The 462,191-nt window shown below is 43.0% G+C and overlaps 3 protein-coding genes across 5 annotated transcripts; 1 reads left to right on the top strand and 2 right to left on the bottom strand.

The window, feature by feature from the left end:
• Nucleotides 1–13,403: 13,403 nt before the first annotated feature.
• cep76 (centrosomal protein 76) lies at nt 13,404–64,337 on the bottom strand. Its single transcript, XM_067974966.1, has 12 exons — nt 64,208–64,337; nt 62,266–62,424; nt 54,486–54,567; nt 53,389–53,613; nt 50,775–50,960; nt 47,829–47,926; nt 43,508–43,636; nt 30,596–30,784; nt 29,236–29,402; nt 23,790–24,123; nt 17,909–18,126; nt 13,404–13,790 (listed from the first exon to the last, which is right to left on the bottom strand). Exons 1-12 carry the CDS (start codon nt 64,268–64,270, stop codon nt 13,652–13,654), a joined length of 1,989 nt encoding a protein of 662 aa, XP_067831067.1. The 5' UTR covers nt 64,271–64,337; the 3' UTR covers nt 13,404–13,651.
• Nucleotides 64,338–64,966: 629 nt separating this feature from the next.
• psmg2 (proteasome (prosome, macropain) assembly chaperone 2) lies at nt 64,967–88,989 on the top strand. Of its 2 annotated transcripts, XM_067978216.1 has the most exons (7): nt 64,967–65,089; nt 68,314–68,485; nt 75,436–75,494; nt 77,103–77,221; nt 79,271–79,444; nt 82,606–82,726; nt 87,409–88,989. In XM_067978216.1, exons 1-7 carry the CDS (start codon nt 65,024–65,026, stop codon nt 87,499–87,501), a joined length of 804 nt encoding a protein of 267 aa, XP_067834317.1. In that variant the 5' UTR covers nt 64,967–65,023; the 3' UTR covers nt 87,502–88,989. The 2 variants fall into 2 exon arrangements, with proteins under 2 accessions (XP_067834317.1, XP_067834326.1); XM_067978225.1 differs by lacking the exons at nt 79,271–79,444; nt 82,606–82,726; nt 87,409–88,989 and adding an exon at nt 77,942–78,700.
• A 602-nt stretch (nt 88,990–89,591) lies between these two features.
• ldlrad4a (low density lipoprotein receptor class A domain containing 4a) lies at nt 89,592–426,407 on the bottom strand. 2 transcript variants are annotated; one of them, XM_067978209.1, is made up of 7 exons: nt 426,333–426,407; nt 424,956–425,104; nt 342,285–342,704; nt 298,190–298,330; nt 135,914–136,068; nt 98,735–98,788; nt 89,592–95,834 (listed from the first exon to the last, which is right to left on the bottom strand). In XM_067978209.1, exons 3-7 carry the CDS (start codon nt 342,322–342,324, stop codon nt 95,295–95,297), a joined length of 930 nt encoding a protein of 309 aa, XP_067834310.1. In that variant the 5' UTR covers nt 342,325–342,704; nt 424,956–425,104; nt 426,333–426,407; the 3' UTR covers nt 89,592–95,294. The 2 variants fall into 2 exon arrangements, with proteins under 2 accessions (XP_067834310.1, XP_067834309.1); XM_067978208.1 differs by lacking the exon at nt 426,333–426,407 and adding an exon at nt 426,166–426,307.
• Nucleotides 426,408–462,191: the final 35,784 nt, after the last annotated feature.

The following is a 462,191-nucleotide window of genomic DNA, read 5'->3' as shown; positions in this document are numbered from 1 at the left end:
GGGTGTGACTGCCTCCTGGGTCAAAGTGTCCAGGTAACTTAAGAACACAAGAAATAGGAGCAGGAGTAGGCCATGCCGCCCCTCGAGCCTGCTCCACCATTCGATAAGATGGTGGCTGACCTTCAACCCACCCAATCCCCATATCTCTTGATTCCCTTAGAGTCCAAAAATCTATCCATCTCAGCCTTGAATATCCTCATTGACTCAGCATCCACAGCCCTCTGGGGTTGAGAATTCCAAAGATTCACAACCCTCTGAGTGAAGAAATTCCTCCTCATCTCAGTCCTAAATGGTCGACCTCTTATCCTGAGACTCTACTCCCTAGTTCTAGACTCTCAAGCCAGGGGAAACAACCTCTCAGCATCTACCCTGTCAAGCCCCCTCAGAATCTTATATGTTTCAATGAGATCACCTCTCATTCTTCTAAACTCCAGAGTATAGGTCCATTCTACTCAATCTCTCTTCATAGGACAACCCTCTCATCCCAGGAGTTAATCTAGTGAACCATCGTTGCATCACCTCTAAGGCAAGTATATCCTTCCTTAGATAAGGAGACTAAACTGTAAGCAGTACTCCAGGTGAAGTCTCACTAAAGGCCTGTACAACTGTAGTAAGACTTCCCTACTCTTATACTCCAACCCCCTTGCAATAAAGGCCAACATGCCATTTGCTTTCCTAATTGCCTACTGTACCTGCATACTAACTTTTTGTGTTTCTTATACGAGGACACCCAAATCTCTCTGGACACCAACATAGTTTCACACCATTTAAAAAATATTCTGTTTTTCTATTCTTCCTACCAAAGTGAATAACCTCGCATTTCCCCACTCCATCTTCCACCTCCTTGCCCACTCACTTAATTTGTCCATATCCCTTTGCAGACTCTTTGTGTCCTTCTCACAGCTTACTCTCCCACCTAGCTTTGTACTGTCAGCAAATTTGGATACATTACACTTGGTCTCTTCATCTAAGTCATCAATATAGATTGTAAATAGCTGAGGCCCAAGCATCAAACCTTGCGGTATCCCCACTAGTTACAGCCTGCCAACTCTCCCCCTCCTTGATGCATAGCAATGTCTGCACCTCGGACTCCAGCTCAACAATTCTGAGCCGAAGTTCTTTGAGTTGCAGACACCGCAGATGTGGTTGCCTGGGATCACGCTGCTCTTCACAAACTCCAACATTCTGCAGTAACAACACACCACCTGCACTGCCATGTCTATCTAAACTTATTTTATTTATTTGCTTAATTAAAGTTTTTATGAAATTAATTCACTTGGTTTATTTTTAGTTTTTTTTAAACTAACTAATTTATCGAATTTAAGTTATTAATTTAATGAAGTATTAGGAAGTTATAGGTTCCTAGTTCAAACCACTCCCCCAGGGTGGTTTCCTTTGTATAACTCAGCGATGCTGCGGTCAACTGTGACACGCCTACCTCTGCCTCAGCTAAGATCAGTTTAACACCAGCACAGCATCAATTGACATGCTCTGGATTCAGGTAATTTTGTTGCACTGGCATCAGCTATATAGCTTAACGGAAACACTGCTAAACATTCAAGCTGAGATTTTTCCAGGGTCAGGCTATTTTGAACAATTTAGGTGGAATCCACCCAGGCTCTGCCGGGGAGACCCACTGGGAGAGGTCAGAGAATTGCTGGAATTACACTGGGCAATCAATGTAACTCCAGCAGAAACTTTTCCTTCAGATTTTTACATTTCTTTTTTATTTTTCCTTGGAAAGTGGGCGTTGCTGGCAAAGCCGGCATTTATTGCCCATCTCTAGTTTCCCTTACGAAGGTGGTGGTGGGCCTTCTTCTTGAACCATTGCATTATGTGTGGTGAAGGTGTTCTCACAATACTGTTAGGTAGGGACTTCCAGGAGAGCATTGGAATGGTCAAGTCTGGAGGTAACAAAAGCATGGATGAGGTTTTCAGTAGCAGATGAGCTGAGGCAGGGGCGGAGACTGGCAATATTACAGAGGTGGAAGTAGACGGTCATGGTGATAGAGAGGATATGGGGTCGGAAGCTCATCTCAGGGTCTAATAGGACGTCGAGTTTGCGAGCAGTCTGGTTCAGTCTGAGACAGTGGCCAGGGAGAGGGAAGGAGTCGGTGCAATTGTTTGCCACAGTTGTGCTGTGAAACACATCTGGCAATAAAGAAATCTCATAAAGAATCTCCCCCCAAAAGTCTTTTTCAGGTGGTGATGGAATTGCGGTACATTTACAGCATTTTATGTTTCTACTTCATAATCAGTGTGGCAGATTCCATGGCACCAGGAGCTCCAGCATATTTCAGGAGAGATCGGATGCATTCGATCTAGGCTTGACTGCTTATGAATTTTCCAGCTGCTTATTCATTTCATTGCTGTTCACTATATTCTCCATCACTTCAAATTACAGTTTGAGGATATGATTGACAGCTTCTGCTGTGAAAACTATTGTGATTAGTTCATTTGATCGCTCCACCAGACTGTTAGCCAACCTGCCGCTCCCTCTCATCTCTATGGGGGTAGGGGTGTACTTTTAACTCTTTATTTGCCACAGGTGTACCAATGGGCTTTCATTGTTTCCTTGCTAGTCATTACAATTTCCTTTTCTGATTTTATTTTTCACCCTGGTTACTATCTTAACATCCTTCACATTGTATTTATATATTCCTACTTCTTCCATTTGTTTAAAAAAAATTAACACCTTTTTGTTTTCCTTTAAGCTTACTCCAATGTCCCTAGTTAACCACATACATATTGAATTACATAGAATTTACAGCACAGAAACAGGCCATTGAGCCCAACCGATCTTTGCTTGTATTTATGCTCCACACAAGCCTCCTCCAACTCTATTTATTACATCTCACCCTATCGCCATATCCTTCTATTCCTTTCTCCCTCATGTACTTATCGAGCTTCCCCTTAAATGCATCCATGCTATTCACTTCAACCATTCCATGTGGTAGTGAGCTCCACAAAGAAGTTTCTGCTGAATTCCTTATTGGATTTAGTAGTGGCTATCTTATGTTTATGACCCCTAGTCTTGGACTCCCCCACAACTGGAAACATCTTCTCTATGCCTACCTTATCAAACCCCTTCATAACGTTAAAGACCTCTATCAGGTCACCTCTCAGCCTTCTCTTTTCTAGAGAAAAGAGCCCCAGCCTGTTCAGTTCTAGCCACTTAAGTCTAGGTTTTGCTACTTCTACATTTCTTTATGACTCTCCAGCATATCCTTAAAAACATTGGGCGCTAAATTGGGCCGTGTAGCGCCCGTTGTTTCGGCGCGACATCGCCTCTCCGACATCCAAGATGGCGTCTTGGGTGCGCACGCACGTTTCCTGCGTGACATGCGCCAGACGCCATCTTGGTATAGAAGTTTGCGCAGGCGCAGATAATGAACGCCGGAATCATGTAAAGTGGGGAGAAAATGGCTTCGAACGCTGATTTGAAGTGATAGACACCATTTTGGGACTTAACGCTCAACTCAATGCATAGTCTTAACCCCAACAATCTGAAAGTGTCTTAGAGTGCCTGGAGGACCCCCCACCGGTGCTATTTAAAGGGACCATGCAGGATTTACAGGTTAGTGGCTGGATTATTGCTTCTGACTGCCGAGACATTTGTAACTGATTTTGGAGTTCTCCTAGACTTCAATACTAGGACGCGGGGACATAGCCTAACATTTAGAGCCAGGACGTGCAGGAGTGAAGTTAGGAAATGCTTCTACATGCAAAGGGTGGGAGACGTTTGGAATGCTCTTCCGCAGACAGCAGTTGATGCTAGCTCACTTGTGAATGTTAAATCTGAGATTGATAGATTTCTGTGTATTAAGGGATATGGGGCTAAGACGGGTAAGTGGAGTTAGGTCACAGGTCCACCATGATCTCATTGAATGGTGGAACAGGCTCGAGGAGCTAAATACCACGTCCACTTGCTGCCTCTTGATATGCGCCACCTTCTCCTGCAAGAAACGGGACACGTGCCTGGGTGATGTGCCTGTCATGGTTGAATAGCTGCCAGTGTGTATGGCCTGTGAGTTGTGGGTGGGTGGCTTGAAACAGTGGTAATGTGTAAGGATGAGAGGAAGCATCTGATTGGAAGAGTTGAGTACTGATGGAAACAGTTTGTTGGTATGTGGGGGAAGGGGGTGTCGTGTGTGGTGCAGTTGGTAGGAGATGCCACTTGACAGTTGACCTCACTCACCTTGACCACTCATGTCAAAGCATTGAACTTCTTCCTGCACTGCATCCATGCTGTGCGCCTGGCATTGACTTCGTCCCCCGCTGCCTCCCACTGCTTTTTGAGTATATGTCTGGAGGGCCTCTTGCCTTCCCCCCCCCCCCCCCCCACGGATATAGGATGTCCCTCCTTCTGTCCACCTCTTGCACCCAAGATCTCTAGTGCATCAGCAGAGAAACTTGGTGCACGCACTCTCGCAGGCCTGGTACCAACTCAGATCGGCAGATTGGTGAGGTCTGGCGTGCACATTGGAGGATGTGGGATTTAGTAGTGCGCAACCTTTATTCAATGTTTTAACGTAACTCATCAGTGTGTAAACATAGGGATGGGATCTGCATCTGTGCTTTATGTGTGCAATGTCTGATCTCTGTTCAGACTCCGTGCAGACAGTAGACTGTTATTTTCAGCAAATAACAGGTACCAGCTACCTTTAAGAGATTTCTAAGAAACATCTTCCCTTTAAGAGATTGAGCTCCCTCTGGTGGTGGAAAGTGCAAATTGTATTGATTCCACCTGCATGGCCTGGAAAGGAACACTGATAGCAGTGCTCCCTTGGGTCCAAACTTGCGTCTTGCGTGCCCAGGGTCCGTCAGGCACGGGGTGTTAGCGCATCGCGCTACCATCACCCAGAACGGACCCTTATTCAATTTGTCCCCCATTATATTTTTACTCATGTTTCTGGCCAGTTTTATTTTTCCACAGTTTATTACATTATGAAACTTAAAATTAAATATTTTTGGTGGTGGGGAAGCTTTTAGAAACGATAATCCAGGACAAAGTTAACAGTCACTTGGACAAGTGAGGATTAATAAATGAAAGCCAGCACGGATTTGTTAAAGGCAAATCATGTTTAACTAACTTGATTGAGTTTTTTAATGAGGTAACAGAGAGGGTCGATGAGGACAATGTGGTTGATGTGGTGTATATGAACTTCCAAAAGGCATTTGATAAAATGCCACTTAATGGGTTTGTCAGCAAAGTTGAAGCCCATGGAATAAAAGGGGCAGTGGCAGCATGGATACAAAATTGGCTAACAGACAGGAAACAGAGAGTAGTGGTGAAAGGTTGTTTTTCGGACTGGAGGAAGGTATGCAGTGGTGTTCCCCAGGGGTTGGTACCAGGACCACTGCTTTTTTTGATATATATTAATGACTTGGACTTGGGTGTACAGGACAGGATTTCAAAATTTGCAGATGACACTAAACTTGGAAGGATAGTGAACAGTGAGGAAGATAGCAATAGACTTCAAGAGGACACAGACAGGCTGGTGGAATGGGCGGACACATGGCAGATGAAATTTAATGCAGAGAAGTGCGAAGTGATACATTTTGGTAGGAAGCACGAGGAGAGGCAATATAAACTAAAGGGTACAATTCTAAAGGGGGTGCAGGAACAGAGAGACCTGGGGGGATGTGTGCACAGGTCGTTGAAGTTGGTAGGGCAGGTTGTGAAAGCGGTTAAAAAAGCATACAGGATCCTGGGCTTTACAAATAGAGGCATAGGGTACAAAAGCAAGGAAGTTATGATGAACCTTTATAAAACACTGGTTTGGCCACAGCTGGTGTATTGTGTCCAATTCTGGGCACCACACTTTAGGAAGGATGTGAAGGCCTTAGAGAGGGTGCAGAAAAGATTTACTAGAATGGTTCCAGGGATGAGGGACTTCAGATACGTGGATAGACTGGAGAAGCTGGTGTTTTTCTCCTTAAAGCAGAAAAGATTGAGAGGAGATTTGATAGAAGTGTTCAAAATCATGAAGGGTCTAGACAAAGTAGCTAGAGAGAAACGCTTCCCATTGTCAGAAGGGTCGAGAACCAGAGGACACAGATTTAAGGTGATTGTCAAAAGAACCAAAGGCGACATGAGGAAAAACTCTTTTACACAGCGACTAGTTATGATCTGGAATGCACTGCCTGAAAGGGTGGTGGAAGCAGATTCAATTGTGGCTTTCAAAAGGGAATTGGATAAGCACTTGATGGGAAAAAATCTGCAGGGCTATGGGGAAAGGGCAGGGGAGTGAGAGTAACTGGATTGCTCTTTCAGAGAGCAGGTATGGGCTCAATGGGCTGAATGGCCTCCTTCTGTGCTGTAACCATTCTATGATTCTATATCTTAAAACTGGGACAAGCTATCAACCCGAAATTCCCTATGTGAGATTAAGTTCTAAATTTACAAGGCACCTCAGCCTAAAATGTGGTTTTTACACCAATGAATCATGACCTAATATTTCTTCCCTCTTCGCCTGAAGGTGTTGACTCCCTCACTGGAGACCTAGTTCACAGGCGGCAGTCAGCCTCTGGTTACATGACAGAACTTTGAGAATACAAGTCACCAGGTTGTGGGGACCAGCACAGTTAAATCTGAGCCTGTCGACACCCAGCCTCCATGTACATACATTTCCAGCTGTGTCAGGAGTGGGAACCTTGGGTGGTTTCCATTGTATATCTCAGAGATGCTGCGGTCAACTGTGACATGCCTACCTCTGCCTCAGCTAAGATCAGCTAAACACCAGCACAGCATCAACTGACATGCTCTGGATTCAGGTAGTTTTGTTGCACTGGCATCAGCTATATAGCTCAACGGAAACACTGCTAAACATTCAAGCTGAGATTTTTCCAGGGTCAGGCTATTTTGAACAATTTAGGTGGAATCCACCCAGGGTCTGCTGAGGAGACCCCCTGGGAGAGGTCAGAGAATGGCTGGAATTACACTGGGCAATCAATGTAACTCCAGCAGAAACTTTTTCCTTCAAATTTTTAACATTTAAAAAAAAATTTCCTTGGGATGTGGGCGTTTCTGGCAAGGCCGGCATTTATTGCCATCTCTAGTTTCCCTTGTGAAGGTGGTGGTGGTGGGCCTTCTTCTTGAACCACTGCAGTTCGTGTGGTGAAGGTGCTCTCACAATGCTGTTAGGTAGGGAGTTCCAGGATTTTGACCCAGCGACCATGAAGGGAACGCGATACATGCCCAAGTCAGGATGGTGCGTGACTTGGGGGTGATGGCGTTCTCATGCACCTGGTACGCTTGTCCTTCTAGGTGGTGGAGGTCATGGGTTTGGGAGGTGCTGCTCAACCTGAATACCTAAATGACTCGGTCTTTGGAGGTTTGGACAGGGCCATGAGGTGGCCAAATCTTTTATGTCCACCTGAGATGTTTAACATCGTGACCGAAGGATGGCTCCTCAGACAGTGCAGCACTCCCTTAGTACTGCACAAAAGTGCCAACCTAGATTATGTGCTCAAGTCTCTGGAGTGGTGCTTCAAACCCACAACCTTCTGCCTCAGAAGCAAGAGTGCTACCCACTGAGCCAAGGCTGACACCATTTAGAAAGGAGTATACGGGAGAGAACTCAGGGGAAAAGAGAATCTGCGGCAGTGAGTTACTAGTTTTAATTCACTCATGTGAAAGCAAAAAAATAACTGATTCACCCCTTCATCACTCATGAGCTATTTCTGTTCAGTCACAAATTAAAGATCAGTGGCACACTCTAAGATGCAAAGCCTATGTAAAATGGGACTTAGAAAGAGACCTGTCTTATGAATTAATTGTTCTTATTTGTTCTCTTTTGGACCTGCAGCACTTTGCCCCACGCCACAGGCACAAATGGGGATGATAATTTATGAAAGGAGAAATTTATTTTCCATAACATATTTATTTGTTATAAATAAACTTTTAGGTTAAAAGCAAAGTGGACCTAACCAACTTCTGCTACTCTCCCACAAGTTTATAATGTAATATTAGGGTTAATCTTCCTAAAACTTTCATAACATCTAATAAAAATGAAAACCTATGCTTACTTTCAAGGATTTCACTTTGAGACTCAGTGGGAAACTTCAGGGCTAGAATTTCTGCCCATTGACTATGATTATACAAAAATCTAGCTTATAGGTGTTGGCGAGAATTTCCTCCATTTCCTTGTTTGTCTGTAAATCACAATCAAGTATCGTTAATATGAAAATCATATCTAACACTATTGGCAGTGATAATATTTGAATGGAACAAGTGAAACAACAAAACAATTCACACAGAGGAGGCTGCTGAATGCAATCTCTATTCCAACACTGAAGGACAATTCACAAACTACAAAGACCTAGTTATACAGGCCAATTATATACACAATTTACATCAATACAAAACCAAATCTGTTTCATGTGGATAAGAAGCCACTGAACTGACAGCATTTCACATTTTAGTAAGCACTGTGAGGCCACCTTGAGATATAACTGCAAGCTAGCCTCTTGGGAGATTTTATATATCATTTTTTAACCTTATTAATGTTCAAGAGCCAGTGTCCTGTCAGTTCTCCACTAACAATATAACTTAAACTAGCAGGCAAGTTCCTAATTGGAGAGCAATGTGGAGCTAGCAGTATAACTTAGGCCAGCCAGTACTGCATTGTTCTAAACAAGTATCAAATTCAAACTGCTCCCTATATATATATATACTATGTGTTCCAAATTCACCCAATGGTGGAAACATTTTAAAACAAGCTTGCCTTTCAATAGTGGAGTTTGGATCCAGTAAGACTGCCTTTTTTCCATGTGCAGAACATAGTACTGTAACCCAAAGCAGTTGTTAGGGAGAGTTGCTATGGTTACAACTGGTGCTAAGAGCCATCTGTCAAGTTGTTTCCTCAAGTACATGGAATAAATTCCATTTTCCATGTACGTGAGATAACTGTTATATGGTGTTACTGGGCATGCACATTGCAGAAAACAAAACTTCTGTTTCCCTCAGATTGACTCTAGACACTAAAATTGCCTCTATGAAGCAGAACCTTGTCTTACTTCAATTATAAGATTTCTATTATATCTTTTTCATATGAAGTTTTAGATAGGCTAATACGCAGTGAATTTAAAATTGGCTTTGAATATCTGAATCTTTAAAAAAAAGTTTTTTGTATATGGGATAAGAAACCAATCAATACATAAAACCATTTGAGAATATCCATAAGTGATAAGCTCTCTGCAGGAACACAGGGGGGTTCTTTAATCTATGGATGAGCTAAGATGCCTTGTTTTAGTTGCTGATCCAATAATATTTAATCAAAACATTAAAAGATATGCAAGATTGAACAAGGTATCAATCATGACTCGTTAAGTGACTCTATGCACAGAATGTGTTAGTGTCTTTGAACTTGCTTAATTGATAGCTGTTTAATTCAGAACTTTTCTGGACTAGAATGCATAATGGAAACTTTCTTCATTATCTTTAATGTTCAATATATTGAATTCAGTTCAATTTGGCTCAGTTTCTGGAATTGACACTTGGCCCACGAAATTCCTCAGAGCTGCTCCCACTACGCTGGCATTACTTTGCTGGAAGTGCAGTGGAAATCCCATTTATGCTTGTGAACAGGGTTTCTGACGCTCGTCCAGGGAAGTAACGCCGACAGAGCAGGAGCAACGCAGAGGAATTTCCTGCCCTTGGACTCTATGAAGTAGGCAGGACTATCACCTCACCTATGCCTAAACATTATGTTGGAAACTCTACTAAAGTATAATCTGCCCATAAGTAATTCTGATTATGAGAAACTGTGAGAAATACATTTTGAAGATATTTAAATGCTTGTGGACTAATTCAATCTTTACTGTTTTCTAAGTGTAGTGTACAAAAGCAAGGAAGCTATGCTAAACCTTGATAAATCACTGGTTAGGCCTCAGCTAGAATATTGTGTCCAATTCTGGGCACCACACTTTAGGAAGGATGTCAAGGCCTTGGAGCGGGTGCAGGGGAGATTTACTAGAATGGTACCAGGGATGAGAGCCTCCAGTTACGTGGGGAGACTAGAGAAGCTGGGATTATTCTCCTTAGAGCAGAGAAGGTTAAGGGGAGATTTAATAGAGGTGTTCAAAATGATGAAGAGTTTTGATAGAGTAAATAAGGAGAAACTGTTTCCAGTGGCAGGAGGGTCGGTAAACAGAGGACAGAGATTTAAGATAATTGGCAAAAGAACCAGAGGGGAGATGAGGAGACATTTTTTTTTACACAGCGAGTTGTTATGATCTGGAATGCACTTATCACTTGCTTTAGCCATCTTCATAATGCAGATTGACCAATATGACTGATGTTGCCAGTGAAACCTTGGAATGATTCAGCAACATAGAAGTTAAGGACGGTTGTGATCTTTATGGTCATGGGTTGTGTCGTGCTTGTGAATAAGTTTGTCTGTTGGTCACTTTGCAGCATATGGCACAACACAATCATATCCCCCTATGTGAAGCCTATGCAAGCACTGCTCCTCTGACAGTTGTAGGTATGCATATTGGTCTGTAAATGTGTTGCAAGGGTACCAACAGATGGATACAGCATCTTTGATCGAGCCTGACTTGCCTACCACCATTCAGTTGCTTCAAAAAATACAAGTACAGGGGATTCCCATTTTGGTAATAACAATGATATTGGGACAATAATATCACTGACCCAACAGTTGCCATAAAGGTAACACCTGAGTGAAAACAATAGGAAACAAAAGAAACAGAACAAACAGTAACCAAGGAGTACATTTTCCTTGCAGTCTTCAGCCAAAGCTTTTTAACAGCACTTCCATCAATAGCTCGCGCCTGTACAACCCTGGACACCTGTTTTATATGCACATGTTGATGAAACAGGAGTGGGAATGCCAGAAAATGGTGTTAAGGACATGAAAACTTCATTAGAGCTCATAAACATATGCAAATTCTTAAACCAGTAGCACCACTGGCAACGGGAGAAAGTGTTGAAAACTGCATGGGGCACTAAACTGGCAGAGAACCAGTATTACAGTTGTCCATCTTTTTTTCCCATTTGTTTTTATCCAACTTACAGAAATCTGGGCTGATGAACTTTACTTATCATTCATGAAGCTGTTAGGGAATGGGTGTTCTTATAAGTTTGTAAGTTAAAATGATAGGGTTCGAAATCATTTATTGTTGATAATAACTATGGTATTAAGAACAGAGTGACCACTATTGTTTGACGATAATTACTCATATTCTTAACAGCATACTTACAGCGGGCGATAACTTATATGAGGCCACCACAGAATTTACCCGCAGTACAGTTCCGAGCTCGAGCAGAACAGCTAATCAGGCCTTGCCGAATTCTGAAGTCTCTATTCTAATCACCCACCTTTTGAACCTTTTGTTCACTCTGCCTATGTGAGAATCTGCATGTTTCCATATTACAATAACTTGCATCTATATAGCACCTTTAATGTAGCAAAAAGGTCCAAAGCACTTCACAGGGGCATTATCAAACAAAATTTGACACCAAGCCACATAAAGAGATAGTAGGACAGGTGATCAAAAAGCATGGTCAAAATGGTAGGTTTTAAGGAGCGTCTTAAAGGAGGAGAGGTAGAGAGGCGGAAAGGGTTAGGAGGGAATTCCAGAGCTTGGGGCCGAGGCAGCTGAAGGATCGGACGCCAATGGTGGAGCAATGAAAATCGGGGATACGTAAGAGGCCAGAATTGGAGGAGCGCAGAGATCTCTGAAGGTTGTAGGAAGTTAGAGATGAGGAAGCAAGGCCATGGAGAGATTTGAAAACAAGGATGAGAATTTTAAAATTGAGGCATTGTTGAATCAGGAGCCAATATAGGTCAGCAAGCACAGGGATAATGGGTGAACGGGACTTGGTGCAAGTAAAGATACGGGCAGCAGAGTTTTGGATGAGCTCAAGGTTATAGAGGATGCAATGTGGGAGGCCGGCCAGGAGAGCATCCAATTAGTTGCCATAATTCTTATTTTAACAGAAATCACTCCCCACAATTGATCATGGCTTCACCTTGACTGAGCTGTCACTCAAATCATTTAACTGGAGACAGTTACAGAGGCTCAATACTTTAGTTATCACTTGACCATATTCCTCATCAATGTTTTTGGATGAGTAGGCCATCCTAGCTACAACTCCTCCAATGGCTGGCACCATTAACCTGTGAATTATCTCACAGCTGCAAGACCTATGGAAGTCGATGCAGCCATCTAACAAAGAAAGTCTGTTTTTGCCTCTGCTGAACACTTATCGGTTACACGTTCCTGTCTTTGGGTTTCAGTTCAGAAACCGAAACCGACATTTCCAGTATTCTAACAGAAACTTATTTAACAGGCAAAAGCTAAAAGTTAATATAAAGAATATGACAATATTAGCCCTCTTTCACAAATGAGGTATCTGTTTCTCTTCTGATAATCACCAGTCTTTCAATGATTTTAGTTCATGTATTGTTTCTTATTTCTGTCTTGTACAATATAAATGTAAAGATACGGGTCTACCCATTTTTCTGATTGTTTATCCCAGTTTCAAAGATGTTGTTCAGGACCCATGAAATAAAAAAGGCAAAACAGTGGCCTCTACTGTTCAAATGAGAATAGAGTACACATATAAATGAGCTGGTCTGATAAAGGATATTACTTCTCTTATTCGAGGAATAGATTCAAAAAGAAATAGCAGTTAGCCTTTCTGCCATAATGCGTGATTAGAATGACAGATAGCAGTACCATACTAGCAGACTTCAAGACAAAAGCAAAATACTGTGGCCGATGACCCTTCGTCAGACTTCAAGACAGTGATTAGCCATTTTCTTACAATACCGACAATCAACAAGTAACAAAATTTGAAGGAACAATTCATCCACATTCAAATACTTTGCATGAACTAGGACTATATTAAATCGAGCCAAGTCAGGTCCTCTGCTGCTCACATCAACAGTGTAAAAACAAGCACAAGATTACAGTATAGACAACTGTAAAATCTTCATCTTGCCTTATTTGCTTGTGGAAAGATACAGAGCAGTTCAATGAATGTGACTATTTGTGAAGCATCTACCACTAGCCCCTGCCCCGTTATCCCAACTTCAAAGTGTGTAATACCCAAGCAATCTGCTTTAAGACCTTGGTCAATGTCACTATCAGTGAAAGGTGCCCAACAGCAACCTGAATCAAGCTGCAACTGTCTCCACCTTCCTGTGGGGCAAGCACCAAGTCTATCCAAAGCCACCAGGTGACATCACTAGCGAGATCAGGAACTCGCTGCATGGGGAATTTTGGGCAATGATTTACACCTCTGCTTTGTTATATTGCTGACTTCCAATTATATATTTGTTTTGTTGTGCAAACAAGACTAAAGCCTTCAAAAAGAAGGAATGAACTTTAGACTATGAATAAAACATCAATTATTTGTAAATATAATCAGCTTTATTGTATAGTAAAATATTTTATTTTGTAAAAAAAAGCATTTTTTAAAAACAATCTTTACAAGCTATTTTTCAATAAATACACGCAATCACACACACATAACAAGCAAGTTGTACAATATGTCTACATTCAGTCTGGTCTGAAAAGGCACTATCCTGCAGGAAGGTCTTTGGAGCAGCAACAAGAAACCAGTCCATTACTGGGGTCCACTAAAAGTGAAAGCAGCACCGTTAAAAGTTCAGATGCATCACAGAACTGAACGGTATTTGCATGCAAACATAATCCAGACTGCACAGGCAGACTCGGGGTATGGATACACTCTCACACGCACGGCCAGGCGGACTTGGTCCCCTCGACAGCAAATTATTTCCTCACAGAATGGAGACCTAAAATGGAAGAGGGGAAAAAAAAATTAAAGCCAGAGTTGTCAGCTATAGCTCAGTGGGTAGCACTCATGCTTCTGAGTCAGGTGGTCATGAATTCAAGTTCCACTTCAGAGACTTGAGCGCATAATGAGGGAGTGCTGCACTGTCGGAGGCGCCGTCCTTCGGATGAGATGTTAAACCGAGGCCCCGTCTGCCCTCTCAGGTAGACATAAAAGATCCCAAGGCACTATTTTGAAAAAGAGCAGGGGAGTTATCCTGGGTGTCCAGGCCAGTATTTATCCCTCAACCAACATCACTGCAAAAAGATTATCTGGTCATAATCTCTCTGCTGTTTGTGGGACCTTGCTGTGTGCAAATTGGCTTCTGTGTTTCCCTACATTACAACACTGACAAGACTTCAAAAGTACTTCATTGGCTGTAAAGTGCTTTAGGACGTCCTGAGGCACTATACAAATGCAAATCTTTGTTTCTTTTTTTAAAATCATTGTCATTTTAGAAGGGCAGCCCATCTTAAAGACCCCTTTCCTGAAAGGCAAGCCCATCTGTTTAGTAATGTTTATTTATACTTTGTTTTGCCAGAGATGTTCTTTCCTCATGTTCAAGTTTAGAAATTAAATTATTTAAAATGTTACGTTGGCAGTGACCCCAGTAAAAGGAGCCCCAATGTACTGATCTTTAGACAATGCTGCAACAGTCTGGAAATAGCCTGTGAATTGGAGGCTATCAGAACAGATTGATCGAATTAATGTTGAAAGTTCTGGGAATAGGCATGGGAATTACTATTTTTAGAATTTTTAAAAAAGAATTAAATACTGCATCCTCACACAATGCACAAGCCAATATTGTACTATGGATATATCTGCCTCTTCATATATATACATCACATTAAAAAAATTATGTTGTTTTGTCTCCAATCTTGTCTAGTGAATTTCACTGACCAAAAATTCTGGGTATTGGTTTGGTGGCAGATGAATCCTAGAGGGCAGCTTAACAGCACCATAAATAAAGGCTTGGTGACAAGTCACACACCTTCTTGGTCACAGGTGCCACATGATCCAGAGACTAGGAGGAGGAGGAGATAAAATGAATGAAATAAAATAAAGCTCTCCAGATGGTCTACTGGGTAAAGGAATCAAATTATACAAACCACAAGGTCTCAGCTTTGATCTTCTGTGTCTGCTGAGTTAGCTAAGGGAGCAATTTGGGTATTACAACCAGCCTCAAACACCCTTAGGCTGGGGGGCGGGGGGGGGCAGGTACGAAAGGGCAAAAAGTCAACAAGAATTAACACGCCCAATTACTATCCAGTGACTCCTTCTGAAAAGTGTATGTGCGATGCCAGGTTACAACAGGATCATGCCCGACTGTGATGCCCTATGACTGAATATCTTACCAACGCTCACTTTCTAAGTTCTGGCAAGAATGGGCATTAAGGCGAGATACTGGAGGGCTGCTAGCATTGGTAGGCCAGAAAAGACACTATAGAGAAAAGTATAAACTTTGAACAAAATATAATTTTCTTAAAAAGAGTTATCAACTTCAATAATAGAAAATGCTGGAAAATACTCAACAGGTTTGGGTTCCGCCAGGACCACTCAGCTCCTGACCTTATTACAGCCTTGGTCCCAACATGGACAAAAAGAGCTGAATTCCACAGGTGAGGTGAGAGCAACAGCCCTTGACATCAAGGCAGCATTTGACCGAGGGTGGCATCAAGGAGCCCTAGTAAAATTGAAGTCAATGGGAACCAGTGGATGTGGTGTATTTGGATTTTCAGAAGGCTTTTGATAAGGTCCCACACAAGAGGTTAGTGTGCAAAATTAAAGCACATGGCATTGGGGGGGAATATACTGGCATGGATTGAGAATTGGTTGACAGACAGGAAACAGAGAGTAGGAATAAATGGGTCTTTTTCCGGGTGGCAGGCAGTGACTAGTGAGGTACGGCAGGGATCAGTGCTTGGGCCCCAGCTATTCACAATATATATCAATGATTTGGATGAGGGAACAGAATGTAACATTTCCAAGTTTGCAGACGACACAAAGCTGGGGTGGAATGTGAGCTGTGAGGAGGATGCAAAGAGGCTCCAATGTGATTTAGACAAGTTGATGAGTGGGCAAGAACATGGCAGATGCAGTATAACGTGGATAAATGTGAGGTTATCCATTTTGATTGTAAAAACAGAAAGACAGATTATCTGAATGGTGATAGATTGGGAAAAGGGGAGGTGCAACGAGACCTGGGTGTCCTTGTACACCAGTCGCTGAAAGTGAGCATTCAGGTGCAGCAAGCAGTTAGGAAGGCGAATGGTATGTTGGCCTTCATTGCAAGAGGATTTGAGTACAGGAACAGGGATGTCTTGCTGCAGTTGTACAGGGCCTTGGTGAGACCACATCTGGAGTATTGTGTGCAGTTTTGGTCTCCTTATCTGAGGAAGGATGTCCTTGCCATGGAGGCAGTGCAACGAAGGTTTACCAGACTGATTCCTGGGATGACAGGACTGACGTATGAGGAGAGATTGGGTCGACTAGGCCTATATTCACTAGAGTTTAGAAGAATGAGAGGTGATCTCATCGAAACATATAAAATTCTAACAGGACTAGACAGACTAGATGCAGGGAGGATGTTCCCGATGGCTGGGGAGTCCAGAACCAGGGGTCACAGTCTCAGGATATGGGGTATGCCATTTAGAACTGAGATGAGGAGAAATTTCTTCACTCAGAGGGTGGTGAACCTGTGGAATTCTCTACCACAGAAGGCAGTGGAGGCCAGGTCATTAGATGTATTCAAGAAGGAGATAGATATGTTTCTTAATGCTAAAGGGATCAAGGGATATGGGGAAAAAGCAGGAACAGGGTACTGAATTAGACGATCAGCCATGATCATTTTGAATGGCGGAGCAGACCCGAGGGGCCGAATGGCCTACTCTTGCTCCTATTTTCTATGTTTCTATGGGTCAAAATCCTGGAACTCTCTACCTAACAGCACTGTGGGAGAACCTTCACCACACTGACTGCAGCGGTTCAAGAAGGCAGCTCACCACCACCTTCTCAAGGGTAATTAGGGATGGGCAATAAATGCCGGCCTCGCCAGCGACGCCCACATCACATGAACGAATAAAAAAAGAGTCAGGCATGAGAGGTCATTGACCTGAAATGTTAAATGTTTCTCTCTCCACAGATAATGCCTGGCCTGCTGACTGTTTTCCAGCATTTATTTTTATTTCAGAGTTCCAGCATCCGCACCATTTTGCTTTTGTTTTAACTTCAACAATAATTGGTTAAAGAAGTATTATTTATAATTCAGGTACTGCCTGGTGCGGTCAGGTTGTTTATAGTATATCCATGACAATACAGAGGAGCAGGTAACCATGTAGTCTTCCAAAATTGGAGCCACTACCTCTATAGATCAGTGGGCACTTTAAAAAAAAAAGTGACATGAAACAGGTAAGCAAATAGCAAACAGTTTTAAAAATATATTTTAATGGTTAAACCTTATATGCACATCTCAACCCTGTAAATACCATAGAATTAGGCTGATGTAGAATTCATCATGGAAAGATCAGATTGTGTCCATAGACTCAATTTCCCCACACAAAATGCTCCCCATCTTGTTGCACAGTCAGGGGAAGTGGAAAGTGGAGCCAAGGGCTTCACCCTCAGGGAGGGAAAAGTGGACACTGCTCTCAGATCTTCTAAAGCCTGGCTGAAGAGCAGCAGCTGGGGAAGTAAAGAAGCAAGTCACCTCTCAAAAATATGGATGGCAGGCAGCTGGTTTGTTTTAATTCAACAAAGTCAAAATCAACAGTTTTTCCCAATGGGACTTCTTTTAGACAGTTAGTGTGTTGCAGAATCCCAATGGGTATGCGCTTGGCCATTATAAAGAAGGCTAGCAACAGTTACATACCTATAAATTTCACATGCCTATTGATCAGCATTCTCATCTACTGGTACTTTACTAGCATGAGTGAGCGCACAAAATCTTTTAATGTATTGTAATCTAGCTTTGTTGTTTGCATATACAATATACACTGTACATACAATATAAACTGTTAACTCTAACTTAACCTCCCCGCCCCAAAAAATTACAATTTGGAGATGGCTAGGCCTATACATTACCGTAAACATGTTGCAAATGCTCTCCTTGGATTTCGATGCACAAAGTGGATAGGGAAGCCTTTGAAGGTGTGCCCATCAGGCACTGCTCGCTTGATGGCATCCTGAAACTCTTCATTGCCTGTGGACACTCCAGTTGAGCGCTCAATCTCGTACGCGGCAAGTGCAGGTGACAGCAGGTAAGACAGATGGTCATCCCATATAGTATTCAGACTGAGGTCCTATTGTGGTAGAAAGCAGTACAGTGAGAGATTACAGGTGAAGCTATATGCCAGGTAGCAGCATTTCGATTATTGATTTTTAAGATCTCAGTTCCTTATCTGCCTAATGGTATTAAAAAGTTTTACAGTATCTCAGCACTGCAGCTGAAATACACTGGTGTTTACACAAAAGTCACAGTAATAATTAAATGAATGATTCCACTGATCTTTTATTTGAACAATTCCTGGATTTTGCATTGTATTTCACATTAGGCTTTGTCTTCTTGGTCACGCCAAGTATGCATTCAGACTTTTTTTTCCCAAAATGAAAGCCAAGGCCAATTTGTTCTTGATATACTGAGTAAGAGAAAATTCAGTTGATCCAGCAGCCTATTGAATGCCTATCAATACGTGCATTTTAAAAGGCCAGCAATTCTTCCATTACTTCTGTCAGAGCACCCTCTGTTAAATGTATGAAAAGAATGACATTGTCTTTATCATTTAACTTTCCAGCTAATATACCTATTACCCCAACTGCAAATGGAAACCTTAATTGCCAGTTTTGTAAGAGCTCTTTAGAATTCGATACAGTAAATCTTACTCCAAACACTTCAGGCAGCCCTAAAGAGTCAGTATCTGTGTTATGAATATTAATAAAAATAATTTTCTCAATTATTTACTTTGCACAACATACAATTCTTTTTAAAGGAAAGTTAGTGTGGGGGGTGGGGGTGGGGAGAGAAGAAGTATTTTTTGTTCAAAGTACTTGCCTTTTATTTTAAAAAAATGATACTCTTACCAGGTATTTCTTCAATTTTGTTTTAAAAAGAGCAACACATCAATTTTATTGCCACTATGGGTGTGGATATACCCCAGGTAGAATAAGGGGTTTCAAAACAGATCAGGTAACTGATTCTGACAGTGCTCATCCAAGGGCGTTCAAAGGAATGGGAACTGTGCTCTGTCGAGCCCCTTGTTCATATATTTAACAGTTCACTAGGGTCTTGGATTGCTCCCATGGACTGGAGAGAGGCCCACGTGGTGACAACATTAAAAAAAGGCAATTGGGAAATTACAGGCCTATTAGCTTGTCTTTTTATAGGCAAATTGCTAGAAGGGATATGTCTAATTATCCCTTATCCTTTAGATAAATGTACTGTAATGCACTTGGACATGGACAATGCCAAACCTGCGTACACTGTGCAGGTTTGCAAGCAGAAAGACCTAGCTGTTATAATGCACAAAATTCTAGCCTCCTGGAACTAATCATGGACCTTTAGAGTGCTAGGATGCATTGCCAGGATAATTAAATATGAAACCAAAAAAATATATACTATACTGTCCCTGTATAAGACCTTGATTAGGCCTAACACCATGTCAAAGTTTGCTTCCCTCACATGAGGGGTGATAGAGGCCCTGGAAAAGATACACAGAAAGGTCACTAGATTGATGTCTAGTTTAAAAGCACTTAGTTACCAGGTTGGCTTTGAGAGCTAGGCTTTTTACTGTAGAAAAGCATAAATTTCTAGATTATATTGAGGACTTTAAAATAATGAAATAGATTTGGTCCATGTGGATAGGCTGTATGAGTTAGGTAGGTTAGGGAGGATCAGAGGATATGAGTATCAAAGTTACATAAGCATAGAACTAGGTGAGATGTCAGGGACATTTTTCCATAGGGTCCTAGGAACACAGGAACAGGAGTGGGCCATTCAGGCCCTCAAGCCCGTTCATTTTTCAATTAGATTATGGCTGATCTGTAGCTCAACTTTTACCCATCTTATCCATATCCCTTGATACCCTTACCTTATGAAAATCTGTCAATCTCAGTCTTGAAAATTTTCAATTGACAAAGCATTTACAGCCTTGTGGGGGAGATTTCCACTATCCTTTGTGTGAAAAACTGCTGCCTGATTTCACTCCTGAATGGCCTAGCTCTAATTTTAAGATTGTTCTGGATTCCCCCACCAGAGGAAATAGCGTCTCTGTACCTACCCTATCAAATACCTTTATAATTTTAAACACCAAATTAGATCATCCCTCAACATTTTAAACTCAAGGGAATACAAGCCAAGTTTATGCAACCTGCCCTCATAATTTAACTTTAAGCCCTGGTATCGTTCTGGTGAATCTGCGTTGTATCCCTTCCAAGACAAATATATCATTCCTGAGATGGGGTGCCCAAAACTAAATGCAGTACTCCAGATGGGCTCTGACCAAAGCTCTGTAGACCTGAAGTATTATTACCTCTCCTTTGAATTCCAGCCCCATTAGCCTTTTTGATTGCTTTTTGTACCCTTTGCTCGAAAATGCCCAAATCCCTTAGCTCTTTCACAGTTCCTAGTCTCTCGCCATGAAGAAAATATTACGATTTGTGTTTTTTGTATCCAAAGTGGATGACCTCATTATCCCACATTGAACTCCATCTGCCACAGTTTTGCCCACTCACATAGTCTGTCTAAGGCCCTTTGTAACTTCCTGCTCCAATCTACACAACTTACTGTGCCTCCTAACTTAGTGTCATCTTCAAACTTGGATATATAACTCTCTATTCCTTCATCCAAGTCATTGATATGTATGATGAAAAGCTGCAAGCTCAGTACAGATCCTTGGAGTTGCTGACCTATGGAACAAGTTACTGCTTGTTCGTTGATTGCAGATTCCTGCAAACATTCAAAAGGGAGCTGGATGGGTTCCTGACTCTGAAATTATTTTTCTTTGCGCTTTTGCCTCTCCCAGGGAATTGTGTGGTTGGTTTCTTTTGGGGAGTGGCGGAAGGGGGGTGGCGGAGTCATGGTTTGCAAAAGTTGCACATTTACAGTTTGGTACAGACTCGATAGGCAAGCGAATCTTTTCCTGTCCTTCATTTTCATACGTTCGTACAAAGACCCCCCTATAGGTTGCTGGACCGTTCAGGTAAGGGGAACTTCCCAGAGTGGTTCCCTTGCAAATATTGAGGCCTATGGCCTGCTCCAGTGACCTAATTTCAGGAAGCCAAACTACAGGCTGGGAAATTTGCATTCTTTTTCTCTATTAAAAAAAAGGAAAGTACTTTAGGGTGGTTTCCGATTTGGGTGCAAATGCACCCGAAATTGCGCTGTTCAGGTTACAGTTCAAGTTTCCGCTAAAATGCATTTGACAATCACAAACATAAAATCTTCCATGAACTAGCGCAATAGAATGGAATTGTTTATTCTTTTTTCTTTGCATCAAAAATATTCATTGATATATTTAAGAGCAGTAAGCTGGTACAGTTTTATCTATACAGCTGAAAATGGGTTTATCACAAAAAATAAGCATTTTTAATAAGAGTGTCTAGTCCTCCACCTGTGAGTAACCAGATTTAAAATCACAGAAAATGACTTAAAAAAAACTACACTGAACCATTTACCAGTATGCACCAGTCAGTTTCTGAGTAAATTAAATGTTTCTTGATACGTAAATACTTTTAAAACGTGACTACTGGTGCATCTGTGCCTAAGAAAATGAGCACAATTTGAAGAGTCTTCCAGAACCAGCGCAATCAACAGAAACTTGCAATGTTGAACTGGGAGCCGTGGCCAGTTTTGTGGGTAGGGCCTGATCCGGACGGATTGAATCTTACACCATGTCAAAGTTTTGCGGAAAACCCTAAAGTAAGTGGTTTTGGGCGTAACTCACTTACGTTTAAAATTCCCCGATCTTTTGGGCTGGTTCTGCCGATTCAGCCCGGATTGCGCTGATATTACTGGTGTAATCTAGCAGAAACTTGACCCATTTTTTTTTAAATTAAAAAGTACTCAATTTACAGTTTCTTTCCTCTTTAAATATACTTACATAAAGAATGGTCGTTCAGTGATAACGGTTTACTGAATCACATCTTGTGTTTGGATACGGTAAAAGTACTGTTGCGTTACTGGAGACCATTGAATACTTATCACATTTAGGAACATAGGAACAGGAGTAGGCCATTCAGCCCCTCGAGCCTGTTCCGCCATTCGATGAGAGCATGGTTGATCTGTATCCTAACTCCATCCACCCGCCTTGGCTTCATATCACTTAATACCCTTAGCTAGCAAAAATCTATCAATCTTAAATTTAAATTTATTAATTGAGCTGGCATCTACTGCTTTTAAGTAGGAGAGTTTTCCACACTTCTAGCACCTTTTGCATGAAGTGTTTTCTAACTTCTCTCCTGAATGGTCTGGCTCTGATTTTAAGGTTATGTCCCCTTGTCATAGACACTCTATTTATCCTGTCAATTCTTTTCAAAAGCCTAAAAACCTCAAACAACTCTCCCCTTAATCTTCTATATCTCAGGGAATACAAGCCTGGTTTATGTAATCTCTCCTCATAATCTAACCCTTGGAGCTCTGGTAACACTCTGGTCAATCTGCACTGCACTCCTTCCAAGGCCATTGTATCCTTTCTAAGGTACAGTGCCATGAACCGTACACTGTACTTCAGATGTGATCTAACCAGGACTTTGAATAGCTGTGGCAAAACTTTCGCCCCTTTTGATTATTTTTTGTATCTGACTACTACATTTTAGTGATTTGTGTACATGGACCTTTGATGCAATCTCTTTTGGTGCACCTCCACTGTTCCTAGCTTTTCACCATTTAAAAAATACTCGGAACTATCCTTTTTCGGTCCAAATTGGATGACCTCACACTTACCTGCGTTGAAATTCATCTGCCACAGTTTTGCCCACTCATCTAATCTATCAATGTTTCTTTGTAATTTTATGCTCCCGTCTACGCTACTTACGATGCCACCAATCTTTGTATGATCGGCTTTCTATTGTGTTATCTAAGTCATTAATAAATATAGTGAATAGTTGAGGCCCCAGTACAGATCCCTGTGGGACACCACGAATCACTTCCCTCCAAATTGAGTGCATACCCATTATCCCTACTCTTCTATTGCCTAACCAATCTCCTAACCAGGATAATAATTTCCCTTCAATTCTATGAGCTTTAATTTTAGCCAACAGACTCTTGTGGAACCTTGTCGAATGCCTTCTGGAAGTCCATAAAAGCTCCATCCATAGACATTCCCCTGTCTACTGCTTCAGTTACTTCCTTAAAAATTTCAATTAGGTTCGTTAGACATGACCTGCCCTTTACAAATCCATGTTGGCTCTCTCTAATCTGCCACCTTCTTGCCTACTCACTTAACCTGTCTAAATCCCTTTGCAGACTTTGTATCCTCCTCATAGTTTACTTTCTAGCTTCGTATCATCAGCAAACTTGGGATACATTACACTCAGTCCCTTCATCTAAGTCATTAATGTAAATAGCCGAGGCCCAAGCACCAATCCTTGAGGCACCCCACTAGTTACAGCCAGCCAGCCTGAAAATGACCCGTTTATCCTTACTCTCTGTTTTCTATCCATGCTAATATGTTACCTCCAACCCCATGAGCCCTTATCTTGTGTAACAACCTTTCGTGTGGCACCTTATCGAATGCCTTTTGAAAATCCAAAAGATACGACATCCACTGGTTCCTCTTTATCTACCCTGCTAGTTACATTCTCAAAAAACTCGAATAGATTTGTCAAACATGATTTCCCTTTCATAAAACCATGTTGACTCTGCCTAATCATATTATGATTTATTAAGTGCCCTGTTAACACTTGCTTAATAATGGATTCCAGCATTTTCCCTAAATAATGGAGTTATAAGATTTGTCCATCTCTTTACCTTTCTGTGCTCAGAAATCAGACTCCTCAAAACCAGCTCAATCTCATTGCTTGCAGCCGCAGCATCAGTCACTGGTGCACACAAAGGTGGAAACGGTGGCAGTGAAGTAGATGATCCGGGAGCACACACAGATTTTATGGCCTCAGCACTCATGGGTTTCCACTTTGATTCATCATTTAGGTCAAACTGACACAGTTCAACTGTGTCAGATGGCTGGCAATTAGCATAAAAGCTCTGATGATTGAAGAGGCAGCCTATTGAACAATAAGGATATGCTCGTTTTGGCTGTTCTACTAATGGTGGGTCATCAACATTAACGGGCCTGTGAACGTATCTAAAACAAAAACAGGAACAACGTCAGCTTTAGATAGACAGAGCTTTCATTGATTGCCAATAGTGTGTATGTAATATATACAGCAAATGTAATTTGATTTATTATCAATTAAAGTGAAAGAATGGAAAAAAAGAGCACTTAATATATTTTATGCTTAGGATTTTGGAATACAAGAACATAAGAAATAGGAGCAAGAGTAGGCCGTACGGCCCCTCGAGCCTGCTCCGCCATTTAATCATGATGTGGAGATGCCGGTGATGGACTGGGGTGGACAAATGTAAGGACTTGCACAACACCAGGTTATAGTCCAACAGTTTTATTTTAAATCACAAGCTTTCGGAGCTTTTCTCCTTCGTCAGGTGAAGCTCTGAAAGCTTGTGATTTAAAATAAAACTGTTGGACTATAACCTGGTGTTGTGCAAGTCCTTACATTTGCCATTTAATCAGATTATGGCTGATCTTCAACGTCAACTCCACTTTTCTGCCCAATCCCCATATCCCTCGATTCCCCTCCAGAGAGTATAGGTCCATTCTACTCAACCTCTCCTCCTAGGACAACCCTCATCCCAGGAATTAATCTAGTGAACCTTCGCTTCACTGCCTCTAAGGCGAGTATATCCTTCCTTAGATACGGAGACCAAAACTGTACGCAGTACTCCAGGTGAGGTCTCGCCAAACCCTGTACAGTTGTAATAAGACTTCCTTACTCTTGTACTCCAACCCCCTTGCAATAAAGACCAACATGCCATTTGCCTTCCTGATTGTTTGCTGTACCTGCATGCTAACTTTTTGTGTATCATATACCAGGACACCCAAATCTCTTTGGACACCAACATTTAATAGCTTCTCACCATTTAAGAAAATACTCTTTTTCTTTATAAAGCTTGTGCATCTACAATTACCTCATAGACCAGGCTTCCTCATTTTGAATAGTAAGTTCAATCTTGCTAATACACTTCATAATTTTCAATGGCAATGATAGAATCATGTGATTACCAGTATTAAAGCCAATAAATCTGGTTAGCATTAGTTATCAGTTTCTCAAGGTCATCAAAGAGAAACTAATCCCTTTGGATTATTTCCAAACAGGAATGGTGCCCAAGGATTGGAGCAGGGCGAAATTTATGAAGAGGAACATAAAGAGAACACTGAGAACTACAGACCAGTAAGCCGGACATATTAGAAACATTCCGTGAGGCAGGTTTTTTAAAAATTCGTTCATGGGATGTGGGCGTCGCTGGCAAGGCCAGCATTTATTGCCCATCCCTAATTGCCCTCGAGAAGATGGTGGTGAGCTGCCTTCTTGAACCACTGCAGTCCATGTGGTGAAGGTTCTCCCACAGTGCTGTTAGGTAGGGAGATCCAGGATTTTAACCCAGCGACAATGAAGGAACGGCGATATATTTCCAAGTCAGGATGGTGTGTGACTTGGAGGGGAACGTGCAGGTGGTGGTGTTCCCATGTGCCTGTTGCCCTTGTCCTTGTCCTTGTAGGTGGTAGAGGTCGTGGGTTTGGGAGGTGCTGTCGAAGAAGCCTTGGCGAGTTGCTGCAGTGCATCCTGTGGATGGTATACTCTGCAGCCGCGGTGCGCCAGTGAAGGGAGTGATGGCCCAGATGGTCTTTTCCCGCCTGTCATTTTTATATGTTCGTATGTGAACATTACAGAGTGTGCTGAAGAAGGGAATAATTAAGCACCTAAAGAAATATTGCCTTAAAAAAGTCAGCATAGTTTTCTGGGAGCAGTCACGTCTGACAGATTATTAGATTTCAAGATAACTGACATAGAGGATAAGGGAAACTCTGTAGACATTATGGTCCCCAAAATCCACGACTGTGCTTGTGGACTGCTGCTTTAAAACAGAGCTTCCTAATTAGTCTTTGTTGGGGGGGGGGGGGGGGGGCGGGGGCACAGGTGCAGAGCCTCCGCCTGCTCCCACAAGGCCACTGATATAGGGGGAAAAGTCTCCTTAAACCGTGAATTCCCACTCCTAGGCCACCAGTTGGGACCTGCCGTAGAAGTGGCACAAGAACACCTGCCTCACCAGGTGTACCTGGCCAAAAGGAGAGGAAGTAGGGCCCATCTGAGGGTCCAGGCTGGAATTGGGGCATGGACCGCCAAGATTAAGGGGCCAGAAATTTTCTTTAGGGAAGTCTGAAGTGGCTCCCTATATAAAAGGAGGCCGTTTGAGGCGTCCAGATTATTCTACGGGGGAGCGGGGGTGAAGAAAGAGAGACTTGGGGGGCCCCCCAGGACAGGTCATCTATTGCTAGTGTTTCCAGGGTCTTTGGTGGGGAGGGGGTGCTGCAGATGCACGCCAAAATTGCCAACCGCCTGCTCATATATAGAGTCCTCACCCTGAACCCATGAACTTTGGCAGGGTCAGTGGCAGGCATGATCCCAATGTAATTTTCTAACCCAACCCCAGTTGATTTTCTAGGCCTACATATTTAGATTTTAGCAATATTTTTAAGAACATAAGAAATAGGAGCAGGAGTAGGCCAATCGGCCCCTCGAGCCTGCTCCGCCATTCAATAAGATCATGGCTGATCTGATCCTAACCTCAAATCTAAATTCATGTCCAATTTCCTGCCCGCTCCCCGTAACCCCTAATTCCCTTTACTTCCAGGAAACTGTCTATTTCTGTTTTAAATTTATTTAATGATGTAGCTTTCACAGCTTCCTGGGGCAGCAAATTCCACAGACCTACCACCCTCTGAGTGAAGAAGTTTCTCCTCATCTCAGTTTTGAAAGAGCAGTCCCTTATTCTAAGATTATGCCCCCTAGTTCTAGTTTCACCCATCCTTGGGAACATCCTTACCGCACCCACCCGATCAAGCCCCTTCACAATCTTATATGTTTCAATAAGATCGCCTCTCATTCTTCTGAACTCCAATGAGTAGAGTCCCAATCTACTCAACCTCTCCTCATATGTCCGCCCCCTCATCCCCGGGATTAACCGAGTGAACCTTCTTTGTACTGCCTCGAGAGCAAGTATGTCTTTTCTTAAGTATGGACACCAAAACTGTATGCAGTATTCCAGGTGCGGTCTCACCAATACCTTATATAACTGCAGCAATACCTCCCTGCTTTTATATTCTATCCCCCTAGCACAGTACCACATAGAAGAAAGTAGAAGAAACAGAATTGCAGGAGAGCAAGCATCTGGAGTGAATCAGAAATTGTCTCAGTGTAAGCAAAGGATTAGCAGAGTTCCTCAAGGGGTCAGTGCCTGGGCTATTATCTACATTTATCTCATCATGGCAGTTTGAGAATTTGAATTCAGTTAAGAAGAAAATTTGGAAATAACAAGCTGTTATCAGTGAAAGTGACCAGGAAGCTGTCAGATTGTCGTAAGAACCTAACTGGTTCACTAAAGTCCTTTAGGGAAGGAAACCTGCTGTCCTTACCCAGTCTGGCCTATAGGCAACTCCAGTCCCAAAGTGACTGACTCTGAACTGTCTTCTGAAGTGGCCTAGCAATCCACTCAGTTGCATCAAAGACCGCTACAAAGAATATTGCAGAGGTTCAAGAAGTAGGGCCACCACCACTTTCTCAGGGCAACTAGGGAGTTGACCTTGAGTGATGCCCACATTCAGAGAATGAATAAATTGGAGGTGGAGAAAGCAATGAAGAAGATATCCAAGTTTGCTGAAGGGTGGGTTGCAAATAACGAAGAACAAGCGAATGAAATATATAGAGGGATCTGGATAGTTGGGAGAATTGGGCTGACAAGTGGGCAAGTGTTATTTAATGCAAGGTGATGAGACTGGGGAAAGAGAATATGCAGAAAGAGCATAAGATGAATAGCAGCAGACTACTGGACACACAGGAGAAGCATATGGCGATAACTAGTTGAAGCCATCAATACCGTATGCAACAGCAGTAAAGAAAGCAAACAAGATTTTATGGCATATAGTCAGAAGGATAGAATACATGTCCCAGGGGTAATAGAGAGTATAGCACACTGGTTTGGTCTGACCTGGACAAGTCTTGTCACCATACTACAGTTGCGTAATCCCTGGTTGCAGTTTAGCTTCCCTCCTCTGCACCCTCTCCTGTCTTTGGAAAGTGTACAGAGGAGAGCAACTAAACTGATACCGGGGATTACATATAAAGCTATGAGGAATCACTAAAGAACGAGAAAAGACAGCTTGATAAGACGTTAATCAAAGTTTAAGATTCTAAGGATTATAGATAAACTGAAATCTAATAAAATTTTAAACAACCATAAATCCTGCAACCAGAGGCCACAGACTCAAAGCTCAGAACAGAAGTGGTAAACAAGACAGGTTAGATTTAATTATTTCACAGAGAGTGGTGAGCGTGTGGAACAGATTTCCCAGGGAAACAGTAGTCAGACAGTACCAGCAAATGAGAGAGGGAACTGGTTAGTTCTTTGGCAACTGAAGTAACCAAAATGTAACAGAATAAAGAATGGTATTTTCTGAACTTTGAGACTACGATGGTCTGTTCTGGTCCTATCCATTCCTATGTTTTTAATTAATGGCAGAGGGAATGTCCCAACAATTTCCACAAGACACTGACTGAGTATGCTCAGGTACCTGGATAATTCCTACTCAATTAGATCCTACTTATAACACTATAAAATACAGGAATTGATTACATTAGCACTTCTTCCAGTATTGAGTCACCAGTTGGCCCAACTGATAATGGGCATTTATTTTGTGGAAAACAGAAAGGATGAACCTCCATGAACTTATGATTCAGGTGCTTTCTGGATGCCACTGTCTTGGTCAGGACAACATGGCTCGATTGTTGGAGCTTGCTGATGTATTAACCAATTAATTATATTAATACTTATGTTCAAGAGTCTGAACTGAGGCAAGATCTAGGAAATTCCCCATGTCTAGATCAAACTGTACCAATGTGCTGATCTACAAAAACTATTACCTCACTCCAGGCTAGCAATTTTCTTGTGTGGCTTTCTCAAAACTAACAGACGTAGGCAGTCCAGTGCAACAAGGCACGGATCTGAAGGCTGCAAATCTTCCAGTGGAACTGGCAGAGACCCTACAGTAGGCTACCTACACATCCACCCTCTCAGTTATAGAACAGTGCATATATGTGCACCACGAGCACTCTGATTTCACCTGTGTCCAGTTAAGCTCTCCCAGAAAACGATAGCTCCATCAGTTCCACAAGTCATCACCCAAGTGTGGGGTACCCTTTTTGCTTTCGTTCCAACGCACACATAGGCGTCCAATCCAAAGCCCAGCAGCAAACTGCACAGTAAGTTGGCATGATCCTCACAGTCTCCCTGCAGGTTACCAACAGTCAGTTACATTGATTCTAGACAATTAAAAGATTTTTCACTCCATCACAACAATATTTTAACAATACACACATACACCTGAGATTTTTTCTTTTATTGCCCCCTCTCTCATGTATCTTTATCTCCCCCCATCAACTACTGAAATATCAGAACACATAATTCGCCAGAAACACAACAAAGACTACCTGCCAATAAGTAATTAATTGGATGTGAAGTGCTTTCAGGCATCCTGAGAACATATTAAGCTGCAATACAAGTGCAAGTTTTTATCTTTATAATTTACAAAAAGCCTGAACATAAGAAAATAAGAAAAAAGGTTAAGAGCCCGATGAGGAGGGAGCATGAGGAAAACATTTCAAAAAACACCAAAATGAACAGTAAAGTGTTCTACAAGTATATCAGTAAAAAGAGAATTGTTAATAGCAAGGTGAGACCAGAGGAGAGGATTGTCAATTTGTAGACCATGATCAAAAATGATGGAGATATTTAATAAATACTTTGCTAAAGAGAAGGAACATAAGAAATAGGAGCAGGAGTAGGCCAATCGGCCCCTCGAGCCTGCTCCGTCATTCAACAAGGTCATGGCTGATCTTCTACCTCAACGCCATTTTCCTGCAACATCCCCATATCCCTTGATGCCTTTAATATCTAGAAATCTATTGATCTCTGTTTTGAATGTACTCAAATCACTGAGCTTCCACAGCCATCTGGGGTAGAAAATTCCAAAGATTCACCACCACCACCACCAAGGATATCGGGAAGCATGTGGATCCTGACGCAGTTGAGAGTGAGATGATCCATATTATAATGGACAAAAGGAAAATTTTAGATAAGTTAGTTCGGCTAAAGGAAAACAAAACTCCAGGGCCAAATGGAATATATCCTAAGATCCTGAGGGTAATGAGACACAGCGCTCTATTGAGGGTAGTAGATGTGTGCTGGAGGACTGGAGAGTGTCCAATGTAGTACCCATGAAAGGGAGACAGAGCTAATCTGAGTAACTACAGGCCAGTTAGCTTAACATCTAAACTAGATATAGTGGAGTATTTAATTAAGGATGAAATTATCATGTGTCTAAATAAAGAGAAAATAGCCCCTTGTTTAGCCTCGATAAACTGCCTGTTAAAGAGAGAATTCACTGTTGTCTTTGAAAATACAATTATATACAAAACAAATACCTTGCCTCTGCAGAGAAAAGGCAGCAGAGTGCACCACTGTTCCTGCTTGGATCCACCTCCAACCACTTGTGCTTTTTCGTAACCAAGGACGTTAACAAATCGGGCAGCTTGCCGTGGCATGTCCAGAAGCCTACCAGCTCGCAAGGGTCTTATATAGGAGCACACCGGACGGTTCATTCCATTCTCATCCTAAGGTGGGGTAGGAGAAAATTTAAAAGTCAGCCCCTTCAGCTAGGCACACTGAGCCAACTTACAAATATTTAATAAAGATGTAAATAAATGAAGACCATGCTACAATCAGAAGCTGTAACAAATAAGGGAATAAATATACAGTTGAGACTTTAGGCAGTTGAACATTCCCAGGAAGGCAGCGCATGCAACTTTCTGTGGATGTTAAATTGAAGCTTGAAGGAATAATCAAGGAAAACATTTAGAACATAAGGGGGCAAATTTTAACCCCATGCATGGGTGGGCTGGGGGCAGGTGGAAAGGTAAAAATTGTAAAAAAGTAAAACCCGACCCCAACACGCCCACTTCCTGTTTTAACAGAGGCAGGTCGAGGGGCAGGTGACCAACCCGCTCTCAGGAGGCGGGTCGGTCAGTAAAATATCTTAAGGAAGTTGCGGGCCTCCATTTTAATAGGTTTTTTATTTTTTAAACTCCTGGGGGTGTGGGATTCCCGGGCCTTCTGATTCTTGCCACGTAAAAGGAGGTAAGGCGGCCCAGATCAACAGATAAGTGTCTTTATTGCACTGCTTGTGGGCCAGGAGGAGGAGGAATGTTTCCTCCAGACCCAACAAGCTTACCTGCCACGATCCCACACATGGCCGCCCCCCCCGCCCCCCACCCCAATCTAAGACTTACCTGCTTGCATCCGCTCCCTGCCTGCTCTCCCGTCCGACTGACAGCCAGCCTGTCAATCTAGCTTTCAGGCGGGAAACCCACTGAAAAAAAAACTGAAAGATGTCCTTACGTCAAAATCGTAAGAACGTCAGGGAAACCCATACTTCTGGGTTTCCCGTCCGGAAATTACCCCCCCCCCCCCCAACTCTCTTCCTGATTCCCCAATAAAATTTACCCCTAGAAATCAAATACTTTTTGTAACTCCACTTACTGGTGATTTAGGTTAAAGCATTAAAGGGATAGGGAAAAAAAATCTAGTTCAACTTGTCTACTCATCATGGTTGTAGGAGTTAATTGTACTGAAAAAAACACAAAAGAAAACTATCCTTCATTAAATTTAAAAGTTTAATAATGGTAGCTCCTTCAGCTGGTTAGGTATTCTGACAAAAACAATTCAGGGCATTCTGGAGGGGGAGGGTGAACAGCCAGTAGTCGTGGTCCATATTGGTACCAACGACATAGGTAAAAAAAAGGGATGAGGTCCTGCAAGGTGAATTTAAGGAGTTAGGAGATAAATTAAAAAGCAGGACTTCAAAGGTAGTGCTCTCAGGATTACTACCGGTGCCACGTGCTAGTGAGTATAGGAACAGGAGAATAGACAGGATGAATGCGTGGCTGCAAGGATGGTGTAGGAGGGAGGGATTTAGATTCCTGGGACATTGGGACCGGTTCTGGGGAAGGTGGGACCTGTACAAGCGTGACGGGTTACACACGAGCAGGACCGGGACAAATGTCCTCGCGGGGGTGTTTGCTAGTGCTGTTGGGGAAGGTTTGAACTAGAGTGGCAGGGGGATGGGAACCTGAGCGGGGAGTCAGAAGGGAATAAAGTTGAGAGCAGCAAGAGAGGGGAAGACCCAGGGGAAATCTACAATACAAATAGTACAAACAGTTGTTCAAGAACAAGTGAAAGGGAAAAGCGTAGAGCAGTGGAAAGAAAGTATACTTTAGGCACGACAGATAAAATAAAAACTAGAAGGCGTAAGGCGATTAACCCAGCATCAAAGCTGTGGCAGGGGGTTGGGAACCTGAGCAGGGAGAGACAGAGGAAAGCGTATCAGGAAGGGACAGAAGGTATGGAGTAAAAGGTAAAGTGTTAAAAAAGGAAAAAGCAGGAACTAAGTGTCACAAAACATATTTGAAAGTTCTTTATCTGAATGCACGTAGCATTCATAACAAAATGGACGAGTTAACGGCACAAATAACGACGTATGGGTATGATCTTGTGGCCATTACAGAAACATGGCTGCAGGGTGACAACGACTGGGAATTAAATATGCCAGGGTATTTAACAATCAGGAAGGACAGGCAGGAAGGAAGGGGAGGTGGGGTGGCTATGTTAATGAGGGAAGGAACCACTGTAATACAGAGAAATGATATTGGGACAAAGGATCAGGATATTGAAACAGTTTGGGTAGAGATAAGGAATAATAAGGGGCAAAAAACATTCGTGGGCGTAGTATATAGGCCTCCTAATAGTTGCAACTCTGCTGGAAGAAGTATTAATCAGGAAATAGTCGGGGCATGTAATAAGGGAACAGCTATAATTATGGGGGATTTTAACTATCATATTAACTGGACAAATCAAATTGGGCAGGGCAGCCTTGAGGAAGAGTTTATTGAGTGTATTAGGGATGGATTTCTTGAGCAGTATGTAACTGAACCAACAAGGGGGCAAGCAACCTTGGACCTGGTCCTGTGTAATGAGCCAGGATTAATTAATAATGTCCTAGTTAAGGATCCCCTTGGAATGAGTGACCATAACATGGTTACATTCCATATCCAATTAGAGGGTGAGAAGGTTGGTTCTCAAACAAGCGTACTGAGCTTGAATAAAGGAGACTATGATGGTATGAGAGCGGAATTGATTAAAGTGGACTGGGAAAATAGATTAAAGGGGAAGACGGTATATGAGCAGTGGTGTTCATTTAAGGAGTTATTTTACAAATTTCAAAAAATATATATTCCACTGAGGAAAAAAGGGTGTAAAAGAAATGACAGCCATCCGTGGCTAAGTAAAGAAATTAAGGATAGTATCAGACTAAAAACAAGGACATATAAGGTAGCCAAACTTAGTGGGAGGATAGAAGATTGGGAAGTCTTCAAAAGACAGCAAAAAGTAACGAAAGGATTGATTATTAAAGGGAAGATAGATTATGAAAATAAATGAGCAAAAAATATAAAAACAGATAGCAAGAGTTTCTACAGTTATATAAAAAGAAAAAGGGTGGCTAAGGCAAACGTAGGTCCTTTAGAGGATGAGACCGGGAAATTAATGGTGGGAAACATGGAGATGGCAAAAATGCTGAACAAATATTTTGTTTCAGTCTTTACGGTAGAGGACACTAAGAATATCCCAACACTGGACAAACAGGGGGCTCTCGGTGGGGGAGGAGCTAAATACGATTAAAATCACTAAGGAATTGGTACTCAGTAAATTAATGGGACTCAAGGCGGATAAATCCCCTGGACCTGATGGCTTCCATCCTAGGGTCTTGAGGGAAGTGGCAGTAGGGATTGTGGATGCTTTGGTAATAATTTTCCAAAATTCTCTGGACTCGGCAAAGGTCCCGGCAGATTGGAAAACTGCTAATGTAACACCGTTATTTAAAAAGGGTAGTAGGCAGAAGGCTGGAAATTATAGACCAGTTAGCTTAACACCTGTGGTGGGTAAAATTTTGGAGTCTATTATTAAGGAGACAGTAGCGAAACATTTGGATAAACATAATTTAATAGGACAAAGTCAGCATGGCTTTATGAAGGGGAAGTCATGTCTGACAAATTTGCTTGAGTTCTTTGAGGATATAACGTACAGGGTGGATAAAGGGGAACCAGTGGACGTAGTGTATTTGGACTTCCAGAAGGCATTCGACAAGGTGCCACATAAAAGATTATTGCTCAAGATAAAGAATCACTGGATTGGGGGTAATATTCTGGCATGGGTGGAGGATTGGTTATCTAACAGGAAGCAGAGAGTTGGGATAAATGGTACATTCTCGGACTGGCAGCCTGTAGCCAGTGGTGTTCCGCAGGGGTCGGTGCTGGGTCCCCAACTCTTTACAATCTATATTAACGATTTGGAGGAGGGGACCGAGTATAACATAACAAAGTTTGCAGATGATACAAAGATGGGAGGGAAAGTAGAGAGTGAGGAGGACATAAAAAACCTACAAGGGGATATAGACAGGCTGGGTGAGTGGGCAGAGATTTGGCAGATGCAATACAATATTGGAAAATGTGAGGTTATGCACTATGGCAGGAAAAATCGGAGAGCAAGTTATTATCTTAATGGCGAAAAACTGGAAAGTACTGCAGTACAAAGGGATCTGGGGGTCCTAGTGCAAGAAAATCAAAAAGTTAGTTTGCAGGTGATCGAGAAGGCCAACGGAATGTTGGCTTTTATTGCTAGGGGGATAGAATATAAAAACAGGGAGGTATTGCTGCAGTTATATAAGGTATTGGTGAGACCGCACCTGGAATACTACATACAGTTTTGGTCTCCATACTTAAGAAAAGACATACTTGCTCTCGAGGCAGTACAAAGAAGGTTCACTCGGTTAATCCCGGGGATGAGGGGGTGGACATATGAGGAGAGGTTGAGTAGATTGGGACTCTACTCATTGGAGTTCAGAAGAATGAGAGGCGATCTTATTGAAACATATAAGATTGTGAAGGGGCTTGATCGGGTGGATGCGGTAAGGATGTTCCCAAGGATGGGTGAAACTAGAACTAGGGGGCATAATCTTAGAATAAGGGGCTGCTCTTTCAAAACTGAGATGAGGAGAAACTTCTTCACTCAGAGGGTGGTAGGTCTGTGGAATTTGCTGCCCCAGGAAGCTGTGGAAGCTACATCATTAAATAAATTTAAAACAGAAATAGACAGTTTCCTAGAAGTAAAGGGAATTAGGGGTTACAGGGAGCAGGCAGGTAATTGGACATGAATTTAGATTTGAGGTTAGGATCAGATCAGCCATGATCTTATTGAATGGCGGAGCAGGCTCGAGGGGCCGATTGGCCTACTCCTGCTCCTATTTCTTATGTTCTTATGTAATTCCAGGATCGACCCTCAGGCTGTGCAGTTAGCTGCTCTCAGCTGGGATAGCTGAGAGCATTAGGGGAGGAAAAGATTGGTCACCAATGGTTCCACAAAAAGGAATCTGGCTCCTGATCATTATCCATTCATCCCCACTGGAATGTGCATGTGGAAGGATGTCGGCAGGAAGCGCATTAGGTTCAGTTTCAATGTCTTTGCAGTTAAATAGCCTGCTGACACTCACAGTCTGGGCTCATACACAAATAATAGATACTGGTGAGTGCCTGCTGCATGTCCCCAGAGAGAAGTCAATGCTTCTAGGGCAGAAGAGAAAATATTATGTTGTGTATACATATTTTATTTATTTATTAAGCTAATTTTCTCTCCTCCATTCTGAAGTCACTGACTTTTGCTAGAATAGAGTTTTATGGGCCACACAGTTATCTGACACATCTTCTAGGCGGCGAGTTTGTGGTTCACATTCAACCACGGAGGTCAAACTTACGATCCTGTCCTAATGTAACTTTCACGCACATGCACTTTTCAGCAGCAAGAATTGAATAGCAAATCAGAAGCAGGAACTCCAACTTATTTTTATCTCCCCTTCCTGGCTAAGGTCGGGGGGGGGGGGGGGGGGGGGGTGGGGGTGGTGAGGCCAATTGTGGGTTCTCAACTGCTGCCCAGCTAAGATCAACTAAATTACCAAAGGCCAGGAATCAAGTATGTGACCTTCTGGTCCATACAGCCAAGTCGTATATTCGGCAGTGTCTTTATTCACTAAGCCATTATGGGAGCTTAGGATGGCATTTAAACAAATGTTTTTTTTAAATTGGTCTAGCACAACCGAACTCGAGACATGGTATCTTTACCATGTCTCCAGATTAGATCAAGCAGAAGAACACACATCACTATTACCCCATCATTCTATTACTCTAACATGGGGGATATTCTGCACAAAACTATACATTAGACATGACATATTAAAATTGGTTGATGGCATTATGATTGGACCGCTGGGAAAGATCAATTTATCTATATACCAGCCTAATCAATTAAAAAATAGAAATATAATGCATATCCTTTTTTCTCAAAGAAATCAGCTATGAACACCACTAAAATGATATTGCATTAATCACTATCCAGGCCACAAACACCAGAATTAATCGCAAAAATACAAAATACTGCAGATGCTGGAAATCTGAAACAAAAGCAGAAAATCCTGGGAACACTCAACAGTATGTGTGGATAAAGGAAAAAAAAAGTTAACATTTCAGGTACAATCCTTCATCTGTAATATCTTCCAGTTCTGATGAACAGCTTATAAGAAGGAACAAAGCAGGTGTGGGGTGGGGTGGTGGTGTTGAAAGACCGTATACACAAGAAGAAAAAAAATGACCTGTAAAATGATTAGGTGGTGAACAGGAGATGGTTAAACAATAGAAGTGATAACAGCATAAGACAAAAGGAAGCATGATGAAAGAAATTGAGAAATAATAGACATATACAAAAACTAGAGAATATTTTTTCTCCTACCCTTTTCTCTCCCAAAAGGTGGTGACTGCTCTTCAACAACAACAACTTGCATTTCTATAGCACCTTTAAAGTAAAAAAACACCTAAGGCACTTCCCATGCTTGGATACAGTTCCATGGTCACTGGCAGTCTTCCAGTACCTCACCTAAAGGACTATTCATCAAGATTAAGCCAACACAATGAGTGTCAAAATGCTATTTGACTATTGGAAGCATTGCAGATGAATCTCACCCGATACCCACTTACTTTCCAGCAGGGATCGTTTAACAATTATCAGGACTGAGAACTCTGGCTTAATTACTTTTCCTCTTTTTCGCTTTGGGGTACTGAGGCCAACTGTTACGTCTCTATCATTGGGCCAACTGAGATCAGCTAACTCTGCAAAGACCAGTGATCAAATCTGGGACTTCCTGGTCTGAGTGGCTCGGTTACATACCAAAACAGGTGCATTAATTCACTGACTTGTCTTTTATAATGTACTAACGCATACTGCATATTTTTTAATATAAATTCTTATTAAAAATCTTGACACCATACTTATAAATGTCATAGCTACTTACATACTTTCTATATTACCTGGAGTGAAACATGTGTGACTTCTTTTTAGTTTTAGTAGTTAGGGCCATAATGAATCACTACCTCGATCCAAAAACACACACACAGGAACAGGAGTAGGCCATTCAGCCCCTCGTGCCTGCTCCGCCATTTGATAAGATCATGGCTGATCTGTGATCTAACTCCATATACCTGCCTTTGGCCCATATCCCTTAATACCTTTGGTTGCCAAAAAGCTATCTATCTCAGATTTAAATTTAGCAATTGAGCTAGTATCAATTGCCATTTGCAGAAGAGAGTTCCAAACTTCTATCACCCTTTGTATGTAGAAATGTTTTTTAATCTCGCTCCTGAAAGGCCTGGCTCTAATTTTTAGACTGTGCCCCCTACTCCTAAAATCCCCAACCAGTGGAAATAGTTTCTCTCCATCCACCCTATCCGTTCCCCTTAATATCTTATAACCGTCGAAACTCCAGAGAATACAACCCCAATTTGTCTAATCTCTCTTCGTAACTTAACCGTTGAAGTTTGGGTATCATTCTAGTAAACCTATGCTGCACTCCCTCCAAGGCCAATATGTCCCTCCGACGGTGCGGTGCCCAGAACTGCTCACAGTACTCCAGGTGCGGTCTAACCAGGGTTTTGTATAGCTGCAGCATAATTTCTGCCCCCTTATAATCTAGTCCTCTAGATTATAAAGGCCAGCATTCCATTAGCCTTCTTGATTATTTTCTGCACCTGTTCATGACACTTCAATGATCTATGTACCTGAACCTCTAGGTCCCTTTGGACAGCCACTGTTTTTAACTTTTTACCATTTAGAAAGTACCCTGTTCTATCCTTTTTTGATCCAAAGTGGATGACCTCACATTTGTCTACACTGAATTCCATTTGCCACGGTTTTGCCCATTCACCTAATCTATCAATATCCCTTTGTAATTTTATGTTTTCATCTACACTGCTTACAATGCCACCAATCTTTGTGTCATCGGAAAACTTAGATATGAGACTTTCTATGCCTTCATCTAAGTCGTTAATAAATATTGTGAATAATTGAGGCCCCAAGACAGATCCCTGCGGGACTCCACTAGTCACATCCTGCCAATCTGAGTACCTACCCATTATCCCTACCCTCTGTCGCCTTTTGCTCAGCCAACATCCTAACCAAGTCCGTACTTTTCCCTCGATTCCATGGGATTCTATCTTACCTAACAGTCTCTTATGTGGGACCTTATCAAATGCCTTCTGGAAGTCCATATAAATAACATCCATTGACATTCCCCTGTCCACTACTTTAGTCACCTCTTCAAAAAATTCAATCAGGTTTGTCAGGCACGACCTACCTTTCACAAATCCAAGCTGGCTCTCTCTGATTAACTGAACCCCCTCGAGAATTTTCAGTCACCCTATCCTTAATTATAGACTCCAGCATTTTCCCCACAACAGATGTTAGGCTAACTGGTCTATAATTCCCTGGTTTCCCTCTCTCCTTTCTTAAAAAGCAGAGCGACATGCGCAATTTTCCAATCCAGAGGGACAGTTCTTGAATCTAGAGAACTTTGAAAGATTATAGTTAGGGCATCTGCAATGTGCTCACCTACTTCCTTTAAAACCCTGGGATGGAAACCATCTGTCCTGGGGATTTGTCACTCTTTAGTGCTATTATTTTCTTCATTACTGTTGCTTTACTTATATTCATTTTATCGAGTCCCTAATTCAATATTAGTTTTCTTGGGATTTCCGGCATGCTATCCTCTTTTTCTACTGTAAATACTGACGCAAAGTAATCGTTCTACATGTCCGCCATTTCCCCATTGTCAATGACAATATCCCCACTTTCAGTTTTTAAGGGGCCAACACTGCTCCTGACCACCCTCTTTTTCCTAACTATAAAAGTTCTTCGTATTGGTTTTGATGTCCCTTGCAAGTTTCTTTTCATACTCTCTTTTTGTAGCTCTTACTATCTGTTTTGTGACCCTTTGTTGATCTTTGTATCTTTCCCATTCGCCAGGATCTGTGCCATGTTTTGCCTTTTTGTATGCCCTTTCCTTATGTCTTATACTGTCCCGTACCTCTTTAGTTGTCCATGGCTGTTTTTTTTGGCAAGTAGAGTTCTTGCCCCTCAGGGGTATAAACCGATTCTGTATCACGTTAAATGTTTCTTTAAACATTTCCCACTGATCATCAGTCGTTTTACCCATTAACAGATTTGCCCAGTTTACTGTGGACAGTCTCTGTCTCATCCCTTTGAAGTCAGCCTTACCCAAGTCTAGCATCTTAGCAAGGAATCTTACAACACCAGGTTATAGTCCAACAATTTTATTTTAAAATCACAAGCTTTCGGAGATTATCCCCTTCATCAGGTGAATGAGTGAAAGATTCTCAAATCGCATATCTTATTAGGCTGGGACACCATCACACCAATCAAAAGGTGTCATTGTTGTTCAAATGGGCCAGCCACGGAGAACAGTACGTCCCAGTACACTGAATATACATTGTGTCAGATTACACAGACAGAGAGAAAGAGACCCAAATGGCAGAGAGAGAGAATATATTAAAAACAGATAATTTTTTTTCCTGCTGGTGGGGTTACGTGTAGCGTGACATGAACCCAAGATCCCGGTTGAGGCCGTCCTCATGGGTGCGGAACTTGGCTATCAACTTCTGCTCGACGATTTTGCGTTGTCGTGTGTCTCGAAGGCCGCCTTGGAGAACGCTCACCCGAAGATCGGTGGCTGAATGTCCTTGACTGCGAAATTGTTCCCCGACTGGGAGGGAACCCTCCTGTCTGGCAATTGCCGCGCGGTGTCCGTTCATCTGCTGCTGCAGTGTCTGCATGGTCCCGCCAATGCACCATGCTCCGGGGCATCCCCTCCTGCAACGTATGAGGTAGACAACGTTGGCCGAGTCACAGGAGTATGAACCATGTACCTGGTGGGTGGTGTCCTCTCGTGTGATGGTGGTATCCGTGTCGATGATCTGGCATGTCCTGCAGAGGTTGCCGTGGCAGGGTTGTGTGGTGTGTGGCGTCAACATCAACAACAGCCAATCTCCAGACGCCATCCTACAACTCATCCGCTTCATCCTGGATCACAATGTCTTCACCTTCGATAACCAGTTCTTTACCCAAACACACGGAACAGCCATGGGGAACAAATTCGCACCCCAATACGCCAACATTTTCATGCACAAGTTCGAGCACGACTTCTTCACTGCACAGGACCTCCAACCAACGCTATACACCAGATACATCGACGACATTTTCTTCCTATGGACCCACGGCGAAGAATCACTGAAGAGACTACACGATAACATCAACAAGTTCCATCCCACCATCAAACTCACCATGGACTACTCCTCAGAATCGGTTTCTTTCTTGGACACACAAATCTCCATCAAAGACGGGCACCTCAGCACCTCACTCTACCGCAAGCCCACGGACAACCTCACGATGCTCCACTTTTCCAGCTTCCACCCCAACCACGTCAAAGAGGCCATCCCCTATGGACAGGCCCTACGAATACACAGGATCTGCTCAGACGAGGAGGAACGTGATGGACACCTACAGACGCTGAAAGCCGCCCTCGTAAGAACGGGATATGACGCTCGACTTGTCGATCGACAGTTCCGACGGGCCACAGGGAAGAATCGCATGGACCTCCTCAGAAGACAAATGCGGGACGCAACCAACAGAGTGCCCTTCGTCGTCCAGTACTTCCCCGGAGCGGAGAAACTACACCATGTTCTCCGCAGCCTTCAACATGTCATCGATGACGACGAACACCTAGCTACTTAAAGTAGATAAGTCACCTGGTCCGGATGGGATGCGTCCTAGGTTGGCGAGGGAAGTAAGGGTGGAAATTGCGGAGGTACTGGCTATAATCTTTCAAACATCCGTAGGTACGGGGGTGGTGCCAGAGGACTGGAGAACTGCGAACTTTACACCCTTGTTGGGTGTAAGGATAAACCCAGCAACTGAAGGCCAGTCAGCCTTCAACATGTCATCAATGACGACGAACACCTCGCTATTGCCATCCCCACGCCTCCACTACTCGCCTTCAAACAGCCACCCAACCTCAAACAGACCATTGTTCGCAGCAAATTACCCAGCTTTCAGGAGAACAGCGTCCACGACACCACACAACCCTGCCACGGCAACCTCTGCAGGACATGCCAGATCATCGACATGGATAGCACCATCACACAAGAGGACACCACCCACCAGGTACATGGTTCATACTCCTGTGACTCGGCCAACGTTGTCTACCTCATACGTTGCAGGAGGGGATGCCCCGGAGCATGGTGCATTGGCGGGACCATGCAGACACCGCGCGGCAATTGCCAGACAGGAGGGTTCCCTCCCAGTTGGGGAACACTTTAGCAGTCAAGGACATTCAGCCACCGATCTTCGGGTGAGCGTTCTCCAAGGCGGCCTTCGAGACACACGACAACGCAAAATCGTCGAGCAGAAGTTGATAGCCAAGTTCCGCACCCATGAGGACGGCCTCAACCGGGATCTTGGGTTCATGTCACGCTACACGTAACCCCACCAGCAGGAAAAAAAATTATCTGTTTTTAATATTCTCTCTCTCTGCCATTTGGGTCTCTTTCTCTCTGTCTGTGTAATCTGACACAATGTATATTCAGTGTACTGGGACGTACTGTTCTCCGTGGCTGGCCCATTTGAACAACAACACCACCTTTTGATTGGTGTGATGGTGTCCCAGCCTAATATAAGATATGCGATTTGAGAATCTTTCACTCATTCACCTGACGAAAGGGATAATCTCCGAAAGCTTGTGATTTTAAAATAAAATTGTTGGACTATAACCTGGTGTTGTAAGATTCCTTGCATTTGTCCACCCCAGTCCATCACCGGCATCTCCACATCATAGCAGCTGACTCACTTTTTTCCCTTTCAAACACTACATTGAACTCGATCATGTTATGATCACTATTGGATAGATGTTCACGTACAGTTAAGCCGTTAACTAAATCTGGTTCATTACTCATTACTAAATCAAGTATGGCTTGCCCCCTTGTTGCCTCCAGGACATACTGCTGTAGAAAACTATCCCGAACACACTTGGGAAATTCACTACCTTTCTGACAGTTGCTAGTCTGCTTTTCCCAATCTATGTGAAGGTTAAAGTCCCCCATTAAGACCACTATGCCTTTCTTACACGCTTGTCTAATCTCTGCATTTATACAATCTAGCACTTCAGAGCTGCTGCCAGGGGTCCTATACAAAATTCCCACTATAGTCTTAGATCCTTTCCTATTTCTCAATTCAACCCATAAGGTCTCTGTTGGCTGCTTTCCTCTCGTTATATCCTCCTTTATCATTGAAGTGATTTCATCTCTAATCACTAAGGCTACTCCTCCCCCTCTTCCATTTTCTGTCTCTCCTGTAGACCTTATAACCCGGTATATTTAGTTCCCAATCCTAACCGTCCTGCAGCCATGTCTCAGTGATAGCTATCATGTCATACCCTCCAATTTGAATTTGAACCTGTAGTTCATTTAATTCATTCCTTATACTCTGTGCATTTGTATATTGAACTTTTAGTTGGGCCACACACCCTAGCCTGACCTTCAGCTTTGATGCTGGGTTAATCGCCTTACACTTTCTAGTTTTCACTTTATCTGTAGTGTCTAAAGCACACTTTCTTTCTGCTGCTCTACGCTTTTCCCTTTCACTTGTTCTTGAACAACTGTTTGTACTATTTATATTGTAGATTTCCCCTGGGTGTTCCCCTCTCTTGCTGCTCTCAACTTTACTCCCTTCTGACTCCCCTCTCAGGTTCCCATCCCCCTGCCACTCTAGTTTAAACCTTCCCCAACAGCACTAGCAAACACCCCCGCACAAAAAAAAACTCAATAGATACAAACCTGTGCAAAGATTTTCACAAGTCTGGTGTTATGCGAAGGTCTGATCTGAAGATACTCTCTCCACCACTGCTTGGCATATATGAGGTACAAGCGCTCCTTTTCTGCAGTCTTTTGACGTTCTAAAGCTAGCTGCAAATTTGAAGTGAAGTTAAAAATGAAAAAAAATAATTTATGGACACCACAGTTAAACAAATCCTTACACGGAGCACTGGTGCTACGCCACACAATGATAAGGGGTGGGTGTCACAATTGCCATTTCCCAGGTGGCAGGTTTTGAATCTGACAGTACAGAGCCAGGGGTGTGGTGCTCCCCGCAGACAAGAAATTATTTTATTTTTTTATTGTGCCAATTTTCTTCCCTTTTCTGAAGGCAATGATTCATACTGTAGTAGAACTTCAAGAGCATTGACAGTTCTGTGTCAAATGGTTACTCTTCATGTGTTAGCCTAGAAAAAGAGTGTTAGCAAGCTAAATTACCACAAGGTGGTGGGTAATCTTAGCAGAGTTGATCTCGTCTTCTCCTGAAATTCACACACATTCACTTTCTATCAGCGGCCATTGGATAGTGCGCAGGAGGGGGAATCCTGGCTGATGCAGTCCCTCTCTCCCTGGATGAAAGCGCAAACCATCAAAGTTAGAACTCGTCATCAGTGCTGCTTGTCTGCCTCAAGCAAACAGATAGTGTTAGGAGATACTTGCCCGACAACCAAGTCATTTCTTTTTCACCTGCCCGAAGTACTTCTGAGTTAAGAAGCTTGTTTAATCAGCTAATGCATTTAGGATATCTATCTCCCACCGGTGTTCGCTGAGCCTGTCTTCTGAGGGGACGTTATTAAAAGCTAGGGCTATCAAAGTCTCTCAGAGAACTGTTTACTACACTCCAGGTAATGATTACTGTCAAAAATAAAAAACAATAAAGCACCATACGTGAAACCTTGGACAGGAGAGGCTTGCCTGCCACGCAGGTTCCACATGTGTGGAACAAATGAGGTTGCCTTGTGTGTCCTGCCTGCTGAAGAGAAAGATGCATGAAGTTATGAGACACACTATCTGGCTGGGGGCACAGCAAGCTGCTCATCAGGTGTGGCTGCTTCAGCTAGGTGGTGGGGCAAATGAGGTACAGCCATTCCCCCCGAAAAATCCATGAGCCAGAGTCACAGGGATCTTTTCTGATGGAGAAAGCTATGTAACATTTTGGGATTTTTACTTATTTGGCCTGAAAGTGATTTTGGTTTAATTTATGCCATATCATCGCTATAAGCTGAACCTGACTTTATAAATTGATGATATGGCATAAATTAATCACTTTCAGGCCAAACAAGCCAGTATTTTTGCCCATCTCTAGCTGCCCTGAAGCTGTCGGTGGGATGCAGTCGGTATGGTTAAGGCGCACCCACGGTGCAGTTAGGTAGGAAGTTCCAGAATTTTGACCCAATGGCCATGAAGTAATGGCAACATATGTCCAGGTTAGGATTGTGTGTGACTTGGAGGGGAACTTGGAGGTGATGGTGTTCCCATGCATCTGCCTAACAAAAATCTATTAATCTCAGTTTTGACATTTTTTAAAAATGACATAAGAAATAGGAACAGGAGTAGGCTATACGGCCCCTCGAGCCCCTGCTCCGCCATTCAATAAGATCATGGCTGATCAACTTCCTCAACTCCACTCTCCTCCCCCCCCCCCCCCCCCCCACTTTCCCACCCCAAATCCCTTGATTCCCTTAGTGTCCAAAAATCTATCAATCTCAGTCTTGAATACACTCAACGACTGAGCATTCAAAGAATCACAATGATCTGAGTGAAGAAACTTTTGCTCATCTCGGTCCTAAATGGCCGATCCCTTATCCTGAGACTATGACCCCTAGGTCTAGACTCTCCAGCCAGAGGAAACAGCCTCTCGGCATCTACCCTGTGAAGCCTGCTCAGAATTTTATACGTTTCAATGAGATCACCTCTCATTCTTCTAAACTCCAGAGAATATAGGCCCATTCTACCCAATCTCTCCTCATAGGACAACCCTCTCATCCCAGGAATCAATCTAGTGAATTTTCATTGCACCCCCTCTACAGCAAGTATATCCTTCTTTAGGTAAGGAGACCAAAACTGTTTACAGTACTCCAGGTGTGGTCTCACCAAAGCCCTATATAACTGCAGCAAGACCTCCTTACTTTTATACTCCAACCCCCTTGCAATAAAGGCTAACACACCATCTGCCTTCCTAATTGCTTGCTGTACCTGCATGCTAACTTTCTGTGATTCGTGTGCAAGGACACCCAAACCTCTCTCAATACCAACACTTCTTAGTCTCTAACCTTTTAAAAAATATTCTACTTTTCTATTCTTCCTACTAAAGTGGATAATTTCACATTTCCCCACATTATACTCCATCTGCCACCTTCTCTCCCACTCACTTAGCCTGTCCATATCCCTTTGCAGCCTGTTTGCGTCCTCCTCACAGCTTACTTTCCCACCTAGCTTTGTGTTGTCAGCAAACTTGGATACATTACACTCGGTCCCCTCATCTAAGTCATTGATATATATTGTAAATAGCTGAGACCCAAGCACTGATCCTTGCGGCACCCCACTAGTTACAACCTGCCAAACCGAAAATGACCTGTTTATTCCAACTCTCTGGTTAACGGACAGAAAACAATCCTCAATCCATATTACCCCCAATCACATGAGCCCTAATCTTGTGTAACAACCTCTTGCGTGGTACCTTATCGAATCCCTTATGAAAATCCAAATATACTACATCTACTGGTTCACTCTTATCTACCCTGCTAGTTACACCCTCAAAAAACTAATAGATTTGGCAAACATGATTTCCCTCTCATAAAACCGTGTTGACTCTGCCTAATCATATTATGATTTTTTAAGTGCCCTGTTACTACGACCTTGATAATAAATTCTAGCATTTTCCCTTCTACTGATGTCAGGCTAACTGGCCTATGGTTCCCTGTTTTCTCTCTCCCTCCTTTCTTGAATAGCGGAGTTACATTTGCTACCTTCCAATCCACGGGGACCATTCTAGAATCTAGGGAACTCTGGAATATCAAAACCAATGCATCCACCATCTCTGCAGCTACCTCTTAAAACCCTCAGCAGCTTTTTGGGGACATAGTTTCCGATTTCCACTACCCTTTGTATGAAGAAGTGCTTTGTGACATCACCCCTGAACAGCCTAGCTCTAATTTTAAGGTTATGCAGTCTACGGAAATCTGAGGCAGCGAGAAACAGAATCAATGAGGAGACTAAGATATTCCAAGCTGAGGAATGAACCCATATGGCCTGGAAGAGAAAAGCTTATTGCCAGTTAATTCAGGGACCACTAATTTTGGGAGTTTAGCCTATAATAGAAACAGAATGGTGCATTTTGTTGTTTTATGGTAGGAGGAGTGATAAGAAATAGGTGTAACTCACTGGAAAGTTGCATTCTGTTCATTCATATATCTCATGAAAAATAAACCAGTTTGTTGGTTTACAATCAGCAGGGTTCACTAGGGAGCTATTAAGTCCACCTTCTGGAAAGGCGAGAGAATACACTTGGCGGCACGCGCAAGATCAGAATATCCAGTATATGCAACAAGTCGTCTATTGTTATATTCTCTGGCTCACTATCAGTTAACTAGATAATAGGCAATGAAAGTGCTCTCCACATCCTAGGGGGCACAATGATTTCCTGGGTCTGACTGTCCAGAGGGATCCATGTAATACAGACTGTGGAGGAAACGCAGCTAACCAATCATACCCAAGGCTTTGGGCAGAGACAGAAAGCAGTTTTACAACACACCTCGTTCAGGACGAGGTTCCTTATGCCTGTTATGAGCGTGACCAGTGACGCTGAACCCAAGCAAATACTTACTGTAGACACATGAATTTGTAGCAACAGCTGAAGAGTGGAAAATCTGGTCAACACGCCTAACTAGAACCAGGAACCGGAATTAGCAAATGTGACAACAAGTGATGTTTATACTCAGGCAAAACTCAATTATATAGAAAATTAGAAGTTTATGTCCCTGGTTAAGGCTATAAGTAGGTGGGATTGTCTTATGCACAGGTCATAACCTCCCTCAGGTTCCCCTTCAGCAAAGCAATTTCTCCAAAACAATGGAATGAGCAGCAGCATAACATCTGTGATTTCCTACTGTTTGCTTTAAAAGTGATTGTCCCTACTAAAATTATTTTACAGTCAGAAATAGATATTAGTTTAGTTTCAATGTAAATGCCACCTGAAAATGGTCTTCTCTCAAGATGAGTAGAATTCCTTGCTCCCTCCCAAATCATTACAAAAGGAGATAGATAATAACAGTTACAGTACCTGAGTATTTACTATTTCTTGGCTTAGTGTCTGCATCAGATGGGGATACATTTCAAGTTTTATATTTAAAACTCCAACAGGAACTTTAGACTCCGTGCCTGAAAATGGAAGAATTTGTTTGAGTAATAGTTTCATTACAAGTGCATTCAAAACTATAGTGCTCATTCTAATGAAACTTTAGACCCACAAAGTATGGAATATAAACAGAAAATGCTGGAAATACACAGTAGGTTATTCAACATCTGTAAATAACACAGGTTTTGATGTTTTGGTTATGTACCCTTCATAAAAGTGGGGATGCGGTTTTAAAAACAAACCAGAGGGTTTGATACACCTGTGATGTATGAATGAATAAGCTTGGCAATTTTCACTTCACAGCTTACCCTGAAACTTTTTTCTTTGCAGTGTGAATTTCAAATAGAGGTTATGCAGATTCACCCTAAAAATAATGCAACAAAAGGACTGATAGGAAGTATAAATCGTATTCAAAATTATTTTTTTGTTCTCACACGTAAAATTATTTACTGCACATTAAAGCAGGAAACTAAACAAGAAACACTTGTCCTCAATGACATTATACTAAGGTCAAAATAGTACCACAAGAGATCTAGGACTATACAGCACAGGAGGAGGCCAATCAGCCAATCATGCCTGTGCTGGCTCTTTGAAGGTGCTATCCAATTAGTCCCACTCCCCCTTTCCCCATAGCCCTGCAATTTTTTCCAAAAACGAGTGCTAAGTGAGTTGTATGCAACAAAAAAAGGCATTTATAATGCAAAATGCAGTTAGTCTAGTATGTGTTTAATTACTAAATCATTCAAAGCCACATTTACACTAATTTACTGACAATTTGTCCCAATAGCTCAATTGATTACAGACTGCTGACATCAAATCAATGCAGAGGTACTTGAACTGCTACTGCAGGTTTGCATCTGTACACAATTTATCACATGTTTAGAATTCAAAAATTTGAAATCTGCATTTCTGAAAGGTTTTAGTGTGAACACCAACATTGATCAGGTTTATAATGGAAATAATGGAGATGCACCATGTCAAACAGCTCACCAGTGCTCCAATATGCCAGCGCACAAAAAAAATTCTTAATCTCGCTTGATCTGCTGGGCAGAGAGCTGCAGAACAGAGGCAGGGAGCAGGGTAAATGGAGGATGAGGCACACTGGGGTGATCTCACACACTTCTTTGAAGCTAACTCGTGCTGCATTGACTCAGCAGGAGTGTCAGTTCAGCCAGATAGTACCCAGTTCACATTGCCTGACTGATTCTTCTGGTCAGAATTGAGCATGGCTGCACAAATACACAGAGCTCGTCTCCCAGCAGTTAAATGTTTAGACAGCGTGGGGGCCAACATCCATATTCTTTAGCTATTTAAATTAAATGGAGGTAGGTTTAAAAAGTGTCCAGTAGGTCAAAGGTAACCTGCAGCACTTTTTAAATGGGGTTTAACACGGTACTGGAGTTACACTTACTATATCTTTCCAGTGTCCGGTTGGGCCCAGATTCAAGGTTAAGATACAACTTTGCATTGGCACAATGCCAAAATTACTTTGCACTATCACTAAACTTGTATTATAGTGGACAGAAGTCTGGAAGAAGGGTACCCTCAATCCATGCAATCATAATGGCTCAAGGAGACCCAAAGAGGGAAAGATAAAACTTGAAGACAACAAGAAATGCATTTTCTGCAGAATATTATTCATATGAAGAACAAGGAAGTTGGTTCGCAAGAGATGCATCTGGTAGTAGTTTCACAATACATTATAATTCCAATCTAAGCCTTGGCTCAGTGGTAGCACGCTTGCCTTAGTCAGTAGGTCATAGGTTCAAGCCTCACTCCAGGACTTGAGTGCATTATCTAGGCTGACACTTCAGTGCACCGCTGAGGAGATGCTGCATTGTTGACAATGCTGTCTTTCAAATAAGACATTAAACTGAGGCCCCATCTGCCCTCTAAAGTGGATGTAAAAGATCCCAAGGCCATTTTCTAAAAGAGGAGCAGGAGTGTTCTCTTGTTGTCCTGGCCAACATTTATTCCTCGGCCAACAACTCCAGCAACTGGTCATTCATCTCATTGCTCTTTGTGGGACCTTGCTGTGTGTAAATTGGCTGCCACTTACGTATGCCTACAAAACAGTGAACAGTGATTGCACTTCAAAAGTAATTCATTGGCTGTAAGGCGCTATATGAATACAAGTTTCTTCTTTCTTTTAAATATTTTGGTATCTAGAGAGTGCTAAATTCATATAATTTCACAAGTAATTTGAGAGTTCACATGATTTCAAATCTCCTAGAAGAATAAAGGTATATAGGCTATTGGGACATACATACCACAAAACCTGAAAGAAAACAGGCAAAGTTTGCTGGGATTAACTTTTTTTGAACTAGTATCATATCAGCTATTATAGCCAACCAAGATGAAATATATGCCCGTGTACACAGTGCAAAAATAAATGAAGTATTAAAAAATAAAAACCTTTTAAAAAATTGGTACGCTATATTCAAGTAGTTTGTTACTTATAAATTCTCACATTATGATCCTCTATATCTCTTTTCTGTTAAACCAACAAAGTACACACGTGGTAAAATCTGGTACTGTTAGATTCCATGTTAACCCATGTATGTTCAGCATTTACATGCTGCAAGTATAGTAAGTTGGATGTGTGCCAAAGCAGAGCAAGCAAGCAACGTTGACAATACAGAAGTTGTTACTAGAGAGCAGGACAGATTGTGCTTCTGATAGTGCAGCCTGAATTGATCTGTTTAGCATCCAGAGGATACATACTTCTCATATAAATAATAAATCTCCCGGATAAACGGCATTTCCTCCAACACTGCCTACTGAATGGAGTGCAATTTCTCCATTCAGGCATTGAATAAATAATCAACTGATCTCCAAATTAAAATAATCAAGATAATATGGAATTCTTACCTACACCCAACAGCTCCAAAGACATGTTCATTTTTCCATCCGGTGAACTCAGCATAGACCGCCATTCCAAGTAGTACGATGCCATTAGTGTTACATCACTAGCGGGATCTGTCTTTATGAGAACCATGTGCACAGGATCGCAGATTGATAATAATGATGTTGCATCAGCCATCTTGCTGCCATCACCTAGATTTGATCAACAAGAAGAAATAAAAGTCAGATCACATGACCTACAGGCCAAGTTCTTTCAGAGCCAGAATAAGATTATACAATAAACTCTAAACCTCTTACAGGAAAGATGTGATTGCACTAGAGAGGGTACAGAGATTTACAAGGATGTTGCCAGGACTGGAGAATTTTAGCTATGAGGAAAGATTGGATAGGCTGGGGTTGTTTCCTTTAGAACAGAGGAGGCTGAGGGGAGATTTAATTGAGGTGTATAAAATTATGGGGGTGAGGGGGGGGAACCTAGATAGAGTGGATAGGAAGGACCTATTTCCCTTAGCAGAGAAGTCAATAATCAGGGGGCATAAATTTAAAGTGATTGGTACAAGGATTAGAAGGGAGTTGGGGAGAACTTTTTTCACCCAGAGGGTGATGGGGGTCTGGAACTAACTGCCTGATGGGGTGGTAGAGGCAGAAACCCTCATCGCATTTAAAAAGTACTTGGATATGCAATTGAAGTGCCGTAACCTACAAGGCTATGGACCAAGAGCTGGAAAGTGGGGTTAGGCTGGATAGCTTTTTTATGGCTGACACAGACACGATGGGCCAATTGGCCTCCTTCTGTGCCATTTTGTGACGAAGTAAAAAGTAGACAACTTTTATAATCTGATAAAGAAACCTGCTGCTTAACAAAGTTCTCCTGTACTTATAATATGCAATATGTGCCGGGGTTTTCCTCAGGATTTAAAAAAAATATTCGTTCGTGGGATGTGGGCGTCGCTGGCAAGGCCAGCATTTATTGCCCATCTCTAATTGCCCTTGAGAAGGTGGTGATGAGCTGCCTTCTTGAACTGCTGCAGTCCGTGTGGTGAAGGTTCTCCCACAGTGTTGTTAGGTAGGGAGTTCTAGGATTTTGACCCAGTGACGATGAAGGAACGGCGATATATTTCCAAGTCGGGATGGATGCGTGACTTGTAGGGGAACATGCAGGTGGTGTGTTCCCATGTGCCTGCTGCCCTTGTCCTTCTAGGTGGTAGAGGTCGCGGGTTTGGGGGGGATGCAGTCGAAGAAGCCTTGGCGAGTTGCTGCAGTGCATCCTGTAGATGGTACACACTGCAGCCACGGTGTGCTGGTAGTGAATGTTTAGGGTGGTGGATGGGGTGCCAATCAAGTGGGATACTTTATCCTGGACCTTTGCCATTCTACTGCAGTTAAGTTTAGTGGAAACCCTGTTTACTTGCGTAAATGGGATTTCCAAAGTTAAGGCTGGTGGAGTGGGGGAAGCCCCAAGGAAATTCCCAACAACGGTCACTGGATCCAATATCAGGCTGCCAGTAGTGCATTTAAACAACAACAAAACAACAACTTGCATTTATATAGCGCCTTTAATGTAGTAAAATGTCCCAAGGCGCTTCACGGGAGAGTTATCAAACAAAATTTGACACCAACCCACATGAGGTGGTATTAGGACAGGTGACCAAAAACTTGATCAAAGAGGTAGGTTTTACATAGCGTCACAAAGGAGGAGAGAGATGTAGAGAGACAGAGAGAATTAAATTAGAATGGAGTTCTGTGTGTAGAGGGTTGTGTGCGCATGGTTCTTGTGGATTCCCTATTTTAAAACCGTTTTTCGTGAGAATCTAAAACGGAGGCAGTGTTTTCAATAGTGATGTAACTTTCTTTTGGTTGGTGCTTCCCTCCTTAACTCCCCAACACCCCACCAACCTCCTCAGTGATTTTTTTTTTAGAAAAAGGATTCTTAACTTCAAACAGCAGTAGGTGTACAGGGTTCTCTCATAACAAAGAATGCTGCTGCACAACTAATGGATTATCTGATACTCAGATACTTCCCTTCCAATAATCCCCCATTCTCCACAGTTCAAATATAATTTTCTGCAACCTTGCTGTCCCCAGCAGTGTTGCATTCCACATCTCAGCTCACATTTCTCTAATTTTTCTAACAGATTGCACCAGAAAGCAGCCTAACAGACAAACTTTTCTCAACATGCCCTAAGCCACTCATTATCCCTTGCAGCTAACAAGCTAACACGGTTGAGTACCCTACTTTGTGAACCACACAATCTCTGTGGTAAATGTAGGAAAAGCACATTTGTCACTGCATTTCTCCTTTTCCCTCCAAATTAACCCTTCTCTTAGAAGGTGCTGACTCAGGTAGCTGCAGTCCTTTAGTATTTTGATTGAGAACAGGAACCCTAAGATCAGGGGACTAAGGCCAATAGTAGAGCTCAACTACTAACCCAGTTGACACCACCTAACTCAGCACAGACTCTGCATTGAACCTGAGCGCTTCTGGTTTGTATGTTTCAGCACCAGACTGGGCTATTCACTTACCAACTAAGCCATTGAGGGAAGCCAGATGCCCCTTTTAAGATGCACCCAATGGATTAATTTTACAAACAAACCTGAAGTTATCTTCACCATCCCTTACCTAAACAATCTTTGTGAACTTCCAGCAGAAATCCATCCTGCAGATCGGGCTCGCAGGCACACGGCACAGGCTTGGAACGGAAACGCTGGTTTCGAAAATGTAAGAAGAGCGTAAACGTAGAGCACACTTGTCCAGGTAAAGGTTGTGGTTCCTGTAAATGCTCCAAGAAAGCTTTACCACCCAAAACCTGAAGGTATAGGTATCTTCTGGTAGGATCAATATTTGCTGAAATGTGAATGAAAGAACATGAATGTCCAGGCTTTACTAAAAGAAAGAAAGAACTTGCATTTATATAGCGACCTCAGGACATCCCAAAGTACTTTACACCCAATGAGGTACTTTTGAAGTGTAGTCACTGTGGTAATGCAGGAAACGCGGCAGCCAATGGGTCCTATTAACATCAATGTGATTATAACCCATAATCTATTTTTAGTGATGTTGGTTGGGGGATAAATATTGGCCAGGACACCAGGAGAACTTTCCTGTTCTTCTTCGAAAAAGTGCCATGGAATCTTGTGAGGGGGCAGACGGGGCCTCGGTTTAACTTCCCATTCGAAAGACGGCATCGAGGACCGTGCAGCACTCCCTCAGTACTGCACTTGTCTGCGTTAAATTTCATCTGTCATTGTCTTGCCCACTTACATGTCACATGAATCCCATTTGCCTCTTTTTAAAAAATAAAAAAGTGGCCTTTTCTACCTGCACTCCCACTTTTAAATCTGCACCTCCAATCTGTTTTGAATCTCACCATTTAGAATATATTTCCTTTCACTGTTCCTTTTCTCAAAATGTACTACTTCACATTTTGAACTGGAACTGCCATGTATGCCTATGTCTCTCACTGTTTGCCATGCCTTCTAACTTGGTATCAACAAACCAATATAATTTCTTGTGCCAGTGTCTAAATAATTCATGCATAAATGGAAAACATTGGTCCGAACACTTGTTCTAATTATTTCTTAATTTTCTCTTGTAGTCAGAATAAATCTGACCTAATGTAAATAACTAACAAAAACACTCACTTTAAACCAGTAAAACTTACAGAAGCAACTAAAATGTTAATGTGCTTAAATCAGCAAGGTGACAGAAGCACTCACTTTTCCTTAATTCAGCCGGTTCCTTGTCTACAAAATGTGTGGCTGGTTTTGAACTGGACGAAGCTTCTCTGTTCTGCACTTCCTGGAAATGAAAAATGTCTTTATTCTATTTAATTTAAAATAAGGGAAACAGCACTGGTCACATTAGAAGATAGATTTACAGGATTCCATGTTAAAGTGCAACACTTTAATTGCAATAAGTCTTTGCTGTATGAAACACAAAGATGGTGACAAAGATTACAGACAAATGTGAATGTCATGAAGATACGCAACATGAAGAGAAAATGAAAAAATTGACAGAAGACACGGAAATCTAAGGCTTGAGTTTAGCCCGTACCATGTAGTGTTTCAGCCCACAGGAGCTATATATAGCAAAGACTATTATGGGATGTGGGATCAAGTCCACAATTCCCCATACTGTTGAGTTCCCAAACACATGAACCTCCAAGCAGAGGCCATGTGCTTCCCCATGAGGGGTCATTTCTGAGCCATTCTCACGCAACTACTAGTGACTAATTCAGAGCAGCTCCGAGGGACTGGGAGGACGCCACCCTCTTGACCATATGTGGGTGTGTGGCGCAGGGAAGTCAAGCACAAAAGTATAACAGAATGTCATCCATGCTACCTCATCGGGGCTGCCATTCTACACATGGCTCATAGAGCAGACAGCAGCTGGACATTCCCATCCATCTTCATACCCTCATTGGCCTTGCGCCGCGCCCCCCCCCCTCACCCATCTCTGTAACCTCCTCCGGCCCTACAACCCTCTGGGAATTTTGCGTTCCTCCGACTCTGGCCTCTTGTGCATCCTCAATTTTAATCGCTCCACATTGGCGGCCGTGCCTTCAGTTGCCGTAGGAATTCCCTCCCTAAATCTCTCCGCCTCTCTCTCCTCCTTTAAGACGCTCCTTAAAACCTACCTCTTTGACCAAGATTTTGGTCACTTGTCCCACTTGCTCATTACATGGCTCGGTGTCAAATTTTGTTCGATAACGTTCACGTGAAGTGCCTGTGGACGTTTTACTATGTTAAAGGTGCTATATAATTTTGTTTCCCAGGCAGCTGACACGGACACAAACTGCTTACGATAGTATGCGTCATTCCAGTTAATTTGTAGAATTAAATTGCCTCACTGAATTTTTTTTTAAACAAAGGACCTCGTAAGGAAATATTAAAACACAGGGCCCATTTTTTTTATTATTAAAAAGCACAATACAGTATTGCAATACACAGGATTAATGGGATCATTCAATATCGCAATATCAAATCCAGTTATTTTTCCATAATTTGCAGCATTACTTTTCTCAATAGAGCTAAAATGGGTTTTGAAGACTTGTTTTATCAATATTGTGGTGATTGTGGTTTAGGATAACAATACCAGGGTATAATACTCAGACTGATATATACCACTAACATCCTACTCTGAATCAATCTGAACTTCAGACATTTGTTATCCTGGTTTGCCTGAATATCTTTAAAGTAAATGTAAGGAGTCTTACAACACCAGGTTATAGTCCAACAGTTTTATTTGAAAATCACAAGCTTTCGGAGGCTTTCTCCTTCGTCAGGTGAAGTGTGGGATTGCTTGAAGGTTACCGCATACATAGTCAGAGAACAATGCCTGGTGAACAATGCCTCTGACTATATATGCGGTAACCTTCAACGAATCCCACACTTCACCTGACGAAGGAGAAAGCCTCCGAAAGCTTGTGATTTTCAAATAAAACTGTTGGACTATAACCTGGTGTTGTAAGATTCCTTACATTTGCCCACCCCAGTCCATCACTGGCATCTCCACATCATCTTTAAAGTAGCTCAACAGTAATAAGTATGTTAAGAGGCTGAACAGATCACAAATCAACACCTCACAGCACTACAGTAACGTTAAGATGAACTAAATCTAACTCATTCAGGAGTGAGATTAGAAAACATTTCTACAGACAATGACATTAATGACTTGGATATGAATGTAAAAGGTATGATCAGTAAGTTCGCTGATGATACAAAAATTGGTAGGGTGGTAAATAGCGATGAGGATAGCCTCAGTCTGCAGGACGATATAGATGGGTTGGTCAGATGGGCGGAACAGTGGCAAATGGAATTTAACCCGGAAAAGTGCGAGGTGATGCACTTTGGAGGGACTAACAAGGCAAGGGAATACACAATGAATGGGAGGACCCTAGGCAAGACAGAGGGTCAGAGGGATCTTGGTGTGCAAGTTCACAGATCCCTGAAGGCGGCGGAACAGGTAGATAAGGTGGTAAAGAAGGCATATGGGATACTTGCCTTTATTAGCCGAGGCATAGAATATAAGAGCAAGGAGGTTATGATGGAGCTGTATAAAACACTGGTTAGGCCACAGCTGGAGTACTGTGTGCAGTTCTGGTCGCCACACTACAGGAAGGATGTGATCGCTTTGGAGAGGGTGCAGAGGAGATTCACCAGGATGTTACCAGGGCTTGAGCGCTTCAGCTATGAAGAGAGACTGGGAAGATTGGGTTTGTTTTCCTTGGAGCAGAGGAGGCTGAGGGGGGACATGATTGAGGTGTACAAAATTATGAGGGGCACAGACAGGATGGATACTAAGGAGCTTTTTCCCTTCGTTGAGGGTACTATAACAAGGGGACATAGATTCAAGGTAAAAGGCGGGAGGTTTAGAGGGGATTTGAGAAAGAACTTTTTCACCCAGAGGGTGGTTGGAGTCTGGAACTCACTGCCTGAAAGGGTTGTGGAGGCAGGAACCCTCACAACATTCAAGAAGCATTTGGATGAGCACTTGAAATGCCATAGCATACAAGGCTACGGACCAAATGCTGGAATATGGGATTAGAGTAGACAGGGCTGATGGCCGGCGCGGACACGATGGGCCGAAGGGCCTCTATCCGTGCTGTATAACTCTATGACTCTATGACAAAGGGTGGTAGAAGTTTGGAACTCTCTTCCGCAAACGGCAATTGATACTAGCTCAATTGCTAAATTTAAATGTGAGATGGATAGCTTTTTGGCAACCAAAGGTATTGAGGGATATGGGCCAAAGGCAGGTATATGGAGCTAGATCACAGATCAGCCATTCCACAATGATTATTTGTGGCCTTTTAGAATCATCAAATTTCACAATATAGGAGGCCATTTTGCCGATTGCTTCTGTGCTGGTTCTTTGACAGAACCATCCATTTAGTCCTCTGCCCTTTCCTCATAATTTTACGTTTTTTGTACAAATATTTACCTACGTCCTTTTTACAGGCTATTACGTATTCTGCTTCCATCATTGTTTCTGGTAGGGAATTCTATGTCCTATCTGGATTAAAAAATGTTCTCCTAACCTCTCCTTTTGTTCTTTTACTTATCTTAAATTTATGCCCTTTCGTCACTGTGTCATTGACCTTTGGAAACAGCTTTCCCCAATTTACTTCATCAAAATCTTTCATAATTTCAAACCCCTGTACTACATATCCTCTTAACCATCTTTTTTTTAAAATAATTTTTTTTAAAAAAGATTCTCTAGTCCCTCCTCATAACTGAAGCCTCTCATCCCTGGTATCATTGTGAATCTCTTCTGCAACACATACATGGCATCAATATCCTTCCTAAAGTAAGGCGCCCAAAACTGGACACAATATTTTAACTGCAGTCTAACCAATGATTTGCATTACTTCTTTCCTTTTGTACTCATATAACCCCATTCAGAAAAGCTAGGATCCCATATTTTATGTCCCAACCACTGACGCTGGGGGACACCACTGTTACATCACTCCAGTCCAAAAGACATCCATAATCACTACTCTGTTTTATGTCCTTTAGTTAACCTCCTATCCATGCTGCCACATTCCCTTCAATACCATGTGCCTTGATTTTAAGTCAACAAGCATCCTATGCAGCACCTTATCAAACTTTAAAAAAAAAATTCACATCTCCACTGCATTTCCTTTGTCAATACAGTCAGTTATTTTCTCAAGGAACAATTACATTTGTCAAACACTACTTACCTTTTACAACCCATGCTGGGCGTCCTTAATCAACCCATTTCTTTCTCGGTGAGTATTTATTTTATCCCATATTATAGCCTCTAGAAGCTAACCCGCCAACAAAGTTAGACTGACTGGTCTATTAATTACCTGGTTTAGAGAGGTTACTTTGGCAACCCTCCGGACCTCTGGCACTGTATTAAAGGGAATGTTATACAATTTCTACATCCAAGGATATATGAAAGATTGTAGTCAGAGCTTCTGCTATTTCTTCTCTGGCTTCCCTGAGCATTCTAGGTGCATGCCTTCAGGGCTTAGTGCTTTTTCCACTTTGAGTTCCACCATTTTTTTTTCAGTACAACTTCCTTATCTATAGTTACCTTATCTAATTGCTCCACCTCCTCCTCTTGTACCCTTTCATTCCCATTATTGCCCTTTTCTGTGAAAACCAAGACAAGGTACTCATTTAGTATCACCGCCATTACTTCATCTTCCATTACATTTCCTCTCATCTCTAATCAGTTCTACCCTTTTTCTTTAACTACTCTTTCATTTTTTATGTGTTATAAAATAATTTACTATTACCCTTTGTTACCTATCAATATTTCTTCATATCTGCTCTTCATTTTTCTAATTTTTTTGCTTTCCCCTTTGTTAGGCTTAATTTTCTTTTGTATTATTAGTCCTAGATTTGGCAAGTGCTTCTTTTTATTTTAAGTCTCATTTTAATTTTGATTTATCCAAGGAACCCCAGCTTTTATGCTCCCTGGTTTTATTTATCTCTATTACTCCTTCCTTATGGCTCAAAGATTTATAATACAATAAAATATTTTTAGTCTTTAAATACTGTATGGCAAATCTGAGAATGTCTAACCAAGCTTCAGGGTTCATACTTCTCTTTAACCCTCTCATTTTAAAGTACACATTGAACAAGCAATGACATATTAAGGTGATCCATGACAGAATATTAAGATATAAATTATCTGCATCGTAATTCACACAAGGCATGGGGGAGGGTTTCAGTAGCAGATGGGCTAAGGTAGGGACAGAGGCAAGAAATGTTACTGAAGTGGAAGTAGTCAGTCTTTGTGATGGAGAGGATATGGGGTTGGAAGCGAAGCTCACAGTCAATTAGGACGGCGAGATTGTGAACAGTCTGGTTCAGCCTGAGACAGTGATGAGGGAGGGGGATAGACTTGGTGGCGAAGGTATGGAGCTTGTGGTAGAGGCTGAAGAAGTTGGCTTCTGTTTTCTCAATGTTTAGTTGAAGCAAGGTTCATTCCAAAACTGGATATTGGACAAGTAGTCTGATAGCATAGAGGCAGTAGAGGATTGAGCTGACTGCGGATGCTGTTGACATGGGGCAGTATGTGGATGAGGAAGAGGAGGGGGTCATCCTTGAGGACTCAAGGTGACTGTACAGGGATGGGAAGAGAACCCATTGATTAGAAATACTTTGGCTGTACTTGGATATGCAAGTGATGGCAGTCCCACCAAGTTGGAGAGAGGCGTTGGAGGATAATAGTGTGGTTGACCATGTCAAAAGTAGCCGAGAGGTGGAGGAGGGATGATTCACCCTAGTCAGAGTCATTGAGAATGTCGTTTGTGACTTTGATTAGGCCTGTAATGGTGCTGGGAGACGGGCAGAAACCTGACTAGGGAGATTCAAACAGTGAGCTCCAGGAGCAGTGAGCTCAGATTTGGGAGAAGGCAGCATATTCAAGGACATTGCAGAGAAATAGGAGGTTGGAGATGGGGCTGTAGTTTGTAATTAAATCAAATGATCTGACTGGCCATGACCAGGCATTAATGTAAGGTAGCAGTCTACATTCTTTAAACTAGGATAACAATGCCACACAAGAGTTCCTCATTAGTCTGTACACATCACCGGCTGAAGAACAAGCTTCAGATTTATTGGTAAATGCTGAGACAAAACACATCAGAAGGCTCATAATACTCTCAGTAACAATAAATGCACAAACTACATCTACATTTCACAACATATCCAAGGTCCCAATACAACAACTCAGTTAATGTCCTTGTAGTGCAGCCTCTTTAAAGAGGGAAACAGCAGTCTTGTTGGGGCTTTCCAGTGACATCACCGATAGACAAGAATGATCTGTATGCTCCCCACTCCCGAGTGCATCTGTTTGTTTTAATGGGGGAGGGGATCTCAACTTTGGGCTAACCAGGGAGTTGATCCAAAGCCACGTGACCCAAGATAATCAAGCCAGTGCCGAAATATGCAGCATCCCCAGTGACGTCTCAGGTTTTTTTTTTAAAGGATTTTCTGTGCCTCATCAGAATTATGCCGTCAGCACTTCTCCGAACTACTTATTTACCAGCATCGCCTTTTAAACCATAATTTGGATGCAGCGAGTTGTAAAGTCTTCTAAAGGCATATAAATAGTAAATGGGTAGTAAGAGGAGGGGTGGTGCCGATTACGGACCAAAAAGGAGATCTACGCGTGGAGGCAGAGGATATGGCTGAGGTACTAAATAAGTGCTTTGCATCTGTCTTTACCAAGAAAGAAGATGTTGCCAAAGTCACAGCAAAAGAAGAGGTAGTTGAGATACTGGATGGGGTAAAAATTGATAACGGAGGTACAAGAAAGGCTGGCTGTACTTAAAGTAGATAAGTCACCCGGTCCAGATGGTCCTAGGTTGCTGAGGGAAATAAGGGTGGATATTGAAGAGGCACTGGCCATAATCTTCCAATCCTCTTTAGATGTGGGGGTGGTGCCAGGGCAATGGAGAAATGCAAATGTTACACCCTTGTTCAATAAAGAGTGTAAGGATAAACCCGGCAATGACAGGCCAGTTAGTTTAACCTCGGTGGTGGAGAAGTTTTTAAAAACGATAATACGGGACAAAATTAACAGTCACTTGGACAAGTGTGGATTAATAAAGGAAAGCCAGCACAGATTCGTTAAAGGCAAATCGTGTTTAATGAACTTGATTGGGTTTTTTGATGAGGTAACAGAGGGTTGATGAGGACAATGAGGTTGATGTGGTGTGTATGGACTTTCAAAAGGCGTTTGATAAAGTGCCACATAATAGGCTTGTCAGCAAAGTTGAAGCCCATGGAATAAAAGGGGCAGTGGCAACATGGATATGAAATTGGCTAAGAGACAGGAAACAGAGAGTAGAGGTGAACAGTTGTTTGTCGGACTGGAAGAAGGTATACAGTGGAGTTCCCCAGGGGTCGGTACTAGGCCCCACTGCTTTTTTTGACACATATTAAATGACTTGGACTTGGGTGTACAGGGAAAAATTTCAAAATTTGCAGATGACACAAAACTTGGAAGTGTAGTAAACAATGAGGAGGATAGTAATAGACTTCAAGGGGAAATGGACAGGCTGGTGGCATGGGCGGACACGAGGCAGATCAAGTTTAACGCAGAAAAATGCGAAGTGATGTTCTTCCTACCGAAGTGTGAGGAGAGGCAATATAAACTAGATGGGGGGGTATGGGGGGAGAAAGAGAGACACACAATAGGAGCACGATTTCATCCCCAAGAGACATTCTGCCCTGGGACAACAGGCATTTTTCCAGCTGTTATTAATCAAAGGCGATGTATGAATAGCTATTATATCTCATTGAGAGGATTACAATATTGTTATTCTGCTAATATAGGTGACAAAAATATAACCCATAGGGTCCAAGAGCCTGTCTATATTTTAATTCGACACTATACTGTAATGACATTAAATATAAATCAATAATGTTTTTATTAATATTAGCTTTTGATGCTATGATTTTAACATTGGTAAGCTTTTAGAAAATATGCTATTCATTGCCATAAAATACTTACTAAAGTTAAAAAACTGAGTTCCTTCATGACATCATCTATAATGCCACGCCGTTGTAAAGCTTTTAGGAGATCAGCCTCAGATAAACCTTGTGAACTAATGCCGAGTTCTTCCCGGACCGTCTCTGCTAGGATTTCTCTGACCTTTCCATGGATATTCATCTGGTCAAAAAATGTTCAGTAAGTTATTAACGTTGGCAAGTTGCAGATTTGCTTCACAGGTTTAAATTTAACCTTAAAAGTAACAGTGCAAAAATATACGTTATTTCCTTCAAAGCTCTTATTCAAAAACCATTTACAACTTATTTCAGTACCCTGGCTAAAAGTAACACTTCTGCTTAGATATACCATGTGGGGGCAAATGAATCTCCTTTGTATTTTTGTGGCATGTCTAGCAAGAGATCGCCAAAACCTTAAAACCCTTCTCTGACTTAAATTTCAGATGCTTCCACAAATCCCTCGGATTTCAAGATGGTTTAGCGTAGGTGCTCTTATGTCTGCAGATTCCTGATCTGTTTCTTCATTTTGAATGTTTAAAACTAATTTTAATTAACATGATGGAAAAAGACTAAATCCGTAATGTGCAAGAAAGCACTTGGAAACCAAAAACAATAGCACTCAACTCCAAAAAACGGACTTGTACTAGCAAGACAAGTGCCAATATTTTCCTCTGTGCATTAATTTTGGTTAATTTGTATACATATTTACAAATTTGTTAGAAAGAGGAAAGCACAGGGTGGGGTACTTCTAGACAGCTTGTTACATCAGACCTCTAATACCGAATGTGTTCCAGCAGGATGTAGCTGGAACCCTCAATTCCTTTGCAGGAAGTTTTTATTCTCAAAGATACTGCTGTGGGAAGGCACCTAGCAGTGGTCAGGTGCTTTACCCTCCCTTATTTCAGGTCAGACATCCCTTCATTATTCACACACACCTAACAACATCACACCAGTAAGGTCCAGGGAGCTCGCCAGCTCATTTGCGTAAAGGAGGCAACCAGCACAGGAAGTTCACAGAAGGGAAAAGAATGAAGAAAATGCTAAAATGCATTACTGAAAAAGAAAACTTTGTTCTTTGGGATGATCCTTCTTTTCTCCGAACTATCACCATGAAACTTATATTATTAGTTTCTTACATATCTACTCCACTTTTTGCTATTGCTTTCTTAAACCCAGAGCTACAGACTTGGATGTGTTTGTAATTACTTTTAACCTCGGGTTGTGTCAGCCTTGGCTCAGTGGTAGTACTCTCGCCTTTGAGTGCTACCTTGCACCCTCCGTAAACTTGAGCTCATCCAAAATCCTGCTGTCCGTATCCTAACTTGCACCACATCCCTTTCACCCATCACCCCTGTGCTCACTAACCCAAAACGACTCCCGGTCCAGCAACGCCTCCATTTTAAGATTTTCATCTTTGTTTTCAAATCACTCCATGGCCTCACCCCACCCTATCTCTGCAACCTCCTCCAGCCCTACAACCCTCCCAGATCTCTGTGCCCCTCCAACTTTATCCTCTTGCACATCCCCCAATTCCATTGCTCCACCATTGACTGCCATGCCCTCAGCAACCTAGGCCCTAAACTCTGGAATTCCCTCCCTAAGCCTCTCTGCCTCTTTCCTCCCTTAAGACACTTCTTAAAATCTTCCTCTTTGACCAAGCTTTTGGTCACCTGTCCTAAGGTCTCCTCATGTGGGTCAGTGTCAAATTTTGTTTGACAATTGCTCCTGCCAAACGCCTGGGGACGTTTTACTACGTTAAAGGCGCTTAAAGCGCCACGTTAAATGCAAGTTGTTGTTGAGTCAGAAGGTTGTGGGTTCTACTCCAGAGATAAGAGCTTCGGGACAGGGTTATATCCGCACGGCGGCTCAAAACAGCATCTCAGACACGACTGAGATCGGGCAGCTCAACTGCCCCATGTCAGAGCGGAGGGACGGCTGCGGCTCACCTTGGTCAGCTGGTTGTGGATAATCTGCTTGAGCTCGGAAGCCTTGTCCGGCGGCAGCGACATGTTGTTAGGAACAATTTAACCGGATATTTCTACGGAGGACAACCTGAGCAGCAACTCCTCCTTCAACCTCCCTCCCGCGTTAGCCCCGAGCAACAGGCCCCACCCCCACACCCACACCCAACGGCCAACAAACCCCGCCCTCTAACCCACTCACCCAACGGCCATCAAACCCCGCCCCCAGCGGCCAACAAGCCCCGCCCACATCGGCCAATTGGCCCCGCCCTCTAACCCACTCACCCAACGGCCATCAAACCCCGCCCATAGCGGCCAATTGGCCCCGCCCTCTAACCCTACTCACCCAACGGCCATCAAACCCCGCCCCCAGCGGCCAACAAGCCCCGCCTACATCGGCCAATTGGCCCCGCCCTCTAACCTACTCACCCAACGGCCAACAAGCCCCGCCCCCGTCCAACGGCCACGCATCAGCTCGAGCGTTTGAAACTTTGGCGCAAAAACCGAGCGGGAATTTCCCAACACTCCCTTTTCAACCGTCTGACTTTTTTTTAAAACAAAAATCCCAAATTAAAATTCCCTGCAACCGGGATTGCTCAGTCAGTTTTTAAAGAAATATTTGCAGCTAGCTGCTGCTAATTAAAGTTCAAATTTTAAAAAATGATCGCACAGGCACCCACACAGACAGCTTTAGGTGTCTTATATGCAGCGCCAGGCAGAATGGAAGGACCTCCTACAGTGTGCGCCGCGATTAGCGGGAGGGTGGAAGTCGGAGGCGTTGCTGTAACAACAGGCCTCAGGATGGACACTGTTTTCGTCCCGTCTGGGACTTCTCGTGCAAACCTCAAAGGATACACTCTTATCATGGTAGGTAGCCAGCCGTCTTTAAGGGAAATAATTTTGATAAGTTTGCGTCCAACGGGTAATCCGAATAAAGTGCAATTTACTCAACAACAACTTGCATTTATATAGCGCCTTTAAATTAGATATACTCGTGTTAAGTATCAAGTATCCCTTACATTTATTGTTGGAAGTCCTAATGTATTGCCTCCAGCACTGGTGTTCATACAGTTATTAGAAGGATATGCTGATAGGGTTAGATGAAGAGGGGTGGGAGGAGGCTCGAGTGGAGCACAAACACCGGCATGGACCCAGTGACCTGTTTCTGTAATTTAATTCTATGTAAAATATGCCTGAAGTCCTGGATAAGACTGGTTTCAAGACTGGCCTTTCACTGAAACTGCTGGGCTTGAATCCGACACCTCCTGATGGTATGACAGTCTCCTCTATCTTTCTGAGGAAGGGTTCATACCTAAAATGTCTTGACTGTACTCTTCACAGACCTGCCTGACTTGCTGAGTGTTTCCAGTTTTTGTTACAGATTTCCAACATCTGCAATATTTTGATTTTTGTTTGCTCTCATCTGTCTATTCTCTGTAAGGGCCCAATGAAAAATGAGTTTGGTTGGACTAAATCCAGTAATCTGGCACTAAATTGGCAATCTAATTCAGAGGTTACAGGGTGGCCAGAGTGGGTAGTGGGAAATGTCACACTGTTCCAGTAGTGACACTGCAGGAGGGGGGCAGAGTGGAGGAGGAGTAGAAGAACAATAATGTTGCATTTATATAGCACCTTTTTAAAAGTAGTAAAATGTCCAAAGGTGCTTCACAGCAGCGTTATCAGACAAAATTTGACACCGAGTCACTTAAGGAGATATTAGGACGGTGATGAGGATTTCAGTAGCAGATACGCTGAGGCAGGGACGGTGATGGGTGATGATATAGAAGTGGAAGTAGGGGGTCTTGGTGATTGAGAGGATACAGGGTAGGAAGCTTAGCTCGGGGTCAGATTGGATGCTAAGATTGCGAACAGTCTGGTTCAGCCTCAGACAGTGGCCTTGGGGAGATGGAGTTTGTGGCTGGGGAATGGAGTTTGTGGTGGGGACCAAAGACAATGCCTTTGGTTTTCCTGATATTTAATTGGAGGCAATTTCTGCTCGTCCAATACTGGATGTCGGACTCGCAGCACAACAAATTAGAGGCAATGCAGGGATCGAGGGAGGTGGTGGTGAGGTAGAGCTGGGAGTCGTCAGCGTACATGTGAAGCCGATGTAATGTTTTCACGTAATGTCACCGAGGGGCAGCATGTAGGTGAGAAATAGGAGGGGACCAAAGATAGATCCTTGAGGGACTCCTGAGGTAAGTGTGGGAAGAGAAGCCATTGCAGGAGATTCTTTGGCTGCGACTGGAACCAGGCAAGGACAGTCCCACCCAGCTTGACAACAGTGTGGTCAACCTTGTCAAAGGTGCAGACTGGTTGGGGAGGGATAATGTACTACAGTCACAGTCACGTAGGATGTCATTTGTGACTTTGATAAGGGCTGTTGCAGTGCTGTGGGAGGGGCGGAAACCTGATTGGAGAGCTTCAAACATAGAGTTGTGGGAAAGATTTGGGAGGCGACAACACGTTCAGCGACTTTGGAGAGGAAAGGGAGGTTGGCGATGGGGGTGATAGTTTGCAAGGGGTGAATTTTTTTTTAGGCGAAATACATAGAAGCTACAACATGGAATCTTGCCATTTGACCCAATCGGTTCTTGTTGGTGTTTACCCTCCACACGAACAAGTAGTTCTTATATTTGAATAATCTTGACTGTCTACATAGTTTCTGTCTAAAGCACTGTAAGTACAAAATATACCCATAATTTCAGATCATGCCACCCCTGTAATCTAACTATGATTATCTTCTATACCTGATGGGCTCCCTTCACTCCCTTCCACTCAGCATTCTGCTCTCACGGTCAGTCCCATATTGTATATATACTTCCTCCCCCAGTTCCACTACATAATTAACACTCACTCTCTTTTACCCCCGCCCCCAAAAATAAAATTCTGTAGTGCACATCCAAACAGATGTAGCGCTATTCCCAAATCCTCTTCAGCGGCATAATTACATTTTCCTAGACGCTCCAGATGGAATTTTGTCTTCACCAAAGCTTTCACTGGGCTTTTGGCATTCCAGGGTTACTAATTGAGCTTGGTACTGCCACTAGGGAAACCCTAACTGGAAGTGCCTTTTAAGAGACAAAAATATGACAAAGTTAGCTGTTGTAGAGTGAACTACCATTATCATTACTACATCTAAAGTGTATTTGATTTCCAAAATGAGAGAATTCCATTTCCCAACACTAACATTCCTTGCTTTCTTGAGCACAAAATTCACGAGGAAAAAATAGTTAATTACTTTTATCTAAAAGATACCATGAGTCTTTCTGTTGGATGCGTTCTTTGTTGTTTAGTGCTGAAGATTTATATAACCAACTGGGTGCGTAAGTAGGAGAACACTGCTCCCACAAACCCACCAGGATTACTTACCAGATGCAGCTGTCAGCTTCAAATGATATGACCAGTTTTGAAGTTAAATATTATATCTTGGTGGAAGGAAAGACCTGAGATTGCCTGTCTGGCCCTACCTGAATGCGTATGTCCTCATGAGACATTATAGAGAGCCGTTTCTTTGCATCCTAGGCTATTGCTCCATCTCGGCTGCTGGAGCTTGGGTGGTGGCAATTAAAAGTGTGAAACAATATAAGTCAGTTTGAAAGGGAGGGGAAAAAAATGGGATAGACTGGTGGGATGCAGTTTGACGCTAGTGATATTCCTGCAAAAGTGGGTTCCGAATATTGAGTCTGCGGCTGTGGGATGAAAATGAGTGGAAGGAAGTGGGCGCCACACGAAGATGGGATATTTTGTGGCCAAATATGTTGAAAATAAGCTAGTAAATCTATGGCCTTTTTGCTGCCGTCTTTGCATTCAGGTACACTGCTGCATTGGCAGAGGCATTAAAGCCATTCCACTCACCCTCAGAGCTGATGCACATTTCTGCTGAATTCTCTGAAGTCGTCGTATACGGATTGTTTTGAGAGTTCTGTGGCAATGATGTGCCCTATGGGTGGTTGTGATGGTCATCACGAACCCAGTGAACTTCGTTTCTGTGGTCATATGATGGATCGGTTTAGTTGCTTGGCAGAAATGCAACAAAAGTGTAATTTGATGTTATAATTTTTAATTAACTGATCTTTTTGATGTTCCAGCCAGTTGTGTCTGTAGGTAACGTTGGTCAACTAACAATAGATCTGATCATTTCTACACTTGGTTTGCCACGGGTTGGTTATATCCACAGTGACTGCCTTCTTCCAGTGGTGGGAAACAATCCGTATACGACGACTTCAGAGAATTCAGCAGAAATGTGCATCAGCTCTGAGGGTGAGTGGAATGGCTTTTTGTATTGAGAACGAGGGGGAAGAGCTCTGTGACATGAACGTCCAGGTATTAGGAATTTAAACTATGAGTAATGTTTTTATGGCCATCAGAAACTTCCAGGTGATCTAATGAAGTGTTTAAGACTATGAAAGGGATGAGAGGTTGTTTCCTCTGGCTGGAGAGTCTAGAACTAGGAGTCATAGTCTCAAGATAAGGGAGCGGCCATTTAGAACAGAGATGAGGAAAAATTTCTTCAGAGGGTTGTGAATCTTTGGAATTCTCTACCCCAGAGGGCTGTGGACGTTCAGTATGTTCATAGAATGGTTACAGCACAGAAGGAGGCCATTCGGCCCGTTGACCCTGTGCCGGCTCTCTGCGAGAGCAATTCAGCTAGTCCCACTATCCTGCCCTTTCCCATAGCCCTGCAAATATTTTTCCTTCAATTATGGAGGAATGTGAAATATTGGATGGGATAAACATAGTGAGAGAGGAAGTATTAAGGGGATTAGCATCTTTGAAAGTAGATGAATCACCAGGCCCAGATGAAATGTATCCCAGGCTGTTAAAAGAAGCAATGGAAGAAATAGCAGAGGCTCTGACCGTCATTTTCCAATCCTCACTGGATACAGGTATGGTGCTGGAGGATTGGAGAACCGCTAATGTTGTACCGTTGTTTAAAAAGGGAGTGAGGGATAGACCGAGTGATTACAGGCCGGTCAATTAACCTCGGTGGTGGGCAAATTATTGGAATCAATTCTGAGGGACAGAATAAACCATCACTTAGAAAGGCACAGAGTAATCAAGGACAGTCAGCATGGGTTTGTTAAAGGTCGTGTCTGACTAACTTGATTGAATTTTTTGAGGAGGTAACAAGGAGTGTCGATGAGGGTAGCTTGTTTGATGTAGTCTACGTGGATTTTAGCAAGACTTTTGACAAGGTCCCACATGGCAGATTGGTCAAAAAAGTACAAGCCCATGGGATCCAAGGGAAAGTAGCACGTTGGATCCAAAATTGGCTCAGTGGCAGGGTGCAAAGGGTAATGGTCGACGTGTGTTTTTGTGACTGGAAGGCTGTTTCCAATGGGATTCCGCAGGGCTCAGTACTAGGTCCCTTGGGTTTTGTGGTATATATTAATGATTTGGACTTAAATGTAGGGAGCATGATCAAGAAGTTTGCAGATGGTACAAAAATTGGCAGTGTGGTTGATAGTGAGGAGGAAAGCTGTAGACTGCAGGAAGATATCAATAGACTGGTCAAGTGGGCAGAAAAGTGGCAAATGGAATTCAATCCAGGGAAGTGTGAGGTAAGGCATTTGGGGAGGGCAAACAAGGCAAGGGAATACAAAATAAATGGGAGGATACTAAGAAGTGTAGAGGAAGTGAGGGACCTTGGAGTGCATGTCCACAGATCCCTGCAGAACAGATAGATAAGGTGCTGAAGGCATGTGGAATACTTTCCTTTATTAGCCGAGGTATAGAATATAAGAGCAGGGAGGTTATGCTGGAACTGTATAAAACACTAGTTAGGCCACAACTTACAGCTCTGGTCACCACATTACAGGAAGGATGTAATTGCACTAGAGAGGGTGCAGAGGCGATTTACGAGGATGTTGCCAGGACTGGAGAATTTTAGCTATGAGGAAACATTGGATAGGCTGGGGTTGTTTTCTTTGGAACAGAGGAGGCTGAGGGGTGATTTAATTGAGGGGCCTAGATAGTGGATAGGGAGGACCTATTTCCCTTAGCGAGGTCAATAACCAGTGGGCATAAAGTGATTGGGTGAAAAATTTTTTCCTCATTACTAGAGGGTGGTGGGGGGTCTGGAACTCACTGCCTGAAAGGGTGGTAGAGGCAGAAACCCTCAACTCATTTTAAAAAGTACCTGGATATGCACCTGAAGTGCCGTAACCTACAGGGCTACGGACAAGCTGGAAAGTGAGATTAGGCTGGGTGGCTCATTTTCGACCGGCGCGGACACGATGGGCCGAATGGCCTCATTCTGTGCCGTAAATGTTCTGATTCTATGAAGTACTTATCCAATTCCCTTTTGAAAGCCACGATTGAATCTGCCTCCACCACCTTTCAGGCAGTGCATTTCAGATCATAACCACTCACTGCATAAAAATGTTTTTCCTCATGTCGCCTTTGGTTCTTTTGGCAATTACCTTAAATCTGTGTCCTCTGGTTCTTGACACTTCTGCCAATGGGAACATCTCTCTATCTACTTTGACTCGACCCCTCATGATTTTGTACACCTCTATCAAATCTCCTCTCAACCTTCTCTGCTCTAAGGAGAACAACCCCAGCTTCTCCAGTCTATCCATATAACTGAAGTCCCTCATCCCTGGAATCATTCTAGTAAATCTCCTCTGCACCTTCTCTAAGGCCTTCGTATCCTTCCTAAAATGCGTTGCCCAGAATTGGACACAATACTCCAGTTGTGGCTGAACCAGTGTTTTATAAAGGTTCATCATAACTTCCTTGCTTTTGTATTCTGTGCCTTTATTTCTAAAGCCCAGGATTCTGTATGCTTTTTTAATCGCTTTCTCAACCTGCCCTGCCACCTTTAGCAATTTGTGCACATATACCCCCAGGCCTCTCTGTTCCTGCACCCCCTTTAGAATTGTACCCTTTAGTTTATATTGCCTCTCCTCATTCTTCCTACCAAAATTTATCACTTCGCACTTCTCTGCATTAAGTTTCATCTGCTACGTGTCCGCCCATTTCACCACTGTCTATGTCCTCTTGAAGTCTATTACTATCCTCCTCACTGTTCATTACACTTCCAAGTTTTGTGTCATCTGCAAATTTTGAAATTGTGCCCTGTACACCCAAGTCCAAGTCATTAATATATATGAAGAAAAGCAGTGGTCCTAGTACCGACCCCTGGGGAACATCACTGTATTCCTTCCTCCAGTCCAAAAAACAACCATTCACCACTACTCTGTTTCCTGTTACTTAGTCAATTTCATATCCATGCTGCCACTGCCCCTTTTATTCCATGGGCTTCAACTTTGCTGACAAGCCTATTTTGTGGCACTTTATCAAACGCCTTTTGGAAGTCCACATACACCACATCAACTGTATTGCCTTCACCAACACTCTCTGTTACCTCATCAAAAAACTCAATCGGGCTAGTTAAACACGATTTGCCTTTAACAGATCCCTGCTGGCTTTCCTTAATTAATCTACACTTGTCCAAGTGACTTAATTTTGTCCTGAATTACAGTTTCTAAAAGTTTCCTCACCACCGAGGTTAAACTGGCTGGCTTGTAGTTGCTGGGTTTATCCTTACACCCTTTTTTGAACAAGGGTGTAACATTTGCAATTCTACAGTCCTCTGGCACATCCCCCGTATCTAAGGATGTTTGGAAGATTATGGCCAGTACCTCCACAATTTCCACCCGTACTTCCCTCAGCAACCTAGGATGTATCCCATCCAGACCTGGTGATTTATCTACTTTAATTACAGCCAGTCTTTCTAGTACCTCCTCTTTAACATAGAAAATAGGAGCAAGAGTAGGCCATTCGGCCCTTCGGGCCTGCTCTGCCATTCAAAGTGATCATGGCTGATCGTCTAACTCAGTACCCTCTTCCTGCTTTTTCCCTATGTCCCTTGATCCCTTTAGCATTAAGAAATATATCTATCTACTTCTTGAATACATCTAATGACTTGGCCTCCACTGCCTTCTGTGGTAGAGAATTCCACAGGTTCACCACCCTCTGAGTGAAGAAATTTCTCCTCATCTCTGTTCTAAATGGCATACCCCGTATCCTGAGACTGTGACCCCCTGGTTCTGGATTCCCCAGCCATCGGGAACATCCTCCCTGCATCTAGTCTGTCTAGTCCTGTTGGAATTTTATATGTTTCGATGAGATCACTTCTCATTCCTCTAAACTCTAGTAATTATAGGCCTGGTCGACCCAATCTCTCCTCATGTGTCAGTCCTGCCATACCAGGAATCTGTCTGGTAAACCTTCATTGCACTCCCTCTATGGCAAGGACATCCTTCCTCAGATAAGGAGACCAAAACTGCACACAAGACTCCAGATGTGGTCTCACCAAGGCCCTGTACAACTGCAGTAAGACATCTCTGCTCCTGTACTCTCATCCTCTCGCAATGAAGGCCAACATGCCATTTATTAATTTATTATTACAATTTATTAATTTCAAGGCTAAGATCAATGGATATTTGGCCATTAAGTGAATCAAGGGATATGGGGATAGGGCAGGAAAGTGGAGTTGAGGTAGAAAATCAGCCATGATTTTATTGAATGGCGGAGCAGGCTCGAGTGGCCTTATGGCCTACTCCTGCTCCTATTTCTCATGATTGAGGCAAATTGTTCACTGTAGTAAGGGATTCAAATACCAGAAAACACAAGTTAAATGAGGAAGTTAGCACGACAAAGGGAAGTCAGATTCAACATTGAGGCATATGGTGAGAGGGTAGATCGATTTAAAATCTGAGTTTAATGGCATTTCCTTTTCTTAAAAATTCTTATTAAATGGGAGATTTACTTTTTTAAATTATCCCTTTGAGGACTGGCAGAGTTGTGAAGACCTATTTTTAAGTTCCTCTGCTCTATCTCTTGACCAAGATGGCAGATAGGCATTCTTCCAGGCTTTTGGTAGTGCCACTTGTGAACCAGGTACTAGGGGCAGGTGATAGTAATTTGTTGTGACAGCCTATATTTGAAGGTTAGAATAACTGGTAGTCTCTTGGGAGAAGATGGTTAATTAGTATAAATTCTCAAAAAAACTTAATTACATCTAACTTCAATATGTTTAGTTACATCTTGTAAATCCATTTTCTGCAGTAAATGCAAAAGGGATTGAGACTTGAGGAGCTGATGTGGTGTGAGCCCATAACATATAACTTTAGGACCTGCCCTATGCCTTCGACTTATCTGTCCTCAATTCTTGAGTTTTGACAGTGCTTCACTAAGCTTCCGGAGGAAAAGCTCTCTGGAACAGCGTGGCCACTCAATGTTTGGTGTTAACGGAGCCCATGGTAAAGTCTACAGCCCGGTCCGCCAAGCTGAAACAGAAGGCAACGAAGGAAATCCATAAAACTCACCCTCGCCTGGTTGGTTGAGGGCACCTAATGTTGGACATGACTTTAGGAGCATGCCGTGATCTTTGGATTTTTTATATCCATCTGAAGAGGTGGACGGGCCTTGGTTTAATATCTCATCTAAAAGGCGGCACCTCTAACAATGCAGCAGTCCCTCAGTACTGCACTGAAGTGTCAGCCTATCTTATGTGCTTAAGTCCCGGAGGGGAGCTTGAGCTCACAACCTTCAGACACAGAGGCGAGGGTGAGTTTTATGGATTTCCTTCGTTGCCTTCTGTTTCAGCTTGGAGGACCGGGCTGGCTGGGCTGTAGACTTTACCATGGGCTCCGTTAACACCAAACACTGAGTGGTCACGCTGTTCCAGAGAGCTTTTCCTCCGGAAGCTTAGTGAAGCACTGTCAAAACTCAAGAATTGAGGACAGGTAAGTCGAAGGCATAGGGCAGGTCCTAAAGTTGTATGTTATGGGCTCACACCACATCAGCTCCTCAAGTCTCAATCCCTTTTGCATCTACTGCAGAAAATGGATTTACAAGATGTAACTTAATTACATCTTCAATATTTTTTTTGAGAATTTATACTAATTAACTGCCACTAAAAAATAGGTTAACTGATCATTTGTGTTAATACAGTTTCTGGGATTTTGCTGTGTGCAAATTGGCTGCCAGATTTACCCATATACCAACAATGACGACACTTCAAAAGTACTTAAATGGCAGTAAAGCACTTTGGGACATCCTGAGAATTTTAAATGCTCCACTAAGTTAGGTGGCATAGTAAGTAGTGCAGATGGGAGCAGAAAGTTGCAAAGGGACATTGATAGATTAAGTGAATGGGCAAAACTGGGGCAGATGGAGTTCAATGTGGGGAATTGTGAGGTCATCCACTTTGGACTGAAGAAAGAAAGATAGATAGATCATGGTATTTTCTAAATGGTAAGAAGCTAGGAACTGTGGTTGAGAGAGAGATTTAGGGCTCCACGCACAAATCACTAAAAACTAGTTGACAAGTACAAACAATAATTAAAAAGGCTAACGAAATATTGGCCTTTATCTCAAGGGGACTGGAATACAACAGGGTAGAAGTTATGCTACAGCTGTATAAAGCTCTGGAGTACTGCATTCAGTTCTGGGCACCGCACCTCAGGAAAGATATTTGGAGAGGGTGCAGCGCAGATTCACCAGAATGATACCGGGGCTAAAATGGTTTAATTATGAGGATGGGTTGCATAGGATAGGCTTGTATTCTCTTGACTATAGAAGATCAAGGGGTGATGTAATTGAGGTGTTTAAGATGATTAAAGGATTTGATAGGGTAGATAGAGAGAAACTAGTTGGGTGTGGGGGAAAGAGTCCAGAAGCAACTCATCACACAAATGGTAGTGGAAATCTGGAACTTTTCCCCCTCAACAAGCTGTTGAGGCAAGATCAATTGAAAATTTCAAAACTGACATTGATAGACTTTTGTTAGGCAAGGGTATTAAGGGATATGGATTGCCTAAGGCGGCTAAATGGAGTTAAGATACAGATCAACCATGGTCTAATTGAATGGCGGAACATGCTCGAGGGACTGAATGACTTACTCCTGTTCCAATGGTCCTTTATTAATGCAAGTTTATCTTTGCAAGTCTTTCTCTCTCTCTAGCCATTATAATTAGTTATTATGTAGTTACTATAATTACATCGAGCCGGCATATGGTTTCTTCTAATTGCAGAAGAATGGTCCTTGATGTTGCTCGTTTTCCTGACCAGAATGGAAGTTTTTTTTTACTTGAGGAATTGATATGTTATAAATAAACTAGTTCCTACAACAGCAAAACTTGAATGTGATAATTTGGTGGCCACTTGTGTTTCATATGTTGATTTTCTCTACGCTACAGTTTATGCATCAGCAGACCAGAAGTTGGCAGTCCTGCAGATTCGATCCCCAATTGTTCAGGTATTCAGTATAACAAAATAGAGAGATTGCTGTCTTTATTTCATCGTGTTTTAAAACAGTTGGAATTTAAATGAAGCTATTTGCCGTTACCAAATATTAAAATGAAGGCTGGGAGATGACGTTCACAGGGCATTAAATAACTCTCATATTTCAAAACGCAAGAATTTTTTAGGTTCAGGAAGCCCATTCCTTTTGAAGTCAAGACATTGGACTAATTTAAGAAACAGCTAGGTGTTTGATTGGAGAAATGGTCGGGTTGCTATATTGGAAGGATGAGATCGAATGGGCTTTTTTCATCCAAACCTGTCTTGTGACCTCTTACTTTTGGGGTGGAAAAAATTCCATTTGACTGACTTCCTTTAGTATTGAGCTGCTTTGCTTTTGTTTTATTGCATTAAAATAAGCAGGGTATTAAACTCCCTAATATCAAGGGAGACAAAGAAAGGGTTAACTGGACAATAGAGACCAAACATCTTGAACTTCCTAGAGGGGGTGTCTCGTCCTACTTCATCTGCTTTTACAATCAGAAGCCAGTTTTGTTAAGGCCAAATAAATTTTGATTTCAAGTTGGAGTGACTGGTGACAACAACAGCTTGTATTTATAGAGCGCTTTTAGCATAGTAAAAGGTCCCAAGATGCTTCACAGAAGCTTTATCAGACAAAATTTGATACTGAGCTCCATAAGCAGATATTCGGGCAGGTGACCAAAAGTTTGGTTAAGGAGGGTCTTAAAGGAGGAGAGAGGGGTGGAGGTGTTTAGGGAGGGAATTCCAAAGCCTGTTTATACCTGCTGTATAGTACTGACTGAGATAAGTACTGGTCTGAAGCTCAGCTTTGGATTGAACAGACGTTGAGGCTGCATGCAGAGTAGTTTGGCCTGAGTGATCAGCCAGGGAGAGGATGGAGGTGAAGGAAAAAGTATTTTTGTGGGACTGAAAACAATGGCTTTGATCTTCCTGATCAACTGTACGAAATCTTGGCTGATCCAAGATTCTCACTAAGCTAAGATTGAAAATAAATGCATGAGTGTTTTTAGAAGAGGTATGACCAGCTGGGGCCCTTCTTTCTGAAACTAAGCCTGATGGACAAGTAGTGGGAGGTGATGGGGGTAGGCGTTCATTTAACTGTACTAGCACTAACACCTGTATAAAAGATGAGAAAGGGCACACACACTTCTTCTTAATTGCTTGGTAAATAGTATTAAAGGAAACAAAAATTGACATGAAACTTAAAAATAAATTCTGCGGTCAAATGCTTTAGAAACCGCGTTCCATCTTCACAGCACTCCGCTATGATATTTGGCAACACCTTCTCTGCAGACCATTATGGGAGATAAGTTCCAGACCCTCGAATGGAAAGAGTAGCAGCCTTCCCTGGCATCCAAACAAGTACCACAGTGTTTGAATCCCTAAAATCACTTTGATAGAAACAAAAACCGTTCAGTTTCTGTTTTATTTTTATAGCTGGTGAGGCAATAAAATGAAGTCCTATTTTTTGCATTCTTCTGCTGTGGTACTGAGATTATTGCCTTTTAATAGTGCTGTTTTGTTTGTGTTGCTATTGGTTTTGCTTCATGTTAATAACTAGTATTTCATTCACCCTTTATAGGGTAAACACCGCTCATTCCGACAGCAACTCTTTTCCTGGTTTAAAGAGAGTGAGTTCAGCAGAATTGTGGTCCTGTCCAGCAGCCACGCACACCATCGTGTTGATCGGCAGCTCGTTGGGTAGGTTCAGCAGCAATGTAACTTTTGACTTTATAAATAGTAAAATGAGGTCTCCAAAAGTTGAGTGGGTGAATGGTGTAGTACTGAGCCATAGATGCAGGTCTGATCCTAGCTCTGTGCTGTTAACTGATCTCGGCAAGGTCTAGGGCCACTTTAGCGGGCCTCAGTGTGTCTGGAGTGGGAGGGGGGAGAGGGAATAAATCAGCAAAGATGCTGTTCCTGTTTGTTATGCAACTGACCACAGCTGGGAAGATCAGGCTTGGCTGTGATTGGCAAGTAAAATACTTGGCAAGTAACATTCGTGCCAGGCAATGACCATCTCCAACAAGAGAGAGTCTAACCACCTCCCCTTGACATTCAACGGCATTACCATCGCCGAATCCCCCACCATCAACATCCTGGGGGTCACCATTGACCAGAAACTTAACTGGACCAGCCACATAAATACTGTGGCTACGAGAGCAGGTCAGAGGCTGGGTATTCTGTGGCGAGTGACTCCCCTCCTGACTCCCCAAAGCCTTTCCAACATCTACAAGGCACAAGTCAGGAGTGCGATGGAATACTCTCCACTTGCCTGGATGAGTGCAGCTCCACCAACACTTAAGAAGCTCGACACCATCCAGGACAAAGCAGCCCACTTGATTGGCACCCCATCCACCACCCTAAACACTCACGCCCTGCACCACCGCACACAGTGACTGCAGTGTGTACCATCCACAGGATGCACTCCAGCAACTCGCCAAGGCTTCTTCGACAGCACCTCCCAAACCCACGACCTCTACCACCTAGATGGACAAGGGCAGCAGGCACATGGGAACACCACCACCTGCACGTTCCCCTCCAAGTCACACACCATCCCAACTTGGAAATATATCTCCGTTCCTTCATCGTCGCTGGATCAAAATCCTGGAACTCTTTTCCTAACAGCACTGTGGGAGAACCTTCACCACACGGACTGCAGCGGTTCAAGAAGGCGGCTCACCACCACCTTCTCAAGGGCAATTAGGGATGGGCAATAAATGCTGGACTCGCCAGCGACGCCCACATCCCATGAACGAAAGAAAAAATATCCCCATGGTTGACTCACCTGCTGACACTTGTCTAAACTCGTAAATAAAAGAATAGCCACTTGGGGTACCGGAGGGCTAATGGCACTTATGGAACTGCACTTCAGCACGAATCAGCATCTGCAGGAGAGGACAACAGTTTTTACCTCATATCTAATAATTTCCAGAGATTTCTTTGTTGTACAAGGTTTTTTTTATGAGCAGGATTGAAGTGTATATCACACCATGAGCTTAGCAATCCCATCTCTGCTGTTTTTTCCCCAGAATAATGTCAAGTTTGCATGTTTACTAACCTAGGAGTCTGTATAATGATGAGAGCTTTCAGCCTTTGTACTGATATGTGGTCTGATTTTACTTGTAGTGGAGTATGGACTGCTTTATATTTGCATAGTTAGGAACAAATTAAACAATTAACAAGGGTGTGCCATTTCCAGTGTTCTTGTACTGTTGTTAATTTAGTTAAATGTTATCCATATTTACTCTTGTTACAAGGCTGTTTGGGATTATTTAGTATTCTGTAGATTTTAGACAGTGGCGTGATAACTAAGAACCTAATCTAAAGTTACGTGTCTGGGAATCCTGTGATGATTTTTATTTTTAATGCATTTCACTTACTATTAATTAGCCTGACTTTGCAATAAGCTAGTTCAGAACCATTGCAAATTAATTTATTCACATCTGATTTGTGTGGAATTTCAGATTGTCATGCATATTGAGGGTGGGAAGCATTTTTAGCTGGAGACCTTTCTGATTGTGGGTATTTGGGAAGGTTGGAAATGGAGATAGTACTTCCTGATGGATGGTGATGGGGGTAGATATTCATTTAACTGTAGTAACTCTAACATTTGTATAAAACATGAGAAAGGGCACATGCAGTTCTTAATTGCTTGGTAAATAGTATTAAAGGAAACAAAAATTGACATGAAACTTAAAAATAAATTCTGCGGTCAAACACTTTAGAAACTGCGTTCCATCTTCACAGCACTCCGCTACGATATTTGGCAACACCTTCTCTGCAGACCATTGTGGGAGATAAGTTCCAGACCCTCAAATGGAAAGAACTGGAAAGAGTAGCAGCTTTCCCTGGGATTAGTGAGGTGGAGCAGGAGATCTACATCCCAGGAGGTGGCATCACAAAATCACTCTACAATGACAGGTAGGAGTTTAACTCTGTCTGTGGTGGTAGACCTGGGTCCTGGTGGTGCTCACAGACTGAGGGATGATGTTTTTGCTGTGTTAACTGCAGGGAGCAGTGTGGTAAAAGTTATACTGAGATCTCTGATACCCTGCACCATTGGAACTGGAGGGATGGAATTTAACTGAAATTCAGTTCCAAAAAATGCTGACTAATTACTTGGGTTTATCCCACAACTTGCCCAAGCCTGAAGCAAGTCAAACTGGTGCAACCTGCTACTTTGGTGCTGATTTGCAAAGCTTCACCTACTGTATGGTACACAAAAGTATGGTTACTGAACTGTAAGCCCCAGAACGCACTGTGCATTCTAGGCTGATGTACACTCAGGAACTTGTGGGGCATTCTGGCTGGCCAAGACATGCCACAACAGTCTGTGTTTATATAGCACTTTAATTTAGAAAAGGACCTTTTTGAGGAAGAAAAGGGAGCAGCTGCTGCACCTTTTTGAGGAGGGTAAGGAAAGGTGACCAAAAGCTTAGATGAAGAGATGTGTCTTGAGAAGGCTTGCAAAGACAGGGAGGGAAAGCAGTGAAGCAAAGGGTTTGGGGAGGAATTTCCAAAGAGTTAGGGCCAAGGCAACTGAAGGCTCCCCTGCAAAGATAGAGCAGGGGAAGAGTGATCGATGACCAGAGTCAGGGCTGGAGGACCTGTGTGCTGCAGAAGGTTAGGTAGATGGGGCAAGGTGGTGGAGAGATTTATGGACCAAGATGAGGAGCCAGTACAAGTCAGCGAGGGATGGGTGAGTGAGGCTTAGTGCAGGGCAGGAGGTTTGGATAATTTGGAATTTATGGAGGGTGGAGGTCGTGAAGCCACCAAGAGGGCATTGTAGAAGATTAGGGATTACAGAGATGGGTAAGGTTTTCAGTGGGTAAGGTAAAGGCGGAGACAAGCCTTGTGATGTATTGGAAGTAAGTAATCTTGCTGGTGGATAGAGTACAGGGTCTGAAGCTCAGCTTTGGATTGAACAGACGTTGAGGCTGCATGCCTGAGTGATCAGCCAGGGGGAGGGGGGAGGCGAAGGAAAAAGTATTTTGGTGGGACTGAAAACAATGACTTTGGACTTCCTAATCAACTGTATGAAATCTTGGCTCATCCACAGCTTAATCTCAGACAGGTAATTCTCACTAAGCTAAGATTGAAAATAAATGCATGAATGTTGTTAAAGGTATGACCAGCTGGGGCCTCTCTTTCTGAAACTGTAAGACATGGGGGATTGAAGTTGGACCGTTTAGTGTCCATTTTTTAGGTGCTACGTGGCCAATGAGGTCCGAGATGCGTGCGCATGCTTCCGACGGGAAGTGCGCAGGGCGCCACCTTGGTAAAGGGGTTTGTGCGCGTGCACCTAACGTCCAGCGGCAGCATGTAGAGTAGGGAGATTGTGACGCGAATCAGTGTGGAACGCTACTATTTTGGAACTCCCCACTCCATCCAATGCACTGTCTTAACCTCGCACAGCTAAACATGGCTTGAAGGGATGAAGACCCCACCAGTGCTATTTAAAGGGATCAGGCTGGAGTTACAGGTTAGTTGCTGGATTATTTCTTCTGGTTGCTAATGCATTTGTATGTGTTTTTGGAGGTTTCCTATACTTGGATAAAGTTTCCATACTTTACAGGGAGTGGGCTGGCTAGCTGATAGGCAACAGCACGGGCACTGGTGGAGTGGCAGGGGTTTGAGCAGGAATGCTGCCATCCCGAGAGTGGACAGCAGGTTCGTGTTCCATGGAGCCACTGCCACTTGCTGCCTCCAGTTATGTGCCACCTTCTCCTGCAAGAAAGAGGGGACATATGTCAGTGAGTGTCCTGCAAGGTATTTGGGTGACGTGGCTGTCATGGTTGAATAGCTACCAGTGTGTTAGTTGTGGGTGTGAGGCTTGCAACAGTGCTAAGTGTGTGAGGGTGAGATAAAGCATATGATTTGAACGGTTGAGTAATGATTGAAAGAGATTGTTGGTAGGTGGGTGATGGGGATGTAGTGAATTGAGCAGAGGAGGAGGCTAGTGGTGCAGTTGGTAGAAGACGCCACTTGAAGCTTGAACTGACTCACCTTGACAGATTGTGTTAAATCATTGAACTTCTTCCTGCGCTGCATCCATGTTGCTATGCTCCTGACATTTACCTCCTCCCTACTTCCCATTGCCTCTTCAGCATATGTCTGGAGGGCTTCCTGCCCCCCCCCTGCAGATAGAGGATGCCCCACCTTCTCTTTACCTCTTGTACCAAGGCCTCTAGCGCATCATCTGGGAACCTTGGTGCACGCGCTCTCCCAGGCGCCGCCATTCTTCAAAGTATCACAGCACAAATTCAATTCTGAAACTACTCCCACCGCTTCTTGCAGCCACAGTGCACCTCCCCTTTAAGAGACGCAGGCTGCCTTTAAGAACCGCGAGCCACTCCTGATAGCGGGAGCAGCGCTGATGCATGCAGCCAATCATTTAAAACAGCAGGCGGCACGAATGTAACATGCTGCCTGCATTGCACCGATCGGCGCAGGTTAATCACGCCCATGCCCGTTTTCAGGGGTTATCCAATTTAACCTCCGATGGATTCCAATCAAAGGCTAACAAAACTTCAGTTACTCCCTTTGGATGATTTTCTGTTCAGACAACCCTGTTTAAATCTCCATTTCATGAGTATCTTCCTTCGTTCACTGGCTGACCAGGTATGTGATATGTATATTTTGGGGGTTGCCTGTTGGCTCCGCAACTAAAGTGCCAAGAGTCCCAACAATTAGACCTGGCGCAAATCTAACCTGTGACTGCCGGCTGGGCTCAGCTGCTTGTTTGCTCTTAGCTGGGTTTTGGCAGTTCTCAGCTCGATCACCAGAGGGAGCACTTTGTATTGAAACTACCTGAGGGTATTTCGGAGCTGGCTCAACTAGTTCCCACCGACACACCAAAGAGAGCATGGACTGGAGTTCTGAGCAGTCTCTGGCCAAAACCATCTTGTCCTGCTGAAGGAGGGAAGCTTGGCAACAGTGAGGACCTAAAGGAGTGAATTATTCTTTTGTATAGATACGTGGCACTAAGAAATGCTGAGTTTTATAGTAAGGAGAAATATTTCCACACCTGTTTGCGAGTGACCCTGTGTGCTAACTGTCCTGCTGATTTTGTTTGTGTGTAGTTGCACTGAAGGAATCCCATTGGCGGTGCTCTTGATTTTCTGTTCTGAAGGAGATAATATCCCTGATGCATTCAGCCTTCTCAACTTCCTGAATGAGTGGATCCAGTTGATAGAAAAAACAGTAAGTGATGCCATTTCTGTTGCAATGTAGCTGTTCAGTGTGATCCTTGAGATTGTTTGAATCATTAGCTGTAGTGACCGTGGTACAGGTTGTTTCTGTTACTTTTAGTGTAGTGAAATATTTAATTGAGAAAATTCCATTCTTTAGCAGAGGTATCATATTAGTGCAGTTACATAAGAACACAAGAAATAGGAGCAGGAGTAGGCCATACGGCCCCTCGAGCCTGCTCCATCATTCAATAAGATCATGGCTGATCTTCGACCTCAACTCCACTTTCCAGCCCGATCCCCATATCCCTTGATTCCCCTAGAGTCCAAAAATCTATCTATCTCAGCCTTGAATATAGACAACGACTGAGCATCCACAGCCCTCTGGTAGAGAATTCCAAAGATTCACAACCCTCCGAGTGAAGAAATTTTTTCTCGTCTCCGTCCTAAACGACCGACCCCTTATCCTGTGACTATGACCCCTAGTTCTAGGCTCTCCAGCCAGGGGAAACAGCGTCTCGGCATCTACCCTGTCAAGCCCTCTAAGAATTTTATACATTTCAATCAGATCACCTCTTATTGTGTATTTTAAATATATAATGTAAACATGGAGGCATAGAAACAGGAGTAGGCCATTCACCCACGAGCCTGTTCTGTCGTTCAATTAGATCATGGCTGATCAGTACCTCAACTCATTTACCAGCCTTTTTTCCATATCCTTTGATATCCTTACCCAACAAAAATCTATCAACCTCAGTCTTGAAAATTTCAATTGACCCACAGCTTTTTGAGGGGAGAGTTCCAGGTTTCCACTACCCTTTGTGTGACTTCACTAATACATGGACTAGCTCTAATTTTAAGATTACGCCCTCTTGTTCTGGATTTCCCCCACCAGAGGAAATAGTTTCTCTTATCTATCCTATCAAACCCCAGTATAATTTTTAAACACACCGATTAGATCACCCCTCAACCTTCTAACTTCAAGAGAATACAAACCAATTTTATGCAACCTGTCCTCATATAGTTTAACCCACTTAGCCCCGGTATCACTGGTGAATCTGCGCTGCACCCCCTCCAAGGCCAATATATCCTTCCTTTGATCGATAATTGATTAACAGGAGAAAGGAGACAGAGTAGGGATAAAGGTGACGTTCTCTGATTGTGACAAATGGTATTCTCCGGGGATCTGTACTGGGGCCAAGCTTTTTGCTATATATTTATGTATTAATATTAATGACTTGGATGAAGAACAGTTTTGTATGACGCTACGTTAGGAGGCACAATAAGTTGTGTGGGTGGGAGCAGAAAGTTACAAAGGGACATGGACAGACTAACTGGGCAAAACTATGGCAGATGGAGTTCACTGTGGGGAAGTGTAAGATCATCCACATTAGATCCGAGAAAGACAAATCAGAATATTTTCTTAATGGTGAGGAGCAAATACCAACAACTTTATATTTATACAGCACCTTTAACGTAGTAAACGTCCTAACGCTCCTGAGAAGTACCGTATCAGAAAAAATTTGGCGCCGAGCCACATAAGGAGGGATTGGGGCAGGTGACCAACAGTTTGGTCAAAGAGGCAGGTTTTAAGGAGCGTCTTAAAGGAGAAAGGTAGAGAGGTTTAGGGAGGGAATTCCAGAGCTTAGGGCCTAGGCAGATGAAGACACGGCCGCCAATGGTGGAGTGATTTAAAATCGGTGATGCGCACGAGGCAAGAATTGGAGGAGCACAGAGATCTCGGAGGGTTGTAGGACTGGAGGAGGTTACAGAGATAGGGAGGGGCGAGGCCATGGAGGGATTTGAAAACTAGGATTAGAATTTTTAAATCGAGGCGTTCGCAGACCAGGAGCCAACGAGCACAGGGGTGATGGGAGAGCGGGACTTGGTGTGAGTTAGGATATGGGCAGCAGAGTTTTGGATGAGTTCAAGTTTAGAGGGTGCAAGGTGGGAGGCCGGCCAGGAGAGCGTTGGAATAGTCAAGTCTAGAGGTAACAATGGCATGGCTGAAGGTTCAGCAGCGGATGAGCTGAGGCAAGGGCAGGAATGGAGGTGGAAGTTGGCGGTCTTGGTGATGGGGTGGATATGTGGTCCGAAGCTCATCTCGGTCAAATCGGACGTCAAGGTTGCGAAAGGTCTGGTTCAGCCTCAGACAGTGGCCTGGGAGAGGGATGGAGTCAGTGGCTAAGGAACGGAATTTGGTCCCTGCCGCAAAGACAGTGGCTTTGGTCTTCCCAATATTTAGTCAGAGGAAATTTTTGCTCATCCAGTACTGGATATTGGACAAGCAGTGTGACAAATGAGAGACAGTGGAGGGGTCGGGAGAGGTGGTGGTGAGGTAGAGCTGGGTGTCATCGGCGTACATGTGGAATCTGATGTGTTTAGATGATGTTGCCGAGGAGTAGCATGTAGATGAGAAATAGGAGGGGGCCAAGGATAGATCCTTGGGGGACTCCAGAGGTAACGGTGTGGGAGCGGGAAGAGAAGCCATTGCGGGTGATTCTCTGGCTATGACTGGATAGATAAGAATGGAACCAGGTGAGTGCAGTCCCACCAAGCTGGACAACAGAGGAGAGGATGGAGTGATCAAGTGTGTCAAAGGCTGCAGACAGGTCGAGAAGGATAAGGCGGGACAGTTTACCACAGTCACACAGGATGTCATTTGTGACTTTGATAAGGGTTGTTTCAGTACTGTGGCAGGGACAGAAACCTGATTGGAGGGATTCAAACATGGAGTTGCGGGAAAGATGGGCACAGATTTGGGCGGCGACAACACGTTCAAGGACTTTGGAGAGGAAAGGGAGGTTGGAGATGGGGCGGTGGTTTGCAAGGACAGAGGGGTCTAGGGTGTTTTTTTGAGGGGGTTGGTGACAAAAAATTTGAATGGGAGGGGGACAGTACCTGAGGAGAGGGAACTGTTAACACTATCAGCTAATATGGGGGCCAAGAAGGGAAGTTGGGTGGCCAACAATTTGGTGGGAAATGGGCTAAGGGAGCAGGAGGTGGGTCTCATGGTCAAGATGAGCTCGGCAAGGGCATGATGGGAGGTAGGAGAGAAACTAGAGAAAGATGCGAGTTCAGGGCTAGGGCAGGGGGGGATCCTTAAGTGAAGTTTGGCTTAGTGGGCTAGGGGAAGGGAGGAAAGCAGCAGAGGCAGCTGAACGGATGGTCTCAATCTTAGTGACAAAGAAGTCGATGAGCTCCTCGTATGTTTTGTTGCAGGTGAGGGTGGAGAGAGCAGGGCAGAGGGGTTTAAGAAGATACTTTGTAGTGGCAAAAAGAAGCCGGGGTTATCTTTGCATTCCAGAATGATTCTGGAATAGTGAGCAGTTTTGGCAGAGCGAAAAACTTTTTTACGCAGTGAGTAGTTATGATCTGGAATGTACTGCCTGAAAGGGTGGTGGAAACAGATTGTCGTGGCTTTCAAAAATGAATCGGATACTTGAAGGGAAAAAATTTCCAGGGCTACAGGGAAAGAGTAGGGGAATGGGACGAATTCGATTGCTCTTACAAAGAGCCAGCATGGGCCAAATGACCTCCTTCTGTAGTGTAACCATTATTGATTCTATGAGAGCAGGGATTTAGGTACACATCACTAAAAGCTAGTGAATGTTGGCCTTTATCTCAAAGGGGTGGAATTCAAAAGTGAGGAAGTGATGCTTCAGTTGTACAGAACCGTCTGGAGCACTGCGTTCAGTTTTGGGCACTGGACCTCAGGGAAGATAACGTGAATTTAGATATATTTAAAACATTTGTACTCCAATGTGCTGTCACCTCCTCCCAAGCCTCCTGTGTCTCGGTCCTGACCCCACATTACTCTTCCCTCTTCCTCCCACCCCTCTTCCAGCTCATCATCTCCATAAGGCTCACTTTCCCAACCAACTCCCAAATGCTCAACTGCCTCTCCTTGCCCCAGTGCTCACCAGCATCATAGTGGCTGTTTTTGCTCAGGCACTTCACCATCTTCAAAAAAAAAACCTACCCTTGACTCCTCTGTTCTTTCCAACCACCATTCCATATTTAACCTCCCTTTCCTTTCCAAGGTTCTTGAAGGTATTATTGCTGATCAATTCCATGCTTATCTGACATCAAGTTGTGCTAAGACCCAAAACGTCCTCCAGTTGAGTCATCGTATTCAGCTCCCACCAAAGCTCTATCCTTGAGCTTATCCATCTTTGGCTGCTCATTCAGGCTGAATCACATCTGTGTCTTGTTTGTCCTCAAGCTGAACTCCAAACTCCTTATCCTATCCAACAAAAAGGCAGGATACTTCCACATCCACAACATTGTCTGCTATCACCCATCTTTTGATGTTGAATTTTTTTGATCTGGGAAGTTTTTTTTACTTTTGGGAAGATCTTGGGTAAATCTATTATTGAATAGCATGTAGCAAATTGGGTATTGAGGCTGTGTCCTTGCCTTAACTACCCTGCCATGCAGTAATGCAAGCATGGGAAATATGGCTTCTCTACTGGTATGGTACCACTTCTTGGCTAACCTGCAGAGGTTCCTCTTGAGGCCACCTCCAAGGCAATGACCTGAAGCAGTTTAATGATTTTTATTAGTTGTTATTGTCTTCACTTGAATGAGTGAATAATGAGGAATGTCAGATCTAATTTTCACAGTATTGACACAAGACACTGCAATTGAATGGAGTTGAACTATTTGATTCATTGAAATGCTTGTCCTCTTCAGAGTGATCAGCACACCGTGACTCGAGCGCAGTGGAAGATTCCAAGTTCTTGGAGATTACTGTTTGGCAGTGGCATTCCACCTGCTCTCTTCTAATCCAGCAGATCCAAACTAAACTGACCTTAAATGATTGAGGCTGTGTTTACACTTTCAGTCTGCTTGTTAAAGTGACTCATGGACTTAATGGCATTACATTTATATATAAAAAAGGCTTCAGTACTCTGAAGATCTTATGTACTGTTACTACACATTTTGTTGCAGAAACTATGCTGCTATCTTGTTATCAATTGTTAAATCCATTATAAAATGTTCACCTCCACTAGATATGTGAACAGATAATTGTACAGTGCAGCTTGGGTGAGAACTGACTTATAATGTTGTCCACGTGATGTGTTTAAAATGAGAGGGTGATGTATTTTTTAAATGCTAAGTCAGTTACATATCTTTATATGTAGTGATTGAAACATGAACATGAGGTTTTGTAACAAAGGAAACTTCTTCAGTCATTTTCAGAAGTACTTTGGGATTTTTTTTTACGTGCTGTGTAAAATGTTCTTTTTATTGTCTCCTAGATGGTATTTATGGGCCCTCTAGTGTGCTAAGGTCTCATTTGGATCAGGCATGCTCAGAGTTTGAAAAAATTACATTACTTTTTAAATATTTTCTCTGCTCTTGGCATCATGTATAGCACTTTGTTTTTAAATTGCTGTTTATGACTTTCCCCAGATTTAAACACAGCCTACTGAGGCAGTTAACAAGGCTACACTTGCTGTTCAAATAGTTATGGATGAAGATAAGATAGACCTAGGAACCTTATTATAGAGTTGACACTGTATAATCCAACCAATCTAGAGTTCCAATCAGCAAAGCCAATAGAATGTTTAACTACCTACCAAACTGTAGAGTACAACTCACAGGAAGTCATGATCAAACTGTACAGTGCTCTGGTGGTGAGTAGTGTCTACATCCACTTCTGGTCACAGACACCAGAGAAACTGGAGGAAGAGCCAAGAGGTTGTTCCCTGGTGGCACAAGTCTTCTCAAAAAGCCCACCTTCAATCCATTTCTAACTCCCCTTTCTCCTCTAAGGCCTTTGAAAATGGGACTTGCCCCTCTCTCTTTCTTTTCTCAACCCCCCCCCCCCCCCCCACCGGCCCAAGAAACCAGTTAGACACAGGGTTTTTCTGATCTTGGAACTAAGGTATGTTGGAGCAGAGAAGAAGGACTCTACAGGTGGTTGTGCTGTACTGTCCTAGAAACATGGTGACAAAAGTGGCTTATCACAACATTTCTGCACTCAAAAAAAAAATTATTGGTGGGAATTAATTGGGCCTTCATCTCTCTAACTTTGCAAAGTCTTTGATTATATCTATGGCTGATTGTAGTGTGCAGAATGACTAGACTACAAGCAGTGTATAAAAGGGATCAAATAGGTCAATAGCTCACTTGAATGTGTTAAATTTTTCGCAGATAAAGATCTGAGATTTGGTTTGAACAAATCATCAGTTGAGTCAGCTATGTGGCTCACAAGTTTATTTGTTCATTTCTTCAACTTCTGCCAATAAAATGATTTTTTTTAACCTCTGTCTGTTTTGTCAACATGTTGCTTGTCTCACCATCCTGCCTTGGACATATATTGCCATTCCTTCTTTGGTGCCGAGTCAATATTCTGGAACACAATTGGCACAAGAACTGCAGCAGTTCAAGGAGACTGCCAACCATCACCGCCACCATCTTCTCAGTGCAACTAAGGATTAGCAATAAGTGCAGTCTTTCCTGTGTTGCAGGGAAATATTTGAAACAATTTATTTTAATTTACAAAAGAAAGCCAAAGGTGAACTGGATGACACAGCAGTCTAGGGACCTAGGTTTGAATTCAACCCAGAGTTTTGGGATGAAATCAGCACTCTGCTGATGTAAGGTTCTAAATTAAACAAAATTGGAAAACCTCAATTTAGTTCCTTGTGGGCGCAGATAAACAAAATTCAGTACCAACTGGAAGTGTTACTTCAGTACTAGATGTGACTAGTGGTGATTTAATAAAGTCAAGTTGGAGGCACACTGCTGGGATAGAGTAGAGGACCTTTATTTTGCATTTGATCATGCCATGCCTAACCTGGGGCAGATGCAAAACCTCTGCTTCATTTGAAAACAATACAAAAAATATGAAAAGGAGAAAGCTAGTGTTTATTTCAATTTTTTTTTAATGATTTTTGCCATGGTCTGACCACAGCTAAGTACAAGCATAAAATATTTTTGACTACAACAGCACTTAGCAACATCTTCTGTAAAGTATTGCAATACCAGACCTTAGGTCTATAAACTATGACATCACCATTGCTTAATTAAAAGAGGGAAATACACAACAGTTTCAATTTTTTGTAGATAAGTGTTATCATGGAAATAAGCAAATACTGTATATTAAAAAAATTCATAAGCAAATTTTGCCATTATAGGTCACATGGATGTCTATTAATTGTACAACAATTGTATTGTACAGTTAACATTTCTGCCAGCAACATCGTGTGATAACAGAACTCAATGCAAGGAACATTCAACTATTTCTGATATTGCTGTACACAATCATTTGTTTTGGTAACTAAAATTAACAAAGTATGGGTGCATGGTGGTTTGAAAGCTACAGTAAATGTCCTGTAGTTGACACACCAAAGCAGGAATAAAGCCTGGCCAAAAAAACTAGCAGCTAGAAAAGCTGGCACCTGTATTTGTATATCCTGATCTGTGCAGCATTGCTATGTAAAAAATATCCTCTAAATGAAAATGAACTTCTTGTATATTGTCTACAAGGAACCATAAGGATACTTATCAATTAATAAATGCTAACAGATCTGTATTTGAAGTTCATTATTACACCAGATAAGCTAACTGTGTTTGGTATGATTTTATTCATGTCACTAACAGAGGTGGCAAGGATTCTAATGTCCATCATTAAATTGCTTATCTCCAGCAATAAAATGCCTAAATTTGGGGAGGTCTTATTAATTTTTACATTGTATGTCCTCCCACTGCCATTTTCTTCAAATGTAAGTGGCAGAATTGTGAATTACTAAAATTACATACCATGACAATCCTTTGGATAGGTCAGTGCTAGTTGCTCCCTTCGACCCAGGGTGGTGCAGCCAATTAGAGATCGATAGGAGTCATAATTTCTACCCCGCCCCCCTGCCAAATCACTGAGGTCAGCCAATTTCATATGCCAGGACTCAGCCAAAATTAAATACAAATAATTTACTCACTTAACTTTTAAACTGCCAATCAAAACGTGTTAGCGTTTTGACTCAAATGGCAACATGGCTTTGGAGGATGTCATTGTGATTGTACTGTGCATGCAGTCACAAACCATTAGCTCTCTGGCCCCAGACCCCTCACCTAGATTTGCTGGGGGCCAAATCTGGACTTTGACCGCCTCGCTCCCCCCCCCCCCCCTCCCCCAACACCATCCTTTGGCCATAGCTCTGTCCCTATTCAGCAACTGAATTTCACAGAATAGGCATTGTACTGTTTTCTTCAAAAAAATGTATCAGGAAGTGAAAGATCTGATTGGTAATGTTGAACTAGTTTTCAGAATGTCTCCAATTCCAATTATTTTTAATATTTTAGACAAGTTACTTTTTTCCTAAATATGTTTTTATATTTTAAAAAATCTGCAGGATCTTAATTTCTTAATTCCGTGTCCCCCCCCCACCCCAGAGTAACCAAAACTACATATTAAACCTTTTAAAGAATTAAACTAATAAACATAGAAGAAAGAAAGACTTTATAAATGTGTCTTTCTTTATACTAATACTGGTCCAACTGGGTGACAGCTGAATGACAGGCAAAAGAAATTGTGAATATTCTGTTGCATTTCTAACGCTGACTTAGCAAATCATCTTCACTGCAAAGTTACATTTACAACTGAGAATTCTGTTACATACAAACCGACTGACTACCCCCCCGCCCCCAACTAAGGAGGCAATTGTCAAGCTCGGTATTTTCAGCTTTTCACCGTAGCATCATAGGATAATCATTTTTAGGAAAATAAAGTAAGTAGATTTTTTCTTTTTTATGTATTACTTTGCAAACTTTTGTTTACAAAAAGGACAAAGCACATGGTAGGCATTCATAAATTCTATGCCACTGTGTTAAAATTTATGTCATTTATACATTATCATACATTATTAACAATGTTGTTTTTTACTACCCATTGGGTAGGATATGTGCATAATATATTCAAGTTATATACAGCACCTTACAAATAAACATAAAAGAGACAAACAACAAAAGAAGCACCATATTTAAGTGAGGCACAACAAAGGTGGGAGCTCAGAGTGCAAGGGGATTCCTATATCTGCTCAAACCTGAAAATGAGGCACCTTATCTGCTCACATACTAGTAACATGCAAACCTCCTCAAAAAAAATATAGATCAGTTTCTACCACAGCTGACAGAACAAGCCAACATAGAAAGCATAAAGAGGCTTTTTCACGCACCAAGAGTCTTATGATATACCATATGATTATTATAAGCTGACATACAAATTATTGAAAGCAATAGCAGCAATAGAAGCAGCAGCGGTAGCAGTAGCAGCAGCAGCAACACCACTGAACAAGTTAACTCTGGCAGTCTTCGGAAATCATACACCTTACGATAGGAAAAAAAGGAACGCTTCAGAATCAAAGAAACAGTGACTAAGATTTTTTATCTTTCATTCAAGAGTCATACGGGCGACTGCAAGGCATGAGGAAAAGTCATTTATGAAAAAATTATTTTCAAAAAATAGCAAAAGTGCAATATTGCCTGGTGTTGAAAAACATACATCTGCAACAGCGAAGATGCATTAAGTGTTAAGGTATTTATTTTATTCTAGGATGATTAAAAAGGTACATCCTGTCAGGATTAGTTCCTGCCTCACGCCATTCCTAACTTGAGGCTATATGCAATGAGAAACGGCTAAAGGAGGAGGCAAGATTCTAAAAGGATCCTTCATAGCCCTTGAGAAAACAGACCTAAAGCTAATCTAAACATTGCAAAATTTGTCTGTATCAACTTCTCTTATTTAATATGTGTGACTGATGAATTATAAATACTCACATTAGTCTACGAAGAATGTGCTCGTTGAAGAAGGTACATTATTATTCAATAGTACCTGTAGTATAAACATCAAAACAGGAGACAAAAAGGTAAGCCTATGAAACAGTAGACAAGTTGGCTGGATGACTTGCTGTTTAGTTTTAACCATTCTCCATTCAAATTTGCAAGTTATCTACTTTAGTTATAGCGGGTATCACATTAATTAGGCTCTTATTGATTGAAGAACCGTCTTAGCATTTAGGTCGTCTGTTTACATTCAGCTTCCGCTTTTTGTTACTACTAAAGATAATTCACTGATAAAAATTACAAGAGATTGGATATACCATGACTATAATATGTCAAATGTATGTGTAGCCCATTATGATATTGTTCACTGCGCAATGACAGTCCATTAGCACTGACACATTTGGGGTTTACTAAAGGCCCTTTCAAAGCACAACACTGCATTATGTGTGGAGAACTCTAAATCTGTGCTTTCCATATTATAGCTCCTGCACTGGAGTAAAGAGTGTGTCGTCGGGGGAAGGGTAGGTAAACATTTTATAATCATGTGATACAAACAAAACGTAATGTTTATTAGTGCGAAACTGCACTTCATTAAGAAAAAAAACAAAATAACCCACTCACAACTTTGCTATTTGTGAGTTGCCATGTAAGATGGCTGTGCCAAATAACTGAAAAAGTTGCATCATATTCTGCATGAGTTGCAAGTTATAATAATGGAACTACATAACTTTTCCAGTCTTTTGAACGCCACTTGCTAATTATTTCTGCCCCATGCCCATTTTTATTAGCAATAATGAAGCATGGGAAAGAAATACTTTAGTCATTTTTAAAAAGAACTGATGCATTGTTATTCAAACAGTGCTCATTTTTACCACTATGCAATCCAAGATTAATATCTTCCCACTCTCAATGCAATGTCATGTATCAGATAATAATCTGCAGCCACATAGCAGTGAAATGTGTAAGTGACACTTATTGAATACATTTGCTCACTGCTCAACATCATGTATCTTGGGACTCAGTCACATTAATTTTTTTCTCATTTTCTGGAACCAAACAGCCTCAAAAATGTTTTTATGTGAAAAGTTTCATTGTATGTTTTCCACAGGCTGTAAAAGTACACAAAGGCAAAAATCAAGGGGTGAAAAATAATGTCGAAATTTGGTAAACCGCAGCTGTTTTGCACTTTTAACTACAACTGCTGAGGGCTAAGGAAAATCGACTATGAAAGTTATTACAGTTTCAAGTATTCAGTTTACAGGTCACTTCAGAAGGTGGTTTGGAAACACAAGGAATGAAACACAATTTAACGATTTGTAATGAGGAATGCAGTCAACACAGATAGTACTTTCAGGTCACTCTTGGAGACTCTCCCTGCCTGTACGTGCATCCCTGGCAATATTTCATTCTAATTTCTATAGATACACAAAGAAACAATCAAATGAACACAGTGAAAACATTACAGTCAAAATTCACATGGAAGGGCTTTTGCTTTTGTTGAAGTATCTTGCACATGCTGAACCTCAGTTTTTGACCAAAATGTGTTAGGTAAATGTTTCAAAATTTCCAAAGGCAACAGGCAGAAAACAGCTTAAACACTATGATTCGTTTAGAAAATATTTTACATTAAGTTGTGAGTAGTTTAAGAAAAAAACTCACCATACCAACTGATCCATGTGTAAATGTAACGTGAATCTTAGTCACTGCATATCAAGACTGACTAGAACTAATCTATAATCTACATTTCACTTCTGAAATTGAACACAACCTTTCCAAGTCTAAACATTCAAGTTCTTTCCTCAGACAGTACAATGAACTGAACAGTTTACTGCACATTTGCAAATGTCGAAACTGTTACTCAAGAGTTATCTAATGAAGATCTTATTGTGATACCTTACATATTCCACTTCACATAACGCCTTTTAACTAATTTCAATGTATTATGAGACTAAGGTTAAGCATGTGCTAATATGCTGATGTCTTTGAGCAGTTGAAAACATGAATCACTGTTCATTCCAAACAGCTGCAGACTTGGAGTAATTAAGCTTTAAACTACCTTCCACCCAGTAGACTTCAAGATGGAAATTCTCATCATATTGGTGTTCCTAATAGTTATTGCGATGACAGTTAACATTTTGTGTCCCTGTATTTTCCATTTCCTGTGTAAATAGGCATTAGGCTGGATCCAGAAATTTCTTTTCAGAAATACCTCCATGCAATGAAAACGCTAGTCCCCTGCATCCTTGGAAATTCTACTGTTCCACATGTGTGAAGACAACAACGATAGATTAAATTTTCCATAAAGCAATTCCCCTTTTTTCAAACAAGAAAATAGTGCAACATTTCAATTTTTCACAAACAAGTTAAATCATTGCATTTTTTCTTCCACCTTTTTGTCTTGGCACTCAAAAGGAATTTCAATTTTTTGTTTGTAAAATATCACAAAACTGGCCAAAAACGTACAGTTGTCATTAAACACCTTAAGCATCCATCTCGGGCAATTCAGTTACTACAAAAAAATCTACAAGCCAACAGCAGAAATTCTGTGATAAGTATTTTTAAAATTAAATAATCCAGATAAAAAACTGTTTGCCAAACGCTGCTAGTTTGCCAAAGTGGAAGTTATATTGTTAGAATCAACATATCATGCACTCCCTCAAAGAAAACAAACAGAACTTTTTGTTTGGTTTTACTAAATTGTACCAATTCCCACTAAATAACTTCTTGTGCCACAGGAGTGCAGCCCAGCGGTGCCACACCTGTTTCAGTTCAAGCATCCATAGAGCCAGTCAAACAATTTTTCCTGTGTGCGAGTCCTTCCCTCTGAATGGGACAATTGTAGTGTCTTCATTGTTTTGCTGAAAATGGTGTCTGTTTCCCCCATGTGTTGAAGGAGGTGTGTTGTGCTGGTGATGGAAAAAAGCTGACCCTGGGTAGTGACCCATGACCTCACTGTAAGTCGGAGGTGGTCCTTCCATCCTTCCATTACTGCTATAATTGGTTGCACTTATGCCCGAATTGCTGCTTGGTGGGCGCGGTCCTCCATTATACATAGACACATCTATCAAGTCACTATCAAAGATGGTTCTGTTAGGTGGAGCCCTGACAGACTCACGATTGAGTTCCATCTGCTGTTCTGGATCTCGAAGTTGCAATGTGCACAGCCCCTGATATGGAGGCGGTTCCTCTCCATCTGACAATGAAATGGTGGGAGGAAGATCAATCTCATGCTGCATGTAAGGGTATGTGGGTTGGAAGCGGCTAAAGCGTTCCCTCTGCATGAACGATGGGGCTGAAAATCTGTCTCTTGATCTTGGAGTATATATCAACTGAAAGCAAAAAAAGAAACATCATAGGATGGCATTTGCACTGAGATAATATTTAATGGAGCTATATGTGATAATTTTACATGTAATTTAAGATGACAGTAACCATTTTAAAGCAGATCTCAGGAATGTAACTGTCTAATGTATCTTTATAAGAATGAATATTAAGTCTATGTGTACTAGTAACAAAGTATGATTAATACCACTGGTTCTACTAGCACCATTGTGATAATGGCATGTGGATTTAAATGTGTGTTAATGCATAAGTGGCACTATAACTTGGGAGTCAAATTGACAATCTGACTTACATTATCCTTGGGCTTCTCACCAGGTGTAGCTGGTGCAAAGCTAAATTTAAAAAGTGCCTAGACAGTTCAGAAAGAGAAAGCGAGTACTTAGACCCACACTCTCCCAACATTAAAAGCTAGCAAGCTGCAACCAGCAGTATAATTCGGATCTGCCAGTTACACACTGCACTAAACTGATACTAGTTTCAGATCAGTGTCTGTAATATAACAGTTAAAGATAATCCTGCAATAAGAGCCAGGGGCAATTTTAAAAAGATAAACTTCAAAGGAAAAAGGATGAGCTTAAATAAACCAACTGTGAAGTACTACTAAAATAAACCGGGGGAAAAAATGGAACACTTTTAAAACTGCACTGTTGAATATAAAAGGTAAGTAGTAACCTGAGAAAAATAAGCGTAAGCTAAACAAACAGCTCCTCAAATGGATAAATAGGGCAATAAAAATGGGAAGAAGGAAAAAGCAATCTACACAACCCCGACAGGGAAAAATACAATGTGGAACACTGGGAGGAGTAGCGGAATCTGTTAAAGCAGATTAAAATAGATTCTGGAGTTCTGAAAAGGGCATAGAGATGAGATGTGACATTACATTTGAAACATGTTTCTGGTATCATAACAGTAAAAAGGTGGTTAAAGAGGAAGTTAAAATTATAAAAGATGAAAGTGGCAGTGAAACTGAAGATAAAAGTTTTGAAATATCGTTGAAGTATTCATTAAAAAGGATAATAGTAGCTTGTTTTCTAATTTTATGTATATCCAGTAACCTAGAGGAATTTGAAATCAGTGTGACAGAAATACTTGATAAGTTAAAGAAGACTAGGAAGGAAATTTGGGGGGCATTATTGACTATTTTCCTAAAGAAATCATTGAGCACTGGGGTGAGGTTCGCAGTAAGCAAAAGTAATACTGTATTAAAAATGGATGGCAAATTTGACCCAAGCACCTCCAGGCCCATTAGCCTAACTTCAACAACAGCCAAAATAATGGCGACCATTCTAATGGATAGACCAAAGGAGTTCCTTATGACAATAACTTAAGAAAGGGACTGCACAGATTTAGAAGAGGAAGATCCTGTCTGACAAACCACCTCAACTTTCCAGATTGTTTGGAATCTTGTTTGGACAACTTTCCAAAACAGATGGTATAGTTTATTTTGACTTTCAGAAAACTTTTGCTGAACTTCAACATGAGAGACCTCTAATTAAACTAAAAGCTACAGAAATCCAGAACAGAACATGGGATTTGGTAAGAAGTTGGTTAACATCAGGAAACAGAAGTGTAGTGTCAGACAGAACAGAGATACTCAGTGGAATTGCACAGTGATAGTGTATAAATGATCTGGATACTGAAGCACAATGTAAACCTGTAACATTTGTTGACGATGCTAAATTGGAAAAAACAATAAAGACAGGGAATTCAGTGCATTAGAGCAGACAAAAGGTAAATCAAATTTAACATTGGCAAATGTAAAGTATTGCATATTGGTTAAAAGATGTGCATTATAAGTACAATGAATGAAATTAAATTAGCCTAGAAGGAGTTACCAAAGAATCTAGGAGTGATCAATTGTACACTATCACTTGAAATGTCCAGACAATGTAGTGAAGCAATAAAAAAATAAGAGAATGCTGGGATGTGTAGCCAGAAAAGTACATTACAAGTCTGCAGAAGTTATGCTAAGGTTTTACAATACACTGGTTAGACCACATTTAAAATACTGTATTCAATTTTGGTCACAACAGCACAAGAAAGATATACGTAACTGAGTATAAGTCTAAAGTGAATGAGCTATAGGAAAAAGTTAACATTTTACAGCCCAGAAAGAGGACTGTTAAGGGGGAAATCTCATTGAAATATATAAATATTAAATGATATAGATAAGGCAAACCCATCTCAGTAAGCCAGGAAATTAGGACCAGAGAATGTGAATTTAAATCGGTTAAAAAATATAAAACAATTAGTCACTAGGAAGGTCTTCTTTGCTCAAAGACTAACAAATGGTTGCAATAATCTGCCAGGTAGGGTAAGCAGAGGCAAAAACATTAGGGATGTTAAAATTGGAACGTTGGAGTAGTGTAGATGCCAATGGCTTTTTCTTGTCCTCCACATTATTTCTAAACAAACTGTACTAACAGTATCACTGACATAACAAAATAATAATACTTTCAAAAGATTTTCCCTCGATTTGGGTGAGCAGCTATCTAGTTTTGGACTGTTCAGTCCGGCTGGGGGAAGGGGGTGTGACTGCCGAGTAATTCAAAGAAATGATAACTGGGCAGGAAAAGCCGCATTTTGATCTATAAAACAGCTTGGGTTTGCAAACATGCAAAATGGAAGGAGTCAATCATTCATATACAAACTGCTTGGGGTTTGTACATGTGCACAGTGTGTCTTTTAAAATTCCCTGCCCCATCTAGTTTTGGATTGGGGAACAGGTGGTCTCCTCACCCTTGATGGTATATTTTATATGATCCTATTTAAACGGTATTGTTACTCTTTTGTTTTCTGATGGTTTGCCAATTTTATACAATATAGAGCACTGTTTCATAATATTCAAATACAACTTTATATTATGGTACATTTAGCTGGAGCATACCTCTGAAGCACCGTGACGAGATACTGTGCTATCTGATGGGCACAGGCACCCTTCCTATTGAAAAGAAGCAATCATTACATAAATAGTACACTACTGATTAACAGTACACAAAAACATGTACAAAACAAAAAGGAGTTTGAACTCCTCTGCCCTCACAGCTTAAAGTTCCACTGGTTATGCAGTGGGTGGCAGCAATCAGCTGTGCTAATACCACTATTATACTTGGTTATAACCAATACACACAGCTCCAACATTAAACAACTTGGTCCGATTCCAGTCGCAACTAGGAATGTCTAATTGGCAAACAGGATGATGTGACAAAGGTAACTGTGCTGGTGATGTTCCATAAATCATTCTCTGTTGATAGGATAGTGCTTTATATACCAGTGCCTCTTGTTAAGCTAATTAGGATATAAATAACTCCTGGCTTAAATTTACTTTCCCTGTTATAATTACATAGTGAGGCTGTCGATGCTGAGAGGTTGTTTCCCATGGTTGGAGAGTATGGTAGGGGGCATAGTCTCAGGATAAGGAGTCGGCCATTTAAGACTGAGATGAGGAGAAATTTCTTCACTCAGAGGGTTGTGAATCTTTGGAATTCTCTACCCCAGAGGGCTGTGGATGCTGAGTTGAAAACTGAGCAAAACTGAGATAGATAGATTTTTGGACTTAAGGGGAATCAAGGGACATGGGGATCGGGCGGGAGAGTGGAGTTGAGGTTGAAGATCACCCATGATCTTATTAAATGGCGGAGCAGGCTCGAGGGGCCGTATGGCCTACTCCTGCTCCTATTTCTTGTGTTCTTAATTGCCCAAGTGTTATTTAAGAGATCATTGATCAATTTTGACTGTTCCAATTATAGATTTTTTTCCTCAAACGGTTTTCTTTTTATGTTTTGGATATGGATTTAAAAGTTTATCAAATTTCATCCCCTATATAGGCATCATGGGTACAGTCGAAATCATTAGATCGATACAGATAGCCACAGCATTTTAGTGCTGAGACCTTGTATGCTTTTCGAACATGAAATGATTGCAATGTCATTGATGTATGTATACCACATAATCCCATTCACATTAGAAGTAAAACAAAACTAATAGTATCTGATTTTAAAATATATATATATATATATATATACACACACAGCATTTCATCAGTCATTTTTAAGCACAACATCCATGTTATATTAAACAGAAAATACTAGAAATACTCAGCAAGTCAGGCAGCATCTGTGCAGGAAGAAACAGAGTTAACGGGCTCGATTTTAGGGTCGGGTTACCTGCGGGTTTCCAGCGGGGGGGCCCCGAAAATACCGATCTCCGGTCACGTGACCAGATCGCGACGAAATCCCGGCCACTTCCGGGTACCGCGCTGACGTGCGGGGCTGCGCGCGCAAGCCCCGCTGGTGGGAATCCCGCAGGCAATTAAAGCCAGCGGGGTTCCACTTGAGAGTACTTAACTTGCTCGTTGTGGTCAGTTAATGAGCTGAAGCAGCTGTCAAAAGAGGAAGTGTGGGATTTTAGGTTCAAGGCAGTGAGTTTCCCACACTGGGGGAAACAGTCTCCATCCAACCAGGCGTGTTGCAGCCAGCAGCCTGTGGCAGGTGCCAAGGTGCGCTCCACGGGGGAGAGCCCTCACCCACGCAGGAGGCCACCGCGTCACATAGGGCAACCCCTGCCCTCCACCACCCCCCGCCAAGCCAGAGGACAGACCGACACGAGACCGCAGCCCCAGTCCGAGGAACCACACACCTACCCTGCACAACCCCTCAGACCAACACCTGCCAGTTGGGTGGTGTGTGGACACCCTCGGAGGACGAAGAGCATGACCAGCACCAGCAGCCTCGCAGTCCACGCCGTCCGCCGCAGAGACGTGGATCCCCCCAACACGGTGTTGTTGCACGCCCACCTGCACAGCAGGAGGGAGGGCTACCGCAGAGAGAGACGCGTCGCAGAGGGCACTACCCTCGCCACAGGGTCCACAGACCGAGGCGCAGCTCCCCGGACCTTTCCGAGCAGCAGTGCACAGGGAGGCGCAGATTCGCTCGACATGTAGTCGTGGAGATCTGCAGCCTCTTTCATGCCGAGCTGCTCCTGGCTGGCCCCAGCACCAACTGCTTACCTGTCGCTGGCAAAGTCACCACTGCCCTCCACACCTTCTCCTCCGCATCCTTCCAGGGTGCAGCCGGCTACACCGCCGATGTCTCTCAGTCGTCTGCGCGGACGAGCCCTGCAAATACACCTGCACCTACTCTGCAGTAACACGATGGGTGGCATCAGTGGTGGGTCCTCATAGTGATACCCAGGAGCGGGCATTATTGGACACAACGGACAGGATTCGCGGAGACATGGCAGTGGTGGTGTCAATATAATGTGTGCTGTTTGTTGCTCTGAAATTCAATATGGGTAACACCCATGACAAACCCTCAGACACCCTTGTGCACCCCCTTCATGCTGACGAGACGTTTGCCTTTCGCTGCCTACTGCACATATGTGATGCATGCCCTGTGGCTGCAGCACAGGTGGTGGCAGGTTGAGTGAGGCTGGCCGTGAGGGAGATGCACGAGAGGGTGAGTATGGGATGGAGCAATGCGATGGTATGAGGAGTGGGTTGCGTGTTAGTGGCAGGGTGAGTACTGGCGAGGTGAGTAGGTGGAGGTAAGATGAGGACGGGGTGTGAGTGGGTATGAAGGGTGATGTGACAGAATAGTGTTGGCGGTGCCGAAGGAGATTTGGGGTGGGGGCAGTGTTGTGGCAGACGGAGTGTAGGGGAAAGACTTCGTGTTCTCACTGTGGCGGACCTACTGCGGTCATTGCAGCGCCTCCTGCACTGTATGCAGGTGGGCCATATGTTGGTGGCGCAGGTGACCCCCTCTGCCACCTCGAGCCAGGCCTTCTTGGTGGCAGAGGCAGGCCGCTTCCTCCCGCCCGCCGGGGGGAAGATCTGTGTCCTCCCCCTCCTCCTCACCCCATCTGATGATAGCTGGGGTGAGGCATCATTAAACTGGGAGCAGCCTTCCCCCTGGGCTGCTCCATGCTGCAATTTGTCCCATTGGTTGCAGCATCTGTCAGTGGAGGACTGCCCCTTTAACTAGAGAGCCTCCAGCTGACAGATCGTACTGCGCATGCGCAGCCCGACCGACGCGCAGGCCAGCGCCGTGGACCCCGGAGGAGCAGGTAATTGATTCCGATTAGTGTGTTGCCTGCTACGATCGCGTGGGCAACCCACTAATTTCGCCGTCCGCGTTTTCGACGCTCCCGGAGGACCACCCGCTGGGAACCCGCAGGCCTGCTAAATTCGAGCCCAACGTTTCAAAACTGACAAAAGGTCATCAGTCTGAAATGTTAACTCTGTTTCTTTTTCCACAGTTGCTGCCTGACTTGCTGAGTATTTCCAGCATTTTCTGTTTTTATTTCAGATTTCCAGCATCGGTGGTATTTTGCTTTTGATCCATGTTATATTTCCAGGTTTGTTAACAGAGAATCAAAAGCATTAACAAAATCAATCTAGTCAAAACAGCAAGGTTTCACTGTAAAGCACAGAAAGACAATGTCATACACTCGAAAAGGCAATTGACCAAAGAAGAATTCTCCCACCCCCAATGGGATTTGTTGGGTTGTGAAATATTTCTGCTATTTAAAAGAATGAATAAATTAGAAACTCAAGGTTATTTTAAATGCTTGATATCTTTTGCAGTAAAACCACAATGGAGCTTAAAAGAAAATTAACAGTACAATACAGCTTCAGTTATCCATGCTCCGATTAACTGTGTTCTTGATCATCTGTGAGAATTTTTGCGATTGTTGGGACAACACTGGGAGTTGGGATGCCAGCAATTTCTTTTCTTTCACTCATCTCTGTTATTCCTCCTCTGCTATTGCTGGGATGTGGAGATGCCGGTGATGGACTGGGGTGGACAAATGTAAGGAATCTTACAACACCAGGTTATAGTCCAACAAATTGTTGGACTATAACCTGGTGTTGTAAGATTCCTTACATTTGCTATTGCTGGAACAGGCAATTTATCGGCCATCTTAAAAGGTCCTCATGCACTAACTACAACCCTACCTGCCGGAATCAAGAAATCTGACCTAAAATGCTCTACTGGTGGCACCATATTCCTCACAAGCTCTGTTGTGGTGGATAATCAAGGTTCCAATAAAATTTAATCAAAAAGCTAGTACATTTTGAACACTTCAGTAAAGACAAGGCAGATCAATTAACAGTCACCAGGTTAAATGCCAAACATCACCAATGCAGTGACATCCACCCTGGATACACAACATACAGGACCCACACTAAGAAAGAAGGAGGAAGTCTCCGAAAGCTTGTGAATTTAAAATAAAATTGCTGGACTATAACTTGGTGTTGTAAAATTGTTTACAATAAGAGAAAAACAACATTCTTAACTGACACAACCGGCAGGCCAAAGAAATCAATTCCATGCAGTCTCTTCCTTTTAAAAAAAAAGCACAATGAGGTTTGTGTTTAAATTGCAGTGTCAACTCTTTCCTAATAAGACTGGTCATTCCAACAATATAAATCAAAGGATTGTATTTGAGGCCTTTTACAGAATTGCCAGACAACCCCCTATTACTGAAACATGTTTACTTCAGTTCTCTTAATAACATGCTTATTAGTTGGATGTAAACTTCTGGAAAAAATCTTACACCAGCAATAGTTCAGGAATGGTCCAGCATCGTTTTTAGAAGCAAATATATACTCTTTCCTCGATTTCCATTACTGAATTTCAGCATGAAATGAAAATAGCCTGAAGGACTGTACCAATTACTGCAATAATTCTGATGTGGAGATGCCGGTGATGGACTGGGGTTGACATAGTTTAGTAAAATTGTTTACAATTTGCAATAATTTTGTTTACAATTTGCAATAATTCTGTACTGTACAATAGCCAGAAAGACTACAGCAATTTTTCTGTTCAGAAATAATACATATTAGGCCACCAAACATTTTTTTAAAAATTCAGATATACAGTTTTCACATGCAAAATAGTGACTATTGAAAGTAACTGTCTCAAAGTGTACAATATATACGGCCTATAATACAGATGTAACAGAATTACAAAGAACTGAACAAACTTTCAAAAAATGGCACAGTATATTGTCAGATTGACTGTAAAAATGGTTACAAAATTAATCTTTTTTTCATTTCTTGATAATCGCTACAAAGAACTTGACTGCTTTGTATTTTACTGACACTTTTAATAAGGATGATTTTAAAAAGCTATGTTTGGTGCATTTATTTTAAATAAATTCCACGAAAAGAGATCAAGGACCTATCCAGAATACAGGTGCTCCTTACGTGCTGCACTGCAGGGTGATAGGTCAAGAGTTCACTGTTCACAATTGTAAGTTACCAGTCTTGGTTAAACCATGAGGCGCTATGTGAAGCTTGGTTTCTCTACAGGGATTGAAGATCATGTCCGTAAAAGACCTGAATTTTCTTATTCTCTCCTAACAGACCCAGTATGGGCCTCATTAACCATTTCCAAATAAATGTTTTTACAAAAGTACTTTCTCCGCTTCTCCAAAACGGAGAGGTTGATGACACAATTAGACTCGAATGTAATGCCCCATAGTGTCAATATTATAAAATAAACTGTACTTTATAATCATGTACAGTGAAAAATAAAATATCTTCATCTTAACTTTGCACTTAGTATGCCAAAGTCTATTTTCCCATGTTAATTGTTTATTATTCAATGCTCAAAATGAGAATATTTTACTGCAAAAACACAGTTCTACGGTAACTGATGATAAAATCAGAAGTGTACCAAAAATGACTCCTAAAAACTGTCTAACAATAGTGAAGCCTGTAAATTATGTAGACCTTAGGGAGTGTCCTTTTTTTGCAGATCTCCTGGTCTAAAATGGTCATTGTATGTACTGTAAAAATTTTCAACAGAATGGGGAGTTTTTACCCAGCATCCATAGCGGCAGAGAACGTGCAAGCATTCAATCCCAGAGATAGAGTGGTTTCTCTGCTGCTGTGCATGCTGGGTAAAGAGGCCCCCATTCCACAAAAGCCATTTCTTGCACAATACCCGCTGCTGCCTCGCGCTGACCGGCATATATTGACCTCACAAGAATCTGGGGCAGAAAGGAAGCAAGCTGCAAGGGGAAGCGCAAATGATCCCGACTCAGTGAAAGTTCCATTTACAGCAGCTTTACAACAGACTGTGTCCTGTGTTTTAAGTTGCAAACGGGCTTGGTGCATTGAAGGCTGTCCGTAGTTCGTAATTTGCGAGTGTCTGTGGTTTCAGAGTGCCTCTTGTATATTTTACCATATAAGTTATTTGGGTCTTTCAATAAGTATCCACTTTTTGCAGGTGTCTGTTTTTTGGGAGTGTTCGTTTATTCAGGTTTCACTGTAGTTACCATTTTCAGCAGCTCATCGGGGAAAGGGTGAAGCACTAACTTACATAGAAATACAAAAAATCTACAGCACAGAAACAGACCATTCGTCCCAATTGGTCTATACCAGTGTTTATAATCCAAATGAGCCTCCTCCAACTCTATTTACTACTTTCCACCCGGCCCTCATATCCCTTCAACCTCCCAGCAACCACAATGCCATCCGAGAAAGTAAGGAATCTTACAACACCAGGTTATAGTCCAACTGTTTTATTTTAAATTCACAAGCTTTCGGAGGCGTTCTCCTTCGTCAGGTGAGTGTGGGATTCGGATTCCATGGAAGGTTACCGCATTTATAGTCAGAGAACAATACCTGGTGATTACAGATACCTGGTAATCACCAGGTATTGTTCTCTGACTATAAATGCGGTAACCTTCCATGGAATCCGAATCCCACACTCACCTGACGAAGGAGAAAGCCTCCGAAAGCTTGTGATTTTAAAATAAAACAGTTGGACTATAACCTGGTGTTGTAAGATTCCTTACATTTGTCAACCCCAGTCCATCACCGGCATCTCCACATCATCCGAGAAAGTGGTAGTGGGCCTTTTTCCTCAACTGCTGCATGTAGCGGTTTTTGATACGACTGAGTGGCTTGCTAGGTCACTTCAGAGGGTAGTTCAGAATCAAACATAGAAACATAGAAAATAGGAGCAAGAGTAGGCTATTCAGCCCTTCAGGCCTGCTCCGCCATTCAAAATGATCATGGCTGATCGTCCAACTCAATACCCTGTTCCCGCTTTTTCCCCATATCCCTTGATCTCTTTAGCATTAAGAAATATATCTATCTCCTTCTTGAATCTATTTAATGACTTGGCCTCCACTGCCTTCTGTGGTAGAGAATTCCACAGGTTCACCACCCTCTGAGTGAAGAAATTTCTCCTCATCTCGGTTCTAAATGGCATACCCCGTATCCTGAGACTGTGACCCCTGGTTCTGGACTCCACAGCCATCGGGAACATCCTCCCTGCATCTAATCTGTCTAGTCCTGTTAGAATTTTATATGTATTGATGAGATCATCTCTCATTCTTCTAAACTCAAGTGAATATAGGCCTAGTCGACCCAATCTCTCCTCATATGTCAGTCCTGCCATCCCAGGAATCAGTCTGGTAAACCTTCGTTGCACTCCCTCCATGGCAAGGACATCCTTCCTCAGATAAGGAGACCAAAACTGCACACAATACTCCAAATGTGGTCTCACCAAGGCCCCGTATAACTGCAGTAAGACATACCTGCGCCTGTACTCAAATCCTCTTGCAATGAAGGCCAACATACCATTCGCCTTACTAACTGCTTGCTGCACCTGAATGCTCGCTTTCAGCGGCTGGTGTACAAGGACACCCAGGTCTCGTTGCACCTCCCCTTTTCCCAATCTATCACCATTCAGATAATAATCTGCTTTTCTGTTTTTACAACCAAAGTGGATAATCTCACATTTATCCATGTTCTACTGCATCTGCCATGTTCTTGCCCACTCACCCAACTTGTCTAAATCACATTGGAGCCTCTTTTCATCCTCCTCACAGCTCACATTTCAGCCCAGCTTTGTGTCGTCTGCAAACTTGGAAATGTTACATTCCGTTCCCTCATCCAAATCATTGATATGTATTGTGAATAGCTGGGGTCCAAGCACTGATCCCTGCAGTACCCCACTCGTCACTGCCTGCCACCCGGAAAAAAACCCGTTTATTCCTACTCTCTGTTTCCTGTCTGTCAACCAATTCTCAATCCATGCCAGTATATTCCCCCAATGCCATGTGCTTTAATTTTGCACACTAACCTCTTGTGTGGCACCTTATCAAAAGCCTTCTGAAAATCCAAATACACCACATCCACTGGTTCTCCCCTATCTATTCTACTCGTTACATCCTCAAAAAACTCCAGTAGATTTGTTAAGCATGATTTCCCTTTCATAAACCCATGCTGACTTTGTCCAATCCCGTTAATGCCTTCCAAGTGTTCTGTTATCACATCTTTTATAATAGACTCTAGCATTTTCCCCACTACTGATGTTAGGCTAACTGGTCTGTAATTCCCTGTTTTTTCTCTCCCTCCTTTTTTAAATTGTGGGGTTACATTTGCCACCCTCCAATCTCTAGGAACTGTTCCAGGATCCATAGAATTTTGGAAGATGACCACCAATGCATCCACTATTTTAGTACTCTGGGCCAATTCCTTAAGTACTCTGGGATGTGGATTATCAGGCCCTGGGCATTTGTCAGCCTTTAACCCCATTAATTTCCCAAGCACTATGTTTTTTTTACTAATACTGGTTTCCTTCAGTTCCTCCCTCTCACTAGACCCTCGGTTCTCTAACATTTCTGGTCGGTTATTTGTGTCCTCCTTTGTGAAGACAGAACCAAAGTATGTGTTTAATTGTTCTGCCATCTCTTTGTTCCCCATTATAATTTCCCCCATTTCTGACTGTAAGGGACCTGCATTTGTCTTCACTAATCTTTTTCTTTTGACATATTTATAGAAGCTTTTACGGTCAGTTTTTATGTTCCCTGCTAGTTTACTCTCATACTCTATTTTTCCCCTCTTAATCAATCTCTTTGTCCTCCCTTGCTGAATTCTGAACTGCTCCCAATCCTTAGGCTTGCCGCTTTTACTGGCAATTTTAAATGTCTCCTCTTTGGATCTAATACAATCCCTAATTTCTTTCGTAAGCCACGGTTGAGCCACCTTTCCTGTTTTATTTTTGCACCAGACAGGAATGAATAATTGTTGTAATTCCTGCCCACGTTCTTTAAATACTAGCCATTGCCTATCCACCGTCTTCCTTTTTAGTAAAGTTCCCCAATCTATCATAGCCAACTCGCACCTCATACTTCTGTAATTTCCTTTATTTAGATTCAGGACCCAAGGTTCGGATTCAACTACTTCACTCTCCATCTTAATGAGGAATTCTATCATGTTATGGTCGCTCTTCCCTAAGGGACCCTGCACAACAACATTGTTAATTAATCCTTTCCCATTGCACAATACCCAGTCGAGGGTCGCCTGTTCTCTAGTTGGTTCCTCAACGTATTGGTCTAGAAAACCATCACATACACACTCCAGGAATTCCACCCCACAGTATTACTGTTAATTTGGTTTGACCAATCTATATGTAGATTTAAGTCACCCATGATTAAAGTTGTACCCTTCTTGCAAGCGTCTCTAATTTCCTGTTTAATGCCCTCCCCTACATCTCCACTACTGTTTGGGGGCCTATAGACAACCCCCACCAACGTTTTCTGCCCCTTGGTGTATCTTAGCTCCACCCATACAGATTCCACATTGTGATTTTCCGAGCCAATATCCTTCCTCACTATTGCATTGATTTCCTGCTTTACTAACAAAGCTACCTCACCTCCTTTCCCTTTTTGCCTGTCCTTCCTAAATATTGAATACCCCTGGATGTTCAGTTCCCATCCTTGGTCACCCTGCAGCCATGTCTCCGTAATCGCAACTATATCATGACCGTTAATATCTATCTGCACTCTTAATTCATCCATCTTATTGCGAATGCTCCACGCATTAAGACACAATGCCTTTAGACTTGTCTTTTTAAGATTGCTACCACATTAGTGTGCGACTCGACTCACATGTAGGTCAGACTGGGTAAGGACAGCAGGTTTCCTCTCTTAAAAGGACATTAGTGAACCAGTTGAGTTTTTACAGCAATCCGACAGCTTCATGGTCACTCTTACTGATACCAGCTCAGCTTTTTTTATTTCCAGCGATTTAAAAAAAAAATCTGAATCCAACTGCCATAGTGGAATTTAAACTCATTTTGTCTGAATTAGTCCCCACCCCTTATAGCGGGAGCTTTGATGATAACGCGATTAGCCTGCTACAAGCATTGAATGGTGTATCGTCTTTTAGAGTCATCGAGAGAGAACGGGAACAGAGAAGGAAACAAATAGCTGACTGGATTCCAATTTTGTTCCCATCGTTATTGTTAACAAAATTTAATGTGGAAAGGGATGCTCAGGTGTTTTTTTTCCCGAGATTTAAACCAACGGATTTCCAATGATCCCAAATTATCGATTGAAGAATCAGGAGCTGGTAAAATGCAGGAAGGACAGGATTTCTTAAATCTCTGCAGCACATACTTGTAACTGAGCCAAGGGTGGGGATTCTAGTTCAGAACAGGTGATTGTTAATGAGAGAGATCGCGGGCTCAAAACAGATACAGGTTTTGATCACATAATCACAGCCACATGATCCATGGAGGGATTTAAATACAAATATGATAACAAAGTGCAAAGAACTTATTGAAGTGCTGAAATTGCCGGCACGCTTAAAAGTTATAAACGGTGCCTTTGTAATTGACTCCGATAGTACTGGCAAATGGTTAGCACTATTTATCAGACATATGCAGCTACTCGCGATAAGTTGGGGGACTGTACTAGTCCAGTAACACTACACTACCGTACCTCGATAAATATGTATAATGTAATCCTACTTTCAGTTCCACTGATGGCTTACTATGTAAATGCACCATCCAATGTGGCATTAAGGACCAAGAAATTGATTAAGAGGGGAAAAATAGAGTATGAGAGTAAACTTGCAAGGAACATAAAAGTGGACTGTAAAAGCTTCCACAAGTATGTAAAAAGAAAAAGATTAGTGAAGACAAATGTAGGTCCCTTACAGTCAGAAACGGGAGAATTTATAATGGGGAACAGGGAAATACTTTGTTTCTGTCTTCACGGAAGAGGACACAAATAACTTCCCAGAAATGCTAGGGAACCAAGGCACTAGTGAGAAGGAGGAATTAAAGGAAATTAGTATTAGTAAAAAAAATAGTGCTGGAGAAATTAATGGGACTGAAAGCTGATAAATCCCCAGGGCCTGATAATCTGCATCCCAGAGTACTAAAAGAGGTAGCCATGGAAATAGTGGATGCATTAGTTGTCATCTTCCAAAATTCTTTAGATTATGGAACAGTTCTTGCAGATTGGAGGGTGGCAAATGTAACCCCACTATTTAAAAAAGGAGGGAGAGAGAAAACAGGGAACTACAGACCGGTTAGCCTGAAATCAGTAGTAGGGAAAATGCTAAAGTCTATTATAAAGGATGTAATAACAGGACATTTAGAAAATATCAACGGGATTAGACAAAGTCAATATGGATTTATGAAAGGGAAATCATGTTTGACAAACCTACTGGAGTTTTTTGAGGATGTAACTGGTAGAATAGATAAGGGAGAACCAATGGATGTGGTTTATTTGGATTTTCAGAAGGTCTTTGATAAAGTCCCACATAAGAGGTTACTGTGCAAAATTAAAGCACATGGGATTGGGTGGAATATACTGGCATGGGTTGAAAATTGGTTAACAGATAAGAAACAGAGAGTAGGAATAAATGGGTCTTTTTCGGGGTGGCAGGTGGTGACTAGTGGGGTACCGCAGGGATCAGTGCTTGGGCTCCAGCTATTCACAATATATATCAATGATTTGGATGAGGGAACCAAATGTAATATTTCCAAGTTTGCTGATGACACAAAACTAGGTGAGATCGTGAGTTGTGAGGAGGTTGTAAAGAGGCTTCAAGGCGATTTAGACAAGTTGAGTGAGTGGGCAAATACATGGCAGATGCAGTATAATGTGGATAAATGTGAAGTTATCCACTTCGGAAGGAAAAACAGAAAGGCAGAGTATTATTTAAAGGGTGATAGATTGGGGAATGTTGATGTACAAAGGGACCTGGGTGTCCTTGTACACCAGTCACTGAAAGCAAATATGCAGGTGCAGCAATCAGTTAGGAAGGCAAATGGCCTTCATTGCAAAAGGATTTGAGTACAGGAGCAAGGATATCTTACTGCAGTTATACAGGGCCTTGGTGAGGCCACACCTGGAGTATTGTGTGCAGTTTTGGTCTCCTTACCTAAGAAAGTATATAATTGCCATAGAGGGAGTGCAGCGACAGTTCACCAGACTGATTCCTGGGATGGCAGGACTGTCGTATGAGGAGAGATTGGGTCGACTCGGCCTGTATTCACTCGAGTTTAGAAGAATGAGAGGGGATCTCATTGAAACATATAAAATTCTGACAGGGCTAGACAGACTGGATGCAGGGAGGATGTTTCCCCTGGCTGGGGGGGGTCCAGAACGAAGGGTCACAGTCTCAGGATACGGAGTAGGACATTTAGGACTGAGATGATGAGAAATCTCTTCACTCAGCGGGTGGTGAACCTGTGGAATTCTCTACCACAGAAGGCTGTGGAGGCCAAGTCACTGAATATATTTAAGATGGAGCTAGATAGATTTCTAGACACAAAAGGCATCAAGGGGTATGGGGAGAGAAAGGGAATATGGTATTGAGATAGAGGATCAGCCATTATCATATTGAAAGGCGGAGCAGGCTCGATGGGCCAAATGGCCTACTCCTGCTCCTATTTTCGATGTTTCTATGTAAGTTATACTGACCAGCAGGCAACAGTTTCAGTTAATTGGTCTTAGCTGGTGCAACAGTTGGGATGATGCAATTGATCCAAGTGCTCCTAGTGCTGGTGGTGAGAGGCTGTGTGAAATCAGCCAGGGTTTCTGCTCCTGATTGTTATCTGATGACCTCCACTGGAAAGTGTGTAGCTATGGACATTTGATGGCTCACCTAGGCTGCCCTGCATAGTCACATAACCTGGTGGTGACCATGTGGGTGAGGTAGTGCCAGATTGCCAACACTCATGAAACTCTATTCCAGCAAAAGCACACCTTCAGGTGAGGGGGGAGGAAGCCAGCAAAAAATGTAATTAAAAAATATAAATCTACATTTTTTAAAGTTTAATAAAATCAGTTCAGTTCAGTAATTTGTTAGATTTGAAACTGTGCATAGGTTGTACACAACTTTTCGTCATCTTGAGTATCTTTCACACCTCCCAACTGAAGGGTTAGGAAAGAAACTTTTTCTTAAACTTCTGTCAATGCCGTACTTGAGTACAAGACAAAAGAGATACACGAAAGAGCCAGGCTTGTTTTTTTTATTTCACTCCTGTGAGAAGCATCCAGTTACTGCTTATGAATAGTACAAGGTAAATTTGAACTTTCACTGTGTGGAGAATCAAGCGTTTTGTCTTTATTTATTCATTTTGTAGCATAATGCAATACTACTGAATCTGTAAAGTGCTTTAAGAGGCATTAATCTCACAGAATATGTAAAAGTACAGATATTTGGGAGTGAGAAATAAGGTTGAGTAATTTAATTTAGAGGTTCAGATTACATCATAAAACACAAATGCAAAGATGAAATGGTTTATTACAATGTTGGAATTTAAGATTAAATTACGTTAATTATTCTCTACCATCCATTAGTCAGTATCATACTACTGTTTCAATAAAATGAAAGCATTCGTAATATTGAAATGTAGCACCACAACCATACTGATTGAAGTCAGAAAGGCTATTTTGATATTTATAGAATACTACTGTCATGTAATTCATAAGAATCTTATGGAAATTTATTTTGCATCTTGGAAACAAATTTAAAAGATTGCTGTGACTAATACATAAATCAGAAATGGATTAAATACCACAGCTGTAACAATATAGTTCACTGTTGCAAGCTTGGTGGCTTTAGCAGTAAACCACTGGTCTCCTATTCAGACAACAGAGCTCCGATTGTAATTTGGAGTGGGATTTGGGTGAGGGGGGTTGGGTGAGTGCCAAACCATACCCGACCTCGACAGTGAGAGGCTCAGGCAATTTTAACTCCTAGGCCTCATCTGCATGCCAGTGGTCAGCAGCCCGTCCAAAATGGTTGGGAAGCAACAGCCAGCTTGCAGGCACGAAGGAGGGGAGGAGGGGGTTTCAGAACGTAAGTCGCGGGGAGGGGGTTTTGGAATGTAAGTTGCGGGGGGGCGGTTTCGGAAGGTAAGTCGCGGGAAGGGGGTTTCGGAAGGTAAGTCGCGGGAAGGGGGTTTTGGAAGGTAAGTTGGGTGGGAGGGTTTTGGAATGTAAGTCGCGGGGAGGGGGTTTCGGAAGGTAAGTCGCGGGAAGGGGGTTTTGGAAGGTAAGTTGGGTGGGAGGGTTTTGGAATGTAAGTCGCGGGGAGGGGGTTTCGGAAGGTAAGCTGCGGGGAGGGAGTTTCGGAAGGTAAGTTGTGGGGAGGGGGTTTCGGAACGTAAGCTGCGGGGAGGGGGTTTCGGAAGGTAAGCTGCGGGGAGGGGGTTTCGGAAGGTAAGTCGCGGGGAGGGCGTTTCGGAAGGTAAGTCGCGGGGAGGGGGTTTCGGAAGGTAAGTCGCGGGGAGGGAGTTTCGGAAGGTAAGTCGCGGGGAGGGAGTTTCGGAAGGTAAGTCGCGGGGAGGGAGTTTCGGAAGGTAAGTTGGGTGGGAGGGTTTTGGAATGTAAGTCGCGGGGAGGGGGTTTCGGAAGGTAAGCTGCGGGGAGGGAGTTTCGGAAGGTAAGTCGCGGGGAGGGGGTTTTGGAATGTAAGTCGCGGGGAGGGAGTTTCGGAAGGTAAGTTGGGTGGGAGGGTTTTGGAATGTAAGTCGCGGGGAGGGGGTTTCGGAAGGTAAGCTGCGGGGAGGGAGTTTCGGAAGGTAAGTTGCGGGGAGGGGGTTTCGGAACGTAAGCTGCGGGGAGGGGGTTTCGGAAGGTAAGCTGCGGGGAGGGGGTTTCGGAAGGTAAGTCGCGGGGAGGGCGTTTCGGAAGGTAAGTCGCGGGGAGGGGGTTTCGGAAGGTAAGTCGCGGGGAGGGAGTTTCGGAAGGTAAGTCGCGGGGAGGGAGTTTCGGAAGGTAAGTCGCGGGGAGGGAGTTTCGGAAGGTAAGGTAAGTTGCGAGGAGGTGGTTTCGGAAGGTAAGATGTGGGGAGGGGGTTTCAGAAGGTAAGTCGCAGAAGGGGGTTTCACAAGAGTCTCGCAGGAGGGAAGGGGGCACCTCAGGGCAGGAGAGGCCTAAACATTCCTTGTAGGGCCCAGAAGAGCACACCTGCGAAGGTAAAAAAAAAATTGCCTTAAATGGCCTTTCTTGGGCCGGGATCTGCTTTCTTCATCTGGCAGGAATGCAGCAACCACTTTCCCGCTCAGGCCACAGTTAAAACTGATCTCGGGGCACGATGATGTCATCCTTTAAACAAGGACCCCACGGCTTCAGGTGGGTGCCTTTCCAGTCTGCTCAGACGAGCAGGTTAAAACTGAAGACGACGGGATCCAGGCAGGACATTAACCGATTTATCACCCAGCTGATCTTAACTGCTCACCCACCTAGTTTCCACTGGGCGAAAAGGATTAAAATTGCCCATCAAGAATCTGATTCCCAACCTCGACTAGCATTTAAACTACCTTCTATGGGCAGGGTTTTGCCAGAGTGCTTTATGTCAGTAGAACGAGGAGAAGAATTGTATAAATCAGCATGAAGACCTACTTTATTTCACTTCTTGTGCCTTTCGTTGTTTCACTAAAATAGCACTGACTTGGTTGTGTGCGAGACCCTGGTGTAGGACCATCTCTGTCCCAGCTGAAGGAGTGCAGTGTCATGTCAAAAGGTTACTGGCAGGAACATGATCTGGGGAGATGGAAAATTTCAAAAAGACAGTTTTCTAAATTACAACTGGACACTAAGGTAATTTAGAGGAAGTCCAATCAGAATCCCTCTTTGAAATTTGCACCAGCGGACTAGATTAAAATTTTGTATTACCTGTCATTGGTCACTTCACTCTATAGGTTCACAGATTCATTCTGACATGACATTGGGAGTAACAGGATGTCAACATCATTTATGTCCTTAAGTTTTAGTCACGTACAAAGTTTTTTTGGGCTCTATAATCCATATATATGAATCACGTTTAAGAGTACTTAATTTCTTTGGCAGCTTTCAAAGAACAGATTTCATGCATTAGAACATTAAAAAAAATAGGAGGGTGCAATGGTACATGGAACTGTGGGAATTGGCTTTAAATTCCGATTTTCTAAATGGTAAGTTTCACATTTAGGTCAGACCTTCAGTGGAAAATGCTGAGCAGAATCTTAATTACTTTCACACAGGTGAAAGAAAGGAAAACAAAACATAGGGCAAGTGATCCTGGGTCACTCTTGTACACACTAGCAGCCAGTCACAAGAGTGTTAGTGATAGAAGCTTTGCAGCATTGATGGCTTAGTATGTAATGTACCACCTAGTGCACTCCACAGCCAGAGAACAGAGGATTCCTAGGTTCGATCCTTGGCTTCTGCTAAATTAACTAACCTCAGCAAGGGTAGCATCAGGCACGTTGACATTAGGAGAGAGGAGGATTGCTCAGCCGCAATACTCTCACCCACCAACCATTGGTCAAAAAGCATGGCAAAACTCACTTTTTAGGCTCACATAATGGAGGGTTGTAGACACACTTAGGATCATATTTTTGCACCAGGGTTAAAAAGTGAACAGGCAAGGTGTGATGAAGTCATTCCAGTTGTTACATTTAATGCTGATCTGAATGGGCAGTGCCTGCACTCATTCTTTAGTGTAGGAAAAGCTGGCACCCAAAAAGTCTAGGGGAGAGCAAAGCAAGCCAATCAACGGAGTGGCATGGAGCCAGCTGGCGACACATGTTGTTGAATCAAGGGAAATCAAGAGCGGGAAAGTGAGCAGAGGAAAAAAAGTTAAAAGGGATTGCAGCAAGGCCTAAAAGGAGAAAAGGGAAGTATAATTTCCATGCTGAGTGCAGCAGAGAAATATAAAAAGAGATAAAAAGGCAAATCTGGGACAGTAACAAAAATGGGAGAGCCTTAACTACAGAGAGCAGAGAGAGACAGCATGAGAGCAGCAGAGAGAGAAAAACACATATGCGGACCACAGAGAGAGCACGAGTGCACGAGGGGAGAGAGAGAGAGAACGGTAGAGAAAGAGAGTGAGAGAAAGATAGATGGATAGAGGAAGCCAGTCCCGTCATAACTTATCCAAGTTGGAAGAGTCTAGAACTAGGGGTCATAGTCTCAAGATAAGGGGTCGGCCATTTAGGACTGAGATGAGGAAAAATTTCTTCACTCAGAGGGTTGAGAATCTTTGAAATTCTCTACCCCAGAGTGCTGAGGATGCTCAGTCGTTGAGTATATTCAAGACTGAGATTGATAGATTTTTGGACACTAAGGGAATCAAGTGATATGGGGATCGGGTGGCAAAATGGAGTTAAGGTAGAAGATCAGCCATGATCTTATTGAATGGCGGAGCTAGCTTGAGAGGCCTGAAAACTGGAACTAATTAAGGCATCATTGGATGGTAGGGACTGTCTGTATACTTGAGAGCTACAGGCCTGAAACGAGGATACTAATAAGAGGGTTTCTGAATTGTGTATAATTTTGTGAAGTGAATATCCTATTAACGTAAAGCATATTGTAGTACGCTGAGAGTTCAACCTTTACTGTAGTGTGCAGCAAGGCAATGCAGACCTTCTTGTAGACCGGCTGTTAATAAGAACATAAAGACATAAGAAATAGGAGTAGGAGTAGGCCGTACCGCCACTCGAGCCTGCTCCTCCATTCAGTAAGATCATGGCTAATCTTCGACCTCAACTCCATTTTCCTGCCCTATGATACATATCCCTTGATTCCCTTAGTGTCCAAAAATCTATTGATCTCAGTCTCGAATATACTCAACGACTGAGCATCCACAGTCATAAAAACATAAGGAATAGGAACAGGAGTAGGCACCGCCATTTAGCAAGATCATTTCTGATCTTCAACCTCAATTTCACTTTCCCGCCTGATCCCCATATCCCTTGATTCCCATAGAGTCCAAAAATATATCGATCTCAGTCTTGAATATACTCAACGACTGGGCAGCCACAGCCCTCTGGGGGTAGAGAATTCCAAATATTCACAACCCTCTGAGTGAAGAAAATTCTCCTTATCTCAGTCTTAAATGTCTGACCTCTTATCCTGAGACCTCTTATCCTTAAACTCTCCAGCCAGGGAAACAACCTCTCAGCATCTATCCTGTCAAGCCCTCTCAGAATCTTATATGTTTCAATAAGATCACCTCTTATTCTTCTAAACTCCAGAGAGTATAGGACCATTCTACTCAATCTCCCCTCATTGGACAACCCTTTCATCCCAGGAATCAATCTAGTGAACTTTCATTGCACCGTCTCAAGACAAGTATATCCTTCCTTAGTAAGCAAACCAAAACTGTACACAGTACTCCAGGTGTGGTCTCACCAAAGCCCTATGCATTTGCAGCAAGAATTCCTTATTCTTGTACTCCAACCCCCTTGTAATAAAGGCCAACATACCATTTGCCTTCCTAATTGTACATGCATGTTAACTTTCTGTGTCTGTGGTAGAGAATTCCAAAGATTCACAAACCTCTGAGTGAAGAAATTTTTCCTCATCTCCATCCCTTATCCTGAGACTATGACCCCTAGTTCTGGACTCTCCAGCCAGGGGAAACAGCCTCTCAGCATTACCCTGTCAAACCCTGTACGAATTTTATATGTTTCAATGAGATCACCTCTCATTCTTCTAAACTCTAGAGAATATAGACCCATTCTACTCAATCTCTCCTCATAGGACAACCCTCTCATTCCAGGAATCAATCTAGTGAAGTCATAGAGTCATAGAGTCATAGAGTTATACAGCACGGATAGAGCCCCTTCGGCCCATTGTGTCCGCGCCGGCCATCAGCCCTGTCTACTCTAATCCCATATTCCAGCATTTGGTCTGTAGCCTTGTATGCTATGGCATTTCAAGTGCTCATCCAAATGCTTCTTGAATGTTGTGAGGGTTCCTGCCTCCACAACCCTTTCAGGCAGTGAGTTCCAGACTCCAACCACCCTCTGGGTGAAAAAGTTCTTTCTCAAATCCCCTCTAAACCTCCCGCCTTTTACCTTGAATCTATGTCCCCTTGTTATAGAACCCTCAACGAAGGGAAAAAGCTCCTTAGTATCCATCCTATCTGTGCCCCTCATAATTTTGTCCCCCCTCAGCCTCCTCTGCTCCAAGGAAAACAAACCCAATCTTCCCAGTCTCTCTTCATAGCTGAAGCGCTCCAGCCCTGGTAACATCCTGGTGAATCTCCTCTGCACCCTCTCCAAAGCGATCACATCCTTCCTGTAGTGTGGCGACCAGAACTGCACACAGTACTCCAGCTGTGGCCTAACCAGTGTTTTATACAGCTCCATCATAACCTCCTTGCTCTTATATTCTATGCCTCGGCTAATAAAGGCAAGTATCCCATATGCCTTCTTTACCACCTTATCTACCTGTTCCGCCGCCTTCAGGGATCTGTGAACTTGCACACCAAGATCCCTCTGACCCTCTGTCTTGCCTAGGGTCCTCCCATTCATTGTGTATTCCCTTGCCTTGTTAGTCCCTCCAAAGTGCATCACCTCGCACTTTTCCGGGTTAAATTCCATTTGCCAATGTTCCACCCATCTGACCAACCCATCTATATAGTCCTGCAGACTGAGGCTATCCTCCTCGCTATTTACCACCCTACCAATTTTTGTATCATCAGCGAACTTACTGATCATACCTTTTACATTCATATCCAAGTCATTAATGTAGACCACAAACAGCAAGGGACCCAGCACCGATCCCTGTGGTACCCCACTGGCCACAGGCTTCCAGTCACAAAAACAACCTTCGACCATCACCCTCTGCCTTCTGCCACTAAGCCAGTTTTGTATCCAAAGTGCCAAGGCACCCTGGATTCCATGGGCTCGTACCTTCTTGACCAGTCTCCTGTGGGGGACTTTATCGAAGGCCTTACTGAAATCCATGTATACCACATCCACTGCGTTACCCTCATCCACACGTCTAGTCACCCCCTCAAAAAATTCAATCAAATTAGTCAGACATGATCTTCCCTTGACAAAGCCATGTTGACTATCCCTGATTAATCCTTGCTTCTCCAAGTGGAGACTAATTTTGTCCTTCAGAATTTTTTCCAATAATTTTCCTACCACTGATGTTAGGCTCACTGGCCTGTAGTTCCCCGGTTTTTCCCTACTCCCCTTCTTGAATAATGGTATTACATTAGCGGTTCTCCAGTCCTCTGGCACATCCCCTGTGGCCAGAGAGGTTCTGAATATATGTGTCAGAGCCCCCACAATCTCCTCCTTTGCCTCACACAGTAGCCTGGGATACATTTCGTCCGGGCCTGGGGATTTATCCATTTTTAGGCCTGCTAAAACCGCCAATACCTCCTCCCGCTCGATGTTAATATGTTCGAGTATATCACAGTCCCCCTGCCGTATTTCTATGTCTACATCGTCCTTCTCCATAGTGAAAACAGATGCAAAAAATTCATTTAGAACCCCTCCTACATCTGCCGGCTCCACACACAGATTGCCATTTTTGTCCCTAATGGGCCCTATTTTTTCCCTAGTCATCCTCTTACCCTTTATATACTTATAAAACATCTTAGGATTTTCCTTTATTTTGCTCGCCAGTGTTATTTCATGGCCCCTCCTTGATCTCCTAATTTCTTTTTTTAAGTATCCCCCTGCACTTTTTGTACTCCTCTAGGGCTTCCTCCGTCTTTAGCCTTTTGTATCTGCCAAAAGCCCTCCTTTTTTCCCTAATCCATTCTCGTATATCCCCTGACATCCAAGGTTCCCTGGAGTTCTTGGAACCACCCTTGACCTTTACGGGAACATGTTGCCATTGTATGGTCTCAATCTCCCTTCTGAAAGACTCCCATTGCTCCGATGCGGATTTTCCTACAAGCTGCTGATCCCAGTCCATTTTTGGCCAGATCCTGCCTTATCCTATTAAAATCGGCCTTCCCCCAATTTAGAACCTTTATTTCCGGCCCCTCCCTGTCCTTTTCCATGACCACCTTAAATCTCACCGAATTATGGTCACTGTCACCAAAGTGCTCACCTACTAGCACTTCTTCCACTTGGCCGGACTCATTCCCTAGAATTAGGTCCAGTACCGCCCCCTCTCTTGTAGGACTTTCTACATGCTGGCTCAAAAAGCTCTCCTGGATGCACGTTAAGAATTTTGTACCCTCTAAGCCTTTTACACTCTGAGTATCCCAGTTAATATTGGGGAAGTTGAAATCCCCCACTATTATTACCCTATTATTTGCACAATTTTCTGAGATTTGCCTACATATCTGTTCCTCTATCTCCCCCTGACTGTTTGGGGGCCTATAGTACACTCCCATCAAAGTGCTTGCCCCCTTTTTGTTTTTAAGCTCCACCCATATGGCCTCATTAGAGGAACCTGCTAATATATCATCCCTCCTTATGGCAGTAATTGATTCTTTAATTAATATTGCGACCCCCCCTCCTCTTATACCTCCCCCTCTGTCTCGCCTGAAGATTCTGTACCCCGGAATATTGAGCTGCCAGTCTTGCCCCTCCCTCAACCATGTCTCTGTGACAGCAACAATATCATACTCCCATGTGTTTATCAACACCTTCAGTTCATCCACCTTATTTGCAAGACTCCTTGCATTAAAATAGATGCCATCCAGCCTTGCCCTCACATATTTGCCCTGTCTTCCAAGCTGACTTGTTTTTTTCTCTATATTTGGCTGCACATCACCCCCTATTGTAGCTCCACTCTGTATCCCATCCCCCTGCCAAGTTAGTTTAAACCCCCCCCAACAGTGCTAGCAAACCTCCCCGCAAGGATATTTGTCCCGCTCTGGTTCAGGTGCAACCCGTCCGACTTCATTGCAGCCCATTTAAGGTAAGTATATCCTTCCTTGGGTAAGGAGACCAAAACTGTACACAGTACTCCAGGTGTGGTCTCACCAGAGCCCTATATAATTGCAGCAAGACTTCCTTACTCTTATACTCCAACCCCCTTGCAATACCATTTGCCTTCCTAATTGCTTGTTGTACCTGCATGCTAACTTTCTGTGATTCGTGTACAAGGACACCCAAATCCCTCTGACTACCAACATTTCTTAGTCTCTCACCTTCTAAAAAATATTCTGCTTTTCTATTCTTCCTACCAAAGTGGATAATTTCACATTTCCCCACATTGTACTCCATCTGCCACCTTCTCGCCCACTCACTTAACTTGTCTATATCCCTTTGCAGCCTCTTTACGTCCTTCTCACAGCTTACTTTCCCACCTAGCTTTGTATTGTCAGCAAACTTGGATACATTACACTCGGTCCCCTCATCTAAGTCACTGATTGGGATAAGCAGATGAGCTCATGTCAGAAAGATAGTGAATTTCTTGAGTGTGTTCAGGACAGGTTTTTGCAACAGTATGTCCTAGAACCAACAAGGGGGCAGACCATATTAGATTTAATAAAGAGCAATGAGCCAAATTTAGTTAACGGTGTGTGAACATTTATCTAATAGCGATCATAATATGATCAAGTTCAACGTTATGTTTGAAAGGGAGAAACCCGTATCAGCTATTAAGATTCTAAATTTAGGTAAGGTCGACTTCAATGGGATGAGCCAGGGACTGTCCACAGTAATCTGGGCAAATCTGGGTAAAAGGACAGAAGATCAGTGAGAGGTGTTCAAAAAAGAATTTAACGTGATACAGAACCAGTTTATACTCTTAAGGGGCAAGGGCTCCACTTGTCAAAAAAAACAGCGTTGGATGACAAAAGAGGTGAGGGACAACATAACACTACATGAAAAAGCATACAAAAATGCAAAAAATAGCACAGATCCTGGCGACTGGGAGAGATACAAAGAACAGCAAAGGGTAACAAAACAGATACAGCTACAAAAAGGGAGTATGAAAAGAAACTTGCAAGGGATATCGAAATCAACACAAAAAATTTTTACAATTATATTAGGGAAATGAGGGTGGTCAAGAGCAATGTGGGCCCCTTAAAAAACTGACAATAGTGATATTGTAAATGAAAATAAGGAAATGGTGGACATGTTAAATAATCACTATGCGTCAGTATTTACACTAGAGGAAGAGGATAGCATGCTGGACATCCCAAGGAAACTAATTTTGAATCAGGGATGGGGACTCACCATAATTAATGCAAGCAAATTAACAGTAATGAAGAAAATAATGGCACTAAAGAGTGATAAATCACCAGGACCAGATGGTTTCCATCCCAGGGTTTTAAAGGAAGTAGGTGAGAACATTGCAGATGCCCTAATTATAATCTTCCAAGGTTCTCTCGATTCATGAACCATTCCTTTAGACTGGAAAATTGCACATTTCACTCCACTATTTAAGAAAGGTGAGAGAGGGAAACCAGGGAATTATAGACCAGTTAGCCTAACATCTGTTGTCTGGAAATTACTAGTCTATAATGTCCTTTAGGGAAGGAAACTTGCCATCCTTACCCGGTCTGGCCTATAGGTGACTCCAGACCCACAGCAATGTGGTTGATTCTTTAATCGCCCTCTGAAATGGCCGAGCAAGCCACTCAGTTGTACAATCTCGCTACAAAAAGTCATAATAAGAATAAAACCGGACGGACCACCTGGCATCGGATCAGTAGGCACCGGACACGACAAAGGCAAACCAAGCCCAGTTGACCCTGCAAAATCCTCCTCACTAACATCTGGGGACTTGTGCTAAAATTGGGAGAGCTGTCCCACAGACTAGTCAAGCAACAGCTTGACATATCCATACTCACAGAATCATACCTTTCAGCCAGGACAGACCCACCAGAGATGGCAGTACAGTGATATACAGTCAGGAGGGGGTGGCCCCGGGAGTCCTCAACATTGACTCCGGACTCATGCCATCAGGTCAAATATGGGCAAAGAAACCTGCTGATTACCACCTAACGCCCTCCCTCAGCTGATGAATCAGTACTCCTCCATGTTGAGCACCACTTGGAGGAAGCACTGAGGGTAGCAAGGGCACAGAATGCACTCTGGGTGGGAGACTACAATGTCCATCACCAAGAGTGGCTTGGTAGCACCACTACTGACCGAGCTGGCTGAGTCCTTAAGGACATAACTGCGATTTTGGACCTGCGGCAGGTGGTGAGTGAACCAACACGAGGGAAAAACATACTTGACCTCGTCCTCACCAATCTACCTGTTGTAGTTGCATCTGTCCATGATAGTATTGGTAGGAGTGAGCACTGCACAGTCCTTGTGGAGACGAAGTCCCGTCTTCGCATTGAGGAGACCATCCAACGTGTTGTGTGGGACTACCACCATGCTAAATGAGATAGATTCAGAACAGATCCAGCAGCTCAAAACTGGGAATCCATGAGGCACTGTGGGCCATCAGCAGCAGCAGAATTGTATTCCAGCACAATCTGTAACCTCATGGCCGGGCATATTCTTCACTCTACCATTACCAACAAGCCAGGGGATCAACCCTGGAGTGTAGAAGAGCATGCCAGGAGCACCACCAGGCGTACCTAAAAATGGGGTGCCAACCTGGTGAAGCTACAACTCAGGACTACATGCATGCTAAACAGCAGAAGCAACATGCTATAGACAGAGCTAAGCAATTCCACAACCAACGGATCAGGTCAAAGCTCTGCAGTCCTGCCACATCCAGTCGTGAATGGTGGTGGACAATTAAACAACTAATGGGAGGAGGAGGCTCTGTAAACATCTCCTCCTCAATGATGGCAGAGTCCAGCAACTGAGTGCAAAAAACAAGGCTGAAGCGTTTGCAACCATCTTCAGCCAGAAGTGCCGAGTAAATGATCCATCTCGGCCGCCTCCCGATATCCCCACCATCACAGAAGCCATCTTCAGCCAATTCGATTCACTCCACGTGATATCAAGAAACGACTCAGTGCACTGGATACAACAAAGTCTATGGGCCCCGACAACATCCCGGCTGTAGTGCTGAAGACTTGTGCTCCAGAATTAGAGCCGCGCCTCTAACCATACTGTGCCAGTACAGCTACAACACTGGCATCTGCCCGACAATGTGGAAAATTGCCCAGGTATGTCCTGTCCACAAAAAGCAGGACAAATCCAATCCGGCCAATTACCGCCCCTTCAGTCTACTCTCAATCATTAGCAAAGTGATGGAAGGTGTCGTCGACAGTGCTATCAAGTGGCACTTACTCACCAATAACCTGCTCAACGATGCTCAGATAGGGTTCCGCCAGGACCACACAGCTCCAGATCTCATTACAGCCTTGGTCCAAACATGGAGAAAAGAGCTGAATTCCAGAGGTGAGGGGAGAATGACTGCCCTTGACATCAAGGCAGCATTTGAGACAATTGATGCTTGAGTGTGGCACCAAGGAGCCCTAGTAAAATTGAAGTCAATGGGAATCAGGGGGAAGAGTCTCCAGTGGCTGGAGTCATACCTAGCACAAAGGAAGATGGTAGTGGTTGTTGGAGGCCAATCATCTCAGCCCCAGCACATTGCTGCAGGAGTTCCTCAGGGCAGTGTCCTAGGCCCAACCATCTTCAGCTGCTTCATCAATGACCTTCCCTCCATCATAAGGTCAGAAATGGGGATGTTCGCTGATGATTGTACAGTGTTCAGTTCCATTCGCAACCCCTCAGATAATGAAGCAATCCGTGCCCGCGTGCAGCGAGAATTGGACAACATCCAGGCTTGGGCATTTTCTTTATTCGTTCATGGGATGTGGCCGTCTCTAGCAAGGCCAGCATTTATTGCCCATCCCTAATTGCCCTTGACAAGGTGGTGGTAAGCTGCCTTCTTCAACCGCTGCAGTCCATGTGGCGAAGGTGCTCCCACAGTGCTGTTAGGTATGGAGTTCCAGGATTTTGACCCAGGGACGATGAAGGAACGGCGATATATTTCCAAGTCGGGATGGTGAGTGACTTGGAGGGGAAATGCAGGTGGTGTTGTTCCCATGTGCCTGCTGCCCTTGTCCTTCTAGGTGGTAGAGTTCGGGAGTTTGGGAGGTGCTGTCGAAGAAGCCTTGGTGAGTTGCTGCAGTGCATCCTGTGGATGGTACACACTGAAGCCACGGTGCGCCGATGGTGAAGGGAGTGAATGTTTGGGGTGGAGGATGGGGTGCCAATCAAACGGGCTGCTTTGTCCTGGATGGTGTCGAGCTTCTTGAGTGTTGTTGGAGCTGCACTCATCCAGGCAAGTGGAGAGTATTCCATCACACGCTGATAAGAAGCAAGTAATATTTGCGCCAGACAAGTGCCAGGCAATGACCATCTCCAACAAGAGAGAGTCTAACCACCTCCCCTTGACATTCAACGGCATTACCATCGCCGAATCCCACACCATCAACATCCTGGGGGTTACCATTGACCAGAAACTTAACTGGACCAGCCACATAAATACTGTAGCTACAAGAGCAGGTCAGAGGCTGGGTATTCTGTGGCGAGTGACTCACCTCCTAACTCCTCAAAGCCTTTCCACCATCTACAAGGCACAAGTCAGGAGTGTGATGGAGTACTCTCCACTTGCCTGGATGAGTGCAGCTCCAATAACACTCAAGAAGCTCGACACCATCCAGGACAAAGCAGCCCCCTTGATTGGCATCCCATCCACCACCCTAATCATTCACTCCCTTCACCACCGGTGCACAGTAGCTGCAGTGTGTACCATCTACAGGATGCACTGCAGCAACTCGCCAAGGCTTCTTCGACAGCACCTCCCAAACCCGTGACCTCTACCACCTAGAAGGACAAGAGCAGCAGGCATATGGGAACAACACCACCTGCACCTTCCCCTCCAAGTCACACACTATCCGGACTTGGAAATATATCCTCGTTCCTTCATTGTTGCTGGGTCAAAATCCTGGAACTCCCTACCTAACAGCACTGTGGGAGAACCTTCACCACACGGACTGCAGCGTTTCAAGAAGGCAGCTCACCACCACCTTCTCAAGGGCAATTAGGGATGGGCAATCAATGCTGGCCTTGCCAGCAATGCCCACATTCCATGAATGAACTTAAAAAAAAATAAGGATAGAGCGACTGAATACCGTGAAAATTTTCAGCTGATCAGAGAGCCAGCATGGATTTGTAAAGGGTAGGTCATGCTTGACGAACCTGAATTTTTTGAAGAGCTGACTAAAGTAGCGGACAGGGGAATGTCTATGGATGTTGTTTATATGGACTTCCAGGAGGCATTTGATAAAGTCCCTCATAACAGACTGTTAGCTAAAGTTGAAGTTCATGGAATTAAGGGCAAATTATTGACCTGATTAGGAAATTGGCTGAGCAACAGGAGACAGAGAGTAGGGACAATGAGTAAGTACTCAAATTGGCAGGATGTAACTCGTGGTGTCCCACAGGGATGTGTGTCGTGGCCTCAACCATTCACTGTATTTATTAACGACTCAAGATGATGGGATGGAGAGCCACATATCCAAGTTTGCCGGTGACACAAAGATAGGCAGCATTGTAAGCAGTGTAGATGGTAGCATAAAATTACAGAGATATTAATAGATTAAGTGAATGGGCAAAACTGTGGCAAATGGATTCCAATGTAGGCAAGTTTGAGGTCATCCACTTTGGACCTAGAAAGGATAGATCAGAATGGTAAAAAGCTCTTAACAGTGGAGGTCCAAAGAGACTTAGGGGTCCATGTACATAGATCATTAAAATGCCATGCACAGGTACAGAAAATAATCAAAAGGCTAATGGAATGCTGGCCTTTATATCTAGAGGACTAGAATACAAGGGGGTAGAAGTTATACTACAGCTACACAAAGCCCTGGTTAGACCACACCTGGAGTACTGTGTACAGTTCTGGGCACCGCACCATAGAAAGGATATATTGGCCTTGGAAGGAGTGCAGCGTAGATTTACTAGAATGATACCTGGACTCCAAGGGTTAAATTACGAGGAGAGATTACACAAACTAGGGTTGTATTCCCTGGAATTTAGAAGATTAAGGGGTGATTTGATTGAAGTTTTCAAGATATTAAGGGGAACTGACAGGGTAGATGGAGAGAAGCTGTTTCTGCTGGTTGGAGAATCTAGGACTAGGGGACATAGTCTAAAAATTAGAGCCAGAACTTTTAGGAGTGAAGTTAGGAAACACTTCTACACACAAAGGGTGGTAGATGTTTGGAAGTTTCCCGCAAACGGCAGTTGATGCTAGCTCAATTGTTAATTTTAAATCTGAGATTGATAGATTTTTGTTAACTAAAGGTATTAAGGGATATGGAGTTAGGTCAGAAATCAGCCATGATCTCACTGAATGGCAGAACAGGATCGAGGGGCTAAATGGCCTACTCCTGTTCCTATGATATATATTGTAAACAGCTGAGGCCCAAGCACTGATCCTTGCGGCACCCCACTAGTTACAACCTGCCAACCCAAAAATGGCCCGTTTATTCCTACTCTCTGTTTTCTATCCGTTAACCCATCCTCAATCCCCCAGTCCCATGAGCTCTAATAAAACTATTGTTAGCAACATTCTTGCTAACTAGTAGCATTGGAAAGGTGAAACAAGGGGCACAAAGGATTGGGAGAGAAAGATAGCATTAGAGTAAGAAACAGTACGGTATTAGGTGGGATCAGACTAAGAGAGAGTACAAGAAAGCCTAACACTGGTTTGCAGTGCATGTGTGTAAATGCACGAAGCGTGGTAAACAAGTTGGGTGAGCGGCAGGCGCAAATAGCCACATGGGAATACGATGTTGTGGCGATAACGGAGACCTGGCTCAAAAAAGGGCAGGATTGGGTACGAAATATTCCTGGATACAAGGTGTTCAGGAAAGATAGGGAAGGAAAGAAAGTGGTGGGGTGTTGGCAGTATTGATTAAGGAGAATATTGCAGTGCTGGAGGAAGATGATGTCCTGGAGGGATTGAGGACAGACTCTATTTGGTTAGAGTTAAGAGACAATAGAGCTGCTATTACACTACTGGGTGTATTCTATAGGCCACCAACTAGTGGGAAGGATATAGAGGAGCAAATTTGCAGGGAAATTACAGAGAGATGCAAAGGCAACAGTAGTGATAACGAGGGACTTCAACTATCCTAACATAGACTGGGATAATAATAATATAAGGAGCAAAGAAGGGGAGGAATTTTTGAAATGTGTTCAGGAGAACTTTCTTGACCAGTACGTTTCCAGCCCAATAAGGAAGGAGGCATTGCTGGACTTGGTTCTAGAGAATGAGGCAGGCCAAGTGGAGCAAGTGTCAGTGGGAGAGCATTTAGGGAACAGCGATCACAGTATCATAAGGTTTAGAATAGCTACGGAAAAGGACACGGACCACTCTAAAGTAAAAATACTCAATTGGAGGAGGGCCAATTTCAGTGAAATGAGAGCAGATCTGGCCCGGGTAGGTATAGGCACATTCCCACGAGGGAGAAAGGTAGGGCAACTAAAGTTAGAACTCCCTGGATGAGAAAAGAGATTGAGGGTAAGATGAAACAGAAAAAAGGGGCATATAACAGATGTCAGGTTGATAATACAAGTGAAAACCAGGCAAAATATAGAAAGTTCAGAGGGGAAGTGAAAAAGGAAATAAGAGGGGCAAAGAGAGAGTATGAGAATAGACTGGCGGCCAACATAAAGGGAATCCAAAAGTCTTCTACAGGCATGTAAACAGTAAATGGGCAGTGAGAGGAGGGGTGGGGCCGATTAGGGACCATAAAGGGATCTACTCATGGATGCAGAGGGCATGGCCAAGGTACTTTGCATCTGTCTTTACCAAGGAAGAAGATGCTGCCAGAGTCTCAATAAAGGAAGATATAGTTGAGATACTGGATGGGCTAAAAAATGATAAAGAAGAGGTACTAGAAAGGCTAGTTGTACTTAAAGTAGATAAGTCACCTGGTCCGGATGGGATGCGTCCTAGGTTGCTGAGGGAAGTAAGGGTGGAAATTGCGGAGGTACTGGCTATAATCTTTCAAACATCCGTAGGTACGGGGGTGGTGCCAGAGGACTGGAGAACTGCGAACTTTACACCCTTGTTGGGTGTAAGGATAAACCCAGCAACTGTAGGCCAGTCAGCCTTCAACATGTCATCAATGACGACGAACACCTCGCTATTGCCATCCCCACACCTCCACTACTCGCCTTTATACAGCCACCCAACCTCAAACAGACCATTGTTCGCAGCAAATTACCCAGCTTTCAGGAGAACAGCGTCCACGACACCACACAACCCTGCCACGGTAACCTCTGCAAGACATGCCAGATCATCGACATAGATACCACCATCACATGAGAGGACACCACCCACCAGGTGCATGGTTCATACTCCTGTGACTCGGCCAACGTTGTCTACCTCATACGTTGCAGGAAAGAATGCCCCAGAGCATGGTACATTGGCGAGACCATGCAGACGCGCAACAATCACCAAACAGGAGGGTTCCCTCCCAGTCGGGGAACACTTCAGCAGTCAAGGACATTCAGCCACCGACCTTCGGGTAAGCGTACTCCAAGGCGGCCTTCGAGACACACGACAACGCAAAATCGTCGAGCAGAAATTGATAGCCAAGTTCCGCACCCATGAGGACGGCCTCAACCGGGATCTTGCGTTCATGTCACGCTACACGTTACCCCACCAGCGAACAAATGTTATCTGTTTTTAATATAACGGGTCAGTTGCTGTCTTTTCTATGTTTCTACCTCTCTATCTCTTTTTTTTGGTGATTTGTATATTCGGAGACCTTGTAGGTAACACCTGTCTGTCTGCACACTGATTGCCTTGGCAACGCGCAGTTGAAAAAACTGTCTGTAATCACCAAGCATTGTTCTGTGATTTATAAATGCGATTTCATTTCGAGGATTTCATTTCCACATTCACCTGAGGAAGGAGGAAGCCTCCGAAAGCTTGTGAATTTAAAATAAAATTGCTGGACTATAACTTGGTGTTGTAAAATTGTTTACAATTGGCCATTCTTGACTGTGTAAAAAGTCCCTTTCATGAGGTTCACCATGAATACCCACACTTGATGCCACCCATTGGGTCACCTTACTGTAGGTGTATGTGTAGTTGCACGACTATTTTGTGCAGGTGCCTGTGGCGCAGTTATGTGTTGTGGAGCTCCACGTGGTGGAGGTGAACGGCGTGCCTGGTGAGGCTGGTGATGTTGCTTGTCCTCGGATGAAGTAATGAATGCAGCCATGGCCCCCCCCCCCCAACCATACTGATGGTGTGAGTTTGAGGGGGTCCGCAAAGTAGGTAAATTGTGTTTTCACAGCAGAGTTTAGGGTATTATTAAATATTTTGAGTGGAAAGACAAAGGTGTTGCAGTCAAAACTTTGTCTGAAGTGAGAGAGTGCCCTACTGCAATACATGAGGTATTCCCCCCACCTGTCAAATAATCCTTTGCATCTCCCACTGGCTGCTGGCTGAAACACATCTGCTCCAACAGGGAGTGTTGCCCACAGCACGGGAAACACGCTGAGGATCCTTCAAAATTGCACCCCTGCCAAAATCTCCACTCAATGAGGTCTGTCAAGTGCCTCAAGTATATAAATAACTATCTAAAGCAGCATCCCGCCGGCGGGAGTCCCGCATTTGGGAACTGCGCGCGCAACCGAACGCGTCACCGGGGATCCCGGATGTCAGCAGGTTGGAGCCCAGTTGGAGCTCCGAACCCGCTCCGGGATTCCGCCATTTTAGGAGCCCCCCACCCCCAACGCACCCGCTTGGCCATCCGAAAATTGGCCCCATAGAGTACAAAATTAAGGACGTTATGTTGAACCTTTATAAAACACTGGTTCGGCCATAACTGGAGTATTGTGTCCAGTTCTGGGCACTGCACTTTAGGAAAGATGTAAAGGCCTTAGAGAGGGTGCAGAAGAGATTTACTAGAATGATTCCAGGGATGAGGGACTTTAGATAGACTGGGGAAGCTGCGGTTGTTGTCCTTGGAACAGAAAAGGTTGATTAGATTAGAAGGATTTGATAGAGGTATTCAAAATCATGAAGGGTCTAGACAGAGTAGATAGAGAGAAACTGTCCCCATTGGCGGAAGGGTCAAGAACCAGAGGGCACAGATTTATGGTGATTGGCAAAAGAACCAAAGGTGACATGAGGAAAAAAATTTTTACACAGCGAATGGTTAAGATCTGGAATGCACTGCCTGAGGGGGTGGTGGAGGAAGATTCAATCATGGCCTTCAAAAGGGAACTGGATAAGTACTTGAAAGGAAAAAAGTTACAGAGCTACAGGGGTAGGTGGGGGTGTGGGACTAGCTGGACTGCTCTTGCATGGAGCCGGTATAGACTCGATGGGCCGAACGGCCTCCTTCCGTGCTGCAACCTTTCTATGATTCTAACCACTATGTGGTTCTTGATCAGTAGGTAGTTAGCAATATTATTAGGTCCAGTTAAGTAAGTGATAACATGATCAAGTACTTGATAGCATTGCTTCCTGAGTAGCGATCAGGTGTTACCACTACGCTTTTTTTTTCATATTTTAATTTTATTTAAATGATTTCCCCTCCCTTTTTGAGATTGCCAGAGGCTTTTAATAAACTAAGCAGCCAAAGTTCTTGGAATAGAGTGTGAGATTTATGTGGTTGAGTCATGTCTCCTCCCCTTTTCTATATGATGTGCATATCCGACAGATAACGGACCTGTCTGGGAAGTTCTAAATGATGTGACAATGGCATAGAAAAGATGCAATAATGTCTTCTGCACCATTGTGTTTGCACAGAATATACGTCAGTTCTAATTACCAGCCATATAAATGAGTGTTCAGTTGCCAGAAGAACGTTTAAAGTAAGAAGATGCATTCAACAGTCTTTAGGCGATGGCTAAGAATGATGGCTAGAAGACAGCGAGCCCAAGTAGCCGTCGAGTATCAAAAATCCCTAAAGTACCAGTGGAAGTCCCAGCATTTTAGTGAAATGATCAGCAAAGTAAAATGGAAAATTAAAGCAAAAATTTCCCATCATCAGCCGATAAACAAGTACCGTTCGCTGCTGGCTGCAGCTCCCTTCCCATCTCAACCTCCCCACCCCCGCTCCCCGACCCACCGGATCATTTCAAATCCACAGCACTTTCCGTCTGGCTGTATTTCTCCTCCACGCTGGCTAGCTGTCCCATGCCTCTTTCTCCCAAAAGCTGATCTGAATTCTTCCTCCTCAGCTCCTCCTCATTCTCCTCATCTCAATCCCCTCCCCTGCTTACCACCTTTACCCCTCCAGTTTGCTTCTCCCCCTTAATGGTTAATTATTCCCCATCCCCTCCTGGTTGTTAGAGGCCAATCATCTCAGCCCCAGGGCACTGCAGCAGGAGTTCCTCAGGGCAGTGTCCTAGGCCCAACCATCTTCAGCTGCCTCATCAATGACCATCCCTCCATCATAAGGTCAGAAATGGGGATGTTCGCTGATGATTGCACAGTGTTCAGTTCCATTCGCAACCCCTCAGATAATGAAGCAGTCCGAGCCCGCATGCAGCAAGACCTGGACAACATGCAGGCTTGGGCTGATAAGTGGCAAGTAACATTTGCGCCAGACAAGTGCCAGGCAATGACCGTCTCCAACAAGAGAGGGTCTAACCACCTCCCCTTGACATTCAACGGCATTACCATCGCTGAATCCCACACCATCAACATCCTGGGGGTCACCATTGACCAGAAACTTAACTGGACCAGCCATATAAATACAGTGGCTACAAGAGCAGGTCAGAGGCTGGGTATTCTGCGGCCAGTGACTCACCTCCTGGCTCCCCAAAGCCTTTCCACCATCTACAAGGCACAAGTCAGGAGTGTGATGGAATACTCTCCACTTGCCTGGATGAGTGCAGCTCCAACAACACTCAAGAAGCTCGACACCATCCAGGACAAAGCAGCCCCCTTGATTGGCATCCCATCCACCACCCTAATCATTCACTCCCTTCACCACCGGTGCACAGTAGCTGCAGTGTGTACCATCTACAGGATGCACTGCAGCAACTCGCCAAGGCTTCTTCGACAGCACCTCCCAAACCCGCGAACTCTACCACCTAGAAGGACAAGAACAGCAGGCACATGGGAACAACACCACCTGCACCTTCCCCTCCACACCATCCCGACTTGGAAATATATTGCCGTTCCTTCATCGTCGCTGGGTCAAAATCCTGGAACTCCCTTCCTAACAGCACTGTGGGAGAACCTTCACCACACGGACTGTAGCGGTTCAAGAAGGCGGCTCACCGCCACCTTCTCAAGGGCAATTAGGGATGGGCAATAAATGCCGGCCTTGCCAGCGATGCCCACATCCCATGAATGAATAAAAAAAACCCTCTCAACCAGTATATACATTTAAAAAAAGGAACTGAGAGCAAAAATGGACCCAGCATTAATCCCTGGCACAAACATTTAATAATCCTGCTCAAATCTGAGCAATGTGCATTAACCCTAACTCTTTATTCCTTGTCCATCAACCAACTTTTTACCCATGTTGCTTCATTTCCTCTCACACCATAAGCCTAAATTTTTGTGACGAGTCTACTGTGAGGCACCTTAGCAAACATCTACTGAAAATCCATACACACTACATCTACTGCATTCCCTTAATATGTACAGTCAGCCCTTCTTTGAAAACCCACCATAAAATCTGTCAAACACGACTTGCCTTTAACAAATCCATTCTGCCTGTTCTTGATCATCTTATGCATCTCTAAATGCTCACTAAATTGATCTTGAATTTATGGTCTAAGAGTTTTCCCACAGCTGAAGTTAGACCAACTGGTCTTCAATTAGACAGTTTATTACATTTCTCTTGGGTCTCCCAGCACAGTGTGTATATCTAAGGAGGATTGAAAAATTGCAATCAGAGGCAATTGTTAAAATATTACTTTTGTCTCCAGCACCATTATGGCGCAATGTGGCTCCCAATGGGAACCAACCCCCACCCCCCTCACCCCCACTATCTGTCGCGTTTGGAAGAAAGAACCAGTAGAGATACCAGGCAGGTCAGGCTGCAGGAGATTTATTCTATGCCCAGCTGTTGGCTCCTATGCACCTGCATCTGCAGGCAGAGGTGAACATACCTTACTTTGGCAGATAATTAGTGCCTGTGAAGGCATCAACTCTCGAGGACTAACCATAATGCTGGATGGTTCTTCAGAAACACTCCAATCACAATTGTGCTTTAGGTAGTAAAGTCATGAAAGAAGGCAAGCCGGTGTGATCATCAGCCAACAAAGCTCGATTGGCTGCATCTGCCAAGCTGCCAAGAAACCATATTTACACACATTTTTGGACCTATCTCACAACAAATTATGGGCCAGCAGAAAGCCAGATGCAGAGCTGGGCCAGCTGCTGCCAACATGCACATGATGTGGAGATGCCGGTGATGGACTGGGGTTGACAATTGTAAACAATTTTACAACACCAAGTTATAGTCCAGCAATTTTATTTTAAATTCACAAGCTTTCGGAGATTTTCTCCTTCCTCAGGCAAATGTTTCAAGAGCTCCTTGAAGCCTACGCATTTATACATATTGAACAATACATGGTGTTTACAGACTGCCCCTGCAACTGCCCGTTGCCAAGGCAATCACCGTGTTCAGACAGAGAGGTGTTACCTGCAGAACCCCCGAATACACATTCAACAAAAAAACAAACAGGGAAAAAAAACAGAGAAAAAAAAACACAGAGAGAGGCAGAAACATCCGGAAGGCAGAGAGAGCCAGCAAATGACCCATTATATTAAAAACAGATATAACTTGGTGTTGTAAAATTGTTTACAACATGCACATGGGCATGTAACAACTAGTGACAGTACTGGTCAACTGCAACCGTACCTCCTTCTAGGCATTGCAGCAATGTGGATTTATGGGGATGGTGCTATGGAGTAGTGCAGAGGGCAACCTTCTTTGCATGCAGCATTACCTGCACTTCATCAACCATCAAACAGGGGTGATGGGCTGCTCTGTCACTTTCTTGCAGACTCAAGCCTGCACATGGGTTTCCTTTCCCCATACTTCTTAATTCCCTGTTCCTTCAGCATCAGTAAAGGCTGCTAATGGGTTGAGATGCTTCTTGAGCCTTTCTACAAAGGCTGTCGTAATTTTTGTCACCCTATTGTGACACTTTCCTTTAATTATCCCCATCCCTTTAAATTCCACTTACACACAATTTTGCACTCCCACCACCTGCCCGAACATCCACCTAAATCTTGAATATTTTTTTCAAATGAACTGACTCAGGAAGTTTGAGTGCTATTATCATTATGGTGGGATTAGCACCAGGTCTTAACCATTTAGAACTGATTTACACCAGCAGGCAAAAATCAGCCTCACTAAGTTTCTTCTTTTATGTGGGGGGGGGGGGGGGGGGGGTGAAGAGGGAGTCATGAAATCAAACTTGCTTTCCACCACTTCGTGGCACAGTGTTTTGGAGCATCAATAACCTCATCCACACAACACCATGCTGATCATTAAAATCATAATATATCTACTTTACTGCAAATATTCCACTGAGTAATATGTTCTCGCAACAATACCTGGATGCGGACCACTTGAACCTAGTCCACTTCACACATTTATACAAATTATATGTACTCCCACTAATATTAAATTACACTGTAATCAGTTGAGTATAAAAATCTTAACTCAAATTCTACTCTTTAAACACAAATAGCTTTGTAAATTGTGCCTTACGTTTTGATGCAGAAAATTTGCAATTCCTAATAGGCATAAGATACTGCAATTCACTTTTCAAATTCAGCAGGTTTCCTCACTACAGAGCACACTGTATATTCAAAATTGTAGAAGCTAATGTTTACCCTCCAAACAGATGTACATTTGGCAAAAATGGAGTAACAAAGTTTTAAAAAGTCACAATTTTGGCACATTCTTAAACTTCCTTGGAATTAAGCCAAACTTATGCAAATTTAATAAAATATTCAATAACAGTGGAATGAGGCAGTTTAGGAGCAGCAACGGTCAGCATATATTTAAAAGATCCTTTAGAATTATCTGTTAATGTGTTTACAATATATATTTCTACACTTTTATTTTGTAAAAATAGCAGTTTCAATTTTAACAATAAATGTGCAGTGTTGAACTTACTGGCTGCAAAGCTTCCTCTTGCCTTCTGCCTTGACTTTGTCGGTTTATGAAAGACCGTGTTAAAAGTTTGTAGCGGTTCAGCAAGCAAATGATCACAACCACCATCACCGTCATTACCACAACAATGATGATTATCTTGACAAATTCTTGTTCAGCTGAAACGACAAAGAGAAAAAAAAATCTAATTTTCTTAATAGTCAGGATAGATTACACTCAAACAAATGCAGATGCTTTTGATTATGATTAGCAGCCATCCCTTAAAATGGCTTCTTTGACAGCATTTTGATAGTTATGTGTTAAAGTTCAACAAACTCCTGATTCTAGCCAAACAAAACCATGACAATTAGTGCAAATTGCTCTTCTACTGAACTTAAAATCCATCTTACAATAAGATTAAAAATGAGCTACCTTTTTCCCAAATCCAGTCATTTGACTGCGCAACCTTTACTGTGGTGACATTCACCTCATCACTCTGCATAATCAAGATGTGGAATTCAGCGATGTACATCCAATTGCACTTGAACATGTTATATTACTGGAGTGAAGCAGACCTCAAAGGCAGTATGAAGCTTCACAATGTCTGTATGCGCTGTAGATATCACAAGTACCCAGGTGCTAGACTTAAACACTGTGGCCGAGACAGCAGACTGTGACGACCACTTATCAACTGAAATCAGTGGAAGAGAACACACAGTGTGGCAGGATGTTGCTTGTGCCGTGGAAACAGATAACAATTCTTATGGCCTTGTCTCTTTTGCTTGACAAAGAAGTTTTTTTGCCAGTTGTTTACTAAATTTAAATATACAGGAAAAGAACTAGACATTTCAACTTCTGAATTCTTCAGCCAGCTCACCACAAAGGAAATTAGAACAGTACATGAGTGTAGTATGCAAAGTCCAATGGAGGGATGAGACAACACCTCCTGGCTTAGACAGAATTCTTGCTTCTTGCCTCACAATCCTGACTTTGGAAATATCAACTTGTATTAGATGTTATTTTCCATATTCAAATACCAAACAATCTTGTCAATTTCTGTTGCACATAAATTCATTTTTCTGTTTTGAAATATACATGTACAAGACGAAACTGTGCACTCAGAAAGCTCTTCTCATATTTTCAAATGGAACATTCTCTGACATGCTACTGTACTATTTTCCAATGCTTAAGCCGTTTAGATCTCAAAAATTATATTTAAAACTGCACATGTCAGTCACACTAGGGAACAAGCAGTGTTTCCTCTTTCACTAACAGATCGACGAAGCCTTCACCCTACACAGCTTTGTTTGTATACAGTCAGAATGAGGGCTGCTGCACTATCCTTCCTGAGAATGAAATTTCCATCATCAGTATCTGTAAGCAGTCATTAAAACCCATATCCTGCTGGACACGTGTGCACACTAGAACAAAAACCAGCCAGCAAATAGAGAGCTGTTGATGTTGAAAAAGTTTGGATATTTAATACTAATATGATGTCATGAAGTTAACGAGACCTTGGAAGCCTTCTAATATTTTCACATGATCTTCATCTCCATAAAGTCCTTAAAAAATAAACAGCTGTATATCACATTTTCTGGGGAGATGGAATAGTTCAGAAATATAAAACATCACGTGATACAACTGCCTATGGAACTGTATTTTTTAAAATGAAAATACGTACAATTTTTTTTGCATGGCTCTCTTCTAGTTAATTTTTATCCATCTCTATCTGTATATTCCCATAGTGCTAAACTAGGGGGTGACAATGCACATTCGCTGTGCTTTTTTATCCTTGCCCTTAAAGATTCAGGGCAATCATAGAAATTACATAAGGCATAATAATGGCTATTGCCACCTGGCTGGGAGTTGCTACCTTGCATGTAAAGTACTGTTTTGTTTCTCATTTATTTTTTTTGTTTCCTCTTAGATTTGTGTTGTTTATTTCATCCATCTCTTCTGCTACCTCTACAGGTTGAGTCAGTTTTGCATTAATGGAGCAGAGTTTGCCCATAATGTTCTGCAAGATTACTGAAACTGTACAGCCATGAAGTGTTTAATTGCACCAAATACTACCCAGCAAGTCAATATTTATTACACAAAGTTCACATGATTATTTGGTGTAATGAAGCAATAATGTATGTAATGCTAACAAATTCAGAAGTCACTGAACTAGTTGATCCCTTGTGGCATTGTTCATGGACAAAAGAATAATGTATCTTCTTGAAACTATGTTCATCTTTCACACTCTTTATGCTTCACACACACTTTCACTGATTGTCACTTTTATATTTTTGGAGAATGTGTGGTTTTCTTCGTTGTTAATAATCCGTTAACAAAATTGTATTCTCAGGAACTACATATTTCAAAAACTGCGTAGGTATCATCCAGTACCTTTGACCCTCTCAGTCCTTCGATTCACTGTACCCAGTCTCTTGGCCAACCAAAGGTATCAGCCAGTTCCCCAATTATGAAGAAAAACACATTCTCTCATAGAACTGGAGACAGGGAGTCACAGAGGTGATGATTGTAAGTGAGTGAGAGGCATACTGCACCACCCGGTTCACCTGACCCATTTACCCAGCAGCTAATGCAGAACAAAACTAACTGATCTTATATTTAAATAAAATGGTTTATTTTTCCTGGTATTCCCCATATCTTATTGTGGCGCATTAAGGGGTATATCAGTGAACTATATTAGATATTTGCCATTTTTATTCTGGGTATTTTGTTGGCCTCACCAAATATTATTATTGTACATGAAAAAAAACAAATAATTTAAAATGGTTTTCTGTAAAAAATAGATCAGTGTCACATTTTTTATGAATGTCATAGTTTAAAACTATTAAGAAAATATTAATTTCAAATATTAATGTAGGATTTAAGCTACTATTGAGCCCTTTCTTGGCTAGAAAGGAAATGCCTGGGACAACCCTGTGCCAGGAAGAGCTGGTGAAGTGTGTGGCTTGGGGTTAGGAGTGGATAAGTTCTGGGCCTGGGCTGAGCCTGCATGGAGTTGTAACCCTAAGTGAAGTAGTCAGGGATCTGACGCAGTCCTGCCTTGGGATGAGGACAGGTCCAAGAAGGATCAGTGAAGTCTGGGAACTGGAGCAGGCCTGTCTATAGTTCAGACCGGGAGTCATGAGCTGAGACTGGGTAACAGGTGGCTCTTGTGGTCCTGAACAAGATGGCAGCCTACATGTAATGAATTTCACATCTGATTAATTCCTACTAATCATGTGACCAATAGTGTATTAATGGCTATGTGATCAGTGCAGGCCAGAGTGCCAGAAAAGGATGGATCGTGGACAATTTTTAAGCATTTATTAATAGCTAGATATAAGCTGGGTATTTTAACGCAATATACTTCCTGATTGTTTTCTTTAAATCTGCAACTATATACAATGTTTAAGTCCTAAAAGTACGAATGATTTGGGCTGAAATACAGGTTATACAGGTTTAGTCTTTATGTTTCCATACAACCTGATAGAAGGATCAGTATATCACGCTGAATACATTTGAACGACAGTTCTGATCAAGCAGTGATTATAAAAATCACACAAGCATTCTTAATTTCAGTTAGTTTCAGATCCTCTCATGATTCTATATCAACAATCCTGCTGTTAGGGGAATACTCTAGGCTGCACTTTTAAATAGGATGTACTATTAGTCCAAAGCAATAGATCTGCCAAGTTCCCTCACTTACGAAAGCATACTTCAAGGCTAAGCACATGCAGATTCATCTCTAGAATAACCACCATCAGTCAGTCATGTGTCTAAGTTTCATATTGCTAATCATACCGGGAGATCGACAACATGATGTCGGTTAGCCATTTGATGACATCCATTGTCTTACTCAATAATATGTAACAGGAGCACCATGTGAAGATTGTTGCCCTGCTCTCAAGGTTACTGGGGGTGTAACCTTGGACAGTATCTGGAAAAGACTTGCAAAAAGGTAAAAGCATAATCAATCTCCTCTTGCGGGGACAACATGGGGTGCCGATGTGTGCACACTCTAGCACTGGTATACTCAACTACTGAATATTGCGCACAAGTCTGGGCAGGCAGCACACATACCAAACTTCTGAACATGCAGCTTAAGACCACAATGTGAATCATAACTGGAACACTAAATCCATTCAATGGTTGCCCATATACCTCCATCTAAAATCTAGAGAGACACATATAAGGCTTGTGATAGCCAACCTGAACTTACTAATTCATGAGGACCATCACAATCTTCTGAAGACACGTCCAGAATCTCACATCTTTGGATTGAGCTAATACCAATAAAGCATCCTCATTTAATCCTGAGGTGAAGAGTTCTGGGACAATGCTAATGTCCCAAACAAACACCTGATTGCTGACCTCACAAAATAACTCCCAGGCTTCAAACTACCCCGGAAACACTGGTCTGTTTTGAACCATTTCAGAACATTGCATGGCAGATAAGGCCATTTCTTAAACCTCAGGAAGATGAGAGACGATGCAAAATGTGGCTACAGACACCAGTCACAAGCTATGGACCACACTATAAATCAGTGCCCACTTCGACTGTTATCAGATTTCTCAGTATCCCAGATTTATACCAAGCCACTTCCGAAGCTACCTTTCATCGTTGCTGGGTCAAAATCCTGGAACTCCCGAACCAATAGCATTGTTGGAGCACATTCACCACACTGACTGCAGCAGTTCAAGGAGAAGGTCTACCTCCACGTTCTCAAAGGCAACTAAGAATGGGCAATAAATGCTGATGATGCCCACATCCCAAGAATTATTAAAAAAAACAATGGCTCATCTAGACTTGGTTAATATATATATACATATACATGCACACACACCTGTCTACCTTCAAAATTGGCAAATTGACGTGCCTTACAATCAATTCCATGCTAATCGTGTGTGCCGTGAAAGCATTGGTTAGGTCACAGTTACAGTACTGTGTGAAGTTTTGGATGCCCCCTTATGGAAAAGGCATTAAAGCCATAGTGTACAGCGTAGATTCACCAAGATGATACCAAGGATGACAAATTATAGTTATGAGCAAAGATTTGAGATACTGGGACTATTTCCACTGGAGCAGAGAATGCTAGGTGGAGATTTAATAGAGAATTTTAAAAATAGATTTTATAGCGTGCATAGGGGACATTATTTCCTCTGGTTGGAGTTTCAGTGAAAAGGGATCATCAATTTAAAATGATCACTAAGTGAGTGAGAAGAGAGGCTAGATTTATGTTCCAAGACCAGGGCCATATTTTTCTGATCCTCCCTCTGAGAGCACACCATCCTTGAGAACAAACTCCTCCGTTGTAACACCTGCGTCACTCTGCTCACCTGTTCCAGGCACCAGCGCAGAGACTGGCACTGGGGAGGGGGAGCTAGTTAGCTGGAGTCAGGAATGCTCACTGGGTGAGATACAAAGCATGGGTGACCCAGAAGAATGGAAAGTGGAGGAGAATGTGGTCACTTCTCCATAGAGACTGATTAGAAGGCAGCCAAGGACTTCAGAGTTCTTGGATACAGACTTCATGGGTACTCGCCTCAAAAGATGCATGTATCAGCAACATAGGAGGTACATAAGTGCTCTGGGGTGATCCCGTGATTTGTGGCATCTCACAGGAGTGGCTGCAGAGTCCACATCTCTGATTTGCGGCAACATCATGGAGGCATTGTCTGCTCTGCAGGAACTGCTACAGCAAGTGGCAGCTGCATTCAGGTAAGAGACAGCCAGGCACCAGTCAGGGCCTCCACCTCCATGGAAGCACAGACTGAAGCTTTGGTGGCATTAAGGGACATATTGGAGGGCACATTTAATCATGCCTTCCAGTCCCTGGCTAATTCAGTGATTCAGGGGTTGCAGGTGGTGGCTACCATAAAACCAGCCATCTAGACTGGCTGCAGATCCAAAAAAGAAAAAAGAGATAAAGAAATCCATTCTTGATAAACAATTTTTGTTTTGCATTTTAAAATAACAAAAGAAACAATGGGTGTTATTATTAAGGTGTTGTCTAACTGAAATAAAAACTAAGCAGCTCATAACAGAAAAAAAAGTAGCTGTTTACTTGCCTGAAATAAAGCTTTGAGAATTCAATCTCCAGTTTGTTTCAAAACCTTTTGAAAAAAGCAAAGAAACTTTGAAATCCTCACAGGATGAGGGGGAGACCTCCTACTCCAACTCAGAGAAACCTACTGATGAATACTTACAAATTTTGCAAAACACACTTGGGAGTGTGCTGATGTGGTTGATAACTCCCTTCAACTATCCTGAGCGACGATTGCTGTCCAAGTGCTTGATGATGCCGTCTCTCAGTACAACAACACATGCCAGGACTCCGGCCTTCCCCATTAGAGCCCCAAGCCATAGGAATATGGCAGGCGAGACCAGGCTGCCCTGAAGCTTCCTCCAGAGACGCAACCAGCAGCGGCTCCATGCTAGGAGCCAGCTGCCTTGAGTCGAGAGCCATCTCAGTCCCATGATCCTTAAGTCCAGCATCAGGAGCCCACCACTTTCCACCTTCCTGGCCCTGGTAGACGTAGCGCTAGAAAAGGTGATAGAAAAGCACATCTAGGCATCATGAGGATTTTGTTAAGAAACAGTAGGGTGAGTGTTTGATTGTATTTGGTCACTAATCATGTCATGTTCAAAGTGTACTAATTTTGCTCATAGTTATTCATGGAGGCTGCCCTGAACATTGCCATAACTCTATGATGGTTGACTGTGCACTTATTCTGTTTTGAGTTATTGATGAGGCCTGTTTGTCTCTGGCCATTTCTGTAATAAGCTTCAATGTGCACCTGTTCTGTTCTATGGAGGTTTGTTTGTATTTTCCCATTAATGTATTCAGGTTGAATGTGCACTTATTCTCTGATATGGAGATTACAGTAATACAGTGAAGAGCGCATTCATTAGGTGCAGATTTATTCACTCAGGTGATAACAGTTGGTATAGTCATGTCGGGGCAAAGAGGGCTGATGTCTTGTTATGTGCTTGGATGGGCAAGCTGTGTTTTGTATGTGAAGCAATCAGGTGCTGATGACTTCTGTAATGATCTGTCCTCTGGCAACCCTGACGTCTTCAAGTGACAACACATCTGGGCATCATCCATGGGCTCAGGGGCCTACAGCTCCGGATCTTCTGGTGCAATGGCCTCCTTTCTGAAAGTCAAAATTGTGAAATGTGCAGCAAGCCACAATTATCCTTGCCGCCCTCTCTGGCGCGTACTGATTTGTCCAGCCATCTGAATCGAGCTTTCAGATGGTCACTGCATGGGCTCAATTGTAACTCTCCTCTGCTTCATCGCAGATCACGCAAAATGATATCAGCTGTGACATCAGGGGGCAGGTCTTGTTCCCCGGAATCCATTTGTCGATTTGGCTCTCCTCCCTGACTAGCCGTGTGATGGTTGAATGCTGCAGGCTGAAAGTGTCGTGGCAGCTTCCCGTATGCTGTGCGTTGATGTGTAGTATCCATTGCTGGGAATCACATACAATCTGTACATTCAGCTAGTAGACCCCATTCCTCTTGATGTCTGACAGTGAGTTCCGGGTTGGCGCTTTCAGAACCACGTGGGTGCTGTTGATAGCCCCTTGCACCTTAGGAAAGCCAACAAACTTGCAGATTCGAATGGCTCTGTTTCTCTCCTCTGGGTGGGTCATGCCAAAGGAATACAGGAACTGGAGTAGGCTATTCAGCCTCTCGAGTCTGTTCCGCCATTCAATTAGATCATAGTTGATCTTTACCTCAACTCAGTTTACCCGCTTTTATTCTGTATCTTGATACCCTTAGCTAACAAAAATCTATCTGGCTCAGTCTTAAAAATTTCAATTCACTCAGCGTCCATAGCCTTTTGGGGGAGCGAGTTGCAGATTTTCACTACCTTTTGTGTGAAAAAGTACTACCTGATTTTATTCCTAAATGGCCTAACTCTAATTTTATTATGCCCCCTTGTTCTGCATCCCCCCACTAGAGGAAATAGTTTCTCTGTATCTACCCATTCAAATCGCTATACCATTTTAAAGATCTTGATTAGATCATCCTTCAATCTTCTATATTCAAGGATATACAAACCAAGTTTATGCAACCTGTCCTCATAATTTAACTCTTTAAGCCCCGGTATCATTTTGGTGAATCTGCTTGGATAAGTGTGGATTAATAAAGGAAAGCCAGCATGGATTTGTTAAAGGCAAATTGTGTTTAACTAACTTGATCAAGTTTTTTGATGAGGTAACAGAGAGAATTGATGAGGGCAATGCGGTTGATATTGTGCATGTGGACTTTCAAAAGGCATTTGATAAAGTGCCACATAACAGGTTTGTCAGCAAAATTGAAGCCCATAGAATAAAAGGGGCAGTGGCAGCATAGGATCGCTGCTTTTTTTGATATATATTAATGACTTGGACTTGGGTGTTCAGGGCAAATTTCAAAATTTGTAGATGACACAAAACTTGGGACTGTAGTAAACAGTGAGGAGGATAGTAATAGATTTTAGGAGGGCATAGATGGAATGGGCGGACACATGGCAGATGAAATTTAATGCAGAGAAATGCGAAGCGATACATTTTGGTAGGAAAAACTAGGAGAGGCAATATAAACTAAATGGTACAATTCTAAAGGAGGTGCAGGAACAGAGAGACCTGGGGTTATATGTGCACAAATCTTTGAAGGTGGCAGGACAGGTTGAGAAAGTGGTTAAAAAAGCATACAGGATCCTAGGCTTTAGAAAAGAGGCATAGGGTACAAAAGCAAGGAAGTTTTGTTGAACCTTTATAAAACACTGGTTTGGCCACAACTCGAGTATTGTGTCCAATTCTGGGCACCGTACTTTAGGAAGGATGTGAAGGCCTTAGAGAGGGTGCAGAAAAGAGTTACTAGAATGGTTCCAGGGATGAGGGACTTCGGTAACGTGGATAGATTGGAGAAGCTGGGGTTGTTCTCCTTAGAGCAGAGAAGGTTGAGAGGAGATTTGATAGAAGTGTTCAAAATCATGAAGGGTTTAGATAAAGTAAATAAAGAGAAACTGTTCCCATTAGCTGAAGGGTCGAGAACCAGAGGACACAGATTTAAGGTGACTGACAAAAGAGCCAAAGGCGACATGAGGAAAAACTTTTTTGCGCAGCGGGTAGTTATGATCTGGAATGCATTGTCTGAAAGGGTGGTGGAGGCAGATTCAATCGTGGCTTTCAAAAAGGGATTGGATAAATATTTGAAGGGAAAAAATTTGCAGGACTACGGGGAAAGAACGGGGGAATGGGACTAACTGGATTGCTCTTACAAAAAGCAGGCACAGACTCAATGGGCTGAATTACCTCCTTCTGTGCTGTAACGATTCTATTCTATGTGCTGTACCTCCTCCAAGGACAATACATCTCTCCTAATGTTAGGTGCCCAAAACTGAATGCAAGGTCAATTTAAACCTCAACCCTGGTCACGCACAAGCAACATTAGTGATGGATGTGGAGGTTTGCAGAATAAACCTAAAGAAGCCGCATAATGGGTACTGCCCACAATTATTGCTGCAATACAATGTACGTTGGTTTGGTCAGGTTTATTATTTTTTTTTTAATCATTTAATTATATTTCCCCATAATCAAAAAAAGAGCCTCAATTGCAGGGCATTATTATTTTGGAACAGAAGAAAACAAGAGGAAAGCAACAGGAAGACCAAAAGCTTTGGAGAGGGGATAATTCCTTTCGACTCCTTCACTATGAATTGACAATTTTTTTTATGAATGAGACTGCCTCTTGTTAAGCTTTTTGCTTTCAATTCCCTTACTTGGATGTCCTTGTGCCACACAACTTCTCTGGCTCAGAAACTACAAGGTCCTTGGTCCATGCCAATGCTGATCTCAAATCATCTGCTAGGAGGTGTGCAAGACTATTTCAAGGTGACTCTTCCTTCAATTTTCCTTCCCTCCCTGTGAGGAAACACCTGGTATACACTCAGCATTTCATCACAGTAATACAGCTGACACTGGGAACTCAATACAAAAACGGTTGCATGTATGGAATAAAATGAGCCGTCCACAATCTTATCACATAGACAATAGTAACTAACACAATTAGATCTTCATAGCAGCCAGACAGTTTAATTACCTAACACCTGGTTGTCTGCTCAATACTTTGGATACAACCCTGTGTGGCACAGTACATTGGGTTCCCACGCACTGTGGAATCAGACGTTACACAAAGCATAAACTTTTACCATTTTAGTAATAAATGTAAACTTGTTTGCATGTTTTAAGCACTGGTAACAATTTGCAAATATTTGCATTGTAAGATCAGCATTTATGGATTGGAGCAGAGAACAAAAATGGTAAATCAAAAGTTCTCCTAAGGGATTAGGTATAAACATAAGATTCAAAGCTGCAAATAGTTATGGGTGTAGTTCAGAGACAAAAAAAATTGGGATGGGCAGAAAATTCAATTAGATTAATTTGACTTCAGACCTTGCAATATGTGAACTACATTTAAGAAGATTCTAACAATAGCCCTGTTGCTAACATACTGTAACATTCTCGAGAATGACTTAAAAACGAAGGGATTAAGTGAAGTGGAAACAGGGTCACCTGAACAGGAATAATCCAGTTACATTCTTTTTTGTGCCAACAAGGACATATTAATTACCATTTTACCTGCAGTGCAGTCATCGCCAACGCCAATTAATCTATACACCTGAGAATGTTTGCATTCCAGATACATGCAAATAATTTTTCTAGTGATCCGATTCATTTATTTCAGTCTGCAAAATTACAAAGCCGAGTTCCCTGAAAGCCCAGTGAGTTGCTGAGCACCAGGAAAATCCCAGGTGCAAATCTTGGTTTATACCATGTTAGCTGATCTCACCCAGGTCAGCAGAAGGGACACTCCAGCTGATGCCCATGCGCTAGACAAAGTCCCAGCCTGATCACTATCCAATTACCCCTGTTGGAAATTCATGCGTGCGTGGACATCAGGTAAGGACAGTGACGGGCTCAGTTATGATGGTGAAGTGACGCCAACACTATTGTCAAAGTCCATACATGAAAAATGGTCACTTAGGCAAGGTACCAGAGAGCAAGCGGCACCCTTGGAACTGTATCCCTGCAAAAAGTCATTGTTTTCCGGAGGAGCAAGGGGGTGGGGGAGAAAAGCGAAAAAAGAGTAAAGAAAAGACCAATAAAATAGGAGAAATTATTTGAAAAATCGTAGAAGATTTTAAGCAGTGGTGTGGGAAATGCTCAGTGGAGCCTATATATTCTGTGTGTTTGTTTATACTATCGATATATATTAAATATTTGACCAAAAGGAGGAGCTGATCTGGTGATCTATAACAATGTACTAAATGTGATCTGTAACAGTGTACTAGATGTGCAAGAGTTGTTACGGTTGACTAGCATGTTGATTTCCTCATCATGTGAAGTACCACATGTAGGTTTAGAGACATAAGCAGAATATGGCTAACATAGGCATTATGGGTAGGTGAAGTTAGCCTGAGTTAGTATATCCAGACAGTCATGTCTCCTAGCAGACAGTTGTTCATGCAGCACAAAATAAAATATACACCTTTGAGCAAGCCAGCTAGACAAGGAGAGATAAGATTGAGAAGGTAGAAACAGGAGAAGATGTGACCGTCAATGGATAATCACAATGTCGACTAAATTAAGACTGAATAATAGTACATATATGTGTATATATATATATATATATATATATATATATATACACATATATGATTTCGATACTATTGGAACTGACATAATTAACAGAAAGTAAGCTAATTTAGGGATGGTGGAGAAATACTGAAAGGCAGGAGCTGAGATTTGCCAGGCAGCAAGGAACACGACCTTGTGAAGCACAGATAAGAATGGGTTCCAGCTACAGCTGTAGTTTTGCACTGAAAACAGTCAGGAAGGCAGAGGCCTGTCAAGTGGTAGAAGTTTGTTTATTATTGAATATAAATATTAAGGTATCCTAACTGGCAGGCTACTTGGACTAAAGACACCAGAGATCAAGCTCAGGGCATCCTAGGTCTATCCACCGGCTTGTCTGCTTGTAAGTATATAGACATATATTGCATGCTTGCTTACTATGATTGATGTATATGAATAAGATAAGGAAGAGGCCGAATCTTATATTTCTTAATAAAGTATTAAGCTGAAACTAGACAAGGGAGAGGCCAAAATCTTACATTACTCTTCACTTTACTTTCTTCCAATGACCTGGGCAAGATTGGGACTTGCTATGTTAGGATTCCAAATACTCTATGGCACAGCACATTAACTAACCAAATGTTTTAATAAATTCAAAATGACATACTCAGCTGTTACTTCTGTTCTAAATGATTATGCACACTGCTTTAAACTGGGCAGAATGTTATTGCAGAAGAAAACAAGGCGGAAGGAATTGTTGCATTCAAAAGTCTCAGGGGCACCCTGAAATTAATATCAACAGAGATCTAGAATTTGCAATCAAACATGTGTGCATATTTGGCATGCCCCAAACCCATGCACATACCCTGTTAACAATGTATATCGCTTTTCAGTTAACTCGGGCATATAAAAAACAGATTACAATAGTAGGTGGTCTTTCAGCTGATAATTATATAATTAGATTTTTAAAAACTTTACAAGAGACCTTGGAAGATGGTGTGGTCCATACTAGCCAATACGATTACAGACAAAGACTACTGTTAAAATGTTGTTTGATGCTATCTGCTTGATTGTTGCTACCCTCACCTCCCAAAAACCTCAAATTGCATTTGTCTAGTACTTTAGTAGTGATGGGATTGCTAGCAGAATGCTAAATTAAATTGATAGATCAGATATACAAAGCCCTGGTGAGACCACACCTGGAGTACTGTGCACAGTTCTGGAGCCAGGACTTTCAGGAGTGAACTTAGGAAACACTTCTACATGCAAAGTGTGGGAGAAGTTTGGAATTCTCTTCTACAAACGGCAGTTGATACTAGCTCGGTTGTTAAATTTAAATCTTAGACTGATAAATTTTTGTTAACCAAAGATATTAAGGGATATGGGGCTAAGGCGGGTATACGGAGTTAGGTCACAGATCAGCCATGATCTCATTGAACGACATAACAGGCTCGAGGGGCTAAATGGCCTACTCCTGTTCCTATGTTGACCTTAAGTCTGAAGATTTCATATTCAGCTGGTCAGACTGCACCTTGAATACCTGTGTTTAGTTATGGCCACCAAGACATAAAAGGATATATTCAAACCTTAGAGATGGTAGACAGAAATGTCAAGAAACTGATCCTAGGTTCAAAGAATTGAGTTACAATAAAAGATTGGAGAAAGGAGGCAACAATATACAGAAGTATATAAGATAATGAAGTAGTGAGTGGTTATGGTATTGGACTAGAAACCCAGGGGAAGTGAGTTCAAACATGGAAAGTTGTGAAATTAAATTCAATAAATCTGGTAATTCGTGGTTTGGCACCAGAAACATGACCATGAAAGCTGCCGGATTGGTCCAATGATGTCTTTCAGGGAAGAGAACTTGCAATCCCTTCCCAGTCAGGCCTACATGTAACTCCAATCCCATACTTCGTGGTTGATTGTTGATGCTCTATGATGTGGCCTAGCAAGTCATTCAGTTGTAAAAACAATCGCTTAAGAAGGTGGCCCGCTTCTGCCTTCTCAGTGGCAATAAATGCGGCCCATATCCCGAGGACAAATTTAAAAAGTAGTAACTGGCATAGATTAGGTAAATTTGAAGCACTGTTTCAAGGCAAGCCAAGAAACTAGATACAGGCTAAAATGAGTGAAACAACAATTTAGAGTAGACATTGTGAAAAATTTCTTCACGCTAAAAGTGAACAACATTTGGAATGGTCTTCCAAGTATATAAAAACCTTAGATTAATTCAAGACACAGTTAGATGAAATGATGAGGGAAAATGTAAGGTTTTTAAAATTCTGGATGGATAAACCAAGATGGCCTCATCTGGACCTTACTAGTGAACATAATGCCAGCGTATGCTTGTGGAGAACCAAAGTCCTAACCTCAAAACTGTTCACCGTACAAATGAAACAATACTTTACCAGTTCCTATCTTTAATTCCTCTTAAAGTGAAAATAAACTTTAAATCCATCTGTCTGAGTTGCACTTAATTCCAGGCCCTAATGTCAAAGGACAGTGTTGTAACTCTTTGTACTATCCAAACCTACCACGAAGTGCAATTTAACAAGATATTTTTCCCAACAGATTACATCTAGGACACAGCATTAACCCTTAGCAATTGGACAAACAAATGGAATACAGTAAAAGCAAATAATGTATTAGGCACTCAAAGGATTTTGCTTTCCAAGCATACCCTTGCTCAGGAATGGAACAGATCAAGTTAAAAACTCCGGTTCCCCCTTACACAAATATTTAAGAGTATTTATTGCTCTGTCTTTATATTATAAATATATTTGGATATCTTCACAGTGAAAAGCAAAATTATTATAAACCAAAGATAACAATATGGTTCCACTCCTTCAATTATTCTGATGTGGAGATGCCGGTGATGGAAAGCTTGTGATTTTCAAATAAAACTGTTGGACTATAACCTGGTGTTGTAAGATTCCTTACATTCAATTATTCTATTTAAGGAACAGCATAACTTAGCAATGTCCTCAAACTAATTGTGCCATGAAATCAAGCTGCTCAACTCACATAAAGAACATTTTGATTGCTCAAACCCATCGGAACATTGATGCGTTAGACTTCATCTTTGGTGATTAACTCTTTTAATCTAATTTTAATCTCAGATTCATGGAAAAAAGCAGTCACATTAGGCATTTCACCGCAATCCAAATAATTACCCAAGAGCTGCAGTACACAAGAAATATTGACATTTATTTACTCTGGAACTGGATAAGCAGTGGGAGGTTTTCTTCAGCTTTATTTAGGCTTGGCTACTTTACAATGACAAAGCAAAGCTGTGCAGCCCCAGAAGGCTGGTGTATTGGCTAGACAGTCAGGTATTAGATACTCAAGCTGTCTGGATGCTATGAAAATCTAATTGTGTTAGTGACTGCTGTCTATGTGACAAGGCAGTGCAAAGCTAATTTTCATTCCGCCCACAAGGCCATGTTTGTATTAGTCTTTCTGAGTGGCTGGCATATTTGTCAGCTCAAACTCATCTAAGATAAGCTATTCCCCGTTATCTATAGCATTTCACCAGGCAGTGCAACAAAAGGATAAGCATAACCTAATAGCCTGTGCAGGCATGAAATCTTGAAATCTGTCAGCTCTGCATAAAACATAGTTTCACTAGATTATGGGGAGTTGTCGGGCTGTTGATCACATTATATTTTTTCTTTTTGCACCTTTCAAATCTCATTGGAGATTCAGGCAAAACCCAAGGAGTTCTCCTTGATTGGAAGGATGCTGGCATAAACCCATCTGCACTATCACTTTTATTACCAACTGCATTGAAATATTCAACCAAATGTAATTAAAATGATGAAACTGAGTAACCCACAAATTGTCTCCTGAATGCTCATGGGACTATAAGGTGTCAGTCTCCGAAGTGAATGCACAGTCATTAGCTGAAGTGCTAGATGTGCATCCATCTGTATGCTCTATATCTTTTACTAGTGAGACAGAAGTGGATTTCAGAAGAAACAATGCCATTTACTGACCTCACCAGACAATTGCTCCAATCATAGAATGGTTACAGCATAGAAGAAGGCCATTCAGCCTGTCGAGCCCGTGCCGGCTCTCTGCAAGAGCAATCCAGCTAGTCCCACTCCCCTGCCCTTGCCCCGTGGCCCTGCAAATTTTTTCCCTTCAAGTACTTATCCGATTCCCTTTTGAAAGCCATGATTGAATCTGCCTCCACCACCCTTTCAGGCAGTGCATTCCAGATCAAAACCAGTCGCTGCGTAAAAACGTTTTTCCTCATGTCGTCTTTGGTTCTTTTGCCAGTCATCTTAAATCTGTGTCCTCTGGTTCTCGACCCTTCCGCCAATGGGAACTGTTTCTCTCTATCTACTCTGTCTAGACCCCTCATGATTTTGAACACCTCAATCAAATCTCCTCTCAACCTTGCTGCTCTAAGGAGAACAACCCCAGCTTAGAATCATTGAAAGGTTACGGCACGGAAGGAGGCCATTCGGCCCATCGACAACGCGCCGGCTCCATGCAAGAGCAATCCAGCTAGTCCTACTCCCCCGCCCTATCCCCATAGATCTGCAATTTTTTTCCTTTCCAGTACTTATCCCTTTTGAAGGCCATGATTGACTCTGCCTCCACCACCCCCTTGGGCAGTGCATTCCAAATCCTAACCACTCGCTGTGTAAAAAAGTTTTTCCTCATGTCACCTTTGGTTCTTTTGCCAATCACCTTAAATCTATGTCCTCTGGTTCTTGACCCTTCCGCCAATGGGAAGTTTCTCTCTATCTACTCTGTCTAGACCCTTCACGGTTTTGAATACCTCTATCAAATCTCCTCGCAACCGTCTCTGTTCCAAGGAGAACAACCACAGCTTCTCCAGTCTATCCACATAACTAAAGTCCCTCATCCCTGGAACTATTCTAGTAAATCTTTTCTGCACCCTCTCTAAGGCCTTCACATCCTTCCTAAAGTGCAGTGCCCAGAATTGAAAACAATACTCCAGTTGTGGCCGAAACAGTGTTTTACAAAGGTTCATCATAACTTACTTGCTTTTGTATTCTTATGTCTCTATTTATGAATCCCAGGATCCCGTATGCTTTTTTAACCGCTGTTTCAACCTGCCTTGCCACTTTCAATGATTTGTGCACATACACACCCAGGTCTCTCTGATCCTGCACCACCTTTAGAATTATACAATTTAGTTTATATTGCCTGTCCTCGTTCTTCCTACCAAAATATATCACTTCGCACTTCTCTGCGTTAAATTTCATCTGCCAGGTGCCGCCCATTCCACCAGCCTGTGTATATCCTCTTGAAGCCTATCACTAACCTCCTCACTGTTCAATTCACTTGCGAGTTTTGTGTCATCTGCAAATTTTGAAATCTGTACACGCAAGTCCAAGTCATTAATATATAGCAAGAAAAGCAGTGGTCCTAGTACTGACCCCTGAGGAACACCACTGTATACCGTCCTCCAGTCCAAAAAACACCACTGCTCTCTGTTTCCTGTCACTTAGCCAATTTTGTATCCATGCTGCCACTGACCCTTTTATTCCACCGGCTTCAACTTTGCTGACAAGCCTTATTATGTGGCACTTTATCAAACACTGTTTGGATGTCCACATACACCACATCAACCGCATTGCCCTCACCAGCGCTCCCCGTTACCTCATCAAAAAACTCAATCGGGCTAGTTAAACACGATTTGCCTTTAGCAAATCCCTGCTGGCTTTCCTTAATTAATCCACTCTTGTCCAAGTGACTGTTAATTTTGTCCCAGATTATTGTTTCTAAAAGTTTCCCCACCACTGAGGTTAAACTGACTGGCCTATAGTTGCTGGGTTTATCCTTATGCCCTTTTTTGAACAAAGGTGTAACATTTGCAAATCTCCAGTTCTCTGGCACCACCCTTATATCTAAGGATGATTGGAAAATTATGGCCAGCACTTCTGCAATTTCCATCCTTACTTCCCTCGGCAACCTAGAATGCATCCCATCCAGACCGGATGACTTATCTACTTTAAGTACAGCCAGACTTTTTAGTACCTCCCCTTTGTCAATTTTTAACCCATCCAGTATCTCAACGACCCCCTCTTTTACTGTGACTTTGGCAACATCTTCTTCCTTGGTAAAGACAGATGCAAAGTACTCATTTAGTACCTTAGCCATGCCCTCTGTCTCCATGCATAGGTCTCCTTTTTGTTCCCTAATCGGCCCCACCCCTCCTCTTACTACCCGTTTACTATTTATATGACTATAGAAGACTTTTGGATTCCCTTTTATGTTAGTTGCCAGTCTATTCTCTCTTTGCCCCTCTTATTTCCTTTTTGACTTCCCCTCTGAACTTTCTATATTCAGCCTGGTTCTCACTTGTATTATGAACCTAACATCTGTCACACGCCTCCTTTTTCTGCTTCATCTTACTCTCTATATCTTTCGTCATCCAGGTAGCTCTGACTTTGGTTGCCCTGACTTTGGTTGACCTACCTTTCATCCTCGTGGGAATGTACCTAGACTGTACCCAAACCATCATCAACTTAAAGGCTGCCCATTGCTCGATTACAGTTTTGCCTGCCAACCTTTGATTCCAATTTACCAGAGCCAGATCCATTCTCAACCCACTGAAATTGGCCCTCCTCCAATTAAGTATTTTTACTCTAGATTGTTCCTTGTCCTTTTCCATAGCTAATCTAAGCCTTATGATACTATGATGAAATAAAATACCAGTTTGAGTAAGTAATAGTCACTAACTATTATTCTAGATTTTTTTGGTTTCACTTTTAATGATTTAAATGCAATTTAAAACCCACACATCGAGAATAGCCATTGCCCATGGAGTTCCAGCCCTGCAAAAATCATTGTTTTCAGGAGATGATGGGATAAAATTGTAAGGGTGTTGGGGGGAGGGGGCAGAAAAGCTCTAGACTGTACAACTGTACAGCTACAACTGTACAAATCATTATTAAATTTAGCATCAAATACAAAACCTTTCCAAATCAGTTGAAAAAGAATGATACCAACCCAATTTGTGCACCACCAAGAAGGCATTTCAACCAAAGCTTAATGAGTTGAAACACAAAATATTTGACAGATTGTTTTGCAAAAAAATTTTGGATAACCTTTGCAATTGGCAGCGCAAACAAACCCGCAAAGAGCGGCAAAAGCGCTGATTTCTTATGCTCATTCAAATGAAACAGTATTTAAATAAAACAAATTCCTTCAGTATAAAATATAGGGTTATTACTTCAGTGTCAGTTTCAAATATGTGTAATAATAGGCACATTCTCAAAAGGGAGTCCTATTTCCCCGCAACAAAAGCTAATGAAAATAGGACCCAGAAGCATTATGCATGAACGGTACTATGGACTTTTGGGGATCTTGTCCAAAAATGACTTATGCATTCACTGAACGTCTCAGAAAAGACAGTGGTGTCAAGCATAACATGAGCCAATCAATATCGAATAGCTGCAAGCCAGAGTCCTGGGTTGTAAAAAGCTCAGTACTACAGTTTAAAATGTCCCAGTGATAGATGAGGACATAGTCAAAAAAATTTAGCTTCTCATTGAATACAGACTTCAAAATTATATCTGAATTTACTTCAACACACTACCCACTTTGGTGAGTATATAGCCATTCTGTGGTTCAGTACTTTATTAAAGGGCTGAAGTAGAGAGCTGGCATCGCAAACAGAGTGGATCGTGAACTGAGTGGGAATTTGAGAATTTGGTGAGAGTGGGAATTAGATGTAGAGGTGGAAGGAGGTGCTAAATTAAAAAAATAGCGAAAAAAATCCAAAACAGGTTAAAAGGTAATTATCTATAAATAAGTAGATAATTTAGTCAAGAGAAATGGTGCTGAGAACAGAGAGAGTGATATCACAGTGAACAGAGATGAGGAGCTCTGAGAGACCCGGAATAAAAGGGTAGGCTAATCGGGGTAAGTAAACAGTAAGTAAATTAATAATAATCGAGTATCTAAAGGGAGTTTAGAATAAAAAAAAGGTTTCTAAATATAATGGACGGGCAGCTGAGACCCATTGCCTGCAATTCCTATGCATTGTGGGAACTTCAGGACGCTTCATGTGTCCTGGAGAACCACATATGTAGGTAATGCCTCCAGTTGCTCAAGCTCAAGCTCACCCCGCAGACACAGAGAGTTCAGAATAGCAGGTAGGTGGCCATCTGAAAGGGTAGGAAGAGGTAGGTAGTGCAGGAAACTTCTGGGTGTGTGGCACTCTCAAACCGGTATTCAGCATTAAATACCAGTGAGGGTGACGACATCTCGAAGGAGTGCAGTCCTGAGCATGGCACCATGGGGCAAGGGACTGCACAGTGAAATTTAGAAATGCTGTAGTCATAGGGGATTCAATAGTCAGAGGGACAGACAGGTGTTTCTGTGATAGCTGACGTGAGTCCCGCATGATGTGTTGCCTCCCTGGTGCCAAGGTAAAGGACATCACAGAAAAGGTGCAGAACATTCTGCGGGGGGAAGGGAAACCGCCAGAAGTCATGGTCTATGCGGGTACCAACGATATATGAAAGAAAAGGGATGAGATCCTGCAGCCAGAGTTTTAGGAGCTAGGGAGGGGGTTAAAAAGCAGGACCTCAAAGGTAGTAATCTCTGGATTACTCCCAGTGCCATGTGCTAGTGAGTGCAGAAATAGGAAAATAAGGCAAGTTAATGCGTGGGTAGAGACATGGTGCAAGAGGGAGGGCTTCAGATTCTTGGGGCACTGGGATCAGTTCTGAGGCAGGAGGGACCTGTTCAAGATGGATGGGTTGTATCACAACAGAGCAGGGACCAATATCCTTGCGGGGAGGTTCATTAGTGCAGTGGGGGAGGGTTTAAACTGATTTGATGGGCACCAGGAAGTAGCATTAGAAAGGAGAAACGAGGTGCACAAAAGATTGGGAGAGACAGATAGCACTAGAGTAAGAAATAGTACAGTATTAGGTGGGATCAGACTGAGAGAGAATACGAGAAGGTCTAAGATAGGTTTAGAGTGCATGTGTGTAAACGCACAATGTGTGGTAAAAAAGGTTGGTGAGTTGCAGGCGCTAATAGCCACATGGGAATATGATGTAGTGACGATATGGTTCAAAAAAAGGGCAGGATTGGGTACTGAATATTCCTGGATACAAGGTGTTCAGGAAAGATAGGGAAGGAAAAAAAGGAGGAGGGGTGGCAGAATTGATTAAGGAGAATATTGCAGTACTGGAGAGAGAGGATGTTCTTGAGGGGCCAAAGACAGAATCTATTTGGTTAGTTAAGAAACAAGAGAGGCGTCATTATACTACTGGATGTATTCTATAGGCCACTAACTAGTGGGAAGGTTATAGAGGAGCAAATTTGCAGGGAAACTACAGAGAGGTGCAAGAACTATAGAGTAGTGACAGTGGAGGACTTCAACTATCCTAATATAGACTGAGATAGTAACGGTATAAAGGGCAAAGAGGGCGAGGAATTTCTGAAGTGTGTTCAGGAGAACTTTCTTGATCAGTATGTTTCCGGCCCAACGAGGAAGGAGGCATTACTGGATCTGGTTCTGGGGTATGAAGTGGTTCTAGTGGAACAAGTGTCAGTAGGGGAAAATTTAGGGATCAGTGATCATAGTATCATAAGGTTTAGATTAGTTATGGAAAAGGACAAGGAGCAATCTAGAGTAAAAATACTTAATTGGAAGAGGGCCAATTTCAGTGGGTTAAGAACAGATCTGGCCCGGGTAAACTGGAATCAAAGATTGGGAGGCAAAACTGTAATCGAACAATAGGCGGCCTTTAAAGAGGAGATGGTTCGGGCACTCTAGGTCCATTCCTTAGTGAACAGTGAGGATGACAGTAACAGACTTCAAGGGGACACAGACAGGTTGGTGGAATGGGTGGACACATGGCAGATGAAATTTAACGCAGAGAAATGCGAAGTGATACATTTTGGCAGGAAGAATGAGGAGGCAATATAAATTAAATGGTACAATTTTTAAAAATTTGTTCATGGGATGTGGGCGTCGCTGGCGAGGCCAGCATTTATCGCCCATCCCTAAATGCCCTTGAGAAGGTGGTGGTGAGCCGCCTTCTTGAACCGCTGCAGTCCGTGTGGTGAAGGTTCTCCCACAGTGCTGTTAGGAAGGGAGTTCCAGGATTTTGACCCAGCGACAATGAAGGAACGGCGATATATTTCCAAGTCGGGATGGTGTGTGACTTGGAGGAGAACGGGGTGGTGTTGTTCCCTTGTGCCTGCTGCCCTTGTCCTTCTAGGTGGTAGGGGTTGCGGGTTTGGGAGGTGCTGTCGCAGAAATTCTAAAGGGGGTGCAGGAACAGAGAGACCTGGGGGTAAATGTGCAAAAATCACTGAACGTGGCAGGACAGGTTGAGAAAGTGGTTGAAAAAGCATACGGGATCCTGGGCTTTAGAAATAGAGGCATAGAGTACAAAAGCAAGGAAGTTATGTTAAACCTTTATAAAACACTGGTTCGGCCACAGCTGGAATATTGTGTCCAATTCTGGGCACCGCACTTTAGGAAGGATGTGAAGGCCTTAGAGTGGGTGCAGAAAAGATTTACTAGAATGGTTCCAGGGATGAAGGACTTCAGCTACATGGCTAGACTTGAGAAGTTGGAGTTGTTCTTCTTAGAGCAGTGAAGGTTAAGAGGAGATTTGATAGAAGTGTTCAAAATCATGAAGGGTTTAGATAAGTAAATAAAGAGAAACGTTTCCCGTTGGTGGAAGGGTCGAGAACCAGATGACACAGATTAAAGGTGATTGGCAAAAGGACCAAAGGCGACATGAGGAAAAACTTTTTTACACAGCGAATAATTAAGATCTGTCTGCACTGCCTGAAAGGGTGATGGAAGCAGATTCAATCGTGGCTTTCAAAAAGGAATTTAATAAATACTTGAAGGGAAAAAATTTGCAGGGCTACGGGGTAAGAGCGTGGGAATGGGACAACCTGATTGCTCTTATAAAGAGCTGGCACAGACTCAATGGGCCGAATGGCCTCCTTCAGTGATTCTATGATGCTTTGACACTTGCTTTATCAAGTTTTAAATATTCCACATCAGATTGCTACCAATTGTTTTTGGGAACATGGATAAAACTCAGCAGCTTATGTATTATACTTTAGATGGATGTTCAAGATCTCATGGTACTATTTGAAGAGCAAGGAGATCTCCCAATGTCCTCACCAAGGACCTTGGAATCAGGAGAAAAAATCTCCAGTGGCTAGAGTCATACCTAGCACAAAGGAAGATGGTAGTGGCTGTTGGAGGCCAATCCGACATTGCTGCAGGAGTTCCTCAGGACAGTGTCCTAGGCCCAACCATCTTCAGCTGCTTCATCAATGACCTTCCCTCCATCATAAGGTCAGAAATGGGGATGTTCGCTGACGATTGCACAGTGTTCAGTTCCATTCACAACCCCTCAAATATTGAAGCAGTCCATGCCGCATGTAGCAAGACCTGGACAACATCCAGGCTTGGGCTCATAAGTGGCAAGTAACATTTGCGCCAGACAAGTGCCAGGCAATGACCATCTCCAACAAGAGAGAGTCTAACCATCTCCCCTTGACATTCAACGACATCACCACTGCCGAATCCCCCACCATCAACATCCTGGGGGTCATCATTGCCATAACTGGACCAGCCATATAAATACTGTGGCTACAAGAGCAGGTCAAAGGCTGGGTATTCTGCAGCGAGTGACTTACCTCCTGACTCCCCAAAGCCTTTCCACCATCTACAAGGCACAAGTCAGGAGTGTGAAGGAATACTCTCCACTTGCCTGGATGAGTGCAGCTCCAATAACACTCAAGAAGCTCAACACCATCCAGGACAAAGCAACCCGCTTGATTGGCATCCCATCCACCACCCTAAACATTCACTCCCTTCACCACCGGCGCACCATGGCTGCAGTGTGTACCATCCCAAACCTGTGACCTCTACCACCTAGAAGGGCCAGGGCAGCAGGCACATGGGAACACCACCACCTGCACGTTCCCCTCCAAGTCACACACCATCCCAACTTGGAAATATATCGCCGTTCCTGCATTGTCACTGGGTCAAAATCCTGGAACTCCCTACCTAACAGCACTGTGGGAGAACCTTCACCACACGGACTGCAGCGGTTCAAGAAGGCAGCCCACCACCACTTTCTCAAGGGCAATTAGGGCTGGGCAATAAATGCTGGCCTTGCCAGCGACGCCCGCATCCCATGAACGAATAATAAAAAAAAAGATCTTCTTTCAACGAACAGTATTAAAAACCGATTAAATGTTCATTCACCTCACTGCTGTTTGAGATATCTTGCTGTGCTCAAAATGGCTGCTGCATTCACCCACATAGCATCAGTGACGGCAAAGTAATTCATTGTAGGTGAAGGGCTTTGGGACATCTGAGACGTGAAAGTATGCTGTATAAATGCAAGATCCTTCATTCTATGTCATTTAAATATTGCAGTGGGATGCAACTTAGATAAATGGGTTGGCTGATATCCGATACATTACAGTCATCTTTGACTGAATTGATTGATAGTGTCATTTTGACAAGGCTGAAAAAAACTAACATTTTGGGTCAATAATATACATTAAAAAGCAGCCTCTGAATGACTGAACTCTAAACAGTTTTAACAGCCACTTGCATCATTCACTTACTATTCCTGCCTTTCCAGACAGTTTGTGCAGTCTCAGCTACAGCTGGGAAAATAACAGTAAATTGTGCAGTATCTTGTTAATCCATCTTTAGAAAAGTTGCTTGAACAGTTTTCAAGGTCTTCAAGTTACTAAATACCAGATGCTTTTTTTCAGCAGCATTCTATTTTGTTCCACCCATTAGTCATCTAGATGCAAGTAATAAAGGAGCATAAAAGAAGGCCCTAGACCAGGAGAGCGAGAGGTGGGTGGAACATAAAAAGAGGCCCGAGAGCGGGAAAGCGAGAGGTGAGCGGAGCATAAAAGGAGGCCCGAGAGCGAGAGGTGAGCAAAGCATAAAAGGAGGCCCGGGAGCGAGAGGTGAGCAAAGCATAAAAGGAGGCCTGAGAGCGGGAGAGCGAGAGGTAAGCAGAGCTAAGTTTGGGTTCCGCCAGGACCACTCGGCTCCAGACCTCATTACAGTCTTGGTCCAAACATGGACAAAAGAGTTGAATTCCAAAGGTGAGGTGAGGGTGCCTGCCCTTGACATCAAGGCAGCATTTGACCGAGTGTGGCTCCAAGGAGCGCAAGTAAAATTGAAGTCAATGGGAATCAGGGGAAAAACTCTCCAGTGGCTGGAGACATACCTAGCACAAAGGAAGATGGTAGTGGTTGTTGGAGGCCAATCATCTCAGCCCCAGGGCATGGCTGCAGGAGTTCCTCAGGGCAGTGTCCTAGGCCCAACCATCTTCAGCTGCTTCATCAATGACCTTCCCTCCATCATAAGGTCAGAAATGGGGATGTTCGCTGATGATTGCACAGTGTTCAGTTCCATTCGCAACCCCTCAAATAATGAAGCAGTCCGAGCCCGCATGCAGCAAGACCTGGACAACATCCAGGCTTGGGCTGATAAGTGGCAAGTAACATTCGTGCCGGACAAGTGCCAGGCAATGACCATCTCCAACAAGAGAGAGTCTAACCACCTCCCCTTGACATTCAACGGCATTACCATCGCCAAATCCCTCACCAACAACATCCTGGGGGTCACCATTGACCAGAAACTTAACTGGACCAGCGATATAAATACTGCGGCTACAAGAGCAGGTCAAAGGCTGGGTATTCTGCAGCGAGTGACTCACCTCCTGACTCCCCAAAGCCTTTCCACCATCTACAAGGCACAAGTCAGGACTGTGATGGAATACTCTCCACTTGCTTGGATGAGTGCAGCTCCAACACCACTCAAGAAGCTCGACACCATCCAGGACAAAGCAGCCCGATTGATTGGCACCCCATCCACCACCCTAAACATTCACTCCCTTCGCCACCGGCGCACAGTGGCTGCAGTGTGTACCATCCACAGGACGCACTGCGGCAACTCGTCAAGGCTTCTTCTACAGCATCTCCCAAACCCGCGACCTCTACCACCTAGAAGGACAAGAGCAGCAGGTACATGGGAACAACACCACCTGAACGTTCCCCTCCAAGTCCACACCATCCCGACTTGGAAATATATCGCCGTTCCATCATCGTCGTTGGGTCAAAATCCTGGAACTCCCTTCCTAACAGCACTGTGGGAGAACCGTCACCACACGGACTGCAGCGGTTCAAGAAGGCGGCTCACCACCACCTTCTCAAGGGCAATTAGGGATTAGCAATAAATGCCAGCCTCGCCAGCGATGCCCACATCCCACGAACGAATAAAAAAAAAATAAAAGGAAGCCTGAGAGCGAGAGGTGAGCGAAGCATCAAAGGAGGCCCGAGATCGGGAGAGTGAGAGGTGAGCGGAGCATTAAAGGAGGCCCAAGAGCGAGAGGTGAGCGGAGCATAAAAGGAGGCCCGAGAGCAGGAGAGCGAGAGGTGGGCCGAGCATAAAAGGAGGCCCGAGAGCAGGCGAGCAAGAGGTGGGCCGAGCATAAAAGGAGGCCCGTGAACGAGAGGTGAGTGGAGCATTAAAGGAGGCCCGAGACTGGGAGAGCGAGAGGTGAGCGGAGCATAAAAGGAGGCCCGAGAGAGGGAGAGTGAGAGGTGAGCGAAGCATTAAAGGAGCCCCGAGAGAGGGAGAGCGAGAGGTGAGCGGAGCATTAAAGGAGGCCCGAGAGAGGCAGAGCGAGAGGTGAGCGGAGCATAAAAGGAGGCCCGAGAGCAGGAGAGCGAGAGGTGAGCGGAGCATTAAAGGACGCCCGAGAGAGGGAGAGCGAGAGGTGAGCGGAGCATTAAAGGAGGCCCGAGAGAGGCAGAGCGAGAGGTGAGCGGAGCATAAAAGGAGGCCCGAGAGCAGGAGAGCGAGAGGTGGGCCGAGCATAAAAGGAGGCCCGAGAGCAGGAGAGCGAGAGGTGAGCGGAGCATTAAAGGAGGCCCGAGAGAGGGAGAGCGAGAGGTGAGCGGAGCATTAAAGGAGGCCCGAGAGAGGGAGAGCGAGAGGTGAGCGGGGCATTAAAGGAGGCCCGAGAGAGGGAGAGCGAGAGGTGAGCGGAGCATTAAAGGAGGCCCGAGAGCAGGTGTTGAGCGGGGCCTCTTTCTCTTTTATTCACATAGGCAGAAATTTGAAAGAGTGATGTCACAGGACAGCAGGTAGGTGATTAGCAGGTGAGTATTACTTTTCTTCTCTTTATGTTAGGGCAATGGATTAAGCTAAGAGCTTAAATCAATAACTTAAAGTAGATAAACTAATTAGTTAATAAAACTAAGAATAGCGAGTGAATAAGAACTCTAATAAAGTAAATAAATAAAACAAGGTTAGATAGGGATGGCAGGGCAGGTGGTGTGTCACAACCGCAGCATGTGGGAGTTGGTGGAGACCAGCGGGTCCCAGACAACCACACCTGCAGTAGGTGTCTGCAGCTTGAGGAACTTCGGCTCGGAGTTGTTGAGCTGGAGTCCGAACTGCAGACATTGCGATGCATCTGGGAGGGGATGAGTTATCTGGACACTTTGATCCAGGAAGCAGTCACATCCCTTAGATTAGGTAGTAGTTTAAATTCATTCAGTGGTCAGGGACAGGAGGATGTGACTGCCAGTCAGGCAGTTATGGGGACTCAGGATCTAGTGATGGAGGAGCATCAGCCCTTGACCTTGTCCAACAGGTACGTGGTACTTGCTACCTGTATGGAAGAGAACAAGGGTTGCAGGGAGGATGGGCAAACTGGCATCGTGGTACAAGAGGCCATTCAAGTAGGGGGAGGAAAAAGGAATGTGGTAGTGGTAGGGGATAGTGGATTGTATAGTCAGGGGGACATAGTATAGACACTGTTCTCTGCAGCAGCGACCGAGAGTCCCAAAGGCTGTGTTGTCTGCCTGGTGCTAGGGTTAAGGATATGTCCTCGCGGCTGGAAAAGAACTTGGAGCATGAGGGGTAGAATCCAGTTGTCGTGGTCCACATACGAACCAATGACATAGGTAGAACTAAGAACGAGGTTCTGCTGAGACAGTTTGAGGAGCTAGTGTCTAAATTAATAAGCAGGACCTCAAGGATAATAATCTCTGGATTACTACCTGAGCCACGCGCAAATTGGCATTGGGACAAACAGATCAGAGTTAAATGCGTGGCTCAAAGAGTGGTGTGGGAGACAGGGGTGTCGATTCATGGGGCAATGGCACCAGTACTGGGGAAAGAGAGAGCTGTTCCATTGGGACGAGCTCCACCATCACGTCCATCACCAAAAGTGGCTCGGTAGTACCACTACTGACCGAGCTGGCCGAGTCCTGAGGTTATAACTGCCAGACTGGGCCTGCGACAGGTGGTGAGCGAACCAACAAGAGGAAAAAATCTACTCGACCTCGTCCTCACCAATCTACCTGTCGCAGATGCATCTGTCCATGACAGAATTGGTAGGAGTGACCACCGCACAGTCCTTGTGGAGAAGAAGTCCCGTCTTCACACTAAGGACACCATCCAACGTGTTGTGTGGCACTACCACCGTGCTAAATGGGATAGATTCAGAACAGATCCAGCAGCTCAAAACTGGGCATCCATGAGGTGCTGTGGGCCATCAGCAGCAGTAGAATTGTATTCCAGCACAATCTGTAACCTCATGGCCCGGCATATTCGTCACTCTACCATTACCAACAAGCCAGGGGATCAACCCTGGTTCAATGAGGAGTGTAGAAGAACATGCCAGGAGCAGCACCAGGTGTACCTAAAAATGAGGTGCCAACCTGGTGAAGCTACAACACAGGATTACATGCATGCTAAACAGCAGAAGCAACATGCTATAGACACAGCTAGGCGATTCCACAACCAACGGATCAGATCAAAGCTCTGCAGTCCTACCACATCCAGTCATGAATGGTGGTGGACAATTAAACAACTAACAGGAGGAGGAGGCTCCGTGAACATCAATGATGGCAGAGCCCAGCACGTGAGTGCAAAAGATAAGGCTGAAGCGTTTGCAACCATCTTCAGCCGGAAGTGCTGAGTGGATGATCCATCTCGGCCTCCTCCTGATATCCCCACCATCACAGAAGCCAGTCTTCAGCCAATTCGATTCACTCCATATGATATCAAGAAACGGCTGAGTGTACTGGATACAGCAAAGGCTATGGGCCCCGACAACAGCCCGGCTGTAGTGCTGAAGACTTGTGCTCCGAACTAGCCGCGCCTCTAGCCAAGCTGTTCCAGTACAGCTACTACACTGGCATCTACCCGACAATGTGGAAAATTGCCCAGGTATGTCCTGTCCACAAAAAGGACAAATCCAATCCGGCCAATTAACATCCAATCAGTCTACTCTCAATCATCAGCAAAGTGATGGAAGGTGTCGTCGACAGTGCTATCAAGTGGCACTTACTCACCAATAACCTGCTCATCGATGCTCAGTTTGGGTTCCGCCAGGATCACTCGGCTCCAGACCTCATTACAGCCTTGGTCCAAACATGGACAAAAGAGCTGAATTCCAGAGGCGAGATGGGAGTGACTGCCCTTGACGCAGGAGTTCCTCGGGGCAGTGACCTAGGCCCAACCATCTCCAGCTGCTTCATCAATGACCTTCCCTCCATCATAAGGTCAGAAATGGGGATGTTCGCTGATGATTGCACTGTTCAGTTCCATTCGTAACCCCTCAGATAATGAAGCAGTCCGTGCCCGCATGCAGCATATCTGGACAACATCCAGGCTTGGGCTGATAAGTGGCAAGTAACATTCACACCACACAAGTATCAAGCAATGACCATCTCCAACAAGAGAGTGCCTAACCACTCCCCCCTTGACATTCAATGGCATTACCATCGCCAAACCCCCACCATCAGCATCCTGGGGGTCACCATTGACCTGAAACTTAACTGGATCAGCCACATAAATACTGTGGCTACAAGAGCAGGTCAAAGGCTGGGTATTCTGCGGCAAGTGCCTCACCTCCTGATTCCCCAAAACCTTTCCACCATCTACAGGCACAAGTCAGGAGTGTGACAGAATACTCTCCACTTGCCTAGATGAGTGCAGCTCCAACAACACTCAAGAAGCTCGACACCATCCAGGACAAAGCAGCCCGCTTGATTGGCACCCCATCCACCACCCTAAACATTCAATCCCTTCACCACCAGTGCACCGTGGCTGCAGTGTGTACCATCTACAGGATGCACTGCAGCAACTCACCAAGGCTTCTTCGACAGCACTCTCAAACCCGCGACCTCTACCACCTAGAAGGACAAGGACAGCAGGCACATGGGAACAGCACCACCTGCATGTTCCCCTCCAAGTCACACACCATCCCGACTTGGAAATATATCACCCTTCCTTCATCGTCACTGGGTCAAAATCCTGGAACTCCCTTCCTAACAGCACCGTGGGAGAACCTTCACCACACAGACTGCAGCGGTTCAAGAAGATGGCTCATCACCACCTTCTCAAGGACAATTAGGCATGGGCAATAAATGCTGGCCTTGCCAGCGACGCGACATGAATGAATAAAAAAAACGGGCTGGGACCAGTGTCCTGGTGAATCGAATAACTAGGGTTGTAGACAGGGCTTTAAACTAAAAAGGGGTGGTGGGGGGTCAGGTGAGGGGAAATTTAGAAATGTAAAAAGAAGTCAAGGCAACAGAGCAGTGTGGCGATTCGGGTAAAGATATGCAGACTGTGGCAGGAAGGGACAGAGAGTTTAAAGGGACAGAGAGTTTAATGGTAATAGTGCATCAGCGAATTAGGTCAAAGCAAGGAAAAATGGTAAAAAGTTAAAATTATTGGCTCTTTATCTGAATGCACGAAGCATTCATAACAAGATAAATGAATTACTGGCACAAATAAGATAAATGGGTTTGATCTAATAGCCATTACAGAGACATGGTTGTAAGGTGACCAAAGTTGGGAACTAAATATTCCAGGGTACTCGACGTTTCGAAAAGTCAGGCAGAATAGAAAAGGAGTGGGTGTCGCCCTCACAATGAGGAATGCCACAAGCACAGTGATGAGAAAGGATCTTGGCTCGGAGGATAATGAAGTAGAATCAGTATGGGTGGAAATAAGAAATAATAAGGAGCAGGAAACACTGTGGGAGTAATTTATAGGCCCCCTAATAGTAGCTATACCGTTGGACATAGTATTCATCAAGAAATAATAGGAACTTGTAACAAAGATAATGCAATAATCATGGGGGACCTTAATCTTCATATAGACTGGACAAATCAAATTGGCAAAGGCAGCCTGGAGGACGAGTTCATGGAATGCATTCGAGACAGTTTCCTAGAACAATATGTCATGGAACCAACCAGGGAACAGGCTATTTTAGATCTTGTATTGTGTAATGTGACAGGGTTAATTAGTAATCTCACAGTAAAGGATCCTCTGGGGAAGAGTGATCATAATATGATAGAATTTCACATTGAGTTTGAGAGTGACGCACTTACGTCCGAAACTAGAGTCTTAAATTTAAATAAAGCCAATTACATAGGTATGAGGGGCGAGTTGGCTAAGGTAGATTGGGAAATTAGATTAAAAGGTATGACAGTAGATAAGCAATGGTAAATACTTAAAGAAATATTTCAAAATTCTCAATGAATATACATTCCATTGAGAAATAAAAACTCCATGGGAAAAGTGATTCATCTGTGGCTAACTAAAGAAGTTAAGGATAGCATTTCCTACATTACAACAGTGACTATACTTCAAAAGTACTTCATTGGCTGTAAAGCGCTTTGGGACGTTCCAAGGTCGTGAAAGGCGCTATATAAATAAAGTCTATCTTTCTTTGACTTTAACTTGCAGCCTGCCCTCAACCAGGCATTTTTGGCTTCCACAAACTACCTGCCCAAAATGCAAAGTTCAGCCTCTTAAGAGAAAACAGATCATCAATCTCAGCGAAGGCGAGTACTCAAGCTCACGTCTCCATCAAGAATCCAGTGTTTTCAATGGAACCAGTCTACCATTCTCGTCAATGTAGTCTTAGCAACCTAACTAACTAAGCCAAAAAAGTGAATAGAAAGAAAAAGCTGCAAATGTTGGAAATCTGAAATAAAAATATAAAATCTTGCAAGTACACAGCAAGTAAGTCAACATCTGTACAGAGAAAGACAGGAAAGCATTTCAGGTGAAGACCTTTCATCAAAAATGAAAAGCTAATCACTCTGGAGCAGATATTGGAAGTAATGCCTTTAACACTACTAATGCAAATTCAACATCCCTCCAATTTTCATACAAGCTATTCAAATGATTAAAAAGTGCAAACTTTGCCATAAAGGCATTGTTTCAAATAATTTTTAACAATCTGGGAAATATTAAAGAATGATTACCTGACAGTTACTTACTGCACAGGGGACACTTACTGAAATTTAATAACCTTAATATCCCTATTCTGGCCAAGTACTTCTTGGCATCTTATTTAAAGTTTCACAGAAGCATCTGCTACCAGTGTCTCAACGGAATCCAGTTCTAAATTCCATAAAGTTTCACTCTTGTGTTACTAATTAATGCTATAAGTTAACGGTCCTGAAAATACTTTATTTTCAAGTACTTATTAAAAATGACGTGTGTTTGCATTTTTGTTCTTGCTAAGGTGAAGGACATCTCTACTGGGTAATGGAACATTTTACCACTTCAGGCAGCGTCAGGTACAACATGGCCACCTACAGAATAAAGCGCCTTCTATTCTTCCCCAACAATGCATCTTCAATTCAACCTATTACACCAAGGTGAATTTTTCAGTTCCCACACCACCCACACTTATGACCTCACTAAAATCATTAACTTGTGAGTGGTTCTGTGGTGTGCCCACACCTAATTGGAACTGGGTTGAGACCCACACCTAATTGGAACTGGGTTGAGTCTTGGGAGTAATCTCATTTTATATAGGTCGTTGCAGCCAGCAAGGAAAGAAATTTCACCCCATTGGTTTGTCAGCCTTTGTCAGAAGGTCATGGGTTCAAGCCCCACTCCAGGACTTGAGCACATTATCTAGACTGACACATCAGTAAAGTACTGAGGGAATACTGCATTATGAGAGCTGCTTTCTTTCAGATGAGAACTTAAACCGAGGTCCCATTCTTCTGAGCAGAAGAATGTAAAAATCCAACCCCATGTCCGGATGGATTGCATCCACGCTTATTAAAAGAAGTTAGGAAAGAGATAGCAGAGGCACTATTACATATATATAAAAATTCATTAGAAAAGGGAATAGTGCCTGGGGACTGGCGGACAGCTAATGTGATTCCTATATTTAAAAAGGGAGATAGAACAAGTCCAGGGAACTACAGACCAATTAGCTTAACATCAGTGGTAAGAAAGATAATGGAATCCTTACTCAAAGGTATAACAGAAAAACATCTAGAAACCGAAAATATAATAAAGAATAGTCAGCACGGATTTCAAAAGGGAAGGTCATGCTTGACCAACCTTATTGAATTCTTTGAAGAAGTAACAGAAAGGGTAGACAAGGTAATGCAGTAGATGTAATATATTTGGATTTTCAAAAGGCCTTCGATAAGGTACCGTACAGTAGTGTCATGACTAAGGCCACAGCATGTGCAGTCAGGGGACAAGTAGCAAGCTGGCTACAAAACAAAGAGTAGGGGTTAAAGGTAGTTACTCAGACTGGCAAAAGGTGGGAAGTGGTGTTCCACAAGGATCATGCTGGGATCACTGTTGTTCACCATTTACATAAACGATTTAGACTCTGGAATCGGAAGTACAATTTCAAAATTTGCAGACGACATCGAGGAGGACTGTGACAAAATACAGGAAGACATTAATAAACTTGCAGAATGGGCATGCAATTGGCGAATGAATTTCAGTATAGATAAGTGAGGTATTACATTTTGGTAGGAAGAATAAGGGGACCATATACTGCTTGGATGATAAGGGTCTAAATGGGGCAGAGGGATCTGGGGGTACAGATAGACTAACCACTAAAAGTAGAGACGCAGGTTAATAAAGCCATTAAAACAAGCAAACCATGCACTGGAGTTCATTTCTAGAGGGACAGAACTGAAAAGCAGAGAAGTTATGTTAAATTTGTATCGAACCTTGGTTAGACTATACTTGGAGTACTGTGAACAGTTCTGATCTCCATATTATAAAAAGCATATAGAGGCAATGGAGAAGGTGCAAAAAAGGTTTACTAGGATGATACCAGAACTGAGAGGTTACACTTACCAGGAAAGACTTAGCAGGTTGGGGCCCTTTTTTCTAGAAAACAGAAGTCTTGATAGAGGTCTTTAAGATTATGAAAGGGTTTGACAGGGTAGACGTAAAGAAGATATTTCCACTTGTAAGGGAGACCAGAACTAGGGGCTATAAATATAAGATAGTCACTAATAAATCCAAAAGGGAATTTAGGAGAAACTTCTTTACCCAAAGAGTGGTTAGAATGTGGAACTCGCTACCACATAGAGTAGTTGAGGCAAATAGAATAGATGCATTTAAGGGGAAACTAGATAAACACGAGGGAGAAAGGAATAGGAGGCTATGGTGATAGGGTTAGATGAAGTAGGGACGGAGGAGCTTCGTATGGAGCAATAACACCGGCATGGACCTGTTGGGCCGAATGGCCTGTTTCTGTGCTGTACATTTTATGTAATACATATAGGGTTAAAAATCAGGTTCACTAACAGAAAATGGCCCAGCTTCTTTTGATACACAGTAACCTTAAAATAAATAATATGCCCGTGACAGGTATCTGAGGGAGGGCTGAGCCATTCAATTCAAATCCAAGTATTCTATAAGTATTTTAAAATATGTTTAATGGCAGCTCTACTTGAGTTTAAGAGATACATATTTAAATTTCCTTTGTCTCGGTCAAATTTTAAAATGTAATATCTCAGCCTGTCTTGTTCTACTTGAGTAGTCCACCTGAAGCTATCAGAAATACACAGATAAGCCAGAAAGACTTCATGGAGGGTCAGTAGCGAACTGCCATATAAAGGTTAAAACAGGGATCTTTAGCCACATCTAGTTCACACTGAAGTTTAGTGCTGTAGTGGTGACTGTTTTTGTATTACCCGAGGAAGGATTGTTGAGCCTGTAACCACTGTAACTCTGTTACTTTAAACATAACTATTTACTGTTTAATAAATCTGTTTGGCAGTTTAATTATAGTCTAAGGAAGTGCTAGTTTTATGGTATAGCAAAGTTGTGGAAGATCATGTGAGGGCACGTGATATAATCAGTAAGCTGAAATACAGTGATGAGGGTTTCCTATTTGACCCTGGTTTTGCTACAAATTACCTAGATATTGGGAGGGTAAAGACATACTCAGGATCAATAATGGGTGAGGGATTGCCTGTGAGAGTAGTCTAGGAGGCTGAATCTGAGAAAAATATATGGAGTCAAAATATAATTCAAAAGGATCTAGAACTAAGTAGTGGCCCATAAGATGACAGATGAATTTTAATGCCAATAAATATAGGGCAGTGCACTGGAATAGGAAATGTGGAAGCAGTGAATGGGTTTCCGATGGCAAAGGACGAAAAGAAAAACGATTTGGGTGTGATTAGAAGTATTCAGGCTATGTTAAGCTTTTGGAATGCCTCTGAAATAGATTCAAAGGAAAAGAAAGTAAGAGAGAAGCAAAGACAGACTAGCATAGGGAGAAAGGAGGGAGGTGGGCACGGGGAACACGCAAAAGAAAAAGAAATAAGACAGACTATTTAAAACCTATATAAGTTACTGTTAATACTGTAGTTAAAATACCGTGTGCATTTGAGTATCCTACCTTAAAATAAGGCACTGATCAAAAGAGGCAAATAATTCAGAGGATTCCAGGACTTTAGGGCTTTAAGTTATGAAGACAAATTCAGAAAGATGAACTTTACTAAATCATGTATAATTCTACAAATCATATTTTTTTAATGAGAATTAAAGGTTTTTAACTAAACTATGTATATAAATGTACTGTAGATTATATAGCAATACAATTTAGTCCTAAGTTTAGGCACGCTTAAGGTGTTTGTGATGTTTTCTGCTATATTGAAGCAGCTACTGTCACTAAGCTTGGACCAATAATTAGAGATGGACAGAGGTTCAAAAATAAATCATATTGCTTGTGACAGACACCTACGATACACATCTAGACAGTGATTAACATGGCTTAGAATGGTCTGGTATGGTGTTCTGGATCTTAGGTGTAAACCTATTATCTGTATTTAGTTGTAGTTTGTGTTTACCTGGGAGGAGAGACCAGACTCCAGGCACAGATACTTCTTGCTGGCAGACTTCAATTCCTTTTAAATCCAATCCAAGTTGGTTTTAGCCCCAGGAAAATAGAGTTCAAACTGTCAAACTGTGCAAGATTCATAAACACTTGCATCAGTATTACTCACTTCCTGAAAATGGGACAGGGATACAGCTGTTCGCAGGCTACAGCTGCGAAATGACAGCTAGCAAACAATATGGGGTTCAGATAGGAGGCAGGTTATATGATGAAAGAAAAGAATGCAATTGGCTGAGTGAGAAGTTGCAGCATTTTGTGAGAGGCTGCTATGTTTTAAGTTCATAGAAAAACACTTCAGGGTGAAGAGCAACACAACATAAAGGAAGCTGAGAGGAAAGAGTAAGAGAAAGTGAGAGAAAAAGAAAGACTTGCATTTATATAGTGCCTTTTATGACCTCAGGACATCCCAAAGCGCCTTACAACCAATCAAGTACTTTTGAAGTATAGTCACTGTTGTAATGTAGGAAATGTGGCAGCCAAATTACGCATAGCAAGGCCCCACAAACAGCATTGTGATAATGAATAGATAATCTTTTTTTTAAAAGAGATGTTGGTTAAGGGATAAATAGTGGTCAGGACACTGGGGAGAACTCCCCTGCTATTCTTCGAATAGTACCATGGGATCTTTTAAGTCCACCTGAGAGGGCAGACAGGGCCTCGGTTTAACGTTTCATCTGAAAGACGGCACCTTCGACAGTGCAGCACTCCCTCAGTACTGCGCTGGAGTGTGTGCTCAAGTCTCTGGAGTGGGACTTCAACCCATGACCTTCCGACTCAGAGGTGAGAGTGCCATAAACTGAGCCACAACTGACACTGAGACAAAAATAGTGAAAAAGGAGAAAGATGAACATAGATGGAGATAGAAAAAGGAGTTGTGGTTGAGAGAGAAATGAGAATGGAGAGAGATAGATTTTGGAGTAAAATGTCAGATCAGAAAAAATAGAATAAGAGAATATATTGTTAATATGTTGTGTATGAGAGACACACAATTGGCAGTGCAAAGTTTGTAGTTAGGGTCAAAGGATAGAAACACAGAAACGTAGAAAATAGGAGCAGGAGTAGGCCATTCGACCCTTCGAGCCTGCTCTGCCCTTCAATATGATCATGGCTGATCCTCTATCTCAATACCATATTCCCGCTTTCTCCCCATACCCCTTGATGCCTTTCATCACAAGGGCTGGGCATGATCACCCATTCTTAGCAAATTCCAATTTAGTGAAAGCAGCCAGCATATGTCTCAACACCACATCTTCAAAAAGACATATATTCTTGGATACGAAACTATGTAAAAATCATTAAATGTAGAAAAATTGAAACATATTTTAAGTTTCTCTCCTGAATGTGTTTCAATCTACTGGACATTAGAACACATTGTTATTTCAGAATTGTCAACCAATTTCTTCCAATTATATGTAATGTGGTGTTAGCGTAATATTTATGCATTTGATTGTTAGTAAATATTCTTCCAGGAATTGAGCATCGATGTCTAATATTTCTTGTCAAACCAGGTTAACAAAAGTTTACTAAACCTTGCAGAATAGCATAACACATTCAGTAGCAACGTGTACACAAGAAACAATGTTGACTTAAAGTATAGTGAACCTGTTTTTTGCATGATTTGATAGCACAATCTATTCCCACTTTTGGAACATGTTCCTAAAAGGAAATGCATTAGATTGGAACATCAATGTGTAATTGTGGAATACCAAGGTCCAAGCCCCCACTCTGCTGACTTTCCGATCCTGTGTGGCGAAACACTGGCAGAAGCCAGGTGTTTGAAGATGAAGGGGAAAACCTGCACAGGATGGCCCCCATTTTGCTGCTGCATGCCTCTTGAAAGCTAGTTAAAAAAACAGCAGTATAAGTGACCAGGAATATAACAGCTTACATTTCCATAGTGCTGCTCACATGCAGGAAGGCATTTCAGAGTTCTTTATAGTTAGAAAGACCAGAAAGCAGGCGTGAACTGGACGGGGAAAGGGAGAAATACGGAGGATTAGGGTGGGGGGACCAAAAGCATGGGTAAGGAAAAGGGTTTGAAAACAGGGAGGGAGGTAACAAGGCAGAAGAAACTGATGGGAACTTCCAAAGTGTAGGACTGTAATGGCTGAATAAACAGCCGCCAATTATGAAGTGGAGGAGGAGAAGCCTGTGTATTAGAGGAGAGCAGGTAACAGGGAATACAATGGAAAAGATCAATAAGGCAGGGCGGGGCACATTCATAGAGATACTTGAAAATCGGTAGAAAAATGTACATGATCTCATTGGGGCACAGAGAGCCATTGAAGCTTGCAGAGATATCTATCTATCTATTCATGCAAACAACTGAGGATGCATGCCAAGCAGACAAAAGTTTAAAAAAAACTTTGGGAAAAATCAAATGACAGGGTAAGTCAACCTTGTCTGCTCTCTCTCAGCTTGTAGCAGCATGTTATTAACTAGTATTGCCAGAGAGAGCAAGTTTTCTCCTACCTTCTCATTTAAAGACTAATGCATTTCATGATTTAGGAAGAGTTTGAAGAATCTAAAAGGGGAAAAAGTTAATTTACAAATGGGGGGAATCAAAAGAAAAAATAAGTGGGACAGTGGAGTGCCATAACCCACTGGAGTATTGATGTATGGCACCATAGCAGTGGGAACAAAGATTCAATGCCAAATGACTAATTTCTCTTCCCAGCTGCGTTGGTGTGCAGAACCATTAAGTGGAGGCACAATGTTTCTCAAATGATGAGAGACAATTGTTAAACATTTCTAAGGTGCCATCTCACATTGGCAGAAGCCTGGAAGCAGGCGCCTGTCTCACAGCTGCCGCTAAAGCATAATAGCACTGAACATTTGTATACAAGATATCGCATTTCTCTTTTGAGTGTTGTATTGAGGATTTATATTCATGAAATAACCATATGTTCTACTTTATACCACATGTTCTAATCTTGGGTGTGGCTTATTTCTTCCATGATCTACTCCTGGAACGGCTTAGATTCGACTGAAAATGTTTTATTTAAGTTGAACAAACAGGTAAACTGTAGTCACAAAAAATGCCCTTCATGACACAAAAACATCACATGCAGTTCAATGTTGCCGTTGGGAACTTTTTAGCATCATGATGATTCATCCAGATGTACAAGGGCGGCTGGTGTGTGTCAGATGTCTTTTTTAAAAAAGGTCAGAAATATCCTGAATCTTAAATACATGTTTTAATACCGTTTAGATTTAAGGTACTTAGGCTGTTTATAGACATTAAATGCATGTTATTCAGATGTTATTACATTTTCAGAAATTTCAATTAATGTTTTGACATTTATAACAAAATACAACAGATTTACTGACAATTAAACTAATGCAAGAGGAAGATTATAAAATAGTGTTTCTGTTTCTGGTTTCTGGGTGGGGCATGGATTGAAGAAATGTTCTATCATATTAATAGCACAGGACATTGCTGTCATGATTACTAAAATCTACATATTTATATTATTTTAAATCATTGTTTATGTAAGTGCACAAGCTAGAATTTGGCCAGATGAAAATGTTCCTTTGCAAGTGCAATCCTATCTCATAATACCACTGTCATCTTGAATTACCAACATTACCAAATATCTTCTAATCTCTGACAAAGCTTGAGAATTAGGGTCATGCAGGACACCAACACCAGACATGTCTAGACTCCTAGCATTTCCACTTTTGAGTTCAATTGTTCAGCATGCATGTGGTTAGACTGCCAAACCCAGATCAGACCAGCTTAGGCTGAAACACAAGCTTTAAATTAATACCCAACACTTTAAACTGAGTTGCAGCTGTTTATGGACAAGGATGATAATGAATGCAAACTTGGCAATAACTCAACTGGGGAAAGTAAAAGACTTTCCATCAAACTTTCTTAAGTGTATCTATGTGACAAACTTCATTTGGGTTCCGCCAGGACCAGACCTCATTACAGCCTTGGTCCAAACATGGACAAAAGAGCTGAATTCCAGAGGTGAGGTGAGAGTGACTGCTCTTGACATCAAGGCAGCATTTGACCGAGTGTGGCACCAAGGAACCCTCGTAAAATTGAAATCAATGGGAATCAGGGGGAAAACTCTCCAGTGGCTGGAGTCATACCTAGAACAAAGGAAGATGGTAGTGGTTGTTGGAGGCCAATCATCTCAGCCCCAGGGCATTGCTGCAGGAGTTCCACAGGGCAGTGTCCTAGGCCCAACCATCTTAAGCTGCTTCATCAATGACCTTCCCTCCATCATAAGGTCAGAAATGGGGATGCTCGCTGATGATTGTACAGTGTTCAGTTCCATTCGCAACCCCTCAAATAATGAAGCAGTCCGAGCCCGCATGCAGCAAAACCTGGACAACATCCAGGCTCGGGCTCATAAGTGGCAAGTAACATTTGCGCCAGACAAGTGCCAGGCAATGACCATCTCCAACAAGAGAGAGTCTAACCACCTCCCCTTGACATTCAATGGCATTACCATCGCCGAAACCCCCACCATCAACATCCTGGGGGTCACCATTGACAAGAAACTTACCTGGAACAGCCATATAAATACTGTGGCTACAAGAGCAGGTCAGAGGCTGGGTATTCTGCGGCGAGTGACTCCCCTTCTGATTCCCCAAAGCCTTTCCACCATCTACAAGGCACAAGTCAGGAGTGTGATGGAATACACTCAAGAAGCTCGACATCATCCAGGACAAAGCAGCCCACTTGATTGGCCCCCCATCCACCACCCTAAACATTCACTCCCTTCACCACCGGCGCACAGTGGCTGCAGTGTGTACCATCCACAGAATGCACTGCAGCAACTCGCCAAGGCTTCTTCGACAGCACCTCCCAAACCCGTGACCTCTACCACCTAGAAGGACAAGAGCAGCAGGTAAATGGGAACAGCACCACCTGCACGTTCCACTCCAAGTCACACACCATCCCGACTTGGAAATATATCGCCATTCCTTCATCATCGCTGGGTCAAAATCCTGGAACTCCCTTCCTAACAGCACTGTGGGAGAACCTTCACCACACGGATTGCAGCGGTTCAAGAAGGCAGCTCACCACCACTATCTCAAGGGCAATTAGGGAGGGCAATAAATGCGGGTCTCGCCAGCGACGCCCACATCCCATGAACGAATGAAAAAAAAACAAACTTCATTCATCGTTTTACTCCTGGTATTTTAAATTCCTTGAAGCTGCAATAATCTTCCCAATAATCTACTTGTCAATTTCACTGTACAATTGCAAAATCAAGCAGATCACACTTGTGTACCTTCTTGCTGATTTAGGAACAATGGCAGTTAGATTAATGTCATATTTCCAAAATTGAGAAAACTTTGCTCAGATAAAATGCAAAACTTAAACAGAAAAAACTCACTTTTAGTTAGTTATACATAACCCATTAAAAACTCAGGATATTTCAATGACATGAAAAGAATTACAAAATTGACAAGAAGGATGTCTACTGTATAGTAACATTCGTCTTATTAAGATCAAGTACAATTTTTGGATGAACCACTCCAGTAGCAACTGACTGACAGCACCCCAACCCATCACCAAGCAGTTAACAATTGTGTACCAACATTTTTTAGCCATTGTAACAGAGGAGCACACTATTTCACCAGGCTGAGACTCTGTGCCTGTAGTGCATACTCCAAATTTACAACTCTCAGTCCCAAATTGTACAACAATCCCTTTTCCCAGTCTCAAGAACTAACTGTTCATACCAAATGTATACACCAAAACGTAATCAATTTTGGAGAAGATTTCGGCAAAGAAAAATATCTGAAAATAGTATGAAAAAATACAGTTTGGAACTTCACCCTACCAAAGTAATCTGGAGTAGAAATTTGGTAGCTTTGAACTTTCAAGCTAAGACCTCACTATACCAAACTTTAGCCAACTGTAATTCCTGATTTACTAAAGCCTTCCCAGCCTTGCTTGGCAACAGTCCACATTTGTTATTGCTGGGATTAAAGATATGAATTTTGCCCTTCTGTTCTGAATCTAGCAATGAGGAAGCAGCACTAGGAACAGACCAATAGGCCTTCAAAATTATATAGTAGATCCAGAGATATTGCTGGTGTGACAAACCATAGCAAAAACAAAGTGTTGCCTGCAGGAAGGTGAGTGGGCAAATCTGGAATTTCAGTAGCCCGGTTTCAGTATAGTGTGATCTTACTACATATAAACTATTTAACATCACTGAAACTGAAAACTCGCATATCAATATAAAAATAAAATTCCAAAGCAGAAATTTAAGTTCAGCCAAATTCAGTAACACTAAGTATTTTTCATGTCTCCTTATTTTGGCCCAAAGGTTCATGTCAGACCATTTCTTTAGTGCAGATTTAACCACACTCAGCCCCGACTTGTCCTGTCAAATAAAATAAACATGGCAACAAAAATTGTTGGAAAGGAAAATCAGGCGGGGTATATAACAATGGGTGGCCGATCCACTAATGCCCGTTTTGCGCCCCTGCCTACATTAGAATATTATACTCTTGGTGCTACTAAACAGTTCTTGGAGCACTTACTTGTTGTGACAGAAAACTAGGGCTCGATGTTACCAGGGCTGCGGGTTCGCGGCAGGGGGGCTATTGGGCGCGTGGGTAACGCGCCCGACGAAATCAGTCTGCCCCGCGCGCAATCACAGCCTAATTGGATTCACTTACCTGGTCTTCTGGGTTCCCCACTGCTGATCTGCGCGTCGGGCGGGCTGCGCATGCGCAGTAAGATCTGTCAGCTGGAGGAGCTCTATTTAAAGGGGCAGTCCTCCACTGACAGATGCTGCAACAAATAGAAAAAATTACAGCATGGAGCAGCCCAGGGGGAAGGCTGCTCCCAGTTTAATGATGCCTCACTCCAGGTATCATTAGATGGGGTGAGGAGGAGGGGGAGGACAGAGATCTTCCCCCCGGCGGGCGGGAGGAAGCGGCCTGCCTCTGCCACCAGGAAGGCCTGGCTCAAGGTGGCAGAGGAGGTCACCTGCACCACCAACATATCGCCCACCTGCATACAGTGCAGGAGGCGCTCCAATGACCTCAGTAGGTCAGCCAAAGTGAGTACACTTACTCATTCCCCTACACTCCGTCTGCCACATCACCGCCCCCACCCCACATCTCCTTCTGCACTGCCAACACTACTCTGTCACATCACCCCTCATACCCACTCAAACCTCATCCTCATCTTACCTGCACTTACTCACCTCGCCAGTACTCATCCCGCCACTACCACTCAACCCAATCCTCATACAATCTCATGGCTCTATCTCATACTCACCCTCTCATGCATCTGTTTCACAGTCAGCCTCACTCAACCTGTCACTACCTGTGCTGCAGCCACAGGGCATGCATCACATATGTGCAGTAGGAAGCGTAAGGCAAACATGTCGTGAGCATGAAGGGGATGCACAAGGGTGTTTGAGGGTTTGTCATGGTTTTTACTTATATTGAATTTCTGACCAACTCACATTACATATTATATTGGCACCACTACTACCACGTCTTTGCGAATCTTGTCTGGTTTGTGCAATGATGCCCTTTCCTGAGGATCACAATGAAGATCCACAACTGATGACACCCAATGTGTCACTGCAGAGTGGGTGTAGGTGTATTTGCAGGGCTCTTTTGTGCAGACGACTGAGAGTTGTCGGCAATGTCCCCGGTGGCACCCTGGAAGGATGTGGAGGAGAAGTTGTTGAGGGCAGTGGTGACTTTGACAGCGACAGGTAAGATGGTGCTCGGGCCAACCGGGAGCAGCTTGGCATGAAGGAGGCTGCAGATGTCCACGACTACATGTCGAGTGACTCTGAGCCTCCGTGTGCACTGCTGCTCAGAGAGGTCCAGGAAGCTAAGCCTCGGTCTGTGGACCCTGTGGCGAGGGTAGTGCCCTCTACGACGCATCTCTCTCTGCGGTTGCCCTCCCTCCTGCTGTGCAGGTGGATGTGTCACAGCACTCTGTTGTGGAGTTCCACATGTCAGAGGTGGACAGCGTGGCCGGCGAGGCTGGTGATGCTGTTCGCCCTCCGAGGAGGTCATGACTGCAGCTACGGCGGCCCCCATCCGGAAGATGTACATTTGAAGGGGTCCGCAAGGTAGGTACATGTCTCTGGACCCCGGGGTAAGTGTGCAAGTTGGTGAATTTTCTTGTCAGGAGGGGGGTGGTGGAGGCCAAACTTTGTCCCAAGTGACAGAGTGGCCTCCTGCAATGAGTGAGGGTCTCCCCGCCGCCAACCTGTCAAATGGACCTTTGCAGCTGCCACAGGCTGACAGCTGCAACACGTCCATTTCAACTGGGAGTGTTTTCCCCAGTATGGGAAACAGTCCCAGTTGTCTCTAAAATCCCACCCCTCCTCACATATTCCCTTAATCAGGTCTGTTAATGACCTGAAATAGCAATGTAAATAGTCTTAAGTGGCACCCCGCTGGCTTTAATTGCCTGCGGGAGTCCCACTCGCGGGGGCTGCGTGCGCACGTCGGCGCGTCTATGGGGAACCCGGAAGTGGGCTGGTTGGAGCCGGGCTCCGAACCTGCTCCGGGATTCCCCGATTTTCGGAGCCCCCCCCCCCCCCCGCCAGGAACGCACCCGATAGCGGGTGCTAAAATGAAGCCCCTTCTTTCAGGGTATATTCTTTTGACATGTCACAGTGGGAACAAAATTGAGATGTGTATAAGATTGCCAGTTATAGGCTATTTTTAGAACTTTAAATTCTAATGCGTTGTGTGTGTGTACACAGGAGGGATGTATGCGGTAAAGGAACCATACTGCAGTACTGAAAGGACAATTGGTATTTTTTCCCTTGGGTGTGTGAATACAAAACAGTTGTGGGAAAGTCCTTTTTTTTGTTTTCTCCCCTCAAGCTTTTATTATTAGAAAACTAAATTTCCCTGAGCTTTTTGCACTGCATGAGTCAGTTTCAGTTGGAAAATTTAACTTTCATCTGAGATTACTGTTTACCCTCTGTAATTGTCCATCTACTTTGAATTTTAGGGAAACCACTGGGATTTAAATTGTAGAGAAGTAGCAAAGTTGTGCTGCAGTTTAGGTTAAGACCATTTTCTAAACTAGCTACAGTTCTAAACTGCTTTTTTAAACTGCAATTTCTTTTAAAGAGAAGCATGAAATTCTCAAATTTTATATGAATTTAAGACGCTGTATGCCTTTTACCATTGAGTACTTGTTATTTCTGCAATTGTTGTGTCTAAAATTATTGCGTTACTTTTTCCAGACTATTTTGAACTATGTAGAGCATGCTGTGAGAAGCGATTATTTCTGATATGCGAACAGAAAATAAGACCCAAAGCTATCTGCTGGCAATAAAACAGTGACTTTTAATCAGAGGACACAAAATTGAATAGCAGCCTTCACAGACATTCAAACAGCAGAGCGTTAGCCCAATAGACTGAGACTGGGATATTAAGCAAAGCAATGCAACCGGTCAGAGTGCAATGAATGCATTACATTGCCAATGCAAGTTTGTTCCCTGTGCTCCCATAACCAGACAGCTTTTAATAAACTGCCTCCAAAGCCTGTGTATACAAGGTACAGATATTGGGGTAGAAAATTGTTTGGAGCAGCGAACCAACACTGCTTGCCGCTCCATAGGTTTATACTAACCCACTGATTTATCTGCTCTGTAGATTTATACTAACCTACTATCTTTGGGCACTTCCCCGAATAGGAAGCGGAGAAATGCCCAGCGTCAGTTCAAGCAAAGCTAGGACCGAGAAGCGAGAGGATCAGTCTCTCCCCTCAACCAATCAGATAGCAGCATTCTTGTCAGGCTGCATTAACCCTCTCTGCAGGCTTGGTACATTAAACCAGGAAGTGAAAGGTACAACATTAAAATCAATGTAAAAACAGTCATAGACAGCAAAAAAAGGGTAAGAAATAATCAAATTAAATAAAAGAGACAGAAGGGAAAAGTAATAAAAAATCTTTGCAACCGCCGACGTGAGTCTCGCTTGGCGTGTTGCCTCCCTGGTGCCAGCGTAAAGGACATCATTGAGAGGGTGCAGAACATTTTGGGGGGGAGCGGGGGGAAGGGGAACAGCAAGAAGTCGTGGTCCATGTGGGATCCAATGACATAGGAAGGAAAAGGGATGAGGTCCTGCAGTCAGAGTTTCAGGAGCTAGGGAGGAAATTAAAAAGCAGGGCCTCAAAGGTAGTAATCTCTGGATTATTCCCAGTGCCACACGTTAGTGAGTACAGAAATAGGAAGATAGGACAGGTTAATGTGTGGCTGGAGCAATGGTGGAGGGAGGGATTCAGATTCCTGGGGCATTGGGACCAGTTCTGGGGCAGGAGGGATCTGTTCAAGATGGGCGGGTTGCACCTCAACAGAGCTGGGACCAATGTCCTCGTGGGAAAGTTAACTAGTGCTGTGGGGGAGGGTTTAACCTAATTTGGCAGGGGGATGGGCTCCAGGATGAAATATTAGAAAGGAGAAACAACGTGCACAGAGGACTGGGAGGTACAAGTAGCACTAGTGTAAAGAATAGTTCAGAAATAGGAGGGGTCAGATAGGGGGCTGTCTAAGATGAGATTGGAGTGCATGTGCGAAAATGCACGTAGAGTGGTAAATAAGGCTGGTGAGCTGCAGGCTCAAGTCCCCACATAGGACTATGATATAATGGCAATAACAGAATCTTGGTTCAAAGGAGGGGAGGATTAGCTACTTAATATTTCTGTCTACAAGGTATTCAAGAAAGATGGGGAAGGAAAGAAAGGATGGGGGGTGACAGTATTGATCAAAAAAACTATTATAGCACTGGAAAGGGATGATGAGGTTGAGGGGTCTAAGACAGAATTTATTTGATTAGAATTAAGAAACAACAGAGCTATTACGCTACTGGGTGTATACTATAGGCCACCAAATAGTGGGAAGGAGATAGAGGAGCAAATTTGCAGGCAAATTACAGAAAAATGCAGGAATTATGATGGGGAACTTCAATTATCCCAATATAGTCTGGGACAGTAACAGTGTAAAGAGCAAAGAGGGGGAGGAATTCGTGAGATGTGTTCTTGAGAACTTTCTGGAAGTGTGTTTCCAGCCCAACCAGGAAGGAAACTGTGCTGGATCTAGTTCTGGGGAATGAAGTGGGCAGGTGGAGCATGTTTCAGTGGGGGAGCATTTGGGGAACAGTGATCATAATATCATTAGGTCTGGAATAGTTAGGGAAAAGGACAAGAAAAAATCAAATGTGAAAATGCTTAACTGGAGAAGGGCAAATATCAGTGAGTTAAAAGGGACTCTTGCCCAGGTGGATTGGAATCAAAAATTGGTAGGCAAAACAGTAATTGAACAATGGGAGGCCTTCAAGGAAATGTTGGTTCAGGTACAGATTAGAAACATCCCTACTAGGGGAATAGGAAGAGCATCCAAAGCTAGAGCTCCCTGGATGACTAAAGATATAGAGATTAAAATGAAACAGAAAAAGGAGGCTTATGACGAATGTAAGGTTCATTATACAGTAGAGAACCAGGCTGAATGCAGAAAGTACAGAGGAGATCGAAAAAAGGGCATAAGAGGGGCAAAGAGGGAGTATGAGAATAGATTAGCGGCTAACATAAAAGGGAACCCAAAAGTCTTTTATAAACATGTAGATGGTAAAAGGGTAGTCAAAGGAAGCATGGGACCGATTAGGGACAAAAAAGATCTTCTTGTGGAGGCAGAGGGCATAGCTGAGGCACTAAATGAATACTTCACATCCGTCTTCACGAGAGAAGAGGATGCTGCCAATGTAGCAGTAAAGGAGGAGGTGGCTGGATAGAATCAAAATAGATAAAGAGAAGGTACTTAAAAGGTTGGCAGTACTCAAAGTAGAAAAGTCACCCGGTTGCATCCTAGGTTACTGAGGGAAATACGGGTGGAAATTGAGGAGGCTCAGGCCACAATCTTCCAATCCTCCTTAGATATGGGGACAGTGCTGGAAGACTGGAGGACTGAAAATGTTACACTCCTGTTCAAAAAAGGGGAGAGGGATAAACCCGGCAATTACAGGCCAGTCAGCCTAACGTCGGTGGTGGGGAAACTTTTATAGACAATAATCTGGGACAAAATTAATTGGCACTTGGAAAAGTATGGGCTAATAAAGGAAAGTCAGCATGGAATTGTTAAAGGAAAATCACGTTTGACTAACTTGAAACATAGAAACATTGACTGAGTTCTTTGATTAAGTTGATGAGGGTAGTGCGGTTGATGTGAATATGGACTTCAAAAGGCATTTAATAAAGTACCACATAATAGACTTGTTGGCAAAATTAAAGCCCATGGGATTAAAGGGACAGTGGCAGCGTGGATACAAAATTGGCTAGGGGACAAAAAAGCAGGGAAGCGTGGTGAACAAGGCTCGTGAGCTACAGGCGCAAATAGCCACATTGGAATGCGATGTCGTAGAGATAACGGAGACCTGGCACAAAAAGATGCAGGATTGGGTACTAAATATTCCTGGATACAAGGTGTTCAGGAAAGATAGGGAAAGAAACAAAGGAGGTGGGGGGAGGGTGGTAATATTGATTAAGGAGAATATTGCAGTACTGGAGAGAGAGGATATCCTGGAGGGGTCAAGGACAGAATCTATATGGTTAGAGTTAAGAAATAGAAGAGGTGCCATTACACTACTAGGTGTATTCTGTAGGCCACCAACTAGTGGGAAGGATATAGAAGAGCAAATTTGCAGGGAAATTACAGAGAGGTGCAAAAGCTATAGAGCAGAGATAACTGGGTACTTCAACTATCCTAATATAGACAGGAATAATATAAGGGGTAAAGAGGGGGAGGAATTTTTGAAATGTGTTCAGGATAACTTTCTTATCCAGTACATTTCCGGACCAACAAGGAAGGAGGCATTGTTGGACTTGGTTCCAGTGAATGAGGCGGGCCAAGTGGAGGAAGTGTCAGTGGGGGAGCATTTAGGGAGCAGCGATCACAGTATCATAAGGTTTAGAATAGCTACGGAAAAGGACACGGACCACTCTACAGTAAAAATACTCAATTGGAGGAGGGCAAATTTCAATGGGACGAGAACAGATCTGGGTAAATTGAAATCAAGGATTAGCAGGCAAAACTATAATTGAACAGTCTTTAAAGAGGAGATGGTTCGAGCACAGTCTAGGCACATTCCCACGAGGCAGAAAGGTAGGGCAACTAAAACCAGAGATCCCTGGATGATAAAAGAGATAGTGAGTAAGATGAAATGGAAAAATGGGGCGTATGACAGATGTCAGATCGATAACACAAGTAAAAACCAGGCAGAATATAGAAAGTTCAGAGGGGAAGTGAAAAAGGAAATAAGAGGAGCAAAGAGAGAGTATGAGAATAGACCGACGGCCAACATAAAAGGGAATCCAAAAGTCTTCTACAGGCATGTAAACAATAAACGGGTATTAAGAGGAGGGGTGAGGCCAATTAGGGGCCATAAAGGAGATCTACTCATGGAGGTAGAGGGCATGGCCGAGATACTAAATGAGTACTTTGCATCTGTCTTTACCAAGGAAGAAGATGCTGCCAGAGTCTCAGTAAAGGAAGATTTGGTTAAGATACTGGATGGGCTAAAAATTGATAATGAAGAGGTACTAGAAAGGCTGGCTGTACTTAAAGTAGATAAGTCACCCAGTCTGAATGGGATGCATCCTCGGTTGCTGAGGGAAGTAAGGGTGGTAATTGCGGAGGTACTGGCCATAATCTTCCAAACATCCATAGATACGGGGGTGGTGCCAGAGGACTGGAGAATTGCAAATGTACACCCTTGTTCAAAAAAGGGTGTAAGGATAAACCCAGCAACTATAAGCCAGTCAGTTTAACCTCAGTGGTGGGGAAACTTTTAGAAACGATAATCCGGGACAGAATTAACAGTCACTTGGACGAGTATGGATTGATTAGGAAAAGCAAGCACGGATTTGTTAAAGGCAAATCATGTTTGACTAACCTGACAGAGTTTTTGATGAAGTAACAGACAGGATAGATGAGGGCAATGCAGTTGATGTGGTGTATATGGACATTCAAAAGGCATTTGATAAAGTGCCGCATGGTGGCCTTATCATCAAGATTGCGGCCCATGGAATAAAGGGGGCAATAGCAACATGGATACAGAATTGGTTAGGGACAGGAAACAGAGAGTAGTGGTGAAGGTTGTTTTTTGGGCTGGAGGGAGGTGTACAGTGGTGTTTCCCAGGGGTCGGTGCGGGGACAACTGCTTTTCTTGATATATATTAATGACTTGGACTTGGGTGAACAGGGCACAATTTCAAAATTTGCAGATGACACAAAACTTGGAAGGGTAGTAAACAGTCAGGAGGATAGTGATAGACTTCAAGAGGATATAGAGGTGGCATGGGCGGACACGTGGCAGATGAGATTTAACCCAGAAAAATGCGAAGTGATACATTTCGGTAGGAAGAACAAGGAGAGGCAATATAAACTAGAGGGCACAATTTTAAAAGGGATACAGAAACAGAGAGATCTGGGGGGTAGATGTGCACAAATCGTTGAAGGTGGCAGAACAGGTTGAGAAAGCGGTTAAAAAAGCATACGGGATCCTGAGCTTTATAAATAGAGGCATAGAGTACAAAAGTATGGAAGTCATGATGAACCTTTATAAAACACTGGTTCGGCCACAACTGGAGCATTGTGTTCCGTTCTGGGCATCGCACTTTAGGAAAGATGTGAAGGCCTTATAGAGGGTGCAGAAGAGATTTACTAGAATGATTCCAGGGATGAAGGACTTTAGTTATGTGAATAAACTGGAGAAGCTGGGGTTGTTCTCCTTAGAACAGAGACAGTTGCAAGGAGATTTGATAGAGGTATTCAAAATCATAAAGGGTCTAGACAGAGTAGGTAGAGAGAAACTGTTCCCATTGGCGGAAGGTTCAAGAACCAGAGGACATAGATTTAAGGTGACTGGCAAAAGAACCAAAGCTGACATGAGGAAAAACTTTTTTACGCAGCGAGTGGTTAGAATCTGGAATGTACTGACCAAGGGGGTGGTGGAGGCAGATTCAATTATGACCTTCAAAAGGGAACTGGATAAGTACTTGAAAGGAAAAAAATTGCAGGGCTATGGGATAGGGCGGGGGAGTGGGACTGGCTGGATTGCTCTTGCATAGAGCCGGCGTGGACCCGATGGACCAAATGGCCTCCTTCCATGCTTTCTATGATTCTAATAGTAGTAGAGAGGGTTGTCCTATGAAGAGAGGTTGAGTAGAATGGGCCTATACTCTCTAGAGTTTAGAAGAATGAAGGTGATCTCATTGAAACATATAAGATTATGAGGGGGCTTGACAGAGTAGATGCTGAGAGATTGTTTCCCCTGGCTAGAGAGCATAATCGCAGGATAAGGGGTCGGCCATTCAAGACTGAGATGAGGAGGAATTTCTTCCCGCAGAGGGTTGTGAATCTTTGAAATTCTCTACCCGAGAGGGCTGTGGATACTGAGTCATTGAATACATTCAAGGCTGAGAGAGATAGATTTTTGGATTCTAGGGGAATCAAGGGATATGGGGATCGGGCGGGAAAGTGTAGTTGAGGTTGAAGATCAGCCATGAACTGATAGAATAGCAGAGCAGGCTCGAGGGGTCATATGGCCTAATCCTGCTCCTATTTCTTATGTTCTTATGAACGGTTGTTTTTCAGACTGGAGGGAAGTATACAGTAGTGTTCCCCAGGGGTCAGTATTAGGACCACTGCTCTTTTTGATATATGTTAATAACCTGGACTTGGGTATAGAAGGTATAATTTCAAAGTTTACAGATGACACGAAACTTGGAAATGTAGTAAACAATGTAGGGGACAGTAACAGACTTCAGGAGAACGAACTGGTGAAATGGGCAGATGTTAATTGTATCCATGTGATTTATATCAATTAGTGTTAATTGTATACGGGTGGCGCGTATCAATTGGGAACTCTCGAGTATCCATTTATAAGAGAGCTGATCTAGGGTGTGATGTGGGTGTAATCGGGAGCTCTGTGAATAAAGGCTTGGAAGCAACTGAAGACTAGGCTCTAGTATTCTATCCTTCACCACCAGGCTATCCAATTTATTCCAGCAGACACATGGCAGATGAAATTTAACGCAGAGAAGTGCGAAGTGATACATTTTGGTAGGAAGAATGAGGAGAGGCAATATAAACGAAATAAGAACATAAGAAATAGGAGCAGGAGTAGGCCAATCGGCCCCTCGAGCCTGCTCCGCCATTCAATAAGATCATGGCTGATCTGATCCTAACCTCAAATCTAAATTCATGTCCAATTTCCTGCCCGCTCCCCGTAACCCCTAATTCCCTTTACTTCCAGGAAACTGTCTATTTCTGTTTTAAATTTATTTAATGATGTAGCTTCCACAGCTTCCTGGGGCAGCAAATTCCACAGACCTACTACCCTCTGAGTGAAGATGTTTCTCCTCATCTCAGTTTTGAAAGAGAAGCCCCTTATTCTAAGATTATGCCCCCTAGTTCTAGTTTCACCCATCCTTGGGAACATCCTTAACGCATCCACCCGATCAAGCCCCTTCACAATCTTATATGTTTCAATAAGATCGCCTCTCATTCTTCTGAACTCCAATGAGTAGAGTCCCAATCTACTCAACCTCTCCTCATATGTCCACCCCCTCATCCCCGGGATTAACCGAGTGAACCTTCTTTGTACTGCCTCGAGAGCAAGTATGTCTTTTCTTAAGTATGGACACCAAAACTGTATGCAGTATTCCAGGTGCGGTCTCACCAATACCTTATATAACTGCAGCAATACCTCCCTGTTTTTATATTCTATCCCCCGAGCAATAAAAGCCAACATTCCGTTGGCCTTCTTGATCACCTGCTGCACCTGCATACTAACTTTTTGATTTTCTTGCACTAGGACCCCCAGATCCCTTTGTACTGCAGTCCTTTCCAGTTTCACGCCATTAAGATAATAACTTGCTCTCTGATTTTTCCGGCCAAAGTGCATAACCTCACATTTTCCAATATTGTATTGCATCTGCCAAATCTCCGCCCACTCACCCAGCCTGTCTATATCCCCCTGTAGGTTTTTTATGTCCTCCTCACTCTCCACTTTCCCTCCCATCTTTGTATCATCTGCAAACTTTGTTATGTTATACTCGGTCCCCTCCTCCAAATTGTTAATATAGATTGTAAAGAGTTGGGGACCCAGCACCGACCCCTGCGGAACACCACTGGCTACTGGTTGCCAGTCCGAGAATGAACCATTTATCCCAACTCTCTGCTTCCTGTTAGATAACCAATCCTCCACCCATGCCAGAATATTACCCCCAATCCAGTGATTCTTTATCTTGAGCAATAATCTTTTATGTGGCACCTTGTCGAATGCCTTCTGGAAGTCTAAATACACTATGTCCACTGGTTCCCCTTTATCCACCCTGTATGTTATGTCCTCAAAGAACTCAAGCAAATTTGTCAGACATGACTTCCCCTTCGTAAAGCCATGCTGACTTTGTCCTATTAAATTATGTTTATCCAAATGTTCTGCTACTGTCTCCTTAATAATAGACTCCAAAATTTTACCCACCACAGATGTTAGGCTAACTGGTCTATAATTTCCAGCCTTCTGCCTACTACCCTTTTTAAATAAGGGTGTTACATTGGCAGTTTTCCAATCTGCCGGGACCTTTGCCGAGTCCAGAGAATTTTGGAAAATTATTACCAAAGCATCCACAATCCCTACTGCCACTTCCCTCAAGACCCTAGCATGTAAGCCATCAGGTCCAGGGGATTTATTCGCCTTGAGTCCCATTAATTTACTGAGTACCAATTCCTTAGTGATTTTAATCGTATTTAGCTCCTCCCCCCCTAGAGCCCCCTGTTTGTCCAGTGTTGGGATATTCTTAGTGTCCTCTACCGTAAAGACTGAAACAAAATATTTGTTCAGCATTTTTGCCATCTCCATGTTTCCCACCATTAATTTCCCGGTCTCATCCTCTAAAGGACCTACGTTTGCCTTAGCCACCCTTTTTCTTTTTATATAACTGTAGAAACTCTTGCTATCTGTTTTTATATTTTTTGCTAATTTATTTTCATAATCTATCTTCCCTTTCTTAATCAATCCTTTCGTTACTTTTTGCTGTCTTTTGAAGACTTCCCAATCTTCTATCCTCCCACTAAGTTTGGCTACCTTATTTGTCCTTGTTTTTAGTCGGATACTATCCTTAATTTCTTTACTTAGCCACGGATGGCTGACATTTCTTTTACACCCTTTTTTCCTCAGTGGAATATATATTTTTTGAAAGTTGTAAAATAACTTCTTGAATGAACATCACTGCTCATGTACCGTCTTCCCCTTTAATCTATTTTCCCAGTCCACTTTAATCAATTCCGCTCTCATACCATCATAGTCTCCTTTATTCAAGCTCAGTACGCTTGTTTGAGAACCAACCTTCTCACCCTCTAATTGGATATGGAATGTAACCATGTTATGGTCACTCATTCCAAGGGGATCCTTAACTAGGACATTATTAATTAATCCTGGCTCATTACACAGGACCAGGTCCAAGGTTGCTTGCCCCCTTGTAGGATCAGTTACATACTGCTCAAGAAATCCATCCCTAATACACTCAATAAACTCTTCCTCAAGGCTGCCCTGCCCAATTTGATTTGTCCAGTTAATATGATAGTTAAAATCCCCCATAATTATAGCTGTTCCCTTATTACATGCCCCGACTATTTCCTGATTAATACTTCTTCCAGCAGAGTTGCAACTATTAGGAGGCCTATATACTACGCCCACTAGTGTTTTTTCCCCTTATTATTCCTTATCTCTACCCAAACTGTTTCATTATCCTGATCCTTTGTCCCAATATCATTTCTCTGTATTACAGTGATTCCTTCCTTTATTAACATAGCCACCCCACCTCCCCTTCCTTCCTGCCTGTCCTTCCTGATTGTTAAATACCCTGGCATATTTAATTCCCAGTCGTTGTCACTCTGCAGCCATGTTTCTGTAATGGCCACAAGATCATACCCATACATAGTTATTTGTGCCATTAACTCATCCATTTTGTTACGAATGCTATGTGCATTCAGATAAAGAACTTTCAAATATGTTTTGTGACACTTAGTTCCTGCTTTTTCCTTTTTTAACACTTTACCTTTTACTCCATACCTTCTGTCCCTTCCTGACACTCTTTCCTCTGTCTCCCTGCTCAGGTTCCAACCCCCTGCCACAGCTTTGATGCTGGGTTAATCGCCTTACGCCTTCTAGTTTTTATTTTATCTGTCGTGCCTGAAGTACACTTTCTTTCTGCTGCTCTACGCTTTTCCCTCTCACTTGTTCTTGAACAACTGTTTGTACTATTTGTATTGTAGATTTCCCCTGGGTCTTCCCCACTCTTGCTGCTCTCAATTTTATTCCCTTCTGACTCCCCGCTCAGGTTCCCATCCCCCTGTCACTCTAGTTTAAACCTTCCCCAACATCACTAGCAAACACCCCCGCGAGGACATTGGTCCCGGTCCTGCTCGGGTGTAACCCATCACGCTTGTACAGGTCCCACCTTCCCCAGAACCGGTCCCAATGTCCCAGGAATCTAAATCCCTCCCTCCTACACCATCCCTGCAGCCACGCATTCATCCTGTCTATTCTCCTGTTCCTATACTCACTAGCACGTGGCACCGGTAGTAATCCTGAGATCACTACCTTTGAAGTCCTGCTTTTTAATTTATCTCCTAACTCCTTAAATTCACCTTGCAGGACCTCATCCCTTTTTTTACCTATGTCGTTGGTACCAATATGGACCACGACTACTGGCTGTTCACCCTCCCCCTCCAGAATGCCCTGCAGCCACTCCGTGACATCCTTGACCCTAGCACCAGGGAGGCAACATACCATCCTGGAGTCACGTTTGCGGCCGCGGAAACGCCTATCTGTTCCCCTTACAATTGAATCCCCTATCACTATAGCCCTGCCACTCTTCTTCCTCCCCTCCTGTGCAGCAGAGCCACCCGTGGTGCCCCGAATCTGGCTCTTGCTGCATTCCCCTGATAAGCCATCTCCCCCAACAGTATCTAAAGCAGAATATCTGTTTGAGGGGGAGATGGCCCCAGGGGACTATTTTAAAGGGGGTGCAGGAACAGAGAGACCTGGGGGTGCACATTCACAAATCTTTTAAGATGGCAGGACAAGTTGAGAAAGCTGTTAAAAAAAAATGGGATCCTGGGCTTTATTAATAGAGGCATAGAATACAAAAGCAAGAAAGTTATGCTAAACCTTTATAAATCACTGGTTCGGCCTCAGCTGGAGTACTGTGTTCAATTCTAGGTACCACACTTTAGGAAGAAAAAGTCAAGGCCTTGGAGAGGGTGCAGAAGAGATTTACTGGAATGGTGCCAGTGATGAAGGACTTCAGTTATGTGAAGAGACTGGAGAAGCTGGGGTCGTTCGCCTCAGAACAGAGAAGGTTAAGGGGAGGTTTGATGGAAGTGTTCAAAATCATGAATGGTTTTGATAGAGTAAATAAGGAGAAACCGTTTCCAGTGGCAGAAGGGTCAGTAACCAGAAGGCACAGATTTAAGGTGATCGGCAAAAGAGCCAGAGGCGACATGAGGAAACATTTTTTTACGCTGCAAGTTGTAATGATCTGGAATGCACTGCCTGAAAGGGTGGTGGAAGCAGACTCAATCGTAATTTTCAAAATGGAATTAGATAAATATTTGAAGGGAAAATTTGCAAGGCTATGGGGAAAATGTAGGCGAATGGGACTAATTGGACAGCTCTTTCAAAGAGCCGGCACAGACATGGTGGGCTGAATGGCCTCCTCCTGTGCTGTACCAAATATGATACCATGATAATTTTTTAATTTTTAAGAAAAAAAAATTTAAATGACCAAAAACTATTAAAATAAGGAGAAATGAGACTCCGCATTTTTAAAAGTTAATTTTTAGTTGTTTAGCAGTCATTAAGACTTACTGTGCTGTTAAAACTTAGTTTAGGCCAAGTATTTTTAAGCGTACCAGTTTTGTAGCGTAATTAGTTACTTTCCAGCTGGGCAAGTTTGCACTTTCTCAATGATTTCTCTGATTGCAGTGGGCGATATACCTTTAATCCAAAGCTGTCATATCGCCAGCGAACCACTGGGAGCAAGTTCTGGATTCCTGTGTTTCACTGGGCATGTGTGAACCCCAGAACATGTTTTCAACAGAGCAACAATCTAAATTTTGATTTTGTATGAGTTATCCTGGTGATGGGATTGGTTTATGGTGTATATGTACATCATGACAAAATAGTGCTTTCACAAAATTAGCTAATTTACCAGCAGCAAACCGGAGTCTTAAGGAATGCACCATTTGCCACTACAAATGGAACAACTTTGTGCAATTTGACAACCATAACCCAGTAAACTAGCCACGTAAATCCTGAGTAAGGGTCCAAATTAAACTGCAGTAAAGCAGAATGAGAGTTCTTGGAGGGTGCAGTGTCAAACCTGGTTTGCAAAATGCTCACTTGGATCTACTGGACACTATTTAAACCTGACCTTAATTTACGAGCAGAGATTTTCCACTCTCAACATTTAAACCTTTGGGAGACTCCTCTCCTAACTAGGATAGTTAAAAGTTCCAGTCGGGCAGGAGCCAAGCAATGCAAGCAGAGTTCTGTCTGGCTGGAACCCTATGCGCAACTCCTGGTCTTAGACCAATGCATCCCGAGTGGCCAAACCCCTTGTGCAATTTAGCTTCACTCACATGTTGATACATATCCTTCTGGGTGTCCATCAAAAATCTTAGGGAGAAGTGGGAGAAGGGAGAAAAAGTTTTTTCCCCCAAAAATACCTGCAAGCATGCCACATCTGTCTGTGCAGTACAGTATGCTTTAAGTCATCACAAGTGCACAAAGTTATGCCCAGTTATTTATTTACATGCGCCAGTTTCAAAGAATATCTCTGCAATGATTTGGATTGTACAGCAAAAGAAATTAAGAACTCAGTCGAAGTTGAGGTGATACCTGTTGGTTTACAATGTACTGAACAAGAAATCAAATGATGGGTTTAACAATCGAACAGTGTGGCTCAGTGACTGAATAAATTGAGATTGCAAAGTGATCCTGACAGCACTGATGCATTATTTGCAACAAAGAGACATATGGGAATGATATCTGGAACTGGAGAAATAAAACTCAGTGCCAAGTGATTGAAATCTTAAATTGAATCATGCTCATTTATGGGGTAAAGTATGCTTCAAATTTATTCATGTCTATATCACAAGCATTTAAAAAAGGCCAAATATAGTTATGAAAATTGTAAGACCAAATTTAGAGGTTGGGCAATCCACCATCCCCAGCCAACACTAGAGTCATCAGTAAAGCACTGCTTCACATCAGAACTTTCTACAAATTGAAAGCACAAGTTCAGAAGTTGGGTACTTTCACTTACATAATACCCATGATCAATCTCACACTATAGACATCAATTTAAGAGATAGTATAGTAGAATCTTAACTATCCATCATAATGGAAGGATCATCACTGATGAATAGTGGAAACTGATGAATAATCACAAACCTTAAAATTTTGGTCTTGCACAAGCAGCACAGATTACCCTAGGCACGGGTGTGAAGACAAGCATAATACAAAATAACAAATCTTTCTTGGGCTTTAAGGCTGTTTTGTCAGACAGGAGGTGATCAGTATTAACAGGTTGTGCATTCAGGCAATTTCTTGTGGAAGCGTTTGTCATATAAAATTTACTGGCTAATAACTGGAAAGGCATATAGTGCGAATCATTAGGTTCTACTGTATAACTTCCAGGTAGGGTTGCCAACTCTGGTGACGTATTCCTGGAGGTTTCATCACACTACCTCCCGTCTCCAACTGCCCGACTCCACTGTCCCACCATTGGTCGCCCGACACGTCCATCCCCATGATCCACCGCCTTACCCAGCCAAATGGAAAGCAAACAAGCTCTTAACTACCCGATTGGATAATGCTTGACTGTCAAACAGCCTTTTTATCCCATCTCCAATATTTTTATAACTAATAAATGTTCAAAGATAATGAAAAAAAAATCGCACCTTTTTTTAATGACCCTACAATCTATCTCCTAGGTTGCTCGTAGCAGTGTCCTGGAGATTAAGCTTTAATTTCTGCAAGACAATCCTGGACGGTTGGCAACCCTACTTCCAGGGCAACCTTCATAAATATGAACAAATCTGCAACCTCTGCCAAAGGGAAATGAAATGCTGTTCTGGATGTTGTATATACCCTGAAGGAACTTGAGACTACCTGGAAAGTTCAGAAAGTAGGACAGGATCTCAAAACATGAAGTTCCTTCTCCCAGGCCCGTCCTCATGACACTCAGAAATCAGCTGTTAGGTGGTATGCAACAGTATTGACTCTTCCTATGATTTAATCACCCTCCCCATAGCTGAATGTTTGCGATTGGGAACTCACCAAATGGAGGTCTGCGTATCTAGGTATGTGTCCTACTGTTTTGTGGGTGCACTGGTGCTTCAATATGCTACGTCACTGTATCCCCTTAAATCAATGTTTAATTACTTTACAATAATTTTTTCCTCACACCTCTGTAAAGTTTCTATGTTAAAAGCACTATATAAATACAAGTTGTTATATAACAACCAAAGCGAATGACCAAAGCAGAAAATGAAATCCAATAATGTGTCCCTTAAACCACACGTAGCTTATTTACCATAGGTTAATTTTTAAAATAAAGTGAAGACAAATATTAAAGGGGATCAGATAAAAGTAGGAAAATGGGATTAGAGTAAATAGCTCCAGTATAGAGCTAGCATCAGTACAGACATGATGGGCTGAATGGTCTTCTTCTGCGCTGAATAGAAATTTTTATGAATCTTAATTTGTGCTCATCAGGCGCATAAAAAGGAAAACATAAGGAGTGATCCTTAATAAAATAAGAAGATAGCTGTGTGGGCATGTGACTTATCACAAATCAGCAGTTTTCTATTGCTTTGTGAGAAATTACAATGCGATTATCTTGTGAATCCTTAGACTGAAAAAGAGAAAATAGGTAGACATTAATCAGCTTTATCTTCAAATTAAAATACATGTCTACAAATATATATTACTGGCATGCAATGCAAGATGTTTTGAGGTTCATCCTTCCTTTCACCAGGGAAGTTTGTATTACATCCTATGTGCCGTCTACTTGGAAATCCAAAAATCTAAGAATGCAGCATAATTTGAGTCACACTGTACTTGACAGAAAGCATTTTTTGTTTTACAATGAAACCCTGCCTCCTGAAATGATGTAGCTTTCTTTCTACAATTTCAAATGTGTGAACCGTGTAAATTTGTACTAATTTTTTTTTGTTTGTGCAATGCTTGGTAAAGTTCAGCCACCATTCCCATCACAAAAGGAGTACCATTAGCAGTTTGTCATCTCTCAGGCATCCGCCAAATTGAAATGCAAGCTGACCTAGATGGAAATTAGAGATTTGCCAGTTCCTGACAAGACCACACGATGTTTTGTCTGAAGGAGATCAGCTCAGAGGAAGTAAAAGAAGAAAAACTCAATACACAGAGGGACCTACCCATATGCTGGAAATACATCTCCCTATCAGCTGACTTAGAATGCATCGATGGAAACCATTCAAAATCTGTTGCCCAGACATTTACCTGAGGAAGGAGGAAGTCTCCGAAAGCTTGTGAATTTAAAATAAAATTGCTGGACTATAACTTGGTGTTGTAAAATTGTTTACAACAGACATTGAAAGACAGTGAAATGGAGCGAAGGCAGAGAAAGGTTGTTAAAGTGGGGTCAAAATTACAACAAAAGATAAGGATGGGCACTCTTTTAATATTCATAATATTAAACAGGGAAATAAAGTTAGCTGAGATAACAAATAAAAATAAATTTGATGTTCTGTAAAAATTTGCTAAGTTTTGCCTCTTGAGGTAAAGCAAGCTGTGCCAATATATGTCCAGTACTGAAATACTTCATAACACAGAAGACCCTCAGTCAAACAGAAGACAAATATTTAAAAAACTGACTGGCTCAGTTAACACCTGTGCCACAATATCTACTGTTAAACCCACAGAACAAGTACTAACAGATCAGTGACTGTATAACATGCTAGTATATTAGGCATAATTCAAATAACCATGCATGCTGCAAAAAAGATTCTTCAGTTTCATACTGAGACACTTGAACAAAAGCAATGAGGGAGAAACAAGTCACACGAGGATTTTACTCCCACCCTTTCCCCTCTTCCTTCCCCCTGCCCAAACACACACTTCTGTAAGGTTTATATCCTGGCAGCTCAGTTTTCACACTGATTCCCTGAAGCTGGTTCATTTCCAGGCCTCCAATAATAAAGTTTCTGACTAATTGCTAAGTGTTTTGTGAAGAGATCTGTTGGTCAGGTCAGGATCAGGAACTATTGTCGTGGTGGAAATTAAGGAGAAGTTTTGTTGCTCCATTACACAGTGAGTTCTTCTATTGACAATTTGGTCAGTTTTTGTTGAATTTCTCTCTTCTTTGCTCAGAATGTTCCAGAAGTTTGATAGTATTATGGACAACATAAAACAAAAACTGGAACAGATTGAAGATTCAGAGACTACGGACACAGTATTTAACTCAAATCTACCATTTGCAGCAGTAGCCTGCTAGTTTTAAAAGATTTCTCTTGCTAAAAAATTAAAAAGGTGGTGATTTTTGCTGGGATAATGTCCTATGGGTGTAGGTTATTGTCTGGTAGCTAATCCAAATGGTCATTCCTTGTGTGTAATCTTAGATGAGTACCAGCAGGTTATTTTACCATCAGGTTATCATAGCTAAGCCCTAACATGATCCTCAACTAACAAGTAGGGGTCAATGGATGGCAATCAGGAATGGAACTGTTAGCTGATATTTGCCCTCCTGGTTTGGGGACACTGAGGGAAATTGTTGCACTCCCACTGTCCCCTGTTTCAGATCAACTTACTCAGCACAGACCATTTTTTAAAACCTGGAATCTTTCTGGTCTCTGTCTCGGCACCACAAAACCCAGTCCATCTACCCACTGAACCATCAGGAGCCCATCTCTTCCTCCTGTCATGTGATCAGGAAGATAGTCAGACATGGAAGTTGTTGTAGGATTTGATAAACTATTTTCACAATTATGATAGAGGGCCTACACAGCAAAAAACAATTGCTTCCCACCTCAAATAAATTTAAAAATAAAAAATTTCCCTTTCGATATCATTGGTGATGTGAATAACACTGAAAAGGCAGTCAAAAGGGCACGATGAAGTTGGGCACTGTGGTGCAGCACATCAGTGCTCCAACTTGTTTTGTGATGGAGTAGTAGGATATTGTTTCACATCTGCGATTCCCAATGCAGTGAGTGTTAAAAGTTATTCAATTAGCAGATCATATCTTAACAGATATTGGAACAGGTCATAGTGTGTTGTGAGCATGTGCCTTATTAAAAGATATCCAATGTCTGACAAGAAGACAACAATCATAAAATTTGGTTAAAATCTGCTAAGTGGATCTTTGACGTAGGGAATGGAAACTGCCTCTGACAGATGTCTTCTTCACACGTACAAGAAAAAACCTAGAACATGATCTAACAATCATCATCCTCATCCATAAGGGGAAAAACACAGATTATGATCATGAAAAGATGATACATCCTTTATGGACAAGTGCTGCTTGGTTCTACTTGTAACCTATGTGACAAGTGTGTTGAAAATTGGGGAGAAAAATGAAAAGTCAATGAGATGAAAAGACAATGGCTGGACAGTTCATAGACATTGGAAGAACAAAAACTTTCGCTCTCAAAACAGTCTAGAAAATTACAAAATATATATGAAGGAAAGGTGATCATCTCTTTGCTGAGGGTGGGGGAGGAGGAATACGAAGAGAGAGCTATGGATTGCACCTTTCGCCTTGCTGACTTTTCTTTAAAGTAGTAGCATATATATTAGAAGTCAGATCAAGGCAGCAATCAGAGAGGGAAATACAATTAGAGCCAGTGGTTTACATGGGGTGCAGGGGCTTCTGCTGGTGTTTTTGAAATAGCGTTCCAGGATTCCGTCTGTTTTTTTCCCCAAGGAAACAAAAAGAAATTACTGACCTTGTATATAAAATACGAAGGGACTAATATTTCCCATAACCAGAGCCACTCGTTTATGATCCCCAAACAAGATAAATTCTGTTCCAATTATCTGGGATTTCATGAGTTTTATCAGTACTTTAGAGATGGTATTTTTCAATTCCATGCTTTTTTTGCAGTAAAAAACCTTAAACCAATGGCCTTGGTTATAAATTTGCTAAAGATAATGATGTATATTTTATACTTAACAGTTAACCACTGGCCAAATTTGGCAGCAAGTGGAAACATTTTATCCCCCTCCTTCTTCCTTCGTATTCCACTATTGTCACACAATTTCTCTTCGAGTAATATAGGACACAGGACATAGAATATGTGTGGTTGACAATGCATTCATCCCACATGCCTCTATCCTCCCCTCCCACCATGCAACAAAAGATGGAATGCCTTGCTCTTGCACAATGATTCATTTTCTGGATCAGCTAAGACATTCAGCCATCCAGAACAACAAAGTCCAAGTGACCTGGTTGGGAGTAGGGTTATCTAGAAAACTAGCAAAACCTATTAAAGGCCTGAAAAAGGAAATGTGGCCCAACCATGGCTAACAAAAGAAATTAAGGATAGTATTAGATCCAAAGAAGAGACATATAAAGTTGCCAGAAAAAGTAGCAAGCCTGAGGATTGGTAGCAGTTTAGAATTCAGCAAAAAAGGACCAAGAGATTGATTAAGCAGGGAAAAATAGAGTATGAGAGTAAACCTGCAAGGAACATAAAAGTGGACTGTAAAAGCTTCTACAAGTATGTAAAAAGAAAAAGATCAGTGAAGACAAATGTAGGTCCCTTACAGTCAGAAACGGGACAATTTATAATGGGGAACAAGGAAATGGCAGAGCAATTAAACAATACTTTGGTTCTGTCTTCACAGAAGAGGACACAAATAACTTCCCAGAAATGCTAGGGAACCAAGGGTCTAGTGAGAAGAAAGAATTAAAGGAAATTAGTATTGGTAAAAAAATAGTGCTGGAGAAATTAATGGGACTGAAAGTTGATAAATCCCCAGGGCCTGATAATCTGCATCCCAAAGTACTAAAAGAGGTAGCCATGGAAATAGTGGATGCATTAGTTGTCATCTTCCAAAATTCTATAGATTATGGAACAGTTCCTGCAGATTGGAGGGTGGCAAATGTAACCCCACTATTTAAAAAAGGAGGGAGAGAGAAAACAGGGAACTACAGACCGGTTAGCCAAACATCAGTAGTAGGGAAAATGCTAGCGTCTATTATAAAGGATGTGATAACAGGACATTTAGAAAATATCAATGGGATTAGACAAAGTCAAATTGGGTTTATCAAAGGGAAATCATGTTTGACAAACCTACTGGAGTTTTTTGAGGATGTAACAGATAGAATAGATAAGGGAGAACCAGTGGATGTGGTCTATTTCGATTTCCAGAAGGCCTTTGATAAAGTCCCACATAAGAGATTAGTGTGCAAAATTAAAGCACATGGGATTGGGGGGAATATACTGGCATGGATTGAAAATTGGTTAACAGACAGGAAACAGAGTAGGAATAAATGGGTCTTTTTCGGGGTGGCAGCCAGTGACTAGTGGGGTACCGCAGGGATCAGTGCTTGGGCCCCAGCTATTCACATATATATATCAATGATTTGGATGAGGGAACCAAATGTAATATTTCCAAGTTTGCTGACGACACAAAACTAGGCGGGATCGTGAGTTGTGAGGAGGATGAAAAGAGGCTTCAAGGCGATTTAGACAAGTTGAGTGAGTGGGCAAATACATGGCAAATGCAGTATAATGTGGATAAATATGAAGTTATCCACTTCGGAAGAAAAAACAGAAAGGCAAAGTATTACTTAAATGGTGATAGATTGGGGAATATTGATGTACAAAGGGACCTGGGTGTCCTTGTACACCAGTCACTGAAATCAAACATGCAGGTGCAGCAAGCAGTTAGGAAGTCAAATGGTACATTGGCCTTCATTGTAAGAGGATTTGAGTACAGGAGCATGGATGTCTTACTGCAGTTAAACAGGGCCTTGGTGAGACCACACCTGGAGTATTGTGTGCAGTTTTGGTCTCCTTACCTAAGAAAGGATATACTTGCCATCGAGGGAATGCAGCGAAGGTTCACCAGACTGATTCCTGGGATGGCAGGACTGTCATATGAGGAGAGATTGGGTCGACTCGGCCTGTATTCACTCTCATTTAGAAGAATGAGAGGGGATCTCATTGAAAAATATAAAATTCTGACAGGGCTAGACAGACTGGATGCAGGGAGGATGTTTCCCCTGGCTGGGGAGTCCAGAACGAGTGGTCACAGTCTCAGGATACGGGGTAGGACATTTAAGACTGAGATGAGGAGAAATTTCTTCACTCAAAGGGTAGTGAACCTTTGGAATTCTCTACCACAGAAGGCTGTGGAGGCCAAGTCACTGAATATATTTAAGAAAGAGCCAGATCGATTTCTAGACACAAAAGGAATCAAGGGGTATGGGGAGAGAGAAGAAATATGGTATTGAGAAAGAGGATCAGCCATGATCATACTGAATGGCGGAGCAGGCTCGAAGGGCCGAATGGCCTACTCCTGCTCCTATTTTCGATGTTTCTGCATTTCTATTGAAAAAAGCAGAGACCGCAAAAATGGCGCTGAATTTAAACCTACAATGAGAAAACAATGAAATTGCAATGGGTCATTGGTTTGCAACTTAAGCTAATATTTATTCTTTCACTTGTATTGGAAGGGAAAAAAACATAATGAATTGAAGCCTGAAGGGTAATATAAGTATTCAAGACGTAAGGTTTATATTTGAGGGGAAGTTTGGAGGATTTCAACTTCTCCAGAAAATCTTGATTTTAAGTGCATTATTTGTTACATTTTCCAATATAGGAACATAGGAACAGGAGTAGGCCATTCAGCCCCTCGTGCCTGCTCTGCCATTTGATAAGATCATGGCTGATCTGTGATCTAACTCCATATACCTGCCTTTGGCCCATATCCCTTAATACCTTTGGTTGCCAAAAAGCTATCTATCTCACATTTAAATTTAGCAACTGAGCTAGTATCAATTGCCGTTTGCGGAAGAGAGTTCCAAACTTCTACAAACCTTTGTGTGTAGAAATGTTTTCTAATCTCGCTCCTGAAAGGTCTGGCTCTAATTTTTAGACTGTGCCCCCACTCCTAAAATCCCCAACCAGCGGAAATAGTTTCTCTCTATCCACCCTATCTGTTCCCCTTAATATCTTATAAACTTCGATCAGATCACCCCTTAACCTTCTAAACTCTCGAGAATACAACCCTAATTTGTGTAATCTCTCCTCATAACTTAACCCTTGAAGTCCGGGTATCATTCTAGTAAACCTACGCTGCACTCTCTCCAAGGCCAATATGTCTTTCCGAAGGTGCGGTGCCCAGAACTGCTCACAGTACTCCAGGTGCGGTCTAACCAGGGTTTTGTATAGCTGCAGCATAACTTCTGCCCCCTTGTACTCTAGTCCTCTAGATATAAAGGCCAGCATTCCATTTGCCTTCTTGATTATTTTCTGCACCTGTTCATGACACGTCAATGATCTATGTACCTGAACCCCCAAGTCCCTTTGGACATCCACTGTTTATAACTTTTTACCATTTAGAAAGTATCCTGTTCTATCCTTTTTTGATCCAAAGTGGATGACCTCACATTTGTCTACATTGAATTCTATTTGCCACAGTTTTGCCCATTCACCTAATCTATCAATATCCCTTTGTAATTTTATGTTTTCATCTACACTGCTTACAATGCCACCAATCTTTGTGTCATCGGAAAACTTAGATATGAGACTTTCTATGCCTTCATCTAAGTCGGTAATAAATATTGTGAATAATTGAGGCCCCAAGACAGATCCCTGCGGGACTCCACTAGTCACATTCTGCCAATGTGAGTACCTTCCCATTATCCCTACTCTCTGTCGCCTTTCGTTCAGCCAACTTCCTAACCAAGTCCGTACTTTTCCCTCGATTCCATGGGCTTCTATCCTAGCTAACAGTCTCTTATGTGGGACCTTATCAAATGCCTTCTGGAAGTCCATATAAATAACATCCATTGACATTCCCCTGTCCACTACTTTAGTCACCTCTTCAAAAAATTCAATCAGGTTTGTCAGGCACGACCTACCTTTCACAAATCCATGCTGGCTCTCTCTGATTAACTGAAAATTCTCGAGGTGTTCAGTCACCCTATCCTTAATTATAGACACCAGCAATTTCCCCACAACAGATGTTAGGCTAACTGGTCTATAATTCCCCAGTTTCCCTCTCTCTCCTTTCTTAAAAAGCGGAGTGATAGGTGCAATTTTCCAATCTAGAGGGACAGTTCCTGAATCTAGAGAACTTTGAAAGATTATAGTTAGAGCATCCGCAATGTGCTCACCTAATTCCTTTAAAACCCTGGGATGGAAACCATCTGGTCCTGGGGATTTGTCACTCTTTAGTGCTATTATTTTCTTCATTACTGTTGCTTTACTTATGTTAATTTTATCGAGTCCCTGTCCCCGATTCAATATTAGTTTTCTTGGGATTTCCGGCATGCTATCCTCTTTGTCGACTGTAAATACTGACGCAAAGTAATTATTCAACATGTCCGCCATTTCCCCATTGGCAATGACAATATCCCCACTTTCAGTTTTTAAGGGGCCAACACTGCTCCTGGCCACCCTCTTTTTCCTAATATAACTATAAAAGTTCTTCGTATTGGTTTTGATTTCCCTTGCGAGTTTCTTTTCATACTCTCTTTTTGTAGCCCTTACTATCTGTTTTGTGACCCTTTGTTGATCTTTGTATCTTTCCCATTTGCCAGGATCTGTGGCACTTTTTGCCTTTTTGTATGCCCTTTCCTTAGGTCTTATATTGTCCCTTACCTCTTTAGTTGTCCATGGCTGGTTTTTTTGGCAAGTAGAGTTCTTGCCCCTCAGGGGTATAAACCGATTCTGTATCACGTTAAATGTTTCTTTAAACATTTCCAACTGATCATCAGTCGTTTTACCCATTGACAGATTTGCCCAGTTTACTGTGGACAGTCTGTCTCATCCCATTGAAGTCGGCCTTGCCCAAGTCTAGAATCTTAGCAGCTGATTCACTTTTTTCCCTTTCAAACACTACATTGAACTTTTGTAAACAATTTTACAACACCAAGTTATAGTCCAGCAATTTTATTTTAAATTCACAAGCTTTCGGAGATTTTCTCCTTCCTCAGGCAAATGTTTCAAGATCTCCTTGAAGCCTACGCATTTATACATGAACTTACATTGAAGCCTACGCATTTATACATGAACTTACATTGAACTTGATCATGTTATGATCGCTATTGGATAGATGTTCACGTACAGTTAAGCCATTAACTAAATCTGGTTCATTACTCATTACTAAATCTAGTATGGCTTGCCCCCTTGTTGCCTCTTGGACATACTGCTGCAGAAAACTATCCCGGACACACTCAAGAAATTCACTACCTTTCTGACAGTTACTAGTCTGCTTTTCCCAATCTATGTGAAGGTTTAAGTCCCCCATTAAGACCACTATGCCTTTCTTACACGCTTGTCTAATCTCTGCATTTATACAATCTAGCACTTCAGAGCTGCTGCCAGGGGTCCAATATACAACTCCCACTATAATCTTAGATCCTTTCCTATTTCTCAATTCAACCCATAAGGTCTCTGTTGGCTGCTTACCTCTCGTTATAGCCCCCTTTATCATTGAAGTGATTTCATCTCTAATCATTAAGGCTACTCCTCCCCCTCTTCCATTTTCCCTATCTCTCCTGTAGACCTTATAACCTGGTATAATTAGTTCCCAATCCTGACCATCCTGCAGCCAAGTCTCAGTAATAGCTATCATGTCATACTCTCCAATTTGAATTTGAACCTGTAGTTCATTTAATTTATTCCTTATACTCCGTGCATTTGTATATAGAACTCTTAGTTGGGCCACACACCCTAGCCTAACCTTCAGCTTTGATGCTGGGTTAATCGCCTTACGCCTTCTAGTTTTTATTTTATCTGTCGTGCCTAAGGTACACTTTCTTTCCGCTGCTCTACGCTTTTCCCTCTCACTTGTTCTTGAACAACTGTTTGTACTATTTGTATTGTAGATTTCCCCTGGGTCTTCCCCTCTCTTGCTGCTCTCAACTTTATTCCCTTCTGACTCCCCGCTCAGGTTCCCATCCCCCTGCCACTCTAGTTTAAACCTTCCCCAACAGCACTAGCAAACACCCCCGCGAGGACATTGGTCCCGGTCCTGCTCGGGTGTAACCCGTCACGCTTGTACAGGTCCCACCTTCCCCAGAACCGGTCCCAATGTCCCAGGAATCTAAATCCCTCCCTCCTACACCATCCCTGCAGCCACGCATTCATCCTGTCTATTCTCCTGTTCCTATACTCACTAGCACGTGGCACCGGTAGTAATCCTGAGATCACGACCTTTGAAGTCCTGCTTTTTAATTTATCTCCTAACTCCTTAAATTCACCTTGCAGGACCTCATCCCTTTTTTTACCTATGTCGTTGGTACCAATATGGACCACGACTACTGGCTGTTCACCCTCCCCCTCCAGAATGCCCGGAAAGTTTTGGAATATGAGAAATGTATTTTTATTTTCTCAATTTCATCCTATTTGTTGGCACTCTCCATTCTGCTCCACCCGAAAGCACCACTCCAGGCTTCAACCGTCTCCTCTTGCCACTCGCAAAATCATCACTTCTGCTCCCCCAAAGCAATCAAAATTCTTCCTCCCGCCTTAAAAGTACTAGTCTTGGCTTCTCCTTCCATCCTCCCATTTTCTGGAGCTCCTATTCAAGTCCAGCATCACTACTACTGTAAGTGACTCCTGCCCCTGCATGCTGTGTGGGTGGGAAATCTGATCTAATAATAGTATGGAGCAGTGGGAATCAGTTCTAGAAGTGAAAAAGAACTTGGGTACAAGCTCTTGGGCAGCAATGAGGATGGAAACATAGAAACACAGAAAATAGGAGCAAGAGTAGGCCATTCGGCCGTTTGGGCCTGCTCCGCCATTCAAAATGATCATGGCTGATCGTCTAACTCAGTACCCTGTTCCTGCTTTTTCCCCATATCCCTTGATCCCTTTAGCATTAAGAAATATATCTATCTCCTTCTTGAATATATTTAATGACTTGGCCTCCACTGCCTTCTGTGGTAGAGAATTCCACAGGTTCACCATCCTCTGAGTGAAGAAATTTCTCCTCATCTCGGTTCTAAATGGCATACCCCGTGACCCCTGGTTCTGGACAACCCAGCCATTGGAAACATCCTCCCTGCATCTAGTCTGTCTAGACCTGTTAGAATTTTATATGTTTCGATGAGATCACCTCTCATTCTTCTAAACTCTAGTGAATATAGGCCGAGTCGACCCAATCTCTCCTCATACGTCAGTCCTGCCATCCCAGGAATCAGTCTGGTAAACCTTCGTTGCACTCCCTCCATGGCAAGGATATCATTCCTCAGATAAGGAGAGCAAAACTGCACACATTACTCCAGATGTGGTCTCATCAAGGCCCCGTATAACTGCAGTAAGCTGCTCCTGTACTCAAATCCTCTTGCAATGAAGGCCAACATACCATTCGCCTTCCTAACTACTTGCTGCACGTGAATGCTCACTTTCAGCGACTGATGTACAAGGACATCCAGGTCTCATTCCATCTCCCCTTTTCCCAATCAGATAATAATCTGCCTTTCTGTTTTTACAACCAAAGTGGATAATCTCACATTTATCCACATTATACTGCATCTGCCATGTTCTTGCCCACTCACCCAACTTGTCTAAATCACATTGGAGCCTCTTTGCATCCTCCTCACAGCTCACATTCCACCCCAGCTTTGTGTTGTCTGCAAACTTGGAAATGTTACATTTAGTTCCCTCATCCAAATCATTGATATATATTGTGAATAGCTGGGTTGCACTCGTCACTGCCTGCCACCCGTTTATTCCTACTCTCTGATTCCTGTCTATCAACCAATTCTCAATCCATGCCAGTATATTCCCCCCAACCCCATGTGCTTTAATTTTGCACACTAAACTCTTGTGTGGGATCTTATCAAAAGCCTTCTGAAAATCCAAATACACCACATCCACTGGTTCTCCCCTATCTATTCTACTAGTTACATCCTCAAAAAACTCCAGTAGATTTGTTAAGCAAGATTTCCCTTTCATAAATCCATGCTGACTTTGTCCAATCCCGTTAATGCCTTCCAAGTGTTCTGTTATCACATCTTTTATAATAGACTCTAGCATTTTCCCCACTACTGATGTTAGGCTAACTGGTCTGTAATTCCCTGTTTTTTCTCTCCCTCCTTTTTTAAATTGTGGGGTTACATTTGCCACCCTCCAATCTCTAGGAACTGCTCCAGAGTCTATAGAATTTTGGAAGATGACCACCAATGCATCCACTATTTCCAGGGCCACTTCCTTTAGTACTGTGGGATGTAGATTATCAGACCCTGTGGATTTGTCAGCCTTTAGCCCCATTAATTTCCCAAGCACTATTTTTTTTTACTAATACTGGTTTCCTTCAGTTCCTCCCTCTCACTAGACCCTTGGTTCCCTAACATTTCTGGCAGGTTATTTGTGTCCTCCTTTGTGAAGACAGAACCAAAGTATGTGTTTAATTGTTCTGCCATTTCTTTGTTCCCCATTATAATTTCCCCCATTTCTGACTGTAAGGGACCTGCATTTGTCTTCACTAATCTTTTTCTTTTGACATATTTATAGAAGCTTTTACAGTCAGTTTTTATGTTCCCTGCTAGTTTACTCTCATACTCTATTTTTCCCCTCTTAATCAATCTCTTTGTCCTCCTTTGCTGAATTCTAAACTGCTACCAATCCTTAGGCTTGCCGCTTTTTCTAGCAATTTTATATGTCTCCTCTTTGGATCTAATACTATCCCTGATTTCTTTTGTAAGCCACGGTTGAGCCACCTTTCCTGTTTTATTTTTGTGCCAGACAGGAATGAATAATTGTTGTAATTCCTGCACATATTCTTTAAATATTAGCCATTGCCTATCCACCGTCTTCCCTTTTAGTAAAGTTCCCCAATCTATCATAGCCAACTCGCACCTCATACTTCTATAATTTCCTTAATTTAGATTCAAGACCCAAGGTTCGGATTCAACTACTTCACTCTCCATCTTAATGAGGAATTCTATCATGTTATGGTCGCTCTTCCCTAAGGGACCACGCACAACAACATTGTTAATTAATCCTTTCCCATTGCACAATACCCAGTCGAGGGTCGCCTGTTCTCTAGTTGGTTCCTCAACGTATTGGTCTAGAAAACCATCACATACACACTCCAGGAATTCCTCCCCCACAGTATTATCGCTAATTTGGTTTGACCAATCTATATGTAGATTAAAGTCACCCATGATTATAGTTGTACCCTTCTTGCATGCGTCTCTAATTTCCTGTTAATGCCCTCCCCTACATCTCCACTACTATTTGGGGGCCTATAGACAACCCCCACCAACGTTTTCTGCCCCTTGATGTTTCTTAGCTCCACCCATACAGGTTCCACATCGTGATTTTCCGAGCCAATATCCTGCCTCACTATTGCATTGATTTCCTCCTTTACTAACAACGTTACCCCACCTCCTTTCCCTTTTTGCCTGTCCTTCCTAAATATTGAATACCCCTGGATGTTCAGTTGCCCTCCTTGGTTACCTGCAGCCATGTCTCCGTAATCGCAACTATATCATAACCGTTAATATCTATCTGCGCTGTTAATTCGTCTACCTCATTGCGAATGCTTCGTGTATTAAGACACAATGCCTTTAGACTTGTCTTTTTAAGATTGCTAGTCACCTTAGTTTTATTTTGCACTATGGCCCTATTTGTTTTTCGCCCTTGTTTTCTCTGCCTTCCACCATTGCTTCTTCCCTTTCTGTCTTTTGTTTCTATCCTTGTTTCCCCCTCCTGTCTCCCTGCTCAGGTTCCCATCCCCCTGCCATTCTAGTTTAAACCTTCCCCAAAAGCACTAGCAAACACCCCCGCGAGGACATCGGTCCTGGTCCTGCTCGGGTCTAACCCATCCCGCTTGTACATGTCCCACCATCCCCTGAACCGGTCCCAATGTCCCAGGAATCTAAATCCCTCCCTCCTACACCATCCCTGCAGCCACGCATTCATCTGGTCTATTCTCCTGTTCCTATACTCACTAGCACGGGGCACTGGTAGTAATCCTGAGATCACTACCTTTGAGGTCATGCTTTTTAATTTATCTCCTTACTCGTTCAATTCACCTTGCAAGACCTCATCCTTTTTTTTTAACCTACGTTGTTGGTACGATATGGACCATGACTACTGGCTGTTCACCCTCCCCCTCCAGAATGCCCTGCAGCCGCTCCGTGACATCCTTGACCCTAGCATCAGGGAGGTGCCTGATCTGTGATTTTTGTCCACAAATGAAGACGGTGTCCCCAAAACACTGATTGTATGTATCAAGTGCAGATAGTTAACATGCGTGGTGTTGCTTGGGCTTCTAGGCTGCCCATATTAAGTGACTTTGAAGATGTGGTGTGATCAGCCAGAAATCCCTGTTATGCAAGGACAATGCTGGTGAGAACAAACATCAAGTTTTACACACAGGATTTACAGGTGATAGATCCTGTAATGCTAGAGCAATAGCTATTATCTCCAAAATATTATCATAGGATTAAAAATACAGCACTGGTTGATAGGATGCCAACACTGGATCTGGCCTGACATTGAACTTGTCCTGAGAGATTCATTCTTCAAGCTGAGTGGAAACGTACCAATTTGTCACAGATATTCTATTTAAAAAACACAAATACCACCCTGCCCTTCAAGAGGGAGGTAGCACAACCTAGATCACACTGTAGCTTAATAAGTGGTGCTTCTCTTGCAACTATTTTTACTATCACCGAACAAGCTAGTCACTCTACAAGGCAGGCACATTTCCAGCTGCTCTCTGGATAACCACCGCACAGACCTTCCCACATCCTTCTCTGACTACTCGACCTGTTCCTGTTTTTGCTTCCTGTCTCTCAATCACATATGTTTCCTGACCACCATACTTAGCTGCCAACATAATACAAACCTCCGACCAAGTACAGTATTACAACACAGCTTCAACCATTAGCCCTCAGTTCCTCCGTATCCTCATCACCTTCCACATAATGAGGCAAACAAGTTAAAGAAAACATTTCAGTCAAACTAAAATGTTTTCTGGAATAAGGTTGGCATTTGCTGATCTGGCAGCTATTTGCATTGGCCATCAACTTCCATCAACACTTTACCAGCTCCTCAATTGAAGCTTTTTTAAAAATATTTTCTTTCTATGTAATGTTTTATGTAAATTTATCTATCCTTGGTCCATCTACCTCTGCTGCAGTGAGGGAGAGTGCTTGCTTTTAAATTAATCAATGTTCCCTGTAGCTGGTTGCAAGGAGGCTTTGGAGATTACCAGGATGGTAGCCTAGTGGTTAAAGTAGTGGACTAGCAACCCAGAGGCAAGTTGTGAAATTGGTCATTTGTGGGCTGACACCAGAAAAATGACTTGGATTGTCAGAAAAACAGAACTGGCTCACTGATGTCGTACACGGAGGTCCTGTCACCCTAACCTGGTCTGGCCTACAGGTGACTGAAATTAATTGTCACTTGGAAAATCATGGGCTAATAAATGACAGCCAACGCTGATTTCTTAAAGGCAAATCGTATCTGACAAACTTGACTGAATTATGGAAATGGACAAGGAACAATCAACAGTGAAGATACTCAACTGGAAGAGGGCTAATTTCAGCGAGTTCAAAAGAGATCGGGCCCAGATGGATTGGAAACTAAGATTGGTAGGTAAAACAGTAAATGATCAATGGGAGGCCTTTAAGAAGGAGATAGTTTGGGTGCAGACTAAACACATTCCTATGACGGGGAAGGAAGGGCATCCAAAGCTAGAACTCCCTGGATGACTAAAGAAATTGAGATTAAAATGAAACAGAAAAAGGAGGCTTATGATAAATGTCAGTTTCATAATACAGAAGAGAATCAAGCAGAACACAAAGAACAAAGCATGCAACTTACAGGCCAGTCAGTTTAACCTCGGTAGCAGGGAAACTTTTAGAAACGATAATCCGGGACAAAATTAACAATCACTTGGACAAGTGAGGATTAAAAGAGGAAAGCCAGCACGGATTTTCTAAAGGCAAATCGGGTTTAACCAACTTGATTGAGTTTTTTGATGAGGTGGCAGAGAGGGTCGATGAGGGCAATGCGGTTGATGTGGTGTATATGGACTTCTAAAACGCGTTTGGTAAAGTGCTGCATAATAGGCTTGTCAGCAAAGTTGAAGCCCATGGAATAAAGGGGGCAGTGGCAGCATGGATACGAAATTGGCTAAGTAATAGGAAACAGAGGGTAGAGGTGAATGGTGGTTTTTCAGACTGGAGGGAGGTATACAGTGGTGTTCCACAGTGGTCGGCACGAGGACCATTGCTTTTTTTGATATATATTAATGACTTGGACTTGGGCGTACAGGGCATAATTTCATAATTTGCAGATGACATAAAACTTGGAAGGTTAGTGAACAGTGAGGAGGATAGTGATAGACTTCAAGAGAACATAGACAGGCTGGTGGAATGGGCGATCACGTGGCAGATGAAACTTAATGCAGAAAAATGTGAAGTGATACATTTCGGTAGGAAGAACGAGGAGAGCCAATATAAACTAAAGAGTACAATTCTAAAAGGGGTGCAGGAACAGAGAGATCTGGGGGTACATACGCACAAATCTTTGAAGGTGGCAGGGCTGGTTGAGAAAGTGGTTAAGAAAGCATACAGGATCCTGGGCTTTATAAACAGAGGCATAGAGTCCAAAATCAAGGAAGTTATGATGAACCTTTATAAAACACTGATACGGCCACAACTGAAGTATTGTGTCCAGTTCTGGGCACTGCACTTTAGGAAGGATGTGAAGGCCTTAGAGAAGGTGCAGAAGAGATTTACTAAAATGATTCCAGGGATGAGGGACTTCAGTTACGTGCATAGACTGGAGAAGCTGGGGTTATTCTCCTTGGAACAGAGAAGGTTGAGAGGAAATTTGATAGAGGTATTCAAAATCATGAAGGGTCTGGACAGAGTAGATAGAGAGAAACTGTTCCCATTGGCAGAGGACATAGATTTAAGGTGATTGGCAAAAGAATCAAAGGCGACATGAGAAAAAACGTTTTTACACAGCGAGTGGTTAAGATCTGGAATGCACTGCCTGAGGGGGTGGTGGAGGAAGATTCAATCGTGGCTTTCAAAAGGGAATTGGATAAGTACTTGAAGGGAAAAAAATTGCAGGGCTACAGGGATAGGGCGGGGAAGTGGGACTAGCTGGATTGCTCTTGCAGAGAGCCGGCACGGACTCGACGGACCGAATGGCCTCCTTCCGTGCTGTGACCATTCTATGATTCTAACTGAAAAAGTAAATAAGAGGGGCTACAGCAGTGTATGAGAAATGATTACCTGGTAACATAAAAGGGAACACTAAATTATTTTATAAACATATAAAGAGTAAAAGGATAGCCAAAGGAAGCCTGGGGCCAAAAAGGAAATCTGCTTGAGGAGGCAGAGGGCATGGCTGAGATAATAAATGAGTACTTTGCATCTAACTTCACAAAAGAAGAGGATGCTGCCAATGTCACAGTAATGGAGGAGGGTGTAGAGAAATTGGATAGGATAAAAATAGATAAAGAGGAAGTACTTAAAAGATTGGCGGTGCTCAAAGTAGAAAAGTCACCCCGTCCAGATGGGATGCATCCAGGTTGCTGAGGGAAGCAAGGGTGGAAAGAGCGGAGGCTCTGCCCACAATCTTTCAATCCTCCTTGGATATGGGAGTGGTGCCAGAGGACTGGAGGGTTGCAAATAAGAACATAAAAAGTAGGAGCAGGAGTAGGCCATATGGCTCCTCAAGCCTGCTCCGACATTCAATAAGATCATGGCTGATTTTCGACCTCAACTCCACTTTCCCGCCCGATCCCCATATCCCTTGCTTCCCTTAGAGTCCAAAAATCTATTGATCTCAGCCTTGAATATACTCAACGACTGAGCAGCCACAGCCCTTGGTGGGGTAGAGAATTCCAAGGATTCACAACCCTCTGAGTGAAGAAATTTTTAACTCATCTCAGTCCTAAATGGCCAGCCCCTTATCCTGAGACAATTCCTCTAGTTCTAGACTCTCCAGCCAGGGGAAACAGTCTCTCAGCATCTAGCCTGTCAAGCCCTCTCAGAATCTTGTATGTTTTAATGAGATCACCTCTCATTCTTCTAAACTCCAGAGAGTATCTGGAGAAACTCCAGAGCTCATTCTACTCAATCTTGCCTCATAGGACAACCCTCTCATCCCAGGAATCAATCTACTGAACCTTTGTTGCACCACCTCTAAGGCAAGTATATCCTTCCTTAGGTAGGGAGACCAAAACTATACACAGTACTCCAGGTGAGGTCTCACCAAAGCCCTGTACAATTGCAGCAAGGCTTCCATACTCTTGTACTCCAACCCCCTTGCAATAAAGGCCAACGTACCATTTGCCTTCCTCACTGCTTGCTGTACCTGCATGTTAACTTTCTGTGATTTTGTGTACAAGGACACTCAAATCCCTCTGAACACCAACATTTAAAAAATATCCTGTTTTTCTATTCTTCCTACCAAAGTGAATAACCTCACATTTCCCCACATTATACTCCATCTGCCACTTTCTTGCCCACTCACTTAATCTGTCCATATCCCTTTGCAGGCTCTTTGTGTCCTCCTCACAGCTTACTTTCCCACCTAGCTTTATATCGTCAGCAAAGTTACACTCAGTCCCTTCACCTAAGTCATTAATATAGATTGTAAATAGCTGAGGCCCAAGCACTGATCCTTGCGGTGCCCCACTAGTTATAGCCTGCCAACCTGAAAATGCCCCTTTTATTCCTACTCTCTGTTTTCTGTCCATTAACCAATCCTCTATCCATGCTAATATATACTCCCAACCCCATGAATTCTTATCTTGTGTAATAACCTTTCATGTGGCACCTTATCGAACGCCTTTTGAAAATCCAAATATACTACATCCACTGGTTCCCCTTTACCTACCCTGCTAGTTACATCCTCAAAAAACTCTTAACAGATTTGTCAAACATAAAACCATGTTGACCATTATGATTTTCTAAGTGCCCTCCAATGTTACACCCCTCTTCAAAAAGGGGGAGAGGGATAAACCCGATATCTACAGGCCAGTCCGCCTAAAGTCAGTGGTGGGGAAATTTCTAGAGACCATTATCCGGGACCAAATTAATTGTCACTTGAAAAACATAGGTTAATAAATATCAGCCAACACAGATTTGTTAAAGGCAAATCATGTCTGACAAATCTGATTGAGTTCTTCAATGAAATAATGGAGAGGGTTGATGGGTAGTGCAGTTAGTGGAAATGGACTTCAAAGGCATTTGGTAAAGAACCACATAACAGACTTGTTCGGAAAATTAGAGCCCATGGGATTAAAGGGACAGTGGCAGCATGGATACAAAATTGACTAGGGGACAGAAAACAGAGTAGTGGTGAACGGTTGTTTTTCAGGCTGGAGGGAAGTATACAGTAATGTTCCAGGGGTCAGTATTAGGGCCACTGCTCTTTTTGATATATATTAATGGCCTGAAATTGGGTATAGTGGGTATAATTTCAAAGTTTGCAGATGACACGAAACTCGGAAATGTAGTAAACAATGTGGAGGATAGTAACGGACTTCGGGAGGACATAGACAGGCTGGTGAAATGGGCAGACACATGGCAGATGAAATTTAACGCAGAGAAGTGTGAAGTGATGCATTTTGGTAGGAAGAATGAGGAGAGGCAAATAAACAAAATGGTACAATTTTAAAGGGAGTGCAGGAACAGAGAGACCTGAGGGTGCACATACAAAAATCTTTGAAGGTGGCAGGACAAGTTAAGAAGGCTGTTAAAAAAGCATATGGGATTCTGGGCTTTACTAATAGTAGCATAGAGTACAAAAGCAAGGAAGTTATGCTAAACCTTTATAAAACACTGGTTAGGCCTCAGCTGGGGTATTGTGTTCAATTCTGGGCACCACACTTTAGGAAGGATGTCAAGGCCTTAGAGAGGTTGCAGAAGAGATTTACTAGAATGGTTCCAGGGATGAGGGACTTCAGTTATGTGGAGAGACTGGAGAACCTGGGATTGTTCTCCTTAGAACAGAGAAGGTTAAGTGGAGATTTGATAGAGATGTTCAAAATCATGAACGGTTTTGACAGAGTAAACAAGGAGAAACCGTTTCCAGATGGCAGATGGGTCTGTAACCAGAGGACACAGATTTAAGGTGGTGATCGGCAAAAGAGCCAGAGGCAACACAAGAAAACAAATTTTAAGCAGCGGGTTGTAATGGTCTGGAATGCATTGCCTGAAAGGGTGGTGGAAGCACATTCAATAGTAACTTCCAAAAGGGAATTGGATAAATACTTGAAGCGAAAAAATTTACAGGGCTATGGGGAATGGGACTAATTGGATAGCTCTTTCAAAGAGCTGGCACAGGCACGATGGGCTGAATGGTCTCCTCCTGTGCTGTACCTACTATGATACTATGATTGCTTGGGCCATCATATCTGCATGTAATTGCCAAACGATGTTCACTAATCTGCCAGGGCATTCGAACTTTAGAAGAATCTCCCACAGTGCATCATGATTCACAATACTGAATGCGTTTGTCAAGTCAACAAATACCATGTTCTTCTCTACACTTTTCTTGGATTTGGCAGCTGAGAAAATCATGTTGGATGTTCTGTGACCAGCCCGAAATACGCATTGGGTTTCCGGAAGAATTTCTTCCGCTACTTGTGCATTCAGTCGACAGAGCATGATGTGGGTGAGAATTTTATCTGTTACCGATAGAAGCAAAATTCTGCGGTGACTATGGCAGCAACACCAATCAACTTTGCATTTGTAGAGGTGCACAATGTTGGCATCTTTGAAATCTTGCGGTGCAGTTTCATGTTCTCAGATTTTATTGTAAAGGGCGAGGAGTCTCTTCTTAAACTTGTGGTCCCCATGCTTGTTGATCTCTGCAGGGATATTGTCTGAATCAGCTGCTTTTCCACCTAACATTTTCTTGATCGCAGTTTGGATTTCAGCCACATCAGGTGGGATGGCATGCAGGTTTTACACAGGTAGATGCAGTAGGTCGTGACAGTTGAAGTGGCTGCCCAGCGTTCCAAGATTTCTGCTTGGTCAGTGAGCAATTCTGTGCCATCTTCACTCAGGATGGGGACAGTGACACTTGTTTTCAGTCCATACAGAGTCTTTAGCTCGTCGTAGAAGTGCTTCACATCCTTTTGGTCAGTAGCTGATTGCGGTACCTCAGTTTTCATCTTCCTCCATTTTATCTTCATAGAGTGAAGCTTAGCTCGAGCTTGCTGCTTTAATTGCTAGTATGCAGTCATCTGCACTGAGCAGCTTTTGTCATTAATCCAGGAGAGGTGAACAGTATGCATAGAGGCCAGAAGCAGTTTGAGTTCCTCATCGTTGTCATCAAGCCAATCTTGGTTTTTATGTTTAATGAGGCTAAGTAGTTTTGTGGCGGTGCTTTATTCATCTTTCTTGAAGTTTGTCCAGTAGGTTTCAACATCATTCATTTGTTGCTCAGGTATGTCATTCGATAGCTCGCTTGATTCCAGGACTTTCTCGAGCTTACTAGTCCATTCAACACAGGTGGTGTGATTCTGAAGTGCATGGATATTGTGTGGACTGACAAGGTGATTGGTGATGCCGGAGTTGCTTTGGATGAATGGTCACTCTCACAGTACACCTCACCATCCGGTGGTCAGACCAGCAACTAGCACCACACATTGCATGGGTGATCATAACAAATGTTGCACTGGCATACAATATGAAAGAAAATCAGGTGCCAGCGGCCAGAACGAGGATAAATACAGGTGTTCTTGTACCTGCTCGCATGTTGGAACATGGTGTTGATGACTAGCTGGTGTTTCATACAGGTGGTCGGGGGAGAATGCCATTGGAGTTTTCACAATCAATTTCTTGGCATCCAATTATCTTTTCTCATGAGGTATAATCGCAGTCGACCCCAGCAATAAAATCTCCGAGGATTATTAGTTTGTCAATTCTTGGCGTTGATTTGATGATGTTAGTGAGACCTTCATAGAATTGCTCTTTCACATTAGCGGTGTTGCTCATGGTTGGTGCGTATGCACTAATGATGGTGGCATTGTGCTGTTGTCCGAGGGGGTTGCAAAGAACCATCAGCCTGTTGCTGATGCCTTTTAGTATGCTTGTAGCTACCGAGCTAAATCCTTGCAGATAGCAAAGCCTATGCTGGAAAGGCGTCATTCAACTTTGGGTTTGTCGATGCAGTAAAAGGCTTTAGGTAAATCCACATTAATATTTTGGATTGGGGAGCAAAAGGACATAGGCTAAAATTTGTAAAAAGCCAATGCAGGGCTGATGTCTGAAAACACTCATCAAACAGGGAGTGATTAATATTGGAATGGTCTTTTGGGTAGGGTGTTGGAAGAAAAAGCCATAGATTAATTAAAGATACAGTTAAATGATGTGATGGTTGAGGGGTAGGAAAATACTTTTTTTTCCTCGACGGATGAACATTAGGCTGAATGGCCTCCCTCATCTATATTTAACTTTTGGTCTTGTAAACACTCAGCACCATTCTGCCAATCCAAGATGGTTTTGTAAACTTGCCCATCATAAGTAGGTATTTATTAAAACTTCCTGGATTAGCAGATCAAAGAAAGACAAAAAAGAATGTGTGAAGTACTCTTCAAATTAAATGATTATTTAGTAAAAAAATAATCATGTACTTTTCATTTACAGCTCATATCAAATAGTCTATAAGTAAAAGGTACATGGAGACAAATAGATCACGCATATTTTATGATGGATGATAATATGTTGTTGTGCTTTTCTATTTTGCTTTAGCTTGGTTTCAGAAAACACAAATAGTAACGGGAAATAGTCAATTGGCACATAGAGATGCAGCATTAAAAGCATTTCAAGATAGCCCAGTGGCAGAACATTTGTCTTTCAAACAGCATGTTATAAAGTTAAGTATCACTGACCGTTTCTTATGCTCTCACCATGCAACCTTTGAGAATTCCTGATAAAGTAGGAGCATATGAAGCAGGAAAACTTACTCTGCTACTTGCACTACCAAACCGCCATTCTATCAACAATTTGTTAACAGCAGAAAAAGAACACCAAAAATGTAGATTGTCAACATACAGATACTGGCCCACATAAATCACAGATACTTGTGAATTAGAGTCAGAGTCCTAAGTGGATTACTCTTTGGTAAGCCACTGGTCCCAAGTTGTATGTCTTGCAAACACATCTCTTCTCTACACACATGTAAGATGCATAAACATATTAAAGTGAGACACATAAACATATTTTAAGTGACAAAGCCAAAACAGGACTGATGTTGCAATGCTTTGTGACAAAGTCCAGAAAAAATTATGAAGATTTTATGAAAATTAATCCTATGAAGAAAGATTGAGTAGAATGGGCCTATACTCTCTGGAGTTTAGAAGAATGAGAGGTGATCTCATTGAAACATATAAGATTCTGAGAGGGCTTGACAGGGTAGATGCTGAGAGGCTGTTTCCCTGGCTGGAGAGTCTAGAACTAGGGGACATAGTCTCAGGATAAGGGGTCAGCCATTTAGGACTGATAGGAGGAGAAATTTCTTCACTCTGAGGATTGAGAATCTTTGGAATTCTCTACCCCAGAGGGCTGTGGATGCTCAGTCGTTGAGCATATTCAAGGCTGAGATCGATAGACTTTTGGACCCTTAAGGGAATCAAGGGATATGGGGATTGGGCAGAAAAGTGGAGTTGAGGTCAAAGATCAGCCATGATCTTATTGAATGGCAAAGCAGGCACGAGGGGCTGTATGGCCTACTCCTGCTCCTATTTCTTATGTTCTTAAAATGACTACACTAAATGTCCCTCTTCTGGCTTCCTTCCCATAAAAATAAAATTCGGGAAAACGTGGCGGAAGTAATTGTTCGCACGCCAAGACTCAAACCTACGGAGCAGCTCAACTGCAGGTTCGAATTTGACTGCATTTAGTTCCAGGGATTTGGGGGCATGGCAGGGAAGAGAGAGAGAGAGAATAGGAAAAGCTTGAGGGGAGTGTCAGGACTGGCTACTCCCTGCGGCCTCCTGGCAACCAGCTGCAAGAAGCGGTGGCCTGGGAATAGGACATGTGCCAATCCTCAATGGCTGAAGATGGTAAACCAAAAGGATGAAGGGGTGGAGGAAATATAAAAAATAACCCCTTAAAAATAAAGTATAAAAACATGTGTATACTACTCATTAACTCTTCAAGTATTAGGTTTCTTGTCAGTGATTTGGAAGTCAGTTGAGATTGCGAAGTAAGCAATTTGCCGTCCATTTAACTATTCTGAGAAAGCTTATGGTGTTAAGGCATTTGAACAGGTTCCTGGAAAGTTTAGGTACTACTAGGAATTATGACTCAGAATCTATACTGGGAGTACAGCTGCACTCTAAAACATTACGTATGCCAAGTTTGTGTGGGGCACAAATCACTGATGTATCTTGATTTTACAACGCCATAAATTTTATAAAGGTTACAATTTGCTGGGACCAGAGACTTTTTAAACAACTGAATCTATTGTTTGTTCATGTAATTAGTCAGCATAATATCTGATCACTTTCCAAAGAAATCAAAAATTGCAGCAATTAAATTATACTGTTAAGCTACTGAATGATATGATATGATAGCTTGCACAAATACTGATAATCTGAATATTTTCAGCAGATATTTTGTAAAGCGATAAAAATTCTTCAATATTCTTAATCAAAAATATTGGATGGCTCTCCCAATTGTTTAAAATTACTGTGTCATGTGGTGTGGTACCAGATTCAATCCTTGTCAGGATGTTTCACAGCTTCAGGGTACGAGGTGTCAGCCTTAGCTCCCTGATAACAATCTAGTCTCAGAGTCAGATGGTTGTGGGTTCAAGCCCCACTCCAGAGACTTGAGACAATGATCCATGCTGACACTCCAGTGCAGTACTGAGGGAGTGCAGCACTGTTGGAGGTGCCTTCTTTCGGATGAGATCTTAAACCGTCTGCCCTCTCAGGCGGACGTAAAAGACTCCACTGCACTATTTGAAGAGGAGCAGGGGAGTTCTTCCCAGTGTCCTGGGCCAATAATTATCCTTCAACCAACATCATTAAAACAGATTATCGGTCAATATCACATCTCTGTTTTGGGACCTTGCTGTGCACAAATTGGCTGCCACGTTTTCTGCATTATAACAGTGAGTACACTTCAAAAGTACTTAATTGGCTGTAAAGCGCTTTGGGACGCCCTGAGGTCGTGAAAGGCACTATATAAATGCAAGGTAAGGTGAGAGTAACTGCCCTTGATATCAAGGCAGCATTTGACCGAGTGTGGCACCAAGGAGCCCTAGTAAAATTGAAGTCAATGGGAATCAGGGGAAAAACTCTCCAGTGGCTGGAGTCATACCTAGCACCAAGGAAGATGGTAGTGGTTGTTGGAGGCCAATCATCTCAGCCCCAGGACATTGCTGCAGGAGTTCCTCAGGGCAGTGTCCTAGGCCCAACCATAGAACCATAGAAAAGATACAGCACAGAAGGGGGCCATTCGGCCCATCGTGTCTGCGCCGGCTCGAAGAACAACCAGGTGCCCATTCTAATCCCATCTTCCAGCACCCGGTCCGTAACCCTGCAGCTTACAGCACTTTAGGTGCAGGTCCAGGTACTTTTTTAAAGAGTTGAGGGTCCCTGCCTCTACCACCAATTCGGGCAGCGAATTCCATACACCCACCACCCTCTGGGTAAAAAAGTTCTTCCTCATGTTCCCTCTAATTCTTCCGCCAATCAGTTTAAATCTATGTCCTCTAGTTCTTGAACTCTCCACTAGGGGAAACAGGTACTTTCTGTTTACTCTATCTGGGGCCCTCATAATTTTGTACACCTCAATCAAGTCTCCCCTCAGCCTCCTCTGCTCCAAGGAAAACAACCCCAGCCTATCCAATCTCTCCTCGTAGCTGCAATTTTCAAGTCCTGGCAACATTCTTGTAAATCTTCACTGCAGAGCAATTACGCCGTTCCTGTAATGTGGTGACCAGAACTGCGCACAATACTCCAGCTGTGGCCTTACCAGCGTTTTATACAGTTCCATCATTACATCCCTGCTTTTGTATTCTATACCTTGGCTAATAACGGAGACCATTCCGAATGCCTTCTTCACAACCTTATCTACCTGTACTGCCACCTTCAGGGACCTGTGCACATGTACTCCAAGGTCTCTCACTTCCTCTACCCCTCTCAATATATTCCCGTTTACTGCGTATTCCCTTTTACTGTTTTCCCTCTCTAAGTGCATTACCTCACACTTCTCCGGGTTGAACTCCATTTGCCACTTTTCTGCCCACTCCACCAACCCATTGATATCTTCTTGGGAGTCTACAGCTATCCTCTTCACTCTCAACTACACGGCCAATTTTTGTGTCGTCTGCAAATTTGCCAAACATGCCCCCTACATTCAAGTCCAAATCATTAATATGTACCACAAACAGCAAAGACCCAACACTGAGCCCTGTGGCACACCACTGGAAACGGATTACCATTTGCAAAGACATCCATCGACTTTTACCCTTTGTTTCTTGTTACTGAGCCAATTTTGGATGCAATCCACCACTTTTCCCTGTATCCCATGGGCTTTTACCTTTCTGACCAGTCTGCCATGTGGGACCTTGTCAAATGCCTGACTAAAATCCATGTAGACAACATCCACTGCACTACCCTCATCAATCCTCCTTGTCACTTCCTCAAAGTATTTAATCAGATTTGTAAGGCATGACTTCCCTGAACAAATCCATGCTGACTATCCCTGATTAAACCATGCCTTTCCAAGTGATAGTACTCCTCTACTATCTCAGAGATTCCCTTACGTCCCTGTGACAGTAACTCAGAATCCCCCCCGTACCTGTGCCACCATTCCACTCATGCAGGAGTTGGACTGTTCCAGTACCTCGCAAATGTGCTGCTGTCCCTCGATCATTCTCCTTTTAAAGGATAGCCCGCAGAGTTCAGCATCTGTGTCCAGCTGAGCAGAGCCAGGAGAGGAGTGTTCCCACCGACGTGGACTCTCCGCAGCTGCCCCTGCCACCAGTGTCATGTGTGTGTGGTAACTCACCTGGTGCCAACCCAACTAACTGAGTACTAGGACCCACCGAGGTGTGAGTATCTGCGCTGGTGGATGGCTCGCTAAGATGTGACGGTGCACCCTCAAGAGGCCGGCAGGTCCTCTGAGGAATTGCCCTCTGCCGTCACAGCAATCGCTGAAGGCCCTGTAAGAGAACAGAAGGCAATATTAAGCATCATCACAAATGTGTCATAGATGAGCATACTGAGGTGCTGAAGATGGCAAGGCATGTTAACATCAATTCATATCGTGTATGATGAATGTTAAAGTTGTGTCACCAGACGTTTGTCGGGTGCCAGTCTCGGCATCCCTGACGGACAGGCACTCTAGGGTTCGGCTGAGCTCCAGCGCCTCCTGCTCCGCGTCTGTAAGGATGGCGACTTGTTGCAGCCCCTCTCCGGTCCTCGCCCCCTCACATGCATTTTGTGCTGTCTTCTCCTAGAAGGGGAGAAAGAACAGACATGTGAGTGAGTGATGGTGAAGTAGCCAACCGATAAATGCATTGGTTTGGGTGAGGCTGACCGTGAAAGAGATGCATCAGAGGGTGAGTATGAGACAGAGCCATGACATAGGATGAGGATTGGGTTGAGTGATAGTGGTGGGGTGACTAATGGGGAGGTGAGGAAGTGCAGGTAAGTTGAGGATGAGCCTTAAGTGGGTGTGAGGAGTGATGTGATAGAGTAGTGTTGGCAGTGCAGAATGAGTTGGGGGGTGGGGGCGGTGATGTGGAAGACGGAATGTAGGAGAATCAGTAAGTGTACTCACTTTGGCTGACCTAGTTAGGTCATTGAAGCGCTTCCTGCACTGGACCCATGTGCGCGAGATGTTGCTGCTGCTCGTGACCTCCTCTGCCACCTCGAGCCAGGCCTTCTTGGTGGCAGAGCCAGGCCACTTCCTCACCCCATCCAGTAGCACCTGGAGTGAGGCATCGTTGAATCTTGGAGCAGTCTTGCCCCTGTGCTGCTCCATTGTGGTGTGTGGGTATTTGCTCCAGGAAAAGCCATTGGAGGAATGCCCCTTTAAATAGAGCTCCTCCAGCTGACAGCCTGTGGTATGGGTGCGCAGTCCGCCCGCTGCGCAGCTTTCGGATGGCAAACCCGAAGTCACGTTAAGTGGCACCAATTGAATTGCGATCGCTTGGGGACCGGTTATTTTTTTACTGGGCGGTTTACCCGTGCACCAATTCATCATCCCTCCCCCCCGCCCGCCATCCCGCCTACACTCTAATATCGGGGCCCAGGTCTCTCTGTTCCTGCATTCCTTTTAAAATTGTACCATTTAGTTTATATTGCCTATCCTCATTCTTCCTACCAAAATGTATCTCTTCACACTTGTCTGCATTAAATTTCATCTGCCATGTGTCTGCCCATTTCATCAGTCTGTCTATGTCCTCCTGAAGTCTGTTACTATCCTCCACATTGTTGACTACATTTCCGAGTTTCATGTCATCTGCAAACTCTGAAATTATACCCACTATACCCGAGTCCAGGTCACTAATATATATCAAAAAGAGCAGTGGTCCTAATACTGACCCCTGGGGAACTCCACTGTATACTTCCCTCCAGTCTGAAAAACAACCGTTCACCACTACTCTCTGCTTTCTGTCCTTTAGACAACTTTGTACCCTAAAGTTATCATAAAGCCACATTTTCTTTAGACTAAGCAACAGCTGGTATAAATTTACTGAACAAAAACAGTAATTTCTGATTAGTAGTGGCACTCCATTATGGTCCAGAGACGCAGAGTGTCACAGGAAGGACTCGCACCTGTGAATTACTCAAGCTCAGTCAGGACTCTCTGGCAAGACATGGAGCGGAGATGACGTAGTTCTTCCAAGTCAGCGTGAGTACAGTCAACACATTACTCCAGTGGATCCCTCTCTACACTGGGAGGACCCACAAAGCAAGCGGCTGCTTGACCTCTTAGTTGTAGCAAGAAGAATGTTATTATGAAGGACCTTGCATGAAGATATACTCCTAAAAATTGGCAAATGATATGAAGGTGCACTTTAAAGAATGTGGAAATTGCAAAGAATTTTTTTTCTACTACTAGATTGAGGTTGATTTAAAAAAGTATATTAAGGTTGATTTAAAAAAGTATATTAATGATAAAGGAAAATACTCTCGGCTGATACACCTGCAATTTTAGAGCTACACCCAAGCACAACTCGTACCGTTAAAACTTACAGATTGGAAGCTGTAACAACACCTCCAACTTACTGCCATCCTAACAGAACAAAGATCTGGAAATGCAACCAATGCAATACAAATTACTTACAGTGCAAAAAAAATTAGTCTAATTAAGTAAGACAAATTAATTAGCCAATTTACTTTGCAGTTTGAATCTGCTGGGAATGAATGAAATATGCTAGCCAGTAGCTACAAAGATTCAAACTATGCACTGTGTTATTATTGGCCCAGAATTTGCTGTCAAAATAACAGGGAGGCCAATGGCGCACACCGTTATTTATGCGTAAATTGTATGGCAACTTCAGGCGAGGGCACATGCAAGGTTGAACACGAAAATCCAGAAGTTGCCATCTGAGATGCGCTGCTATGCCGTCAGCATTGCAAAAACAACATCTCGCCGTCTGACTCACCATTCAAATACATTGAACAGCGTGCAGTTCTGTACTTCATAGAACCATAGAAAGTTACGACATAGAAGGAGGCCATTCAGCCCATCGTGTCCGTGCCGGCCGATAAAGAGCTATCCAGCTTAATCCACTTTCCAGCACTTGGTCCGTAGCCCTGTAGGTTACGGCACTTCTATGCCCATCCAAGTACTTTTTAAATGAGTTGAGAGTTTCTGCCTTTACCACCCTTTCAGGCTGTGAGTTCTAGACCCCCACCACTCTGGGTGAAAACATTTCTCCTCAGCTCCCCTCTAATCCTTCTACCAATTACTTTAAATTTTTGCCTCCTGGTCACTGACCCCTCTGTTAAGGGAAATAGGTGCTCCCTATCCACTTAATCTAGGCCCCTCATAATTTTATACACCTCAATTAAATCTCCCCTCAGCCTCCTCAGTTCCAAAGAAAACAACCCCAGCCTAACCAAACATTTCTCAGAACTAAAATTCTCCACAGAACTCAAGCTGTGGCCTAACTAGTGTTTTAGACAATTCTAGCATAACCTTCCTGCTCTTATATTCTATGCCTCGGCTAATAAAGTAAAGTATGCCTTCTTAACCACCTTATCTACTTGACCTGCTACCTTCAGGGATCTGTGGACATGCACTCCAAGGTCCATCTCTTCCTCTACACCTCTCAATAATCGCCCATTTATTGCCCTCCCCAAATGCATTACCTCACACTTCTCTGGATTGAATTCCATTTGTCACTTTTCTGCCCACCTGGCCAATCCATTGATATCTTCCTGCAGTCTTCAGCTTTCCTCCTCACTATCAACCACACGGCCAATTTTTGTATCATCTGCAAACTTCTTGATCATGCCCCCTACTTTCAAGTCCAAATCATTAATATATACCGCAAAAAGCATAGGACTTAGTACTGAGCTCTGCGGATCCCCACTGCAAACAGCCTTCCAGTCACAAAAACACCCATCGACCATTACCCTTTGCTTCCTGCCACTGAGCCAATTTTGGATCCAACTAGCCACTTTCCCTTGGATCCCATGGGCTTTTACTTTTTTGACCAGTCTGCCATGTGGGACCTTGTTAAAAGCCTTGCTAAAATCCATGTACACAACATGAAATGCGTTACCCTCATCGACCCTCCTTGTTACCTGCACAAAAAATTCAATCAAGTTAGTCAGATACGAACTTCCCATAACAAATCCATGCTGACTGTCCTTGATTAACTCTTGCCTTTCTAAATGACTATTTATGCTGTCCCTCGGGATTGATTCCAATAATTTGCCCACCACCGAGGTTAGACTGACTGGCCTATAATTACTTGGTCTATCTCTTTCTCCCTTTTTAAACAACGGTACGTTAGCAGTCCTCCAATCCTCCGGCACCTGCCTATAGCCAGGGAGGATTGGAAAATGATGGTCAGAGCCTCCGCTATTTCCTCCCTTGCTTCTCTTAACAGCCTGGGATACATTTCATCCGGGCCTGGCGATTTATCTACTTTCAAAGATGCGAAACCCTTTAATACTTCCTCTCACTATGTTTATCCCATCCAATATTTCACACTCCTCCTCCTTAACTATAATCCCAGAGGGTGGTGGGGATCTGGAACTCACTGCCTGAGAGGCTGGTAGAGGCAGAAACCCTCAATTCATTAAAAAAATACCTGGAAGTGCACCTGAAGAGTTGTGATCTGCAGGGCTACAGACCAAATGCGGGAAAGTGGGATTAGGCTGCGTGACTCGTTTCTCAGTAGGCGCGGACAAGATGGGCCGAATGGCCTCCTTCTGTGCCGTAAATTTTCTATGATTCTATGATGAGAGGCTAAAATTTATATGAGTAAGTCAAAGGCCTGGATTTTCACTCCAAGCCGTAGAGAGCAGGGAGGAGGAGCATTTCCTGACGGGAAACCCGGAAGTATGGGTTTCCCGGACATCCTTACAATTTTGATGTAGGGACGTCTTTTAAATTTTTTCTGCAGATTTCCCGCACGACAGCCAGCCAGATTGACAGGCTGGCTGTCTGTCGGGCGGGAAACCAGCCAGGGAGCAGATGCCAGCAGGTAAGTCTGACATAGGGGGCTTGGAGTCGGAGACATCGAGGGGGGTCGGCCATAGTGGGGTGGGGAGGGGGGCATTCTCGTCTCCTCTTACGTGGCGTAAATCAGAAGGCCCGGGAATCCCAGCCCCCAGGAGTTAAAAATAAAAAAGCTATTAAAATGGAGGCACTGACTGACCCGCCTCCTGAGAGCAGGTTGGTCGCCCAACCCCCGACCCGCCTCTGCTAAAACTGAAAGTGAACAGGTTAGAGCCGAGTTTTACATTTTTACCTTCCCACCCGCCCTCAATTAAAATTACCCCCAAAATCTTGAGCAGAACCCTGATCGGACTCTGCTTGGAACCAGATAACATATTATAAATGTCATACACTGGTTTCAAACTGTAAGAGCAATGGCTCTGTAAAGCCTCAAGGACAGATGGCCAGAAAATGTTTTTTCTATCACTGCTGAAACCCCAGTCTTATTGTATTGTAAATAGTCACTTTCCCAAGACATGTAGGGGTAAATTTTAACCCCGTAAACGGGTGGTTGAGGGCCGGTGGGAAAGTAAAAATTGTAAAAAAAAACTAAAACCTGACCCCAACTTGCCTACTTCCGGATCGGTCAGTGAAAGCTTTTAAGGAGGCTGTGGGTTATCATTTTGACAGCTTTTTTATTTTCTTAACTCCTGGGGGCCAGGATTCCCGGGCCTTCTGCTTCACACCATGTAAGAGATGGCCCTGCTAAGTAGATAAGTGCCTATGTTGCACTGCTAGTGAGCCAGGAGGAGCAGGAGTGCTTCCCCCAGGCCTAACAAGCCTACCTGCCATGATCCCACACACGCAATCAACCGTGCCACCCCCTCCCACCCCACAATCTCTGACCCCGCCACGATCTCTCAACCCCCCCCACGATCTCCGACCCCCTGGTGACCCCCCCTGCAAATCTAAGACTTACCTGCTGGCATCCGTTCCCTGTCTCTTCTCTGGTCCAACTGACAGCCAGCCTGTCAATCTGGCTGGCCTGTCGGGCAGGAAACCTACCAATAAAAATTTAAAAGACGTCCTTACGTCAAAATCGTACGGACGTCCGGGGAACCCATACTTCCGGGTTTCCCATCAAGAATCCCCCCACCCACCCCAATCCCTGCCATCTTCCTGGCTCCCAGTTTAAAATTTACCCGCTAGTGTTTAACTTAATACAAGCATAATCATTGGGTAGCATTTTCATTGGATAACATCTTCAGATATGATACAAAAGTTGACTTGGAAGAACTGATGCAGCTGTATACAAATGCCTCTTCATTAGATGCAGTATAGTCACCAATAGTAAAGGTGTGTGGAGACTTGAATTAACCATACCTCCTCCACCTTATATCCCCTCTGGCCTTTTGTTCATCTCCCACCACCTCAGCGCACCACTGGTGACAAAGCCTTTAGCCATCTTGGCCCTACCTTCTGGAACTTCCTCCCTAAATCCTCTGCCTCTCCGTTTCTTTTTCCTCCTTTAAAAACTGTCTGAAAATCCAGATTCTTGACCAAGTTTCCAGTCACCCCTCCTTCTAATTTCTCTCTCCATGGCTCGGTGTCTATACTCCCCACCTACGTTTTATTTGTGAAGTGTGTTGGGACCTTTTTCAATGTTAAAAATGCTACATAAGTGCATTGCTGTTGCGATGTGTTTGGGTAAGAAGAGGACAGAAAATCTGCTATATCATCACAGCAGCTTAACTATATATATATTTTTTACTGTTGTAATTGTAATGGTGTAAACGGAATTTATTTACAATATAGTACCATAGTCCAATATACTTGACATATTATTAAGTTTCTAAGTAAACCACTGAGACAAAATTGCTATAATAGAATAGTTAGGTGATATAATATCTGGGTACTTCAATAGCTACATTATTTAACACAGATGGACCTGCCTGTGATTTCCTTCCAAAGTCACTTTTTAATGTTTAATGACAGAAAGTTCTAGCTAATGCATTACTTTAAAATAGATAAGCAGTCTGGGAGAGGTGCTTCTCCAGGCAGGGAAAATTGGAGAACGAGTCAATGTAGGAATTTTCTGGTGTCTTTTAGCAACCAGTTATAGGGCTCAGAGTCTGGGAGCAGGGTCACCATTAGCTCGGGGCTTGAAATAAATACTAACTGCGACAGTAGTTGCAAGAAGGATGTGACTGTTGGAATGAACCAATAAGCCCTTCTGTTGCTGACAGACTTGTACGCAGGAAATCGCATCTTATGTATTTTGTTGTTAAAAAGTCCTCTGGTAAAGACATCTTCCCGCAATTTTTAGAACAACTTTTCCCCTTCATTGATTTGAGTTCAGAGTTTACATACTCATGTCTACTAACCTGATCTATTCAGCCGAGGCTCTTGCTAACTCCAGAAGTAAATGTGTAGGGTTTAAGAGCTCAGCCTCTGAAACTACTGTCCCTTCCTTTCCTCTCTAAGGTCCTTCAATGCACCGTCACATGGTCTGGGTTCACCTCTCCCAAGGTTCTCTTTTCGAATTCCTTCATTACTGCTTCTGCCCTGTCCACAGCACTGAGACAATCTTAGTTAAAGACACCAAAAACATTCTTTGTAACTGTGGCTACAGCATGTCATGCCATCTTGTCCACCTCTCTACTGTCAGACTGCTTTCAAGTCATGGATTAGCCAGAATCAAAGTTGCTATACTCAGTTCCTGCCAAAATGAAATCCTCACCTACTTGCTAAAGCTAATCTTTGGTGTCTGATTTGATCCTGAGCTTAGCTTCAAATCCCATGCCCTATTCATCACCAAGACTGCTTATTTCCACCACCACATTTGCTTTACCCACTTACTGCTGAAACCCTTATTTATGCTTTCGTTACCTCAAGGCTGAACTTCCACAAAACCCCACTGTACACAAATTCTAACTCTTGTAGAACTCTGTTGCATACATTTTTTCCCACACCATGTCAAGTCCCAGGCCATGCTCTTTGGTCCTCTGACTCTGTCTTGTGCTCTGTGCATGCTGTACTTCTGCACCAGTTGCGGAGTCTCCAGCTGTTGCAACCCTACTCTGTGGAACTCCCTCCCTAAAACTCTCTCCGTGCTATTTTTCTACCTGCTTTCAACAACCTCCTCAAAAATTATTTTTTAACTTTTGGTCAACTTTCCTAAATCGCCTGCTTGGTGTCCTTGCATTCTTATGGGAAGCATCTTGGAACATTCATTATTGAAGGTGCTTTCTTAATGGACATTGGCAGAGTGGATACAAAATTGGCTAAGGGACAGAAAGCAAAGAGTAGTGGTGAACAGTTGCTTTTCAGACTGGAGTGAAGTATACAGTGGAGTTCCCCAGGGGTCGTTATTAGGACCACTGCTCTTTTTGATATATATTAATGACCTGGACTTGGGTATACAGGGTATGATTTCAAAGTTTACAAACAACACAAAACTCGGAAATGTAATAAACAATGTGGAGGATAGTAACAGAATTCAGGAGGACAGACAGACTGGTGAAATGGACAGACAAATGGCAGATGAAATTTAATGCGGAGAAGTGTGAAGTGATACATTTTGGTAGCAAGAATGAGGAGAGGCAATATAAGCTAAATGGTACAATTTTAAAGGGGGTACAGGAACAGAGAGACATGGGGATGCACATATACAAATCTTTGAAGGTGGCAGGACAAGTTGAGAAGACTGTTAAAAAAGCATATGGGGTCCTGGGCTTTATTAATAGAGGCATAGAGTACAAAAGCAAGGAAGTTATGCTAAACCTTTATAAAGCACTGGTTAGGTCTCAGCGGGAGTATTGTGTTTAATTCTAGGCACCATACTTTAGGAAGGATGTCAAGGCCTTGGAGAGAATGCAGAAGAGATTTACTAAATAAGGAGAAACTGTTTCCGTTGGCAGAAGGGTCGGTAACCAGAGGACACAGATTTAAGGTGATTGGCAAAAGAACCAGAAGGGGACATGAGGAAACATTTTTCTAAGCAGCGAGTTGATATGATCTGGAATGCACTGCCTGAAAGGGTGGTGGAAGCAGATTTAATAATAACTTTCAAAAGGGAATTGGATAAATACTTGAAGGGGAAAAATTTACAGGGCAATGGGGAAAGAGCAGAGGAGTGGGACTAACTGGATAACCCTTTCAAAGAGCTGGCACAGGCACAATGGGCTGAATGGTCTCACTCTGTGCTACAATGTACTATGAAACTATTACGATACTGCAATTAAATGTTGCAGCAGCAGAATAATGGTGCCCATACACAACAGCTAGGGAATAGAATACTGTCTACTTTGGTCATTGTCAGCATCCCACAATCCCAGTACAAGTACAGCACTTGCTAGATGCAGAGTATATTTCCTCCACTATAATGGAAAAGCATGCTGCAATTTTAACTTCAGAAGAGCACCTCCTACTGAACATAGATTTTGCATGCCTTCACCATACAACAGCAAGGTTTTCGTGCTTGGCATACACCTTTGTTACTAAGGTTGTGACAGCTTGTTATTATTATGACCCCAAGGACCTATATGTGGAAGGATTATCTGTGGAGAAATATAAAGTTTTGCTGTATGTCTACTGGACTATGCACAAACAGAAGGATTGTAACAGAGTAAAACTTTGTAAGAATTTAAAATGCTGTATGAAATTAAATAGTAATTTTGCAAGTTGTTTTGCAAGTAGTCTTGAAAACAATTAAGGTTGCACTGTGTGACTTCAGTTCTGCTCTTTACTGCCTGTGCAAAATTGGGAAAAGGTCACTTGCACAGGTTAAATGCTTTACTTCTGGTAGTTTAGGAGGCAAGTTTCAACAATTAGGATTTTTTTTCGATTACCCCCTCAACCTTCTAAACTGAGGGGAATACAAGCCAAGCTTATGCAATCTGTCCTCATAATGTAACCCTTTATGCCCTGATATCATTCTGGTGAATCTGCGCTGTATCCATTCCAAGGCCAATATATCTTTCCTGAAGTTCGGTGCCCAAAACTGAACGCAATACTCCAGATGGGGTCTGACCAAGACTCTGTACAACTGAAGTATCACTTCCTCACTTTTGAATTCAAACCCCTTGAAATAAAGGCTAACATTCCATTATCCTTTTTGATTACTTTTTCTACTGTACACTAACTTTTAGTGATGTGTACATAGACACCTATATCCCTTTGCTCCTCCATAGCTCCTAGTCTCTCACTATTAAGAAAATATTCCGATTTGTCTTTCTCAGATACAAAGTGAATGACCTCACACTTCCCCACATTAAAATCGTTCTGTCATAGTTTTGCCCACTCAAATAATCTGTCTATGTCCCTTTGTAACTTCCTGCTCCCATCTACACAACTTACTATGCCTTCCAACTTGGTGTCATCTGCAAACGTGATTAAAAGGAGCAAGCTGCATTTGACTCATGTATTGCACAGGTCAGCCATGTATCCTTTTTCTCCCTCCTCTACTCCCTGCATTGTTTCTCTTTTCATAGCTAACCTAGATGTGGGAATTGCATGGTTTTGTTCCTCGTACAACTCTAGAGTCAATACTACTCCAGCATTCACAGTACTAGTGAAAACCTTCTATCAAAACGACATACTCTTACATTTTAACAGGTCTTTTATTACCATGGTGAATATTGGAATAGCCCTGCATCCATAATGTTATCTTGCTTTCTCCTGATTGCAAGTCAGAGAAAGCAAAAGTGGCAGGAACTAACAGCAACAATCAATACACAGGGGAGAGCATGATCACATGCCACAGTGTCCTCACTGAATGCAGAAGAATTGATAAGCCTTTGAATTGCTGATCTTGGTCATGATGTACATGAAGGGATAAATACAATTTAGGGTCTTCCTCAAATGGAAGAAATAAATAAGTTAGAGGGAAAATCATCCTGGGTATAACTCCAAGACTGGAATTGGCAGGTGCCTGGGTGCAAACTTACCTGCTGTACTCAGTTGGAGAATCATAGATATAACAGTCCATAGTAATTGAGGAGGGGATATTTATAAAGAGTGAAAAAGAGGATACCAGTTGGTAGCTCTCACTAACCTTTCCCTTGAAAATGATATTGACTGCTCCAGCAATAACAATGAACTTTCAAAAGGCCCAGAAGCATTTACAGCCTGAACAGTTGCTCATATTTTACCTCCACTGGAAATTTTAGCAATTCTTGATAATTGACATGGAACACTTTGCAAGTTGCTCCATCACTGGTAGAGGGAGAAAAAATTAACTAGAGATATACAGTAAAATGTTGCATAATTGTCATAACTACAAAGTTTTTCATGAGCTGAAAACATGGGAGCGTTCGCCTAATGTTTCACTGGTTGGCCATGTAGTGTAAAAATCATACATTTTGCACCAGTGCAATCAATATCCCTTTCCTCAAGTTATCCTCTTCACATCAATACCTTACTTATATTGCAAGATCGCTTCCAACAGAAGTGGTTGCGCAATATGAGCCGGCTTCTGTTTGTGCTGAATTCATTGCAGGAAGAATTCATTAATACAAGAACAACTTTACATGCACAATTTCGCCTGTGGAGGAATAAAATGGCAAGCTGTGCCAACGGCTGCCATTTACCTTTACAGTTGGGGGCACTTTCAGACCAGAGGCATGAACTAAAACCAAGTCACCAACTGAAGTCCCCGCCTGCAGAGATACACAAGCTGCCTCATTTTTATTACAGTAATGTCTTTGGAAGTAGCACTGTAATATAAAAGGAACAATAGTATGACTCCTATCAGCAGGTAAGAACTCAGGAATGGAAACTATATTTAATGATACTTGTTAACAACAGCAATTGTGTTGCACTAAGAATTGGAGTTTATGCACTCTTACTTTAAAACAAAATCTGCTCCTGTAGTGTAAGATAGAGTATACCTTTAATATTACAAACGTCGTAGAATTAATGCAGCTGCTTAAATGGTGGGGGGGGGGGAGAGAAAGAAAGGAGGTGGTTAAAAAAAATCCAAATGTTTATAACATTTCACATGGACCATTAATATGTTGTACATAGATCATTAATACATTGTACATTCTTCCTTCCATGTTTTGAGAGAATTATCTACAACAGACTAAAGATTAATATGGTCAGATCTGAATACAGTGGAGATGGCATTATTGAATACTGTAACTAAAGCTATCAGCAGATTCTTGAATAACTGCTTTTGCAAAAAAAAAGATTTCTCAAGCTGATATGGATAAACTGATATGACAGTTGATTGTGGGACAATTAGAGGCAAAATTCCAGTTTCAGAATTGTCCATGCTTTAAAGGTGTAATTTTTATCTTCCAATCCATAATTTAAAATAAAAAAAACTATTTTTCATTATCTGACCAGAAAATAATGAAAGCAGCTATAGGACAGAATAAACAAACTCAATTTCATTCAGATCTTTCCAGCTTGTCTTTAGCTGCAACATCCCAGCAATTTCAGTTAAATGTCTCAGAATAAATCCTAGTGCACATGGAAGTGGGGGAAGGGCATGTAAAAAAAATCTCACACACCCCTTAATCCCACAATTAAGAGTATCCAAACAGTCAATTGCACCGATCATGTGCAAAATGAGCACTCAATTTAATCAGCTTCATTTCAACCAAAATGCACAGCACCACTAACCTTAGATGCAGAACATATTCAGTTAAAAACTAATAACATTTAGGCAAATGTTCAACAGTTATTTTGGCTGAATTCTTTCTTTCTTTTCTCTCCTCCTCCCACCACCCAAAAGATATTAACTAAAAAAACTGCAAACTTAAACACTGAGGAATCAATGCAGACACATTGCTTATGCTGGTGGTGTCTGAAGAAATATTTGTTGCAAGCCAATTCAGTTCTGTGTAAATTAGCCAAACTTCTAATATTCTTTGTTGCCTAGCATAATCTCTGGGTATTCCTTTACAGAGATCCAGTGCTCCACCAATAACATATCAAAAATTGAACTACATCAACAAAACAAAAAAAGAGGTACTTACATATCTCCATACCCTGGTGCTGTGCACTTCTGCAGTTACAGGAGCAAGACACATTGGTACGTGAAGTGACAGTGCTGTTCAGAATTGTTAAGTTATACATTAGTAACAATGAGCAGAAACTGCAGCTAATACAGCCCAGGGATCAACTTTTGCCAGCCTGCTGTCAGACACTGGCACACACTGACACAAATATGCATACTTTACATCATGTTCACAGACAAGACTGTTGCTGTGGTGATGCATTGGCCTGTTCATTCAGGAGAGCATTTGCTGTTACGTGATCGTGTGGGTTGGGTCAAAGTACTAGACAGACAAATGAATGAGGGAAAGGGCCCAGACAAATTCTATACTGAAGGCGAAAGTGGTGGTGACAGTGGCAGTTGAGATCGTCTAGCCGTGGGGGATGGGAAAAGAATTATGATTACTCATTAAGGGCTGCCACAGCCAATCAATGCAGCCATCGAAACAGCTAACCTTAGGCTGACCTGTAGTCTAGATGATCTTCAGCAGATGCGTAAGGCCCCATGCACCCATAGTGGTTACAGTCTATAAATAACCAAACCAGTTAAAGCAGCTTCTTCCTTTTTGATAACTGCAGCAGTATAAAACGATTGCCAGGGGACTGACAGCTAACATCTGCTTCATCGGTAATCCAGAAACTCCAATGCAAAACAAACAGTAGAACTAAGAGGGTTTTTCTGACTCATCTATACCAATGAAATACTATAGTAGCAAGTGGAAGCCATTTCCAAAATTTTAACATTTTTAGCTAATTCTAGCGAATAATATAAGAATTCATGTTACATTTTCAAGAATGTAAAATGTAATAATCAAAATTTATAGCAAGCCCTCAATGCTGTGGTACAAAATCATAATCTTCACCACTGATGAAACATTGAGAGGGAATGTTTGCTTCAGTACAGGTAGGCCAAAAAAATTAAAACTGCTTCCTCCAGAGAGAAAAAAAAGCAAAACCAATCAGACAGTTCGCAGCCTTAGAAAGTGGTAATAAAAATGATAATAAATGTGAAATACAACTTGCAGATACTGTCTCCTACATTTTTCTAAAGCTTGCCTCTGTTTACATCTTCTACCAAAAATGTATATTATGTTCCCCTGCCCCCAGACTATAAAAAATTGTAAATCTAATTTTCTGTTGGCTTTTTGTCACGTCTGTTACCATATTCAGAAGTTTTAAGCTGTACCGATAGCGTAGTCTCAAGAGTAAAATTCCTCTCAACGAAAAATGGGAGAATGCCTGTTTTATTCTGTAATTAATAGCCCACTAATGAAATAGTACATTAAAAAGCTGTGCATATCCATCATTTTGTTAGCAGGTTAATTACAGAGAAAAAACAGACGTTCTCCCATTTTTTTTGACAGTAATTCATCCCCAAGATGCTCTCACCATAACGTGATTGCATGGCAGTTCTTCTGCATGAGGAACTCTCAGGATTACATCAAGATGAAGTTACACTCTGAGCTGCAGTTATAAATTGATGGCTCATTCAATTTGCCTTTTTTAAATAGATATTAATTCAAAAAGATTAAATTACATTAATTTGGCCAAATATTGGCTGCTGTATCAATATTTATTCAAGTTGTCCTGACAATGAGTTCAGTTCTATGCACATCAATGCATTAAGCATGGCTCCTCTTATCAGTCAACTAGAATACATCCTGTAACTGTTAAGAGTTATCTACATAATGGGCAACTAGATGTTTTCTTGCAGTTCTAATCAGCACTCCTGACGAATCAGGAATAACTTAATGATCATAAAGAATTAACATAAAGATGGTAATATTTTTCTGAGTGAATATTTACATTTAGCAAATGATATTAATTCTCCATAAAGGTCTGTGTTTAAAGTTAATTTTCCTTTGGAGCATTTTAGATCGATTTTCTATTGTTAGATTCCAGGAATCAGGCAGGTGAGCTGATTCCTAGTGCTTATGCTCTGCAGCATCATCGGCGTCCACCTTTATCTAACCCCCAATGCCACTAAAACCCTTATCCATGCTTTCCTGACTTCCATACAGACACAAGGGGCCCGATTTTACCAGGGGTGCGGGTTCCCGGCGGATGGGCAAGCGGGCGCGTTGAAATTAGTGGGTTTCCCGCGCGATCGCAGCAGGCAACGCACTAATTGGATCCACTTACCTGCTCCTCCGGGTTCCCCGCTGCTGATCTGCGCGTCGGTCAGGCTGCGCATGCGCAGTAAGATCTGTCAGCTGGAGGCGCTCTATTTAAAGGGGCAGTCCTCCACTGACAGATGCTACAAGAAATAGCAAAGATGACTGCATGGAGCAGCCCAGGGGGAAGGCTGCTCCCAGTTTAATGATCCCTCACCCCAGGTATCAATACATGGGGTGAGGAGGAGGGGGAGGACAGAGATCTTCCACCCGGCGGGCGGGAGGAAGCAGCCCGCCTCTGCCACCAGGAAGGCCTGGCTCGAGGTGGCAGAGGGGGTCACCCGCGCCACCAACATATCGCCCACCTGTACACAGTGCAGGAGGCGGTCCAATGGCCTCAGTAGGTCAGCCACAGTGAGTACACGTAGTCTTTCCCCTACACTCCGTCTGCCACATCACTGCCCCCACCCCACATCTCCTTCGGCACTGCCAACACTACTCTGTCATATCACCCCTCATACCCACTCAAACCCCATCCTCATCTTACCTGCACCTACTCACCTCGCCAGTACTCACCCTGCCATTACCAAGCAACCCAATCCTCATACAATCTCATGGCTCTATCCCATACTCACCCTCTCGTGCATCTCTCTCACGGCCAGCCTCACTCAACCTGCCACCACCTGTGCTGCAGCCACAGGGCATGCATCACATATGTGCAGTAGGCAGCGTAAGGCAAACGTGTCGTGAGCATGAAGGGGATGCACAAGGGTGTTTGAGGGTTTGTCATGGTTGTTACTTCTATTGAATTTCAGAACAACTCACATCACACATTCTATTGGCACCACTACTGCCATGTCTTCACGAATCCTGTCCGGTTTGTGCAATAAAGCCCACTCATGGGTATCACTATGAGGACCCACCACTGATGCCACCCATTGTGTCACTACAGAGTGGGTGTAGGTGTATTTGCAGGGCTCTTCTGCGCAGACGACTGAGAGACATCGGCGATGTCCCCGGTGGCACCCTGGAAGGATGCGGAGGAGAAGTTCGGGAGGGCAGTGGTGACTTTGACACCGACAGGTAGGAAGATGGTGCACGAGCCAGCCGGGAGCAGCTCGGCATGAAAGAGGCTGCAGATGTCCACAGCTACATGTCGAGTGACTCTGAGCCTTTGTGTGCACTGCTGCTCAGAAAGGTCCAGGAGGCTGCGCCTCGGTCTGTGGACCCTGTGGCGAGGGTAGTGCCCTTTGCGACGCATCTCTCTCTGCGGTTGCCCTCCCTCCTGCTGTGCAGGTGGATGTGTCACAGCACTCTGTTGTGGAGCTCCACGTGTCAGAGGTGGACGGCGTGGATGGCGAGGCTGGTGATGCTGTTCGCCCTCTGAGGAGGTCATGACTGCAGTTACGGCGGCCCCCATCCGCAAGATGTACATCTGAGGGGGTCCGCAAGGTAGGTACATGTCTCCGGACCCCGGGGTAAGTGTGCAGGTTGGTGACTTTGACCGTCAGGAGGAGGGTGGTGGAGGCCAAACTTTGTCCCAAGTGACAGAGTGGCCTCCTGCAATGAGTGAGGGTCTCCCCCCACAACCTGTCAAATGGACCTTTGCAGCTGCCACAGGCTGACAGCTGCAACACGTCCATTCCAGCTGGGAGTGTTTCCCCCAGTACGGGAAACAGTCCCATGTTGCTCAAAAATCACACACAGTCCCTTAATCAGGTCAGTTAATGACCTGAAATAGCAAAGTAAATAGCGTCAAGTGGCATCCCGCTGGCTTTAATTGCCTGCGGGATTCCCATCAGCGGGGGCTGCGCGCGCACGCCCGTGCGTCAACGGGGAACCCGGAAGTGGGCGGGATCGAGGCGCGATCCGGTCCCGCTCCTGGATTTCGCAATTTTCGAGGCCCCCCTCCGCCGAGAACGCACCCGAGAGCGGGTGCTAAAATCGGGCCCAAGTTGTCCAATGCTCCCTTCGCTGGCTTGCAAAGCTCTATCTTGTAAACTACAAGTCATCGAAAACCTTGCTGGCCACATCATGTCCTGCACTGACCTACTCATCCATCGTGCCATCCTCACTATTTTCCTCTGGCTCTACATCTTCCAATGCACTGAATTCAAAACCCTCATCTTTTCTTTACAAATCCATCAACAGGCGCACCCACCTTATCTCTGTAACCTTCTGCAGTCCCAAGTCCCAGCTGATGCTGGTCTTCTGATGCTGACCATACTGTGCATTAGCCCCTCTGCTCCACCACTAGGTGGGTGAAGCCAAATCTAATAAAGTGCTCAAAATTTTTTAAAGGATTTGAGAGAATAAATAATGAAAGATTATTTCCACTGGTTGGTGAATTGGTAGCAAAAGGGTGTAAATTTAGGACTGGTACAAAAAGCGAAAATGAGAATAGTTAGAAGAAATGTTTTCATGCTGCAGGTAATTAGAATATTTTAATCTCAACTGGCTATTGAAGCTGACATCATAGCCTTTGAAAATGATATAACAATTTTTAAGAAAAATATTAAAAGGCACCAGAAAACAGTACAGAAAAAGGATTACAGTAGATAGCTCCAATGTTGAAAGAGCTTTATTATGATGAGCCAAAATGGCTTGAGTCAAAATCCTGGAAGTCCTTAACTAACAGTATTGTGGGAATACCTTCACCACATGGCACTATAGCAGTTCAAGAAGGAGGCTCACCAACACCTTCCCAAGGGCAATTAGGGATGGGCAATAATTGCTGACCTTGGCAGAAATGCCAAATATCCCAAGAATGAATTTTAAAAAGTGGAACGCTTGACTCAAAATCTGGTATCAGTAAATGTGACCATGAAACTGTCAGATTAAAAACCCATCTGGTTCACTAATGTTCTTTCGAGAAGGAAACCTGCTGCCCTTTCCCGGTATGGCCTGTTTGTGACTCCAGTCCCAACGTGGTTAACTCTTAATTGCCCTCTGAAGTAGCCTAGCAAGCCACTCAAGGGCAACTAGGGATAGGCAATAAATGCCAGCCTTGCCAGCGATGTTCACATCCCGAGAATGAATTTTTAAAAATGTAACACCATAGGACGTAAAACTGAAAACAGAAGATTAATTTCGCTGCTGGCTGCTGAATTCCTTTTTTAAATTGTCTCAGTATTCTTCCAAGAACTATTATGGTCTTTTGACACCATTTCAAAGAAAAAGGAGACACGACAATATATACATAAAAAGAAATTTAGAATCCAGTTATACAATACAATTTGCATCAAAGCAAAACAATGGCTTCACATTGATGTAAGTTGCGTAGTGTGGAGTCAATTGAATGGCACTAGCGTGAGAACACTTCCACAAGGTAATCTCACACTGCTTCCATTGGGCCACCTGAGAACTTTTTAAAACTCTAAAAAATTTTAAACTTTTCAATGCTATCAGAGAGCTAATGGGATAGTCAGCTCTCAACTAAAATTAAAACGTATTTGGAAGCGAGTGGAATTCCATTATCCTTGACAGAGCGTGGCATGAAGGAGGCAGTTCACACGGATCTGCTGTTCTACACAAGTTGCTTCAAACAGGTACGAGTATCTTAAGCCTATAACAACTTGCATTTATACAGCGCCTTTAATAACGTAGTAAAACGTCCCAATCATAGAATGGTTACAGCACAGAAGGAGGCCATTCAGCCGATCGAGCCCATGCTGGCTCTTTGTAAGAGCAATCCAGTTAGTCCCAATCCCCCGCTCATTCCCCACAGCCCTGCAAATTTTTTCCCTTCAAGTATTTATCCAATTCCTTTTTGAAAGCCACAATTGAATCTGCTTCCACCACACTTTCAGGCAGCACATTCCAGTTCATAACTACTCGCTGCGTAAAAAAGATTTTCCTCATGTCGCCTTTGGTTCTTTTGCCAATCACCTTAAATCTGTGTCCTCTGGTTCTCGACCCTTCCGCCAAAGAGAACAGTTTCTCTTTATTTACTTTATCTAAACTCTTCATGATTTTGAACACTTCTATCAAATCTTCTCTTAACCTTCTCTGCTCTAAGGAGGACAACCCCAGCATCTCCAGTCTATCCACGTAACTGAAGTCCCTCATCCTTGGAACCACTCTAGTAAATCTTTTCTGCACCCTCTCTAAGGCCTTCGCATCCTTCCTAAAGTGTCCAATTCTGGGCACTGCACAATACTCCAGCCGTGGCCAAACCAGTGTTTTATAAAGGTTCAACATAATTTCCTTGCTTTTGTATTCTATTCCTCTATTTAAAAAGCCCAGGATTCCGTACGCTTTTTTAATCTTTCCTGCCACCTTCAAAGATTTGTGCATATACCCCTAGGTCTCTCTGTTCCTGCACCCCCTTTAGAATTGTACCATTTGGTTTATATTACCTCTCCTCATTCTTCCTGCCAAAATGTATAACTTCGCACTTCTCTGTGTTAAATTTCATCTGCCATGTGTCCATCCATTCCACCAGCCTGTCTATGTCCTCTTCAAGTCTATCACTATCCTTCTCACTGTTTACTACACTTCCAAGTTTTGTGTCACCTGCAAATTTTGAAATTGTGCCCAGTGCACCCAAGTCCAAATCATTCATATATATCAAGAATACAATGGTCCTAGTACCGATCCATGGGGAACACCACTGTATACCTCCCTCCAGTTCAAAAAACAACCGTTCACCACTACTCTCTGTTTCCTGTCAATTGGCAATTTCATATCCATGTTGCCACTGCCCTCTTTATTCCATAGGCTTCAATATTGCTGACAAGCCTATTATGTGGCACTTTATCAAATGCCTTTTGAAAGTCCATATATATAACATCAACCGGATTGCCCTCGATTGACCCTCTCTGCTACCTCATCAAAAAACTCAATCAAGTTAGTTAAACACGATGTGCCTTTAACAAATCCGTGCTGGCTTTCCTTTATTGAGCCACAGTTGTCTAAGTAACTATTAATTTTGTCCTGGATTATCGTTTCTAAAAGCTTCCCCACCACCAAGCTTAAACTGACTGCCCTGCTGGGTTTATCCTTACACCCTTTTTTGAACAAGGGTGTGACATTTGCAATTCTCCAGCCCTCTGGTACCACCCCAGTATCTAAGGAGTAGCGTTATCAGATAAAATACTAAAGTACCTGTAATACAATGTTCTTAAGTGTTTTACTTGGAATACAGTCAGGGTACAGACTCTTCCAATATGATAGAACGTTGCAGTACCTTGAGCCTACGTCACAGGAGTATGTTCAATCCTTCTGCTTTGCTGGTTTATTGCATGGTAAAACAGGATTACTTTGGAGAATTTGTGGCAGATGGAAATTGTTACCACAAATGTTTTGTCCAATGCTCACATTTAAATGAAAGAAAAAGCTAAGCACTTCACATACCACAAATTACTATTCGGTTAAAATTATTGGATAGGCAATCACGGCAGCCATTTTCCATGCAAGATCCTGCAGACAGCAATAATATGAATGATCAATTAATCTGTTTTTGGTGGTGTTGGTTGATGGAGTAATGTTGGCCAGGACAATGTAAGAAGTTCATGCTCTTCTTTGAATAGTGCTAAAGATTTTTTTAACATCCATATGAAGCAGTGAATTAGGCAAAAGGGTCTGAAGATCAGTATCTCTACTGCATTGGTGTGTCCCTAGATTATACACTCAAGTCTTGAGTACGACATGAACCAACAACCTTCTGACTCAGGGACAGGAGTGCTACAAAGTGAGCCAAGGTCCTGTGTTTGAAATGACTTTGGGCAGTCTCGGCTCCTTTCCTGGTGGCCACAGGCTCACAGCATAAAAGTGCAATTAACAAGAAGGTCATAAGGATAGCTGGTATAGGAAATGAAAAAATTCACACTGGTGCAATGGAGGTTGCTCTAAGTTTAAGGCTAAGGCACATTGATTTGGCAAAGAAGATGAAATCTATATTCTGTAGCTGGCAGTACTGTGCCTGATCTGGGAATGCTTTATGCCAATAACAGGTGACAATATTTTGGGAAAAATTGCATTCTCCAATGCAGACATCCCACAGTTTGATGAGCACAATTCATTATATCCAAAATATTAAACATTATAAACACACAGTCCCTACAGTACAGTGAATAAATGTAATTGAAACAAGTTACATAAGCCCCTATTTTCTGTGGATCTCACCAGAAATTATATTGGCTACTAACTATGTCCATCCAAATATGAATGGGTGTATTCAAATTGCACAGTAATGAAAGAGTGACATCAGACGTCACATTCTTGCTATTACTGCTAGCATATGAATCTATGATGGGTATCGAGGGATATGGGCCAAGTGCAGGCAATTGGGACTAGCTTAGTGGTATAAACTGGGCGACATGGACATGTTGGGCCGAAGGGCCTGTTTCCATGTTGTAACTTCTATGAATCTATGAATCTATATATAGAGTTGTTACGGCAAGCGGGAGGGGATCTAAATTTTCAAGTTGCCCCTGAAAGGATCGCAGTAGATCAGTTCTATTCCCCAGCCCAGCAAAATTTTAAAAATTTACAGAAAAATTCAGCTGCCCTGTGCATGTGAACCTGCTCTGTTGCTGCAACAGTCATGTTTCTGTCCCTCCCCAGCACCGAAATCACTACTCTAATTAAACTAGCCCTGGAAAATTCAGAGGTCGGATGTGGCCAAGTCAGGTGGGTGCAAAGCCTGCCCTGCTGACTTTGTACAGAGGAATGTAAATTCTCAGCTATAAAGGAGGTAATTTTAGGAGGCAATTGCGGGTGTGTTGGGGGGGGCTCTGAAAATCGCAGAAATCCTGTTCGGGTTCGGAAGCCAGCTCCAACCTGCCAACTTCCGAATTTCCCAGGGACCCACCTGTGTGCACGCAGGCGACCCGAAAATGGAAGTCCCCCGCCGGCAATTAAAGGCGGCGGGATGACAGTTAAAGAGCCAAATGTACTTCATTGAGGGACTTAAGGCACTTTACCTGTGACAGATGAAGTAATTAAAATGATTTTTAACTTACCTGGGCGGGCCAGGTAACCAGGCATGAAGAGCCGGATCAGGGAACAAGAAACTAAATAAAAAACCATAGACGGATCTACCTTTGCAACCGGCTCCAATGTCCCCCTCTTCACCCCCCCAATGTCCTCCCGATGTCCCTCTGTTCACCCCCCGATGTCCCACTCTTTACCCCCTCCCCCCCGATATCTCCCTCTCCCACCCCGGGTCTTCCAGTCCAGCGCCGGATGACGTCTCACTCTCTCTCTCTTTCTCGCCCCCCCACCCCGCGTTGCAGCTCCTGACGACAGCCAGTCTGTCAATCAGGCTGGTTGCTGGGTGCAAAACCCGGAGAGGACGTTAATGATCAGCAATCAACATGCGAGCGCGTCGGAAACGGTAAGTTTTGTTCACGCGGGTTTGCCCCGCGCACATTAACCGCACCCCCCCCCACCGCTGCCAACCCGCCACCATTGTAAAATTGAGCCCAAAGTATTAAAAAAAATGCAAAAACAATGTAACATACAATACCACAATCTACAGAAAATATGCCTAGGTATAATGTATGTTAAATACACAATGGAATGTGAAGCGCTGAAATTCATACTCTCTATAAGGTAAATGTTTCCAGAGTAATGACTGTACATGTCCTTTTGTTGCTTGCCATCTGCATACAAGTTCCCCCCCCCCCACCCCCTTCAGATATCTGCTTTATTATTGGCAACTACTGGGGGAAAAATCAATTATTGACAAAAATGGTACGAAATAAATGTTGTTCACTGGGCAGATCTTGAATTTGTAACCACGACACAAAACAAAATTAATATCTTTGTACTTTCCTCACAGTCTTATGTGACAAATGTGAATCCTAGGTCACACAATGAGAAAGAAATATCCACGAAAAAGACATATTTACATTGCTGTAGCTCATTATACTAACATAGACTCTAATGGGAAAATTCTGCACAAGTTTTTCATAACAATATACGAAACATTTTTTTGCTTGCTGCTGAAAAATTCAAGGAACCAATCAAGTCATTCTTTTACCAAGTGTGTGAAAGCTTCACAGAAAGCTAGATTATTTTCAGACAGTCCATCCAAGGCTAGCAGCAGTCATGATGTCTGGAATAGCTCTCAACCAGCAGAACAATGGCAACAGTTTAAGCTATCATAAATTCTCAGCATTAGTTATTTGTGCCTGATCATTTGAAGAGAGGAAAACAAACTGTTAGGTAGCTAGCTATCATCATAGTCCATCTGTATATTCAAATACTGTGATGACAATGGGCCTTATTCCATTTTCTTCAAGCATAGTTGTACAAACTTGCAAGCTACGAAGTAAAAATAAAAACATCCTATTACTGAAAGGTCACATTGCTTACACTGCAGGCAATGAGCCAAATGTTCCCCCTTGCCATTACAGCACTTGAGACAACACTGACATTCCCTATACCTAGGAACACTCACGTAACTGAGCTAGTACAGCTGCACAGACTAAACAGAGCAGAAATTTCCAGACATGTATTTCAACTGAACCTAAACTGTCTGCTTGAAATGGTAATTTTACTTTGTTCTGTATATGTTGATTCAACATTATAATTAAGTCGAACACTCAAAAGGAAGTGATTCAGAAATACAGACCAGTTGAGGAAAGTTGTGCATAAGTTGTTTAATGTACATAAAGCTATTTATCATAACCAAAAAAGGGAAATACAGATATGTATCCATTACACATTAAATTTGTTTAATGGGATACATGCTTCAAGATTAACTTTCATGCGAAGCTTGCTTCTATGGAAAAATCCATTATAGTGCCTATTACCCCTTTAGTTGGTGCTGTAATATGAATTTTCAATGTTAAGGGTTTCACACCCTGTCTGTCACAGCCCTTGACACATGCAGTAGGGTCTTATTAACAATTCATTAGACTCACTGAATATAGTAGAATTCACCTGCTGGACTCTGCCTTATCCTAGAATATCCTATTTCCCCCTCTCCGACCTTCACTCCTCCTTCCTTAATTTCCTTTTCCCCTCCCCTCCTCCTCACCCACCTCCCTGTCCCATCCTGCTCTGCCTGTACTCCTCTCTGCTTATACACCTCATCACTCCTCTTTTTCCCCTCTCCCCATCTCCCTCCCCCTTATGCCTCTTTGCACTCTACCGCGCCTTCTCTAATGCTTCTGCTGCTGCTTCCTCTTCCCACTATCCCCTCCACCCCTCCTCCCTCAATGCTATACTCTGACTGAGGTTACCACACTGGCCTCACTGGAACCAGCCTCTCACTCTCCTGTGTCCTTTTTTCTATGCTTTACCTTCCCACTCTATCCATACCCCCATCACAGTCTCTAACCCTTCGCTACCAGCCCCTCATGCTACTCCAGATTCCCCTCAGCCACCAACCCTACTCTATTCTTCCTCCTGTGCCCACCATCTCCACCCTAGCTTCTAATCCTGCTCAACCTTCAATGCCTCTCCATCCTATAATGCTGCTTTGCTTCCCTCCTCCCTAGCCTGTGACTCTATCTTCTCCCTCCCCACCCCCAGGCTCTTACCCTCCTCTATTTCCCCCCTCCCCCCGCCTCAAAGCCGGCTCTACTTTTCCCTACCCCTTCCCACTGTATCATCTGCCTCTGACCTCCATCGTATCAGTCCTCCCATGGCCCCGGTCCAATTAGCCCCGCTCTCTAACCCTACTTGACCTGAACAGTCTACTTAAACTCTATTCCATGTGCAGTGTCATGGGATATCGACTCCTACATTGTGACCTCTGACTTCATAACCTCTTGACGCCCTACCTTTGACCACCTCACAACCTCCTCACTTCTGACTCTCCCCAGCCATCGGACTCCCAGACTGATGTGCCATCTCTTTCCAGCACAGATCTGAAAAACTGCATAAAGGGATGAGTGACTTTAGTTACATGGATACAACGGAGAAGCTGGGGTTGTTCTCCTTGGGAACAGAGAAGATTGAGAGGAGATTTGATAGAGGTATTTAAAATCATGAAGTATCTAAACAGAATAGATAGAGAGAAACTGTTCCCATTGGCGGAAGTGTCAAGAACCAGAGGACGTAGATTTAAAGGTGATTGGCAAAAGAACCAAAGGTGACATGAGGAAAAACTTTTTTTACACAGCGAGTGGTTAGGATCTGGAATGCACTGCCAGAGGAGGTGGTTGAGGCAGATCCAATTGTGGCTTTCAAAAGGGAACTGGATAAGTACTTGAAAGGAAAAAATTCGCAGGACTACGGGGATAGGGCGGGGCAGTGGGACTAGCTGGATTGCTCTTGTATAGAGCCAGCACGGACTCGATGAGCTGAATGGCCTCCTTCCGCGCTATAACCTTTCAATGATTCTAAGTTTTTACATTATACTATGCAGATATATCTATAAATTACTAAAATATAATGACTGTGCACACTACCTGTCAACTTTTTCCATTATAAATTCCTATGTCCACATTTATAATGGGAACTGCCAACGTAAACTTGTCGCACAGAAATTACTTACTCTCAGCAGTGGTGGCATTGTAGCACCTCAGTTTTGTGGCTCCTCCGCCCTCTAACTCCAATTCATCTGAAGATTCCTCTTGGTCTTAACTACCCATTTGTAATACCACAGAAGAATCAAAATAGTAGCATATTAGCTCTAAGTGTCTTACCTGACTAAAAGCCTGTTTTCAGATCATAGCTTGAACAGGTTTTACTTTTTTAAAAATTTAACTATCACATCAGTGCAGGTACCGCAATAAAATCTGCTTTTGGGGGTCCATACGCTTAAAGTGATTAAACTATACAAATCTATAGTATTAACTCTTAAGTATCTTAGGTAAAGAGTCTGTTCCTTAGCTCTGAACCAAGATCACATAACTTTTACTTGTCAGGCTTGGCTCAATGGTAGCACTGCGAACGCAATTTGCCCGCTTTACGCGGTGGTCGGTGTAACAAATAAATGATGATAAACAAATAAATTGTAAAACATACAGAGGGTGATTCAAAAGCCTGCATTGACAACCGATGAATCTGTCAACTTTGCTGAGATTAAAGTTCTGGAGCTATCTGTAGGCGGATAAATTAATCGGGTCGAGTGCAGTCACTCATCTTAAAACGCAGCCAGAATGTGTCACCTCGATTCTTCATTATTTTTAAGTTGAACCATTGAGAAAAAAGTTTTGCTACGTAACCTCTTTCCAAAGTTTAAAACGGAGCCGGAATGTGTCCAGCTCAGCAAGATGGCAAGAAGGACTTGCAGCAGAGGCAGGAATTTTAGGGGCCTCGGGGTATTAGGACTTAATGGCAGGTAATTGTGAGGTACAAACAGCTGCTCGAACTGCCTGAAACAGCTAGCCCGCTTAATACGGTTTAAGCGGCGCCTTGGAATTGACGCCTATGGTAATAGCAAATGGTCAGCGCCACTTGCCCAATATAGGTGACTGTCCGGGATAAGCGGGGATGGGGTAAGTGGTGGGAATTGTATCAACATTTCATAATGGAAAAACTCAATGTCAACACATGATGTTATTGAATGCCCTCAGCCACTATGTGGCACTGTTTGGTCACCCTGAAGGCTCAAAATCTGCTCTGGACACACAACTTTACAATGTTAGAAATTAACACGGGAGGACTTTAGCAACCAATTTTCATATTCATGTTTTACAAGTCTTTCTGGCCCCTCTGCTCAGGCCTCGCCTGTGGATGCAACAGAAAAATAACTTGAAAAACTCCCCAACCTGACCCCACTCCCAACTGGAATAAAAAACTATAAATTAATTTTAAAATATTATATAACTATCTAGAGATAGATATCTAAATATAGGAGAGACAGATATCTATAGATAGGTATCACTCTCTATCGATATATATATATATATATATATATATGTAGATAGATATAGGTAGATTAATCACACATTACATATAGTGACATTTTACTATACAATTTCATATATTTAACATTATTTAACTCACGCTTCCTTCATTACTAAACTTTTGCAATATACGAAAATCTTCTAATGCAAGTTTTATCTCAATTTTAAAAAAACAAAGACAAAAATATGTAGGGTAGTAACAAGAAAAGGTTATTGAACCCACTCAGCTTGCCCAGTCATTTGAATCCATGTTCAGAACGAACAGAGTTCATATTCATCTTCCTTCAAATTCTTTCCAAACAAGTCAATGATCAACAAGTTAGTAAAAGTAAAAGCCATGTGCATGAATGGGAACAGTCAGTCTGGACATTTCCAAGAATGAACTCTGGATTAACTAGCAACAGTACAACATGTAAAGGACGCCTACTCCTGGTTGCCAAAGCAGTGACACATGGGGATCAATTTTGAAAGCTAAGTGCGGATGTGTTGGGGGCAGGCAAATAAAATAGGAGAAATCCGGAGCGGGAACAAATCCCGGCTCCAACCCACCGAATTCCATGTTTGACCCAGACGCATCTGGGTGTGCGCGCGCTTCAGGAAGCTGGAAGTCCCGCCGGCAACTAAAGCCAGCAGGCAGATATTTAAACCAGTAATTAAGGGAGTTGAACTTGTTAAACTACTTAATTTTATGTTGATTGAGGCAGGGAAAGGATTTTAACTCTGCCTCAGCGTGTTTCCCGTGGCCTCTGAAACATGCCGTGGTGAAGGAGCCGTGTTTCAGCCGGCAGCCATTTGGACATTTCAATCCATGTTTGACAGATGGGGATAAAAGATGAGTTAATGCAGCAGGGCATTCAGTTCTCCCAGACAAACTTTAGACTGAAAATTCTTGGTTTACACTCAGACTTCTTTTGTTTATGCGTATTTACCAACTTTTCGGACCCCCTCAAACTGACACCATCAGGATGGGGTGAGCGATGGCTGCATTCACCACTACATCCGAGGACGAACAACATCACCATCCTCGTCAGGCACAGCGTGGGCTTGGAGCTCCACAACACAGTACTGCACCACAGGCACCTGCACAAGAGCACAGAGGGGAACAACAGAGGGAGTGACATCGCAGGAGGCACTACCCTCATCAAAGGGTCTACAGACCGAGGCTCAGCTTCCTGGACCTCTCTGAGGAGCAGTGCATACGGAGGCTGAGAGTGAGTCACCAGGTGGTCTCAGACATCTGCAGCCTCCTTCATGCCGAGCTGCTCCCGGCTGAGCCTGGCAGCATCTCATTACTTGTCACTGTTAAAGTCACCAATGCCCTCAACTTCTTCGCTTCCGGATCATTCCAGGGTGCCACAGGTGACATCGCCAGGGTCTCTCAGTTGTCTGCACATGTGCATAAGGCAGGTCACCGACGGCTTGTTTCGCAGGGCCTTGCAATACGTCAACTTCCCCATGGATGACCTCAGCCAGACGGAGAGGGCAGTGGGATTCCACTCTGTGGCTGGCTTCCAACGGGTTTAGGGTGCAATCGATTGCACGCATATAGCAATCCGAGTACCTCCACACGAGCCAGGACAGTTCATCAACAGAAAGGGGTATCACTCCATCAGCTCGTTAGTGACCACCGCAAAAGATTTCTTCACGTGTGCATCAGATTTCCTGACAGCTGCCACGATTCCTTCATTCTGAGGGAATCCAACATCCCGAGCCTCTTACACGCACCGAACACCCTAAAGGGCTGGCTCCTCGGGGACAAGGGATACCACCTGCACACGTGGCTAATGACACCTCTGAGGAACCCCATCAGCGAGCAACATCGTCAATACGACGACAGCCACATTGCCACCAGGTCTATAATTGAACATACAATAGGGTTGCTCAAGATGCGATTTCGATGCCTTGATTGTTCTGGGGGAGTGCTTCAATTCGCACCAGCGTGACTGGGTCGCATTATAGTAGTGTGTTGTGTCCTGCACAACACGGCGCAACAGAGAGGGGTACCGGTTGTTGAGGCCCCATCCCCTCATCTGCCATCCACAATGAGGAGGAGCAGGAGGAGGAGGTCAAACCCAAGGGCAGCTCAGTGGCTCACTTGGCTGCTCGTGAGGCCAGGGAGTCAATGATATGTGAACAGTTCTTGTAAGATCAGAAAGTGAAAAGAGTCCAGTCCTCACACCACCTGGAAAGACCAGTGCCAACACCAGCACCCGCCCCCCCCGCCAACTCCCTGCACAAAACAGTCCTGCAACTACACATACATCCACTGTAAAGAGACCCACTGGCATCAAGTGTCGCCATTCATGGTGAAGCACATGAAAGGACGCTATCACAAAAGCCAGTCAAGAATGGGCAAGACGTGGCAGTAGTGGTGAGAATGATAACATTTAATATGACTTTAACAAAAATCAAATATATATTAAAAAATGACAGTCTGTCAGACACCCTTGTGCATTCCCTTCGTGATCACAAATCCTTAGTCTTTCTCTTTCTACCGCTTCTACGTGGTGCATCTCCTGCGGCTGCAGCAGAGGTAGTGGCAGGTTGCTCATGTTCATGCCGACTGCTTAGATGCTTTCAGTCTATGCCCTCTGCATTTTGGAGCCCGTGAGGGCCTCTCCAAAGACTGCACCACCTGCACCTGTGCAGGGGCTGACTCGGTCACCTGGAGAGGAGGCAGCATTGCAGGTACTGGTTGAGAGGATGGCAACGGGTGAGACGTGGGAGCGCTTTGAGTGGCGTCCCCAGTTCCATGTCCCCTTTCTCCATCATCCATCTCCCGGGCCAGGCCCACATCACTCCTACCACCCTGCTGGACAATAGTTTGGAGGACATGTGTGATGCCTTGGAAGGCCACTTCTAAAGTATCTGTCAGCCTGTTTAAGGACTCACTTGTGAACTGTGCTTGAAGCTCAATGGAGGCTAGCTTTCTCTCAATCGCAGACATTCCCACACTTACCTGCGACACTATCTCAGACATTTCAGCAGTTATGTGTGACACTATCTCAGATAGTTCCTCACATCCCTGTGACACTATCTCAGAGATTCCCTCACGTCCCTATGCTACCATTCCACTCATGCAGGAGTTGGACCCCTCCATCCTTTGCGTTATTGTGGGGAGTGTGCATGGCACCTGTTCCAGTACCTCGCAAATGTGCTGCTGTCCCTCGATCATTTTCCTTTTGAAGGATGGCCCCCAGGGTTCAGTATCTGCGACGGCTGAGCAGAGCCTGGAGAGGAGTGCGCCCACTGACACGGACTCTCCACAGCTGTCCCTACCACCAGTGTCTGCTCGCGCTCACTTGTATGTGGTGACTCACCAGGTGCCAACCCAACTAACTGACTACTAGGACCCACCGAGGTGTAAGTATCTGCGTTGGTGGAAGGCTCGCTAAGATGAGACGGTGCGTCCTCAGAGGCCCGGAGCTCTTCTGAGGAGACACCCTCTGCTATCACTGTGGTCGTTGAAGGGCCTGTAAGAGAACAGAAGGCAATATTAAGCATCATCACAGATGTGTCATGTTGCGATGAGCATACTGAGGTGTTCAGCATGCCAAGCATTGTTAACATCAATTCATGTTGTTTGTGATGAATGTTAAAGTTGTGTCACCAGACGTTTGTGGAGTGCCAGTCTCGGCGTCCCCGATGGACAGGTACTCGAGGGTGCAGCTGATCTCCAGAGCCTCCTCCTCCGTGTCTGTGAGGACCACTATTTGTGGAGGCCCCCCTCCAGCCCTCGCCCTCTCGCGTGCATTTTGCGCTCTCTTCTAGAAGGGGAGAAAGAACAGATGTGTGAGTGAGCGATGGTGAAGTGGCCAACTGATGAATGCATTGCTTTGGGTCAGGCTGACCGTGAATGAGGTGCATCAGAGGGTGAGTGTGAGACAGAGACATCACATTGGATCAGGATTGGGGTGAATGGTAGTGAAGGGGTCACAAATGGGGAGGTGAGGAAGTGCAGGTAAGTTGAGGATGAGCTTTAAGTGGGTGTGAGGAGTGATGTGATGGAGAAGTCTTGGCAGTGCAGAATGAGTTGCGGGGGGTGGGAGGTGATGTGGAAGATGGAATGCAAAAGAATCAGTAAGTGTACTCACTTTTGCTGACCTAGTTAGGTCATTGAAACGCTTCCTGCACTGGACCCAGGTACGGGAGATGTTGCTGCAGCTGGTGACCTCCTCTACCACCGTGAGCCAGGCCTTCTTGGCGGCAGAGGCATCGCACTTCCTCCTGTCAGCCGGGTAAAACAGTTCCCTCCTCCTCCTCACCCCGGCCAGTAGCACCTGAAGTGAGGCATCATTAAATCTTGGAGCAGCCTTGCCCCTGTGCTGCTTCATTGTGTCTTTTTGGTCTTTGCTCCAAGATGTTCCTGGGATGGCTGGACTGACGTATGAGGAGAGATTGGGTCGACTAGGCCTATATTCACTAGAGTTTAGAAGTATGAAAGGTGATCTCATTGAAACATATAAAATTCTAACAGGAATAGACAGACTAGATGCAGGGAGGATGTTCCCGATGGCTGGGGAGTCCAGAACCAGGGGTCACAGTCTCAGGATACAGGGTATGTCATTTAGAACCGAGATGAGGAGAAATTTCTTCACTCAGAGGGTGGTGAACCTGTGGAATTCTCTACCACAGAAGGCAGTGGAGGCCAAGTCATTAGATGTATTCAAGAAGGAGATAGATATATTTCTTAATGCTAAAGGGATCAAGGGAAATGGGGAAAAAACGGGAACAGAGTTCTGAGTTAGACGATCAGCCATGATCATTTTGAATGGCGGAATAGGTCCGAAGGGCCGAATGGCCTACGCTTGCTCCTATTTTCTATGTTTCTATGTTAAAAGCCATTGAAGCAATGGCCCTTTAAGTACAGGCGCTCCAGTTGTCAGCCTGTCACGCGGGTGCGCAGACCGCCCACTGCACAGCTTTCGGATGGCAAACCCGGAAGCCACGTTAATGGCCACTAATTGAGTCGCGATCGCATGAAGAAAGGTAAGTTTTTATTATCCAGGTTTGCCACGCGCCCATTGACACCCCCCACCCCACTGCCTTCCCGCCACCCTTTTAAAATTGCACCCATAGTGTTCCAATCTTCCACAACAGAATTCAAAGTATTACCACAAGCGCCAGCAAGAGAGGAATTAAATGAAAATTATACGTCAGCCTTGGTAAATATATAATGGATGAAAGCTTTGAGGATAGGCATTGCACCATAATTTGCAATGTAATTTTAAACAATTGTGCTTTCAGCAGTACTTTCAATAAACTGCTACAAAAAACTACACAACAAATGTTCTGTTAAGAATTGTTAAAACTACGTGGCACTTTTTATGATCAAAATTTTGGATTTATTACGCTCTCTGTACCTTTGGATAAATATCCTGAAGCCAGGCATTCCAGTTTTCTTGTGGAGTTTCAATTTCTGTTTTAAGCAATTTTTTATTTGAACCAAATTCAGTACTTTATCACTGCTTACATATATGCATGTTAAAAAAATTAAAAATCAAACAAAATCATGTGGAAGCCAAAAACCTATCAGCTTCATATCATACTGGGGAAGCAAGCAAAAATATAAGGCAAGCTGTGCAGCAGGACAACTCCACGGATGGAGTTTGAATCGTGTTTCCGAGTGGAGTATTTAACTATTATGCTACTGAAATGGATTTTTATTTGGCTGATACTTCACACCAGATTTAGAAAAATATGCTAAGTAAAACATGCAGCATTTTAGCTTTTGTTATTAATGAATAAATGGCAACTCCAAATTTTTTCACATCAGTTTCACTCGTTTAACCTAAAGACCAGGAATCTTAAATGTGCATTAATCAAATTCTGCAGGATAATATTTCCAAGTAACACTGGTCACATCTTGAAAAAAATTAAACGAAGTGGGAAACCACAGTTCATTTAGCCAATTGCACTTCATCCAGAGATACTGCTGCCTAGAGAATAAGGTAAACCTGTAGTGTGTCGGGTTATTCCAAATTAGGTTCACTGTTAAAAACAATTAGGAACATAGGAATTGCTTGACGGAAAAAGACCACGGTCCATCTAGTTCGCCGTCTACCATCCTGGCAGTCTCATGATACAACGATAATGGGAGTTGTTGACTAATCATAGCAATCAATCTCTATCAATTAGTCAACAACAGACCCAGACATGATGCGAGGAAAACCCCAGTGGTGGGTCACAATCTATTAAGTTTTAAAATGGCTTCAGGATATTATCTTTGCCACAAAAATATTAACCAAATTTGTAATCAATTCTTTAAAGACAGAATTATTGGGATACTTCCTTTCAATATTGATTTACATTGTTACCATATGAAATAGCTATTAATTCCATGACAAGGTTAAAAGAAATGTTAACCAACAATCTTCAGCAGCAAAATTCTGCTGGTTAGAATTGTGGCTCAGTGCCTCCTTCTGCCATCATATGGTCATTTTGGCATCTTGGTAAATCAATTCCTAAATTCTAAGACCTTTACTCTGTGGCTTATTGCAACTAGCACATATTTTCCCCATCACATTTGTCTATAAGCAACGTGTGTCATCTATGCACCAAATTAGCTCAAATTTTAATTTCATAAAACAGTGACAAGTCATAACTAAAGAAATACTCAATGTACCATTTGAACACAGGAAAAGTGGGTAGCTAAACTTAACATGAATTACTACCAAAGACATACAACAATAATCAATCCAGAAGACGTAGCCAGCAAAAGCTACCATTATAGAAACGGTGAACCAATGAAATTGCTCAAAACATTTTTCAAAAATCTTTTTGGCGGTCACCTTGGTTTCTCTACTAAGCTAAGGATTTACTACTGGAAATGAGGTCTCTAACATAATAAAGACAAAAAAAGATTACAACTTGCCTATTAAATACCATTCTCTGTGTTCAAAATGTCTTCAACATATTATCAGTTAAAGGCCTGTATCTATTTGAATTCCAAGTCTTGATTTCATGGGGTCCCGACGGCCATTATTCTCAGCCGAGAATTACCAAGGTTGCAGGCTGCAGCTCCCTGCATGCCTCTGTGCATGTAATCCCCAGAATTGTTTAAAAGATTGGCCATTCACAGGGTGTGTGGGTCTTGCTGCTTTCCAGCACCGACTAATTCTGTGTATTATTGCAAAGCATTCCCCTCCCACCCCAGGAAATAATCTTGAGCTTTAAAAGTTAATTAAAATTCATGTTTTTTCTGGGAATAAAACATTAATAATGAGGTAAAGCATGAATTCTTCCATTTTTTCCAGGGATAACTTTAAAAGATTAATAATGCAATTTATATACTATCTGATCTTTCAATGACAGTAGGAAAGTACGCATAAGGCAGCCAAACACATATCTGAGATCAAAACTAGCAAGTGTGGAAGGATTCAAGAGTGACTTGGAACAGCCTTCAAATTTCCTAATGTAATCTAAATGGTTACACAACTGTATTCATGTCTATCTCAGAACTTGAACGTAATCAGGAAAACAAAATGATTCATATAACGGAGAGCTCCAGAAAGATTCACATTATTGAAGTTTGGAGTGAGATTCTGAATAAAAGTTCTAAATTTAAACAAAGAAACTTTTTTATTTTGAGTTCTGTTGCTGAGAATTTTGACAGTGAAAGATGCAAATCAGTTTAATATTTCTTGGCTTTCACTAAAAACTCATTCTAAACAGAGGGTCATATTGAAGGTAATGAACTGCTTGCCGCTATTATATGAAAAGGCTTATTTATTCATGTATGTGTGGAATGTGAAGTACACAGGTGTATTCATCTACCTGCAGTGGGCAATTATTTTCCAGGACCCAATCAAAAGCACTTACTTCACTGTCTTTGAAAAAATCTCTTATGAAGTTCTTTCCAAGTTCTCTCAGTGGCGATTTGTACTCTTCCTCCATTTTCACACCCATCACACCATTACCCCTCCCCAGCGTAACCTGACTAACCGTGAGATCTCCATTTTTTTTTAGAAGCTACACGACAGACACAAAGACATCACACTACAAAGACTTTACATGTAATTAAATGAAATTCTCATTTAGGTTTAAATGATTGCATTTTCTGAACTGATTTTTATTCGCAAATTTTCTACATATGTCCACTGGAGAAATGAGAAGTCAATTTTTAAACAGTTTTAATATTTAGCTGGAAGTAAAGTTTAGTTAACTAAATAAGAGTTAACAGCTCTAATAGAGAGAGCAACCAAACAACTAGAGATCTGTCCATAACCTCTGCTGATACTGCTGTAATCAGCCAGTAGAGTATACTCAAGTGCTACACTGATTTTCTCTCCTTCCCAATGGCTTATCACCTCATCTCTCCTTGGTGCTGAGTCTGATAATCCAGCTGAGATCAGCAATTTAATATTTAAACATATGCTAACCAAGGTTGTGATCATTTCCTGCTGTGGTATGAGTATGCTGCACTACATTTAATATTCAAACATCAGATTTACATTCTAATCTGCTGAATCTGATTCTTTTGACACAAAGGGCTCGATTTTCGGATGTCCGAGCCGGTGGGTTCGTGGCGGGGGGGGGGGGGGGGGGACACACTCCGAAAATCGGGGATTCCCGTGGCGGGTCCGGAGCCTGGCTCCAACCCGCCCACTTCTGGGTTCCCCAGTGACGCGCTTACATGCGCGCGCAGCCCCCGCATGCGGGACTCCCGCCAGCAATTAAAGCTGGCGGGATCCCACTTAAACCAATTATTTACATAGTTCAGGTCGTTTGCAGACCTGATTGACATGATATTTTACGAGGGGTGGGATTTTCAACTCAACTGAGACTGTTTCCCGTACTGGGGGAAACACTCCCAGTTGAAATGGACATGTTGCAGCCTGTGGCAGCTGCAAAGGTTCATTTGACCCTCACTCATTGCAGGAGGCCACTCTGTCACTTTGGACAAAGTATGGCCTCCACCACCCTCCTTCTAACAATAAAATTCACAAACTTGGAACCTCAACCCCAGTGTGCAGACACATTTACCTACCTTGCGGACCCCCTCAAACGTACATCTTCCGGATGGGGGCCGCCATAGCTGCAGTTGTGACCTCCTCGGAGGACGAACAGCATCACCAGCCTCGCCGGCCACCTCTGACATATGGAGCTACACAACACAGTGCTGTGACACATCCACCTGCACAGCAGGAGGGAGGGCAACCGCAGAGAGAGATGCGTCGCAGAAGGCACTACCCTCGCCACAGGGTCCACAGACCGAGGCTCAGCTTCCTGGACCTCTCTGAGGAGCAGTGTATACGGAGGCTCAGAGTCACTTGACATGTAGTCGTGGACATCTGCAGCCTCCTTCATGCCGAGCTGCTCCTGGCTGGCTCGAGCACCATCTTCTTACCTGTCGCTCTCAAAGTCACCACTGCCCTCAACAACTTCTCCTCCGCATCCTTCCAGGGTGCAACCGGGGACATCGCCGACGTCTCTTAGTCGTCTGCACAAAAGAGCCCTACACCCACTCTGCAGTGACACAATTGGTGGCATCAGTTGTGGGTCTTCATAGTGATCCTCAGGAAAGGGATTATTGCACAAACCAGACAAGATTTGCAAAGACGTGGCAGTAGTGGTGACAATATAATATGTAATGTGAGTTGATCAGAAATCAAATATAAGTAAAAACCACGACAACCCTCAAATACCCTTGCGCATCCCCTTCATGCTCAGGGCACGTTTGCCTTAAGCTTCCTACTGCACATATGTGATGCATGCCCTGTGGCTGAAGCACAGGTAGTGGCAGGTTGGGTGAGGCTGACTGTGAAAGAGATGCATCAGAGGGTGAGTATGAGATAGAGCCATGAGATTGTATGAGGATTGGGTTGAGTGATAGTGGTGGGATGAGTACTGGTGAGGTGAGTAAGTGCAGGTAAGATGAGGATGTGCTTTGAGTGGGTGTGAGGAGTGATGTGATAGAGTAGTGTTGGCAGTGCAGAAGGAGATGTGGGGTGGGGGCGGTGATGTGGCAGACGGAGTGTAGGGGAATGAGTAAGTGTACTCCGGCTGACCTACTTAGGTTATTGAAGCGCCTCCTGCACTGTATGCAGGTGCGCGATATGTTGGTGGTGCTGGTGACCTCCTCTGCCACCTCGAGCCAGGCCTCCGTGGTTGCAGAGGCAGACCACTTCCTCCCGTCCGCCGGGGAGAGATCTCTGTCCTCCCCCTCCTCCTCACCCCATCCAGTAAGACCTGGAGTGAGGCATCATTAAACCTGGGAGCAGCCTTTCCCCTGGGCTGCTCCATGCAGTAATTTTGCCTATATTTTGCAGCATCAGTCGGTTGAGACTGCCCCTTTAAATAGGGCTCCTCCAGCTGACAGCCTATGATGCCGCTGCGCAGCTTTCCAGCGCGAAACCCGGAAGCCAAGGTAAGTACCTTCAACCAGGCTGTGATAACGTGTGAAGCACCCCGAATTCACTGGCCGCTTTACCCACGTGCCCAGTCGACCCCCTGCTGCCAACCTGCCTCCCTCCTAAAATCGAAGCCAAAAATACAACCAGACACCTGGATTTCCAAGCTGGCCAATATCCATCTCAGCCACTGGACTGAGGCCTGAAACAAATACGAAGTCATATGCATCTAAAAAGCTGCTATCCCCAGTCCATTCTTCCTTTTCTGTAGTATCTCACACTATTGTGCACCAGCTTTACACCTACTCACTCGGCAACCAATTGAGGGAATCAAGAATGTCAACATTTAAAAAAAACAATCACTGTGCGTACTTTTTAATTTGTTTTCTTCAATTGGTCCCTGTACACAAAGGAGGATATTTCCTGAGTTTCTAAAATATGTACTGACGACACAAATCCACAGCTAATTATCTAGGGTAGGATAAATCGGTAGAATTCAGAGGTGCCTGGCCAAATAAAGTTGAAGTAATGATTAGGTAGAATTTAATATAAACATAAAGTAGTACAAATTGGTATAGGAAGCATGAAATATGTACACAGTGAATTAGTATCCACTGGCAAAGATGAAAAAAAACGAATGTGTGCAAATAATATACCTGAGCTTGAGGTTGTTGTGGCATAGGGAAGTATGATGTAATATCAGAACTATGACTAACCTCAGATGGTAGAAATGAACACAAATAGAAGGGTGTAATTTCCTTAAGAAGGGTAGAACAGATAGGAATGGAGGTGGTATAGCTCTGTGTCGAGAGCACTAATGAGGCTAAGGAAGTAGGTCCTGTATTACATGGAAGGGTACTTAACTGCTCTAGTTTCACATTTGAGAGTGAAAAGAACAGATTCCCAGGTCAAAGGAAGTGGGGATATAATTTACTCTATGAAGAAATAACAGTATGTGCAAAAAAGAAACATATAGACATGTGTCTTCATCCAACCTATTAAGCAGAATTACATACATAGAAATTACAACACAGGAACAGGTCATTCAGCCCAACTAATCCCATGTATCCACTCTGTTCCCATATCCCTTTAATCCCCTTTCCTTCAACCACCTACCTAACCAATTCTTAAAATTTAACATGGCCTCTGTTTCAATTGCTAACTCCAATAGTGCATTCCACAGCCTCACAACCCTTTTTGCAAAAAGGTTTCTCCTGCTCTCTGTCCTAAACCTCTTACATTTAATCTTGTATCTATGTCCTCTCATTTCTTCATAACATCCCTTCATAACATTAATTACCTCTATCAAATTATCCTGTAATCTCCTTTGTTAAAATCATAGAATCTTACAGCACAGAAGAAGGCCATTCGGCCCATTGTACCTGTGCCGGCTCTTTGAAAGAGCTGTTCCATTTAATCCCACACCCCAGTTTTTTCCGCGTAACCCTGCAAATTCGTCCTCTTCAAGTACATGTCCAACTGCCTTTTGAAAGTTCCTATGGAATCTGCTTCCACCTCCCTTTCAGGTAGTGTGTTCCAGATCTTAACAACCCTTTGTGTGAAAACATTTCTCCTCATTTCCCCTCTAGTTCTTTGGCCAATTATTTTAAATCTATGACCTCTGGTTACTGACCCACTGGCCAGAGGAAACAATTCCTCCCTATTTGCTCTATCAAAACCCCTCATTATTTTGAATACCTCTATCAGGTCTCCCCTTAACCTGCTCTGATCCAAGGAGAACAATCCCAGCTTCTCCAATTTCTTCACATAACTGAAGTCCCTCATCTATGGTATCATCATTGTAAACCTCCTCTGTACCTTCAAGGCTTTTGATATCCTTCCTAAAATGTGGTGCCCAGAATTGCACACAATACTCCAGCTGAGGCCTAACCAGTAATTTGTAAAGGTTTTGCATGACTGCCTTGTTTTTGTATTCAATGCCCCTATTTACAAAGCCAAGTATCGCATATGCTTTCTTAACTGTCTTATCAACTTGGCTTGCCACCTTCAAAGATTTGTGAATATGCACCCCCAGATCCCTCTGCTCTTGCACCCCCCTCAAAATAGTGCCATTTAAATTATACTGCCTCTCCAGGTTGTTCTTCCCAAAGTGCATCACTTCATATTTATCCATATTAAATTGCATCTGCCATGTGTCTACCCATTTCACCAGTCTGTCTATGTCCTCCTGAAGTCTGCTACTATCCTCCTCGCTATTTACTACGTTCCCAAGTTTTGTATCATCCGCAAACTTCGAAATTGTACTCCCTATACTCAAGTCCAGGTCATTTATATAAAAGAAAAGTATTGTTGTCCTAGTACCGATCCCCGGGGGACCCTACTGCATACTTCTCTCCAATCAGAAAAACATCCGTTCACCACTACTCTCTACCTCCTATCCCATAGCCAATTACATACGCATGTTACCACCATAACTAATGAGAACTGCCACAATATTCATTTGAGATGTGCTTTGTCCAACTTATTTCACTATCACTTGCAGGGAATGTAATCACAACTCTGAAAACCTGCATCGCTGGATAGAGTTCACGGTCTTTCGTCGAACCTCAGGGATTCTGGGTGGAACAACACATTCGTGCCCATGGCTGTCCACACGGAAGATCTATGATCTTAACAGTCTTGTCAAAGGGAGATGCTGAACATTGGCTGGACATTTTATGGTGAGCCACCCCAGATTGTATCTACAATGCTCCAAGCAACTGGTTCTTGAACAGTACTGGCAGAAGCCTGTGAGGGGTAAGCATCCCTTGCGTTTAATCTTGAGTTTATGACTCCTTGTTCTAGACCCCTCAACTACTAGAAACAGTCTGCTTCTATTTACCCTGTCCCATCCTTTCATAATTTTAAAAACTTCCATTATATTGTCTCATAGTCTGCATTGTTCTAATGAAAAAAGAAACAATTTTTCAAATCTTTTTTCGTAACAGGCAGCATCCTCAGTGAATTTGCGCTGTACCGTCTTTATTGTCTCACCATCCTTCTTATAGAGTGGAGCCCAAAAGTGCGTTCAGTATTCCAACTGTGGTCCTACTAGGGTGTTAAACTGATTCACCATTACATCTTGACTTTAATATTCTATATCTCTTCTCATAAAACTCAGTATAACATTAGCTTTTTTCCTGGCCTTATCCACTTGAGGTGTTGTTTTTAAGGTCTTCTGAACTTGAACCCCCAAATCGCTCTGCTCTTCAACATTCCTCAAAGTGTAATTATTGCGTTTACTATTTTAAAACCGAAATGCATCACCTCAAATAATCCCATCATCCACATTTTGCCGATTCCACCATCTTATTAATATCCCTTCGCAGCTTCCTTTGGTCTTCATAATTATTTACTATGCCTCTTATTTTAGTATTGTCTGCAAATTTGGGAAGCACTCCCTTTTAGCCCAATATCCAAATCATAGATTATTTTTAATTAGTGTAAATTAAGTGTATCAGTGTAAATAATATGCAGTCAACCAGCATTAGTGAAATAAATAGTATATTTACCTCAAAGACAGGAAGACAAATTTGGTAATTGGCATGGTAAAGTCATGGCCCTTGGTGCATTGCTGCAAAACTGCTACTGGACTAATGCTATTTGGCACCTTTATGGCTCATTATGCACTTATTGGGGTACATCAAAAAGTGTGTGTTTCTTGTATGTCTATTTCACTAGAAAGAAAAAGTTCAACTTAACTATATTTTACTTCTATTTTGAAAATCTTTTGCTGTGGCATGCACCAATGCTTTGGTCAAAAAGATGAGTATACAATTTCTTTCTCTCCTCCTCTACCTCACACACCTCTGACAAAGCTACTTTAAGCAAGCAGGCCAGGGTTATTCATCCATCAATTTTCCCTCCATCCAACTGGACAAACAGCAAACTTCCACTCTGTACCTCAGCTGATAATACAACTAAGATAGAAAATCCACCGTTAAACCCTTATCCTACTATTTTGTGACAGTGTAGTTTAGCAGACATGTCTCAATTGAGTAAAACTTTTTAAAATTATTATTTTTATTAATAAAAGGAATTTAATCATTTGTCATTTTAATAATGAAGAAATATATGACAAATGCAGGGAATGCAAACAGTGAGTAAAATACTTTCATGCATCCATGATGTGTGTCTGTACATAGGGGAATGATGTGGAAAACAAAGCTCACTTTCTCATAGCCAAATCACACTTTGCTTATCAGTTGTATTTTTGTGTCTATTAATCTGATCTCACTTTATGCACTCCAAAACAAAATGAACAGAAAAAATGATTTCACCTTGGAACTGTTTTCTTCCAATTGTCTTGATAGTCAGGATTAAAATTAGCAAAATCATCAGGCCACATGCCATTGTTGCTCCATAACAAACCACTGAATACAATAATACACTGCAATAATGCAACACTCAGCGACACACCTTGCAGAGTGTGTCGGGAAATTCGTTTTCATTCAGTTTCTGTGGCTGAACAGCTAATCATCCAGGTATTTAGCTGTTCACTCCTGCAGACTTGCTTAGCATAGAAATGGGATGTCTGCCTAGGATAATGAGGTAATGTCTAGGTTTCATGCCAATCTGTGGAACTGGTAAGACACTACTGGTAAACATCCTCCTGCAGATGACAACAAAATTTCCTTTTGCAGCAGCTCGAATAAGAACTGAATTATATATTTAGTTACTAACTTATTTGTATGGATTCCTGTTTTCTGCAATGAATATAATTTAAGTAATTTGCAATTAATAATTTCACATCACAATGAAGTCACATACACTCAAATATATGACTGAAATATTATCATGTCTGGAAGACAATAATATGACAAACATACCAAACAACGACATGAAATTAACAGCAATGGACATCCTTTTTCATTCAAATGCAGCTTTTTTATTTTGATGCAACCCCGCTTCCCCTATTCTCTCCTGAAATTACCAATTCTTGGCAGCCCCACATGTGGCATCAATCCTCAGGAACTTCATTTATTTGGCCATTGTTCATGTGTGAATGTAAACAGTGAGTATCACCAAGCTACTTGGACATGGAGATCATCATAGCTGAGCAAGATACCCTTCTGATCTGAGATCCACACATATACATGCTTTAAGGGTCACTGGATAGTGAAAAGGGAGTGGTAACCCTGGCTATTTTTTCCACTTGTCTAATCCAGGGGCACAAGCCAATTATACTTCCTAAATGCTACCCTGGCTGAGATCAGCTGATTCACCACAGTTTGGAAACTGAATTTGATATCTTCTATGATTGTACTACACTGGGCTATCGGGAAACATATAACTATATACAAATATTATTTTAGCTGATATTTCTGTTCTTTTAAAACTTACACTTTTCAGTTTTACTATCATAAAAATGATCTCCCCTTCCCTCCAGCTGCTATTTTATCCCCTTTCCTCCTGTCCTCAAGGTAATAACAATGATCTAACGTTCCACGGATGTGAACAGTGCTCCATAGAATCATAGAAGTTATAGAATCATAGAAGTTTACAACATGGAAACAGGCCCTTCGGCCCAACATGTCCATGTCGCCCAGTTTATACCACTAAGCTAGTCCCAATTGCCTGCACTTGGCCCATATCCCTCTATACCCATCTTACCCATGTAACTGTCCAAATGCTTTTTAAAAGACAAAATTGTACCCGCCTCTACTACTGCCTCTGGCAGCTCGTTCCAGACACTCACCACCCTTTGAGTGAAAAAATTGCCCCCTGGACCCTTTTGTATCTCTCCCCTCTCACCTTAAATCTATGTCCCCTCGTTATAGACTCCCCTACCTTTGGGAAAAGATTTTGACTATCTACCTTATCTATGTCCCTCATTATTTTATAGACTTCTATAAGATCACCCCTAAACCTCCTACTCTCCAGGGAAAAAAGTCTCAGTCTATCCAACCTCTCCCTATAAGTCAAACCATCAAGTCCCGGTAGCATCCTAGTAAATCTTTTCTGCACTCTTTCTAGTTTAATAATATCCTTTCTATAGTAGGGTGACCAGAACTGTACACAGTATTCCAAGTGTGGCCTTACTAATGTCTTGTACAACTTCAACAAGACATCCCAACTCCTGTATTCAATGTTCTGACCAATGAAACCAAGCATGCCGAATGCCTTCTTCACCACCCTATCCACCTGTGACTCCACTTTCAAGGAGCTATGAACCTGTACTCCTAGATCTCTTTGTTCTATAACTCTCCCCAACGCCCTACCATTAACGGATTAGGTCCTGGTCCGATTCGATCTACCAAAATGCCTCACCTCACATTTATCTAAATTAAACTCCATCTGCCATTCATCGGCCCACTGGCCCAATTTATCAAGATCCCGTTGCAATCCTAGATAACCTTCTTCATTGTCCACAATGCCACCAATCTTGGTGTCATCTGCAAACTTACTAACCATTCCTCCTAAATTCTCATCCAAATCATTAATATAAATAACAAATAACAGCGGGTGATCATTTCATTGTTTTGTTTGTGGGACCCTAAACAACAGTTACTGCAGTTCAAAAGTAATTCCACAGCTGTGAAGCAGGTTGGCAATGCCTGAGAACATGAAAGGCACTAAATAAATGCAAGTTCTTTCTTATATTAGAATACTACGAATGAATGAAAACAATATATAGATACAGAATATTGTTTTGTTTACTGTATTTTCTCAAATACTTCATCGCAAAAAAAAGTGTTAGTGCTGTTAAGTAAATTTTTCTTTTATTCATTCATGGGATGTGGGCATCACTGGCAAGGCCAGCATTTATTGCCCTCGAGAAGGTGGTGGTGGTGAGCCGCCTTCTTCAACCGCTGCAGTCCGTGTGGTGAAGGTTCTCCCACAGTGCTGTTAGGAAGGGAGTTCCAGTATTTTGAATCAGCAACGATGAAGAAACGGCGATATACTTTCAAATCGAGATGGTGTGTGACTTGGAAGGAAATGTGCAGGTGGTGGTGTTCCCATGCGCCTGCTGCCCTTGTCCTTCTAGGTGGTAGAGGTCGCAGTTTGGGAGGTGCTGTCGAAGAAGGCTTGGCGATTTGCTGCAGTGCACCTTGTAGATGGTACACACTGCAGCCACGGTGCGCCAGTGGTGGGGGGGGGTGAATGTTTAAGGTGGTGAATGGGTTGCCAATCAAGCAGGCTGCTTTGTCCTGGATGGTGTCGCGCTTCTTGAGTGCTGTTGGAGCTGCACTTATCCAGGCAAGTGAAATATATTCCATCACACTCCTAACTTGTGCCTTGTAGATGGTGGGAAGTCTTTGGAGAGTCGAAGGTGAGTAACTCGCTGCAGAATACCCAGCCTCTGACCTGCTCTTGAAGCCACAGAATTTATGTGGCTGGTCCAGTTTAGTTTCTGGTCAATGGTGACCCCCCAGGATGTTGATGGTGGGGGATTCGGTGATGGTAATGCCATTAAATATCAAGAGGAGGTGGTTAGACTCTCTCTTGTTGGAGATGGTCATTGCCTGGCACTTGTCTGGCACGAATGTTACTTGCCACTTATCAGCCCAATCCTGGATGTTGTCCAGGTCTTGCTGCATGCGGTCACGGACTGCTTCATTATCTGAGGGATTGCGGATGGAATTGAACACTGTGCAATCATCAGCGAACATCCCCACTTCTGACCTTATGATGGAGGGAAGGTTATTGATGAAGCAGCTGAAAATGGTTGGGCCCAGGACACTGCCCTGAGAAACTCCTGCAGCGATGCTATGGGGCTGAGATGATTGGCCTCCAACAACCACTACCATCTTCCTTTGTGCTAGGTATGACTCCAGCCACTGGAGAGTTTTCCCTCTGATTCCCATTGACTTCAATTTTACTAGGGCTCCTTGGTGCCACACTCGGTCAAATGCTGCCTTGATGTCAAGGGCAGTCACTCTCACCTCACCTCTGGAATTCAGCTCTTTTGTCCATGTTTGGACCAAGGCTGTAATGAGGTCTGGAGCCGAGTGGTCCTGGTGGAACCCAAACTGAGCATCGGTGAGCAGGTTATTGGTGAGTAAGTGCCGCTGGATAGCACTGTCGATGACACCTTCTATCACTTTGCTGATGGTTGAGAGTAGACTGATGGGGCGGTAATTGGCCGGATTGGATTTGTCCTGCTTTCTGTGGACAGGACATACCTGGGCAATTTTCCACTTTGTTGGGTAGATGCCAGTGTTGTAGCTGTACTGGAATAGCTTGGCTAGAGGCTAATAGAAATGCTACATAAGGCAGCAGTGTTTATTATATTCTATAAACCACTGTAGCTTCCACCAAATGTTTCCTTAAAATATTTTTTTTAGGGAAAGAGAAGAAATAATGGTGTCTAATAAGACTGCAGCACACTTTAAGTTCAGATATTCTGAAACTGGTAACTGGTAAATTGGTAACAATGTAAGCTGATATGAAGTACGTTTTAACTGGATCATAACTCTTGTATTATGAAGATGACAATGGATCCCTCTCAATGAACTGCAATACAATCAGTGGATTCAGAAGACATTAACCTTCAGAGTGAAACTCACGTGGATTTACGTTTGAAATCTGAATTACTCCTTAAATTCATAGAAAAGTATAGTCGTGCTGCTCACAGTAAGTCAGAAGATGTGCTATTTTATATGGACAAGAACTTATACAATTATTAATGTATTATTCTATTACTAAAGCATTGCCATGTGTTCCTTGAAGGTAACAAAGTATAATTGATAAGTAAACGCTGGGTCAGTTCTACTCCCCCTCATCCTCACATTATGCAGTAGATATTAGGTTTTGGACAATGAACAGTTAAATAACTGCTTTACAATTATTATTTCACCAAAATTCTTTGAATTTAACACTTTAAAAAATATTACTGTAAAGTGAGAGTTAGAACACAAAGCTGTGAATGAAGCACACAGATAATATAATTTAAAATGCATCAGAGATTTTTTGGATTTTTCTATGAGAACAGACCACAAAATGCGAGAATTAGCTATCCAACTAAGATACAATACCTAAAGGGTTAACAAAAGTGTCCCTGGTGAACGTTGAAAAAAATGATCCCCTGTACAGTCTTTGGCACTGAACTGTAGGGTTTTTTGTTACAGCTGACCTGATCTCTTCTCCGGTTTGCCTTTCAATGAGTTCTCTGGGGTTCTAATGGTTCTTACCTCTCTGCTTATTTCCAGTTGCACTGAAATGGAGACCGTTAGTGCTGGAGCTGCTGGAAATGAATAGCTAGGCCTCCCTTGGCCCACGCGTAATAAACCTTTTCGAAGATAGACTAGGGCTTGAAGTCAAGCTTATACAAAGCGTTACTGGAAAAGGGGACTTCTGATGGCTGGTAATCCTGATTGAGTTTACATCGGGCCTCTTTGTGTACCTGTAAACTGAGGCTGGCAGGAGCAAGGCTGGGAGCAGAGATACTGGGCAGGAGCCACATATTACTGGAATCTATCATCAGGGACAGAGTAACTTAGCATATCAACAAGTATGAGCTGATGAAAGAGAGTCAGCATGGACTTGTGAAGGATAGGTTAATTAATTAATTATGTTGAATTTTCTGAGGTGGTCACCAACATGATGGACAGGGGAGGGTCTATGGATGTTGTCTATATGGTCATCTAGAAGGCATTTGATAAGGTTCCACACAAGTGATTATTAGCAAAAATTAGACTGCACAGAATTGAGGGTAACCTTGTGACACGGATTGGTAATTGGTTGGTGATGAGGGATGGGGGGGGGGCAGCGTTGGAGACAGAGAGTAGGGATAAAGAGAATGTACTTTGATTAGTGGGATGTGACAAGTTGTGTTACCCAGGAATCTGTTTTGGGGCTTCAGCGTTTCACCCTATATGACTTGGATGAAGGACTAGGGAGTTGTACATCAAGTTTGCAGGTGACACAATTAGAAGGCACAGTAAGTTGTGTAAATGGGAGCAGAAAGTTACAGTGGGACATAGACTGATTGAGTGGGGAAAACTGTGGCAGAGGGAGTTCAATGTGGGGAAGTGTGAAGTCATCAATCTTGGATCGAAGAAAGACAAATCGGAATATTTTCCTAATGGTGAGAGACTAGGAACTGTGTAGAAGCAAAGGGATTTGGTTGCCAAGTACACAAATCACTAAAAGCTAGTGCACAGGTACAAAAAGTAACAGGTACAAAGAGGGACTATCTCAAGAGGGTTGGAATACAAAGGGTGGAAGTTATGGTTCGTTGGTCAGACTTCATCTGGAGTATGGCATTCAGTTTTGGGAACCACACCTCAGGAAGGATATATTGGTCTAGGAAGACATAGTTATGAGAACTGGTTACACAAATTCTTCCCCCCCCCACCCCCCAAAAGGCTGTGGATGCTGGGTCCATTGAAATTTTCAAGACTGATAGCGACAGATTTTTATTAGGTAAGGGTATCAAGGGGTACGGATCAAAGGTGGGTAAATGGAATTGAGATACTTTATCAGCCATAATCTAATTGAATGGCAGAACAGGCTCAAGGGGTTGAAGGGGCTACTCCTGTTCCTAGGACTACTCTAGTCCAAACCCTTGCTGGAATATTGATACTGGTGATGCTGGGCACTGTCAAATTGCCTCCTCTAGAACAGTGGGGGAGAACACAGAGCCCATGCTTTCTTTTTCTTTAGAAGGCATCACTCAAGGTTGGTGCAAAACCTGTGTGCCGAGGTGCCAGTCACCCGCATTTGCTAAAGTGTGGTCACCCCTTCAAATAGCTCTTCCTTTAGCTCATTTTTGTTTATGCCTTTATGAAGAGCTTTGGGACTTTTTTTCTCATTCAGTGTTTTCTTACATTCTGTGTTTTTTGAGAAGGTGGACCATTTGTTAAAGGAAGAAGCTTGTTGCAATTGATACCACAGATTATAAATCTTGATCAATGCAAGGAAATAGTTAGAAAACTGCACATATAATGGGTAAAATTAAAGTCTGGGAAAACTTCCAGTGCTGAATGGCAAGGTTGCAACTTTGATCAGAATGACTTCAATTTTGTTAAAGAATGAAGAATGCAACAGAAAATTTTGATGGGTCAGAATTATTAACATGCTCAGCCTGAACCTTGTGACTGGACCTGTGAACAATAAAGAATTAACTGTAGAAGACACAATAAACATACCGGAAATAGTGGAGAACCAAAGGGTTAATGAGAGTGAGGAACTTAAAGTAATTAATATTAGTAAAGAAAAAGTACTGGAGAAATTAATGGGACTAAAAGTCGACAAAACCCCAGGACCTGATGGCCTACATCCTTGGGTTTTAAAAGAGGTGACTGCAGAGATAGTGGATGCATTGGTTTTGATCTTCCAGAGCTTCCCAGATTCTAGAACGGTCCCCATGGATTGGAAGGTAGCAAATATAACCCTGCTATTCAAGAAAGGAGGGAGAGAAAACGCAGGGAACTTTAGGCCAGTTAGCCTGACATCAGTAGTAGGGAAAGTGCTAGAATCCATTATTAGGGATGTGGTAACAGGGCGCTTAGAAAATCATAATATAATTAGGCAGAGTCAACACGATTTTATGAACGGCGCATCGTGTTTGAAAAATGTATTTGAGTTTTTTGAGGGTGTGACTGGTAGGGTATATATGGGGGATCCAGAGGATGAAGTATATTTGGATTTTCAAACGGCATTCGATAAGGTGCCACACAAGATTAGGGATCATGGGATTAGGGGTAATACATTAGCATGGATTGAGCATTGGTTGATGGACATAAAACAAAAAGTAGGAATAAACAGGTCATTTTCGGGTTGGCAGGTTGTAACTAGTGGAGTGCTGCAAGAATCAGTGCTTGGGCCTCAGCTATTTACAATCTATATCAATGGCTTAGATGCGGGGACCGAGTGCAGGCTATTCAAGTCATTCTGATCAAAGTTGCAACCTTGCCATTCAGCACTGGAAGTTTTCCCAGACTTTAATTTTACCCATTATATGTGCAGTTTTCTAACTATTTCCTTGCATTGATCAAGATTTATAATCTGTGGTATCAATTGCAACAAGCTTCTTCCTTTAACAAATGGGAAAGTAAGCAGTGAGGAGCACTCAGAGAGGTTGACAAGGGGTACAGGTTAAGTGTTTGGGCAAGAAGGTGGCAAATTGAGTATAATGTGGGGAAATGTGAAATTATCCACTTTGGTAGGAAAAATAGAAAAGCAGAATTTTTTTTAAAAGGTGAAAGACTAGTAAATGTTGGCATTCAGAGGGATTTGGGTGATCTTGTACACAAATCACAAAAAGTTAACATGCAGGTACAGCAAGCAGTTAGGAAAGCAAATGGTATGTTAGCCTTTATTGCAAGGGGGTTGGAGTATAAGAGTAAGGAAGTCTTGCTGCAATTATATAGGGCTTTGGTGAGACCACATCTGGAGTACTGAGTACAGTTTTGGTTTCCTTACCTAAGGAAGGATATACTTACCTTAGAGGGGATGCAACGAAGGTTCACTAGATTGATTTCTTGGATGAGAGGATTGTCCTATGAGGAGAGATTGAGTAGAATGGGCCTATATTCTCTAGAGTTTAGAAGACTGAGAGGTGGTCTCATTGAAACATATAAAATTCTTAGAAGGTTTGACTGGGTGGATGCTGAGAGGCTGTTTCTCCTGGCTGGACAGTCTAAAACTAGGGGTCATGGTCTCAGGATAAGTGGTCGGCCATTTAGGACCGAGATGAGTAAAAATTTCTTCACTCATAGGGTTGTGAATCTTTGGAATTCTCTACCCCAGAGGGCTGTGGATGCTCAGTCATTTAGTATTCACACTACTTTTGAACTCAAAGGGAATCAAAGGATATGGGAATAGGGAAGGAAAGTGGAACTGAGTTAGAAGATCAGCCATGATCTTATTGAATGGCAGAGCATGCTCGAGGAGCCATATGGCCTATTCCTGCTCCTATCTCTTACGTTATGTAATTGAAGAATAGTACAGAGGAACCATTTAGTCCAGAGAATCAACAAGCTGTCAAGAGCTACAGCCTTGACTCCTAATTCAGAATCTCATTGATGTCTTCTATTAATCAATAGATAGTAGTCTACTATGATAACCTAATTTGTTAAAGATGAGACTTGTGGTGGACAGAATCCGCTCAAATTTTCTAAACCCCGAGTATTTAGTGAGAACGTTTAAACACAACAAGCCCTTTTATAGTGTTTGAAGCAAACTTTGTGTTTTTAACTTCATATAAGATAACAAGTGGATTTTGTGGATTAGTGGGATGCTCCATAACACCCAATATAGATCCGTAAGTGCAACTGGCCTTAACCAGGAGTTGAAGATAAAGTAACCAAGTCTGAGTTATGTTGATATTTGGGTGTGAAAAATATTGGCCAGAGGATGGTGTTAACTCTAAAAACACAAAAATTATCATGAACTCAATAAAATTCCTTGGGGACTTGAAGGAAATACCTTATTACTTTTTAGTAGAAAAGAACACCAAAACAATTTTGAAGTACACTTTGACTCTTGTCAAGGCTGTTGCCAACAATGGAAAAGTAGCAAGGATCTGGTTCAGAAGACGATCTTACATACATGGAGTGGAGCAAGATCATCTTAACAAAGTGGCAGTGAAGGGGCTTAAGGTTCCTAAAAGGACAGTTCCCCCAAAATGATTTTCTGCACTTCCCCAATGGATGATACCAAATCCTAATTGTATGAGAGTTTGAACAAATGAGTGATTCCATTTAATTTCAGGGAAAAGTGTTGCACAATAATACTTCACAAAGCAGCTTTGGGAAATTGCTGTATTTAAATGATAGAACCAAGCTTTAGCTACTTGGATACTTCTATCCAAATTTCATATCAGACTACAGGAAATTTTATTTGCTCAAAAGTAACCCATTTACTTATTAAATTTTTGATCTATGCTGTTCATGACTGATTGCGTTTGAGGTAACCAGAAAAACATGGAAACAAATTCAGTATTACACAGAATTCATTAGCAAATATGCATTTCTCAAATTCTCAGTAAGCACATTCCTAGAAATATTCAAAACAAGAGCCACAAAATAATTGGGAATACTCAAATCAGCTTTTCCTGGTAGCACAAATTGCATGTTTACATACACTTTGTACTGAACGCGTATATAGCCAATGATAGAAACCCTGCTTTTATTTAATAGTATTACAGTTGCCAATATTTGAAGCTTCATTTCTCAAACAGTGGCCAATGGCTCCCACCTAAAGTGTCTTGGTTAGTAGACCATCATTTGAATGATGTAACTAGCTATAATTTAGTGCCCAAAATTAAATAAACAATGTTGTTCATTCTTTAACAGATAAATTCAACCTCCATACTCAAATAGGATATTATTGTTAACCTGTGGGAGTGAATGCAGGAAAACTGTCCATTCAAGCTACTCATGCCAAACATCCGTCATTTTATTCAGGTGATCTTTCCCCATTATTTTGTATCTAAGGCCTTATTCTGAATCACTCCTTTATTTCTTTGCACATAAAGAAGCTGCAGTGAGACCTTGAAAATAACACAGGCAACGTGATGCTCTAATTTGTATCAGGTGAGAGTGAAAGAGAGCAGTAAGGGACAGGCTGGCAAGGAGTTTTGTATGTGAATGTTCCAAATAAGGAAGGACTACACTTACAGTGAGAAATTGAACACTCTTACTCACTTGTGCACTCTCAACACACAAATATACCCAAATAGCACGAGAATGGGTGGCGAGACACTGAGGGAACATGAAGGAACCATATATAACATAGCAGCCCAAAATGACAGCCTTAAGACCTTCTCGAATGACACAAAGAAATATGAGTGAAATTGTATTGAACCCAACTACATTTTTAAATAAACGCTCATTATATGTCTTGTAAAGATGGCACTTAAGTAAAACCTTTTTCATTATGATCAAATTTTGAAGAAAAATGAATAGTGTTTCAGATAATAAAATGAATGAGTTTCTCAGGGAAACAAGGTACTTGGTTCAAAGGCACGAGTACAATGTTTTTTCTATTTTCATTTCTTTTTGGAATTATTTAGGTCATTAAATCAGCTATAGATCATTATAGTTTTTTTTAAACTAAAGACATTATTTGTTATTTTACAAAACATACATTGTGGGAGAGCAAAGGAATAGATGTGTGATAAGCATGGTACTGCCTGATCTATTGCAGTAATTTTTTTTATATTGTAGAGAATCTTACATTTTAGCTAGAAAATTCTGGTGTCATTTGTCACTGCACTATCCCTGTATAATAAACAATCACTCTTCTTACTAGTATGCTGACTCACACCATCATTGCTGCTTTTTAAATAAATGTCCAAAGCATTTTGGCTTTTCATCAAATACATTAATGATTATGAGATTTTGTACTTTTGCATCAAGTATCTTGCTTTTCTAGAGAAACACATTTATTTTACTACCGGAGGGCACTACTTAGTTTATAAAACAAAGGAAAAATATACATGCTCACAAGATATACAGCTGTTTTAAATCATCATTCACCTAAAAAATATAACTAACTTTGCAGTGATTCAACAGAGGCCTTGCAGTGTTGATGATTGATGTACAGAATGCTCCATACTACATATGCAGAGACAGTTTCACAAGAGGAGGAGGTGGCAGTCAAGAACCAAGGCTAATGATTGCTGCACTCTTTGGAAGATTTTACCATGTAAGCAGTTGATCACTAAGAGCCATAAATCTTGTAGACTAGACACTCAGCAATTCCCTTATGGTGACCTGTGGGCTGACAATTGTTCATACGATGACACAGTAAAACTTATTCACTGTTTACAAGTTTGCTCACGATACAAAGCTAGGTGGGAAAGTAAGCTGTGGAGGAGGACGCAAAGAGGCTGCAAAGGGATGTAGACAGGTTATGTGAGAGGGTGAGAAGGTGGCAGATGGGGTCTACTGTGGGGAAATGTGAAATTATCCACTTTGGTAGGAAGAATAGAAAAGCAGAATATTTTTTTAAAAGGTGAGAGACTAAGAAATGTTGGTAGTCAGAGGGATTTGGGTGCCCTTGTACATGAACCACAAATAGTTAACATGCAGGTACAGCAAGCAATTAGGAAGGCAAATAATATATTAGCCTTTATTGCAAGGGGGTTAGAGTATAAGAGTAAGGCAGTCTTGCTGCAATTGTACAGGACTTTGGTGAGACCACACCTGGAGTACTGCGTACTGTTTTGGTCTCCTTACTTAAGGAAGGAGACCAAATACTTGCCCTAGAGGCGGTGCAACAAAGGTTCACTAGATTGATTCCTGGGATGAAAGGGTTGTCCTATGAGGAGAGATTGAGTAGAATGGGCCTCTCCTCTCCAGAGTTTAGAAGAATGAGAGGTGATCTCATAAAATTTGTATAAAATTCTTAGAGGGCTTGACAGGGTAGCTGATGAGAGGCTGTTTCCCCTGGCTGGAGAGTCTAGAACTAGGGGACATAGTCTCAGGATAAGGGGTCGGCCATTTAGAACTGAGATGAGGAAAAATTTCTTCACTCAGAGGGCTGTGAATCTTTGGAATTCTCTACCCCAGGGGGCTATGGATGCTCAGTATTCAAGACTGAGAGCGATAGATTTTTGGACAGTAAGGAAATCAAGGGACATGGGGACAGGGCGGGAAAGTGGAGTTCAGGTAGAAGATCAGCCATGATTTTAGTGAATGGCGGAGCAGGCTCGAGGGGCCGTGTGGCCTACTCCTGTTCCTATTTCTTATGTTAAAATCCTTTTCTCTTCAACTTTAAATCTATTACTGATTATTGCACAAACTAAACCAACTGTTTTCATCAATATAATATACTTGAAAACTTTTTAATTATATCCTAGAGTCGATGAACTTCACTTGTTATTAGTGACCTGTTTTCAAATAATAATAACTTGAAAATACCCATCAGGATTAAGACGCCTACTTAAAATGATCCTACTTACAGTAAATCTCCAAATACTGACCACAGTGAATTATTGTAAAGAAAACTAACTTCGCCAACATAACACCAATGATCACACTTCAACAAGTCTAAAATGCTGAGACACCCTGAGAACATGATAAAGTGCTGTATAAATGCAACTTTTTTAACCTGGATAAAAGTCCTGTGCCGTGTGCACATTAATTAAGTGATAATCTTTTCAATGGAAGTAACTCAAGCTGGGCAGAAAAGACTTTGCTGAAGTTAGAAAGGCTCTGATGTGAGTTTGCTCAGAACCAAATTCAAGTCTCTTGTGTGAACAACATGAGCAACAAAAGGCCTCATCTTCCAAATGACTTTCATAAGCAGACATTATTGTTCCCTCAATGGTATCGATGGCACAGGAAGGTGACTGGCTGTAGTGGTTACGGGCACAGTAGCATAGTAGTTATGTTACTGGACTAGAAATCCAGAGGCCTGAATTTGAATACAGTTTAAAAATAAAAACGAAATATAATTGATCATGAAGCTGTCAGATTGTTATATAAACCCTACTGGTTCGCTAATGTCCTTTAGGGAAGGAAACATGCCGTCCTTACCCAGTCTGGCCTATACGTGACTCCAGACCCACACCAACGTGGTTGGCTCTTAACTGCCCTCAAAAATGGCCTAGCAAGCCACTCAGTTGTATCAAACCGCTACAAAGAAAAGAGTAATAATAAAACCGGATGGACCACTCGGCTGCGACCTAGGCATTGAAGTCGGACATGACGAAGGCACACCCAGCCCAGTTGACCCTGCAAAGTCCTAATCGCTAACATCTAGGGACTGGTACAAAAGTTGGGAGAGCTGTTCCACAGACTAGTCAAGCAACAGTCTGACATCGTCATACTTACAGAATCATATCCCTCACTCCTCCATCACGATCAAGCCAGATGATCAATCCTGACTCAATGAGGAGTGCAGAAGAGCATGCAAGGAGCAGCATCAAGCATGCCTGATAAAGAGGTGCCAACCTGGTGAAGCTAAACAATGGAAGCAGCATGCTATTGACAGAGCTAAGCAATCCCACAGCTAACGGATCAGGTCATGGCTCTGCAGGCCTGCCACATCCAATGACGGATAATTAAGCAACCAACAGGAGGAGGAGGCTCTATGAAAATCCCCATCCTCAATGATGGTAGAGCCCAGCATGTGAGTGCAAAAGACAAGGGCGAAGCATTCGCAACAGCCAGAAGTACCTCGTGGATGATCCTTCTCGGCCTCCTCCAGAGGTCCCCACCATCACAGATGCCAGTCTTCAGCCAATTTGATTCACTCCATGTGATATCAAGAAACGCTGAGTGCACTGGGTACTGCAAAGACTACGGGTTCCGACAACTTCCCGGCTGTAGTGCTGAAGACCTGTGCTCCAGAACTGGCCAAGCTGTTCCAGCACAGCTACAACACTGGCATCTACCCGACAATGTGGAAAATTGCCCAGGTATGTCCTGTCCACAGAAAGCAGAATAAATCCAACCCGGCCAATTATCATCCTATCAGCCTACTCTCAATTATTAGCAGTGATGGAAGGAGTCGTCAACAGTGCTATCGTGCGGCACTTACTCACCAATAACGTGCTCATCATTGCTCAGTTTGGGTTCCGCCAGGACCACTCGGCTCCTGATGTTATTACAGCCTTGGTCCAAACATGGACTAAAGAGCTCAATTCCAGAGGGGAGGCGAGAGTGACTGCCGTTGATATCAAGGCAGCATTTGACCGAGTATGGCACCAAGGAGCCCAAGTATGGCACCAAGGGACCCTAGTAAAATTGAAGTCTGGGAATCAGGGGGGAACTCTCCAGTGGCTGGAGTCATACCTAGCACAAAGGCAAATGTTGTGATTGTTGGAGGCCAATCATCTCAGCCACTGTATATCGCTGCAGGAGTTCTTCAGGGCAGCATCCTAGGGCCCAACTATCTTCATCAATGACCTTTCCACCATGATAAGGTCAGAAGTGAGGCTGTTCGCCTATGATTGCACAATGTTCAGCTCCATTCACAGATAATGAAGCAGTCCAGGCCCGCATGCAGCAAGACATGGGTGACATCCAGGCTTGGGCTGATAAGTTGCAAGTAACATTCGCACCACACAAAGGCCAGGCAAATGACCACCTCCAACTAGAAAGTCTAAACACTCCCCATGACATTCAATGGCATTACAATTGCCGAATCCCCCACCATCAACATCCTGAAGGTCACCATTCACCAGAAACTCAACTGGACCAGCCACAAAAATGCCATGGCAACTCAAACAAGTCAAAGGCTGGGTATTTTGCGCAGAGTGGCTCACTTCCCAACTCCCCATAGCCTCTCCACCACCTACAAAGTCAGGAGTGCAATGGCATACTCTCCACTCGCCTGGATGGCTGCAGCTGTGACAACACTCAAGAAGCTCAACACCATCCAGGACAAAGCAATCCGCTTGATCAGCAGCCCATCCACACCCTAAACATCCAATCCCTCCACCACCAGCACAACGTGGCTGCAGTGTGTACTAGCCACAGGATGCACTGCAGCAACTCACCAAGGCTTCATCGACAGCATCTCCCAAACCCACGACTTCCATCACTTAGAACGATAAGGGCAGCAGGTGCATGGGAACACCATCACCTCATAGTCACATACCATCCCAACTTGGACATATATCGCCGTTCCTTCATCATCACTAGGTCAAACTCCTGGAACTCTCTAATTAACAGCACTATGGGAGTACCTTCACCACGTGGACTGCAGCGGTTCAATAAGGTGGCTCACCACTACCTTCTCAAGGACAACTAGGGATGGGTTATAAATGCTGGCCTTGCTGGTTACGCCCATATTCCAAGAATGAATTTTTTAAAGAGACAGCAGCAGTGAGGACTCTGAGAAAGCTTGAAAAGAATCCTCATCTAGAAACATCTGAGAATTCAACAAAATTGTCATAGCACGACACATTCAGGAGATTGAACTGGTGGCTGTGCTACAGGACTTCCATTTAACATTGTACGCCTTCAAGTTAGTTCCTTCCTGGAACCTAGCAGTGTCGTCGTAACAGACAGTTGGAATCTTACCTCCTTTATACCTGCCTAGTCAAGAGTAATGCCTTCATCTGGAACCTCCAGGGTCACAATGTCACATCTGACCATTCATCTGGGTCTCTAGGTCAACGCTGCACATAATTCTGATGGATTGGTCAACAATAAGAGCCAGCAAATCTCTGCATGAGGGTGTCCTTGGCCAAAGGGAAGAAGAGGAGAGACAAAAACATAAGAATGACTGTTGTTACCTTTGCTTCAATCTTGAGCTGAGAGGGGAATTTGGAAGGATGGAGGAGTAGCAGACAGATACTTTCCCCACCAGAAGATTAGCAAACTATCTATGAAGTCTTGGAATCACCAGCAGCAATCTAGTAGCCTAGATTGAGCATGCAAGATCAATCTAAGTGAAAGGTCTTTTCATGTAGCTGTATTTCATCCCTGCTGAATGCATCACATTTCCTCACGCTGTTGCGCCACTTGCTGTTACATTGATAGATCCATGGAATCCAACTTGCATCAATGCCATATCTACATGATCAGCAGCTATAGTAGGGAGGCCAGAGTTGATTTGCTTCTGGGAAAATTTACACTAAAGGGCAGGAAGAAATTTGAAGTTAGATGATCTCAGGCAATGCAGCAGCAAGATCACTACAACTACCCTTAGTTCCCCTATGTTAGAGAGAGAAAAACTGGCCAAAATTCCCACTCCCAAGTGCTGTCCAGCGGCTTCTGCTGGAAGTGCGCACGTATGGATGTCGAACGAGGATAGGATTGGGTTTGACTGTGATGCCTACTGTCTTGAATAGCCTAGGGACACTCATCGTCAAGGCTCACGTGTAAAAAATACTCACTTGGGTAAGCCATGGAGTTGTACTCTCAGAGTCAATGCCTTCAGGAAAGAAAAGAAGCGAAGAAAAGAAGTGTTTATTCAAACCAATAAGTCACTGCAGGAATTCCAACAATTTTGGAATAGTAAATAGAATGCTTAAATTATAGCAAAAATCTGTCTGAAGCAACAATTTTGGAGTATTCCACTCTGCACTTCCATTTATCTTCACCTCATCTTTGTCCACTTAATACACACAGATACATACAAAATGAACAACTATCCAGTGGAAAAATAAATTGCCTACTAAAGGAAAGTACTTGCTCCTTTTTTGAAGGATATTATGCTCCACATACATCAGAGCAGATCAGCCATCCAAAGAAGACAGAAACGCTGTCCTTCTAAGATTGCTAAATCATAAGGTTGAGAGTTCACTTTCAACAACAACAACAATAACTTGCATTTATATAGCGCCTTGATCGTAGTAAAACGTCCCAAGGCACTTCACAGGAGCGTTATCCAACAAAGTTTGACACCGAGACACATAAGGAGATGTTAGGGCAAGCGACCAAAAATTTGGTCAAAGAGGTAAGTTTTAAGGAGCATTTTAAAGGAGGAGAGAGAGGTAGAGAGGAGGAGAGTTTTAGGGAGGGAATTCCAGAGCTTAGGGCCTAGGGAGCTGAAGACACGGCTGCCAGTGGTGGAGCGATTAAAATCGGGGATGCGCAAGAGGCAAGAATTGGAGAAGCACAGAGATCTTGGAAGGTTGTAGGGCTGGAGGAGGTTACAGAGATAAGGAGGGGCGAGGCCATGGAGGGATTTGAAAACAAGGATGAGAGTTTTAAAATTGAGGCCTTCCTGGATCCCCCCTCCCCCCTACGGCAGATTCTCCCGAAGGTTCAGTATTCAGAGAGAATAGAGTTGTGTCTGTTGTTGCCTTTCAAGCTGTACACACTGGGGCAGAAATTGCTTGGAAAAGAACAGCGCTCACCATTGTTAGTGGTGAAATGGAGGAACAAGTCCCGGCACCCGCACATGCGCAGTGAAACGCAGAAATCCGGAACTTGATCCTACTGATTCGCCAGCGATAGGACAGCTTTGAATTAAAGGTATATCGCCGACTGCAATCAGTGAAATCACTGAAAAAGCAGCAACTTGCTCATCTGCCCAGCTTGAAAGTAAGTGATATCGCTACAGAACAGGTACACTTAAAAATACCAGGTCTAAACTAACTTTTAACAGCACAGTAAATCTTAATGACTGTCAAACAACTAAAAACTAACTTTTAAAAATGTGGAGTCTCATTACTCCTTATTTTAATAGTTCTTGGTCATTAAAAAAAAATTAAAAATTAATTATTTTTAACTTTTTCCTTCTGGTCCTTTTATTTAATTCAATTATTTCTTACCCTCACTTTCTTTCGCTGTTTATAACTGTTCTTACAATGATTTTAATGTTGTACCTTTCACTTCCAGCTTGTCAAAAATGCTGCAATCTGATTAGTCAAGGGGAGAGTTTTATCCTCTCGCTTCTCCCACAGGTCCTAGCTTCGCCTGAACAGACACTGGGCTCTTCTCTGCTTCCTATTTGAGGAAATGCCCGATGTGAAGACTGCGGTAAGTTGTTGGGTTAGTATAAATCTACGGAGCGGCAAGCACTGTTGGTTCACCACTCCGAGCAATTTCTGCCCCATTAGCCCCTACAAGTGCGTCAACTCAGTCTAAAGATGACTGTCAATTGTCTGCGAATCTTGTTTTACATATTTGCACTCCGTGTAATCCTCATTTAATTCCCTTAAATGTGTTTTGTATTTATTCTGGTCCTCTATATTACCAGCCTTATCTCTTGGATTTCTTTGGGTAACAAACCTTGTAGATGGGGAAAACTCAGCAGACGTTGTTAATTTATATTTTAGCAAAACTTCTGATACAGTATCATATTGGAGATTGGTCCACAAGGAGGAGAACACAGCACAGGTGGAATGCTTTTGAAATGGATCGAATGTTGGCTATAGAGGAAGAAAAGGATAGTTGTACGTGGATCTGGATCATCATAGTTGAAGTAGCTAGGGCTGAGTTCTGTTGTTGTTTACAATATAAGCCTACATTTATATTGTATCTTAAACATAGAAAAATGTCTCAAAGAACTTCATGGAGGTGTAATCCAAAAATGGACACTGAACCAAAGGAAATATTTGGACAGGTAAACAAAAGCTTGGTCAAAGATGGGTATTAAGGAGGACCTTAAAGGATGAGAGGGAGGTGGTGAGACGGACGTGTTTAGGGAGGGAATTCTTGGGCCCAAACAGCTGAAGGCATGGCTGCCAATTGTGGGATGAAGGGATGGCGGATGCACACAAGAGGCCAGAGTCAGTGGAACAGAAAGTTCAGTTGGGGGGGGGAGCTGTAGGGCTGGTGGAAGTGAAAGAGACGGGGGCAAGGCCATGAAGGGATTTAAACACGAGAATGAGAATTGTATAGCTGGGCAGACAAGTGGTAGATGTCATTTAATGCTGACAAATATAAATCATGAGATTTAGACAGGATATTAAACAGTGACAGTTCTTTTCCAGATTTGTGCATTTTTCTTTGCCTCCTTTTTATTCTTAACCTCCATGGTTCATCCATGGAATTCCAGCTTTTGCTGCAATGGAATTTTTTTGGGGGAATATTTTCTACATGTTGAGCGACTAAGTTGTGGAGGTGCAAAGGGTTTTAGGTACACAAATCACTAATAGTGCACAGGTACATAAAGTAATCAAAAAGGCTAATGGAATATTGGCCTTTATCTCAAGGTGGTTGGAATTCATTTTTCCCTCAGTAACTGAAATTGCTAATGTCTAAAGGGTTTAAGCAAATTTTCTTTAAATTCAAAAAAATTCATATTTCACAATAACAGTTACATTTATTAATTGAATTGCTTTTTGTGTCTTTTAATGCCTTCATTGAAGTATTTACCTGAAGGTCTCAAAAGACTCCCAAAACCTCTCCCAGAAGCCTGGTATTTGGTATTTTCATCCAGAACTGAGACTCAGTTGAATTTGGATTGTGCAGTCATAGCATGCGCAAAAGAGGGAGAGCGCGAGGGGAAAGAGGGGGGGGCAGGGAGAGCACGAGGGGAAAGGGGGGGGGCAGGGAGAGCGCGAGGGGAAAGGGGGGGGGCAGGGAGAGCACGAGGGGAAAGGGGGGGGGCAGGGAGAGCGCGAGGGGAAAGGGGGGGGCAGGGAGAGCGCGAGGGGAAAGGGGGGGGCAGGGAGAGCGCGAGGGGAAAGGGGGGGGCAGGGAGAGCGCGAGGGGAAAGGGGGGGGGCAGGGAGAGCGCGAGGGGAAAGGGGGGGGCAGGGAGAGCGCGAGGGGAAAGGGGGGAGGCAGGGAGAGCGCGAGGGGAAAGGGGGGGGGCAGGGAGAGCGCGAGGGGAAAGGGGGGGGCAGGGAGAGCGCGAGGGGAAAGGGGGGGGGCAGGGAGAGCGCGAGGGGAGGGGAGGGGCAGGGAGAGCGCGAGGGGAGGGGAGGGGCAGGGAGAGCGCGAGGGGAGGGGAGGGGCAGGGAGAGCGCGAGGGGAGGGGAGGGGCAGGGAGAGCGCGAGGGGAGGGGAGGGGCAGGGAGAGCGCGAGGGGAGGGGAGGGGCAGGGAGAGCGCGAGGGGAGGGGAGGGGCAGGGAGAGCGCGAAGGGAGGGGAGGGGCAGGGAGAGCGCGAGGGGAGGGGAGGGGCAGGGAGAGCGCGAGGGGAGGGGAGGGGCAGGGAGAGCGCGAGGGGAGGGGAGGGGCAGGGAGAGCGCGAGGGGAGGGGAGGGGCAGGGAGAGCGCGAGGGGAGGGGAGGGGCAGGGAGAGCGCGAGGGGAGGGGAGGGGCAGGGAGAGCGCGAGGGGAGGGGAGGGGCAGGGAGAGCGCGAGGGGAGGGGAGGGGCAGGGAGAGCGCGAGGGGAGGGGAGGGGCAGGGAGAGCGCGAGGGGAGGGGAGGGGCAGGGAGAGCACGAGGGGAGGGGAGGGGCAGGGAGAGCGCGAGGGGAGGGGAGGGGCAGGGAGAGCGCGAGGGGAGGGGAGGGGCAGGGAGAGCGCGAGGGGAGGGGAGGGGCAGGGAGAGCGCGAGGGGAGGGGAGGGGCAGGGAGAGCGCGAGGGGAGGGGAGGGGCAGGGAGAGCGCGAGGGGAGGGGAGGGGCAGGGAGAGCGCGAGGGGAGGGGAGGGGCAGGGAGAGCGCGAGGGGAGGGGAGGTGCAGGGAGAGCGCGAGGGGAGAGGAGGGGCAGGGAGAGCGCGAGGGGAGAGGAGGGGCGGGGAGAGCGCGAGGGGAAAGGAGGGGCAGGGAGAGCGCGAGGGGAAAGGAGGGGTAGGGAAAGCGCAAGGGGAATTAAGAGCACGAGTGGCTTGAGGGGAGGGACAGGGACGAGGGAGAGTTATGGGGAACTGGCTGAGGATTAAGGGGCTTCTGGCCTCTCAGCACTCACCCTTAACAAAAGCGAGTGGGAGTGAACAGGTGATGGAGGGTTACAGATGAGATGTGTGACACTGCATCAAGGGAAGAAGTGGAAACAGAGGTTCAATGAGTAGTTCAAAAGGGTAGGTGTTATGACAGGAGTGAGGGAGAGGTGGGAAGGGGAATGGGTAGTGAGAAGGTTAAGTAGCAGGGAACATGATAGAACTTCAAGTGATTGGGTAGAGTTTGGGAAGGGAACTACTACGGATCACATTTTCTCCACAACTCCCAGCCCAAATGCTGCTTGGTGGCTTCTTTCCCCACCGCACCATACCATACCACCCACCAAAGTGGAAGAAAAAGATACAGAACAGCAGGAGAAGTCAGTTGAGGGGAAAGAAGCAACAGAAAAAGAGGCAGAAGCAGAAGAGAAGAGACAGAGAGATAGAGCAACACAAAAACCAGCAGACATAATTGATTTGTATAGGCGGCTCACCACCACCTTCTCAAGGACAATAAATGCCGGCCTCGCCAGTGACGCCCGCATCCCGTGAACGAATACAAAAAAGGACTTTGTTTTGTTCAGCCGTCGGATGATGGTAAATCATGAAATTTTGCATTTAGATGATTAGAAATGAGCAATATTAATGTCAACTCTGTTTCATTAATTTGATCAGCTTACACAAATCTGAAATACTCTGTAATTAAGTAATCGTCACAGCACTAGCGTAAAAATTGATGAGAGTGAGAAACTAACGAACAAGATGGCACAGGTCAGAAATTAATTGGATGCAAAATATCTCTTTGGTTAGATTGTAATGTATTTTTTGGAGGTAATGAACAGAAGTTACTGTTACACTGTAACATTTTCCTGCCTCAATTCTTTTCTGCACTACCTAAAACTAAATAGCGTCTTTATATTGCTTAAGAGTTGGCCACCCTCTTGAAGGGTTGAATGAAACTGAGGAAGGCAAAGCCATCAATTTTTAGGTTTTAATGGACTTTGCAGTATCAATACTTACAACAAAATGTAGTGCACTGATTTGGTAAAAAGGACAGGAATACACAGATTATCAAGGACACTACAGCAGAAGAAAATAGGAGATCACTCTTTGGTGTCCAATAGATTGGTTACAGTATAGAAATCAACTATGACCAAGCAGGTTTCCTTCTCTATATCAGTCATGACCAAACTGTGCAAACACAGTACGGTTATAGTGATCAAGTTCTAATTTGTTACAATTGCAAGAGTTTTGAAACTGGATATACAATTTGTGCTGTCCAATATACTGTATAATAAACAAAAGTGACTCTAGACTTCCAAAATGTTTTGACAAAAGTTCCACATGAGAGTCTATAAAGTTGATCATGGTGTATGTAAAGCTGTAGGGATTCAGAATAAATCTTGGGAATAGATAAAAAATTGTCTTAAGAGTAGAAAGCAATGAGTACATGTGAGAGGAATTACGTATTAATTGTCATTTAGAAAGGCACGGATTAATCAAGGACAGAGGCATGGATTTATTAAGGGAAGGTCATGTCTGACTAACTTGATTGAATTTTTTGAGGCGGTAACAAGGAGGGTCAATGAGGGTAGCGCTGATGTAGTCTATATGGATTTTAGCAAGGCTTTTGACAAAGTCCCATATGGCAGACTGATCAGAAAAGTAAAAGCCCATGGGATCCAAGGGAAAGTGGAAAGTTGGATCTAAAATTGGCTCAGTGGTAGGAAACAAAGGGTAATGGTCAACGGGTGTTTTTGTGACTGGAAGGCTGTTTCCTGTGGGGTTCCACAGAGCTCAGTACTAGGTCCCTTGGTTTTTGTGGTATATATCAATAATTTAGACTTAAATGTAGGGGGCATGATTAAGAAGTTTGCAGATGATACAAAAATTGGCTGTGTGGTTGACAGTGAGGAAGGAAGCTGTAGTCTGCTGGAAGATAGCAATGGACTGGTCAGGTGGGCAGAAAAGTGGCAAATAGAATTCACTCCGGAGAGGTGTGTAATGCATTTGGGGAGAGCAAACAAGGCAAGGGAATACACAATAAATGGTAGGATACTGAGAAGTGTAGAGGAACAGAGGGACCTTGGAGTGTATGTCCACAGATTCCCGAAGGTAGCAGGACAGGCAGATAAGGTGGTTAAGAAGGCATACAGGATCCTTTCCTTTATTAGCCGAGGCATAGAATATAAGAGCAGGGAGGTTATGCGAGAACTGTATAGAACACTAGTTAGGCCACAGCTAGAGTACTGCATACAGTTCTGGTCGCCACATTACAGGAAAGATGTGATTGCACTAGAGAGGGTAAGGAGGAGGTTTACAAGGATGTTGCCAGGACTGAAGAATTTTAGCTGTGAGAAAAGATTGGACAGGCTGGGATTGTTTTCTTTGGAACGGAGGAGGCTGAGGGGAGATTTAATTGAGGTGTACAAAATTATGAGGGGCCTGGATAGAGTGGATAGGAAGGACCTAATTCCCTTAGCAGAGAGATTAATAACAGGGGGCATAGATTTAAAGTGATTGGTAGAAGGATTAGAGTGGAGTTGAGGAGAAATTTTTTCACCCACAGGGTGGTGGGGGTCTAGAACTCACTGCCTGAAACAGTAGTAGAGGCAGAAACACTCATCACATTTAAAGGGTACTTGGATGTGCACTTGAGGTGCTGTAACCTACAAGACTGCGGACCAAGAGCTGGAAAGTGGGATTAGGCTGGATAGCTCTGTTTCGGCTGGCACAGACACGATGAGCCGAATGGCCTCCTTCTTTGCCGTAAATTTCTATAATTCTATGATGAAGGGTGTGGTGTACAAGAATTGATGTGGTGTCCCAGGGCTTGGTGTTTGGACTATAACTTTCTAATTTACATCAGTGGCTTGGATTTAGAAACCAAATGCAAATTTGCAGATGATATCAAGCTAGGAGGGAACTCTGAAATTACAGAATGAGTTGGACAAAATGTGGACCAGAACAACAGCAGATGAAATTTAGTGCAGACAAAGGAAAGAAGAACGGTTCACACAAATACTCCATGATTAACGTTAAAATACCTAAGGATAAAGATAAAAGAGACCTTGGAGACTTGGGAGACTCAACATTCAACATGTCCAACCAATGCAAAGCAGCAATCAACAAAGCCAATAGAATGTTGAATTACACAGCCAAAACAGTAGAAGACAAGAAAGAGGAAGTTATGATCAAACTGTACATTGCTCTGGTCAGATCACAGGTTGGGAACTATGTCTGGTCGCCAAGACACAAGGGAAACATTCAAACACTGAGGGGGAGGGGCAGTGCAGAGAAGAGCCATGAGACTAATCCCTAGTGTCAAAAGATCTGAGTTATGAGGAAAAACAGGAGAAATTGGGGTTTTTCTGCCTGAAAAGGAGGTGTCTGAGAGATCATCATGTAGAGGTATATAAGATAGTTAGCAGAATGGAAAAGGTCAATACGGAATATTCGTTCAAACTAAATTGCCAGAGTACAACAAGGGGATATAGGTTTAAACTAGTAAAAGGTAAAATTAGGACTAATATTAGGAAATTCTTCTTCACATAAGGAGTGATCAGTGTATGAAATAAACTTGCAGATAGAGTGGTGAAGGCAAAAACCCAGGAGCATTTAAGAAACAATTGGATGCTGCAACAAGGGGACTTTAGGATCTTTCTGGATGGATTGATTCAAGATAGGCTTTCCTCATCCATAATTGTCTTGCGATATCATGAAATGGGGTAAATGAAGATAACTGTAACAAAGACAGGGGCTTTACAAAACTAATTCTGGTAGGTAGAGACAGAAAAGCTTAGCGAAATTGTCATTGGGTGTTCATAGGCTCAGTATTTTCCACAGCCTAATACATGTTCCAACAACCTTGGGTTACTTCTAAACTTCCAAGAACAAGGGGTGAGCTTTTCAAGCAACTTCCCTGCCTGGAAGAACGTTCTATAGGCAGATCAGGAATTGTGTAAAGCTTCACCACTGACATTCTTTGTAGAATGTTGAAACGAAGGCACTTCAGCTGCTGAATTCCTTTATAAACATGAATATCTGGATTAACAAATCTTGGGAGAGAAATGACAGCCACATCTGTTCAATGTTGGAGAAGATGCATGGATCCTGAAGTCCACATGACAACATACTTTTAGACTCCACCGAGTCCAGGAATAAGAGCTGAGTTTTCTCTGCAGTCTGCCAACCAAGCTACAATGTTCTGTCACTGGATCAACATAGAACTTTGCAGATCCCTGAAGCATTCTTATATTTCTACTAGCTTTTCCAGTTATCTTGGCCACCAGCTGGCCCCAGCACAAATCAAATACAAAAATCAACCAGGCATCTGGATACAGTACTGAACAAGTTCTATTTATAATGCAGCAGTGCCTTATGTAGTTATACAATTATAAATCAGAACATTACTCTCAATGAATCAGCAGAGACAACTATGTGTACGAGCATACATTAAAAAATTAATGGAACAAAACCCACGCGTCTAGTACCCTAGAACAAGCAATCAGCTGGAACTATTACTTTTATCTTGAAATGATACCCCTCCCTTATAAATATTTTCATATTTAGTCAACATGTTAAATTTTAATACATTTTCTCTCCTTAAAGTGGATTAATGATATATCTATGTTAGCTAAATGTATTTACCTCCATTTATATAAACAGTGCAATCTCTCACCCCACACAGTATAGAATTATTCAGTTTTGATTAGATAGTGTCTGCAGATCTCCATAATTTAAGTTTCTGCTGAGCAATCAAGGGAATCATCAAGCTGAGGACATGTACATGCCACATTGAACAGGTGAAATTTGGAGGAAGAGGCCCGTGGGGCTCAAAAAAACACTCCAGCTGCTCTCGACCCATAAGGAAACCAAAAGAAAACTTACTGTTCTGGACCTCTTCTGGAACCGCGCTTGCTTGCTGCCAGGTTCCAATGGCAGGTCCGGCACTGAGCATGAATGCCACAATCAGCAGTTAAAATCACATTGGGATCCTAACTGCATCATAGAAACCCAACATTTAGATATTAATTAGGCTCCCATCTGCCTGCAGTGGGCAGGAGCGCGTCGGAAACAGAGAGAAAAGTATGTGACCATTTTAACCACAGCTCATTCTTGTCAGGCAGGCAGGGTTAAAATCGACCCTTTAATTTTTGTGCTTAAGAGGAAGCAGGCAGCTGCATGCCTAAACATTCAGAATCAGCTGTGGTACCTGCCAGAATTTGATCAATCTGCAGACTACACAAATTAGAGTCAAAGTCAATAATGTTATCATACATACATTCTTTTCACCAGAGCTAAATAATATAGAACTTCAAACAGTGATAACTATTGACTTGTTATATGAAACAGAGGACTTTTTCTAGGCTCTAAACCAATATCTGCATTGATTGGTATTTGATTAGAGGAGAAAATGTCCTTACTTTTCCAATTACCTAAGCCAGCATCTCAGTGTATGTCCTCAGAGACCACAGCTTCACTCGGGCACAGTCTGTCTAGACAGTATTCATGATCCATCTGTCTCGCACAGCCAGCATGATGACAAACACTATTAGAATTCAAAGACTTTCAGTGTGCAAGTCAGCATTCCCACTTTGAAAATTACTATCATTGTTAAACCTCTTAAAATAGCAACATCCATTTCATTAACATCTGCACCAGACTACTAAATATTTAATGCACTTGATAAATTTCACCTCCACTGAAGCTACCACATATTAAAGAAGAATCCAACCAAACTTATTCAGCTGGTTCTTTCGTTTTTCAAAACCAATCAGACCCTTGTGTCGAAGAAGGAATAAGCAATTGAGAATATATTAACTACTTTTGGTTTTCTTCAATATCATATAAAGAAAGTCAGAACGAACTTGCATTTATATAGCGCCTTTCACGACCTCAGGACATCACAAAGCGCTTCACAGCCAATGAAGTACTTTCGAAGTGTTGTAACGTGGGAAACACAGTAGCCAATTTGCAGACAGCAAGGTCCCACAAACAGCAATGTGATAATGACTAGTTTTTAGTTATGTTGGTTGAGGGATAAATATTGGCCAGGACACCGGGGAGAACTCCCCTGCTCTTCTTCGAAAAATGCCATGAGATCTTTTACGCCCACCTGAGAGGGAAGAAGGGGCCTCGGTTTAACATCTCATCTGAAAGATGGCATTCCCTCAGTACTGCACTGGAGTGTCAGCCTGGATTATGTGCTCAAATCGCTGGGGTGGGGCGAGAGTGCTACCACTATGACCTATTTCTACGAGGCCATATTGTAGAACCACTTTAACTGGAAATGGGGTACGAGTTCAAAGCATCAAATAAAAATACCATTTCAGATTTCAAATTAGAATGTGCTTATGGCTTTGCTAGGAATAGTGAGCAGAGAAAATATTCGTGAACACATTCACAATGTCGCTACTCACAATGACCAGAAGAATTCTTATACCAGGAACAGGAGACATAAAATTAGCAGCAGGAGCTAGGACCGATGTCAGGAGAGAGAGTCACCATTTAAAAATGACAGCCTTGGAGAAGTGGAGCAACAGCTGATAAGAATGCACTGATTGAAATGAAAAAGAATAAAGAAATCCATAAAAAACTTTAACTCTTTTAACATCTTCCAGTTCTGATGAAAGGTCTTCGACCTGAAACATTAATTCTGTTTCTTTCTCCACAGATGCTGCCTGACTTGCTGAGCTTCTCCAGTATTTTCTGTGTTTATTAAAGAAATCCATGCTTTATCCAATTAAAGTAATTGTTCATTCTTACTACATAAAACATATTTGCTAAGAATAAATTAAATTGACCGAGCACGAGTACACTGTACACCCTCAAAACACTCCAGTCAAGTGTCAGCTATCCCAAAAAAGATGCAGCAGCTCACAAGTAGTTTATTTTTCTTTAGAAAGTATTGTAAAAATTTAAGAAGTGCAGACTGGCTCCATTTAACACTGCCAATTCTTTTTTAATTTAAAGCAAGTTGACTTATTATATGACCAAGTCATAAATAATTTCTTAATGCTCTGTTTACAGGCTGACTTGCTAGAACTGCAAAGCAGAAAGTAACACAGAATTCATCACTTGACTATGAACCACAAAAAGTTAGTATGCAGGGACAGCAGGCAATTAGGAAAGCAAATGGCATGTTGGCCTTTATTGCAAGGGGGTTGGAGCACAAGAGTAAGGAAGTCTTACTACAGTTGTACAAGGCTTTAGTGAGACCTCACCTGGAGTACCAGTTTTGGTCTCCTTATCTAAGGAAGGATATGCTTGCCTTGGAGGCGGTGCAACAAAGGTTCACTAGTTTAATTCCTGGAATGAGAGGGCTGTCCTATGAAGAGAGGTTGAGTAGAATGGGCCTACACTCTCTGGAGTTTAGAATAATGAGAGGTGAAAGCATTGAAACATATAAGAATATGAGGGGGCTTGACAGGGTAGATGCTGAGAGATTGTTTCTCCTGGCTAGAGAGTCTAGAACTAGGGGGCATAGTCGCAGGATAAGGGGTCGGCCATTCAAGACTAAGATGAAGAGGAATTTCTTCATGCAGAGGGTTGTGAATCTTTGGAATTCTCTACCCCAGAGGGCTGTGGATGCTGAGTGATTGAATATATTCAACACTAAGATTTTTGGACTCTAGGGGAATCAAGGGATATGGGAATCGAGTGGGAAAATGGAGTTGAGGTCGAAGATCAGCCAATCCTCAACAGAGAACTGGGAGAGGAGCAGAGATTAAGCTTTTGGCTTTTTCTCTTTCCTTCTGCTTGTGAAATAGGAGTCTGCAGTGAGCTTGAGGTTTGAAACAGGGAGGCAGAGAACTCTTCCTTTAAATGAGTCCCAGAAATAAAACATAAGTACATGAAAGCCTCAAGGGGAAACTCAAATATGAAAACACAAAACTGACGGTGCACTTCTGGAGGTTCCAGGGACTTGCTGCCCTTGAAAATTGAATTTTACACTAAAAATTATGCATTCTAGTTCATTTTAAGCTCTCTATACTTCACAATTGATAGGTTATTAATCTTAAAAAAGGAAAACTAAGTGACATTTGGATTATCAATGGAACCAATTAGACTATCTTTTCCCCATTAATTACCTCAATAGTCATTCTCCCATGTTCTCCACCTCTCACCCCCACCAGTTCAAAGGCACTTTACCCCCTTTGGACCCATCTAAATACCCACCCTTGTGCAGAGACACTCTCTCCCCCTTCAACCCTCCAGGTCCATACTGACATTCTTCTTCCCTTGCCTCTATAATTCAGTCTGGCATTCTCCACCCCCACAACCCAGTTCAAGCTAGCACTCTTCTACCATCTTCCCCTTAGTTAATACTGGAACTCTTCCCTCCTGCTTCAGCTGATGTTAGCACTCTTTCCCCACCCACCAGCAGCTTCCCTCCCCCCCCCTCCAGTTAATGGATCCCCTCCACCTTCAGTTAGCAGCATCAGCCTTCCAATCTCTGCACCCCCTTCCCGTTGATACTAGCACACACTTAGCCGCCAACTTTCAAAACGCTGTTCCAGGCTTCTACTTCTTCCCTTTCCCCTTCATTTGCCCCCTACCCTCTACCCTGTCCTCTTACTTCAACAATCCTCGGATGGGAATGCTGCTGAGTAGTGATTCCAGCTGGTGTTCTCAGGAGAATTCCATCCAGAGTGTGCAGAGGCCAGAACCAATTTCATTAGTGGGAGGGACAATATTAAGAGAATCATAGAATCATTACAGCACTGAAGGAGGCCATTCAGTCCATCGAGCCCACGCCAGCTCTATGTAAGAGCAATCCAGTTAGTCCCATTCTTCTGCTCTTTCCCCATAGCCCTGCGAATTTTTTCCCATAAAGTATTTATCCAATTCCCTTTTTAAAGTTACTAGTGAATCTGCTTCCACCACCTTTTCAGGCAGCGTATTCCAGATCATAGCTACTCGCTGTGTAAAAAAGTGTTTCCTCATGTCGCCTTTGGTTCTTTTGCCAATCACCTTAAATCTGTGTCCTCTAGTTCTCGGCCCTTCCGCCAATTGGGACAGTTTATTTTTATTTACTTCATTTAAACCCTTCATGATTTTGAACACCTCTATCAAATCTCCTCTTAACCTTCTCTGCTCTAAGGAGAACAATCCCAGCTTCTCCAGTCTATCCACGTAACTGAAGTCCCTCTTCTCTGGAAACATTCTAGTAAATCTCTTCTGCACCCTCTCCAAGGCCTTCACATCCTTCCTAAAGTGCGGTGTCCAGAATTGGACACAATACTCCAGTGTCGAACTAGTGTTTAAAAAGGTTCACCATAACTTCCTTGCTTTTGTATTTTTTGCCTCTATTATTAAAGCCCAGAATTCCTTATGCTTTTTTAACTGCTTTCTCTACCTGTCCTGCCACCTTCAAAGATTTGTGCACATATACCCCCAGGTCTCTCGTTTCCTGCACCTCCTTTAGATTAGTTTATATTGCCTCTCCTAGTTCTTCCTGCCAAAATGTATCACTTCACACTTATCTGCATTGCATTTCATCTGCCATGTGTCCGCCCATTCCACCAGTCTGTCGATGTCCTCTTGAAGTTTATTACTATCCTCACTGTTTACTACACTTCCAAGTTTTGTGTCATCTGCAAACTTTGAAATCCTGCCCAAGTCATTTAATATACCAAAAAAAGCACTGGTTCTGGTACCGACCCCTGGGGAACACCACGGTGTACCTTCCTCCAGTCCAAAAAACAACCGTTCACCACTACTCTCTGTTTCCTGTCACTTAGCCAATTTCGTATCCATGCTGCCACTGCCCCTTTTAATTCCATGGGCTTCAATTTTGCTGACATGGCTATTATGTGGCACTTTATCAAACACCTTTTGAAAGTCCATATACACAACATCAACCCTCTCATCAAAAAACTCAATCAAGTTAGTTAAACACGATTTCCCTTTAACAAATCCATGCTGGCTTTCCTTTATTAATCCACGCTTGTCCAAGTGACTATTAATTTTGTCCCAGATTATCGTTTCTAAAAGCTTCGCCACCACCCAGGTTAAACTGACTGGCCTGTAGTTGCCGGGTTTATCCTTACACCTTTTTTTGAACAAAGGAGTAACTTATGCAATTCTCCAGTCCTCTGTCACCACCCCCATATCTAAGAAGCATTGGAAGTTTATGGCCAGCAACTCTACAATTTCCACCCTTACTTCCCTCAGAAATCTAGGATGCATCCCATCTGGACCAGGTGACTTATCTACTTTAAGTGCAGCCAGCCTTTCTAGTACCTCCTCTTTATCAATTTTTAGCCCACCCAGTATCTCAACTACCTCCTCTTTTACTGTGACTTTGACCTTGGTAAAGACAGATGCAAAGTACTCATTTAGTACCTCAGCCATGCCCCTCTGCCTCCAAGAGTAGATCTCTTTTTTGGTCCCTAATTAGTCCCACCCCTCCTCTTTCTGCCCATTTACTATTTATATACCTACAGAAGACTTTTGGATTCCCTTTTATGTTACCCGCCAGTCTATTCTCATACTGTCTCTTTGCCTCTCTTATTTCCTTTTTCACTTCTCCTGTGTATATTCTATATTCAGCCTGGTTCTCACTTGTATTATCAATCTGTCATACGCCCCCTTTTTCTGCTTCATCTTACTCTCTATCTCTTTCTTCATCCAGGGAGCTCTGGCTTTGGTTGCCCTACTTTTCCCCCTCGTGGGAATGTACCTAGACTGTACCCGAACCATCTCCTCTTTAAAAGCTGCCTATTGTTCGATTACAGTTTTGCCTGCCAATCTTTGATACCAATTTGCCCAGGCCAGATCCGTTCTCAACTCACTGAAATTGGCCCTCCTCCACTTAAGTATTTTTACTCTAGATTGCTCCTTGTCCTTTTCCATAACTAACCTAAACCCTACAATCCTATAAATAGAGGCATAGAGTACAAAGTATGGAGTCGTGATGAACCTTTATAAAACACTGGTTCGGCCACAACTGGAGTATTGTGTCCAGTTCTGGGCACCGCACTTTAGGAAAGATGTGAAGGCCTTAGAGAGAGTGCAGAAGAGATTTACTAGAATGATTCCAGGGATGAGGGGCGTTAGTTACATTGATAGACTGGAGAAGCTGGAGTTGTTCTCCTTGGAACAGAGAAGGTTGCGAGGAGATTTGATAGAGGTTTTCAAAATCATGAAGGGTCTAGGCAGAGTAGATAGAGAGAAACTGTTCCAATTGGCGGAAGGGTCAAGAACCAGAGGGCGTAGAAATAAGGTGATTGGCAAAAGAACCAAAGGTGACATGAGGAAAAACTTTTTTACGCAGCAAGTGGTTAGGATCTGGAATGCACTGCCTGAGGGGGTGGTGGAGGCAGATTAAATCATGGCCTTCAAAGGGGAACTGGATAAGTACTTGAAAGGAATAAAATTGCAGGGGAGTGGGACTAGCTGGATTGCTCTTGCATAGAGCCAGTGTGGACTCGATAGGCCAAATGGCATCCTTCCGTGCTGTAACCTTTATGATTCTATGATCACTGTTTCCTAAATGCTCCCCCACTGACACTTGCTTCACTTGACCCACCTTCTTCACCAGAACTAGATCCAGCAATGCCTCCTTCCTCGTTGGGCCGGAAACATACTGATCCAAGAAAGATTTCCTGAACACACTTCAGAAATTTCTCCCCCTCTTTGCCCTTTACACTATTACTATCCCAGTCCATGTTAGGATAATTGAAGTACCCCATTATTACTACTCTATAGTTCCTGCACGTCTTTGTAATTTCCCTGCAAATTTGCTCCTCTATATCCTTCCCACTAGTTGGTGGCCTATAGAATACACCCAATAGTGTAATGGCATATTTATTGTTTCTTAACTCTAACCAAATAGATTCTGTCTTTGACCCCTCAAGAACATCCTCTCTCTCCAGCACTACAATATTCTCCTTAATCAATACTGTTACCCCCCTCCTTTGTTTCCTTCCCTATCTTTCCTGAACACCTTATATCCAGGAATATTTAGTACCCAATCCTGCCCTTTTTTGAGCCAGGTCTCCGTTATCGCCACTACATTGTATTCCCATGTGTCTATTTGCACCTACAGCTCACCAACCTTATTTACCATCCTTCGTGCGTTTACACACATGCACTCTAAACCTATCTTAGACCTTCTCGTATTCTCTCTCAGTCTGATCCCACCTAATACTGTACTAAATCTTACTCTAGTGCTATCTGTCTCTCAAAATCCTTTGTGCACCTTGTTTTTCCTTTCTACTGCTACATCCTGGTGCCCATCCCCCTGCCAAATTAGTTTAAAGAGGGGAACGTTACCCCTTAATATTTGTCAGCAAACACCCTAAATGTGGGTGCGCCCCTTTGAACAGCAGCTAGAACCACTGATGATTGGCACATATGAGTATTGTGTATAGTTTTGGGCACCCTAGTATTGGAAGGATATAAAAGCAATAGAAACAGTGCAGCATAGGTTTACTACTTTGTTACAAGGTTTGAGAGGTTATAGTTATGCAGAGAGACTTTAGGAGATGGGACTTTTATCACTGGAGCCCAGAAGGTTGAGGAGTTACCTGATAGAGGTCTTCAAGCTTAATAAGGGTTATGATGGGGTTAATAATAATAGATTGTTTCCATTTGGTTGGCATGACAGGAATGAGGGGGCACACATTTAAGATAATCACAAAAGAGTTAAAGGGGAGGGGAGAAAAAATGTCTTTACAGAAATGGTGCTCGGACTGTGTGTCACAAACCATTGCTGAAACATAAGTGTTATGGGATTTAGGAAGTTGCTTGAACAGAAGAATATTTAAGGCTAGTGGAGCAAGCAGGAGAGTGAGAGGACTAGGCTCACGGAGAAAAAGACAAGTGCACAGTTGACAGGCTGTATGGCCTACTTCTGTGCTGTATGACTCTGTGTATTATAAATAGGGCACATATCTGTTGCACACCATCTTCAGGGTGCAAGGTAAATTGTTGCCTTTGAGCACTATGATCTCCAACTTATCAAAGCTCTTTTGGGGAGCAAGAGCCAGAGGGGACACCATTCCATTCCACCACCCCCACAACTCAAAGTCTCACTTGGTGGAGTGGGCTAACTTTGTTCAGCCTTTGGCACTACTACATAAAGGAAAGACACAATTGTAGGAACAGATATTTTAAAACAACTTGCTAAGTAAAGATTTACTACAGAGATGTCTTTTTTTTTATAAATTATGTTTATAAACATGCTCGACATTTGATTTTCTTTTGTAATGCTGAAGCAAAAATTGAATCCAAAAGTACTGGTACAGGTGCCGTATATGACACTGCCCTGCACTGCTATAATCAAAATTAGCAACTTATCAAAGTACTTTAAGTATGTACAAAATCAAAACAACAGTGATATTGCTGCATTTTTTTTAAACACTAACTACAACATCATTCTTGATCATTTTCATGGGATGCTATTCATGAAAAATGTGATGCAAACAATTTGTTTTGGGAGGATGAGAAGTATCTTTGATGCCACCATATGCAAGTGTCACTATAAAACTTTGAAACAATTTTCATTATCATGCTGCGCATTTACAAGTGAAAAAAGATTTTCTGAAAACCGTCATAAAGATGGTACCCCCTTTAAGTCGGGAACACTGCTTGAAGTAGGTTTGTCGTCTGGGTTAACTTTAAAAAGTTTTCAATTCTCTTGTATTTCAACTACCTAAATTGTTGTAACCAAAACACAGTCAACTTAGATATCAAGAGCAAACACAGGTTTAATGCGAGCCCCAAGACAAAAGGTTACAGTTGATTCATATTTCCAAACTGCAACAAATGCAACTTGAAACTATGTCAAGACCAGGGCCAAATGCACTCTGCTTGCTACAGGGTGTCTGCCCAAATGACAATTCAAGGTTAACTGCTATTTCCAACATTTCAAAAACACTTCACTCGGTTCAAAGCATCAGTATCTGCAATTTAGAATATCTGCCAATATAGTAAAATTTACAGGTCTCAAAACATCAGAGATCACACATGCAAAAACAAATTAATGAAAAGCCTCAAATAATCTTGTATGCTGCGTAACTCATCTTCAACAACAACAACTTGCATTTATATAGCGCAGTGACAATAAAAACAAAATCCAATCTTAGTTCTCCAACTGTCCAACAGCAGTAATGTATAATAGGAGCTGAAGTTCAACACTTACAGTTGAAGATTGTTGGAGGTGGGTGCTCAGTTACTAGCGGGCAGTTTTCTTCATCACTGTTATCTCCACAGTCATTTAGTTGGTTGCAAATTAAGTTTCCAAATTTCAAACAGTTGCCATTGGTGCAGTCGAATTTGCACTCTGTAAAAGAGCATGTCATTATTTACTGTCATGCATCATCTGTTAAAGTATTTAGTTCTCAATTCTCAACAATCACCATTAAAAAGAACTTTCTAAATAAAGGATTATAGAAATGTCCATTTTGAATTCCAATAAGTATTTATAAACATATGCAACTTTAAATGTTGGTTGGGGAAGGAATGTTGGCCAGGATACCAGGAGCACTCCTTGGTCTAATTCAAATAGTGACATTGGATCTTTTATATCCACCTAGACCAGCAGAACAGGCATAAAGGCCTTTGGTTGAATACCTCAACTGAAAGACACCACCTCTAACCCTCAGTACTGTACTTGAGCACCTATCTAAGTTACTTGCCTGAATCCTGGCAGGTGGCTTGAACCCATACATTTCCGACTCAGAGATAAGAGTGCCACCAACTGAGCCAAGCAGACACTTTTAAAAAATTGTTTAGACAGTAAATACGAGTAAGAATGTACGGCAATGCCCTGCAAAGTTACTGAATGTGGGGGTCTGAAGGAGCTGATTTAACACATCTCCAAGTTACCAACACTGTAATCAGGTTAATACAGCTTCCTCATACTGTCAGGTTCAGTAAAGCTAGTATGTCCAAAATTATCACCATTTACTATTTAAACAGATTTATAAATTGAAAAAATGACAAATAAGAGAACAAGAGAATGATGATTAATTATCTGTGCAATTGATTTTCAATGGGGTCCAGATGGTGACACACCTTTATATAAATTGAACTGAATTTGGTGCTAATCAAGCTTGGATTACAGCAGCTGAGGAATAGAAAATGTTTCTACTTCTGGTATCCTGAGCAGGATTTCAGCTCTAACCCTTGCGCTCAGATTTTGGCCTTCCACACTCCTGCCCCAGGTAGATATTGGACCTGAATCCCTCCCCACCCAACACTGGGTAAGATTTCAGCTTTCATTCACCTCTCCCACCTACTGAGCATAATTTCAGCCTCCAAACCCCCTCCACCCATGAACTAGATTTTGGCTTTCACCCCATGCCCACAAAGCTAAGTTTCAGCCCTCAACTCTTCCCATTGCTAAGCAAGATTTTAATCCCTTTCCCCCCCCCCCCCACCACCCAACCCTCCAGTTGTCCCTAACAGGCTACCCCTACCCCACTTCATTTTACTTTTAAAGTAACCCCCTCCCCCCAAATGCATTTCCCATCCTCTCAACCCAGTGCTGTATTTCTCCTCCCTTGATGTTACTGTTCTATGCCTTAATCCCCCTACCTCCATTGATCGCTCCTTTCTCAGCAGTCTTCTTCTCATCCTCTGCTCTCCCTCCCAAGGTCTTCTCCTTCCCCTCCTGTCACTCCCTGTTCCCTTCTACCCTTCCTATTTGCCTCCCCCTACTCCAAAAACTCTGACCAGTAGTTTATGGTCTTAGCTATGGAATTAATTCTTCCACCTACTAAAGTAAAGGAAAACATGTGACAGTAAGTGGTATATGTAGTATACAAGAATATAATAACATCTCTCTTCAACTCCTGGGGCTCAATTTTGAAATGGTGGCGGGTTGGCAGTTGTGGGGGGGTGAAGGTGTGAGTGGCAACCCCAAATAAAAAAAAAATCTTACCGTTTTCTGATGCAATCGCGATGTAATTGATGGTGATTAAAGTTCTTTCCGGGTTTCGCACCGGGCAGCCCCTGATTGACAGGCTGGCTGCCGACAGGAGCTGCAACGCCGAAGGGGAGTGAGGGGGAGAGAAGGACAGACACGTCATCCGGCCCTGGGGGGGAAGAGAGTGGAAGGTAGGGGGGACATGAGGGGGATATCGGAGAGGGGGATCGGGGGCTGAGAGGGACATCGGAGCAGGGTGGAAAGGTAGGTTTATTTTGTTTTTTTTCAAACTTTGTGCAATGGTTTTTTATTTAATTTATTTAGTTTATTTTTGCCTGATCAGGCACGAATTGGAAGCTGCCCAGGTAAGTCTAAAATCGTTTTAACTACCTAATATGCCAGAAGTAAAGTACCTTAAGTACCTCAATGAGGTACATTTGGTTCTTTATCTATTATCCCACCGGCTTTAATTGCTGCAGGACTTCCAGATTTGGGAAGCACGCGCGCACACAAGTGCGTCTGTGGGAAACTCGGAAGTCAGGGGGTCGGAGCCGGCTTCCAAACCTGCTGGGGGTTTTTGCCATTTTCGCAGCCCCCACGCCCCCAAAGGACCCACAATTTAATTTTAAAATTGAGCCCCTGGTCTCATTATATTTATCAAGGTACTGGGAAAGTAAGGGCACCCTCCAGGTCATAGGGAGTGCAGGCTTGCTTACAGGAATGGTCTATTATGTTGAAAAATATCTAGTGTAAAAACTCAAAATCTAACACAGAGCATCAAGCATTTACAGGTCAAAACAGCAATATGCAGACTTAGCTTCCCGTTTACTGTACAGCCATCTTTATAGTTCTCTTTGAAGGAGATTTCTAAACTGTTCTAAACAGCTTTGTCTAAGTCACACCCAATAAGAACTAGATTGAGAATGCCTAAACTAATTTCACACAGGACCATTCCATGTGTGTGAGTGGGGGGGAGAGAGAACCTCATAAATACTGAAGTATCAGAGAACTGGAGGATTGCAAATATTCAAAAAAGGAGTAAGACATAAATCTGGTAATGGCAAATCAGTTAGACTTATCATCCATAGGGAAAAGTGCTGGCTAAGGAATGCTGTAGGTGATACCTGTATATAGGGAACAGTTGATAAATTGCCTAGATGGATTGAGACCTGCTTTAGCAATATAAGAAAGAAGGTGATGATAAATGGAAAATGCTCTGCCTAGAAAAAAGTAAACAATGGAGTTCCATGGGGATCCGTTCTGGTTCTTCTATCACATGATATTGGTGAATGATATGGAACAGGGCGTCTGTAGTTTGATGTCAACGTGAGGTGTCACATTTCAGAATTTTTTGGCCAAATTTCCACGGAAAGGATCTAGATATAAATTATTTTAAAATGTCTTTTGAGTTAAAGCTGGCTTTACAGGGATTAGTTTATAGAATCATAAAATCGTTGCAGCACAGAAGAAGGCAATTCAGCCCATCGAGCCTGTGCCGGCTCTTTGTAAGAGCAATCCAATTAGTCCCATTCCCCTGCTCTTTCCCCGTAGCCTTGCAAATGTTTTCCCGTCAAATATTTATCCAATTCTTTTTTGAAAGTCACGATTGAATCTGCTTCCACCACCCCCTCAGGCAATGCATTCCAGATCATAAACTACTCGCTGCGTCAAAATGATTTTCCTCATGTCGCCTTTGGTTCTTTTGCCAATCACCTCAAATCTGAGTCCTCTGGATCTCGACCCTTCCGTCAATGGGGACAGTTTCTCTTCATCTACTCTGTCTAAACCAGTCATAATTTTTGAACACTTCTATCAAATCTCCTTCTCTACACTAAGAAGAACAATCCCAGCTTCTCCAGTCTATCCACGTAACTGAAGTCCTTCATCCCTGGAACAATTCTAGTAAATCTTTTCTGCACCCTCTCTTAAGGACTTCACATCCTTCCTAAAGTGTGGTGTCCAGAATTGGACACAATATTCCTGTTGTGGCTAAACCAGTGTTTTATAAAGGTTCAACATAACTTCCTTGCTTTTGTACTCCATGCCTCTATTTATAAAGCCCAGGATCCCATATGCTTTTTTTCACCGCTTTCTCAACCTGTCCTGCCACCTTCAAAGATTTGTGCACATATACCCCCAGGTCTCTCTGTTCCTGCACCTCCTTTAGATTAGTTTATATTGCCTCTCCTCGTTCTTCCTGCCAAAATGTATCATTTCGCACTTCTCTGCATTAAATTTCATCTGCCATGTATCCGCCCATTCCACCAGCCTGTCTATGTCCTCTTGAAGTCTATTACTAGCCTCCTCACTGTTTACTACACTTCCAAGTTTTGTGTCATCTGCAAATTTTGAAATTGTGCCCTGTACATCCAAGTCCAAGTCATTTAATGTATCAAAAAAAGCACTGGTCCCAATACCGACCCCTGGGGAACACCACTGTGTACCTTCCTCCAGTCCGAAAAACAACCGTTCACCACTACTCTCTGTTTCCTGTCACTTAGCCAATTGCATATCCATGCTGCCACTGCCCCTTTCATTCCTTCGACTTTGCTGAGGACAGCCTATGCCAGGTTGTGAATCCAAAGTCAGACGACAGATGATTAATATGCTAACCTGAAGTTATTTTTCTCACAGACCAAATAATAAGCAATTCTGTTGCTTGTCTGTGAACAGTCAGCAATAAAGCTGAACAGAGACACCAAGTGTGCCAGTCTGTTTTCTTGAAAATAGGCTGCACAGTCAAACAGCAAAGTCCTGCAAAGCTGGAAAGACAAGAGACTGCAGGGAGAGATGCTCTGTGCTGGACTGTAGGATAGGGTGCAAAGATTATTCTGTTTAAGTTGAGTAAGATGGCCCAGCAGAGTGGGAGTCTAATTGTGTGTTCTTTAGTTCATATCATTAAACAAATATAAAATGCACCAATTGAACTAGGTGTTAACTCAGTCCACCTTTGGAGTGATTGAAACATAAACACAGAAAATAGGAGTAGGAGTAGGCCATTCGGCCCTTCGAGCTTGCTCCGCCATTCAATATGATCATAGCTGATCCTCTACCTCAATACCATATTCCCGCTCTTTCCCCATACCCCTTGATGCCTTTTGTGTCTAGAAATCCATCTAGCTCCTTCTTAAATATATTCAGTGACTTGACCTCCATAGCCTTCTCTGGTAGAGAATTCCACAGGTTCACCACCCTCTGAGTGAAGAAATTTCTTCTCATCTCAGTCCGAAATGTCCTACCCCGTATCCGGAGACTGTGACCCCTCGTTCTAGACACTCCAGCCAGGGGAAACATCCTCCCTGCATCCAGTCTGTCTAGACCTGTCAGAATTTTATGTTTCAATGAGATCCCCTCTCATTCTTCTAAATTCTAGTGAATACACACCTAGTCGACCCAATCTCTCCTCATGTGACAGTCCTGCCATCCAAGGAATCAGTCTGATGAACCTTCGCTGCATTCCCTCTATGGCAAATATATCCTTTCTTAGGTAAGGAGAACAAAACTGCACGCAATACATAAAGGCCAAAAGAGTAACTAGGGAGAGAGTAGGGCCTCTTAAGGATCAACAAGGTCATCTATGTGCGGAACCACAAGAGATGGGTGAGATCCTAAATGAATATTTCACATCGGTATTTACGGTTGAGAAAGGCATGGATGTTAGGGAACTTGGGGAAATAAATAGTGATGCCTTGAGCAGTGTACATATTACAGAGAGGGAGGTGCTGGAAGTCTTAACGTGCATCAAGGTAGATAAATCTCCGGGACCTGATGAAATGTATCCCAGGACGTTATGGGAGGTTAGGGAGGAAATTGCGGCTCCCCTAGCAGAGATATTTGAATCATCGACAGCTACAGGTGAGGTGCCTGAAGATTGGAGGGTAGCAAATGTTGTGCCTTTGTTTAAGAAGGGCGGCAGGGAAAAGCCTGGGAACTACAGACCGGTGAGCCTGACATCTGTAGTGGGTAAGTTGTTAGAGGATATTCTGAGAGACAGGATCTACAGGCATTTGAAGAGGCAGGGACTGATTAGGAACAGTCAGCATGGTTTTGTGAGAGGAAAATCATGTCTCACGAATTTGATTGAGTTTTTTGAAGGGGTAACCAAGAAGATAGATGAGGGCTGTGCAGTAGACGTGGTCTACATGGACTTTAGCAAAGCCTTTGACAAGGTACCGCATGGTAGGTTGTTACATAAGGTTAAATCTCACGGGATCCAAGGTGAGGTAGCCAATTGGATACAAAATTGGATTGACGACAGAAGACATAGGGTGGTTGTAGAGGGTTGTTTTTCAAACTGGAGGCCTGTGACCAGCGGTGTGCCTCAGGGATCGGTGCTGGGTCCGCTGTTATTTGTTATTTATATTAATGATTTGGATGAGAATTTAGGAGGCATGGTTAGTAAGTTTGCAGATGACACCAAGATTGGTGGCATTGTGGACAGTGAAGAAGGTTATCTAGGATTGCAACGGGATCTTGATAAATTGGGCCAGTGGGCCGATGAATGGCAGATGGAGTTTAATTTAGATAAATGTGAGGTGATGCATTTTGGGAGATCGAATCGGGCCAGGACCTACTCCGTTAATGGTACGGAGTTGGGGGGAGTTATAGAACAAAGAGATCTAGGAGTACAGGTTCATAGCTCCTTGAAAGTGGAGTCACAGGTGGATAGGGTGGTGAAGAAGGCATTCAGCATGCTTGGTTTCATTGGTCAGAACATTGAATACAGGAGTTATGATGTCTTGTTGAAGTTGTACAAGACATTAGTTAGGCCACACTTGGAATACTGTGTACAGTTCTGGTCACCCTATTATAGAAAGGATATTATTAAACTAGAAAGAGTGCAGAAAAGATTTACTAGGATGCTACCGGGACTTGATGGTTTGACTTATAGGGATAGACTGAGACTTTTTTCCCTGGAGAGTAGGAGGTTTAGGGGTGATCTTCTAGAAGTCTATAAAATAATGAGGGGCATAGATAAGGTAGATAGTCAAAATCTTTTCCCAAAGGTAGGGGAGTCTATAACGAGGGGGCATAGATTTAAGGTGAGAGGGGAGAGATACAAAAGGGTCCAGAGGGGCAATTTTTTCACTCAAAGGGTGGTGAGTGTCTGGAACGAGCTGCCAGAGGCGGTAGTAGAGGCGGGTACAATTCTGTCTTTTAAAAAGCATTTGGACAGTTACATGGGTAAGATGGGTATAGAGGGATATGGGCCAAGTGCAGGCAATTGGGACTAGCTTAGTGGTATAAACTGGGCGACATGGACATGTTGGGCCGAAGGGCCTGTTTCCATGTTGTAAACTTCTATGATTCTATGATTCTAATACTCCAGGTAACTGTAGTAAGACATCCTTGCTCCTGATCTCAAATCCTCTGGCAATGAAGGCCAACTACAGTAGCGTAAGACATGGAGATCCACTCCAGATCAAACAAGGGTTCCATCGTTATAGTCCTGGATGCCATTACCATACAAATATAGAGCAGTGTGAATCAATCCCCAGAAAAGTATGGCATTCAGACCACTTATAGTACTAACTGATACCGCTCAACCCAAGAAGGTGTCTATGACAATCAAATCTGTAACAGCAGAAAACAACTATACATGAGATTTACTTGTATTTTGTTCAATCTCAGGACCTGGGCATCACTGGCAACGCTGGCATTTATTGCCCATCCATAGATCCCCTTGAGAAGGTGATGGTGTGCCTTCTTCTTGAACCATCGCATCTGTGTGGCAAAGGTGTTCCCTGGTAGGAGTTCCCGGATTTGACCCAGTGATGATTAAGGAATGGCGATGTATGTCCAAATCAGGATGGTGCGTGACTTGGGAGGGGAACCTGGAGGTGATGGTGTTCCCATGCACCTGCTGCCCTGCAGAGATGTCCTGGGGCAGAGATGATTGACCTCCAACAACCTATAACCATCATAATCAGGTAAGTGCCAGTGTTGTACCTGTATCGGCACAGCTAAGCTAGGGCGTGGCTAGTTCTGGAGCACATGTCTTCAGCACTACAGCCAGGATTTTGTCGGGGCCTGTAGTTCTTGCTGTATCCAGTGCACTCAGCTGTTTCTTGATGCCACGTGGAACAAGTCGAATTGGCTGAAGACTGACATCTGTGATGGTAGTGTTGGCCAGGGCTGCAGAAGTAACCTGAGATTCCGAGCTGCTGACACACAGGCAAAAGCAACTTACTTGACCTCATCCTCACCAATTTACCTGTCGCAAATGCATCTGTCCATGACAGTATTGGTAGGAGTGACCACCGCACAGTCCTCGTGGAGACGAAGTCCCGTCTTCGCACTGAGGACACCATCCAACGTGTTGTGTGTCACTATCACCGTGATAAATGGGATAGATTCAGAACAGATCTAGCAGCTCAAAACTGGGCATCCATGAGGCACTGTGGGCCATCAGCAGCAGCAGAATTGTATTCCACCACAATCTGTAACCTCATGGCCCAGCATATTCCTCACTCTACCATTACCAACAAGCCAGGGGATCAACCCTGGTTCAATGAGGAGTGTAGAAGAGCATGCCAGGAGCAGCACCAGGCATACCTCAAAATGAGGTGCCAACCCGGTGAAGCTACAACTCAGGACTACATGCATGCTAAACAGCGGAAGCAACATGCTATAGACAGAGCTAAGCGATTCCACAACCAACGGATCAGGTCAAAGCTCTACAGTCCTGCCACATCCAGTCGTGAATGGTGGTGGACAATTAAACAACTATCGGGAGGAGGAGGCTCTGTAAACATCCCCATCCTCAATGATGGCAGAGTCCAGCAAGTGAGTACAAAAGACAAGGCTGAAACGTTTGCAACCATCTTCAGCCTGAAGTGCCGAGTGGATGATCCATCTCCGCCTCCTCCCGATATCCCCACCATCACAGAAGCCAGTCTTCAGCCAATTCGATTCACCCCACGTGATATCAAGAAACTGCTGAGTGCACTGGATACAGCAACGGCTATCGGCCCCAACAACATCCCGGCTGTAGTGCTGAAGACTTGTGCTCCAGAACTAGCTGCGCCTCTAGCCAAGCTGTTCCAGTACAGCTACAACACTGGCATCTACCCAACAATGTGGAAAATTGCCCAGGTATGTCCTGTCCACAAAAAGCAAGACAAATCCAATCCGGCCAATTACCGCCCCATCAGTCTACTCTCAATCATCAGCAAAGTGATGGAAGGTGTCTCGACAGTGCTATCAAGCGGCACTTACTCACCAATAACCTGCTCACCGATGCTCAGTTTGGGTTCCACCAGAACCACTCGGCTCCAGAACTCATTACAGCCTTGGTCCAAACATGGATAAAAGAGCTGAATTCCAGAGGGGAGGTGAGAGTGACTGCCCTTGACATCAAGGCAGCATTTGACCGAGTGTGGCACCAAGGAGCCCTAGTAAAATTGAAGTCAATGGGAATCAGGGGGAAAACTCTCCAGTGGCTGGAGTCATACCTAGCACAAAGGAAGATGGTAGCAGTTGTTGAAGGCCAATCATCTCAGCCCCAGGACATTGCTGCAGCAGTTCCTCAGGGCAGTGTCCTAGGCCCAACCATCTTCAGCTGCTTCATCAATGACCTTTCCTCCATCATAAAATCAGAAATAGGGATGTTCGCTGACGATTGCACAGTGTTCAGTTCCATTCGCAACCCCTCAAATAATGAAGCAGTCTGTGCCCGCATGCAGCAAGACCTGGACAACATCCAGGCTTGGGCTGATAAGTGGCAAGTAACATTCGCGCCAGGCAATGACCATCTCCAACAGGAGAGAGTCTAACCACCTCCCCTTGACATTCAACGGCATTACCATCGCCGAAATCCCCCACCATCAACATCCTGGGGGTCACCATTGACCAGAAACTTAACTGGACCGGCCATATAAATACTTTGGCTACAAGAGCAGGTCAAAGGCTGGGTATTCTGCGGCAAGTGACTCATCTCCTGACTCCCCAAAGCCTTTCCACCATCTACAAGGCACAAGTCAGGAGTGCGATGGAATACTCTCCAGTTGCCTGGATGAGTGCAGCTCCAACAACACCCAAGAAGCTCAACACCATCCAGGACAAAGCAGCCTGCTTGACTGGATCGCTGTTTAGACTGCTGTAGAACTGGAAAAACTAGTCGGAGCTAGCATGACGCATGCGCCATCTAATTTTTCAAGCATTTTGCAGAAAGGTCCTAAAACAGACCTTTCTTTGCATATTTAAATAGATCCACCGCTGATTTCAGGCAGGTGCCAGGGATGCCTAAAAAGTGAGGACAATTGGCACAGATTAGGTGCAAGACCTCACGCCCAGAAATTGGTCTACATTGAGCCCATTTTACATCCAAAAAACCGGCAAAACATGAACCAATTCTACCCCAGTGTGTCCAAATAACTTTTGCTGAATGTGGCCCACACCAAGTGACAGGATGTCGGATCAGGCCCACCATGGGTTGGTCAAAATCCTGGCACTCCCTACCCAACAGTATCTTCACCACACTGACTGCAGCGATTCAAGAGGCGGCTCACCACAACCTTCTCGAGGGCAATTAGGGATGGGCAATAAATGCTGGACTTGCCAGTGATGCCCACATCCCATGAATGAATTAAAAAAACATGTAAATTGAATTTGACATCCCTGTTCTTGGCTGAGCCCAAAGCAAATTAAAAGTCATAAAAAGTGTGTTGCCAGGAGCATCATCCTTTTACAGAATCATAGAAAGTTACAGCATAGGAGGTGGCCATTCAGCCCATTGTGCCTGTTTTTTTTTATTCGTTCACGGGATGTGGGCGTCGCTGGCGAGGCCAGCATTTATTGCCCATCCCTAATTGCCCTCGAGAAGGTGCTGGTTGAAAAAGAGCTATCCAGCTTAATCCCACTTTCCAGCACCTGGTCCGTAGCCCTGTAGGTTACGGCACTTCAGTGCACGTCAAAATGGTTTTTAAATGAGTTGAGGTTTTCTGCCTCTACCACCCTTTCAGGCAGTAAGTTCCAGACCCCCACCGCCCTCTGGGTGAAAACATTTCTCCTCAGCTCCCCTCTAATCCTTCTACTAATTACTTTAAATCTATGCCCCCTGATCACTGACCCCTCTGCTAAGGGAAATAGGTCCTCCCTATCCACTCCATCTAGTCCCATCACAATTTTATACATCTCAATTAAATCTCCCCCTCAGCCTCCTTTGTTCCAAAGAAAACAAGCCCAGCCTATCCAATCTTTTCCCATAGCTAAAATTCTCCAGCCCTGCCTCTGTACCCTCTCTAGTGCAATCACATCGTTCCTGTAATGTAGTGACCAGAACTGTAAGTAGTACTCAAGCTGTGGCCTAACCAATATTTTATATAGTTCTAGCATAACTGTCCTGCTCTCATATTCTATGCCTCACCTAATAAAGGAAAATATCCTGTATTCCTTTTTAACCACCTTATCTACCTGTCCTGCTACCTTCAGGGATCTGTGGACATGCACTCCAAGGTCCCTTTGTTCCTCTACAGCTCTCAGTATCCTCCCATTTATTGTGTACTACTTTGCCTTGTTTGCCCTCCCCAAATGCATTACCTCACAGTTCTCTGGATTGAATTCTATTTGCCACTTTTCTGCCCAGTTAACCAGTCCATTGATATCTTCCTGCAGTCTACAGCTTTCCTCCTCTCTATCAACCACGCAGCCAATTTTTGTATCATCTGCAAACTTCTTGATCAAGCCCCCCACATTCAAGTTCAAATCATTAATATATACCACAAAAAGCAAGGGACCTAGTACTGAACTCTGCGGGACCCCACTGGAAACAGCCTTCCCGTTGTAAAAACACCTGTCAACCATTACCCTTTACTTCCTGCCACTGAGCCAATCTTGGATCCAACTAGCCATTTTCCGTTGGATCCCATTGGGCTTTTACTTTTTTGACCAGTCTGCCATGTGGGACTTGTCAAAAGCCTTGCCTAAATCCATGTACACTACGTCAAACGCATTACCCTCATCGACCCTCCTTGTTACCTACTCAAAAAATTCAATCAAGTTAGTCAGACATGACCTTCCCTTAACAAATCCATGCTGACTGTCCTTGATTAACCTGTGCCTTTCTAAATGGCACGGATTAATCAAAGTGGGCTGCTGATGAATTTGGCAGCTTCATGTCTCTGCAAAACTACACCTGCACCTCTAGCATGCCAACTCACCTAACCGTTTTTAATGTGTTCCCACCACAGGGCAAATTGGTGCATAATGCACGAGAGCGCGCCAGGACTGGAACACGAACCCACTACTTGAAGCGGCTTCCTCTTCACGAGGAGAGGACCTTGCAGCTGCAGGGATTCCATGGTACTGCGCCTGTGGCGCAATCCAAGGTCGGTGCCGTCGGTGAGTTTCGGAGCCTCTTGCTTTGTCTCCTAGGCCACAATCCACCCCAGGATAAGATTAAGAGGAGGCCCGATAGAGGTATTTGAAATTATACACAGGTTCGATAGGTTGGATTTGGAGAAACTGTTATGACTTGTGGGTGCAGGGTGAGAGGAGTAAATTAAAGTGCTCATGTGGCATGTAAACACCGGCATGGACCAGTTGGGTCGAAATGGCAGTTTTCCATTTGTAGATTGAATGTAATGTTGAGTATCTAATCTGAGGAATGTTAAAATTCATTGTAACCTTTTATCCTCGCTTGCCCAGGTCCACACCAGCCAGAGGACACGAAGGGCAGAGGCGGAGACAGAGCAGGAGGATGAGGAAGAGGGGTGGGGCACAAACAGAAGGAGAGGAGGCCGGGCGCCTCACAGAAGAAGGCAGGTGTTTTGGCTTGGGCATTCCTATCCCCACGCCGCACTGTGAGGGGGCTGACGTGGAGGGGTTGCGTGCCCGTAGCCACCTTCCTTGCATTCCACCTCATCACTGACTCCTGGCCTTTTGCCATTCTACAGCAGATGCACCCACTTCCCCGCTCACAGGTACTAAACGCCCCTGCCGGGTCAGTGAGGTGAGGCCAAGAGAGCCCACGTTTTGAGACCGACGTGTCGGGGCATCAGGGAGCATCGTGGGGGGGGAGACAAGAAGTTCCCCGGTCCGGTGAGGCAGGGTCGATGTCGAGGCAGGAGGATTGAAAGCAGGACTACATGGGCTTGCGCTTGAGAAGGATGCTGCAGGAGCATTGCAACTATTTGCGACATCTGGGGTCAATCAATTGCGGGCTAGAGCCAATTGGGCAAAAGCTGGATAACCTTTGCCAGGAGGTTGTTTGGGATCATGATCAACAGCCATCCTGCAGCTGATGCTATTGTGCCCCAAGCCAGCGACACCCACTACGGCTATATACTTCTTTCCCTGGGCTCTGTGCACAAGCTATATAAAACCAGGCTGTTCAGAAGCACCCTCCACTGGTGTAGCCCCATCACATGAGGCAGCTGCCAGTAGTAAAATCATACCTCTGCCTCATGTCCCTTCAGAACAGCATCGGAATCCCACCCACTTCCCAACACCCTGATCCCAGCTAACACGTGGGTCTCAGGGGCCGTCATCGTGGATCAAGGGCTCGTGCACACCTGGGATGAGAAATCCGGGATCATGAAGCAGTAGGCTGCCTCCCTGCCTGCAGAGTCCATGTGCTCCTGCTCATTCTCACCCTCAGCAATTACTCAATCACTCTTTCCACTGCAGAACTGTACATATTTTGTAAACAGCTAAAAGTTTAAAAGTCAAAATTGTTGTTACGTTTAGAAGTAATTGTGTTGATATATTGGTTATTGAATAATTGTTTAATAATGTTGAAGAAATTTCCATTTAATGCGTTACAGGAAAATTTCTACACAACAGGTAATACTAAATATTTGACGACCTCACCTCAGTGTTGCTGCTGCTTAGTTTACAGGCAGTGATGTGGACACTTCCATTGTAGAAAAGTTGTACTACTGTTAAACAAATTTCTACTTGAAGGGTTCTAACAGGAAAAATTTTGCACATTTGCTAATACTACGCACAACTTGGCAATTGATTACTTCAACACAATGTTAATGCTTCTGGCCTTTTGGTCCTTGGCCACCTTCCCTGTTACACCTGGGACAGTAGCACCCAGTAACTTCATGAATAAAAGTTCCATTGTCTATTACACTCTTGCCTGTTCTTGGCATTTGCAGCCCCATTGGGATTCCTGATCCAGCTCCATTCGACTTGTATAATGTTTAGTGGGGTGGGGGGTGGGGGGGCGGTGACGACAAGGGCTGGGGGGGTTATCACTGTCCGAGCCACCCCTGGGCCTAGCGATATGCGGGTCAGAATCCTCTGGTTCCAAAGGCATCTCGTCTGCCAAGTCCAGCCTGAACCCTTCCTGCGGGGCAAAATTGTGTAGCGCTAAGCAGGTCACTATAACCTCTGCCACTTTATCAGGGTTGTACTGCAGGACACAACCGACCTGTCCAGACACCTGAAGCATCCTTTAAGCACCTAGATAGTCCTCTGCGCCAAGTGACGGGTCACCACCTGTGCACGGTTGTTCCTTTCCTGTGCTGCATTGTTGGTGAGGCGGAATGGTGTTTTCAGGGGGTCCTACAGGATCCATCCACCTCCTTTTTCCTCCCCGCTGAACAACTCAGACACTAACATAACTCTGTGTGGAAAAACTGGCAAGAAAAGACTGCCAAAACTGAGAGGATTAGAAAAGAAAAAATTCTGAAAACCTTTTTGCAGACTGCAAGGTTGATGCTCCTCAGCTTTAATGGTCCATTTGTTGACCTCTCTGAAAGGCTGAAAGTCATGAGGGCCATAAAACATGTCAATACTAGGTGACCTGCACTATTATTTTCCAGTCTACAGTGAGAAAAGGGGGGAAAATCTAGGAAATATGCGATTGCCATTAACTGAAATGGTGGGAGGAGCTATGATAATGAACTTTTCTCGGATCAGGTGAGGTTATCGGTGGAGCGGTAAGGATGGGACCGACTAGGGATAAAAAAGGAGATCTTCTTGTGGAGGCAGAGGGTAAGGCTGAAGTACTAAATGAATACTTCGCTTCCGTCTAAAGGGGATGCTGCCATTGAAGCAGTAAAGGAGGAGGTAACAGCGATACTGGATAGGATAAAAATAAAGAGGAGTTACTTAAAAGATTGGCAGTTCTTAGAAGTAGAAAAGTAACCCGGTCCAGATGGGATGCATCCTATGTTAGAATCATAGAAGTTTACAACATGGAAACAGGCCCTTCGGCCCAACATGTCCATGTCGCCCAGTTTATACCACTAAGCTAGTCCCAATTGCCTGCACTTGGCCCATATCCCTCTATACCCATCTTACCCATGTAACTGTCCAAATGCTTTTTAAAAGACAGAATTGTACCCGCCTCTACTACTGCCTCTGGCAGCTCGTTCCAGACACTCACCACCCTTTGAGTGAAAAAATTGCCCCCTGGACCCTTTTGTATCTCTCCCCTCTCACCTTAAATCTATGTCCCCTCGTTATAGACTCCCCTACCTTTGGGAAAAGATTTTGACTATCTACCTTATCTATGTCCCTCATTATTTTATAGACTTCTAGAAGATCACCCCTAAACCTCCTACTCTCCAGGGAAAAAAGTCCCAGTCTATCTAACCTCTCCCTATAAGTCAAACCATCAAGTCCCGGCAGCATCCTAGTAAATCTTTTCTGCACTCTTTCTAGTTTAATAATATCCTTTCTATAATAGGGTGACCAGAACTGTACACAGTATTCCAAGTGTGGCCTAACTAATGTCTTGTACAACTTCAACAAGACATCCCAACTCCTGTATTCAATGTTCTGACCAATGAAACCAAGCAAGCTGAATGCCTTCTTCACCACCCTATCCACCTGTGACTCCACTTTCAAGGAGCTATGAACCTGTACTCCTAGATCTCTTTGTTCTATAACTCTCCCCAACGCCCTACCATTAACGGAGTAGGTCCTGGCCCGATTTGATCTCCCAAAATGCATCACCTCACATTTATCTAAATTAAACTCCATCTGCCATTCATCGGCCCACTGGCCCAATTTATCAAGATCCCGTTGCAATCCTAGATAACCTTCTTCACTGTCCACGATGCCACCAATCTTGGTGTCATCTGCAAACTTACTAACCATGCCTCCTAAATTCTCATCCAAATCATTAATATAAATAACAAATAACAGCGGACCCAGCACCGATCCCTGAGGCACACCGCTGGTCACAGGCCTCCAATTTGAAAAACAACCCTCGACAACCACCCTCTGTCTTCTGTCGTCAAGCCAATGTTGTATCCAATTGGCTACCTCACCTTGGATCCCGTGAGATTTAACCTTATGTAACAACCTACCATGCGGTACCTTGTCAAAGGCTTTGCTAAAGTCCATGTAGACCACGTCTACTGCACAGCCCTCATCTATCTTCTTGGTTACCCCTTCAAAAAACTCAATCAAATTCGTGAGACATGATTTTCCTCTCACAAAACAATGCTGACTGTTCCTAATCATTCCCTGCCTCTCCAAATGCCCGTAGATCCTGTCTCTCAGAATACCCTTTAACAACTAACCCACTACAGATGTCAGGCTCACCGGTCTGTAGTTCCCAGGCTTTTTCCTGCCGCCCTTCTTAAACAAAGGTACAACATTTGCTACCCTCCAATCTTCAGGCACCTCACCTGTAGCGGTGGATGATTCAAATATCTCTGCTAGGGGACCCGCAATTTCCTCCCTAACCTCCCATAACGTCCTGGGATACATTTCATCAGGTCCCGGAGATTTATCCACCTTGATGCGCGTTAAGACTTCCAGCACCTCCCTCTCTGTAATATGTACACTCCTCAAGACATCACTATTTATTTCCCCAAGTTCCCTAACATCCATGCCTTTCTCAACCGTAAATACCGATGCGAAATATTCATTTAGGATCTCACCCATCTCTTGTGGTTCCGCACATAGATGACCTTGTTGATCCTTCAGAGGCCCTACTTTCTCCCTAGATACTCTTTTGCCCTTTATGTATTTGTAGAAACTCTTTGGATTCACCTTTGCCTTATCTGCCAAAGCAATCTCATGTCCCCTTTTTGCCCTCCTGATTTCTCTCTTAACTCTACTCCGGCAATCTCTATACTCTTCAAGGGATCCACTTGATCCCAGCTGCCTATGCATGTCATATGCCTCCTTCTTCTTTCTGACTTGGGCCTCAATCTCCCGAGTCATCCAAGGTTCCCTACTTCTACCAGCCTTGCCCTTTACTTTATAAGGAATGTGCTTACCCTGAACCCTGGTTAACACATTTTTGAAGGACTCCCACTTACCAGACGTCCCTTTGCCTGCCAACAAACTCTCCCAATCAACTTCTGAAAGTTCCTGTCTAATACCATCAAAATTGGCCTTTCCCCAATTTAGAATTTTAACTTTTGGGCCAGACCTATCCTTCTCCATAGCTATCTTCAAACTAATGGAATTATGATCACTGGTCCCACTGAGGGAAGGGTGGAAATAGCAGTTGCTTTGGCCACTATCATCCCATCCTCCTTAGATTTGGGGACGGAGGACTGGAGGATTGTAAATGTTACACTCCTGTTCAGAAAAGGGGAGTGATGAAACTTGACATTACAGGCCAGTCAGCCTAACATCCGTGGTGGGTAAACTTTTAGAGACAATAATCCAGAACAAATTAATTGGCACTTGGAAAAGTATGGGCTAATAAATGAAAGTCAGCATGGGTTTGTTAAAGGAAAATCGTGTTTGACTAACTTGATACAATTCTTTGAAGTAACGGAGAGGGTAGTGCGGTTGGTGTTGTGTATATGGACTTTCAAAATGCATTTGATAAAGTACCACATAATAGACTTGTTAGCAAAATTAAAGCCCATGGGATTAAAGGAACAGTGGCAAAGCGGATACAAAATTGGCAAAGGGACAGAAAGCAGAATGTAGTGGTGAACGGTTGTTTTTCAGACTGGAGGAAAATATACAGTGGTGTTCCCCAAGGGTCAGTAGTTGGACCACTGCTCTATTAATGACCTGGACTTGGGTATAGAAGGTACAATTTCAAAGTCTGCAGAACACACGAAACTTGGAAATGTAGCAAACAATGTGGAGGGTAGTAACAGACTCCAGCAGGACACAGACTGGTGAAATGGGCAGACACCTGGCAGATGAAATCTAACAGAGAAGTGTGAAGTGATACCTCTCCCCATTCTTCCTACCAAAATGTAATAGAAACTGAATGGTACAATTTTAAAGGGAGTGCAGGAACAGAGAGCTGGGGGGGAACATAGACAAATCTTTGAAGATGGCAGGACAAGTTTTTTTTATTAATTCATGGGATGTTGGCGTCGCTGGCAAGGCCAGCACTTATTGCCACCACTAGTTGCCCTTGAGAAGGTGGTGGTGGAAATGAATGTTTAAGGTGGTGGATGAGGTGCCAATCAAGCAGACGGCTTTGTCCTGGATGGTATTGAGCTTCTTGAGTATTGTTGGAGCTGCACTCATCCAAGCAAGTGGAGAGTATTCCATCACACTCCTTCCTGACTTGTGCCTTGTAGATGGTGGAAAGGCTTTGGGGAGTCGGGAGGTGAGTCACTCACTGCAGAATACCCAGCCTCTGACCTGCTCTTGTCGCAACTGGATTTATGTGACTGGTCCAGTTAAGTTTCTGGTCAATGGTGACCCCCAGGATGTTGATGGTAGGGGTTTCAGCGATGGTAAAACCATTGAATGTCAAGGGGAGGTGGTTAGACTCTCTCTTGTTGGAGATGGTCATTGCCTGGCACTTGTCTGGCCCGAGTGTTCCAGCCCAGCCTGGATGTCGTCCAGGTCTTGCTGCATGCAGGCACGGACTGCTTCAGTATCTGAGGAGTTGCGAATGGAGTTGAACACTGTGCAATCATCAGCGAACATCCCCACTTCTTAACTTATGATGGAGGGAAGGTCATTGATGAAGCAGCTAAAATTGGTTGGGCCTAGGACACTGCCCTGAGGAACTCCTGCAGCGATGTCCTGGGGCTGAGATGATTAGCCTCCAACAACTCCTACCATCTTCCTTTGTGCCAGGTATGACTCCAGCCACTGGAGAGTTTTCCCTCTAATTCCCATTGACTTCAATTTTACTAGGGCTCCTTGATGCCACACTCGGTCAAATGCTGCCTTGACGTCAAGGGCAGTCACTCTCACCTCACCTCTGGAATTCAGTATTATTGTCCATGTTTGGACTAAGGCTGTAATGAGGTCTGGAGCCAAGTGGTCCTGGCAGATCCCAAACTGAGCATCAGTGAGCAGGTTATTGGTGAGTAACTGCCGCTTGACGGCACTGTCGACGACACCTTCCATCACTTTGCGGAGGATTGAGAGTAGACTGATGGGGCGGTAATTGGCCGGATTAGATTTGTCCTGCTTTCTGTGGACAGGACATACGTGGGCAATTTTCCACTCTGTCGGGTAGATACCAATGTTGTAGCTATACTGGACGGCTTGGCCAGAGGCATGGCTAGTTCTGGAGCACAGGTCTTCAGCATTACAGCCGGGATGTTGTCAGGGCTCATAGCCTTTGCTATATCCAGTGCACTCAGCCGTTTCTTGATATCACGTGGAGTGAATCGAATTGGTTGAAGACTGGCTTCTGTGATGGTGGGGATCTCAGGAGGGGGCTGAGATAGATCATCCACTCGGCACTTCTGGCTGAAGATGATTACAAAGGCTTCAGCCCTGACTTTCGCACTCACTTGCCAGGCTCTGCCATCATCGAGGATGGGGATGTTCACGGAGCCTCTTCCTCCCGTTAGTTGTTTAATTGTCCTCCACCATTCATGACTGGATGTGGCAGAACTGCAGAGCTTTGATCTGATCCATTGGCTGTGGGATCGCTTAGCTCCTACTACAGCATGCTGCTTCCACTGTTTAGCAGCACGTGGTCCTGCGTTATAGCTTCACCAAGTTGGCACCTCATTTTTAGGCATGCCTGGTGCTGCTCCTGGCATCCTCTTCTACACTCTTCATTGAATCAGGGTTTATCTCTGGTTTGATGGTAATGGTAGAGTGAGGGATATGCCAGGCTATGAGGGTACAGATTGTGGTAGAATACAATTCTGCTGCTGCTGATGGCTCACAGCGCCTCATGGATGCCCAGTTTTGAGCTGCTAGATCTGTTCTGAATCTATCCCATTTAGCACCGTGGTAGTCCCACACAACACGATGGACGGCGTCCTCGGTGTGAAGACGGGATTTCGTCTCCACAAGGACTGTGCGGTGGTCACTCCTGCCAATACTGTCATGGACAGAGGCATCTGCGACAAGTAGATTGGTAAGGACAAGGTTAAGTAGGTTTTTCCCTCGCGTTGGTTCTCTCACCACCTGCCGCAGGCCTAATCTGGCAGCTATGTCCTTCAGGACTCGGCCAGCTTGGTCAGTAGTGGTGCTACCGAGCCACTCTTGGTGATGGACATTGAAATCCCCCACCATGGGTACATTCTGTGCCTTTGTTACCCTCAGTGCTTCCTCCAAGTGGTGCTCCAAGGAGGAGGACTGATTCATCAGCTGAGGGAGGGCGGTAGGTGGTAATCAGCAGGAGGTTTCCTTGCCCATGTTTGACATGCCATGAGACTTCATGAGGTCCGGAGTGAATATTGAGGACTCCCAGGGCCACTCCCTAAGGTGTATACCACTGTGCCACCATTCCTGTTGGGTCTGTCCTGCCAGTGGGACAGGACATACCCAGCGATGGTGATGGAGGACTCTGGGACATTGGCTGTTGCTTGACTAGTCTGTGGGACAGCTCTCCCAATTTTGGCATAAGTCCCCAGATGTTAGTGAGGAGGACTTTGCAGCGTCGACTAGGCTTGGTTTACCTTTGTCATGTCTGGTACCTAATGGTCCGATACCAGGTGGTCCATTTGGTTTTATTGTTATGTCTTTTTGTAGCGGGATTATATAACTGAGTGGCTTGCTAGGCCATTTCAGAGGGCAGTTAAGAATCAACCAAGTTGCTGTAGGAATGAAGTCACATATAGGCCAGACCAGGTAAGGACAGCAGGTTTCCTTCCTTTATAAAGGACATTAGTGAACCAGATGGGTTTTTACGACAATCCGGTAGTTTCATGATCACCATTACTGATGCTAGCTTTTTATTCCAGATTTTTTTTAATTAACTGAATTAAATTGTTGAGAAGGCTGTTTTTAAAAAAAAAAGCAGATGGAATCCTGTGCTTTATTAATAGAGGCAAAGAGCACAAAAGCAAGGAAGTTATTCTAAACCTTTATAAAACACTGGTTAGGCCACAGCTGGTGTATTATGTTCAATTCTGGGCACTGCACTTTAGGAAAGATGTCAAGGCCTTAGAGAAGGCGCAGAAGAGATTTGTTAGAATGGTACCAGGGATGAGGGACTTCAATTATGTCAAAGAATGGAGAAGCTGGAGTTGTTCTCCTTGGGACAGAGAAGGTTTACGGGAGATTTGGAAGAGGTGTTCAAAATAATGAATGGTTTTGACAGAGTAAATGAGAAACTATTTCCAGTGGCAGAAAGGTCAGTAACCAGAGGACACAGATTTAAAGTGACATGAGGAAACATTTTTTTTAAAACGCAGCGGGTTGTAATGTTCTGGATTGCACTGCCTGAAATGGTGGTGGAAGCAGATTCAATAGTGACTTTCAAAAGGGAATTGGATAAATACTTAGGATTTCCTAGCAGACCTGATATACATGCAATCTACCAGGCAATAAGCAGCATGTCTCTCAAAGGCAGTACACCAAAATTGTGGCCTCAAAGTGTCACACATGCCCAGGGCAAAAAAAATCATAACTGCAACCATTCTGATAGGTTCAAATTGACTAAATACGAAGCAATCAAAAACCAATTCCATTCACGAGGCAGATGGGATTGATTCTGCTTAGCAATGCACAAGCATCACAAACCACCTAATTACTCAATTATTTTTTGAAATTTTTTTTAGCCTAACATCAGTAGTGGGGAAAATGCTAGAGTCTATTATAAAAGATGTGATAACAGAACACTTGAAGGGCATTAACGGGAGTGGATAAAGTCAGCATGGGTTTATGAAAGGGAAATCATGCTGAACAAATCTACTGGAGTTTTTTGAGGATGTAACTAGTAGAATAGATAGGGGAGAACCAGTGGATGTGGTGTACTTGGATTTTCAGAAGGCTTTTGATGAGGTCCCACACAAGAGGTTAGTGTGCAAAATTAAAACACATGGGATTGGGGGGAATATACTGGCATGGATGGAGAATTGGTTGACAGACAGGAAACAGAGAGTAGGATTAAACGGGTCTTTTTCCGGGTGACAGGCAGTGACTAGTGGGGTACCGCAGGGATCAGTGCTTGGGCCCCAGCTATTCACAATATATATCAATGATTTAGATGAGGGAACTAAATGTAACATCTCCAAGTTTGCAGACGACACAAAGCTGGGGTGGAATGTGACCTGTGAGGAGGATGCAAAGAGGCTCCAATGTGATTTAGACAAGTTGGGTGAGTGGGCAAGAACGTGGCAGATGCAGTATAACGTGGATAAATGTGAGGTTATCCACTTTGGTTGTAAAAACAGAAAGGCAGATTATTATCTGAATGGTGATAGATTGGGAAAAGGGGAGGTGCAACGAGACCTGGGTGTCCTTGTACACCTGTCGCGAAAGCGAACATTCAGGTGCAGCATGCAGTTAGGAAGGCGAATGGTATGTTGGCCTTCATTGCAAGAGGATTTGAGTCCAGGAGCAGGGATGTCTTACTGCAGTTACACAGGGCCTTAGTGAGACCACATCTGGAGTATTGTGTGCAGTTTTGGTCTCCTTATCTGAGGAAGGATGTCCTTGCCATGGAGGGAGTGAACGAAGGTTTACCAGACTGATTCCTGGGATGGCAGGACTGACGTATGAGGAGAGATTGGGTCGACTAGGCCTATATTCACTAGAGTTTAGAAGAATGAGAGGTGATCTCATTGAAACACATAACATTCTAGCAGGACTAGATAGACTAGATGCAGGGAGGATGTTCCCGATGGCTTGGGAGTCCAGAACCAGGGGTCAGTGTCTCAGGATACGGGATACGCCATTTAGAACCGAGATAAGGAGAAATCTCTTCACTCAAGAGAGTGGTGAACCTGTGGAATTCTCTACCACAGAAGGCAGTGGAGGCCAAGTCATTAGATGTATTCAAGAAGGAGATAGATATATTTCTTAATGCTAAAGGGATCAAGGGATATGGGGGAAAAGCGGGAAAAGGGTACTGAGTTAGACGATCAGCCATGATCATTTTGAATGGCGGAGCAGGCCCGAAGGAGCAAATGGCCTACTCTTGCTCCTATTTTCTATGTTTCTATGAAATCCAGCAAGGTGGAACCAGGAATCATCACCAAATAAACTGAATTACTCATAATTTCTTCAAACCATTTTCAACTGCCATTTTTCTCAGTTTATACAGCTAAACATTTACAATATAGCATTTTAAAAATATTGTTCAACTATGAAAAAAATATCACTATACTTTCATTTAGAAATGATACGTTTCCCTTGAATTGGCTTATCTTTCTGTTTGGGGCTGGAGTTAAGAACATAAGAAATAGGAACAGGAGTAGGGCATACAGCCCCTCAAGCCTGCACTGCCATTCAATAAGATCATGGCTGATCTTCGACCTCAGCTCCACTTCCCCGCCCCCACCATATCCCTTGATTCCCTTAGTGTCCAACAATCTACCGATCTCAGTCTTGAATATACTCAACGACTGAGCATCCACAGCCCTCTGGGGTAGAGAATTCGAAAAATCCACAACAGTCAGTGAAGAAATTTCTCTTCGTCTCAGACTTAAATGACCGACCCCTTATCCTGAGACTATGGTCCTCGTTCTTGACTCTCCAGCCAAGGGAAACAGCCTCTCAGCATCTACCTTGTCAAGCCCCCTCAGAATCTTATATTTTCAATGAGATCACCTCTCATTCTTCTAAACTCCAGAAAGTATAGGCCCATTCCACTCAACCTTTTCTCATAGGACAACCCTCTCATCCCAGGAATCGATCTACTGAACCTTCGTTGCACCACCTCTAAGGCAAGTATATCCTTCCTTAGGTAAAGAGACCAAAACTGTACACAGTACTCTAGGAGTGGTCTCACCAAAGCCCTGTAAATTGCAGCAAAACTTCCTTACTCTTTTACTCCAATCCCCTTGCAATAAAGGGACATACCATTTGCCTTCCTAATTGCTGGCTGTACCTGCGTGTTAACTTTCTGTTTTTCATGTACAAGGACACCCAAATCCCTCTGAACACCAACATTTAATAGTTTCTCACCATTTAAAAAATATTCTGATTTTCTATTCTTTCTACCAAAGTGAATAACCTCACATTACCCCACATTATACTCCATCTACCACCTTCTTGCCCACTTAACCTGTCTCTATCCCTTTGCAGACTCTGCGTCCTCCTCACAGCTTACTTTCCCACCGAGCTTTGTATCGTCAGCAAACTTGGATACATTACACTTCGTCCCTTCATCTAAGTCATTAATATAGATTGTAAATAGCTGAGGCCCCAGCACTGATCCTTGCAGCACCCAACTAGTTACAGCCTGCCAACCTGAAAAAAACCATTTATTCCTACTCTCTGTTTTCTGTCTGTTAACCAATCCTCTATCCATGCTAATATATAACCCCCAACACTATGGGCCCTTATCTTGTGCAACAACATTTCGCGTGACACCTTCTAGAAACATAGAAAATAGGAGCAGGAGTTGGCCATTTGGCCCTTCGAGCCTGCTCCGCATTCAGTATGATTATGGCTGATCCTCTATCTCAATACCATATTCCTGTTCTTTCCCCAAACCCCGTGATGCCTTTTGTGTCTAGAAATCTATCTAGCTCCTTCTTAAATATATTCAGTGACTTGGCCTCCACAGCCTTCTGTGCTAGAGAATTCCACAGGTTCACCACCCTCTGGGTGAAGAAATTTCTCCTCATCTCAGGCCTAAATGTCCTATCCCGTATCCTGAGACTGTGACCACCCCTCCACAGCCAGGGGAAACATCCTCCCTGCATCCAGTCTGTCTAGCCCTGTCAGAATTTTATATGTTTCAATGAGATCCCCTCTCATTCTTCTAAATGAGAGTGAATACAGGCCAAGTCGACTCAATCTCTCCTCATATGACAGTCCTACCATCCAAGGAATCAGTCTGGTGAACCTTCGCTGCACTCCCTCTATGGCAAGTATATCCTTTCTTAGGTAACGAGACCAAAACTGCACACAATACTCCAGGTGTGGTCTCATCAAGGCCTTGTCTCACTGCAGTAAGACATCCTTGCTCCTGTACTCAAATCCTCTTGCAATGAAGGCCAACATACCATTTGCCTTCCTAACTGCTTACTGCACCTGCAGTTATGCTTTTAGTGACTGGTGTACAAGGACACCCAGGTCCCTTTGTACATCAACATTTCCCAATCTATCACCATTTAAATAATACACTGCCTTTGTTTTTCCTTCCAAAGTGGGTAACTTCACATTTATCCACGTTATACTGCATCTGACATGTATTTGCTCACTCACTCAACTTGTCTAAAGCACCTTCAAGCCTCTTTGAATCCTCCTCACAGCTCACAATCCCAAATAGTTTTGTGTTGTCAGTAATCTTGGAAATATTACATTTGGTTCCCTCATCCAAATCATTGATATATATTGTGAATAGCTGGGGCCCAAGCACTGATTCCTGCAGTACCCCACTAGTCACGCCTGCCACCCCAAAACAGACCTATTTATTCCTACTCTCTGTTTCCTGTCTGTTAACCAGTTTTCAATCCATGCCAGTATATCCCCCAATCCCATGTGCTTTAATTTTGCACATTAACCTCTTATGTGGGACTTTATCAAAGGCCTTCTGAAAATCCAAATACACTACATCCACTGGTTCTCCCTTATCTATTCTACCAGTTACATCCTCAAAAAACTCCAGTAGGTTTGCCAAACACGATTCCCTTTCATAAATCCATGTTGACTTTGTCTAATCTTGTTGATATTTTCCAAGTGTCCTGTTATCACATCCTTTATAATAGACTCTAGCATTTTCCCTACTATTGATGTTAGGCTAACTGGTCTGTAGTTCCCTGTTTGCTCTCTCCCTCCTTTTTTAAATAGTGGGGTTACATTTGCCACCCTCTAATCTGCAGAAACTGTTCCATAATCCATAGAATTTTGGAAGATGACAACCAATGCATCCACTATTTCCATGGTTACCTCTTTTAGTACTCTGGGATGCAAATTATCAGGCCCTGGGGATTTATCGGCTTTCAGTCCCATTAATTTCTCCAGCAATTTTTTTTTAACTCCTACTAATTTCCCTTTTAATTCCTCCTTCTCACTAGACCCTTGGTTCTCTAGCATTTCCGGGAAGTTATTTGTGTCCTCTTCCGTGAGGACAGAACCAAAGTGTTTGTTTAATTGCTCTGCCATTTCCTTGTTCCCCATTATAAATTCTCCCGTTTCTGACTGTAAGGGACCTACATTTGTCTTCACTAATCTTTTTCTTTTTACATACTTGTAGAAGCTTTTACAGTCGCTTTTATGTTCATTGCAAGTTTACTCTGGTACTCTATTTTTCCCCTCTTAATCAATCTCTTGGTCCTTTTTTACTGAATTCTAAACTGCTCCCAATGCTCAGGCTTGCTACTTTTTCTGGCAACTTTATATGACTCCTCTTTGCATCTAATACTATCCTAATTTCTTTTGTTAGCCATGGTTGGGCCACTTTTACTTTTGTGTTTTTGCGCCAGAAAGGAATGTATAACTGAGAGTAACTGCCCTTGACATCAAGGCAGCATATGACCGAATGTGGCATCAAGGAACCCTAGTAAAATTGAAGTCAATGGGAATCAGGGGGAAAACTCTCCAGTGGCTAGAGTCATACCTAGCACAAAGGAAGATGGTAGTGGTTGTTGGAGGCCAATCACCTCAGCCCCAGGACATTGCTGCTGGAGTTCCTCAGGGCATTGTCCTAGGCCCAACCATCTTCAGCTGCTTCTCAATGACCTTCCCTCCATCATAAGGTCAGAAATGGGGATGTTCACTGATGATTGCACTGTGTTCAGTTCCATTCGCAACCCCTCAGATAACGAAGCAGTCCATGCCCGCATGCAACAAGACCTGGACAACATCCAGGCTTGGGCTGACAAGTGGCAAGTAACATTTGTGCCAGAGAAGTGCCAGGCAATGACCATCTCCAACAAGAGAGAATCTAACCACCTACTCTTGACATTCAACGGCAATACCATCACCGAATCCCCCACCATCAACATCCTGGGGGTCACCATTGACCAGAAACTTAACTGGACCAGCCACATAAATACTTTGGCTACAAAAGCAGGTCAGAGGCTGGGTATTCTGCGGCGAGTGACTCACCTCCTGACTCCCCAAAGACTTTCCACCATCGACAAGGCACAAGTCAGGAGTGTGATGAAATATTCTCCACTTGTCTGGATGAGTGCCGCTCCAACAATACTCAAGAAGCTCGACACCATCCAGGACAGAGCAGCCTGCTTGACTGGCACCCCATCCACCACTCTAAACATTCACTCCCTCCACCACAGGCGCACATTGGCTGCAGTGTGTACTAGCTACAGGATGCACTGCAGCAACTCGCCAAGGCTTCTTCGACAGCACCTCCCAAACCCGCAACTTCTGCCACCTTGAAGGACAAGGGCAGCAGGCACATGGGAACAACACCACCTGCACGTTCCCCTCCAAGTCACACACCATACCAACTTGGAAACATACCGCCATTCCTTCATCGTCGCTGGGTCAAAATCCTGGAACTCCCTTCCTAACAGCACTGTGGGAGAACCTTCAGCACACAGGCTGCAGCGGTTCAAGGAGGCGGCTCACTACCACCTTCTCAAGCAATTAGGGATGGGTAATAAATGCTGGCCTTGCCAGCGACACCCACATCCTATGAACGAATTTAAAAAGCTACAGTTTGTGCTGGAATACAAATCTGCTGCTGCTGATGGCCCACAGTGCCTCATGGATGCCCAGTTTTGAGCTACTAGATCTGTTCTGAATCTATCTCATCGAGCACAGTGGTAGTGCCACACAACACGTTGGATGGTGTCCTCAGTGCGAAGACGGGACTTCGTCTCCACGAGGACTGTGCGGTGGTCACTCCTACCGATACTTTCATGGGCAGATGCATCTGCGACAGGTAGATTGGTGAGGACGGGGTCAAGTCGGTTTTTCCCCTCGTGTTGATTCGCTCACCACCTGCCGCAGGCCCATTCTGGCAGCTATGCCCTTCAGGACTCAGCCAGCTCGATCAGTCATGGTGCTACCGAGCCACTCTTGATGATGGACATTGAAGTCCCCCACCCAGAGTACATTCTGTGCCCTTGCTACCCTCAGTGCTTCCTCCACGTGGTGTTCAACATAGAGGAGGACTGATTCATCAGCTGAGGGAGGGCAATAGGTGGTAATCAGCAGGAGGTTTCCTTGCCCATGTTTGACCTGATGCCATGAGCTTTCATGGGGTCCGGAGTCCATGTTGAGGACTCCCAGGGCCACTCCCTCCTGACTGTATATCACTGTACCGCCACCTCTGGTGGGTCTGTCCTGCCGGTGGGACAGGACATACCCAGGGATGGTGATGGAAGAGTCTGGGACGTTGGCTGAAAGGTATGATTCTGTGAGTATGGCTGTGTCAGGCTGTTGCTTGACTAGTCTGTGGGACAGCTCTCCCAATTTTGGCACAAGTCCCCAGATGTTAGTGAGGACAGCTTTGCAGGGTCAACTGGGCTTGGTTTGCCTTTGTCGTGGCTGGTGCCTAGTGGACCGATGCCGGGTCGTCCGTCTGGTTTTATTGTTATTATGACTTTTCGTAGCGAGATTTTACAACCGAGTTACTTTGCTAGGCCATTTCAGAGGGCGACTAAGAATCAACCCCATTGCCGTGGGTCTGGAGTCACATATAGGCCAGACCGGGTAAGGACGGCAGGTTTCCTTGCCTAAAGGACATTAGTGAAGCAGATGGGTTTTTACGACAATCCGGTAGTTTCATGGCCACCATTACAGATACTAGCTTTTTTTTAGTCCAGATTTTTATTTAATTAACTGAATTTAAATTCCCCCAGCTGCCGTGGCGGGATTTGAACTCATGACTCTGGATCATTTGTCCAGGCCTCTGGATTACTAGTCCAGTAACATAACCATCATCTAGGCCTCTATTATTAAAGCACAGGATCCCATCTGCTTTTTTAACAGCTTTCTCAACTTATCCTGCCACCTTCAAAGATTTGTGTATGTGCATCGCCAGTTATCTCTGTTCCTGCACCCCCCTGTAAAATTGTACCATTTTGTTTATATTGCTGTCCTCATTCTTCTTACCAAAATGCAACACTTCACACTTCTCTGCATTAAATTTCATCTGCCATGTGTCTGCCCATTTCACCAATCTGTCTCTGTCCTCCTGAAGTCTGTTAAATCCTCAACATTGTTTACAACATTTCAGAGTTTAGTGTCTTCTGCATACTTTGAAATTATACCCCCTCTACCCAAGTCCAGGTCATTAATATATATCAAAAAGAGCAGTAATCCTAATACTGACCCCTGGGGAACATTACTGTATACTTCCCTCCAGTCTGAAAAACAACCATTCACCACTACTGTCTGCTTCGCCAATTTTGTATTCACGCTGCCACTGTCCCTTTAATCCCATGGGCTTTAATTTTGCTAACAAGTTTATTCAAAATTCATTTAAAGTTTCAGATTTTACTATGTTCTGTGGAATAACTGGAGCCAAGTCTTCTGTGAGGCTCATCAGCTAAAACACACTTCCCTTGAACACTGGAAAAGTAAACTGTTAGAATTTCTTGTTGTAGTGCTTGATTTACTAATATTCATGCAACTCAAAATGTCAACTAGTGTGCAGAACCAAACACCTGAAAAATGCAGGATGATGCCACGTTTTACAACGATAAAGATGTATATTTTAACCCTTTTCAGTGGTTCACTTTTTTATTTGGTTGTTTTTCAAAATTATTTCAAGAAAAGCTAGAGGGCAAATTTTAAAAGCTTTATTTGGGTAACATTTATAGAACAGAGGCTGGAAGAGAGTGAGTGTATGTGGGATGCGTGTGAGAGAAAGAAAAAACATGAGACTACTAATTACACACCTGCTGTAGCTCTAGTTGGTGTTCAAATTATAATCTATACATTTCAGAAAGCATATTAAGAGGAAAGACACACATTCTAATTTGTGTTTTTTTTTTAAAAAGAGCTTATGATTCAATTAAAATTTCAACATTCACATTTGACAACTATTGGGCACTTGTCTCCAGCAACTGTAATTTGTGGTCATATTGTGAATGCTGAATGATAAAAGTGTTGAGATGTAATAGACAAATGGGAAAGGAAAACTATAAAAATACTTGATCCAGCAAAATTCAATGAACTTATCATTTGAATAAATGGATATTTCTAAAATGAAAATACAAACTTCATTTAAATGATTGTTAAATTATCTATAATCATGCAAAAGACTCTTTTGCTATACATGACTTGGATCACAGATTTCTAATGCAGAATGTAACTCATCTAGAAGTCTAATCCAACAAATAAAATTGGTCAACATAGATATCTTAACAGTGAGCCACAAAAAGGTGACATGTTTTGCCTAGAGTAGAAACATTGCTGATCAGATGTGAGGTCATTTCCCATGATCTGTTTTCAACTAGGTATTTAATGTTTCACAGGTAGCTTGGGGGGTCAGCATGCTGTTCCATATATCACTCTTACTGAACTGATGTCACTATTTTCTCATTTATATCAAGGTTATTTCTCAAAGGCTTCGTTTATCTGCTATGGCCGATGTGAGACTCTGAGCACTGAGAGAAAGACTTCAGGACCATAAGGCTGATGTTGGACCACTAGTGCTGCTTATTGCATGCTTTGTGCTTTCTGAACATTGAATGCTTCAGTGTTCCAAGACTTTGACATTGCAACATATGTTCTTGGAGATGCTAGGAATTCACGTCAAGAGGTTTAGGTACCCTTGGGGGGCACCTGAAAGAACTGCTCTGTGGTTTAATTAACTTAAAACTTTATTTTGGACATTAGAAATTTCAGAGAAAAAATGACATCAAAAATTTTCAGATGAAAATTTTTCAGAAAGCATTTTGAGCAATTTATGGGGAAAAGCCACCTAGTACCAGATTGTGATATTACAAGGTGATAAATTTTGATAAGTGTTTTCATTATAAATGTAGAGACAGGAATTTATAATGGAAGAAAGTTGACACATGTGTGTGACAACAGGAAGTAAGGTTTTCTAGACAGGAAGTGTACACAGACAAGATTTTTTAAAAGATATATATTATATGTTTTACACACACACACACAGACATGCAGACACAAGCATACACTAGTCAATTTCCCGTAGCACTGCACGAGAAGTCAAGACGGTACAATATTGAAAATGTTTTCTCTTTATTCCCAAAAAATGTAACAGAATACACTAACAGTGAACAGAAGCTGCTACTGTAATAACTACATGGAGATTAAAAATTAACAGAAGAACTTGAATTACAACAAAATGTGCCATTGTTTTGACACCATACAATCACAACAGGAAAATTCAACCTACAAAAACCAACGCAAACCACATGTATTACCATTCACTGAAAAAACAAAATGTTAATAATGAACATGCAGCACAACTAAGCAGGTACCAGTTAATCAATACATTTTTTTAAAAAAAAGAGTACCAGCTACACGATCAATAAATTTATAGAGCAGCAGGCAACAACAAATCGATAAAGTAATGGAGAAATCCAGATGGGATCCATCCTAGGTTGCTGAGGGAAGTACGGCTGGAAATTGTGGAGACTCAGGCCACAATCTTCCAATCCTCCTTAGATATGGGAGTGGTGCCAGAAGACTAGAGGGTCGCAAATGTTACACCCCTGTTCAAAAAAGGGGAGAGGGATAAACACGGCAACTACAGGCCAGTTAGCCCAATGTCAGTGGTGGGGAAACTTTTAGAGACAATAATCAGGGACAAAATTAAATTGGCACCTGAAAAATGTGTTAATAAATGAAAGCCAACACGGATGTGTTAACAGCAATTCGTGATTGACTAACTTGATTGAGTTCTTTGATAAAGTAATAGAGAAGGTGGATGAGGGTGGTGTGGTTGATGATGTTGTGTACATAGACTTTCAAAAAGGCGTTTGATAAAGTACCACATAATAGATTTGTTCGGAAAATTGAAACCCGTGGGATTAAAGGGGCAGTGGCTGCATGGATGTGCAATTGGCTAAGGTCAGAAAACAGAGAGTAGTGATGAGCAGATGTTTTTCAGACTGGAGGGAAGTGTGCAGTGGTGTCCCCCAGGGGTTGATGTTGGGACCACTGCTCTTTTTGATATATATTAACGATCTGGACTTTGGTATACAGGGCATAATTTCCAAGTTTGCAGATGACACGAAACTCGGAGATGTAGTCAACGGTGAAGAGGATAGTAACAGACTCCAGGAGGACATAGACAGACTGGTGAAATGGGCAGACACACGGCAGATGAAATTTAATGCAGAGAAATGTAAGGTGATACATTTTGGTGGGAAGAAAGAAGAGAGGCATATAAACTAAATGGTACAATTTTACAGGGAGTGCAGGAACTGAGACATCTTGGGGGGGGGGGGGGGGGGTGTACACAAGTCTTTGAAGTTGGTAAGACAAGTTGAGAAGGCTGTTAAAAAGGCACAGGATCCTTGACTTTATAAAAAGAGGCATAGAGTACAAAAGCAAGGAAGTTATGGTAATTCTTTATAAAATACTGGTTACGCCCCAGCTGGAGTATTGTGACCAATTCTGGGCACCACACTTTAGGAAGGATGTTAAGGCCTAGAGGAGATGTACCAGAGATGAAAGACTTCAGTTATGTGGAGAGACTAGAGAAACTGGGGTTGTTATCCTTAGAGCAGAGAAGGTTAAGGTGAGATTTGATAGAAGGGTTCAAAATCATGAAGAGTTCTGTTAGAGCAAATAAGTTTTCAGTGGCAGAAGGGTCAGTAACCAGACGACACAGATTTAAGGTAACTGGCAAAAGAACCAGAGGCAACGTAAGACAGTTTCCTAGAAGTAAAGGGAATTAGGGGTTACGGGGAGCGGGCAGGAAATTGGACATGAATTTAGATTTGAGATTAGGATCAGATCAGCCATGATCTTAATGAATGGCGGAGCAGGCTCAAGGGGCCGATTGGCCTACTCCTGCTCCTATTTCTTATGTTCTTATGTTCTTATGTAAAAAAAATTACACAGCGAGCTATGATGACTTGGAATGCAATGCCTGAAAGGATGGTGAAAGCAGATTCAATAATAACTTTCAAAAGGGAATTGGATAAATACTTGAAGGGGGAAAATTTGCAGGGCTATGGGGAAAGAGCAGGGGAGTGGAACTAACTGGATAGCTCTTTCAAAGAGCTTGCCGAGGTACAATGGGCTGAATGATCACCTTCTGCACTATATGATTCTAAGTGAGCACCATAGAATCAAGAACTGAATACAGCAGCAGGTGCACCAAATCAATAAATTAATGAATCACCAGGTACCAACCAATTGCGTTCTCGCATCAGTGAATTAATAAAGTCTTAAAGCAGCGTGCACAACGAATCATAAGCTAATTAAGTGCATCAAAAAGTTAATGGAGCAGCAGGCACGCATGAATCAATAATGGCTGTGCAGCAGTGGGCATCAGTGAATCAATCGAGCTGTGGGCATACCAATAATTCAATAGATTAATGGAATAGTAGGCACACTAAGTCTAATCAATAAAACAGCCGGCTCATCAAAGAAATTCAAGGAGCAGCAGACACGAAGAATTAATAAATTAATGGAGCAACACTCAACAACAAATTAATAGCAGGAACAGCAGGCACACAACAAATCAGTACATTAATTGAGCAGCAGGCATCAGCGAATTAATAAAAAAACACACCAATAACTCAAATTAATGGAACAGCAGGCACACCAAGAAATCAACGAGGGACACACCAACCAATCAATAAATTAATTTTAAAAAAAACTCGAGCCCATAATCTAGGCTGATACTCCAGTGCAGCGCTGCGGGAGTGCTGCACTGTCGGAGGTGCCTTTTTCGAATAAGACGTTAAACCGAGGCTCTGTCTGCCCTCTCAGGTGGGCGTAAAAGATCCCATGGCACTATTCGAAGAAATGCAAGGGGGTTCTCCTGGTCCTGGCCAATATTTATTCTTCAACTAACAGCATTAAAAAAATTATCCAGTCATTATCTCATTGCTGTTTGTGGGACCTTGCTGAGCGCAAATTGGCTGCCGCGTTTCCTACATTACAACAGAGCTTACTGTTCTAGAGAGGCAGAACGGAATGTTGAACCTGTGTATTAATGCAGGTATAATATTTGCTAACCAAGGAAAATGCCATTTTTCTAGGAACCAATCAAAAAGAATTCACTGTTTGCAGAGGCCCATTAGAAATCAGTGCTGTCAAACTGGAGACAGGCGCCTCCCTGCCCAAAGTTGTCAGAACTTTGTCCTTCCTTCCTTCCCATTCTGACATACCCAAAATTCCACCAGTAAAACAAACCCCACATTCCACCACCTTCAGTTCTACAAATCCTCAAGTCGTACTAAACTCAGTTGCACTCCGCCATCCTCAGTACTCGTGAACACCATCTATTGATTTCTAACCTGTTACATCCTGCATGTCATCTTACTTTGTATCCTCAGCTTTTTTTAAAAAACTACAGGATAAAATTTAAATACAAAAATAGTTTGTTTATATATTAAAATAAAGGCCGTTAATTTATTAGTACAAGAAATAACCAAGGCCACTGATTTATAGTTCTAACAGAAAAGATTAGTCGCAAAATTTAATACCAAAACATCAATAAAAATTCTAGAATATAAAGAAATAAAAACATAATTTGACCCTTCACCGTATACCAATGACCCTGATAATAATACATTATACTTTGCATGGCATAATACGCATATTGTAATACAATGTAACCTAACTCACCATAAGCAATACCACAGGAGATTTGCTAGTAATATTTTTAAAATCTTTCACGTATAGCACGGACTGCCTGAAAGCGTCACACACACTTTCTGTAAAACTTCATTTGGTCATGCTATTTTCATTATGCTTCAGTTTTATTTATTTAGCTTGAAGGCTCAGCTAGGAAGGCTAAGTGATGTGCTAATGTATTATTTATACTTATCTGTGATCGGCTGAGTAGATCCAACTTTGGTTCTTCCAGGTATATCACATCCCTCCTCCATTGTTGCTGTCGACACCTATTCTTGCAGCTGCCTACCCTCCCTCCCCCCCCCACCCCACCCTCCTGTTGCCACTGCTATTACTCTTCCATTCCTGTTGTTGTTGCTGCTGCCCCCCCCCCATACCCCCCATCCTCCGCAATCATATCTCTCACCCGACTGTCAAGTTTTGATTTCCCAGAAGTGACTTTTGAAACACATATTTGTACTTGTTTTTTAAAAAAATAACTTTTATTCTGTACAACTAAAAATCTGTTTCCCAGCTCAATAAAGGGAAACAGGCTGGAAGTTTGGATTTGAAATGGGAGACCATAAGGTAAGCTCGGGGAAGGAGAGCTAGGAGAGAGTGTAAGGATTGTATTTGTGGGGCAGGGGGAGGCTAAGGTCGAGGGGCCGCATGGCCTACTCCTGTCCTTTCTGTTCCATTTCAGATTTTCATCCATTTCCAATTTTTAATTTATATAGTAGACTCAGTATAACTACTTCACAGGGTAGATGCTGAGGCGCTGTTTCCCCTGGCTGGAGGTTCTAGAACTAGGGGACATGGTCTCAGTATAAGGGGTCAGCCATTTAGGATTGAGATGATGAGAAATTTCTTCACTCAGGAGGGTTGTGAATCTTTGGAATTCTCTACCCTAGAGAGCTGTGGATGCTCAGTCACTGAGTATATTCAAGGTTGAGATTGATAGATTTTTGGACACTAAGGGAATCAAGGGATATGGGGATCGGGTGGGAAAGTGGAGTTGAGGTCAAAGATCAGCCATGATCTTATGTTCCTGAACTGGTGAAATGGGACACACACATTAAGTGCTTTTGTTTCCTGCAAGACTTGAAGAACACTGCGCACACACAGTCACACAATATATGGTGCACTATACAAGTATCTACACAGTTGTGCTAACTTTCAGAGGAAACTAGTGCATAACTAATTACAGGTATCTGCCTGGCACATAGAGGTGGTATTTAATACACTTCACTGATGCCAACCTCTCAAGTCTGCTGAATTTTGCTGTCAGTTCATGGTGAACACAGTAAAACCAGTAAAACCAGATTGCCACAGCTTTAAGAAAAAGAGGATTTTGTCACACACCTCTTAATCATTCATTTTACCTAACTTAAGATATGCAGAATCATTTTCTCCATACCTTACATTTCTTAAAGAAATAGCTAGCATCATTACTTAGCAACAGAATGCTCCACCTTGGCATGGAGAAAAATGGAACAGCCTATACATCGAAGCTGTTACGAGAGATAGCAGTGGGAGGTGATGCATCACAGAGCTAAGTTGACAATGGCCATTCTCAAGTCAGCAGTCCAGTATGAAAAATGGAGAGATTAAAAAAAAAATCACACTTCCACAGCAGAGGACACTTCTCTAAGGTCAAGTCACATTGTTGAAGTGAAGGCACATCGCTGAAGCTAAGAGAGAGATTCACTTTGCATCTGGCCCTCAATACATCTGATCTGGGGGAGGGTAACATTGGTGCCAAAGGGAAAGCTTGCTCCAATCACATTCTTCAACTTTAACAGTGCATAACTTCATCAAGATATCTACATGATTGAAAGTTTCGTATCTGGCACATGCCTGACGGGTCTGTAGGGTGTGGTGAAGTGTCTGACATGTTCATAGGCCACATAGCATGCTAACTTTTTTTTTTAATTGAATGCAAAATTTGAGCCAATCAAAATGCACTTACACACACTGCACTGCTTGATTCTAGACTCACTATCTTCCCTACTTCCACTCCAGTGCCAATATCACTTTCTTCCACCTCTGAAACATTGCTCATCTTCACGCTCTTTCCACCACTATTGAGACCTTAGTCCATGCCTCAATTATTACAAGGATCAAGTTCTCTGATGCACTCCTAGCTGATATCCATGCCTCACCCACTACAAACTTCAATTCATCCAAAACTCCAGCACTCCTATCACACCTGCCACCCTCTCCAAGCTCCACTGACTTACCGTCCTCCACCAAAAGTCTTGTCCACACTTTCAAATCCCTCCCTGGCTTCATCCCACCCGACCTTTATAATCTCCTGTTTCATGTCCCCACACCTTCTGCTTCTCCTCATCTCCCTCTGTTCCACCTTTGCTGGCTGCTCATTCAACCACTATTCTCCTGCCCTCTGCAACTACCTCCCTCATTCTCTCTGATACGCCACATCTCTCCCTGCTTTCAAAAACTCTCAAATCCTCAACTGTCTTTGGTCCTTAAATTACTCTCCTTTTTTTCCTCCCTTACCCTTCCTGCTAGATATCCATTATTTATTTTTCTCATCAATGTTAAACACGTTAAGACATCTTCTGGCAAGTGAGGATTGCTATAGAGTTGTTGATATCCACTATCTCAAAAAATTATCATTCAGAAGAAAAATAAACCTCAAAAAATTTACCAGCTTTTTGGCTGGTAAGACAGTTTCCCCTTCTCTATCGTCCCCCACCCACCCTTATACCGGTCGGACCCTAGCCTCAGCTGCTATTGCTGCATCCCTCCCACTCCCAGGCCCTCACTTTTTTGCTTCCATCCTTCACTCTCATGTTTTCCTACATCATGGATACTCATACTCAGGCCTTTCACTTTGCTTGAACCTCGGTCCATAGATAGCACTCACTACCCAGTCAGTGTTATTGATGGCAACACTTGGGTTTTATGGCAGAAGCAGAAAGTTTGCAGTCTAATTTTGATGTTGATACAGGAAATTATTCTTATGCATTTTAAAAGGTATTTTTGTGAAAGAAGGATAGAGTGCTATGTAGCACAAATGGTGGTGCAAGCTACTACTCTCTTGTGCAGGTGGCAGTTCAGTTATTCTAGAGGTGATGTCACACTCAAGGTAGGTCCACATTTGTGACACTGTATGCATTAGTTATATTTAGATGACTAACTACTAAATTAACAGAGCATATCACATTTATACATTATTAAAACCGGCCTCTAACCCCAATTGACAAATCTATCTTCTGGTTACCCCTTTCAGTATCATTCTCCTGTGGGCGATACTTCTGGAGAGAACACATTCTGGTTATATTCTTAATTTATCTGGTAACCTGCTCCAAAAATTGTTTTTCATGTGTTCTGACTATGCAATATGGCCTCTATACGTAAGTACCAAGAATGGTTCATTCTATATATTCAGAAATAAGCGCACCCATACTCTTAACCCAAGTGAATTTTTACTTGTCCAAATAGGGGATTTTCTGGAGAGGTGGGACAGGAAGTAGCTGAACTAAATTGTAATTCAGATTAATTTTGATAAATCTGGACCAGCAGTAAAATAGTCCATTTGAGATGTCTTGAGACAAAACTATCAAAAATAGCTTCCAATAGCTATAATGGATAGGAGAGAATCAATTTTATCATTTACAATGATTACTGTATCTTAAACATCAAGGACAACTACTATTCCCCAGTGAAGATGAGAGAGTAAAATACACCTTGCGTAGATTTATTTTTGCATTAATCTCAAGCATGTAATGCTGCACATTTTACAGCCATTAATCAACACACAAAAGGCTAAAATTAAAGGGAGTCCAATATGTTACGTGTTCAGTTTAGAAACACAAGATTCCAGTCTCTTGTTTTATAGGATTAAATCTAATACCTATTCAAATAAGACCTTAGAAAAAGATTTATGTTTATTTATGTTTTATAGAAGTTGCTACTTCTGCTGATTGAGCTTCTGGCAGGAACTAAGGATCTCTGGGGCCAGGTTCCAATACCAAAACTTTTTAAATTCAAGGCCTGAACACTATCAAAATTGATTTTGTTCCTTTTCGAATTCTATTTTAATATTTAGGTTACTACCACAGAACAATATAGGTTAAATTCAACGATGCTGCATTCAGCAGAGCGCCGAACACAAAAAGGTCATAGATAGGGCCACACCGTCATCCCAATTCTAGGATTATCATGCATGGCATTCTGCGGGCTAGGAGTGCAGAGTCAGTGAATTTACCCTTATATTTATACTTTGTAAGACACTGGGGAGGTCCTGAACAAGCTTCTCTAGCTCCAATGACTTTGGACGAACTTTAGTTTCCATAAATCCTTGATGGCAGAAATAATCTATAAATATTGACAAAACTGACTATTTTCCAGGTTCAGGTTTTGTTTCCAAATCGTAAGAGAAAAATCTTTGCTGTGAACAAGTTAATAAGACAATTGTCATTTTCAAAACAGTATTGTGGATTGGTTTTACACCTATTTTTATTGCATGGTTATCCTATAGTAATGTCTCACTTAAAACTTATTATGCATTGAAGACCAGCCATCTACTGTTCACTGACCAAGAATGTTTAATAATTGGATTTAGACATATTTACATTCATACAGCATCTTATCATGCCAAAGTATCTCAAAGTGCTAAATGTGACTGCTATGTAAGCAAACATGACAGCCATTTTGCACCAGCAACATTCAACAAACAGTAATGAGATGAATGACTGGTTAATCAGCTTTTTTAGTGGCGCTGGTTGAGAAAGGAATCTTGGCAAGAACACCAGGAAATTCCCCTCGCTTTTTTGAACACCATGGGATATCTAACAAGGCAGGCAGTTTATCCAGAGAATGGTCCCTCAGGCACACTCCGCCATTCAATTAGATCATGGCTGATCTGCACCTCAACTTCATTTCCCCATCTTTTCTCCATATTCTTTGATGCCCATACCTAACAAAAATTTATCGATCTCAGTCTTGAAAGCTCCAATTGGCCTAGCATCCATAGTCTTTTGGGGAGAGTGTTCCAAATTTTTACTACCCTTTGTGTGAAAAAGTACTTCCTGATTTTGCTCCTGAATGGCCAAGCTCTAATTTTTATTATGTCCTTGTTCGTGATTCCCCCACCAGAGGAAATAGTTTCTCTGTATCTACCCCATGAAATCCTCAACATTTTAAACACAAAGCACTTCAGGCATTGCAACATTTTCTCAGCATAACATTTGAATGTCAGTCTGGATTTGGTACTAAAGTCCTCATCTGGGCTATATGCCTACAATTTTCTGACCTAGAGGTGCTTCCAACTAAGCCAAGCCAATGTAGAATTCTTACAGCAACTTTGCAAGTTTAAAGATGAATATGTTTGGAATTAATTTTTTTAATCACTGCCTTTCAGCCAAATAGAAACATGCCTCAACTGCTGAGGAAATGGGAAAACTTGCTATCCTTTTAAAATAAGTCATCCCTGTGTTCCTCCAGCACTTATAACTGCCCGAGAGAAACAAACACTTTTTAGAGACACTAAAACCTTTATTGCAAATTATTCAAATCTGGAAATATCTATTTTAAAGGAATTAATTACACCTAATTTATGTATACCTTTCATAATTTTAAACATTATAATATGTTGCCCCATATTTTGCATTGTTTAAACGATAAACACATTTTTCAATTTTTTTTGTATTTGTATTTCCTCATACTAGGCAGCATCCTAAAGATTCTACATTGTACCCTCTCTAAAGCCTCATATCCTTCCTATATTGTGGAGCCCAACACTGCTCACAGTATTCTAACTGAGGTCTTATAGTTTTAAATAGGGTCAACATTACCTCTTGGCTTTTATATTCCATACTTCTTGAGATAAAACCTAGAATTCTATAACTTTTTTTTACAACCCAAGGTGTTTGACATGCAGAGCTTTGACAATCTGAGGTTCAATCAGGTCAGAAAAACTGAAGATATTACTCCCATTACCCTTGGGTCTCTTTCTCTCTGTCTGTGTAATTGACACAATGTATATTCAGTGTACTGGGACATACTGTTCTCCGTGACTGGCCTGTTTGAACACCAACGACATCTTTTGATTGGTGTGATGGTGTCCCAGCCTAAAAAAGATATGCGATTTGAGAACCTTTCACTCATTCACCTGACGAAGGGGATAATCTCCGAAAGCTTGTGATTTTAAAATAAAATTGTTGGACTATAACCTGGTGTTGTAAGATTCCTTACATTTGTCCACCCCAGTCCATCAACGGCATCTCCACATCATGGCTACATTTTTATAAGGTCCTCTCCTTTCGAGGATAAAGCCCCAATTTCTTCATTCTTTCACTATAACTCATCCTTTGAAGCCTATCAGTCTTCTAACCTTTTCTGCACTGTCTCAATGGATTGAATGTTTTCCATATGCCTTGATGACCAAAACTGTACTCTACTCTCAAGGTTCTGTCTGGCCAGGGAACAAGGGCCGAGGTACAGTTTTAGCATGACATCTTCCAACTTATACTCAACTGACCTAGCAATATATTTAAGCATTCTAGTTGTTTTGTTTATTGCTGCTTCACAATAATCTGACATATTAGTACTAAATTTAGTATCACACCCACCAGGCAGTAATTCCTATTTGTATTTGGAGTTGAATGAAGTGTAGTCACTGTTGTAATGTAGCAAATGCAGCCAATTTGTGTACAGCAAGGTCCCACAAAACAGCAATGAGATAAATGACCAGATAATCTGCTTTTGATAGTCTTGGTTGAGGAATAAATGTTGGCCAGGACACCAGGAGAACTCCTCTGCTCTTCTTCGAGTGGTGCCATGGAACCATTTACGTTCACCTGAGGGGGCTGACGGGGCCGCAGTTTTAACATCTCATCCAAAAGATGCAACCCGATAGTGCAGCACCTGCACTATCACGCTGGTCAATGGATAAACATGCTACAAAACCTACATATTCACAAATGTACAAGTATTGTGTGCAGTAAAACACAGGCAGTTCTAAAATGTATACTGTTACCATCCTTAGCATTTTGATGCTAACCCAATATGTTTCATAACTCAATTACAACTTAAGTATTTATACTGTATGTATTAGTAAAGTTTTTTGTAAATCTGCAGTAAGTAAGACAGATTTTTTTTTTTAAGACTGACCAAACCACACACACTGGGAACTGGCTTGAATTAAGCCAACAAAACAAAAATTTTAAATCTGGACATAAAGTCTAATAAAGAAACAAAATGTTTGTATTAGAGCATATATTTACTATAATATGAATGTTTAAACAAAAAATGAGTTTGGAATTTCAATGACAAAATAGTGTAAATATAATCTAGTATTTAAGATTTCTATTTCCAGAATACTATTTGTACTTTAAAGTTTTTAACTATGTGTTTAAATCTCAGTTTGATTCAAAGGATCCCAACATTAAAATCAAAACACAGGGCAGCATCTAGTCAATTCGGCAATGACTATGTGGATACCAACAAAATGCCATCATTCTCTTTGACAACTAGTGTAAATGTTCTCTCACTCTCAATTGTGCATGCTGCCTGGTCATGCATTAGTTCTGTAGCACATGCTCTCCTCATGCTCATTTGCCTGTGTTCTTGCACTATCTTGCCCTCATATGTTCACATGCATTTTTCCCCTCATTCTTACTGTGCTTGTGCTTTCCTTTCTCCTCCACATGCTCATTTTCCCCCCTTTTCTTCCAAATTCTTGCATGCAGTGAGCCAGCCATTTTTTTGCCTGCATGGTTAATACCCATGAAGTACAATCTCTACATTAACAACATTATAACTTGGTGAATCAGTGGTACTACAAGCCATTTGTCTTGCTCTGTCCCATTTGGTCAACAAAATATAGATTAGAAGAGATCAGAAGTAATTTCTTAAATCCCTAAACAACTAGAATGAATGTGTGCAATCACTCTCTCAGGACTGGTCATGCAACCAGCTGTTTTTCTTGGTATGGTAGGTGACACTGGCACGGCAGTATTTATCGCCCATCCCTACTTGCCCTTAGGACATTAACAGTCAACCACGTAGTGTGGGATTGGAGTCCCTTTAGGCCAGACCTAGACAGGTTCTCGTCCCTGAAAGACATTAGTGAACCAGTTGAGATTTTCCGAAAATCCGGCAGCTTTCATGGTAATTTTTTCTGGTGGCAGCCAACAAATTACCAGATTTATTAAATTCTATTTCACAACTTGCCATGCTGTGATTTGAACTCACGGACTAGTCCAACAACATAACCACAGTCTGCCATACCGCTGAAGAAGTTTAGTTTCATCCACCTAGTTATCAAAGCCAGGTATTAGCCACCAATGTGTAACGGCAATAAAACCAACAAAATTCTACTCAAGTGTCCTATGCAAAATATTAAATTACTTTTCTCTTTTAAATGTTGACTGACCTAGAGTGTATTACCAATATTTTCTGTATTAATTTCAGAGTTTAGGAATTGGCGATCAAGAAACTAGCATGTTCTATGGCCTTTTTGTTGCTCTGAACCTTGACTCTGAACTTAATGTTACTTTGTGAATACTCTGCTACATAATATTCATAACACACTATAAGAGACAAAACACCTGGTTCTCAAGGGTCCCATTATAATAAAGGAGCACAAATTTAAAAGCTCCAATGCACAGCACTGCTGGTTCTTTGCCTCAAGTCTGCCAACCTGCAAAGGGAGTTGTCACTGGCTGGTCTTAAGCATCTCCTAGCAATCACCTAAAGAAGGACATCAGCAAAAATGGCCATAAGTTCAATCAGCCCACAGTAAGTGTACAGCCTGGAGAGTTCTGAATAAAGGGAAGTTAAGCAAAAATAGCAGGGAAAAAATGAGTAAATAACTGTTTTTAAAAAAAAGTCTGCAGCTCTGTTGCAGAAACACTAACAATTTCAACCTATTGGAACCTATGTTTTGGCCTTTCAACGGAGGTACTCGTGTTAGAATCTCACAGTACAGGCCATTTGTGCCTGCTCTTTGAAAGAGCTATCCAATTAGTCTCGCTCCCCACTCTTTCCCCAACGCCCTGCAAATTTTTCATTTTCGAGTATATATCCAATTCCCTTTTGAAAGTTACCATTGAATCGGCTTCCACCGCCCTTTCAGATCATAATAACTTGCTGCTTAAAAAAAGAATTCTCATCTCCCCTCTGCTTTGTTTGCCAATTATCTTAAATCTGTGTCCTCTGGTTACCGATCCACCTGCCAGTGGAAACAGTTTCTCCTTATCTACTCAAACTCACAGACTGACCAATAAAATTGGAAATACAATTAACTGCCAATGAAAATATACTGCAGGGAATCCTACTCCCAGATTATAAGCTAATATTTGTCACAGTAACAATATAAAATTACATTTTATTTCTCAATAAGAATATCTATGGAAAATTTCCTACAATAAATAGACCATTAAAACACACATACCTTTTAAAGCATTTGTGGCTTGAAAACCAGCTTCCTGCATACTGTTTTTCAAGCAATGCTTGCAATCCCAACTTCAACCTGTCCTCACTGGGTGAAACTGAACAGGAAGCAGCCAGGACACTTCCATTGTAGGTCTTGACAGTCCATTTCTAACTGCATTGCATTTCATCTGCAATCTCCAGAAGCAAAAGTACATATAAATGTTGAGGTCCCAAACTGATGAATAAGTTAGCACATAGCTAGTATTAGCCGCCAAGCCACAAAAATCTTGCCATAATGAATTTGAAAGTCACGGCAGAGAAAGGAACTGTCCCCACAGCCGTCCTTTTAAGATGTAGTCATAATCACTAAGCTGTGTCTTCTCCAGGATTCAGTCACAAGCACTTTCCATTCCCATCCTTTGTTGCTTCAGGCAAACTCCTGAAAAATGAAAAAGCAGAAATTATGTTTTTGATGACCTATAGACTCATTAAAATTAGTAGATCTGACTAAGGGAAAACAGTTTCAAGGACAGCTAATTCAAAGAACTTCAAAAAAAAGGCAAATGCTGTCCAGCAATTCTCAGAACAGAATTGTTCAGTTGTCTTTAAAGTGCAAGGTAAATAGGATTATATTCAATTTCAAAAACATGTCAAAATATACATTTAAAAATTAATATAAAAAATCTGACCAGTGCTTAATATACAATGTTTACTGAACTTTGTACAGCATTTATGAGTTAAATGGTTTTGGTGAGAAATGCAATATGCAAATCCATTTTGTATCACTAAACAAAGGGTTTGGATGCTTCAAGTTACGAACCAAATTTCTAAGACTGTGAAAATGTTGTCTTTCTTTAGGTATGAATGACTTCTGCCATGGGAGGGTTGGATCTAAAGAGGGGCAGTGGGGAAGAAAAAAAAGTTTTTAAAGTTGGAAAAGGGAGTAAAGTAAAAAAATATTCTGAAAAAAATGATATTAATACAAAAAGAGAATATACATAATATACTCAGCATGTACATGCAGTATGCATTGAATAAATCCTTATTATACAAGAATTTCAGATTATAGTTAAAAATGTTACTGTGGTAAGGGATTTAAGGAACATATCAAAATATTTTCAGAAAATTCAATGTGAAATTATTTGGTCAAATCATTGAAGGATGAATACACTGCTTATTCCATTTAAATATTAATAAAGGGATAAGTCCTACTTAGCCCAAAGAATTTCTGAAATTAGTCTGGTTTAAAATAGCTAAGAGAAGTTGATACAAATCATACAAGATCATAATATCCTCACACATTCTGTAACATGAATATATTGGTATTCATTGATGATTGGAAACCCCACCAAAAGAGGCAAGCTTTTGAATGTGAAAAAAGTTTTGGTGGCATCGTTCTATCTTGTCAACTATTTTAAATTATCACAGTGGCAGTGGGAGACAGTAAGAAGCACATCATGCAAGCATTTGTGTATGATCATGGAGGCCCCTGATACAATGCAAGAAAACAGTAAAAACGTGGCTCCTGTTTGTACCATTGAGAAGAGGGAGATTGAACCTCAGATGAGCATCCTCAATACTTGAATGATTCTCATTTTTGCACCCCACACCAGTTACCCTCATAACCCAACAGTAATTTGCGCAAAATGAGAATTTTGAGATATAGATGAATTCAGAATAGCAAATGGACCAAACTGTTCAAACACTTCTATTTATCTTCTAGCTGTATTCAAACCCAGATTTAACAGATGAAGTGGTCAGCATGGTAACGTTTCACTCGCCATTATCAAACTGGGGAAAGCACATAGTACTCGAGGTGCTAATTAGCTCCAATTGGGCTGATTTCCCAGATTGGACATTTCCAGTCAGGAATGGTGTTCGCAGGAACTAACAGACCCAAGTGCCTGCAGGGAGTAGTTGAGGCGAAATAGCATAGATGCATTTAAGGGGAAGCTTATGATAAGCACATGAGGGAGAAAGCAATAGAAGGATATGCTGATAGGGTTGGATGAAGTAGGGAGGGAGGCTTGTATGAAGCGTAGATGCCGGCATAGACCAGTTGGGCCGAAGTAGTCTACAGCACAGCAACAGACCAATGTAACTGTGCAAGACAGCATAACCAAATCAATCCTATCTGTACCATATATCCACACATGCACATTTTCCAGCAACAGCCATCTGAAAATGCAAAATTGAAGTGCTGGCTTATTTTCTCCCTAGCCTAAAGGCACTGAGACCATCTGCAGTGCTTTTACCAATACTCTAATGGACATTAGCCAGATCAGCATCCACTATGAATTGAACCTGGGACCTTTCTCATCTGTATGGTGCAGTACCAGAGTGATGCATTTATTCACTGAGCCATCAGAAGATCCTCTATGAAAAGGTGCATACTGGAAGTGTCTGCACATGCATAAAGTTTTTGAACCAGTATCTGACTTTAGTAAACATTTGAATGTTGACAATCTCTCAATACTACCTGCTGGAAATGCCATTGCAATCAAAAATACTAGGAATGGATGCAATTTATTACATCTCTCCGTACTATTGCTTTACTTTCTTCTGTTTTTAGCTCAGCACAATCTCATTTGATTCACATGCACAACTTTCTTTTCTACCAAAACTGCCTATGACCCAAAGCATAATAAAATCCAACAAAATCTACACTAGCAGCTGTTGACAGTTGCAGTCTAATCTAAATTCATACTCTGCACTTTGAAGATAAAATGTCTGAAATCCTCATTGCTGGTATATTAAAAGGTTGAATTCAAAGAATTGATAGAGGAACAGCAGGTCAGCTACAGCGTGGTTGAGGATACTTATACCACTTGCCTTATACAAAAAGTAGTAGAATTTAAAAGAATGATTAAAAATGGTCAACTGTCATCTTTGAACTATGCCAGAAATTGATTATCAATTATTTAGACAATAGGATAAGATATTGGCATTCAACACTTCAATTCTTGCAGGTGAAAAGTGTTGAAGTATTACCTTTTCCATCTTTTCATTAGCAACAGGGACAGGTCTTACTAAACAATGGTAATAGATGAATGACAAATTTTGAATATTTCTTTGAATAATTTCTTTGAATAGTTCTTTTCATATTTCAACAAGTTATCATTTGATGATTCACATATTATGTGCTCTTTTAGAGATAAGTTGTCCAGGCTACTTCCTTTCAATAAAGAAGTGCACAATAAAAGATACCACAAACAAGGAAACAAAATAACAAATTCAGCACAGAAGCTCCAAATAGAAAGTTCTGACACTATCACATCCAATTTCGACAACAGAATTCAAGCTGTGACACCTAAGCACAATGTCCAAGGGCATCTATTATTTGAAGACTGCCAGTTCTTGAATATGTATTTTAATCCCCAGCAATCTCCAACTACATCATCACACTGAAAGATGTCCAGCAGAAAGAGGTGAATGTCAGCTTCAGAAGCACTAAATACAAAAAAGTTCCTTCCATTAAAAAAAACTGCAGAGAATACAGCATGAAAGAAAGTGACAAATGAGATAGACCTACTCATTCACTGCTTGGTGGCACATTAAGTCAGGTTCACCAATTCTTTAAATGGCATTATTACTAGCAATGAAGTACAGTTTTATGAAAGGTAACTGGTTTAATAATTCCAGGGTTCCAACTAACACAGTTATTCTGAAAGGGGTGCATCTACCACCCCAGATTCAGACAATGCACAGAATATAGAAGTTTACTCTGAGTTAGTCTCCAGAACATACCACTAACTTGAAAAAATCCACTGCACCAATGTCATAGATTTGTGTCAGCTCCAAGTCTATCTCACCAGTGTTCATATTAGTCTGTACAATTAATCACTTTAAAAAAAATGTTACTTTTGCAAAAATAGTCTGCCTCCTTACTACTCTTCCCTACCTTCCAGAGGATTTGATGACGAGATACAGATGAATCAATAGAGAAAAGCTTCAAACAATGAGAGAAGTCCCATTAATTTTGCTGGTGCTTGGGGTTTCAGAGAACTATCTCTTGCTGAATTCTTTCAAACCCTCCTACTTACAAACTTTCGACAGTACTCATACCATTCTAAATTGTGTTCCATTGAAAATTACTTTGAACAGCAGTCATGCCCGTTTGCGACTGGAAAAGCCTGACTGGAAACTACAGAAATGTTGAAATCTCCCTTCCGATGATTGTATAAGTATTTCATCAGTACTATCCAAACTAAACCTTGGCTAAGTAGCCAAGCACCCCATTATAGAAAGGACATTAAAACCAAAGAGAGCAAATAGTATAGATTCACCAGGATGAAACCTGGGATAAAAAACAATAGGACTTAAAATACTGGGATTATTTCCACTGGAGCAGAGAAGGCCAAGGAGAGATTTAACTGAGGTTGCTAAAATTATGAAAGGTTTTGATAGGGTGAATAAGGAAAGACTACTTCCTCTCAGTGGTGAGCTATCGACGATTGTCAGTGAGAGTGAGGTGAGGCTAGAAGAAATTTCTTTATGCAGAGAGTTGTTAAAGCATGGAATGTTTTGCTGCAAGGGATAGTTGGGGCAGAGACCACTGCAGCTTTTCAGGGAAAAATGGATAAACATCTGAAGCAGAGGAAAATACAGGGCTACAGGAAGATAAGGCATTGGGTTTTGGTTTGGTTGCTCTAGCGAAGAGTGAGCCCAGACACAATAAGCCAAATGGCTAAACTTTTACGGTTCCATGCCAAAATCAAAATGTGAGTTACAACTTCCATTTTGGAGCCACACAAAATTTGCAAATGGTTTTGTAGTTAGTATATTTTACTTCATGCACGACATTTGCTGTGCTACCTGAATATTGTTACATATTATTGAAGTGTGCAAGTATTAGATATTAATATATGATGGGCACTAACCTATTAACAGATTTAAATTTTAACAATTCATATTTCTTTGAGTTGCTGATAGTATTCAGGATCTAAAATTACATACTGAACTACTGAGCTGCAAAAGCTTACATGTAGATGTTGGCCTTCATATTTTGATCATCTTACCTATATGGTTTATTAGGATGTAATTAACCATTTTTATGTGCTGAAGGATAAATTCACCTCCTAAAAAAGGTATAGCAGTACTTCATAGAATCATAGAAAGTTATGGCACAGAAGGGGGCCATTCAGCCCATCGTGTCCGTGCCGGTCGAAAAAGAACTATTCAGCTTAATCAAACTTTCCAGCACTTGGTCCATAGCCCTGAAGGCTACGGCACTGCAAGTGCACACCCACGTACTTATTAAATGAGTTGAGGGTTTCTGCCTCTACCACCCTTTCAGGCAGTAAGTTCCAGACCCTCACCACCCTCTGGGTGAAAAAATTTCTCCTCAGCTCCCCTCTAATCTTTCTACCAATTACTTTAAATCTATGCCACCTGGTCACTGACCCCTCTGCTAAGGGAAATAGGTCATCCCTATCCACTATCTAGGCCCCTCATAATTTTATACACGTCAATTAAATCTCCCCCAAGCCTCCTTTGTTCCAAAGAAAATAACCCCATCCTATCCAATCTTTTTTCACAGCTAAAATTCTCCATCCCTGGCAACATCCTCGTAAATTTCATCTGTGCCCTCTCTAGTGCAATTACATCTTTCCTGTAAGGTGGTGACCAGAACTGTATGCATTACTCAAGCTGTGGCCTAACTAGTGTTTTATACAATTCTAGCATAACCTCCTCGCTCTTATATCCCATGCCTCAGCTAATAAAGGAAAGTATGCCATATGCCTTCTTAACCACCTTATCTACCTGTCCTGCTACCTTCAGGGATCTGTGAACATGTACTCCAAGGTCCCTCCGTTCCTCTATACCTCTCAGTATCCTCCCATTTATTGTGTATTCCCTTGTCTTGTTTGCCATCCCCAAGTGATTCACCTCACATTTCTCTGGATTGAATTCTATTTGCCACTTTTCTGCCCACCTGACCAGTCCATTGATATCTTCCTACAGTCTACAGCTCTCCTCCTCATTATCAACTACATCTCCAATTTTTATATCATATGCAAACTTCTTGATCATGGCTCCTTCATTCAAGTCTAAATCATTAATATATACTACAAAAAGCAAGGGACCTAGTACTGAGCCTTGCGGAACCCCATTGGAAACAGCCTTCCAGTTGCAAAAACACGGTCGACCATTACCCTTTGCTTCCTGCCACTGAGCCAATTTTGGATCCAACTTGCCACTTTCCGTTGGATCCCATGGGCTTTTACATTTTTGACCAGTCTGCCATGTGGAACCTTGTCAAAAGCCTTGCTAAAATCCATGTAGACCATAAGAGATAGGAGCAGGAGTAGGCCATTCGGCCCCTCGAGCCTGCTCTGCCATTCAATGAGATCATGGGCTGATCTGATTTTTACCTCAACTCCACTTTCCCGCCTTTTCCCCATATCCTTTGACTCCCTTGCTGATCAGAAATTTGTCTAACTCAGCCTTGTATTCAATGACTCAGCCTCCACAGCTTTTTGTGGTAAAGAATTCCAAAGATTCACGACCCTCTGGGAGAAGAAATTCCTCCTCATTTCCGTCTTAAATGGACGACCCCTTATTCTGAGACTATGCTCCCTAGTTTTAGATTCCCCCATGACGGGTAACATCCTCTCATTATCTACCCTATCAAGTCCCCTCAGAATCTTGTATGTTTTAATAAGGTCTCCTCTCATTCTTCTAAACGCCAATGAGTATAGACTACATCAAATGCGTTACCCTCATCGACCCTCCTTGTTACCGCCTCAAAAAATTCAATCAAGTTAGTCAGACACAACCTTCCCTTAACAAATCCATGCTGACTGTCCTTGATTAATCCGTGCCTTTCTAAATGACGATTGATACTGTCTCTCAGAATTTTTTCCAATAATTTGCTCACCACCGAGGTTAGGCCGACTGGCCTGTGACTACTCGGTCCATCCCTTTCTCCCTTTTTAAACGACGGTACAATGTTAGCAGTCCTCCAGTATCAACCTGTAGCCAGAGAGGATTGAAAATGATGGTCAGAGCCTCCGATATTTCCTCCCTTGCTTCTCTTAACAGCCTGGGATATATTTCATCCGGGTCTGGTGATTTACCTACTTTCAAAGATGCTAAACCCCTTAATATTTCTTCTCACTATGTTTATCCCATCCAATATTTCACACTCCTCCTTAACTACAATGTCTGCCTGTCCCTCTCGCGAAGACAGACGCAAAGTATTCATTAAGAACTATACCCATGTCTTACGTCTCCACACACAGGTTACCTTTTTGGTCTTTAATAGGGCCTACCCTTTCCTTAGTTACCCTCTTGCTCTTTCTGTATTTATAAAACATCTCTGGGTTTTCCTTGATTTTGCTTGCCAGTACTTTTTCATGCTCTCTCTTTGCTTTCCTAATTTCCTTTTTAATTTCAGCCATGCACTTTCTACACTCTAGGCTTTCTGCAGTATTGATCTCTCGGTATCTGACATAAACTTCCCTTTTTTACCTTATCCTACCCTGTAAGCTCGATGACATCTAGATTTGGATTTGCTCTGAACCCTCACTATCTCCTCCTTGAATGCCTCCCACTGCTCTGACAATGATTTACCTTCAAGTACCTGTTTGCAGTCCACTTTTGCTAAATTACATCTCAGCTTAGTAAAATTGGCCTTTACCCAATTGAGAACTTTTAATGCTGCAAGTCAGGCATATATGGGGTCTCAGGATGCAATGATGGAGGAGCCTCAGCCTTTGACCTTGTCCAACAGGTATGAAGTACTTGCTACCAGTATGAATAAAGATCCAAGACCGCAAGGAGGATGGGCAAACTGACCACAGCACCGAGGTACAAGAGGCCATTCAAGGTCGGGGGGTGAAAGGAGGAGGAGGGAGGAAAGATACTGTGGTAGTGGTAGAGGATAGTATAGTCAGGAGGATAGATACTGTTATCTGCAGCCGTGACCAGGAGTGCTGAAGGCTGTGTTGCCTGCCCGGTGCCAGGGTTAAAAGATATCTCCTCACGGCTGGAAAAGAACTTTGAGCACGAGGGGGAGGATCCAGTTGTCGTGGTCCACATACGAACCAACGACATAGGTAGAACTAGGAATGAGGTTCTGCTAAGGGAGTTTGAGGAGCTAGGGTAAAAATTAAAAAGCAGAACCTCACAGGTAATAATGTCTAGATTACTACCTGAGCCAAGCACAAACTGGGATAGAGACAAACAGGTCAGCCGGTCAAATGCGTGGCTGAAAGAGTGCTGTGGGAAGCAGGGATTTCAATTCATGGGGCACTGGCACCAGTACTGGGGAAAGAGGGAGCTGTTCCGTTGGGACGTGCTCCATTTAACCGGGCTGGGATCAGTATCCTGGCGAATCGAATAACTGGGGTGGTAGATAGGGCTCTGGGAAGGGTTCAGGAAAGGGTAATTTTATCAGTCTAAAAAGAAAAGTCAAGGCTGCAGAGCAGAGTAGCGAATTGGGTAAAAACAAGCAGAGAGTGTCAGGAAGTGACAGAGTTTAACAAAGGTAATAGGGCATTAGTGACTAAGGTCACATCAGGGAAAGAAAGTAAAAAGTTAAGATTAAAGATGTTGTATCTGAATGCACAAAGTGTTTGTAACAAGATAGACGAATTAATGGCACAAAGAGATAAATGGATTTGATCTACTGAGACGTGGTTGCAGGGTAACCAAGGTTGGGAACTAAATATTCCAGGGTACTTGACTGTTAGAAAAGATAGGAAAAATGGAAAAGGGAGGGGGGGGGGGGGTTAAGCCCTGATAATAAAGGAAGAGATAAAGACAGCAGTGAAAAAGGATCTTAGATCAGGAAATCAGGATGTAGAATAGTATGGGTGTAGCTAAGAAATAACAAGGGGCAGAAAACACTGGTGGGAATAGTTTACAGGCCCCTTAACGGTAGTTAGTGTTGACAGAGTATAAAATCAGGAAATTAAAGGAGCATGTAACACGGGTAATGCAATAATCATGGGGGACTTTAATCTTCATATAGACTGGGCAAACCAAATTGGCAAAAATAGTTTGGAATGCATCAGAGATAGTTTTCTAGAACAGTATGTCAAGGAACCAACTAGGGATTTTTAGGCTATTTTAGATCTAGTATTGTGTAAGGAGACAGGACTAATTAGTAATCTTACAATAAAGGATCCATATTCTAACCACTCTCTGGTAGAGAACATAAGAACATAAGAAACAGGAGCAGGAGTCGGCCTACGGCCCCTCAACCCTGCTCTGCCATTTAATAAGATCATGGCTGATCTACTTCAACTCCATTTTCCCGCCCGATCCTCATATCCCTTGATTCCCTTAGAATCCGAAAATCTATCGATCTCAGTCTTGAATATACTCAATGACTGGAGTAGTTGAGGCGAATAGCATAGATGCATTTAAGGGGAAACTAGATAAATACATGAGGGAGAAAGGAATAGAAGGATATGCTGATAGGGTTAGATGGAGTAGGGTAGGAGGAGGCTCACGTGCAGCATAAACACCAGCATAAATCAGTTGGGCTGAATGGCCCATTTCTGTACTGTAAATTCTATGTAGTGTTCCTCAAATTTATCTGTTTCTTAGAAACAAGATTGACGGACAAGTTGTTCCACACCTTAGTATACTAATTGTGTAGCACCAGAAGCTAGCATTTTAAATTGCCTGGTTCTATTTCTGAACAAGCTGGCAGCAGCTTGGTTTGACACCGAGGGTGAGCCACCATCAATGATGACATCAGTGGAGTTTATTGACCCTGAAGACAAATGCCCAAACTGTTCTAGTCTGGAATTTAGGGAACCAAAGGGGCTGCACATAACTCAGACATTCAAGGACAGGCTGTAGATGATACACTTAGGACTTCCTGTCCTGGTCCCAGGGGCAGCTAAATATAGTCCAGCTAATTGGGTTTTCCTTTCTTATATTCTTGTTGCAAAGAGAATATTGGTTTTGGTAATTTCAGATTTTTTGTTTTAAAAATCGATACCTGATGTTATTTTCAATGTTTGACGTTTTTCTATTCATTCCTGTGCAATTGAGTCGAGGCTCACAGTTCAGAAATTATTTTGTTATATTTTTCTTTTATTGTTTTGGTTAGTTAGGTTTTTACTGCAACTTTGTTACTAAATTATTTAAATTAAAATGTAATAAAAAATTTAACAGTTGTCTTTTACTTCGAGTGATTAATCTTTCTATTTTGTAGAATTTTAATACTACACTTCCAGAGACGTAGGCCCCACAAATAACATTCCATGGGAATAAGGAAATGATTACAGTCTTTAGACAGTAATAAATTGCAAATGACATGGTAATTACTACCCTACATCTAGAAATAGCTTATGAGTGCAATTTTAGTTACAACAAATATTCAACTTTGCATCAGTGCAAAAAAAAACATTTTTACAATCTTTATGCAGATACTAATGTTTTGTCAACAGATTATGGACAAATCTGGACTTAAAATACTAGTATCAGTAATGGTGGCCATGAAACTACTGGATTGTCGTAAAAAAAACATCTGGTTCACTAATGTCCTTCAGGGAAGGAAGCCTGCCGTCCTTACCCGGTCTGGCCTATATGTGACTCCAGACCCACAGCAATGTGGTTGATTCTTAATTGCCCTCTGAAATGGCCTAGCAAGCCACTCAGTTGTAAAATCTCGCTACGAAAAGTCATAATAAAAATAAAACCGGACGGACCACCTGGCATCGGACGACTAGGCACCGGACACGACAATGGCAAAAAACCAAGCCCAGTCGACCCTGCAATTCCTCCTTACTAACATCTGGGGACTTGTGCCAAAATTGGGAGAGCTGTCCCACAGACGAGTCAAGCAACAGCCTGACATAGCCATACTCACAGAATCATACCTCTCAGCCAACGTCCCAGACTCTTCCATCACCATCCCTGGGTATGTCCTGTCCCATTGGCAGGACAGACCCACCAGAGGTGGCGGTACAGTGATATACAGTCAGGAGGGAGTGGCCCTGGGAGTCCTCAACATTGACTCTGGACCCCATGAAATCTCATGGCATCAGGTCAAACATGGGCAAGGAAACCTCCTGCTGATTACCACCTACCGTCCTCCCTCAGCTGATGAATCAGTCCTCCTCCATGTTGAGCACCACTTGGAGGAAGCACTGAGGGTAAGCAAGGGCACAAAACGTACTCTGGGTGGGGGACTTCAATGTCCATCACCAAGAGTGGCTTGGTAGCACCACTACTGACCGAGCTGGCAGAGTCCTGAAGGACATAGCTGCCAGACTGGGCCTGCGGCAGGTGGTGAGCGAACCAACACGAGGGAAAAACTTACTTGACCTCGTCCTCACCAATCTACCTGTCGCAAATGCATCTGTCCATGACAGTATTGGTAGGAGTGACCACCGCACAGTCCTCGTGGAGACGAAGTCCCGTCTTCGCACTGAGGACACCATCCAACGTGTTGTGTGGCACTACCACCGTGCTAAATGGGATAGATTCAGAACAGATCTAGCAGCTCAAAACTGGGCATCCATGAGGCATTGTGGGCCATCAGCAGCAGCAGAATTGTATTCCACCACAATCTGTAACCTCATGGCCCGACATATTCCTCACTCTACCATTACCAACAAGCCAGGGGATCAACCCTGGTTCAATGAGGAGTGTAGAAGAGCATGCCAGGAGCAGCACCAGGCGTACCTAAAAATGAGGTGCCAACCTGGTGAAGCTACAACTCAGAATTACATGCATGCTAAACAGCAGAAGCAACATGCTATAGACACAGCTAAGCGATTCCACAACCAACGGATCAGATCAAAGCTCTGCAGTCCTGCCACATCCAGTCGCGAATGGTGGTGGACAATTAAACAACTAACGGGAGGAGGAGGCTCTGCAAACATCCCCATCCTCAATGATGGCGGAGTCCAGCACGTGAGTGCAAAAGACAAGGCTGAAGCGTTTGCAACCATCTTCAGCCAGAAGTGCCGAGTGGATGATCCATCTCAGCCTCCTCCCGATATCCCCACCATCACAGAAGCCAGTCTTCAGCCAATTCGATTCACTCCACGTGATAGCAAGAAACGGCTGAGTGCACTGGATACAGCAAAGGCTATGGGCCCCGACAATATCCCAGCTGTCGTGCTGAAGACTTGTGCTCCAGAACTAGCTGTGCCTCTAGCCAAGCTGTTCCAGTACAGCTACAACACTGGCATCAACCCGACAATGTGGAAAATTGCCCAGGTATGTCCTGTTCACAAAAAGCAGGACAAATCCAATCTGGCCAATTACCGCCCCATCAGTCTACTCTCGATCATCAGCAAAGTGATGGAAGGTGTCGTCGACAGTGCTATCAAGCGGCACTTACTCACCAATAACCTGCTCACCGATGCTCAGTTTGGGTTCCGCCAGGACCACTCGGCTCCAGACCTCATTACAGCCTTGGTCTAAATATGGACAAAAGAGCTGAATTCCAGAGGTGAGGTGAGAGTGACTGCCCTTGACATCAAGGCAGCATTTGACCGAGTGTGGTACCAAGGAGCCCTAGTAAAATTGAAGTCAATGGGAATCAGGGGGAAATCTCTCCAGTGGCTGGAGTCATACCTCGCACAAAGGAAGATGGTAGTGGTTGTTGGAGGCCAATCATCTCAGCCCCAGGACATTGCTGCAGGAGTTCCTCAAGGCAGTGTCCTGGGCCCAACCATCTTCAGCTGCTTCATCAATGACCTTCCCTCCATCATAAGGTCAGAAATGGGGATGTTCGCCGATGATTGCACAGTGTTCAGTTCCATTCGCAACCCCTCAAATAATGAAGCAGTCCGAGCCCGCATGCAGCAAGACCTGGACAACATCCAGGCTTGGGCTCATAAGTGGCAAGTAACATTCGCACCAGATAAGTGCCAGGCAATGACCATCTCCAACAAGAGAGAGTCTAACCACCTCCCCTTGACATTCAATGGCATTACCATCGCCGAATCCCCCACCATCAACATCCTGGGGGTCACCATTGACAAGAAACTTAACTGGAACAGCCATATAAATACTGTGGCTACGAGAGCAGGTCAGAGGCTAGGTATTCTGCAGCGAGTGACTCACCTCCTGACTCCCCAAAGCCTTTCCACCATCTACAAGGCACAAGTCAGGAGTGTGATGGAATACTCTCCACTTGCTTGGATGAGTGCAGCTCCAACAACACTCAAAAAGCTTGACACCATCCAAGATAAAGCAGCCCGCTTGATTGGCACCCCATCCACCACCCTAAACAAACATTCACTCTCTTCACCACCAGCGCAGTGGCTGCAGTGTGTACCATCCACAGGATGCACTGCAGCAACTCGCCAAGGCTTCTTCGACAGCACCTCCCAAACCCGTGACCTCTACCACCTAGAAGGACAAGAGCAGCAGGTACATGGGAACAACACCACCTGCACGTTCCCCTCCAAGTCACACACCATCCCGACTTGGAAATATATCACCGTTCCTTCATCGTCGCTGGGTCAAAATCCTGGAACTCCCTTCCTAACAGCACTGTGGGAGAACCGTCACCACACGGACTGCAGCGGTTCAAGAAGGCGGCTCACCACCACCTTCTCAAGGGCAATTAGGGATGGGCAATAAATGCCGGCCTCGCCAGCGACGCCCACATCCCATGAACGAATTAAAAAAAAACTTGTCTACTTTTCCAACAGTTAAAAAAATCTTCAGTTGCATATTTAGCAAAATTTACCAGTGAATTAGAGTCCTTTTTTGCTGTCTTATTGAAAGCTGTACCAAATGAAACATTATACTGCAAAATCCATTGTTTTCTGTAATTTAACATTTGTTGCAAAATATTACCAACTCTTTCATCAGCTGATTCTTCAAAAGACTGCAGCCTTCCACTGAACCATATTTTTTTTTGAGAGCGACTTCTATCTTAAGCAGTTTATTTTAACCCTTCCGGATTCAGATCCATGAAAACATTAATCAACCTTGACATAAATGTGGATGATCTCCCACTGCATTTTCCATCACAAGTATAAAACTTTTTTTTAAAAAAAGAAACAGCAACTTTCTCCCATCCTGCACCCCTGAAGGTGTAGATTCCTTGCTGGGATACGGTTCCACCAGTTGTAAACAACACTGTTATGTCACCCAAGTAGTCATTTTTGAGAGCTTAGGCTTGGAATATTAGCACTATGACAAAACCTGGTTCTGTTGTTACCAGACAACCATAGTGACATTTCCAGCAAGGGTGGATGGATAGCAATCGGGAATAGGAATCCTGGCCAACTCTCAAAGGGTGGATAAATGACAAATTAAATTCATATTTCATATAGCAACTTGTGAGGTGGTTCATTTTGGTAGGAAAAATAATTTGGCCACTTATTCCTTGGAAAGTAAGAAACTAAATGGGTAGAGGAGTGAAGAGATCTGGGAATACAGATACATAAAGGTAGCGACACAAGTTAGTACAGCCATGCAGAGTACAAAGAAAGTGTTGGGGTTCATTTCTAGTGAAACAGAATACAGCAAGGAGGTCATGTTAAATTTATATAAAACCTTGGTTAGACCACACTTGGGGTACTGTGCACAGTTCTGATCTCCATACTACAGGAAGGATATTGTGAAACACTGAAGAAAGTGCAGGAAAAGGGTGTTACTAGAATTGAGAGGATGCAACTATCAAGAAAAACTGAGCAGGCTGGGGCTCTTTTCTCAGGAAAAGAGAAGACTAAGAGGAGAACTGATAGAGGTCTTTAAGATTATGATGGGCTTAGATAGGGTCGACGAGGGAGAGTCTAGAACACAGCATAAATTTAAGATAGTTACTAACAGATCAAATAAAGTATTTAAGAGCAATACCTTTACACAGAGTGGTGAGAATGTGGAACTCACTGCCTCGTGGAGTGGCTGAAGCAGATAACAAAAGGCACATTTAAGGGGAGCATACAGATTCCCAAAGAATATACTCTGTTGAAATCTCATACTGCTTTCCTCATTATTTTTTTTAAATTAAAATTTGAAATTCCCTGTCTCCTAAACATACCATTCCATGACCAAGGACAGACAACTAATCAACTCTGAAGAGTTCTTCAGCTCTGTGACCAGTCACTAAAAGACAATGACCTAAGTGGACTCTCTCCAATTTACACTTCTCTCCACTAGGCATTTCCCAAAGTCGCAATCAAATATAGTGTGGCACCTGCATCCTTGTTACACTTGAGCTGATAAGGTAATGCTCTATACTCTATGCCAAATCTCCTTTTGTAAGTGACTGTTATGAATAGAATACTGAATGTATACTGTTTTGTGGCCATTTCCCCCCCGCCCCACACTCCTGCTGAGGTATGAGAAATTAGACACTTTCAGCCTATGATTTCCTAATCATTAAAATGAATGGTCAGGTGATCAGTGGCTGGGAGTGCAAAATTTCCCAATATCTGTTCTGGTGCTCACCTAGTTGTGCTATATGCGAATCAGGGGCCACTTGATACTGACACTAGGGGGTAAATTTTAACGGGGATCCGGGAAGAGGGATTTGAGGTTGGGGGGGGGGGGGGGGGAAAGAGAAAAAGAGAAGGGGATTCCTGACCAGAAACCCGGAAGTATGTGTTTTGACACAAGCAAGTCATTCAATTTTTTTCTGTAGGTTTCCCACCCGACAGCCAGCCAGATTGACAGGTTGGCTGTGTCACTCGGACGGTAGAGCAGCCAGGGAGCGGCTGCTGGGGTGGGGTGGGTGCTCGGCCAATTGTGTGTGTGGGATCGCAGCAGCTAAGCTTGTTGCGCCTGGAGGAAACACTCCTGCTCCTCCTGGCCCACAAGCAGTGCAATAATTGCACTTACCTGCTGTTTAGGGCCTTCTCGCCTCCTCTTATGTAGCATGAAGCAGAAGGCCCGGGAATCCCAGCCTCCAAGAGTTAAAAATTAAAAAACCTATTAAAATGGAGGCCCGCAGCCTCTTTACAAGATTTCACCGACCGACCCGCCTCCTGAGAGCAGGTCAATCACCCGCCCCTCAAAACCGGAAGTGGGCGGGTCAGGGTCATGTTTTACTTTTAACGATTTTTATCTTCCCACCCAAACAACCCATTCGTGGGATTAAAATTAGGTGCCTGAAATGAGAAAGATAAATTCCCCAGCATTTTCATCATTTGCCTTGAGCATCAATTTTTCATCTATATAAAAGAAAACTTCTATCCATTCCTCATTGAGCCTCAACAATAACAACATTTTAAGCACCATGATGAGTGGCGGCGGACCTGAGCAGCAGAAGACTGAGAGTGGGGAATAAAAGCAGCAGTAGACCTGCAACAAGAGAAAACTATTATGCAACGTCACAGATGAGGCAGGAGAGTCCGAGAGGTGAGCACAGTATCAAAGGAGAGACCGAGAGCAAGAGGAGAGTCTGAGAGGTGAACGCAGTGTAAATCTAAGGCAAGTCATGGCAGCACAGCTCGCACCCGTGATATGCTCCTCCTGCACTATGTGGGAAGTCATGGACACTAGCAGTGTCCCTGGCGACCACGTGTGCAGGAAGTGTGTCCAGCTACAGCGACTGGCTAACCGCATTTCGGAGCTGGAGCTGTGGGTGGATTCACTGTGGAGCATCCGTGATGCTGAGATTATCGTGGATAGCATGTTCAGTGAGGTGGTCACACCGCAGGTAAAGATTACGCAGGCAGAAGGGAAATGGGTGACCGCCAGGCAGAGTAAAAGGACTAGGCAGGTAGAGCAGGAGTCCCCCGGGGCCATCTCCCTCTCAAACAGATATACCGCTTTGGATACTGTTGGGGGAGATGGCTCATCAGGGGAATGCAGCAAGAGCCAAGTTCGTGGCACCACGGGTGGCTCTGCTGCACAGAAGGGGAGGAAGAAGAGCGGCAAGGCTTTAGTGATAGGGGATTCAATTGTAAGGGAAACAGATAGGCATTTCTGCGGCCGCAAACGTGACTCCAGGATGGTATGTTGCCTCCCTGGTGCCAGGATCAAGGATGTCGTGGAGCGGCTGCAGGACATTCTGGAGGGGGGAGGGTGAACAGCCAGTAGTTGTGGTCCATAGCGGTACCAACGACATAGGTTAAAAAAAAAGGGGATGAGGTCCTGCAAGGTGAATTTAAGGAGTTAGGAGATAAATTAAAAGGCAGGACTTCAAAGGTAGTGATCGCATGATTACTACCAGTGCCACGTGCTAATGAGTATAGGAACAGGAGAATAGACCGGATGAATGCGTGGCTGCAGGATGATGTAGGAGGGAGGGATTTAGATTCCTGGGACATTGGGACTGGTTCTGGGGAAGGTGGGACCTGTACAAGCGGGACGGGTTACACCCGAGCAGGACTGGGACCAATGTCCTCGCGGGGGTGTTTGCTAGTGCTGTTGGGAAAGGTTTAAATAGAGTGGCAGGAGGATGGGAACCTGAGCGGGGAGTCAGAAGGGAGTAAAGTTGAGAGCAGCAAGAGAGGGGAAGACCCAGGGGAAATTTACCATACAAAAATAGTACAAACAGTTGTTCAAGAACAAGTGCAAGGGAAAAGCGTAGAGCAGCAGAAAGAAAGTGTACTTTAGGCACTACAGATAAAGTGAAAACTAGAAGGCGTAAGGCGATTAACCCAGCATCAAAGCTGAAGGTCAGGCTGGGGTGCGTGGCCCAACTAACAGTTCTATATACAAATGCACGGAGTATAAGGAATAAATTAAATGAACTACAGGTTCAAATTCAAATTGGAGGGTATGACATGATAGCTATTACTGAGACATGGCTGCAGGATGGTCAGGATTGGGAACTAAATATACTGGGTTATATGGTCCACAGGAGAGATAGGGAAAATGGAAGAGGGGGAGGAGTAGCCTTAGTGACTAGAGATGAAATCACTTCAATGATAAATGAGGATATAACGAGAGGTAAGCAGCCAACAGAGACCTTATGGGTTGAATTGAGAAATAGGAAAGGATCTAAGACTATAGTGGGAGTTGTACATAGGACCCCTGGCAGCAGCTCTGAAGTGCTAGATTGTATAAATGCAGAGATTAGACAAGCGTGTAACAAAAGGCATAGTGGTCTTAATGGGGGACTTTAACCTTCACATAGATTGGGAAAAGCAGACTAGTAACTGTCAGAAAGGTAGTGAATTTCTTGAGTGTGACCGGGATAGTTTTCTGCAGCAGTATGTCCTAGAGGCAACAAGGGGGCAAGCCATACTAGATTTAGTAATGAGAAATGAACCAGATTTAGTTAACAGTTTAACTGCGTGAATATCTATCCAATAGCGATCATAACATGATAGAGTTCAATGTAGTGTTTGAAAGGGAAAAAAGTGAATCAGCTGCTAAGATTCTAGACTGGGTAAGGCCGACTTCAATGGGATGAGACAGAGACTGTCCACAGTAAACTGGGCAAATCTGTTAATGGGTAAAACAACTGATGATCAGTGAGAAATGAGAATCCAAAGAGCTTTTTTGAAGGGGTAACCAAGAAGATAGATGAGGGCTGTGCAGTAGACGTGGTCTACATGGACTTCAGCAAAGCCTTTGACAAGGTACCGCATGGTAGGTTGTTACATAAGGTTAAATCTCACGGGGTCCAAGGTGAGGTAGCCAATTGGATACAACATTGGCTTGACGACAGAAGACAGAGGGTGGTTGTAGAGGGTTGTTTTTCAAACTGGAGGCCTGTGTCCAGCGGTGTGCCTCAGGGATTGGTGCTGGGTCCGCTGTTATTTGTTATTTATATTAATGATTTGGATGAGAATTTAGGAGGCATGGTTAGTAAGTTTGCAGATGACACCAAGATTGGTGGCATTGTGGACAGTGAAGAAGGTTATCTAGGATTGCAACGGGATCTTGATAAATTGGGCCAGTGGGCCGATGAATGGCAGATGGAGTTTAATTTAGATAAATGTGAGGTGATGCATTTTGGGAGATCGAATCGGGCCAGGACCTATTCTGTTAATGGTAGGGCGTTGGGGAGAGTTATAGAACAAAGAGATCTAGGAGTACAGGCTCATAGCTCCTTGAAAGTGGAGTCACAGGTGGATAGGGTGGTGAAGAAGGCATTCGGCATGCTTGGTTTCATTGGTCAGAACATTGAATACAGGAGTTGGGATGTCTTGTTGAAGTTGTACAAGACATTAGTAAGGCCACACTTGGAATACTGTGTACAGTTCTGGTCACCCTATTATAGAAAGGATATTATTAAACTAGAAAGAGTGCAGAAAAGATTTACTAGGATGCTACCGGAACTTGATGGTTTGACTTATAGGGAGAGGTTAGATAGACTGGGACTTGTTTCCCTGGAGAGTAGGAGGTTAAGGGGTGATCTTATAGAAGTCTATAAAATAATTAGGGGCATAGATAAGGTAGATAGTCAAAATCTTTTCCCAAAGGTAGGGGAGTCTATAACGAGGGGACATAGATTTAAGGTGAGAGGGGAGAGATACAAAAGGGTCCAGAAGGGCAATTTTTTCACTCAAAGGGTGGTGAGTGTCTGGAACGAGCTGCCAAAGGCAGTAGTAGAGGTGGGTACAATTTTGTCTTTTAAAAAGCATTTCGACAGTTACATGGGTAACATGGGTATAGAGGGATATGGGCCAAGTGCAGGCAATTGGGACTAGCTTAGTGGTATAAACTGGGCGACATGGTCATGTTGGTCCGAAGGGCCTGTTTCCATGTTGTAACTTCTATGATTCTATGATACGGAACCGGCTTATACCCGAGGGGCAAGAAATCTACTTGCCAAAAAAAAAGCCATGGACAACTAAAGAGGTAAGGGACAGTATAAGACATAAGGAAAGGGCATACAAAAAGGCAAAAAATGGCACAGATCCTGGCGAATGGGAAAGATACAAAGATCAACAAAGGGTCACAAAACAGATAGTAAGGGCTACAAAAAGAGAGTATGAAAAGAAAGTTGCAAGGGATATCAAAACCAATACCAAGAACTTTTATAGTTACATTAGGAAAAAAGAGGGTGGTCAGAAGCAGTGTTGGCCCCTTAAAAACTGAAAGTGGGGATATTGCCATTGACAATGGGGAAATGGCGGACATGTTGAACGATTACTTTGCGTCAGTATTTACAGTCGAAAAAGAGGATAGCATGCCGGAAATCCCAAGAAAACTAATATTGAATCAGGGACAGGGACTCGATAAAATTAACATAAGTAAAGCAACAGTAATGAAGAAAATAATAGCACTAAAGAGTGACAAATCCCCAGGACTGATGGTTTCCATCCCAGGGTTTTAAAGGAAGTGGGTGAGCACATTGCAGATGCCCTAACTATAATCTTTCAAAGTTCTCTAGATTCAGGAACTGTCCCTTTAGATTGGAAAATTGCACGTCACTCTGCTTATTAAGAAAGGAGAGAGAGGGAAACCAGGGAATTATAGACCAGTTAGCCTAACATCTGTTGTGGGGAAAATACTGGAGTCTATAATTAAGGATAGGGTGACTGAACACCTCGAGAATTTTCAGTTAATCAGAAAGAGCCAGCATGGATTTGTGAAAGGTAGGTCGTGCCTGACAAACCTGATTGAATTTTTTGAAGAGGTGACTAAAGTAGTGGATGGGGGAATGTCAATGGATGTTATTTCTATGGACTTCCAGAAGGCATTTGATAAGGTCCCACATAAGAGACTGTTAGCTAAGATAGAAGCCCATGGAATCGAGGGAAAAGTACGGACTTGGTTAGGAAGTTGGCTGAGCAAAAGGCGACAGAGAGCAGGGATAATGGGCAGGGATTTGTCTTGGGGCCTCAATTATTCACAATATTTATTAACGACTTAGATGAAGGCATAGAAAGTCTCATATCTAAGTTTACCGATGACACAAAGGTTGATGGCATTGTAAGCAGTGTAGATGAAAACATAAAATTACAAAGGGATATTGATAGATTAGGTGAATGGGCAAAACTGTGGCAAACAGAATTCAATGTAGACAAATGTGAGGTCATCCACTTTGGATCAAAAAAGGATAGAACAGGGTACTTTCTAAATGGTAAAAAGTTAAACACAGTGGACGTTCAAAGGGACTTAGGGGTTCAGGTACATAGATCATTGAAGTGTCATGAACAGGTGCAGAAAATAATCAAGGCGGCAAATGGAATGCTGGCCTTTATATCCAGAGGACTAGAGTACAAGGGGGCAGAAGTTATGCTGCAGCTATACAAAACTCTGGTTAGACCGCACCTGGAGTACTGTGAGCAGTTCTGGGCACCGCACCTTCGGAAGGACATATTGGCCTTGGAGGGAGTGCAGCGTAGGTTTACTAGAATGATACCCGGACTTCAAGGGTTAAGTTACGAGGAGAGATTACACAAATTGGGGTTGTATTCTCTGGAGTATCGAAGGTTAAGGGGTGATCTGATCGAAGTTTATAAGATATTAAGGGGAACAGATAGGGTGGATTGAGAGAAACTATTTCCGCTGGTTGGGGATTCTAGGAGTAGGGGGCACGGTCTAAAAATTAGAGCCAGGCCTTTCAGGAGCGAGATTAGAAAACATTTCTACACGCAAAGTGTGGTAGAAGTTTGGAACTCTCTTCCGCAAACGGCAATTGATACTAGCTCAATTGCTAAATTTAAATCTGAGATAGATAGCTTTTTGGCAATCAAAGGTATTAAGGGATATGGGCCAAAGGCAGGTATATGGAGTTAGATCACAGATCAGCCATGATCTTATCAAATGGCGGAGCAGGCACGAGGGGCTGAATGGCCTACTCCTGTTCCTATGTATACAATCACTTCATAACCTACAAGAAAAAGAAACCGGTAAGTTGCATCTCAAAACAGACCATATTAGTTGTCATTGGAAAATAATCACATACCTACCTTGCTGTCAAATAATCTTTGTGCTATTCTGTTTAAAAAGGTCACTCAGCTGAAGTTTTATCATATCTCCGAACGAAATGGAAACAGTGGCACTGGCCAACACGCTATTCTATTCACCTTTATGAGACATTATGCTCTTGGTTTAGCAGTGCTTGGTAGTAAAATTTTCCATTTTATTTGATTTTTATAAAGTGGGAATTTCTCTCATTTGGTAGTAGTCTCATAGGAATATATAAGAGGAGTAGGCCATTTAGCCCCTCGAGTCTGTTCTGCCATTCAATGAGATCATGGCTGACCTGTGACCCAACTCCATATACCCGCCGTAGCCCCACGTCCCCTAATACCTTTGGTTAACAAAAAATCTATCAATCTCAGATTTAAAATTAACAATTGAGCCAGTGTCAACTGCCAGTTGCAGATGAGTGTTTCAAACATTCTACCACCCTTTGCGTGTAGAAGTATTTACTAACATCACTCCTGAAAGTCCCGGCTCTACCCTCTAGTCCTGGACTCTCCAACCAGCAAAAATAGTTTCTCTATCTACGCTATCAGTTCCCCTTCATATTTTGAAAACTTTGATCAAATTGCCCCTTAATCTTCTAAATGTCAGGGAATACCACTCTAGTTTTTGTAATCTCTCCTTGTAACTTAACCCTGGGAGTCCAGGTATCATTCTAATAAATCTACACTGCACTCCCTCCAAAGCCAATACATCCTTCCTAAGGTGCGGTGCACAGAACTCAACACAGTATGCCAATTGTGGTCTAACCAGGCTTTGTATAGCTGTAGAATGACTTCTACCCCCTTGTATTCTGGTCCTCCAGATATAAAGTCCAACATTCCATTAGCCTTTTTGATTATTTTCTGTACCTGGCCATGATATTTTAATGATCTATGTACATGCACCCCTAAGTCTCTTTGGGCTTCCACTATTTTGAGCTTTTCACCATTTAGAAAGTACTTTGATCTATCCTTTTTAGGTCCAAAGTGGCTGAACTCACACTTGCCTACAATGAAATCCATTTGCCATAGTTTTGCCCATTCACTTACTCTATTAATATCTCTAATTTTATGCTTCCATCTACACTGCTTACAATGCTGCCTATCTTTGTGTCATCAGCAAACTCAGATGATTGTATAGAGAGCTACATATCCAAGTCGTTAATAAATACAGTGAATAGTTGAGGCCCCAACATAGATCCCTGTGGGACAGCACTAGTCACATCCTGCCAATTTGAGTACCTGCCATTATCCCTACTCTCTGTCTCCTGCGCTGCTCAGCCAATTTCCTAACCAGGTCAATAATTTGCCCTCAATTACATGAGCTTTGACTTTAGCTAAATGGAGGGACTTTATCGAATGCCTTCTGAAAGTCCATATAAAACATTCATAGGCATTCTCCTGTCCACTACTTTAGTCACCTCTTCAAGAAATTCAATCAGGCTCATCAGGCATGACCTATCTTTTACAAATCCATGCTGGCTCTCTCTGATCAGCTGAACATTTTCAAGGTGTTCAGACACTCTATCCTGAATTATAGACTCTAGTAATTTCCAGACACAGATGTTAGGCTAAATGGTCTATAATTCCCTGGTTTCCCTCTCTCACCTTTCTTAAATAGCAGAGTGACATGTGCAATTTTCCAATCTAAAAGGAACGGTTCCTGAATAGAGAGAACTTTGAAAGATTATGAACATACAAATTAAGAGCAGGAGTAGGCCATTCAGCCCCTCGAGCTTTCTCTGCCATTTGATAAGATCATGGCTGATCTGATTGTGACCTCAACCCTACGTTCCAGTCTACCTACTATAACCTTTGACTCCCTTGTTAATCAGGAATCTATCTAACTCAGCCTTAAAAATATTCAATGACCCTGCCTCCACCGCTCTCTGGGGAAGGGAGCTCCACAGATTCACGACCCTCTGAGAAAAAATTTCTCCTCATCTCCTTCTTAAATGGGAAACCCCTTATTTTTAAACTGTGGCCCCCTAGTTCTAGAGTCTCCCACAAGGGGAAATATCCTCTCAGCATCTATCCCTTCTAGTCCCCTCAGGATCTTATATGTTTCAATAAGATCACCTCTCATTCTTCTAAACTCCAATGTATACAGGCCCAACCTTTCCTCATAAGATAATCCCCTCATCCCAGGAATCAGTCGAGTGAACCTTCTCTGTACCGCCTCCAAAGCAATTATGCCCTTTCTTAAATAAGGAGACCAAAACTGCACACAGCATTCTAAATGTGATCTCACCAATGCCCTGTACAACTATAGCAAAACATCTCTACTTTTATATTCCATTCCCCTTGCAATAAATGACAACATTCCATTTGCCATCCTAATCACTTGCTTACCTGCATACTAACTTTTTGTGATTCATGTACTAGGACACCCAGATCCATCTGTACCTCAGAGTTCTAAAATCTCTCTCCATTTAAATATACTGTTTTTCTATTCCTCCTGCCAAAGTGGACAAGTTCACATTTTCCCACATTATACTCCATCTGCCAAATTTTTAAACTCACTTAACCTATCTATATCCCTTTGCAGACTCCTTGGGCCTGATTTTAGCAGGCCTGCGGGTTTCCGGCGGGTTGGGTTTCGGGTGCGTGGCCTCCGCGCCCGGTGAAATTAGTGGGTTGCCCGCGCGATCGTAGCAGGCAATCCACTAATTGGAATCACTTACCTGCTCCTCCGGGGTCCGCGCTGCTGGTCTGCGCATGCGCAGTACGATCTGTCAGCTGGAGGCTCTCTAGTTAAAGGGGCAGTCCTCCACTGACAGATGCTGCAACCAATGGAACAAATTACAGCATGGAGCAGCCCAGGGGGAAGGCTGCTCCCAGTTTAATGATCCCTCACCCCAGGTATCATCAGATGGGGTGAGGAGGAGGGGGCGGACAGAGATCTTCCACCCGGCGGGCGGGAGGAAGTGGCCTGCCTCTGCCACCAAGAAGGCCTGGCTCGAGGTGGCAGAGGGGGTCACCTGCACCACCAACATATCGCCCACCTGCATACAGTGCAGGAGGCGCTCCAATGACCTCAGTAGGTCAGACACAGTGAGAACACGTAGTCTTTCCCCTACACTCCGTCTGCCACAACACTGCCCCCACCCCACATCTCCTTCGGCACCGCCAACACTACTCTGTCACATCACCCCTCATACCCACTCAAACCCCATCCTGATCTTACCTGCACCTACTCACCTCGCCAGTACTCACCCGCCACTAACACGCAACCCAATCCTCATACAATCTCATGGCTCTATCCCATACTCACCCTCTCGTGCATCTCTCTCACGGCCAGCCTCACTCAACCTGCTACCACCTGTGCTGCAGCCACAGGGCATGCATCGCATATGTGCAGTAGGCAGCGTACGGCAAACGTGTCGTGAGCATGAAGGGGATGCACAAGGGTGTCTGAGGGTTTGCCATGGGTGTTACCTATATTGAATTTCAGAGCAACAAACATCACACATTATATTGGCACCACCACTGCCATGTCTCCGCGAATCCTGTCTGTTGTGTCCAATAATGCCCGCTCCTGGGTATCACTATGAGGACCCACCACTGATGCCACCCATTGTGTTACTGCAGAGTAGGTGCAGGTGTATTTGCAGGGCTCTTCCGCGCAGACGACTGAGAGACATCGGCGGTGTACCCGGCTGCACCCTGGAAGGATGTGGAGAAGTTGTGGAGGGCAGTGGTGACTTTGGCAGCGACAGGTAAGCAGATGGTGCTGGGGCCAGCCAGGAGCAGCTCGGCATGTCGAGTGAATCTGCGCCTCCGTGTGCACTGCTGCTCGGAGAGGTCCGGGGAGCTGCGCCTCGGTCTGTGGACCCTGTGGCGAGGGTTGTGCCCTCTGCGACACGTCTCTCTCTGCGGTAGCCCTCCCTCCTGCTGTACAGGTGTCACAGCACTCTGTTGTGGAGCTCCACGTGTCAGAGGTGGATGGCGTGGCTGGTGATGCTGTTCGCCCTCCGAGGGGGTCATGACTGCAGCTACGGCGGCCCCCATCCGCAATATGTACATCTGAGGGGGTCCGCAAGGTAGGCACATGTCTCCGGACCCCGGGGCGAGTGTGCAGGTTGGTGACTTTGACCGTCCGGAGGGGGGTGGTGGAGGCCACACTTTGTCCCAAGTGACAGAGCGGCCTCCTGCAATGGGTGAGGGTCTCCCCCCCCCCCACCCCACCTGTCAAATGAACCTTTGCAGCTGCCACAGGCTGACGGCTGCAACACGTCCAGTTCAACTAGGACTGTTTCCCCCAGTGTGTGAAACAGTCCCATGTTTCCCCAAAATCACACACAGTCCCTTAATCAGGTCAGTTAATGACCTGAACAAGCGAAATAAATAACCTCAAGTGGCATCCCGCTGGCTTTAATTGCCTGCGGGATTCCCACCAGCGGGGGCCACGCACGCACCCCCGCACGTCATCAGGGAACCCGGAAGTGGGCGGGATCGTGGCGGGTTCCCGTCACGTGACTGGATATCGGGATTTTCAGGGCCCCCCCGCTGGAAACCAGACGGTAAAATCGAGCCCCTTATGTCTTCTTCACAATTTACTTTCCTATCTACCTTTGTGTCATTATAATTAGGACATCTGCAATATTCTCACCTACTTCCTTTAAAACCCTGGAATGGAAACCATCCGGTCCTGGGGATCTGTCACTCTTTAGTGCTATTATTTTCTTTATTACTGTTAATTTGTTTGCATTAATTATGGCGAGTCCCCATTCCTGATTCAAAATTACTTTCTTTGGGGTTTTTGGCATGCTATCTTCTTTCTCTACTGTAAATACTGACGCAAAGTAATTATTTAAAGTCCATCATTTCCTTATTTACATTTGCTATATCACCATTATTAGTTTTTAAGGGGCCCACATTGCCCGTGATCGCCCTCTTTTTAATTTAATTGTAAAAAAATGTGTTGATTTTGATATCCCTTGCAGGTTTCTTTTCATACCCCCTTTTTGTAGCTCTTATCTGTTTTGTCACCCTTTGCTGTTCTTTGTATCTCTCCCAGTCGCCAGGATCTGCGCTATTTTTTGCATTTTTGTATGCTTTCTCTTGTCCCTTACCTCTTTTGTCATCCAAGGCTGTTTTTTTGACAAGTGAAGCTCTTGCCCCTTAGGGGTATAAACTGGTTCTGTATCACATTAAATTCTTATTTGAACACCTCCCACTGATCTTCTGTCATTTTACCCATTAACAGATTTGCCTAGTTTACTGTGGACAGTCCCCGTCTCATCCTGTTGAAGGCGATCCTAAATTTAGAATCTTACCAGCCATTATGAGTTTCTCCCTTTCAAATACAACGCTGAAATTGATCACATTATGATCGCTATTAGATAAATGTTCACGCGCAGTTAGGCTGTTAACTAAATCTGGCTCATTACTCATTATTAAATCTAACATGGTCTGCCCCCTTGTTGGTTCTAGGACATATTGTTGCAGAAAGCTGTCCTGAACACACAAGAAATTTGCTACCTTTCTAATGTGAGCTGCTTCTCCCTTTTCCTTTGCCATGAAACCCTTATCCATGTCTTTGTCACCTCAGACTCAATTAATCTAAAGCTCTCCTGGCTGACCTCGCATCCTCCATCCTTCGCAAACATCAGCTCATTCAAAATTCTGTTGTTCCTATCCTATCCCACATGAAATGGGTTTGTTAAGGGGAGGTCGTGTCTGACTAACTTGATTGAATTTTGAGGAGGCGACAAGGAGGATCAATGAGGGTAGCGCAATTGATGTGGTCTACATGGATTTTAGCAAGGCTTTTGACAAAGTCCCACATGGCAGATTGGTCAAAAAAGTAAAGGCCCATGGGATCCAAGGGAATGTGGCAAATTGGATCCAAAATTGGCTCAGTGGCAGGAAGCAAAGGGTAATGGTTGACGGGTGTTTTTGCGACTGGAAGGCTGTTTCCAGTGGGGTGCCGCAGGGCTCGGTACTAGGTCCTTTGCTTTTTGTGGTATAAATTAACAATTTGGATTTAAACGTAGGGGGCATGATTAAGAAATATGCAGATGACACAAAGACAGGCCGTGTGGTTGATAGTGAGGAGGAAACTTGTAAACTGCAGGAAGATAATAATGGACTGGTCAGATGGGCAGAAAAGTGGCAAATGGAGTTCAATCCAGAGAAGTGTGAGGAAAGCATTTGGGGACAGCAAACAAGGCAAAGGAATACACAATAAATGGGAGGATACTGAGAGATGCAGAGGAAGTGAGGGTCCTTAGAGGGCATGTCCACAGATCCCTGAAGGTAGCAGGACAGGTAGATAAGGTGGTTAAGAAGGCATATGGAATGCTTTCCTTCATTAGCCGAGGCATAGAATATAAAAGCAGGGATGTTATGCTGGAACTGTATAAAATACTAGTTAGGCCACAGCTTGAGTACTGCGCTTCGTTTCCACAAGGACTGAGCGGTGGTCACTCCTACCAGTACTGTCATGGACAGTTGCATCTGCGACAGGTAGATCGGTGAGCACGGTGAGGTTTTTCACCTCGTCTTGGTTCGCTCACCACCTGCCACAGGCCCAGTCTGGCAGCTATGCCCTTCAGGACTCGGGCAGCTTGGTCAGTAGTGGTGCTACCGAGCCACTCTTGGTGATGGACATTGAAGTCCCCCAAAGTGCCTTTGCTACCCTCAGTGCTTCCTCCAAGTGGTGCTCAACATGGAGGAGGACTGATTCATCAGCTGGTTCAATTCTGGTCTCCCCCATAAATGGAAACATCTTCTTTAAGTCTACCCTATCAAACCCTTTCATAATCTTAAAACCTCTATCAGGTCACCCTGAATCTTCTCTTTTCTAGAGAAGAGCCCCATCCTGCTTCATCTCTACTGATAGGTGTAACCTCTCGGTTCTGGTATCATCCTAGTAAATCTTTTTTGCACCTTCTATATCCTTTTTATAATATGGAGACCAGAACTGTTCACAGTACTCCAATTGTGGTCTAACTGAGGTTCAATACAAGCTTAACGTAGCTTCTCTGCTTTTCAATTCTATCCCTCTGGAAATGAACCCCAGTGCCTAGTTTGCTTTTTTTTAAAAAAAATAGCCTTATTAACCTGCATATACACCTTATACACTTCTACTCTTAATATTTCTTATATGCATTACCCTACATTAAAATCCATCAGCAAACAACATACATAATTGGTCCAAGACTCTGAGGACAGTCAATCTCCATTCTACTCAATTAACTGCCTGCAGAGCTTTGATTCATCAGTAAATTTAATACATCTACACAGACACCCTGCTCCATATCATTCGCAAATATTAGTTAATATAAAAAGTTAGGGTCCCAGAACAGTTAGCTCTAAAACTCCACTGGTTACTTTTTGCCAGGGGGAGCATTTTCCATTTATCACCACCCTTTGTCTTCTGTTCCCAAGCCAGTTCTCAATCCATCTAGCCAATTTGTTAACTATGCCACATGGTTTAGCTTTCTTACTAACCTCATGAAGAACTTTTATCAAATGATTGACTGGTATTTACAATCCAACACTGCAAATGATTTATTATATAATTACACAGACTGGGGCATTATCTCAATAAATCTGCAGTAATAGCATCATGATTGCTAATCCTCTTGCATAAATTTCATCTTACATCAAGGTGGTGAGTCTACTATGTCTTGTGTCGAATCAGCATGTACCACCAACACAAAGTCTGACCAAAAGAGAAAACAAAACCCCCATGTAAAACAGAAATAGTACATATTATAAATTCATGCCAAGGATTAATTACAAGGCTGTTGTCTCAAGGGTTGAGATAATTATGAACAACTTGCGGTTTGTTCTTGCAGTTTCATCCTCCAAAGCCCTTGGCTGGATTATAGTAGAGCTTGAAATGAAACTGCCAAAATTACCAGACAGTAAGACATCTGACCAAATTTACCAGTCCACTAAAACAGAACCCCTGCTCCACAAATATTATATAGAGTGAAAAAAGCTTCTCCTTGTACATTATGGACACATACAAAAATACGTTGAAAGTTACAAGCTTCAGTATTTTCTGTTAAAAAAAATTGCTGTAAATATTTAATATAACTTGGTCTTTCAGTTTTTTTGTGCAGCACCACCAAGTATAGTTTCAAGGATAATGTTTGTTTTATGGTAAATTCACAAAAACACCTCAGTTAATCTTCTTAGACACCTTTTAGTATACTGGCACGTCAGCAAGTAGAATTGAATGATGAGGCTAAATAACTCACCATCTGTCCATCTTCCACACACGTGTCATAAAGTCAACTTGTTCCTCAGAGCATGCTTGTACCATATGTTACCACTAGCGGACTACCCTGTTATTAAAAAAATGCCTTGGTCTGGACAGAGACAAGACTTCTCAATTCCAGAGGATATATTCCAAGGTCATGTCAATCAATTTTCTGAGTCAACAGTCTGATAATTACCATTAAAATGTAAAACCTCAATTTTAAAATGGCTATAGCCACTGCACACATATTTCATTACAATAGTATCTATTTTCACAGGCCTGTGCAAACAGATAGTATATAGATTAAATGCAATTCCCATAATGAACCAATGTAATCTCAATGAGTGCCTTCATCGTGGGGTTTGACAAATAAAGACAAGTAACATAACAGTTTCTTCTTCACCATTACTCAGTGATTGCATTATTGCTCAATTCAAGTCTGGAGATTTCTTCAAGTGGATGATGGCTACATTTCATATTAGGTAGAGGTACAGCACAGGAGGCGGCCATTCGGCTCACTGTGCCTGTGCCGGCTCTTCGAAAGAGCTATCCAATTAGTCCCATTCCCCTGTAATTTTTTTCCCCCCTCAAGTATTTATCTAATTCCCTTTTGAAAGTTACTATAGAACCTGCTTCCACCACCCTTTCAGGTAGTGCATTCCAGATCATTACAACTCGCTGCATAAAAAAAAGTTTCCTCATGTCGTCTCTAGCTCTTTTGCTAATCACCTTAAATCTGTGTCCTCTGGTTAGTGACCTTTCTGCCACTGGAAACAGTGTCTCCTTATTTACTGTCAAAACCCTTCATGAGCTTGAACACCTCTATCAAATCTCCTCTTAACCTTCTCTGTTCTAAGGAGAACCCCAGCTTCTCCAATCTCTCCACGTAACTGAAGTCCCTCATCCCTGGTATCATTCTAGTAAATCTCTTCTGTACCCTCTCTAAAACTTTGATATCCTTCCTAAAGTGTGGTGCCCAGAATTGAACACAATACTACAGCTGAGGCCTAACCAGTGTTTTATAAAGGTTTAGCATAACTTCCTTGCTTTTGTACTCTATGCCTCTATTAATTTTCACATCGTTCACCTGACGAAGGAGGAAGCCTCCGAAAGCTTGTGAATTTAAAATAAAATTGCTGGACTATAACTTGGTGTTGTAAAATTGTTTACAATTGTCAACCCCAGTCCATCACCGGCATCTCCACATCATGTCTATTAATAAAGCTCAGGTCCCATATGCTTTTTTTTAAAAAACAGCCTTCTCAACCTGTCCTGCCAACTTCAAAGATTTGTATATGTGTACCCTCAGGCCTCTCTGTTCCTGCACCCCCTTTAAAATTGTACCATTTAGTTTATATTGCCTCTCCTCGTTCTTCCTACCAAAATGCATCACTTCACATTTCCCTGTTAAATTTCATCTGCCATGTGTCTGCCCATTTCACCAGTCAGTCTATGTCCTCCTCAAGTCTGTTACTATCCTCCACAATGTTTACTACGTTTCAGAGTTTCAAGTCATCTGCAAACTTTGAAATTATACCCTCGACACCCAAGTCCAGGTCATTAATATATATCAAAAAGATATATATCTAATAAGGATCCCTGGGGAACACCACAGTATACTTCCCTCCAGTCTTAAAAACAACCGATCACCACTACTCTCTGCTTTCTGTCCCCTAGCCAATTTTGTATCCACGCTGCCACTGCCCCTTTAATCACATGGGCTTTAATTTTGCTAACAAGTCCATTATGTGGTACTTTATCAAATGCCTTTTGAAAGTCCATATACACCAACTGCACTACCCTCATCAACCCTTTCCGTTACTTAATCAAAGAACTCAATCAAGTTAGTCAAACACGATTTTCCTTTAACAAATCTGTGCTGTCTTTCATTTATTAGTCATGATGTGGAGATGCCGGTGATGGACTGGGGTTGACAATTGTAAACAATTTTACAACACCAAGTTATAGTCCAGCAATTTTATTTTAAATTCACAAGCTTTCGGAGGCTACCTCCTACCTCTTTCCACATCGTTCACCTGAGGAAGGAGGTAGCCTCCGAAAGCTTGTGAATTTAAAATAAAATTGCTGCACTATAACTTGGTGTTGTAAAATTGTTTACAATTTTCATTTATTAGCACATACTTTTCTGCGCAAAATTCAATTAATTTTGTCTATTTACCCCACACGTAGAAAAACTACAGCAATATTGAATTTACTTGCTTTCCCTTGTAGCTTAACACACTTTAAACCATTTTGTGACAAAAAAATTGATTTTTGTGTACAGAATAAGAGGCCTCTTGCAAACCTCTGGGTCTCAGCCACAAAAGGCAATGGCTGAGAGGGAATATCAAAAAGGTATATGATAGTAAAGGGTATAGAAAAGATAAATCTAAAATATTGCTTCAAATTATATTGTGACAGTAGGGAAAGGAGGCACAGGTTTAATCGGGCGAAAGGCAAATTTAGGAGGTCAAGGAACAAATCCTCACACAAGCAATGATCAACCGGAATGGACCTTCGGTTTCTTGATATCCAGGATCATCCTTTTTACGTGATGTGGCAAATTTGATTTTTGCCTGTGTCGATTTTTTTTTTTTTAAACTTGTATTTTTGTACCTTTAGAATCAGCACGAAAGGAGTTAAGTCAGTATTGGCCAAGCTCCAAATGTCCATTTGACCAGAATAGTCAGATTCTTGGCTGGAGCCCTTTGCCATTGACAGTTTAGTGGCAGAGGGTGCAGGAACAAAGAGAGCTTCCTTGTTTTTGTATATATGTTCCACAAATCGTTGAAGGTGGCAGGACAGGTTGAGAAAGCGGTTTAAAAAGCATACGGGATCCTGGGCTTTATAAACAGAGGCAGAGAGTACAAAAGCAAGGAAGTTACGTTGAACCTTTATAAAACACTGGTTCGGCCACAGCTGGAATATTGTGGCCTATTCTGGGCACCGCACTTCAAGAAAGATGTGAAGGCCTTAGAGAGGGTGCAGAAAAGATTTACTAGAATGGTTCCAGGGAAGAGAAACTCCAGTTACGTGGATAGAGTGGAGAAGCTGGGGTTGTTCTTCTTAGAGAGGAGAAGGTTAAGAGAAGATTTGATAGAAGTGTTCAAAATCATGAAGGGTTTAAGATAAAGTAAATAAAGATAAACGGTTCCTGTTGGCGAAAAGGTCGAGAACCAGAGGACACAGATTTAAGGTAATTGACAAAAGCACCAAAAAAGTGACTAGGAAAATCTTAACGCAGTGAGTAGTTATGATTTGGAATGTGCTACCTGAAAGGGTAGTGGAAGCAAATTCAATTGTGGCTTTCAAAAAAAGTAATTGGATAAATATTTGAAGAGAAAAAAATTGCAGGGTTATGGGGAAGGAGTGGGGTAATGGGACTAACTGGATTGCTCTTACAAAAGAGCAGGCACGGGCTGGATGGACCAAATGGCCTCCTTCTATGACTCTTGGGGCATGATTTTAGCATTGCGCGGAAACTCAGCAGGGGGGGTAAATAGTCACATGGGAAACCTGGAAATAATTTTAGCGCGTTGGATTGAGCGATTGCAACTCAACTGAAAGCACTTAATTTTACTTCCGGGTTTTGTGTCTCCAAGCTGCGTAGCTGGTGTACTACGCACCCGTATGACATGCTGTGAACTGGATTATTTAAAAGGACCATTGCAAAAATGGATTTTGAAGGAGAAAGAAGGAACAAAGAAAATGGAAGGAGACAGGGCAAAAGCAGCATCCAGGTTCTGCAATGCTTCCTTTGAGGTGCTTCTGGCTGGAGTGCAAAGCAGCAGGGACATGCTATACCCAGCTGACAGGAGGAAGGGACCTGCTTCTGCCACTAAGAAGGCGTGGCTGGAGGTGGTAGAGGAGTTAAGCAGCCGCAGCACAGTGCCCAGGTCTTGGGCTCAATGCAGAAAGCGGTTTAATGACCTAACCAGGTCAGGAAGAGTGAGTTCATTTGCTGATTCACCCACATCATGTTAAATGCAACCCCCCCCCCCACCCCCACACTCTTGGCGAGCCTACTCCATCACATCACTCCTCACAACCAATTAAGTTTCAGCATCAACTAACCTTCATTTTCTATGCACTTCCTCATCTCTCCATTTGTGCACCTACCACTGACACTCACCCCAATCCTGATGCAACGTGATGCATTTGAATGATAGTCACCCTCTGATGAATTTGTTTCATTGTCAGCCTCACCCAAAGCAATGCATCAATCGGGTGAAGATGTCATCTTCAGTCACTCTTTCTCACCTTGTAGGAGGAGAGCGCAAAATGCAAGGGAGAGGAGTAGAACTGGAAAAGGACTACAACAAGAAGTCCAGTTGGCAGATGAGAGGGGGCGGCCATGGACATCAGTCGGACCATTGCACACCTATCTGTCGGAAATGGAGAAACTGACAACCCGCAGATGGCTGGTAACAAAACTTTAACATCCTTCAAACATGACAAATTGTTTTTATCAATGATTGAGCTGTTCTACACCTCAGTATAGTAAAGATTGTCACTTTTCCGATGAATAATTAATATTGGCTTATGTTGTCTTCCAGGGTCTTCACAGATTTAACAACATTCAGCCACAATGGAAGGCGGCGATTCCTCAGAGGAACTCAATCTTTCTGAGGGTACACAGTCACATGACATACAGCCATGCACCAACGCAAATATTGGCACGTTGGTGGGTCCTGTTAGCCAGATAGCTGGTTTGTCACCTGATGATTCACAACTCAAGTGTGCACGAGCAGACACTAGTGGCAGGGGCAGCTGTGGAGAGTCCGCGTCGGGGTGGGGGGGGGGGGGGTGTGTGGAGGGCGCACTCCTCTCCAAGCTCTGCTCAGTTGGACACAGATGCTGAACCCCGGGGGCCATTGCTAAGATTGAGAATGATAGGAGGTACAGCTGCACCTTTACGAGGTACTGGAAAACATCCCACGCTCTCTCCACAATAGCAGAGAGGATGAAGGAGTCCAACTCTACCGTTGGTGGAGTGTTGGCGCAGGTAAGTGCGGGAATGTCTGCGATGGAGAGAATGCTATCCTTCATTGAGCTTCAAGCACAGGTCTCTGATGAGTCCATGCAGGCCATGACAATGGCCGCGCGGACTCTGGATGCCAACATGTCTGCCGCCCTAAACAGGCGGATAGATACTTTAGCCATGGCCTTAGAACGCGGCACATCTGCTCACCAGCCTGCTGGCCAGCAGAGTGGTGGGAGTGATGTTGCGCTGGCCCATTATGGAGTCCCTTTTGTGAATTCGCCCTTTCATTACTTCATCATGAATGCCAAGACGTGATGTCACCTATTGGCTGTGTGTGCAATGAGTGCATACGTGGTTGAAGGGCTGGTTTGTCCTAACAGAGGGGAGGGGTTGCTGGTGGTGGTGGTGGTTCCAGGCAGCGTGAGTAGTTCAAAGTCCTCAATTTGCAGATCTCATTATGAGAACCTGTTAGAAATGAGGGAATACCTGGCATCGCGGACAGCTATGTGCGCCGCTGATCTCTCAATGGGCTTCCCATCTTCATTTTCCTCCTCCTCTTCTTCAATGCTGCTGGCAGATGACGGTGCTTCATGAGTGCATTCGACCTCCTCCAACTGCAACCCTCTCTGCTGAGTTGTGCACGATAATTATTCTGTACACCCTCGCTGGCGAGAACTGAAGGGCTCCCCCAGATCCATCCAGGCATCTGAAGCACATCTTCAGCATTCCTATGGCTTGCTCAATGACAGACCTGGTGGTGATGCGCCTCTGGTTGTACCGCTGCTGTGCCTCGTTGGTGGGGTTTCTCACAGGTGTCATGAGCCACGTATGCAGGTATCCCCTGTCCCCAAGGAGCCAGCCCTTAAGTCTGTCTTCTGTGTGGAAGAGGTCCAGGATGTTGGACTCACACAAAATGAAAGAATCATGGCAGCTGCCAGGGAATCTGGCATACACCTGCAGAAACCTCCTCCAGTAGTCGCAAACCAGCTGTGCGTTGGTTTATGAACAGTCCTGGTTCATGTGGAAGTCCTCAGATTGCTACGTGTGTGCAATCAATTGCGCCCTGCACCTGTGGGAAGCCAGCCAGAGAGATGAAACCCACTGCCCTCTCAGTCTGGCTGATGTCGTTGCAGGGGACTACCCTGACAAACAAGCCATCAATCACCTGTCACATACATGTATGTTCAGACCACCCTGAAGAGGTCACCAGTGGCACCCTGGAAGGATCCGGAGGTGAAGAAATGGAGGGCAATGGTGACTTCAACTGCGACGGACAATGCGTGGCCACTAGGCCCAGCCTGGAGCAGCTCATGAAGGAACATGCAGATGTCTGCGTCTACATGCTGACTCAACCTGAGCCTGCGTAGGCACTGCTCCTCAGAGGTGTCCAGGAAGCTCAGCCTCTGCCTGTAGATCCTCTCACATGGGTGGTACCTGCTGTGACCTCGGCCCCTCCATTATCCCCTCTGTGCTCTTCTGCAGGTCCTTGTTGCACACCTCTGTCTTGTGCGCCTGCAGATCCCAGAACTGCATGATGTGCCTGACGTGGATGGTGATGTGCCTCCTCCTCAGATATACTGTGGAATACATCCATTGCGCCCCCCCCCCCACCCCACCCAATCCCCCATCCTGATGTTGTCAGTTTGAAGGGCTCCAAAATTTAGGTAAGTTTGTGCGAACACAAGAATTCAGTCTCAACGAAGAAATCTCAGTCTAAACACAAAGAACTCCCAGCTAAAAGTTTGTCTGAGAGAACTGAGTGTCCAGCTGCAATACTTCATCTTTTATTAAGATGTGTCAATCACTGGTTTAAAAGGGCCAAATGAGCTTCAGCTGCAACTCGCCTCCGTTTCTATGGCGTATTTCAGAAGCCACGGGAGACATGTTCAGGAGAAGTTAAATTTGATTCTGTTGCATAATCCACAAAAAGTTAATTAGTTTAAGTCTTTCATGTACCTGAATTGACCCTTTAAACATCTGCCCGTTGGCTTTAAGTGGTGGCAGGACTTCCAGGTCTCTGTGGTGTGCATGCATCCCAACACGCCTGGGTTAATACCGGAAGTGAGCACCTTGGAGCTGGGATGCGGCAATTTAACCTCCCACCCGCTCCCAACCCACCTGTTCTTGGGGGTTAAAATTACCCCCTTGACCTCAGATTGAAATTAGAAGTTTTTATTTTACTGATAAGGTAACAGAAAGGGTAGATGAGGGCAATGCGGTTGATGTGCTATTTATGGACTTTCAAAAGGCGTTTCATAAAGTGTCGCATAATAGGCTTGTCATCAAGATTGAAGCCCATGGAATAAAGAGAGCAGTAGCAGCATGGATACAAAATTGGCTAAGAGACAGGAAGCAGAGAGGAGTGGTGAATCGTTGTTTTTCGGACTGGAGGGAGGTTATAGTGGTGTTCCCCAGGAGTCGGTACTAGGACCACTGCTTTTCTTGATATATATTAATGACTTGGACTTGGGTGTACAGGGCACAATTTCCAAATCTGCAGATTACACAAAACTTGGAAGTGTAGTGAACAGTGAGGAGGATAGTGATAGACTTCAATAGGATATAGACAGGCTGGTGGAATGGGCGGACATGTGGCAGATGAAATTTAACGCAGAAAAATGCGAAGTGATACATTTCGGTAGGAAGAACAAGGAGAGGCAATATAAACTAGAGGGCACAATTTTAAAAGGAATACAGGAACAGAGAGATCTAGGGATATATGTGCACAAATCGTTGAAAGTGTCAGGGTAGGTTGAGAAAGCAGTTAAAAAAGCATACAGGACCCTGGGCTTTATAAATAGAAGCATAGAGTACAAAAGCAAGGAAGTCATGATGAATCTTTATAAAACACTGGTTTAGCCACAACTGGAGTATTGTGTCCAGTTCTGGGCACCGCACTTTAGGAAATACATGAAAGCCTTAGAGAGGGACTTTAGTTACGTGGACAGAGTGGAGAAGCTGGGGTTGTTCTCCTTGGAACAGAGAAGGTTGAGGGGAGATTTGATAGAGGTATTTAAAATCATGAAGGGTCTAGATAGAATAGATAGAGAGAAACTGTTCCCATTGGCGGAAGGATCAAAAACATAGATTAAATGTGATTGGCAAAAGAACCAAAATGTGACATGAGGAAAAACTTTTTTTTAAAACGCAGCAAGTGGTTTGGATCTGGAATGCACTGCCAGGGCAGGTGGTGGAAGCAGATTCAATCGTGGCTTTCAAAAGGGAACTGGATAAGTACTTGAAGGGAAAAAATTTGCAGGGCCACGCGGATCGGGCGGGGGAGTGGGAACAGCTGGATTGCTCTTACATAGAGCCAGCAAGGACTCAATGGGCCAAATGGTCTCCTTCCTTGCTGCAACCTTTCTAGGATCCTCTGGTGTAATCAATTTCTATTTCTTACTTTAAAAAAAGCCCAGGGTACACTGTAAACTGGTAACTACATGTATTGGTCTGAGGCAAGTAGCAAAATCAGGGGAGGAGAAGGTGTCCAACAGCTTGCCAGAACATGCTTGGGTGAGAGAGTAACGGAAGTGGGACGGAAGTGGGATGGGGTGGTGCGATCAAGAAATAGGCGGCGGGTCCTGGGTTTGGCACATAGGAAGTAATGACTGCAGTGGGGTATGGCTTGGAGGGTGTTGGAAGCATCGTCTGAGTGTACTAGTAGGGGATACAATCTGGGACACCTGGTGTTAAGACTTGTGAGCACCTGGGTAGGGGAGATCACATGGCCTGGGGAGGAGATGCTGCAGTCTGGGGCCAGGAGCCCTTAGAGGAGAGAGCAACTGCAGCTGCTGGGAGTAAAAAGCACTGAACAGCACAATAGATACTATCCAATACAGAAGCAAAACCAACATGATGCAGTGACAGTGCATGCATAGAGGCCTGAAAGGAGAACAATAGACTGAGGAGCACTGAGTGGAGAACTAAAGAATATCTCGACCCATGGTCCACTAAAATGATCACGGTTCCCGGAAAGATTGGAGGCCCGTGCTAGCAAAGTTGTTGGAGGCATTGGAAGATGGGATGACTAAGTTTTGTGATGTTCTGTGACACACTTGTTGAATTTTTCATGCATACATATTGAAAATATTTTTATGGTACATATTGGAGTGAGTGGGGAACTAACATGGCAATGCAAAGTACTGAAAACTTTGAGAGACTTGATTGGTTGCTTTTGTGGTAGTTGCTGGTTATTCATAGATTGATTTTAAGAATATGGAATATTTCATAGCTACTTTCAAACTAAGATTTATTTGGGGAGGGGGGGAGGGGAAGAAGAGGGCACACCACGCCGGCAGTTGTTGAATACAGCTACAATTCCCAGCTGCAGAACTACTTGCCTCAGTCTTGTTAATGTGGGAGCCACTTAGCAAAGGCCACAACGAGAAGGACAAAAATTAAGGAAGCTTTGTCCTAGGACCGCTTTTGTTCACGCCTTGGCTGCAAGATGAAAGCTGTACTGGGAAAAATCGGTGGGGTAGATTACTCATCCCTCAACCTCTGTTACTTGGCCTGGGGAAGGAAACAAATGATAAAGTATGGAGAAAAAAAAAGATATTGCCCTAAAAAGAAAAGCATTTTGGAGCTCTGTATGGCTTCACCCTTTCTTCTCTAGACCCTGGTTTAAATTCAGCCCAGGCAGATGTAAGAAATGTCTCCTTGCTGTGCTAGTAGGAAGGGCCCCACGTGAACTAAGCTTGGGCAGTTGTAACTCAATTTCTGGCAAGCACAGGCCAATTGTGCATAAATGCAAAGTTGTATGTTCTCCATTACTGACATTCCTAGCTTCCATATGTACCAAAAAATCCTTTCCATCCACGGTGAAGGATATGACAATAGATGCAAGAATTTGAAATAATGTTTAAATGCTTGAAAACTACTTTATGAAGCCTGTCACATTATCAACTATATATATATATATATATATATACACACTAAAACAGATGAAATAGCTTATGTGTGTGTATGTATGTATGTGTATATATATATATATATATATACATACACACACATAAGCTATTTCATCTGTTTTAGTTCTATCCAATTTAGTAAATAACACTTCTCCCATAAATTTAAAAATATATTACAGATGAAAAAGGCCATTCTGCCCATCTTAATGTATCCAAAATGTCCCCCATCTAATTGTTTCTTAAATTATTAAATGACACTCATCGGCATTACCATCGCTGAATCCCCCACCATCAACATCCTGGGGGTCACCATTGACCAGAAATATAACTGGACCAGCCACAAATACTGTGGCTACAAGAGCAGGTCAGAGGCTGGGTATTCTGCGGTGAATGACTCACCTCCTGACTCCCCAAAGCCTTTCCACCACCTACAAGGCACAAGTCAGGAGTGCGATAGAATACTCTCCACTTGCCTGGATGAGTGCAGCTCCAACAACACTCAAGAAGCTTGACACCATCCAGGACAAAGCAGCCCGCTTGATTGGCACCCCATCCACCACCCTAAACAAACATTCACTCCCTTCAACACCAGCGCAGTGGCTGCAGTGTGTACCATCCACAGGATGCACTGCAGCAACTCACCAAGGCTTCTTCGTCAGCACCCCGCAAACCCGCGACCTCTACCACCTAGAAGGACAAGGGCAGCAGGCATATGGGAACACCACCACCTGCAAGTTCCCCTCCAAGTCACACACCATCCCGACTTGGATAGATATCGCTGTTCCTTCATAGTCGCTGGGTCAAAATCCTGGAACTCCCTTCCTAACAGCACTGTGGGAGAACCTTCACCACACGGACTGCAGCAGTTCAAGAAGGCAGCTCACCACCACCTTCTCCAGGGCAATTAGGGTGGGCAATAAATGCTGACCTTGCCAGCGACACCACATCCCATGAATGAATTTTAAAAAAATTCCAGAGATTTTTCCTCCACTAGAGTTTATCTGAAAGTTTATTCCTACATTCATCAATCTTTGTGTGAAGAACTTCCTGATATCAGTACTAAATTTACCTTTTATGAGTTTGAACCTATATCCCCTGGTCCTATTCTTGCAAATTAAATATTCCACATTTAACTTTTATATTCTCTTAACTATCTGTAATACTTCTATAGATGATCTTTCCAATCTAAAAACTCAAGTTTCTCCAGTCTTTCTCCATAATTCAGATCTTTGACACTAGGGATCAGCTTTGTGGCTCTTTCTCTGCACTGCCTCGAGTGCTCGAATGTTTTCCTTGGCTCTCATTGACCAGAAATGGACATAGTACTCAAGGTGTGGTCTGACCAAAGCAATATACACTTCCTCTAACTTGTATTCTACTGTTTTGGCTGTGTAGTTCAACAATCTAATGGCTTATGTCTGTGAATGTAAAAAACTCAAATGCTGCATCAGTGCAATGTTCCCATTGCTACAAGGTCACTTCCAGGTCAGGTTTAAATTTATACTGGATGGGTAGCAGTCAAATAGCTCTCATGGTTGAGTATTGGACTCCATTCAGAGCTCAAGTTCACATCGTAACCTTAGCTGATATTTCAACTGAATGACCTCTGTTGCTAAGTTTTGCCAATTCTAGGCTTGGCTACAGGCTTAAGTAAAAAATATTAAAATATAAAAAGAAACAAATGAGTTTGGTATTATTTTAGGCTCAATAGTTTTCCGACAAGCTCATGGTAAGACAGGGATTAAAAATAAACTTAGTCAGGAATCTATTTTTATTAATGCAAAAAAAAATAGAAATGATACAGTATTGAGTCATTGTGGGGGGAAATCTGTATTCTGACTATTTATATTCTCTTTCAGTACAAGGAGGAAAAGTACCTTCAAAAATAAATGTACTATGGAAAAGTCAAAATGCAAGAAGTGTTTGGCAGTTTCTCCCTGTCCCCAAAAGGTGAATTAAGCAAAACCTCAGAACATTATCTAACCTTATTTCTTGTATCATTAATCCTCGCCTGGTTACCTTCCTTGGCATGAACCTATTACACATCTCCACTACAGTGGGGGTAAAAACTCGCAATCTCAAGGCTTGCTTGAAGCTCAAGACTCTTGTTATTCATAGCTTCTAGTTCTCTGCGCACTTTTATTTCTATTTTCTTTTTACCCCTCTTGGGCACTTCTCTTCAGATCCTCCTCTTCCTGTCACCCAGTCATGCCACCTTTTTCTTCACCCCTCTAGGGTACTTTTCCCCCTCCCCCCAAATTCCTACCCCAGCCCTTCACTATTCCTCTACCCTCCTGTTGTCATTCCAGGCTTGTGTCCCACTTAAGTAAGCCCACCGCTTCCCTCAGTGCCTCTCCCGGCATTCTCCGAATGGCCCACCGAGGCACTAGTCACTGCCTCCTTACGAGCAGCAACCTCAACTATCCCATCCTCCGCTCTCACCAACCTCCACTCCCAGCCCACCCACTGGCAACCGATCGTGCCAACCTCCTTCCCATCAAGCACATTCCTTCCGCTGTTGGCCCCTTGGACTCTGCCAGCGGATCAACAATCACCACCGCTCTCCAGATCTCCCTCCAGGATGTCCATTCACTTGCAAACAAGGGCCTTGCCATCCACAATCCAATGTGGCATTGACATCATGGCCTTGACAGAAATTTGGCTCACAGGTGAGGACACCTTGCACCTTAGTTAAGCCTCCACACCTGACCTGAAACCACTAACCCTGGACGTGAATTCCACAGCCTCAACTTTTTGGGTCATCCTGAGGTTGTGTTAAAGTGCTATATAATGCAGATTCCTCACTTCCTTTTGCCCATAGGGAAGACATTTAATTTAATATAGTACTTTGCTAAAGTTAAACAACACTATATATTCTTGGGTTTTATAAAAACTGGAATTACAACTCTCCTCAATTTTTCTTTCTCTAATTAAAGTCCTGGTATCACCTGACAACTCACGAATCCAACAATATATTTCTGAAAATGGTATGCCCAAAACTATACATAATATTCCAAAAATGGCCACACTCGTTTATCAATCTCTCAAAAATGTTACCTGATAATATAGATTGGTGGCAGTACAATTTTTTTTTATATTGCAAGTAGTACTTTTTCCCCTATATCATTTATGAATAGTGTGAAGAAGAAATCCAGTAATAACTGCCCTACAAATCCATATGACCCTCTATATGCCTCAAGTGGAACTTTATCAAAAAGGGATTGCACTCATCAACTGCTTTAGTTACCACCTCAAAATTCCAACAGATTTCTCCGGTACTGCTGAAATTTCTTCAGGATTTTTTTTAAAAATTCATTCATGGGAATGTGGACGTCACTGGCGAGGCCAGCATTTATTGCCCATCCCTAATTGCCCTCGAGAAGGTGGTGATGAGCCGCCTTCTTGAACCGCTGCAGTCCGTGTGGTGAAGGTTCTCCAACAGTGCTGTTAGGGAGTTCCAGGATTTTGACCCAGCGACAATGAAGGAACGGCGATATATTTCCAAATGGGGATGGTGTGTGACTTGGGAGGGGAACGTGTAGGTGGTGTTGTTCCCATGTGCCTGGTGCTCTTGTCCTTCTAGGTGGTAGAGGTCGCGGGTTTGGGAGGTGCTGTCGAAGAAGCCTTGGCGAGTTGCTGCAGTGCATCCTGTGGATGGTACACACTGCAGCCACTGTGCGCCGGTGGTGAAGGGAGTGAATGTTTAGGGTGGTGGATAGGGTGCCAATCAAGCGGGTTGCTTTGTACTGGATGGTGTCGAGCTTCTTGAGTGTTGTTGGAGCTGCACTCATCCAGGCAAGTGGAGAGTATTCCATCACACTCCTGACTTGTGCCTTGTAGATGGTGAAAAGGCTTTGGGGAGGCAGGAGGCGAGTCACTCGCCGCAGAATACCCAGCCTCTGACCTGCTCTTGTAGCTACAGTATTTATGTGGCTGGTCCAGTTAAGTTTCTGGTCAATGGTAACCCCCAGGATGTTGATGGTGGGGGATTCGGCGATGGTAATGCCATTGAATGTCAAGAGGAGGTGATTAGACTCTCTCTCTTGTTGGAGATGGTCCTACCCACCTTGCTAGTCTTCCTGGTAAATATAGAGGCAAAGTAACTATTCAATATTTCTGACAATTCGCTGTCATTACCTGTGAGTTTATCATGTTATAGTGTTTAGTGCATGACTTGTGGTCTGGCTTCTTTGTGGATGGTTTGGCAGGAAAGAGTTAATTCACCTACTCAGCAGATTGAGGGTAACCTAGTTGGTAAAATAAGTTCATTTTGATACAAACTGTGTTAAATATAAGACAGTTCAGTAGCTGAGTCAGGCATCATTCATCCTTAGACATATGCTGGCAGAAAACCCCCCGAAAATTCGTTAGTAAGGATTTAAAGGAGAGAATTAAGGATTCGTCTGGTTCCTCAGCATATATGTGTCAGGATACTGAAACCCAGCTTTCTTACAAGCAGATTTTTAGTAGTTTAAATAAAGTTGAGACCATAGAAGCCTGAAATAGGAGAAAAAGATATAGTATCAAAAATAGTCCCCAAATGGCTACGACAGCTAGAACTACAAAACGTCCAGTATCGGAAATTAAATATGAAATCTGATAAAAACACACAAGCATTCCAAAACAAACAAGATCCATATACATAAAAAAACACATGAAGTAATGAGTGCCTAAGTAGGTTTGGCTGAGCTAAGGTATTAGGCCAGGTGGCTCATTTTCAGCCAGCATGGACACGATGGGCTGAATGGCCGCCTTCTGTGCTGTAAATTTTCTATGATTCTTCTAAGGTATAGCTGCCTGTTCCTGGGACCAGAATGCCAAATCTAACCAGAACCTTGAGTATCTTTCAAAAGCAAAATACTGTGGATGCCGGAAATCTGAAATTAAAACAAAGTGCTGGAAATACACAGCAAGTCAGGCAGCATCTGTGGAGAAAGAAACAGAGTTAACGTTTCAGGTCAATGACCTTTTGTCAGAACTGAAAGTAGTTTAAGATTTAACAGTTTTTAAGCAAGTACAGAGCTAGAGAAAGGAGGGGAAGAAGAGGAGGAGAGGAAAGATCAAAAGGGAAGGTCTATGATAGGGTGGAGGGCAGGAGTGATTAAATGACAAAAGAGATAATGGTGCAAGGCAAGGAGGGTGGTAATGGGACAAGTAAAGAAACAAAAGATGGGTCTGGAGGAGCCCATCCCTAATTGCCCTTGAGAAGGTGGTGGTGAGCCGCCGCCTTGAACCGCTGCAGTCCGTGTGGTGAAGATTGTCCCACAGAGCTGTTAGGAAGGGAGTTCCAGGATTTTGACCCAGCGACGATAAAGGGAGGGGGATATATTTCCAAGTCAGGATGGTGTGTGACTTGGAGGGGTACGTGCAGGTGGTGTTGTTCCCATGTGCCTGCTGCTCTTGTCCTTCTAGGTGGTACAGGTCGCGGGTTTGGGAGGTGCTGTCGAAGAAGCCTTGGCGAGTTGTGGATGGTACACAATGCAGCCACAGTGCACCAGTGGTGAAGGGAGTGAATGTTTAGGGTGGTGGATGGGGTGCCAATCAAGCAGGATACTTTGTCATGGATGGTGTCGAGCTTCTTGAGTGTTGTTGGAGCTGCACTCATCCAGGCAAGTAGAGAGTATTCCATCACACTCCTGACTTGTGCCTTGTAGATGGTGGAAACACTTCGGGGAGTCAGGAGGTGAGTCACTCACTGCAGAATACCCAGCCTCTGACCTGCTCTTGTAGCCACAGTATTTATATGGCTGGTCCAGTTAAGTTTCTGGTCAATGGTGACCCCCAGGATGTTGATGGTGGGGGATTCGGCAATGGTAATGCCGTTGAATGTCAAGGGGAGGTGGATAGACTCTCACTTATTGGAGATGGTCATTGCCTGGCACTTCTCTGGCGCAAATGTTACTTGCCACTTATCAGCCCAAGCCTGGATGTTGTCCAGGTCTTGCTGCATGCGGGCTCAGACTGCTTCATTATTTGAGGGGTTGCGATTTGAACTGAACACTGAGCAATCATCAGCCAACATCCCCATTTCTGACCTTAAGATGGAGGGAAGGTCATTGATGAAGCAGCTGAAGATGGTTGGGCCTCGGACACTGTCTTGAGGAACTCCTGCAGCAATGTCCTGGGGCTGAGATGATTGGCCTCCAACAACCACTACCATCTTCCTTTGTGCGAGGTATGACTCCAGCCACTGGAGAGATTTCCCCCTGATTCCCATTGACTTCAATTTTACTAGGGCTCCTTGGTACCACACTCGGTCAAATGCTGCCTTGATGTCAAGGGCAGTCACTCTCACCTCACCTCTGGAATTCAGCTCTTTTGTCCATATTTGGACCAAGGCTGTAATGAGGTCTGGAGCAGTGTGGTCCTGGCGGAACCCAAACTGAGCATCGGTGAGCAGGTTATTGGTGAGTAAGTGCCACTTGATAGCATTGTCGACGACACCTTCCATCACTTTGCCGATGATTGAGAGTAGACTAATGGGGCGGTAATTGGCCAGATTGGATTTGTCCTGCTTTTTGTGGACAGGACATACCTGGGCAATTTTCCACATTGTCGGGTTGATGCCAGTGTTACAGCTGTACTGGAACAGCTTGGCTAGAGGCGCAGCTCGTTCTGGAGCACAAGTTTTCAGCACTACAGCCGGGATGTTGTCTGGGCCCATAGCCTTTGTTGTATCCAGTGCACTCAGCCGTTTCTTGATATCACGTCGAGTGAATCGAATTGACTGAAGTCTGGCTTCTGTGATGGTGGGGATATCGGGAGAGGGCCGAGATGGATCATCCACTCGGCACTTCTGGCTGAAGATAGTTGCAAACGCTTCAGCCTGTCTTTTGCACTCACGTGCTGGACTCTGCCATCATCGAGGATGGGGGTGGTTACAGAGCCTCCTCCTCCAGTTACTTGTTTAATTGTCCGCCACCATTCACAACTGGATGTGGCAGGACTGCAGAGCTTTGATCTGATCCGTTGGTTGTGGAATTGCTTAGCTCTGTCTATAGCATGTTGCTTCTGCTGTTCAGCATGCATGTAGTCCCGTGTTGTAGCTTCACAAGGTTGGCACCTCATTTTTAGGTATGCCTGGTGCTGCTCCTGGCATGCTCTCCTACGCTCCCCATTGAACCAGGGTTGATCCCCTGGCTTGTTGGTAATGGTAGAGTGAGGAATATGCCGGGCCATGAGGGTACAGATTGTGCTGGAATACAATTCTGCTGCTGCTGATGGCTCACAGCGCCTCATGGATGCCCAGTTTTGAGCTGCTGGATCTGTTCTGAATCTATCCCATTTAGCACGGTGCTAGTCCCACACAACACGTTGGATGGTATCCTCAGTGCAAAGATTTCCGCTCCTCTACCAACTTTTCCAGCTATCTTGCATTCTTGCTCCTTTAACAATCTTTAAAAACAATTATAATCTATCTAGCTATATATTTGATCACAACAATTAAGATAATCTTAAGTATCCCATGATTTTTTTTAAAAAGCCAGGAAGACATACTTGTGGTGGGAGAACAAGGACCAATCTTGAACAACAAATCGTGAACCCAACTGCATCTGAAATTCGGCTATTACAACAATGTCATATTCTAATGCCTACACTAGCATGCCATTAGAACAAAGTTCTGTATTTTGATTTGGAGAGATTACATAATGGAAGATTGCAATTCACCGTATAGGTGCAATGATTTTACAGATGACAGCAACTCCAAGTTCGGCCCCATCGTCATTGCTGAGCTGACAGACGGAAATTTAGTGGTAGTCGCAATCCCAAGTACTAAGAATTCCTCATACCCAACACCAAGATAAAGTAGGTCCCTGACCTCAAATTTTCCATGCCTATTGGGCATATATAGTTCCAATCCTAAACAATTCTGTTTAAGTTTTCACAGTATCAATCATTTAACAAAGCAATTTCATGTGCCATGAATAGAATTGTTTATACCACAACTGTACATACAAACAACTGCAATTTAGCTTATCAGCACCATTACCAGTTTTGTTGTGTCAATTTTAAAACTGATATTAGATGTTAGTGATTATATTGTAAAACTGAAACTATGATTTTTGCATTTGCAAACTTTTTTTCTTTACTGACAATTAATTGGGCATGGACTCACACCCATAATTTCCCCAAAGGAGTCTACAATCTAATTTACAATGCCAGAAGGAAGCACTGAGCAAAAACATCTTAAGAGTTGGGAGAAAAAAAACACATCAGCCAGCCAGCCCAGGCCAATCACACACAACTTTCCTGTAATTTATAACGGACATTAAGTGAAGAGGTGTCCAGCTTGTTTCTGATGTGCTCATGGTTAAATAACTTGTAAACACTCAGAGTCAAGGATCTTTAGTGAAGAATGGACACTTAGGTAACTTACAGCAGGCCTTGTGACATCTGTGGAACCATTCCTTCTATGAGCCACCTTCTTCCAAAGGAGAAAATAAAATCCACAACTTTATTTAAAAATGATAGCCCTCCCAAAGAATTTCCAAAGTGGCAGTAATGCTGTTGTAATTGGCCTCACTCCCCCATGGTTGGGGAAGCAAAAAAAAATATCAGCAGATCCCTGCTTAAACTCCAAATCGTGTGCCCCTGCTAGAAAATGTGTATTTGGATGTCAGAACAGACAAACCTGCTTAATTGCAACCGCCTGCGACTACCTTGCAGATTTCAATAAAATGGGAATTTTTATGAAGCAGAAAGCAACAAGAATCAAGGCTAGTCTGCTGCATAACACCCTTTATTTGCCTAAATTTCTCACGAGTGAATACAATATAACATCTTAAAAATTAAAGAAAAAGCTCACGTATCTTTTTTGTTAAATGCTGCGAAGGATTTTTACATCTTAAAAAGCAACTGGGGTTCTTACTTTTCCCGAACACGAGAGGCTTCACCTTGTCGAAGCCTGTTAGATTAGCGCATAATAGAAGGTGTTCTTTTCTCATTTTCCACTGCTCACCTTCTCTCCTTTTTTGCACAGGTTTGATCAGGCAGGGCATGATAGAAAAGTCGGGTCTCGTCGCAACTGTAAATGCGGTCGAGGGGATACTCTGCTAAAAAACCTGTGAACAGTTCTTCCGTCCACACACCAGCAGCAGGTTTGATGCTGTCCGCTTTTTCACCGCACAGTTTTTTGTAAACAAGGTTGTGTCTCACTTTCCAGCAGCACAGAAATCCATTTGATGCTTCAAAGCTTTCCATGCTGAATTAGGGAAGCTCATTAGCTTTAGCTTTCAACAGGCAGCCGTCAAGCAGGGCTTTGAGCTCTTCTGTGATCAAACCGCCTAAACGCACTTCATCAACACCGGCCATCCTACTTTCACGCTTCCATTTCCAATCCTGTTCTCATTTCTTTGCCAGTCGTTCAAGTTGTCTACTTTTCTTCTGAGGATTCTAGAAACACAAGATGCAGAAATGCCACGCTTCTGTGCGACAAGCTTTTGAATTTTCAATTCATTCACACTGTTCAAAATATCCATTTGCTCGTGCAACAACAAGTCACAGTGCTTTTTTTGTTCAGTCAACTTGAAATTTGACTTCTATTTCTGTTCAGGGCAGTGTCCTAAGCCCAACCATCTTCAGCTGCTTAATCAATGACCTTACCTCCATCATAAGGTCAGAAGTAGGGATGTTCGTTGATGATTGCACAGCGTTCAGTTCCATTTGCAACCCCTCAGATAATGAAGCAGTCCGTGCCTATATGCAGCAAGACCTGGACAACATCCAGGCTTGGGCTGATAAGTGGCAAGTAACATTCGCACCACACAAGTGCCAGGCAATGACCATCTCCAATAAGAGTCTAACCACCTCCCTTTGACATTCAACGGCATTACCATTGCCAAATACCCCACCATCAACATACTGGGGGTCACCATTGACCAGAAGCTAAACTGGACCAGCCATATAAATACTGTGGCTACAAGAGCAGGTCAGAGGCTGGGTATTCTGCGGCGAGTGACTCACCTCCTGTCTCCTCAATGCCTTTCCACCATCTACAAGGCACAAGTCAGGAGTGTGATGGAATACTCTCCACTTGCCTAGATGAGTGCAGCTCCAACAACACGATCCAGGACAAAGCAGCCCAGTTGATTGGCACCCCATCCACCACCCTAAACATTCACTCCCTTCACCACCAGCGCACTGTGGCTGCAGTGTGTACCATCTACACAATGCACTGCAGCAACTCACCAAGGCTGCTTCGATAGCACCTCCCAAACCTGCGACCTCTACCACCTAGAAGGACAAGAGCAGCAGGTGCACGGGAACAACACCTGCATGTTCCCCTCCAAGTCACACACCATTCTTGGAAATATATCGCCGTTCCTTCATCGTCGCTACCTAACAGCACTGTGGGAGTACCTTCACCACCTGGACTGCAGCAGTTCAAGAAGGCAGCTCACCATCACCTTTTCAAGGGCTATTAGGGATGGGCAATAAATGCAGGCCTTGCTAGCAATGCCCACATCCCATGAATGAATAACCCACTAAATTCCCAAAAACTACTTAGTAATCATGAACAGCACTAAAAACGGTTGAACAAAAAAAAGAGCAATTTTAATACTGAACTACACTAAGATCCTTTCTCCCTTTCCTTCCTTCACTCTCTCCCCCAAGCTATTTTGGAGTGCAGTCTTTACTTAAACAGTTAAAGTCTAATGTTAAGTTTTTATGTATATGCCAATCATATGGACAGAGGCTGTTGCAGTTCTAAACACTGATATTTTATTGTCCTAATAAAAGTGTTTAGACTGTAAATAACAGAATCAGCATAAAGTTTTTGTTCAAATATCATGGAGCCTTACTTACACTGTCCTACGCACCTGGGTACCGATTGGATTTTTGTTATTCCACATTCAGTGGAATTCAACGTAAATATTTTAACCACTGTTTGCTCAGCTTATTTAAAAAAAAACACGCATACAGTTCCCTTATGGCTCAGATAGCTTATCCAGTGTGTAACCGAACCACCTAGACAAGGTAGGATCCAGATTTAATCCCTGGTGAGTTACATGATCTCAGCTGCAATGTAGTAAAAGCACAACTGGCCTCAGGACCCCTGCGTGGAGAGGCAAGGAGAGAGAAACTCAGTCACAGTTCCCACTCCTAATCGCTATTCAGGGTCCCCACTGGAAGTGTACATATGGTGACACTGAGTGAGGATAGAATCAAGCTCAGATGTGACTGACCCCAAACATGCCACCCTCTGACAAGGCTCATATACGAATAGCAGATCGAGCAAGGTACCAATGGGGAAAGAATATCTATGGAACCCTACACGAGGGAAAAAGTAAACAGAAATTGGTGAAAGAAAACTAAATGCATGCAAATATTGATTTTGCTTTTCACTTTCCAGTCAACACATCCACAATCGTCAGGTGGACTAGATTAACTAATAGTAATCTTCTTTAAATACGTTCATTCACTGACACACCAGTGAACACACTTAAGCAATACAGAAAAGGATCCATCCCTTGCCATTTTTCCTTCCAGCAATCCAACAAAAACAATTTTTATACAGCTCTTGTGCCTTTGGTTTCCTACATGCAAGTCTCCAAAAATAATAGCAACTGTAACATAACTCACTGTATTTGTTAAGACTGGCAGCCAGAAAGACCTTTTTTATTTAAAAACTGGATTATCCCAAGTGCCACCACAATGTCAGGAGATGCACACACTTGATTTGTCAGCATTTTTGGGGCATTATGATGTAATCTGTGAACGACATCATGACACCAGTACTTGGTGCACATGCACAAAAACTTTCACAACTAGCACATGAGCAGACTCGCTATTAGCAAACAGAATTTATCATAAAAATGTCATTCTGCTATTACCTGAGGTTCTGAAGCAGACAACTGTTTAGGCAATCTCAACACCCTGTTGGGTGGACTGTGCATGCACTGACACCTCTGGCCATAACTGCATGCTTGTGTTGAGCAGAAGTACTACTGAATGAAGACAGCAAGTTTGTTAGCACAATTCTAAAACTAGCAGCGTGTCCTTTTGCCCACTTAATTGTATTTATGGGTTAATTTTCTTGCATTCAGTGCTCCCTGGGAAAATAGTACTTTTAAAAACTATCAATACAATCCCAATGTTTTGCTGTTTAAAGTTCAGTATGGAAACTTATAAACATGCCAAGTATAAAAATATGGTAAAATGTTGAACTGAAGTATCATAGTAGGTACAGCACAGGAGGCGGTCATTCAGCCCATCATGCCTCCGCCGGCTCTTTGAAAGAGCTTTTTAATTAGTCCCATTCCCCATCTCTTTTCCCATAGCGCTGTAATTTTTTTCCCCTTCAAATATTTATCTAATTCCCTTTTGAAAGTTACTATTCAATATGCCTCCACCACCCTTTCAGGCAGTGCATTTCAGCTCGCTGCATAAAAACATGTTTCCTCTGTCCCCTCTGGCTCTTTTGCCGATCACCTTAAATCTGTGCCCTCTGGTTACTGACCCGTCTGCCACTGGAAACAGTTTCTCCTTATTTACTCTGCCAAAACCATTCATGATTTTGAACATCTCTATCAAATCAACCCTTAACCTTCTCTGCTCAAAGGAGAGCCATCCCAGCTTCTCCAGTCTCTCCACATAACTGAAGTCCCTCATCCCTGGCACCATTCTAGTAAATCTCTTCTGCACCCTCTCTAAGGCCTTGACATCCTTCCTTAAGTATGGTGCCCAGAATAGAACACAATACTCCAGCTGAAGCCTCACCAGCCCTTGATATAGGTTTAACATAACTTCCTTGCTTTTGTACTCCGTGCTTCTATTAATAAAGGCCAGGATCCCATATGCTTTTTGAAACAGCCTTCTCAACTTGTCCTGGCACCTTCAAAGATTTGTGTATGTGCACCCCCAGGTCTCTCTGTTCCTGCACCCCCTTTAAAATTGTACCATTTCGTTTATATTGCCTCTCCCCATTCTTCCTACTAAAATATATCACTTCACACTTCTCTGCATTAAATTTCATCTGCCAAGCGTCAGCCCATTTCACCAGTCTGTCTACGTCCTCCTGAATTCTGTTACTATCCTCCACGTTGTTCACTACATTTCCGTGTTTTGTGTCATCTGCAAACTTTGAAATTATACCCTTTATACCCAAGTCCAGGTCATTAATATATCAAAAAGAGCAGTGGTCCCAATACTGACCTCTGGGGAACATCGCTGTATACTTCCCTCCGGTCTGAAAAACAACCGTTCACCACTACTGTCTGCTTTCTGTCACTTTGCCAATTTTGTATCCACGCTGCCACTGTCCCTTTAATCCCATGGGCTTTAACTTTGCTAACAATTCTATTATATGGTACTTTATCAAACACCTTTTGAAAGTCCACATACACAATATCAACTGCATTAACCCTCTCCGTTACTTCATCAAAGAACTCAATCAAGTTAGTCAAATGTGATTTTCTTTTAACAAATGCGTGCTGACTTTTACTTATTAGCCCAATCTTTTCCAAGTGTCAATTAATTTTGATTATTGTCTCTAAAAATTTCCCACCACTGACCTTAGGCTAACTGGCCAACAATTGCCGGATTTATTCCTCTCCCCTTTTTTGAATAGGGGTGTATCATTTGCAATCCTCCAGTCTTCCGGCACCATTCCCATTTCTAAAGAGGATTGGAAGATTGTGGCCAGAGCCTCAGCAATTTCCACCCTTACTTTCCTCAGGAATCTAGGATGCATCCCGTCTGGTCCAGGTGACTTTTCTACTTTGAGTACTGCCGATATTCTAAGTAGCTCCTCTTTATCTATTTTTATCCTATCCAATATCGCTATCAACTCCTTCTTTACTGCTACAATGGCAGCATCCTCTTCTCTAATGAAGACAGGTGCAAAGTATTCATTTGGTACCTCAGCCATGCCCTCTGCTTCCACAAGGAGATCGCCTTTTTTGTCCCTAATCTGTCCCACCCATTCCTTTGACCACCCTTTTATCATCTATATATTTATAAAAGACTTTTGGGTTCCCTTTTATGTTAGCTGCTAATCTATTTTCATACTCTCTCTTTGCCCCTCTTATGCCCTTTTTTAGATTCCCTCCGTACTTTCTGTATTCAGCCTGGTTCTCTACTGTATTATGTACCTTACATTAGTCATAAGCCTCCTGTTTCTATTTCACTTTAATCTCTATAACTGTAGTCATCAGGGAGCTCTAGCTTTGGGTGCCCTTCCTTTCCCCTTCATAGGGATGTGTCTACTCTGTACCCAAACCAACTCCTCCTTGAAGGCCTCCCATTGTTCAACCACTGTTCTGCCTTCCAATTTTTGATCCCAATCCACCTGGGCAAGATACCTTTTTAACTCACTGAAATTTGCTCTCCTCCAGTTAAGCATTTTCACATTGGATTGTTCCTTGTTCTTTTCCATAACCATTCTAAACCTAATGATATTATGATCACTGTTCTCCAAATGCACACCCCTCACCCCATTGAAACATGCTGTTCCAAAAAGTTCTCTTGAACACATCTCAGGAATTCCTCCCCCTCTTTGCTCTTTACACTCTGTTACTGTCCCAGACCATATTGGGCTAAATGAAGTCAACCATTATCACTATATAGTTCTTGCATCTTTCTGTAATTTGCCTGCAAATTTGCTCCTCTATCTCCTTCCCACTATTTGGTGGCCTATAGTGTACACCCATTAGCATAATAGCTCATCTAATGTTCCTCAATTCTAACCAAATAGACTCTGCCTTTGACTCAACTACATTGTCCCTTTCCAGGGCTATAATAGTTTCTTTGATCAATACTGCCACCCCTCTCCTTTCTTTCCTTCCCTATCTTTCCTAAATACCTGTAGCCAGGAAAATTAAGTACCCAATCCTCCCCTTCTTTGAGCCAGGTCTCTGTTATTGCCACTATATCATAGTCCCATGTGCATTTGTCTAAATACTTTAGAAGTGGCATCCACAAAAATGAGTTAAATATTTCTCCATTAGTCAATCAAAACAAAATTGGTTTTTTTTTAAATTTGCAATTAAAACTAAAATTTGAATACCAGGCTTAGCCTTCATGTATAATTTGTTTAAATGATCTCAACTAAAAACACGCATAGGCCAGTACACAGTTTACATCAACGAAAATGGGTATGTAGTATATTTTGGAGTGCCAGTCCTTCAATGTGCACTTAAACAAGTGGAGGGCAGAGGTCCATTGACCCTGGGCAAAAAGTGATGCAGTGTAACCGGAATCTGAAGAGACCAATATTAATCTAATGTTTGTGTCATGAATAGTCGAGTAGCTTACTTGGCTAGTTACTACCTGTAATGTTACAGTGCAAAAACTCAAATTTTGTAATTCATAGTTAAATTTTCAGGTTAAATTGCTCAACTAGTAAAAGGACAAAGAATTTAGGATTTTAGCCGAGTTTCAAGTCAAGCAATGCCATTCGAGCCAACTGTAAAAGTTTCACCCTGACAGTCCATGGCTTGGTCCATGTGTCAATGTTTGCTGACAGAAAAAAATCAATGCCACTCCTACAATAGTCCTGCTGTTAATAAAAGGAATTCCCTGCATACTGTAGATGGGGAATTCTTTGGAGAACAGGAGTTCTAACCTACAGAATGCAGTTGCTAGAATTGCTTCCATTAGCAGCAATCAGATAGGAATGCCGCTGAGGGGCCAAAAGCTCACAGCAGTGCTTTGGGATGGAGGAGGAAAGAGTGGCAAAATTAATCGAGGGGAAGGGAGAATGCCAGCATTAATTGAAGAGGGTAGAAAAGTGCCAAGAACTGGGGTGGGGAGTCTGCCAACTAAAACTGAAATGGTAAAAGAAGTGCCACCTTAAATAGGGGGGTGGGGGAAAATAATAGTGCCAACTTGAAGGATATACTTGCCTTAGAAGTGACGCAACGAAGGTTCACTAGATTGATTCCTGGGATGAGAGGGTTGTCCTGTGAGGAAAGATTGAGTAGAAAGGGCCTATACTTTCTGGAGTTTAGAAGAATGAGAGGTGATGTCATTGAAACATAAGATTCTAAGAGGGCTTGGCAGGGTAGATGGTGAGAGAATGTTTCCCCTGGCTGGAGAGTCTAAAACTAGGGGGGGATGTTCTCAGGATAAGGGGTGCAAACATTTAAGACTGAGAAGAGGAGGAATTTCTTCACGCAGAGTTGTGAATCTTTGGAATTCTCTACCCCAGAGGGCTGTGGACACTTAGTCGTTGAATATATTCAAGACTGAAAGCAGTAGATTTTTGGACTCTAAGGGAATCAAGGGATATGAGGATCGGGCAGGAAAGTGGAGCTGAGGTTGAAGAGCAGCCATGATCTTAACGAATGGCAGAGCAAGCTCAAGGGGCCGTATGGCCCACTCCTGCTCCTATTTCTTATACTTATGTTTATGAATGGGGGTGGATGAGACCATGTTGAATTTGGGGGGTGGGGGGGGAGGGTGGAAATGAGATGGAAGAGTACTATCTTTGACTGGGTTGGAGGGAGAGAACTGTGCCAGGATGAAATGGACTGTGTGTGTGAGGGGGAAGAAAGGGACAAGAGTATCAGCTTGAACTGGGGATATAAGAGTGCCAGAAACATACAGAACTGTGGGGAGAGGGCAGGGCAGTGGGATTAGACTTGTATTGCTCTAGCAAAGAGCCAGCATCTACAAGTTTACAGCCCTCCTTCAGGGCTGTAAACTTGTAGAATTATATAATCAGCACAGGAGGCAGGCCGTCAGCTCATCACACCTGTGCCATTCTCTGAAAGTTCTATCTACTTCGTCCCATTCCTTTACCCTTTTATTTTTAAAAAAAATTAAAAGCTGTTATGAAATCTATTTCCACCAATGTAGGGCATTCTACGTCCTAACAGTTATGCTTGGAAAAGTTTCCTCCTAACCTCTCCCTTTGTTCTTTCGATGATCTTAAATTTATGTCCTCTGGTTACTGACTCACTGATCAGTAAAAATAGTTTTTCCCAATTGACCTCATCATAACCTCTCAATCGCCTCTAAAAGATCTCCTCTTAAACTTCTTTGCACTAATGAAGAAAGCTTCAGTTTCTCTAGTCTCACCTCATAACTAGAAACTCAAGCAACTAAGCGTTTTAACATTCTTAGGCTTCAACTCAGAGCTGTTCTTGAGTGGTCAGCTTTTTGGGGGCACTGCCATTTTTTCTGAAGCAGAGTCAGCTTTTGTTAGTTTCCTAGATTGGGATGCATGCAATTCTATGATTTTAATTAAAAAAATAAATATTAGTAAAGCAGTAAAAAATGTAGCTTAAGTGATAAGAACATAAGAAATAGGAGCAGGAGTGGGCTACACGGCCCCTCGAGCCTGCTCCGCTATTCAATAAGATCTCCACTTCGACCTCAACTCCACTCTCCCGCCCAATTCCCCTGATGTCCAAAAATCTATCTATCTCAGCCTTGAATATACTCAACAACTAAGCATCCACAGCCCTCTGGGGTAGAGAATTCCAAAAATTCACAATCCTCAGGTGAAGAAATTCCTCATCTCAGTCTTAAATGGCCGACCCCTTATCCTGAGACTATGCCCCCTTGTTCTAGATTCTCCAGCCAGGGGAAACAACCGCTCAACATCTACCCTGTCAAGCCCCCTCAGAATCTTGTATGTTGCAATGAGATCACCTCTCATTCTTCTAAACCCCAGAGAGTATAGGCCCATTCTACTCAATCTCTCTTCATAGGACAACACTCTCATCCCAGCAAATCAATCTAGTCAACCTTCATTGCACCAACTCTAAGGCAAATATGTCCTTCCTTAGGTAAGGAGACCAAAACTGTACACAGTACTCCAGGTGAGGTCTCGCCAAAGCTCTGTACAATTGTAATAAGACTTCCTTACTCTTGTACTCCATCCCCCTTACAATAAAGGCCAACATGCTATTTGCTTTCCTAATTACTTGCTATACCTGCATGCTAACTTTGTGTTTCTTGTACGAGGACACCCAAATCTCTCTGAACACCAACATTTAATAGTTTCTCACCATTTAAAAAATATTCTGTTTTTCTATTCTTTCTACCAAAGTGAATAACATCACATTTCCCCACATTATACTCCATCTGCTACCTTCTTGCCCACTCTCTTATCCTGTCTATATCCCTTTGCAGACTCGTGTCCTCCTCACAGCTTACCTTCCCACCTACCTTTGTATCGTCAGCAAATTTGGATACATTACACTCAGTCCTTTCATCTAAGTCATTAATATAGATTGTAAATAGCTGAGGCCCAAGCACTGATCCTTGCAGCATTCCACTAGTTACAGCCTGCCTGAAAATGACCCATTTATCCCTATTCTCTGCTTTCTGTCCGTTAACCAAACTTCTATCCATGCTAATATATTACCCCAATCTCAGGAGCCCTTATCTTGCATAACAACCTTTTACGTGGCACCTTATCGAATGCCTTTTGAAAATCCAAATATACTAAATCCACTGGTTCCCCTTTATCTACCCTGCTAGTTACATCCTCAAAAAACTCTAATAAATTTGTCAAACACGATGTCCCTTTCATAAAACCATGTTGACTCTGCCTTATCATATTATGATGTTCTAAGTGCCCTGTTACCACTCCCTTAATAGCATTCTCCCGACAACTGATGTCAGGCTAACTGGCCTGTAGTTCCCCGTTTTCTCTCTCCCCTTCGTTTCTTGAATAGCTGGGTTACCTTTGTTACAAGCTCCTATTATTTCTTGATCAATACCCTGTCCGATGGTATAGCTACTGTTAGGGGGCCTATAAACTACTCCCACCAGTGCTTTCTGCTCCTTGTTATTTCTTATTTCCACCCATACTTCCTGATCTTCTGAGCCAAAATCCTTTCTCATCACTGTCCTTATGTCATCCTTTATCAGGGCTATCCCCCACCCGCCTTTTCCATTCTGCCTGTCTTTTCGAAACGTCAAGTACCCTGGAATATTTAGTTCCCAACCTTGGTCACCTTGCAACCATGGTCTCTATAATGGCTACTAGATCAAACCCATTTATCTCTATTTGTGCCACTAATTAATCTATCTTGTTACGAATGCTTCATGCATTCGGATAAAAGAGCCTTTAAATTTTACTTTTTATCATTTTTCCCTGCTTTCACCTTATTCGCTGATGCACTATTACCGTTAAACTCTGTCCCTTCCTGCCACACTGTGCTTATCTTTACTCAAGTCACTACACCACCATGTTGCCTTGACTTTTCTCTTTAGATTTCTAAATTTCCCCTCACCTGACCCCTCCCCCCCCCCATTTTTGGTTTAAAACCCTATTTACTATTCAATTCGCCAGAACACTGGTCCCAGCCCTGTTTAAGTGGAACCCATCCCAACGGAACAGCTCCCTCTCTCCCCAGTACTGGCACCAGTGCCCCATGAATCGAAACCCATCTCCCACACCAGTCTTTGAGCCATGCATTTAACTCTCTGATCTATTTGTCCCAATGCCAATTTGCGCATCTAAAATATACCTGTGGTTTTAAAATGAGTATCAATTACTAGCTAAGCAAATTAAGCGGAGGTAACTTAATGCATGTCATTTCTAGAACACATTTGTTGGAATAAATCACTTATAACAAGCGAGAAAAAGACTGATAACAGGGATTTAGAGAGAGGGTAAGGTGAATATAAGATTTAAAAGACTGCAGATATTAAAATGTGACGGGTTAGAAAACCGACAGTCAAATTTCAATACAAGAAGTTCTAAATTTTCTATATACTGGAACTGGAGGAACAGTCAAAGTTCCGCAGTATACATCCATAACCTAAAAGTGCATAGACAGAAACACTATAATCTTTTGCCATTGCACGCATACATACAGTTGCCTGTAGCAAACTTCAAAGATTAAAATCATTTTAGCTACACCCTATGCACCTTGTTTAAGGGGTTCACATCACCAATTCTCTTTACAATAGTTCCCAATTTGGAATAGGATGGTGTTGAGCAAAAGAGGTATCTCCATGTGATAGGAGAGCAAAATATGATCTGCTCCCATGAACTACCTAGGTCAAAAACAACATTTGAACAGGCTTGGAGTCCACTACGTTGCATAAAAAGTTTTTCTCTTAAAGTTCTAGTAGTGTATTGTAGGATCACAATTTACTCTTTGCAACATTCACAACGCAATGTACAATCATTCAACAACTACCTAAAGATAACAACATTTCTATTTTAGTTCAGACAAAAAGCATGAAGAATAGCCAAATATTTCCTCTTGAGTGCAGACTTATTTGCCTGATACATATGCATTTAAGTCAAAATTGAACTTTGCCATTTTGGAAACATTTAAGATGCTAAATCAAAATTCAACTTGGCACAAATTGGTTAATAAAATGCTGAAAAACTGCTAATTTAAATGTCGACTGGCATCGCTTCAAAACGCCATCATTTTTATTTCAACATTTCATATTTCCCAGTACACAACCACCAGATAACCCAATAAACTTCCCATAATTACATTAAATTACTAACTCTTCAATAAGGATGTCACAGTGCATCAACTATATTGAGCATTAGGTCAATATATGTCATGAAATGCAAGCAACAAGAAAAATCAAAATGCAGTGAAACCATTCCTACTAACTACAGAAAACATCATTTTAGAAATGGGTTAACAGGAATGATTTTAAGTCTATAATCTCATTTTGGGGTACAGAAGGCAGTCATAAACCTACTGAACTTTTGTGGTTTGTATAATCTGAACCCCTTCAAGACATTACTGTCCGGTAATTACTCTCAGTTGTGCATCATTGTCTGTTATTAAAACACAGTCACAATATTCTCGAAGACTCAAACAAAGTGAATTGCTCTTGCTGAATTTAAAAGTTTCGACCAACAAACACCTCAACTCTGCTTGTAACTTACTCATACACTTTTCCTCTTATATGAAAAGCTCAGTAGGTAAGAACAAAATAGATTGCAGGAAGAATAATTTACATGCATTATAAATTTGAGGACAAATTATTTTAGTGCATTGTAGCATAGCACTGTGATACTTCCTATATCCTTGGACACTGCTGCAGAAAAATACAATATACAATGTATATCTAAAATGTATAATTTTCATGTCCCAGGTTATAAGACTGGTCTGTTATTGACTATCATATTGGAACCTTTCCACCCTGCTGCTCCTAAAATGTATAATCTGCTCAACTTGAGTCTTTTGAAAAGTCACCTAAACATCAGGCAAAATAAGATTCCCCCTCCCCCACCACCAATGAGCAACTCCAGATGCCAGAAAGACAGCACCGTTGTTAGGACAACATTTTGGATAGGGTCACCAACATCAGCATGTAGAATATAAACTAAATATCTATGATGGAATTTGAGGTAATGTTCTAATCTCACGTGGGAAATCAGAGGGCACTCAGGGGGCAGTTATACTGCGATTTTTGTGTCAATGCACAATGGCGTCCACTGACACCATGTGCAGTATAACTGCAGTGCAGTGTCAAGCCAGAAAAGTGCTCCTTTGGCCCTTCAGGTCGCTTTGTAGACTTACTGCAGAGTATTTTTTCATGTTTTCAGAAAAACTATTAAAAGTTATCAACCAGAAGCGGAGCTCTATGTGTGCATGTAAACATGCATGCAAAAAGATTGCTCTTGGTGGGTAAAGTGCAATTCATAGCTAGGCAATACGAGGGGTCCTACTGGCTGCACTTGGTATTCTGCAGCTGTCACTCAAAAATAATTAGAAACACTCACACTTGCAGCTATCAATGTATAGAAACTTTAACAATGAACCTCTAATTGATCTCAGGATATGCCTAACCGACAGGACCCAATTTATCCACCAATTTGTCACCAGCATACCTAAATGTTCAATTTGCCAGTTACATGCTTTCATAGTCGCCTACAGGCTTCTTAGCTCAATATAATCGGACTTGGTCTAATCCTATAAATAACTCAGCATCAACATTGTTCTTACTTGGCTGGGCCAGTTGCCTCCAGAAAAAAAAAATTGGAAGGTATTAAATATATTCAGAAATTGAAATGTGCATTTAGCAATATGACCAAGTCTATAAAGCTCAAAACAAGAAGAATCAAATGCTGAACACCAGAATTACAAGGTTTTTATTTACATTACAAGAATGCAGCTGACTGCAGCTGCATGGTTTCCCTGCCATTGACTGCAGGAAGTACAAATAGCAAGACCCCGAGCAAGAATGTAGGTCTGTGAATCTCCCATCAGTTCGAGGTCTCCTTTCCTAGAAAATGCCGGTGATGGACTGGGGTTGACAATTGTAAACAATTTTACAACACCAAGTTATAGTCCAACGATTTTTATTTGAAATCTACAAGCTTTCGGAGGCTTCCTCCTTCCTCAGGTAAATGAGGAGGAAGCCTCCAAAAGCTTGTAGATTTCAAATAAAAATCGTTGGACTATAACTTGGTGTTGTAAAATTGTTTACAATTTCCTAGAAAAGGAAGTGATAATTTAGTGCTGCTTGTTTATGCTCTGGGTCTCCAAGTTACACAGTGGAGTTTAGCTCATCTGGCGACAAATGTAAACCGGAAACAGCCACAAGCGCTCCCCAACAAAAAAATCTAACAAATATAAACGTGCATATACTTCGACTTCTGATAAGGCCATAAGAGATAGGAGCAGGAGTAGGCCATTCGGCCCCTCGAGCCTGCTCCGCCATTTAATGAGATCATGGCTGATCTGATTTTTACCTCAACTCCACTTTCCCGCCCTTTCCCCATATCCTTTGACTCCCTTGCTGATCAAAAATTTGTCTAACTCAGCCTTGAATGTATTCAATGACTCAGCCTCCACAGCTTTTTGGGGTAAAGAATTCAATAGTCGGCAAATATTTTAGCAAGCAACTAAATATTGGGTCAAGTAATTTTAGTTTAGAACTAGGGCCGTCAACTAATCGCAGTTAATTTGTGCGATTAACAAGTTAATTTTTTAACACACGTTAATCGTGGTAGTTAACTCAGTCACCTTCCCGATCCATTAAAACAAAGTCTAACATTCCCCACTCTTTAGCCCGCACTAGCCCTTCATGTTTCCAATCCATGGGCTGCCAGCTTCTTTGTATCAATTCTCAGAAAGCTTCTGGACAATGACACATGTATTGTCAGGTAACAATTATTATCTCTGGCTACTTCAGCTTTGCTTTTCTCTTCCCCCACCATGATGCTGCTGCTAACGATCAATGATGGAGAAAATGCCAGGAGAGGCTTTGGCGGGTAGGTTAGGTGCGGGCTGCCCTGCTCCCCTCTCAAGCTCACCCAAAAAAATAAAAAAGCATCTTTTCACCACGCTGGGGCTGCTGTTGATCCTACTGGGAAGGTGGTAGGAGAACAGGGAGGATTAAGGACTGAAGGGGGGTTTCTAGGTGGAGTCTCCTGCTGCTCCTTTCCCTGGCGGTGGCGTCATACTTGTCTGGGTGACATGGGCCCTATATGCCTGCGCGTTAATGCGCCTCTGATTAATATTAACCCAGTGGGTAGGCAGAATTTAAACTTCCTGCGCAGTCCTGTCCTGAGATCTCCCAAGAACTCTACAGAGCAGAGCTCTTCTGTCCATATGCTGATCTTCAGCACAATCGCAGCTACGAGATCAGGTGGCTGTGACTTGAGAGCACATTTGGGGCACCCTGTATGCAAGTAGAATACACTTGGCTATGTTAGAAATACAGAAGATTTGTATGAATCCAGAAATAGGAACACAGGGTTTTTATGCTGGGTTATTATTTGAACGATCATAAGAACATCAGTTATTATGGATGCAATATTTGGATCAATTAAATATGTCATTAAAATCAAGATTAACTGAAATTAACATTTTTAATCACTAGATTAATCACAATGAATTATTTTTTTTTTAAATCACTTGACAGCCCTATTTAAAAACCTACAGTATTAGGTACTATTTCAAAAATTAAGCTTACATCATAGATTTTCAAATTGGGGCCACACCAGGTCATTGGTCATTAAATTTCTGTATTTAATATAGATATATGGCAACAAAAATAAGTAATGAAAAATTTTTTTGCAGATAGAGCAATATTTTCCTTTGGGTACCTGACACTGCCTCTGCAAACATCCCCATTCTCAATGATGGCGGAGTCCAGCACGTCAGTGCAAAAGACAAGGCTGAAGCGTTTGCAACCATCTTCAGCCAGAAGTGCCGAGTGGATAATCCATCTCAGCCTCCTCCCGATATCCCCACCATCACGGAAGCCAGTCTTCGGCCAATTCGATTCACTCCACGTGATATCAAGAAACGGCTGAGTGCACTGGATACAGCAAAGGCTATGGGCCCCGACAACATCCCAGCTGTTGTGCTGAAGACTTGTGCTCCAGAACTAGCTGCGCCTCTAGCCAAGCTGTTCCAGTACAGCTACAACACTGGCATCAACCCGACAATGTGGAAAATTGCCCAGGTATGTCCTGTCCACAAAAAGCAGGACAAATCCAATCCGGCCAATTACCGCCCCATCAGTCTACTCTCAATCATCGGCAAAGTGATGGAAGGTGTCGTCGACAGTGCTATCAAGCGGCACTTACTCACCAATAACCTGCTCACCGATGCTCAGTTTGGGTTCCGCCAGGACCACTCGGCTCCAGACCTCATTACAGCCTTGGTCCAAACATGGACAAAAGAGCTGAATTCCAGAGGTGAGGTGAGAGTGACTGCCCTTGACATCAAGGCAGCATTTGACCGAGTGTGGCACCAAGGAGCACTAGTAAAATTGAAGTCAATGGGAATCAGGGGGAAAACTCTCCAGTGGCTGGAGTCATACCTGGCACAAAGGAAGATGGTAGGGGTTGTTGGAGGCCAGTCATCTCAGCCCCAGGGCATTGCTGCAGGAGTTCCTCAGGGCAGTGTCCTTGGCCCAACCATCTTCAGCTGCTTCATCAATGACCTTCCCTCCATCATAAGGTCAGAAATGGGGATGTTCGCTGATGACTGCACAGTGTTCAGTTCCATTCGCAACCCCTCAGATAATGAAGCAGTCCGAGCCTGCATGCAGCAAGACCTGGACAACATCCAGGCTTGGGCTCATAAGTGGCAAGTAACATTCGTGCCAGATAAGTGCCAGGCAATGACCATCTCCAACAAGAGAGAGTCTAACCACCTCCCCTTGACATTCAACGGCATTACCATCGCCGAATCCCCCACCATCAACATCCTGGGGGTCACCATTGACCAGAAACTTAACTGGACCAGCCATATAAATACTGTGGCTACGAGAGCAGGTCAGAGGCTGGGTATTCTGCGGCGAGTGACTCACCTCCTAACTCCCCAAAGCCTTTCCACCATCTACAAGGCACAAGTCAGGAGTGTGATGGAATACTCTCCACTTGCCTGGATGAGTGCAGCTCCAACAACACTCAAGAAGCTCGACACCATCCAAGATAAAGCAGCCCGCTTGATTGGCACCCCATCCACCACCCTAAACATTCACTCCCTTCACCACCGGCGCACTGTGGCTGCAGTGTGCACCATCCACAGGATGCACTGCAGCAACTCGCCAAGGCTTCTTCGACAGCACCTCCCAAACCCGCGACCTCTACCACCTAGAAGGACAAGGGCAGCAGGCGCATGGGAACAACACCACCTGCACGTTCTCCTCCAAGTCACACACCATCCCGACTTGGAAATATATCGCCGTTCCTTCATCGTCGCTGGGTCAAAATCCTGGAACTCCCTTCCTAACAGCACTGTGGGAGAACCTTTACCACATGGACTGCAGCGGTTGAAGAAGGCGGCTCACCACCACCTTCTCGAGGGCAATTAGGGATGGGCAATAAATGCCGGCCTTGCCAGCGACGCCCACATCCCGTGAACAAATAAAAAAAAAAGTTAGGACAAGAGAGAGTGTGTTGTTATTTGCAGGAAATCACATCCACAGACCCCTAAAGGCTTTTACTACCACAAAACTATCCTCCAAATATTCTATATAAAGTAAGTTTACATTAAAATATCAACAGAACACCAAAATGCATGTTTTTCACCCAGAAAATTAAAAGTAAGTTCTGACTGGTTGAATACTTACAAGTTTGCCCAATGACATTTGGCATACTTTTAATTACAAACTAGTCATGCAATCTATTTACTGTAGGGAATAAGCAGATTTCTAAAGGAATTAGATAGTATCATAGTAGGTACAGCACAGGAGGAGGTCATTCAGCCCATCATTCTGTGTCAGCTCTTTGAAAGAACTATCCAATTAGTTCCATTCCCTTGCTCTTTCGCCATAGCCCTGTAAATTTTTTTCCTTCAAGTATTTGTCCAATTCCCTTTTGAAAGTTACTACTGAATCTGCTTCCACCACCCGTTTAGATAGTGCATTCCAGATCATTACTACTCGCTGCATAAAAAAAATATTTCCTCATGTCTCTTTAGACAATCACCTCAAATCTGTGCCCTCTGGATACCGACCTTTCTGCCACTGGAAATAGTTTCTCCTTATTTACTCTGTCAAAACCGTTCATGATTTTGAACACCTCTATCAAATCTCCCCTTAACAGTCTCCATTCTAAGGAGAACAATGCAAACTTCTCCAGTCTCTCCACATAACTGAAGTCCCTCATCCCTGGCACCATTATAGTAAATCTATTCTGCACTCTAAGGCCTTATCATGCTTCCTAAAGTGTGGTGCCCAGAATTGAACACAATACTCCAGCTGAGGCCTAATCAGTGCTTTTTTTTTTAAAAAAGGTGTGGCACAACTTCCGTGCTTTTGTATTCTATGCCTCTATTAATAAAGTCCACGATCCCATATGCTTTTTTTTTAAAAAAGCCTTCTCAACATGTCCTGCCACCTTCAGAGATTTATATATGTGCAACCCCAAGTCTCTCTGTTACTGCATCCCCTTTAAAAAAAATTGTACCATTTAGTTTATATTGCCTCTCCTCATTCTTCCTACCAAAATGCATCACTTCACATTTGTCTGCATTAAATTTCATCTGCCACGTATCTGCCTATTTCACCAGTCTATGTCCTGTTATTATCCTCCACATTGTTTACTACATTTCCGAGTTTCGTGTCATCTGCAAACTTTGAAATTATACCCACTATACCCAAATCCAGGTCATTAATATATATATAAAAAATACTGACCCCTGGGGAACACCACTGTATACTGCCCTCCAGTCTGAAAAACCACCATTCACCACTACTCTCTGCTTTCTGTCCCCTAGCCAATTTTATATCCATGCTGCCACTGTCCCTTTAATCCCATGGGCTTTAATTTTGCTATCAAGTCTATTATGTGGATGAATAAAAAACAAATTAAATTACCATAACACCACAAAAAAGCTTGTTGGCTGTTAGGTGAAGCCTTAGTCCACAGAGTGTTCTCCCAAGTGTCTGCAGATATCAGTCAGCTGATGTTAGGTTCAATAATTAACATAATTAAATGACATTGTTCTATTTGAAAGTGGCTTCAAAATCAATGTCAAGCTAGCTTTTGCATTTAATGTGTTCGCAAATTTCATCCCTCTAGACTATGATTACTAACAAACTGAATTACTAACATATGTTTTATCATAAAGTCTGTAACCACGCCATCATCAGGATAGCTCAGCACTTATGTTGAAATCTAGATGATCTCCTATGGCATTGCTCAAATGTAATCTGGGGTCTGCAGCACTGTTGTAATGATTAGCTGCCAGGATCAAGCTGTGTTTAACCTGGCCTCTCCCTTTAGTGCCACTGCTCAAGTACTAACTATAAGGAAGTGGTCTAAATAGGCATATCATGCAGTCAATTAGAGGCTGCTTGTAAATCGACGGTCCCTACCCATGGTGATAGTTTGACTTTTCTGAACAGTGACTGTACATTCACATGCAGTCTATGAAATAAAGCAGTTTAATGATTCATATCTGCCGTCATCTCAATACGTATTTCAGTCCACCTACAGAAAGATTGGAGAAGTGTACAAGGGCATGTGCAAAAGACACTTTCAAATTTAGATCCCAAGTGGGGTCTATTGTTACACCCCCAGTTTACACTTTTGTAAAATTAGATATTGGGCAGTACAGGCATACTCTCCCAGGAAATGGTGCCTCTTTCCCTTTAAAGAGACTTTAATTCAGAACCCAGCATGGTATACACATGCTTGACAATAGTCCTGACCACAAGCATTACAATACATTTATCTACATTAAATCTCATCTACCAGATGCGAGTCCATTCCCCATCACATCTAGATCAGATTGCAATCTTTATTTTTTTCTCTCCTCAAGGATTCTGATACCACCACTTGTCATCCACGAACAGTATCCCCAATGCTTTCATCCACATCACTGATACAGATCATGAAGAGCAATGGTCCCAACAACAATCCATGCAGGACTCCATTAGTAACCAGTCTCCACAAAATTGCTTGTGGTTTAGGGCTCCCCGCACCTGAAGAAAGGCAGGGGCTGAGGCAATTTCGGACAGAAAAAAAGAGTGCTACGTTGGCTTTGAACACCATGAAGTCAGGCGGAATGGGTAGGGGTGGTGGCAAGCAGTGCACCAAATGATTTTAGGAGTTTCACAGCTCAGGAAGACCTGGAAAGTACCAACCGAGGGGGTTGGAGTAAGTGCAGGGAGCCAACCATTTTTGAGGGCTTAGGAAAAGGCAGACTGAAAGCTCACCCCTCAACAGGCAGACTAAATTTCCTAGGAGAGTGTGCTCAGTCATTATGGGGGGGGGGGGGGGGCGCACAGAATATTTGGAAAGCAGGTCTGCACTGCACCTTATACAAGAGATAGCCTTACCTGCTCAAGAGGGGGGACAGAAGGGATTGGGCGAGCAAATGGTCAAAAGTACAATTAAGCAAAGCAACTTCGATAAGGGGCAGTGTCACCACCCGTAAGCCAAGTTTCAGTCAAAGCCAGGATGTAAATACAATCCTCCGTAATAATGTCATGGATGGCAAGGGCCTTGACCACGAATGACTAGACATTCTGGAAGAAAATTCAGAGAGGGGAAGTGATGGCTTGGTATCCATTTTTTCTTCTTAAGCCTCTGAACACCTTAGAAAGTTTTTCTTTACATTAAAAGTGCTATATAGTTGTAAATTGTTGCTATTCTTTAGGGGAGATCAGCACTGCTCTACCCAGGAGCATACCTAAGGCAGACCCAAAACTTATATCTAACATTAATAATCTGCTTCATCTCGATAGCCAATCTTCACATGATCCATACAAATTATATTGCAAGGGTGCTGATGAACCCTTTAATCACATATCCTATAACCTATTGCCATTAAAGCTCCCTAAACCACACAACTGGAAAGTTTACAAGTTGCATTTTCCAAAAAACGTAACACAAGTGAAATACGCAATGGAATTGACAGATTGTGGATATACCATACCTGACATAATTAAAAAATGGCTATTCAAATGTATTTCCCCTCTTCATCATTCACTTTGTTTCAGGATCTGGCGTGAACTTTAAAATGATGTAGTTACCTTAGAATCACATTACATGGCATCCCCTTAAAAAAGGATGTTCACATCTATCTTGTTTCCTCTCAAACCACTATTTGCAGTGTGGTTGATCGCTCCTTCTATCAGAGGCTCCCCAGGGCCCGTTTCTCCAACTTACTTTGTTTCTTCTTTACAGGAATAATCTCCCCCATTCATCATTCAACCCTATCCACTCTTCTCATAGAATCATAGAAAATAGGAGCACGAGTAGGCCCTTTGGACCTGCTCCACCATTCAAAATGATCCTCTGACTCAGTACCCTGTTCCCGCTTTTTCCCCATATCCCTTTAGCATTAAGAAATATATCTATTTCCTTCTTGAATATATTTAATGACTTGGCCTCCACTGCCTTCTGTGGTAGAGAATTCCACAGGTTTACCACCCTCTGAGTGAAGAAATTTCTCCTCATCTCGGTTCTAAATGGCGCACCCCGTATCCTGAGACTGTGACCCCTGGTTCTCGACTCCCCAGCCATCGGGAACATCCTCCCTGCATCTACTCTGTCTAGTCCTGTTAGAATTTTATACGTTTCGATGAGATCACCTCATTCTTCTAAACTCTAGTGAATATAGGCCTAGTCGACCCAATCTCTCCTCATACGTCAGTCCTGCCATCCCAGGAATCAGTCTGGTAAACCTTCGTTGCACTCCCACTATGGCAAGGACATCCTTCCTCAGATAAGGAGACCAAAACTGCACACAATACTCCAGATGCGGTCTCACCAAGGCCCTGTACAACTGCATTAAGACATCTCTGTTCCTGTACTCAAATCCTCTGGCAATGAAGGCCAACATACCATTCGCCTTCCCAACTGCTTGCTGCACCTGAATGCTCGCTTTCAGCGACTGGTGTACAAGGACACCCAGGTCGCGTTGCACCTCCCCTTTTCTCAATCTATCACCAGATAATAATCTGCCTTTTTGTTTTTACAACCAAAGTGGATAACCTCACATTTATCCACGTTATACTGCATCTGCCATGTTCTTGCCCACTCACCCAACTTGTCTAATTCACATTGGAGCCTCTTTGCATCCTCTTCACAGGTCACATTCCGCCCCAGCTTTGTGTCATCTGCAAACTTGGAAATGTTACATTTAGTTCCTTCATCCAAATCAATGATATATATTGTGAATAGCTGGAGCCCAAGCACTGATCCCTGCAGTACCCCACTAGTCGCAGCCTGCCACCCGGAAAAAGACCCGTTTATTCCTACTCTCTGTTTGCTGTCTGTCAACCAATTCTCAATCCATGCCAGTATATTCCCCCCGATCCCATGTGCTTTAATTTTGCACACTAACCTCTTGTGTGGGATCTTATCAAAAGCCTTCTGAAAATCCAAGTACACCACATCCACTGGTTCTCCCCTATCTATTCTACTAGTTACCTCCTCAAAAAACTCCAATAGACCCGTTTATTCCTATTATTTCTGATGATTCTTGTTTACATCTTTATACACCCACTGTGACAAAAATTAAATATCTGTCAAATATTTAGCTTGATATGAGCTTCTTCAATTCTGCCATAGTACATACATGATTAAAAACCAGCTTCACTCACAGAAATTATCCCAACCTAACTCAATATATTGGGCAGCATTTTAGCACCCGCTATCGGGTGCGTTCCTGGCGGGGGGGCCCCGAAAATCAGGAAATCCCGGAGCGGGACCGGAGCCCGCCTCGAACCCGCGCACTTCCGGGTTCCCCGCTGACGCGCCGGCGTGCGCGCGCAGCCCCCGCTGGTGGGAATCCCGCAGGCAATTAAAGCCAGCGGGATGCCACATGAAAGTATTTATTTGGCTTGTTCAGGTCATTAACTGACCTGATTAAGGGATTATGTGAGGAGGGGTGGGATTTTAGAGCAAACTGGGACTGTTTCCCACACTGGGGGAAACACTCCCACTTCAAATGGACCTGCTGCAGCTGTCAGCCTGTGGCAGCTGCAAAGGTCCATTTGACAGGTGGGGGGGGGGGATACCCTCACTCATTGCAGGAGGCCACTCTGTCACTTGGGACAAAGTTTGGCCTCCACCACCCTCCTCCTGACAATCAAAGTCACCAACTTGCGCACTTACCCCGGGGTCCAGAGACATGTACCTACTTTGCGGACCCCCTCAGATGTACATCTTCCGGATGGGGGCCGCCGTAGCTGCAGTCATGACCTCCTCGGAGGGCGAACAGCATCACCAGCCTCACCAACCTTGCCAGCCACCTCTGACACGTGGAGCTCCACAACAGAGTGCTGTGACACATCCACCTGTACAGCAGGAGGGAGGGCTACCGCAGAGAGAGATGCGTCACAGAGGGCACTACCCTTGCCACAGGGTCCACAGACCGAGGCTCAGCTTCCTGGACCTCTCTGAGCAGCAGTGCACACGGAGGCTCAGTCACACGACATGTAGTCGTGGACATCTGCAGCCTCCTTCATGCCAAGCTGCTCCTGGCTGGCCCGAGCACCATCTTCTTACCTGTCGCTGTCAAAGTCACCACTGCCCTCAATAACCTCTCCTCCGCATCCTTCCAGGGTGCAACCGGGGACATCACCGCCGTCTCTCAGCCGTCTGCACAAAAGAGCCCTGCAAATATACCTACACGCACTCTGCAGTGACACAATGGGTGGCATCAGTTGTAGGTCTTCATAGTGATCCTCAGGAAAAGGCATTATTGCACAGACCAGACAAGATTCGCGAAGACATGGCAGTAGTGGTGCCAATATAATATGTAATGTGAGTTGGTCAGAAATTCAATATAAGTAACAACCATGACAAACCCTCAAACACCCTTGTGCATCCCCTTCATGCTCACGACACATTTGCCTACTGCACATATGTGATGCATGCCCTGTGGCTGCAGCACAGGTAGTGGCAAGTTGAGTGAGGCTGACCGTGAAAGAGATGCACGAGAAGGTGAGTATGAGATAGAGCCATGAGATTGTATGAGGATTGGGTTGCGTGGTCGTGGCGGGATGAGTACTGGCGAGGTGAGTAGGTGCAGGTCCGATGAGGATGAGGTTTGAGTGGGTATGAGGGGTGATGTGACAGAGTAATGTTGGCAGTGCAGAAGGAGATGTGGGGTGGAGGCGGTGATGTGGCAGACAGAGTGTAGGGGAAAGAGTAAGTGTCCTCACTTTGGCTGACCTACTGAGGTCATTGGAGCGCCTCCTGCACTGTATGCAGGTGGGCGATATGTTGGTGGTGCAGGTGACCTCCTCTGCCACCTCGAGCCAGGCCACTTCCTCCCGCCCGCCGGGGGGAAGATCTCTGTCCTCGCCCTCCTCTTCACCCCATGTATTGATACCTGGAGTGAGGTAGCATAAAACTGGGAGCAGCCTTCCCCCTGGGCTGCTCCATGCTGTGATTTTTCTGTTTGTTGCAGCATCTGTCAGTGGAGGACTGCCCCTTTAGATAGAGCTCCTCCAGCTGACAGATCTCACTGCGCAGCCCGCCCGACGCGCAGATCAGCAGTGGGGAACCCGGAGGAGCAGGTAAGTGGATCCAATTGGGCTACGATCGCGCGGGTGGCTGACTGATTTCAACGGGCGCGATAGCCCACCTGCCGAAAACCCGCAGCCCTGGTAACATCAGGCCCATTGTTTCAATAATTAGTCAGTTTGTCTGATGACAGGTGTTAGGGGAAGGAGCAAAGCTACTCAATTCAAATGCAAACATTGTGCAATTTGTTCAAATATGTATTTTGATTTGCATCTTTTAACTTCAACAGACAATTAAATTATCCTTCCAACCACATTTAAAAGCTTATATTTTTCCAAATAGTGAGTTACATAGGAACAGGAGTAGGCCATTTCAGCCCCTCGAACCTGTTCCACCATTCAGTTAGATCATGGCTGATCTGTACCGCAAGCCAATTCCCCACCTTAGATCCATATCCCTTGATTCCCTTACCTAACAAAAATCTGTCGACTTCTGTCTTGAAATTTTTAATTGACCCAGCAGCCACAACCTTTTGTGGGAAGAGTGTTCCAAATTTCTACTACCCTTTGTGTGAGGAAGTGCTCCCTGATTTCACTCATGAACAGCCTGGCTCTAATTTTAATACCCTTGTTCTAGATTCCCTCACCAGAAGAAAGAGTTTCTCTTTATCTACTCTATCAAATCCTTTTGTCATTTTAAACACCATAATTACATCTCCCCTCCATCTTCTTTACTCAAGTGAATACAAGCCAAGTTTATGTAACCTGCTCTCATTACTTGACCCTTTAAGCTCTGGTATCATTCCGGTGAATATGTGCTGCACCCCCTCCAAGGCCAATATATCCTTCCTGAGATATGGTGCTCAGAACTGAACGCAGTACTCCAGATGGAGTCTGACCAAGGCTCTATACAACTAAGCATAACATTCTCCCCTTTGTATTGCAGCCTCCTTGAAATAAAGATCAAGCCTTTTTGATTGCTTTTTATACCTATCCACTAGCTTTTAGCGATATGTGTACATGGACACCCAAATCTCCTTGCTCCTCCAACATTCCTAGTTTCACATCATCTAGAAAATCCTCCAATTTGTCTTTCTTAAATCCAAAGTGGATGACCTCAAAGTGGATGACCTCACACCACCACATTAAACTCCATCTGCCACAGCTTTGCCCACTCCCTTTGCAACCTCCTGCTCCAATCTGAAGTACTTAACTGTCCCTCGTAATTCAGTGTCATCTAACACAAAGAAAGATGGTTGTGATTGTTGGAGGCCAGTAATCTCAGCCCGAGGACATCACTGTAGGAGTAACTAGTAGAATAGATAGGGGAGAACCAGTGGATGTGGTGTACTTGGATTTTCAGAAGGCTTTTGATAAGTTCCCACACAAGAGGTTAGTGTGCAAAATTAAAGCACGTGGGATCGGGGGGAATATACTAGCATGGATTAAGAATTGGTTGACAGACAGGAAACACAGAGTAGGAATAAATATGTCTTTTTCCAGATGGCAGGCAGTGACTAGTGGGGTACCGCAGGCATCAGTGCTTGGGCCCCAGCTATTCGCAATATATATCAATGACTTGGATGAGGGAACTAAATATAACATCTCCAAGTTTGCAGACGACACAAAGCTGGGGTGGAATGTGACCCGTGAAGAGGATGCAAAGAGGCTCCAATGTGATTTACACAAGTTGGGTGAGTGGGCAAGAACATGGCAGATGTAGTATAACGTGGATAAATGGGAGGTTATCCACTTTGGTTGTAAAAACAAAAAGGCAGATTATCTGAATGGTGATAGATTGGGAAAAGGGGAGGTGCAACGAGACCTGGGTGTCCTTGTACACCAGTCGCTGAAAGCGAGCATTCAGGTGCAGCAAGCAGTGAGGAAGGTGAATGGTACGTTGGCCTTCATTGCAAGAGGATTTGAGTACAGCAGCAGGGATGTCTTATTTCAGTTATACCGGGCCTTTGTGAGACCACATCTGGAGTATTGTGTGCAGTTTTGGTCTCCTTATCGAAGGGAGGATGTCCTTGCTATGGAGGGAGTGCAACGAAGGTTTACCAGACTGATTCCTGGGATGGCAGGACTGACGTATGAGGAGAGATTGGGTCGACTAGGCCTATATTCACTAGAGTTTAGAAGAATGAGAGGTGATCTCATCGAAACATATAAAATTCTAACAGGACTAGACAGACTAGATGCAGGGAGGATGTTCCCGATGGCTGGGGAGTCCAGAACCAGGGGTCAGAGTCTCAGGATACGAGGTATGCCATTTAGAACTGAGATGAGGAGAAATTTCTTCACTCAGAGGGTGGTGAACCTGTGGAATTCTCTACCACAGAAGGCAGTGGAGGCCAAGTCATTAAATATATTCAAGAAGGAGATAGATATATTTCTTAATGCTAAAGGAATCAAGGGATATGGGGAAAAAGCAGGAACAGCGTACTGAGTTAGACAATCAGCCATTATCATTTTGAATGGTGGAGCCGGTCTGAAGGGCCTACTCTTGCTCCTATTTTCTATGTTCTCGGGGCAGTGTCCTCGGCTCAACTATCTTCAGCTGCTTCATTAATGACCTTTCCTCCATCATGTCAAAAGTGGGGCTTGTTCACTGATGATTGCACGGTGTTCAGCTCCATTTGCAATTCCTCAGATAGTGAAGCAATCCATACCCATATGCAGCAACACCTGGACAACATCCAGGCTTGGGCTTATAAGTGGCAAGTAACAATTGTGCTACACAAGTGCCAGGCAATGACCATTTCCATCAAGAGTGAGCCTAACCACCTCCCTTGCCATTCAATAGCACTGCCATCACCAAGTGCTCCACCAACAACAACCTGGTGGTCACCACTGAACAGAAACTCAACTAGACTAGTCACATAAATGACATGGCTACTACAGCAGGTCAGAGGCTGGGTATTCTGCTATGAGTAGCTCACCTCCCAACTCCCCAAAGCCTCTCCACCACCTACAAGGCACAGGTCAGCAATATATTGGAATACTCTCCACTTGCCTGGATGGGTGCAGCTACAACCACACTCAGGAAGCTCAACATCATCCAGGACAAAGCAGCTCATCTGATCAGCATTTCAACCACTAGCCTAAACCTCCACCACTGGCATACCATGGCTGTTGTGTGTACTATCTAAAGGATACACTGCAGAAACTCACCACGGCTTCTTTGACAACATCTCCCAAACCCGTGACTTTCACCACCCAGAAAGACATGGGCAGCAGGTGCTCAGAAAAACAATTACCTCCAAGTCACATAGCTTCTGACTTGCACATATCAAAACTCAAACTCCTTACCTAACAGCATTGTGGGAGCACCTTCACCACATGAACTGCAGCAGTTCAAGAAGGCAGCAGCTCACCACCACCTTCTCAAGGGCAACTAGGGATGGGTAATAAATGTCAGCCAATGATGCCCACATTCCAGAATGAATAAAAAAAGCAAGTCAAAAATATCCAGAGTTTTTATAATTAAAAAAATGGTAAAAAGAAACTCAAAAATATATCACTCTCAAACTCTAGGTCTCTTGCAGAAGAAAGGCTGAACACTACATCTTGATCTCCTCCAATGGCACAATAAAATCCCTCAACTCTTCAAAGACACCTTTAGATTTCTCACAGATACCACCTTTGTGATACCCCCGCCGTTTGTCTTCAAATATCAATGTTCTTATTCTCAGCATCTCATCGGATCTCAAATTGAACTCTCTCATCTTCTCCAATACTAAAGATGCCCTCAATAAACTTGGTTTCCTCTTTTGTGCCAACACTTTCCTTCCCTTCAACAACTCTCTACAGTTTGTCCAAGACTTGAATACTGTTCCCAATGGAGGTTCTGCAAGTAACTTGCTTGTACTCTTCAACAGCATACAAGAAAAAGCTATTGCCTGATAATCAACCCCTCTCACCCTATAATCTCCAACTTTTACTTTTTTTTATTATTACTTGTTATCAATTTTACAACACCTTAAGCTCACTTCGAAATATTAGCATTTCAATTGGCACCTTGAATTATATGATGGATTATAACAGTTTAGAGCATATTGTCATGCAACTTTGAGTTACAAAGCCCCTCAATTATTTTTCTTCAATATTATATTTACTTTACTTTAAAGCCAAAAATGCAAAAATTTCCAATGAACCTTGCACACATAGCTGACACCTTGAACTTTACAGCATCAAATACTGTGACTTGGCTTTACAATTAAAAATCCTTGAATTATTTTCTGTAATGATATAATTATAGTACTTAGTGAAACCAAATTAAATTACATTTCAACTGAAGGACTGTCAGATCACATGACCAGACTCAGCCACAAGGATTTTTGGCTGATCTCTCAAACTCAATAGGCCACTGAGCTGTTGAATTTCTGGTCATTGCTGTCTGCAAACAACTGTTTCACACTAAACCTCCTATACAGACATATTTCATCGTAATTGTTTGAGAAGCCCCAGAGTTATTCTTTTCTAAGGTTCCCCACAAATGAAGAAATAACTCCAAACACAACTCAATTACACAGTTATGTCACTCAAGTAACAGTGTAAATAAATCAATTTATGTTCTGATCCACTGATATTGCTACATTAGAGATCAACAGTTCAACTGTGCAGTTCTGTGTACCACTGTAAAACCCATTTTTAAAAAGTCTTAAAGCAACCACCACTTTTAAAAAAAGTTCTCAAAAGTATGACATCTAATTGAAATAGGTATAAAAAAATACAAGAGGAAGGATGCAGTTTACCCATTCATCCCTCTGGTTTGCACTAGGTCACATATTTACTATCAGTGGTACACCTTCATGTTTATAACATGAATAGGCTTGCACTGCAAGTGAGCTTATTTGAAATTTGCATCAATATCTGTGCCACTCCCAGCAAGTCTGAGTGCAAAGATGGATTAAGCCTCATCATAATTTTAAATGCTTATGGTATGACCTTTTCAATTTAATTTTTATAGTGAATACATTATAGTCTACAGAAGGCATTAGGTATTAAACTCATTTTCAGCATTTCAAAAATTTAATGTCCTATAGGGAGGGGTGAAGCCATTAAGGGATTTAAACCGGAGGATGATCATTTTAAATTTAAGATGCTGAACAGCTGGGAGCCAGTGTAGGTCAGCGAGGGGTGGTGGGTGCTGCAGGATGGGTTACAGGCAGCAGGGATATGGATGAGCTGAAGTTTACACGGAGTTGAGAATGGAGGCTATCAAGGACAGCATTAGTCTTCTGAAGCACAAGTGAGTTTGCTACAGAAGAAGAAGTAATGATTTATTTCTCTATAGCTTACTATGAGTGTGGTTTAGAAGTTCTTGCATACTAGCAGATGTCCCGTGACGTTGCTCACATTAAGTCAGACGATGCACTGATTTACAAGAACAGGAGTTTTATACCAAGTAATACAAAATGTATTCTGCTGCTAAAGTAGAGCTCTCTGTCTTTCCAAGCCAAAAAGTCTCATCGTTGTTAAGTGAAAACAGTTTACAGAGTTTAATTGTTATGTGCCTGTGCACTTTAAAATATGCTTGTCAATTTTAAATTCCAGATCAGAAGCAGCCAGCATTAAGTGACCGTCTTTCTGTCTCTTCCCTTTTTTGTTTAAAAGATTGCTTTGCATCTAACAAAATGTAGCATCTAGTATGCAATATATATTCCTTGGTGGTGCTCATGGCAAGTCAGAGGATGTACTGTCTTAGGACAGGAACATTATACTACATTAAACACCAGGAGATCGAGATTCCATCCGAACCAGCACAAAAGATCGGGGAATTTTAAATATAGGTCAGTTACGCCCAAAACTACTTACGCTCGTGTTTCCGCGATCTTTTACTCTGGTTCAAGATTCAATTTGCTCAAATCAGGCCCCATCCACAAAACTAGCCACGTCCCCAGGCTAAAGTTGCAAGATTCCAGAAGGCTCTTCAAATTGCACTCATTTTCTAAGGTGCAGACACTAGTGGGCACGTTTTAAAAGTTTTTCCAGATCAAAAAATATTTAAATTATTAAGAAACTGACTAGCGTGCCCCAATGAAACTATTAAATGGTTCAGTCTAGTTTTTTTTTTTAAAAGTCATTTTCAGTGATTTTAAATCAGGTTACTCACAGGTGGAGGATTGGACGCCCTTATTAAAAATGATTATTTGTGGCGATAAACCCATTTTCAGCTGTATTAATAAAACTGCACCAGGTTACCACTCCTAAATACACCAATGAATCTTCTTTTTTCTGTCCATTTAAAAAGTAAACGATTATGTTCTATTACACTACCCGATTGTGCTGGTTCATGGAAGATCCCTGCAAAGGGATGTAGACAGGTTAAGTGAGTGAGCAAGAAGGTGGCAGATGGAGTATAGTGTGGGGAAATGTGAGGTTATTCACTTTGGTAGAAAGAATAGAAAAACAGAATATTTTTTAGATGGTGAGAAACTATTAAATGTTGGTGTTGAGAGAGATTTGGATGTCCTTGTAAAAGAAACACAGGAAGTTAACATGCAGGTACAGCAAGCAATAAGGAAGGTAAATGGTATGTTGGCCTTTATTGCAAGGGGGTTGGAGTATAAGAGTAAGGAAGTCTTGCTGAGTCTTGAGACACCTGGAGTACTGTGTACAGTTTTGGTATCCTTACCCAAGGAAGATTTTGCCTTAGAGGCGGTACAATGAAGGTTCACTAGATCAATTGCTGGGATGAGAGGGTTGTCCTATGAGGAGAGATTGAGCCTATACTCTCTGGAGTTTAGAAGAATAAGAGGTGGATCTCAGATTCTGAGAGGGCTTGACAGGGAAGATGATGAGAGGCTGTTTCCCCTGGCTGGAGAGTCTAGAACTAGGGAGCATAGTCTCAGGATGAGGGGTTGGCCATTTAGGACTGAGATGAGGAGAAACTTCTTCACTCAGGGGGTTGTGAATCTTTGGAATTCTCTATCCCAGAAGGCTGTGGACGCTCAATTGTGGAGTATATTCAAGGCTGAGATCGATAGATTTTTGCGCTCTAAGGGAATCAAGGGATATGGGGATTGAGAAAGTGGAATTGAGGTCGAAGATCAGCCACGGTCTTAATGAATGGCGGGGCAGCCTCGAGGGGCCGTATGGCGTAATCCTGCTCCTATATCTTGTGTTTTTTGCGTTTCTCCTTTTACATTTGTGATTGTGCAAATGATTTTAGCGGAAACCTGAAGCCTAATCTAACCAGCGCATTTTGGGTCCAATTTCCTGATTGCGCTCAAAGCGGAAACTCTACTCCCAGGTATGATTCTGCTACTAAAGTACAAGTGTGTTTCCTTTTAAAGCAGCAAAATCTAATTGATGTCAAATAAACACAAGTGAATTTCATGCAAGACTCAATGTCTATAGACACTGTGGCTCTGCTTGCTGAATAGTTCATCTATATCTTTAAATGACAAGATTTCTTTAAAAATTACCAAGTGTGACACAGAAATCTGCATTAGACAATGTATGATATCTGAAATATGACAAACATCTGAAGTGTGACAAAACAGGAAATATATGCATAGGTAAAGCTTTTATAATACTATCTCTCCAGATGCCTTCTGCAGCCCCTAACGCACTCCCAATTCATTAGCCTGTGGTCAGGGCTGCAATTCTCCTCTGGTGCCCTACACCAATCACCTGAAAATGTGACCCCTTGACCCAATGTTTCACCCCTAGCTGCAGCCCAAAAAGAACATACACCCACCTTGGCCACCATATATAACGCCAATTAACAAAATGGAGCGGGGATGGGGGCAGAAATAGGGGGAAAAAGGCAAGGAAAGAGAGACAAGAGGACTGAGAAATAACCAGATGAGAAAATGAAGAGAAAAAAGCAAAAGAAGACAGCAAGAATGTGGAAGAAAACAGAAAGTGAGAAAATCAGAAGATGGCAGGAAAGGCAGAAATGCAGAACTAGCTACATAAAGACAACGGGAAGTTAAGACAGCATATATCCTGTGATTTAGCATAAGCAATAGCACAGGAGATGCATTAATACATATATGTATATTCTATTACCTGAGGAATTAATTTGTATACCTTATTCTTAAAAACACAGGATACATAGCAAGATATATCAGTTTGGAGGTAGTTCTTGATGTTTAGCAGCAGTGAGGTGGTGGAGTTTGGCATTACTGGGGGAACCTGGAATCAGCACGAACTGGGGACTGTCAGGTAGAATGTAGATTTTGAATCACTGTTGGATTCCTGGAGTCTGTTAACACTGGACAAGGTGGGGAGGGAGAGAGGGGATGGCACTGATTCGGGTCTGGCAGCACTGATTTGTCAGATTTTTAAAAATTTCCCCAGAGACACAATGTTTTGTAATTGGCTTCTAGTGGATAAGTAAATACTGTTTTCTGTAGATAAATAAATACACCTGCATAAAAGAAATAAAAAGGTTTCACTCTCTGTCTTACTGGAATCTATTTTTACTTTCAACAGGCAAAATTCAGTTAGGAATTTTTGCATTACTTAGAAAATGAGAGGATACACTATCTGAAATTTTAAAAATGAAGTTAACAGCTTTATTTAACTGTTTTGTTGATAACCTACTTAAATTCATTGCCCATTTTAAATTGCAATCATTTTCAAAAATACACAATCTGAAATACTGTTATACATAAAGACTTTACCACTGAAAAATAGATTGGATAAAAGATAAATAAAAACAGCCATATTTACTTAATAAGCAACCATCAGGTTTGAATTATCCCTGCCTGTTCCTGTTTTTCTCTCTCACACACATATCCTGGTTGTTTTAAAAAAAACACTAAATTTACCTGAATAAGGCTTTTGAAATTTGTCCCCTAGCCTTTCTTCAAACATTGTCAAAATAAAACAACCAAACTTTTTTCTAGTTGGGCTGATGCTAGTGATGCATCCTGAGAAATTGTGCACCACACTGTAGGATCTGCCTTCAGCTGATCCAGAGTCACAGCTCTGAGCAAAATATCAAGTTGAAGGACAAGATTCTGAGAGAGGCTGAGGCCTTTGGAAGCACTCAAAGATACAAAAGACAAATTTATTGTTAAGTTTAATCTGGCTATTGTGAAATATGTAATTTTCCATTATCTCAACTTCTCCTTGCGCTTATTGGTAGGTTTTCCCAACTTGTCTTTCAGGATTAGTTGTTTTCATAAGTCACTGGTAGTTTCCAGCCACTTCACTCACTTTTGATTTGTACTTCCCTACTTCTTTAGCTCTCTGATTCACTGCAGTTTTATTTTGCATCAAAGGGTGACCAAAATGTTAAACAAAATGTGTGACAGGATATAAAAAGGAAAAAAGTGTAATATGGGAACCACACACTATACCCAAGATAGATTTTTTTTAAATCAGTTACGTAACTACGTGGTGGCACAAAGCAGCTCCAACATGCTACACCACAGGGCACAGGTTTCCACCTACAAACTCCCCACACATTGATTTCCTAACTTTATTCACATCAAAACCTGTACCTAGTTATAACAAGCAAAAATGGAGGGCAAATCGCCCTACATTGCTCTTATGCAGCAGTATTGACAGTATGCCAAAGACAATGTACAAACCAATCCACTTGCATAAAGAACCCAAGATGGAAGCATAAAATTACTTAACCTAATTTCAGTTAAAGTTTGCTGCACAAAAAGATAGTGTAATCTTGTGGTTGAAGAAACTTGGTAAAACTATAATGTTGGCAGTTGAGTGCAACAACCGGGGAAGATACAAACATGCAGACTTGGACAAAAAGTGTCAAGGCAACTTGAGGGGAAGTTGAGAGATGTTTTGCTATGGATATTTGAAATATAATGCCAATAATATGGTATGGTTACAATGACAGAGCTATAATCTTATAAAATCCTCTTTTAATATGTATGATTTGAAAAGGAAGGAATTGTTTGCCGCTGTTTTATACCTGAAAATAATGCTCATAACATTGAATGAACACAAGTCACCTGAAGCCATAAACTATTTTTAAATGATAAAACTGTATAAGAGCATCAACATGCTGTACCTTGCAATGGTGCGATGTGGTTTTGTGCCTATGATCCTTTACACCAGAAACACCAAAACCCAAGGGTAGAAAGCTTAGGAGCCCAATTAGTTTAAATCTCCCAGAACATTAGGAAGGCTTCACTGAAACTGATGCACTTTTTCATCCTCCTAAAACAGAAAGGGAACCAATAAACATCAAAATAAATAAATGACTGTCCATTAAACTTTAAGCAAAATCAACCATGACAAACTTCAAGTTGCAAATATGTTAAAATTGAGAACTCGATACAGCATCCACACTATGTACAACACACATAATATAGCTATTATAAAATGGAGTACAACACTCCCACTGCGAGAGGTATCCTAGATCTGCTTTGACATTGAAGGGTATAAATGAAATGAAAAATGGGGTGGATTGATGTTTGCTCCACTACTGCCTTGGAGTTATCATTCATGATTACTCAACAGTCCAAAAGTAACTAAGATCCAAGGTGAACCTTCCTGAAGCATCCTCAATCATCCTTTACTTTTGTGACAAACTTTTTTTTTTAAAAGTTAGAGCCTTCATGCACATTTAAGCATCACATTAGGATTATGAAACATTTAACTGTATTAATACATTCACCCTTGCGCATTTAGCATCCAAACGTTTTTTTGTCACATTTACTGTTTAAAAAGCAAACCAGTTGTCTGTTTAGCGATTTAAACAGTAAATGTTGCAAAAATGTCTATCAATAAAATTAGCACAAAACTACCTCAATTGAGGTGAAATAACCATTAGCTACTTTAAGCATAAGTTTTGCCGTATTTTTGCAGGTAATGTACTGTGCATGTACAAAATATATACTTCTGTACTTTAAATCGATTTGATTTTGCTATCACAAGAGTGTTTTGGTGATGGTGTTACAGTATTTAGTTTACTATCCTGTTGACATTAAACTTGGGCCTGTCTGGCTAACACACAGACAGCTGATTCGCTCTCCTCCCTGTCTGGCTTCTATAGGAACACAACACACACTCCTGCACACCGCAAACAACCATTTTACACCCCGCCGGCCGACGGAGCCCGCCAGCCCGAGAGGAAGCCGGCGAAGTGACGACTACCCTCTCTCTGCCCTTCCCCCTCAGATGATGATTATTAGTAATAACACATTCTTATTTTTTTTTTTTAAAAACTTTTTTTTCTCTATGACAAATAAATAAAAATAACAGCGAGACTCACTCACCCCGCGGATCTTGTCTTGCGTGTTTAATCGCGGTGTCAGTCAGTCAGTCAGTCACTCACTCACTCACTCGACTGACTGACTCACTGAGCGGCGCTCGAGCTCTCTGACCAGCTCCTTCCTCCCCTCCCCCAACCCAGCCCTCCCCCCCACCAACAAACCGCCCTAACCGTCTCTCACAGCCTCCGCGCGGCCGCCGCCGCCTGTCGTCACTCCTCCTCCCGCTCGCTCTCCACATCAGACGCGCACGCCAGACAAAGAGGGAGGGAGGGAGGGGAGGGGAGGGAGGGGGAGAAAGGCCAGCGGCACAGGGGGCAAGAGCACAATCCCCCTCCCTCTCCTCACCGTTGCAACGCCACCTGCAGGACTGGAAGGTGACACTCTTGGAAATCTGAACGGTTTTTTTTTCCCACGAAAGGAATGCACAGGTACTTACTTGGTTATTTATTTATTTAAAATAGCTGTTCCAAGGAAAAGTGCACGGATCAAACGCGTCTCGGTCATTCTGTTATTTCTCGAAAAAAAAGTGACCTTTTCCAATGTGGTTTCATGTTATAAACATTCATTACAATAGGGCTGTAGTATATGACACTATGGGTTTTTTTTTAAATGTTTTAAACCGGTTCCAATAATTTGACCTTGTTCAATCCCGTTAAGTGAGATTTTGTTGACATCAGGTGATTTAAATATATATTTTATTATTTTGAATATATATTTTTAATGATAATGGATTTTTTTCCCCCAAATATAAATCATCTCCTGATGACGGTTGGTAAATGCAGTGTCCAGTGTGCACTAATCCATAAAGACGACCAGAAAGGCCCGAGATTGGATCCCTGGTGCCCCAGTGAATTGAGATCAAGGTGCTCATCCTCATTTTCAAATTCTTCCATAGCCTCACTGCACTGTGGTTTTCTCTGGCCATACATGTACCGTGCGCACACGCTCCTTTCTAATGCCAGTTTACAACAGAACATCCGTACAACAGAAATAGAACAATTAAAACATGCTAAATTTACCTGCAAGCCAGCTGTACTTGTCCATCTGTTGGATGTGAACTTGGCAGACGAAAAAAAAAGTCACTAGTTACCTCGTTATTTCACAGAAAACGAAAGTAAAATTATTATTAGTTTCGAAATTGCTGTTGGCGATATTAGCAAAGGAACACTTGCCTTATTTGTAGACTATTCCTTTGGCCCCTGTTTTAACACAGGCATTAATCCGTTTACTTTAAAATGGGTTAGCCCCTCCGCTAAAATGTGGGTCTGAGGAATTCAGCAGAATGCATTTATCATTTACCTGCTAATATCGCCATCAATAATTTCTGGCTATATTTATTTGAAAGCGAAATAGATACGGTTGGTGTAAAAACATGCAATTGTTTTTCTCTATTTTGGAGTTAAAATTGAATTTTGTTTCAATTAACCAAATAAATGAATGTTTAATTTTATTTTTAACAGTCCAGTACTTGTGTACAACGCTTCTACTTCTGTATATAGCTGCAAAACAGTGGTGCAACTTAATGGATGTTTAACAATGTATTTAAAATGTATAGAGGTATTATTACTCCCAGTGATTAATAAAATTAGACTGAAATGAATGTAGGATGATCATTAATGAATAAAATTGTATTTAATATGCACAGCATCGAACATGACCCCCCCCCCCCCCACGCTCCACCCCCGTGGCTAAACCAGGTAAAATGCAGTTGGCAACACGACCGCAACAAGGAATACAAACTGTGTGTGTGAGTGTTCCCTCGCCTGTCAAACATCAACCATTTATTTCGGAGACACAAAACATGAGGAGAAAAAATGTTAAGAGATAATGTTTCCATCAGAGTAGAATATCTACGGGAGAAGAAAGCAAAACGTAACCCATAATCCCAGGTGTTGTCACCGACATGTCTGCGATTTGATAATCTTATCCAGGTTGTCATGGGGAAATACTGATTGAAAAACAGTCACCTCTCCACAGAGAGAAAAGGAAAGTCAGCAGGCAGCTCCCCTCATTGTGCTCCAGCACTCCTTCAGATAGGCAGATTGCTAACTTCCTCCTCAGCGAGGAAAGGGTGAAAATGTGTCGGGGAGGAGGGGGGGTGGAGTGGGGTGTGAAGAAGGGAATGTAAAATATTTTTTAAAAAGAAAAATGACTCTCATTCAGTTATGCCAAGTAAAAAAAAAATTGCACCTATGCACAAGCATTCGTTGTTAATTATTCAGTGACAGACGTTAATAGCAATAATCGGTCCCAATATTGCTTCCTTATTGATGGTTGCCATAATGTTCCTGTGGTTTAAAAATGGGCCATGTAACTTTTGGACTCTTCAAAAGCATACTGCAAATTAATATCCTATCAGTGAGAACCATGTCATTCACAAAGCTTACCACAATATAATGATTCAACAAGACTGGCTTTTAATACTCTGTCTTGCTCTATCTAGAGTACTTGCTGAGCACAAGGCGATTAGGCATGGGGTTAGACAGGGAAACTGTGTTTTGGACACACAATGGCCTAGAAATTTAACTGCGTTGCATGCATTTTTCATGCCTAAGGGCCCGAAACGGCAGGCCCAATAGGCAGGGAGGAGGAGGGCACCATGCAGGAAGCCATGATCACACCAGGCCTTCAAGGAGCACTTCTCATACCTCAGCATCACCAAGGAGCAATGTGTGAGGCAGCTGCATTTCACCGAGAAAGCTGCCACCGAGTTATGTCACTTGCTGCAGCCAGGATTTTGACCCAATGACAATGAAAGAACAGTGATATATATCCGTAAGTCAGAATGGTGTGTAACTTGGAGGTAATGTGACATTGCTGCTCGTCCTTCTCAGTGGTAGAGATTGTAAGAGAGGGAAGTGCTGTCAAAGTAACCTTTTGGGTTGTTTTAGGGGACTGGCCAGTTCTGGTGCATAGGTCACTACAGGTGGGATATCATTAGGGCCAATAGCCTTTGCCGCATCCAATGCACTTAGCTGCTTCTTAATATCACACAGAGTGAACCAAATTAGCTGGTCACCAATGATGGTTGGGACCTCAGGAGGAAGGGGCCAAGTGGGATCATCTACTCAGCAATTTTGCCTGAAGACGCTTCCAAACACTTCAGCCTTGTCATTTGCATTCACGTGTTGGGCTCAACTATAGTTGAGGATGGAGACATTCATGGACCCTCCTCCTCCTGTTAATTGGCTAGTTGTTCACCGCTCGTGATTGAATTTTGTAGGGCTTTCCTTTGATCAAATGTAAGGAGTCACACAACACCAGGTTATAGTCCAACAGCTTTATTTGAAATCACAAGCTTTCGGAGCTTTGCTCCTTCGTTACTCACCTGACGAAGGAGCAAAGCTCCAAAAGCTTGTGATTTCAAATAAAGCTGTTGGACTATAACCTGGTGTTGTGCGACTCCTTACATTTGTCCACCCCAGTCCATCACCGGCATCTCCACATAATTCCTTTGATCAGTTCACTGTGGGACCACTTAGCCCTGTCAATAGCCTGCTGCTTTATTGTTTAGCATGCAATTTTTTTAAATATTCATTCTCGGGATATGGGCATCGCTAGCAAGGCCTGCATTTATTGCCCCTCCCTAGTTAACCTTGAGAAGGTGGTGGTCAGCCTTCTTATTGAACCACATGGTGAAGGTAGTTCCAGTTAGCCCTGTAAAGTAGCTTCTCTAAGTTAATACCTCATTCTAAGGTATGGCTGCCACAGCTCCTGGCATTCCCATCTACACTCCCAATTGGTCTCCTGGCTTGATGGTGATCGAGAAGTAACAAATGTGCCAGGGCATGATTACGGTGGTATATAATTCTGCCGCTGCTCATAACCAACAGTGCCTTATGGATGCCCAGTTTTGGGGTAGTAGATGTGTCCTTAACCTGCACCACTTATCATGACAGAAGTGCCACATTACACAATGGAGAGTTTCCTCACAGTGCAGTCCTTGTCTTCACAAGGATTGTGTGGTGGTCACTTGCACCAATGCCATCGGACAGACATATCTGTGACAGATAGGTTGTTGAGGACGAGGTCAAATAGGTTACTTTTTCATGTTGGCCCCTGTAACTGGCCTACTCTGGAAACTATGTCCTACTGGACTCGACCAGCTCGGTTAGTGAGCCACTATTAGTGGTGGACATTGAAGTCCCCTACCCATTGTTCTTTTTGGGCTCTTTGTTCTTTCAGAGCTTCCTCCGCTGATGTCCAACATACGATCAGCAGGAGGTTTCTTTAACCTTGTATGACCTGAAATCATGGAGTCGATGTTGAGGACTCGCAGGAGTAAGCCCACCTGACTGTGTACCACTGTACCCCCACCTCCGATAGGTCTATTCTGCTAATGGGACAGGACATACCCAGGGAAGGTGATGAAGGAGTCTGGGATATTGACTGATAGATGTGATTCTGTGAGTATGACTATGCCTTGTTGTTGCTTGACTAGTCTGCGGGATAGCTCTCCCAACGTGGGCACCAGTTCCCAGGTGTTAGTGAGAGGGACTTTGCAGGATCAATTAGGCTGGAACTGCCAAAATCTTGTCCTGATGCAATGCCTGGATCATTGAATTTAGTAGCAATTGTTTACAACTGAGGAGCTTGTTGGGTTACTTCAGAAGACATTAAGAGTCAACCGCTTGGTGTGGGACTGGAGTCACATGTAGGTCAGACCAGACAGGAATGGCAGGCTCCCTTCACTGAAGGACATTAGTGCACCTGTTTTACAACAGTCTGGAAGCTTTCAATGTTTTGTTTGCTGCTTCTAGGCCACAATTACCAGAGTTTTTGAATTTTTTTCACAATTCTCCAGGCTACTAGTCCAGTGCCATAGGCTGCTGTAGCTGGAGAGGGGTAAATGTTTTTGGTTCAGTTTGATTCTGGAAAACAAAGCTTTAGATATATTAACCTTATCTTTTCAACAGAACCAAAACTTGTGCCAATTGTCCTCAACTCAATAAAGATACTCAAAGATAAAAACAGAAAATGCTGGAAATACTCAGCAAGTCAGGCAGCATATGTGGAGAAAGAAACAGAGTTAATGTTTCAGGTCAATGACCTTTCGTCAGAACTGGAAGAAGTTAAAGATTAAACAGTTTTTCAGCAAATACAGAGCCAGGGAAAGGTGGGGGGAAGGGGATGGGAGGAAAGAACAAAAGGGAAGGTCTGTGACAGGGTGGAGGGCAGGAGTGATTAAATGACAAAAGGGATGATGGTGCAAGGCAAAGAGGGTGGTAATGGGAAAAGTAAAGAAACAAAAGATGAGTCTAGAGGAGCTGTAAATGGCAACAGCAAAACCATTATCAGCACCTGCTATCCGAAAAAATGGTAGCAGTGGTTGTGATAGAGGAGACCGCATCGTGAACAGCGAATACAGTATACTAAATCGAAAGAAGTACAAGTAAATCGCTGTTTCACCTGGAAGGAGTGTTTGGGTCCCTGGACAGTGGGAAGGGAGGAGATGAAAGGGCAGTTGTTGCATCTACTGCGCTCACAGGGGAAGGTGCCTCGGGAAGGAGAGCGGGTGTTGGGGGTGTTGGAAGAGTGGACCAGGGTGTGGCGGAGGGAACGGTCCCTTCGGAATGCTGAAAGGGTAGGGGAAGATTGTTTGGTGGTGGAATTGGCGGAGGATGATATGTTGAATGTGGAAGATGGTGGGGTGGAAAGTGAGGACAAGGGGGACCCTATCATGGTTGTGGGAGGAAGGAGAAGGGGTGGGGGCAGAAGTGCAGGAAATAGGACCGTCATAGTCGAGGGTCTGTCACCTATCGTCGAGGGGAATCCTTGGTTGAGGAAAAAGGAAGACATATCGGAAGCACTAGTGAGGAAGGTGGCGTCGTCATATCAGATGTGATGGAGACGGAGAAACTGGGAGAATGGAATAGAGTCCTTACAGGAAGCGGGGTGGGAGGAAGAGTAATCTTCTTTGTTCCAGTCCTACACAGGTCCCCGCCTCACCTCTTTTTCCAGCACATTGATGACTGTATCGATGCCATTTCCTGCTCTCGCCCCGAACTGGAAAATTTCATCAACTTTGCTTCCGATTTCCGCCCTTCTTTCACCTTCACATGGACCATCGCTGACTCTTCCTTTCTCTTCCTTGACTTCTCTATCTCCATTTCTGGGGATAGACAGTAAACCAATATCTACTATAAGCCCACCAACTCCCACAGATACCTTGATTACACTTCCTCCCACCTCACTTCCTGTAAGGACTCTATTCCAGTCTCCCAATTTCGCAGTCTCTGTCACATCTGATATGACGACATGTTCAGGTGGGCAGAAAAGTGGCAAATGGAGTTCAATCCAGAGAAGTGTGAGGTAATGCATTTGGGGAGAGCAAACAAGGCACGAGAATACACAATAAATGGAAGGATACTGAAAAGTGTAGAGGACGTGAGGGACCTTGGAGTACATGTCCACAGATCCCTAAAGGTAGCAGGACAGGTAGATAAGGTGGTTAAGAAGGCATATGGAATGCTTTCCTTTATTAGCCAAGGCATAGAATATAAAAGCAGGGATGTTATGCTGGAACTGTATAAAACACTAGTTAGGCCACAGCTTGAGTATTGCACACGGTTCTGGTCACCACATTACAGGAAGGATGTAATTGCACTAGAGAGGGTGCAGAGGAGTTTTACGAGGATGTTGCCAGGACTGGAGAATTTTAGCTATGATGACAGATTGGATAGGCTGGGGTTGTTTTCCTTGGAACAGAGGAAGCTGAGGGGAGATTTGATTGAGGTGTACAGAATTATGAGGGGCCTAGATAGAGTGGATAGCGGAGGGGTCAATAACCAGGGAGCGTAGATTTAAAGTGATTGGTAGAAGAATTAGAGCGGAAATTAGGAAAATAATTTTCACCCAGAGGATGGTGGGGGTCTGGAACTCACTGCCTGAGAGGGTGGTAGAGGCAGAAATCCTCAACTCATTAAAAAAATACATGGATATGCACCTAAAGAGCCATGACCTGCAGGGCTAAGGACCAAATGCGGGGAAGTGGGATTAGGCTGGGTGGCTTGTTTCTCAGCCAGTGCAGACACGATGGGCCGAATGGCCTCCTTCTGTGCTGTAAATTTTCAATGATTCCATGACACCACCTTCCACACCAGTGCTTCCGATATGTCTTCCTTTTTCCTCAACCAAGGATTCCCCTCCACTGTAATTGACAGGGCCCTCGACCGTGTCTGTCCCATTTCCTGCATTTCTGTCCTCACCCCTTCCCCTCCCTCCCAGAACCATGATAGGGTTCCCCCTTGGCCTCACCTTCCACCCCACCAGCTTCCATATTCAACGTATCATCCTCCGCCATTTCCACCACCTCCAGTACGATGCCACCACCAAACACATCTTCCCCTCCCCTCCCCTTTCAGCATTCCAAAGGTACCGCTCCTCCATCACCCCCAACACCCTCTCCTTCCTGTGAAAGTGCAGGAGATGCAACACCTGCCCTTTCACCTCCTCCCTTCCCACCGTCCAGGGCCCCAAACACTCCTTCCAGGTGAAACAGCGATTTACTTGTACTTCTTTCAATTTACTATACTGTATTCGCTGCTCACATTGCGGTCTCCTCTACACTGGGGAGGCCAAACGCAGATTGGGTGATCGCTTTGCTGAACACCTCCGCCCAGTCCGCAAGCGTGACCCTGACCTTCCGGTCGCATGCCGTTTTAATTCCCCGTCCCACTCCTACTCTGATCTTTCTGTCCTTGGCCTCCTACACTGTTGCAATGAAGTTCAGTGGAAGCTCAAGGAACAGCACCTCATCTTTCGATGAGGCACTTTACAACCTTCCCGACTCAATATTGATTTCAATAACTTCAGATCATAACCACTGCTACCATTTTTTCGGACAGCTAGTGTTGGTAATGGTTCTGATGTTGACATTTACAGGTCCTCTAGACCCATCTTTTGTTTCTTTACTTGTCCCATTACCACCCTCCTTGCCTTGCACCATTATCTCTTTTGTCGTTTAATCACTCCTGCCCTCCACCCTATCATAGACCTTCCCTTTTGATCTTTCCTCCCCTCCCCTTCTTCCCTTCCTTTCTCTAACTCTGTACTTGCTTAAAAACTGTTAAATCTTAAACTTCTTTCACTTCTGACAAAATGTCATTGACCTGAAACGCTAACTCTGTTTCTTTCTCCACAGATGCTGCCTGACTTGCTGTGTATTTCCAGCATTTTATGTTTTTATTTCAGATTTCCAGCATCCACAGTATTTTGCTTTTGAAAGATACTCAAGGTTCTGGTTAGATTTGGCATTCTGGTCCCAGGAACAGGCAGCTATACCTTAGAAGAATCATAGAAAATTTATGCCACAGAAGGAGGCCATTCAGCCCATCGTGTCCATGCTGGCCGAAAATGAGCCATCCGGCCTAATACCTTGGCTCAGCCAAACCTACTTAGGCACTCATTACTTCATGTGTTTTTTTATGTATATGGATCTTGTTTGTTTTGGAATGCTTGTGTGTTTTTATCAGATTTCATATTTAATTTCCGATACTGGACGTTTTGTAGTTCTAGCTGTCGTAGCCATTTGGGGACTATTTTTGATACTATATCTTTTTCTCCTATTTCAGGCTTCTATGGTCTCAACTTTATTTAAACTACTAAAAATCTGCTTGTAAGAAAGCTGGGTTTCAGTATCCTGACACATATATGCTGAGGAACCAGGTGAATCCTTAATTCCCTCCTTTAAATCCTTACTAATGAATTTTCGGGGGGTTTTCTGCCAGCATATGTCTAAGGATGAATGATGCCTGACTCAGCTACTGAACTATCTTATATTTAAAACAGTTTGGATCAAAATGAACTTATTTTACCAACTAGGTTACCCTCAATCTGCTGAGTAGGTGAATTAACTCTTTCCTGCCAAACCATCCACAAAGAAGCCAGACCACAAGTCATGCACTAAACACTATAACATGATAAACTCACAGGTAATGACAGCGAAATGGCAGAAATATTGACGAGTTACTTTGCCTCTATATTTACCAGGAAGACTAGCAAGGTGGGTAGGACCATCTCCAACAAGAGAGAGTCTAATCACCTCCCCTTGATATTCAACGGCATTACCATCGCCGAATCCCCCACCATCAACATCCTGGGGGTTTCCATTGACCAGAAACTTAACTGGAACAGCCACGTAAATACTGTAGCTACAAGAGCAGGTCAGAGGCTGGGTATTCTGCGGCGAGTGACTCACCTCCTGACTCCCCAAAGCCTTTCCACCATCTACAAGGCACAAGTCAGGAGTGTGATGGAATACTCTCCACGTGCCTGGATGAGTGCAGCTCCAACAACACTCAAGAAGCTCGACACCATCCAGGATAAAGCAGCCTGCTTGAATGGCACCCCATCCACCACCCTAAACATTCACTCCCTTCACCACCGGCGCACTGTGGCTGCAGTGTGTACCATCCACAGGATGCACTGCAGCAACTCACCAAGGCTTCTTCGACTGCACCTCCCAAACCCGCAACCTCTACCACCTAGAAGGACAAGAGCACCAGGCACATGGGAACAACACCACCTGCACGTTCCCCTCCAAGTCACACACCATCCCGACTTTGAAATATATCGCCGTTCCTTCATCGTCGCTGGGTCAAAATCCTGGAACTCCCTTCCTAACAGCACTGTGGGAGAACCTTTACCACATGGACTGCAGCGGTTGAAGAAGGCGGCTCACCACCACCTTCTCAAGGGCAATTAGGGATGGGCAATAAATGCTGGCCTCGCCAGCGATGCCCACATCCCATGAACGAATAAAAAAAAGAAGAGATTGAAAAAGATATTAAAACATTTAAGATAGAAAGAGGGGAGGTAATTGATAAACTAATCAAACTTATGGAGGATAAGATCCCTGGTCCGGATGGATTGCATCCGCAAATATTAAAAGAAGTTAGAGAGGAGATAGCAGAGGCACTATTACATATATGTAAAAATTCACTGGAAAAGGGAATAGTGCCAGAGGACTGGTGGACAGCTAATGTTATTCCTATATTTAAAAAGGGAGATAGAACCATTCCAGGGAACTATAGACCAGTTAGTTTAATGTTGATGGTAGGAAAGATAATGGAATCTTTATTCAAAGATGTAATAGAAAAACATCTAAAGAATGAAAATATAATAAAGAATAGTCAGCATGGATTTCAGAAGGGAAAGTCATGCTAGACCAACCTTATTGAATTCTTTGAAGATGTAACAGAAAGAGTAGATAAGGATAATGTAGTATTTGTAATATATTTGGAGTTTCAAAAGGCCTTTGATAAGTTACCGCACTGTAGACTCATGGCTAAGGTCAAAGCATGTGGAGTCAGGGGACAGGAAGCAGAATGGATAGCAAGCAGGCTACAAAACAAAAAACAGAGAGTAGGGGTTAAGGGTAGCTACTCAGACTGGCAAAAGATGGGAAGTGGTGTTCCACAGGGATCAGGGGTGGGACCAATATTGTTCACAATTTACATTGACGATTTGGATTCGAGAATCGGAGATACAATTTCAAAATCTGCGGACGACACCAAATTGGGGGGTGTAGTTAATACAAAGGAAGAATGCGTCAAAATACAAGACAACATTAATAAACTTGCAGAATGGGCATGTAATTTGCAAATGAATTTCAATATAGATTAGTGTGAGGTGGTGCATTTTGGTTGGAAGAATAAGGAGGCCACATATTACTTGGATAATAGCAACGGAATGAAGGAGCAAAGGGATGTTGGGGTACAGATATACAAATCACTAAAGGTAACAATGCAAGTTAATAAGGTCGTAAAAAAGTCAAATCAAGCACTAGGGTTCATTTCTAGAGGGATAGAATTGAAAAGCAAAGAAGTTATGTTATTCTTGTATCGAACCTTGGAGTATTGTGCACAGTTCTGGTCTCCATATCATAGAAAGGATATAGAGGCATTGGAATGGGTGCAAAAAAGATTCACAAGGATGATACCAGAACTGAGAGGATATAATTATCAGGAAAGGCTGAACAGGCTGGGACTCTTTTCTCTAGAAAAGAGAAGGCCGAGGGGTGACCTGATAGAGGTCTTTAAGACAATGAAAGGGTTAGATAGGGTAGACATAGAGAAAATGTTTCCACTTGTGGGGGAGTCCAAAACTAGAGGTCATAAATATAAAATAGTCACTAATAAATCCAAAAGGGAATTCAGGAGAAACTTCTTTACCCAAAGGGTAGAAAGAATGTGAAGCGGGCTACCGCAAGGAGTAGTTGAAGCAAAAAGCATGGATGCATTTAAGGGGGAGCTAGATAAGCACATGAGGGAGAAAGGAATAGGAGGGAATGCTGATAGGGTTGGATGAAGTAGGGAGGGAGGAAGCTTGTGTGGAGCATAAATATCAGCATAGACCAGTTGGGCCGAATAACCTGTTTCTGTGCTGCAGTTTCGATTTAACTTGATGTATTGGTTACAAATGATAACTTAAAGTTAAAGTTGAGTACACAAAATAGACATGCACAAATGTAGTCAGAGTTATCTAGCAGTTGATCAGAAAATCATTAATGGACAGTTACTTAACAAAACGAGTAGCAAATGTTACGCAGGCAATTCAGTGTATCACTATAAATCAGCATTAACAGATGATGGGCATTAACTATAGCAGTGACCAGAGTCTGAGGTTATAAACTGGTGAGATTACTTCAAGAGTAATTCCTTAGACAACTGACAAGTTAACAGATTTGAATAGCTAGTCAATCAAATAGCTCAAGTCTATGTGTGATGAGCAACATTCAGAGCTTACATGGCCCCATCCTCACGAGTAGTGTGGTTGAGTCAACCTCCTCCCCTGGGATGCAGGCATTAGCTTCTGGAGTTTTGAGTTGATGATCCACTTAAATCTTGGCTCTGGCTGAACCCACCTTCCGCACAAATGACGATATCTGAGCTGACTTCACTCTCATCATTTTCTGATCTTAGGCACTTATAAAGGTAAGTGACACTTTTCTTTTCCTGCAGTTGGCTGGTACAGCGTCACAAGCTAACTTGGTGTTTTACTCCTTATCCTAATACATTGTACCTGTAAAGGCACCTTTCTGCGTCTGCTAGGTCAAGGTTCTTACAGTATTAACAGAACCTAAGTGAACTAACAGAGATTGCTACTACTACTGACCACTGATTGTCTAACACTGATCAACCTGCTGGATGCAGAACCTCTATTTTTATATCTTAATTTTGAAAGAAGGTCTCTCTACATTCACTTAACCATTCAGGATGACATTGATTCCATAAGGTCTCGCACCTTATGATCTTAGGTCCTCCCTTCTGCCAATCAAACCTAATGAATGTGGAGTCCTGTGGCTCTCATTTAGTTGCTGGAGCACAGACTTTTCCCTAGCAAGACACATTTTGTGTCTACGATTTTTACGACCCCACCACCCCCCGCTCTTCCCACTGATCTTACATTTCTCACGAACTTATCTCTCATACAAATGGAGAGAGGTGACATCTTTATGTTCCATTAGGTGTTCCACTCATATGAGTAAAAAAGTGTCTATAGTATAAACACAAACCTGTCTGGTACAATTGACCCAGAGGTTTTATGGCTTTATGGCCTGTAGCTCAGAAGATTTTACGGCCAAAAGTATAGGTGATGCTTAGCTTTGCTTGTGTTAGCCGAAAACCTTTTCCTAGCACTCAGTTTAACAGCTGAACTCCTTTCAAGCTAAAACTCCATTTTAGGCACATTTTAGGGTATTTCCCCATGAACTTCAAAGGCACCTTTCAGCAATATACAGGGCACTGACCCTGTATGCTCAATATTTTTTCTTGAAATGTCTAATAAATAACTGCTGAATTTTTTCCTGTCCAATATTGGTAATGAATATAATAAATTGTAAACTTTTTGTCATCAAGAAAACAATTTACACCATACATTTTAAGATCCTATTAACACATTTGAGTGTCCCTCCCTCCGACTTAAGTTTTCAACCGTGGCTGGATGTTCTCTCATTTATTTAATAGGCTGGTGTGGTCGCAAGATAAAATGATATATGAATAAATGTTTAGAACTTCAAAAGTAATTAATTGTATGTAAAGCAGTTTAGGCATTTCTGAGAGGCATAAGGCACTATATTAATGCAAGTTCTTCATTTTTTGGAAGCAAATTAAATATGTACTTCCTTCTGTGTTTACAGGACATAATAAGCGGGAGGAAGTACAAATAACCATATATGTACATATCTATCAGAAAGGGAAATTTTGGCGGATTGTAAAATGTGACATTGTATAGACCTTCTAATCTGCTATAAAGTTGTTATACATAATTTTTTATAAAAAGTCTTCTAAGTAGTACAATAACCAGTATGCCTCATCATTGACTGTGAACTCTGAGTTTCTCCATTTCTGCAAAGTGTCATAACTCATGGCTTCAGCTCTCAAGAGTTATGGGCCTTTCTCACTCATGAAAGAACTGCTGTAACTCATGTGCACCTGGGAGATGTCCCCTATTTCTCATGTTCCTTCCTTCTGTGACATAACTGACTGACTCACTGCCTTTCCTGATAGAGACACTAAACAACAGTAATAGGAAAAGGAATACTGACAATGCAATCAGGACACTGTCATTCTGGTAGATGTACGGCTTATTACTCAGGGAATTCCCTCCCTAAACTCCTTTTGGTCATCCCTCCTAACATCTCCTTTTTTGGCTCACATCCATTTATGTCTGATTATGCCTCTGCGAAGCACTTTGGTAACTTTTTCAACATTAAAGGCTCTATATAAATGCAAGTTGTAATTGATTTAGTTAGGAAATCATAAGCCCAAGAAATAAGGTAGATAAGGTTCTTCGGCCTGTCATACACCTTTGATGTGTGCCAGCCAGTGGCATTTCTGCAAGTTGAAGTCTACTAGATCAAAACCTCAGCAATACACTCAATATCATTTATGGATCTATAAGCTTCAGTAAGTGGAGTATTTGTATTTTATATATGAATATGCACCACAGTAACAGAATCATAGAATCATAAAATGGTTACAGCACAGAAGGAGGCCATTCGGCCCATGGAGCCTGTGCCGGCTCTTTGTAAGAGCAATCCAGTTAGTCTCATTCCCCCGCTCTTTCCCTGTAGCTCTGCAATTTTTTTCCCTTCAACTATTTATCCAATTCCTTTTTGAAAGCCACAATTGAATCTGCTTCCACCACCCTTTCAGGCAGCGCATTCCAGATCATAACTAGTCGCTGTGTAAAAAAGGTTTTCCTCATGTCACCTTTGGTTCTTTTGCCAATCAGCTTAAATCCATGTACTCTGGTTCTCAACCCTTCTGCCATTGGGAACAGTTTCTCTTTATTTACTTTATCTAAACCCTTCATGATTTTGAACACTTCTATCAAATCTCCTCTCAACCTTCTCTGCTCTAAGGAGAATAACCCCAGCTTCTCCAGTCTGTCCACATAACTGAAGTCCCTCATCCCTGGAACCATTCTAGTAAATCTTTTCTGCACCCTCTCTAAGGCCTTCACATCCTTCCTAAAGTACGGTGCCCAGAATTGGACACAATACTCCAGTTGTGGCTGAACCAGTGTTTTATAAAGGTTCAATATAACTTCCTTGCTTTTGTATTCTATACCTCTATTTGTAAAGCCCAGGATCCCGTATGTTTTTTAACCGCTTTCTCAACCTGTCCTGCCACCTTCCAAAGATTTGTGCTCATATACCCCCAGGTCTCTCTGTTACTGCATCCCCTTTAGAATTGGACCATTTAGTTTATATTGCCTCTCCTCGTGCTTCCTGCCATATCACTTCGCACTTCTCTGCGTTAAATTTTATCTGCTATGTTTACACCCATTTCACCAGCCTGTCTACGTCCTCTTGAAGTCTATTACTATCCTCCTCACTGTTTACTACACTCCCAAGTTTTGTGTCACCTGCAAATTTTGAAATTGTGCCCTGTACACCCAGGTCTAAGTCATTAATATATATCAAGAAAAGCAGTGGTTCTAGTACCGACCCCTGGGGAACACCACTGTGTACCTTCCTCCAGTCCGTAAAACAACCATTCACCACTACTCTCTGTTTCCTGTCACTTAGCCAATTTCGTATCCATTCTGCCACTGCCCCTTTTATTTCATGGGCTTCAATTTTGCTGACAAACCTATTATGTGTCACTTTGTCAAATGCCTTTTGAAAGTCCATATGCACAATATCAACTGCATTGCCCTCATCAACCTTCTCTGTTACCTCATCAAAAAACTCAATCAAGTTAGTTAAACACGATTTGCCTTTAACAAATCCCTGCTGGCTTTCCTTTATTAATCCACAATTGTCCAAGTGACTATTAATTTTGTCCCAGATTATCGTTTCTAAAAGCTTCCCCACCACAGAGGTTAAACTGACTGGCCTACAGTTGCTGGATTTATCCTTACACCCTTTTTTGAACAAGGGTGTAACATTTGCAATTCTCCAGTCCTCTGGCACCACCCACATCTCTAAGGAGGATTGGAAGATTATGGCCAGCACCTCTGCAATTTCCACCATTACTTCCCTCAGCAACCTAAAATGCATCCAGGCTTGGGCTGATAAGTGGCAAGTAACATTCGCGCCAAACAAGTGCCAGGCAATGACCATCTCCAACAAGAGAGAGTCTAACCACCTCCCCTTGACATCCAACGGCATTACCATCACCGAATCCCCCACCATCAACACCCTGGGGGTTACCATTGACCAACTGGACCACATAAATACTGTGGCTACAAGAGTAGGTCAGAGGCTGGGTATTCTGCGGCGAGTGACTCATCTCCTGATTCCCCAAAGCCTTTCCACCATCTACAAGGCACAAATCAGGAGTGTGATGGAATACTCTCCACTTGCCTGGATGAGTGCAGCTCCAACAACACTCAAGAAGTTCGACACCATCCAGGACAAAGCAGCCTGCTTGATTGGCACCCCATCCACCACCCTAAACATTCACTCCCTTCACCACCGGCGCACTGTGGCTGCAGTGTGTACCATCCACAGGATGCACTGCAGCAATTTGCCAAGGCTTCTTCAACAGCACCTCCCAAACCCGCGACCTCTTCCACCTAGAAGGACAAGGGCAGCAGGCACATGGGAACAACACATCTGCACGTTCCCCTCCAAGTCATACACCATCCCGACTTCATCGTCGCTGGGTCAAAATCCTGGAACTCCGTACCTAACAGCACTGTGGGAGAACCTTCACCAAACGGATTGCAGCGGTTCAAGAAGGCGGCTCACCACCACCTTCTCAAGGGCAATTAGGGATGGGCAATAAATGCTGGCCTCGCCAGCGATGCCCACATCCCATGAACGAATTTTTTAAAAATCCCAGCCGGACTGGGTGACTTATCTACTTTAAGTACTGCCAGCCTTTCTAGTACCTCCTTTTCATCAATTTTTAGCCCATCCAGTATCTCAACTACCCCCTCTTTTACTGTGTCTTTGGCCGGCTCTTCTTGGTAAAAACAGATGCAAAGTACTGATTTATATCTCAGCCACGCCCTCTGCTTCTATGTGTAGATCTCCTTTTTGGTCCCTAATCAGCCCCACCCCTCCTCTTACTACCAGTTTACTATTTATATGCCTGTGGAAGACTTTTGGATTCCCTTTTACGTTAGCCACCAGTCAATTCTCATACTCTCCCTTTGCCCCTCTTATTTCCTTTTTCACTTCTCCTCTGTACTTTCTATATTCAGCCTGGTTCTCACTTGTATTATCAACCTGACGTTTGTCATATGCTCCCTTTTTCTGCTTCACCTTAGTTTCTATCTCTCTATGATTCTATGATTCTTGGGCTCATGATTTCCTAACTAAATCAATAACAACTTTCATTTATATAGAGTCTTTAATGTTGAAAAACTTCCCAAAGTGCTTTGCAGAGGCGTAATCAGACATAAATGGATGCAAGCCAAAGAAGGAGATGTTAGGAGGGATGACCAAAAGCTTCATCAAAGAGGTGGATTTTAAGAACGTGTTAAAGGAGGAGAGGGAGGTGAAGAGGCAGAGGGGTTTAGGGAGGGAATTCCAGAAAATGGTATAAATGGCTGAAGGCACGACTTATTAGTGGGGCAAAGTGATGGGGCTATGCACAAAAGGCCAGAGTTGGAGGAATAGTGTCTTGGCAGAAGGGCCAGATTGTAGGGTGGTTATCAGTCATTTATCTCATTGTTGTTTGTGGGACCTTGCTGTGCTCAAACTGGCTGCCGCATTTCCCTACATTACAACAGTAACTACACTTCACATGTTTGACACGTTTTTGGGACCTCCTGAGGCCATGAAAGGCACTATATAAATGCAAGTTTCTTTCTTTCGTTAGAGATAGGGAGGGGTGAGACCATAATGGGATTTAAGCACGGGGTTAGAATTTTAAGTTGGAGGTATTGGGGGATTGGGACCCAACGTAGGTCAGTAAGGATAGGAATCAGGGGTGAACAGTACTAGGTGCAGGGCAGAATATGGGCAGCAGACTTTTGGATGAGCTGAAGTTTACAGAGGATGGAGGATGGGAGGCCAGCCAGGAGAGTATTGGAATAGTCAAGTCAGAAGGTTCCAAAGGGATGAACGAGAGTTTTAGCAGCAGATGGGCTGAGGCAGGGGCACGGGTGGACAATGTTACATCGATGAAAATAGACAGTCTTTGTGATAGAGATTATATGCAATTGGAATCTCAGCTTGGGGTTGAATAGGATGCCAAGGCTGCAAACAGTCTGGTTGAGTCTGAGCCAATGGCTGGGAAAGAGGATGGAATCAGTAGCAAAGGTGCAGAGTTCATTGCAAGGGCTGAAGATGAAGCTTTGGTCTTCCTGATGTTTAACTGAATGAAATTGGCGTTCATCCAAGACGGCTTGTCAGTCAAGCAGTCTGACTGCACAAAGGCAGTGGAAAGATAGAGAAAAGTGTTAGAGGGGTAGAGCTGGGTGTCATCAGTGCACACGAGGAAGCTGACCGTATGTCTTCAGATGATGTCGGCAAAGGGTAGCCTGTAGATGAAAAAGAGGAGAGAGCTAAGGATCGATTGTTAGGCACTCCAAAGGTAACGGTACGGGGGTCAGGAGGAGAAGCCATTGGTGGAGATTCTCTGGCTATGATTGAAAAGGTAATAGTGGAATCAAGCAAGGGCAGTCCCCCTGAGCTGGGCAGCAGAGGAGAGGCATTGGAGGGCGTTGACTGTGTCGAAGGCTGCAGATGGTTTGAGAAGGACAAGGAGGGAAAATGCACCATAGTCGCAGAGGATGTAATTTGTGACTTTGATTAGGGCTGTTTCAGTGCTATGGTGCGGAAACCTGATTGAAGCGATTCAAACATTGAGTTGTGGGAAAGATGGGCGTGGCTTTGGGAGGCAACAACACATTCAGGGACTTTGGAGAGGAAAGGGAGGCTGGTTTAGAGCCAGGACCAGAGGTCAAGGGTGGTTATTTTGAGGAGGGGGACAGTACCTGTGGAGAGAGGAACCATTTACAATATCGGCTAGTGTTGGAGCTAGGACGGGAAGTTGACTGATCAGCAGTTTAGTGGGAATGGGGTCAAGGGAGCAAGATGTGGATTTCATGGACAAGATGTATGGCAGTGGAGAAATGATACTGGGGGTTACCTTTGCTCGCCGGGATGATCCTGGATTAGTAGTTGTTTCGGTAGAGGAGAGTGGGGGTAGATAGATAGCGCTTGATGTGGTCCAGCCAGATCTGGTGATCTGCTGGTTGTGCACCAGATACACTCAAGTCTGCACCAATTACCTAAATCATAGCAGCATTTGACAATCGCAAATTTCTGCAGTTGCTTTTATTTTTATGAATGTTATTTTTAGCTAAATAAAATCTTATAAATAAAGATTCTTGATTCTTGTGACTCATTGTCATGCTGATTATGTCTGTGTATTTCTTGAGTAATATGGGAACCTGCCAAACCTTCAGGAACAAAACAATAAAATTCACACATAGGGAATAATGGCAAATGCAAGACGTCTACTGAATTTCAGCTTTGTTTACAGTTCAGAAAATAGGGAACAGTAGTTTTAGAAGATAATTTATATTGAGAATATACAGTAATTGGAGTTAATGACAATAATAAAAAGACATCAGCTATGTCTTTTTTCTCAAAATAATTTATCTGCTTATTGCCCATCTTTGCTCTGCCCGGGTTTGAAGTCTATTACTGAGAAGGCAGACTATTTGCTTGCAGATTGCCGCAAAGTCTACCTGTAGCCTGCTACTAGCAGGTGTTAGGGGAGATCCAGGCATGACTCTCCCTTCTGATCTTCCCATTTCCTATCTGCTCAGCAATTTCCCACTTAGCACAGCTTAGATGAGTGGAGCTGAGACTGAAGTTAGGGTTGGTCCTTTCTCCATGGCTCAAAACTTTAGCGCTATAACGCTCAGTTCCACCACACCACCCAAATATAGTGACCACTCTGGGTGAAGAAGTTTCTCCTGATTTTCATTTCCATTGGCTTGAAACATGTGACAAGGGGACTCCCTTACCCGATGTCACTAATCTTACTCAGTGTCATGCATTATAGATATAGACAGGGTTCAGTGGAAATGCTCTAATGGATAATACTTACCAGTGATCATACTTGTAGGTACTTTCTGCTTTAAAATTAATGTGGAAATATAGGTAGCATGGCAGTGGAGATCACACCAGTGAAGCTCATAACAAATCCAAAACTCTACTTCTTGGTGATATCCCTGCAAAAGAATACACTGAGGCTCAGCATGCTAAAAGTACCAGTACAGAATGCAATTTTGGTATTCTATAGATGTAGGTTTGTTTAATTGGTTTACTTGGCAAACTCAACAATACAGGCCTTAGAAGGCATGGTGCTTTCCTGTGATTTGTGGTGTCCTGTACAATGTCACCGTGCACAGTAGAAATTGAAGTGAGGAGCTAACACACTGTATTGCAGATTAAAAGGACATGAGTTTGCACTGTTAATCTCCAGGTGGTGAATTACCATTCTCAGTCACACCATTATGGAGATGTGTTGAATGGATGCTATGGGGGATGGAAAGAAAAATTTACAGAAGTACTTTGTGATGCTTTCATGGATCTCATAGTAGTCAGTTACAGATGGCAACTCCAGAGTCTGGAAAATTACTTGCCCCTCTGCACAATTGATGGTGATAGTGTATTGCATGGGAAGATGATAGAAAAGGGAAACTAAAAAAAAATGAAATACCTTAAAATTCGAGTTTTTAAAATGTTTGCTTGTTTTTGTTGGTGCAATTTGGGTACACAGGAGAGAAGAGGAGAGGAAAAATAATTACTGTCATTATCAGGATGACTAATAGTCTGAAATCAAGGTTAACACATGAGTCTCTGCAACTAATCTTCACATGAGACAATTTGGCTGAAACCCAGGCAAGGTCATGGAGAATAACAACTTCTCTGACAAGTGTTGAATCACAAACCACAATCTGAGCACAGCACCTTGCACAGACATCAGCACTTGAATGTCCACAATTCTTGGCAAAAATGGCCTGTTCCTGTTCTGTAAATTCTTCTAAATTCTAACTCGGGCCTCTTGTGTATCGTCTCCTCCACTTCAACGCACCATTGGTGGCAGAGTCTTCAGCTGTCTTAGTCCTACTCTTTGGAACTCCCTCCATAAACCTTGACACCTCTGCACCTGTCACTCTACCTGTCTTTTGGATGAGACATTAAACGAGGCCCCGTCTGCTCTCTCAGGCGCTATTTCGAAGAAGAGCAGGGGAGTTCTCCCTGGTGTCCTGGGCCAATATTTATCCCTCAACCAACATCACTAAAAACGGATTATCTGGTCATTATCACACAGCTGTTTGTGGGAGCTTGCTGTGCTTTCTGCCGCGTTTCCTAGATTATAACAGTGACTGCACTTCATAAACAAAAATATTTCATTGGCTGTAAAACGCTTTGGGACATCCTGTGGTCGTGAAAGGCCCTATATAAATGCAAGCCTTTCTTTTTTAAAAACCTCCTCCAAGCCCATATTTTCAACTGTGCTTTCAGTCACCCGTCCTAATGACTTCCTTTCTGTCTCAGTGCCTGCTTTCGTAATGCCTATTTGTGCAGCACTTTTGGGATCTTTTTTATGTTAAAGGCACTATATAAACGCAAGCTGTGGTAGGTTCAAGTCCTAGTACTTCCTGATGCTGAGACACAAGCTGTTAATAGATACTGTTGGGGCACCTGGTGGAACAAATGTGGTGACAGAACTTTATTCATCTCACTGTATAACAAATATTTTTATGGAACATCATTGGTGTTGATCACAGTCTGGATGGTCCCACTCTGCCACTTCAAGAGTGGAAGTGAAGGGCACGAATAGCATCATGGTATAGCAGCATGTCAGATCACCAGAATGGTAGGATTGTTAATTGTATCCATGTGATTTATATCAATTAGTGTTAATTGTATTCAGGTGGTGTGCATCAATTGGGGCTCCCTTGTATCCAAATATGAGAGCTTATCTAGGATGTGTTGAGTGTAATGTGGAGCTCTCTGAATAAAGGCTTGGAAGCAACTGAAGACCAGGCTTTAGTATTCTATCCTTCACCACCAGACTATCCAGTTTGTAACAGGATCTGGGGGTTTGCTCTTTGTGATCTCTGAAGATTTTAAGGAATCTCAGTTATGCTGCCAAGGGGAAGCACTGAGCAAGGACTAGATACTTCCATACAGAGAAACATTTGGTGCCTGAAGGCATTGTTATACCGACCATCGTCAGAAGCCTGGAAGCAGATAATCTGCCTGCCATTTTGACTGGAGAGTGGTCTGTGACTTGGGGAAAGTTAGGAAGAAGAGCAAGAAAAAAGAAAAGTGAAGCGGGAAGTTGATGGGGAGGAAAATAAGTATTTGGGAGAAAAACCCGAAATAATTTTTTAAAATTAAGATTAAAGAATGAGATTAATTGAACAGTCACTTGTTTATTATCTGCTTGCCCTCAATTTTTTTTTTTTATTCGTTCACGGGATGTGGGCGTCGCTGGCAAGGCCGGCATTTATTGCCCATCCCTAATTGCCCTCGAGAAGGTGGTGGTGAGCCGCCTTCTTGAACCGCTGCAGTCCGTGTGGTGACGGTTCTCCCACAATGCTGTTAGGAAGGGAGTTCCAGGATTTTGACCCAGCGACAATGAAGGAACGGCGATATATTTCCAAGTCGGGATGGTGTGTGACTTGGAGGGGAACGTGCAGGTGGTGTTGTTCCCATGCGCCTGCTGCCCTTGTCCTTCTAGGTGGTAGAGGTCGCGGGTTTGGGAGGTGCTGTCGAAGAAGCCTTGGTGAGTTGCTGCAGTGCATCCTGTGGATGGTGCACACTGCAGCCACAGTGCGCCGGTGGTGAAGGGAGTGAATGTTTAGGGTGGTGGATGGGGTGCCAATCAAGCGGGCTGCTTTATCTTGGATGGTGTCGAGCTTCTTGAGTGTTGTTGGAGCTGCACTCATCCAGGCAAGTGGAGAGTATTCCATCACACTCCTGACTTGTGCCTTGTAGATAGTGGAAAGGCTATGGGGAGTCAGGAGGTGAGTCACTCGCCGCAGAATACCCAGCCTCTGACCTGCTCTCGTAGCCACAGTATTTATATGGCTGGTCCAGTTAAGTTTCTGGTCAATGGTGACCCCCAGGATGTTGATGGTGGGGGATTCGGCGATGGTAATGCCGTTGAATGTCAAGGGGAGGTGGTTAGACTCTCTCTTGTTGGAGATGGTCATTGCCTGGCACTTATCTGACGCGAATGTTACTTGCCACTTATGAGCCCAAGCCTGGATGTTGTCCAGGTCTTGCTGCATGCAGGCTCGGACTACTTCATTATCTGAGGGGTTGCGAATGGAACTGAACACTGTGCAGTCATCAGCGAACATCCCCATTTCTGACCTTATGATGGAGGGAAGGTCATTGATGAAGCAGCTGAAGATGGTTGGGCCAAGGACACTGCCCTGAGGAACTCCTGCAGCAATGCCCTGGGGCTGAGATGACTGGCCTCCAACAACCACTACCATCTTCCTTTGTGCCAGGTATGACTCCAGCCACTGGAGAGTTTTCCCCCTGATTCGATAGTTTGAATTAGGAACGTAGGAACAAGAGTAGGCCATTCAGCCCCTCAGGCCTGCTCTGGCATTCAATTAGATCATGGCTGATCTGTACCTCAACTTCATTTATTCACCTTAGCTTCATATCCCTTGATACCCCTAACTAACAAAAATCTATTGATCTCAGTCTTGAAAGCTCCAATTGACCCAGCATTCACAGCCTTTTGGGAGAGAGAATTCTAGATTTCTACTACCCTTTGTGTCAAAAAGTGCTTCCTGATTTCACTCCTGAATGGCCTCACTCTAATTTTAAGATTACGTCCCCCTCGTTGTTGATTCCCCCACCAGAGGAAATAGTTTCTCTGTATCTACCCTATTGAATCCTTTTATAATTTTAAACACCTCGATCAGATCACCCCTCAATCTTCTATACTGTTACATAGTTAGCACCAGCAATTCTGTATCTTTTATGATGACAAATGAGTCAACTAATCATTGAGTGGGCAGAATCTGTAGCTGATGGAGGGCTTTATGCAAATGAATTGACAAGTTTACTCCCATGCCAACCTCCACTAAGAATAAGCACTCCTTTTTTGAAATAATAAACACTGTAACATAGTCACTTAATAACATACAACTCAAAAAAGTTTCACAAGGCTGTAGGCTGCTACTCGTTTAATAAAATACTGGAAATGTAACAATAATGGAAAAGATGAGCGCACCAATTTCTGTCAGTATATTCTCTGTCTAGTTTCGACTTGACTAATAATTTTTTACCAACTTTCCAACAGTTTGAATTTAGTACCACACATTTATTTACATGTGAAATGTTTTCTGCACACGATTCTAAACAACTAACTTTACCACTAATTAGGGAATACGGCCAATCAAATGTAGACATGAGACAACATGGCCAACTCTGGCCTCACTATTTTCCTGGAGGTTTCATTACATGACCTCCAACCGCCCTCACATTCTCGCCATTGCTCGCCCGACACGTCCATCCTCATTGTGCACCACCTTCCCACACCAATTGGAGAGTGAATGGACTCCTCATTACCCGATTGGATGATTCTTGATTGTCAGTCAAACAGCCTTTCTCCCCCCATAACCAATATTTTTATAACTAGGAAACAAAAGTGTACAAAAAAATTTTTTTTAAACAATTTTTTAATGCCCTGTGCAGCGTTCTGACCAAAGGTCTTCGACCTGAAATGTTTACTCTGTTTCTTTCTCCACAGATGCTGCCTCTCTTGCTGAGCTTTTCCAGCATTTTCTGTTTTTATTTCAGATTTCAGATTTCCAGCATCCGCAATATTTTGCTTTTGATTTTTAATGACCTTATGATTTTTTCCCCCTTGGGTAACTTGCAGCAATGTCCTGGAGATTAGCCTTTAATTCCTGGTAGCTCCAGGGCAATCCTAGAGGTCTGGAAACCCCACCACCTGCAGAATTAATGTTCAATCCAACCAGGTTTACAAACCATATAACTATCCACCAGCATCTGTACCTCTTTCTCCTGCTAAGATGGATGTGGCCTGTGATGCACATAATAGGTCATCTTTCTCAACTGGTAGTGTTAATTTCCCCTCTACCAGTTACACATTTGCATACTTGAACATTATGTTGCTGGTGCTGCTTGTGATTAGTGACTTGTGGCTAAACTAGAAGGTCCAAGTGTTATCTGTGGACAGAGGAAAAATTATGAAATTGGGAGGATTTCACTCCAGCTTCAGAATCTTCATATTCTCAGAAAGACAATGGTACACAGAGAATGATTTATCCTTTATGTAATCTAAGTTTGTGTGTACTGGAGCCGGTGGGTTCAAAAAAGCAACCATATTTTTATACTACGGTATCACGAACCGCCAAAATAATGAAGAAACACTTACCAGAGTTTCTGAAGCTACTTCCAACTTTTATATTTCCCGTAATCTTCAGGGTCACAAAGGTCTTCCTTTGGTTCCACGTTTGACTTAGCTGCTCAATATGGTTTTTATTTGTTTAGCAATCTTTTCAATATTGTTAAATCTCTTTCAAATATCCTGTCAATTTTTTGTTACACAGATTGTTTTCGACTACTGAGTTACCCCTTCCTATTTCTCCCTCCTTGGATGTAGTTTGGAGGTCTCAAAAATCAAAGGCTTCATGTGCATTACTTCCTTCACCAAAATTGCCAATTCTCTTTCTGTAAAATTATTTTTTTTGGGTACTTTCAACATAGGTGTCAGCCTTGGCACAGTGGCAGCCCTCTTGCCTCTGAGTCAGAAGGCTGTGGTTTAAGTACCACTCCAGAAAGTTGAGCCCATAATCTAGGCTGGTACTTCAGTGCAGTACTGAGGGAGTGCTGCACTGTTGGAAATACCGTCTTTCAGATGAGACATTATAACTTAGATCCCGTCTGCTCTGTCAGGTGGATTTGAACAAGAGCGGGGGAATTCTCCCAGTGTCCTGGCCAATATTTATCCCTCAACCGAAATCACTGAAAAACAGAATATCTGGTTATTATCTCATTGCTGTTTGTTGGACCTTGCTATGTGCAAATTGGCTACCACGTTTCCTACATTCCTACTATACTTCAAAAGTACTTCATTGTCTGTAAAGTGCTTTGGGACATCATGAGATTGTGAAAGACGCTATATAAATTCAAGTTTGTTTTTTCTTTCTAACATTCTTTCTCACATTTCCAACTAGCCTTACTGGTGGAATTTGTGAACTATGTCTCAAAGGGATCAAAGGTCAATTTTCAACTCATAGCGATACTTAATTGTGATTGTTTGTGGCTTTATGCAGTTGGGTGTCTTAACTTTCTTCTGTAGAATTTGGTAGAAAATCTTCAATTTTAATTCTCCAAAAATCTGCTGGGAGTGGCCATCTAACAACATGTAAATTAATGTCTGTTATGTTTTGTCCTGCAACTTAAAGGTGATGATTTGGGATATCGTTCTAATTAATCTGGCAGCCCTTTGATACCTCACCCAAAATTTTTCATGCGTGAGTCTAGACAGTGAGCACTGCCAAGCTTTTTAACCATGGCAACATTGTAACCGAGATTAACATTGCTCTCATTGAATATTCTACGTATTTGTACTTTCCAGGTCGGGGTCACTGGATAGTGATCAGGAACAGGAGTAATTGGATGATATTTCTTCTGCCAAGAGTGGGGCGACTGAAGTCCTAACTGGTATCGGCTAACTTAGCATGGACCAGGGATCAAACCCAGGGATTCCCTGGTCCCAGTGACTCAGTAGCACACCATGTGATGCATTTACCTACTGACTTATTTGGGAACACACCAGTTATTTTTCAAAAAAGTTAATATACCTTCGAGTAATCTTCTTTTGAAAGTGCTTGTGTATATAAAACGTAGGGCGTACAATGGGCGCAAAACGTACCAACTTAGCAGTGGGATAGCCTGTGCCCAATCTGCGTAGGGGTTGGTCCCACTGCTTGGGGTCGGTTTTGACTTTTGGCAGCCGACCAGCGGAGGGTGGGGGTCCTGGAGTGGCAGCGACCCAGACTATTTCACACAAAAATTATTCCAAACAAACCTTGGCTGGGCCTCTTCGGCTTCAGCGCCCATGGAACTGGTTGGATGTTGCACGGAACGCGCTCTGACCAGGTCCAACATAAATTGGCCATCGGGATCCTGGGATCCCAAAATGCATATTAAAATAGGCCTGCCGCTTGAAACAGGCGGGTGCCTTTATAAATGTCGCTGGCCTCTCCATCAGTGTTAATGGGGTGGTAAGGCTACTGACCCCATTTTGAGGCTGTTACCGCCCAATAACTCCAGTCGATAGAATTCAAAATCGACCCCCTAAATTCATGGGGGCCATTTTTTGGGCGTCCCGGGCAGACACCTAAAACAGCTGTTTGGCCCCTTGAATATATTAATTAGAGGCCTAACGCCTGTCGAGGACCCTTGGGAGAAAATAGTGCCTGATGAATGGGACAGGCGTTTGGCCTATCTCACCCAGGCTTCTTCAGCCCTTGCAGCCACCAGCTAAAAGTAAGTTGGGAAATTATATTTTAAAAAAACCCCTTCCTGTGGAGTTAGGAGGAGCAGGAATGATCCCCCCACTCCTCAGGCGTTGCAATCGGTCACTCCTCGTAGCCCGCTCCAACCCCCTTCTCGGGACTTACCTATGGGCCGGCCACCCGAAATTGGATTCTCCCGTCAGTCGATCTGCCTGTGGAGATGCGACCAGCTTGCCCCAAGTTTGCAGATGAGGCCAAAGAACTAATTTCTGTCGATCCTTGGGCCTCTTGCTTCGGGTGTAGCGTCAAGGCTGGGCTTGGAAACAGGCCTGGACGAATTTTTACCCCAGATTTTTGTCCCAACTGTTGCGAAGCCAAAGAAGGAGTTTGAATGATAGAAATGCAATAACTGAGGGCTACAAACCAAAGAACTGGAATCTAAAATACAACTTGTAAATTGAACTGCATGGATTACTACAGGCAGCGATGAATAAAAAGACTGAATTGCCACTTTAATTGGGAATTCTGTAGTTTTGCACAACAAACATAAAAATTATCCCAAATTTAAAAAGTTCCAATTCTCTTAATGTCCTAAAAACGTACACTCTCCATGAACTCAGTCTACCTGTCACATGAAAGTTAAAACAATCCACAGACAACCTTTTTATTTTGCATCATAAATATTTTACAAGTCAGACGCAAGTGGGAAAACTTTCCACTTAATTTAGATACTGACTTGTGGCATCTATTTAAATGGCAAATTGAATTGTAAGGATTTTTAATGTGAATTAGAAAAGTTTTCTTCAAGCTAAGAGCAGTGCAACACTGGGCACTCAGACGTCATTAAAAGTAGGAGACTTATGTTCAAGATTTAGTCTTGGCTACAATTGGGATTCTTCAAGTAGGTGAGTTTTTCCAGTGTCAGCAGGATCATCTATGCGAAGGATAGGAAACTGGTTTGAGGAGCAGACTAGTTTTGCATTGTTCAAATGCAGCACCTCGGGGCTTGGTTGAGGACTAATAGCGAAGCTGTGGAGTTGTTTATAAGCTCGATACTCCTGACTGAGCAGATGCTGCGGTTACAAAAGATGGGGATGTGATTTGGAAGGGGTGAGAGGAGCAAAGACATGACAGAAAAGAGTTTTTAAAAGCTATTTTATTTTGTGTCACTCTTATATCTTCCAGTGTCATGAACAAGCCAAGGCAGGCTGGTGACCAGCTTCCCAGGCCTCTGTGAATGTTCTACTTAATCTGGCTGAGGATGCAATTCAGAGCGACCTCTGATTCTTCCTCACATTATTGTAAGAATCCATACACGGGGATTGGGGGGGGGGGGGTGAGTGGGACTAGCTGGATTGCTGTTACATAGAGCCGGCATGGACTCGATGGGCCGAATGGCCTCCTTCTGTGCTGTATCCTTTCTATGATTCTATTGAGATATACCTAATGACAGCCGCTTTCAGAATATAAATAGGGTGTTAGGATCTCCTGCTATACACCCCATGTACCCACAGAAAAAATAACAAATCCTGTAGTATCTGACAATTCCTTCAAATAATTATTGCATTGAGCGTTTGTGGGCAACACCCTGGAAATGTTCTCAACTCATGAAATATTGGGGCAGAAGTTGCTTGGAAAATAATGGTGAGCTCAACAGCGCTCACCGTTGTTAGCGGCGAAATGAAGGACCAAGTTCTAGCATTCGCACATGCGCAGTGAAACACGGGAATCCGGAACTTGCTCCTACTGGTTCGCCGGTGATATGACAGCTTCGAATTAAAGGTATATCAGCTGACTGCAATCACAGAAATCATTGAAAAAGCGCAAACTTGCTCATCTGCCCAGCTGGAAAGTAACTAATTACGCTACAAAACAGGTACGTTTAAAAACACTAGGCCCAAACTAAGTTTTAACAGCACGGTAAATCTTAATGACTGCCAAACAACTAAAAATTAACTTTTATAAATGTGGAGTCTCATTACTCCTTATTATAATATTTTTTGGCCATTAAAAAATATTGAAAATCAAAATTTAAAAAAAAAATTGTCTTATTTAATTCAATTATTTCTTACCCTCTTTTCACTGTCTATAACTATTTTTACAATGATTTTAATGTTGTACCTTTCACTTCCTGGTTTTCACGTTCAAAGCTGGCAGAGACAGTTTTGCAGCTTGTCAAAAATGCTGCGATCTGATTGTTCGAGGGGAGAGATCGATCCTCTCGCTTCTCCCACAGGTCCTAGCTTTGCCTGAACTGACCCTTCTCCGTTTCCTATTTGAGGAAGTGCCTGAAGTAAAATCTGCGGTAAGTTAGTGGGTTAGTATAAATCTATGGAGCAGCGAGCACTGTTGGTTCACCATTCCGAGCAATTTCTGTCCCATTACCAATTTATTTTGGGCTTCTGTGAAGGGGAGAGGAAGTGGAGGGAAGACCTGATTTCTGTGCATTCTTGCACATGAGAAAGTAAAGTGAAGAGATCGGGACCTAACAAGTCAAAATCTATTATAAACTAAAATAAAAGCAGAAAATGCTGGATACACTCAGCAGGGGAGGCAGCATCAGTGGAGAGAGAAACAGAGTTAACATTTCAGTTCGATGACCTTTCGTCAGAACTAAGTCAAATCTATTGTTAGGAGTTTGCATATTACAAACAGTAAATCGTGAGAGTTTTTTTTACTTAACACAACCATAGCTCCACTTAGTGGCCACTGTGTAAAGAGCGTTTATCTTACCTTTGCAACCACTTAAAATCTTATTCCACACAAGCAACTTATAGTTTAGTTATGGTAAACCGATTTGAGTATTTTAGTGTAAAACAATCGTTATCTAATCCTGATTTTCTGTTTTGAGAAACATGTACACATATGTTTTGCAGGAGGTCTTTTCTAACTAGCATGTACTAGCAAGCCTCAGGTTCAGCAAAGTTCTAAAGCTCACTGACAACTAATGCATAGTATAGAGATTTAGTTTATGCATCACCTCTTCACATCATGGGGACTTATATACTAATCTGATATGTAATTTGACAGTAAATATCAAACACTAAGTGTATTGCATTAATGAAACAGCAGACCTCTACTGCTGAAACATTCATTCCTTTTCTCCTCTTTTTATAAATCACACCACTTAAATGTATGCATTTTTCTTTCTTTTTTGCGAATAAATCTTTTTTGGAGCCTAACTGCTTAATTTCTAGTATCTTTACCAAACATACCATTAAAAGTACATCTTGATAACATGACACTAATTCGTAATCTTGTGACTGCAGGTTTGAGTCCCAGGATTTCCGCTTCTATTGAGTTTAATGAACAGCAGATCTGCTGCCAATCAGATCAGTGCAGAAGTCATAATGATTGAGAAGCTGTCAGATAACAAGCAATTATCTGATAGGTGGTCTGGATGGAATACAAATTGTTTAATTTGTGGTGTTTTTAATGTCATGGTTCAGAATGGAGTGAATCTACTGAACCACTTTCATTTTATCATTTACAATTTTCACTTCTTGATACCTTTCGAGGGATCAAAGATGGATCCTGCTTTTCAAAAAATGACTGCTGCTTTGAGCACAACTATGCCATTTTAAAATCATGGAAATGTTCAAATGATACCAATTTATTTTGGATGTATATAGGAGGGGGATGAGAGTGGAAGTTATTTTTTCAGCAATTTTGGACGTGAGAAAGTGAGCAGTTCTGTGTAGTACCTATACCCTTTGAGGTATTGGGGATCTATCAGCTTTGACAGTTCCAAAATCTTCCATAGGGAATTGCATCTCAGTCTTATTTAGAAGATGGAGTCTTGTGATACATTTGGTGAGCTTTATCATAGAATCTTACAGCACAGAAGGAGGCTATTCGACCTATCGAGCCTGTGCCAACTCTTTAAACGAGCTACATAGCTTCTTCAGTGGACACATCGAGTCATTATTACTCAATTATGACTAGTCCAACATATAATCTTGTAAATGCATGCGTTTGAAAAGAATATACTTATGATTTATGCTTGAAATATCAGAGGGAATCATATTTGCACATTCAATGTCACTGCTCATAGCAACCAGAGAAATTCTTCCACTCACATTGTGCATTCACCGACTAGGCTATCAAAGGGAGCTGATTTTTTGTTAAAAAATAAACTGATTAGGGTAACATTTATTATAAAAGCCAGCCAAGCATGTACTTTCAGTTTCTTTCATTTCTCCTCAGCACTTCGTAGCTTCACAAAGAATTGGGTGCTATTTGCCATAGGGTTGTCAACTCTGGTTGGAGGCATTCCTGGAGGTTAGACCACGTGAAGTCTGCAAATGTTATTGCATTTATCGTATAAAGGTTCAGTCCCCTGTAGAGTATCTTTGCTCGTGGTTTATATCAGCAGCTGTTTTGTGAGAAGTTCCAAGAACTAGAAGGCCACCATCGTATCATAGTATGTTAAGATACAGGAGGCCATTCAGCCCATCGTGCCTGTGCCTGCTCTTTGAAAGAGCTATCCAATTAGTCCCACTCCCCTGCTGTTATAGTATCATAGTAATCAGTAGGCCAAAAAGGGAAACCGAAGTTTGGGGGGGGGGCAGGGGAAAGAGATAAAGAGCGTAGAGGGGATACCAGAATCATAGAAGTTACAACATGGAAACAGGCCCTTCGGCCCAACATGTCCATGTCGCCCAGTTTATACCACTAAGCTAGTCCCAATTGCCTGCACTTGGCCCATATCCCTCCATACCCATCTTACCCATGTAACTGTCCAAATGCTTTTTAAAAGACAAAATTGTACCCGCCTCTACTACTGCCTCTGGCAGCTCGTTCCAGACACTCACCACCCTTTGAGTGAAAAAATTGCCCCTCTGGACCCTTTTGTATCTCTCCCCTCTCACCTTAAATCTATGCCCCCTCGTTATAGACTCCCCTACCTTTGGGAAAAGATTTTGACTATCGACCTTATCTATGCCCCTCATTATTTTATAGACTTCGATAAGATCACCCCTTAACCTCCTGCTCTCCAGGGAAAAAAGTCCCAGTCTGTCTAACCTCTCCCTGTAAGTCAAACCATCAAGTCCCGGTAGCATCCTAGTAAATCTTTTCTGCACTCTTTCTAGTTTAATAATATCCTTTCTGTAATAGGGTGACCAGAACTGTACACAGTACTCCAAGTGTGGCCTCACCAATGCCCTGTACAACTTCAACAAGACATCCCAACTCCTGCATTCAATGTTCTGACCAATGAAACCAAGCATGCTGAATGCCTTCTTCACTACCCTATCCACCTGTGACTCCACTTTCAAGGAGCTATGAATCTGTACTCCCAGATCTCTTTGTTCTATAACTCTCCCCAACGCCCTACCATTAACGGAGTAGGTCCTGGCCCGATTCGATCTACCAAAATGCATCACCTCACATTTATCTAAATTAAACTCCATCTGCCATTCATCGGCCCACTGGCCCAATTTATCAAGATCCCGTTGCAATCCTAGATAACCTTCTTCACTGTCCACAATGCCACCAATCTTGGTGTCATCTGCAAACTTACTAACCATGCCTCCTAAATTCTCATCCAAATCATTAATATAAATAACAAATAACAGCGGACCCAGCACCGATCCCTGAGGCACACCGCTGGACACAGGCATCCAGTTTGAAAAACAACCCTCCACAACCACCCTCTGTCTTCTGTCGTCAAGCCAATTTTGTATCCAATTGGCTACCTCACCTTGGATCCCATGAGATTTAACCTTATGTAACAACCTACCATGCGGTACCTTGTCAAATGCTTTGCTGAAGTCCATGTAGACCACGTCTACTGCACAGCCCTCATCTATCTTCTTGGTTACCCCTTCAAAAAACTCAATCAAATTCGTGAGACATGATTTTCCTCTCACAAAACCATGCTGACTGTTCCTAATTAGTCCCTGCCTCTCCAAATGCCTGTAGATCCTGTCCCTCAGAATACCCTCTAACAACTTACCCACTACAGATGTCAGGCTCACTGGTCTGTAATTCCCAGGCTTTTCCTTGCCGCCCTTCTTAAACAAAGGCACAACATTTGCTACCCTCCAATCTTCAGGCACCTCACCTGTAGCGGTGGATGATTCAAATATCTCTGCTAGGGGACCCGCAATTTCCTCCCTAACCTCCCATAACGTCCTGGGATACATTTCATCAGGTCCCGGAGATTTATCTACCTTGATGCGCGTTAAGACTTCCAGCACCTCCCTCTCTGTAATATGTACACTCCTCAAGACATCACTATTTATTTCCCCAAGTTCCCTAACATCCATGCCTTTCTCAACCGTAAATACCGATGTGAAATATTCATTCAGGATCTCACCCATCTCTTGTGGTTCCGCACATAGATGACCTTGTTGATCCTTAAGAGGCCCTACTCTCTCCCTAGTTACCCTTTTGCCCTTTATGTATTTGTGGAAGCTCTTTGGATTCACCTTTGCCTGATCTGCCAAAGCAATCTCATATCCCCTTTTTGCCCTCCTGATTTCTCTCTTAACTCTACTCCGGCAATCTCTATACTCTTCAAGGGATCCACTTGATCCCAGCTGCCTATGCATGTCATATGCCTCCTTCTTCTTTTTGACCAGTGCCTCAATCTCCCGAGTCATCCAAGGTTCCCTACTTCTACCAGCCTTGCCCTTCACTTTATAAGGAATGTGCTTACCCTGAACCCTGGTTAACACACTTTTGAAAGCCTCCCACTTACCAGACGTCCCTTTGCCTGCCAACAGACTCTCCCAATCAACTTCTGAAAGTTCCTGTCTAATACCATGAAAATTGGCCTTTCCCCAATTTAGAATTTTAACTTTTGGGCCAGACCTATCCTTCTCCATAGCTATCTTAAAACTAATGGAATTATGATCACTGGTCCCAAAGTGATCCCTCACTAACACTTCTGTCACCTGCCCTTCCTTATTTCCCAAGAGGAGGTCAAGTTTTGCCCCCTCTCTAGTCGGGCCATCCACATACTGAATGAGAAATTCCTCCTGAATACACTCAACAAATTTCTCTCCATCCAAGCCCCTAATGCTATGGCTGTCCCAGTCAATGTTGGGAAAGTTAAAGTCCCCTACTATTACCACCCAGAGGTGGGAGAAACTTTGATTCCACCAGTGACTAATAGTAACTCAATGAAATTGCACTGAAAACTAATAGTAGTACTGGTAACACTCAGATTTCCCTCATAACCAACAATAATGTACTGATACTAACAGCTGTAAAACCCAATATCCTACCAGCAACTAGTAGTAATCTTATAACCCGTTGATATTCACCAATAAACTACACTGCACAAGGTACAGTCAGGCTCCCCAGTCGCTGCTATTTTTAATAGGCCCAATTTCCTTGGACTCAGGTTGTGTGTGAAGGTGACAACTCTGAACTGGGAGCTTCATTCAGAGCCAATCTGTACTTGGACTTCTCATGGCAAAACCAGCCAGCCATGACTGCAGTGTGTACTGTCTACAGGATGCACTGCAGCAACTCGCCATGGTTTCCTCAACAGCACCTCCCAAACCCACGACCTGCACTACCTAAAAGGACAAGGGCAGCAGGATCATGGGAACATCATAACCTCCAAGTTCCCCTCCATGTCACACACCATCCCGACTTGGACATATATCACCATTTCTTCATCATCACTGGGTCAAAATCCTGGAAGTCCCTACCCAACACCATTGTGGGAATACCTAGACCATGCAGACTGCAGCAGTTTAAGGCAGCGGCTCACCACCACTTTCTCAAAGGCAACTAGGGGTGGGCAATAAATGCTGACCTTGCCAGCAATGCCCATATCCTGAGAATGAATATATAAAAATAATTCTAGTAACTTACGCACAATTGATTTAAAGTTACAGATCTGTAGTTATCTAGTTTCTCCCTCCCTACTTAAATAATGGAGTGACATTTACAATTTTCCAATCCAGAGGCACAATTCCAGCATCTGGAGAGCATTGGAAAATTATGATTAACGCATGTGGAATTTCCTCACCTATTTTTTTTTAATACCCTGGGTGGAAACCATCAGGTCCTGGAGATTTGTCTATCTTCAAGTCCCACTATTTCATTCATTACCATTTTTAAATCCATTTAAGTTCCTCCCCTTAACTTAGTTTTAGGGTCTCTTCCTCCACTATGAAAACAGATACATTTAACAAGTCTGCCATTTTCTTATTATCCATTATAGTCTCACCTGCATCAGTCTTTAATGGACCCACATTCCCCTTTACCATTCTTAATATATTTATGAAGACTTTTGCTGTTAGCTTTGATATCCCTTGCAAGTTTTATTTTCATATTCCCTTTTTGCACCTCACTAGTTTCTTTTTATCCCTTTGTTGCTTTTTATAGCTCTCCCAGTCCACTGGATTCTCACTTTTTCTTGCATTTGAGCCTTTTATTTTAGTATGATACTGTCTCTTATCTCATTTGTTCACCATGCTTGCTTAACTACGTAAGTAGAGCTTTTGCCTTTTAGGGGTTATGTACTGGTTTTGTATTGTACCAAATATTTCTTTGAATACTTCCCACTGTTTGTCTATAGGTTTACCCATTAACAACTCAGGCTGGTTTACTGTGGTCAATTTATTTCTCATCCCTTCGAAGTTTGCCTTACTTAAATTTAAAACTTAGGTTTGAGAAGGAAAAGGGTGTCACAAACCAATCAAAATCACTCAAATGTTTGCTATTCGCAAAAAAAGTGACCATAACCTTCTTTCGCAAACAAAAAAAAACACAGGCATTGGCCATCATTCTTAAACTCAGCAAGGGAGAAGTACACAATGGGCTGTGTGTTAGAAGAAAGATCCAACATGAAAAACAATTATTCAAACTCGATCAACAGAAGATGAGATCTATGTCAAACAGGATAGAGAAGATCAAGCAGTGAATGTGAATCACTACACTAGGAGTTTATATGCAGACAATCTTTTGCTTTTTTTTTTACAAATGTATTTTTCAATTCCTCCACCTTTTGAAACTGATGAAAGAATATGGTGTAATTTGAGGCTAGCAGAGGGAAGTTGGAAGTAATTTGAAATGATACCTACCTTCACCAAGAATTTAAATGGGATACAAGGTCT

This window comes from Heptranchias perlo, chromosome 3, assembly GCF_035084215.1.
Source record: "Heptranchias perlo isolate sHepPer1 chromosome 3, sHepPer1.hap1, whole genome shotgun sequence".
NCBI lineage: Eukaryota > Metazoa > Chordata > Chondrichthyes > Hexanchiformes > Hexanchidae > Heptranchias > Heptranchias perlo.
Note: the sequence above shows the minus strand (reverse complement) of the source record. Positions and strands in the feature narration are given on the sequence as shown.

Excerpts from the sequence above, each read along its gene's own strand:
- ldlrad4a (XM_067978209.1), bottom strand. The coding sequence starts at position 342,324 with ATGCAGGAAGCTGGTTTTCAAGCCACAAATGCTTTAAAAG. Across the intron at positions 136,069-298,189 it reads ACCTCCAACAATCTTCAACT|CTGAACAAGAATTTGTCAAG; the intron begins GTAAGTGTTGAA and ends TTGTCGTTTCAG. Across the intron at positions 95,835-98,734 it reads CTCGTCACGGTGCTTCAGAG|TTGATATATACTCCAAGATC; the intron begins GTATGCTCCAGC and ends TTTTGCTTTCAG.
- cep76 (XM_067974966.1), bottom strand. The coding sequence starts at position 64,270 with ATGTCGCTGCCGCCGGACAAGGCTTCCGAGCTCAAGCAGATTATCCAC. Across the intron at positions 24,124-29,235 it reads GAGAGCTTAACTGGACACAG|ATACGTTCACAGGCCCGTTA; the intron begins GTGAAATCAGAG and ends TTTTTGTTTTAG. Across the intron at positions 18,127-23,789 it reads TGATTTCTGAGCACAGAAAG|GACCTCAGTCTGAATACTAT; the intron begins GTAAAGAGATGG and ends CTACCACAATAG.
- psmg2 (XM_067978216.1), top strand. The coding sequence starts at position 65,024 with ATGGACACTGTTTTCGTCCCGTCTGGGACTTCTCGTGCAAACCTCAAA. Across the intron at positions 68,486-75,435 it reads AATGTGCATCAGCTCTGAGG|TTTATGCATCAGCAGACCAG; the intron begins GTGAGTGGAATG and ends TCTACGCTACAG. Across the intron at positions 77,222-79,270 it reads GTTGATCGGCAGCTCGTTGG|CACTCCGCTACGATATTTGG; the intron begins GTAGGTTCAGCA and ends CCATCTTCACAG.